The sequence below is a fragment of the Ranitomeya variabilis genome, chromosome 4 (genome assembly GCF_051348905.1).
Source record: "Ranitomeya variabilis isolate aRanVar5 chromosome 4, aRanVar5.hap1, whole genome shotgun sequence".
NCBI classification, from domain to species: Eukaryota; Metazoa; Chordata; class Amphibia; order Anura; family Dendrobatidae; genus Ranitomeya; species Ranitomeya variabilis.
Window position 1 is genome coordinate 333,853,946 of NC_135235.1, and position 439,190 is coordinate 334,293,135.

Here is a 439,190-nt window from a genome sequence, read left to right on the forward strand (position 1 = left end):
ACCAAGTAGCACATACAAGGGACAAATACCGCAACAACATGTCCAGACAACATATTACCACCACATAGTGACTGAATACTACAATACTGATCAGTAATAAAAAAACCCCACAATACTATCACCATCAGTGCCATTATACACAGGAGATCTGTACTTAGTATGCAGTGTCTGTGTACAGGTAATACAGTGATCACTGGTGACATTATACACAGGAGCTCTGTATATAGTATACAGTGTATAGTGTCAGTGTATAGGTTACACACTGACTCACCAGTGACGTCTTTAGATGAAGTCCTTAATCTTTGTTTTTCATCTTTCATCCAGCACAGACCGCCGTCACTTCATCCAGCCAGGGCTCATCTCTATAGGAAATAACACAGTTATCTCGAGCTCCGCTTGCAGAACACATTACTTAATTTTTCCCAATTTCTACATTACACCACATGAAAAAAAAAAGGCGACATAGTATCACTCTACACAGTAACAGGACCCCCCCCCCCCTATTTAAAATAGTATCCTCAAAAAATAAAATAAATACATGACTGCAGTAATATCCCTTAATTAGCCCCTATGGTAATAATATTCCCCATCCTGGGCCCCATGTGTCTCATTCCAGGCTTCAGCCATATGTTCTCCCATCCTGCCCTCATGAGTATCCATTCTGCCCCTATATGATCTCCCCATCCTGCCCCATCTGTCGCTATCGTATCCATCCTGCCCCATGATCCAATCTTGCCCCATGTCTTTCATTCTGCCCGTGTCTCCAATCATGCCCCGTATCTCCATTCTTGCCCCACCTGTCTCCAGTCCTGCCCCCAGTGTGTCCAGCATTCTGCCTCAGTGTGTCCAGCATTCTGCCCCCAGTGTCTCCAGTCCTGCCCCCAGTGCTGCAACATTCTGCCTCAGTGTGTCCAGCATTCTGCCCCCAGTGTGTCCAGAATTCTACCCCGAGTGTCTCCAGCATTCTGCCCCAGTGTCTCCAACATTCTGCCCCCAGTGTTCCAGCATACTGCCCCAGTGTGTCCAGCATTCTGCCCCAGTGCTCCAGCATTCTGCCCCAGTGTGTCCAGCATTCTGCCTCAGTGTGTCCAGCATTCTGCCCCCAGTGTCTCCAGTCCTGCCCCCAGTGCTCCAACATTCTGCCTCAGTGTGTCCAGCATTCTGCCCCCAGTGTGTCCAGAATTCTACCCCCAGTGTCTCCAGCATTATGCCCCAGTGTCTCCAACATTCTGCCCCCAGTGTTCCAGCATTCTGCCCAGTGTGTCCAGCATTCTGCCCATGTGCTCCAGCATTCTGCCCCAGTGTCTACTGCATTCTGCCCCAGTGTCTACTGCATTCTTCCACAGTGTCTACTGCATTATGCCCCCCAGTGAATCCAGCATTCGGCCCCCAGTGTGTTCAGCATTCTGCCCCAGTGTGTCCAGCATTCTGCCCCCAGTGCGCCAGCATTCTGCCCCCAGTGCGCCAGCATTCTGCCCCAGTGTCTCCAGCATTCTGCCCCCAGTGCTCCAGCATTCTGCCCCAGTGTGTCCAGCATTCTGTCCCCAGTGCTCCAGCATCCTGCCCCCATTGCTCTAGCATTCTGCCCCAGTGTCTCCTGCATTCTGCCCTCGGTACTCCAGCATTCTGCCCTAGTGTGTCCAGCATTCTGCCCCCAGTGCTCCAGGATACTGCCCCCAGTGCTCCAGCATTCTTCCCCAGTGTGTCCAGCATTCTGCCCCAGTGCTCCAGCATTCTTCCCCAGTGTGTCCAGCATTCTGCCCCCGGTGCTTCAGCATTCTGCCTCCAGCATGTCCAGCATTCTGCCCCAGTGCTCCAGCATTCTGCCCCAGTGTGTCCAGCATTCTGCATCAGTGTGTCCAGCATTCTGCCCCCAGTGTCTCCAGTCCTGCCCCCAGTGCTCCAACATTCTGCCTCAGTGTGTCCAGCATTCTGCCCCCAGTGTGTCCAGAATTCTACCCCCAGTGTCTCCAGCATTCTGCCCCAGTGTCTCCAACATTCTGCCCCCAGTGTTCCAGCATTCTGCCCAGTGTGTCCAGCATTCTTCCCCAGTGCTCCAGCATTCTGCCCCAGTGTCTACTGCATTCTGCCCCAGTGTCTACTGCATTCTGCCCCAGTGTCTACTGCATTATGCCCCCAAGTGAATCCAGCATTCAGCCCCAGTGTGTTCAGCATTCTGCCCCAGTGTGTCCAGCATTCTGCCCCCAGTGCGCCAGCATTCTGCCCCCAGTGCGCCAGCATTCTGCCCCAGTGTCTCCAGCATTCTGCCCCCAGTGCTCCAGCATTCTGCCCCAGTGTGTCCAGCATTCTGTCCCCAGTGCTCCAGCATTCTGCCCCCATTGCTCTAGCATTCTGCCCCAGTGTCTCCTGCATTCTGCCCTCGGTACTCCAGCATTCTGCCCCCAGTGCTCCAGCATTCTGCCCCAGTGTCTTCTGCATTCTGCCCCCAGTTCTCCAGCATTCTGCCCCCAGTGCTCCAGGATACTGCCCCCAGTGCTACAGCATTCTGCCCCAGTGTGTCCAGCATTCTGCCCCAGTGCTCCAGCATTTTTCCCCAGTGTGTCCAGCATTCTGCCCCCGGTGCTTCAGCATTCTGCCTCCAGCGTGTCCAGCATTCTGCCCCAGTGTGTCCAGCATTCTGCCCCAGTGTGTCCAGTATTCTGTCCCAGTGTGTCCAGCATTCTACCCCCAGTGCTCCAGCGTTCTGCCACAGTGCTCCAGCATTCTGCTCCAGTGTCTACTGAATTCTGCCCCCAGTGCTCCAGCATTCTGCCCCAGTGTCAACTGCATTCTTCCCCCAGTGCTCCAGCATTCTGCCCCCAGTGCTTCAGCATTCTGCCCCAGTGTCTCCTGCATTCTGCCCCCAGTGCTCCAGCATTCTGCCCCAGTGTGTCCAGCATTCTGCCCCCAGTGCTCCAGCATTCTGCCCCAGTGTATCCAGCATTCTGCCCCTGGTGCTTCAGCATTCTGCCTCTAGCATGTCGAGCATTCTGCCCCAGTGTGTCCAGCATTCTGCCCTAGTGTGTCCAGCATTCTGCTCCAGTGTGTCCAGCATTCTGTCCCAGTGTGTTCAGCATTCTGTCCCAGTGTGTCCAGCATTCTACCCCCAGTGCTCCAGCGTTCTGCCACAGTGCTCCAGCATTCTGCCCCAGTGTCTACTGCATTCTGCCCCCAGTGCTCCAGCATTCTGCCCCAGTGTCTCCAGCATTCTGCCCCCAGTGCTCCAGCATTCTGCCCCCAGTGCTCCAGCATTCTGCACCCAGTGCTCCAGCATTCTGCCCCCAGTGCTCCAGTATTCTGCCCCAGTGTGTCCAGCATTCTGCCCCCAGTGCTCCAGCATTCTGCCCCCAGTGCTCCAGCATTCTGCCCCCAGTGTGTCCAGCATTCTGTCCCAATGCTCCAGCATTCTGCCCCCAGTGTGTCCAGCATTCTACCCCCAGTGTGTCCAGCATTCTACCCTCAGTGCTCCAGTATTCTGCCCCAGTGTGTCCAGCATTCTGCCCCCAATGCTCCAGCATTCTGCCCCAGTGTCTCCAGCATTCTGCCCCCAGTGCTCCAGCATTCTGCCCCCAGTGCTCCAGCATTCTGCCCCCAGTGCTCCAGCATTCTGCCCCAGTGCTCCAGTATTCTGCCCCAGTGTGTCCAGCATTCTGCCCCCAGTGCTCCAGCATTCTGCCCCCAGTGCTCCAGCATTCTGCCCCCAGTGTGTCCAGCATTCTGTCCCAATGCTCCAGCATTCTGCCCCCAGTGTGTCCAGCATTCTGCCCCCAGGGCTCCAGTATTCTGCCCCAGTGTGTCCAGCATTCTGCCCCCAGTGCTCCAGCATTCTGCCCCCAGTGTGTCCAGCATTCTGCCCCCAGTGTGTCCAGCATTCTGCCCCCAGTGTGTCCAGCATTCTGCCCCCAGTGTGTCCAGCATTCTGCCCCCAGTGTGTCCAGCATTCTACCCCCAGTGTGTCCAGCATTCTACCCTCAGTGCTCCAGCATTCTGCCCCCAGTGTCTCCAGCATATTGCCCCAGTGTCTCCAGCATATTGCCCCAGTGTCTCCAACATATTGCCCCCAGTGTGTCCAGCATTTTACCCCCAGTGCTCCAGCATTCTGCCCCGGGCCCCCCGGACTGACGCTCTCAGTAAGAAAAAAAGCGTTTGACAGCGGCATTTAACTAGTTAATAGCGGCGGGTGAATCGCGATTTCACCCACCGCTATTGCGGGCACATGTCAGCTGTTCAAAACAGCTGACATGTCCCGGCTTTGATGTGGGCTCACCGCCGGAGCCCGCATCAAAGCGGGGGTTCTGACCTCGGACGTACTATCCCATCCGAGGTCAGAAAGGGGTTAGTGATTTAGAAATGATCTTCAAAGAGTTGTGGACCAAAATTCCTCCTGATATGTGCGCAAACCTCATCATCAACTACATAAAAAGTCTGACTGCTGTGCTTGCAATCAAGGGTTTTCCACCAAGCATTAAGTCTTATTTGCCAGAGGGATCAAATACTTATTTCTCACTGCAAAATGCAAATAACTTTATATAATTTATGAAATGTGATTTTCTGGTTTTTGTATTTGATGTTCTATATCTCAATGTTAAAATTAACCTACCCTTAAAATTATAGAGTGTTCATGTCTTTGTCAGTGGGCAAACTTACAAAATCAGCAAGGGATCAAATATTTATTTCCCCTACTGTATAGGGCCATCCCTTATTACATAGTTCCCACTTGATATGTACAGCGCCGTCCATTACATATCGGATTCTCGTTATTTTAGTTATTTATAGCTCCCTGTTCTTTATTACATATCATCCTCTCTTGTTAGATATAAACTGAAATGACTGCTGATGTAGCATTAGAAATCTTCTTTTGCGATGGATGATGCTGATGGACTTGTCTTCTGGTAAGATGCTGCTCCCTCAGCAAAATATTTAGAATTGAGAATCCTTTAATAATCTTTATTTTTAATAATCATTATTTTTTATATAGCACTAACATATTACGCAGTCCTCAATGGTTGATACCTTTTAATGGCTAACTGAAAAGATGGTAACAAATTGCAAGCTTTCGAGACTACTGCGGTCTCTGCATCAGTAGTGTTGAGCGATACCTTCCGATATTGAAAAGTATCGGTATCGGATTGGATCGGCCGATACTCAAAAAATATTGGATATTGCCAATACCGATACCCGATACCAATGCAAGTCTATGGGACCAAAATATCGGAATTAAAATAAAACCTTTCTTTCCTTGTAGGTTCATTCTACATGAAGGAAAACAACTACGAATAATGTAGGATGTATTGGGGGACGTGGAGGAGACATTAAAGGCATAGAGGTTTAGCCCAATGAAATGGAATAGCAGGAATAAAAAAAAATTTTTTAAGGCGTTCGGAGTTACAAAGATATTGACTATGTTAAGATTTTTATATTTTGTCAGATATTGATGTTTCACTAATTCCATGCTCTTCACCTTCTTTTTTAATTGTCCGACACTTTCTTCTTCATCATCCTTAGCTGCAGCATCTTTTACATCAACTTCTTCTTCACCTTATTCATCTTCTTCACCTTCTTCCTATTATTCTTTTGTGTTACATTCGTCATATTTTTATTAACCTATTATTCTTCTTCATATTCTACTTCATCAAATTTGTATTTGTGACAGGCATTCCTGTAGTTGTTATCTATAAAAGTTTGAAGATTACACCTTCCGTTCTGCCTGTCACAAAAGAGTTACAACAGGATTTGTCCACATTCAGTTAGACCTGCAGCAGCAGGCTTTTTCCAGGGGCACCACGAGGAGGAACGGATCCACCCCCATACACTGCTTAGTCTTCTTCTGCTTATAATTAAGATAATATCTTTTGCTCTGATTTTTAGTCTTATGCTTAATGTTTTTCTGCTCTTTTTTCTGCAGCTTCTTGTTCTTCTGCTTCTCGGTCTTCAGGGTCGTCATCTCCGGGGTCGTCGTCTCAGGGGTCGTCATCTCTGGGGTCGTCGTCGTCTTAGGGGTGGTCTTCAGGGTCATCGTCTTTAGGGTCTTGAACTTGTAAATGTAGCAGAAGGTACAAGAAGGCTGAGGAAATGCCGAGAACCAGCTGACGGTACTGGAACCCGGATGGCTACCCGAAGGTCCAAGAGCCTATGGTACTACTGATGACCAGCTGACGGTACTGGAGCCCGGTTACTAAGCAGGAGGTACCCGTGCCAGAAAGCACTACCAAGGACCACCTGACGTTGGTGAAACTCGGATACCCAGTAGGAGGCACCTAAGCCAAAGGCTCTGCCCGGAACCAGCTGACGGTACTGGAACCAGGATGGGGAGCAGAAGGTACAAGAGCCAAAGACACTGCCGAGAACCAGCTGATTTTACTGGAACCCGGATGGGTAGCCGAAGGTACAAGAGCCAATGGAGCTACCGAAGACCAGCTGACGTTACTGGAACCTGGTTACTAAGCAGGAGTTACCCGTGCCAGAAAGCACTACCAAGGACCACCTGACGTTGGTGGAACTCGGATACCCAGAAGGAGGCACCTAAGGCAAAGGCTCTGCCCGGAACCAGCTGGCAATACTGGAACCAGGATGGAGAGCAGAAGGTATAAGAGCAAAAGACACTGTTGAGAACTAGCTGATGGTACTGGAACCTGGATGGGTAGCAGAAGGTACAAGAGACAATGGAACAACCTAGGACCAGCTGACGTTACTGGAACCTGGTTACTAAGCAGGAGGAACCCGTGCCAGAAAGCACTAGCAAGGACCAGCTGACATTGGTGGAATTCAGATACCCAGAAGGAGGCACCTAAACCAAAGGCTCTTCCTGGAACCAGCTGATGGTACTGGAACCATGATGGAGAGCAGAAGGTACAAGAGCAAAAGACACTGTTGAGAACCAGCTGATGGTACTGGAACCCGGATGGGTAGCAGCAGGTACAAGAGAAAATGGAACAACCTAGGACCAGCTGATGTTACTGGAACCCAGTTACTAAGCAGGAGGTACCTGTGCCACAAAGCACTACCAAGGACCACCTGATGTTGGTGGAACTCGGATACCCATAAGGAGGCACCTAATCCAAAGGCTCTGCCCGTAACCAGCTGACAATACTGGAACCAGGGGGACCTATTCAAGATTGTCTTCCTAAGAACCAGCTAATGGTGCTGGAACTCAGATAGGCAGCTGAAGGTCCACAGTAAAAACAAAAGTTGCTAGGACACGAGCCGGCCGTAGTTATCGAAAATCCACAGTCCTAGAGGGGAAGCTTGTCCTATTGGCACTACGGAACCAGCCTTGATTGCCAGTTCCCGCAGCCCACATAGGAAGCACCTAAACTGCAGGCACCATAGAGTCGGCTAACCCGACCGCAACACGACAGGACAATGTATTGGAGGCAAAGTGACCTTGACACTACCCAGAAACAGCTGGCATGCTGGAACCGGGCTGGGAAGAAGGGAGTACCCATGCCAAAGACACTTCTAAGCAGCAACTGGCGGTGTTGGAGCCCAGGGAATAAAGGAGAAGCAGAGTGTAGGCTGAGGCCTAATTGGAGCAAGTTGAAAGGGAACCTTTAACCCCCTCCAGGCATTAGCAGTAACGCTGCACAAGGAAAAAGTGGCTCTTTTAATTATGCTCCTTGCACACGCTGAACGAAACACTTATAAAATTGGGCCCCTCATACCGTAAAACCATCCCGGAGGCGTGACTTTCCTTCTTAATGAGACGCAGCACAGCTGTCATTCATACCCCCTTGGCACCAGGCGCCACTTCTGATTTAATCACACTGCGGGCCTGGGATTCATGGGCATGCGCAGTGCATATCTTCGCCTCTCACTCATCTCCTTCCGGCTTCTTCAGACTGTGCGTCGTCACGGCCATGGCATTCGATTAGGGATCAGCTGACGGCACACAGTTTGAAGAAAGCGGAGGGAGATGAGTGAGAGCCTGAGGTGAAGATATGCACTGCGCATGACCATGAATTACAGCCCCGCAGTGTGAATAAATCAGAAGACACTGTGAGGCGGGACCTTGGTCAGCGCGGCCGCACAGGCGCAGTCATCCTGACACCAAATTATGTCAGAAGACGGGCAGTGCTAACTGCGCATGACCAAAGTTTAACATAACAGCACAGGCTCCGGGACAGATTCAAACAACGCTGAGGAGGCGGCTCACGGCACCAAGGGGGTAGGAATGACGGCTGTGTTGCGTCTCATTACGAAGGAAAGTCCCACCTCTGGGACGGTTTAACGGTATGAGGGGAAACATTTTATAAGTGTTAAGTTCAGCAGGTGCAAGGAGCTTAACTAAAAGAACCACCTTTTCCTTGTGCAGCATTACTGCTGCACAAGGTGGCTCTTTCAGTAACAAATGCCTGGGGGGAGGGGACAGGTTCTCTTTAATATCTGTTGTAGTGTCAGTGTGGCGGTCGCAGGACACATTGCCGGAAACACAGCAGGGGAGCAGCTGACGTTAGTGAACCCCACTAACACAGGAGCGAGTGTTTTTCTCTGTGCAGATGGCACTTCTGGGCAGCAACTGGCGGTGTTGGAGCCCAGAGACAGCAGGAGGAGCAGACTTGAGTGATTGCCGCACACACAGCAGGGGAGCAGCTGGCGTTACTGAACTCCAATAACACTGGAGCAGGTATTTTTCTCTGTGCAGAGAGCACTTCCGGGCAGCAACTGGCGGTGTTGGAGCCCAGGGATTAAAGGTTCAGGTGGTAGAAACATGAACACAACAGGAGACCTGGATACTGTTGCCAACTAATTATTTAATCTGGAAGAGGACTGGCAAATTCCTGCGAAATCCAGGCCTTGTTCATTTTCAGAAAAGTAAGCCAGTCAACGTTATCGGAGGATAGTCGCATGTGACGGTCTGTTAGTACACCACCTGCGGCACTAAAGATGCGTTCCGATAATACACTAGCAGCAGGGCAAGCCAGCACCTCCAATGCATACTGGCTAAGCTCTGGCCATGTATCCAGCTTAGAGACCCAACATTTGAAGGGGGAAGAGCCATCTGTGAGTACAGTAAGAGGGCAAGACATGTAGTCTGTCACCATCTGACGGAAACGTTGCCTCCTGCTGACTGGAGCCGTCTGTGATGGTGTAGACATTTGTGGCGGGCACACAAAACTGTGCCACAGTTGGGCCATACTGGTCTTGCCTTGTGCTGAGGCGCTGCTTCTGCTTCCTCTTTGTGCAGAGCTTCCTCCACTGCCTCGATGCACTGAGCTGCTTTGTTAAGCACTAGCAGCACTGCTCTCGGTTGGAATGGAGAACATGATGGAATGCACCAGTGTGTCTTGGTACTCCCGCATTTTACACTCCCGATTCAACGGTGTTATGAGGCTTTGTAAGTTGTCCCGGTAGTGAGGATCTAAGAGGGTGTACACCCAATAATCAGCCGTGTTGAGAATGTGGGCGATGCGGCAGTCGTTTCTCAGGCACTGCAGCATGAAATCAACCATGTGCTGCAGACTGCCAACTGGCCAAGAAACGCTGTCCCCTGCTTGAGACATCATCTCTGCCTGCTCTGCATCACCCCACCCTCGCTCTACATACTGACTACTAGAGCATTGTGTACCTCCCTCCTCTGGACAGATGTCTCCCTCCTCCATTGACTCCTCCTCATCCTCCTCACAAAGTGTCCCCTGCCTAGGCCTTTGTGAGGAACCACGTTGCACAGACTGTCCAGAAGCAGATGGCATTTGTGACTCCTCATCCTCCACCTCTTCCACAACTCCTCCCTTAGTGCTTGCCATGTTTTTTCAAGCAGGCAGATAAGGGGGGATAGTCATGCTGACTAGTGCATCATCTGCACTCGCCATCCGCGTGGATTCATCGAAGGCACACAAAACGTGGCAGATGTCCTTCATAGAGGCCCACTCAGTGGTGGTGAAGTGTGAACGGCTTGCAGTGCAACTTGTTTGCGCCTGATGCAGCTGGTGCTCCGTTACTGCTGCCTTCTGCTCACACAACCGCTCCAACATATGTAAGGTTGAATTCCACCTGGTGGGTAGGTCACATATGATGCGATGTTCCGGAAGGCGGAATCAGCGCTGGAGAGCTGCAATGCGCGATCTTGCCATGCTGGAACGACGCATGTCAGCACACTCTAGGCGGACCTTGTGCAGCAGTGCATCAAGATCCGGATAGTCCCTCAAAAAACTCTGAATGACTAAGTTGAGCATATGTGCCAGACATGGGATGTGAGTAAGTTTGCCTAGGGCCAGAGCTGCCACCAGATTTCGGCCATTGTCACACACTACCATGCCTGGCTGGAGATTCGCTGGCACAAACCACACGTCGCTTTCCTGCTTGATGGCATTCCAGAGCTCCTGCGCTGTGTGGCTTCGATTCCAAAAAACAAATTAATTTCAATATGGCCTGTTGACGTTTGGCCACAGGTGTGCTCATATCGGTTGTAACAGGTAAGCGTTCTCGGGACTGTGACAGCTCCAGCAGCACTGATTCAGAGGAACTGGAGTATGAGGAGTAGTCAATGTGTACAGACTGGATTCCTGCAATCCTTAGAGTTGGCAGAACACGTACAGCGCCACTCTGACAATCTGTACCCGGCTCCACAACATTTACCCAATCGGCAGTGAGGGAAAGGTATCGTCCCTGCCCATGGTGACTGGTCCACGCATCGGTGGTGAGGTGGACCTTGCTACTGATGGCGTTTAGTAGCACATGTTTAATGTTTCCCTCCACATGCTTTTGCAGGGCAGGGACGGCTTGCCTGCTGAAATAAAAGCGGCTGGGCACGTTGTATTGTGGGACTGCCAATGCCATCAAGTTACGGAAGCTGTCAGTCTCCACCAGCCTGAATGACAGCATTTCAAGGGAAAGTAGTTTTGCAATGCCAGCATTCAGAGCCTGTGCTCGGGGGTGGATTGCTGAGAATGGCCGCCTTTTCTCCAATGCCTGTGCTACCAATGGCTGTAGACTGGGATGGGAGTGTTAGGATGACTGGGAACGTGGTGCTGTGGGTGGAATTACAGTGGCTCTCTGGACAACAGTGCCAGCGGTTCTTCCATGGTTATCCTGTGAGGAAGCCGAACCAGCTGTGTGTGAGCTGGAGGAAGAGGCTACAACACGAGCTGAAGAGGTGGTAGGTGCCGCAGTTGGTTGGCCTAGGTCTTCAGTGTGTTTTTGTAACTCCACCGTGTGCTTGGTCCACACAGGTTTCCACATATTTGTGGTATTGAGGTTGCTGACACTTTTCCCTCTTTTGACTTTCTGATGACACACCTTGCATTTAACAAAGCAAATGTCATCTGCAACTGTGTCAAAAAAGGACCAGGCACTGCAAGTCTTGGGAGCGCCCGTTTTGGGTTTTGGAAGAGGCATGCTCCTAACGGGTGCCGAAGTGGAGGCTGCAGGCACCGCAGTCTTCCCCCTCCCTCTCCCTCTTTGGGCCGTTCGGGGAATCTCTTCCTCAGAGCTGCTCCCACCACCTTCCTGTACCTCACGCCATGATGGGTCAAGGACCTCATCATCTACACTACCCTCTTCCACCAACTGCTTCTCCTGGGTAGTCTCGGCAGCACCAGAAAGTGGCACCTGAGTCTCATCATCAGATGCGTACTGAGGTGTGCTGACCGGAGGCACTGGCCTACCCGTCTCTTCAGAGTCAGAGAGAAAAAGCTGTTGGGCATCACTGCATACTGCCTCTTCTTCCATTTCTTCAATGCTGCTTGGCTGGCCCCCTCTTTCCAAGCCAAGAGATTCAGAGAACAGAAGTAGAGATGGCTCCTGTCCTGGGCTCTCTGACTGCCTGGGCAATTTGGCAGGTGGTGAAGAGACAGATGGGTGCCCTTCAGTGCTCTGTGCCTGAGAGGATGTGGCACTAATTGAAGTCGATGCGTTAGCTGCCATCCATCCGACAACGGCTTCATTTTGTTCATCCTGCAGCAGCGGGGCACGGCGAGCGCCTGCAAAGCTCGCATGAAGGACTGTTCCCTGCTAAAACTGGGGGATGATGAGTCACCAGTGCCCGCAGCAGGCACAGAATCCCCATGTCCTCTCCCTGCTCCACCTCCACGCCCACGTGCCTTACTCCCTGCCTTCTTCATCTTGGTAGACTGATAAAGATAGGCAGAAAAGTACTAAGGGCTTAATGTGCTTATTCCTGAACAGCTGCTAACAGGTATAAGGAACACTAATTTTATCAAGTGTGGACTAGACTTTAATATGAGCTAATGTGGCTTACACAACTCTAAAGTGGAGTGTTTGGTGAACTTTATAAACTGTTTGTTTTTTCCGCAGAACAGACTACAGAGTGAGCTGCACTCACACAGAGACCGTGCAGACTGCCGTAAACGGCACTGCAAGGCCAAAAAAAACCTCCTCTATGTAATTCTATGTAGTGTTTTTCCACAATCTAGCAGGATACGGATGGAAAGCCACTAATAGGATAAATTTGAAAAAATGTGCAGCAGGCTGCACTAATTGAGAAATGGACAATAGAACGGTATCAGGCAGTGACGCACCCTGAGCTGACTACAACCAGCGGTGGCTGCAGTCCAGACTACAGAGTGAGCTGCACTCACAAAGACACCTTGCCGACAGCTGTGAACAGCGCTGCAAGGCAAATACAAGGTTTTCACATAGCGGTTGCTATATTAGCCTGGGTAAAGCACAATGAAGCAAATCGCTATCACTAAACTGGCCCTCAGTCAGAACACAGCGTCCTGTCCCTAACTGAATTCACAGCAGAGTGAACCCAAAATGGCGGCGGCGACTTTTATACTGCATCATGACATTTCAGCAGCCAATCACAGCCATGCCAGTAGTTACATGCCTACCATGCAGAACAGGATGTGCCTACACTTCTAATTATTCCTCATTGGCTGAATTCTGGCTCTTTGAATTATGGGAACTTCCGATTCCGGTATCCGATATACTGAAATTATCGGAACTCGGTATCGGAATTCCGATACCGCAAATATCGGCCGATACCCGATACTTGCGGTACCGGAATGCTCAACACTATTCATCAGGCATAGACTAATAGAAATTCTGAAGAATCACATATTTATGCACAACACAGCAGAGAAAAATGCCATAGATAAGACAGGTAACATGAAGCAGAATTACCATTATGTGAGTGATAAACGGTTATGTCCATAAATGACCCCACATGGTCTGAGGAGCAACTTCTTTAGTTGATTTAAATAGACATAAACAACTGCAGTAACCTTTCTTTGCAACCAGAAAAAATGTAAAACCTGTCCATTTTTAGTGACCACAGACAAGATAAAGATCCCCAATTCACATCAGGACTACAAGATACCAGGTACTTTCAGCTGCATCACTTCTAATGTGGTGTACTTAATTATTTGTATTAAATGTCCAAGTGTGGGTCTGTATGTAGGGCAGAAACTGAGAACAAGGATGAACTCTCATCGCCATACAATAAGAGAAAAAAGAATGGATCTACCTGTGGTAATACATTTTTGTCTCCCCAATCATAACATTATGGACATGAAACTTCTTGTATTAAAAGGTAACTTCAAATCTCAGAGAGACAGAAGAGTCTGTGAATATAAGCTGATGATGACCTTTGACACTTTCAGTGCAGGAATGAATGTGTTGAATGGATTTATGTCTTTTTACATCAACTAAGGAATTTGCTCCTCAGACCATCATAACATAGAACCAGACCCCAATCAGAGGACAATAAAACATTCACACTCCTTATCTATGAACTGTTCCAATATTTATGGACATAACTGTTTATCACTCACATAATGTTAATACTGCTTCACCTGTCTTATCTATGGCATTTTTCTGTGCTGTGTTGTGCATAAATATGTGATTCTTCAGAATTTATATTAGTCTATGCCTGATGAAGGGACCGGAGTAGTCTTGAAAGCTTGCAATTTGTTACCATCTTTTCAGTTAGCCATTAAAAAGGTATCAAACACTGAGGACTCTCAATTCTAAATATTTTTCTATCCACTGGCTAACACGGTACCAAGATATATATCTTTCCTACTCCCTCAGCAGTCATTTTACATTTAATAAGAGAAGACTCTGTGTAATAGAGGGCACTGTGAATAACATACAATGAGAATACTCAATGTAAGAGACTGTGCTGTAGGTGACAAGAGATGATACTATGTAATAATGGACGTCTCTCCTCATAACATAAAGGATGGCACCATACTTAAATGGAGGGGATGTTAAGTTATAAGGGATGGCGTTAAACATAATAAAAGAGGAAAACGCAACCCTGAAAATAATAAGGTCCTCTATATTGCATACATACACTTGTATCTCTCATACTGAGCCTGACTACAAATATGCATTACACTATTAATATATATTAGCCACGCACCAATCAAAATATGAACTGATTAGTCAGCACTGTGCCCCCCATTTACTATGTTGTCCGATGCACAGTAAATATAAATTGATCCAGTCACTCTGACTCTCCCAAATTAATTTGAAGACTGAGGAAAATATGCAGCATTTTACAGTACAAGCAAAGTGAATGAGATCCCTGAAGTCTCATGCACACGCTGCTTATTTTTTCCTTGCAGATTTAGAGAAGATTAAAATCTGCATAATGTCAATTCTTGGCAGCGTATTTCACCCATACTAATGAGTGGGGAAAAATATGCAGCAAAAGCGCATGCAAAAAACATGGCAAAAACATGTATTTTATGCAGGATTTTTCCTGCCAACACATCAGGATATACAGCAGAAATTTACTGCTACAAATTCTGAACATGTGCACGTAGACTTAGTCCCTGTCCAGTGTCCAATCCCCCTCACAGAAATTCATTATCCTTTTTGGTATAACATCTCAAATACTTTTCTGGGATAGAATGTGCACATCCTGGTCCCCTTACTGGTATAATGTGTCCCATCCTGGTCCACTTCCTGGTATAATAGGTCCTATCCTGTTCAAATTCTTTGGATAATGGGCCCCAGGTTGAAACCATTCCATGGATAATGTGCCCCCTGCTGGTCGTAGCATAGTGAGCCCCATCCTGGTCCCCTTCGTCTTATAATGTACCCCATCCTGGTCCCCTTCCTTGTATAATGTTCGACACCCTGGTCCCCTTCCATGTATAATGTGCCCCATCCTTGTCCCCTTCCTGGTGTAATGTGCCCCATCCTTGTTCCGTTCCTTTGATAATTTGCTCCATCCTAAGCCTTGTTATGCTCCAAGGTGGAGCAAGTGGTTCGAGGACCCACTATGCCACAGACCAGAACTACCTCAGAGGGGCGTAACTAAGCAGCTACCTTGGTGTTTGCTGGAGCCTCTAGTGATGAGGTCAGACTTGATTGACAGATAGCTGCCAGGTGCCACTCCAGGGCAGCATCTGGCAGTAGCTGCTGACCCCAAAGGGCAGAGATGTTGCTTCAGATTCTCAATAGGGCAGGACGGCCACTTTGGAGAAATTCAGACTATGCCAACAGGATGGCTACTCGGACAGGTTCTCGGTGTGCTCACAGGATGGCCACAGAGACAAGTTCAGAGTTCTGGCCTGTGTATTCAGCCCCCAGGGTGGCAGACAGGTACAGCAAATGCGTCATAGGGTACCCTTTAAGAACAAGGGAGCGTGCGCATGCACGCCCTATGCATATCGCCGGGACCCAGTGCATCATTCACAGAGGAGGCAAGAGCATGCCTGGGAGCGCACCATGGGCCAGGGCCATAAGTAAGCCAGCGTTAATACATGGAGGGAGATGGGAACACCCAGCCGAGCATAGCAATATATACCCTTTCGTCTGATAATTTGTCTTGCTTTTCTGCAACACTTGAAAAAAAAAATGATTGCACTCTCCTTTTTCTGCTCCCACACCATGCGGGGACCTCTTCTGCAGCCACACGAGCCGCCACCTGAGCATGGCATCCCCACCATTGTGAATTATGTCACTGCCTAATGCCGCCAGTCATGGGCATGCCGAGGTTAGCTGCTGGCTGCAATTTGGCCAGTGGCGTGTACTGCAGTGCAGGGAGCTGGCGAGTCCACTGCACTGCAATACATTTCTGCTAAATGTGCGTCCGACCATGCAGATCTAGCTGAAATATTTGCTGATGTCAGGAGGCCTCACTCCACCTCTGGGCCCGATGCAGCTGCAGCGGCAATTTGTCTGCCCCTTGGGAAACCCCTGTTAAGTGATACTTACCTTTACACAGCATCGAACTGCAACACCTTGGGCCCACCAGAGAAAATCATTTTTGGGGCCCACTATGTAGCTACATAAAAATAAATACAAGACCACCAATTGTGTGGTAAAACAGGCTAATATCAGGGTATAAAAGAAGGTAGTACAGGTCTTCATAATGAGGCAGCAGTTGGGGTTGCCCCCTCATAGAATATAAAGTAGCCCCCCCTCTTGGAATATAATATAGTCCCCCTCATAGACTATAATAAAGCCCCACCATAGAATATAATGTAGCCCCCTCATAGGGTATAAGACAGCCCCCCCACAGAATATAATGTAACCCCTCAGAGTATAATCCAAAGCCCATAGAATATAATGTAGTGTAATGTAGAGGTAATCACCAGGAATGGTTTTCACTTTACAGGTGTGCCCTGTCAGGCGTAACAAGTGGGATTTCTTGCCTTATAAATGGGATTGTTGGATACACAGCTGATTGTCCTACTGAATAGACTAAGAATTTGTATTATGGAATGAAAAAAGCAGCTAAGTAAAGAAAATCGAGTGGCCATCATTATTTTAAGAAATGAAGGTCAGTCAGTCTGAAAAATTAGGAAAACTTTGAAAGTGTCCCCAAGTGCAGTGGCAAAAACCATCAAGCGCTACAAAGAAACTGACTCACATGAGGACCGCCCCAGGAAAGGAAGACCAAGAGTCACCTCTGCTTCTGAATATAAGTTTATCTGAGTCACCAGCCTCAGAAATCGCAGGTTAACAGCAGCTCAGATTAGAGACCAGGTCAATGCCACACAGAGTTCTAGCAGCAGACACATCCCTACAAAAACTGTTAAGAGGAAACTTTGTGCAGCAGGCCTTCATGGTAAAATAGCTGCTAGGAAACAACTGCTAAGGACAGGCAACAAGCAGAAGAGACTTGTTTGGGCAAAATAACACAAGGAATGGACATTAGACCAGTGGAAATCTGTGCATTGGTCTGATGAGTCCAAATTTGAGATCTTTGGTTCCAACCACCGTGTCTTTGTGCGACGCAGAAAAGGTGAACGAATGGACTCTACATGCCTGGTTCCCACCGTGAAGCATGGAGGAGGTGGTGTGATGGTGTGGGGGTGCTTTACTGGTGACACTGCTGGGGATTTATTCAAAATTGAAGGCATACTGAACCAGCATGGCTACCACAGCATCTTGCAGCGGCATGCTATTCCATCCGGTTTGCGTTTAGTTGGAGCATCATTTATTTTTCAACAGGACAATGACCCCAAACACACCTCCAGGCTGTGTAAGGGCTATTTGACCAAGAAGGAGAGTGATGGGGTGCTACGCCAGATGGCATGGCCTCCACAGTTACCAGATCTGAACCCAATCGAGATGGTTTGGGGTGAGCTGGACCGCAGAGTGAAGGCAAAAGGGCCAACAAATGCTAAGCATCTCTGGGAACTCCTTCAAGATTGTTGGAAAACCATCCCCGGTGACTACCTCTTGAAGCTCATCAAGGGAATGCCAAGAGTGTGCAAAGCAGTCATCAAAGCAAAAGGTGACTACTTTGAAGAAACTAGAATATAAGACATATTTTCAGTTGTTTCACACTTTTTTGTTAAGTATATAATTCCACATGTGTTAATTCACAGTTTTAATGCCTTCAGTGTGAATGTACAATTTTCATAGTCATGAAAATACAGAAAAATCCTTAAATGAGAAGGTGTGTCCAAACTTTTGGTCTGTACTGTATATACAGTGTACTGTTGTTACTCGTGTGTGTGTTTACACATACACAGACAGATAACCTATACAATAAAATACAACATAACCCATATAAAACTGATACATGTAAACCCTGTCGGCCACGACTGTGTGTGTGTGTGTGTGTATATATATTATACACAGAGTTGACTACTGTACACTCGGGTATATACATTATATATACATATATAGTGTACTGTGTTTATCGGTGTGTACACACATTCATACACAGATAGCCACAACACTCATTAATACATATCAGCACTTTGCACAGGTACATATACCGTATACACACTTTTACAAACGGGTTCTGTTCTGACAGCTGCCTGACCCATGTTAACATCGGCCATCACATCAACCTCCCCTCCATCCCCTGTAGTCACTTACCACCCCTGTACTGAGGGGGTTTATTGGGGAATGGCTGCACTGGCCCATTCAGGCAGCATTCATACTGCTACTACTTCTGAATGGGCCAGTGCAGCGGTTTTCCAATAAAGTCCCCTCAATACAGGAAATGGAGGTAGCTACAGGGGGCAGGGGGGATTGGAACTGCTCAGAAGGAAGTAGAGTTGTCAGATGTACTGACTGCTCAGAAGCTGTTCCCAGCAGCAGTCAGAGGCAGTGAAGAAGCAGGAGACAGGACTGGCTGAGATCACCTAGCCTGTTTTCTTGCCTGTGCCTGAACTCTGAGATGCCGGGATGTGTCCAGGATTCCCAGGCTCCTGCATCATAGAGGCAGCATCAATTAGGAGGAGAGGAAGGGGCCCCTTCTAACATTTTGCAGAATGCAGGCCCCTCTCTGATGGCAAAAGACTCAGGTAAGGGCCCCCATCCTCTCCTCTTAGGGTACGTGTCCACCATCAGGATGGCCGGCGGTTTGGACGGAGCAGCAAACCCGCTCCGCCCTAAGCTCCGCCCCTTCTGTGATGCGATGATGCTGGATGTGTTCATTGCACACATCCGGCATCATCGCACCCCACACATAGGGCCCTGTGTGTGTGCAGCGGCGCCGCAAGGTAAACGGACATGCTGCGTTCTCAAAAGACGCGCCACATGTCCGGAATCGCAGGGCCGCTGGGTGCGTGTTACCACGCATAGTGGAGACGGGATTTGATAAAATCCCCTCCACTATGCTGTAACATCTGGACGCTGCATGTTTGACGGTGCGGCTCTGCGCAACGTCAAACACGCAGCGTTTCCTGAACGTGGAAACATACCCTAAGTGTAGATTTTGAAACTGGCTCTATCAGAGAACAAGACATTTATTTATTCTCAATATAAATAAATCTGTACTGTGAAGGCCTCAGAACTTTGCTTGAGAACATTATGAATCAAATAGCATCATAAAAACCAAGGAACACTCCTGACTAGTGTTGAGCATTCCGATACTGCAATATCGGGTATCGGCCGATATTCGCGGTATCGGAGTTCCGATACTGAGTTCCGATACTTTCAGTATATCGAATACCGGAATCGGAAGTTCTCATAATGCAATGACACAGTTTGATTTGATTCAGCCAATGAGGAATCCTAAGAAGTGTGGGCACATCCTGTTATGCATGTTAGGCATGTAACTAATGGCATGGCTGTGATTTGCTGCTGAAATGATGTCATGATGCGATGACGTCGCGGTCTTGTGATTGGTCGCATGACCGCTCATGTGACTGGTCATGTCGGATGGATGGCAGCTAACGCATCGACTTCAATTACTGCCACATCCTCTCAGAGCACCCATCTGTCTCTTCACCACCTGCCAAATTGCCCAGGCAGTCAGAGAGCCATGGACAGGAGCCATCTCTACTTCTGTTCTCTGAATCTCTTGGCTTGGAAAGATGGGGCCAGCCAAGCAGCATTCGAAAAATTGAAGAAGAGGCAGTATGCAGTGATGCGCAACTGCTTTGTCTCTCTGAATCTGAAAAGGCGGGTGGGCCAGAGCCTACGGTCAGCACACCTCAGTACGCATCTGATGATGAGACTCAGGTGCCACTGTCTGGTGCGTACTGTGCTGCCGAGACTACCCAGGAGAAGCACTCATTTGAAGAGGGTAGTGTAGATGAGGTCCTTGACCCATCATGGCTTGAGGTACAGGAAGGTGGTGGGAGCAGCTCTGAGGAAGAGATTCCCCGCCCAAAAAGGAGGGAGAGGGAGGGGCAGACTGGGTTGCCTGTAGCCTCCACTTCGGTACCCATTAGGAGTATGCCTCTTCCAAAACCCAAAACGGGCGCTCCCAAGACTTGCAGTGCCTGGTCCTTTTTTGACACAGTTGCAGATGACATTTGCTTTGTCAAATGCAAGCTGTGTAATCAGAATGTCAAAAGAGGGAAAAGTGTCAGCAACCTCAATACCACAATAATGTGGAAACATGTGCGGACCAAGCATGTGGTGGAGTTACAAAGACACACTGAAGACCTAGGCCAACCTACAGTGCCACCTACCACCTCTTCAGCTCGTGTTGTAGCCTCTTCCTCCAGCTCACACACAGCTGGTTCGGCTTCTCACAGGATCGCCATGGAAGAACCTCTGGCACTGTTGGACAGAGACACAGTGTAATACCACCCACAGCACCTCGTTCTCTGTCATCCTCACACTCCCAGGCCAGTCTACAGACATCGGTAGAACAGGCATGGGAGAAATGGCGCCCATACTCGGCAGACCAACCCCCGAGCACAGGCTCTGAATGCTGGCATTGCGAAACTACTGTCCCTTGAAATGCTCTAATTCAGGCTGGTGGAGACTGACACCTTCCGTAACTTCATGGCATTGGCAGTCCCACAATACAACGTGCCCAGCCACTTTTATTTCAGCAAGCAAGCCGTCCCTGCCCTGCAAACTAAACTGACTAAACGCCGTCAGTAACAAGGTCCACCTGACCACCGATGCGTGGACCAGTCACCATGGACAGGGACGATACCTTTCCCTCGCTGCCCATTGGGTAAATGTTGTAGAGCTGGGTACAGATCTTGAGAGTGGTGCTGTACGAGTGCCGGCCGTAAAGTAAAAGCAGAGCACAGCGGTGACGTCACCGCTGTGCCCTGCTTTCCGGCCGGCACTCACAGTCAGTGCGGGAAGCAGACGGCGAGGGACCTGACGGACACCGGAATGTGAGTATGTACTGTTTGGTTTTTTTTACATTTACGATGGTAACCAGGGTAAACATCGGGTTACTAAGTGCGGCCCTGCGCTTAGTAACCCGATGTTTACCCTGGTTACAAGCGAACGCATCGCTGGATCGGTGTCACACACACCGATCCAGCGATGTCAGCGGGAGATCCAGCGACGAAATAAAGTTCCAACCGATCTGCTATGACGTACGATTCTCAGCGGGGTCCCTGATCGCTGCTGCGTGTCAGACACAGCGATATCGTATGGATATCGCTGGAACGTCACGGATCGTACCGTCGTAGCGACCAAAGTGCCACTGTGAGACGGTACCCTAAGGGAGGAGGTTGTGGAAGAGGTGTAGGATGAGGAGTCACAAATGCCATCTGCTTCTGGACAGTCTGTGCAACATGGTTCCTCACAAAGGCCTAGGCAGGGGACACTTTCTGAGGAGGATGAGGAGGAGTCAATGGAGGAGGAAGACATCTGTCCAGAGGAGGGAGGTACACAATGCTCTAGTAGTCAGTATGTAGAGCGAGGGTGGGGTGATGCAGAGCAGGCAGAGATGATGTCTCAAGCAGGGGACAGTGTTTCTTGGCCAGTTGGCAGTCTGCAGCACATGGTTGATTTCATGCTGCAGTGCCTGAGAAACAACCGCCGCATCACCCACATTCTCAACACGGCTGATTATTGCGTGTACACCCTCTTAGATCCTCGCTACCGGGACAACTTACAAAGCCTCATAACACCGTTGAACCGGGAGTGTAAAATGCGGGAGTACCAAGACACACTGGTGCATTCCATCATGTTCTCTATTCCAACCGAGAGCAGTGCTGCTAGTGCTTTACAAAGCAGCTCAGTGCGTCGAGGCAGTGGAGGAAGCTCTGCACAAAGAGGAAGAAGAAGCAGCGCCTCAGCACAAGGCAAGACCAGTACGGCTCAAATGTGGCAAAGTTTTGTGTCCCCACCACAAATGTCTACACCATCACTGACGGCTCCAGTCAGCAGGAGGCAACGTTTCCGTCAGATGGTGACAGACTACATGTCTTGCCCTCTCAGTGTTCTCCCACATGGCTCTTCCCCCTTCAAGTTTTGGGTCTTTAAGCTGGATACATGGCCAGAGCTTAGCCAGTATGCATTGGAGGTGCTGGCTTGCCCTGCTGCTAGTGTATTATCAAAATGCGTCTTTAGTGCCGCAGGTGGTGTACTATCAGACCGTCGCATGCGACTATCCTCAGATAACGTTGACCGGCTTACTTTTCTGGAAATGAACAAGGCCTGGATCTCGCAGGAATTTGCCAGTCCTCTTCCAGATTAAATAATTAGTTGGCAACAGTATCCAGGTCTCCTGTTGTGTTCATGTTTCTACCACCTGAACTGTAATCCCTGGGCTCCAACACTGCCAGTTGCTGCTCAGAAGTGCTGTCTGCACAGTCAACATTTGCTGCCGTGTTATTGGGGTTCAGTAACGTCAGCTAATCCCCTGCTGTGTATCTGGCAATTTCTCCTGCTCCGTCCACACTCACACTACTACAGATATTAAACTTGCTTCAATTAGGCTTCGGCCTACACTCTGTTTCTCCTTTAATCCCTGGGCTGCAACACTGCCAGTTGCTGCTCAGAAGTGCCATCTGCACAGTCAACACCTGCTCCAGTGTCATTGGGGTTCAGTAAAGTCAGCTGATCCCCTGCTGTGTATCCGGCAATTTCTCCTGCTCCGTCCACACTCACACTACTACAGATATTAAGCTTGCTCCAATTAGGCCTCGGCCTACACTCTGTTTCTCCTGTAATCCCTGGGCTCCACCACTGCCAATTGCTGCTCAGAAGTGGCAATTTCTCCTGCTCCGTCCACACTCATACTGTTAGGGCTAGCGGAACGCACCGAGTAAATATAAATGTTTTATTGAAATAGATGCGTTCGCAGCCCGGGGTCCACCGTGCAGGAGAACCTGCTGCTAGCAAACGGCGGCACTATATGGCGGTATGAACTAGCTCTGTTAGTTTCACAGAGTAGCCGTGAAAGCAAAGCTCTGTGCCCTGTTAGACTTCACAGAGGCACAGGCTAACTACCCAAATGAGAGCGGTCAATGGTCATGCATGCACACAAAACTCCTCGCTGGAGGTGCCAGCATTCTAGGGGCTTATTTCAGCCGGGTCCCTGAACACAAACTCACATGATCACACTGGCGCAAAGCACATAACTTAGAAAGATACTAGTGCATGGCCGTGCGGCCATGCGAGCCTTAAATAGTTGCAGCACGTACAGGACCTTCCTAGAAGGACCAATGAGAGGCTGCTACAGAGCCTGCGCACCTACAGGACCTTCCTAGAAGGACCAATAGATTTGACTGCAGTATCTGAACATGTGACCCTCGATCTCCACTGAGAGATCTTACTCTGGGCATGCTCAGAACGAGAAAAGCAAGACTTAGTCCTAGAAGCGTCTGCTTGCCGCTGCCCAACACTGGCTTCAATGGCAGAAGCAGGAAAAGCAGCAGTAACTCTTTGTACAGAGTCAGCCTGAGCGAGACGCTGGGACCGACATCTCCGCTGAGCAGGCTCCACTGCAGCAGGAGAAAAATGGGAGACCGCAGCGGAGATGGCCCGAGATTCCCCCTGTGCAGAGGCAGGAACTCGACCCCTAACACACACTACTACAGATATTAAACTTGCTCCAATTAGGCCTTGGCCTACACTCTGCTTCTCCTGTAATCCCTGGGCTCCAACACTGCCAGTTGCTGCTAAGAAGTGCCGTCTGCACAGTCAACACCTGCTCCAGTGTTATTGCGGTTCAGTAACGTCAGCTGATCCCCAGTTGTGTGTTCCACAATTTCTCCTGCTCTGTCCACATTCTCACTACTACTGATTTTAAACTTGCTTCAATTACGCCTCTGCCTCCAGTCTGTTTCTAGTATTTACCCTGGGCTCCAATGCTGCCAGTAGCTGCTCAGAAGTGCCGTCTGCACAGTCAACATTTGCTGCCATGTTATTGGGGTTCAGTAACGTCAGCTGATCCCCTGCTGTGTATCTGGCAATTTCTCCTGCTCCGTCCACACTCACACTACTACAGATATTAAACTTGCTCCAATTAGGCCTCGGCCTACACTCTGTTTCTCCTGTAATCCCTGGGCTCCAACACTGCCAGTTGCTGCTCAGAAGTGCCGTCTGCACAGTCAACACCTGCTCCAGTGTTATTGGGGTTCAGTAACTTCAGCTGATCCCCAGCTGTGTGTCCGGCAATTTCTCCTGCTCTGTCCACATTCACACTAATATTGATTTTAAACTTGCTCCAATTAGGCCTCTGGCTACACTCTGTTTCTAGTTTTTACCCTAGGTTCCAGCACTGCCAGCTGTTTTCCAGCCGTGTCTTTGGCACGGGTACTCCCTCCTGCACAGCCTGGTTCCAGCACGCCAGGCGTTTCCGGGTAGTGTCAACGTCACTTTGCCTCCAATACGTTGTCCTGTCGTGTTGCGGTCAGGTTAGCCGACTCTATGGTGCCTGCAGTTTAGGTGCTTCCTATGTGGGCTGCGGGATCTGGCAATTAAGGCTGGTTCCGTAGTGCCAATAGGACAAGCTCCCCCTGTAGGACTGTGGGTCTCAGTAACTGCGGCCGGCTCGCGGCCTTGCTACTTTTTTTTCATGTGGACCTTCTGCTGCCTATCTGAGTTCCAGCACCATTAGCTGGTTCTTTGGAAGTCAATCTTGAATAAGTCCTCCTGGGTTCCAGTACCGTCAGCTGGTTCCTGGCAGAGCCTTGGCTTAGGTGCCTCTTTCTCGGTATCCGAGTTCCAGCAATGTCTGCTGGTCCTTGGTTGTGCTTTCTGGCACAGGTACCTCCTGCTTAGTAACCGGGTTGTAGTACCGTCAGCTGGTCCTCAGTAATTCCATTGGCTCTTGTACTTTCTGCTACCCATCCGGGTTCCAGTACCATCAGCTGGGTCTCGGCAGAGCCTTTGGCTTAGGTGCCTCCTTCTTGGTATCCGAGTTCCAGCAACGCCTGCTGGTCCTTGGTTGTGCTTTCTGGCACGGGTACCTCCTGCTTAGTAACCGTGTTCCAGTACTGTCAATGGTCCTCGGTAGTTCCATTGGCTCTTGTACCTTCTGCTACCCATCCGGGTTCCAGCACCGCCAGCTGGTTATCAGCAGTGTCTTTGGACTCCCTCCTGCCCAGCCTGGTTCCAGCACGCCAGCTGTTTCCGTGTAGTGTCAACGTCACTTTGCCTCCAATACAATGTCCTGTCGGGTTGTGGTCGGGTTAGCCGACTCTATGGTGCCTGCAGTTTAGGTGCTTCCTATGTGGGCTGTGGGATTTGGCAATTAAGGCTGGTTCCATAGTGCCAATAGGACAAGCTCCCCCTGTAGGACTGTGGGTTTCGGTAACTGCGGCCGGCTCACGGCCTTGCTACTTTTTTTTTACATGTGGACCTTCTGCTGCCTATCTGAGTTCCAGCACCTTCAGCTGGTTCTTTGGAAGTCAATCTTGAATAGGTCCCACTGGGTTCCAGTACAGTCAGCTGGTTCCTGGCAGAGCCTTTGGCTTAGGTGTCTCCTTCTCGGTATCCGAGTTCCAGCAACGTCTGCTGGTCCTTGGTAGTGCTTTCTGGCACGGGTACCTCCTGCTTAGTAACCGTGTTCCAGTACCGTCAGCTGGACCTTGGTAGTTCCACTGGCTCTTGTACCTTCTGCTGCCCATCCGGGTTCCAGCACCACCAGCTGGTTCTCAGCAGTGTTTTTGGCATGGGTACTCCCTCCTGCCCAGCCTGGTTCCAGCACGCCAGCTGTTTCTGGGTAGTGTCAACGTCACTTTGCCTCCAATACGTTGTCCTGTCAGTTGCAGTAAGGTTAGCCGACTCTATGGTGCCTGCAATTTAGGTGCTTCCTATGTGCGCTGCGGGATCTGACAATCAAGGCTGGTTCCGTTGTGCCAATAGGACAAGCTCCCCCTGTAGGACTGTGGGTTTTGGTAACTGCGGCCGGCTCGCGGCCTTGCTACTTTTTTTTTTAATGTGGACCTTCTGCTGCCTTTCTGAGTTCCATTACCATTAGCTGGTTCTTTGGAAATCAATCTTGAATAGGTCCCCCTGGGTTCCAGTACCGTCAGCTGGTTCCTGGCAGAGCCTTTGGCTTAGGTGCCTCCTTCTCATTATCCGAGTTCCAACAATGTCTGCTGGTCATTTGTAGTGCTTTCTGGCACAGGTACCTCCTGCTTTGTAACCATGTTCCAGTACCGTCAGCTGGTCCTTGGTAGTTCCATTGGCTCTTGTACCTTCTGCTACCCATCCGGGTTCCAGTACCATCAGCTGGTTCTCGGCAGCATCTTTGGCTTTTGTACCTTCTGCTACCCATCCTGGTTCCAGTACCAGCAGCTGGTTCCAGGCAGAGCCTTTGGCTTAGGTGCCTCCTTCTCGGTATCTGAGTTCCACCAACATCTGGTGGTCCTTGGCAGTGCTTTCTGGCATGGGTACCTACTGCTTAGTAACTGGGTTCCAGTACCGTCAGCTAGTCCTCGGTAGTTCCATTGGCTCTTGTACCTTCTGCTACCCATCCGGGTTCCAGTACCATCAGCTGGTTCTCGGCAGTGTCTTTGCCTCTTGTACCTTCTGCTACCCATCCTGGTTCCAGTACCATCAGCTGGTTCCAGGCAGAGCCTTTGGCTTAGGTGCCTCCTTCTCAGTATCCGAGTTCCACCAACGTCTGGTGGTCCTTGGTAGTGCTTTCTGGCCTTGGTACCTCCTGCTTAGTAACCAGTTTCCAGTACCATCAGCTGGTCCTAAGTAGTTCCATTGGCTCTTGTACCTTCGGCTACACATCCGGGTTCCAGTACCATCAGCTGGTTCCTCAGCCTTCTTGTACCTTCTGCTACATTTCCAAGTTCAAGCTTTTTTAAATGGTTTTTGGTAATCACTCTGGATCTCCCTGATGACGACCCTAAAGACGGCGACCCTGAAGAACACCCCGAAGAAGACGACGACCCGGAGATGACGACCCTGGAAACGAAGACCCTGAAGACCACCCCGAAGAAGACGACGACCCCGGAGACAATGACCCTGGAGACAATGACCCTGAAGACCACCCCGAAGAAGACGACGACCCTGGAGACAACGACCCTGGAGACCACCCCGAAGAAGACGACAACCCCGGAGTCGACAACCCCGGAAACGACGACCCTGAAGACCACCACGAAGAAAACCAAGAAGATGACCCTGAAGAAGATGACCAAAAGGACAAAGAACAAGAAGACAACCACCAAGATACAGAAGAACAAGAGACAGAAGACCAAGAAGCAGAAGAACAAGAAGCTGCAGAACAAAAAGCAGAACATTAAGCATAAGACTAAAAATCTGAGCAAAAGATATTATCTAAATTATAAGCAGAAGAAGACTAAGCAGTGTATGGGGGTGAGTTCATTCCTCCTCATGGTGCCCCTGGAAAAAACTTGATGCTGCAGGCAAAACTGAACGCGGACAAATCCTGTTGTAAATCTTTTGTGACAGGCAGAACGGAAGGTGTAATCTTCAAACTTTTATAGATAACAACTACAGGAATGCCTGTCACAAATAAGAATATGATGAAGAAGAAGAAGAATATGAAGAAGTAGAATATGAAGAATAATAATAGTTGAATAAGAAAAATATGAAGAATGTTAAAAAAAGAATAATAGGAAGAAGGTGAAGAAGAAGAAGATGAATAAGGTGAAGAAGAAGTTAATGAAAAAGATGCTGCTGCTGAGGATGATGAAAGAGAAAGTGTGGAAGAAGTAAAAAAGAAGGTGAAGAGCATGGAAGTAGTGAAACATAAATATCAGACAAAATATAAAAAAGATTAACATTGTCAATATCTTTGTAACTCCGAACGTCTTAAAAAAAAATTAATTCCTGCTATTCCATTTGATTGGGCTAAACCTCTATGCCTTTAATGTCTCCTCCACCTCCCCCAATACATTCTACATTATTCTTAGTTGTTTTCCTTCATGTAGAATTAACCTACAAGGAAAGAAAGGGTTTATTTTAATTCCGACATTTGTGTCCCATTGACTTGCATTGGTTTCTGGTATCGGAATCGGCGATATCCGATATTTTTTGGGTATCGGTCCGATCCAATCCGATCTGATATTGCCCGATATCGGAAGGTATCGCTCAACACTACTCCTGACTGGTCAGGGATAAAGTTGTGGAGAAAAGTAAAGCATAGTTAGGTTATAAAAAAGAAGCCCAGCACTGAACATCATACACAGCTCTGTTCAATCTATCATCTAAAAATGAAAGGAGTATAGCCCAACTGCAAACTTACTAAGACATGACCGTGCATCAAAACTGACATCCCAAACAAGGAAGGCACAAATAAGACAAGCAGTCAAGGGGCCCATTGTAACTGTGGAGGAGCTGCAGAGATCCCCAGCTTGGGTGGGAGAATCTGTCCACAGAATAACAATTAGTTGTTTACTCAAAAAATCTAGCCTCAATGGAATAGTGGCAAGACAAAAGCAAGCCATAAGAATTTTTGCTGAAGTTTGCAAAAAGCCATGTAGTGGATACAGCTAGCATCTGGTAGAAAGTGCTCTGGTCAGATGAGACCCTTGGGATGAATGCAAAGCGCTATGTGTGACGGAAAACTAACACTGTATATCACCCGGAATATACCATCCACACCGTCAAATATGGTATGCTGGTAGCAGCATCATGCTGTGGGGATGGATTTTCTTCAGCAAGGAGAGGGAAGCTGGTCAGAGTTGATGGGAAGATGGATGGAGCTAAATATAGGCAATCATAGAGAAAAAACCTATTAGAGGCTGCAAAACTCTTGAGTCTTGGATGCAGGTTTATCTTCCAGCAAGACATCGACCCTTAACATACTGACAGAGCTACAATGGAGGAGTTTAGATCAAAGCATTTTCATGTGTTTGAATGCTCCAGTCAAAGTCCAGACCTAAATACCATTGAGAATATGTGGCAAGACTTAAAAATTGCTGTTCACAGACACTTTCTATTCAGTCTCACTGAGCTAGAACTATTTTGCAAAGAAGAATGGGCAAAAACTTTAGTGTCACGAGGTTACTGCAAAATAGTGGAGACAGAAGACTACAGTGTCTGGTTGCTTCTACTACACTGAGAGTAAGCACTTATCCAGTGTATTAAACATGTTGATTTCTTCCTGCAGAACAGGAGTTAATCGGCCATATTTGGAAAACTCCTTCATTCAGCTGTGCTCGGTTAGCCACTCCTTTTCCCTATAAAATATGGGCCCTATTACCAAGTCATCCTCAGAGTTAGCAATTGATGCAAGACATAGGAGTGGGAGAAGTTACTTTTGTGAAGGAGTGCTGGAAAGAATTTATTAGCCACAGTTGCCTGGTTTGTACGATTGGAAATTCCTTATCCTTTCCTGTTTTGCTTCCCCCCCCCACACACCCAGGTGAATACTCCTGCTATATGTGAGTGTGCATTTTGTGTGTGTGAGTTTTCAGTTTACCCTTGTCTCTGTTACCCTGTCTGTTGGGTTGGTGTACTGTGTGCAGTGGTGTACAGTGCCCCATCTTCCCTGGGTGGGGGACGGGGACTCACAAAGGGCTAATTTAGGAGATAGGGCAAGGGCGGAGGCCACGGCGTCTTTGCCATCTGAAGTATCCCAGGGAACAGGGTGAGTTAGGGTGGCCCCTTGTGTTATGGCCAGGAAAGGTGCCCCTGGTCCCAGGTCACTTGCAGTCGAATCGTGACATTTAGCTTCTAGATTTGCAAAGCTATACAAAGAATTGACTCGGGGTCTGAATATAAATGCACATTAGAATTTTCAGATTTATATTTTTGAGATATTTAAGAAACCAAGTATAATCTTCTTTACACTTCTCAAATACTTTCCACTTTGTGTTGGTTTATCATGTAAAATTCCAATAAAATACATTAACTTTTTAGGTGCAACATTAAAATATGGGGAAATGTTCAAGGAGTATGAATACTTTTTCAAAGCACTGTATAATATTTACTAGATGTACAGCTTTCGTGTGTATGTTTCCTTTTGTCTGCTTTTGGATATGAATTGTAAACTGAACATTGCCGTTGACTGTCAGGGATGTGGATCCCCAGACAGAAAAGTAATGTCAGCAATGATTTTACCGAGTCAGACGGTGTACAGCAACACCCAATGACACACGGTGTGAATTTTTTCATCCATTACCAGGATTAACAGAAACACAGAACAATCCTAAGTTCTAAGACAAGATGCTCCAGAATTATTTTTAGATGAATATTGGTATCTACTAAAAGATATGTCTGGAACATTTACAAGTCATCTTTAATGTAGAGATATTAGATAATGAATATAAATATACACTCAAATACAGTAAGTCAAGCAAATCAGTAGCTATAATCTATTCCATGTATAGTATTGACTTTCAAATAGGCCTAATTTAAAAACAAATATAGTGACATTTATCTATCTATATACAGCACTCCAAAATTTCAATCTTTATGAAGATAATTGGTCGCGTGAACTTTTAATCTTGGACCTTCAGCGGAATATGAAGATTTCCTGGAAAAGACACACTTTGCCTTTTGTTTCGTCGTCATATAGATCATGGAAAGAGGAACGTACCATTGCTCATGAAATCGACTTAATAAGAGGCGATAAGCGAACTGTCATCATACTGAATATTGGAATCCATTTCAGATCCTACCCCATTTATTACTTCATTAAGAGACTGTATAATATACGCCGCGCTATAGAGCGTCTGTTCCACCGAAGCCCAGAAACTAATGTTATAATTAAGACTGAGAATACAAGTGACATGAAAGATTTGGAACGTTTAAGTGATTTTCATGGTTTGTTACACTACTTTATCATGGAAATTGTCTTGAAGGACCTCAATGTTGGCTTTGTTAATGGCTGGGATATGACCAATGCATTTGATACAAATAATATTCATCCTCCAGAGAAGGTTATTGGGAATGAGGTTAAAATGCTAATGACATATATATGTTAAAATTGTGCAAGAAATATGTGATTATAGTAACAGTTTATACTAAGATAGTGTTGTTCATGTTAATTTTATTTATGAGACCAGAACAAAATATCTTTGGATTTTCTTCTTCTGGTTGATTATGTGGGAGAATAGCTCTGTATTTATAGGTAAAAGAAGTGGAATAAAAACAAAGACTGTAATTTCCCCCAAAACCCATTTTAAAGCTCTGTGTACTTATCCTCCTGGGAGACCGAGCTGAATTTATCCCTGTCAAATCGAGAGACAGAGCAAGTTTTAGGAAACTCGCATGGTTTTTCTAGATGTGTTCTGCTGCAAGAAAATACTTTTAAAGTTCTTTCACGATGGTATAGAACTCCTGAAACACTTTATCATCTGGGTCTATTTGATTCTCCTCTATGTTGGAGATGTTTGAAATCCACGGGCTCATTAGCCCACATATTTTGGTTCTGTCCAATTATCTCAAAATTCTGGGACGAAATCTTTGATTATCTCGGACGGATAGGTTTAATCACAAGGAATCTAACACCCCAGGAAGTCCTGATGTCACTTCCCACAAAGTCTTACAATCCTAGGAAACATGATCGACTTCCCCTAATGGTAGCCGCAGCTAAACATTTGATTTCATTACACTGGCACCAGATATCTCCCCCTTCCCTTAGTGAATGGGTAAAAAAGGTTCAGGACATCCATAGATTGGAGGAACTGTCCAGCTGGGATGCACGTGCACATGATAAGTTTCTTCATATACGGCTTCCCTGGCAACAAGCTTTATCTTTCCCCCCATAAATTTAATGGTTGTTTTCTCTCCAAGTAGGTTTGACCTTCTAAAAGGTCCACGATGCGCTGAGATGGACTCGAGCTCAAATAAATAAATTAATCGATATGTATTTTCTTCAATCTTGCTCTCATGATACTCCTGACTTCCTGAAATCATTTTCATGCTTTATTTTTTTTATCTCAACTGTTCTTAATGTCTCAACCCAAGGTTTTCACTTAGGGGATCTCGTCTCTTTAGTCCCCTTGACCAATCATCTGCTTTGATCACATTATTTTAGATAAATGTTGTGTTACTTTAAGTGTTTTTCTCTCCTGATACACGGACTATCATACAACATCTTACACCCCTTTTACCACAGATTTAAACAAGCTTGCTTTTAAGTGTCTTGGACATTTCATGTACCTACCAGGACACCTGTCTTAATCAGCGTCGTTATGGTTTAATACCAGTCCTCCTTGGATTTATGTTCGTGTACTGTTTTTCTTGTTCTGTATTTTGAAAATTCTAAATAAAAAATAAAAAAAAAAAAAAAAGAAAAAAGCAAAGACTGACATGGAAATTCTGTGCATGCTAAATGGGTTCACTAGTCACTGTCAAATATAATAAACTATAGCTACATGAACTCAGCTACTAGTGATGGGTGAGTACTAAAATGCTCAGGTGCTCGTTGCTCGGGTCGAGCAAATTGGAATACTCTAGGGTGCTCGACCCGAGCAACGAGCCCAATATTAAGTCTATGGGAAACCCAAATATTTTTACCGCGATCCCACTGGGGGTCTTTTTAAGGTCTAAAAACATCTGAAAATGATGGAACACACTGCTCAATGACACAGGAACATCATGGGGATCACCCCTGGAAGCATTTCTGACTCCTAGGTCACAGCTGTAAGCAATGTTGTCAGAGTTTCATGCCATTTTTACAGGTGCACCCAAAAACATACAAAACAAAACCAAAATGGATTTTGCTGGGAAATATGTTAAGGTACATCCTTTCCAGGGTAATGACTTGTATATAAGGCAAAATAATTAACCCTAGACCAAAATGTTCCTCCACCACTTGGGCTATGTTCACAAGCAGCATTCTTGATGCGTTTTTCAACTTTAACTTTGCTTTCAACCAATATAAAGGCATTCACTTGGAAATGTCATTGTAACATTTAACAACCCTAGCTGGCCATGTGGTGTGTGACACATAAGGAGACACATCTTGTTTCATTTATGAAGGAGGGACTCTTAAAGTCACAAAGCCTATTTTTAGAGGGGCATCAGGTGGCATTAATATTCTTAAAGGGCTATTATTAAGCAGGGGGTCTCCTATGCTGTTTTTGCCTATGCAGTGAATGGCTGGGCTGCCAAGAATTACGACGCACCCCAATACCCCTTTCACGAGAGGTACAGGAGGGCTTCCTGAAAAAATGTTGCATTGAATGCAAGACCTACCCTGCTATCAAGTCATACGCACCCCAATAAGGCTTTAAACCCAGGTACTGGATTGCCACAGGAAAACCCACTACACATTCTTCAGTTGGTCCTGCCCTGCTACCAAGTCATATGCACCCCAATAAGTCTTTGAACCAAGGTACTGGATGATCACAGGAAAACCCACTTCACAATCTTCAGTTGGTCCTGCCATAATGTTTACTTATGTATTAACTGCAAGGCCTGCCGTGCTACCAAGTCATATGCACCCCAATAAGGCTTTGAACTCAGTGTAATAATTATAGGGGATAACTCAGGAGACTCTTGCGTGGAACAAGACAACTACAGGACACAGTTTTATAAGTGGTAAAGTCTATATTATCACACGGTGATTCAAACAGGTGCAGAGAGAAACTCAAGTCCACAACACTTGGTGCAAATAATAAACGCAGCTTAGCAGTCTATAGGGAACTTCGGAGGAAAATGCAAACATGCAGAAAGTCTATGAAGCCCAGTTATTCTTGAGGATACTTGACACGAACAAATCCTTGTCTTAGTCCAAACACAGATAGATAAGCTTATAAGGCAGTTCAAATCATATCTTAGCTCAACCAGGGAGGCCTGGTTAATAGTCTCAGGTTTTTGCAGAGCAGAAACAGCTTACATGTCCAGCAAATGCAGATGGAAGTAAACACGAGCAGCAGATGAAAGTGGATTACTGGAAACTGGTGTATGCAGCAGGAACTCAGAGCAGAGTAGCAGGATCACCACACAGGTTCACAGGAGCAGGTATATAGCCAGGGAGTAATCAGAGGTCAGGAACTGGATGCAAGGCAGAATACTCTAGCACAGACTGAAGGCTGGGGTGGAGCTTTATAGCAGGAAGACACAGTGCACATGACACCAAAGATGCCATCTTGGAAAAGGGCAGTAATGCACAAAAGGTAAAAAATGTTCAGAGTCATGACATTACTCCCTCCTTAGAAGCGGCCTCAGGATGATCCTGGACCTGGTTTCTCAGGGAATCTCTGATGAAAACGAGAAATCTTCTGTTGGGCATTGATGTTTTCCACAGGTTCGCAAGAGTTTTCCTCTAGAAATTGTAGAGGAATTTGCGAACTACTATAGGAATTTATATAACCTAAATATTGATAATACTAATCCCCATCCAAACACACAAAGAATAACAGACTTTCTTAACAAACTAAATCTCCCACAAATTGACCCTTTAGATTTATCCACACTCAATTTACCTATTTCAGTTTCTGAAATCAAAGAAACAATACTGACACTAAAAATTAAAAAATCTCCAGGACCAGACGGTCTGAGTAATGAATATTTCAAGATATTTGCAGAAATTCTCACACGCTATATGGCACGAATCTTTAACCAAGCATCACAAACTGGGAACGTCCCTAAAGAAATGCTGGAAGCTACCCTTGTCATGATCCCCAAATCCCAATCTGACACGGATGAAGTTAAAAATTTCAGACCAATCTCCCTTATTAATACGGATATTAAAATATTTTCAAAAATACTAGCCACAAGACTAAGAGAAATCCTTCCAGAATTAATAAACAATGATCAATCAGGCTTCATTAAAGACAGACAAACATCTGACAGTTCTAGAAGACTCCTTAACATCATCAATAAAATTAATTCTACACGTATTCCATCAATCCTTCTGGTACTTAGACGCCGAGAAGACATTTGATAGGGTCAATTGGACATATTTAAAAATTGTTTTATCGAAATTTGGATTCAATAATGAATGGATAAAATCAGTTTTCACTTTATATTCCCACCGAAGCGCAAAAATTTATATTAACAATAACCTATCCAAACCTTTCCAGATAAATAATGGTACAAGACAGGGATGCCCCTTATCGCCACTCCTTTTTGATTTGGCAATAGAACCACTAGCCGAAACGATTCATAAAAATGATAACATTACAGGATTTAATACACCTAACAAACAATTTAAAATCAGTTTATTTGCAGACAATATGCTGCTATCCCTTACGAACCCATATCATTCTATTGTAGCATTACTTGAGACACTGAATGAATTTTCACAACTTTCAGACTTAAAAATTAATAACCACAAATCAAAGATTTTGCAATTCAACCTGTCAACTTATACAATCAATTCTATAAAAACAGTATCAGAATTTTACTGGGAAAAAGAACAGATTTCCTACCTAGGTGTTCTATTAAAAAAAACTACACCTACTACGATTTTTTTAGCAGTTGCATACACTTGGAACTCTCTTGCTACAAAAAAAGAAACTGATAAACCAAAATCAAGGGATAATTTCCCACTAGCACCGATTGCTTCCATCTTTGCAATTTCCATATCGGAAAATTGGTCAAAAAATGGCATTCGTAAATTGGGAGACCTCGTTATAAATAATAGGCTGAAATCTTTCTCCGATATTAGAAAAAAATTTAACATTCCATCTGCGGACTTCATGCAATATTATATGATCAAAGATTGCCTAAAAACATTTATTGACAAAGCCCCTCTAAAATCAGAAACTGTCCATCTACTCCTTAACAATACAAATCATAATATTTTTTGGAGCACAAAATTCATTTATAACTCCTTTAACAAAGACAATGAATTAAAAAAAAAAACGATATATACTCAGATGGGAGAGAGATATCCAAATCAATGCAACACAAAAAAAAAATGGGAAAAAGCTATAAAATACTCATATTCTTCAAACATTTCAGTACCTCTGCATGAAACGTACTATTAGCTATTGACCAGATGGTACCTTACTCCCTCTAGAATTGCACGTTTCAAAGCTGATTCGTCCCCGCTATGCTGGAGAGGATGTGGAATTAAGGGAGATTTGATGCACATATTTTGGACATGCCCCAAACTCATAAGTTTATGGAACAAGTTTTCTAATTACTTTGGAAACCTTATTAATAGAGATTTTGTTCTCTCTCCACAAATAACATTTTTCTCCTTAGATAAGGAGGATATTCACTACTCAACTAGATTTGTAATAATACACCTCTTACTGATAGTTAAAAACATGATTGCTACCCTTTGGAAAAGACCTGAGATCCCAAAGTTCTCTGATGTTGTAGACAAACTACAAATGCACAATACGCTAGATCTGAAGTTCTCTATTGCAAATGATTGTTTGCATAAATATGACAGAAAATGGAATGCATGTGCAGCGCCCCAGAGTCCTGGTCGTTGCAGTACTGTTGCTCCGCCACTAAGGGGGGCTATGGTACATCTGATGGCACTGAAGGAGTTCATCTGACCAGGTATCACAGACACCAATACATTTCACAGTCTGGCCTCCAGGGGGAGGTAAGGGCACTATGCATTAGGCCACTTCTCACAGTCTGGTAAAACTGGGGGTTGGATAGGAAGCTAGATCAGAAAGCTGACTGGGTTGGAACCAGGCAACACCTTGTGGCAGAGGGTGTTGTAGGGGAAGATTCAGAGGGGTCCCTGTCAGGGGTGGGATCCTGACAGAGGCCTAGCAACCAGAGAGACCGCGCCTGCACGATATAGCGGCGGTACCCCAAGAAAGGACAAGAAGTGAGGTTTATTGTGCTGAGTGAGAAACGAGATCAACGCAACAAGGAGAATACCAGTAGGAGTCGTGCTGTAAGACGAGGCAACATCCTACTGAGGCGCGTAACCGGTGGCCGGAACGCCGAGGAAGTATAGAGCTCCAGGCCAAACTTCAAACCTACGGCAGGACAGTCAGTTATAGGCGGGCTGTCTCACCCAATTGACCTAGGAAGACACAGGGGGGGTAACAACAGGAGTGGGGTGACGCTAGAGTCCCGGAAGAGCTCCGAGCCTCCCCATCATACGGGTGCGTCCTAACCATAAGATCTGGGGGACGTGGAAGAACATCAGAATCGAGTTGTGAGGGAACACGAGAAACAGACACAACAGTTGTGGGGACTATCCCGTGAGCACAGCAGGGGAGGACCGCAACACTCAAGCGCCAGAAGGTAGGCACAGATTTCCACCTGCAAAGGGAACTCTGGAGGTGCCATCGGACCGGCCGGACTTGCGCAGCCTGGTTAACCGTATTCCGGACTGAGGATCCTGAAGCCTTCAGTAAAGAGGTAAAGAGACTGCAACCTGGTGTCCTCGTTATTTACTGTGACCGGCACTGCACCGCACTACCACCACCATCCACACCTATTATTGGGCGCCCCTCAGCAGGGTCACGGACCGGGTCTAGCCACCGTGACAACCCCAGAGCAGAGACTCAGAGGCCCGGTACCGGGTACCCCTCGGCCCTGCGGCAGTGGGGGCGCTGCAAACTTGGCGTCACGAACAGGATCTACTTAAGCCTGAAGAATCAGGTCATGTGTGCCTTGGAACTGTGATTTATTATACTTGGACTGTGACTTATTGCAAAGACTGTGCATTGCCACTTGCCGCCAAAAGTTCCCGCCAAAGCCGCCGCCATTACAGCGCTAAGGAGAGTGCAGGAGAAGAAGAGGGGCATGAAGTGGGCGTAAACAAGCTGAAGAGCGCGAAAGACAATGGCCGCCCAATCTTAATATTTCTGTACCTTGAGGACGTGTCCGTCAGCGGCCAAGACCCGCCTCCTGATTCTCAATGGCGGGCGGAGACAGAGAAAACGGAACCGCCCACGAAGGAGAGAGCGGGAAAAGGACGAGGAAGAAGGAGCAGAACACGTGGAGGACGCCATGGCGAGCTGCCCAGAACCGGAGCGTGGGGTCGGAGCAGAGGACTCCCCCAGCTACCCGGAGGGACACCGTGACCAGGCCTCCACCGCTGATACTGACTTCCTGCAGGCCGGAGTGGATGAGCTCAGCGACCAACTCCTGCGGACGCAGCTGAGCACTGAGGCCGGGTGGAAGAAGACCTTCATCGGGAGCCTCACCAAACATCTGTCGGCAGCCTCGTCTGGTCCGGAGCCGGAAAGAAGTTCCAGTGCTCCGAAGCCAGAAAGCAAGGCCCTGCCGGAAAGCGAGATGCTGCAAATGGAGATGACAGCGCCGCAGCGCAAGGCCCTGCAACCAGCCTTCCAGATCCCAGCGGAGACGGAGCAGATCGGCACCGGAGGGACCGCATCTGAAGCAGGTATGAAGAACGACCCTGCCCTGCCAGCAGAGGACCTGCTGATAGGCCCCATCACGGCACCCCCTCTCCCTGGGACCTATAGACTCCAGCGCCTTACACCCTGGGATCAGGCCCTGGGTATGGAGTACTTCTTAAAGGCCCCGATCTCGCCGATCACCTTGCCGGGCGAGGTCTATGCGGAGCTACGGCCGCCAGAGCGAGAGTAAACCTCGGAACCACGAGTATGTATATAGTTAATTGTTTGTCCTTCTGATGTTTTTGCTGCTACAACCCGATCAGGGTTAACTCTTAAAGGGATCCCTTTGTTTACCCGGGATCCCTTCTTCTGCTTTTTGTTTTGTTTCCTGTTTATTCATCATTGAAAGAACTGCTGAATCATGAACAATGCATGATTACAAACTTTTTGTACATAGTTTGCACCTTCTTAAAGGTGCTCTCTACTGGTTTTACACAAGGAAAGGACTCTTTGCGAAGACACTGGTCTTGGAACCAGCACCGGAGTCCTTACTGCGAACAGACTTTCAGCTTGAGAAGTTGCACTACCTCATAGAGACTTGGTCCCCTCTTAAAGGGGATGTTCACATATTGCACTTATGAACAGTGTTGCCTTAAGATGGTTAAATGGCAATAATGTCTTGAAAGAAGAAGTTAAATGTAGCTAACTAGTTGATTGTGAGAAATGTTTAATGATGTTGATAGAAGAATGAGGACAGAAAGTGAACCCGTACGGGGTTAGTCAGTGAGTCCTCCTAGGAGCCATACAGAGATGGCTCAGTAATCCTGAACTGAAAGATGGATGATAAGTTCTATACCGTGTATAGTAGTAGAAAGGCAGTAGGCCCGGGCAGAAAGGGGCGGTCCTGTAACAGAAAGGAGAGGCAGTAGGCCTGGAGCAGATAGGACAGGCGGTCCTGCAGATGTAAAGAAGGAGAATGCAGAAAAGTTGATTAGCCTTATAATGTTTTATAAGAAGGTCTTTAGTCGATTCAGTGAGTACGTCCTTAAAGGCAAAGTTAAATTATTGTTCAAAAATTTGCACTTAGTAGAATACCCGGTTGGGTAAAAGAAGTTATTTATAGTATGTTACTTAAATATTTAACCATGTTTGTAACGTTCAAGTGTCCTCACCTCCCATAAAGGGAAGCTTTGTTAAAGTTTACTTGTATTGCATTTCAAAAATTGTATGTCTTTTTGCTGACATGTATTGTTGTTTTCTTCCCAGTCCAGGAGTACTGGATTTAACCGGGGGGGAGTGCAGCGCCCCAGAGTCCTGGTCGTTGCAGTACTGTTGCTCCGCCACTAAGGGGGGCTATGGTACGTCTGATGGCACTGAAGGAGTTCATCTGGCCAGGTATCACAGACACCAATACATTTCACAGTCTGGCCTCCAGGGGGAGCTAAGGGCACTATGCATTAGGCCACTCCTCACAATCTGGTAAAACTGGGGGTTGGATAGGAAGTTAGATCAGAAAGCTGACTGGGTTGGAACCAGGCAACACCTTGTGGCAGAGGGTGTTGTAGGGGAAGATTCAGAGGGGTCCCTGTCAGGGGTGGGATCCTGACAGAGGCCTAGCAACCAGAGAGAACGCTACGGGACCGCGCCTGCACGATATAGCGGCGGTACCCCAAGAAAGGACAAGAAGCGAGGTTTATTGTGCTGAGTGAGAAACGAGATCAACGCAACAAGGAGAATACCAGTAGGAGTCGTGCTGTAAGACGAGGCAACATCCTACTGAGGCGCGTAACCGGTGGCCGGAACGCCGAGGAAGTATAGAGCTCCAGGCCAAACTTCAAACCTACGGCAGGACAGTCAGTTATAGGCGGGCTGTCTCACCCAATTGACCTAGGAAGACACAGGGGGGGTAACAACAGGAGTGGGGCGACGCTAGAGTCCCGGAAGAGCTCCGAGCCTCCCCGTCATACGGGTGCGTCCTAACCATAAGATCTGGGGGACGTGGAAGAACATCAGAATCGAGTTGTGAGGGAACACGAGAAACAGACACAACAGTTGTGGGGACTATCCCGTGAGCACAGCAGGGGAGGACCGCAACACACAAGCGCCAGAAGGTAGGCACAGATTTCCACCTGCAAAGGGAACTCTGGAGGTGCCATCGGACCGGCCGTACTTGCGCAGCCTGGTTAACCGTATTCCGGACTGAGGATCCTGAAGCCTTCAGTAAAGAGGTAAAGAGACTGCAACCTGGTGTCCTCGTTATTTACTGTGACCGGCACTGCACCGCACTACCACCACCATCCACACCTATTATTGGGCGCCCCTCAGCAGGGTCACGGACCGGGTCTAGCCACCATGACAACCCCAGAGCAGAGACTCAGAGGCCCGGTACCGGGTACCCCTCGGCCCTGCGGCAGTGGGGGCGCTGCACATGGAACACTATACACCAAAACTCTGACTAACTGATACCATGTTCTTTAGAGTTATAGAATGTAGATTTACTTTATTTCCTGTATATAGTTCTAATATGGAAGTATAGAAGTTAATGACAATGAGACAGACTTGATGCCAAATATTACTTTATAACTAGCCATAGATTTGTCTATATTCTATGTTCCCTGTACCCTTCCCATTCCCTTTCCCTATATGTCACATTATCACGCTGATTATAATAACAAAATTTAAAGCGTTGTTGAAAAATTCTAAAAGTTCAATAAAAATACTTAAACAAGACTCTGCCGATAACCCCAAACAGGCCATTTGCAGCACCTGCCATGCCTGCATCAGCAGGGGTAGCACAACTACCAGCCTGACCACCAAAAGCATGTTCAGGCACATGGCAGCAAAGCACCCAACTTTGTGAGCCAAACCCCAGGCTCCAGGAACACTGTCTGCAGGTGACATCACTGCTTCTTACACTGTTTTGCGTAGAAGCCAATCCCCAGTCCATGGTTCATTTGAAGATGCCTTGTGCCCTGCACCTGTTGTTACCCACAGTCAACTAGTACCATCATCAAGCCCGTCCATGTCCTTGTCCCAGCGCAGCCTTCAGTTGTCTATACCCCAGTCATTGGAACGCAAGCGGAAATACGTAGCCAACACCCCACAGGCCACAGTACTAAATTCTAACATTTCTCATCTGCTTGCACTCGAAATGTTGCCTTTTAGGCTTGTTGAAATGGAAGCTTTCCACAACCTGATGGCGGCGGCCGTCCCAAGGTACTCGGTCCCCAGTCACCACCATTTCTTCCGGTGTGCCGTACCGGCATTACACCAGCATGTGTCTCACAACATTACCCGTGCCCTCAACAATGCTGTTACTGGGAAAGTCCATATAACCACAGACAAATGGACAAGTGCTTGTGAGCAGGGACGGTACATTTCACTGACGGCACACTGGGTTAACATAGTGGAAGCCGGGACCCAGTCGGACCTTGGGATGGAACATCCTCCTGACGCTGAGGATTGGGGGACCTACGTCAATCATGGTTGCCCCCACAGTCTACATCAGTCAGAAGCTGGAAGCACTGCAGCACTGAGTCAGCCAAGCGGCAACAGGCTGTGCTGAAGCTAATCTGCTTACGTGACAAACTACACAATGCTGACAAGTTGTGGACAGCTCTGACAGAGCAGTCAGATTTTTGGATGACACCGCTGAACCTACAGCCAAGCATGGTCGTGTGTGACAATGGCCGCAAAATGGTGGGGGCTCTGAGGCAAGGTGAAATCACACAAGTACCTTGCATGGCCCATGTGCTTAACCTTGTCATTCAACGTTTTCTCAAAAGCTACCCTGAGCTGCCGGATCTGCTAGTGAAAGTACACTGCCTGTCTACCCATTTTTGAAAGTCAGCTACAGCTTCAGCGGCTCTTGCATCTTCCATTTCACTAACTGGTGTGTGATGTCCCCACGCATGGGATCTCTACACTGCATATGTTGGAAAGGATTTGTGAGCAGAAGAGGGCAGTTGTTGACTACCAGCATCAACAAGGCCATCGTTATTCAGTTCAGACTCCACACATAAGACCTCAGGACTAAGTGGACATGGATGTCAGACATATGTACCATCCTCAAAAACTTTGAGGACTGCACCAAGATGGTGAGTGGTGATGACGCCATAATTAGCATCACCATCCCACTTCTCTGTATTCTGAAAACCTCTCTGCTGACATTTAAAGAGGATGCATTGCAGGAGGAGCACGAGGACATGGAGCAAGGAACCATACAGGGTAATTACAATCAGCCCAGCCTCATGTCGTCCCAATGTGGATTGATAGACAATAAGGAAGAGGTGGAGGAAGAACTGGAGCTACTTTCATGAGCTATAGGTGGTACTGCAAGCACAGCTGTCATACTGTCTGTCCAGCATGGATGGCCTGAGGACAGGGAGGAGGAGGACAGCATAGTCGGTCGTTCTGTTCGTGAGGACACGGAAGTCTTGCCTCTTTTTTGTCATCTACCTCATATTGTTATACTATTTACTGATTGCTCTATGAATTTTGTATATTATGCACAAAATTGATTTTATTCTCTCTTTATATGTGACTTAATAAAGTTTGAGTATTTTTGTAATTATTAGCATTTGACTCAGGTTCCTCCGGTATTAGTATGTCTGACTTTATGTTGCGCTGCATTTTGCGTGACCCTCTCATTATTAAAATTTTCGGTGACAATCATTACTGGTTGGTGACACTTCTAGACCCATGCTACAAGGAGACATTTCAATCTCTTCTTCCAGAGGCATACAGGTGTACTAAAATGTTGCAGTACCAGAGGGCCCTTGTAGCGGAATTACTAAAAAAATTCCCATCTGAGAATGCTGGCAGCAGATATCAGAGTTTGTTGTACAACCAAGGAGTCCAAGCAAGAGAGACAGAAGTGCAATCCAGCACAGGCAGGGGAACAATGGCAAAGTTCTGGGACAGTTTTCTTAGACACTCCCATAGTGCCGGCACAGAGGAAAGGGGTGCTGTCACAAAAAGTGCAATGTTTGGGAGGATGCTGAGGGTGTACCTTGCTGATCGTACAAGCATCCTCCGTGATTCCTCTGTGCCTATTAATTATTGGGTATCCAAGCTGGACATGTGGCCTGAACTCGCTCTCTATGCCTTGGATGTCCTGGCCTGCCCTGCTGCTAGCGTTCCGTCAGAGCGGGTTTTTAGGGCCGCTGCTGGAATTCTAACAGATAAGCGCATCTGCCTGTCAGCTGAAAATGCTAACAGGCTGACTCTTATAAAAATGAACAAGGACTGAATTGGGAAAGACTTCTGTACACCACCGAATGACAACAGCGAAACATAACCTCAAATACATTGTCTTTTTTGTGGAGGTGTATTCTCATGCTCCTCTTCACAACGACACATGGGTATACGCTTCCTGATTTGGTCTGTTTGGTGTTATTCTCCTCCGTATCCTCATCATCCACAACCACTAGAACACCAGGTTGAACGTATTCCGTGATGCAAAAGTCAATCAAGTTTTGTGCAAGGGTGTTTTTATGATGCCTGTTACTAATTTTAAACTAAAAAATGTTTTACTCCTCCAGGGGGTAATGTTTGCCAGCCCATACAATTAGTGTATGGGCATTACAAGTCTAGCAGACCCGCTCCTTCAAATTGGGCCTAGTTTTAAATAAGGCCTTCCTCCACATCTCATCATTCTCTGCCACTATATCACCAGGGTTAACGTGTTCATTTCTGCTACAGCCAGTCAATTTTAGGCAAGGCTGTCTACGTTGACCATAAAATATTTTTTAAAAATGTACCCTCATGGGGAAATGTTTGTCAGCCCATGCACTTAGTGTATGGGCATTACGAGTCTAGGAAACCCGCTCCTTTGCAATGGGACAGTTTTTTATGAGGCCCTCCACCATGTTTCTTGTGGTGGTGCATGCAAATTTGGGTCAAGGCAGCCCTTGCATTCAATGCATAAGAAAACAGTATGGCAGGACCAACTGAAGAATGTGAAGTGGGTTTTCCTGTGGCCATCCAGTACCTGAGTGTCAGGACTCTGAACATTTTTTACCTTTTGTGCATTACTGCCCTTTTCCAAGATGGCGTCTTTGGTCTCATGTTCACTGTGTCTTCCTGCTATAAAACTCCACCCCAGCCTTCAGTCTGTGCTAGAGTATTCTGCCTTGCATCCAGCTCCTGACCTCTGATTACTCCCTGGCTATATACAGTTAGGTCCATATATATTTGGACAGAGACAACATTTTTCTAATTTTGGTTACAGACATTACCACAATGAATTTTAAACAAAACAATTCAGATGCAGTTGAAGTTCAGACTTTCAGCTTTCATTTGAGGGTATCCACATTAAAATCGGATGAAGGGTTTAGGAGTTTCAACTCCTTAACATGTGCCACCCTGTTTTTAAAGGGACCAAAAGTAATTGGACAATTGACTCCAAGGCTATTTCATGGGCAGGTGTGGGCAATCCCTTCGTTATGTCATTCTCAATTAAGCAGATAAAGGGCCTGGAGTAGATTTGAGGTGTGGTGTTTGCATTTGGAAGGTTTTGCTGTGAAGTAAACATGCGGTCAAAGGAGCTCTCCTTGCAGGTGAATCAAGCCATCCTTAAGCTGCGAAAACAGAAAAAACCCATCCGAGAAATTGCTACAATATTAGGAGTGGCAAAATCTACAGTTTGGTACATCCTGAGAAAGAAAGAAAGCACTGGTGAACTCATCAATGCAAAAAGACCTGGGCGCCCACGGAAGACAACAGTGGTGGATGATCGCAGAATAATTTCCAAGGTGAGGAGAAATCCATTCACAACAGCCAACCAAGTGAACAACACCCGCCAGGAGGTAGGCGTATCAATATCCAAATCTACTATAAAGAGAAGACTGCATGAAAGTAAATACAGAGGGTTCACTGCACGGTGCAAGCCACTCATAAGCATCAAGAATAAAAAGGCTAGACTGAACTTTGCTAAAAAACATCTAAAAAAGCCAGCACAGTTCTGGAAGAACATTCTTTGGACAGATAAAACCAAGATCAACCTCTACCAGAATGATGGAAAGAGAAAAGCATGGCAAAGGCGTGGTACAGCTCATGACCCAAAGCATACCACATCATCTGTAAAACACGGCGGAGGCAGTGTGATGGCTTGGGCATGCATGGCTGCCAGTGGCACTGGGTCACTAGTGTTTATTGATGATGTGACACAGGACAGAAGCAGCCGAATGAATTCTGAGGTATTCCGAGACATACTGTGTGCTCAGATCCAGCCAAATGCAGCCAAACTGATTGGTCTTCGTTTCATACTACAGATGGACAATGACCCAAAACATAAAGCCAAAGCAACCCAGGAGTTTATTAAATCAAAGAAGTGGAATATTCTTGAATGGCCAAGTCAGTCACCTGATCTCAACCCAATTGAGCATGCATTTCACTTGTTAAAGACTAAACTTCAGACAGAAAGGCCCACAAACAAACAGCAACTGAAAACCACCGCAGTGAAGGCCTGGCAGAGCATCAAAAAGGAGGAAACACAGCGTCTGGTGATGTCCATGAGTTCAAGACTTCAGGCAGTCATTGCCAACAGAGGGTTTTCAACCAAGTACTAGAAATGAACATTTTATTTAAAATTATTGAATCTGTCCAATTACTTTTGGTCCCTTTCAAAACAGGGTGGCACATGTTAAGGAGTTGAAACTCCTAAACTCTTCATCCAATTTTAATGTGGATACCCTCAAATGAAAGCTGAAAGTCTGAACTTCAACTGCATCTGAATTGTTTTGTTTAAAATTCATTGTGGTAATGTTTATAACCAAAATTGGAAAAATGTTGTCTCTGTCCAAATATATATGGACCTAACTGTACCTGCTCCTGTGAACCTGTGTGGTGATCCTGCTACTCTGCTCTGAGTTCCTGCTGCATACACCAGTTTCCAGTAATCCTCTTTCATCTGCTGCTCGTGTTTACTTCCATCTGCATTTGCTGGACATGTAAGCTGTTTCTGCTCTGCAAAAACCTGAGACTATTAACCAGACCTCCCTGGTTGAGCTAAGATATGACTTGAACTGCCTTACAAGCTTATCTATCTGTGTTTGGACTAAGACAAGGATTTTTTCGTGTCAAGTATCCTCAAGAATAACTGTGCTTCATAGACTTTCTGCATGTTTGCATTTTCCTCCGAAGTTCCCTATAGACTGCTAAGCTGCGTTTTATATTTACACCAAGTGTTTTGGACTTGAGTTTCTCTCTGCACCTGTATGAATCACAGTGTGATAATATAGACTTTACCACTTATAAAAATGTGTCCTGTAGTTGTCTTGTTCCACGCAAAGAGTCTCCTGAGTTATCCCCTATAATTATTGCAGGATACTCTAGCCTAAAAAAAAAAAGGAGACTGCTGGAACAATGACTGCAGAAAGCAGATTAGAGCAGGTGTTTTCCATAATTAGATCACTGCAGAAAGATGTGGAAGGTCTGCAAAAAAGTTTGGAAGCTTTGAACACAATCAACAAGTGTTTGGACAAACTTTGCAGAACTTAAGCAACCGCATGGCAGCCCAGGAAAACAAACTTGCTGGCATAGAGTCCCAGTATGGACGGGCTTTTCAGGACATAAGCACACACATAGCTGCACAAGTGACTTTACCCTCTGGGCAACCGCCACCAGCTAGCCCACCTAAGTTGCCCCCATTCAGATTTAATGGTGATCGCGACAAATTTTGTGGCTTTGTGAATCAATGTATGCTATATTTTGATGTGCATGCTGACCGTTTTCCTACTGATAGATCCAAAGTATTGTGTGTAATAATGCTACTGACCTCACGAGCGCTCGCCTGGGCGAATCCGATGATTGAGTCTCGTGACCCACGGTTAAATGACTTGGATGATTTCTTGGCCGCTATGGCATTAATGTTTGATGACCCTAATCGCCGTGCAACCGCTGAATCTGCTTTGTTGTCTTTACGCCAGGCTAAACGTTCTGTTATTGAGTATGCCACTGAATTCAGGAGATTAGCGGTAGATACCAATTGGGACAGTTATGCACAATTGCCTATTTTTAAAAGGGGTCTGTCTAGTATTATAAAAGATGAACTAGCTCGCTCTGAGTCACCACAAGAGCTAGAGACATTTATACAGCATTGTGTGCGTATAGACATTCGCCTTACTGAGCGTAGGCAGGAGAAATTTGCTGCATATAACCGTATTTCTAACTTTTCCCTTCCTTCCAAAGAGCCTGCAGGTAAAACCTCTCGGGAGATGGAGGAGGTGCCCATGCAAATTGATTCCGTTCAGAGGCGCCAGATCAATGAGCGCCGGGAGCATCGCCTTCGTGAAAGTCTATGTTTCTACTGCAGCCAGTCTGACCACTTCTTGATCAATTGTCCTAAGTGTCCTAGACGGCCTAACAAGGTGCTAGCAGCAGTAGGGGAGTATGACAACTGTGATGATGAATCTGACATCTCTGAATGTAGCCTGCCTTTAAACGCTGTATTCCATTCACTTTCTATGACTTCACCCCCCCAAGGAGCTGAAGGAGAAGAACTCTCACGGTTCTCTCCCTATTAAAATCCTGTGTTCAGGACAGTGGATTTCCAGTGCAGCTATGATTGACTCAGGTGCAGGTGGCAATTTTATGGATATCGCATTTGCCAAGGAACATGGTATTGAAATTCAGCAAAGAGCCTCTCCAATTACCATGGAAACAGTGGATGGGTCACCTTTAATCTCTGGGCCTGTGGATCAGGAGACCGTACCCCTTGAAATTTTGTTGGAGCCTAATCATCAGAAGCAACTTTCTTTCTTGCTAATTTCTTCTCCTCATTTTCCTGTGATTTTAAACATTCCTTGGTTGCGTTCTCAGAACCCAATTATCAACTGGGAGACGAAGGAGATTATCTTTCCAACAAGGAGCAACTCAGAGTTAACAGAAGCTGTCCCTGAGTCCATGGCTACGGAACCACATGTACAAGTATTTTCTTTACCTCCAGCATATAAAAAGAGTTCTCTGACATCTGTGACAAGAAAAATTCAGATCAGCTTCCTCCACACAGGCATTATGACTGTCCCATTGAGCTGCTTCCTGGGGCAGCTATTCCTTTTGGTAACGTTTACCATTTGGCGGCACCTGAGCTTCAAGCCTTAAAGGAGTATATTGATGAAAATCTGGCCAAAGGCTTCATACGTCCTTCTTCCTCACCAGCAGCACCTATATTTTTTGTAAAAAAGAAGGATGGGACCCTGAGACCCTTTGTTGACTATCGGGAACTCAATAAGGTAACCGTACGAAACCGTTACCCTTTGCCTCTGATTCCCGAATTACTGGAAAGAGTCCGCCATGCTAAGGTGTTCTCTAAACTGGATCTTCGTGGGGCTTATAATTTGGTGCGTATTCGTCCAGGGGATGAGTGGAAGACAGCATTCCGATGCCGGTATGGGCACTTTGAATATCTCGTGATGCCCTTCAGGCTTTGAAATGCCCCTGCAACGTTTCAACACCTTGCTAATTACATTTTCAGAGATTTGTTGGACCAGTTTGTGGTGATCTATTTGGACGATATTGTAATCTTTTCTGACTCTCTACAGGAACATGAAGAACATGTCAAAGCTGTTTTAAGACGTCTGAAAGAGAACCATCTGTATATCAAGCCGGAGAAATGCGAGTTCCATCGTTCTGAGATACAGTTCTTAGGTTATATCATCTCTCCCCAGGGGCTGAACATGGAATCTGGTAAGATTCAGGCTATCCTTGACTGGCCGGTACCCAAGAACGTTAAGGAGGTCCAACGTTTTATTGGTTTTGCAAATTTCTACAGACGCTTCATTCGAAATTTTTCTGATATTATCCGTCCCATTACTTCCTTTATAAAGAAGGAAAAGCCCTTTAAGTGGTCATCACAGGCTCAAGAAGCTTTTGATCGGCTTAAGATCTGTTTCACATCAGCACCGCTGTTGATACACCCAGATCCAACACTTTCATTCATTGTGGAGGTGGACGCTTCTGATAATGCTTTGGGGGCTATTCTCTCCCAAAGAACTGGAGAGAAGGGTCTGCTACATCCTTGTGCTTTCTTTTCCCGTAGACTAACCTCAGCAGAGAAGAATTACAACATGGGAGACAAGGAATTGCTGGCTATTATTGCGGCTTTCAAAGAATGGAGGCATCATCTGCAAGGAGCTGCACAAAAGATCATAGTGCTAACTGACTATGGCAATTTAGAGTTCCTTAGATCCGCTAGATGTCTCTCCTCATCAGGCTCGTTGGAACTTATTTTTAAATCAATTTAACTTTGTTATCTCGTACCATCCAGGTTCTCGTAATGGGAAGGCTGATGCTTTATCCCGAATCCATGCTGCAGATTCCGTACCTGGAGCCCCGTCCAAGACCATTCTATCTGATGCCAATTTCATCGGAGTTATCCATGATCAGGACTTGTGGAAGGAGTGCAGGGAGGCCTATGATGGTGATGTATTTCTGGCCAACCCACCTGTGGATATTAATCTTGTCCTTAAGGGTGGCATGTGGTTCAGAGATCGACGTATCTATGTCCCTGAGGTCGTCCGTCTGCAGATCCTCAAGTTGGTACATGACTCCAAGTTGGCTGGTCACAGGGGGGTACAGAAGACACAAGAGTTCCTGAGCCAATTCTTCTGGTGGCCAACTTGCCTGAAGGATACCAAGGACTATGTTCTCTCTTGCGAGGTATGTGCCTGTTACAAGACTCCTCATGTGGCATCTATGGGTCTTCTGCAACCATTACCTGTTCCGTCCCGCCCTTGGGGGTCTATATCAGTGGACTTTATTGTGGAGCTGCCTACATCGGGGGGCATGAATACAATCATGGTGGTAGTTGATCGCCTGACTAAAGCTGCTCATTTTGTTCCATGCACCGGCCTCCCCTCAGCTAAAGATACAGTGAACTTGGTTATACAGAATGTCTTTCGGTTGCATGGGGTTCTGGATGAGATCATCTCTGTCCGTGGAGTACAGTTCACTTCAAGATTCTGGATGGGGTTTTGCTCTGCATTCAATATTAATGTCTGTCTCTCTTCCGCTTACCATCCCCAGACAAATGGTCAGACTGAGCATACCAACCAGACGCTGGAACAATATCTAAGATGTTATGTCAGCCATCTCCAGGATGATTGGTTGGAGTTGCTGCCGTTAGCCGAATTTTCATATAATAATTCTCAGAGCGCCTCTACTAAATTTACACCTTTTTTTGCCAATCTGGGTTATCATCCGTGTATTTTACCTAGGTCTCCAATTAATTCTCCGGTTCCAGCAGTGGAGGAAAGGCTGACTGCGATGAGACAAAATCTGGAGGTTCTGAAGGAATCCCTGACCACAGCTCAAGAACGTTATAAGAGATCGGCTGATAGATTCCATAAACCTGCACCCATGTTCAAGGTAGTAGATTCCGTGTGGTTAGCAACTAAGAATCTGAAGTTAAACGTTCCTTCACAAAAACTTGGACAAAAATTCATTGGCCCTTTCAAGATCAACGGTATTGTGAGCTCTGTGGCCTGCCGGCTGCAGCTGCCTAGGACTATGAAGGTACACCCAGTTTTTCATGTATCTTTACTAAAGCCTGTATCTCCTAATACCTTCCAGGGACGTGTTGTGCCACCGCCGCAGCCTGTGGTGATTGATGGGCAAGAACAATTTGTGGTGGAGGAAATTATTGATTCCAGGATTCGCAGGAATCGGCTCCAATATCTGATAAGATGGCAGGGATATCCTCCTGATGTTTTCTTTTGTTTAAATTTGCGTTGGAATGAGTTTTATTTTTTCTCTTTTCTTTGAGTTATTTTTTGCTGCTAACTGGATCATTTTCCCTCTCACCACCGCTTTGTGAGCGCAACCATATCATGAACGGACTTATTCCTTCCGTGTCATTTTCTTCAAAATATAGTTTTAATGAAGATTCAATTTCCTTTCTATACTCTGGGATATTCAACAAAAAATTATTGCACCTCCATAGAGCTGAATTTTTAAAGACTGGTCCTGTCAACACTTCGGTTAAGATGGGGGAATGATCCGAAATCAATTTATCTAATATAGAGGATTTTTTTATTTTAGTAAGGGTAAAAATATCTGTAAGGAATAGATCTATTGTCGCCGATGTTTTGTGTACTGTTGAAAAATGTGAATATTCTCTAGATGATGAGTTTACGCACCTAAATGTGTCATAGAGTTCGTTGTTTTGTATCCATTTGTTGAGATCATTTGAAAGATGTCTTGTTAAAGATGTAGAATCCAGGTTACCATTGGGTACCATGTTAAAATCTCCCAAAACATAAGTTTCCCTTTTTTTTCGATTTAACTTTTTTGAATACCTTATTAAGGAAACTCAGTTGCTTAGTATTGGGACAGTAAATATTTACGATCATGCTTATGACTGAATTGATTTTTCATATTAGGATATGATATCTGCCTCCCGGGTCATTGAACTCCTCCACAAATCTGAAAGGTACTGTATTTTTTATCAGAGTAATTACCCCTGCTTTTTTCTTTTGTGCTGAAGATGTGTATGAGTGTGGAAAATCCCTGTGGGAGAAATCTGGATGTTTACCGTTTTGGAACATCGATTCTTGTATACACACAATGTCTGCTTGTAGTTTTATTTCTTTCAGTAATGTGTATCTTTTCCAAGGGCTGTTGAGCCCCCTGACGTTATAGGACAGAAACTTAATCTGCATTTGTAAGGAAGTTATTGAATCTATAGAAACACCAAGAACAAGATAAAGAAGTTAATAAACAGGAAAATGAACACTATTATCAAATATGCAACAATATACAAAATATATATGCAAGTGTTCAAATTTAGGTCTTTTCCCAAGTGGGATTCTTGACCTAAAGGGGAAAGTTCGTGTAAAGTTTCTTCACTCCCCCATTATCCCCGAGTTATGAGACAACAATATTATTAAGAACTCAACCACCATCTCTTGTTAGGAGAAATAATTTTGCATGTGTTATCAGATATCTTAGGATCCACAAGAAGTTTAAGGATGTGAATCAAAGAATTACTTTCCCTCCTCCAGTGAGTTGATCACCGTGTCTCTGTAATGGAACATCAATTTAGTTGGAAATCCCACTTGTACTGAATATGCTTCTCTTTCAGAATGTCCGTTATAGGCTTAAAAGATTTGCGCGTGTCCAAAGTGTGCTTGGAAAGATCAGTAAAAATTTTGAGATGATGGTAGGGTTTCCGGTAGCGATTTTGTCTTTAATATAATTCTGGATCTTTTCTTTAGTGCTGTAAAAATGTAGGCGTAGGATTGTGTCTCTTGGTTTATCAGCCTGTATACCTTGGGGTTTTGGTAATCTATGGATCCTATCAATACATAGATCCAAGTTGTTGGTGTTTGGTAGAGTCTTTTTAAATATGGTTTTTACAAATTCTGGCAGATCATATTGTTTCACCTCTTCTGGGATCCATTTTATTTTTAAATTATTTCTGCGGCTTCTATCTTCCTGGTCTGCTACTTTAGATCTGAGATCATTAATTTCTTTTTTAAGGGTAATATTTTGGGTGGCTAAAGAGTCTGTTTTTTGTACTAATTCAGTAATTTTTTATTCATTTTGTTCCAGTCTTTGAGTTATACATTTGCACACTTCCTCAAAAGAAGAGTTGTGCTTGGCAGATCCAATATTTAACTCAATCAATGAGATGATTTTTTGGAAGAATTCTTCATGACTCCTTTTTAGATCTTTTTGTCCTAAGTCTGAACGTTCTCTTTTATATTTATTATCAAATTCTGTATCTAATATTTCCTCCGGAGCGCTCCTTTTTGTAAAAGCAGTGGTGTCCATCATTAAATCTGCAGAGTGGTTTTTATTAGACGGAGAGGAAATATTTTTATTTTTTGTATCTGGGTTCATTTTGTTGCTAAAACGTTGTGCTGGATTGGTTTTTTGGGAATTCGTTTTGTTACCAAATGATTGTGTTATTGTTGATTTATTTGTTTTGAGGTCGTCCCCTTTTTGGGGAGATCTGGATTTGTTTGGGCTTAATAAATTGGGGATGTCCACATACGACCTGGAAGATGATTTTTTATTTGAATACATTTGGTATAGCCTATAAGATTTGAAATATACTGTAAGGGATTGATCAGCCAGAGAATAGATGATATTTCTTTTAAATTTTATGGGTTGATAGATTTATTATATCTATTGCAATACTATCCCTTTAAATATTTGAAACCTCAAAATTTGGCTCCTGTATGAAATAATCAAATAGTAGATTTTCTACAGCTTAAATTCCATTAGGAAACAGGTGGGAAAACACCAAGCCTCAGTCTGTATGTCACAAGAAACAAGGAATATCGAGTCTTTTATATATTCACCGTAGAGCTATTTTCCCACGGTCTCTGGTGTCAGTTGTAGAGGCCTCCTGAGGATTTAGTTAGATTGGTACTGTCACTTTAAATAAGACCCAGAGGGAAGAAAAAGCTATTGCTATATATTTGTCTGTTGTCACCTATTAGGAATCAGGAAGAAGGGAACCAAGCCCTGGTCCTTATGTCACAGAAGGACACAAAAGATCAAGTCCTTTATACAGAAAGATCAATCGTTAATTTTACAATAAGCCTCTTTAATAAATGATATTCCTTTCTTGATATAGATAATGGTTTTTAGAAAATAGTAGGGAATATGGACCAACTTCCTTGAATATTAGAGGAGGATACATGGCTTGTATATGAAGAGTATTAACCCCCTGCAGTGATGTCCCGCCAGAATATATTAATGCCCTTTAAATGTGGCTATATCTATAATCAGAAATGCTCGTTGCCTAAGGGGGATTCCCTGACCAATGCAGGGGACTCACCGCAGGGAAAAGGGATTAATCCTGTGGGACTGTAAAGGTCTCCTTCAGATATCTTCAGCGGCTCCCGTGTAATCCAGCAGGCAGGTGGAAAGATGAGGGGGACGCTTCAAGGAGTGACGTTCCTCTCACCAAGATGGTGGATCCTGTGGGTAAGAGAGGCGGCGGGAGGGCTGCTCCGGTCTGCTCTGTGTTGCGCGCTGGTTCCGGTTGCGTGGAGTTGATTGTAGCTCTCCGCAGCCGCCTGAGATGGATGGGTGACTCACGCTGCCTTGCCGCTTGCACTGCAATCTCTCACCGCTGACCGCGATGAGGAGAGTGGCTCTTCTTCCAGAGTTCCGCTTCGGTCCGCGGTGTCTTCAGGGATGTGGCGGTAAGGAAGTTCTCCTGCCTGGATGCTGCAGCACAGTGCTCGGATGAGTACCGCTGTGCTGTGAAGGGAGGAAAGGCACCGATTACCGCTCTCCGCAGCTGCCTGCAGCTTTGAGGTGACTCACCTCTTCCTCCTTCTGTGTCAGACCCCTGAAAGTAGGGGGGTCCCGCACTGCAGTCGATGAGCTGCTCTGAGTGTCCTCTTAACACGGAGGAGAGCCTGGGTCTGTACAGCACATGTTTAACTTGTTGCAGCTCCTGTATAGTAGTAGTAGCTGTGCTGAATCTTCAATTCATGTATAGAATTGGGTAGTCTGTAATGCCAGGTCCAAGATGGCGGCTCCCACTCTTTCCTGTCAGGCAGAGAGGATCTTGTTTAAGATTTTCGGTTGTACTCTTGCTAGAAGGTTGATCTTAGTCTCAATTTGAAGCCTGTTATAAAGGCTGTTGAATAATATCGAAAAGGCTTCTGTTTTGCCTCATAAAGTAGCTTTTTCATCGCTTAATCTGGGGAAATAAGAGAGAGCTCAAAGCTCCTGCAGCCTCACATGTCCAGAGCTAGGCCACACCCCCATCGGCAGAGTCTTTAAAAAAATAACCAGACTCGGGAATATCTAACAGTTGGATTGGCGACTTCAGTCATGTTGGTGTTACGGGGAACGGATGAACGCCTTCTGTCTGTGGCCAACACACTGCTTCTTCCTGCCTGTTGGGGTGATATGCCTTCCTCCCTATGTGTGCTGTTTTCCTTGCTCTGCATGCTGTCCTGCCAGGTTGGGTCACTTACTATGTCATCCACCACCTCATCTTCCACATCCGCACCCTGCTCCTCCTCCTGACATTCTGGCAATTGTGTCTCATCATCGTCCACCTCTTGTGACACTTTCCCTCCATCCCCTTTGTGTGACTGTGGCGGCTAAATTCTTTGGGCATCGCTACATGCAATCTCATCTTGCCCCACCTCAAGTTGACAGGCCAAGAATCCAGAATCTCTAAAGGGAAAACTGAACAGCTCTTCAGAGTGTCTAAGTGTGGGATCAGTTCTCTCAGGGAACTCGGCATGGTGGGAGGAAGGAGGATTAGGGTGAGTAAAATGCGGTCCACACTCACAGCTACTCAGACTTGACCATGTGGAAGACGTGGTGTGGTGGCTAAGTGACTGGAAGCATTATCCACTATCCAACTAACAACCATTTCACACTGCTCTGGCTTCAGTAGTTGTGTGCTGTGGTCCCCTAGAAACTGTGACAGGAAGGTCAAGCGAGAAGATGTGGGTCTTTGTTGTGGCCCACTTTCAGCTTGGCCATGGCCTCGTCCTCTGCATGCACCACCAGCATCATATCCACTTCCCCGTGCCTTGCCCATTGCCTTGTCCATTTTAAATGGACTACTGAAATATTTTAAAAGTTCAATACAAATGGATTTATTTGAGAAAACTTATATGTGATCAGTATGCCTGAAAAGCAAGTATTTGGGGACCACAGATAGACTGTTTCGATATGTGGCCTGTATTTTTTAACCACCAAATACTGTATAGACCAAGGGTAGCATACAAAAATCTGGAATCTAAGCCTGAAAAGCAAGGATTTGGACACCACAGATAGGCTAGGCATCTGACTGAGATAACAGACTGTTTCAATATGTGGCCTGTATTTTTTTTAAATTTTTGAACCACAAAATACTGTATACACCAAGGGTAGCAGACAGAAAACTGCAATGCATGCCTGAAAAGCAAGGATATGGAGATCAGATAGACAAGGCGTCTGACTGAGACCACAGACTGTTTCAATATGTGGCCTGTATTTTTTTAACCACCAAATACTGTATAGACCAAGGGTAGCAGACAGAAAAAAATTCAATGTATGCCTGCAAAACAAGGATTTAGACACCACAGATACACTGGGTGTCTGATGGAGATAACAGACTGTTTCAATATGTGGCCTTTTTTTTAACCCCAAAATACTGTATAGGCCAAGGGTAGCAGACATACAAAAAAGTGTAATGTATAGATTTTCACGCTCTTGTATTGAAATGACCTGGCTGTATTCTGCAGTGTGACCAAATAAATAAATGTAGAATAAAGGGACCTTTGTAATAAATTTAGCAGGTATAAAATTAGCAGGTATAAGGTGCAAAAAAAAAATTGCCACGGATACCTGCAGCTATATATATAGAAAATTTGCAGCAGAAGACAGAAATGAAGCTTTTTGAGGTATGCAGTGAGATCTATATACTCACATACAGTGCCTGCATGCCTTGCACTGATGTGGATATGTGCACATAGACTCCCCTGCCTACCTAGCATTGCAATCTATGTACCCCCGAATTAACCCTAAAAAGGACTGTTGGTTTATCAGGATTTGTGGATTCTTTGATGGTAGACCCACACAAACTAATAAAAGAACTAATCTGACCCTCTCTCAGCAGCAGCTCTCCCTATACTAGCTGAGTCCGGAGCAGAATGCGGTAAGCAAGGTGGCGCCAAGGTTCTTATAGACCTGATGATGCTGTGTGGCCAGCCAATGACTGTAATACCACAACACAGATGGCTGCGGTATTACAGTGCATGGCAGACAATCCCTGCATGTTGATTGGCGCTCTAAAAAGCACCAAAATTAAAAGGAGGAGACCCGAACTTCTGCTGAATAATCCCTGAAATACTCGGTGCTCGCGGAGTACATCGAGGATAGTGATACTCGGGTGACTACCGAGTAGTGGCGAGCATGTTCACTCATCACTAGATGTAGGGGTAGATTCTTCTCTGCGCCGCTTGAAAAATTAGAAGTCCAAATAGGTAATTCAATGAAAAAGTGGCTTTATTCAACTCGTTTTTGAGCACCACAGCTCCTTCATCAGGAATAAAACACAGAATGTACATAGATACATGTTTGGCAGTTGTTAAATCCAAAATTCAAAAAACGGCGCCAAGAGTGTCTTCTTTAGAAACAAAAAAAACGGAAAGAAATTGAAGAAATGAAAAAATATATATATTGCCAAAAAAACAGGAGATGAAAACTCACAGATAAGAGAAATTTTCACCGAGTGGATTCCCCTATCAGCGTGTCATCAATGGATGCGCCACCAAGCATGTGGAACTATGCCAAATCGAAAAGAGAAAGTATTAAAAGAAACTCAATTTTATTAAAATATGTTCTGACAAAAAATATTTTAACAAGAAAAACGAGTATACTTTTATTATATGTATAAAAAAATAAAAATCTATTAAAAAAGGGGGTAGAGGGGCACTGCGTTTATTGAGGGCTGCACCAGAAATCATTAAGCAAAGCCTTTAAAACTAGGAACATTGTATACTCATTGCAGTAATAGTGAATCTCCGATAATTAGAAGCAGCTTATTGCACTAGCCACAGAAACACACGCCGGATCAAGAAGAGAGAATCAAGAGTCCCACCAAACAGAAAGATCAAAATTGGTGGCCGTGGTTTGAATGACTTGGGGGTTCAGCCACCAATTTTGATCCTGCTGGTTGGCGGGATTCTGGATTCTCTCTTGTTGATCCGACGTGTGTTTCTGTGGCTAGTGCCATAGACTGTTTCTAATGATCAAAGATTCACTATTACTGCAATGAATGTACAATGTTCCTAGTTTTAAAGGCTTTGCTTAATGATTTCTGGTGCAGCCCTCCATAAACTCAGTGCCCTTCTCCCCCATTTTTTTAATAGATTTAAAAAATTTTATACATATAATAAAAGTATAATCGTTTTTCTTGTTAAAGTTTTCGGCAATATATATACACTGCTCAAAAAAGATAGATATCTCTTAAACGGATAGGGCCTGAGCTGTGCTTTACAATAGTGTATTTTTTGTCCCCTGATTCCCCACCTATGCTGCCGAAATACCTTACAAAAGTCGCCGTTTTCGCCTGTCAATCACGCTGGTCTGGTCAAAAGGGCGTGGTGAAATGGCGTTGGCGTAGTGGTTCTCGCATGCGCAACAGCCGAAAAAGAGCGCGATCTGTGCTATTCCCTTGGTTATCGGTGGCGGCGGCCATCTTCCTGAGGCCGCGAGTGCGCAAATGGAGTGCTCTGCTTCCCGGGGCTTCAGGAAAATGGCCGCGGGATGCCGCTCGTGCACAGATGGAGATCGCGGCGGCCATTTTCCTGAAGCCGAGATGCGAACATAGGTGGGGAATCAGGGGACAAAAAATACACTATTGTAAAGCACAGCACAGGCCCTATTTAACGGTATTTTTATCTCATACTGAAAAAACGGGGTGACAGGTTCCCTTTAAATTAAATATTCCAGTTGTAAATCTTTATTCTTTACATGGTGCAATGTGTTGAGAACAATAAAACCTAAAAATGATCAACATAATCACAACTAATATCACACGGAGGTCTGGAGTTGAAATTATGCTAAAAATCAAAGTGGAAAATGAAGTTACAGGCTGATCCAACTTCAGTGGAAATGCCTCAAGACAAGGAAATGATGCTCAGTAGTGTGTGGGGTCCACATGCCTGTATGATCTCCCTATTATGCCTGGGCATGCTCCTGATGAGGCGGCAGATGTTTTCCTGAGGGATCTTCTCCCAGACCTGAACTAAAGCATCCGCCAACTCCTGGACAGTCTGTGGTGCAACGTGACATTGGTGGATGGTGCGAGACATTATGTCCCAGATGTGTCCAATAGGATTCAGGTCTGGGGAAAGGGCGGGCCAGTCCATAGCTTCAATGCCTTCATCTTGCAGGAACTGCTGACACACTCCAGTCACATGAGGTCTAGCATTGTCCTGCATTAGGAGGAACCCAGGGCCAACTGCACTAGTATATGGTCTCAGAAGGGGTCTGAGGATCTCATCTCAGTACCTAATGGCAGTCAGGCTACCTCTGGCAAGCACATGGAGGGTTGTGCGGTCCTCCAAAGAAATGCCACCCCACACCATTACTGACCCACTGCCAAACCGGTCATGCTGAAGGATGTTGCGTTGCAGGCAGCAGATCGCTCTCCAAGGTATCTCCAGACTCTGTCACGTCTGTCACTTGCTCAGTGTGAACCTGCTTTCATCTGTGAAGAGCACAGGGTGCCAGTGGCGAATTTGCCAATCCTGGTGTTCTGTGACAAATGCCAAGCATCCTGCACAGTGTTGGGCTGTGAGCACAACCCCCATCTGTGGACGTCGGGCACTCAGACCATCCTCATTGAATTGGTTTCTAACCATTTGTGCAGACACATGCAAAATTGTGGCCTGCTGGAGGTCATTTTGCAGGGCTCTGGCAGTGCTCCTCCTGTCCTTGCACAAAGGCTGAGGTAGCAGTCCTGCTGCTGGGTTGTTGCCCTCCTACAGCCCCCTTCACTTCTCACTAGCCTGTCTCCTAGTAGCACCTCCAGTCTCTGGCCACTACGCTAACAGACACAGCAAACCTTCTTGCTCGCATTGATGTGCCATCCAGGATGAGCTGCACTACCTGAGCCACTTGTGTGGGTTGTAGAGTCCCTCTCATGCTACCACAAGTGTGAATGCACAGCCAACATTCAAAACTGACCAAAACATCAGCCAGAAAGCATTGGTACTGAGATGTGGTCTGTGGTCCCCACCTGCAGAACTTTATTGAGTGTGTCTTGATGATTGCCAATAATTTCCATCTGTTGTCTATTCCATTTGCATAACAGCATGTGAAATTGATTGTCAAACAGAGTTGCTTCCTAAGTGGACAGTTTGATTTCACAGAAGTTTGATTTACTTGGAGTTATATTCTGTTGTTTAAGTGTTCCCTTTATTTTCTGAGCAGTGTATATTTATTTTTCTTCGATTTCTTTCAGTTTTTTTTATTTCTAAAGAAGAAATAGTAAAGAGTATGTTAGAAAAACAAGTTTTAGTGATTAAATCTGCAAGATATTGTGTGTCTTTTTACTGTGCTTTTTTACTATGAACTTTGACATGTCATGTGACATTGTTGGCGCCGTTTTTTGAATTTTTGATTTATTTAACAACTGCCAAACATGTATCTATGTACATTCTGTTTGGTATCCTGATTAAGGAGCCGTGGTGCTCTGAAACGCATTGAATAAAGCCACTTTTTCATTGTATTACCTATTTTGACTTCTAAATTTTTCAAGCGGCGCAGAGAAGAATCTACTCCTATATCCCATTTTTTTTGCTTTCCGATAGATGTTACTGCCCCGGCTGGTGCCTTTCTGGTACAAAAAAATGGCTCATTTTTTTTAATTTTTTTTTTTTTTTTTTTTAAAAGGTGCTCATTGTTTGTGAAAAAATCTTTTGTTGTTTGAACTTGAACTCAAGTGTACTACTATAGAAGAGTATTTGAGAGCTCAGAGAATTTCCTAAAGCTTGAGGGTCTCTCTACGACCTACAATTTTTAAGGAAATCAATGATGTTTGAAAACAATTTGAGCATATTCTGAATAAATGCTTTTTCGTTCTTATGACTCCCACTTTAAAAAGTCTTCAGAAGTACATAATTAGAGTTTGAGAGAAGATAAGATCTACTGAAACCCAACTCACCTTGTTTATGACAAGTGAAAACTTTCAGTCTATCAAAATCAAAGATTACCACTAATTTTGCCCAATATCGACAGGATTCTGAACAAAAGAAACACATCAAGTTCCTACATGACACTAAAGATTATAAAAACAACCGAGTATGTAAATGGCAGGATTCTTTCATTTCACAAGGTTCTTTCAGATACCAGATTTCAGATAAGCTCCTTCCGACTCAACCTACTCAAGTTCAGACAACAAAATATTTTTTCACAAACAACAAGCACCTTTTTTAAGCAACAAAAAATGGAGATACTCAAAAGGAAAATGAGAAAGAGGTGGACAGTGTACCAGGAACATCTCAGACAACAGTACACACAAGATCCCAGGTACGGAGACATCTTTAGATATCAATAATTCGTCTAAAACTCTAACTCTAAATATACATGTTTATTCATGTGTCTCCATATAAATGAATACTTTTTAGTTCTTATGAAGTCCAGGTAAATGGCCGAAGCATAATATTGTCTATACATTGGATGAACATGTACTAATAAAATACTCTCTTGTTCTTTGCAATTATTTTGGAGTGCCGAATCTATTTTTTTACTTTATTTGGGGAGTGGCATCCTATTTGTGCACCCACCTTTAGAGGAGTGCCGCGCAGCCTGTTTTCCTCTATAAATATGTGTGGTCAGTACAAAGGACCATACTGGGGACCAGAGAGCACTCATTACGGGTGAAAGATAAGCGATTCCGGAAGCTAAATAGGAAGGTTTGAGCAGTCAGACTGTGAATTCTCTACCATAATAGGTAGTAATGACAAACTAGGACAGCTTTTAAGAAAGGGCTGGACAATTTCCTCGATACACATAATATAGTGGGTTATACAGTAGTGTTCAAAATAATAGCAGTTTGATATGACTAACCAGATTATTCACTGTTATTGGTATAAATTATATTACAACATGTCAAATAATTTACCATTTTTGTGCAGTAGATTTTAACCCTTTCGCACCCGAGCCTGTTTTTGCCTTCGTGACCTGGCCAATTTTTTCAATTCTGACCACTGTCACTTTATGAGGTAATAACTCTGGAATGCTCCAACAGAACCTGGTGATTCTGAGTGGTAAAATTTCTTCGATATGACTTGTGTTTATTTGTGAAAAAACTGAATTTTGGCAAAAATCTTGAAAATTTTGCAATTTTCAAACTTTTAATTTTTAAGCCCTTAAATCAGAGATTCATATTGCACAAAATAGTTAAAAAATAACAATTCCCACATGTGTACTTTACATCAGCACAATTTTGGAACTTTTTTTTCTTAGGAAGTTAAGGGTTAATAATTGACCAGTGTTTTTCATTTTTTCAGCAAATTTTACAAAACTATGTTTTTAGGGACCATCTCATATTTGAAGTCACTTTGAGGTGTCTATATGAAAGAAAATACCCAAAAGTGACACCACTCTAAAATTTGCACCCCTCAAGGTGCTCAAAACTACATTCAAGAAGTTTATTAACCCTTCAGGTACTTCACAAGAATTAATGGAATGTGGAAGTAAAAATTAACATTTCACTTTTTCCCACAAAAAAATTTCTCTTTATCACCATATTTTCCATTTTCATAGGGATAATGGAAGAAAATGCACCATAAAATTTGTTGGGAGATTTCTCTTGAGTACACGGATACCAAATATGTGATGGAAAGCTACTATCTATGCTCACGGCAGGGATTGGAAGGGAAGGAGCACCATTTGACTTTTGGAATACAAAATTGGCTGGAATCGATAGCGGACACCATGTCGCATTTGGAGAGCCCCTCGTATGCCTAAACAGTGGAAACCTCCAACCATTGACCCAATTTTGGAAACTAGACTCCCTAAGAAACTTATCTAGATGTGTGGTAAGCACTTTTAACCCCCAAGTGCTTTACAGAAGTTAATAACGTAGAGCCGTGAAAATTAAAAATCATATCTTTTTCCACAAAAATGATCTTTTTTACCTCAATTTTTTATTTTCACAAGAGTAGCAAGAAAAATTGAACCACAAAGTTTGTTGTGCTATTTCTCCTGAGTATGCCAATACCCAGTATGTGGTGGAAGACTACTGTCTGGGAGCATGGCAGGACATGAAAGGGAAGGAGCACCATTTGACTTTTGGAGTGCAAAATTGTCTGGAATCGATAGCGGACGCCATGTTGCGTTTGAAGAGCCCCTGATGTGCCTAAACAGTGGAAACCCCCAACAATTGACCCTATTTTGGAAACTAGAAACCACAAAGAACTTATCTAGATGTGTGGTGAGCACTTTGACCCCCAAGTGCTTCACAGAAGTTAATAACGTAGAGCCAATACAAAAGATCTAACCCCGGCAGACTCCAAAAACGTGAAGACAGATCTGTTGCTTTCAAAGTTTTTTTATTATATCTTGTGCAAAAGAGAATGGTTTCTAACATTTCAGCACAGGCACGAGCATTCGCCAGGAAGACAATCTAGATTGTCTAGATTGGAGTGTGCCGGGGTTAGATCTTTTGTATTGTCTTACCGCTTTCCCCATGAGCACCCAACACTGTTTGAGCCTGATCCTATCCGCTTTTAATAACATAGAGCCATGAAAATAAAAAATCATATTTTTCCCATAAAAATGATCTTTTCAACCTCAATTTTTTTATTTTCACAAGGGTAACAAGAAAAACTGGACCCATAGTTTGTTGTGCAATTTCTCCTGACTATGCCAATACCCAGTTTGTAGTGCAAAACTACTGTCTGGGAGCATAGCAGGGCATGAAAGGCAAGGAGCACCATTTGACCTTTGGAAAACAAAATTGGCTGGAATCAATAGTGGATGCCATGTTGCATTTGGAGAGCCCCTGACATGCCTAAACAGTGGAAACCCCCAACAATTGACCCTATTTTGAAAACAAGAAACCCCAGGGAACTTATCTAGATGTGTGGTGAGCACTTTGAACCCCCAAGTGCTTCACAGAAGTTAATAACGTAGAGCCGTAAAAATAAAAAATCATATTTTTTCCACAAAAATGATCTTTTCAACCTCAATTTTTTATTTTCACAAGAGTAGCAAGAAAAAAATAGGACCCCAAATTCTATTGTGCAATTTCTCCTGAGTTTGCCAATACCCAGTATGTGGTGGAAAACTACTGTCTGGGAGCATGGCAGGACATGAAGGGGAAGGAGCACCATTTGACTTCTGGAATGCAAAATTTGCTGGAATCAATAGCGGACGCCATGTTGCATTTGGAGAGACCCTGACATACCTAAACAGTGTGACCCCGGCCTTAGAGCAAGAAGTGCAAAAGTGTCATTGTAGTATCCAATATGTTGTGCCCAGCTTGTGTCTCTGGAGATATCCCCCCACCCAGTAGAGAAGGAGATCTTGTGAGGATCGGAGGTTGCGTGTAGGCAAGTACCGGGAGACGAGGTCACAGATGTATGGAGGAGACAGGTTGTGGATGGCTTTGTACGTCATGGTTAGGGTTTTGTACTGGAGTCTCTGGGCAATGGAGAGCCAGTGAAGAGATTGACAGAGGGGAGAGGCCAAGGAATAGCAGGGGGACAGGTGGATTAGTCAGGCAGCAGAGTTTAGAATAGATTGGAGGGGTGCGAGAGAGTTAGAGGGGAGGCCACAGAGCAAGAGGTTGCAGTAGTCAAGGCGAGAGATGATGAGGGCATGGACTAGGGTTTTTGCAGATTCTTGAGGTTGAGGAATGTACGGATTTGTGAAATATTTTTGAGTTGAAGTCGGCAGGAAGTGGAAAGGGCTTGGATATGTGGTTTGAAGGAGAGATCAGCGTCAAGGATTACCCTGAGGCAGCGAGCTTGTGGGACTGGGGAGAGTGGGCAGCTATTTACTGTAATGGATAGGTTCGTTGGGGAGGTCGCGTGAGATGGGGGAAAGATGATGAATTCTGTTTTGTCCATGTTAAGTTTCAGAAATCTAGCGGAGAAGAAGGATGAAATAGTGGACAGACATTGAGGGATTCTGGTTAGTAGGGAGGTGATATCTGGTCCAGAGATGTAGATCTGTGTGTCATCAGCATAGAGGTGATACAGAAAGCCATGAGATTCTATGAGCTGTCCCAGGCCAAAGGTGCAAATGGAGAAGAGCAGGGGCCCTAGGACTGAACCTTGTGGGTCTCCGACAGATAGGGGGCGAGGTAAGGAGGTGGTGTGTGAGTGGGAGACGCTGAATGTCCAGTCTGTTAGGTATGATGAGATCCAGGATAGGGCCAAGTCTGTGATGCCAAGGGATGAGAGGGTCTGTAATAATAGGGAATGGTCCACTGTGTCAAAGGCAGCCGACAGGTCGAGAAGGAGAAGGACAGACTAGTGTCGCTTGCTCTTGGCGGTTAAGAGGTCATTGGTGACCTTAGTTAGGGCAGTTTCAGTGGAATAGTGTGACCGGAAGCCAGATTGTAAGCGGTCAAAGAGGGAGCAAGAAGAGAGATGGGAGGACAGTTCAAAGTAGATGTGTTCCAGTAGTTTGGAGGCATAGGGGAGAAGTGATATAGGGCGATAGCTAGATACAGAGGAAGGGTCAAGAGAAGGCTTTTTGAGGATAGGTGTGATGGAGGCATGTTTAAAGCTTGAGGGGAAAACACCAGTTGTTAGTGATAGGTTGAAGAGATGGGTTAGGGTTGGGATGAAGACTGTAGTGAGGTTTGGGATGAAGTGGAATGGGTGCTGGTCAAGTGCACAGGTGGTGAGAAGCGACCTTGAGTAGAGTGGAGAGTTGATCTTCTGTAATGGTGGAGAAGTTGGTTTTGGAGGTGGAGGGCTGGGAAGTCGGGAGGAAGGGCTCTGGGGGTTGTTGACCAAAACTATCTCTGATGTTATCAATCTTCTGCTTGAAAAATGAGGCAAAGTCTTCAGCTGAGATAAGTGGGGAGGTAGGAGGTGCTGGGGGACGGAGGAGTGAATTGAAGGTGTTGAATAACTGTTTAGGGTTGTGAGACAGGGAGGATATGAGAGATGAGAAGTAGGTTTGTTTAGCTGTGGCGAGTGTGGTCTTGAAAGTAGTGAGGGACTGTTTGAATGCGATGAAGTGCTCGTTGGAGTGGGATCTTTTCCATCTGCGCTCAGCAGCCCTGGAAGCTCGCCTCAGTTCTTTGGTCAGGCTGGTGTGCAAGGGCTGTCTGTTGATTTTGGTATGTGTAAGTGAGACAGCGGATTCCAAAGCTACAGCTATTGTGGTATTATATAGAGCGGCAGCATCATCCACATTGTGTAAGGAACTTATATCTGTGAGAGGGAGGAGGGATTCAGAGAATGAATGTAGGTCAAGATGTTTAAGATTTCTGCGAGGGTGTGAAAGTTTGTGGGGTGGGGATTGTAGACATGGAGTGGAGAGGGAAGAGAATGTGAGAAGGTTGTGGTCAGAGAGAGGAAGAGGTGAGTTAGAGAGGTTAGATAGGGAGCAGAGGCGGGTGAAGATGAGGTCCAGTGTGTGACAATCTTTGTGGGTGGCTGTAGAAGACCATTGAGTGAGGCCAAAGGAGGAAGTGAGAGATAGAAGTTTAGTGGCAGCTGAGAGGGAAGTGTCAATGGGGATGTTGAAGTCGCCCATGATGATAGTGGGGATGTCCGCGGAAAGGAAATGAAGTAGCCAGGTGGTGAAGTGGTCAAAGAAGGTGGTGGCTGGCCCTGTGGGGTGGTAAATGACAGCCGGTTGTAGGGGGAGTAGATGCGCACAGAGTGCAGCTCAAAGGAAGGGAGGGTAACAGAGGGTGGCAGTGGGTTTGGGGTGAAGGAGCAGTTATCTGACAGGAGAAAACCAACTCCTCCTCCATGTTTGCTGCTGGGGCGGGTGTGTGAGAAAGGAGGAAGCCACCGTAAGAGAGTGCAGCAGGGGAGGCAGCAGGGGAGGCTGTGTCAGAAGGGGTGAGCCAGGTTTCGGTGATGGCGAGGAGGCAAAGTTTGGTAGTAACAAAAAGATCATGGATGTAGGAAAGCTTGTTGCAGACAGAGTGAGTGCTCCACAGAGCTCCTGTTAGTGGGACTGGGGAAGTGGGGGCTGGGTAAATGGGTATAAGGTTAGAGAGGATAAGGAAGTTTGTGATAGAGCGTGGATGGGAGGTAGAAATGACTGTGGGAATGTGGTGAGAAGGACCAGAATTTGGAGAGATATCACCAGTAGTGAGAAGGAGCAGAGAAAGTGGTGGGAGCAGGAGAGGGCATGAGGGGGATGTCTGTGTTTGGAGGCAGAGGATTGTAGGTTAAGGACCAGTTTTGAGGAGGAGGTGAGATGGATGGGGAGGATTCAAGCAGAGATAAACAGTTCCTTACTTGGTGTAGGGATTAGGGGAGGTACCATAAAGTGAAGGATTATAGGTGTGAGAGTGAAAATAAACAGAAACATTGTTTACAGTGACTGGCCAGTTACCTGCATATAAATTTGTTTGTAGGACAATATGTTCTAGCAAGCTGACATTAACAAATTAAAAAAATTAATTGGTTCAAAATTTTCCACCTCCACATTTATACCAGGAATGGCATAAAAATTAGGGATGAATGGAGTAGCCGAATTCGAAGCCTCCCATCTGGGAAATGCTACATCAAGAGGCAAAACCCCTAGGACATTGGTGTGCGCCAATTCACGAGCACTAGGGACAGTGCTAGTACTGGGCATTGTTCCCTATGTAGGAGACATTTCTTCAGAAGCACTATTTGCCCTTCTTGTTGTACTGGTCCTTGTGTGTGAGGATGGACCAGAATCACTGCTCATTTCTGAGCTATCACTGTCTCCGCTAATAAAGCCCTCAAAATCCACATCGCCATCTGACACTGCACTTACTTCACTGTCAGAATATAAAAGGGCAAAAGCCTCCTCTGCACTTTAACCCCTTAACGACCGCCGATACGCCTTTTAACGGCGGCCGCTAAGGGTACTTAAACCACAGCGCCGTTAATTAACGGCGCTGTGGAAAAAGTGAATAGTGCCCCCCAGAGTCGGATTTTCTCTGGGGTCTCGATTGCCGAGGGTAGCCGAGACCCCAGAGAACATGATTTTGGGGGGGGGGTTTTACCGACCCCCGAGTTGCGATCGCCGGTAATTAACAGTTTACCGGCGGTCGCAACAACAACAAAAAAAAAAAAGCGATTTGCCATTTAATTTCTCTGTCCTCCGATGTGATCGCACATCGGAGGACAGAGAAATAGTGTCCCCGATGGCCCCCAATAGCCCCCCAATACTCACCTATCTCCCCCGGTGTTCCTCGTGGCTCCCGATGGGCGCTGCCATCTTTTTTCCGGGAAAAAATGGCAGGTGCATGCGCAGTGCGCCCGCCGCCCGGCACCCGGAAGATCTTTGGGCTCTCGGCTGCCGGGGGTAGCCGAGACCCCAAAGAACATGATCGGGGTCGGTTTTTACCGACCCCTGTTTTGCGATCGCCGGTAATTAACTGTTTACCGGCGACCGCAAAAAAAAAAAAAAAAAAAGCGATCTGTAATTCTCTGTCCTCTGATGTGAACGCACATCAGAGGACAGAGAAATAGGGGGATTCGGGGACCCTATCATACTCACCCGGTGTCCCTGGGTCCCCTGTTATGATCCTTAGTGGCTGAGGATCACGAATAGACCAGCAAGTGAATAAACTAAGGACAAGCTCTAGGGAGATGGTAACTGGACTGATCGCAAATCTGAACCTATCCAACACAACTAAAGGTAGCCGGTGAACGTGCCTAAATAATTCCTAGACGTCTCGAGCCAGCCTGAGGAGCTAGCTACCCCTAAAGAGAAAGAAAGACCTCGCTTGCCTCCAGAGAAATAATCCCCAAAGATATAGAAGCCCCCAACAATTATTAACGGTGAAGTAAGAAGAAGGCACATACGTAGGGATGAAATCAGATTCAGCAAAAGAGGCCCACTAGTACTAGAAAGCAGAAAATAGAGCAGGGGTCTATGCGATCAATAAAAAACCCTTACAAAATATCCATCCTGAGATTTAAAGAACCCACGCACCAACTAATGGTGTGTGGGGAGAAACTCAGTCCACTAGAGCATCCAGCAAGCGAGGGAATCACATTTTAGCAAGCTGGACAAGAAAACATGATAAACACTGCTGATCAAAAAATGAGCAAACAAAACTTAGCTTGTCCTGGATGGACTGGGAGCGAGGTAGTCAGAAGGAATCTGAGTAGCACTGATTACATCGACAGCCGGCAACAAGTGGAAGTAAAACAGAGCTATATAGGAACCTCCCAGAGGATAACGAACCAGCTGATAGCCAGAGACCAGCAGGATAACGAACAAAGCCACCAGGGGGAGCCCAAAGCAAAAGTCACACCATACCACCAGTGACCACAAGAGGGAGCCTGAAAACAGAGTTCACAACAGTACCCCCCCCCCTAAAGGAGGGGTCACCGAACCCTCATGAAAACCCCCAGGGCAATCAGGATGAGCCACATGGAAGGCACGAACCAAATCGGCCACATGAACATCAGAGGCGACAACCCAAGAATTATCCTCCTGACCATAGCCCTTCCACTTGACCAAATACTGGAGCCTCCGTCTAGAAACATGAGAATCCAAGATCTTCTCCACCACGTATTCCAATTCTCCCTCAACCAGCAGCGGGGCAGGAGGCTCAACCGGAGGAACCACAGGTACCACATACCTCCGCAACAACGAGCGATGGAACACATTATGAATAGCAAATGATGCCGGGAGGTCCAGACGGAATGACACAGGGCCAAGGACTTCCAGAATCTTATAAGGACCGATAAACCGAGGCTTGAACTTGAGAGGAGACCTTCATAGGAACGAAGCGAGAAGACAACCACACCAAGTCCCCAACGCGAAGTCGGGGACCCACACAGCGACGGCGGTTGGCAAAGAGCTGAGCCTTCTCTTGTGACAACTTCAAATTGTCCACCACATGATTCCAAATCTGATGCAACCTATCCACCACAACATCCACTCCAGGACAGTCAGAAGGCTCCACCTGACCCGAGGAAAAACGAGGATGAAACCCCGAATTACAAAAAAAAGGAGAAACCAAAGTAGCAGAACTAGCCCGATTATTAAGGGCAAACTCGGCCAACGGCAAAAAAGTAACCCAGTCGTCCTGGTCAGCAGAAACAAAACATCTTAAATAAGTCTCCAAGGTCTGATTAGTTCGCTCGGTTTGGCCATTCGTCTGAGGATGGAAGGCCGACGAAAAAGACAATTCAATGCCCAACTTAGCACAAAAGGTCCGCCAAAATCTAGACACAAACTGGGATCCTCTGTCAGAAACAATGTTCTCAGGGATCCCGTGCAAATGAACCACATTTTGAAAAAACAGTGGAACCAACTCGGAGGAGGAAGGCAACTTAGGCAAGGGCACCAAATGGACCATCTTAGAAAAACGATCACACACCACCCAGATGACAGACATTCTCTGAGAGACAGGGAGATCTGAAATAAAATCCATGGAAATGTGCGTCCAAGGCCTCTTTGGGACAGGCAAAGGTAACAGCAAACCACTGGCATGAGAACAGCAAGGCTTAGCCCGAGCACAAATTCCACAAGACTGCACAAAGGAACGCACATCCCGCGACAAGGAAGGCCACCAAAAAGACCTGGCCACCAAGTCTCTGGTACCAAATATTCCAGGATGGCCCGCCAACACCGAAGAATGAACCTCGGAAATAACTCTACTGGTCCATCTATCCGGGACAAACAGTCTCTCCAGTGGACAATGGTCAGGTTTATTGGCCTGAAATTCCTGCAGCACCCGCCGCAAATCAGGGGAGATGGCAGACAGAATCACCCCCTCTCTGAGGATACCAGCCGGTTCAGAAACTCCCGGAGAGTCAGGCACAAAACTCCTAGAAAGGGCATCAGCCTTCACGTTCTTTGAACCCGGAAGGTATGAAACCACGAAATTGAAACAGGAGAAAAACAGCGACCATGGAGCCTGTCTAGGATTTAACCGTTTGGCAGACTCGAGATAAGTCAAATTCTTGTGATCCGTCAAGACCACCACACGATGTTTGGCTCCCTCAAGCCAATGTCGCCACTCCTCAAATGCCCACTTCATTGCCAACAACTCCCAATTACCAACATCATAATTCCGCTCGGCAGGCGAAAACTTTCTTGAAAAGAAAGCACATGGCCTCATCATAGAGCCATCAGAGTTTTTCTGCGACAAGACAGCCCCTGCTCCTATCTCAGAGGCATCAACCTCGACCTGGAAAGGGAGAGAGACATCCGGCTGACGCAAGACAGGAGCCGAAGAAAACCGACGTTTCAGCTCCTGAAAGGCCTCCACGGCCGCAGGAGACCAATTGGTCACATCAGAACCCTTCTTGGTCAAATCCGTCAAAGGCTTAACCACACTAAAGAAATTAGTGATGAAGCGACGGTAAAAGTTAGCAAAGCCCAAGAACTTCTGAAGACTCTTCACTGATGTAGGTTGAGTCCAGTCATAAATAGCCTGGACCTTAACTGGATCCATCTCAATAGTGGAAGGAGAAAAAATAAAGCCCAAAAAGGAAACCTTCTGGACTCCGAAGAGACATTTACAGCCCTTCACAAATAAGGCATTGGCACGCAGGACCTGAAATACCATCCTGACCTGCTTCACATGGGATTCCCAATCGTCAGAAAATACCAAAATATCATCCAGGTACACAATCATAAATCTATCCAGATACTCTCGGAAGATGTCGTGCATAAAGGACTGAAACACGGAAGGTGCATTAGAGAGCCCAAAAGGCATCACCAAGTACTCAAAACGGCCTTTGGGCGTATTAAATGCCGTTTTCCATTCATCGCCCTGTTTTATAAGCACAAGATTATACGCTCCTCGAAGATCTATCTTGGTGAACCAACTAGCCCCCTTAATCCGAGCAAACAGATCAGACAGCAATGGCAAAGGATACTGAAATTTGACCGTGATGTTATTTAGAAGGCGATAATCTATACAAGGTCTCAGAGAACCATCCTTCTTGGCCACAAAAAAGAACCCCGCACCCAAAGGGGACGAGGACGGGCGAATATGCCCCTTCTCCAGAGACTCCTTTATATATCTCCGCATAGCGGTATGTTCTGGTACAGATAAATTGAAAAGTCGTCCCTTAGGGAACTTACTACAGGAATCAAATTTATAGCACAATCACAATCCCTATGAGGAAGTAGGGCACTGGATTTGGGCTCATCAAATACATCCTGATAGTCCGACAGAAATTCAGGGACTTCAGAAGGAGTAGAAGCAGCAATTGACACCAAAGGAGCATCGCCATGAATCCCTTGGCAACCCCAACTTGACTCAGACATTGCTTTCCAATCCAAGACTGGATTATGAGCCTGCAGCCATGGCAGACCCAACACGACAACGTCATGCAAATTATGTAACACAAGAAAACGAATCACCTTCTGATGTGCAGGAGTCATGCACATAGTCACTTGAGTCCAGTACTGAGGCTTATTCTTGGCCAATGGCGTAGCATCAATTCCCTTTAGTGGAATAGGAAATTGCAAAGGCTCCAAGATAAAACCACAGCGCCTGGCAAATGACAAATCCATCAAGTTCAGGGCAGCACCTGAATCCACAAAAGCCATAACTGAGTAGGATGACAGGGAGCAAATCAAAGTAACAGACAAAATGAATTTGGGCTGTACAGTACCAATGGTGACAGATCTAGCGAACCTATTTGTGCGCTTAGAACAATCAGAGATAACATGAGTTGAATCACCACAGTAAAAGCACAACCCATTCTGACGTCTGTGATTCTGCCGTTCAATTCTGGTCAGAATCCTGTCACATTGCATAGACTCAGGCTTCTGCTCAGAAAATACTGCCAGATGGTGCACAGGTTTGCGCTCCCGCAAACGCCGATCAATCTGAATGGCCAACGACATAGACTCATTCAGACCCGCAGGCGTGGGAAACCCCACCATAACATCCTTAACGGCTTCAGAAAGACCTTTTCTGAAAATTGCTGCCAGGGCACACTCATTCCACTGAGTGAGCACAGACCATTTCCTAAACTTCTGACAGTAAACCTCTGCTTCATCCAGACCCTGAGAGAGAGCCAGCAAAACCTTTTCTGCCTGATCTATTAGATTAGGTTCCTCATAAAGCAATCCAAGCGCCAGAAAAAACGCATCCACATTTAGTAATGCAGGATCTCCTGGCGGCAGAGAGAATGCCCAATCTTGAGGGTCACCACGTAACAAAGAAATAATAATTTTAACTTGCTGAACAGGGTCACCAGAGGAACGAGGTCTCAGAGAAAGGAATAATTTACAATTATTTTTGAAATTCAAAAACCTAGCTCTATCTCCAGAGAATAACTCAGGAATTGGTAGTTTAGGCTCTGACATAGGACTGTGAACTACATAATCCTGGATACCTTGTACCCTTGCAGTGAGATGATCCAGACTAGAGGACAGACTCTGAATGTCCATGTCTGCAGCTGAATTCTGAACCACCCAGAGATTAAGGGGAGGAGAGAGGCTAGCCACACTGCAGAGGAAAAAAAAAAATGAACTCAGGATCTCTCTTATCCCTCTTTTGCGATGCATTAACTCTTTTTTGGCCTGCTGTACTGTTATGATCCTGGTGGCAAGGATCGCAAACTGACCTGCTAAGTAACAGAAATCCTTAGGACAAGCTCTGGGGATGTGGGAGCTATACTGACCGCAACCCTGATTCTATCAATACACACTATAGGCAGCCATGGAGCGTTACCTAAAATCCTAGACGCCTCGTCACAGCCTGAGAAACTAGCTACCCCTAGAGAGAAAGCAAGCCTCACTTGCCTCAGAGAAATCACCCCAAAGTTTTAGACAGCCCCCCACAAATAATAACGGTGAGTTAAGGGGAAAACACAAACGTAGAAATGAAAACAGGTTTTTAGCAAATGAGGCCCGCTAACACTAAATAGTAAGAAGACAGCAAGGGATCTGTGCGGTCAGTATAAAATGCTATCAAAAATAATCCACGCAGAAATTACAAGAACCCCCACACCGACTCACGATTTGAGGGGCGCAACTCTGCACCCCAGAACTTCCAGCAAGCGAAAATATTACATATAAGCAAGCTGGACAGAACTCATCATATACAGAGAAACATTTTCAAGGAAATAATGAGCAAACATAAACTAGCAAGACTTAGCTTCTCTGGAGGAGACAGGTAACAAGGAAAGTCCAGAGAGAACAGAACCAGTACTGAATACAATGACAGCAGGCAAAAAGTGAAGGTCCAGGTGGAGTTAAATAGAGGCCAGACTAGCAGAAACGAGGCAGCTGGATTCCAGCTACAGACCCGCAGTAAGCACTAAAGGCCACCAGAGGGAGCCCAAGAACAGAACTCACACAATACCACTCATGACCACAGGAGGGAGCCCGAGAACGGAATTCACAACAGTTGTCCTCCACTGTCTAAATCTGAGCTTCAACCTTCTGGCTCTCATTAAGTATTGTCAAGGTGAAAATGTATTTTCTTACATACCTTTGTACTTTTATATATCATATACTGTGAAACAATAAGTTTTCCCCTGCTAATGCAAATGTAATTGTATTTAAAGATGGCCGCCAGTGTTCAGTTTCGTTACAGTTTAGTGACCGAAGGGTTAAGATCCATTTCTTTGGAAATCGAAACTTAAGGAATGTGAAGAAAAGGAGGATCCACCAGAAGACGTCAGAACAAATCAGAAAGACTGAATGCTAGCTTAAACCCCGCCTAATGCACGCCTTCCCCTAACACTCAATATAGTATTGTGTATTTTAGAATAAAGCCAGTTGCTGTGACGGTTACACACATGTGTGTGGATCCACGAGCATGCACTAAGATTGAACCAGCTACCTGTCTGACTCATTCTTACCCGGTACCACATGCTTATAGTTTAATTTGGAATGACTGGTGAATGAGGGTTAATTGTCGTTTACGACCCTGACAATTTTGGCAGCCCAACGTGGGGCGTGGCCAGCGATCCGAGACCCTCTGGACCCATGCCTGGATGTCTGTGGATGATACCCGCAGTGGCTGACCTCGAGGACTGATCACCCTCCAAACACGGTAAGTGGCGATCATATACACTGTATGTGTCACACTTGCTAGTGTCTCAGCCGTTATTGGTTTGTCTGTGGTCTCCTTGGGTCTGGAGAGCGACCGGTCGAGTGGTGAGATCGAATGTGATCCTGTGCCACGCTCTGAACCAGCAACTGAGAGACGTCGCATCCTGTGCGACCTCTGTACACCACACCTCCTCCACCGGTCATTGTACTCCATTCAACCATCCTACCCGTGATTATTGTCTAGTAGTGAAGTGGACTGAAAGATTGAGCGAGTTGTAGATTGTGGGGCAGCTTAGAGAAAGGGATAGGAGACGCAGCCTCTGTGATATTGTACCAACTAGGTAATTTAAGACGTCCCGGAGGGGGACCACCTGTATTTCTGTGGAGGGCTCTCACTAGGAGACCGCCTCCCAACGGTTTGGAATATCGTGGCAGGATAGTCTGTTAATCACTGGTGTTCAGGTTAGGGACAAAAAATATTGAGCGCGAGGCTCTTTTTCTTATACGTTGAGCGAGAGGCTCCGTGTTTTTAGAAAACCAGTGTTGAAGATCGCTGCCAGTGGCCTACTGCAGGAGGACACAGTATTCTGTAAGAGTCATGCTGCGTATCTTAAAGCAGAAGAAGTCTGTGCCCCACAAGTTAGATGAGGATGCCGTGGAAGTCAGGGCAATAGTTGAGTCACGGGAGGGCAAGAAGGCAGTCAGGAATGTTGAGAGATTGTATAAGCATGTAGGATTGCCCTCATCAGGGAGATCGCAGCCGGCTATGTGGCCCAATCTCATAGAAAATAAAAGGGGCATGCTGAAAGATAAAGGATTGTTAGAACAAGCGCAAGCTCATCTGCGAGTTGCGCGAAGCTTAAAGAACAAAGGATGAAAATAGGTTGATGGAGAGGAAGGATCAGACAATGTAGAGCCCGTGTTTGGTTATAAAATGCCTTTGAACTGTGATCTTACAGATTGTAAAATGGCCGCCGTGCCACTGATGATGAAAATGCAGTCTCAGCCAGCGCCCTGTAATGGCGGCGGAAAGAGATCTCCAGAAGCGTAGGTGTGTCCTGTTTGTGTTGTGCAGAATCCAACCTGGGCGGAGACCTGCCTTGTGTGTGCGTATGGACCGTCCTTGGGGCTCCGCCCAGACCACGGAGGATTATAGGAAAGTTTTGTAGAAATTAAGTCTGAAAACTGCTGTAATTTGTGACTTTGTAGAGGATACGGAGCTTTGTATCAGTGCTGTGTAGTGTAGGGGAGGGGCGAAGCAGACCGCTGCGAGATTTCTTTGTCAGTTCTTCTCTTTTCTCCTTATCTGCGCTACGTGCCGGAGAAAGAGGGGGGGGGCAGGGAGCTGGGCTTCGCTTCTCCCTCTTGCGCTGAGGAATGCAGTACTAGATGGGAGGGGCTGAGTGAGCCCCTGCGCAACCTGCTTGAAATCTCTCCCCTCGGTGCTGTGGGCTACGGGGGGGGGGGGTGCGGGCCATGTATTGCATTCCAAAGTTTTCTCTGTCCTTGGTTTAGTACATGCTGACAGATTTGTGTTTAAAGCAATAAGTACTGTATGAAATTGGAAGTGAAATAGACCTGTGGCTAGTCTTAGAGGAAAAAAACAAAAACAAAAAAACTTGTAAGTAATTGAAAGATTGGTAAAAGGCACCAATATATCCTGGACTGCCGAGAAGTTCTATGGGCGTCTTATGGTAGTATTTAAAGATCTGGGATTCCCATTGTAATAAAAAGCCCATTCATACCTTTTTGTAGTAGACCCGATATTGAGATTTCCACTCCGGATGATGCATTGAAAGTGGTAGAAAGTTTTCAAAAGAATTTAGCCCAGCAGGAAAGGCAAGGGTTAAATTACTAGCCGTAGTAATTCTTGCTCGCTCACTGGCCCCCATCGCTGCAGCTGCGAGGTCATAGTGTTCCTTATCTCCATGTAACAGACTCCAGTTTCTGCCTCCTCCTATCTACACGCAAGTCCAGCTTCACACTGCAATACGTCTTTAATTTTGTATGGGAATCTCCCTCCCCAGCCCCATGTCAATTTTCAGACCAAGAGCTTGCTTTAATCGGTGTAAATGGCAGACCCCCCCCCCAGCCCGGAAAGGCTCCTACATCTCCTCTTCCCGTGAAACCTTCACACTTACAAGGCCAGACTTTCCAAGAATCTGAAGTTTGGTTTCCCTGTCATTCACGTTACTACATCAAACCTCAGGGCTCCCAGGTTCTCTTCTCAGTGGGGTATGGGGACATAATTACCCACCAGATAGGAGCCATAGTGAACCCAGCTAACTCTACCCTGTCACATAGAGGTGGTTTGGCCCAACAGATAGCTAGAAAAGGGAAGCCCAGTCATAGTCCAAGAGTGTCAGGCCTACCTTGCCACTTATGGCCCCTTGCATCCAGGAGGTGCTATGTCCACCCAAAGAGGGAATTTGCCCTGTGATATAGTGTTACACACTGCAGGCCCCGTATATGATTACAAGACACCCGAGCACTGCCGTACAGTATTGCAGACTGCCTTGCAGACAGAGCTCACCTATGCAGGACATGCTACAGGTGTGCTGATTCAGCTTCATGGAAACAAACAGAGATCTGTTGCTTATTATAGTGGCCCCCTGGATACGGTGGCAAGAGGAAGCCACTTCTGTGTTCAGGCCGTGTTGTCTGTCCAGCTGTTGCTACACAAATCTTCAGAGATTGTTTTGGATTACCCACTGATGGTCCACACCCCACACGATGTACATAGTATCCTTAACCAGGTACAACCTAGCCACATGTCCATGGCTGGACAGCTGCGACTTCAGTGTGTTATTCTCATGCCTACTAATGTGATTTTGAAAAGGTGCGCTGTCCTGAACCCCGCTACTCTTCCCCTAGTTCCCCTGGATCCAAAGGGGGGAGGAGTAGGTGACATGAGCAAGGACACTTTTTCTTTCTAGAATGGATCCAGAGGAACAAGATTAGGTTTCCAAACTATATAATTGTCTAGAATTGATGTCTCAGGAAACGGCTGGTCTCTAGTGTGCCTATTCTAATGCTGATTTTGAGCTTTTTGTAGATGGATCCCGTCACCAAGATGACCGAGGATGCTACTGTACCAGATATGCTGTGGTCTCAGAACATGAGGTAATCAAGGCAGAGTCAATGCCAGCTCATATGTGTGCACAAGAAGCAGAGCAAATTAGCAGAAGGTAAGACTGTAAATATCTACACTGATTCCAGGTATGCTTTTGGCATTATACACGGTTATGGGCCTATCTGGAGAGCCAGGGCTTTCCTGACAGCAAATGGCCACCCCTTTAAACGTGCTGAGGCAGTCCAGCAACTTATGAATGCACTACAGTTTCCCACCCAAGCAAGCAGGCATTATAAAGGTAAAGGCACATACCAAAGGCACTGAAGGACGGACAAAAGGGTAACGCACTGGCAGACCAGGCTGCCAAGAAAGCAGCAGGCACTCCTGTAGCCTCTAGAGTACATCACCTGGACACCCCACCATCTCCACTTGTGTTGAAAGACATCTTAGCCCGGTTACAAGAACAGGCAAGTAAGGAGGAGAAAAATAGGTGGCAAAGGATAGGGGCTTGCTCTGATACCGTCACTGGACTATGGGGGAGGGGTGAAAAGGTCTGCCTACCACAGGTACTGTACCCAATGATGGCACAGGTTCTGCACGGGAATGTGCACCACTCGAAGACGGCCATGTGTGACACCCTACAGAGACAATGGATTGCCACCGGGTTTTCCACCTGCGCAGAAAGCCAGGTACAGAGCTGCATGATATGTGCCACACATAATCAGAGTAGGACAGTGAAAACCCCATCCAAACACACTCCCCGGCCCTTTAACCAATTCCAGAGACTGCAGATTGATTATATTCAGTTACCCAGGGTAGGGACGTATGAGTATGTGTTGGTCTGCATTGATTTATTTTCAGGTTGGCCAGAAGCCTACCCAGTTGCCAAAGCTACGGCTAAGACAACGGTGAAGAAACTGATGGCTGAGATCATAAGCAGGTATGGAGTTCCTGAAGTCATTGAAAGCGATCAGGGTTCCCATTTTACTGGAGAGATCATGTCCGAGGTAATGGCAGCACTGGGGTAAGTTAAGCATTGCATACTCCATCCGTAGAGTAGTGGAAAAGTGGAGAGACTAAATGGAATTCTTAAGCTTAAAATCCAGAAGGCAATGAAAGAGACTGGTAAACCATGGACAGAATGCCTCCCTCTAGCTTTGTTTTCAGTAAGATATACCCTAAACAGGAAGACAGGACTGTCACCGTATGAGATTCTGTTTGGCAGGGGCCCCAATTTTGAATGTTTCTTTCCACAACAGTTGCAGATCAAGTACCAGGACTTGACTAGCTATGTGCAGGCCTTACATGGACACCTTGCCAAAGTGCATTTAACCGTTTTCAGTTCTTTTCCAGACCCAGACAAGGTTCTTGGACACCATCCCTTTGTGCCAGGAGACCTGGTGTATGTGAAAAAGTTTGTGCGCAGAGATTGTCTCCAGCTGAGATTTGAAGGACCCCACACGGTGATCCCGGTCACCCCCACTGCAGTAAAACTTGAAGGAAAGAGCACCTGGATCCACGCCTCATATTGTAAAGAGACCGAACCAGTGTTTAGTCACAGTAGTGACTGAAGGGAAATGTTGCTGTTGTTTTTGATCCTGGAACTGAGGGCCATCCTCGCCCCTACCTCTTCGGCCCCTATTGTAAATAAGAATTCTGGTCCCACTATTCTCTGGGTAAACCTGACAACCCCGGTAAATATCTGGCGATTTGATTTCTGTGATGTAGTCAAGTGCCTCGAGACTGAACGGGTGGTAGAGGAGATCATCCAGTTTTATATGCGTGCTACCAGAAATGACAACAATAACTGTTATTATTGGTCAGATGCTGCCTGGAATACGGGAGATGATTGGGGATATAAATCTAGTGAAGCCATGTTCCCAAGGATGGGACGGGTAGGAGTTTTCGTGAGAAAATGCATCTAACAGCCCTTCTGCAACCACTTAGGGGCTGTAAATGGGGTAAAAGTTGTCACCCCCTCCTCCTAAATCTCGAAAGTCCCCAATCTGCTGACCTACAGACATTTGTACTGGGAAGGCATTATAATTATGTATTTGGTAGTGGATACCATGGGAATTTAGGCCATATACAGCTCCAGGATATTAGTTTCAGAACAACCAAAGCCCCTGTTACCAGTACACCTAAAACAGGCCCAGGTGAGCATTTGCAAAATGTAGTTAATGAAGTGATCCCCATTCCAGGTCTCAGTTGGCAAGAGGTTTTCTCCATAGAAACACAAACAGCCCCAAGGAAAAATCTATGGTTAGAATGGGTGAGATACAATGTAAGAGTCCAGAATATCTCTGTAGGATGTATTGCTTGTTCTGCTGCGAATACACACCTATACACACATGCATTGCTTTTCCCTGATGACAACACCACTGCCTGTGTCATGAATTTGTTGAAAGGTTTGAAGTCCACTGATTGCCCAGATTATGTCCCACTAATTCATGAGGAACCTAAACTAAAGGTTCCAGGAGAAGTAACCATATTAGCTGACAATTACACCTGCTATAATTCCCACGACACCACAGGTACACCAGTAGGGATCTTCGAGACAGGTTTCTGCAAGGAGAACAGTTCTCTAGATACTGATTTACTAATCAAATATACACAATGTATGTATGACATTTATTGGTTATGTGGAGATGGTAAGCTCCGTCCTAGGTTGCCTAATGCCTGGATAGGTCAATGCACCCTTGTTAAACTAGCCATGCAGTTCAAGATTTTATTTTTGGGATCCAAAGATACCTGATGAACCTACCAGAAAGAGGAGAAGTCTCGATCAGCTCCACATGAGTTATGAAGAAGATCCACTAGTATATATTGATGCCATTGGAGTGCCAAGGGGGGTGCCTGACCAGTTTAAAGCCCAGAACCAGATTTATGCCGGCATTGCTTCTATAATCCCACAGGTGCAGATTAATAAAAATGTTGAATGGATCAAATATATATATATTACAGAGAACAAAGATTCGTCAATTTTAGCCAAGATGCCTTCCAGGGTATAGTTGAGGATTTGGGCCCTAACACTTGTATGACCCGTGCTGCAACCCGACCTAAGAGAATTACACTGAATCCTGTCCAGACAAGATCACATGTAGTGATATAAGAAGCTGACACAGGATTGTGGTTGGCGGATAGTGGGGACATTAACTTTTAGGAGTAGGCTGACAGTAATCCTTTTGGGAAGGAGCTGTAGACCAGCATGTCATGTCACCCCCCACCACCAGAGAACCAACCACATCAGGTAGGGTAAGACAGATACAGGGGTATTATCCCTGGAGGCCCTCTGACTAGCTAGCTATGCAGAAACAATTGGCTGACCCTGAGAACCAACCTTTCTCATTTTACAAATAAATAATGATAATATGATGGATGTATAAGTGCACCTAGGCAGGCCTAGGTAGTTAGTGAAAGCAACTCCGACTGGCACCTTCCTCAATCAAGAAGTAGACCCACCAGAGTACGATGGTACTGATCCAGGGGAGATCCCTAAGTATGTCCCCCTCAAGAGAGTAGACAGAACCCCCCATTCTCAGATGATGCCAAGAGATTTAGTTTAGGGACAGTGGGAGAACTCCATGTGAAGTTAGTGAAGGGTTCAGCTGCCTGGAGGCCTCTCGCTAGGGGAGAGTTTCTGAGGTGTCTGGATGAAGAAATCCACCTCCCCTTTTCCCATCACATGGACAGTCTCGAAGGATCCTTCTTTAAGGGAAAAACTTAGTGTTTAGGGGGGATTGTCAAGGTGAAAATGTATTTTCTTACATACCTTTGTACTTTTATATATCATATACTGTGAAACAATAAGTTTTCCCCTGCTAATGCAAATGTAATTGTATTTAAAGATGGCCGCCAGTGTTCAGTTTCGTTACAGTTTAGTGACCGAAGGGTTAAGATCCATTTCTTTGGAAATCGAAACTTAAGGAATGTGAAGAAAAGGAGGATCCACCAGAAGACGTCAGAACAAATCAGAAAGACTGAATGCTAGCTTAAACCCCGCCTAATGCACGCCTTCCCCTAACACTCAATATAGTATTGTGTATTTTAGAATAAAGCCAGTTGCTGTGACGGTTACACACATGTGTGTGGATCCACGAGCATGCACTAAGATTGAACCAGCTACCTGTCTGACTCATTCTTACCCGGTACCACATGCTTATAGTTTAATTTGGAATGACTGGTGAATGAGGGTTAATTGTCGTTTACGACCCCGACAGTATCTGTTGGTAAAAATTGGTGGTTGGGGCCTACTAACGGTGTCTGCCGCTCCCTGGTGTTGTCCTCCACTGTCTAAATCTGAACTTCAACCTTCTGGCTCTCATTAAGTATCTGTTGGTAAAAATTGGTGGTTGGGGCCTACTAATGGTGTCTGCCGCTCCCTGGTGTTGTCCTCCACTGTCTAAATCTGAGCTTCAACCTTCTGCCTCTCATTAAGTATTTTTAAATGTAACACTACAGTTGCCATACTACTTGGGTTGGGGCCTAGTAACGGTGTTCTCCTCCTCCTTGGTGTTCTCCTCCAGGTTTCCTTGTCTGAGCTTCAACCTTCTGGCTTTCATTAAGTATCTGTTGGTAAAAATTGGTGGTTGGTGCCTACTAACGGTGTGTGCCACTCCATGGTGTTGTCCTCCACTGTATAAAGCTGAGCTTCAATCTTAAAGCTCTCGTTAAGTAGTTGTTTTTAAAATGTGTGGTTGGGCCCTTAAAACGGTGTCTGACGCTACTGGGTTTTCTCCTGTTTTGTTGTCCAGACCTTCAATGTTCAGGCTTTCGGCTTACATTTTAAATAATTAAACTGCAGTTGGCCTACTACTTTGGTTGGGCCTAGTAACGGTGTGTGCCGCACCTTGGTGTTGTCCTGTGTTTTTTTCCTGACCTTTAATCTTCAGGCTTTCGGCCTTCATTTGTAATATTAAACTGCATAGGGCCTACTAGTGTGGTTCGGCCCTGCTAATGGTGTCTGTCTGCCGCTCCTGGGTTTTCTACTCCACTGAACTAAGCAATGCCACCTGGTTAGTCCTGTTACCAATTTTGACCTGCATTTTACCCACTTTATTATTTGGGCCTATATCAGTGTTTCCGCCTCATCCTGCCCATTGCCCAGCCGGTGCTAGATGAGTCTTGTGGTACTTTGACCCAGACCACTACATTCCCCTTGCACGCTACACAGCCACAATCTGACCCTGCTGAAAGTCAGGTTCCCCTTCCCGCATACTATACCACCTTACACAGGGACAAAGAGGAAGGTGCAGATGAAAGTGCAGGTTTCTTCAACAGGTAGGGGGGCATACTCGTTGGCGACGTCACAGGCACAGGGCCCCTCAGAGTACGCAAAAGTGTCGCTGCCGGTGGGAGGCGCCCCCGCCGTGCAAACACACCACCGTACTTTGAGGGGCCCTGTGCCAGTGCCAATGCGAACGAGTGGGCCTCCCTGCTTGCTCAGGATCACAGCACTTGCAAAGTTGAAATACTTACCTCTCACTGCTCCACCGCCGTGACGTAGTCCACGTTTCCTGGGCCCACTAAAACCTTGAACCAGCCCTACCCCCCACAACTTTTGCCAAATGACCCCCAATTTCCAATGCCCAACTATTATTATAAAGTTAATTAAGATTGACAAGCTTCAGAAACAAGAATGGATGTTTTTGGCATTAAAATGTGCACTGAAGGTGTTTTCCTGGCCTCCACTCACTGCCGACTATGCTTCCCCATAGAATTGCATTGGGTTTCATGTTTCGGTCGATCCCCGACTTTTCGCGATAATCGGCCGACTTCACTCGACTCGACTTTGGACAAAGTCGGGTTTCGCAAAACCCGACTCATTCTTAAAAAAATGAAAGTCGTTCAACCCTAGTTGTCAGTTGTCTTTGGTTACAACGTCACGTTAATGGTGAACTAGTGCTTTCAGGAACATTAACACCTACACCACATGCACCTCGAACACCAAGTCTAATCCCCTTCCTTCACAACCTTGCTTTTTCCCAGTCATGTTGCTCAGATAGTGTGCTAGGAGCACATTATAAGCAGCTAAAAATAGATTTTTTACTCTGCACAACCTCTGCACACAGCTGAATTTCAGCAGCACAAAATTAGAAGGTGAAATATGGTGTGATTAATCACCTTACTCACAGCAGAAAGAATTGTTTCAGTGTCGTTGAGGCCTGTATGACAAAGAAGATCTGCTCAAAAAAATTTCAAAGTGAGATGCCCCCTACTGTATGACATTAGTAACAGAATAATTTTTTGGGGGGCCTGTCGATGAGGCCTGTATAACATTGACTAGATGCTCCAAACAATTTCAAAGTGAGATGTCACGTACTGTGTGACGTTAGTAACAGAAGAATATTTGGGGGGCCTGTTGATGAGGCCTGTAGAATATTGACTAGGTGCTCCAAACAATGTCAAAGTGAGATGTCACCTACTGTATGATGTTAGTAACAGAATAATTTTTTTGGGGGGCTGTCGATGAGGCCGTCAAAACATTGATTAGATGCTTAAAACAATTTCAAACTGAGATCTCCCCTTCTGTATTCAGTTAGTAACATAAAATATATTTTTTTTAGTGTAGATGAGGCCTGTATAATCTAGAAGATTATCCATGGTGTTGGAATGCCCTCTTTTCAACAGTTGCTGCTGGTAAGGTGCAGTTTTGCTGGGGAAATATGGCCAACGTGTCTTTACATGAACTGATCAGGAAAAGGGCCATGATGACAGCGGGAATGGGAACGTACAACAGAATCAATAACAGGGCGGCTATGGGAAGTACGAAGTCCAGGATTCAGCCTACAACGATTACTCATTCACCCAACACCAATTACCAGAGAGCGTTTGATGCTAGTCAGAAGATAGGTGTAACAGATGCGTGTCTCAAGCTAGGTATAAAAGATGCCCATGAGAAATTGAATGCCAAAGATGCACATGTAACACCCCCTGTTGTTACAGTGATGTTGCCTTCCTTTTGGGGAGGGTGATGTCACACTTGGAGGCAAGGGAGATTCTCTCTATCAGGTAAGGCAATCACATTCAACACTTCTGAATCTAGGCCAGGAGGGGGAGCTCAGGACCCGGATTCAGGGGAACTTCCTTAGACTTTATGTATCCTGGTCAGGAGTAGGAGTCAGCCAGTTGTGGAGCGTAGCAGAGGAGTGAGGAGAGGAGAAGGACATTTGGAAGAGACAGAGGGGCTGCACAGCCATGTAGGAGCTGTGGCCCCTGGAAAGAGTGAGAACTTGAAGGAGTTGAATAGTGAAGGAGCTTAGAGGGAAGAAGCACAGAGGAGGAAGAGGCTCAGGAGGGGAACAGCGGAAGGACACCCTAGGAGCCAGAGCGCAGAAACTGGGTACCAAAACCAGGACGTGCGACAGAACCGGAGGGCATAGGACTGTTTGTCAATTACCCACATAAAGTCTGAGGTGAAGCAGTAACCTGAGAGCCCGGTTCATGATAGATACCCTATAAGCAGGCTCGCACTGCCTATCGTACAGACATCTGTCTTAGGACAGGAGAGAGGGGACTTTGCAACCAACCTTCAAGCAGCAGGGACCTCAACAACTAAAGTAGCACAAGTAGGAAAGGTTTATGGACCTCACCTGGGAGAGGGATCCCCTATTGCCTCCAAGCCAGCCGGACCACAGCTACCCTGCACTTAGGACCCTGGACTGAGGACTGCTATCATCAGTAAACCAGGTAAAGACTGCAGACCTGTGTCCTCGTTGTTTGCCATACCATCCACCACACCATCGGTGCTCTACACTTGGGAAGCCTTGGCCCGCTTCACCTGTGGGAAGCATCACCATCTTGCTGCATATCATCACCCCAGAGGACCCCTTTAAGTAGCATCAGTCCCCACTGACCGAACACCACAGGTGGCGTCATGAACAATAGAATTTATTCACAATACCCCTTAAAAGACCTTTCCCCTTTAATTGGGTGTGCAGGGCCAAGGACTGGGTCGCAGCCACCTTGACATCCCCTTTAAGACTGGACCCAGTACCGAATGCCCCACGGCCCTGGCGGGCATTCCACACATAATCTAGAAGATAGGCTTCAAACAATTTCAAACTCAGATTTCGGCTGCTGTATCATGTTTGTAAAAAAATAAAATAAATGAATTTTAATGTGCAACAGCTCTGCACACAGAACAATTTCAATGCCACTAGATGAAAAGGTTGGATATAGTGGGCTTTATCACGTTTATCAACAGAAAACAATAAATATTTTAATGTGCTTGAGGTCTGCAGACAGCTTCATATCATTGCCACAAAATGACAATGTGAGATATGGCAGTCTGTATCACATTCAGCAACAGAAATAATAATAATTTTTTTTCAATGAGTGTAAGGTCTGCAGACAGGTTCATATCACCGCCACAACATGACAATGGGATACGGCCGGCTGTATCACATTCAGTAACAGAAAGAAATTAAAATTTTTTTCAATGCGCCTTAGGTCTGCAGACAGGTTCATATCACCACCTTAACTTGACAATGTGAGACACGCCAGGCTGTATCACATTCAGCAACAGAAAATATAATTTTTTAAATGCGCGTTAGGTCTGCAAACAGGTTCATGTCAAGGCCACAACATGACAATGTGGGATATGGTGGGCTATATCACATTCAGCAACATAAAATATAACTTTTATTTAATGCGCCTTAGGTCTGCAGACAGGTTAATATCACCACCACAACATGACAATGTGGGATACGGTGGGCTATATCACATTCAGCAACAGAAAAATATATAGTTTTTTTAAATGCACCTTAGGTCTGCAGACAGGTTCATTTCACCACCGCAACATGACAATCTGGGATAAGGCGGGCTGTATCACATTCAGCAACAAAAAATATAATTTTTATTCAATGCACGTTAGGTCTGCAAACAGGTTCATATCACGGCCACAGCATGACAACGTGGGATACGGCTCGCTATATCACATTCAGCAACAGAAAAATATATAATTTTTTTAATGTGCCTTAGGTCTGCAGACAGGTTCATATCATAGCCAACACATGACAACGTGGGATATGGCGGGCTGTATCACATTCAGCAAAAGAAAATATAATTTTTATTTAATGCGCCTTATGTCTGTAGACAGGTTCATATCACCACCACAACATGACAATATGAGATACAGCAGGCTGTATCACATTCAGCAACAGAAAATATTATAATTTTTTTAATGTGCGTTAGGTCTGTAGACAGTTTCATTTCACCACAGCAGTAAGTGACAAGGTGGGATACAGCAGGCTGTTTCACATTTAGCTAGTAAAAAAATATTGTTTAGATTGCTATACTCATGCATTCAGCACAATAGAAACTTGTAGGACATGTGCCCTGCTGGCTTTGTCTGTGGACCTTAGTAATGGCAAAAGAAAGTGCTGGAAGGCAATTTTTACAGCCACCCTGGACACTAGCTAGCTACACTTTCTGACTGATATACAACCACCTAACTAACTAGCTGAAATCTTGCTGTTAACAGTGCCAGCATCAGGAGCAGCCTCTCTGCGCTGTTACAGAGTCAAAATGGCACTAAAACAAGATGTCCACTATTTATATGGAGAGGGACATATGGTTTGAGCAGCCAATGACATAAGCCGTTGTGTTAGGACATTGTGGGTGTTTCCTGCGCCCTGCTTGGCTAGCTGCAATGTGCACACATAAAGTTAGGAGAAAAAATATGACTGTTTACAAGAATGTGGCACCTCTGAGCTCTGCAAACCCCCTCCCCTCAACAAACATATGCCAAACCCTCATGATACAGCACCATCATTGTTACTAAAGTGTTGAAAATACTTTTGTGCAACGTAAATATTTTCCCGCACTTTTACCGAATGTTACCGATTTTTCTGATTTTATAAAACTTTGCTTGTGTTTCAGATCACGAATCCAAATGTGCCATATTCGTGCTGAATTTATGTTTGGCGATCATTTTCCGAACAAATTCGCTCATCACTATTTATAACTACTTGCACCAATCCATTTTGCCAATGGGACATGCTATCTAGATATATTATTTCAGACACTCACACTAATGCCAATTTCAAAAGAAGTCAAATAACTATTTTATTTTTATATAGTGCCATCATATTTAGCAGCGCTTTACAGACATTATCTCTGTCCTCATTGTGGCTCACAATCTAAATTATCCATCAGTATGCCTTTGGAGTGTGGGGGGAAACCTGTGCAAACACATCAGGCCCGGTACGATAAGAACTGCATTGTTCACGCCGGTCTTGATGAGGGGGTAAGTTGGAATAAGATACTCTTGATTCTTGAATCTGGAGTGCCAGATGAGGTCTCCACTTCTGTGTGTGCCTTGCCAAAATAAAATTTGAGCCCCTGCTGGAGTAAGATATGTGGCATAGTGAATGACGCCGCTCATCATGAATTTCACAAGCAGTGGCCGCCATGCTGCCATCCGCCTCAGCTCCAACCGCTGTGTCAGAATTAATAGAAAATGGTGTAAGAATGCCAAAAGTTGCATAATTTTATTGCAGCCTCCAGTTGTGCCAAAATTATGCAACTTTTCAAAGCTTTTTACACCAGAATACTGACATAAAAGCTTTGATGAATTAGACTCAAAGAGTACATTCAAATTAGTTGCAGATTTTGACCCTGGTGGGATTTAGTTCCAGGACCACTCTGCTGCAAGCTTACCTATTGATATGTTTTTGCATTGTGTGAACCTACACAACCTCTGTGCAGAGCATACAGACACCATTTAGAAATTGTGTGCCTTGATCAGCTTGAAAACCAGACCTAAGGCTGGCTTCACACTTGCGTAGGGCAGAGCTGCGGAGGGTTGCGTACTTCCTCTGTTAGGCCCCACCCACTACCGCACCTCTTCCATTCAGCTCCGCCTATATTTGTATGTGTCCTGCATACCTATCTGTAACATTTGGTATGCAGGCCATGCAGATGTATGAGGATGTGTCCGCATGTATTATTTTTACGTTGCGCCGAGCGCAACATGCTGCATTTTGTTGTGGTCGGCGCAGCATCAAAACGACGCATGCAGACGCATCCGCATACATCCGCATGGCCTGCATACCCAATGTTAAAGATAGGTACCCAGGATGCATACAGACATAGGCAGAGCTGAATGGAAGAGGTGCGGTAGTGGGTGGGGCTTAACGGAGGAAGTACACAGCCCTCCTCAGCTCTGCCCTACGCATTGTGAAACAGCTTAGCAGCACTTTTGGCTCGTTCAATTCTGGTTAAACTGTCACAGTTCCATCCTTATTTTGCCCACTACTTAAATGTTTATATGTCTATAACTGTTATTAAACTTTTTTCTAATAAAATGCATGTTTTACCTATTAGCATGAATTAAATTTCCTCCTCTTTTAACCCCTTCCCGACCTTTGACGCATACGCTGCGTCATGAAAGTCGGTGCCAATCCGACCTGTGACGCAGCGTATGCGTCATGGAGGGATCGCGCTCCTGCAGATCGGGTGAAAGGGTGAACTCCAATTTCACCCGATCTCCAGGAACAGAGGGAGTGGTGCTTCACCCCCTCGTGGCTACAATCACTCTGATTGGCTGTTGAAAGTGAAACTGCCAATCAGAGCGATTTGTAATATTTCACCCAAAAAAACGGTGAAATATTACAATCCAGCCATGGCCGATGCTGCAATATCATCGGCCATGGCTGGAAAACCTAATCTGTCCCCCCCCACACCCACCGATCTCCTCCCCAGTAGGGTTGAGCGACTTTCATTTTTTTAAGATCGAGTAGGGTTTTGGGAAACCCGATTTTGTCCAGAGTCGAGTCGAGTGCAGTCGGCCGATTATCGCTAAAAGTCGGGGATCGACCGAAACACGAAACCCAATGCAAGTCAATGGGGAAGCATAGTCGGCAGTGAGTGGAGGCCAGGAAAACACCTACAGTGCCCATTTTAATGCCAAAAACATCCATTCTTGTTTCTGAAGCTTGTCAATCTTAATTAACTTTATAATAATAGTTGGGCATAGGGAATTGGGGGTCATTTGGCAAAAGTTGTGGGGGGAGTAGGGCCGGCTCAAGTTTTTCGTGGGCCCAGGAAATGCGGACTACGTCACGGCGGTGTTGCAGGGAAAGGTAAGTATTTAAAAGTTGCAAGTGCTGTGATCCTGAGCAAGCAGGGGGGGGGCCCACTCGTTCGCATTGCCACTGGCACAGGGCCCCTCAAAGTACGGCGGTGTGTTTGCATGGCGGGGGCGCCTCCCACCAGCAGCGACACTTTTGCGTACTCTGAGGGGCCCTGTGCCAGTGACGTCGCCAACGAGTATGCCCCCCCACCTGATGAAGGAACCTGCACTTTCATCTGCACCTTCCTCTTTGTCCCTGTGTAAGGTGGTATAACATGCGGGAAGGGGAACCTTACTTTCAGCAGGGACAGATTCTGGCTGTGTAGAGTACAAGGGGAATGTAGTGGTCTAGGTCAATGTACCAGCAGACTCATTTAGCAGTGGCTGGGCAATGGGCAGGATGAGGAGGAAACAGATATAGGGCCAAAGAATAAAGTAGGCTACATGCAGTTCAAAATTGGTAACAGGACTAAACAGGCGGCATTGCTTTGTTCAGTGGAGTAGCAAACCCAAGAGCAGCAGACACTGTTTCAAGGGCCTAACCACACTAGTAGGCCAAATGCAGTTTAATATCTGATAGTATAGGGCAAAAGCCAGAATGTGGAAGCTCAGCTTTGTTCAGTTGAGGACAACACCAGGGAGTGGCAGACACCTTTAGTAGGCCGGAAAAGCCTATTGCATTTTTTAAAATGGTAATTTGGAGCAGAAGGTTGAAGCTCAGCTTTATTTAGTTGAGGGCAACACCAGGGAGGGGCAGAAGCCGTTAGTAGGCCCTAACCACCATTTTTTTTTTAAAACCACTTAATGAGAGCCGGAAGGTTGAAGCTCAGCTTTATTTAGTTGAGGACAACACCAGGGAGGGGCAGAAGCCGTTAGTAGGCCCTAACCACCATTTTTTTTTTTAAAACCACATAATGAGAGCCGGAAGGTTGAAGCTCAGCTTTATTTAGTTGAGGACAACACCAGGGAGGGGCAGAAGCCGTTAGTAGGCCCTAACCACCATTTTTGTTTTAAAACCACTTAATGAGAGCCGGAAGGTTGAAGCTCAGCTTTATTTAGTTGAGGACAACACCAGGGAGGGGCAGAAGCCGTTAGTAGGCCCTAACCACCATTTTTTTTTTTAAAACCACATAATGAGAGCCGGAAGGTTGAAGCTCAGCTTTATTTAGTTGAGGACAACACCAGGGAGGGGCAGAAGCCGTTAGTAGGCCCTAACCACCATTTTTGTTTTAAAACCACTTAATGAGAGCCGGAAGGTTGAAGCTCAGCTTTATTTAGTTGAGGACAACACCAGGGAGGGGCAGAAGCCGTTAGTAGGCCCTAACCACCATTTTTTTTTTTAAAACCACATAATGAGAGCCGGAAGGTTGAAGCTCAGCTTTATTTAGTTGAGGACAACACCAGGGAGGGGCAGAAGCCGTTAGTAGGCCCTAACCAAAGTTGAAGGCCAAATGCAGTTTAATTTCTGATACTATAGGCCGAAAGCCAGAAGGTGGAAGTTCCGATTTAGACAGTGGAGGACAATTTGAATTAGGGACTGCAGACAGACTTAGTAGGCTGTCCCCTGTGGACCATGCATCCACCACATTAACCCATTGCGCCGTAATGGACACGTAATCTTCCGTGGCCATGCCTACAGGTCCATGCGTCTGTTGTCAGGTGCACCTTTGTACTCACAGATTGCCAGAGTGCATGGACAATGCGGTCTTCTACATGCTGGTGGAGGGTTGGGATGGCTTTTCTCGCAAAAGAAGTGTCGACTGGTTAGCTTGTAGCGTGGTACAGCGTAGTCCATCATGGCCTTATTAATAGTAAATAAAATATATAACTAGGCTCTATGAACTTTTAAATAGGTTCCAGGGGTACACGGGCAGCATTGGTGTGGTCAGTGGAGGAGTATTGCAAGTAGGGGCTGCAGACAGGCTATCAAAGGCCTAAAATAACAAACAGTAGGCAGTCATGGCAGTTTTACATCGGTTACATGGATACACAGGCAGGCACTCCAGGCAGCATTGTGGTCAGTGGAGGAGTATTGCAAGTAGGGGCCGCAGACAGGCTATCAAAGGCCTAAAATAACAAACAATAGGCTCATGGCAGTTTCACAGCGGTTACATGGATACACGGGCAGGCAGCTTGGTGGTGGTGAGTGGAGGAGTATTTAAAGTAGGGACCGCAGACAGGCTTCAAAGGCCTAACATAAGAAAATGGGCTGGCTGTAGGCACTTTATAATTGGTTCCAGGGGTACACGGGCAGCAGTGGTCTGGTCAGTGGAGGAGTATTTAAAGTAGGGACCGCAGACAGGCTTCAAAGGCCTAACATAAGAAAATGGGCTGGCTGTAGGCACTTTATAATTGGTTCCAGGGGTACACGGGCAGCAGTGGTCTGGTCAGTGGAGGAGTATTTAAAGTAGGGACCGCAGACAGGCTTCAAAGGCCTAACATAAGAAAATGGGCTGGCTGTAGGCACTTTATAATTGGTTCCAGGGGTACACGGGCAGCAGTGGTCTGGTCAGTGGAGGAGTATTTAAAGTAGGGACCGCAGACAGGCTATCAAAGGCCTAACATAACAAACAATAGGCTCATGGCAGTTTCACAGCGGTTACATGGATACACGGGCAGGCAGCTTGGTGGTCAGTGGAGGAGTATTTAAAGTAGGGACCGCAGACAGGCTATCAAAGGCCTAAAATAACAAACAATAGGCTCATGGCAGTTTTACAGCGGTTACATGGATACACAGGCAGCTTGGTGGTGAGTGGAGGAGTATTTAAAGTAGGGACCGCAGACAGGCTATCAAAGGCCTAAAATAACAAACAATAGGCTCATGGCAGTTTCACAGCGGTTACATGGATACACGGGCAGGCAGCTTGGTGGTGGTGAGTGGAGGAGTATTTAAAGTAGGGACCGCAGACAGGCTTCAAAGGCCTAACATAAGAAAATGGGCTGGCTGTAGGCACTTTATAATTGGTTCCAGGGGTACACGGGCAGCAGTGGTCTGGTCAGTGGAGGAGTATTTAAAGTAGGGACCGCAGACAGGCTTCAAAGGCCTAACATAAGAAAATGGGCTGGCTGTAGGCACTTTATAATTGGTTCCAGGGGTACACGGGCAGCAGTGGTCTGGTCAGTGGAGGAGTATTTAAAGTAGGGACCGCAGACAGGCTTCAAAGGCCTAACATAAGAAAATGGGCTGGCTGTAGGCACTTCATAATTGGTTCCAGGGGTACACGGGCAGCAGTGGTCTGGTCAGTGGAGGAGTATTTAAAGTAGGGACCGCAGACAGGCTATCAAAGGCCTAAAATAACAAACAATAGGCTCATGGCAGTTTTACAGCGGTTACATGGATACACAGGCAGCTTGGTGGTGAGTGGAGGAGTATTTAAAGTAGGGACCGCAGACAGGCTATCAAAGGCCTAAAATAACAAACAATAGGCTCATGGCAGTTTCACAGCGGTTACATGGATACACGGGCAGGCAGCTTGGTGGTGGTGAGTGGAGGAGTATTTAAAGTAGGGACCGCAGACAGGCTTCAAAGGCCTAACATAAGAAAATGGGCTGGCTGTAGGCACTTTATAATTGGTTCCAGGGGTACACGGGCAGCAGTGGTCTGGTCAGTGGAGGAGTATTTAAAGTAGGGACCGCAGACAGGCTTCAAAGGCCTAACATAAGAAAATGGGCTGGCTGTAGGCACTTTATAATTGGTTCCAGGGGTACACGGGCAGCAGTGGTCTGGTCAGTGGAGGAGTATTTAAAGTAGGGACCGCAGACAGGCTATCAAAGGCCTAACATAACAAACAATAGGCTCATGGCAGTTTCACAGCGGTTACATGGATACACGGGCAGGCAGCTTGGTGGTCAGTGGAGGAGTATTTAAAGTAGGGACCGCAGACAGGCTATCAAAGGCCTAAAATAACAAACAATAGGCTCATGGCAGTTTTACAGCGGTTACATGGATACACAGGCAGCTTGGTGGTGAGTGGAGGAGTATTTAAAGTAGGGACCGCAGACAGGCTATCAAAGGCCTAAAATAACAAACAATAGGCTCATGGCAGTTTCACAGCGGTTACATGGATACACGGGCAGGCAGCTTGGTGGTGGTGAGTGGAGGAGTATTTAAAGTAGGGACCGCAGACAGGCTTCAAAGGCCTAACATAAGAAAATGGGCTGGCTGTAAGCACTTTATAATTGGTTCCAGGGGTACACGGGCAGCAGTGGTCTGGTCAGTGGAGGAGTATTTAAAGTAGGGACCGCAGACAGGCTTCAAAGGCCTAACATAAGAAAATGGGCTGGCTGTAGGCACTTTATAATTGGTTCCAGGGGTACACGGGCAGCAGTGGTCTGGTCAGTGGAGGAGTATTTAAAGTAGGGACCGCAGACAGGCTTCAAAGGCCTAACATAAGAAAATGGGCTGGCTGTAGGCACTTTATAATTGGTTCCAGGGGTACACGGGCAGCAGTGGTCTGGTCAGTGGAGGAGTATTTAAAGTAGGGACCGCAGACAGGCTATCAAAGGCCTAAAATAACAAACAATAGGCTCATGGCAGTTTTACAGCGGTTACATGGATACACAGGCAGCTTGGTGGTGAGTGGAGGAGTATTTAAAGTAGGGACCGCAGACAGGCTATCAAAGGCCTAAAATAACAAACAATAGGCTCATGGCAGTTTCACAGCGGTTACATGGATACACGGGCAGGCAGCTTGGTGGTGGTGAGTGGAGGAGTATTTAAAGTAGGGACCGCAGACAGGCTTCAAAGGCCTAACATAAGAAAATGGGCTGGCTGTAGGCACTTTATAATTGGTTCCAGGGGTACACGGGCAGCAGTGGTCTGGTCAGTGGAGGAGTATTTAAAGTAGGGACCGCAGACAGGCTTCAAAGGCCTAACATAAGAAAATGGGCTGGCTGTAGGCACTTTATAATTGGTTCCAGGGGTACACGGGCAGCAGTGGTCTGGTCAGTGGAGGAGTATTTAAAGTAGGGACCGCAGACAGGCTATCAAAGGCCTAACATAACAAACAATAGGCTCATGGCAGTTTCACAGCGGTTACATGGATACACGGGCAGGCAGCTTGGTGGTCAGTGGAGGAGTATTTAAAGTAGGGACCGCAGACAGGCTATCAAAGGCCTAAAATAACAAACAATAGGCTCATGGCAGTTTTACAGCGGTTACATGGATACACAGGCAGCTTGGTGGTGAGTGGAGGAGTATTTAAAGTAGGGACCGCAGACAGGCTATCAAAGGCCTAAAATAACAAACAATAGGCTCATGGCAGTTTCACAGCGGTTACATGGATACACGGGCAGGCAGCTTGGTGGTGGTGAGTGGAGGAGTATTTAAAGTAGGGACCGCAGACAGGCTTCAAAGGCCTAACATAAGAAAATGGGCTGGCTGTAGGCACTTTATAATTGGTTCCAGGGGTACACGGGCAGCAGTGGTCTGGTCAGTGGAGGAGTATTTAAAGTAGGGACCGCAGACAGGCTTCAAAGGCCTAACATAAGAAAATGGGCTGGCTGTAGGCACTTTATAATTGGTTCCAGGGGTACACGGGCAGCAGTGGTCTGGTCAGTGGAGGAGTATTTAAAGTAGGGACCGCAGACAGGCTTCAAAGGCCTAACATAAGAAAATGGGCTGGCTGTAGGCACTTTATAATTGGTTCCAGGGGTACACGGGCAGCAGTGGTCTGGTCAGTGGAGGAGTATTTAAAGTAGGGACCGCAGACAGGCTATCAAAGGCCTAAAATAACAAACAATAGGCTCATGGCAGTTTTACAGCGGTTACATGGATACACAGGCAGCTTGGTGGTGAGTGGAGGAGTATTTAAAGTAGGGACCGCAGACAGGCTATCAAAGGCCTAAAATAACAAACAATAGGCTCATGGCAGTTTCACAGCGGTTACATGGATACACGGGCAGGCAGCTTGGTGGTGGTGAGTGGAGGAGTATTTAAAGTAGGGACCGCAGACAGGCTTCAAAGGCCTAACATAAGAAAATGGGCTGGCTGTAGGCACTTTATAATTGGTTCCAGGGGTACACGGGCAGCAGTGGTCTGGTCAGTGGAGGAGTATTTAAAGTAGGGACCGCAGACAGGCTTCAAAGGCCTAACATAAGAAAATGGGCTGGCTGTAGGCACTTTATAATTGGTTCCAGGGGTACACGGGCAGCAGTGGTCTGGTCAGTGGAGGAGTATTTAAAGTAGGGACCGCAGACAGGCTATCAAAGGCCTAACATAACAAACAATAGGCTCATGGCAGTTTCACAGCGGTTACATGGATACACGGGCAGGCAGCTTGGTGGTCAGTGGAGGAGTATTTAAAGTAGGGACCGCAGACAGGCTATCAAAGGCCTAAAATAACAAACAATAGGCTCATGGCAGTTTTACAGCGGTTACATGGATACACAGGCAGCTTGGTGGTGAGTGGAGGAGTAGTGCAAGGAGTGTCTGTCCCAGTACTCCCAAAATATAAATAGATGTTAATGTCTCGCAAAACAACCAAAACAAAAAAAAAAGGTGGCATACTTAGGTACAGGGGTGGGCTCATCTACTGAGTTTCTGACATAGTAATTTGGCAGTAACTATTTAATGGTGCCAATATAGGACACAGACACAGACTACTTTAAGTTGCATCATAGATGTCTACAAATTTGTATTGTCAGTGCCAGACATTGAATGATGTCAGCGAATAGACTAAAGATTGGTGGAGCTGTGCGACATAATTTTGCACGTGGTAGAGCACATTTTGAGCTGGGGTAGGGGGGAACTCTCTTGAGGCCGGCGGGACCGCCCCAGGGCCCCTCATGTTACAACGGTGTGTCTGACGTTGGGTGCGCACCACCACCGCCAGAGACACTACATTGTACTATGAGGGACCCAGTAGCAATGCCGTCAACCAAAAGCGAGCACACCCACCTCTTCAGACAAACAGCAGTCTCACGGGTGCTTGCGCCAAGTCGCGATACCACGGCCCCGTGTGGGGAGTTTTGCCATTTAGGGAGGTGTAAACATGTCGTATGCTGTACAATCAGCTGCAGCAAATTAGACATTAGAAAAGTAATTCACAGGCAAGAGCTTTTCATAGGAAAGCTAGGTGTCGGCCGGGCAAGGTGGGGCAAAAGATTTCGAAATCCAGTTGTGGTTCATTTTAATGAATGTTAGATCGTCAACATTTTGGGTAGCCAGACGAGTCCTTTTTTCGGTTAATATTGAACCTGCAGCACTGAATACTCTTTCTGATAGGACACTTGCTGCCGGGCAAGCAAGCTCCTGCAATGCATATTCTGCCAATTCTGGCCAGGTGTCTAATTTGGAGGCCCAGTAATCAAATGGGAATGACGGTTGAGGGAGAACATCGATAAGGGATGAAAAATAGTTAGTAACCATACTGGACAAATGTTGTCTCCTGTCACTTTCAATTGATGCAGCAGTACCTGTCCTGTCTGCGGTCATAGCAAAATCACTCCACAACCTGGTCAGAAAACCCCTCTGTCCAACGCCACTTCTGATGTGTGCACCCCTAACACTCCTAGTCTGCTGCCCCCTGGAGCTTGTGTGAGAACGATCACGTGCGCTGTGTGCTGGGAATGCCTGAAGCAAACGGTCAACAAGAGTTGATTGTTTGGTTGCTAATATTAGTTCCAAGTTCTCATGTGGCATAATATTTTGCAATTTGCCTTTATAGCGTGGATCAAGGAGGCAGGCCAACCAGTAATCGTCATCGTTCATCATTTTCGTAATGCGTGTGTCCCTTTTTAGGATACGTAAGGCATAATCCGCCATGTGGGCCAAAGTTCCAGTTGTCAAATCTCCGGTTGTGATTGGTTGAGGGGCAGTTGCAGGCAAATCTACGTCACTTGTGTCCCTCAAAAAACCAGAACCCGGCCGTGACACGCAACCAATTTCCTGTGCCCCCGTGAAAGTTTCCGCATTAAAAATATACTCATCCCCATCATCCTCCTCGTCCTCCACCTCCTCTTCGCCCGCTACCTCGTCCTGTACACTGCCCTGACCAGACAATGGCTGACTGTCATCAAGGCTTCCCTCTTCCTCTGGTGCAGACGCCTGCTCCTTTATGTGCGTCAAACTTTGCATCAGCAGACGCATTAGGGGGATGCTCATGCTTATTACGGCGTTGTCTGCACTAACCAGCCGTGTGCATTCCTCAAAACACTGAAGGACTTGACACATGTCTTGTATCTTCGACCACTGCACACCTGACAACTCCATGTCTGCCATCCTACTGCCTGCCCGTGTATCCTCCCACAAATAAATAACAGCACGCCTCTGTTCGCACAGTCTCTGAAGCATGTGCAGTGTTGAGTTCCACCTTGTTGCAACGTCTATGATTAGGCGATGCTGGGGAAGGTTCAAAGACCGCTGATAGGTCTGCATACGGCTGGCGTGTACAGGCGAACGTCGGATATGTGAGCAAAGTGCACGCACTTTGAGGAGCAGGTCGGAGAACCCAGGATAAGTTTTCAATAAGCACTGCACCACCAGGTTTAAGGTGTGAGCCAGGCAAGGAATGTGTTTCAGTTGGGAAAGGGAGATGGCAGCCATGAAATTCCTTCCGTTATCACTCACTACCTTGCCTGCCTCAAGATCTACTGTGCCCAGCCACGACTGCGTTTCTTGTTGCAAGAACTCGGACAGAACTTCCGCGGTGTGTCTGTTGTCGCCCAAACACTTCATAGCCAATACAGCCTGCTGACGCTTGGCAGTAGCTGGCCCATAATGGGACAACTGGTGTGCAACAGTGTCATCTGCCGATGGAGTGGTTGGCCGACTGCGTTCTGTGGAAGAGCTGTAGCTTCTGCAGGAGGACGAGGAGGAGGAGGAGGGGGTGCGAACGCCTACAGCCAACTGTTTCCTAGACCGTGGGCTAGGCACAACTGTCCCTAAATTGATGTCGCCTGTGGACCCTGCATCCACCACATTCACCCAGTGTGCCGTGATGGACACATAACGTCCCTGGCCATGCCTACTGGTCCATGCATCTGTAGTCAGGTGCACCTTTGTACTCACAGATTGCCTAAGTGCATGGACGATGCGCTGTTTAACATGCTGGTGCAGGGCTGGGATGGCTTTTCTGGAAAAAAAGTGTCGACTAGGTAGCTCGTATCGTGGTTCAGCGTACTCCATCAGGGCTTTAAAAGCTTCGCTTTCAACTAAACGGTAGGGCATCATCTCTAACGAGATTAGTCTAGCTATGTGGGCGTTAAAACCCTGTGTACGCGGATGCGAGGATAAGTACTTCCTTTTTCTAACCAGAGTCTCATGTAGGGTGAGCTGGACTGGAGAGCAGGAGATCGTGGAACTTTCGGGTGTGCCGGTGTACATGGCAGACTGAGAGACGGTTGGAGACGGTATTGTTTCCGCCGGTGCCCTAGATGCAATATTTCCTCCTACTAAACTGGTGATTCCCTGACCCTGACTGCTTTTGGCTGGCAAAGAAACCTGCACAGATACTGCCGGTGGTGCGGAAAATGGTGGCCTTACAGTGACGGAAGGGATGTTGCGTTGCTGACTAGCTTCATTGGCCGAGGGTGCTACAACCTTAAGGGACGTTTGGTAGTTAGTCCAGGCTTGAAAATGCATGGTGGTTAAGTGTCTATGCATGCAACTAGTATTTAGACTTTTCAGATTCTGACCTCTGCTTAAGCTAGTTGAACATTTTTGACAGATGACTTTGCGCTGATCAGTTGGATGTTGTTTAAAAAAATGCCAGACTGCACTCTTCCTAGACTCGGATCCCTTTTCAGGGATTGCAGACTGAGCTTTAACCGGATGGCCACGCTGTCCTCCAACAGGTTTTGGCTTTGACACGCGTTTTGGGCCAGATACGGGCCCGGCAGATGGAACCTGTTGCGATGTTGATGCCTGCTGCGGCCCCTCCTCCACCTCCGCTTCTGAACTACTGCCGCCTGCACCCTGTTCCCCCAATGGCTGCCAATCGGGGTCAATAACTGGGTCATCTATTACCTCCTCTTCGAGCTCGTGTGCAACTTCGTCTGTGTCACTGTGTCGGTCGGTGGTATAGCGTTCGTGGCGGGGCAACATAGTCTCATCAGGGTCTGATTGTGGATCTGTACCCTGAGAGGGCAATGTGGTGGTCTGAGTCAAAGGAGCAGCATAGTACTCTGGCTGTGGCTGTGCATCAGTGCACTCCATGTCAGAATCTACTTGTAATGGGCATGGCCTGTTAAATGTTTCACTTTCTAAGCCAGGGACGGTATGTGTAAAGAGCTCCATGGAGTGACCCGTTGTGTCGCCTGCTGCATCCTTCTCTCTTGTTGTAGTTTTTGCTGAGGAGGACAAGGAAGCGACTTGTCCCTGACCGTGAACATCCACAAGCGACGCGCTGCTTTTACATTTACCAGTTTCGGAAGAGGAGGCAAAAGAGCTAGAGGCTGAGTCTGCAATGTAAGCCAAAACTTGCTGTTGCTGCTCAGCCTTTAAAAGCGGTTTTCCTACTCCCAGAAAAGAGAGCGTTCGAGGCCTTGTGTAGCCTGACGACGAAACTGGCTCCACAGCTCCAGACTTAGGTGGAATATTTTTATCCCCACGACCACCTGATGCTCCACTACCACTACCATCATTACCAGCTGACAATGAACGCCCACGACGACCTCTTGCACCAGACTTCCTCATTGTTTAAAAATCGTAACCAAACTAACTTTATTTGTTGCTGTCAAACAACTTACACGGTGAGCTATAACTTCAGTATGATTTCAATATCCCTTAACAGGTTGGTGAGACCACAAGGAAAATCAGGCACAATGTTACACACTCTGTTTTCTGTGACACCAAATCACAGAGATGACACACACGCAGGACTGTCACTCAAGCACTAATGTCAATATTAATCTCCCACCTAATTTTTTTTTTTTTTTTTCTCTGTGAGACTTTAGAAACCAAATAATATTTAAAAAAAAACAAAAAAACAAGGCTTTCTATGGCCCACTGAATGAGAGATGGCACGCACAGGAGTGGCACACAAGCCCTGACTGAGGCCAATATTTTTCTCCCACTGATTGATGTAGTGTTTTTGTGTTGAGGTTGATTTTAAAACACAAATGAAGGAAAAAAATAAAAAGGCTTTCTATGGCCCACAATTAGAGAGAGAGGTGGCACACCCAGGAGTCAAGACTGGCACACAAGCTGAAATGGCAATATTACTCTCCCACTGTTTTTTTATGTATTTTTTTTTTATTTTCAGGGAGACTTTAGAAACCAAATAATATTAAAAAAAAAACAAAAAAACAAGGCTTTCTATGGCCCACTGAATGAGAGGGACAGAGGTGGCACACCCAGGAGTCAAGACTGGCACACAAGCTGAAATGGCAATATTACTCTCCCACTGTTTTTTTATGTATTTTTTTTTTATTTTCAGGGAGACTTTAGAAACCAAATAATATTAAAAAAAAAAAAAAAAACAAGGCTTTCTATGGCCCACTGAATGAGAGGGACAGAGGTGGCACACCCAGGAGTCAAGACTGGCACACAAGCTGAAAGGGCAATATTACTCTCCCACTGTTTTTTTATGTTTTCTTTTTTTTTATTTTCAGGGAGACTTTAGAAACCAAATAATATTAAAAAAAAAACAAAAAAACAAGGCTTTCTATGGCCCACTGAATGAGAGGGACAGAGGTGGCACACCCAGGAGTCAAGACTGGCACACAAGCTGAAATGGCAATATTACTCTCCCACTGTTTTTTTATGTATTTTTTTTTTATTTTCAGGGAGACTTTAGAAACCAAATAATATTAAAAAAAAAAAAAAAAACAAGGCTTTCTATGGCCCACTGAATGAGAGGGACAGAGGTGGCACACCCAGGAGTCAAGACTGGCACACAAGCTGAAAGGGCAATATTACTCTCCCACTGTTTTTTTAGGTTTTTTTTTTTTTTTTCAGGGAGAATTAGAAACCCAATAATATTAAAAAAAAAAAATAAATAGGCTTTCTATGGCCCACTGAATGAAAGGGAGAGAGGTGGCACACCCAGGAGTCAAGACTGGCACACAAGCTGAAAGGGCAATATTATTCTCCCACTGTTTTTTTAGGTTTTTTTTTTTTTTTTCAGGGAGAATTAGAAACCAAATAATATTAAAAAAAAAAAATAAATAGGCTTTCTATGGCCCACTGAATGAAAGGGAGAGAGGTGGCACACCCAGGAGTCAAGACTGGCACACAAGCTGAAAGGGCAATATTACTCTCCCACTGTTTTTTTATGTATTTTTTGTTTTTTCAGGGAGACTTTAGAAACCCAATAATATTTTTAAAAAAAAATAAATAGGCTTTCTATGGCCCACTGAATGAGAGGGAGAGAGGTGGCACACCCAGGAGTCAAGACTGGCACACAAGCTGAAAGGGCAATATTACTCTCCCACTGTTTTTTTATGTATTTTTTGTTTTTTCAGGGAGACTTTAGAAACCCAATAATATTTAAAAAAAAAAATAAATAGGCTTTCTATGGCCCACTGAATGAGAGGGAGAGAGGTGGCACACCCAGGAGTCAAGACTGGCACACAAGCTGAAAGGGCAATATTATTCTCCCACTGTTTTTTTAGGTTTTTTTTTTTTTTTTCAGGGAGAATTAGAAACCAAATAATATTAAAAAAAAAAAATAAATAGGCTTTCTATGGCCCACTGAATGAAAGGGAGAGAGGTGGCACACCCAGGAGTCAAGACTGGCACACAAGCTGAAAGGGCAATATTACTCTCCCACTGTTTTTTTATGTATTTTTTGTTTTTTCAGGGAGACTTTAGAAACCCAATAATATTTAAAAAAAAAAATAAATAGGCTTTCTATGGCCCACTGAATGAGAGGGAGAGAGGTGGCACACCCAGGAGTCAAGACTGGCACACAAGCTGAAAGGGCAATATTACTCTCCCACTGTTTTTTTAGGTTTTTTTTTTTTTTCAGGGAGACTTTAGAAACCAAATAATATTAAAAAAAAAAAAAAAAAAAAAAAAAAATAGGCTTGCTATAGCCCACTGAATGAGAGATAGCACACACAGCAGTGGCACACAAGCCCTGACTGAGGCCAATATTTTTCTCCCACTGATTGATGTAGTGTTTTTGTGTTGAGGTAGATTTTAGAACACAAATCACGGAAAAAATAAATAGGCTTTCTATGGCCCACTGAATGAAAGGGAGAGAGGTGGCACACCCAGGAGTCAAGACTGGCACACAAGCTGAAAGGGCAATATTACTCTCCCACTGTTTTTTTATGTATTTTTTGTTTTTTCAGGGAGACTTTAGAAACCCAATAATATTTTAAAAAAAAAATAAATAGGCTTTCTATGGCCCACTGAATGAGAGGGAGAGAGGTGGCACACCCAGGAGTCAAGACTGGCACACAAGCTGAAAGGGCAATATTATTCTCCCACTGTTTTTTTAGGTTTTTTTTTTTTTTTTCAGGGAGAATTAGAAACCAAATAATATTAAAAAAAAAAAATAAATAGGCTTTCTATGGCCCACTGAATGAAAGGGAGAGAGGTGGCACACCCAGGAGTCAAGACTGGCACACAAGCTGAAAGGGCAATATTACTCTCCCACTGTTTTTTTATGTATTTTTTGTTTTTTCAGGGAGACTTTAGAAACCCAATAATATTTAAAAAAAAAAATAAATAGGCTTTCTATGGCCCACTGAATGAGAGGGAGAGAGGTGGCACACCCAGGAGTCAAGACTGGCACACAAGCTGAAAGGGCAATATTACTCTCCCACTGTTTTTTTAGGTTTTTTTTTTTTTTCAGGGAGACTTTAGAAACCAAATAATATTAAAAAAAAAAAAAAAAAAAAAAAAAATAGGCTTGCTATAGCCCACTGAATGAGAGATAGCACACACAGCAGTGGCACACAAGCCCTGACTGAGGCCAATATTTTTCTCCCACTGATTGATGTAGTGTTTTTGTGTTGAGGTAGATTTTAGAACACAAATCACGGAAAAAATAAATAGGCTTTCTATGGCCCACTGAATGAAAGGGAGAGAGGAGGCACACCCAGGAGTCAAGACTGGCACACAAGCTGAAAGGGCAATATTACTCTCCCACTGTTTTTTTATGTATTTTTTGTTTTTTCAGGGAGACTTTAGAAACCCAATAATATTAAAAAAAATAAATAAATAGGCTTTCTATGGCCCACTGAATGAGAGGGAGAGAGGTGGCACACCCAGGAGTCAAGACTGGCACACAAGCTGAAAGGGCAATATTATTCTCCCACTGTTTTTTTAGGTTTTTTTTTTTTTTTTCAGGGAGAATTAGAAACCAAATAATATTAAAAAAAAAAAAAAAAAAAAAATAGGCTTGCTATAGCCCACTGAATGAGAGATAGCACACACAGCAGTGGCACACAAGCCCTGACTGAGGCCAATATTTTTCTCCCACTGATTGATGTAGTGTTTTTGTGTTGAGGTAGATTTTAGAACACAAATCACGGAAAAAATAAATAGGCTTTCTATGGCCCACTGAATGAAAGGGAGAGAGGTGGCACACCCAGGAGTCAAGACTGGCACACAAGCTGAAAGGGCAATATTACTCTCCCACTGTTTTTTTATGTATTTTTTGTTTTTTCAGGGAGACTTTAGAAACCCAATAATATTTAAAAAAAAAAATAAATAGGCTTTCTATGGCCCACTGAATGAGAGGGAGAGAGGTGGCACACCCAGGAGTCAAGACTGGCACACAAGCTGAAAGGGCAATATTATTCTCCCACTGTTTTTTTAGGTTTTTTTTTTTTTTTTCAGGGAGAATTAGAAACCAAATAATATTAAAAAAAAAAAATAAATAGGCTTTCTATGGCCCACTGAATGAAAGGGAGAGAGGTGGCACACCCAGGAGTCAAGACTGGCACACAAGCTGAAAGGGCAATATTACTCTCCCACTGTTTTTTTATGTATTTTTTGTTTTTTCAGGGAGACTTTAGAAACCCAATAATATTTAAAAAAAAAAATAAATAGGCTTTCTATGGCCCACTGAATGAGAGGGAGAGAGGTGGCACACCCAGGAGTCAAGACTGGCACACAAGCTGAAAGGGCAATATTACTCTCCCACTGTTTTTTTAGGTTTTTTTTTTTTTTCAGGGAGACTTTAGAAACCAAATAATATTAAAAAAAAAAAAAAAAAAAAAAAATAGGCTTGCTATAGCCCACTGAATGAGAGATAGCACACACAGCAGTGGCACACAAGCCCTGACTGAGGCCAATATTTTTCTCCCACTGATTGATGTAGTGTTTTTGTGTTGAGGTAGATTTTAGAACACAAATCACGGAAAAAATAAATAGGCTTTCTATGGCCCACTGAATGAAAGGGAGAGAGGAGGCACACCCAGGAGTCAAGACTGGCACACAAGCTGAAAGGGCAATATTACTCTCCCACTGTTTTTTTATGTATTTTTTGTTTTTTCAGGGAGACTTTAGAAACCCAATAATATTAAAAAAAATAAATAAATAGGCTTTCTATGGCCCACTGAATGAGAGGGAGAGAGGTGGCACACCCAGGAGTCAAGACTGGCACACAAGCTGAAAGGGCAATATTATTCTCCCACTGTTTTTTTAGGTTTTTTTTTTTTTTTTCAGGGAGAATTAGAAACCAAATAATATTAAAAAAAAAAAAAAAAAAATAAATAGGCTTGCTATAGCCCACTGAATGAGAGATAGCACACACAGCAGTGGCACACAAGCCCTGACTGAGGCCAATATTTTTCTCCCACTGATTGATGTAGTGTTTTTGTGTTGAGGTAGATTTTAGAACACAAATCACGGAAAAAATAAATAGGCTTTCTATGGCCCACTCAGTGAGAGATGGCACACACAGGGATGGCACTGTAGCAGAAATGCCAATCTTAATCTCCCACAAAAAAAAAACAAAAAAAAAAAAAAAACTGTCCTACAATTACTATCTCCCTGCAGTAATGTAAGCCAGGTATGGCAGGCAGCAATAGGAGTGGACTGATGCACAAATTAAATAAAAAGTGTGGACAAACAGAAAAGATAGCTGTGCAGAAAGGAAGGAACAAGAGGATATGTGCTTTGAAAAAAGCAGTTGGTTTCCACAGTGGCGTACACACAGCAATACAGCTATCACGGAGCCTTCTAGGGCAGCCCAATGAGCTACAGCGCTGAGGGGAAAAAAAAAAAAAAATAGCTTCCACAGTCCCTGCACACCGAAGGTGGTGTTGGACAGTGGAAATCGCTGCAGCACAAGCGGTTTGGTGGTTAGTGGACCCTGCCTAACGCTCTCCCTGCTTCTGATGAAGCGGCAGCAACCTGTCCCTAAGCTCAGATCAGCAGCAGTAAGATGGCGGTCGGCGGGAACGCCCCTTTATAGCCCCTGTGACGCCGCAGACAGCAAGCCAATCACTGCAATGCCCTTCTCTAAGATGGTGGGGACCAGGATCTATGTCATCACGCTGCCCACACTCTGCGTTCACCTTCATTGGCTGAGAAATGGCGCTTTTCGCGTCATTGAAACGCGACTTTGGCGCGAAAGTCGCGTACCGCATGGCCGACAAGCACAGGGGTCGGATCGGGTTTCATGAGACGCCGACTTAGCCAAAAGTCGGCGACTTTTGAAAATGATCGACCCGTTTCGCTCAACCCTACTCCCCAGTGCTCCGTTTTGTGGTCCGCCCCCCTAAGTCGTCCTGTCCGCTCCTCCGTCCTCCTCTCCGCTCCCCCCGTGCTCCGGTCCCCCCTCCCTGTGCTCCGGTCCCCCCCCCCCGTGATCCGATCACCCCCCTTTCATACTTACCGGGCCTCCCGGTGTCCGTCCGGCTTCATCCATGGGCGCCGCCATCTTCCAAAATGGCGGGCGCATGCGCACTGCGCCCGCCGAATCTGCCGGCTGGCAGATTCATTTCAGATGTATTTTGATCACTGCGATATAGCCTATCACAGTGATCAAAATAAAAAAAAAAAGTAAATGACCCCCCTTTATCACCCCCATAGGGACAATAATAAAAATAAATAAAATATATATATATATTTTTTTTTCTACTAGGGTTAGGGTTAGAACTAGGGTTAGAATTAGGGTTAGAATTAGGGGTAGGGTTAGGGGTAGGGTTAGGGCATGTGCACACAGTGCGGATTTGGCTGTGAATCCGCAGCGGATTGCCGCGGATCCGCCGCGGATCCGCAGCGGATTGGCCGCGGATCTGCAGCGGATCCGCAGCGGATTGGCCGCGGATCCGCAGCGGATTGGCCGCTGCGAATTCGTAGCAGTTTTCCATCAGGTTTACAGTACCATGTACACCTATGGAAAACCAAATCCGCTGTGCCCATGGTGCGGAAAATACCGTGCGGAAACGCTGTGTTGTATTTTCCGCAGCATGTCAATTTTGTGCGGATTCCGCAGCGTTTTACACCTGTTCCTCAATAGGAATCCGCAGGTGAAATCCGCACAAAAAAACACTGGAAATCCACTGTAAATCCGTAGGTAAAACGCAGTGCCTTTTACCTGCGGATTTTTCAAAAATGGTGCGGAAAAATCTCACACGAATCCGCAAAGTGGGCACATAGCCTTAGGGTTAGGGTTGGAATTAGAGTTAGGGTACCGTCTCACAGTGGCACTTTGATCGCTACGACGGTACGATCCGTGACGTTCCAGCGATATCCATACGATATCGCTGTGTCTGACACGCAGCAGCGATCAGGGACCCTGCTGAGAATCGTACGTCGTAGCAGATCGTTTGGAACTTTCTTTCGTCGCTGGATCTCCCGCTGTCATCGCTGGATCATTGTGACAGCGATCCAGCGATGCGTTCGCTTGTAACCAGGGTAAACATCGGGTTACTAAGCGCAGGGCCGCGCTTAGTAACCCGATGTTTACCGTGGTTACCAGCGTAAAAGTAAAAAAAAAAAAAAAAAACGTACATACTCACATTTCGGTGTCCTTCAGATCCCTTGCCGTCTGCTTCCCGCTCTGACTGTCTGCCGGCCGGAAAGTGAGAGCACAGCACAGCAGTGACGTCACCGCTGCGCTCTGCTCTCACTGTACAGTGGCACTCAGTCAGAGCGGGAAGCAGACGGCAAGGGACCTGAAGGACACCGAAATGTGAGTATGTACGTTTTTTTTTGCTTTTACGCTGGTAACCACGGTGAACATCGGGTTACTAAGCGCGGCCCCGCGCTTAGTAACCCGATGTTTACCCTGGTTACCCGGGACCTTGGCATCGTTGGTCGCTGGAGAGCGGTCTGTGTGACAGCTCCCCAGCGACCACACAACGACTTTCCAATGATCACAGCCAGGTCGTATCGCTGGTCGTGATCGTTGGTAAATCGTTATGTGAGACGGTACCCTTAGGGTTGGAATTAGGGCTAGGGTTGGAAATAGGGTTAAGATTAGGCTTGTGGTTAGGGTTAAGGATAGGGTTAGGGTTGTGTTGGGGTTACAGTTGTGGGTAGGGTTGGGATTAGGGTTAGGGTTGGATTTAGGGTTACGGGTGTGTTGGGGTTAGGGTTGTGGTTAGGGGTGTGTTGGGGTTAGGGTTGTGATTAGGGTTATGGCTACAGTTGGGATTAGGGTTAGGGGTGTGTTGGGGTTAGTGTTGAAGTTAGAATTGAGGGGTTTCCACTGTTTAGGCACATCAGGGGTCTCCAAACGCAACATGGCGCCACCATTAGTGTTGAGCATTCCGATACCGCAAGTATCGGGTATCGGCCGATACTTGCGGTATCGGAATTCCGATACCGGGATTCCGATACTTGCCGTGTATCGGATACCGGAATCGGAAGTTCCAAGATTCAAAATGCAGAAATTCAGCCAATGAGAATGATTCCAAGTGTGGGCACATCCTGTTTAGCATGGAGGGCATGAAACTACTGGCAAGGCTGTGATTGGCTGCTGAAATGATGTCATGCTGCAGTTTAAAATTCGCTGGCGCCATTTTGCGATCACTCTGCTGTGAATTCAGTTAGTGACAGGACGCTGTTTGCTGACTGAGGGACAGTTTAGAGATAGCGATTTGCTTCTTTGTGCTTTCCAAAGGCTAATTTAGCAACCGCTGTGTTCACCTACTATTCACCTTGCTTTTGCCTTGTAGCGCTGTTTTCACAGCGATCTGCAAGGTCTGTGTGTGTGTGTGTGTGTGTGTGAGTGCAGCCCACTCTCTAGTCTGAGTGCAGCCACATAGGCCATCCATAGCTGGTTGTATTCAGTTCAGGGAGGGTGGTTCATTGCCTCATACTGTTCTTTTTTTTTTTTTTTTTTTTTTTTTTTTTCAAGTAGTGTAGTCTGCTGCTAATTTATTCAAAAAAATCCTATTAGTGTCTTTCCACCCGTCTCCAGCTAATTTGTGGAAAAACACTACATAGGATAAAGTAGAGGAGGGTTTTTGGGCCTTGCAGCGCCGTTTACGGCTGTCTGCACGGTCTCCGTGTGACTGCAGCTCGCCCTGTAGTCTGTGAGCAGCCATAGCCTGGTTGTCTCCAGCTCAGGGTTGTTCACTGCGTCATACTGCCAAATCAATTTTCATTTTTTTTCAAGTAGTGTAGTCTGCTGCTAATTTATTTAAAAAAATCCTATTAGTGTCTTTCCACCCGTCTCCAGCTAATTTGTGGAAAAACACTACATAGGATAAAGTAGAGGAGGGTTTTTGGGCCTTGCAGCGCCGTTTACGGCTGTCTGCACGGTCTCCGTGTGATTGCAGCTCGCCCTGTAGTCTGTGAGCAGCCATAGCCTGGTTGTCTCCAGCTCAGGGTTGTTCACTGCGTCATACCGCCAAATCAATTTTCATTTTTTTTCAAGTAGTGTAGTCTGCTGATAATTTATTTAAAAAAAATCCTATTAGTGTCTTTCCACCCGTCTCCAGCTAATTTGTGGAAAAACACTACATAGGATAAAGTAGAGGAGGGTTTTTGGGCCTTGCAGCACCGTTTACGGCTGTCTGCACGGTCTCCATGTGATTGCAGCTCGCCCTGTAGTCTGTGAGCAGCCATAGCCTGGTTGTCTCCAGCTCAGGGTTGTTCACTGCGTCATACCGCCAAATCAATTTTCATTTTTTTTCAAGTAGTGTAGTCTGCTGCTAATTTATTTAAAAAAATCCTATTAGTGTCTTTCCACCCGTCTCCAGCTAATTTGTGGAAAAACACTACATAGGATAAAGTAGAGGAGGGTTTTTGGGCCTTGCAGCGCCGTTTACGGCTGTCTGCACGGTCTCCGTGTGATTGCAGCTCGCCCTGTAGTCTGTGAGCAGCCATAGCCTGGTTGTCTCCAGCTCAGGGTTGTTCACTGCGTCATACCGCCAAATCAATTTTCATTTTTTTTCAAGTAGTGTAGTCTGCTGCTAATTTATTTAAAAAAATCCTATTAGTGTCTTTCCACCCGTCTCCAGCTAATTTGTGGAAAAACACTACATAGGATAAAGTAGAGGAGGGTTTTTGGGCCTTGCAGCGCCGTTTACGGCTGTCTGCACGGTCTCCGTGTGATTGCAGCTCGCCCTGTAGTCTGTGAGCAGCCATAGCCTGGTTGTCTCCAGCTCAGGGTTGTTCACTGCGTCATACCGCCAAATCAATTTTCATTTTTTTTCAAGTAGTGTAGTCTGCTGCTAATTTATTTTAAAAAATCCTATTAGTGTCTTTCCACCCGTCTCCAGCTAATTTGTGGAAAAACACTACATAGGATAACGTAGAGGAGGGTTTTTGGGCCTTGCAGCGCCGTTTACGGCTGTCTGCACGGTCTCCGTGTGATTGCAGCTCGCCCTGTAGTCTGTGAGCAGCCATAGCCTGGTTGTCTCCAGCTCAGGGTTGTTCACTGCGTCATACCGCCAAATCAATTTTCTTTTTTTTTCAAGTAGTGTAGGTTGCTGCTAATTTATTTAAAAAAATCCTATTAGTGTCTTTTCACCCATCTCCAGCTAACTTGTGGAAAAACACTACATAGGATAACGTAGAGGAGGGTTTTTGGGCCTTGCAGCGCCGTTTACGTCTGTCTGCACGGTCTCCGTGTGACTGCAGCTCTATCTGTTGTCAGTTCAGCCCCCAAAAAAGAAATAAATAATAAAGTTCACCAAACACACCAGTTACACCACTTTACATTTGTGTAGGCCACATTAGCTCATATTAAAGTCTAGTCCACACTTTAGAAAATTAGTGTTTCTTATACCTGTTAGGAGGAGTTGCTCAGGAATAAGCACACAAATCCGTTAGTACTTTTCTGCTTATCTTTATCAGTCAACCAAGATGAAGAAGGCATCGAGTAAGGCACGTGGGCGTGGGAGCCGTCGCGGAGCAGGGAGGGGACGTGGGGATTCTGTGCCTGCTGCGGGCACCGGTGACTCATCAGCACCCACTTTCACCAGGCAACAGTCGTTCATGCGCAGCTTTGTGTCAGAGCGCCGTACACAGCTGCTGCGTGAAGACCAAATTGAAGCTGTTGTTGGATGGATGGCAGCTAATGCATCAACTTCCATTAGTGCCACATCCTCTCAGACACAGAGCACTGGAGAGCAGCCATCTGTCTCTTCACCACCTGCCAAATTGCCCAGGCAGACAGAGAGCCCAGGACAGGAGCCGTCTCTACTTCTGTTCTCTGAATCTCTTGGCTTGGAAACAGGGGGCCAGCCAAGCAGCATTGGAGAAATGGAAGAAGAGGCAGGGTGCAGTGATGCCCAACAGCTTTTTCTCTCTTCCTCTGAAGAGGCGGGTGGGCCAGTGGCTCCGGTCACCACATCGCAGGCCGCATCAGCTGATGATGACACTCAGGTGCCACTTACTGGTGCGTGCTCTGCTGCTGAGACTACCCAGGAGGAGCAGTTGGGGGCAGAGGGTAGTGTAGATGATGAGGTCCTCGACCCATCTTGGCGTGAGGGACAGGAAGGTGGTGGGAGCAGCTCTGAGGAAGAGATTCCCCGTACGGCCCAAAGAGGGAGAGGGAGGGGGAAGACTGCGGATCCTGCAGCCTCCGCTTTGGCACCCGTTAGGAGCACGTCTCTTCCAAAAGCCAAAAAGGGCGCTCCCAAGACTTGCAGTGCCTGGTCCTTTTTTGACACAGTTGCAGATGACATTTGCTATGTCAGATGCAAGGTGTGTCATCAAAAAGTCAAAACAGGTCGAAATGTCAGCAACCTCAATACCTCCAACATGTGGAAACATGTGCGCAACAGGCACCCGGCGGAGTTAGAAAAACACACTGAAGAGGTAGGCCAACCAACAGCGGCAGCTACCACCTCTTCAGCTCGTGTTGCCTCTTCCTCTAGCTCACACGCAGCTGGTTCGGCTTCCTCCCAGGATCGCCGTGGAAGAACCTCTGGCCCTGTTGTCCAGAGACCCGCTGTAATTCCACCCGCAGCACCACTTTCCCAGTCATCCACACACTCCCAGCCCAGTCTACAGCCATCGGTAGTACAGGCATGGGAGAAAAGGCGGCCTTTCTCGTCAAACCACCCACGAGCACAGGCTCTGACTGCAGGCATTGCCAAACTTCTGTCACTGGAAATGCTGTCATTCAGGCTGGTGGAGACTGACAGCTTCCGTGACTTGATGTCATTGGCAGTCCCACAGTACAATGTGCCCAGCCACTTTTACTTCAGCAGGCAAGCCGTCCCTGCCCTGCACAAGCATGTGGAGGGACACATAAAACACGCGCTACTGAACGCCATCAGTAGCAAGGTCCACCTCACCACCGATGCGTGGACCAGTCAACATGGACAGGGGCGATACCTTTCCCTCACTGCCCATTGGGTTAATGTCGTTGAGCCGGGTACAGACCGTGCGAGTGGCGCAGGACGTGTCCTGCCCACTCCAAGGATTGCAGGAATCCATTCTGTACGCATTGACTCCTCCTCTTACACCAGTTCCTCAGAATCATCGCTGCAGGAGCCGTCACAGTCCACCTCCACATGGACCCGTGATGAACGTGTACCTGTTACGACCGACATGAGCACAGCCGTGGCCAAACGTCAACAGGCCGTCTTGAAATTAATTTTTTTGGGGAATCGTAGCCACACAGCGCAGGAGCTCTGGAATGCCATCAAGCAGGTGAGCGATGTGTGGTTTGTGCCAGCGAATCTCCAGCCAGACATGGTAGTGTGTGATAATGGCCGAAATCTGGTGGCAGCTCTGGGCCTCGGCAACCTCACTCACATCCCATGTCTGGCACATGTGCTCAATTTGGTCATGCAGAGCTTTTTGAGGGACTATCCGGATCTTGATGCACTGCTGCACAAGGTCCGCCTAGAGTGTGCTCACTTGCGGCGTTCCAGCACGGCAAAAGCGCGCATTGCGGCTCTGCAGCGCCGACACCGCCTGCCGGAACATCGCATCATATGTGACCTACCTACCAGGTGGAATTCCACGTTACATATGTTGGAGCGGTTGTGTGAGCAGCAGCAAGCTGTAATGGAGTACCAGCTGCCTCAGGCGCAAAGAAGTCGCAGTCAGCGCCGTACAGACTTCACAACCACAGAGTGGGCCACTATGAATGACGTCTGCCAGGTTTTGCGTCCCTTTGATTATTCCACGCGGATGGCGAGTGCAGATGATGCACTAGTCAGCATGACTGTCCCCCTTATCTGCCTGCTTGAAAAATCACTGCAAGCGCTAAGGGATGATGTTGTGGAAGAGGTGGAGGATGAGGATTCACCATTTCCATCATCTTCTGGACAGTCAGCGCCACGTGGTTCCTCACAAACGCGTAGGCAGGGGACAGTTTGTGAGGAGGATGAGGAGGAGTCAATGGAGGAGGAAGACGTCCGTCCAGAGGAGGGAGTTACCGAATTGTCCAGTACTCAGTGTGTACAGCGAGGGTGGGGTGATGACGAGCAGGCAGAGATCACGCCTCCAGCAGGGGACAGCGTTTCTTGGGCAGTTGGCAGTCTGCAGCACATGGTGGATTACATGCTGCAGTGCCTGAGAAACGACCGCCGCATCGCCCACATTCTCAACATGTCTGATTATTGGGTGTTCACCCTCCTCGATCCTCGCTACCGGGACAACGTAGAAAGCCTCATCACACCGTTGAACCGGGAGCGAAAAATGCGGGAGTACCAAGACACACTGGTCAATTCCATCATCTTCTCCATTCCAACTGAGAGAAGTGCTGCTAGTGCATTCCAAAGCAGCTCAGTGCGTCCAGGCAGTGGTGGAGGCTCTGCACAAAGAGGGAGCAGAAGCAGTGCCTCTGCCCAAGGCAAGACCAGTATGGCCCAACTGTGGCACAGTTTTCTGTGCCCCCCACAAAAGTCTACACCATCACAGACGGCTCCAGTCAGCAGGAGGCAACGGTTCCGTCAGATGGTGACAGACTACATGTCTTGCCCTCTTGCTGTACTCCCAGACGGCTCTTCCCCTTTCAAGTTTTGGGTCTCAAAGCTGGATACATGGCCAGAGCTAAGCCAGTATGCATTGGAGGTGCTGTCTTGCCCTGCGGCCAGTGTATTATCGGAACGTGTCTTTAGTGCTGCAGGTGGTGTACTAACTGACCGTCGCATGCGACTATCCTCCGATAACGTTGACCGGCTTACTTTCCTGAAAATGAACAAGGCCTGGATCTCGCAGGAATTTGCCACTCCTCCTCCTGATTAAATAATTAGGTCACTGTATACGTTATCCAGGTCTCCTGTTGTGTTCATCTTTCTACCACCTGAACTTAAATTCCTGGGCTCCAACACCGCCAGTTGAGGCTCAGAAGTGCCGTCTGCACAGTCAAAACATACGACCCAGTGTTATTGGGTTTCAGTAACGTCAGCTGATCCCCAGCTGTGTAGCCGGCAATGTGTCATGCGACCGCCACGCTGACACAACAACTGAAATGTAAGGGAATCTGTCCCCACCCCCCAAGGCGTTTGTTACTGAAAGAGCCACCTTGTGCAGCAGTAATGCTGCACAAGGAAAAGGTAGCTATTTTGGTTTAGCTCCTTGCACACGCAGAACTTAACACTTATAAAATGTGTCCACTGATACCGTAAAACCGTCCCGGAGGTGGTACTTTCCTTCGTAATGTGACGCAGCACAGCCGTCATTCCTACCCCCCCGGCGCCGCGCACCGGCTCCTCAGCGTTGTTTGATTCCGTCCCGGAGCCTGCGCTGTTATGTTATCCCGTGGCCAGGCACACTTAGCGCTGCCCGTCTTCTGGCATCATTTGGTGTCAGGATGGCTGCGCCTGTGCGGCCGCGCTGGCAGAGAGCCCGCCTCGCAGTGTCTTCTGATTTAATCCCACTGGGGGCCTGGGATCCATGGACATGCGCAGTGCATATCTGAACCTCCACCTCTCACTCATCTCCCTATGGCTTCTTCAGACTGTTCGGTGTCAGCTGGTCCCTAATAGCATGCCACGGCCGTGACACCGCACAGTCTTAAGAAGCCGTAGGGAGGGGAGTGAGAGGCGAGGATATGCACTGCGCATGTCCATGGATCCCAGGCCCCCAGTGGGATAAAATCAGAAGACACTGCGAGGCGGGCTCTCGGCCAGCGCGGCCGCACAGGCGCAGCCATCCTGACACCAAATGATGCCAGAAGACGGGCAGCGCTAAGTGTGCCTGGCCACGGGATAACATAACAGCGCAGGCTCCGGGATGGAATCAAACAACGCTGAGGAGCCGGTGCGCGGCGCCGGGGGGGTAGGAATGACGGCTGTGCTGCGTCACATTACGAAGGAAAGTCCCACCTCCGGGACGGTTTTACGGTTGCAGGGGACACATTTTATAAGTGTTTAGTTCTGTGTTTGCAAGGAGCATGATGAAAAGAGCCACCTTTTCCTTTTGCATCTTTTGTGCTGCACAAGCTGGCTCTTTCAGCTACAAACGCCTTGGGGGGGGGGGTTAAAGGTTCCCTTTTGACTTTCTCAGGCTTCGGCCTACATTGTGTTCCTCTGCTTTTCCACCTGTCCCTGGGCTCCAACACCGCCAGTTGCCGTCCAGAAGTGCTGTACGCACAGTCAACAGTCGCTCCTCTGTTATTGGGGTTCAGTAACGTCAGCTGTTCCCCTGCTGTGTGTGTGGCAATCCCTCCTACCTCCTCCAACCTCCTCCAACCTCCTCCTCCTCCACCTGTCCCTGGGCTCCAACACCGCCAGTTGCCGTCCAGAAGTGCTGTACGCACAGTCAACAGTCGCTCCTCTGTTATTGGGGTTCAGTAACGTCAGCTGTTCCCCTGCTGTGTGTGTGGCAATCCCTCCTACCTCCTCCAACCTCCTCCAACCTCCTCCTCCTCCACCTGTCCCTGGGCTCCAACACCGCCAGTTGCCGTCCAGAAGTGCTGTACGCACAGTCAACAGTCCCTCCTCTGTTATTGGGGTTCAGTAACGTCAGCTGTTCCCCTGCTGTGTGTGTGGCAATCCCTCCTACCTCCTCCAACCTCCTCCAACCTCCTCCTCCTCCACCTGTCCCTGGGCTCCAACACCGCCAGTTGCCGTCCAGAAGTGCTGTACGCACAGTCAACAGTCCCTCCTCTGTTATTGGGGTTCAGTAACGTCAGCTGTTCCCCTGCTGTGTGTGTGGCAATCCCTCCTACCTCCTCCAACCTCCTCCAACCTCCTCCTCCTCCACCTGTCCCTGGGCTCCAACACCGCCAGTTGCCGTCCAGAAGTGCTGTACGCACAGAGCCAAACACCTCGCCAATGTGTTAGTGGGGTTCAGCACCGCCAGCTGTTCCCCTGCTGTGTATACGGCAACGTGTACTGCGACCGCCACGCAGGCACAACAAGTTAAATTTAAGGGAACCTGCCCCCCCCCCCCCCAGGCGTTTGTTACTGAAGGAGCCACCTTGTGCAGCAGTAATGATGCAAAGGGAAAAAGTGCCTCTTTTCGTGGTGCTCCTTGCAGATGCTGAACCTAACACTTATGAAATGTGTCCCCTCACAGCGTTCAACCGTCCGGTAGGTGGAACTTTCCTTTGTCATGTGACGCAGCACAGCCATCATTTTTACCCCCTTGGCGCCGTGCGCCGCCTCCTCAGCGTTGTTTGAATCTGTCCCGGAGCCTGCGCTGTTAGGTTACCCCTTGGCCATGCACACATTTTGCGCTGCCCGTCTTCTGACATCATTTGCTGTCAGGCTGGCTGCGCCTGTGTGGGTGCGCTGTCCGAGATTCAGCCTCGCGGTGTCGTGTAATGTAATCCCACCGCGGGCCTGTGATCCGTGGCCATGCGCAGTGCATATCCTCGCCTCTCACTCCCCTCCCTACGGCTTCTAAAGACCGTTCGGTGTCAGCTGATCCCTAATAGCATGCCACAGCCGTGACACCGCACAGTCTGAAGAAGCCGTAGGGAGGGGAGTGAGAGGCGAGGATATGCACTGCGCATGGCCACGGATCCCAGACCCGCGGTGGGATTACATTAGACGACACCGCGAGGCTGAATCTCGGACAGCGCACCCACACAGGCGCAGCCAGCCTGACAGCAAATGATGTCAGAAGACGGGCAGCGCAAAATGTGTGCATGGCCAAGGAGTAACCAAACAGCGCAGGCTCCGGGACAGATTCAAACAATGCTGAGGAGGCGGCGCACGGCGCCAAGGGGGTAAAAATGACGGCTGTGCTGCGTCACATGACAAAGGAAAGTTCCACCTACTGGACGGTTGAACGCTGTGAGGGGACACATTTCATAAGTGTTAGGTTCAGCATCTGCAAGGACCATAATTAAAAGAGCTAAGTTTACCTTTTCCAGCATTAGTGCTGTACACGATGGCTCTTCCAGCTACAAACGCCTGTGGGGGGGGGTTAAAGGTTTCCTTTCAACTTGCTCCAGTGCAGGCTTCGGCCTACACTCCGCTCCCCCTGCTCCTCCTGCTGACCCTGGGCTCTAACACCGCCAGTTGGGGCCCAGATGTGCTAGTTGCACAGAGAAAAACAACTCGCCAATGTGTCAGTGGGGTTCAGCACCGCCAGCTGTTCCCCTGCTGTGCAGCCGGCAACGTGTCCTGCGACCGCCACGCAGACACAAGAACTGAAATTGAAGGGAACCTGTCCCCCCTCCCCCAGGTGTTTCTATGTTTTACAGCCACCTTGTACAGCAGTAATGCTGCATGTGTGCAAGGTGGCTCATAAACGTATTCTCCTTGCACTCTTGGAACTGAACACGTCTAAAATGTGTCCTCTGTGACCATTAAAACGTCCCTCAGGTGTGATTTTACTTTGTATTGACACGCAACAAGCTCCTTGGTAACGCTGCCCATCTTCTGGCATCATTGTTTGGCGGGGTGCGCCTCTGCGGCCGCCTTGCCCCACACAACGCCCCTCGGTGTCTTATTTATTTTGACTGCGAGGGTGTGATTGACGGGCATGAACGGTGCATTTCTTCGCCTGTCCCTCATCTCCTTCCGCCTTCTTCGGACTGTGCGGCTTCATGGCCGTGGCATGCGATAAGGGATCAGCTGACGCCACATAGTCTGAAGCAGGTGTAAGAACCCAAGCGAGAGGCGAACATATGTACTGCGCCAGGCCATGAATCACAGCCCCGCAGTGTTTTAACAATGTTAAGACACTGCGGGGCTGGGATTCATGGTCATCGCGAACCGCACCGGCCGACATTAAATGATGCCAGAACATGGGCAGCGCTAACAGCGCTAGGCCAGGGGATAACACGACAGCGCAGACTCCTGTACAGCAAATAACAACGCTCAGGAGGCTGCACCCAGCACCAAGGTGGGATTCTTGACATCTGTGCTGCGTCTCATTACAAAGGGAACTCGCGCCTCCAACACAGTTTGACTGTATAAAGGGCTAAATGTTATACGTGTTTCATTCAGCGTGTGCAAGGAGCGAAATTAAAAGAGCAACCTTTGACTTGTGCAGCACTACTGCTGCATAAGCTGTGGCTCTTCTACTTTGTAACCCCTGAGGGGGGGTTAAAGGTTACCTTTGAAATTGGTTCAATTAGGCTTCGGCCTACACTCTGCTCCCCCTGCAGAGCCCCGGGCTCCAACACCGCCAGTTGGGGCCCGGTACTGCTAGCTGCACAGAGAAAAACACCAGCCAATGTGTCAGTGGGGTTCAGCACCGCCAGCTGTTCCCCTGCTGTGCAGCCGGCATCGTGTCCTGCAAAAGCCACGCAGGCACAACAGACCCAAAAGCTGCCGCCAGTGCAGGCTTCGGCCTACACTCTGCTCCATCTCCTCCTCCTGCTGACCCCGGGCTCCAACACCGCCAGTTGGGGCCCGGTACTGCTAGCTGCACAGAGAAAAACACCAGCCAATGTGTCAGTGGGGTTCAGCACCGCCAGCTGTTCCCCTGCTGTGCAGCCGGCATCGTGTCCTGCAAAAGCCACGCAGACACAAGAACTGAAATTGAAGGGAACCTGTCCCCCCTCCCCCAGGCGTTTGTACGTTTTAAAGGCCACCTTGTACAGCGGTAATGCTGCATGTGTGCAAGGTGGCTCATAAACGTATTCTCCTCGCACATGTGGAACTGAAAAAACGTCTAAAATGTGTCCTCTGTGTGACCATTTAACCATCCCGGTGGTGTGACTTTCCTTTGTAATGACACGCTGCAACCCCCTTGGTAGCGCTGCCCGTCTTCTGGCATCATTGTTTGGCTGCCTGCGCCTCTGCGGCCGCCCTGACCCACACAACGCCCCTCGTTGTCTTATTTATTGGGACTGCGAGGGTGTGATTGATGGGCATGATCAGTGCATCAGTTCGCCTGTCCCTCATCTCCTTCCGCCTTCTGCGGACTGTGCGGCTTCATGGCCGTGGCATGCGATAAGGGATCAGATGACGCCGCACAGTCTGAAGCGGGTGTAAGGATCCGAGTGCGAGAGGCGAACATATGTGCTGCGCCAGGCCATGAATCACAGCCCCGCAGTGTTTTAACAATGTTAAGACACTGCGGGGCTGGGATTCATGGTCATCGCGAACCGCACCGGCCGACATTAAATGATGCCAGAACATGGGCAGCGCTAACAGCGCTAGGCCAGGGGATAACACGACAGCGCAGACTCCTGTACAGCAAATAACAACGCTCAGGAGGCTGCACCCAGCACCAAGGTGGGATTCTTGACATCTGTGCTGCGTCTCATTACAAAGGGAACTCGCGCCTCCAACACAGTTTGACTGTATAAAGGGCTAAATGTTATACGTGTTTCATTCAGCGTGTGCAAGGAGCGAAATTAAAAGAGCAACCTTTGACTTGTGCAGCACTACTGCTGCATAAGCTGTGGCTCTTCTACTTTGTAACCCCTGAGGGGGGGTTAAAGGTTACCTTTGAAATTGGTTCAATTAGGCTTCGGCCTACACTCTGCTCCCCCTGCAGAGCCCCGGGCTCCAACACCGCCAGTTGGGGCCCGGTACTGCTAGCTGCACAGAGAAAAACACCAGCCAATGTGTCAGTGGGGTTCAGCACCGCCAGCTGTTCCCCTGCTGTGCAGCCGGCATCGTGTCCTGCAAAAGCCACGCAGGCACAACAGACCCAAAAGCTGCCGCCAGTGCAGGCTTCGGCCTACACTCTGCTCCATCTCCTCCTCCTGCTGACCCCGGGCTCCAACACCGCCAGTTGGGGCCCAGTACTGCTAGCTGCACAGAGAAAAACACCAGCCAATGTGTCAGTGGGGTTCAGCACCGCCAGCTGTTCCCCTGCTGTGCAGCCGGCATCGTGTCCTGCAAAAGCCACGCAGACACAAGAACTGAAATTGAAGGGAACCTGTCCCCCCTCCCCCAGGCGTTTGTACGTTTTAAAGGCCACCTTGTACAGCGGTAATGCTGCATGTGTGCAAGGTGGCTCATAAACGTATTCTCCTCGCACATGTGGAACTGAAAAAACGTCTAAAATGTGTCCTCTGTGTGACCATTTAACCGTCCCGGTGGTGTGACTTTCCTTTGTAATGACACGCTGCAACCCCCTTGGTAGCGCTGCCCGTCTTCTGGCATCATTGTTTGGCTGCCTGCGCCTCTGCGGCCGCCCTGACCCACACAACGCCCCTCGTTGTCTTATTTATTGGGACTGCGAGGGTGTGATTGATGGGCATGATCAGTGCATCAGTTCGCCTGTCCCTCATCTCCTTCCGCCTTCTGCGGACTGTGCGGCTTCATGGCCGTGGCATGCGATAAGGGATCAGATGACGCCGCACAGTCTGAAGCGGGTGTAAGGACCCGAGTGCGAGAGGCGAACATATGTGCTGCGCCAGGCCATGAATCACAGCCCCGCAGTGTTTTAACAATGTTAAGACACTGCGGGGCTGGGATTCATGGTCATCGCGAACCGCACCGGCCGACATTAAATGATGCCAGAACATGGGCAGCGCTAACAGCGCTAGGCCAGGGGATAACACGACAGCGCAGACTCCTGTACAGCAAATAACAACGCTCAGGAGGCTGCACCCAGCACCAAGGTGGGATTCTTGACATCTGTGCTGCGTCTCATTACAAAGGGAACTCGCGCCTCCAACACAGTTTGACTGTATAAAGGGCTAAATGTTATACGTGTTTCATTCAGCGTGTGCAAGGAGCGAAATTAAAAGAGCAACCTTTGACTTGTGCAGCACTACTGCTGCATAAGCTGTGGCTCTTCTACTTTGTAACCCCTGAGGGGGGGTTAAAGGTTACCTTTGAAATTGGTTCAATTAGGCTTCGGCCTACACTCTGCTCCCCCTGCAGAGCCCCGGGCTCCAACACCGCCAGTTGGGGCCCGGTACTGCTAGCTGCACAGAGAAAAACACCAGCCAATGTGTCAGTGGGGTTCAGCACCGCCAGCTGTTCCCCTGCTGTGCAGCCGGCATCGTGTCCTGCAAAAGCCACGCAGGCACAACAGACCCAAAAGCTGCCGCCAGTGCAGGCTTCGGCCTACACTCTGCTCCATCTCCTCCTCCTGCTGACCCCGGGCTCCAACACCGCCAGTTGGGGCCCGGTACTGCTAGCTGCACAGAGAAAAACACCAGCCAATGTGTCAGTGGGGTTCAGCACCGCCAGCTGTTCCCCTGCTGTGCAGCCGGCATCGTGTCCTGCAAAAGCCACGCAGACACTTGCTCTTGTACCTTCTGCTCCCCATCCTGGTTCCAGTACCGTCAGCTGGTTCCGGGCAGAGCCTTTGGCTTAGGTGCCTCCCTCTGGGTATCCGAGTTCCACCAACGTCAGGTGGTCCTTGGTAGTGCTTTCAGGCACGGGTACCTCCTGCTTAGTAACCGGGTTCCAGTAACGTCAGCTGGTCCTCGGTAGTTCCATTGGCTCTTGGACCTTCGGCTACCCATCCGGGTTCCAGCACCGTCAGCTGGTTCTCGGCAGTGTCATTTGCTCTTGTACCTTCTGCTCCCCATCCTGGTTCCAGTACCGTCAGCTGGTTCCGGGCAGAGCCTTTGGCTTAGGTGCCTCCCTCTGGGTATCCGAGTTCCACCAACGTCAGGTGGTCCTTGGTAGTGCTTTCAGGCACGGGTACCTCCTGCTTAGTGACCGGGTTCCAGTAACGTCAGCTGGTCCTCGGTAGTTCCATTGGCTCTTGGACCTTCGGATAGCCATCCGAGTTCCAGTTCCATCAGCTGGTTCTCGGCATTTTCTCAGCCTTCTTGTACCTTCTGCTACATTTCCAAGTTCAAGAGACTAAACACGATGACCCGGAAGACCACCCCTAAGATGACGACGACACCAGAGACGACAACCACCGTGATGACGACGACCCTGGAGACGATGACCCCGAAGACCACCCCGATGACGACGACCCTGGAGACGACGACGACCTGGAAGACCGAGAAGCAGAAGAACAAGAGGCTGCAGAACAAAGAGCAGAAGAACATTAAGCATAACACTAAATATCAGAGCAAAAAATATTATCTAAATTATAAGCAGAAGAAGACTAAGCAGTGTATGGGGGTGAGTCCGTTCCTCCTCGTGGTGCCCCTGGATAAAGCCTGATGCTGCAGGCCAAACTGAACGCGGACAAATGTAACTCTTTTGTGACAGGCAGAACGGAAGGTGTAATCTTCAAACTTTTATAGATAACAACTACGGGAATGCCTGTCACAAATAAGAATATGATGAAGAAGTAGAATATGATGAAGATAATAGTAAAATAAAAAGAATATGAACAATGTAACCAAAAAAATAATAGGTAGAAGATGAAGAAGAAGATGAATAAGGTGAAGAAGTTGATGTCAAAGAAGCTGATGATGAGGATAATGAAGAAGAAAGTGTGGGAGAAGTAAAAAAGAAGGTGAAGGGCGTGGAAGTAGTGAAACATCAATATCTGTCAAAATAAAAAAAAAAAAATAACATAGTCAAAATCTTTCTACCGCCGAATGTAATAAAAAATACCCAAAATCCTGCTATTCTATTACATTGGGCTAAACCTCTGTGCCTTTCATGTCTCCGCCACGTCCCCCAATACATCCTACATTATTCTTAGTTGTTTTCCTTCATGTAGAATGAACCTACAAGTTTATAAAGGGTTTATTTTAATTCCGATATTTTCGTCCCATTGACTTGCATTGGGATCGGGTATCGGTATCGGATTGGATCCGATATTTTGACGGTATCGGCCGATACTTTCCGATACCGATACTTTCCGATATCGGAAAGTATCGCTCAACACTAGCCACCATTGATTCCAGCCAATCTTGCGTTCAAAAAGTCAAATGGTGCGCCCTCCCTTCCAAGCCCCGACGTGCGCCCAAACAGTGGTTTACCCCCACATATGGGATACCAGCGTACTCAGGACAAACTGGGCAACAACTATTGGGGTCCAATTTCTCCTGTTACCCTTGCAAAAATAAGAAATTACTTGCTAAAACATAATTTTTGAGGAAAGAACAATTATTTTTTATTTTCACGGCTCTGCGTTATAAACTTATGTGAAGCACTTGGGGGTTGAAAGTGCTCACCACACATCTAGATAAGTTCCTTGGGGGGTCTAGTTTCCAAAATTGGGTGACTTGTGGGGGGTTTCTACTGTTTAGGCACATCAGGGGCTCTGCAAATGCAACGTGACGCCCGCAGACCATTCCATCAAAGTCTGCATTTCAAATGTCACTACTTCCCTTCCAAGCCCTGACGTGCGCCCAAACAGTGGTGTACCCCCACATATGGGGTACCAGCATACTCACAACAAACTGGGCAACAAATATTGGGGTCCAATTTCTCCTGCTACCCTTGTGAAAAAAAATTGCTTGCTAAAACATCTTTTTTGAGGACAGAAAAATGATTTTTAATTTTCACGGCTCTGCGTTGTAAACTTCTGTGAAGCACTTGGGGGTTGAACGTGCTCACCACACATCTAGATAAGTTCCTTAGGGGGTCTAGTTTCCAAAATGGGGTCACTTGTGGGGGGTTTCTACTGTTTAGGCACATCAGGGGCTCTGCAAACGTAACATGATTCCCGCAGACCATTCCATCAAAGTCTGCATTCCAAATCGTCACTACTTCCCTTCCGAGCCCCGGCATGTGCCCAAACAGTGGTTTACCCCCACATATGGGGTATCAGCGTACTCAGGAGAAACTGGACAACAAATTTTGGGGTCAAATTTTTCCTGTTACCCTTGGGAAAATTAAAAAATTCTGGGCTAAAAAAATATTTTTGAGGAAAGAAAACACATTTATTATTTTCACGGCTCTGCGTTATAAACTTCTGTGAAGCACTTGGGGGTTCAAAGTGCTCACCACACATCTAGATTAGTTCCTTGGGAGGTCTAGTTTCCAAAGTGGGGTCACTTGTGGGGAGTTCCTACTGTTTAGGCACATCAGGGGCTCTGCAAACGCAACGTGACGCCCGCAGAGCATTCCATTAAAGTCTGCATTTCAAAACGTCACTACTTCCCTTCCGATCCCCGACGTGTGCCAAAACAGTGGTTTACCCCCACATATGGGGTATCAGCGTACTCAGGAGAAACTGCACAACAACTTTTGGGGTCCAATGTCTCCTGTTACCCTTGGGAAAATAAAAAATTGTGGGTTAAAAAATCATTTTTGAGGAAAGAAAAATAATTTTTTATTTTCATGGCTCTGCGTTATAAACTTCTGTGAAGCACTTGGGGGTTCAAAGTGCTCACCACACATCTAGATTAATTCCTTGGGAGGTCTAGTTTCCAAAATGGGGTCACTTGTGCGGGAGCTCCAATGTTTAGGCACACAGGGGCTCTCCAAACGCGACATGGTGTCCGCTAATGATTGAAGCTAATTTTCCATTCAAAAAGCCAAATGGCGTGCCTTCCCTTCCGAGCCCTGCCGTGCGCCAAAACAGTGGTTTACCCCCACATATGGGGTATCATCATACTCAGGACAAACGGGACAACAACATTTGGAGTCCAATTTCTCCTATTATCCTTGGGAAAATAAAAAACTCTGGGCTAAAAATCATATTTGAGGAAAGAAAAATAATTTTTTATTTTCATGGCTCTGCGTTATAAACTTCTGTGAAGCACCTGGGGGTTTAAAGTGCTCACTATGCATCTAGATTAGTTCCTTGGGGGGTCTAGTTTCCAAAATGGGGTAACTTGTGGGGGAGCTCCAATGTTTAGGCACACGGGGGTTCTCCAAACGCGACATGGTGTCCGCTAAAGATTGGAGCCAATTTTTCATTCAAAAAGTCAAATGGCGCTCCTTCCCTTCCGAGCCCTGCCGTGCGCCCAAACAGTAGTTTACCCCCACATATGAGGTATCAGCGTACTCAGGACAAATTGGACAACAACGTTCGTGGTCCAGTTTCTCCTTTTACCCTTGGGAAAAGAAAATTTTTTTCGCTAAAAGATCATTTTTGTGACTAAAAAGTTAAATGTTCATTTTTTACTTCCATGTTTCTTCTGCTGCTGTGAAACATCTGAAGGGTTAATAAACTTCTTGAATGTGGTTTTGAGCACCTTGAGGGGTGCAGTTTTTAGAATGGTGTCACTTTTGGGTATTTTCAGCCATATAGAACCCTCAAACTGACTTCAAATGTGAGGTGGTCCCTAAAAAAAATGGTTTTGTAAATTTTGTTGTAAAAATGAGAAATCACTGGTCAAATTTTAACCCTTATAACTTCCTAGCAAAAAAAAAATTTGTTTCCAAAATTGTGCTGATGTAAAGTAGACATGTGGGAAATGTTATTTATTAACTATTTTGTGTCACATAACTCTCTGGTTTAACAGAATAAAAATTCAAAATGTGAAAATTGCAAAATTTTCAAATTTTTCGCCAAATTTCCGTTTTTTTCACAAATAAACTCAGAAATTATCGACCTAAATTTACCACTATCATGAAGCCCAATATGTCACGAAAAAACAATCTCAGAACCGCAAGGATCCATTGAAGCGTTCCCGAGTTATTACCTCATAAAGGGACATTGGTCAGAATTGCAAAAAATGGCAAGGTCATTAAGGCCAAAATAGGCTGGGTCATGAAGGGGTTAATATATATTAGAGTTGCTAAATTTAGTTTTTTGTGCTTTTAGCACTTTTTTGCAACTGTGTGCATAACTAACAAGATGAGCTTTTGGAGGTCTCTTTGCATATTAATTAGACCACTAGTGCTGCATCAAAACAGAGCAAACCCCTGAGTCACCGAGGTTCAACTTTGAGAGTTTTCTACTTTAGTTAATTAGTTCCCCCATCTCCAATAATACTTCATTGGGGTCTTAGCGCTAAAAAAAATGTAAAAGCAGAGCTTACAGGGGCATAGACAATCTTGATATCACTAAAATGCTAAATAAGCTTCAAAATAATGATTGATTGATAAAGTAATGGCTGCATTCATCAGAATTCTCCATTTGCTGCATATACAGCTGTACAGTAATTTCCTCTTTAGCAGCATGTTTTCTGAGGAGTTGTAACCTGTGCCCTTTTCAGAGTTGTCATTCTTTTGTTGGACAGTTTTCTTTGCTTTTATGGTGACGTTCATCAGATAAGAGCTCAAGAAGTTGAGAACTGGTGGTGGTGGTGAAGGCTAGTGAATCTAGTTGACTGTACTGTACATCCTTCAGAATGTTTTTTTCATCCAGTAGCCTTTGTGTCGCTTAGAAATAAGCTTCAGTTCCTTGTCCTGTGCAGTATTGCCACTTACAGCAACCAAACGGCAGCATTTCAGGAGGAGAAACAGACTGATTATTCTGAAGTTCTCAGATGTAATCTTGATCCACCAAAACTCAAGGTAAGAAAAAGCCCCTGATTCACAGTATTACCTGTAGAAGTATCAATCTTTATGACACACCAATTGGGGTAAAAAAGTAACTTATATTAACTATATATTATGCCATGCATAATTTTATTAATTGTGATAACTGGATGAGGGAACTACCTTCAGTTTTCCGAATTTTCGCACATTGACAAGCAATGAACTGGAACTTTCACTTTAGGATTATAGTTACGTAGCTGTAGAAAAAAAGGCAAAAGTCCATTGTATCTAACCTATTTATGTGACCCATGACACAAACTCACGATATAAGTGAGTGCAGCGTTCTTCTCGTGTTATTCTCGGTGTGCTGAGCAATTTGTTCACAGGTCAAATGTAACATTTTTTATGCTTTAGGTTTTTTTCCGGCACTTGGCCAGAAAGATAAATGGATATTGAAGACTTAAAGTAGAGGAACCTATATGGATTATTAGTCTTATTGTGATTTTAATGCCTTTTGATAGACTGTTATTGAGACTACTTAAAGGATATGGTAACTTGATGATACATGGTATAGTGTGAAATCTAAAAAATAGTTTTGCAACAAATCATCTGCTGATTGTATTTAGTTCTTTGACACTGAAAAGTAAAATAAAAAGAAATGTGAGAATTATGGAGGCAGCTTTGTCTTTTCCAAATTAAAGAACAGAGTTTTGATCACCTTCATGTTAAGACTGTGGGAACGTTGTGACACCAGAATCTGTTTGCATTATGCACTAAGGGTACTGTCACACTCTGCAACTTTCCAACGATCACGACCAGCGATACGACCTGGACGTGATCGTTGGAAAGTCGTTGTGTGGTCGCTGGGGAGCTGTCACACAGACCGCTCTCCAGCGACCAACGATGCCGAAGGCCCTGGGTAACCAGGGTAAACATCGGGTTACTAAGCGCAGGGCCGCGCTTAGTAACCCGATGTTTACCCTGGTTACCATCGTAAAAGTAAAAAAAAAAAAACAGTACATACTCACATTCCGGTGTCCGTCAGGTCCCTTGCAGTCTGCTTCCCGCTCTGACTGAGTGCTGCCGTAAAGTGAAAGCAGATTGCAGCGGTGACGTCACCGCTGTGCTCTGCTCTTACTTTCCGGCCGGCAGTCAGTCAGAGCGGGAAGCAGACTGCAAGGGACCTGACGGACACCGTAATGTGAGTATGTACGTTTTTTTTTTTTTTACTTTTACGATGGTAACCAGGGTAAACATCGGGTTACTAAGCGCGGCCCTGCGCTTAGTAACCAGATGTTTACCCTGGTTACAAGCGAACGCATCGTTGGATCGGTGTCACACACACCGATCCAACGATGACAGCGGGAGATCCAGCGGCGAAAGAAAGTTCCAAACGATCTGCTACGACGTACGATTCTCAGCAGGGTCCCTGATCGCTGCTGCGTGTCAGACACAGCGATATCGTATGGATATCGCTGGAACGTCACGGATCGTACCGTCGTAGCGACAAAAGTGCCACTGTGTGACAGTACCCTTAGTGTTACAGGGGTGCTAGCAACCTACTGTGCCTCAGCCTGGATAATTGGATAACTGATTAGGGCAGTAAACTAAACCATTATCCCAGGTAAAGGAAAGATTCAAATCCATATTTAACCCTCAACTGGTGAGGTGGGGTTTGCCACACCCCAGGGAATTTTTGTTCGGCTGCCATTCATTGAAAAATGCTGGTATGAGGATTTGTGTCTCACTAGCTTCCATCCATTTCCTTGTCAACAGGATGTCATCAAGGCCTCTCTCCTGGCCACGCATAACAGAGCTAGCTGTCGCTAAGTGCTGTCTTAGCCTTGCTGAACCCCACATCACCACTCATGTAATTCTTTTTTACCCATTTTCAAATTTTGAAAACGTCTTTATTTTTATCAAAGTATTACATTTTCCGATACTTGTGGGTGTCAAAAATTTGTTATACTCATGTGTAATCAATCGCCAACAAGAAAACGATTAAAACAAACGTGATCTTTGCATTTTCTGTAAAAATAAGAGATTTCTAAACATTGGGGCATAGGAAATCCCACATCACCAGTTGCGTGTCGAAAACCCCACCTCACCAGTTGAGGGTTAATTAGTCCATATTGGAAAAAAAAGAGCTATAAACCTATAACCTGTTCATGGCCGGCCATTTACCCCCTATTCCTGACCAGGCACATTTTCAAGTTTTATTGTACATCCTGGAGGAAAATGGCTTCCTGGTCGTTTCACATTTGATTCTTCCCCAAACTTTGGCAATGAAAGTGTGTCTTTTTCGCAACATGTTTTTTATGACCCTGTTAGCTATCTGCAACAAAAATTTTGATGACTCTGCGCTCACACCCCAACATCTTAGCACTTTCATTAGTTAGTTAAATCTCTTTTTTTGCCCATTTTGCCTGAAGAAAACCAAGCTGCCTAATAATTCTACATCCAATAATCATTCACGTTTGAACAATTTGGAGTTAAATTTGCATAAAATTGATGATATGGTCAAAATTCTCACTTTAGTAATAATTGTGCCCACAGCGTAGCAATTTTTTTAAATTAAAATTAATGAATAAGTTTTGCTTGATCTAGCAAACAAATATAATGTTTATTATTTTACTTTTCCCTCTTTTCCCAGACTGGAAATAGAGTAAATAAAAAATAAGGCGTATTTGATGTCAGCGCATCCATAAAAGTCCAAGCTATCAAAATCATAGACTTAGTCTCATGTACATCTTTCGCTGTGTGGTGACCATGTCTGAAGGGCATATCTGTAATATAGTTGTCCGTGGCTGTTAAGCATTTAGATGCTGCTGTCAGTTTCTTACTTAAAAATGTAAATTAGGTCATTACTGGTGCATGCACCCGATTAAATCCCCCATTGCAGCATATTATAAAAGTGATCAGTGGATCACAAGTTAAGTCCACTATAATATAAAATTAAAAAAAATGTGAAAAAAAATGTATATTGGAGCAAATTTCGTAAATTTCATGTCAGTTTTACCCAGCTACACCAATATGGATGAAGTTGGGGCGGGATGGGGGCATGATGGAGGTGTGACGAACTGTAGCATTCCTTTCACCATGAATTCTTACTTCAGGTCACTGACTAGAGTAAGATTTATGGCACAGAGATGGACACAAATTCACAAAGACAACTGATTAATTAAGAGGCATACACCTCTTACTGAATCATGAGAATCTGACTCTATAATGCCCCCTCATCAAGACTTGCATGAAAATCACCAGTCTTAATGAATCAGTCTACTAAGTTTATGATTCCTTTACCCCTGTGAAGCAGGTATGGGGTGTTACTTCAGTCTACATGTTTCGAGACTTAAAACTAAGAACCTGTTAGGCTCGAAACGACCCAATGTCCACAATGTTATTTTATACTATCTTACTTTTTTCTTTGTTTTCAGTCATATCCAAATAAATGTTATACTCTATATATACAAAAATATTTTTTTGACGTTGCTGTATTGCTCCACTATTTTTTCCACAGTTTTTAAATGGAACTTAACAATTCACTGCTTCTTGATTATTAACTTACAGCAGCATAAGTACACATGTGATTCATCTAACACGTCTACACTTCCTGCTGCGACACAAGGTCTTACATCTTTATGTCTTGTCAAATGTCAAGTTGACTCTATCGTCTATAAAAATTCATCCAACTTTTTAAGACTCTCTCACACATTCCTTCATATTTGAATTAGACAAGTACGATGTTTATAGTTTGTTGACATATGCATACACGCTGAGTTAGCACACTGCGACTAATAAATACACGAACGCCAATGTTGCTGCAAATATTTAAAATGTTAGCTATTTAGTGTTTTTTCATCAAAGAGCTCAAAAGCCATCCAACCACTTCAAAGTGACCTTTTAATAGTGATTGTCCCTAGCCCCAATATGTCCTACTTCTCTATGTTCCAAACCAGTCTCATGTGAATGGGGAGTGAAAAGGAAACAAGGAAACAAGGCATAGCTTGCAATTAAAACCTTTTATGTGAAAGAAGGGTGGATGAGGGTGCAGAACCTGGAGCCAGAAGAACAGGCCATCAGCCTCCAACATTAGAAAAAAAGATTTCCAATGCCCATCATCAAATTTAGCAAGAGAGGATGCAATATATATATATATACCGTATTTTCCGGCGTACAAGACGACTTTTTAACCCCTGAAAATCTTCTTAAAAGTCGGGGGTCGTCTTGTACGCCGGGAATCGCCTTGTACGCCGGGTGTATATGGTGGGTGGGGGGGGGAGTGATCCTGATGACGACGAGGGGGCGTCTCACAGGAAAGTGAGTATCCCCCATTACCTTATCATAGCGCTGCAGCGTGGGGTCTCTGTGCTGGGAGCGGCGGCTGCTGTGCTGTGCTGTGGCGGCTCCTCTTCTGCAGTGTGGGGCCTCTGGTGCTGTGGGGCGGTGGCAGCGGTGGCGTATCTTCATGCAGTCGGGGCTCCTCCGGCATCTCAAAGCCTAGAAGCCCCGCCGGCAACTCCATCGGTGTAATGCGCTGGCCTCCGGGAAAATGGCCGCTGCTTAGATTCAGATCTCGTGTCCCGAGATTTCGGGACGAGATCTGAATCTGAGCATGCACAGCCCCCAGCGGCCGGGCCACCGCATCGCACCTATTGAGCTGCCTCCGGGAAAATGGCCGCTGCTCAGATTCAGATCTCGTCTCCCGAGATCTCGGGACGAGATCTGAATCTGAGCAGCGGCCATTTTCCCGGAGGCCACCTGACCGCATTGTACCGATGGAGTTGCCGGCGGGGCTTCCAGGCTGAGATGCCGGAGGAGCCCCGACTGCATGAAGATACGCCGCCGCCACTGCCCCACAGCACCAGAGGCCCCACACTGCAGAAGAGGAGCCGCCACAGCACAGCAGCCGCCGCTCCCAGCACAGAGACCCCACGCTGCAGCGCTATGATAAGGTAATGGGGGATACTCACTTTCCTGTGAGACGCCCCCTCGTCCTCATCAGGATCACTCCCCCCCCCCCAAAAGGCACATATTCACCGGCCCTATAAGACGACATACGGTGTATAAGAAGACCCCCAACTTTTAAGAAGATTTTATTTTTTAACTGGTAAAGTTGGGGGGTCGTCTTATACGCCCAGTCGTCTTATACGCCGGAAAATACGGTATATATATATATATATATATATATATATATATATATATATATATATATATATATATATATATATGTATATATATAGATATATATATGTATATATATATATATATATATATATATATATATATATATATATATGTGTGTGTGTGTGTGTGTGTGTGTGTGTGTGTGTGTGTGTGTGTGTGTGTGTGTGTGTGTGTGTGTGTGTGTCTGTAGCTTCATGGCCATAAAAGGAGAGTGCTAAAACACATTTCATGCACAAGCTGTCAGTGTCTGCCCCTGATAGATTTCCATACACTGGGGAAAATAAGTATTTGATACACTGACGATTTTGCAAGTTTTTCCACCTACAAAGTACTGAGAGGTCTGACATTTTTTATTGTAGGTACACTTCAACTGTGAGAAACAAAATCTAAAGAAAAAAAATGAAAATCACATTATATGATTTTTGCATAATTAATTTGCATTTTATTGCATAAAATATGTATTTCATACAATAGAAAAACAGAACTTAATATTTAGTACAGAAAACTTTGCTTGTAATTAGAGAGATCAGACATTTCCTGTAGTTCTTGACCATGCTTGCATATACTGCCGCAGGGATTTTGGCCCATTCCTCCATACAGATCTTCTGCAGATCTTTCAGGTTTTTGGGGCTAACTCTGGGCAACATTGAGTTTCACCTCCCGCCAAAGATTTTCTTTTGGGTTCAGGTCTGGAGACTGGTTACACCACTGCAGGACCTTGAAATGCTTCTTATGGAGCAACGCCTTGTTGTGCTGGTTGTGTGTTTCGGGTTATTGTCATGCTGGAAGTCCCATTCACGATCCATCTTCAATGCTCTTACTGAGGGAAGGAGGTTGTTGGCCAAAATCTAGCGATATATGACCTCATCCAACCTTCCTTAAATATGCTGTAGTCACCCTGTCCCCTTTGCAGAAAAGCACCCCCAAAATATGATGTTTCCCCCTTTATGCTTCACAGTTGGGATGGTGTTCTTGGGGTTGTACTCACCAAGCTGCTTGCCTATTGTTCTGTGGCCCATCCCAGTCTTTTACAGGTCTACAATTTTGGCCCTGATGTCCTAAGTCAACTCTTTGGTATTGGCCATGGTGGGTGATGTTGGAGTGTGACTGAGTGTGTGGATAGGTGTCTTTTATACAGGTAACAAGTTAAAACAGGTGCAATTAATATAGGTATTGAGTGCATAGTAGGAGGGCTTCTTAAAGAAAAACTAACAGGTCTTTGACAGCCAGAATTCATGCTGGTTGGTAGGTGATTTCCAATACTTTTCGTATTGAAGATGTTGCCTTGCTCCAGGCCATCTGTGCGGGACTTCTCATCTGTATTCCTACAATGTGGTGAGCTGAATTTCCTTCCTCATTTTTTCACCATTTCTAATGTTGTGACTGTTTATCCATTCAGCTCTAAACTGGTTGTGCTGCTCAACCCACATACTAAAATTGCAGTCACATTCTAAAAGGTACTTTGCGTATGATGTGCTGCAATTTCAAAATTGTGAAATTTAAAAAACTATCTTTTGTTTCCATTGATTGAAAATCCGAAGACCCATGTTTGATCACAGGGCAGCATTGACAGGACATGGAGGGATGTTGTTTTTTTTACCATTACATTTTGAACAGAATGCTAGAAATTTTTTCATTGGCAAACGAGGTGAGAAGCTAAGAGATTATTATGTGACGTCAGAATTTATTCTAGCATTAATGACTTGATAAAAGCCACAAATGAAATAAGACACGATCTGCCATGTTCATGAATTAGAACCAGGTGCGTAAAAAAGGCTACGGTCAGAAAACAGCTAGATGCTCTACTGAAGACATCTTCTAATCACTTATCATGGATTTCATACATGACGACTCAACAGAGTGTACCAAGTCTGAATTGGACATTTTATACTTACTCCTGACATGGACAAGTATTGAAAAACATTCTTTGTAGAAGTCCAGCCTATTGCTGCCCTTACAGACAATGCACCCCTGGAATTCTTCATATCAGATTGGGTAGTGGCGAATATTATTATGGTTTGAATAACACCTTGCAGTACGTGAATTATCATATTGTTAAACAAGGCGGCTACACTATTGCTGATGGTGCCCTTGTTGGGCTTAAAAATTATCCCATAGCAACTGCTTTAATATGGTTGATATTAATCTGGGAGAGTGGATTATTTCAGATACCTTTTAGGTCTCATTCACATGTAGATGTGCAGCGCCCCAGAGTCCTGGTCGTTGCAGTATTGTCGCTCTTTCACAAGGGGGAGTGATGGTACGTCTGATGGCACTAAAGGAGTTCACCTGACCAGGTATCACAGTCACACACTACACTTCACACTCCGGCCACCAGGGGGAGCAAAAGGTTGTATGTATTAGGCCACTCCTCACACTCTGGTAAAACTGGGCGTCGGATAGGAAGTTAGGGAGAAGCTGACTGGGTTTTGCCCAGGTAACATCTAGTGGGAGAGAGAGAGTTGCTTGGGAAGACTCAGGGAGGTCCCTGTCAGGGGTGGGATCCTGACAGTGGCCTAGCACGAGACAGATCGTTACGGAGCTGTGCCTGCACCTCACTGCGGCGGCATCCTAAGAAAGGACACGAAGCGAAGTATATTGTGGAGAAGTGAGAAACGAGATCACAGCACAAAGGAGATAGAACCAGGAGGAGTCGTGCCCCAAGATCGGTAACATCCTTCTGAGGCGCGTAGCCGGCGGCCGGAACACCAAGGGAGTAATAGGCTCTACACATTACTTTGAACTACGGCAGGGCAATTAACTCTAGGTTGGCTGTCTCACCTTTACACCTAATGAAGACAACGGAGGCAATTGTGGGAGAGGGGCGTCTCTAGGGTCCCTATAAAATAACTCCAGGCCTACCCCGTCATACGGGTGCGTCCTATCCAAACCATCTGGGGGACGGAGAGAGAGAACAGAAACATACACGACAGTTGTGAGGACTATCCCGTGGTGCTCAGCAGGGAAGTACTACAACACACAGGCGCTAGTAGGAAGGCTACTGATTTCCACCTTCAAAGGGAACTCTGGATGTGCCTTCGGACCGGCCGGTCTCAGCCAGCCCTGTTAGCAGTGCTCTGGATTGTGGATGCCGAAGCCTATAGTAAAAAGGTAAAGAGACTGCAACCCTGTGTCCTCGTCATTTACTGCGACCTACACCATCACCATCTACTCATCAAGGGAAGCCCTGGGGACATACTTCACCTGTGGGAAGTTACACCATCTAGCTGCCATTCCATCACCCCAGCGGACCCCTAGCAGCGTCGGTCACCCTGACCGAATACCACAGGTGGCATCACGAACACTTGACAAACACTCACCTACACCTTTAATTGGGCGCCCCTTAGCAGGGCCACGGACCGGGTCGGGCCACCGTGACACCCCCAGAACCGAGACCAAGGGACCCGGTACCGAGTACCCCGCTGCCCTGCGTTTGGGGGCCGCTCCACATGTTTCAACACGTGTGTCATCAGTGTATGGTCAGTGTGTCATCAGTGTTACAGAACAGTTTGTCGTGAGTGTACAGTCCATGTGTCCTTATTTACTATCACTGTGTCATCAGTGTTTGGTCAGTGTGTCCTTTATTACCATCAGTGTGTCAGTAGTGTTTTGTCAATGTGTCCTTTATTACCATCAATGTGTCATCAATGTTTGGTCAGTGTGTCCTTTATTACCATCAGTGTGTCATTAGTGTTTGGTCAGTGTGTCCTTTATTACCATCAATGTGTCATTAGTGTTTGGTCAGTGTGTCCTTTATTACCATCAGTGTGTCACTAGTGTTTGGTCAGTGTGTCCTTTATTACCATCAGTGTGTCAGTAGTGTTTTGTCAATGTGTCCTTTATTACCATCAATGTGTCATCAATGTTTGGTCAGTGTGTCCTTTATTACCATCAGTGTGTCATTAGTGTTTGGTCAGTGTGTCCTTTATTACCATCAGTGTGTCAGTAGTGTTTTGTCAATGTGTCCTTTATTACCATCAATGTGTCATCAATGTTTGGTCAGTGTGTCCTTTATTACCATCAATGTGTCATCAGTGTTTGGTCAATGTGTCCTTTATTACCATCAATGTGTCATCAATGTTAAGTTCTTTTTTATCTAAGTGGTAAAAAAAATTCCAAACTTTGCTGAAAAAAATTGCGCAATTACGTGCAAATGTAGCGTCTCCATTTTTCGTGATCTGGGATTGGGTGAGGGTTTTTCTTTTTGCATGCTGAGCTGACATTTTTCAAAATACCATTTTGGTGCAAATATGTTCTTTTGATAGCCCGTTATTGCATTTTAATTCAATGTCGCGGCGACCAAAAAAGTTATTTTGGCATCTTGACTTTTTTTCTTGCTATGCCATTTAGCGATCAGGGTAATCTTTTTTTTATTGATAGATCAGGCGATTCTGAACACGGCAATGCCAAATATGTATAGGTTTGATTTTTTTTTTTATTGCTTTATTTTGAATGGGGTGAAAGGGGGTGATTTAAATTTTATTTATTTTATTTTTCATATTTTTAAAAACATTTTTTTTTTTTACTTTTGGCATGCTTCAATAGCCTCCATGGGAGGCTATAAACTGCCATAACTTGATCGGCTTTGCTACATAAAGGTCATACTCAGATCACTTTTATATAGCAGAATTACAGACTTGCTACCTTTGGTCGGCGCTCATAGCAATCAAGAACCATAGAAGTCTCAAGGAGATCTCTCATTGTCATGCCGACGCACCGATGACCCCCAATCATGTGACGGGGTCACCGGTGCGTGCATTTCCAGCTGATATGCCCGGCTTTGATGCGGCCTCACCGCCGGAACCCACATCAAAGCTGGGGGATACTGCCATTGGACGTACTATTCCGTCCTATGGCAGTATGGGGTTAAATCAGTTAATTTTGCCTGCTTTTGATGAATTTCTGAGTACAGATCACAGTAAAAAATACAAATCTGTCAATGAGTTTATAGAAGGATTAAAATTTGTAAGGCAATAATCCCTGACTAGATGCCTGTAATACGCTATGCCTACTGCAGCAGCTCACTGTAGACGAATTTCAGATGCGAGCTGCATTATTGCAGAATATAGAAGGGATTTGAACCTGCCCTGAAAAGATTTTTTTTCTTGTACATGACAGCAGCAAAACTCTGGAAAAACACAAGTAACACTGGCAGCTTTGATTAATTTCTGAGTACAGACCACCATATAAAACCTGAATTGGTCAATGAGTCCATAGAAAGAAGCATCAGCAAGATTTTTTGTTGTATGTGGCAGCAACAAACTCTTGAAGAACGCAAGTAGAACTGGCAGCTTTGATGAATTTTTGAGCATAGATCACTGTAAAACCATGAATCTGTCAATGAGTGCATGGAAGAATATCAAGTTATGGACCATGGAAGAAATGTATGTGACCAGAATGAACACTCATTTCCATCAGCTGATACCTAGCACCTATCCCTACAATAAACTCAGCTAACGGTATTAATAGGGAACAGAATAGATGTTACCTTGATATTTGTTTTTAGGTTGCTGCAGTAAGGATTATAATTTATAAAGCAATAATCTCTGAATAGCTGCTTATAATACACCATACCTACTGAGACAGCTCACCCTACATGAATTGCAGGTAAGAGCATTATTATTAGCGAATAGAATCTATTTGAATTAAAAATATAAAAAGTGATCAGTTAAACAGAGCAGCATCAAGGACTGTTATTTCATCAACCCTGCTGGGGAATATGGTGGAGCGTTTCACACCTACTCAGCTTGATATGGAGGAGACCAGAATCTTCTGTACTTACTATATAAAGTTTCCGGCCCAGCTGTGAAATCCTGTATGCAGTGTGAGAACTCTCTGTGTGACGACCACCTGACAGCCCACAACAAGGCACTGGATCATATACTTTTTTGGTTTCAAAAATGTTCCCTCATTAACAAGCTGGAGCCTCAGGGAAGCTTTTTCTCCCATTACTAAGGAGTGGGTATCGTAGACTGTTAAGGTGCATGTACTAAGTTCATGGGCTGAAAAACATTTACCCCTGGGGGTGCACATATACAGTATATCAAAGAATGCTAGAGGTGAGCATCTCAAAATTCTTAATGTGGGCATCATAAACACCTTTAAAACGATTATAGCAAGGGTAGCATGACCACCCTGTTCATATGGCGGAGGAGGAGGAGAAGGACGACAACACAAAAAAGATAAAATCCTGAAACCTATACCCGTATTTGGTTGGGGAGGGGTGCATGGGAATAGACTAGGGTTGAGCGACTTTTATTTTTATAGGATCGGGTCGGGTTTCACGAAACCCGACTTTCTCAAAAGTCGGGTCGAGTGAAATCGGCCGATCCTATAAAAAAGTCGGGGTCGGGGTCGGCCGAAACGCGAAACCCAATGCAGTGCAATGGGATACTATGGTTCCCAGGGTCTGAAGGAGAGGAAACTCTCCTTCAGGCCCTGGGATCCATATTTACGTGTAAAATAAAGAATTAAAATAAAAAAAATTGATATACTCACACTCTGACGCGCCCTGGTAGTAACCGGCATCTTCCGTTCCTAAAAATGGCGCTTGAAAGACCTTTTGAATGCTTCACGGCTTGTGATTGGTCGCGGCGGCCCACGTGACCGCTGAGCGACCAATCACAAGCCGGTGACGTTATTCTCAGGTCCTGTTCTGGTTCTCAGGTACATGAGAATTAGGTCACGGCTTGTGATTGGTCGCTGAGCGGTCACGTAGGCCGCCGCGACCAATCACAAAGCCGTGACGTCATCGGAAGGTCCTTCACGCGTTCATTCTTAAGAAGGAAGGCTGCCGGAAAGAAGCAGGGCACGTACGAGGGTGAGTATATACCTAATAGGAATATACTCACCCTCGGCTTCTTTCCGGCAGCCTTCCTTCTTAAGAATGAACGCGTGAAGGACCTTCCGATGACGTCACGGCTTTGTGATTGGTCGCGGTGGCCCACGTGACCACTCAGCGACCAATCACAAGCCGTGACCTAATTCTCATGTACCTGAGAACCAGAACAGGACCTGAGAATAACGTCACCGGCTTGTGATTGGTCGCTCAGCGGTCACGTGGGCCGCCGCGACCAATCACAAGCCGTGAAGCATTCGAAAGGTCTTTCAAGCACCATTTTTAGGAACGGAAGATGCCGGTTACCAGCGGCGATGTCCAGGCTGCGTCGGAGAGGTGAGCATATCAATATTTTTTATTTTAATTCTTTATTTTACACTTAAATGTGGATTCTGATACCGATTTCCGATATCGCAAACATATCGGAACTCGGTATCGGAATCCCGATACCAGATTCAGAAGATCGCCGACCTCATGGCCGACCCCACACAGGGGTCGGGTCGGGTTTCATGAAACCCGACTTTGCCAAAAGTCGGCGACTTCTGAAAATGGTCGACCAGTTTCGCTCAACCCTAGAATAGACCATAAAAAAACATTGGATTTGACTTTATGTTTTGCTGATGTCATTCAGTGGTGATAAGAAGTCTGGGCCAACCCTGCGCTTGATCATTTTCAGTTGACAGGCGTATGCACCTATCGGTTATAATACTTCTGTGGCACTAAAAGCTCGCACTGACAAAACGCTAGCAGCAGGGCAGACCAGGAGCTCTTATGCTTAGGGAAACATTTCATGCCATGTTTCCAGCTTGGATACCCAATAGTTGTAAGGCACAGAGAAATCACGGAAGACACTGGTATGGCCGGCAAGGTACACCTTCAGCATATTCCAAAGTATCACTCCTTGTCAGAGAACCTTGTGCATGTAAAGCGCTCGGAATATGTTGGCGCTATATAAATAAAGATTATTATTATTATTATCAGGGCCTGGGCATCGGGATGGTCTAAGAAAAGTGTCCCAAACCTTTGAGAGTGTAACCCTGCCTATGCTGCATCTGCATCTTCAGGGTAATGGGGAAAGGAAGCAGAACATAAACTCAGCCATGTGTGACAGACTACCTACAGTCAAGACTTCCCTGTCCCCACCAAGAGGATGACTGTCCATCTTCTCCTCCTCGTCCTTCCTCCCCTCCTTATCTTCAGGCCATCCACACTGAACATATGGGATGAAGGTGGTGTGGGTATTACTGATGTGTAACAGAGAATCAGGTTTCTGTTTCAGAGACACAACCTGATAAACCTGTACCACATACATGAAAGGCAGCAGTCAAGCAAATTAACCACTTCTCAACTACGTCATCTTCTGATATTGACAGTCATCCATGACAATTTAGAGGCTCTGTAATTGAAATAAGTAGATAAATTATTTAATGGGTTTCAAACTTGGCCAGAAAGGTAGAGTCAAATTATTTTTAGGCACACTACTCATTCAGACAAAGCTGCAAAGTGTGTGTACATGTGGTCATGTCCTGAGGAAGAAGTCATTTGAACTTTGAAATGCATTGAATAAACCACTTTCTTTTATCTGGATTTCCTGAATCTACATCAATTTTGGCAGCGCGGATTACATCCACAAACCCTTTATATCATCAAAGCTGCAGAGTACACAGAGGCATTTGGGCACAGTACCCCCACAGAAGGTAATTACAAATTTCACCCACAGAGCATGTCTCCACATTTATCCTACAGAAGCTGATAACAAATTGCACACTTTCCCAATGGGCCACAGTATCCCCACAGACAGGTTTGTAGAGTACACACAGTGGCTTAAAGGCACATTACACCGACAGATATGGGTTAAAATATACACAGTTTGTTGACCCTGCTAGGGTGACTAATAAATGAATACATTTGAACTGTGAATTAATAAATCTTGAGTTTTCAGAAATGTAATTTTGGATTAATAGGTTTTCACAACTTCTCTTTTCAACATGTTATATGTTGGTTGGTACTAGATCTATTTGACCACAAAAGAATGCTTTGTCATTTACCAGCAATCCATTATATTCCCAGTGATGGATTGTTGTGGGAATTGTTCCATAAAGTCTTTCTTCTTGCATTATTAGTGGGTACTATAGTTCTGAGTGAAGAGAATTGCAGGCATCTTGAAGCTTAGTTATGGCATGGTTGCTGTCATTTTTACATGGCAATGTTGTTCACTCTGTTACCAGGCATGTGAAGCGTTGTTACTACAAATGTTTTATGCCATAGCTGCTGTAAAATGGAATTAGACATTCACTTCCAAAGCCCTATTGTGGCATATACCTCACTTGACCGGTAATTTCTGTGCCGAAAGCCATATGTCCTTTGATAATCCTGACTGCAAGTGCAATTGGTTCCAGGGACAGAATCCGAAACCTTTTATTCAATTAGTCACAGACTGAGTGAAATGCTGGCAGTACAGAGCTGACTATAGTGATGACTCCAGGAGCAACAAATTCTGATTGTGGTTAGTGAGTGGCTTGCTCTGCCCGTAAGGTCAAGACATAAGCATTAGTAATAAGCAGATGAATGCTTGATACTGCCTTCTACCTGACAGTGCATTTGGGGCTCACAGGTTGTTTTATGTTTAGAAAGCATGCAATGACATACAGTTATTATTGACTGTGCATGTCAGAACATCATTGCAGCTACACTCAGGTACAAATTCAACTAAAAGCACCCAATTTTAAACACTGCCAAGATAATTATTTTATGCAACCAGGACAGTTTAAGTTTAGTTATAATAAAAAAAATACACAGTTTACAGGAAATAAAACATATTTTACAAAAAGATTGTTCTTAAGGCAAACTGTGTGACAAAATATTTTTGCTGTAAAAAAAAATCTTGATGGTAATTGTCAATTTTTGAACAACCAAATTTCTACAAATAGTGACCTCCTCCACCTTGACTTCAGGAAGGGTCCCGAGGTAAGTAGCTTCCAGCGATTCCCAGTCTTGCCTTGAATTGAGCAAGTTCACATGGTACACCTGGTGCGGCTTCCTGCAACCAGGCTGGTGTACCTTGTAAATCGCGCCACCAAGTTTATCCACAACCTTGTAAAGGCCTTACCACTTGGCCAGGAACTTGCTCTCCACTTTGGGGATAAGCACCTGCATGCGGTCCCTGGGCTGGAATTGCTTCAGCCTCGCAGATTGGTTATATACCATTGCCTGTGCATCTTCTGCCTGCTATGTTCCTTTACAATAGGCATCATGTGCACCATCCTCTACTGCAACTGGGCTACATGCTTAATGACATGGTGTGGCGTGAACTTTGCTTCCCAGGTTTCCTTGGCGATGTCCAGGAGCCCTCGCAGATGTCAACCGTATAGGAGCTCGTACAGCGAGATGCCAGTGGAGGCTTGTGGGACTTCTCTGATGAAAAAGAGCAGAAATGGAAGCAGATAGTCCCAGTCTTTACCATCTTTCTCAATGACCCTCTTGAGCATGGCCTTCAAGGTCTTATTGAAGCACTCTACAAGGCAATCGGTCTGCGGATGGTAAACTGAGGTTCGCAGCTGGGCAATGTTGGAGGACTATACACAGCTCCCTAATCACTTTGCTCATAAACGGGGTCCCCTGCTCTGTCAAAATCTCCTTTGGCAGACCTGTCCTACCAAAGATATGGTCAAGCTTCCTAGCGATACTCTTAGCCAAAGAGTTTCTCAGTGGCACCGCTTCCAAGTACCGGGTTGCATAGTCTATGACCACTAGGATGTACTGATAGCCCTGCACAGATTTAACTAGGGGACCCACTAGGTACATGGCAATCCTCTCAAAGGGGACCTCTATCACTGGCAATGGAACTAAGGGGCTTCGGAAGTGAGAAGTAGTAATGGTTATCTGACAGGTGGGGAATAATGTAGGATTTCTCTGTAACATCCTGGCCAATAGAACCTCTTTATTACCCTCCCCCGAGTTTTCTCCACCCCCATATTTGCCCCCAAACAGGCTAATGGGCCATGTCTATAATCTTGTACCAGTAGCGACCCGGAACTAACAGCTGCTCCACTATCTCACCTGCCCTCAGTTTGGTCACCTGATACAACAAATCGCCATTGACTGCAAAGTGAGGGACCCTGGTCTCAGCCCCCGGCTCTTTAGCAACCCCATTACATACGGTAACATTATCAAATGCCCCCTTCAATGTCAGATCCCTAAGTTGAGCAGACCCAAAGTTTGGTTCAATTACTTCTGGAGCGCCCCCACTGCCGCAGGGCCGAGGGGTACCCGGTACCGGGCCTCTGTGTCTCGGTTCTGGGGTTGTCACAGTGGCTAGGCCCGGTCCGTGACCCTTCTGAGGGGCATCCAGTGAAAGTTGAGAATGTGATGATGCTGTGGTGCGGTGCAGGTCGCGGTGAATAACTTTGGACAGCAGGTGGCAGTCTCTTTACCTCTTTACTGAAGGCTTCAGGATCCTCAGTCCGGAATACGGTTAACCGGGCTACCTGAGTCCGGCCGGTCCAATGGCACCTCCAGAGTTCCCTTTGCAGGTGGAAATCTGTGCCTACCTTCTAGCGCTTGTGTGTTGTGGTCCTCCCCTGCTGTGCTTACGGGATAGTCCCCACAACTGTTGTGTCTGTTTCTGAAGTTCCCTCACAACTCGATTATGATGCTCTTCTTCGTCCCCCCAGATGATATGGCTAGGACGCACCCGTATGACGGGTAGGCTCGGAGCTCTTCCGGGACCCTAGAGTCGTCCCTCTCCAAATGTTGCCCCCTGTGTCTGCTTAGGTGATTTTGGGTGAGACAGCCCACCTATAACTGACTGTCCTGCCATTGGTTAGAAGTAAGGCCTGGAGCTCAATACTTCCTCGGCGTTTCCGGCCACCGGCTGCACGCCTCATTAGGATGTTGCCTCGTCTTACAGCATGACTCCTACTGGTGTTTCTCCTTGTTGCGTTGATCTCGTTTCTCACTCAGCACAATAAACCTCGCTTCTTCTCCTTTCTTGGGGTACCTGTTGTGAACTCTGTTTTCGGGCTCCCTCTTGTGGTCACTGGTGGTATGGTGTGACTTTTGCTTTGGGCTCCCCCTGGTGGCTTTGTTTGTTATCCTGCTGGTCTCTGGCTATCAGCTGGTTCGTTATCCTCTGGGAGGTTCCTATATAGCTCTGTTTTACTTCCACTTGTGGCCGGCTGTCGATGTAATCAGTGCTACTCAGATTCCTTCTGACTACCTTGCTCCCAGTCCATCCAGGATAAGCTAAGTTTTGTTTGCTCATTTTTTGATCAGCAGTGTTTATCATGTTTTCTGTTCCAGCTTGCTAAAATGTAATTCCCTCGCTTGCTGGTTGCTCTAGTGGGCTAAGTTTCTCCCCACACACCGTTAGTTGGTGTGTGGGTTCTTGAAATCTCAGGATGGATATTTTGTAAGGGTTTTTTATTGATCGCATAGACCCCTGCTCTATTTTCTGCTTTCTAGTACTAGTGGGCCTCTTTTGCTGAATCTGATTTCATCCCTATGTATGTGCCTTCTTCTTACTTCACCGTTAATATTTGTTGGGGGCTTCTATATCTTTGGAGATTATTTCTCTGGAGGTAAGCAAGGTCTTTCTTTCTCTTTAGGGGTAGCTAGTTCCTCAGGCTGGCTCGATACGTCTAAGAATTTTTTAGGCACGTTCACCGGCTACCTCCAGTTGTTTTGGATAGGTTCAGATTTGCGATCAGTCCAGTTACCATCTCCCTAGAGCTCGTCCTTAGTTTAATCACTTGCTGATCTATTTGTGATCCTCCGCCACTAGGGATCATAACAGTACAGCCGGCCAGTAAAGTGTTAATTGCATGGCAGAAGCAGGAGAAAAGAAGCCTTGAGAAAATTTTTTTTTTTTTTTGCCGTGTGTCTAGCTGCTGTGGCTAGCTTCTCTCCTCCTCTTAATCTTGGTGTGGCTCTGAGTTCAGCTGCTGACATGGATGTCCAGAGCTTGGTTTCCAGTCTGGATCATCTTGCTGCTAGGGTTCAAAGTATTCAGGATTTTGTTGTTCACAGTCCTATGTCAGAGCCTAGAATACCTATTCCGGAGTTGTTTTCTGGAGATAGATCTAGGTTCCTGAATTTTAGGAACAATTGTAAGTTGTTTCTTTCTTTGAAACCTCGTTCCTCTGGTGATGCCGTTCAGCAAGTTAAGATTATCATTTCCTTTTTGCGTGGTGACCCCCAAGATTGGTCCTTCGCATTGGCGCCAGGGGATCCTGCATTGCTTAGTGTAGATGCGTTTTTTCTAGCCCTTGGATTGCTCTATGAGGAACCTAATCTTGAGAACCAGGCTGAAAAAACGTTATTGGCCCTCTCGCAGGGGCAAGATGAAGCAGAGGTGTACTGCCAGAAATTTCGGAAATGGTCGGTGCTTACTCAGTGGAATGAGTGTGCCCTGGCTGCAAATTTCAGAGAAGGTCTTTCTGAAGCCATTAAGAATGTCATGGTGGGGTTCCCTACGCCTGCAGGTCTGAATGAGTCAATGACTCTGGCCATTCAGATTGATCGGCGTTTGCGGGAGCGCAAACCTGTGCACCATTTGGCGGTGTCTTCTGAACAGACACCTGAATCTATGCAATGTGACAGAATTCTGACCAGAAGTGAACGGCAAAATTATAGACGGCAAAATGGGTTGTGCTTTTACTGTGGTGACTCAGCTCATGTTATCTCAGCATGCTCTAAGCGCAAAAAACAGGTTGATAAATCTGTCACCATTGGTACTTTACAGCCTAAGTTCATTTTGTCTGTTACCCTGATTTGTTCCCTGTCATCTTACCCGGTTAATGCTTTTGTAGATTCAGGTGCCGCCCTGAGTCTGATGGATTGGTCATTTGCCAGGCGCTGTGGTTTTGATTTGGAGCCTTTAAAATTCCCTATTCCACTAAGGGGAATTGATTCTACACCATTGGCTACGAATAGACCTCAGTACTGGACACAAGTGACCATGTGCATGACTCCTGTTCATCGGGAGGTGATTCGCTTTCTTGTACTGCATAATTTGCATGATGTCGTCGTGTTGGGTCTACCATGGTTGCAGACTCATAATCCAGTCCTGGATTGGAAAGCTATGTCGGTGTCAAGTTGGGGTTGTCAGGGAATTCATGGTGACGCTCCTGTGGTGTCAATTGCTTCGTCCACTCCTTCTGAAGTCCCTACGTTTTTGGAAGACTACCAGGATGTATTTGAGGAGCCCAAACTCAATTCTCTACCTCCTCATAGGGACTGTGATTGTGCTATAAATTTGATTCCTGGTAGTAAGTTTCCTAAGGGACGACTTTTCAATTTATCTGTGCCGGAGCATGCTGCCATGCGGAGTTATATAAAGGAGTCTTTAGAGAAGGGACATATTCGCCCGTCCTCATCCCCTCTTGGTGCAGGATTCTTTTTTGTGGCTAAAAAGGATGGTTCCCTGAGACCCTGTATTGATTATCGCCTTTTGAATAAAATCACGGTCAAATTTCAGTATCCTTTGCCATTGTTAACTGATTTGTTTGCTCGCATTAGGGGGTCTAGTTGGTTCACCAAGATAGATCTTCGTGGTGCGTATAACCTTGTGCGTATAAAACAGGGTGATGAATGGAAAACTGCATTTAATACGCCTGAAGGCCGATTTGAGTACTTGGTGATGCCTTTTGGACTTTCTAATGCTCCTTCAGTCTTTCAGTCCTTTATGCATGACATCTTCCGTGAATATCTGGATAAGTTTATGATTGTGTATCTGGATGATATTCTGTTTTTTTCGGATGATTGGAAGTCTCATGTTAAGCAGGTCAGGATGGTCTTTCAGGTCCTACGTGACAATGCTTTATTTGTGAAGGGCTCAAAATGTCTTTTTGGAGTCCAGAAGATTTCTTTTTTGGGTTTCATTTTTTCTCCTTCTACTATTGAGATGGACCCAGTCAAGGTTCAGGCTATTCATGACTGGACGCAGCCTACATCTGTTAAGAGTCTTCAGAAGTTCTTGGGTTTTGCTAATTTTTACCGTCGCTTCATAGCTAATTTTTCTGGCGTTGTTAAGCCTTTGACGGATTTGACCAAGAAGGGTTCTGATGTGACTAATTGGTCTTCTGCGGCTGTGGAGGCCTTTCGGGAGCTGAAGCGTCGGTTTTCTTCGGCTCCGGTCTTATGTCAGCCAGATGTCTCACTTCCCTTCCAGGTGGAGGTTGAAGCTTCCGAGATTGGAGCGGGGGCTGTTTTGTCGCAGAGAAGCCCTGATGGCTCTGTGATGAAGCCATGTGCTTTCTTTTCAAGAAAGTTTTCGCCTGCCGAGCGGAATTATGATGTCGGTAATCGGGAGCTGTTGGCTATGAAGTGGGCATTTGAGGAGTAGCAACATTGGCTCGAGGGAGCTAAACATCGTGTGGTGGTCTTGACTGACCACAAGAATTTGATTTATCTCGAGTCGGCCAAGTGGCTGAATCCCAGACAGGCTCGTTGGTCGTTGTTTTTCTCTCGTTTTGATTTCATGGTCTCGTACCTGCCGGGTTCGAAGAATGTGAAAGCTGATGCTCTTTCTAGGAGTTTTGTGCCTGACTCTCCTGGAGATTCAGAGCCGGCTGGTATCCTTAGAGAAGGGGTGATTTTGTCTGCCATCTCCCCAGATTTGCGACGTGTGCTTCAAGAGTTTCAGGCGGATAGACCTGACCGCTGTCCACCGGCGAGACTGTTTGTCCCGGATAGATGGACCAACAGAGTCATCTCCGAGGTTCATTCTTCGGTGTTGGCGGGCCATCCTGGAATATTTGGTACCAGAGACTTGGTGGCCAGGTCTTTTTGGTGGCCTTCCTTGTCGCGGGATGTGCGTTCCTTTGTGCAGTCTTGTGAAATTTGTGCTCGGGCGAAGCCTTGCTGTTCTCATGCCAGTGGTTTGCTGTTACCTTTGCCTGTCCCGAAGAGGCCTTGGACGCACATTTCCATGGATTTTATTTCAGATCTTACTGTCTCTCAGAGAATGTCTGTCATCTGGGTGGTTTGTGATCGTTTTTCTAAGATGGTCCATTTGGTTCCCTTGCCTAAGTTGCCTTCCTCCTCCGAGTTGGTTCCACTGTTTTTTCAAAATGTGGTTCGTTTGCACGGGATTCCTGAGAACATTGTTTCTGACAGAGGATCCCAGTTTGTGTCTAGATTTTGGTGGACCTTTTGTGCTAAGTTGGGCATTGAATTGTCTTTTTCGTCGGCCTTCCATCCTCAGACGAATGGCCAAACCGAGCGAACTAATCAGACCTTGGAGACTTATTTAAGATGTTTTGTTTCTGCTGACCAGGACGACTGGGTTACTTTTTTACCGTTGGCCGAGTTTGCCCTTAATAATCGGGCTAGTTCTGCTACTTTGGTTTCTCCTTTTTTTTGTAATTCGGGGTTTCATCCTCGTTTTTCCTCGGGTCAGGTGGAGCCTTCTGACTGTCCTGGAGTGGATGTTGTGGTGGATAGGTTGCATCAGATTTGGAATCATGTGGTGGACAATTTGAAGTTGTCACAAGAGAAGGCTCAGCTCTTTGCCAACCGCCGTCGCTGTGTGGGTCCCCGACTTCGCGTTGGGGACTTGGTGTGGTTGTCTTCGCACTTCGTTCCTATGAAGGTCTCCTCTCCTAAGTTCAAGCCTCGGTTTATCGGTCCTTATAAGATTCTGGAAGTCCTTGGCCCTGTGTCATTCCGTCTGGACCTCCCGGCATCATTTGCTATTCATAATGTGTTCCATCGCTCGTTGTTGCGGAGGTATGTGGTACCTGTGGTTCCTCCGGTTGAACCTCCTGCCCCGGTGCTGGTTGAGGGAGAATTGGAATACATGGTGGAGAAGATCTTGGATTCTCGTGTTTCTAGACGGAGGCTCCAGTATTTGGTCAAGTGGAAGGGCTATGGTCAGGAGGATAATTCTTGGGTTGTCGCCTCTGATGTTCATGCGGCCGATTTGGTTCGTGCCTTCCATGTGGCTCATCCTGGTCGCCCTGGGGGTTTTCATGAGGGTTTGGTGACCCCTCCTTAAGGGGGGGTACTGTTGTGAACTCTGCTTTCGGGCTCCCTCTTGTGGTCACTGGTGGTATGGTGTGACTTTTGCTTTGGGCTCCCCCTGGTGGCTTTGTTTGTTATCCTGCTGGTCTCTGGCTATCAGCTGGTTCGTTATCCTCTGGGAGGTTCCTATATAGCTCTGTTTTACTTCCACTTGTGGCCGGCTGTCGATGTAATCAGTGCTACTCAGATTCCTTCTGACTACCTTGCTCCCAGTCCATCCAGGATAAGCTAAGTTTTGTTTGCTCATTTTTTGATCAGCAGTGTTTATCATGTTTTCTGTTCCAGCTTGCTAAAATGTAATTCCCTCGCTTGCTGGTTGCTCTAGTGGGATGAGTTTCTCCCCACACACCGTTAGTTGGTGTGTGGGTTCTTGAAATCTCAGGATGGATATTTTGTAAGGGTTTTTTATTGATCGCATAGACCCCTGCTCTATTTTCTGCTTTCTAGTACTAGTGGGCCTCTTTTGCTGAATCTGATTTCATCCCTATGTATGTGCCTTCTTCTTACTTCACCGTTAATATTTGTTGGGGGCTTCTATATCTTTGGGGATTATTTCTCTGGAGGCAAGCCAGGTCTTTCTTTCTCTTTAGGGGTAGCTAGTTCCTCAGGCTGGCTCGAGACGTCTAAGAATTTTTTAGGCACGTTCACCGGCTACCTCTAGTTGTTTTGGATAGGTTCAGATTTGCGATCAGTCCAGTTACCATCTCCCTAGAGCTCGTCCTTAGTTTAATCACTTGCTGATCTATTTGTGATCCTCCGCCACTAGGGATCATAACAGGTACCGCCGCGATGAAGTGCAGGCGCGGTCCCGTAACGTTCTTTCTGTTCGCTAGGCCTCTGTCAGGATCTCACCCCTGACAGGGACCCCCCTGAATCTTCCCCTGCAACACCCTCTGCCACAGGATGTTGCCCGGTTCCAACCCAGTCAGCTTCTCCCTAACTTCCTATCTAACCCCCAGTTTTACCAGATTGTGAGGAGTGGCCTAATACATAGCACCCTTAGCTCCCCCTGGAGGCCAGACTGTGAAGTGTATTGGTGTCTGTGATACCTGGTCAGGTGAACTCCTTCAGTGCCATCAGACGTACCATAGCCCCCCCTTTAGCGGCGGAGCATCAGTACTGCAACAACCAGGACTCTGGGGCGCTGCACTTCTAACTCAGGGAAGATGGACTCCTCTGCACCATCTCGTCCTCTTCTCCAGCGAAGACTCATAGGGAAAACTCCTCCGTTGTTACTTTTTGGCAGAGCCCTTCCAGAGGGACCAGGCTTTAGTCCAGGACACTCTGTACAGCCCCTTTTGCCACAAGTTCCAAAGTAGTGAAAAATCCCCAGTAGGACAGGATGAGTTAAGTATTTTACTTCCACAACCTCATGGTACTAATTACCACAGTTTGTTTCCATGGTCACTCTGGCTACAGGGTAGTCTTTGGCATTTCCATGTATACAGTGGACACTCACAAACTTGTTAGGGATTAACTGGTGGGACAGTGTAGCATTGATTAGGGTCACTAGATTTCCAGATTCCAAAAGTCCAAGAACCATTACCATTGACAGATATGGTACATGACTGCGGCTCCTTGCTGGGTGGACAGTCCACACTGCAGGCCGGATAGGTATAATTGGAGCAGTGCCTGCCTAGGCTGCAGTTCATTTGTTCAGGGGACATATGATACCGGGCGGCTACATGTTCAGGATTGTGATATCGCCAACAGACCACATCCTTCATAACAGCCTTAGGGGACCCCTCAGCAGGATTTGGACACCCCTCAAAACACCACATGTGAAGGGTTGACACACTTAGCTGCTTCCCAAGAGAGACACAGGAACATTTCTTGTAGTAAATCACCTGCTGGTTTATTATGGACAGCATAGACAATAGCAGGGTTCAGCATAATAAACAGAGCCTTTCTGGCATAACAGTAAAACAAAAATATAACATATGACAAAGTCCACTTGTCTAAGGGATTTGACTGCTCAGACCACCAGGTGTATTCAGCTCCGTCTGGAGGCACAGTTTGGAGGCTTGCTCTCTACAAACCACAACACACCCACTGTTTCTCAAATAAAGCTATTTAAGCCAAACCATGTGATAATCACATGACTGTGACATCATCCCAGGTCCTATAAGTACACATGCCGCTGTCAGCTCTGCAGGTGGCGATATGGTAGACACCTTCCTTCCCGCTCTATAGGTGTCCACCTAAAACCAGATCATATCAGCAACTTTACTTTAAGCCTCACAACACCTAGTGTGCTTGTGGAAAATATCCTGATTTCATATCAATGACTCCATTATGCACCATGACACATATATCCCCTCATATACTGTGCCAGTGACCCAGCCACAGTATAGATGATTAACTGAATCAGGAAAAAAAAATGAATTTTTTTGGAGTGTTATATACCACTGAAATGTACCCAAGAACACAAAATACTATAAGGATGAGCAATATAATACCGATACATTAACAATTTTATAAGGTTGTATAGCAATGACATATACCCAAGATCACAGTTAAACTATATGGGTAAGCAATATAATACCAATACATTTTTTAAACAATTTTTTTGAGGCTTACATACCACCAAAATGTACCCAAGAACATGTAAAAGTCTATGGATAAGCAATATAATACCAACACATTTTTTAAGAAGTTTTTTGAGGCTTGCATAGGAATGAAATGTACCCAAGAAGACATAATACCCTATGGAAGAGCTATAAAATACCGATACATATTTTTGGAAAGTTTTTTAGGCTTATAGACCTAGTTTTTAGAGCATTTAACAACTTTTTAGAGGGGTATATACCAAAGAAATGTGCCCAAAAACACATAATACTGTATGGATGGGCAATGTAATACTGATACATTTTTGAACAAGTTTTTTGAGAGCTATACACCACCGAAATGTACCCAAGAACACGTAGTAGTCTATGGATGAGCAATATATTACTGATACATTTTTGAACCATTTTCTTTGAAGGGTTAGATTCCACTGGAATCCACCCAAGAAAACATAATACCCTATGGATGAGCAATATAATACCGATACATTTCTTACCACGTTTTTGGAGTGTTTTATACCAATAAAATATACCCAAAAAGCTGTAATACTGTATGAATGGGCAATATAATACTGATACATTTTGAACAAGTTTTATTAGGGTTATGTAACAAAGAAATGCACCCAGAAGATGGAACAGTGTATAGGTGAGAAACTTAAGACCGCAAAATTATTTATATAGTGATGAGCGAGTGTGACTGAATACATGTGGGGATTCCCTAACAAACATGAGCCCGAGACATATATAAATTGACAACAGCCCCTATGTCACCTGCACCTTTGCCTGCTCCCACATACGAGATAGAGTACCCCAAGCATTGTACTTTCACTTGGGAGTGATAGTAGCCCTGTCTTGAGCTGCCTCAAGGAGCCTCTTCCAGGCTCATTAATTCCTCAAAAAGGGTTCATCCTGTTCCCTTCCCTCTGGGATCACACTCACTGCATATCAGTGATGTTGACCCTTCATTTTTAGGAACGTGACCTTGGCTCCAGCTATCAGCTCTTGAAGTCTTCGAGGCAAGTGTTCCTTCTCTACTGCCTGATGGTTGAACAAAATGTGATGATGGGGACCAAACTCTACAACGGACTCCCTTCTCAGCTGACGGTTGTAAGTAACAACCACACCCGGGATGCCGACTCCCGGTACCTTGCGGCTAGTGAGCCAGATAAAATTTCTCCGGGCCTCAACTATTTTGTCTCTTCTGACCAGTCTAGGCCCTGCAGTCCACTCACCAGTTTCTGGATCCTGGCTCTCCCATCCACAGTTCTCCAGAACCTCAGCAGTAAAGCATGGGTTCAGGACTTGGGGGTTCCAGAAAATCAGCCAGATACAGAACACAGGATCCTGCCACCTTTGCTGTTGCGCCAGCTTCCTCTGGCTCCAATATTTCTCTGGTCACTCCCTCGGGAATCTTGCGTGGTTTGCCCAATAAGCATGTTACACCATATGGATGACTAATTGAATACAGTAAAAAATGTTAACTTTTTTGTAGTGTTATATCACAAAAATGTGCTCCATACCTCGGAATAGTGTATGGGTGAGAAATGTAATCCATCTAATTCTTTTAACGCTTAGTGGGAATGTTATGTATCACAGAAATGTACCACAGGTCATATAATACTGTTTGGCTGAGACCACAGAATAGTGTATGGGTGAGGATTGTAATCCATCAATTTTTTTAACGCTTTTCTGTAGTGTAAGATATCACAGAAATGTACCTCAGATCATGGCATAGTGTATGGGTAAGAAATGAAATCCAGATAATTTTTTTAATTTTTTTTGTAATGTTAGATATCACATCAATGCAACACAGACCTCAGAATAGAAATGTAACCCTGACAAATTTTTAAATGCTTTTTTTGAGTGTGATACATTAAAGAATTACTCTAGGACACAGAATAGTGAATAGGTAAGACATTTAGCAAAGGAATTTTTTTTTTCATTGCTAAATATCACAAAAAAAGTAGCACAAAGCTTGTAATACTTTGATGGATCAAAATATATTTTTTTGCCCCATCTATATATTTGGCAATGAACTGCACAGCCCTAATCCCTATCTACAGATTGTATTCAGCCACTCTCCTTGCTCCTGCAACTCTCTCCCTCTCTAAGCTAAATGATAACTGTATGTGATGCAAACAGCAAACAAATGATTAGCCCTCAGAAGGGCTGCTAGTATTTCAGTAGTTCAGCTTCAGAACCAATATCAAAACTACTGGCTTCTGATTCGTTATACTGTGCACACACAGGTCTAGACAAGCGCTCTCGCCCTCTAATACGAAGTGTCACAGAGCTGTGCAATGGCGTCAGTGTGCGATGCTGGAGGGCACCTGTACTTTTATAACCCCTCATGATGTCACAAGGCCGGCCAATCACTGTAAAGCAAGATAACTACGGCATTACAGTGACACCAGGTTATCTCTGCATCCTTATTAGCTGTGTAATAGGCACCAAAAATGTGGGATGGGGATTTGAGTTTTACATAGAGCAGAGTAATGAGTACTTCCGAGTAGAGTTGAGCGACTTTTACTTTTTTAGGATCGAGTCAGGTTTCGTGAAACCCGACTTTGTCAAAAGTCAGGTAGGGTGAAATCGGCCAATTATTGCGAAAAGTCGGGGATCCGACTGAAACACGAAACCCAATGCAAGTCAATGGGGAGCAAAGCTGGCAGTGAGTGGAGGACAGGAAAACACCTACAGTGCCCATTTTAATGCCAAAAACATCAATTCTTGTTACTTAAGCTTGTCAATCTTAATTTGCCTTATAATAATAGTTAGGCATTGAAAATTGGGGGTCATTTGGACTACGTCACGGCGCTGGAGCAGGGAGAGGTAATTATTTCAACTTTGCAAGTGCTGTGATCCTGAGCAAGCAGGGGGGCACACTCGTTCACATTGGCACTGGCACAGGGCCCCTTAAAGTACGGCGGTGTGTTGGACGGCGGGGGCGCCTCCCACCGGCAGAGACACTTTTGCGTACTATGAGGGGCCCTGTGCCAGTGACGTCGCCAGGAGTATGCCCCCCCACCTGATGAAGAAACCTGCACTTTCATCTGCACCTTCCTCTTTGTCCCAGTGTAAGGTGGTATAGTATGCGGGAAGGGGAACCTGACTTTCAGCAGGGTCAGATTCTGGCTGTGTAGAGTGCAAGGGGAATGTAGTGGTCTGGGTCAATGTACCAGCAGACTCATCTAGCAGTGGCTGGGCAATGGGCAGGTTGAGAAGGAAACACAGTTAGTAGGCCCAAATAATAAAGTAGGCTAAATGCAGTTCAAATGTGGTAACAAAACTAAACAGGCGGCATTGCTTTGTTCAGTGGAAGACAACTGTAATGAGTGGCTGACACAGTTAGTAGGGCCAAATAATAAAGTGGGCCAAATGCAGTTCAAAATTGGTAACAGGAGTAAACAGGCGGCACTGCTTTGTTCAGTGGAGGAGAACAACAAGCAGCGGCAGACACCGTTAGTAGGCCAAACCAAACAAGTAGGCCAAATGTAGTTAAATATCTGATATAGGCTGAAAGCCTGAAAATTGAAGCTCAGCTTTGTTCAGTGGAAGAGAACAACAAGCAGCGGCAGACACCGTTAGTAGGCCCAACCAAACAAGTATGCCAAATTCAGTTAAATATCTGATATAGGCTGAAAGCCTGAAAATTGAAGCTCAGCTTTGTTCAGTGGAGGAGAAAAGCAAGGAGCTGCAGACACCGTTAGTAGGGCCCAACCAAACTAGTAGGCCAAATGCAGTTTCATATTCAAAATATAGGCCGAAAGCCTGAAGATTGAAGCTCAGCTTTGTTCAGTGGAGGACAGCTGTATTGAGTGGAGCAGACAGACACAGGTAGTAGGCCTAAAATAAAAAAGTAGGCTCAATGCAGTTTAAAATAGGTTACAGGGGTACACAGGCAGCATTGGTTTGATCAGCGGAGGACGATTGCAAGGAGTGGCGCAGACTTACTTGGCCTAAAATAAAAAAGTAGGCTCTATGCAGTTTAAAATAGGTTACAGGGTACACAGGCAGCATTGGTTTGGTCAGTGGAGGACGATTGCAAGGAGTGGCGCAGACTTATTAGGCCTAAAATAAAAAAGTAGGCTCAATGCAGTTTAAAATAGGTTACAGGGGTACACAGGCAGCATTGGTTTGGTCAGCAGAGGACGATTGCAAGGAGTGGCGCAGACAGACTTAGTAGGCCTAAAATAAAAGTAGGCTCAATGCAGTTCTAAACTGGTAACAGGAGTAAACTGGCGGCACTGCTTTGTTCGGTTGAGGACAACTGGAAGAAGTGGCTAAATGTCTGCAAAAAAAATGTTCCTAAATAAACAGGTGGCAAAGATAGGTACAGGGGTGGGTTCCTCTGCTGAGTAGCAGACAGTGGTAGTTCGCGCACAGTATTCACAGGTCTAAATGGAGGGCAGATCCCCTGTATATTTTTACTATCATCTATCATTTCAACAAATTTGTATTGGCAGTGCCATTGAAGGATTTAACAGCACAGACTAAACAGTGGTGGAGCAGTGAGAGATAAGTTTTGCAAGTGGTAGAGCACTGTTTGAGCTGGGGGGAAACACTCTCTCGTGGGCGGCGGTACAGGCCCAGGGCCCCTCATATTGCGATGGTGTGTCTGACGTTGGGTGTGCACCACCACCGCTAGAGACACTTCATTGTACTATGAGGGACCCTGTGCCAGTGCCGTCGGCCAAAAGTGGGCACACCCACCTGTCCAGGCAAACGGCACTCGCACGGGTGCTTGCGCCAAGTTATGACCACGGCCCTGGGGGGGGAGTCAGCCCATTTAGGGAGGTGTAAAAATGGCCTATGGTGGACATTCAGCAGCTGCAAATGGAGGAATTGGAGCAGTCAGTAAGAGGAGGCCAAAAGCCAGACCTTTTTACAGGAAAGCTACGTGTCAGCAGGGGGAAGGTGGGGAAAAATAATTAGAAATCCATGATTGGTTCATTTTAATGAAGGTTAGATCATCAACATTTTGGGTAGCCAGACGAGTCCTTTTTTCGGTCAGTATTGAACCAGCAGCACTGAATACTCTTTCTGATAGCACACTAGCAGCTGGGCAAGCAAGCTCCTGTAATGCATATTCTTCCAATTCAGGCCAGGTGTCTATTTTAGATGCCCAGTAATCAAAGGGGAATGACGTGTGAGGGAGAACATTGATAAGGGAGGAAAAATAGTTCATAACCATACTGGACAAATGTTGTCTCCTGTCACTTTGAATTGATGCCGCAGTACCTGTCGTGTCTGCGGTCATTGCGAAATCACTCCACAACCTGGTCATAAAACCCCTCTGTCCAACGCCACTTCTGATTTGTGCACCTCTAACACCTCTGCCATGTTGCCCCCTGCAGCTCTTGTGAGAACCATCACCGCAGCTATGTGCTGGGAATGCCTGAACCAAACAGTCTACAAGAGTTGCTTGTTTGGTAGCCAATATTTGTTCAAGGTTCTCACGTGGCATGATATTTTGCAATTTCCCTTTATAGCATGGATCCAGGAGGCAGGCCAACCGGACTTGACAGAGGTCTTGTAGCTTCGACCACTGCACACCTGTCAACTCCATGTCTGCCATCCAACTGCCTGCCCGTGTATGTGTATCTTCCCACAAATACATTACAGCACGCCTCTGTTCGCACAGCCTCTGAAGCATGTGCAGTGTGGAGTTCCACCTTGTTGCAACGTCAATTATTAGGCGGTGCTGGGCAAGCTTCAACGATCGCTGATGGTTCTGCATACGGCTGGAGAGTACGGGCGACCAGCGGATGTGTGAGCAAAGTCTTTGCACCTTCAGGAGCAGGGCTGGTGACCCCGGATAACTTTTCAGGAAGCACTGCACCACCAGGTTCAAGGTGAGAGCCAGGCAAGGTATGTATTTCAGTTCTAAAAGGGCTATGGCAGCCATAAAATTCCTTCCGCTATCACTGACTACCTTGCCTGCCTCAAGATGTACACTGCCCAGCCATGAATGAGTTTCTTGCTGCAAGAACTTGGCCAGAACTTCCACGGTGTGTCTGTTGTCGCCCAAACACTTCATTTCCAACACAGCCTGCTGACGCTTACCACTATCTGTTCCATAATGGGACACCTCGTGTGCAACACTGGCAGCTGCTAAAAAGTGCCTGTTGCCTGGGTTTGATGCATATGGGGAACTGAGTGTACACGTGGTATGTTAGCCCGGGTTCTGTACTGTGTGTCCGGTAAGAGGAGTTAGCACTTCTGTTTGCTGCGAGCTGCGTCGCTGTGGGTCTGCGCTGTATTGCCAGCAAGTGCTTCCTGGTTCTATTAGTAAGGATCTATGTCAGCAAACAGAAGCGCTGACTCCTCTTACCCAAAATGCAGCTAACTGTAGTATTATAGAATAGAACCTATTTGCATTCGCCCTAAAAAGGGCTGTTGGTTTAAGATTGCATAATCAGGTAGATAAACACTGACCAGCACACTGTCACTTCTCCTGCAGCTCTCACTACATTATTTCTGTGTACAATGCAATGAAAATGGTGGCTCTGCTTTTTATATAGTCCCAATGATGCTATGCGGCCGACCAATCATAGTAATGGCTATGGCATTACTGTGATTGTCTTGTAATTCTCGTACATTTAGTGGCTGAAAATCAGGTACCAAACATGCTGGGCAGGGAGTATTCGAATGAGTGCCAAACTCATCAAGCAGCCAGATGCTCGAACGAGCCTCGAGTAGTGCAGAGCAGGCTCACCGTCTATACACAGTATCCTTCCTAGTCCTACAAAACTCAGTCCTGTACAGGCCCATTGCCTTTGGCATTGCAAGCTCTGGGGTTTTGTGACTCGGAGTCCTATCCAAGGACCCTTCTCCGAAATGCCACTATGACTAGTCATTCACTTTTCCTCAGGATCTTGCTATTCCTGTCCTTAGGTCTTCTCCTACTGTAGATCACCCCTGCTCTCTTCACTCTCCAAGCCCTATCTGACTAATTACAGTAAGCAGTCATTTGCCCTAACACCAAATCCCTCCCAATATTGGCTAGTCCCAAACATTAACTCTATGCTATCTTACGCTATCGTCATTACTTAGATGACAGTCAGCTACCTATCTCTACACTACCTATATTACATTGTTTTACATTATCACATCCTACACTGTACATTACTTATAATATCACTACACACTGCACACAACCACATCACAATATATACAAATATGTTTGACACAATGCACATTACACAATCCACATGATGTGATTGGTGTTTCCAGGTGTAGGAACGGTGCAGCACTGACCACCACCCTTACACAGTGTATGAACTTTTGCACTCCTTTACATTTTTTTTGTGAGTGTAAAGGTCTGCTGTTATATGAGTTTTAAATGTTGTACTATGTTCTCTTTGCACATCATGAAAACAGAAATTGTTAAATGGTCTGCTATAAGGCCTGCACAACTAGCAGTGGATACCGTGTTGATACTAGGACCTCCACTTCCTCCTCCACGGATACGTGGATTGATCTGTAAACCAGCAGTGGACTCCGCGGTCATAACTGCGATCACAGCACTAACATCTCCTTTGGATATTAAATGCACGGCTCTCCTTTAAACGGCGATAGACAATGCATAAGCCACTGAATATCCAGTCTTTCTCACTATCTTAGATTCCACTGAAACGGACACTGTGTCCTTACATTCCCTAAACTTCTCTAACATGACTTAAAGCAGTCGGTACACTGAGGAAGATCTTATCAACCGAAACGTCTGTTGTTTTTGTAATATTGTGGACTGCATTAAAAAGATCTTCAAAGCATCCATTTTAGTGCCAGGTTTATTCTACGATATCATGGTTTGGGACCCTACCTGAGCACCTCATTCAGCAGTGCCACGGTTTACTTTCATATATTGCTTACACGCTGAAGTCAGTTGCCGGCATCAGAACAAGATGCCGCACTGTGAAAAAGTGGAAGGAAGGTAAGTAGAATCTTTTTTTTTATGTGTGCAGTGTGATGGGAGCCATATGTACCAGCCAGGATGGGTATGCCATATATAGCAGGATGAGGGTTCAATATATACTAGGATGGAGGTGCCATGTATACCAGCCAGGATGGGGTGCCATGTGTACTAGGATGAGGGTGCCATATATACCAGGATAAGGGTTCAATATACACTAGGATGGAGGTGCCATGTATACCAGGCAGGATGGGGTGCCATGTGTGCTAGGATGAGGGTGCCATATATACCAAAATGGGGGAGCCATATATTAAAGGATGGGGGAACCATATATACCAGCCAGGAAAGGGGTGCCATGTATACCAGCCAGGATGAGGGTGTCATGTATTCCAGCCAGGATGGGAGTGCAATGTATACCAGCCAGGATGAGGGTGCCATGTATACCAGCCAGGATGAGGGTGCCATGTATACCAGCCAGGATGAGGGTGCCATGTATACCAGCCAGGATGAGGGTGCGATGTATACCAGCCAGGATGAGGGTGCCATGTATACCAGCCAGGATGAGGGTGCCATGTATACCAGCCAGGATGGGTGTGCCATATACGCCACCCAGGATGGGGATGCCATATCTCCCAGGCTGGGGTGTATTATCTATACCAGGATGGAGGTGCCATCTATACCAAGATTGGGGTGCCATCTTTACAAGGAGGCGGGGGCAATCTATACCAGAATGGGGGGGCCATCTATATCAGGATTGTGGGCTATGTATACCAGCCATGATGGGGGGGCACATATATCAACCAGGATGGGGGACCATACATACCAGGATGTGGGACCATACATACCAGTATTGGGGGGTCATCTATACCAGTATGGGCATCATAAATACGTTGAAGTGGCCCTGGATGGGGGACATTAGTATAGAATTGGGGGACATTATCCCTATAACAGTTTCAGCAGTAGATTCTCCCCATGGTATAGGCCATGGTTCATAAGGTGTGGTGGTTATAGCTGTGATGGTTATAGCTGATAATGTCAGTGTGGTGGGTGTAGCTTATTAAGGCGGACAATGTGGAGGCCATATACTAAAGGAGGCTTATTTAGGTCATAATATGGACAGATATTTTTTTGTGCAGAGGGCATTATAATCACACTGTTATTTTTTATGGTCATTGGGTCGAGATGTGCTGTAGAAGACCGGAGAGAAGTGAATCTGGAGAGAACATCTGCGGATGTGAAAAGTCATCATGACATCTTGACAACATGGAGATGAAAAGAAAGAAAAGACTCAATCAGAGAAGAGATCACCTATAAGGTACCTGGACCTAAATGTTTACTGTTGATACTGACTATGTCTCATCAGTAGCATTGAGCGACTTTTACTTTTTTAGGATCGAGTCGGGTTTCGCGAAACCCGACTTTGTCAAAAGTCGGGTCGGGTGAAATCAGCCGATTATTGCGTAAAGTCGGGGGCCGACTGAAACACAAAACCCAATGCAAGTCAATGGGGAATCAAAGTCGGCAGAGAGTGGAGGACAGGAAAACACCTACAGTGCCCATTTTAATGCCAAACACATCAATTCTTATTACTGAAGCTTGTCAATCTTAATTTACTTTATAATAATAGTTAAGCATTGAAAACTTGGGGTCATTTGGCTAAAGTTGTGGGGGGGTAGGGCTGGCTCAAGTTTTTCGTGGGCCCAGGAAACGCGGAATACGTCACGGCGGTGGAGCAGGGAGAGGTAAGTATTTCAACTTTGGAAGTGCTGTGATCCTGAGCAAGCAGGGGGGCCCACTCGTTGGCACTGGCACAGGGCCCCTCATAGTACGGCGGTGTGTTTGATGGCAGGTGGCACCTCCCACTGGCAGAGACACTTTTGCTTACTATGAGGGGCCCTGTGCCAGTGACGTCGCCAATGAGTATGCCCCCCCCACCTGATGAAGGAACCTGCACTTTCATCTGCACCTTCCTCTTTGTCCCCATGTAAGGTGGTATAGTATGCGGGAAGGGGAACCTGACTTTCAGCAGGGTCAGATTCTTGCTGTGTAGAGTGCAAGGGGAATGTAGTGGTCTGGGTCAATGTACCAGCAGATTCATCTAGCAATGGCTGGGCAATGGGCAGGATGAGGAGGAAACACAGATATAGGCCCAAATAATAAAGTGGGCTAAATGCAGTTCAAATGTGGTAACAGGACTAAACTGGTGGCGTTGCTTTGTTCAGCGGAGGACAATTCTAAGGAGTGGCTGACACAGTGGGTAGGCCCAAATGAGCAAGTAGGCTAAAAGCAGTTCAAAATTGGTAACAGGACTTAACTGGCAGTGTTACTTTGTTCAGTGGAGGACAATTGTAAGGAGTGGCTGACACAGTGAGTAGGCCCAAATAAGTAAGTAGGCTAAAAGCAGTTCAAAATTGGTAACAGGACTAAACTGGCGGCGTTGCTTTGTTCAGCGGAGGACAATTGTAAGGAGTGGCTGACACAGTGAGTAGGCCCAAATAAGCAAGTAGGCTAAAAGCAGTTCAAAATTGGTAACGGGACTAAACTGGTGGCGTTGCTTTGTTCAGCGGAGGACAATTGTAAGGAGTGGCTGACACAGTGAGTAGGCCCAAATAAGCAAGTAGGCTAAAGGCAGTTCAAAATTGGTAACAGGACTAAACTGGCGGCGTTGCTTTGTTCAGCGGAGGACAATTGTAAGGAGAGGCTGACACAGTGAGTAGGCCCAAATAAGTAAGTAGGCTAAATGTCTGCCAAAATTTTTTTCATAAATAAACAGGTGCCATAGCTAGGAACATGGGTGGGCTCCTCTGCTGAGTAGCAGACAGTGGTAGTAGGCGCAAAGTATTAAATGGTCTAAATGGAGGCCAGGGCCCCTGTATATTTTAACTATCATCTATCATTTCAACAAATTTGTATTGGCAGTGCCATTGAAGGATTTAACAGCACAGACTACACAGTGGTGGAGCAGGGAGAGGTAAGTATTGCATGTGGTAGAGCACTGTTCAAGCTGGGGGGAACACTCTCTCGTGGGCGGCGGTACTGGCACAGGGTCCCTCATATTACGACGGTGTGTCTGACGTTGGGTGTGCACCACCAGAGACACTTCATTGTACTATGAGGGACCATGTGCCAGTGCCGTTGCCCAAGAGTGGGCACACCCACCTGTCCAGGCAAACGGCACTCGCACGGGTGCTTGCGCCAGGTGGTGAACACGGCCCTGTGGGGGGAGTCAGCCCATTTAGAGAGGTATAAAAATGGCCTATGGTGGACATTCAGTAGCTGCAAATGGAGGAATTGGAGAAGTAAGTAAGAGTAGGCCAAAAGCAAGACATTTTTCAGGCAAGCTATGTGTCTGCAGGGGAAGGTGGGGCCAAATAATTAGAAATCCATGATTGGTTCATTTTAATGAAGGTTAGATCATCAACATTTCGGGTAGCCATACGTGTCCTTTTTTCGGTCAGTATTGAACCAGCAGCACTGAATACTCTTTCTGATAGCACACTAGCAGCAGGGCATGCGAGCTCCTGTAATGCATATTCTGCCAATTCAGGCCAGGTGTCTATTTTAGATGCCCAGTAATCAAAGGGGAATGACCTGTGATGGAGAACATCAATAAGGGCAGAAAAGTAGTTCGTAACCATACTGGAAAAATGCTGTCTCCTATCACTTTGAATCGATGCAGCAGTACCTGTCGTGTCAGTAGTCGTTGCGAAATCACTCCACAACCTGGTCATAAAACCCCTCTGTCCAACGCCACTTCGGATTGGTGCACCTCTAACACCTCTGCCATGTTGCCCACTACGGCTCGTGTGAGAACCATCACCGCCGCGGTGTGCTGGGAATGCCTGAACCAAATGGTCTACAAGAGTTGCTTGTTTGGTAGCCAATATTTGCTCAAGGTTCTCAAGTGGCATGATATTTTGAAATTTTCCTTTATATCGTGGATCCAGGAGGCAGGCCAACCAGTAATCGTCATCGGTCATCATTTTGATAATGCGGGGGTCCCTGTTTAGGATACGCAAGGCATACTAAGCCATGTGGGCCAATGTTCCAGGTGTAAATCCACTTCTTGTGCTGGGTTGAGGAACACTTTCTTGCAAATGAACATCACTTGTGTCCCGCAAAACCCTGTACCTGACCTTGCAATGCCACCAGTTTCTATTGCCCCCTGAGAAGCATCCTCCTCCCATAAATATTCATCCCCATCATCCTCCTTCTCCTCCTCTTCGTCCGCCACCTCGTTCAGGAGAGTTCCCTGAGCTGACAATGGTTGACTGTCATCAAGGCTTCCCTTCTCTTCGGCTGCAGACGCCTGCTCCTTAATGTGTGTCAAACTTTGCATCAGCAGACGCATTAGTGGGATGCTCATGCTTACGATGGTGTCGTCTGCACTTACCAGCCGTGTGCATTCCTCAAAACACTGAAGGACTTGACAGAGGTCTTGTAGCTTCGACCACTGCACACCAGACAACTCCATGTCTGCCATCCAAGTGCCTGCCCGTGTATGTGCATCCTCCCACAAATAAATTACATCACGCCTCTGTTCGCACAGCCTCTGAAGCATGTGCAGTGTGGAGTTCCACCTTGTTGCAACGTCGATTATTAGGCGGTGCTGGGGAAGATTCAGCAATTGCTGATGATTCAGCATACGGCTGGAGTGTACGGGCGACCGGCGAATGTGCGAGCAAAGTCTTCGCACCTTCAGGAGCAGGGCTGGTAACCCCGAATAGTTTTTCAGGAAGCACTGCACCACGAGGTTCAAGGTGTGAGCCAGGCAATTTATGTGTTTCAGTTCTGAAAGGGCTATGGCAGCCATAAAATTCCTTCCGTTATCACTGACTACCTTGCCTGCCTCAAGATGTACACTGCCCAGCCATGACTGAGTTTGTTGCTGCAAGTACTCGGCCAGTACTTCCGTGGTGTGTCTGTTGTCGCCCAAACACTTCAATTGTAACGCAGCCTGCTGACGCTTCCCATTAGCTGTTCGATAATGGGACACTTCGTGTGCAACACTGGCAGCTGCGGATGGAGTTGTCGTGCGACTGCGCTCTGTGGACGAGCTTTCGCTTCTGGAGGAGGAGGAGGGGTGGCGAATGCCTACAGCCAACTGTTTCCTAGATCGTGGGCTAGGCAGAACTGTCCCACTATGGCTGTCCCCTGTGGACCCTGCATCCACCACATTAACCAAGTGCGCCTTGATGGACACGTAATGTCCCTGGCCATGCCTAGTGGTCCATGCATCTGATGTGAGGTGCACCTTTCCACTGACTGATTGCCTCAGTGCATGGACAATGCGGTCTTTGACATGCTGGTGGAGGGCTGGGATGGCTTTTCTCACAAAGAAGTGCCGAATGGGTAGGTCATAGCGTGGTACTGCGTAGGCCATCAGGTCTTTGAAAGCTTCGCTTTCAACCAACCGATAGGGCATCATCTCCAACGAGATTAGTCTAGCAATGTGGGCGTTCAAACGCTGTGTACGTGGATGAAAGGATGAGTACTTTCTTTTCCTAACGAGAGTCTCTTGTAGGGTGAGCTGGACTGGAGAGCTGCATATGGTGGAACTAGCGGTGGTGGTGGTGGTGGACATGGCGGATTGAGAGAGGGTTGGTGATGGTATTCTTGATGTTGGCCTACATACAGTGTTTCCTACCAATAACCTTGTGATTCCCTGACTGCTTTGGCCTTGCGATGATACGTCCACATTTGCTGCTGGTGGTGTCCTAACCGGTGGGCTTACAGTGAGGGAAACAATGTAGCATTGCTGACTACCTTCATTCTGAGCAGGTGCACCAACTGTACGTGACGTTTGGTAGTTAGTCCAGGCTTGCAAGTGCAGGCTGGTTAAATGTCTACGCATGCACATTGTATTTAAATTTTGAAGATTCTTCCCTCTGCAAAAGGTCTTTGAGCATTTCTTGCAGATAACTTTGCACTGATCATTCGGATCTTGGTTAAAAAATTGCCACACTGCACTCTTCCTACTATCGAATACCTTTTCAGGCATTGCACGCTGTGCTACTTTCACCGGGTTGCCACGCTGTCCTAAAACTGTTTTTGACACATGTTTTTGGCCTGATACGGGCCTGCCAGATGACAGCTGTTGCAATGTAGATGGCTGCTGCGGATCATCCACCTCCGCTTGTGAGCTACTGGCAGCGGCACCCTCTTCCCCCAATGGCTGCCAATCTGGGTCAACAACTGGGTCATCTATCACCTCCTCTTCAATGTCATGTGCACCTTCCTCTGTGTCACCGTGTAAGGTGCTATAGCGTTCGGGACGGGGCACCATAGTCTCATCAGGGTCAGATTCTGGCTCAGTACACTGCGTGGGCAATGTAGTGATCTGAGTCAATGGAATAGCATAATAATCTAGCTGTGGCTGTGCATCAGTGCACTCCATGTCCGATTCATCTTGTAATGGGCAGTTACCAATTTCCCTTTCTAACCCAGGCACGGTATGTGTAAAGAGCTCCATGGAGTAACCTGTAGTGTCACCTGACGCATCCTTCACTTTTGGTTTGGGTGAAGGACACAAGGAAGCAACTTGTTCCTGACTGGGAGCATCCACTGACGACTCACTGCTTTTACATTTTGAACTTTCTGAAGAGGAGGCGAAAGAGCTAGAGGCTGAGTCAGCAAGGAAAGCCAAAACTTTTTAAACTTTTTCCTGCTGCTCCGGCTTTAAAAGCGGTTTTCCTACTCCAAGATAAGGGAGCCTTCGAGGCCTTGTGAAGTAGCCAGACGATGATGCTGGCTCAACACCTCCAGCCTTAGGTGCTATTTTGCTTTTCCCACTACCACCAGATGCTACACAAACACCACCACCATCAGTACCAGCTGGCAACGACCACCCACGGCCTCTTCCACCAGACTTCCTCATTTTTGGGAAAATGTTACCAAAATAACAACCATTATATGGTACTGTAAAACAAGGTAGAAGAAGTATATAAACTTGCTGAGAATTTAAATCTCCCTTTTTATTTTGGGGAGACTGCACCGCAACTCAGGCCCAGTGTATAACACAACACAATGTAAGTGGCAGAATGTGGCTGGCTGATATACGACAAACTAACAGAACTGACGTATATCCACTTTGTGACAATTTGAATCTCCCTTTTTTTGGGGGGGAGACAGCACCGCAACTCAGGCCCAGTGTGTAACACATCACAATGTAAGTGGCAGAACGTGGCTGGCTGATATACGACAAACTAACAGAACTGACGTATATCCACTTTGTGACAATTTGAATCTCCCTTTTTTGGGGGGGAGACTGCACCGCAACTCAGGCCCACTGTACAACACAACACAATGTATGTGGCAGAACGTGGCTGGCTAATATATGACAAACTAACAGAACTGACTTATATCCACTTTGTGACAATTTGAAACACCCTTTTTTTGGGGGGAGACTGCACCGCCACTCAGGCCCAGTGTATAACACAGCGCAATGTAAGTGGCAGAACGTGGCTGGCTGATATACGACAAACTAACAGAACTGACGTGTATCCACTTTGTGACAATTTGAAACACCCTTTTTGGGGGGGAGACTGCACCGCATCTCAGGCCCAGTGTATAACACAACACAATGTAAGTGGCAGAACGTGGCTGGCTGATATACGACAAACTAACAGAACTGACATATATCCACTTTGTGACAATTTGAATCTCACTTTTTTTGGGGGGGAGACAGCACCACAACTCCGGCCCAGTGTATAACACAACACAATGTAAGTGGCAGAAAGTTGCTGGAAGATATCTGAAAAAATCCAAGGACTGTAGTACAATTTCAATCTCCCTACAATGATCTCAGGACAAGTATGGCAGCAACAAAAAGGACTTCTGCACACAAAAATGTAGACAAATAAACAAGATAACTGTGCAGATAGGAGCAACAGGATTTTTGCTTTTAAAAAAGCAGTTGGTTTGCACAGCAGCGTGCAAACAGCAATGCAGCTATCAGGGAGCCTTATAAGGCAGCCTAATAAGCTACAGAGCTGATGCACAAAAATCTAGCCTCCATTGTCCCTGCAAAAAAAAGGTGGTGTTAGACAGTGGAAATCGCTACAGCACAAGCGGTTTGGGGGTTAATCTTCCCTCCCTAACTATATCCCTTCTTCTGACGAAGCTGCAGCAATCTCTCCCTATGCTAAGATCGGCAGAGGTAAGATGGCGGTCAGCGTGCACACCCCTTTATACCCCCTGTGATGCCGCAGAAAGCAAGTCAATCATTGTCATGCCCTTCTCTAAGATGGTGGGGACCGAGACCTATGTCATCACGCTGCCCACACTCTGCGTCCTCCTTCATTGGCTGAGAAATGGCGCTGAATGCGTCATATGAAATGCGACTTTAGCGCGAAGATCGACGACCTCATGGCCGATCCCACACTAGGATCGGGTCGGGTTTCATGAAACTGGACTTTGATAAAAGTCGGCGATTTTTGAATTTGTCCGATCCGTTTCGCTCAACCCTACTTCTAACATTTTTTTGGCCCGGATTTCCTTTGCTTCAATAAATTCTTCTTTAGCATGTTCAGATATATAGAGCAAAAGTTATGTGTAACAAAAGTATGAGCTTTCTGTACTGTTTATCTTTTAGAAAACTGAGGTTACATTTCTTTTTCTTTTTCTCAGGTCTAATGGCTCAACCAATAACGTCCAAAAGTTTCATGGTTATGGTTACAGTTCTTCTATTCTGTTTTCTTATAAGCCTTACTTTTCATCGCAGTTTAAGAAAGGTAAATATGTTAATAATTATCATAAGAAATGATCATAAGAAAAAAAGGCTTTGGCACTAAAAGCACCATTCCAGCATTTTTTTTTTCATTTCACTGTTGGAGTGGAATCACTAACCCATATTCCCTGCCTATAGTAATTTTATTACCGGCTGAAAACTTCAGCTCCTCCTGGCGCCTCTCCGGTCCAATTCTGCTATTTTGTGACTGCAGTTTCTTACTGGCTGGATGTCAGAAGTAACGGTCACATGTTCTCAATACAAGTGTATGAGATCCCCATTCTGGACCTGATAGATGCACGTTGATAATTGACCTCTGGCTTGTCCAGCAAAGGCTAAGTTCAGATTTACATTTGGGGGCTTTGCCGAGGGCTGTGTACGTCCTCCGTTAAGCCCCACCTACTTCCACATACTTCTGCATGCGTCCTGCGTACCTATGTTTAACATTGGGTACACATGACATGCGGATGTGTTGTTTTGGTGGGCCAGCCGACTGCACGGGAACGCATCCGCATACATCCGCTTGTCCCTGCATACCCAATGTTAAAGATAGGTACGCAGGATGCATGCAGAAGTATGCGGAAGTAGGTGGGGCTTAACGGAGGACGTACGCAGCCCTCCACTAAGCCCCGAGCATAAATCTGTACCCGGCCTAACAATGGAGAGATCTGGCAGATCACAAACAGCACAAGACAACCATACAGCTGGAGAACAGAAGATGGCAGCTGGCAAGGAAATTACTAGGGGCCCTACATTAGTGTTACCACTCCAGTGGTAAAAATTAAAAAAAATGATGGCGTGCTGCTTTCATTAAAATCTATTGAAAAATATGTGAAACGTAAGAAAACAAATTAACTCTTATTCCATATGCAGAAGTTTTATTAAAGCAAAATGGTAAAACATATATATATTTATGAAATTGCTCCAAATTATTATGCAAATACTATTTTTCTCTGATTTTCCTATATAGTCTATGCAAATCAGTCAGTATAATGTTCAAATCATCAGCCATTAGAGGTTGAATCACATTTTATAAGACAAACCTCCCAATGAGGTAACATTTTTTTCAAAACCCCCCAAATAATCAAAATGCCCTGCTCCAAATAATTACACACAAACTGAGTTTCAAAACATTTTATAGGCCAAAGAGGAAAAATAGGTGGCATTCCATGATGCAGTAAAACAATCCTTTCTTTATTCAATACAAGTAGTACATACGGTAGATGCAGGGAAGCAGGTGCAGCAGAGGATGACAGTCATTTTGCGTTGATCAGACACTTCAACGGGTACAGGTATGGAAGGAATTGGATAGGCAGTCCCTATTATAGAGACAACGCCTTCTTCACCATCCCTCTGTAACACCAATTAAAACCAACAATCAACAAACTTTTTTTTTACAAAAAGACTGACATGTCGATCTTATCATTAAAGCCACATGGACCTTATGCATTTGTGTGTTTTATACATCTAGCCTCCATACGTAAAAGTACTTTTCGGACTATAAGACGCACCGGAAAATAAGATGCACTCCAAATTTGGGGTGAAAATTGCAGAAAAAAAGATTTTTTTATAAGATGTGGGTCCGTCTTATTGTCCGAATTTACAGTATCTTACCTGAGGGCTGGCGGTGGCAGAGCAGGGTCACAGGAGGCATGGTGTCGGCAGAGGTGGGGTGATGCGGTGCACCTGCACCTGAGCAGGGTCCCTTCCTGCTTAGGTGGGCGACGCCACGGCCTGGTGTCCATGGGGGGTTGCAGTAGTGGTGTGGCGACGGCAGAGGTGCGGCGGCAGAGGTGCGGAATGGCGTGAGCAGGGTCCCTTCCACAGGTGAGGTGATGCAGCGGCCTGGTGTCCATGGGGGGGTTGCAGCAGTGGTGTGGCGATGGCAGAGGTGCGGCGGCAGAGGTGCAGTATGGCGTGAGCAGGGTCCCTTCCACAGGTGAGGTGACGCAGCGGCCCGATATGCAATGTGAGCAGCAGAGCTGGGTTAATCACCTGTTTATCGGTGGTGGCAGCCATCTTCCCGAGGCCGCGCGTGCGCAGATGGAGTGCTCTGCTTCCTGGGGCTTCAGGAAAATGGCCGCGGGAGGCCGTGCGTGTGCAGATGGAGATCGCGGCGGCCATTTTCCTGAAGCCGAGATCTAAATCTGTGAACTCCATCTGCGCATGCGCGGCCTCAGGAAGATGGCCACCACCACCGATAACAACATGATTCACCCCGCTCTGCTGCTTACCGGGCTGCTGCATCACCACACCTGTGAAAGGGACCCTGCTCACGCCATACCGCACCTCTACCGCCGCACCTCTGCCGCCGCCACCACACCACTGCGGGTAAGCCTGCATTACGACTATAAGATGCACCCCCTATTTTCCCCCCTTTTTTGGGGGGAAAACGTGCATCTTGCAGTCCGAAAAATACGGTAGCTTTTTTTATCTCACCACCTTGGTCTGGTAAAGACACCCTTTCTAACCCAGCAAAACCTTCGGGTCTGAATTATGTACATCACGTATATGCCTTATCAGACGCATTGATCCTTTTAAAATTTTCCCTAAACCTTACAAAAAGGGGTCTAACAGTGTTTCCTATATAGTACCTGTTGCACGGGCAGAAATGGACAAACTGAGTTCTAACAAGAAATAAACTGATTGACAAAATGTGATATTGGATTCGTTTTCAAGTGAAAAAGACAAAAGACAACGGAGGAATTTTTTTACCAGTTATTTTGGGGTACCTTTAACCAGTTTCGGACCAAATTATCCTTCAAATTTTGGAAATAAATAAGATGGCACTCTGGAATAATACTGCTGGTGGTGCTCACGTCGGGCGTCCAACCCATACAATTAGGCAAAAAAATTACTTAGTTGCCACTCAATATTTGAAAAAAATTGATTGCTTCTTTATTGTACATCCAGACTAAACAAATTAAATTAAACATTTTCGGTCCGTCATAGGACCTTCATCAGAATATCCTTATTGGAGAAAACTTGATGTCATATGAAATTATGGGAATAAAGGCGGCTGTGTGCAGTCTGGTGATGGTAATGCCAACTGGACCCGGTGGGCTATTCACATAACAGGAGAGGGGCAGCGCTACTTCAATATGCAAAGGACTTGCAACAGGAATGGCGCTGAGTGCCTCAGTAAGTCATATGGCAAGCCCGCCCTTCAGTAGGGACGCCCAGGAGGCGGAAAGCTAATGTGACCCTGTGGGGCTGTGACGTGGTAAAAGATAAACAGCACTCCAGTACTTGGCAGGATCCTTCACGACCTTAGACGTTTCCATACATTCAGAGCACTTACCAACCTTGCACATATGGATACGTCCAGGCAATTTTGAGTGCACAGTAGCCTTGCGCACAAGATCGCCGCCAGGTATCAGCTGATTCTGACAGCTGACTCCCGGCGTTCAGTGCCAGGAGCGGTGCCAGCACCACTGCCATCACTTTGACCCCCCAAATGCTGTGACCGCAGCATTTATTGAGCAGGCAGAGAGCAGAAAACCCCCTCTGACCTTGGATCGGCGCCCCCCGCGAGGGGTCCGATCTTTGCCATGGTGACCCAATGTTGTCATGGAAAAATCCGGGTCACCAGGCACTAGCAAGATAATTAGATCTTGTGCAGTGGATTATCTAACTGCAGGGCTGACAAGCTATAAAGCATTGCAATGCTCCTGTATTGCAATGCTTTATAACAGTGATCAGAGTGCAGAAAGTGAAAGTCCCACAGTCGGTCTAAGTAAAAATAAAAAAAATAAAAAAAAAGTTGTAAAAATATATTTTTTTAAAATCATTAAATAATTAAAAAATAGAAAATATATTGTACCCATAAATAAATATTTTTATGAAAAAAAATAAAAAAAGTATACATGTTTGGTATCGCCACGTCCGAGATGACCTGACCTATTTAACTGTCCCACTAAGTTAGCCCCTTAAGTGTACACTATATAAAACAAAAAAAGACAAAAGCAGTGCTCGTGCCTGTAAAAACCCCGGGAATGAATGGATTGCAGGGGAATGACCTGTAGTTACCTTGAGTTGCGGTGAGGCGCCCTCTGCTGGATGTCCTCATGAATTGGAGCCTCATAAAAGTTCCCACGCTCGAGTTCATATGAGGACATCCAGCAGAGGGCGCCTCACCGCAACTCAAGGTAACTACAGGTCACCCCGCTTTCCATTCATTCCCCGGGGTTTTTACAGGCACGAGCACTGCTTTAGCAGAGCTCCTGGCTGTATAATGATTTAACCCCTTCAGATGGATTTACTTCGTGGGACTTGACCTGAGCGACGGAAGGTATGAGATATTGTTGTTTTTTTATTTTTCCTTTGTTACAGAACGAGGGTCTTCAGGTGGATTACCAGTATAATAAAATATTACAACAACCTGTTTCTTTATTTCATTAAAATACTTTTAAATAATGTGTGTGTGTTTTATTAACCATTTCGTACTATTGGATTAATAATGGATAGGTGTCATAATTGACACCTCTCCATTATTAATCTGGCTTAATGTCACCTTACAATAGCAAGGTGACATTAACCCTTCATTACCCCATATCCCACCGCTACACGGGAGTGGGAAGAGAGTGGCCAAGTGCCAGAATAGGCGCATCTTCCAGATGTGCCTTTTCTGGGGTGGCTGGGGGCAGATGTTTGTAGCCAGGGGGGGCCAAGAACCATGGACCCTCTCTAGGCTATTAATATCTGCCCTCAGTCACTGGCTTTACCACTCTGGCGGAGAAAATTGCGCGGGAGCCCACACCAATTTTTTCCGCCATTTAAACCTTTATTTTACAAGCCACAGTGCCCAAATTTTGCACATACACACTACTAACATTAGTAGTGTGGAATATGCAAAAAAAAAAAGGGATATAAGATGGTTTACTGTATGTAAACCATGTCTCATATCCTGTCGGGTTTGGGAAGGAGAAATGAAAAGCCAGCAATTGAATTACTGGCTTTTCTCTAACACCGGTGCATATTTCTCGCGTCACACGCATGGTCCATGTGTAATCCGTATTTTTCTCGCCCCCATAGACTTTCATTGGCGATTTTTTTTTTGTGCAATACGGTGACAAACGCAGCATGCTGTGATTTTCTACGGCCGTACAAGACCGTATATTACGGATGCGTAATATACGGCAGATAGGAGCTGGGCCATAGAGATTCATTGGGCCGTATGCAATGCGTATTTTACGGACGTAGTTTATGCGCTCACACGTCCGTAAAACTCGCTAGTGTGATGCCGACCTTATAAGTGCCTCACTCGGGGATTTCATCTGAATCATGTCACTCGGGGATTTAGATGGAAACCTCATAGTTAAGTGCTCAGTGTAGAGTGTGGGAGAAATGTGTTCTCAAATAGAGATGAGTGAACGTGTTCAGAAAATGTTCACCAATCTCAAATTTGGCTTTGTGTTCGCTTTCTCGAGCATTTTTACTCACAGTTTATGCAAAATTTGGTCACAGTTTGGTAAATCATTGTGTTTCCACTAAAGCTTTTGTTATTACTTTGGCTAGGATAGTGCTGCTGTTTGATGAGCGAAGGGGACAGGGGGATGTGTATGAAGAGGGGACGGGGTGTAGAGAGGTTAGAGGAGCATTTGGAGAAGTTAGAAGTTAACTTTATGTGTGTTGATTCCGGCAGCCAATCAGGATGCAGAAACCATCCACAACTTCTTGACACAAGGTCTTCTGTGATTAGTTGCCAAAGTCACATGTTTCTGGCCAGATAAAAAGCGGACATCTTGTTTTGCTGGTGCAATTGTCTCAGTGTCACAGTTCAGAGAGGTCGCTCCTGGGCTAGTGCTAGTAATGGTGCTGCAAGTGAACTTGTCAGTTAAATAGATAGGATCCTGTCCTGTGTGAAATCGATCTTCCTGTATCAAGTAGATTGTACAAAAACTGTGTGGCAGTCTCCAGCAGCCCCATTTGCTACTTCAAATCATTTGTGATAAAATTTAGTTTCAGAGATGGGGTGCAGTGAGGAGGCTAAATTCGCTAATCCAAATGGTTTGTGATAAATCTGTGTTTCAAAGACAAATCACAAGGCTAGATTTCCACAAAAAAATTGTTAGGCCTAATATTGGGGTGAAGCCACGAGGCCCAATTAGCCAATCCAATCTTGATGAACAGTAAAGGAGTTGTCCACAACTCGGACAACCCCTTCTCAATTGGTATATTCCTTAGTAAAATACCACCAGCCTATACTCACCTCCCGTGTCTGCGGTGTTCTAGCAATGATAGTGACGCGCCCACAGGGCAGTGGGATACTCGGTGCCAGGTCCGGTCGCAAAGGGGGATGTCACAGTGGCTGCCACCCGGTCCATGGCCCTGGGCATCAAAGTTAAAGGGAGTTAAATGTTCAAAGTTTGTCGTGATGCCACCTGTGGGGTTCGGTCAATAGGGGGACTGACGCTGCATTAAAAGGATCCCCTGGGGGATTTTGCAGCAGCCCAGATGTTACACTTCCCACAGGTGAAGCGGGATCCCCAGTGGTCCTATGGTGTGTGGCATAGATGGTAAAGCCGGTGAATAAATGGAGGAGACAGGTTGTAAGTCTTTACCTGGTTTGCTGCAGGTTGCTGGCCACAGTCTAGGGTACCAGGCACGGAGGATGGTGGTCCGGCCGGCTCAGAGGCAAGTAAGAGTTCTCCTGTACCAATAGAGGTCCGTGAGCCTTTCCAACTAGCGCCTTTCAAGGTGAGGTACCTGCTGCCTGAAGTTTCCTACAGGGTCCTGCAGTTTCCCCTGTCCTGGGACAGGTACCTGCATGACGGGCAGCTTGAGCCTTTTTACAGGGACTCTAACATGCCCCAGGCTCCTAGGTCCTGCTGCGTCTCATGCGTGGTGTGGGCAGTTAATGTGTAGTGTCATGCCCTCCAGTTCTGCTCTGTGTTCTAGAGTCCCACAAAAGCCTCGGGCTCCTAGTTCCTGGCTACTGCGCTTCAGTTCTGAGGGTGTCCAGCCACAGTTCCCCTCTGAGTTCTGTTCCTCTCCTGTGCTCCTTCCCTTCTGGATACTCCACATACAACAACCGTTCCAGGTCTCTCACTTCTTCCAGAGGCTGCAGCTCCTTTGTGGCTGCCAGGCCTCTCTGTCTGCACTCAGTTCCAGACTTCCTTCTACTTCTGTGTCTCTCCCAGACTACTCTCGCTCCTCCTCCAGATCAGTATACATAAAGCCTAGGGAAGCTCCCCTGAATCCGGGTGCTGAGCTCCCCCTCCTGGCCTGGATTCAGAATGTGTTGCATGTGTGTACCTTACCTGGTGAAGAGAACTCCTTTGCCTCTGAGCATGACATTGGGAAGGAAAAGCAACATCACTGCAGCAACCGGTAACCTGGGGTGTTGCAATAGTGCCTGGTCTCACAAGGCTCTTGTGATATGTATATTGGTAAAATTGTCATTATCTTTATTATACAGGTTGGTACCAAATTTATAAAGGTTTGCCTATGCTTTGTGTTTTGTGCAAAAAAAATGACTTCGAAAAAAATATTTTTCTTTTTGGTCATTATTTTCAGATACACAGAACTTTTTTATTTTTCAGTAGATGAAGTTATATAAGGGCCACTTTGTTTTTAAGGACTAGTTGTAGTTTCCATTGGTGCCATTTTTAGGTACATAGGACATTTAGATCACTTTTTAATTATTTTTTTGTTATGAGGCATGAATAAAAAAGCAATAAATGTGATTTAAAAAAAAAAAAAAAAAAAATTTTATTAAGGAGGGGACGGGTTAACATTTATTGAAATGTTAACTTCATTGTACATGTTAATACGATTATGATACCCAAATTATATTTCTTTTATTTTCTTGTTTTACTTTTTTGTGCAAAAAATTATTTCCAACTATTTTAAGATCCCTTTTTTACGTTTAGTAATAAAGACCTGTATTAGAGCTTGTTTAGCGCAGAACGAGGTGTAGATTTTATCAGTACCACTTTGGGATACCTACTTTTTTTTACCATTTTTTTTTAAAGGTAAGATAAACAGAGGCAACATTCCTGCCAAAGTTTTCGGGTATACTCTGTGCACACCATTTTATAATATAGGTTATTCTGATTGTGGCCATACTAAATACTTGTTGTTAATGTTGATTTCTTTATGTAAACCATTTTTTATTATTAAAACTGTGATTTATTTTTTTATATTTACTTTTATTTTTTATTTTTATCTATCTGATTGCACGAGGTGACTTGCACTTGTGATCCTTTAATAGCATTGCTAATACAATGTACTACTTATGTACCACAGTGCATTTTCTCTATCTACTATGCAGTATCTTTATCTATTGTTCTCTATCTACAACAGTGCATTATCTCTATCTACAGTATCTCCAGTTAGTCAATGTTGCTCCTCCAGCATGATATGATTAGCTGAGGGCTATAAAATATAGGAAAGCAATTGTCAGGCTTCCCTGTTGCCATAGCAACCATCAGCACTTCGCGCTCATGCTGAGGGGGTGTCAATGGGCGCAACTACGTGAAACGGCCATCATTCTTTGTTCCTCCCCCACACATTCCCTGTCCTTCACTCTGCTACACAAATACTTCTCTGGAGTGTTCCTCTACAGACACTGAACCACTACTGCCTCTCAAGGTCAGTTACTTAAGCCCCAAACCACACCCTGGGGTGGAGATAAGGTGGGTATTCTCCCACTCGCTCTATGATTGCCCACATAAAACTCAACCCATTATACAAATTAGCTGTTAACCCCTCACCGCACTTAGTGTGGTGGAGGAAAATTTCTGGGTTTTATATAACTGATGCCAATAAGCGTGGTGAAACATATCTCCCCTCCAGCACTTAACCAGTGACTTTGTCACACAACCAATTAGCATCTCTCTGCTGAAGCTTTGGTGCAGTTTGTGGCCTGGGTCTCCTGAGCCAATGTGGAGAGTGGGGCCTGAGACTGGAGTTTTACAGGCACTGAGCATATTCCAGCACTAGTCCTGCTACTGTCCTGCAATTGAGGATCACAAATATCTAGCCCCAAACTACAATGAGCAAAGGCAATGGAAGCCCCTTTTGCCTCTTCTGCACTTATGTTTATTTTAACCCTTTCCTGAGAAAATCTCACATACAAACTTTGTTATTTTACTTAAAGTTCCTGGACCTTGACATTTTTATGACCATTTGAGCTGATTTACCAATGTACGAAGGGTGTGGATTAAAGATTTCCCCTGACCCACTTCCTGTGGACTGAGAGCAATGAAACTTGGCACAGTTATTAGTCCTGCTCTAAATTGATGCCACCTAGGGACACAACTTCTCCCATCCCTTTAAGCAACTGTAAACACCTTGCATGTAGAAGTCGACAGGTTGCTCCAAAAACCATGTATGAACATCAGTATAAATATAAAGAAAAACTCTATCTTTATGAACCACCCAACTTACCTAATTCTCACCATTATTAACTTTTTTCACAACTTTTCAACTTAGAACACTGAAGCTAAAGTGCAGCAGGTGTATTTGTTTTAAAGGGAACCTGTCATCATAATTTTACAGTCCAATCTGTAGGAACGATGTTATAGAGCAGGGCGGGCTAAGCAGATTGATATATATGGTAGTTTTGTAAGAAAAGATCCAGTATAACTTGTGTATTAATTATTTAATTCTCTGCACTTTCTGGGATTTTCAGTCCACTGGGCGGTCATATCAGTGATTGAAAGCTGTCTCTGTATGTACACTGGTACAAAGTAGGACAGCCCAGTGGACTGAAAATCCCAGAAAGAGCAGAAGATTAAATGATTAAATCACAGGTTATCGTGGATTTTTTCTCACAAAACTATTATCGATCTGCTCCACTTCCTGCTGCTGGTGACAAGCTCACTTTTAGCCTACTTCAGATTTGTCAGCAGGTTGTGCGCCCTGTCGATTATTCTAGCACATTTTGCACAAAGGATAGTTTATGTCATATATGAAAGAACATTTAAAAAGTGGAAAAAAATATAAAGGTATACCAATAATATCTAATTCTAAAGATCTAGGTTTATTTATTTTGTAACTTTTTTTCTGGTTTTCTACAAAGGAAGATTATTGTAAGATAAGTGCAGAGAAATATACATTTTGGGGCAATCAAAGGTTGTGGTTAAACAAGTGCTACCTGGATCTAAGATGTTTTATATTGTTACAGTGCATTAGACCAGTGATCCCCATGATTGTGTCAACTGCACCAATTCAACCTATATCCGACATTCAGATGACAACAGACGCAATTTTTCTTCAGTTAGATCAAAAGATTCCCAGGATAAATATCATTGATAAATCGAATGCAACAAGTTCAAAAAATAGCAAAGTCTACTTAAAGAATCCAAAAGACACTTATTGTGTTGGAGACCATTTGACTGTCCAGGTGGATATGTTTGATTATTTGGGAAGGAAGAAAACTTATGGAGGAGACTTTTTAAGAGCACGAATATCAACATCAGAGATTGAAGCAGGATCTTCGGGAAGAATTGAGGATTTTAATAATGGCACCTATCACGTTCATTTCATATTATTCTGGGAAGGTAATGTTAACATTGAAGTGCTTCTAATGCATCCAAGTGAAGGGGCAGCAGCTTTGTGGACCTATAGAAATAAATGGCACGGCTATGTGGACCATTCCGGCAAGTATAATAACCTGCAGGGGCAGAGTGAAGTCGAATGTGGATTTCACCTGGACAAAAATCAAGAACTTTGTGAGTATACAGATACACGAGATGAAGAATACTTCTATTGTATCAAATCTGAGAATTTTAGTTGTGACTCTCTCAGTGAAGTGAGAAGTCAGTGGAGAAAAGACAAAACACTACTTACTATAATTGAGAAGAGCCTATTCGACAAGTAAGTGTATTTCTTTAAAGAAAATGATATTGACTTTGCTCATATATAGTATTTAAAGTAAATTCTTGAAAATTTGAGTTAACATCACCTTCAGGTTTGGGATTTTTATTTATTTTTTTTATATAAAAAATGAATATATAAATACATATCCTGTACCTGTACACTTCTCAGTAGAATATTTTTATATCTGAATGCCCACATGCATTGCCATATAATCTTTCCATACTTTTCCCAGACATTACTGTTAATTATTGCACAAATAATACCTGTATACATTTGCTAGTTAATACATTTATGCAGTCTTATCTAATTACTACATAGCACCTACATAACATTACCATTTAGTACCAACATAATAGTAAAATAAAGCTAAAATAATAATATAACTGTGTGAATTTTCACATCACTGCGCTGCTCATTGGTAGCGTTTGTCGCATACAGGATGGGATTAAAAGGGGGGATCAAGGGCTCCTATCCTGGGACATACACAATCAAATAAATAGGGGCTTTCCTATTTTTACCATTATGAGTGTGTAGCTATGTCTTTATTGTAGTATGCCGTAATTACTTGGATTATGTCTTAATACTGTTGAGCAATATTCAATATGTCAATTTGGATGTTATATGATTATGCCGTGTGATCTGGGCAATGTATACTCTATTGCTTGGCTATAGTAACGTATGTATTGCAAATTTTATTGTACACAGTAAGGAGCATTATTTGGGTACTTTGGTAGATCATTTCACTCAGCTTCTTCAAAGAAGTATTCACAGGAACACTTTCCATTTAAGTTTTCAACTGCTTTATTAGAAACACACTGCATAAACAATACAAAGTTAAATAAATAAACATGGACCTCGTCGCATGATAGTAAAAACAAAATAACATACAGTACAGTCTGTTTGGTTGCAGGGATCTGCCTGCTCAGGAAAAACATATTGTTCAGTTCTCTTCAACACGAGCACAGCTATGGAGATCTCGTCTCCAGACACACCGAAAATTGAATGAATCCAAAGGTTCCACATTTAGATTCGGGACCACACCATGGGGTAAAGATATGGTAAACATTCTCCCACTCACTATTCAGATGTTCATAAAACCCAGCCATTAATATGGCCACTTAAAAAATATTTAGAATTGAGAGTCCTCAGTGGTTGATACCTTTTAATGGCTAACTGAAAAGATGGTAACAAATTGCAAGCTTTCGAGACTACACAGGTCTCTTCATCAGGCAAAGACTAAAATAAATTTTGAAGATTCACATATTTATGCACAACATAGTATAGAAAAAAAAAACACCAAGGAAAAACCATGGATAAGACAGGTGACATGAAGCAGAATTACCATGAGTGATAAACAGTTATGTCCATAGATTCTTCAGAATTTCTTTTAGTCTTTGCCTGATGAAGAGACCTGTGTAGTCTCGAAAGCTTGCAATTTGTTACCATCTTTTCAGTTAGCCATTAAAAGGTATCAACCACTGAGGACTCTCAATTCTAAATATTTTTTATCTACTGGCTAACACGGTACCAAGATATATATCTTTCCTGTATGGCCACTTAAGCATTCTCAGCACTTTGTATGCTGGAGCATTTTTGCAGGTTCATATCACTGAGGTTAACATCCTGAGTGAAACATATCTCCCCACCAGTATTTTACCAGTGGATTTCTCACATATCCCCTCTTCTGCCCAAAGCCAGGGTTTTGGCATATTCAGTCACTAAACAGGTAAGTCTAGACAGGACATTTGCGATACAGTGTATTTTCCCAGGCCTATGCTCCACATTGAAGCTGAAGTCCTGGTGTACTAGAAATTACATAGTCACCCTGGCATTTCCCTCCTTCCTTTCTCTCATACATATAAGGGGCACATGGTCCAACACTAGCCTGAACTTTCTGCCTAGCAGGTAGTACCTCAGAGTGTCAATTGCCCATTTTATGGCCTAGCATTCTTTCTCCATGATCGCATAATTCTTTTCACAGGAGGAGAGTTTCCTGCTTAGGTACATGATTGGATATTCCTCACCATTTATTTCCTGGAGAAACACAGCTCCAAACCTGACCTCTGAGGCATCTGTCTGGACCATGAATTCCTTATTGAATTCAGGTGTGACCGAGACTGGCTGTTTACACAGGGTGAGCTTCAACTCTTGGAATGCCATATCAACTTCGGAAATCCACTTGGCCATCAACATCATTGTCCCTTTAAAGAGGTCATTCAGGGGTGCATCTATCATGGCACAATTCAGGATAAACTGCCGATAGTATTCCACAATTCCCAGAAATGACCTAACCTGTTTCATCGAGATAAGTTGCGGCCAATTTTGGATCAACTTTACTTTGTTCACTTGCAACTAAATTTCTCCCCTCCCGATGACATAGCCTAAGCATTTGACCTCCTCCTTCCCCAGGGCACACTTCTTTCTTCCTCAATGCATACAGTACCACTTGGACTTTTGGCAGATCACTTTCCCAAGCCGGACTGAAGATCACAATATTGTGCTGGTAAGCTGTGGCATACGTCTTGTGGGGGGCTAGGATCTGGTCTATGGCCCTAGGGAAGGTGGCTGTAGCTTCCTGCAGCCCGAAAGGCATTCTGGTGTATTGGAAGCAACCATCAGGTGTATAAGACCGTCTTCTCTTTGGCACTTTGGGACAAGAGAATTTATCAGTACCCTTTTGTTATGTCAATGATGGTGTGGTATCTGGCCAACCCTAGACTTTCAAGGAGTTCATCGACCCAAGGCACTGAATATGCATCGAACTTTGACACCTCATTCAGCTTGCTATGATCATTACAAAAGCACCATTCTCCATTAGGTTTTGGCACACAGACAATTGAACGAGTCACTATTTGACTCCTCAATGATGCCCAGGCTCAACATTCTCCTCATGTCCTTTCAAAATCACCTCTCTGCGGGCTTTGGGAATGCATTACGGTTTTAGGTTAACCTGCATATGCAGTTACAGTCAGGATTTCATGCTCCTGCGTGCCTCCTGGCAACTCTGAAAACAAGTCTCAGCTTTGCTAGAGCAGTTCTCACCACTGTTAAATCTGGGCCAGTGACAATGTCTCTGCCACTGTGTCATCCTTGACCTTGGCTTCAAAATTGGCCCCCAGGCAAGTAGCTTCCACCAACTTCCTGCCTCGCCATGGTTTAAGCAGGTTTGAGGGGTATGCCTGGTACAGTTTTCTTCTGCTTGGTCGGTGGACCTTGTATTTGATGTCACTCAGCTTTTCGGCCACTTCATATGGCCCCTGCCACCTCTCCAGAGAATTACTTTCAACAGTGGGAATCAGCACTAACACCCAATCTCCAGGGCTTAACTGTCTCAGCCTCACCAACCTGCTACAGACTCTTGCCTTGGCCTCTTGTGCCTGAAGGAAGTTCTCTCTCACGATCGGCATCACCTTCACAGTCCTTACATGCATCTGGGCCACATGCTTGATGATGCTCCGGTGGGGTGTAATCTCTGCTACCCAGGTTTCCTTTGCAATAGCCAGAAGTTCACGAGAGTTCCAGCCATGCAACAGCTCGGATGGACAAAACCCTGTGAAGGCTTGTGGAACTTCTCGAACAAAAACAGCAGAAACAGGAGTAGGCAATCCAAGTCTTGGCCATCCTTCTCCAAGACTTTCTTGAGCATTGACTTCAAGGTTTTGTTGAACCAGTCCACCAGTCCGTCGTCTGCGGATGGTACACCAATGTCCTGAGTTGTGTAATGTGGAGCGCCTAACACAACTCCCTCATCACGTTTGACATGAAAGAAGTTCCTTGGTCCATCAGGATCTCTTTTTTCTGGGCTGTCCAGGAAAATATATGGACTAGCTCTCAGGATATACTCCTTGCGGAGTTGTTTCTTTTTGGTACTGCCTGTAGGTACCGTGTTGCGTAGCCCATGTTCACCAGGATTTATTGGTGATCTCTGGTGGACTTAACAAGAGGTTTGACAAGATGCATAGCAATGCGGTCAAATGAGACCTCTAAAATGGGTAATGGCACTAGGGGACTACGGAAGTGAGATACTGGAGCAGTTAGCTGACAACTGGGACAGAACCAGTAATAATTAACAATCTCTTGGTGACATCCAGACCAGTAAAACCTCTGGAGAACCCTATCTTGGATTTTGTTTACTCCTAGATGCTTACCCAAGACATGAGAATGGGCTTGTGTGAACACTGTATGCCTATAGGGTCCTGGTACTAACAGCTGCTCTATTATTTCCCCCCTCAGTTTAGGAACTCTGTATAGCAATTCTTCATAAACTGCAAAGTATGGAAATCTGCTGTCAGCCCCTGATTGTTGAACAACCAGCTCTGTCTCCTTCCCCCACAAGTCCAAAACAAACAAGAGTTATGGCCTGTGATAATGGGGTGCAAAAAATCCTGAACCATGCCGACTTTATGGGATTCAGTACCTTGGGCTATTTCAATGCACACTCTGGGCATTGGATAATCTTCAGCATCCCCGTGGAAGCAACGGATGCCAACCCTCTTCCCAGGGATCAGCTGGAGAGGAATTGTGGCCCTTACGAGGGTCACTAATATCCCTGAGTCTAGCAGTCCATTCACTTTCATACCATTCACCTTCATGGGACAAGCTTGTGGCCCCTCGCTGGGTAAACCATTCACACTGCAAGCCAAATACACATAGTATGAACACTGGTGTCCCAGGCTACAGTCCATCTGCTCCATGGTCAAGGGACAATGGGTGACTATGGCCTGAACTGTGAAATTTTCAGCATACAATATCGCCAACAGGGACTCATGGCAAGACCTCCACTACCCCTTTGGACATGGAACAACCCAACCCTCTTTTGGGCCTTCACCCCCTGTTGGGACCGCCAATATGAAGTGGATTTTCTCTCCAAAGAACTGTTGACCCTCTGATACCTTTCGACCAGTCCAACCAGGTCATCAGATCACCCTGGGCAACACAAGTCTGCATTGACCTCAGAAGGAAGTGCATAAACTGGCCCATCACCACCTGATCTACCATCTGTGCAGGGGTAGAAGATTCTGACCACACCTATTTTGGGACCAGGTGCAGCAGATCAAACATTTGGGAGTGAGGGGGTTTGTCTTGATGATACACCCAGTGGTGGACCCATTGTAACCTGACAGTCATTATCACCCCCAAGAGCGACAAAATTTCTAGTTTTTAGTGTCACAAATTTTTGGTGTTTTGTAAGGCTAAGTCATAGTAGGTTTTCTAGGGCTCCCCCATTCAGTATGGCACCAGCAATGACACCCATTGCTCTGGCGGGAGTTTCTCCTTCTCGGCCATCCTTTCAAACGTGTTCACAAAGGTATCTATGTCAAAGGAGATTCTTACAGATCTGGGGACTCCTTTTATGTCCAAGGTGACAAGGGAGCTATATAAGCTGCCCTGGTTTAAACAGTTGCACACATCAGTGTACCATCCACAGGCCAATGGGATGGTCGAGAGATTTAATAAGATCCTTAAATCAATACTAAAAAAGTAGTCTGCAAGGATGGAAGGGATTGGGATATATAACTGCCTGATCTGATGTTCGCTGTCCGTGAGGTACCACAGGCTTCCATGGACTGCTCCCCTTTGAGCTATTGTATGGCAGGCATCCTAGGGGGTTGCTGGACGTGGCCAAAGAGACATGGGAACAGGAGCCAACTCCACATAAGAGTGTCATTGAGCACATGGCAAGTATGCAGGACCAGATTGCGGCAGTCATGCCCATAGTAGAAGAGCACCTAATGGATGTCCTAGCAGTACAGAGTCACACATATAATAAAAGAGCGACGGTCAGGTACAAGCTATTGTGGCCGAAGTAAAGCAAATTATCCAGTTAGGAGTCATTGAGGTATCCTGGAGTGAGAGGGCTAGCCCCATTACACTAATTCCGAAGCCAGATGGGTAATTATGATTTTGTAATCACTTCTGAAAATTGAATGAGGTATCAAAAATTGACCTTTATCCAATGCCCTGGATGGATGAGCTAATTGAGAGACTGGGGGAAGCCCAGTACTTCACCACGCTCGATCTTATCAAGGGGTACTGGCAGATGCCCCTGACAAAATCGGCAAACAAAAAGACCACCTTTATAACACCAATGAGTCTCTATCTCTTTGTCATCTTGCCTTTTGAATTACATGAGGCTCCTGCTACATTTCAAAGGCTGATGGACATAGTGGTAGAGCCTCAACAGAAGTACTGTATGCATCGTCATATTTAGATGATATCGTCATCTTTAGTACCGATTGGCATACCCATCTGTCCCAGGTACAAGCAGTGTTGGGTTCACTCAGAACCGTGGGGTTAACAGCGAACCCAAGAATATGTACAATAGGACTCACAGAAGCCCGGTACTTCGGGTATGTGATTGGCCGTGGAGTTATCAAACCCCAAATAAACAAAATTGAGGCCATTCAAAACTGGACCTGTAAGTACAAAAGAGGTGAGAGCGTTCTTCAGCATCATTGGGTACTACCACCGGTTTATACCTAATTTTGCTGGAAGATCAGCACCCCTAACTGATCTGTTAAAGGGTAAGAAGTAGGTTATGGTACGGTGAAACCCTCAAATTGAGAAAGCATTCCAGTCCATGAAGTATGCGTTGTGTGGATAGCCGGTCCTCATCAGCCCCGACTTCAGGAAAACCTTTGTCGTGCAAACAGATACCTCAGAGGTAGGCCTAGGAGTGGAACTGTCGCAAGAGGTGAACGGGGATGAACATCCACTCACCTACTTGAGCAGTAAACTTACCCTGGCAGAGAGAAATTATAGCATAGTGGAGAAGGAGTGCCTGATGATTAAGTGAGCCTTGGAGTCCCAACTCTACTATTTGCTCGGGTGACATTTTCGTATGATAACGGACCATTCACCCCTCGTCTGGATGAGTAACGCGAAGGAGAGGAATGCTTGGGTCACCAGATGGTTCCTGTCCCCACAATATTTTAGTTTTTCGGTGGAATATCGAGCGGAGAAGTCGCAGGGAAATGCGGATACCCTGTCATGGCCTCCCTGTATGGTGACAAATGTTCAACCCCACAAGTATGAACAGAGGGGGGATATGTGAGGCAATGAGAGGAATTAAATGTGAGTGACAGTATGTATCCCCCAGGATGCAAATAGAAGTGTATTGAGACCACTGGAGTGCATTGCAGTCACTGACATAGCTGTGGTTTCAGTGCAGAATAAAAGTGAGTTTGGTCTTGGACAAGCTATTTGCCCAAGTCAGATTTAAGAAAACCCGACACAGGCTTTTATTTTTGGAGTGAACTACAGGATGGTAGTGGTGCGATTCACTCTCTCCAGCCAGGTCTTACAAGTAGCCCATCGCCACAGATCTAATTTAAAAACCCTGCAGCTAAGGTTGGGTTTGTCAGTGTTGGTTTGCAAACTGCAGTGCAGGTGGCTCTACAACATCCGGCTTATGTGTGCAGTCAACACAGGGCCAAGGGAAGTAAACACCTGGTGACCCTGGCAATCGGTCTCGGATACGGACTGTTTTGACACCCCAGCTGCTATCCAAAGGATACCTTTTGCTTTTCATGTGTGAGTTTATGGACAATAAAGACATTTTGCTTTGAACTTTACTGGGTCACTGCCTCATTACCGCACGATGTGAACACCGCCCCACTACACCTCCTTCATCCAGGCAATGCAGTACCTCTATATCAGTCACACGTGTTCCCTGGGATTGCTGCATGCACTTCTAACACTAATTGTGGTAGATCAACTCACTCATCAAGAGGTATTCACAGGAGCACATTCCATTAAAATTTTCAACTGCTTTATGAAAATAGTACTGCATGAACCAGTGCAATGTTAAGTAAATAAACACAGCGCTGCTGGCATAACAGGAAAAACAAAATAACTTACAGTATGGTCTGTTTGGCTGCTGGGATTCACCATCTCAGGGGAGAACACACAATTCAGTTCTCTATAACACAAGCACAGCTCTGGTGATCTTGTCTTCAGACACACCGAAAATTCAAAGAGTCCAAAGGCTTCACATTTAGCTTCTGGACCACACCCTGGGGTGGAGATGGGGAACAGCCTCACACCCAATCTTCAACTATTCACAAAAGCCCAGCCCTTAATATTGCCAATTAACCCCTTTCAGCACTTAGTATGCTGTAGCATTTTTCCAGCTTCATATCACTGAGGCTAACATCTTGAGTTACGCATATCTCCTCACCAATATTTTACCAATGACCTTCTCACAGTACTTAAAGGGAATCTGTCAGTAGGATCAGATTCTTTTTAATGGGATATTATTTGGCACATTGTTTTATTTATAAAGACAATGTATACCAATATTTAGATTTTGTATAGCACATTATTTGGGAGGCTGTGCTATTATTTTGATGACTGTATACAGGAATAAAATAAGGACAAAAACTGGCCTCTTTTGACTTGGTGAAAGGTCTACTTTATATTGTATGGCTTTCTATTCAGAAATGTTATTTTATTTCCACCCACCCACCCTTCCAAAAAAAAAGTTAAATTAAATTAAGGTTGTGCACTTCCAACACCATCAGAGTCTTACACCTTGAGCTATTGAGCAGCATTGGTGGCATGACAATTTAATTTATGTATTATTTCCATCTCTTTTAATATATTTTTTGCTTAACCCCTTGCTGCCTCAGACTTTTTTTGTTATGATTGACATTCATTAAGATTAGGCTTCTTTGTGTTTTTTGATCCCCGCATTTTGGGACCTACAGTGGCTTGTGAAAATATTCAGCCCCCTTGGCTTACATATTTTTTTACATTGCAACCTGAGTTTAAATATTCTTTTTAATCAATTTGATTGTGATGTATCAGCGCTAAATAGTCTAAGTTGGTGAAGCTAAGTGACAAAAATATATGCAGAAATTCAATTTATTTGATAAAATAGATAAAAATTGGCATATGTCATGGGGTCCTTCTCCGGTATCACACAATCAACAGAGCTAGAGTATAGTAAACAATTCCAAGACCTTTATTTAGGCAAAAATATGAAAGGTCCATATACGATCCACCACACAAAAGATAAAATAGTCCAGAACCCAAATTCAGTTCAGTAAGAGGATAAAAGTCCAACAATCCAGCAGACAGAGGATAGCATAGTCCATATACTTTTCTTTCTCTCTGAGATGCTGTCTTCACATCATGGTTCCACCCTAGATCTGATCTGTGTCTCACCTCCCTGATATTTTAAGTCTCCCTCCTCATTCACAGGTCAGGAGGGGGAAGGTCTCAGGGGCTCATTGTTTCAACAATGTAGGTCAACATGTCATTAGCATATTAGCAAACAATACTGTGGGGGCTGATATCAGATGATAGACCTCTGGCCTGCTCACTTTAGTCCACATTGCTCAATAGTTTATAGTTCCTTGTACAGTGGCAGGGGCTGCAATAATCATGAGCACTTGTCCATAAATTCCCGGGTCCTGGCTTTATGGTCATATCAGGCTTTTTGACTGGACTGGGCCATTCGCTGATGTTCATTAGCAAAGGCAGCTAGCTGGGTGAGACAGTCTCTGAACTCTAGAACATAGGGAATGATGGGCGTTCCGGTATCTGCGATATCTCCCTCCAATTGTTCTTTCAGAAGAGTAAGAGGCCCACGAACCTTCTGCTCCCACAAAATGACTTTGTAACTCCCCAATGTCATTTCCAAGGAGGATATCTGCAAGAAGTCCTCCCATAACTCCAATCAAACACAGTTTTTTTCCAAAACAATAATCCAAACGTACCAAAGCTTGCTGTATATATTTGCAGACACCCCCCGCCAGGACAATGGGAATTCTCAGGCCTGGTGAATTGCCTCAGGTCGAACCACATGGGGGTTAGCGATAGTCAGGAATGCCCCCGTGACTCTAAATCCCGACACTTTGTATCCATCAATTAAGACATCCTGCAGGTGGCAATGCCGTTGCTCTGTATTTCTGATGGACAAAGGCCGGAGTCCGTACACTCCTGGAGGGGTATCTATGGTGCCATGGTAAGTGGTCCACTCTGGTGGGGGAGGTGGTAGCTTTTCCTCAGGAGGGATGGAGTGCACAAGATGTACTGGATGAGGTGGGGCTGCGTGGGGCTCCCTCCAAATCCTTTAGGGACAGTCATACTGCAAATGTCCAGGTTGCCCACACCCATAACATCTCCTCTCTGATACCCCCAGGTCGTGGTCGGAACTGTTGGGGCCCAGGATTGTGAGGTGTGATTGTCATTGGCTTGCGACTAGGTGGAAGGGCAGATATAATCGGAGGGAGAAGGCCAGTTGGAGGCGCTGTCCCTACAGGTCACTGAGTTGAGGGGGGCAGTGCAGCAACAGGGACTAGCAGTATCTAATTTGCAAGCCGGAATTACAGGTAAAATTGCTGAGCCTAAGTTTCCTTTGCCTGAAAAGTTTGCTGGGGAACGCAGTAAATTTGTTTCTTTTCGTGAAGCTTGCAAACTGTATTTCCGTATGCTCCCGATCTCCTCCGGTAATGAGGCTCAGCGTGTGGGTCTGGTGTTGTCATTATTATGCGGGGATCCCCAAGCATGGGCGTTTTCTTTGCCGTCTGATTCTGCTACATTTAACTCAGTGGAGAGTTTTTTTTCTGCTCTAGGACACATTTACAACGATCCGGACAGAATGGCTCTAGCAGAATCTAAGATACGCACTATTCGCCAGGGGGAGCGTGTTGCAGAGGATTACTGTTCTGAATTTTGCCGCTGGGCGGTCGACACACAGTGGAATGATCCCGCGCTGCGGAGTCACTTTATTCATGGAGTTTCTGATAGGGTTAAAAAAGCCCTCCTGATGTACGAGACTCCTGCTTCACTAGATTCCGCTATGAGTCTTGTTGTCCGCATTGATCGCCGTTTGCGTCAGAGGGATCATGAGACGCTGCCTGTGGGAGAAGGTTTAGGTTCACGTGAGGTTGCTGCAGGTGAGCCCACGGAACCTATGCAAATCGCAGGGGTATCACATGTTAAGCATCGAGCCCCTGTACTCAGGAAGCAGGGAGCCTGTTTTTACTGCGGTAAAACTGGTCATTTTATTAATATCTGTCCTCTGCTGTCAAAGAAAAACGCAACGGCGGAAAACTTCTAAGCTCAGAGGGTGTGGAGGAGTCCAATCTGAGCTTATGTATATCCTCCATGATGGTTTCTCAGTGCATGCTCCCTGCCAAAGTTGTTGTCGCTGGCAGAGAGCTGCCAATCACTGTTTTTGTGGATAGTGGTTCTGCCACAAATCTCATTGATGAGGAGTTTGCGCGCACTGCTGGTTTTAGGATCGAAAAACTGCCTCATCCTATCCGCGTGGTCACCATCAATTCTGCTCCTCTCCCACAGGGGGAGATTACAGAGTTTGTGGCTGAGGTTAAACTCCACATTGGGGTTCTTCATTTCAAGCAGGTTACATGTAAGGTGCTCAAGAGTCTTCCGGCACAATTGGTTCTGGGTTTTCCATGGTTGTCTACACACAACCCGGTTATTGACTGGAAAACTCAGGACATAATTCAGTGGAGTGATTTCTGACAGGAGAATTGCTTGGCCACATGTGTTTCTGCTGTGACTTCAAGCGTTCCTGAGTCACTTCTGGATTTTGTGGATGTGTTCTCTGAGAAGGGTTGTTCAGAGTTGCCACCACATCGCTCCTATGACTGTACTATCAGGTTTAAACCAGGGGCCAAATTGCCTAAAGCAAGGATGTTTAACATCTCCGGTCTGGAGAGACAAGCGCTAAAGGATTACATTGCTGAAAGTTTGAGCAAAGGGCACATCAGGCCTTCATCCTCACCAGTGGCAGCAGGGTTCTTCTTCGTTAAGAAGAAAGATGGTGGACTACGGCCGTGTCTGGATTTCAGGGAGTTAAACCAGATTACGGTTCGTGATCCATATCCTATGCCATTGATACCGGATTTGTTCAACCAGGTGGCAGGTGCTAAGTGGTTTACCAAGCTTGACCTCAGGGTGGCGTACAACCTCATAATAGTCCGTCAAGGTGATGAGTGGAAGATGGCTTTTAATACCCCTGAGGATCATTTTGAAAATTTGGTGATGCCATTTGGGTTGACAAATGCACCTGCAGTGTTTCAACATTTCATAAATGATGTGTTCTCGCATGTTTTGGGGAAATTCGTTATTGTGTACCTAGATGACATCCTCATATATTCTTGCGACCGTGATACTCATTTAGATCATGTCAGGCAGGTGTTACAGCTTCTCAGAGAGAATAAGCTATATGCAAAACTGGAGAAATGTGTATTTTCGGTACAGGGGTTGCCTTTCTTGGGCTATATTGTGTCTGCTTCTGGTTTTAAAATGGACGCCGCTAAGGTGCAAGCAGTGTTGCATTGGGAACGGCCTGATAACCTAAAAGCACTTCAGAGGTTCCTTGGGTTTTCTAACTACTATAGGAAGTTTATCAAGGATTTTTCTATCATTGCTAAACCGCTAACTGACATGACTAAAAAGGGTACCAATTTCTCCGTTTGGCCTGAGGCTGCTGTGTGCGCATTTGAATCTCTTAAGAACAGGTTTGTTTCGGCTCCCATTCTTGTGCAGCCAGATGTATCGAAACCTTTTGTTGTAGAAGTCGATGCGTCTGAGGTTGGTGTGGGGGCGGTGCTGTCACAAGGCTCATCCTTGAGCGGTTTGCGTCCATGCGCCTATTTTCAAAAAAACTGTCGCCCGCCGAACGTAACTACGATATCGGCAACAGAGAGGCAATCAAATTGGCCTTTGAGGAATGGCGACACTTCTTGGAGGGGTCGGTTCATCAGGTTACAGTTATTACCGACCATAAGAATTTGCTTTATTTGGAGTCTGCCAAGCGTCTGTCTCCCAGGCAGGCTCGCTGGGCATTGTTTTTCACGCGGTTCAACTTTGTTGTCACTTACAGACCTGGTTCTAAAAACACTAAGGCAGATGCTTTGTCCAGATGTTTTCCGGGGGGAGAGCCTCGGGAAGATCCAGTACCCATCCTCCAAAAGGGTGTTGTGGTTTCGGCTGTCACTACCGAGGTTGAGGCTGAGATTGCCGAGGCCCAGGAGGAGGTACCATCTGAGCTTCCCATCAACAAAACGTTTGTACCGCTTCATCTCCGCTTAAAGGTTTTGGCGGAGCACCTTGATGCTGTCCTGGCTGGCCATCCAGGGGTTAGGGGTATCTTGGAGTTGGTGTCACGTCGGTTTTGGTGGCCCAAGATCCGACTGGACGTGGTCTCATTTGACGTGTCAGCTTGCACCACGTGCACTAGGACTAAGACGCCCCGCTCCCGTCCTGTTGGCACTCTACTTCCTCTCGAGGTACCTAGTAAGCCATGGACGGAAATCTCCATGGATTTTATCACTGACTTGCCCTCCTCAGCTGGGAACACGGTCATCTTGGTGATTGTTGATCGGTTCTCAAAAATGTCGCACTTTGTGTCTTTGCCTTCTTTGCCTAACGCTAAGACTCTGGCTCAGGTATTTGTGCAGGAGGTGGTCAGACTTCATGGGGTTCCATCTGACATCGTTTCTGATAGGGGGTCTCAGTTTGTGGCAAAATTTTGGAAAGCATTTTGTTCATGGCTGGGGATCAAGTTGTCTCATTCTTCGGCGTTTCATCCTCAGTCAAATGGTCAGACTGAGCGTATGAACCAAAATTTGGAACAGTACTTACGCTGCTTTGTTTCGGATAACCAGGAGGAGTGGTCGAAGTTCCTTCCTTTGGCTGAGTTTGCCATCAATAATCACCGCCAGGAGTCATCTGGGGAGTCTCCGTTTTTTTGTGTTTACGGCTTCATCCTCAATTTTGTACTTTGAGTCAGGGGGGCTCTTCCGGCGTCCCGGAGGAAGACCAGTTAGGAGCACAATTATCATCAGTCTGGAGGAGAGTTAAACAGCGCCTGTTGAGTGTGGGTGCTAGGTACAAACGTGTGGCTGACAGTAGGCGTGTGCCAGGTCCGGACCTGAGTGTGGATGACTGGGTGTGGTTATCCACAAAAAACATAAGACTCAAAATACCATCCCTTAAATTGGGTCCACGGTTTATTGGTCCATTTAGGGTCACCGCTGTCATTAACCCAGTAGCGTACCGGTTGGAGCTTCCTACGGTGTATAAAATACACAACGTGTTCCACAGATCGTTGTTAAAGAAGGTTGTGGGTCTTGTGGATGCGACACCAATGCCTTCTCCAGTCTTGGTGGATAGTAATTTGGAATTTGAAGTCTCCAAGGTGGTTGACTCTCGTGTAGTGCGCCGCACTTTACAGTACTTGGTACATTGGCGTGGTTATGGGCCTGAGGAGAGGTCCTGGGTACCAGCCTCGGACATTCATGTGGATCGGCTGGTCAGGTTGTTTCACCGCCGCCATCCGGACAAGCCGGGTCCTATAAGCCGTGAGGGCCCTGGGGTCCCTCGTAGAAGGCGGGGTACTGTCATGTCGGACACTGTTCAGACCAGGTCATCCGACAGACAGCGGTAATTCCGCTTTTGTCCACTAAGCGCTCATTGGCGTCGGCTAGATTATCTAGCTGGTCCGGGGTTAATTTACCTGGTGCTCGGATTGGAAGCATGCCCACTGCCTTTAAATAGTTCTCCTGAACATTGGGCGTCGCCAATTGTAGCTTCTGTCTTGTGCGTGGTTATCTCGGTCTGGAGTGGTGAGCTAAGTAGTTGGAGTATCGTTGCTGGTGGTGTATTTACCTTTGTCTTATTTTTTCCTTCCCATATTTGTATTTGTTTTGCCCTTTGCATTTATAGTGTATTCCTGAGTGACTGCGGCGTGGTGCTTATTTTTCTATTATCCTTGTCTGTGCTAACTGTGGGTATTGGAGTGTGGTCTATTCACTGGTGGGGGGGTGGTGGTTTCAGCCTAGGGTTGAAACAGGAGATAGGGCGAGGGTGGAGGCCCAGACATGCACACCATCAGTGTAAACTCTGGGAGAGGGTCAGTCAGGGTTTCCCTAGTCTGAGGGAAATCGCAAGGGCCCGGGTTATTAGCTCTTTCCTACCTAGGTCTCCCGTGACACGGTGATACCAAGGCGTGGAAGAATAGACAAATGGTAGACCACAGGGTTCACCTGTTCCAGAACCTTGAACGGGCCAATGTAGCGAGGCGCAAACTTAGTGGACTCAACTGGCAGCCTGATGTTACGGGCTGAGAGCCACACTAAGTCGCCAGGAGCAAAGGTCAGAGCGGGGCGCCGGTGTGTATCAGCCGAGACCCTCATTCTCTCCTTGGAGGCCCGGATGGCATCCTGTGTGCGGTCCCAGATGTCACGTGCCTCCACCACCCAGTCTGCCACCCTAGAATCGGTGGATGACACGGGCATGGGCACAGGGACATGCAGATGCTTGCCGTAATTAAGGAGAAAAGGAGTCTGACCAGTGGAATCGGCTACAGCGTTGTTCAAGGCAAATTCCGCCCAAGGTAGCAAAGATACCCAGTCATCCTGCCTAGCAGAGACAAAATGTCGCAAGTATGTCACCAGAGTCTGATTGGTTCTCTCTACCAACCCATTCATCTCGGGATGATATGCAGAGGAGAGATTCAGCTCTATGCTGAGTAAACGGCAGAGCTCTCTCCAAAACCGAGACGCAAACTGGGGACCCCGGTCACTGACAACTTTATCAGGCATTCCATGTAAGCGGAAAATATGTTTAATGAACAACGCTGCCAAGGCCCGTGCAGAAGGTAACCGTGGTAGCGGCACCAAATGCACCATTTTCGAGAAATGATCGGTGATGACCCAAATGATGGTACAGCCGCGAGACTTGGGCAAACCCACCACAAAGTCCATCTCGATCATCTCCCAGGGTATGTCTGCCACCTGCATGGGGTAAAGTAACCCAGCAGGCCGTTGCCGTGAAGACAGATTCTGGGCGCAGGAGACACACGCCCGAATATATTTCCCGACGTCACGGGCCATATGTGGCCACCAGTATGTCCTCGCCAAAAGCTCAGATGTCCTCTTGGTTCCAAAATGTCCACCCACTCTGGACGAGTGAGTCCAAGAGGGAACCTCCGGTCGCAAATTCGCTGGCACGAAAGTCTTGCCCGGGGGCACGGACGCTAGCGAAACCGGAACCACAGTTCTCAGGCTCTCAGAGGGGACAATAAGCCGAGGCTCCTCATCCTCCTCCTCAGATGACACTGCAGAGCGGGAGAGAGCATCGGCACGAATGTTCTTCTCCCCAGAGAGAAAATGGAGAGTAAAATGGAACCGGGAGAAGAACAGGGACCATCTGGCCTGGCGAGAATTCAGCCGCTGGGCCGTCTGTATGTACACCAAGTTTTTGTGGTCGGTGAATACTTGGAAGGGAAAGCGAGCTCCTTCCAAGAGGTGTCATGGTTCCCAATGGCAAGGGAACGTTAGAGAACTTAAATAACAGACTAGCTCTTGGGTGATGGAATCTCGAGCTGACCGTGAGCTAAACCTACCACACAACTAACAGTGGCCGGGTGACGTACCTACGTTTTATCCCTAGACGCCCAGCGCCAGCCGGAGAACTAACTAACCCTAATAGAGGAAAAAACAGACCTGGCTTACCTCTATGGAAATTCCCCCAAAAAGGAGACAGAAGCCCCCCACATATATTGACGGTGAGTTCAGAGGAAAAGACATACGCAGTATGAAGGTAGGTTCAGCAAAGCGAGGTCCGCTTACTAGATAGTAAGAAGATACAATAGGGAACTTCACGGTCAGCTGAAAACCCTATTAAAATACCATCCAGAAATTACTTTAAGACTCATGTGTCAACTCATGACACCGGAGTGGTAATTTCGGCCCACAAGAGCTTCCAGCTACAGAAACATAACATAACTGTGAACTGGAACAAAAATGCAAACAAACTTAGGACTAAGAGTCCAACTTAGCTGATAGTAGTCTAGAAGCAGGAACATGCAACAGAAAGGCTCTGGTTACATTGATGGCCGGCACTAGAATAACTGAGCAGCAAGGCTAAATAGGATACTCCCACATCCTGATGGAAACAGGTGAACAGAGAAAGTGAAGCACACAAGTCCAGTACCACCAGCGACCACCGGGGGAGCCCAAAAACCAAATTCACAACAGTACCCCCCCCTCAAGGAGGGGGCACCGAACCCTCACAAGAACCACCAGGGCGATCAGGATGAGCCCTATGAAAGGCACGGACCAAATCAGAGGCATGAACATCAGAGGCTGTCACCCAAGAATTATCCTCCTGACCGTAGCCCTTCCACTTGACCAGATACTGAAGTTTCCGTCTGGAAACACGGGAGTCCAAGATCTTCTCCACAACGTACTCCAATTCACCCTCAACCAACACCGGAGCGGGAGGCTCAACGGAAGGCACAACCGGTACCTCATACCTGCGCAATAATGACCGATGGAAGACATTATGGATAGAAAAAGATGCCGGGAGGTCCAATCGAAAGGACACAGGGTTAAGAATCTCCAAAATCTTATACGGGCCGATGAACCGAGGCTTAAACTTAGGAGAAGAAACCCTCATAGGGACAAAACGAGAAGACAACCACACCAAGTCCCCAACACGAAGACGAGGACCAACACGATGACGGCGGTTAGCAAAATGCCGAGTCTTCTCCTGGGACAACTCCAAATTGTCCACCACCTGTCCCCAAATCCGATGCAACCTATCCACCACAGTATCCACTCCAGGACAATCCGAAGACTCCACCTGACCAGAAGAAAAGCGAGGATGAAACCCCGAATTGCAAAAGAAAGGAGAAACCAAAGTGGCAGAACTAGCCCGATTATTGAGGGCAAACTCCGCCAACGGCAAAAAGGCAACCCAGTCATCCTGATCCGCAGACACAAAACACCTCAAATAAGTCTCCAAGGTCTGATTAGTTCGCTCAGTCTGGCCATTAGTCTGAGGATGGAACGCAGACGAAAAAGACAAATCAATGCCCATCCTAGCACAGAACGCCCGCCAAAATCTAGACACGAACTGGGTCCCCCTGTCAGAAACGATATTCTCCGGAATACCATGCAAGCGAACCACATTTTGAAAAAACAGAGGAACCAACTCGGAAGAGGACGGCAACTTAGGCAAGGGCACCAAATGAACCATCTTTGAAAAACGGTCACACACCACCCAGATGACAGACATTTTCTGAGAAACAGGGAGATCAGAAATAAAATCCATAGAGATGTGAGTCCAAGGCCTCTTTGGAATAGGCAAAGATAACAACAATCCACTAGCCCGAGAACAACAAGGTTTGGCCCGAGCACAAACATCACAAGACTGCACAAAAACTCGTACATCTCGAGACAGAGAAGGCCACCAGAAGGACCTAGCCACCAAATCCCTGGTACCAAAGATCCCGGGATGACCTGCCAACGCAGAAGAATGAACCTCCGAGATGACTCTACTGGTCCAATCATCAGGAACAAACAGTCTACCAGGCGGGCAACGATCAGGTCTATCCACCTGAAACTCCTGCAAAGCCCGTCGCAGGTCTGGGGAAACAGCAGATAATATCACCCCATCCTTAAGGATACCTGTAGGTTCAGAATCACCAGGGAAATCAGGCTCAAAACTCCTAGAAAGGGCATCCGCCTTCACATTTTTAGAACCTGGTAAGTATGAGACCACAAAATTAAACCGAGAGAAAAACAACGACCAGCGCGCCTGTCTAGGATTCAGGCGCCTGGCAGACTCAAGATAAATCAAATTCTTGTGATCGGTCAATACCGCCACCTGATGTCTAGCCCCCTCAAGCCAATGACGCCACTCCTCAAAAGCCCACTTCATAGCCAAAAGCTCCCGATTACCAATATCATAATTTCGCTCGGCGGGCGAAAATTTTCGAGAAAAGAACGCACAAGGTCTCATCACGGAGCAATCGGAACTTTTCTGCGACAAGACCGCCCCAGCTCCGATCTCGGAAGCATCGACCTCAACCTGAAAAGGAAGAGTAACATCAGGCTGACGCAACACAGGGGCGGAAGAAAAGCGGCGCTTAAGCTCCCGAAAGGCCTCCACAGCAGCAGGGGACCAATCAGCAACATCAGCACCCTTTTTGGTCAAATCAGTCAAAGGTTTAGCAACATCAGAAAAACCAGTTATAAATCGACGATAAAAATTAGCAAAGCCCAAAAATTTCTGAAGGCTCTTAAGCGAAGAAGGTTGCGTCCAATCACAAATAGCCCGAACCTTGACAGGATCCATCTCAATGGAAGAGGGGGAAAAAATGTACCCCAAAAAAGAAATCTTTTGAACCCCAAAAATACACTTAGAACCCTTCACACACAAGGAATTAGCCCGCAAAACCTGAAAAACCCTCCTGACCTGTTGGACATGAGAATCCCAGTCATCCGAAAAAATCTAAATATCATCCAGATACACGATCATGAATTTATCCAAATATTCCCGGAAAATATCATGCATAAAGGACTGAAAGACTGAAGGGGCATTTGAAAGACCAAAAGGCATTACTAAATACTCAAAATGGCCCTCGGGCGTATTAAATGCGGTTTTCCACTCATCCCCCTGCTTAATTCGCACCAAATTATACGCCCCACGGAGATCAATCTTAGAGAACCACTTAGCCCCTTTTATTCGAGCAAACAAATCAGTCAGCAGTGGCAGAGGATACTGATATCTGACTGTAATTTTATTCAAGAGTCGATAATCAATACACGGCCTCAAAGAGCCATCTTTTTTAGATACAAAGAAAAAACCAGCTCCTAAGGGAGATGAAGAAGGACGAATATGTCCCTTTTCCAGGGGCTCCTTAATATATTCTCGCATAGCAGCATGTTCAGGTACAGATAGATTAAATAAACGACCCTTTGGAAATTTACTGCCCGGAATCAGATCTATGGTACAATCGCAATCTCTGTGAGGAGGTAGTGAACCAAGCTTAGGCTCCTCAAAAACATCACGATAATCAGATAAAAATTCCGGAATCTCAGAGGGAATAGATGACGAAATGGAAAACAAAGGTACGTCCCCATGAGCCCCCTGACATCCCCAGCTTAACACAGACATTGCTTTCCAGTCAAGAACTGGGTTATGAGATTGTAACCATGGCAATCCGAGCACCAAAACATCATGTAGATTGTACAACACAAGGAAGCGAATCGTCTCCTGATGGTCTGGATTCATACGCATAGTCACTTGTGTCCAGTATTGTGGTTTATTACTAGCCAATGGTGTAGAGTCAATACCCTTCAGAGGTATAGAAACTTCCAGAGGCTCTAGATCAAACCCACAGCGCCTGGCAAAGGACCAATCCATGAGACTCAAAGCGGCGCCAGAGTCGACATAGGCATCCGCGGTAATTGACGATAATGAACAAATCAAGGTCACAGACAAAATAAACTTAGACTGTAAAGTGCCAATTGAAATAGACTTATCAACCTTTTTTGTACGTTTAGAGCATGCTGATATAACATGAGTTGAATCACCACAATAGAAGCACAACCCATTTTTTCGCCTAAAATTCTGCCGTTCGCTTCTGGACAGAATTCTATCACATTGCATATTTTCTGGAGCCTTCTCAGAAGACACTGCCAAATGGTGCACAGGTTTGCGCTCCCGCAAACGCCGATCAATCTGAATAGCCATAGTCATGGACTCATTCAGACCTGTAGGTGCAGGGAACCCCACCATAACATCTTTAATGGCATCAGAGAGACCCTCTCTGAAATTCGCCGCCAGGGCGCACTCATTCCACTGAGTAAGCACAGACCATTTACGAAATTTTTGGCAGTATATTTCAGCTTCATCTTGCCCTTGAGATAGGGCCATCAAGGTTTTTTCAGCCTGAATCTCTAAATTAGGTTCCTCATAAAGCAACCCCAAAGCCAGAAAAAACGCATCCACATTGAGCAACGCAGGATCCCCGGGTGCCAATGCAAATGCCCAGTCTTGAGGGTCACCCCGCAGCAAGGAAATTACTATCCTAACCTGCTGTGCGGGATCTCCAGCGGAATGAGATCTCAGGGAAAGAAATAATTTACAATTATATTTGAAATTCAGGAAACGAGATCTATCCCCGGAGAAAAATTCTGGTATAGGAATTCTAGGTTCAGATATAGGAGCAAGAATAACAAAATCCTGTAAATTTTGAACCTTCGTAGCAAGATTATTCAAACCTGTAGCCAAACTCTGAGGATCCATTTTAATCAGGTGAGATCAGAGCCATTCAAGGATTAGAAGGAGAGAGAGAGGCAAAGGCTGCAATTAGAGCAGAAATGCAACTGAGTCAACTATAGAGTAAGCTCAGAAGGAAAAAAAAAAAAAATCTGCAGACTTCTTTTTCTCTCCTTTCTTCTGCCAACGGTTTTAACCCTTGGCCGGCCATACTGTCATGGTTCCCAATGGCAAGGGAACATTAGAGAACTTAAATAACAGACTAGCTCTTGGGTGATGGAATCTCGAGCTGACCGTGAGCTAAACCTACCACACAACTAACAGTGGCCGGGTGACGTACCTACGTTTTATCCCTAGATGCCCAGCGCCAGCCGGAGAACTAACTAACCCTAATAGAGGAAAAAACAGACCTGGCTTACCTCTAGGGAAATTCCCCCAAAAAGGAGACAGAAGCCCCCCACATATATTGACGGTGAGTTCAGAGGAAAAGACATACGCAGTATGAAGGTAGGTTCAGCAAAGCGAGGTCCGCTTACTAGATAGTAAGAAGATACAATAGGGAACTTCACGGTCAGCTGAAAACCCTATTAAAATACCATCCAGAAATTACTTTAAGACTCATGTGTCAACTCATGACACCGGAGTGGTAATTTCGGCCCACAAGAGCTTCCAGCTACAGAAACATAACATAACTGTGAACTGGAACAAAAATGCAAACAAACTTAGGACTAAGAGTCCAACTTAGCTGATAGTAGTCTAGAAGCAGGAACATGCAACAGAAAGGCTCTGGTTACATTGATGGCCGGCACTAGAATAACTGAGCAGCAAGGCTAAATAGGATACTCCCACATCCTGATGGAAACAGGTGAACAGAGAAAGTGAAGCACACAAGTCCAGTACCACCAGCGACCACCGGGGGAGCCCAAAAACCAAATTCACAACAAAGAGGTGTCTCTACTCAGAAAAAGCTAACTTCATTGCTACCAACTCCCTGTCCCCGATGGAATAATTCCTCTCCGCTGGTGTGAAGGCCTTGGAGAAGAAGAAGCAAGGATGCTTCCGACCTTGAGCATCCTTTTGGAAAAGGACTGCTCCAGCACCAATGGATGAGGCATCCACCTCCATTATAAATGGCTTATCTACATCGGGGCGATGTAGAATAGGAGCGCTAGCGAAGTGTGACTTAATCGAAAGGAATGCCTTGGAGACATCCTCCGACCACAACTTGGTATTTGCTCCCTTCTTGGTGAGGGCAACCAAGGGAGCACCAAAGTTGAAAAGTGTGGAATGAACTGGCGATAGTAATTGATGAACCCCATAAAGCGCTGCACCACTTTAAGTGAATGAGGTTCCTGCCAGTCCATCACAGCCTGTAGTTTGGCAGGATCCATAGCGAAACCCTGGGCAGAGATGATATAACCAAGGAATGGCAAGGACTCCTGCTCAAACACACACTTCTCCAACTTGGCGTAGAGGGAGTTTGCCCGTAAGAGGTCGAAGACTTTGCGAACATCTCTCCGGTGGGAGTCAATATCTGGAGAGTAGATGAGAATATCATCCAGATAGACTACGACCGAGGTGGTGAGCATCTCCCGGAAGATGTCGTTCACAAAGTCCTGGAAAACGGCTGAGGCATTACAGAGCCCGAAGGGCATCACCAGATATTCATAGTGCCCATCCCTGGTGTTAAAAGCCGTCTTCCACTCGTCCACCTCACGGATGCAAATCAGGTTATAAGCACCCCGCAAATCTAATTTAGTAAATACCCTTGCTCCCCATAGCCTATCAAAGAGCTCAGATATCAGGGGTAGTGGGTACTTGTTTTTAACGGTGATGGCGTTAAGACCCCTGTAGTCAATGCATGGACATAATTCTCCACTCTTCTTCTGCACGAAGAAGAACCCAGCCCCTGCAGGTGACACTGACTTCCTAATAAAACCTCTTGCCAGAATCTCTTGGATATACTGAGACATTGCCTCCGTCTCCAGGAGAGATAACGGATAGACTCGACCCTGGGGAGGCTCAGCACCAGGCAAGAGATCGATAGGACAGTCATAGGGGCGGTGAGGCGAAAGGGTCTCCGCAGCCCTTTTGGAGAACACGTCCGCATAAGGCCAATAGTGCTTGGGGAGAGAGGAAAGATCTGCGGGTACCTCAGTTGTAGCAACCTGAACACACTCCCTCTGACATCTACCCTCACAGGATTTACTCCATCCCAAAATTTTCCCTGAGGACCACTCTATATGAGGAGAATGAAAATGAAGCCAGGGTATCCCCAACAGGATCTCATCAACTCCCTCAGGAAGGACCAAAAGAGAAATAATCTCCTGATGTGATGGAGATACAGAAAGAGTGAAAGGGATGGTTTGGTGTGTAATCTGTGAAGGTAGTGTCGACCCATTCACCACTCGAATGGTTATTGGCTTGGCGAGCATCCCCAGGGGTATTGCGTGTCACTGAGCGAAAGCAGATGACATAAAATTAGCCTCCGCCCCAGAGTCCACGCAAAGCTCTACCATAAGAGTGGATGGGCCTATGGTAATTGTCCCCTTGAAGGACAATTTTGAGGTAAAAGTCGCTGTGTCTAATGTACCTCCTCCAACTGCCACTAGATGCTGACATTTCCTCGACCACTGCGGACACTTGGAGGCAAGATGTCCGGACTGCCGGCAAACATGACAGACCTTAAGGGCACGAGCGGCCTGGGACTTAGAGCCCGCTCGCGACCCCTCTATGGCCTCATGTGACTCGGACGCCTGGACCGGAGATTCCAAAGGTCTGGCGAAGGTGGGAGCCAGCCGAAACCTCTGCTTACACTGGGCTCGCTCCAACCCTCGCTCGTGAAAACGAAGGTCTATGCGAGTTGATATAGATATGAGCTCCTCCAGTGTAGCAGGAATCTCTCTAGTGGCCAAAGCGTCCTTCACATGGTCAGCCAGCCCCCTCCAAAATACTGGGATGAGGGTTTTATCTGACCACTCCAACTCAGACGCTAAAGTCCGGAAGAGAATGGCAAATTGACTGACCATGGTCGAACCCTGAGTCAATGCCAGCAGTTGGAGCGCCGTATCATGGGTGACTTGAGGTCCTACGAAGACCTGCTTCAGAGTGCCCAGAAACCGAGGAACACTCTGCACCACATGATAGTTGCGCTCCCACAGCGGCGTAGCCCACTCCAAAGCTCTGTCTGACAAGAGAGAAATTACAAATCCCACCTTTGCCTGCTCTGTGGGAAAACGTGCAGCCAGGAGCTTGAGATGTATACCGCACTGGCTCACGAATCCCCTACAGGACTTACTGTCCCCAGAGAATTTTTCAGGCAACGGAAGGTGGGATAAGGTCGGAACAGAGGTGGCAGTGGGTAAAGCTGCTGCAGCCACGCTAGCAGCCTGAACAGCAATTGCGGTAACATCCACCGCCGAGGTTGCACGCTCGAGAGATGCCAACCGGCCCTCCAGCAGCTGGATGTACCCGCGCAATCGCTGTTCGTCCGCCATTTCTTAGCCAGATCCTGGCGCTAGTATACTGTTAGGGTTTGCGGAACGCACCGAATATATTTATTGATGTGATTGGTGCGTTCGCAACCCGGGATCCACCGTGCAGGAAATATCCTGCCGCTAAGTAAATGGCAGCACAATATGGCGGTATTAACCAGCTCTGTTAGCTTCACAGAGCGGCCAAGAAAGCAAAGCTCTGTGCCCTGTTAACTCTCACAGAGACACAGGCTAACTACCCAGAAGAGAGCAGTCAGTGGTCATGCATGCACACAACAATCCTCGCCGGAGGTGCCAGCATTCTAGGGGCTTATTTCAGCCGGGTCCCTGAATAATCTCATACACAATCTCCTCGCCGGAGGTGGCAGCATTCTAGGGGCTTATTTGAGCCGGGTCCCTGAACACATTCACGCATATGACCACAGTGGCGCAAAGCATGTAACTTTAGAAAATACTAGCGCATGGCCGTGCGGCCATGCGAGCCTTAAATAGCTGCAGCACGTACAGGACCTTAAAAAAGAGGAAAAATGAGAGACTGCTACTGAGTCTGCGTACATACAGGACTGTTATGACCCCAATGGCGAGGGTCTCAGAGGAACAAGTAAGTCTGCGAAGTACAAAAATCCAGCTCATAGGGCAGTGGTAACTGGGTTGACCATATATCTACTCCTAACGCCAACACTAGAAGTAGCCGGGGAACATGCCTACGTTGGTCGCTAGATGTCTCGCGCCAGCTGGAGGACTAACTACCCCTAGAAGAGGAAAACAAAGACCTCTCTTGCCTCCAGAGAATAGACCCCAAAAGTTGGATACAAGCCCCCCACAAATAATAACGGTGAGGTAAGAGGAAATGACAAACACAGAGATGAACTAGGTTTAGCAAAGAGAGGCCCACTTACTAATAGCAGAATGTAGTAAGATAACTTATATGGTCAACAAAAACCCTATCAAAAATCCACACTGGAAATTCAAGAACCCCCGAACCGTCTAACGGCCCGGGGGGAGAACTCCAGCCTCCCTAGAGCTTCCAGCAAGGATAGGATACAGATTATGTACAAGCTGGACAAAAATGCAAACAAAAACAAATAGCAAAAAGCAAGAAAGCAGACTTAGCTTAATCTAGCAGGAACCAGGATCAGTAGACAAGAGCACAACAGATTAGCTCTGATTACAACGTTGCCAGGCATTGAACTGAAGGTCCAGGGAGCTTATATAGCAACACCCCTGACCTAACGACCCAGGTGAGCATACAAGGGATGGCAGACATTCCCAGAGTCAAATCACTAGTAACCACTAGAGGGAGCCAAAAAGGTAAATTCACAACAGTACCCCCCCTTAGTGAGGGGTCACCGAACCCTCACCAAGACCACCAGGGCGATCAGGATGAGCGGTGTGAAAGGCACGAACCAAATCGGCCGCATGCACATCAGAGGCGACCACCCAGGAATTATCCTCCTGACCATAGCCCTTCCACTTAACCAGGTACTGAAGCCTCCGCCTGGAGAGACGAGAATCTAAGATCTTCTCCACCACGTACTCCAACTCGCCCTCAACCAACACCGGAGCAGGAGGCTCAGCAGAAGGGACCACAGGCACAACGTACCGCCGCAACAAGGACCTATGAAATACGTTGTGAATGGCAAACGACACCGGAAGATCCAGGCGAAAGGATACAGGATTAAGGATTTCCAATATCTTGTAAGGACCAATGAAGCGAGGCTTAAATTTGGGAGAGGAGACCTTCATAGGAACAAATCGAGAAGACAGCCACACCAAATCCCCAACGCGAAGTCGAGGACCCACACCGCGGCGGCGGTTGGCAAAACGCTGAGCCTTCTCCTGTGACAACTTCAAGTTGTCCACCACATGACTCCAGATCCGCTGCAACCTATCCACCACAGAATCCACCCCAGGACAGTCAGAAGGCTCCACATGTCCCGAGGAAAAACGAGGATGGAAACCAGAGTTGCAGAAAAATGGCGAAACCAAGGTGGCGGAACTAGCCCGATTATTAAGGGCAAATTCAGCCAACGACAAGAAGGTCACCCAATCATCCTGATCAGAAGAGACAAAACACCTCAAATAAGCCTCCAGAGTCTGATTAGTTCGCTCCGTTTGTCCGTTAGTCTGGGGATGAAAAGCGGACGAAAACGACAAATCAATGCCCATCCTACCACAAAAGGATCGCCAGAACCTGGAAACAAACTGGGATCCTCTGTCCGACACAATATTCTCAGGAATGCCGTGCAAACGAACCATGTTCTGGAAGAACACAGGAACCAGATCAGAAGAGGAGGGCAGCTTAGGCAAAGGAACCAAATGGACCATCTTGGAGAAACGATCACATATCACCCAGATGACAGACATGCCCTGAGACACCGGAAGATCAGAAATTAAATCCATAGAGATGTGTGTCCAAGGTCTCTTCGGGACAGGCAAGGGCAAGAGCAACCCGCTGGCACGAGAACAGCAAGGCTTAGCTCGAGCACAAGTTCCACAGGACTGCACAAATGACCGCACATCCCTTGACAAGGAAGGCCACCAAAAGGACCTGGCCACCAGATCTCTGGTGCCAAAAATTCCCGGGTGCCCTGCCAACACTGAGGAATGAACCTCGGAAATGACTCTGCTGGTCCATTTAGCAGGCACAAACAATCTGTCAGATGGACAAGAGTCAGGCCTACCAGCCTGAAATCTCTGCAACACATGCCGCAGATCAGGAGAAATAGCTGACAAGATAACTCCTTCCTTAAGAATACCCACAGGTTCAGCGACTCCAGGAGCATCAGGCACAAAGCTCCTAGACAGAGCATCGGCCTTCACATTCTTAGAACCTGGTAAATACGAGACCACAAAGTCAAAACGGGAGAAAAACAATGACCAGCGGGCCTGTCTAGGATTCAGGCGTTTAGCAGACTCGAGATACATCAGATTTTTGTGATCAGTCAAGACCACCACACGATGCTTAGCACCCTCGAGCCAATGACGCCACTCCTCAAATGCCCACTTCATGGCCAACAACTCCCGATTGCCCACATCATAATTTCGCTCTGCCGGTGAAAACTTCCTGGAGAAAAAGGCACAAGGTCTCATAGTAGAGCAACCAGGGCCTCTCTGCGACAAAACGGCCCCTGCCCCAATCTCCGAAGCATCCACCTCCACCTGAAAAGGAAGTGAGGTGTCAGGTTGGCACAAAACAGGCGCCGAAGTAAACCGGCGTTTCAACTCCTGGAAAGCCTCCACGGCAGCAGGAGCCCAGTTAGCTACATCAGAGCCTTTCTTGGTCATATCCGTCAATGGTTTAACAACGCTAGAAAAATTTGCGATAAAACGACGGTAGAAGTTAGCAAAACCCAAGAACTTCTGAAGACTCTTAACTGACGAGGGTTGAGTCCAATCATGAATAGCTCGGACTTTGACTGGGTCCATCTCCACAGCAGAAGGGGAAAAAATGAACCCCAAAAAGGGAACCCTCTGTACACCAAAGAGACACTTTGAGCCTTTAACAAACAAAGAATTTTCACGCAAAATCTTAAAAACCATCCTGACCTGCTCCACATGCGAGTCCCAATCATCAGAAAAAAACAGAATATCATCCAGATAAACAATCAAAAATTTATCCAGATACTTCCGGAAAATGTCATGCATGAAGGACTGAAAAACTGAAGGTGCATTAGAGAGCCCAAATGGCATCACCAAGTACTCAAAATGACCTTCGGGCGTATTGAATGCGGTTTTCCATTCATCGCCTTGCTTAATGCGCACAAGGTTGTACGCACCACGAAGGTCTATCTTGGTGAACCACTTGGCACCTTTAATCCGGGCAAACAAGTCTGACAACAGCGGCAAAGGATACTGAAATTTGACAGTGATCTTGTTTAAAAGCCGATAGTCAATACAAGGCCTCAAAGATCCGTCCTTTTTGGCCACAAAAAAGAATCCCGCACCAAGAGGGGAAGAAGAAGGACGGATATGCCCCTTCTCAAGAGACTCCTTGATATATGAACGCATCGCGGTATGTTCAGGTACCGACAAATTAAACAGTCTCCCCTTAGGAAACTTACTGCCAGGAATCAAATCTATTGCACAGTCACATTCCCTATGAGGAGGCAGTGCACTGGACTTAGACTCGCTGAAGACATCCTGATAATCAGACAAATACGCCAGAACTTCCGAAGGCGTAGAAGAAGCAATAGACAAGGGCAGGGAATCTCCATGAATTCCATGGCAGCCCCAACTTGACACCGACATTGCCTTCCAGTCCAAGACTGGATTATGGGTCTGTAACCATGGCAAACCCAAAACAACCAAATCATGCATCTTATGCAGAACAAGAAAACGTATCACCTCCCGATGTTCGGGAGTCATGCACATGGTAACCTGTGTCCAAAACTGCGGTTTATTTTTTGCCAAAGGCGTAGCATCAATACCCCTAAGAGGGATAGGATTTTCTAATGGCTCCAGAACAAAACCGCAGCGCTTGGCAAATGACAGATCCATCAGACTCAGGGCAGCACCTGAGTCTACAAACGCCATGACAGGATACGATGACAGTGAGCAAATCAAAGTTACAGATAGAATAAATTTAGGTTGCAAATTACCAATGGCGACAGGACTAACAACCCTAGTAAGACGTTTAGAGCATGCTGAGATAACATGTGTAGAATCACCACAGTAGTAACACAAGCCATTCTGGCGTCTATGAATTTTCCGCTCATTTCTAGTCAGGATTCTATCACATTGCATTAAATCAGGTGCCTGTTCAGACAACACCATGAGGGAATTTGCGGTTTTGCGCTCCCGCAACCGCCGGTCGATTTGAATTGCCAGGGCCATGGAATCATTCAGACCTGTGGGAATGGGAAAACCCACCATCACATTCTTAATGGCTTCAGAAAGGCCATTTCTGAAATTTGCAGCCAATGCACACTCGTTCCACTGGGTCAGCACGGACCATTTCCGAAATTTTTGGCAATACACTTCAGCCTCATCCTGGCCCTGAGACATAGCCAGCAAGGCTTTTTCTGCCTGAATCTCAAGATTGGGTTCCTCATAAAGCAAACCGAGCGCCAGAAAAAACGCATCAATATCAGCCAATGCCGGATCTCCTGGCGCCAGCGAGAAGGCCCAATCCTGAGGGTCGCCCCGTAAAAAAGAAATAACAATTTTCACTTGCTGAGCGGAGTCTCCAGATGAACAGGGTCTCAGGGACAAAAACAATTTACAATTATTCCTGAAATTTCTAAATTTAAATCGGTCTCCGGAAAACAGTTCAGGAATCGGTATCTTAGGTTCTGACATAGGATTTCTGATAACATAATCTTGTATGCCCTGCACACGAGCAGTAAGCTGGTCCACACCTGTAATCAAGGTCTGGACACTCATGTCTGCAGCAAACACAAGCCACTCAGAGGTAAAGGGGAAAAGAAAAAAAAAATGAGAAAGAGAAAAAAAAAACTCAGAATTTTCTTTCTTATAATCCCGCTTCTGCAATGCATTTAACATTTAATACTGGCCTGGCAAACTGTTATGACCCCAATGGCGAGGGTCTCAGAGGAACAAGTAAGTCTGCGAAGTACAAAAATCCAGCTCATAGGGCAGTGGTAACTGGGTTGACCATATATCTACTCCTAACGCCAACACTAGAAGTAGCCGGGGAACATGCCTACGTTGGTCGCTAGATGTCTCGCGCCAGCCGGAGGACTAACTACCCCTAGAAGAGGAAAACAAAGACCTCTCTTGCCTCCAGAGAATAGACCCCAAAAGTTGGATACAAGCCCCCCACAAATAATAACGGTGAGGTAAGAGGAAATGACAAACACAGAGATGAACTAGGTTTAGCAAAGAGAGGCCCACTTACTAATAGCAGAATGTAGTAAGATAACTTATATGGTCAACAAAAACCCTATCAAAAATCCACACTGGAAATTCAAGAACCCCCGAACCGTCTAACGGCCCGGGGGGAGAACTCCAGCCTCCCTAGAGCTTCCAGCAAGGATAGGATACAGATTATGTACAAGCTGGACAAAAATGCAAACAAAAACAAATAGCAAAAAGCAAGAAAGCAGACTTAGCTTAATCTAGCAGGAACCAGGATCAGTAGACAAGAGCACAACAGATTAGCTCTGATTACAACGTTGCCAGGCATTGAACTGAAGGTCCAGGGAGCTTATATAGCAACACCCCTGACCTAACGACCCAGGTGAGCATACAAGGGATGGCAGACATTCCCAGAGTCAAATCACTAGTAACCACTAGAGGGAGCCAAAAAGGTAAATTCACAACACAGGACCTTCCTAGAAAGACCAATAGACTTGGCTTCAGTACCTGAACATGTGACCCTTGATCTCCACTGAGAGATCTTACCCTGGGCATGCTCAGTGTGTGCAAAGCAGGACTTTGTCCCAGAAAAGCCTGTTCACCGTAGATCAGTGCAGGGTACAATAGCAGAGCCTGGAGAGGCAGCAAAAACCGTTTTCACTGAATCAGACTCAGTGAGACGCTGGGACCGACGTCTCCACTGAGCAGGCTCCACTGCGGCCGTTGGAGAATGGGAGACCGCAGCAGAGACGGATCGAGATTCCCCCTGTGCAGCAGACGAAACTCGACTCCTAACACAGGGTAGTCTGCTTTACAATGTTATAATCCTGATACCGCTGTGAGTCAATGGTTTGGTAAGCCTCCGCCATACTACCGTTCAGGAGTTCCACTAACAAAAGCGTCCAGCCAGAGTGGGGCACCTCCATCACAGCACACTGCTTCTCAAAATCCTTGATGAACCCCTCCACATCTCCAGAAGCCTCATCAAATGGCTTAAACTCTGTCCGGGTGATCCGTACAGGCTCCCGGATCATTGGGTTTACACTCCACATCGCATTACTCCCTCTTTCCAGCTCCATTGCTGCTTGTCTCCGCTGTGCCTGGCGGGAAGCCTCCACCTTATACTCCTGAAAGACGCCTGGGCCCAGAACTGCCATCTCTTCTTTGCACCACACCACCCACTGACTTTTTGGGGTGGGGGTCCTCATCTCCTGGGCTTGTCCTTCAGACATATTGGAGTAGGTGGTCTGGCTAGCACCCACCAGTAGATCAATTAAGGCCTCTTTAGTCAGTCCCTGGTAGTTCAGGCCCAGGTGTCAGGCTCTCTCCTGCAAACTGGATACAGTCCAATTTCTGTACTCACTCTGTGGGTGGTTCACCATTTGGTTACGCTCTGTTGATCCCACTGTTTGCCACCAGTTGTCACGGGGTCCTTCTCCAGTATCACACAATCAACAGAGCTAGAGTATAGTAAGCAATTCCAAGACCTTTATTTAGGCAAAAATTTGAAAGGTCCATACACAATCCACCACACAAATGATAAAATAGTCCAGAACCCGAATGCATTTCAGTAAGAGGATAAAAGTCCAACAATCTAGCAGACAGAGGTTAGCATAGTCCATATTCTCTTCCGCCCCTGGGTGAGTATAATATAACCTCTTTTTCTCATCTTTTAGGATACATCGGGGGCTTATCTACAGCATTCCAGAATGCTGTAGATAAGCTCCTGATGCTGGTGGGCTTACCTCACCCTCGATTTTGGGGGTGACAGGTTCCATTTAATCAGAGAGACAACACATGTTTGTTTGACGAACCGCCAGGACTGTACGTGACTTCCCTAAGGATTATTGTGCATTCTATTTGCATTTAATCAAACAATATAATAAGATATTAACATTCATTGTTAAACTATGAATTATAATTACTGGGGGTCCGTAACAGATTTTTCTTCTAGGGGCTTCCACATAACTTAGTTTGGCGCTGGCAGCTTTGTATGTCAAATGTGAGTTAAACGTGACATAAAACTAGGAAAGAACATTTCACATTAAAAATATCATAAACTGAGGTCAGTTGTGACACTTTCAAAAACTTTTAAAGTTAATTATGAATTTGTGTAAAAAAAAACTACATGTGGGATGGTCTTAAAACTTTGATAAACAAATATTCATTTACTTTTACTGTCTGATGTGCTAAGGGTTTGGTAAACTTTCTGTCGCAAATAAGGAAGCAGATTGAAATGACGAAGATGTTTGTTTAAAAAAGATTACCATTTATCTTTTCTCAGAACGTTAGTAAAATTTTAAAAAAAATTAAAAACAACATACATACATTAGACAATGATGAATAGGTGGCTCATCCTTGAAGCTGTGGGGTCCTGGGTGGAGTTGAGCGACTTTTACTTTTTTCGGATCGAGTCGGGTTTCGCGAAACCCAACTTTGTCAAAAGTCGGGTCGCGTGAAATCAGCCGATTATTGCGAAAAGTCGGGGGCCGTCTGAACACGAAACCCAATGCAAGTCAATGGGGAATCAAAGTCGGCAGTGAGCGGAGGACAGGAAAACACCTACAGTGCCCATTTTAATGCCAAAAGCATCAATTCTTATTACTTAAGCTTGTCAATCTTAATTTACTTTATAATAATAGTTAGGCATTAGTGCACTTAATAGTTAGGCACTCGTTGGCACTTAAATGAAAACACAGTGTGCACAGCTACAATAAGGTGCCTAGACTAGGTTCCCAAACCATCAATCAAGTGATAAAAAAGTCTAGTACTCAACTTCGGCAATAGTGGAAAATTTATTTGTAGCACTTGAAATGTTTCAGTCCATTTGGACTTTCATCAGTCACGTGCTGATCCTAGTAAATAGGAAGAGTTTAACAGAGGGGGTATATGTATACCCGAAATGTGCAACAACGCCACCGCACTGTAGGGCAAAACAGGAGGCTAAAAGCTCCAATAGTATGCTACTGTTGTGGGGCAGTGACCACAGTCACAGTTACAGCACCGGTAGGCTGATAAGACCGGCAAATTGGGAAGGAGCACCACCTCCAGACACGGAATCCACCACTCGTTGGCACTGGCACAGGGCCCCCCATAGTATGGCGGTGTGTTTGATGGCGTGTGTTGCCTCCCACTGGCAGAGACACTTTTGCTTACTATGAGGGGCCCTGTGCCAGTGACGTCGCCAATGAGTTTGCCCCCCCCACCTGATGAAGGAACCTGCACTTTCATCTGCACATTCCTCTTTGTCGCCGTGTAAGGTGGTATAGTATGCGGGAAGGGGAACCTGACTTACAGCAAGGTCAGATTCTGGCTGTGTAGAGTGCAAGGGGAATGTAGAGGTCTGGGTCAATGTACCAGCAGACTCATCTAGCAGTGGCTGAGCAATGGGCAGGATGAGGAGGAAACACAGATATAGGCCCAAATAATAAAGTAGGCTAAATGCAGTTCAAAATTGGTAACAGGACTAAACAGACGGCATTGCTTTGTTCAGTGGAGGAAAACTGTAATGAGTGGCAGACACAGTTAATAGGCCCAAATAATAAAGTAGGTTAAATGCAGTTCAAATGTGGTAGCAGGACTAAACAGGCGGCATTTCTTTGTTCAGTGAAGGAAAACTGTAATGAGTAGCAGACTAAGTTAGTAGGCCCAAATAATAAAGTGGGCTAAATGTCTGCCAAAAAATTGTTCATAAATAAGCAGGTGGCATAGCTAGGTACAGGGGTGGGCTCCTCTGCTGAGTAGCAGACAGTGGTAGTAGGCGCAAAGTATTAACTGGTCTAAATGGAGGCCAGGGCCCATGTATATTTTAACTATCATCTATCATTTCAACAAATTTGTATTGGCAGTGCCATTGAAGGATTTAACAGCACAGACTACACAGTGGTGGAGCAGGGAGAGGTAAGTATTGCAAGTGGTAGAGCACTGTTCGAGCTGGGGGGAACACTCTCTCGTGGGCGGCGGTACTGGCACAGGGCCCCTCATATTACAATGGTGTGTCTGACGTTGGTTGTGCACCACCACCGTCAGAGAAACTTCATTGTACTATGAGGGACCCTGTGCCAGTGCCATCGCCCAAGAGTGGGCCCACCTACCTGTCCAGGCAAACGGCACTCGCATGGGTGCTTGCGCCAGGTGGTGACCACGGCCCTGTGGGGGGAGTCAGCCCATTTAGGGAAGTATAAAAATGGCCTATGGTGGACATTCAGCAGCTGCAAATGGAGGAATTGAAGAAGTCAGTAAGAGGAGGCCAAAAGCAAGACATTTTTCAGGCAAGCTACGTGTCAGCAGGGGAAGGTGGGGTAAAATAATTTGAAATCCATGATTGGTTCATTTTAATGAAGGTTAGATCATCAACATTTTGGGTAGCCAGACGTGTCCTTTTTTCGGTCAGTATTGAACCAGCAGCACTGAAGACTCTTTCTGATAGCACACTAGCAGCAGGGCAATCAAGCTCCTGTAATGCATATTCTGCCAATTCAGGCCAGGTGTCTATTTTAGATGCCCAGTAATCAAAGGGGAATGACCTGTGAGGGAGAACATTGATAAGGGAGGAAAAGTTGTTCGTAATGATACTGGACAAATGCTGTCTCCTGTCACTTTGAATCGAGGCAGCAGTACCTTTCGTGTCAGTGGTCATTGCAAAATCACTCCACAACCTGGTCATAAAACCCCTCTGTCCAACGCCACTTCGGATTTGTGCACCTCTAACACCTCTGCCATGTTGCCCCCTACGGCTCATGTGAGAATCATCACCGCCGCTGTGTGCTGGGAATGCCTGAACCAAACGGTCTACAAGAGTTGCTTGTTTGGTAGCCAATATTTGCTCAAGGTTCTCATGTGGCATGATATTCTGTAATTTTCCTTTACATCGTGGATCCAGGAGGCAGGCCAACCAGTAATCGTCATCGGTCATCATTTTGATAATGCGGGGGTCCCTTTTTAGGATAAGCAAGGCATACTCAGCCATGTGGGCCAATGTTCCAGGTGTCAATTCACTGCTTGTGCTGGGTTGAGGAGCACTTTCTTGCAAATCAACATCACTTGTGTCCCGCAAAAACCCTGTACCTGAATTTGCAACGCCACCAGTTTCTATTGCCCCCTGAGAAGCATCTTCCTCCCATAAATATTCATCCCCTTCATCCTCCTCCTCCTCTTCTTCGTCCATCACCTCGTCCAGGAGAGTTCCCTGAGCAGACAATGGCTGACTGTCATCAAGGCTTCCCTCCTCCTCGGCTGCAGACGCCTGCTCCTTAATGTGCGTCAAACTTTGCATCAGCAGACACATTAGTGGGATGCTCATGCTTATGATGGTGTCGTCTGCACTTACCAGCCGTGTGCTTTCCTCAAAACATTGAAGGACTTGACAGAGGTCTTGTAGCTTCGACCACTGCACACCAGACAACTCCATGTCTGCCATCCAAGTGCCTGCCCGTGTATGTGTATCCTCCCACAAATTAATTACATCACGCCTCTGTTCGCACAGCCTCTGAACCATGTCCAGTGTGGAGTTCCACCTTGTTGCAACGTCGATTATTAGGTGGTGCTGGGGAAGATTTAGTGATCGCTGATGGTTTAGCATACGGCTGGAGTGCACGGGCGACCGGCAGATGTGCGAGCAAAGTCTTCGCAACTTCAGGAGCAGGGCTGGTAACTCCGTATAATATTTGAGGAAGCACTGCACCACCAGGTTCAAGGTGTGAGCCAGGCAAGGTATGTGTTTCAGTTCTGAAAGGGCTATGGCAGCCATAAAATGCCTTCCGTTATCACTGACTACCTTGCCTGCCTCAAGATGTACACTGCCCAGCCATGACTGAGTTTCTTTCTGCAAGTACTCGGCCAGTACTTCCGCGGTGTGTCTGTTGTCGTCCAAACACTTCATTTGTAACACAGCCTGCTGACGCTTACCACTAGCTGTTTGATAATGGGACACCTCGTGTGCAACACTGGCAGCTGCGGATGGAGTGGTCGTGCGACTGCGCTCTGTGGATGAGCTTTCGCTTCTGGAGGAGGAGGAGGAGGAGGGGTGGATAACATCTACAACCAACTGTTTCCTATACCATGGGCTAGGCAGAATTGTCCCACTATGGCTGTCCCCTGTGGACCCTGCATCCACCACATTAACCAGTGCGCCGTGATGGACACGTAACGTCCCTGGCCATGCCTACTGGTCCATTCATCTGTTATGAGGTGCACCTTTCCACTGACTGATTGACTGAGTGCATGGACAATGCGGTCTTTGACATGCTGGTGGAGGGCTGGGATGGCTTTTCTCGCAAAGAAGTGCTGACTGGGTAGGTCATAGAGTGGTACTGCGTAGGCCATCAGGTCTTTGAAAGCTTCGCTTTCAAGCAACTGGTAGGGCATCATCCCTAACGAGATTAGTCTAGCAATGTGGGCGTACAAACCCTGTGTATGCGGATGAGAGGATGAGTACTTTCTTTTCCTAACGAGAGTCTCTTGTAGGGTGAGCTGGACTGGAGAACTGCATATGGTGGAACTAGTGGTGGTGGTGGTGGACATGGCGGATTGAGAGAGGGTTGGTGATGGTATTCTTGATGTTGGCCTACATACAGTGTTTCCTACCAATAACCTTGTGATTCCCTGACTGCTTTGGCCTTGTGACGATACCTCCACATTTGCTGCTGGTGGTGTCCTAACCGGTGGGCTTACAGTAAGGGAAACAATGTAGCGTTACTGACTACCTTCATTCTGAGCAGGTGCACCAATGGTACGGGACGTTTGGTAGTTAGTCCAGGCTTGCAAGTGCATGCTGGTTAAATGTCTAAGCATGCACGTTGTAATTAAATTTGGAAGATTCTTCCCTCTGCTAAAGGTCTTTGAGCATTTCTTACAGATAACTTTTGACTGATCATTCGGATCTTGGTTAAAATATTGCCACACTACACTCTTCCTACTATGGAATACCTTTTCAGGCATTGCACGCTGTGTTACTTTCTCCAGATGGCCACTCTGTCCTAAAACTGTTTTTGTTTTTGACAAACGTTTTTGGCCTGATACGGGCCAGCCAGATGACAGCTGTTGCGATGTAGATGGCTGCTGCGGATCATCCTCCTCCGCTTCTGAGCTACTGGCAGCGGCACCCTCTTCCCCCAATGGCTGCCAATCTGGGTCAACAACTGGGTCATCTATCACCTCATCTTCGTGTCATGTGCACAGAGGAAGGTTCCTCTGTGTCACCGTGTAAGGTGCTATAGCGTTCGAGACGGGGCACCATAGTCTCATCAGGGTCAGATTCTGGCTCAGTACACTGCGAGGGCAATGTAGTGATCTGAGTCAATGGAACAGCATAATAATCTAGCTGTGGCTGTGAATCAGTGCACTCCATGTCCGATTCATCTTGTAATGGGCAGTTAACAATTTCCCTTTCTAACCTAGGCACGGTATGTGTAAAGAACTCCATGGAGTAACCTGTAGGGTCGCCTGACGCATCCTTCACTTTTGGTTTGGGTGAAGGACACAAGGAAACGTCTTGCTCCTGACCGGGAGCATCCACTGACGACTCGCTGCTTTTATATTTGGAACTTTCTGAAGAGGAGGCGAAAGAGCAAGAGGCTGAGTCAGCAAGGAAAGCCAAAACTTTTTCCTGCTGCTCCGGCTTTAAAAGCTGTTTTCCTACTCCTAGATAAGGGAGCCTTCGAGGCCTTGTGTAGCCAGATGATGACGCTGGCTCAACACCTCCAGCCTTAGGTGCTATTGTGCTTTTGCCACTACCACCAGATGCACCACCACCACCATCAGTACCAGCTGGCAACCACCGCCCACGGGCTCTTCCACCAGACTTCCTCTTTTTTTGGACAATCTAACCAAAATAACAACTATATATATATATATATATATATATATATATATATATATATATATATATATATATATATATATATATATATATATATATATATATATATATATATATTGTACTGTAAAACAAGGTAGAAGGTGTATATAAACTTGTTGAGAATTTAAATCTCCCTTTTTTGGGGGGGGAGACTGAGCCAAAACTCGGGCCCTGTGCATAAAACAACACAATGTAAGTGGCAGAAAGTGGCTGGCTGACATACAACAAACTAACAGGACTGAAGTATATCCACTTTGTGAGAATTTGAATCTCACTTTTTTTGGGGAGACTGAACCAAAACTCAGGCCCAGTGTATATAACAACGCAATCTAAGTGGCAGAAAGTGGCTGGCTGACATACAACAAACTAACAGGACTGAAGTATATCCACTTTGTGAGAATTTGAATCTCACTTTTTTTTTTTGGAGACTGAACCAAAACTTAGACCCAGTGTATAAAACAACACAATGTAAGTGGCAGAAAGTGGCTGGAAGATATATGAAAAAATACAAGGACTGTAGTACAATTTCAATCTCCCTACAATGATCTCAGGACAAGTATGGCAGCAATAAAAAGGACTGCTGCACACAAAAGTGTGGACAAATAAACAAGATAACTGTGCAGAAAGGAGCAACAGGATTTTTGCTTTTGAAAAAGCAGTTGGTTTGCACAGCAGCGTGCAAACAGCAATGCAGCTATCAGGGAGCCTTATAAGGCAGCCTAATAAGCTACACAGCTGATGCACAAAGATATAGCCTCCACTGTCCCTGCAAAAAAAAGGTGGTGTTGAACAGTGGAAATCGCTACAGCACAAGCAGTTTGGGGGATAATCTTCCCTCCCTAACTATATCCCTTCTTCTGATGAAGCTGCAGCAACCTCTCCCTATGCTAAGATCAGCAGAAGTAAGATGGCGGTCAGCATGCACGCCCCTTTATAGCCCCTGTGACGCCGCAGAAAGCAAGCCAATCACTGTCATGCCCTTCTCTAAGATGGTGGGGACCGAGACCTATGTCATCACGCTGCCCACACTCTGCGTCCTCCTTCATTGGCTGAAAAATGGCGCTGAAAGCGTCATATGAAACGCGACTTTTGCGCGCAGATCGGCGACCTCATGGCCGATCCCACACTCAACGATTTTTGAATTTGTCCTATCCGTTTCGCTCAACCCTAGTCCTGGGTTCAAATCCATCCAAGGACAACATCTGCAAGGAGTTTGTATGTTCTCCCCGTGTTTGCGTGGGTTTCCTCCGGGTTCTCCGGTTTCCTCTCACACTTCAAAGACATACAAAGAAACTATAGGATAGAAAAAGCGCACATAGAGTCTTATCCGACAATTTCAGAATCTGTTATTCAGAAAACTGCTCACCTGGTGTCCCTTTGAAAGGGCTTATAAACGTCAGCTGCCGCAGATCCACAGGTCAGGCATTGACCCTATCAGGAACCAAACGAGGGAAATTAGTGGTTAACATCCGCACTGCTGAACAAACGAAAATCCGGACGTATTGATGCAAAAGAATTGAGGCTCTATTTTAACCAACAGGCGCTTCACAGAATTTTTTAAGATTGGGTAATGAATAACTAAAAATTATTTTTATTCCACATTTTTTATTCTCCCAAGGAGTAATAGTAAGAAGTGGACCGACATTTTGTTAGTTTTCTATTGAGCATTTTGAGAGCTGTACACTTTCTATCTTTCTGGCAAAACAGCACAGTGAGGGAAGTTGACATATTTAATAATATTATTTTGGTGTGCATAAAATTGTTTGATTGATTTTGATGTCATTTTTTGTGCTGCTGTGTAATAAAATAACAATATTTGTGTCATTTTTTTTATAGTGCTCATCGTACGGGATAAATAATAAATAATGTGACCATTTAATAGCTCTGGTCATTCTGGATGTGGAATTAACAAATATTCATATTTTTTTTGTTTTTCTGTAAATCTGGTATGCCGGAAATCGCACAAATCTGAAGAATAAAGTCGTCTAATCACTTATACCACATGAGAAACTGCGCAAAAAAATAAAGCAAATTCTGGATCTGCTGATGATTTAGGGTATGTGCACACGTTGTGGACTTGGCTGCGGATCTGCAGCACATTTAGCTCTGCAGATCCGCAGCAGTTTTCCATGCGGTGTACAGTACCATGTAAACATATGGAAAACCAAATCCGCTGTGCCCATGCTGCGGAAAATTCCACGCAGAAACGCTGCGGTTTATTTTCCGCAGCATGTCAATTTTTTGTGCGGAATATGCAGCCTTTTATACCTATTCCATTATAGGAATTCGCAGGTGTAAAAGCTCAGGTGAATTCTGCACAAAATCTGCACAAAATCCGCAGAAAACCTGCAGTGAATCCGCAGGTAAAATGCAGGTCATTTTACCTGCGGTTTCTGCAGAATCCGTCCTGAAAAATCTGCAATGGAAGCCGCAACGTGTGCACATACCCTTAGTCATTCTGCCTCACAAAGTTTGCAGTAATGCTCAGCTCACACTTATCCTGCACTCTATGCTGAGCGCTTACACCAGGGTTTCCGTGTACATCTCTGAAATACGTGATTCAGACAGAACCCCAGGCAGAAGATTCCCTATAATGAGGCAGATGGAAGCAATGTGGATGCCATCTGACCTGTGATCCTGCGATGACCGTTTTTTGGTGTGCACAAAAGAGTGATCCACCACAGTTTTGTGCACTTCTGAAAAGAAGGACAACGCTGAACAGAGTGGAGTTCAAGTGGATGACGGAATGGAGGTGGACTTGGTTGTATAGTTTGAAAAAAAGGGAGGTGAACTACACTTTTTTAACTTTTTAAAACAAATAACTCAAATTAACAAAGCCAACACATAAATTAACAAAAATAAAACAAATGTGAACCATGAGACACAGAAGTCCAAGGTCGTGGAAGAAGTGGAGTGGGCCAACAGTTTTTTTTAAACAAATGACTTAAAATAACAGAGAAAAAAATAATAAAGAATTCATTAACAATAAAAATTAATTAACCATGAGGTAGAGGTTCAAGTGAAGGTGGGTCATGGTGGTGTACGTGGAAGAGGGGGCGTAGGCTTATACTGTATTAAAGTTTTTTTTATTTAAATTTTGGAATGCAACAATAAGAAGCACATGCAAAATACAGTGTTACCATGGCTGGGTGCGGTAGGTATAATTGTCTAGTCAGCCAAATGTTTGGTCATGTCTTTTGTAATCCACTCCTTGTTTATTTCTAGGAATGTTATCTTCCCCACATTGTCTGTGGACAAGCGGATGCACCTGTCTTTGATGACACCACCTACGGTGCTAATGACATGCTCTGACATGAAATTTATGCAGGTCGGGCCAGCACCTCCAAGGAATACAGGACCATACTCTGACCAGCTGTCCAATTTTGACACTCAATAGTTAAATGGGGCAGACTCATCACTTAGTTTGTGGATATGTGCGGACACTTACTCTTCCACCATGTTTTGGAAATCCTGCATCCTGCTGACACGGGCAGTATCACTTGGTGGTGCTTTATGTTATGACTAGTAATGGGTGAGCACTAAAATGCTCGGGTGCTTGCTGCTCGGGTCTAGCAAATTGCAATGCTCAGGTGCTCAACCTGAGAAATGAGCCCGATGTAGGTCTACGGGAAACTCAAGCATTTATGCCGTGAACCCCTGGGGCTCATTTTAGTGTCTAAAAACGTCGGAAATCAATGGAAAAAGTGCTCAAGTGAAATGGGAACATCATGGGGAAGACCCCTGGAAGTATTTTTGACTCCCTGTCACTGCTGTGAACAATGCTGTCAGAGTCTTAAGCCACTTTTCCAGGCGCACAATAAAACGGACAAAAATGAAACCAAAATTGATTTTCCTGTGAAATATGTTAAGGAACAACTTTTCCAGGGAAATTATTTGTATGTAAGGCAAAATAAATAACTCAAAACAAAAATGTTCCTCCACCAGTTGGGCGGCTATGTTTACACGCAGCGTTTTTGATGCATTTTTCAATTTTAGCATTGCTTTCAACCAAGACAAATGCATTCACTGGGAAATGACATTTTAACATTGTACAACCTTATCTGGCCATGTGGTGTGTGACACATCATCAGACACATCTGCAGCGCCCCAGAGTCCTGGTCGTTGCAGTGATGTCATTCTTCCACCAGGGGGAGTGATATTATGTCTGATGGCAATAAAGGAGATCTTCCTACCAGGTATCACAAACCATACACCACACTTCACACTCCAGTCCACCAGGAGGAGCCTTGCTCCTATCTACTAGGGCACTCCTCACAGAAGGGTAAAACTGGTGGGCTGGATAGGAAGTTAGAGAGAAGCTGGCTGGGCTTTGCCCAGGCAACACCTGTCAGGCAGACAGGGGGAAAGGAGGAACATCGGAGCTGCAGACAGAGGGCCCGTGACAGGGGTGGGATCCTGTCAGAGGTCTAGCGAGACAGAAAGACACGGAGCTGCGCCTGCCCCACGTGCGGCAGCATCCGAAGAAAGGACACAAAGAGAATTGTGTTGTAGAGGGTGAGAAACTAAGTCATAGCACAAGGAGATAACACCAGAAGAAGTTCTGCCCTGAAATAGGCTGCCTCCTTCTGAGGTGCGTAGCCGGTGGCCAGAACACCGAGGGAGCAACCGTCTCTAAGCCTTGCTCCAGAGACTAGCAGGACTGTCAATTCCAAGTTGGCTGCCCGAACTAAATACCTAGGAGACACAGTGGCAAATTGTGGGGGCCGGAGCCATCAGTCATAAGTAGTGTTGAGCATTCCGATACTGCAAGTATCGGGTATCGGCCGATACTTGCTGTATCGGAATTTCCGATACCGAGATCCGATATTTTTGTGATATCGGGTGTCACGATATGGTATGAAATATCATAAGTTAGTTTTCTTGCTAGCATGCGGGGGCTAAACCCCCCCCTCTCTCTGGTTCTCTTTCCTTCCCTGTGTTTCTATCTGTCTGTGTAGAAGAGCTTGCCTTGTGGGGGAGTTTTATTGACGGAAGGTATTTACGACGGTCATAGCTGCAAGGGAAATTTGTGTTAGCAGGAACTGTTAGAGAAACTTCTAGAATCATGAAAGTCTTTTGTTCCATTTTTGTAAGATATTACGCAAACCGTTTACGTTAAAAACACGAAAATAGATGTTCTTATTCTCTCTCGGTGGATCTATCAATGACTCTAATCACAGGCTTGTAGCTCCCTCTGGTGAAGAAGTAGGGATTGCTCTGTAAATAATAGGACATATTTGATCTCATAAGAAAGCTCATGTTAATACAAGCTGAATGCTGGGTGTGCTATGATTCTGATATGTACTGGAACGGAGTTATAAGCATAAGACCAATTTGTATTCAAAGTACTCAGACTGAAAGGTAGGAGGATCTGGAAAAGCCAGCCCTTTCTGTGATGTCACTAGCTGTAGGTCTTAAGTTTGTGGCCAGATCCCCAGCTCCTTCTTCTTGTCTTTTCCTGTGAGGCCTGAGCAGCACGACAAATGAGCTGGGATGTCTGGTTGCCTGCAATGCAATGATCTGAGAATATGTGAGTGTTATTTTTTCTTCCTTTAATCCTTTTATTTTTATAATTACCTTGTACATATTTGCAATTGTCTCATTTGTAACATCTTTGTAAAATATTTTATAAACACTGCCTAAAAATCATTTATGGGGTATACTCTTTAATACTAGTTCGTTCTTCCTGCCCTAAACCGTACCCTGTCTCTGAAGGGAATTACGCTACTGTTTTGGGTTAGCAGCCGAACCCGTTTAATCGGCGCTGGTGGCAGCTTACCGTGTGCCGGCTGTTGGGGGGTCACTGTAGCGACTGCGGCTTGATAATTATTGTTCCTGCCTGAGTGGGAGTAGTTATCGCGTTGCTGTAGTGCGCCCAATAGCCAGTACATAGCAGGCAGCCTTTCTGGCGACTAATTACCCCAGGTGCAGTACCTAATCTGACCTGAGAGTAAGGGGGGCGCCAGAGAGCTGCAAGTGTTAAGTGGAACTGTAAGCGGGATAGACACAAATCCCTGCAGTTCATGGTATATTGAAGAGCAGTGGGATACCTAAAATAAGCCCCTGCTGTAAACAAGAGGTCAATAGCCTCGTGTGTGTTCTTTTTTCATCACATTGTGGCAGTGGAGGGATAACTAGGATAAGCCCCCCTGCACATGTGATAGCCGTCTGCTGGTCTAAAGTCACCCCAATCCGTGACATATTGTAGGCAGCGGCTGAGGGATCTTGACAGTCACGGTGTGAATCGTGACAAATTGGTGGCAAGGCGGTGGGATATTAGAGCATTAGTGATTTGGTATGAGCAATCATTCCTTTCACTAAAAACTTGCAGAAAGTTCTTGCGAGAACTCTGCGCAAATAAGTTTGGAGAACGAACTCAGTGTTTATTAGTTGTGAGACAATTGTGTACTGGTAATTATCCCCTCCCTTTTTCTTCGTTTTTCTATCCTATCTTTTATTTGGCAACCATGGTTGTGCTGGGAGAAACCTTTTATGAGCAGCAGACCAAAGACACCCTTGTGGCCTTGTGCAAGTCACAGCACATTGACTATGCAAACAAAAACAAAAGCCAACTGGTCGCAGCCCTGATGCAATGGGAAGCCGCTCTAGACCACTCACAGGGCCCAGAAGCCGCAGATGCCAGCACCCGCGAACATGGTGCTGCAGCAGAGGTCCAACCACTGAATGCTGGCCCTGTTAGCAATCCGGGCGAATTGGACCCCCACCTGCAGGCGGCCTTGAAAGAATTCCCCACTGACGACCATGAGGGACGTCGGCAGCTGATTCAGCAATACCGGCAGGAGGCTGAGGCCCGAGCTGAGCGAGAGGCCCAGCGAGCCGAGCGAGAGGCCCAAGCGCAGCGGGAGTACCAGCTGCAGATGGCCCGACTGCAAATGCAGGGGTCGTCCCAGTCCAGTCGTGAGCCCAGCAGCGCTCAGACACCAAAGCCCCGGCCCGACCACTTTCCTGTAATGGAAAAGGATGGGGACTTGGACACGTTTCTGCGGGCCTTTGAGAAAGCCTGCAGACAGTACCAGCTGCCTACACAAGAATGGGCACGATACCTGACACCAGGGCTGAGAGGAAAAGCTCTGGAGGCGTTTGCTGCACTCCCTCAAGAACAAGATGGTGACTATGAGGCCATCAAGCAGGCTCTGATAGCCAAGTACCAGCTTACACCCGAGGTGTACCGTAAAAAGTTTCGGACCCTCCTACGTGGCCCACCCGACAGTTACAGTGATGTGGTGCATAGACTGGGGACCCACTTTGACCAGTGGACCAAGGACTGTCAGTGACCACCTTTACACAGCTGCGAGACCTGATGATCAAAGACCAGTTCTTCCGTCTTTGCCCAACTGAAGTGCGACAGTTCGTGATGGACAGAGAACCCAACGATGTGACGAAAGCAGCGCAGATTGCCGATGCCTATGAGGCCAACCGTAGATCGGAAGTGCGGAAGCCAGTCACCACCAGCTGGAGAGGGGGTAAGCCTGCAGCCAACGCCAGTACCCCTGCCAGCCAACACACCAGAGGTCCTGTCCCCGTGGCCAACAGCACCAGACCTACCACTGAACTTCGCCAGTGTTACCACTGCAGGCAGACTGGACACCTCAGTCACCAATGTCCAGCCAAGCAGAAGAACCCCTCATCCCAGGCCCCAGGGCCTAATGCAGCTGTTCTTTTGGTGGGTGGTGTGGTTGGGAGGGTGTGTGACAACGTACAGCCCGTCACTGTGGGAGGTCGTGTTGCTACAGGCCTCAAGGACACCGGGGCTGAACGAACCCTCATCCGACCCGAACTGGCGGCCCCTGAAGAAATCATTCCGGGGAAAACCCTAACTGTCACTGGGATTGGGGGCATCAGCTGTCCCTTGCCAATGGCCCGGGTTTTTATTAATTGGGGTGCCGGGAGCGGGGTGAAGGAAGTGGGGCTGTCTGATAATTTGCCCACTGATGTTTTGTTGGGGACTGATTTGGGGAGGTTGGTTGCATACTTCGTGGATGACCCTCCTCCCCAATCTACTAATGAGGGTAAAGTTAACCCTGATGATGATGATGATGATGATGATGGGAAATCGCATGTGTTACCTGACCATGCTTTATCTTGTAGTGATGCATCTGTTAACCATTTTTTCCCTAGGATTGATGGTGAAAATGTTGTACCTGTGCCAACTGTATCTGATAATAATGTTTCTGTGAAAGTTGATGTGTCCATAGGTACAGGAGTGCTCAGCCACGTCGCTCTGCGGAGTGAGACGGCTGAGGAACCCCTAGCAGGGGCAAGTGTCGGTGCTACAAGAAATGGGGAGATACATGGGAACCGTGAGCAAGGTGATGCCATGCAATTGACCAGTGCCACCGAGGAAGGTAACTGGCCCATAAGTAGCAATGCTCCTGAGGTAATGGGGGTGGATGGGGAGGTAGAGCCCATAGCAGCGTCGGCTGTTGGGTCTGTAGAAATCCCCGGGGAGACAGCCTACGTAGCTGCTGTCACCCGCAGTCAGAGTGCCCGGAACGCAGATACCTGTCTGCCTTCCGGACCCTCCTCAGTCATCAGTGTGACTGAACCAGAGGTGGACCCAGTGCAGGTCCCAGAGGGCTCCCATGGGGAAGGGACCCTGACATCGCTTTTGGCTTCCCCTAGCCAGGAGTTTCAGGCCGCTCTGCACACAGATGCGAGCCTAGAGAGTTTGAGACAACTCGCCGGGACGCGCTTCTCCGAGACTGATAAGGAGAAGGTGTTCTGGGAAGGAGGAAGGTTGTACCGGGAGACAGTACCCGGAGAATCACAAAAGGAGTGGTTGAGGGAAAGACAGCTGGTCGTCCCACAGCAATTCCGGGGTGAGTTGTTGCGGATTGCCCATGAGATCCCGCTAGCTGGACACTTGGGTATCAGCAAAACTAAGGCCCGGCTGTCTCAACACTTCTATTGGCCTAAGATGGGGACAGATGTGTCAAACTACTGCCGCTCCTGTGTCACCTGTCAAAGAGTGGGGAAGGCGGGGCCTGCTCTTAAGGCTCCCCTGATCCCTTTGCCAGTGATAGAGGAGCCTTTCCAGAGGATTGCGGTGGACATTGTGGGCCCGCTGGCCATCTCCAGCAGCTCTGGAAAGCGATTTATTCTTACTGTGGTAGACTACGCTACCCGGTACCCAGAGGCAGTAGCTCTGTCGTCAACTAGGGCAGATAAGGTGGCGGATGGCCTGTTGGCCATCTTTTCACGTGTAGGATTTCCCAGGGAAATGCTTACTGATCGAGGGACCCAATTTATGTCTCACCTAATGGAGGCTCTCTGTAAGAAAATGCAGGTGAAGCACCTGGTATCGAGTGCGTATCACCCACAGACCAATGGCTTGTGTGAACGTTTCAATGGTACCCTCAAACAGATGCTACGCATGCTGGTTGAGACTCAAGGGCACGACTGGGAGCGGTACCTCCCACACCTGCTATTCGCTTACCGAGAGGTTCCGCAGGCCTCGACGGGGTTCTCCCCCTTCGAGCTCCTGTACGGCAGGCGAGTCCGGGGACCCCTTGGGTTGGTAAGAGAATCCTGGGAAGAGGAGCCGAACCCTTCTGAAGTGTCCATAGTGGAGTATGTCCTGCGCTTCCGTGACAAGATGCAGACCTTGACGCAGTTGGTGCATGACAACATGACGCAGGCTCAGGCTGATCAGAAGCACTGGTACGACCAGAACGCCCGGGAGCGGACCTACCATGTGGGTCAAAAGGTGTGGGTGCTGGTTCCTGTACCAACGGATAAGCTTCAGGCAGCCTGGGAGGGCCCATACGTCGTCCACCAACAGCTCAACCCGGTCACCTACGTGGTCACGCTTGACCACGCTCGGGGTAGGCGAAAGGCCTTTCACGTCAACATGATGAAGGCTCATCACGAACGTGAACCTTTCGTCCTACCGGTCTGCAGCTTACCCGAAGACGGGGAGGAAGACACCCTCCTGGACATGCTGGCCCAAGCCAAGGCCCGTGGGTCCATTGAGGACGTGGAGGTGAGCGCCTCGCTAGATGAACCACAGCGGTTGCAGTTGCAAACCACACTGGAACCCTTCCGGGTCGTGTTCTCCAACCGGCCTGGAAGGACTGAGTTAGCGGTCCACGAGGTGGACACCGGGAATCACGCCCCACTACGGCGAACACCCTATCGAATCTCTGACCAGGTGCAGCAGATTATGCGCCAGGAGATCGATGAGATGTTACAGCTGGGGGTGATTCGACGGTCAAAGAGCGCGTGGGCCTCACCTGTAGTTCTCGTGCCAAAGAAGGACCGGACCACCCGGTTCTGCGTGGACTACAGGGGGCTCAACGCCATTACAGCCTCTGACGCGCACCCAATGCCGCGCATCGAGGAGCTGCTTGAGAAGTTAGCTGGCGCAGAATACCTGACAATATTGGATCTGAGTCGCGGATACTGGCAGATTCCCCTGAGCCCCGAGGCGCAGGAGAAGTCCGCCTTTATCACACCCTTTGGACTGTACGAGTCCACGGTCATGCCCTTCGGCATGAAGAATGCCCCTGCCACTTTCCAGCGGATGGTCAATCTCCTGCTTCAGGGACTGGAGAAGTACGCTGTGGCGTACTTAGATGACATTGCCATCTTCAGTCCCTCCTGGGATGAACACCTGCAGCATCTCGAGGAGGTGCTCGGGCGAATTCACCAAGCAGGCCTGACTATCAAGCTGGGAAAGTGCCAGATGGGCATGAGGGAGGTTCACTACCTGGGGCACCGGGTAGGCGGAGGCACCCTGAAACCGGAGCCTGACAAAGTGGGCGTGATCGTGAACTGGCCCACTCCCAGGAACAAGAAACAGGTGATGTCCTTCCTGGGCACTGCAGGGTACTATAGGCGCTTCGTGCAGCACTATAGTAGCCTGGCAAAACCTTTGACGGACCTCACCAGGAAGAAGCTACCCCACATCGTCAACTGGACAGATGGCTGTGAGGGGGCCTTCCAGGCGTTGAAGACCGCACTGTGCAACGCCCCTGTGTTGAAAGCAGTCGACAGCAGTCGACCGTTCTTGGTACAGACCGATGCCAGCGAGTTTGGCCTTGGTGCTGTGCTCAGCCAGGTTGACTCGGAGGACCAAGAGCACCCCGTGTTGTACCTGAGCCGGAAACTTTTGCCGAGGGAAGTGGCCTACTCCACCATTGAGAAGGAGTGCCTGGCCATAGTCTGGGCCCTGCAGCGCTTGCAGCCCTACTTGTACGGGCGCACCTTCACTGTGGTGACCGACCACGACCCTCTGCGCTGGCTAAGCACCATGTGTGGAACCAATGGCAGGTTGCTACGCTGGAGCCTTGCCCTTCAGCAATTTGACTTCACCATTAAACACAAAGCGGGCAAAGAGCATGGGAATGCAGATGGACTGTCCCGCCAGGGTGAACCCACGGAGGTGCGCATGGAGGCATACCGAGAGGTCCTGCCGCCGTAGCGCACGCCAAAAGGGGGAGGTGTCACGATATGGTATGAAATATCATAAGTTAGTTTTCTTGCTAGCATGCGGGGGCTAAACCCCCCCCTCTCTCTGGTTCTCTTTCCTTCCCTGTGTTTCTATCTGTCTGTGTAGAAGAGCTTGCCTTGTGGGGGAGTTTTATTGACGGAAGGTATTTACGACGGTCATAGCTGCAAGGGAAATTTGTGTTAGCAGGAACTGTTAGAGAAACTTCTAGAATCATGAAAGTCTTTTGTTCCATTTTTGTAAGATATTACGCAAACCGTTTACGTTAAAAACACGAAAATAGATGTTCTTATTCTCTCTCGGTGGATCTATCAATGACTCTAATCACAGGCTTGTAGCTCCCTCTGGTGAAGAAGTAGGGATTGCTCTGTAAATAATAGGACATATTTGATCTCATAAGAAAGCTCATGTTAATACAAGCTGAATGCTGGGTGTGCTATGATTCTGATATGTACTGGAACGGAGTTATAAGCATTAGACCAATTTGTATTCAAAGTACTCAGACTGAAAGGTAGGAGGATCTGGAAAAGCCAGCCCTTTCTGTGATGTCACTAGCTGTAGGTCTTAAGTTTGTGGCCAGATCCCCAGCTCCTTCTTCTTGTCTTTTCCTGTGAGGCCTGAGCAGCACGACAAATGAGCTGGGATGTCTGGTTGCCTGCAATGCAATGATCTGAGAATATGTGAGTGTTATTTTTTCTTCCTTTAATCCTTTTATTTTTATAATTACCTTGTACATATTTGCAATTGTCTCATTTGTAACATCTTTGTAAAATATTTTATAAACACTGCCTAAAAATCATTTATGGGGTATACTCTTTAATACTAGTTCATTCTTCCTGCCCTAAACCGTACCCTGTCTCTGAAGGGAATTACGCTACTGTTTTGGGTTAGCAGCCGAACCCGTTTAATCGGCGCTGGTGGCAGCTTACCGTGTGCCGGCTGTTGGGGGGTCACTGTAGCGACTGCGGCTTGATAATTATTGTTCCTGCCTGAGTGGGAGTAGTTATCGCGTTGCTGTAGTGCGCCCAATAGCCAGTACATAGCAGGCAGCCTTTCTGGCGACTAATTACCCCAGGTGCAGTACCTAATCTGACCTGAGAGTAAGGGGGGCGCCAGAGAGCTGCAAGTGTTAAGTGGAACTGTAAGCGGGATAGACACAAATCCCTGCAGTTCATGGTATATTGAAGAGCAGTGGGATACCTAAAATAAGCCCCTGCTGTAAACAAGAGGTCAATAGCCTTGTGTGTGTTCTTTTTTCATCACATTGTGGCAGTGGAGGGATAACTAGGATAAGCCCCCCTGCACATGTGATAGCCGTCTGCTGGTCTAAAGTCACCCCAATCCGTGACATATTGTAGGCAGCGGCTGAGGGATCTTGACAGTCACGGTGTGAATCGTGACATCGGGTATCGGGTATCGCAACAACATTAATGTAATAATGTGTAAAAAAGAGAATTAAAATAAAAAATATCGCTATACTCACCTGTCCGACGCAGCCGGGACCTCAGCGAGGGAACCGGCAGCGTTGTTTGTTTAAATTTCGCGCTTTTACTTGGTTACGTGAAGTCCCGGCTTGTGATTGGTCAGGGCGGCCATGTTGCCGGGACGCGGACCAATCACAGCAAGCCGTGACGAAATTACGTCACGGCTTGCTGTGATTGGTCCGCGTCCCGGCAACATGGCCGCCATTAACCAATCACAAGCCGTGACGTCACGGGAGGCTGGACATGCGCGTATTTTGAAAAGCGCGCGTGTCCAGCCTCCAGTGACGTCCCGGCAACATGGCCGCCATTAACCAATCACAAGCCGGGACGTCACGGGAGGCTGGACATGCGCGTATTTTGAAAAGCGCGCGTGTCCAGCCTCCAGTGACGTCCCGGCAACATGGCCGCCATTAACCAATCACAAGCCGGGACGTCACGGGAGGCTGGACATGCGCGTATTTTGAAAAGCGTGCGTGTCCAGCCTCCAGTGACGTCCCGGCAACATGGCCGCCATTAACCAATCACAAGCCGGGACGTCACGGGAGGCTGGACATGCGCGTATTTTGAAAAGCGCGCGTGTCCAGCCTCCCGTGACGTCACGGCTTGTGATTGGTTAATGGCGGCCATGTTGCCGGGACGCGGACCAATCATAAGCCGGGACGTCACTGGAGGCTGGACACGCGCGCTTTTCAAAATACGCGCATGTCCAGCCTCCCGTGACGTCACGGCTTGTGATTGGTTAATGGCGGCCATGTTGCCGGGACTCGGACCAATCACAGCAAGCCGTGATGTAATTTCGTCACGGCTTGCTGTGATTGGTCCGCGTCCCGGCAACATGGCCGCCCTGACCAATCACAAGCCGGGACCTCACGTAACCAAGTAAAAGCGCGAATTTTAAACAAACAACGCTGCCGGTTCCCTCGCTGAGGTCCCGGCTGCGTCGGACAGGTGAGTATAGCGATATTTTTTATTTTAATTCTTTCTTTTACACATTAATATGGATCCCAGGGCCTGAAGGAGAGTTTCCTCTCCTTCAGACCCTGGGAACCATCAGGAATACCGTCCGATACCTGAGTCCCATTGACTTGTATTGGTATCGGGTATCGGTATCGGATTGGATCCGATACTTTGCCGGTATCGGCCGATACTTTCCGATACCGATACTTTCAAGTATCGGACGGTATCGCTCAACACTAGTCATAAGGGTTTGTCCTATCCATATCATCTGGGTGACAGAGAGGAAGAAATAACATCTAGAACATCTACAACAGTTGTGAGGACCTTACCGAGAAGCTCAGCAGGGAGGTACTACAACACACAGGCGCTAGCGGAAGGCTACTGATTTCCACCTGGATAAGAGGACTCTGGATTTGCCTTCAGACTGGCTGGACTCTGCCTACCCTGTGGTCTGTACCCTGGACTGTGGATGCTGAAGCCTCCAGTAAAGGTAAAGAGACTGCAACCTTGTGTCCTCGTTATTCACTGCGTCCTACATCATCCACCATCACCACCTAAACTTCTGGGAAGCCCTGGGGATACACTTCACCTGTGGGAAGGTATACCATCTTGCTGCCATAACATTACCCCAGTGGACCCCTAAGCAGCGTTGGTCACCCTGACCGAATACCACAGGTGGCGTCACGAACTTCCCCTTTAAAGACCTTTCCCAAAACCATAAAAATGCTTTATTTTACTGGACGCCCCTCAAAGGGCCACGGACCGGGTCGTGCCACCATGACATCCACCGAACGACCCGGTGCCGAGTACCCCATTACCCTTATGTGGGGGTGATCCACATCCTGTTTCATTTATGAACGAGGGACTGTTAAAGGAGGAGGGCAGTTGTTCCTCACTGTTCTTAGAGAGCTATCATCCGGCTTTGCTTTGTTGTTCCCATTATTAAACAGTGTGTCTTCTATACTGTTATTGCCTATGCATTGAATGCAAGGCCTGCCCCAAATTTTGACGCACCCAAAAACCCTTTGAACAGACCTCCTGGATGACCACATGAAACCAAAGTTCACATTATTATAATTTTTTTTACTTCCATAAAGTTTGCCCATAAAGTGAATGCAAGGCCTGCTCCAAATTTAGACGCACCGAAATAACCCTTTGAACTGATGTCCTGGATAGCCACATGCAACCAAAATTCCCAGTATTCATTTTGCACTCCATTAATGTTTGCTTATGCATTGAATGCAAGGCCTGCTCTGCACCAAAGTTACACGCACCCCAATAACCTTTTGAACCAACGTACTGGATGGCAACATAAAACCAAAGTTTCTATTATTAGTCATTTGGTACACCCATAATGTTTACTTATGCATTGCATGCAAAGCCTGCCCTGCATCAAAGTTACATGCACCCCAATAAGCCTTTGAACCGACGTACTGGATGGCCACATGCAACCAAAGTTTCCATTATTCGAAATTTCGTACTCACATACTGTTTGCTTATGCATTGAATACAATGCCTGGTCGCCCCTAAGTTTAATGCACCACAAAAACCCTTTGAACAGACGTTCTGGATGGCCACACCAAAGTTCCCATTATTGTGATTTTTTTACTCTCATAAAAGTTAACCAAGAAGTAAATGCAAGGCCTGCTCCAAATTTGAAAGCATCTCAATAACCCAAAAAACAGACGTCCTGTATGACCACATGAAACCAAAGCTCCCATTATTATAAATTTGGTAATTCCATTCTGTTTGCCAATGCATTGAATGCAAGGCCTGGCCTGTCCTAAAGTTTAACGCACCCAAAAAACCCTTTGAACAGACATCCTGGATGGCCACATGAAACCAAAGTTCCCATTATTATGATTTCTTTTGCTCCCATAAAGGTTGCACATGAAGTAAATGCAAGGCCTACTCCAAATTTGGAAGCACCCCAATAACCCAAAAAATAGACGTTCTGTATGCCCACATGATGCCAAAGTTTCCATTATTAGAAATTTGGTACTCACATACTGTTTGCTTTTGCATTGAATGCAAGGCCTGGCCTGCCCCAAAGTTTAACGCACCACAAAAACTCTTTCAACAGACGTCCTGGATGTCCACATAAAACCAAAGTTCCCACTATTATGATTTTTTTTTTACTCCCATAAAGTTTGCCCATGAAGGGAATGCAAGGCCTGCCCCAAATTTGAACGCACCCCAACCCTCTGGGAAGAAATGTGGAGGATGACCTTCTAAAAATGTTTTCCCAATTTAAAGAAGCGGGTCACCTATACTTGTAATACCCATACACTAAGGGTACCGTCACACAGTACCATTTACATCGCTACGACGGCACGATTCGTGACGTCGTAGCATCGTATGATTATCGCTCCAGCGTCGTAGACTGCGGTCACACTTTGCAATCACGGCGCTGGAGCGATGCCGAAGTCCCCGGGTAACCAGGGTAAACATCGGGTTACTAAGCGCAGGGCCGCGCTTAGTAACCCGATGTTTACCCTGGTTACCAGCGTAAATGTAAAAAAAAACAAACAGTACATACTTACATTCCGGTGTCTGTCCCCCGGCGTTCTGCTTCTCTCCACTGTGTAAGCGCCATAGTCGGAAAGCAGAGCGGTGACATCAGACGTCACCGCTGTGCTCGCTTTCCGGCTTGCCGGCGCTCACAGTGCAGAGAAGCTGAGACGCCGGGGGACAGACAACGGAATGTAAGTATGTACTGTTTGTTTTTTTTACGTTTACGCTGGTAACCACGGTAAACATCGGGTTACTAAGCGCGGCCCTGCGCTTAGTTACCTGATGTTTACCCTGGTTACAAGCGAACACATCGCTGGATCGCTGTCACACACAACGATCCAGCGATGTCAGCGGGTGATCAAGCGACGAAAGAAAGTTCCATACGATCTGCTACGACGTACGATTCTCAGCAGGGTCCCTGATCGCTGCTGCGTGTCAGACACTGCGATATCGTAACGATATCGCTAGAACGTCACGAATCGTACCGTCGTAGCGATCAAAATGGCACTGTGTGACAGTACCCTAAGTGTATGGGCTGATAAACATTCCCCCCTGGGGTACACATCAACATACTGTGTAAAAAAAAAAATTTACGGTCATCATAAACACCCTTGAAAACAATAACGTGGTTGTTACATCACAGAACACGGTCACCCTGGTAATCTCGTGGTGGTGTCTGAAGAGATGTGGAGGATGGCCTCCTATAAATTATTTTCCCAATATAAAGGAGCGGGTCTCCTACACTCACCGGCCGCATTATTAGGTACACCTGTCCAACTTCTTGTTAACACTTAATTTCTAATCAGCCAATCACATGGCGGCAACTCAGTGCATTTAGGCATGTAGACATGGTCAAGACAATCTCCTGCAGTTCAAACCGAGCATCAGTATGGGGAAGAAAGGTGATTTGAGTGCCTTTGAACGTGGCATGGTTGTTGGTGCCAGAAGGGCTGGTCTGAGTATTTCAGAAACTGCTGATCTACTGGGATTTTCACGCACAACCATCTCTAGGGTTTACAGAGAATGGTCCGAAAAAGAAAAAAAATCCAGTGAGCGGCAGTTCTGTGGGCGGAAATGCCTTGTTGATGCCAGAGGTCAGAGGAGAATGGGCAGACTGGTTCGAGCTGATAGAAAGGCAACAGTGACTCAAATCGCCACCCGTTACAACCAAGGTAGGCCTAAGAGCATCTCTGAACGCACAGTGCGTCGAACTTTGAGGCAGATGGGCTACAGCAGCAGAAGACCACACCGGGTACCACTCCTTTCAGCTAAGAACAGGAAACGGAGGCTACAATTTGTACAAGCTCATCGAAATTGGACAGTAGAAGATTGGAAAAACGTTGCTTAGTCTGATGAGTCTCGATTTCTGCTGCAACATTCGGATGGTAGGGTCAGAATTTGGCGTAAACAACATGAAAGCATGGATCCATCCTGCCTTGTATGGAGCATCTTTGGGATGTGCAGCCGACAAATCTGCGGCAACTGTGTGATGCCATCATGTCAATATGGACCAAAATCTCTGAGGAATGCTTCCAGCACCTTGTTGAATCTATGCCACGAAGAATTGAGGCAGTTCTGAAGGCAAAAGGGGGTCCAACCCGTTACTAGCATGGTGTACCTAATAAAGTGGCCGGTGAGTGTATACTTGTAATGTCCATACACTAAGTATATTGTCTAACAAACATTTCCCCCTGGGGGAACATATTAACATACTGTGTAAACTTTTTTTACAGGCATCATAAACACCCTTGAAAACAAAACGTGGCTGTTGCATCACGGAACATGTTCATCCTGGTGATCTAGTGGTGGTGTCTGAGGAGCCTTCGAGGATGGCCTCCTATAAATTATTTTCCCAATATAAAGGAGCTGGTCTCCTATACTTGCAATGCCCATACACTAAGGGTACCGTCGCACAGTGGCATTTTCATCACTACGACGGCACGATTCGTGACGTTCTAGCGATATAGTTACGATCTCGCAGTGTCTGACATGCAGCAGCGATCAGGGACCCTGCTGAGAATCGTACGTCGTAGCAGATCGTTTGAAACTTTCTTTCGTCGCTGGATCTCCCGCTGTCATCGCTGGATCGTTGTGTGTGACAGCGATCCAGCGATGCGTTCGCTGGTAACCATCGTAAACATCGGGTTACTAAGCGCAGGGCCGCGCTTAGTAACCCGATGTTTACGATGGTTACCAGCGTAAAAGTAAAAAAAAAAAAAACGTACATACTCACCATCTGATGTCCGTCAGGTCCCTTGCCGTCTGCTTCCCGCTCTGACTGACTGCCGGCCGGAAAGTGAGAGCAGATCACAGCGGTGACGTCAGGAGGAGGATAACAGCAAATAGCCAAAATCAGGAAGTGTATACCCATGTGTGGGTGTGAAGAGGTGCATGGGAATATACCTCCCCAAAAAAGACACTGGATCTGAGGTTATGTTTCACTGCTATCATTCGATGGCGTAGAGAAGGGTGGCCCAATCCAGCCTTTGTTCACTTTTATAAGAGTCAGCCTGTGAACATTTTCAGTTGACAGGCGTATGCACTTATCAACTATAATTTCACCAGGGGCACTAAAAACCCATTCTGACAAAAACGCTAGCGGCAGGTCAGGCCAGGACCTCCAAGGTGTAGAGAGCCATTTCATGCCACATGCCCAGCTTGGATACTCAATAATTATAAGGCACAGAGGAATCATGGAGGACGTTGGTATGGTCAGCAAGGTACTCCCTCAGCATCTTCCCAAAGTTTGCCCTCCTTGTGACAGTACCCCACGCCTCACTGCCACTGCAATGGGAGGGTCTGATAAAACTCTCCTAGAGCTTTGACAGTGTTCTCCTGCCTCTGCTGGGCTGGAATTGGGTCTCTCTCGCCTGTACTCCTTGGTTATCCAATGAACTGTGACCTCTGCCACCATCATTTTCAGATGGGAATTGACAGCCAACCCCCTGTTTAAAATAGCCATAATGCTGTACTATGGAAAGGATCTGGCTGTATTCTGCAGTATGTCACTGTTCTGGATTGCTTTTAAATAAAATAATCAGGATTAAGATACCTGATGCTATGTATAAACGGTCAATATCTGTTATAGGCAGCAGCATCAGACAGTAATGGAATGGACCCTCTTGCTGTATGCAATAAAGTCTGCCAAATACACTGCCTGCCTACCTAGCACTTATATCTATGTACCCCGTAATTATTCCTTTGAGGGACTGTTGGTTTAGCTGGACTTCAATAATTGTATGCCCACACTAACTAATGCAATTATAATTCTCTCCTATCTCTGCAGCAACTGTCCCAACACTGGCTGATTCCGGAGCTGAGTGACGAGCAGGGTGGCGCCAGGTCTGATATAGACCTGATAATGCTGTGCGGCCAGCCAATCACTGTAATGCCACAACCAACATGGCTGCGGCATTACAGTGTGTTGTAGACAATCCCTGCATGTTGATTGGTGCTCTAAAGAGTGCCAAACATGTAGGGTGGTGACCCGACCTCCAACTGAGCAACTCTGGAAATGCTCGCCACTCGCCGAGCATCGCGAACACTGCGATGCTCGTGCGAGCACCGAGCATTACCGAGCATGCTCGCTTATCACTAACTGTGAACATTGAACTGTGGGCCAGCCATCGCCATCAGATTTTTTAAACTGTTCATCTCCACCAGACGGATTGGAAGCATTTACAAGGCAAGTAATTTTGAAATGCTGTAATTCAGGAGCATGGCTCGTAGGTGGTTAGGAGCAAATTTAGTCTCTCTCCAGAGTTTTGCATATTGAAAGCTAAACAGTTCTGTGGAACAGTGTGGAGGTGCTCAGTGACATTGGTGATGATGGTAGTGTCAAATCCTCTGTTTGAGAGAAGGCAGGTGGCCCTGTTGACTGTTAGCATGGGAAAGAGGCTGAGACTGCACCAGAAGAGGGAGCAGGAGAAGGCTCCAATCTGTCATGCTTTTTGACATTGCGAAAACAGAAAAAAGTGTTTAATAATTGGCTGCGCTGGTGAAAAGAAGTCTCTTGCTGCAATATTCATTCGATAGTTCTTTATTGTCCACTACACGTTTCAGTGATATACTGGCATCTTTATCAAATGTAACAAAAAAATCATGCCAGTGAGTTCCTTTGAGCTGGCTTGGGTGTGCTTGTAAGAGGGTAGTGGGGACCCTCAGTGCTCCCTTTCTCCTAGATGCCAGGCATGAGTACCCCGTGCGGTGCCCTGAAGGTTTGCCTATGTTTTACTGTTTTATTAATAGTACTAGATGGTGGCCCGATTCTAACGCATCGGGTATTCTAGAATATGTATGTCCACATAGTATATTGCCCAGCCATGTAGTATATTGCCCTGTTACGTAGTATATTGCCCAGCCACATAGTATATTGCCCAGCCATGTAGTATATTGCCCAGCCACGTAGTATATTGCCCAGCCACGCAGTATATTGCCCAGCCACGTAGTATATTGCCCAGTGAAGTAGTATATTGCCCAGCCACGTAGTATATTGCCCAGCCACGTAGTATATTGCCCAGTGACGTAGTATACAGCACAGAGCCACGTAGTATATTGCACAGCTCATGTAGTATATTGCCCAGCTACATAGTATATTGCCCAGCCACGTATGTCACAGGTTAAAAAAATAAACATATACTCACTTTCCGCAGGCGTGTTGTAGCTCTGTCGCCTGTGTGGGGTGCAGGCGGCAGCTTCCGGTCCCAGGGTGTGATGACGTTGCGGTCACGTGACCGTGTTGCGGTCACATGACCGTGACGTCACAGCAGGTCCTTTTCGCGCAGGACCTGTGATGACGTCGCGGTGACATGATTGTGTCGCGGTCACATGACTGTGACGTCACGGCAGGTCCTTCCCGCGCAGACGCGCAGGACTTGTGATGACTTCGCGGTCACATGACCGTGACGTCATGGCAGGTCCTTCTCCCAGACCATCCTTTCCACCGGAATATGCCGCTTGCATCGCGAGGATCGGGAAAGGCGGCGTAGGTGAGCATATAATGATTTTTTTTTTTTATTATTATTTTTAACATTAGATGTTTTTACTATTGACGCTGCATTGGCTGCGTCAATAGTAAAAAACTTGGTCACACAGGGTTAATAGCGGCGGTAACGGAGTGCGTTACCCGCGACATAACGCGGTCCGTTACCGCCAGCATTAACCCTGTGTGAGCGGTGACTGGAGGGGTGTATGCGGGCGCCGGGCAGTGAGTGCGGGGAGTAAGGAGCGGCCATTTTCTTCCGGACTGTGCGCGTCGCTGATTGGTTGTGGCAATGGTCATGGGCGTTTTGCCACGACCAATCAGCGACTTGGATTCCATGACAGACAGAGGCCGCGACCAATGAATATCTGTGACAGACAGACAGAAGGACAGAAAGACGGAATTGACCCTTAGACAATTATATAGTAGATTTGTAATGGGTGATGCTCTTTTATTCTATGTCTTGTATTGTAGCTACTGTGTTGTAATGAACATGTTAACATTAGAGATAGTAAGCGTTAATTCGGTGGGCTGAACTTGCAGCCTCACAAGGGACACAAAGTGTCTGTCCCCTCAGCAGAGCCCGAGCACGACTGCTCGAGGCAGGATGTGTGTCCCCATCTGGGACAGAAGGGACCCCCGTCTGGGGAATGCGTGTGTCCCCATTTGGGATAGATAAGACCCCCAGCTGGGGAAAGGATTGCCACAGGACTGTTGGACAATAATAATGGGCACTAGGGCTGAGGAGGTGCCCTCCAAGAGACTGTTAGCTCCCCGGAGACGATTAGGAGTTATTGATTTTGCTGCTGCTATTGCCAAGGGAGCAAACATCTTTGAATAGGGACAGTTCAGGAGTTGTTATCGCATTTACTGAATTTACCTCATGTTCATTAAAAGTTCCAACGTTGGGAAAGAACTGCAACTCTGTGGTGCTTCAAGGACCAGAATTCCAGCAGACACCATGAGTACACATCCCTCCATGTGCAAGGTGCCTGGGTGTTCACTGACTGTGACTCAGTAGACTCACGCACCACTACCACCCCGTGCCACCTTGTTACATTTGGCATAGTCAGCAGGATCGATCCCAGCAGCCCTGAAACCCTAAGACTGCCAGAGAAGGATTCGGGGTCTATGACCAGGGCGGAAGTAGCTGAGATGGTGTTCCCGACACCTTTCCCAATTGGAACCAGACGAGAGGCTGACAGTGACTTTGAGATGCTGATGGAAAAGACTCCCGAGACTTGTGAATTGTTTACCACTGTGAAAGAGTTAAAGATGGCAGCTGACAGTGATTTTAAGATGGCACTGAACACTGACAAAGAGACAAAGGTCAGTGGCGCAAAAATGAAGGAGGGTTCCATCTTTTGTTGGCATCATAAAAGAGATTTGGTGCCAAAGCAAGAAGGCAGCATCCCCCTGTGAAGAATGCCCACCCTACATGGGTGCGGGTGAAGAAGCTGCCACCCTCCCAGTCTAACCATAAGAAACAGTTAAAGTGGCAGAAAGTGACCCCATCCACAAATGGGTGGAACCCAGAAGGAGAGACGCCATTACCTGATACCATGCAGAGATGAAGTATGTGCTTCCGGCATCGGCCACAAGGACTGGCAATGATCTAGAGCCTGGGTGGAGATGGGCCTGCGATTGGAAGCCTGGTGGATGGAGGAGAGGAGCCCTGGCCGATGGCCGGAGAAGCAGGCTGTGGAGGACAAAGAGTTCAGGGGACTGGCAGAGCCCAAATTGGAGGCAGAAGCAGCCTGGAAGGTCACTGCCCTGAGGGGAATCACAGTGGCCGCAATCACCGGCTCCCACGGCCGCGCAAGTCACTGGGCACGGCGGCATTGATGAGCAAGAAGCCAGCACTCGGCTGCACCAGTTCCTGTCTCTTCACCCCCTCCGGCCCCGTCAACATCACCGAGTCTTGCTACCCCATCTGGCACATGGCTGGAGGAGGTCCAGGAGCGCTCTCCCGAAGAGATCCAGTGGATTCAGGGGGTGATAAGAGAGAAGAAGCGGCAGGAACGACATGTTGTTCAAGAGTTGCAGCGCCCCGTCAGAGGAAATTTTTCTGCTTGGGTGACCCTCGGAGTGATCCAGTACTTTGACCCCTCGAGGGGTTATGGATTTATTTTGGAGGACAGCACAAGAGAGGTGTATGTAAATGCCAGATCCATTAGTTGTAAGGGCCCCGTACAGTTGTGGGACCAGGTATCATTTGTAAAGGAGTCGGGACCCTGAGGGCCATATGCTGTGGCCAAACAGATGGTCTCCACTCCAGAAAAACGACGGGTGCGTGTAGCCCGCCGTGATATGTGACCCGCTGCAACAGTCGCAGCTTATGCATCCAGGCAGGAGGAAGCGGCGCCTAAACTGAGTGAGGCTGCGCAGCTACTGTATAGCATCAGAGCCAGAAGCTCTGGGGGTTATTGGCCACTGCTGGAGGGGGTGTGGAGCAGAAGGAACAGTGGAGACTCCTCCTCCAGCAGATCCTCATCCCACACGTACATTGTAGTGCCGGGTTCACATGTGGCCCCCTGTACTAATCAGTGGACGTGTATTGATTAACGTGGCCCCTTTAAAAGAGAAAATATGTTGTGGCGGTTGCACCTAAGGGAAATATGAAAAGATTGTTCCTCATCTCTTAAGGGGGAGGAGCCCAGTACGGCACCAGGACTGAGGTGCTAGTGGTGGCCAATACATTCACAGTTGACTGACTTTTTGTTTTCCCCCTCCTCCAAGTTAATTTGTGCAAGGTTGCGCACCCCTTGCTGGATCACGGGGCTGAAACCCTGCGAGGGTTTGCTGTTATGAACTGTGTGTGCAGTTGCTGCAAATACTGATCTGTTTTAACCCAGAATGTTGCCCAAAGTTTAACCCTGGACTAGCCTCGTTAAGTGCAGTGCACAAATATGTTAGTGGGCCCGTGATCTGGTCCAAGGAGGGAGGGGGGAAGCTGATCAGGAGGACCCAAAGAGCGAGCCGGGTCAGGACTCGGGTCAGGACTGGGAGGGCTCTGTTAAGTGGCCATCTGGCCAAGATATCTGCTTTATAGTTGAGCTAAGGTAATGTTTGATTTGACAGCATTATCAATTAAAAGACTGCAATATTGTTATCAGTGTTTTATACCTGCTGTTTTAACTCCACAGGTGCCATCATGATGGGAGATGACCATGTTTTAGAAGGATGGGGTGTAAGGAGGTGGCGGGGACCCTCAGTGTTCCCTCTCTCCTAGATGCCGGGCATGAGTACCCCGTGCGTAGCCCTGAAGGTTTACCTATGTGTTGCTGTATTATTAATACTTGAAACAGAACAAATACACACCATATGTATCTGTATAATCTATATCCTGGCTGCTGCATTCACTCACCGCCCTTGCATAAACTCTTTAAACTCCATCCATATCGGCCCCTCTGTCCTTGCCTCTCCTATGTATAGCGCTCATGCTCTGTTCACATTGCTTAACAGCGCAGATCCCACCATCCAACACAAAAGACGCTCTCACAAATCACTTAACCATCTGCTCACTCTTTCTATCCTCCTTCTCCTAGTCGCTGGAGACATCTCTCCAAACCCCGGCCCCCCATGTTATAGCCAGTCAAACCTCCCAACTGCTACACCCAGAAACCCCTCAAACCTTATTAATATTCCATGCATGCCTTCTGTCTCTTTCAATTGTGCTCTTTGGAATTCTCGCTCTGTGTGTAATAAACTCTCCTTCACCCATGATTACTTCCTTTCTAAGGCTCTTAATCTCCTGGCTCTTACTGAAACCTGGATCCAGCAGTCAGACACAACCGCTGCTGCTGCTCTCTCCTATGGTGGACTACACTTTTCTCATACCCCAAGATCAGACAACAGAGCAGGTGGAGGCGTTGGGCTGCTCCTTTCACCCAAATGTACCTTCCAAGTTATCCCCCAAGTACCCTCACTTGTATTCCTTTCCTTTGAGGTCCATGCTGTCAGACTCTACGTCCCCTTCTCCATGCGAGTGGCGGTGGTGTAGCGTCCTCCTGGCCCCTCATCAGCTCCTGGATCACTTTGCCACCTGGCTTCCACGCTTTCTCTCCTGTGACACCCCCACCCTTATCATGGGTGATTTCAACATCCCCATTGCTTCTCCCCTTTCCCCGTCTGCTTCTCACCTTTTATCTCTAACCTCCTCTTTCGGCCTCTCACAGCATACTAACTCTCCAACGCATGAAGATGGAAACTCCCTTGACTTGGTCTTCTCCCGACTTTGCTCAGTGGATGATTTCACAAACACCCCTCTCCCGCTCTCTGACCACAACCTTCTTTCATTCTCTATCAAGAACTGCCATCCCGCTCAGGTCACCCCCACTTTCCACACTTATAGAAACATACAGGCCATTAACACCCAGAAACTTATGAAGAACTTGCAGTCCTCATTGGTCCCAATCTCCTCCATCTCATGTCCTGATTCTGCTCTGAACCATTACAATGAAACCCTGCAAAGTGCCCTGGATGAAGCTGCTCCTCCTATACATAGAGCAACTTGACACAGACCGTGGCACACGCTGCAAACACGCTTCCTGCAGCGATGCTCCAGGTGCGCCGAACGTCTGTGGAGAAAATCTAATCTACCCGAAGATTTTATCCATTATAAGTTCATGCTAAAAACATACAACTCTGCCCTTCACCTCTCCAAACAAACCTATTTCAACACCCTCATCACCTCACTGTCCAATAACCCTAAACGTCTCTTCGACACTTTCCAGTCCCTGTTGTGAACTCTGTTTTTGGGCTCCCTCTTGTGGTCACAACTGGTACTGTGTGAGTGCTGTCTTTGGGCTCCCTCTGGTGGCTCTTTGTGTCATTCAACTCATGTTATCTCAGCATGCTCTAAGCGCGTTAATAAAATCGCTAAACCTGTCACCATTGGTACTATACAGCCTAAATTCATTTTGTCTGTTACTTTAATTTGATCTTTGTCATCCTACTCGGTTATGGCTTTTGTGGATTCAGGTGCTGCCCTGAATCTGATGGATTTGTCGTTTGCCAGGCACTGTGGTTTTGTCCTGGAGCCTTTGGAATTCCCTATTCCACTGAGGGGAATTGATGCTACACCATTGGCTGAAAATAAGCCTCAATATTGGACTCAAGTGACCATGTGCATGACTCCTGTGCATCAGGAGGTGATTCGCTTTCTTGTGCTGCATAATTTGCATGATGTTGTCGTGTTGGGTCTGCCATGGCTGCAGGCCCATAATCCAGTTCTGGATTGGAAAGCTATGTCTGTGTCAAGTTGGGGTTGCCAGGGGATTCATGGCGATGCTCCTTTGGTATCAATTGCTTCTTCCACTCCTTCTGAGGTCCCTGAGTTTTTGTCGGACTACCAGGATGTATATGATGAGCCCAGATCCGGTGCCCTGCCTCCTCACAGGGATTGTGATTGTGCTATAAATTTGATTCCTGGTAGTAAGTTCCCTAAGGGACGACTTTTTAATTTGTCTGTACCAGAACATGCCGCAATGCGGAGCTATATAAAGGAGTCTTTAGAGAAGGGACATATTCACCCGTCCTCCTCCCCTCTTGGTGCAGGATTCTTTTTTGTGGCCAAGAAGGATGGTTCTCTGAGACCTTGTATAGATTATCGTCTTCTAAATAAAATCACGGTCAAATTTCAGTATCCTTTGCCATTGTTGTCTGATCTGTTTGCTCGGATTAAGGGGTCCAGTTGGTTCACGAAGATAGATCTTCGTGGTGCGTATAACCTTATGCGCATTAAGCAGGGGGATGAATGGAAAACAGCATTTAATACGCCCGAAGGCCATTTTGAGTACTTGGTGATGCCTTTTGGACTCTCTAATACTCCTTCTGTGTTCCAGTCCTTCATGCATGACATCTTCCGAGAATATCTGGATAAATTTATGATTGTGTATCTGGATGACATTTTGGTCTTTTCTGAGGACTGGGAGTCCCATGTGAAGCAGGTCAGGATGGTATTTCAGGTCCTGCGTGCTAATGCCTTATTTGTGAAGGGCTCAAAATGTCTCTTCGGAGTACAGAAGGTTTCCTTTTTGGGTGTTATTTTTTCTCCTTCTACTATTGAGATGGACCCAGTCAAGGTCCAAGCTATTCATGACTGGACTCAGCCTACATCTGTTAAGAGTCTTCAGAAGTTCTTGGGTTTTGCTCATTTTTACCGTCGCTTCATTGCTAATTTTTCTGGCGTGGTTAAACCCTTGACGGATTTGACCAAGAAGGGTTCTGATGTGACTAATTGGTCTCCTGCGGCCGTGGAAGCCTTTCGGGAGCTGAAGCGCCGGTTTTCTTCGGCTCCAGTTTTGTGTCAGCCTGATGTCTCTCTTCCTTTTCAGGTCGAGGTTGATGCTTCTGAGATTGGAGCAGGGGCTGTTTTGTCGCAGAGAAGCTCTGATTGCTCTGTGATGAAGCCTTGTGCTTTCTTTTCAAGAAAGTTTTCGCCTGCCGAGCGGAATTATGATGTTGGTAACCGGGAGTTGTTGGCTATGAAGTGGGCATTTGAGGAGTGGCGACATTGGCTCGAGGGAGCTAAGCATCGTGTAGTGGTCTTAACTGATCACAAAAATCTGATTTATCTCGAGTCTGCCAAGCGGCTGAATCCTAGACAGGCTCGTTGGTCGTTGTTTTTCTCCCATTTCGATTTCGTGGTCTCGTACCTGCCTGGTTCGAAGAACGTGAAGGCTGATGCTCTTTCTAGGAGTTTTGTGCCTGACTCTCCGGGAGTTTCAGAGCCGGCTGGTATCCTCAGAGAGGGAGTGATTTTGTCTGCCATTTCCCCAGATTTGCGACGAGTGCTGCAGAAATTTCAGGCGGATAGACCTGACCGTTGCCCACCAGAGAGACTGTTTGTCCCAGATAGATGGACCAGCAGAGTTATTTCCGAGGTTCATTCTTCGGTGTTGGCAGGCCATCCTGGGATTTTTGGTACCAGAGATTTGGTGGCTAGGTCCTTCTGGTGGCCTTCCTTGTCGCGGGATGTGCGTTCCTTTGTGCAGTCCTGTGGGATTTGTGCTCGGGCTAAGCCTTGCTATTCTCGTGCCAGCGGTTTGCTTTTGCCTGTCCCGAAGAGGCCTTGGACGCACATTTCCATGGATTTTATTTCGGATCTTCCAGTCTCTCAGAGAATGTCTGTCATTTGGGTGGTGTGTGATCGTTTTTCCAAAATGGTCCATTTGTTGCCCTTGCCTAAGTTGCCTTCCTCCTCCGATTTGGTTCCTCTATTTTTTCAGAATGTGGTTCGCTTGCACGGCATCCCTGAATATAGTGTGTCTGACAGAAGATCCCAGTGTGTGTCCAGATTTTGGCGGATTTTTTGTGCTAAGATGGGCATTGATTTGTCTTTTTCGTCGGCCTTCCATCCTCAGATGAATGGCCAAACCGAGCGAACTAATCAGACTTTGGAAACTTATTTAAGATGTTTTGTTTCTGCTGATCAGGATGATTGGGTGACTTTTTTGCCATTGGCCGAGTTTGCCCTTAATAATCGGGCTAGTTCTGCTACTTTGGTTTCGCCTTTTTTCTGCAATTCTGGTTTTCATCCTCGTTTTTCCTCGGGTCAGGTTGAGCCTTCTGACTGTCCTGGGGTGGATTCTGTGGTGGATAGGTTGCAACAGATTTGGAACCATGTGGTGGACAATTTGAAGTTGTCACAGGAGAAGGCTCAGCATTTGCCAACCGCCATCGCGGTGTGGGTCCCCGACTTCTTGTTGGGGATTTGGTATGGCTGTCTTCTCGGTATGTTCCTATGAAGGTTTCCTCTCCTAAATTCAAGCCTCGCTTCATCGGTCCTTATAAGATTTTGGAAATCCTTAACCCGGTGTCATTTCGTTTGGACCTCCCAGCGTCATTTGCCATTCATAACGTGTTCCATAGGTCTTTGTTGCGGAGGTATGTGGTTCCTTCTGTTGAACCCCCTGCCCCGGTGCTGGTTGAGGGCGAATTGGAGTACGTGGTGGAGAAGATCTTGGATTCTCGTATTTCTAGACGGAGGCTTCAGTATTTGGTTAAGTGGAAGGGCTATGGTCAGGAGGATAATTCCTGGGTTGTCGCCTCTGATGTTCATGCGGCCTATTTGGTTCATGCCTTCCATGTGGCTCATCCTGATCGCCCTGGGGGTTTTGATAAGGGTTTGGTGACCCCTCCTCAAGGGGGGGGGGGGGTACTGTTGTGAACTCTGTTTTTGGGCTCCCTCTTGTGGTCACAAGTGGTACTGTGTGAGTGCTGTCTTTGGGCTCCCTCTGGTGGCTCTTTGTGTCATTCTGCAGGTCTGAGGCTCGATCAGCTGTCTCGTTATCTGTTAGCTGGTTTCCTATTTAGTTCACCTGGACTCTCAGTTGTTGCCTTCTGTCAATGTCTTCAGTGCTATTTTGGAGCTCTCCTGCAGTCCCTCGTTATCAGTCTCTTCAAGAGAAGCTAAGTTTCTGTTTGTTCATTTTTTGATCATCAGTGATCAATATGTTTCTTGGTTTATTATCTGTCCTTGTCCAGCTTGCTAATATGTGATTTCCTTGCTTGCTGGTAGCTCTAGGGGGCTGAGTTTCTCCCCTCACACAGTTAGTTGGTGTGGGGGTTCTTGAATTCTCAGCGTGGATATTTTGTATAGGGTTTTCTACTGACCGCACAGTTTCCTATCTGTCTTCTGCTATCTAGTATTAGCGGGCCTCATTTGCTGAATCTGTTTCATTTCTACGTTTGTATTTTCCCCTTACCTCACCGTTATTATTTGTTGGGGGCTTTCTATATCTTTGGGGTTATTTCTCTAAGGCAAGTGAGGTCTTACTTTCTTTCTCTCTATTGGTAGCTAGTTTCTCAGGCTGCGTCGAGACGTCTAGGAATTTAGGCACGTTCACCGGCTACCTTTAGTGTGTTTGGTTAGGATCAGGTTTTGCGGTCAGTCCAGTTACCACCTCCCTAGAGCTCGTGTCTATGTTCATAAACTTAGCTAGTCCGTTTTGTGATCCTCAGCCACTAGGATCATAACAAGTCCCTACTCAACCCAAGAGAGCAGGCCCCAACCACAGATCTCCGCGCTGATGATCTGGCCAATTACTTCAAAGAAAAAATTGACCACATTCGACAGGAAATCATCTACCAATCTCTTCATACCAGGCACTGTCCTCCCTCCCCCACTGCATCTAGTTCACTCTCTGACTTTGAACCAGTTACTGAAGAAGAAGTAAGCAGGCTCCTTGCATCTTCTCACCCGACCACTTGCACCAGTGATCCCATTCTGTCATATCTCCTCCAGTCCCTTTCCCCGGCTGTCACCTCTCACATAACAAAAATATTCAACCTTTCCCTCACTTCTGGTATTTTTCCCTCCTCATTTAAGCATGCCATCATACATCCATTACTTAAAAAACCCTCCCTCGACCAAAACTGTGCCGCTAATTATAGACCTGTCTCTAATCTTCCCTTCATCTCTAAACTCCTGGAACGGCTGGTCCACTCCCATCTTACCCGCTATCTCTCAGATAACTCTCTTCTTGACCCTCTTCAATCTGGCTTCCGCTCTTTACACTCTACTGAAACTGCCCTCACTAAAGTCTCTAATGACCTACTAACAGCTAAATCTAATGGTCACTACTCCATGCTAATTCTATTGGATCTTTCCGCAGCATTCAACACTGTGGATCATCAGCTCCTCCTCACTATGCTCCGCTCCATCGGCATCAAGGACACCGTTCTCTCTTGGTTCTCCTCCTATCTCTCTGACCGATCCTTCACTGTATGTTTTGCTGGTTCCTCCTCCTCTCACCTTCCCCTTACTGTTGGGGTTCCTCAAGGATCAATCCTAGGCCCCCTCCTCTTCTCTTTGTATACTGCCCCTATTGGACAAGCAATCAGTAGATTTGGGTTCCTGTTGTGATCGCTTTTTGGGCTCCCCTAGTGGCGGCTGGTGGTACTGGAGACTTGTGTGTTCTTTTCTGCCTCGCTCACCTGCTTCCATCAGTTTTGGGAGTTCCCTATTTAGCCTTGCTCTCCAGTCACTTCCTTGCCGGTCATCATTGTAACCTGAGTCATTCAGTTGCATGTTCCTGCTACTAGTCTGCTGATCAGCTAAGTGGACTCTTGTCCTTATTGTTTTGTATTTTTGTCCAGTTTACAGTTTTGTCATTTCCTGTTACTGGAAGCTCTTGTGGACTGAAATTGCCACTCCTGTGTGATGAGTTGACACAGGAGTTTTAAAGTAATTTCAGGATGGGTTTTTGAAAGGGTTTTTCAGCTGACCGTGAAGTCCTCTTTTGTATCCTTCCTCTATCTAGTAAGTGGACCTCACTTTGCTAAATCTACCTTCATACTGTGTATGTCTTTTCCTCTGAACTCACCGTTAATATATGTGGGGGCTACTATCATCTTTGGGGAATTTCACTAGAGGTAAGCCAGGTCTGTTCCTTCCTCTTCCAGGCGTAGTTAGTTCTCCGGCTGGCGCGTGGCATTTAGGCAGCCGTAGGAATGCTCCCTGGCTACTGTTAGTTGTGTGGTAGATTTAGGTCACGTTCAGCTTGAGTTTCCATCACCCGAGAGCTAGTCTGTAATTTTTGTGTTTCTGATGTTCCCATGCCATTGGGGAATCATGACAGGTTCCAGTACCATCTCTATGCTGATGATACCCAATTATACACTTCTCCTGCTTTCACTCTGACCTTCTTAGAAAACACCAGTGATTGTCTTACCGCTGTCTCTAACATCATGTCCTCCCTCTATCTGAAACTGAACCTGTCAAAAACTGAACTCCTCGTGTTCTCTCCCTCTACTAACCTACCTTTGCCTGACATTGCCATCTCCGTGTGCGGTTCAATCATTACTCCAAAGCAACATGCCTGCTGCCTTGGGGTCATCCTTGATTCCGAGCTTTAATTCACCCCCCACATCCGATAACTGGCTCGCTCTTCTTATCTGCATCTCAAAAACATTTCTAGAATTCGCCCTTTTCTTACTTTCGACTCTGCAAAAACTCTTACTGTTTCTCTTATTCATTCCCGTCTGGACTATTGTAACTCTCTACTAATCGGCCTCCCTCTTACCAAACTCTCCCCGCTCCAATCTGTCCTGAATGCTGCTGCCAGGATCATATTCCTCACCAACCGTTACACCGATGCCTCTACCTGTGCCAGTCATTACACTGGCTACCCATCCACTCCAAAATCCAGTACAAAACTACTACCCTCATCCACAAAGCACTCCATGGCTCAGCACCACCCTACATCTCCTCTCTGGTCTCAGTCTACCACCCTACCCGTGCCCTCCGCTCCGCTAATGACCTCAGGTTAGCATCCTCAATAATCAGAACCTCCCACTCCCGTCTCCAAGACTTGACACGTGCTGCGCCGATTCTTTGAAATGCACTACCTAGGTTAATCCGATTAATCCCCAATCCCCACAGTTTTAAGCGTGCCCTAAAAACGCATTTGTTCAGACTGGCCTACCGCCTCAACGCATTAACCTAACTATCCCTGTGTGGCCTATTAAAAATAGAAAAAAAACAAAACACATAATCAGGTTCCTTGCATCGTGTTCTCATACACTTTATGCAGTTAATAGCCCTCTGTGTCTGTACTGCTACATACTAAGGCCGGTTTCACACGTCAGTGGCTCCGGTACGTGAGGTGACAGTTTCCTCACGTACCGGAGACACTGACACACGTAGACCCATAAAAATCAATGCATCTGTTCAGATGTCATTGATTTTTTGCGGACCGTGTCTCCGTGTGCCAAACACGGAGACATGTCAGTGTTCGTGGGAGCGCACGTTTTACACGGACCCAATAGAGTCAATGGGTCCGCGTAAAACACGGACCTCACACGGACATTCTCCGTCTGAGGTCCGTGTGCGTGCAGGAGACAGCGCTACAGTAAGCGCTGTCCCCCCCACATGGTGCTGAAGCCGGTATTCATATCCTCTCTGCAGCAGCGTTTGCTGTAGAGAAAATATGAAGAATAGTGTTAAAAATAAAGATTTAGGTGTCCCCCGCCCCCGCACCCCCTGTGCGCCCCCCCGCTGGTCAGAAAATACTTACCCGCTCCCTCGCTCCTTCCTGGTCTGGCCGCGCCTCCTACTGTATGCGGTCACGTGGGGCCGATCATTTACAGTCATGAATAGTCGGCTCCACCCCTATGGGGGGTGGAGCCACATATTCATGACTGTAAATGATCGGCCCCACGTGACCGCATGCAGGAGAAGCCGCGGCCAGACCAGGAAGCAGCGAGGGAGCAGGTAAGTATTTTCTGACCAGCGGGGGGGCGCACAGGGGGTGGGGGGGCGGCGGACACCTAAATCTTTATTTTTAACACTATTCTTCATATTTTCTCTGCAGCAAACGCTACTGCAGAGAGGATATGAATCGCAGCTTCAGCACCATGCAGAGTGGGTACCACACGCTCCGTGTGGTACCCACTCGCCATACGGGCGGCACACGTGTGCCGCACGTATGGCCTCCGTGAGTTCCCAGGCACACGGACACGGATAACTCCGGTACCGATTTATTCCGGTACCGGAATTATCTGGACGTGTGGGACAGCCCTTAGGCTGTTAACTGGTTCATGCAGCTTTACATGAACACCCGAGCCTTACACTATGGCTGGTCCAAATAACTAAAGCAATTGTTACCATCCACCTCTCGTGTCTCCCCTTTTCCTCATAGTTTGTAAGCTTGCGAGCAGGGCCCTCATTCCTCCTGGTATCTATTTTGAACTGTGATTTCTGTTATGCTGTAATGTCTATTGTCTGTACAAGTCCCCTCTATAAGTTGTAAAGCGCTGCGGAATATGTTGGCGCTATATAAATAAAAATTATTATTATTATTAATACTATGTGTAATGTGCGATGCTCTTTTATTCTATGTCTTGTATCTATTGTGTTGTGCATGGGCACAATACACAAGGCTGGAACTTCACTGTGTTCTTGGCTATATCAGCAACATTAATCAAGCTGTCAAGAGTTGATTGATAGGGTCTGTATGCAATAGGCTGTGTTGCAACCAAAGGAAATTAAATCCATTTAATATGGGACATGAACATACAGTCTGAACGGAAGACCTGTGATTCACAATACTTATGATTTTCTAATCCCAGATCTCAACGTAGGACATGACACACTTGTGACAGTACCCTCCCCCCTTTCTACGAGGAGCCACAGAAACCTCGGAGTCGGGTTTATCCAGATTGGACAAATGGAAGGACCTTATCAACCTACAGGTATTAACCTCCGATGCAGTCACCCACATCCTTTCCTCTGGACCATACTCCTTCCAATGTACCAGGTACTGTACAGAGCAGCGAACTATACGGGAATAAATGCTTTTCGCTACCTGAAATTTTAATTTACCATCAACAATAACAGGTGGCGCTCATAAAGGTGACTGTTCCAAAGGTTCAACAAATTTTTTGAGCAAAGACCTGTGGAAAACATTATAAATCTTGAGAGTTTGAGGAAGCCTGAGACGAAAAGCTACAAGGTTGATTATGGCGACCACCTTACAAAGACCAATAAACCTAGGACCTAATTTCCAAGAATGAACTTTCAGTTAATATTGTTGGCAGAAATCCAATCCAAGACCAATTCTCGTGGTTATCTGACACCAAACATGTGAGGTTCAGGTGCATCTCACAAAATTAGAATATCACAAAAAAGTTAATTTATTTCAGTTTTTCAATACAAAAATGAAATAAAAATGAAATTCATATATTATATAGAGTCATTACAAACAGAGTGATCTATTTCAGGTGTTTATTTCTGTTAATCTTGATGATTATGGCTTACAGCCAATGAAAACCGAAAAGTCAATATCTCAGTAGATTAGAATACTGTATAACACCAGCTTGAAAAATGATTTTAAAATCCAAAATGTTGACCTACTGAAATGTATGTTCACTAAATGCACTCAGTACTTGCTCAGGGTTCCTTTTGCATCAATTACTGCATCAATGTGGAGTAGCATGGAGGCGATCAGCCTGTGGCACTGCTGAGGTGTTATGGAAGCCCAGGTTGCTTTGATAGCAGCCTTCCGCTCGTCTGCATTGTTGTGTCTGAAGTCTCTCATCTGCCTCTTGACAATACACCATAAATTCTCTATGGAGTTAAGGTCAGGCGACTTTGCTGGTCAATCAGGCACAGTGATACTGTTGTTTATAAACTAGGTATCGGTATTTTTGTCAGTGTGGACAGGTGCCAAGTAGTGATGAGCGAGTGTGCTTCTTACTCGAGTTTTCCAAGCATGTTCGGGTGTTCTCATCTGCCCAGAAGCTGCATATGGGACGTACTTGGACGTTCCAACATGACAATGATCCAAAACACAAGGTCAAGTCAACTTGTCATTGGCTACAGCAGAACAAACTGAAGGTTCTGGAGTGGCCATCTCAGTCTCCTGATCTCAATATCATTGAGCCACTCTGGGGAGATATCAAGCATGCAGTTCATGCTAGTCAGCTCAGGAATTTACAGGAACTGGAAGCTTTTTGCCATAAAGAGTGGGCAACTCTACCCTCTGAGAAAATAAAGAACCTCATCCACAACAACCACCAAAGACTTCAAGCTGTCATTGATGTTAGAGGGGGCAAAACACGGTATTAAGAAATGGAGTATGTAAACATTTGATCAGGGTCAATTGGATGTTTTGGGTTGTCATTATGATTTCAAAAGAGAAAACACAGTAGCTTGACAATAAATGGCTTCACCCAACCACTAACCATGAGTGGAGAAAAAGTTTTGGTGTTGGCTTTTTTTCAGAGAATATGAAAGATAAGAAAGCAACAATTTTACTGGGGAATGTAAACGTTTGAGCACAACTGTACATACATACACACGCACATATATATATATATACACATATTCACACACAAATATACACACAACATGCACATATATACAGGGTGGGACATTTATATGGATACACCTAAATAAAATGGGAATGGTTGGTGATATCAACTTCTCGTTTGTGGCACATTAGTATATGGGAGGGGAAAAACTTTATTGTTTTCAATGGGAAGAAGGTCAAGTGACACATCAATCTCATTGAGAATTTCACAAGAAAAACAATGGTGTGTTTGGTTTTAACATAACTTTATTCTTTCATGAGTTATTTACAAGTGTATGACCACTTATAAAATGTGTTTAAAGTGCTGCCCATTGTGTTGGATTGTCAATGCAACCCTCTACTCCCACTCTTGACACACTGATAGCAACACCTCAGAAGAAATGCTAGTACAGGCTTCGAGTATATGTTGTTTCAGATTCTGCACATCTCGTATCTTCACAGCATAGACAATTGCCTTCAGATGACCTCAAAGATAAAAGTCTAATGGGGTCAGATCAGGAGACCTTGGTGGCCATTCAACTGGCCTACGACGACCAATCTGAAGGCAATTGACTATGATGTGAAGATACGAGATGTGCAGCATCTGAAACAATGGATACCGGATGCCTGTGCTAGCATTACTTCTGCAGTGTTGCTATCAGTGTGTCAAGAGTGGGAGAAGAGGATTGCACTGACAATCCAACGCAATGGATAGCACTTTGAAAACATTTTATAAGTGGTCATAAACTTGTAAATAACTTATGATTATGAAAGAATAAAGTTAAGTTAAAACCAAGCACATCATTGTTTTTCTTGTGAAATTCTCAATTAGTTTGATGTGTCACATGACCCTCTTTGCATTGAAACAAAAAAACTTGGATCCAAAATGGCCGATTTAAAAATGGACGCCATGGTCAACACCCATCTTGAAAAGTTTACCCCCTCCCATATGCTAATGTGCCACAAACAGGAAGTTGATATCACCAACCATTCTCATTTTATGTAGGTGCACCCATATAAATAGCTCACCCTGTATTTATACACTCACCGGCCACTTTATTAGGTACACCATGCAAGTAACGGGTTGGACCCCCTTTTGCCTTCAGAACTGCCTCAATTCTTCGTGGCATAGATTCAACAAGGTGCTGGAAGCATTCCTCAGAGATTTTGGTCCATATTGACATGATGGCATCACACAGTTGCCGCAGATTTGTCGGCTGCACATCCCAAAGATGCTCCATACAAGGCAGGATGGATCCATGCTTTCATGTTGTTTACGCCAAATTCTGACCCTACCATCCGAATGTCGCAGCAGAAATCGAGACTCATCAGACCAAGCAACGTTTTTCCAATCTTCTACTGTCCAATTTCGATGAGCTTGTACAAATTGTAGCCTCAGTTTCCTGTTCTTAGCTGAAAGGAGTGGTACCCGGTGTGGTCTTCTGCTGCTGTAGCCCATCTGCCTCAAAGTTCAGAGATGCTCTTAGGCCTACCTTGGTTGTAACAGGTGGCGATTTGAGTCACTGTTGCCTTTCTATCAGCTCGAACCAGTCTGCCCATTCTCCTCTGACCTCTGGCATCAACAAGGCATTTCCGCCCACAGAACTGCCGCTCACTGGATTTTTTTTCTTTTTCGGACCATTCTCTGTAAACCCTAGAGATGGTTGTGCGTGAAAATCCCAGTAGATCAGCAGTTTCTGAAATACTCAGACCAGCCCTTCTGGCACCAACAACCATGCCACGTTCAAAGGCACTCAAATCACCTTTCTTCCCCATACTGATGATCGGTTTGAACTGCAGGAGATTGTCTTGACCATGTCTACATGCCTAAATGCACTGAGTTGCCGCCATGTGATTGGCTGATTAGAAATTAAGTGTTAACAAGAAGTTGGACAGGTGTACCTAATAAAGTGGCCGGTGAGTGTATATACACATACTGTACGTGCACACATATATGTTGTTAGGTGTCGAGTTCCCACCACTGCACAGGTGGAATCTTGAACCATGTCCGCTGTGGTCTCCCATTCTTCTCCTGCCACAGTGGAACCTGCTCAGCAGTGACGTCGGTCCCAGCATTTGGCTCAAGCTGATATTGTGCGACTGGTTACTGCTGCCTTTCCAGGCTTTGCCTTTTTAACCAGTACTGATTAGAAGCAAGCAGGCCTTTCTGGGACTAAGTGCCACTTTTCTCATACTGATCATGCCCACGGGACGACCTCCCATTGGAGGTCGGGGATCACATGTTCCGGTCCTGTTGTGGTTCCTATTGGACCATCTGGAAGGTCCCGGTGTGCTACTGCTATAAAAGGTTTGCTTGCATGGCCCCTTGGCCATGCGCTAGTGTAAACTTGTATGTGTAGATGAATGTCTGTCGATGGATGAAATCTGCTTAATCATTCCCATTCCTTGTGTTGATGACTGCTCGCGAATGGTGGAAGCTACCTAGCGGCCGACAGTGCTACCAGTACACTTTATAGCCTCTCTTCGCAGTGCCCGCCAGTGCGGCACCGTGCGCAATCAGTGCACTTTCCTGACAACTGGTGAGTGTAGGGTGGGAATTCCCGCTTGGACTCTACATCTGACTCAGTGCATCCTCAGGCGCGGGCTCAAAAGCCCCCGAGGGTCAGAGCGAGTCAAATCACCAGTTTAGTGGGGGTTATTCATAGGGATCCCACTAGTGTCTTTCAGCTGCACCCTGTGACTGCTAACAGGGCGCAGCATATTCTTGGCGACTCTGTAAAGCAACAGAGTTCGCTTCCATTCAAACTGTGTGAGGTCTAACCCACATGTGAGCAAGTGTCCATCCGCCATTACTCAGCAGCAGGTGTCATCTCTGCACAGTGGACCCCGGGTTGCGAACGCACTTCATATTCTTTATTATTATTTGGTGCATTCTGCCAGTCCTAATATATATATATATATATATATATATATATATATATATATATATATATATATATATATATATATATATATATATATATATATATATATATATATATATATATATATATACATACACATACACATATATATATATATATATATACATACTGTATATGTATATACATACAGTACATACATATATACATATTGTGATGCAGTGACCCCTGTGGCAGCTAGGGGATGCTGTATGTGCTCCTTGGGATATGCATGGAGGCATATCTGTTGTTATAATGGTGGTGAAACAGTGACTGGCAGAATTGTGAGTGGCCGATATGTGTCGCAGAGGGAGTCTGCGTGGTAAGTCTGATGCAATGTTGTTGTTCTGGGACCTGTAGTCCCTCAAGAGTTTGTATAGTTATGCTGCCAACCTGAAGCGATGTGGTGTTCTCGGACCTATAGTTCCACAAGTGTTGTATAATAGTCATGGGAGACTTACTGGGCTAGTTATGAGAGATAGGCGGGTTAAACTAGCCACACCTACACACTCCCACCTGTGGGAGTGGTTACAGGTGTATAATGCGACCAGGGTGTGGGTCACATGGTCGCTGAGTGTGGACCTAAATGGTCTATGCTGGAAGGTCCTGGAGAGCCTATGTGTTGGGAGTGTCATCTGTTATGATCCCAGTGGCTGGGGATAACAGGAAATACCAGCTAAGTTACTAAGCAAAGAACAAGCTCTAGGGAGGTGGCAACTGGACTGACCGCAAATCTGATCCTATCCAAACACACTAAAGGTAGCCGGTGAACGTGCCTAAAATCCTGGACGTCTCGACGCAGCCTGAGAAACGGACTACCCCTAAAGAGAAAGCAAGACCTCACTTGCCTCAAGAGAAATAACCCCAAAGATATTGGAAGCCCCCAACAAATAATAACGGTGAGGTAAGGAGAAAAGACTCACGTAGGAATGAAAACAGATTCAGCAAATGAGGCCCGCTAATACTAGATAGCAGAAAACAGATAGAGAACTGTGCAGTCAGCAAAAAACCCTACCAAAATATCCACGCTGAGAATTCAAGACCCCCACACCAACTAACGGTGTGGGGGGGAGAAACTCAGCCCCCCTAGAGCTACCAGCAAGCTGGGAAATCACATATTAGCAAGCTGGACAAGAAACATATTGAACACAGATGAACAAAAAATGAACAAAACGGAAACTTAGCTTCTCTTGAAGAGACTGGTAGCAAGGTAGTCAGAAGGAATCAGGATAGCACTGAATACATTGACAGCAGGCATGGACTGAGAGTCCAAGTGAGCTTGAATAGAAAACCAGCCCACAGATAACGAGACAGCTGATGCCAGTCACAACCTGCAGAAAGACAGCACTCACACAGTAACACTTGTGACCACAAGAGGGAGCCCAGAAATAGAGTTCACAACAGTACCCCCCCCTTGAGGAGGGGTCACCGAACCCTCATCAAGACCCCCAGGGCAATCAGGATGAGCCGCATGGAAGGCACGAACCAAATCGGCCACATGAACATCAGAGGCGACAACCCAGGAATTATCCTCCTGACCATAGCCCTTCCACTTAACCAAATACTGAAGCCTCCGTCTGGAAATACGAGAATCCAAGATCTTCTCCACCACGTACTCCAATTCGCCCTCAACCAGCACCGGAGCAGGAGGCTCAACAGAAGGAACCACAGGCACCACATACCTCCGCAACAAAGACCTATGGAACACATTATGAATGGCAAACGATGCTGGGAGGTCCAAACGAAAAGACACCGGGTTAAGGATTTCCAAAATCTTATAAGGACCGATGAAGCGAGGCTTGAATTTAGGAGAGGAAACCTTCATAGGAACATACCGAGAAGACAGCCATACCAAATCCCAACACGAAGTCGGGGACCAACACTGCGACGGCGGTTGGCAAAGCGCTGAGCCTTCTCCTGTGACAACTTCAAATTGTCCACCACATGGTTCCAAATCTGTTGCAACCTATCCACCACAGAATCCACCTCAGGACAGTCAGAAGGCTCAACCTGACCCGAGGAAAAACAAGGATGAAACCCAGAATTGCAGAAAAAAGGCGAAACCAAAGTAGCAGAACTAGCCCGATTATTAAGGGCAAACTCGGCCAATGGCAAAAAAGTCACCCAATCATCCTGATCAGCAGAAACAAAACATCTTAAATAAGTTTCCAACGTCTGATTAGTTCGCTCGGTTTGGCCATTCGTCTGAGGACGGAAGGTCGACGAAAAAGACAAATCAATGCCCATCTTAGCACAAAAAATCCGCCAAAATCTGGACACAAACTGGGATCCTCTGTCAGACACAATATTTTCAGGGATGCCGTGCAAGCGAACCACATTCTGAAAAAATAAAGGAACCAAATCGGAGGAGGAAGGCAACTTAGGCAAGGGCACCAAATGGACCATTTTGGAAAAACGATCACACCACCCAGATGACAGACATTCTCTGAGATACTGGAAGATCTGAAATAAAATCCATGGAAATGTGCGTCCAAGGCCTCTTCGGGACAGGCAAAGGCAAAAGCAAACCGCTGGCACGAGAACAGCAAGGCTTAGCCCGAGCACAAATCCCACAGGACTGCACAAAGGAACGCACATCCCGCGACAAGGAAGGCCACCAGAAGGACCTAGCCACCAAATCTCTGGTACCAAAAATCCCAGGATGACCTGCCAACACCGAAGAATGAACCTCGGAAATAACTCTGCTGGTCCATCTATCTGGGACAAACAGTCTCTCTGGTGGGCAACGGTCAGGTCTATCCGCCTGAAGTTTCTGCAGCACTCGTCGCAAATCTGGGGAAATGGCAGACAAAATCACTCCCTCTCTGAGGATACCAGCCGGCTCTGAAACTCCCGGAGAGTCAGGCACAAAACTCCTAGAAAGGGCATCAGCCTTCACGTTCTTTGAACCAGGCAGGTACGAGACCACCAAATCAAAACGGGAGAAAAACAACGACCAACGAGCCTGTTTAGGATTCAGACGCTTGGCAGACTCGAGATAAATCAGATTTTTGTGATCAGTCAAGACCACCACACGATGCCTAGCTCCCTCGAGCCAATGTCGCCACTCCTCAAATGCCCACTTCATAGCCAACAACTCCCGATTACCAACATCATAATTCCGCTCGGCAGGCGAAAACTTTCTTGAAAAGAAGGCACAAGGCTTCATCACAGAGCCATCAGAGCTTCTCTGCGACAAAACAGCCCCTGCTCCAATCTCAGAAGCATCCACCTCGACCTGGAAAGGAAGAGAGATATCAGGCTGACATAAGACTGGAGCTGAAGAAAACCGGCGCTTCAGCTCCCGAAAGGCTTCCACTGCTGCAGGAGACCAATTAGTCACATCAGAACCTTTCTTGGTCAAATCCGTCAAGGGCTTAACCACGCCAGAAAAATTAGCGATGAAGCGACGGTAAAAATTAGCAAAACCCAAGAACTTCTGAAGACTCTTAACAGATGTAGGCTGCGTCCAGTCATGAATAGCCTGGACCTTGACTGGGTCCATCTCAATAGTAGAAGGAGAAAAAATAAAACCCAAAAAGGAAACCTTCTGTACTCCGAAGAGACATTTTGAGCCCTTCACAAATAAAGCATTAGCACGCAGGACCTGAAACACCATCCTGACCTGCTTCACATGGGACTCACAATCATCAGAAAAGACCAAAATGTCATCCAGATACACAATCATAAATTTATCCAGATATTCTCGGAAAATGTCATGCATAAAGGACTGAAACACAGAAGGAGCATTAGAGAGTCCAAAAGGCATCACCAAGTACTCAAAATGGCCTTCCGGCGTATTAAATGCTGTTTTCCATTCGTCCCCCTGCTTGATACGCACAAGGTTATACGCACCACGAAGATCTATCTTGGTGAACCAACTGGATCCCTTAATCCGAGCAAACAGATCAGACAATAATGGCAAAGGATACTGAAATTTGACCATGATTTTATTTAGAAGACGATAATCTATACAAGGTCTCAGAGAACCATCCTTCTTGGCCACAAAAAAAAAATCCTGCACCAAGAGGGGAGGAGGATGGGCGAATATGTCCCTTTGCCAAAGACTCCTTTATATAACTCCGCATCGCGGCATGTTCTGGTATAGACAAATTAAAAAGTCGTCCCTTAGGGAACTTACTGCCAGGAATCAAATTTATAGCACAATCACAATCCCTATGAGGAGGCAGGGCACCGGATCTGGGCTCATCAAATACATCCTGGTAGTCCGACAAAAACTCAGGGACCTCAGGAGTGGAAGAAGCAATTGACACCAAAGGGACATCGCCATGAATCCCCTGACAACCCCAACTTGACACAGACATAGCTTTCCAATCCAGAACTGGATTATGGGCCTGCAGCCATGGCAGACCCAACACAACAACATCATGCAAATTATGCAGCACAAGAAAGCGAATCACCTCCTGATGTACAGGAGTCATGCACATGGTCACTTGAGTCCAATACTGAGGCTTATTCTCAGCCAATGGCGTAGCATCTATTCTCCTCAGTGGAATAGGAAATTCCAAAGGCTCCAGAACAAAACCACAGCGCTTGGCAAACGACAAATCCATAAGACTCAGGGCAGCACCTGAATCCACAAAAGCCATAACCGAGTAGGATGACAAAGAACAGATTAAAGTAACAGACAAAATGAACTTAGGCTGTATGGTACCAATAGTGACAGGTTTAGCGATTTTTTTAAGCGCTTAGAGCATGCTGAGATAACATGAGTAGAATCACCACAGTAAAAGCACAACCCATTTTGACGTCTATGATTTTGTCGCTCAATTCTAGTCAGAATTCTGTCACATTGCATTGACTCAGGTCTCTGTTCAGAGAACACCGCCAGAGGATGCGCAGATTTGCGCTCCCGCAAACACCGATCAATCTGAATGGCCAAAGCCATTGAATCACTCAGACTTGCAGGCATGGGGAACCCCACCATAACATTCTTAATGGCTTCAGAAAGACCCTCTCTGAAATTTGCAGCCAGGGCACACTCATTCCATTGAGTAAGCACTGACCATTTCCGAAATTTTTGACAGTACACCTCAGCTTCATCCTGACCTTGAGAGATAGCCAGCAAAACCTTTTCTGCCTGGTTCTCAAGATTAGGTTCCTCATAAAGCAGTCCAAGCGCCAGAAAAAACGCATCCACATTCAGCAATGCAGGATCTCCTGGCGCCAGAGAGAAAGCCCAATCTTGAGGGTCGCCGCGTAACAAGGAGATAACAATTTTAACTTGCTGAGCGGAATCACCAGAGGAACGAGATCTCAAAGCTAGAAACAATTTACAATTATTCCTAAAATTCAGAAACCTAGATCTATCTCCAGAAAACAACTCAGGAATAGGTATCTTTGGCTCAGACATAGGGCTATGAACAACAAAATCCTGAATATTTTGCACCCTTGCAGCAAGATGATCCACACTAGAAGTCAGACTCTGAATATCCATGTCTGCAGCTGAGCTCAAAACCACCCAGAGATTAAGGGGATGAGAGAAGCTGGACAGACTGCAGCAAAGGAGGAAAAAAAAAAATTGTACTCAGGACTTCTTTTATCCCACTTCATGCGATGCATTAAACACTTTTTTGGCCTGCTGTACTGTTATGATCCCAGTGGCTGGGGATCACAGGAAATACCAGCTAAGTTACTAAGCAAAGAACAAGCTCTAGGGAGGTGGTAACTGGACTGACCGCAAATCTGATCCTATCCAAACACACTAAAGGTAGCCGGTGAACGTGCCTAAAATCCTGGACGTCTCGACGCAGCCTGAGAAACGGACTACCCCTAAAGAGAAAGCAAGACCTCACTTGCCTCAAGAGAAATAACCCCAAAGATATAGGAAGCCCCCAACAAATAATAACGGTGATGTAAGGAGAAAAGACACACGTAGGAATGAAAACAGATTCAGCAAATGAGGTCTGCTAATACTAGATAGCAGAAAACAGATAGAGAACTGTGCGGTCAGCAAAAAACCCTACCAAAATATCCACGCTGAGAATTCAAGACCCCCACACCAACTAACGGTGTGGGGGGGGAGAAACTCAGCCCCCTAGAGTTACCAGCAAGCTGGGAAATCACATATTAGCAAGCTGGACAAGAAACATATTGAACACAGATGAACAAAAAATGAACAAAACGGAAACTTAGCTTCTCTTGAAGAGACTGGTAGCAAGGTAGTCAGAAGGAATCAGGATAGCACTGAATACATTGACAGCAGGCATGGACTGAGAGTCCAAGTGAGCTTAAATAGAAAACCAGCCCACAGATAACGAGACAGCTGATGCCAGTCACAACCTGCAGAAAGACAGCACTCACACAGTACCACTTGTGACCACAAGAGGGAGCCCAGAAATAGAGTTCACAACAGTCATCTCAGTGAAGAGCACATGGTGGGGCTTTGGACCTGGTGGCCTGGGGTGTTGGACAGATGTCCTGAATAGCACCCAGACAGGTCACATACCTGTGTGTTGGACAGTCCCATGTGGGATGGACGTCCTGAATAGCACACTTAGCAACCTGTGTTGGAAGACCTGGGAGTAGGCTTCCTTAAGAGCACAACCTGTTGGATCTCCTGGGAGTAGGAATCCTGAAGAGCACATGCCAGTGTGTTGGACGGTCCCATGTGGGATGGACGTCCTGAATAGCACACAGTAAGACTATGGTTCTGGACAGTCTGTGTTGGAAGCTCCTGTGAGGGGAGTCTTCCAAAAGCACCTGAGAGGCTGTGGACTTGGATGGTCTGTGTTGGGGAAGCTACCGTCCTTCGGTGGCTCTGGACTGACTGTGCCGGCCAGGCAAGTTGGTGAACCCCATAAGGCAGTTTCCCCAGGAGAGAGGACTGACATGGAGTCAGCAGGTGGAGCAGGAGCTCCCATAAGGTACCATTGACTGTTAGTTCATAGACTATCACAAGCACCGTGTGGTCTCCCACGGTAACTGAACGAAGTGAGGTTCAGTGTGTTTAGAGACCGCAACCCAATGTCATATGCGCTATATGACTAGGGACATTGGTGAACTGTTCGGAGTATGGACACCCATGGTAACTGGACGAAGTGAGAGGTCCAGCATGTTTAGTGTCTGTGAGACAAAGCCGTATATGAAGTGTCTAAGATAAAGCTGCAAGTTAATATCACCGGTTGGTGCCTAATGTGTTCTATGAAATGTTTATAATGAACTGTGCATAACCCGGTTTATGACACTTTAATAAACCGCATGGACTGTTTTGTGTGAAAAACCGTGCCCGCATGCTCGAATCCCGTGCCAAGTGAGTGTCCCTCAATACACTTAGTAAGTGCAATCTTACAATATATATGCAGCGCCCCAGAGTCCTGGTTGCTGCAGTAATGTTATTCTTCCACCAGGGGCAGTGATATTACGTCAGAAGGTAATAAAGGAGTCCATCTTTCCAGGTATCACAGCATCACACCACACTTCACACTCCAATCCACCAGGGGGAGCCATGATCCTATCTAGTAGGGCACTCCTCACAGAAGGGTAAAACTGGTGGTTTGGATAGAAAGTTAGGGAGAAGCAGGCTGGGCTTCGCCCAGGTAACATCTAGTCAGTGAGAAGCTGACTGGGCTCGGCGCAGGCAACACCTGTCAGGCAGACAGGGGGAAAGGAGGAACATCTGAGCAGCAGACAGAGGGTCCCTGTCAGGGGTGGGATCCTGACAGAGGCCTAGCACGAGACAGAAAGACACGGAACTGCGCCTGCCCCACGTGCGGCAGCATCCTAAGAAAGGACACGAAGAGAAGTGTATTGTAGAGAGTGAGAAACGAAGTCACAGCACAAGGAGAAAACACCGGGAGAAGTTCTGCCCCGAGACAGGCAGCCTCCTTCTGAGGCGCGTAGCCGGTGGCCGGACACCGAGGGAGTAATTGACTCTACGCATTACTTCAGAGACCGGCAGGACAGTCAATTCCAAGTTGGCTGCCCGACCTAAATACACAGGACACGGTGGCAAATTGTGGGGGTCGGGGCGTCTCTAGGGTCCCCATAATCAAGCCTCAGGCCATCCCAGTCATACGGGTTTGTCCTATCCATACCATCTGGGAGACAGAGAGAAAGAACATCAGAAACATCCACGAAAGTTGTGAGGGCTATCCCGTGGTGCTCAGCAGGGAAGTACTTCAACACACAGGCGCTAGTAGGAAGGCTACTGATTTCCACCTGGATAAGGGGACTCTGGATTTGCCTTCGGATCGACTGGACTCTGCCTACCCTGTGGTCTGCACCCTGGAATGTGGATGTTGAAGCTTCCAGTAAAAGGTAAAGAGACTGCAATCTTGTGTCCTCGTTATTCCCTGCACCTCACATCGTCCACCATTACCATCCACACATCTGGGAAGCCCTGGGGACATACTTCACCTGTGGGAAAGTATACCATCTAGCTGCCACTCCATCACCCCAGCTGATCCCTAGCAGTGCCGGTCACCCTGACCGAATACCACAGGTGGTGTCACGAACACCGTACAAACTACTCACAGGGCCACGGACCGGGTGGGACACCGTGACATTCCCTGAACTGAAGCACCCGGTACAGAGTACCCCATTGCCCTTAATGTGGGGGCGCTCCATATACATACAAATACATACAAATACACACACACACAGATACACACATATACATACACACACATATACTTATGGCCACTTATTTCAACCACATCCATCAGGATATCTCAGCCCAATCTCCTCACTCCCTGGATCCCTTTCCCAGCCGCACCTCAAGCTCACTAGACATCTTTGAGCCTGTTATAGAAGAAGTTTCCAAGCTCCTTGCTTCTGCTCGGCCAACAACCTGCAACAGTGACCCCATTCCTTCACATCTCCTGCAGTCTCTCTCACCAGTGGTCACGCTCACCTGACTAAAATATTTAACCTCTCTCTTTCTTCAGGTATCTTTCCCTCCTCGTTTAAACATGCAATCATAACCCCTTTACTTAAAAAGCCATCCCTGGACCAGAACGGCACTGCTAACTACAGACCTGTCTCTAACCTTTCCTTCATCTCTAAACTCCTGGAACGCTTGGTCCACTCCCGTGTAATCCGCTATCTCTCGGATAACTCTCTTCTCGACCCCTTACAATCTGGTTTCCGCTCTTTACACTCCACTGAAACTGCCCTCACTAAAGTCTCTAATGATCTAATAACAGCTAAATCCAAAGGTCATTGCTCCCTCCTGATTCTCCTGGATCTCTCTGCCGCATTTGACACTGTGGATCACCAGCTCCTCTTCACTATGCTCCGCTCTATAGGCCTCAAGGACACAGCCCTCTCCTTGTTCTCCTCCTACCTCTATGACCGCTCCTTCACTGTATCTTTTGCTAGCTCCTTTTCCTCTCCTCATCCCCTTAAGGTACCTTCACACGAAGCGACGCTGCAGCGATAGCGACAACGATGCCGATCGCTGCAGCGTCGCTGTTTGATCGCTGGAGAGCTGTCACACAGACCGCTCTCCAGCGACCAACGATGCCGAGGTCCCCGGGTAACCAGGGTAAACATCGGGTTGCTAAGCACAGGGCCGCGCTTAGTAACCCGATGTTTACCCTGGTTACCAGCGTAAAAGTAAAAAAAAACAAACAGCACATACTTACATGCGTCCCCCAGCGTCTGCTTCCTGACACTGACTGAGCTCCGGCCCTAACAGCAGAGCGGTGACGTCACCGCTGTGCTTTCACTTTCACTTTAGGTGCCGGCGCTCAGTAAGTGTCAGGAAGCAGACGCTGGGGGACGCATGTAAGTATGTGCTGATTGTTTTTTTTACTTTTACGCTGGTAACCAGGGTAAACATCGGGTTACTAAGCGCGGCCCTGCGCTTGGTAACCCGATGTTTACCCTGGTTACCAGTGTAAAACATCGCTGGGTATCATTGCTTTTGCTTTCAAACACAACGATACACAGCGATCGGACGACCAAATAAAGTTCTGGACTTTATTCAGCGACCAGCGACATCACAGCAGGATCCTGATCGCTGCTGCGTGTCAAACGAAACAATATTGCTAGCCAGGACGCTGCAACGTCACGGATCGCTAGCGATGTCGTTTCGTGTGAAGGTACCTTTACTATCAAGGTTCCGCAGGGCTCAGTCCTAGGCCCCCTCCTCTTCTCTCTATACACTGCCCCTATTGGACAAACAATCAGCAGATTTGGGTTCCAGTATCATATCTATGCTGACAACACCCAATTATATACTTCTTCCCCTGACATCACCCCTACCCTAATTCAAAATACCAAGGATTGTCTGTCTGCTGTCTCTAACATCATGTCCTCCCTCTATCTGAAACTAAATCTCTCCAAAACGGAACTTCTTGTGTTTCTCCCTTCTACTAACCTCACTCTACCCAACATCGAAATAACCCTGGAGGGTTAAACCATAACTCCCAAGCAGCATGCCCGCTGTCTTGGGGTCATGTTCGACACGGAACTTTCCTTTACTCCCTATAGCCGATCACTCACTCACTCTTGTCACCTGCATCTTAAAAACATTTCCAGAATCCGACCTTTTCTCACCTTTGAAACTGCTAAGACTCTTACTGTAGCTCTTATTCATTCTCGTCTGGACTACTGCAACTCTCTTCAAATCGGTCTCCCTCTTACCAAACTTTCTTCTCTCCAATGCATCTTGAATGCAGCAGCCAGGGTCATATTTCTGTCCAGCCGCTTCACCAATGCCTCCATCTTGTGCCAGTCATTACACTGGCTACCTATTCGCTACAGGGTCCAGTATAAGGCTGCTTTCACACTAGCGTTGGTACGGGCCCGTCGCAGTGCGTTGGGCCGACGTACTGACGCATGCTGTGAAAGAAATGCCCGACGTGGGCAGCGGAAGCAGTCTTACGATGCTTCCGCTGCCCCATTGCAAGGTCCGGGAAGGAGGGGGCGGAGTTTCGACCGCGCATGCGCGGTCAAAAATGGCGGACTCAACGCACAAAAAAAGTTACATGTAATGTGTTTTTGTGGCGGCGGTCCACCAAAACACGACGCAACCGTCGCAAGACGGTTGCGACGTGTGACAATATGTTGCAATGCGTCAGTAATGTTAGTAATGTAGTCTATGGGGAAAAAACGCATCCTGCAGACAACTTTGCCGGATACATTTTTTCTCCTGAACGACGCATTGAAACGTATTGCAAACGACGCTAGTGTGAAAGTAGCCTAAACTCATCTCTCTCACCCACAAAGCTCTCCACAGTTCTGCACCGCCTTATATCTCCTCTCTCATCTCTGTCTATCGCCCTACACGTGCCCTCCGTTCTACAAATGACCTAAGACTAACATCCCCCGTAATCCGAACCTCGTACCTCCATCTCCAAGACTTCCCTCGTGCTGCTCCAGCTCTCTGGAATGCACTTCCCCAGACGATCAGGCTGATACCTAGCCCTGACCAATTCAAGCGCGCTTTTAAAACTCATCTTTTCAAACAAGCCTACCACATTATTTACTTAGTAAACTAACTTTGCCTTGTTCCCTCCTTACAAATATTATTCTGAATCTGTACCCTACTAACCATCTGTCTCCACACCCTCCATGCACATGAAAACTGCCCTTGATACTTGACTATTGCACTTAAACACACAGGTTGATGACCGGATCATGCAGCTTTATATGAAAATCCCTATTTATTATAATTGCCAGACCTGAAATAACAAGCACTTTTCACCTATTATGTCCCCCCCCCCCATTTTCTTGTAGATTATAAGTTTGCGAGCAGGGGCTTCACTCCTAATTTCACTGTTTCAATTGTCTTAAATTGTATTGGAATTTATTGGTTGTACATGTCCCCGCTAATTGTAAAGTGCTGCGGAATAGGTTGGCGTTATATAAATAAAAATTATTATTATTATGGTGCTTGAACCCTCTAGGTTCAAGCAACATATTGTAATCCAATTTTTTTATGTTTTATTATGGTGCTTGAACCCTCTAGGTTCAAGCAACATATTGTAATCCGATTTCTTATATTTATAGTGCTTTGGAACAAAGCACTATATTGTAATCCGAACGTGGTTAACTTCTTCTTATTATTATTATTATGGTGCTTGAACCCTCTAGGTTCAAGCAACATATTGTAATCCGATTTCTTATATTTTGTTATGGTGCTTGAACCTCCTAGGTTCAAGCAACATATTGTAATCCGATTTCTTAAATTTTATTATTCTTCTCCGCGTTTTCCGCAATTAATGCGGCCCGCACTGCTCGGCGCAGAGACCCCGTTCAGGCGGCGTTTCAAAGCCCTCGGTGGGGACAGGTGTGCTATGACTTTTATAGTCGATCCGATATGTAGTTTTTTTTAAAATCGCATTTAAAAAAAAAAATTCCCATAGGAAATAATGGCGAACTTTCCATTACCCCCAACTTGACCTTCCAAAGATGGCAGCTATGCAAATGTATGGTGTCCATTTTAGGACATGATCATTTATCAAAGTCAAACATCAGAATAAAGTGAAAGTGAAGTGTGTGAAAAGTAAGTGCCCCCCAGCCCCGTGTGTGAAAAGTAAGTGCCCCCCGGCCCCGTGTGTAAAAAGTAACTGCCCCCCCCCGCCCCGTGTGTGAAAAGTAAATGCCCCCCCGGCTCCGTGTGTGAAAAGTAAGTGACCCACAACTCTGACCTGTATATAGGAGTCTGTATATAGGGGGATGTCTGTATATAGGAGTGGTGTCTGTATTTAGAGCGATGTCTGTATATAGGAGTGGTGTCTGTATATAGGGGATGTCTGTATATAAGAGTGGTGTCTGTATATAGGGGGATGTCTGTATATAGGAGTGGTGTCTGTATATAGGAGTGGTGTCTGTATATAGGGGGATGTCTGTATATAGGAGTGGTGTCTGTATATAGGAGTGATGTCTGTATATAGAGGGATGTCTGTATATAGGAGTGGTGTCTGTATATAGAGGGATGTATGCATATAGGAGTGATGTCTGTATATAGGGGGATGTCTGTATATAGGAGTAGTGTCTGTATAAAGGGGATGTCTGTATATAGGAGTGGTGTCTATATAGGGGGATGTCTGAATATAGGAAAGATGTCTGCATATAGAGGGATGTCTGTATATAGGAGTGGTGTCTGTATATAGGGGGATGTCTGTATATAGGAGTGGTGTCTGTATATAGAGGGATTTCTGTATATAGGAGTGGTGTCTGTATATAGGAGTGGTGTCTGTATATAGAGGGATGTCTGTATATAGAGGGATGTCTGTATATAGGAGTGATGTCTGTATATAGAGGGATGTCTGTATATAGGAGTGATGTCTGTATATAGGGGGATGTCTGTATATAGGAGTGGTGTCTGTATATAGAGGGATGACTGTATATAGGAGTGATGTCTGTATATAGGGGGATGTCTGTATATAGGAGTAGTGTCTGTATATAGGAGTAGTGTCTCTATATAGGGGGATGTCTGAATATAGGAAAGATGTCTGCATATTGAGGGATGTCTGTGTATAGGAGTGGTGTCTGTATATAGGGGGATGTCTGTATATAGGAGTGGTGTCTGTATATAGAGGGATTTCTGTACATAGGAGTGGTGTCTGTATATAGGGGGATGTCTGAATATAGGAGAGATGTCTGTATATAGAGGGATGTCTGTATATAGGAGTGGTGTCTGTATATAGGGGGATGTCCTTATATAGGAGTAGTGTCTGTATATAGGGGGATGTCTGTATATAGGAGTGGTGTCTGTATATACAGGGATGTATGTATATAGGAGAGATGTCTGTATATAGGAGTGGTGTCTGTATATAGGGGGATGTCTGTATATAGTGGGATGTCTGTATATAGGAGTGGTGTCTGTATATAGGGGGATGTCTGTATATAGGAGTGGTGTCTGTATACAGAGGGATGTCTGTATATAGGAGTGGTGTCTGTATTTAGAGGGATGTCTGTATATAGGAGTGGTGCCTGTATATAGAGGGATGTCTGTATATAGGAGTGGTGTCTGTATATAGAGGGATTTCTGTATATAGGAGTGGTGTCTGTATATAGGAGTGGTGTCTGTATATAGGAGTGGTGTCTGTATATAGGAAGATGTCTGTATATAGGAGTGGTGTCTGTATATAGGGGGATGTCTGAATATAAGAGAGATGTCTGTATATAGAGGGATGTCTGTATATAGGAGTGGTGTCTGTATATAGGGGGATGTCCTTATATAGGAGTGGTGTCTGTATATAGGAGTGGTGTCTGTATATAGGAGTGGTGTCTGTATATAGGAGTGGTGTCTGTATATAGGGGGATGTCTGTATATAGGAGTGGTGTCTGTATATAGAGTGATGTCTGTATATAGGAGTGGTGTCTGTATATAGAGGGATGTCTGTATATAGGAGTGGTGTCTGTATATAGGAGGATGTCTGTATATAGGAGTGGTGTCTGTATATAGAGGGATGTCTGCATATAGGAGAGATGTATGTATATACAGGGATGTCTTTATATAGGAGTGGTGTCTATATAGAGGGATGTCTGTATATAGGAGAGATGTCTGTATATAGAAGGATGTCTGTATATAGGAGTAGTGTCTGTATATAGAGGGATGTCTGTATATAGGAGTGGTGTCTGTATATAGGGGGATGTCTGTATATAGGAGTGGTGTGTGTATATAGATGGATGTCCGTATATAGGACTGGTGTCTGTATATAGGGGGATGTCTGTATATAGGAGTGGTGTCTGTATTTAGAGGGATGTCTGTATATAGGAGTGGTGTTTGTATATAGAGGGATGTCTGTATATAATAGAGATGTCTGTATATAGGGGGATGTCTGAATATAGGAGTGGTGTCTGTATATAGGGGGATGTCTGTATATAGGAGTGGTGTCTGTATATACAGGGATGTATGTATATAGGAGAGGTGCCTGCATATAGGAGTGGTGTCTGTATATAGGAGTGGTGTCTGTATATAGAGGGATGTCTGTATATAGGAGTGGTGTCTGTATATAGGAGTGGTGTCTGTATATAGGGGGATGTCTGTATATAGTGGGATGTCTGTATATAGGAGTGGTGTCTGTATATAGAAGGATGTCTGTATATTGTAGTGGTGTCTGTATATAGGGGTATGTCTGTATATAGGAGTGGTATCTGTATATAGAGGGATCTCTGTATATGGTAGTGGTGTCTGTATATAGAGGGATGTCTGTATGTAGGAGTTGTGTCTGTATATAGGAGTGATGTCTGTATATAAGAGGATGTGGCCAAAGTGGCTACCGAGAGGCTGTGTGCTCCAAAGTGGCTACCAAGGATTCCTGCATGCCAAAATGGCTACTAAGGGGCCAAAGTTGCTAACAAGGGGCCCCGCACATCAAAGTGGCTACCAAGGGGCCAAATTGGATACCCAGGGGCAGGGCCCTGCATGCCAGACTTGCTCCTGAGGTTCATTGGCAGCTGGCAGCGCTGTTCAAGCACCATGTATTTCCTTCAGGAAATGCCCATCTAGTTATAGTGCTTTGGAACAAAGCACTATACTGTTATTCCACCGTGGTAAACTTCTTATTATAGTGCTTTGGAACAAAGCACTATACTGTTATTCCACCGTGGTAAACTTCTTATTATTATAGTGCTTTGGAACAAAGCACTATACTGTTATTCCACCGTGGTAAACTTCTTCTTATTCTTCTTATTATTATTCAGTCCGCACGTAATGCGGCCCGAACCGCTTCACTCACAGACTCCAGTGAGGTGTCATTTCGAAGCCAGCGTCCCCAAGAGGTGTGCTAAGTATTTTTCGTGTCGATCGGATTTGTAGTTTTGGCGCAATTTGCATTTGAAAATGTTTTTTCCCCTCATTGTAATGCATTTCAATAGGGAAATTTTCCCATAGGTTATAATGGCCGGGTTTCTGAGGCAATTTGAAATGTACCTGCCACCTGGCTGATTAGCTCATTGATATGTGCAGTCAGGCCCAGTTACTATGCCAACGCCTGCGAACTGTACATGACCCCAGCACAGTTTTGCCAGATAATATCAGCTCTTAAAGTGATAGTGCTTTGAAATTGTGCTGTGCTATCTGTAGTCTTATTATAATTATTGCCCCGCTCACCAAATCGGACCCAGAGTGGCGCCGCCCGCCAAATCGGACCCAGAGTGGCGCCGCCCGCCAAATCGGACCCAGAGTGGCGCCGCCTGCCAAATCGGACCCAGAGTGGCGCCGCCCGCCAAATCGGACCCAGAGTGGCGCCGCCCGCCAAATCGGACCCAGAGTGGCTACAACTACCAAAACAGCGCCTGAGGGGCACCCAAGTGTGAAAGTCTTGCTGGGGCAACCCGGGCACCATTCCAAAGCACTATCTGTAGTTCCTTCAGGAAATACCCATCTAGTTCTTATTATTCAGTCCGCACGTAATGCGGCCCGAACCGCTAAACTCACAGACTCCAGTGAGGTGTCATTTCGAAGCCAGCGTTCCTGAGAGGTGTGCTAAGTATTTTTCGTGTCAATCGGATTTGTAGTTTTGGCGCAATTTGCGTTTGAAAAAAAGTGTCTCAATGCGTTTCAATAGGGAAATTTTCCAATACGTTTATAATGGGCCTGATTTCTGAGGCAATTTCTAAAAATAACTGCCACCTGGCTGATTAGCTCATTGATATGCGCAGTGAGACCCAGTTACTATGCCAACGCCTATAAACTCTACCAGCCCACCAGGTCACAAGTTTTGTCAGATAATGTCCGCTCTTAAAGTGACAGTAGAGCACAATTCCAAAACACTATCTGTAGTCTTATAATTATTGCCCCGCTCACCAAATCGGACCCAGCCCACCAAATCGGACCCAGAGTGGCGCCGCCCGCCAAATCGGACCCAGAGTGGCGCCGCCCGCCAAATCGGACCCAGAGTGGCGCAGCCCTCCAAATCTGACCCAGAGTGGCGCCGCCCGCCAAATCGGACCCAGAGTGGCGCCGCCCGCCAAATCGGACCCAGAGTGGCGCCGCCCGCCAAATCGGACCCAGAGTGGAGCCGCCCGCCAAGTCGGACCCAGAGTGGCGCCGCCCGCCAAATCGGACCCAGAGTGGCGCCGCCCGCCAAATCGGACCCAGAGTGGCGCCGCCCGCCAAATCGGACCCAGAGTGGCGCCGCCCGCCAAATCGGACCCAGAGTGGCGCCGCCCGCCAAATCGGACCCAGAGTGGCCTCAACCCTGAGGGGCTACAACTACCAAACCAGCGTCTGAGGGGCACCCAAGTGTGAAAGTCTTGCAGGGGCAGCCCGGGCACCATTCCAAAGCACTATCTGTAGTTCCTTCAGGAAATACCCATCTAGTTCTTATTCTTATTATAGTGCTTTGGAACAAAGCACTATACTGTTATTCCACCGTGGTAAACTTCTTATTATAGTGCTTTGGAACAAAGCACTATACTGTTATTCCACCGTGGTAAACTTCTTATTATTATTATAGTGCTTTGGAACAAAGCACTATACTGTTATTCCACCGTGGTAAACTTCTTATTATTATTATAGTGCTTTGGAACAAAGCACTATACTGTTATTCCATCGTGGTAAACTTCTTATTATTATTCTTCTTATTATTCAGTCCGCACGTAATGCGGCCCGAACCGCTAAACTCACGGACTCCAGTGAGGTGTCATTTCGAAGCCAGCGTTCCTGAGAGGTGTGCTAAGTATTTTTCGTGTCGATCGGATTTGTAGTTTTGGCGCAATTTGCGTTTGAAAAAAGTGTCTCAATGCGTTTCAATAGGGAAATTTCCCCATACATTTATAATGGGGCTGGTTTCTGAGGCAATTTCTAAAAATAACTGCCAACTGCCAGCTGGCTGATTAGCTCATTGATATGCGCAGTCAGACACAGTTACTATGCCAACGCCTATCAACTCTACATCAGCCCACCAGGTCACAAGTTTTGTCAGATAATATCAGCTCTTAAAGTGACAGTACAGCACAATTCCAAAGCACTATCTGTAGTCTTATTATTATTATTACCAGATGGTGGCCCGATTCTAACGCATCAGGTATTCTAGAATATGTATGTCCACGAAGTATATTGCACAGCCGCGCAGTATACAGCGCAGAGCCGTGCAGTATACAGCGCAGAGCCGCGCAGTCTCCAGCGCAGAGCCGCGCAGTCTCCAGCGCAGAGCCGCGCAGTATACAGCGCAGAGCCGCGCAGTCTACAGCGCAGAGCCCCGCAGTCTACAGCGCAGAGCCCCGCAGTCTACAGCGCAGAGCCCCGCAGTATACAGCGCAGAGCCCCGCAGTATACAGCGCAGAGCCCCGCAGTATACAGCGCAGAGCCCCGCAGTATACAGCGCAGAGCCCCGCAGTATACAGCGCAGAGCCCCGCAGTATACAGCGCAGAGCCGCACAGTCTCCAGCGCAGAGCCCCGCAGTCTACAGCGCAGAGCCCCGCAGTCTACAGCGCAGAGCCCCGCAGTCTACAGCGCAGAGCCCCGCAGTCTACAGCGCAGAGCCCCGCAGTCTACAGCGCAGAGCCCCGCAGTCTACAGCGCAGAGCCCCGCAGTATACAGCGCAGAGCCCTGCAGTATACAGCGCAGAGCCCCGCAGTATACAGCGCAGAGCCCCGCAGTATACAGCGCAGAGCCCCGCAGTATACAGCGCAGAGCCCCGCAGTATACAGCGCAGAGCCCCGCAGTATACAGCGCAGAGCCGCGCAGTATACTGCCCCTGAGGGGCGCCGCCCACCAAATCGGACCCAGAGTGACCCGGCCCACGAAATCGGACCCAGAGTGACCCGGCCCACGAAATCGGACCCAGAGTGACCCGGCCCAAGAAATCGGACCCAGAGTGACCCGGGCCACAAAATCGGACCCAGAGTGACCCGGGCCACAAAATCGGACCCAGAGTGACCCGGGCCACAAAATCGGACCCAGAGTGACCCGGGCCACCAAATCGGACCCAGAGTGTCCCGGGCCACCAAATCGGACCCAGAGTGATCCGGCCCACCAAATCGGACCCAGAGTGGCGCCGCCCGCCAAATCGGACCCAGAGTGGCGCCGCCCGACAAATCGGACCCAGAGTGGCTACAACTACCAAAACAGCGCCTGAGGGGCACCCAAGTGTGAAAGTCTTGCTGGGGCAACCCGGGCACCATTCCAAAGCACTATCTGTAGTTCCTTCAGGAAATACCCATCTAGTTATTATGGTGCTTGAACCTCCTAGGTTCAAGCAACATATTGTAATCCAATTTCTTATATTTTATTATTATGGTGCTTGAACCTCCTAGGTTCAAGCAACATATTGTAATCCGATTTCTTATATTTTATTATTATTATTCTTCTTCTCCGCGTTTTCCGCAATTAATGCGGCCCAAACCGCTCGGCGCAGAGACCCCGTTCAGGCGGCGTTTCGAAGGCCTCGGTGGGGACAGGTGTGCTATGACTTTTATAGTCGATCCGATATGTAGATTTTATTTAAATCGCATTTAAAAAAAAAAAATTCCCTTAGGAAATAATGGCGAACTTTCCATTACCCGCAACTTGACCTTCCAAAGATGGCAGCTATGCAAATGTACGGTGTCCATTTTAGGACATGATCATTTATCAAAGTCAAACATCAGAATAAAGTGACTATGACACCCTCTCGTCTCGTGTGTGAAAAGTCAGTGCCCCCCCGGCCTCGTGTGTGAAAAGTAAGTGCCCCCCCGGCCCCGTGTGTGAAAAGTAAGTGCCCCCCCGGCTCCGTGTGTGAAAAGTAAGTGCCCCCCGGCCCCTTGTGTGAAAAGTAAGTGCCCCCCCGGCCCCGTATGTGAAAAGTAAGTGCCCCCCGGCCCCGTGTGTGAAAAGTAAGTGCCCCCCGGCCCCGTGTGTGAAAAGTAAGTGCCCCCACGGCCCCGTGTGTGAAAAGTAAGTGCCCCCTGGCCCGTGTGTGAAAACTAAGTGCCCCCCGGCCCCGTGTGTGAAAAGTAAGTGCCTCCCCGGCCCCGTGTGTGAAAAGTAAGTGCCCCCCGGCCCCGTATGTGAAAAGTAAGTGCCCCCCAGCCCCGTGTGTGAAAAGTAAGTGCCCCCCAGCCCCGTGTGTGAAAAGTAAGTGCCCCCCGGCCCCGTGTGTGAAAAGTAAGTGCCCCCCGGCCCCGTGTGTGAAAAGTAAGTGCCCCCCGGCCCCTTGTGTGAAAAGTAAGTGCCCCCCCGGCCCCGTGTGTGAAAAGTAAGTGCCCCCCGGCCCCGTGTGTGAAAAGTAAGTGCCCCCCGGCCCCATGTGTGAAAAGTAAGTGCCCCCCGGCCCCATGTGTGAAAAGTAAGTGCCCCCCCGGCCCCGTGTGTGAAAAGTAAGTGCCCCCCAGCCCCGTGTGCAAAAGTAAGTGCGCCCCCGGCCCCGAGTGCAAAAGTAAGTGCGCCCCCGGAGTGGTGTCTGTATACAGAGGGATGTCTGTATATAGGAGTGGTGTCTGTATATAGAGGGATGTCTGTATATAGGAGTGGTGTCTATATAGGGGGATGTCTGTATATAGGAGTGGTGTCTGTATATAGAGGGATGTCTGTATATAGGAGTGGTGTCTGTATATAGGGGGATGTCTGTATATAGGAGTGGTGTCTGTATATAGAGGGATGTCTCTATATAGGAGAGATGTCTGTATATACAGGGATGTCTGTATATAGGAGTGGTGTCTGTATATAGAGGGATGTCTGTATATAGGAGTGGTGTCTGTATATAGAGGGATGTCTGTATATAGGAGTGGTGTCTGTATATAGAGGGATGTCTGTATATAGGAGTGGTGTCTGTATACAGAGGGATGTCTGTATATAGGAGTGGTGTCTGAAGATAGGGGGATGTCTGTATATAGGGGGATGTCTGTATATAGGGGGATGTCTGTATATAGGGGGATGTCTGTATATAGGAGTGGTGTCTGTATATAGAGGGATGTCTGTATATAGGAGAGATGTCTGTATATACAGGGATGTCTGTATATAGGAGTGGTGTCTGTATATAGAGGGATGTCTGTATATAGGAGTGGTGTCTGTATATAAAGGGATGTCTGTATATAGGAGTGGTGTCTGTATACAGACACCACTCCTATATACAGACATCCCACTATATACAGACACCACTCCTATATACAGACATCCCTCTGTATACAGACACCACTCCTATATACAGACATCCCTCTATATACAGACACCACTACTATATACAGACATCCCACTGTATACAGACACCACTCCTATATACAGACATCCCTCTGTATACAGACATCCCTCTATATACAGACACCACTCCTATATACAGACATCCCTCTATATACAGACACCACTCCTATATACAGACATCCCACTGTATACAGACACCACTCCTATATACAGACATCCCTCTATATATAGAGGGATGTCTGTATATAGGAGTGGTGTCTGTATATGGAGGGATGTCTGTATATAGGAGTGGTGTCTGTATATAGAGGGATGTCTGTATATAGGAGTGGTGTCTGTATATAGGGGGATATCTGTATATAGGAGTGGTGTCTGTATATAGAGGGATGTCTGTATATAGGAGTGGTGTCTGTATACAGAGGGATGTCTGTATATAGGAGTGGTGTCTGTATATAGAGAGATGTCTGTATATAGGCGTGGTGTCTGTATATAGGGGGATGTCTGTATATAGGAGTGGTGTCTGTATATAGAGGGATGTCTGTATATAGGAGTGGTGTCTGTATACAGAGGGATGTCTGTATATAGGAGTGGTGTCTGTATACAGAGGGACGTCTGTATATAGGAGTGGTGTCTGTATATAGGGGGATGTCTGTATATAGGAGTGGTGTCTGTATATAGAGGGATGTCTGTATATAGGAGTGGTGTCTGTATACAGAGGGATGTCTGTATATAGGAGTGGTGTCTGTATACAGAGGGACGTCTGTATATAGGAGTGGTGTCTGTATATAGGGGGAAGTCTGTATATAGGGGGATGTCTGTATATAGGAGTGGTGTCTGTATATAGAGGGATGTCTCTATATAGGAGAGATGTCTGTATATACAGGGATGTCTGTATATAGGAGTGGTGTCTGTATATACAGGGATGTCTGTATATAGGAGTGGTGTCTGTATATAGGGGGATGTCTGTATATAGGAGTGGTGTCTGTATATAGAGGGATGTCTCTATATAGGAGAGATGTCTGTATATACAGGGATGTCTGTATATAGGAGTGGTGTCTGTATATACAGGGATGTCTGTATATAGGAGTGGTGTCTGTATATAGGGGGATGTCTGTATATAGGAGTGGTGTCTGTATATAGAGGGATGTCTGTATATAGGATTGGTGTCTGTATATAGAGGGATGTCTGTATATAGGAGTGGTGTCTGTATACAGAGGAATGTCTGTATATAGGAGTGGTGTCTGTATATAGGGGGATGTCTGTATATAGGGGGATATCTGTATATAGGAGTGGTGTCTGTATATAGAGGGATGTCTGTATATAGGAGGGATGTCTGTATATAGGGGGATGTCTGTATATAGGGGGATGTCTGTATATAGGAGTGGTGTCTGTATATAGGAGGATGTTTGTATATAGGAGTGGTGTCTGTATATAGAGGGATGTCTGTATATAGGAGAGATGTCTGTATATAGAGGGATGTCTGTATATAGGCGTGGTGTCTGTATATAGGGGGATGTCTGTATATAGGAGTGGTGTCTGTATATAGAGGGATGTCTGTATATAGGAGTGGTGTCTGTATATAGAGGGATGTCTGTATATAGGAGAGGTGCCTGCATATAGGAGTGGTGTCTGTATATAGGAGTGGTGTCTGTATATAGAGGGATGTCTTTATATAGAAGTGGTGTCTGTATATAGGGGGATTTCTGTGTTTTGTAGTGCTGTCTGTATATAGGGGTATGTCTGTATATAGGAGTGGTATCTGTATATAGAGGGATCTCTGTATATGGTAGTGGTGTCTGTATATAGGAGTGGTGTCTGTATATAAAAGAGTGATGTTTGTATATAAGAGCATGTGGCCAAAGTGGCTACCAAGGATTCCTGCATGCCAAAATGGCTACCAAGGGGCCAAAGTTGCTAACAAAGGGCCCCGCACATCAAAGCGGCTACCAAGGGGCCAAATTGGATACCCAGGGGCAGGGCCCTGCATGCCAGACTTGCTCCTGAGGTTCATTGTCAGCTGGCAGCGCTGTTCAAGCACCATGTATTTCCTTCAGGAAATGCCCATCTAGTTATTATTATTATTCTTCTCCGCGTTTTTCGCAATTAATGCGGCCTGAACCGCTCGGCGCAGAGACCCCTTTCAGGCGGCGTTTCGAAGGCCTCGGTGGGGACAGGTGTGCTATGACTTTTCTAGTCGATTCGATATGTAGATTTTATTTAAATTGCATTTTTTTTAAAAAATTTCCCATAGGAAATAATGGCGAACTTTCCATTACCCCCAACTTGACCTTCCAAAGATGGCAGCTATGCAAATGTACGGTGTCCATTTTAGGACATGATCATTTATCAAAGTCAAACATCAGAATAAAGTGACTATGACACCCTCTCGTCCCGTGTGTGAAAAGTAAGTGCCCCCCCGGCCCCGTGTGTGAAAAGTAAGTGCCCCCCGGCCCCGTGTGTGAAAAGTAAGTGCGCCCCCGGCCCCGTGTGTGAAAAGTAAGTGCGCCCCCGGCCCCGTGTGCAAAAGTAAGTGCGCCCCCGGCCCCGTGTGCAAAAGTAAGTGCGCCCCCGGCCCCGTGTGCAAAAGTAAGTGCCCCCCCCGGCCCCGTGTGTGAAAAGTAAGTGCGCCCCCGGCCCCGTGTGTGAAAAGTAAGTGGCCCCCGGCCCCGTGTGCAAAAAGTAAGTGCGCCCTCGGCCCCGTGTGCAAAAAGTAAGTGCGCCCCCGGCCCCGTGTGCAAAAGTAAGTGCGCCCCCGGCCCCGTGTGCAAAAGTAAGTGCGCCCCCGGCCCCGTGTGCAAAAGTAAGTGCGCCCCCGGCCCCGTGTGCAAAAGTAAGTGCGCCCCCGGCCCCGTGTGCAAAAGTAAGTGCGCCCCCGGCCCCGTGTGCAAAAGTAAGTGCGCCCCAGGCCCCGTGTGCAAAAGTAAGTGCGCCCCTGGCCCCGTGTGCAAAAGTAAGTGCGCCCCAGGCCCCGTGTGCAAAAGTAAGTGCGCCCCCGGCCCCGTGTGCAAAAGTAAGTGCGCCCCCGTGTGCAAAAGTAAGTGCGCCCCCGGCCCCGTGTGCAAAAGTAAGTGCGCCCCCGGCCCCGTGTGCAAAAGTAAGTGCGCCCCCGGCCCCGTGTGCAAAAGTAAGTGCGCCCCCGGCCCCGTGTGCAAAAGTAAGTGCGCCCCCGGCCCCGTGTGCAAAAGTAAGTGCGCCCCCGGCCCCGTGTGCAAAAGTAAGTGCGCCCCCGGCCCCGTGTGCAAAAGTAAGTGGCCCCCTGGTCCCGTGTGTGAAAAGTGCTGCTGTAAAGCTGGCAGCGCTGTTCAAGCACCATGTATTTCCTTCAGGAAATGCCCATCTAGTTATTATGGTGCTTGAACCTCCTAGGTTCAAGCAACATATTGTAATCCGATTTCTTATATTTATAGTGCTTTGGAACAAAGCACTATACTGTTATTCCACCGTGGTAAACTTCTTCTTATTATAGTGCTTTGGAACAAAGCACTGTATTGTAATCCGAACGTGGATAACTTATTATTATTATTATTAGGCTTTTTTCCGCAATTAATGCGGCCCGAACCGCTAAACGCACAGACTCCAGTGAGGTGTCATTTCGAAGCCAGCGTCCACGAGAGGTGTGCTAAGTATTTTTCGTGTCGATTGGATTTGTAGTTTTGGCGCAATTTGCGTTTGAAAATGGTTTTCCCCCCATTGGAAAGCATTGCTCAATGCATTTCAATAGGGAAATTTCCTCATATGGTATAATGGCCTGATTTCTGAGGCAATTTCAAAACTGCCACCTGGCTGATTAGCTCATTGATATGCGCAGTCAGACGCAGTTACTATGCCAACGCCTACGAGCCCACTAGGAAACAGGTTTTGTCAGTCAGATAATATCAGCTCCTCTCTGTTATCAGCCATTCCCCTGTCCTGCTGTCAGTCTATTCTCTCTGTTATCAGCCATTCCCCTGTCCTGCTGTCAGTCTATTTCTCTCTGTTATCAGCCATTCCCTTGTCCTGCTGTCAGTCAGAGTGACCCGGGCCACCAAATCGGACCCAGAGTGACCCGGGCCACCAAATCGGACCCAGAGTGACCCGGGCCACCAAATCGGACCCAGAGTGACCCGGGCCACCAAATCGGACCCAGAGTGACCCGGGCCACCAAATCGGACCCAGAGTGACCCGGGCCACCAAATCGGACCCAGAGTGACCCGGGCCACCAAATCGGACCCAGAGTGACCCGGGCCACCAAATCGGACCCAGAGTGACCCGGGCCACCAAATCGGACCCAGAGTGACCCGGGCCACCAAATCGGACCCAGAGTGACCCGGGCCACCAAATCGGACCCAGAGTGACCCGGGCCACCAAATCGGACCCAGAGTGACCCGGGCCACCAAATCGGACCCAGAGTGACCCGGGCCACCAAATCGGACCCAGAGTGACCCGGGCCACCAAATCGGACCCAGAGTGACCCGGGCCACCAAATCGGTCCCAGAGTGACCCGGGCCAACAAATCGGACCCAGAGTGACCCGGCCCACCAAATCGGACCCAGAGTGGCCTCAACCCAGAGGGGCTACAACTACCAAACCAGTGTCTGAGGGGCACCCAAGTGTGAAAGTCTTGCAGGGGCAGCCCGGGCACCATTCCAAAGCACTATCTGTAGTTCCTTCAGGAAATACCCATCTAGTTATTATTATTATTAGGCTTTTTTTCGCACTTAATGCGGCCCGAACCGCTGAACGCATAGACTCCAGTGAGGTGTCATTTCGAAGCCAGCGTCCACGAGAGGTGTGCTAAGTATTTTTCATGTCGATCGGATTTGTAGTTTTGGCGCAATTTGCATTTGAAAATTGTTTCCCCCTCATTGGAAAGCATTGTTTCAATGCATTTCAATAGGGATATTTTCCTACACGTTTATAATGGGCTGGTTTCTGAGGCAATTTCTAAAAATAACTGCAAACTGCCACCTGGCTGATTAGCTCATTGATATGCGCAGTCAGACACAGTTACTATGCCAACGCCTACCAGCTCCACCAGGTCACAGTTTTGTCAGATAATATCAGCTCTTAAAGTGACAGCACAGCAAAATTCTAAAGCACTATCTGTAGTCATATTATAATTATTGCCCCGCTCACCAATTCGGACCCAGAGTGGCGCCGCCCGCCAAATCGGACCCAGAGTGGCGCCGCCCGCCAAATCGGACCCAGAGTGGCGCCGCCCGCCAAATCGGACCCAGAGTGGCGCCGCCCACCAAATCGGACCCAAAGTGACCCGGCCCACCAAATCGGACCCAGAGTGACCCGGCCCACCAAATCGGACCCAGAGTGACCCGGCCCACCAAATCGGACCCAGAGTGACCCGGCCCACCAAATTGGACCCAGAGTGACCCGGCCCACCAAATCGGACCCAGAGTGACCCGGCCCACCAAATCGGACCCAGAGTGACCCGGCCCACCAAATCGGACCCAGAGTGGCCTCAACCCTGAGGGGCTACAACTACCAAACCAGCGCCTGAGGGGCACCCAAGTGTGAAAGTCTTGCAGGGGCAGCCCGGGCACCATTCCAAAGCACTATCTGTAGTTCCTTCAGGAAATACCCATCTAGTTTATTATTCTTCTTCTTCTCCGCGTTTTCCGCAATTAATGCGGCCCGAACCGCTCGGCGCAGAGACCCCGTTCAGGCTGCGTTTCGAAGCCCTCGGTGGGGACAGGTGTGCTATGACTTTTATAGTCGATCCGATATGTAGATTTTATTTAAATCGCATTTAAAAAAAAAAATTCCCATAGGAAATAATGGCAAACTTTCCATTACCCCCAACTTGACCTTCCAAAGATGGCAGCTATGCACATGTACGGTGTCCATTTTAGGACATGATCATTTATCAAAGTCAAACATCAGAATAAAGTGACTATGACACCCTCTCGTCCCGTGTGTGAAAAGTAAGTGCCCCCCCGGCCCCGTGTGTGAAAAGTAAGTGCGCCCCCGGCCCCGTGTGCAAAAGTAAGTGCGCCCCCGGCCCCGTGTGTGAAAAGTAAGTGCCCCCCAGCCCCGTGTGTGAAAAGTAAGTGCCCCCCCGGCCCCGTGTGTGAAAAGTAAGTGCCCCCCGGCCCCGTGTGTGAAAAGTAAGTGCCCCCCCGGCCCCGTGTGTGAAAAGCAAGTCCCCCCCGGCCCCGTGTGTGAAAAGTAAGTGCCCCCCGGCCCCGTGTGTGAAAAGTAAGTTCCACCCCGTGTGTGAAAAGTAAGTTCCCCCCGGCCCCGTGTGTGAAAAATAAGTGCCCCCCAGGCCCAGTGTGTGAAAAGTAGGTGACCCACAACTCTGACCAGTATATAGGAGTCTGTATATAGGGGGATGTCTGTATATAGGAGTGGTGTCTGTATTTAGAGGGATGTCTGTATATAGGGGGATGTCTGTATATAGGAGTGGTGTCTGTATATAGGGGATTGTGTGTATATAGGAGTGGTGTCTGTATATAGAGCGATGTCTGTATATAGGAGTGGTGTCTGTATATAGGAGTGATGTCTGTATATAGGAGTGATGTCTGTATATAGGGGGGATGTCTGTATATAGGAGTGGTGTCTGTATATAGAGGGATGTCTGTATAAAGGAGAGATGTCTGTATATAGAGGGATGTCTGTATATAGGAGTGGTGTCTGTATATAGAGGGATGTCTGTATATAGGAGTGGTGTCTGTATATAGGGGGATGTCTGTATATAGGAGTGGTGCCTGTATATAGAGGGATGTCTGTATATAGGAGAGGTGCCTGCATATAGGAGGGGTGTCTGTATATAGGAGTGGTGTCTGTACATAGGGGGGATGTCTGTATATAGGAGTGGTGTCTGTATATAGAGGGATGTCTGTATATAGGAGTGGTGTCTGTATATAGAGGGATGTCTGCATATAGGAGTGGTGTCTGTATATAGAGGGATGTCTGTATATAGGAGTGGTGTCTGTATATAGGGGGATGTCTGTATATAGGAGTGGTGTCTGTATATAGAGGGATGTCTGTATATAGGAGAGATGTCTGTATATAGGAGTGGTGTCTGTATATAGGGGGATGTCTGTATATTGTAGTGCTGTCTGTATATAGGGGTATGTCTGTATAAAGGATTGGTATCTGTATGTAGAGGGATCTCTGTATATGGTAGTGGTGTCTGTATATAGAGGGATGACTGTATATAGGAGTTGTGTCTGTATATAGGAGTGGTGTCTGTATATAGAGGGATGTCTGTATATAGGAGTTGTGTCTGTATACAGAGGGATGTCTGTATATAGGAGTGGTGTCTGTATATAGAGGGATGTCTGTATATAGGAGAGATGTCTGTATATAGAGGGATGTCTATATATAGGAGTAATGTCTGTATATAGGGGGATGTCTGTATATAGGAGTGGTGTCTGTATATAGAGGGATGTCTGTATATAGGAGTGGTGTCTGTATATAGAGGGATGTCTGTATATAGGAGTGGTGTCTGTATATAGGGGGATGTCTGTATATAGGAGTGGTGCCTGTATATAGAGGGATGTCTGTATATAGGAGAGGTGCCTGCATATAGGAGGGGTGTCTGTATATAGGAGTGGTGTCTGTACATAGGGGGATGTCTGTATATAGGAGTGGTGTCTGTATATAGAGGGATGGCTGTATATAGGAGAGATGTCTGTATATAGAGGGATGTCTGTATATAGGAGTGGTGTCTGTATATAGAGGGATGTCTGTATATAGGAGTGGTGTCTGTATATAGGGGGATGTCTGTATATAGGAGTGGTGCCTGTATATAGAGGGATGTCTGTATATAGGAGAGGTGCCTGCATATAGGAGGGGTGTCTGTATATAGGAGTGGTGTCTGTACATAGGGGGATGTCTGTATATAGGAGTGGTGTCTGTATATAGAGGGATGTCTGTATATAGGAGAGATGTCTGTATATAGGAGTGGTGTCTGTATATAGGGGGATGTCTGTATATAGGGGGATGTCTGTATATAGGGGGATGTCTGTATATAGGAGAGATGTCTGTATATAGAGGGATGTCTGTATATAGGAGAGACGACTGTATATAGGAGTGGTGTCTGTATATAGGGGGATGTCTGTATATAGAATTGGTGTCTGTATATAGGGGGATGTCTGTATAAAGAAGTGGTGTCTATATAGAGGGATGTCTGTATATAGGAGAGGTGCCTGCATATAGGAGTGGTGTCTGTATACAGAGGGATGTCTTTATATAGAAGTGGTGTCTGTATATAGGGGGATGTCTGTATATTGTAGTGCTGTCTGTATATAGGGGTATGTCTGTATAAAGGAGTGGTATCTGTATGTAGAGGGATCTCTGTATATGGTAGTGGTGTCTGTATATAGAGGGATGTCTGTATGTAGGAGTTGTGTCTGTATATAGGAGTGGTGTCTGTATATAGGAGTAATGTCTGTATATAAGAGGATGTGGCCAAAGTGGCTACCAAGGATTCCTGCATGCCAAAATGGCTACCAAGGGGCCAAAGTTGCTAACAAGGTGCCCCGCACATCAAAGTGGCTACCAAGGGGCCAAATTGGATACCCAGGGGCAGGGCCCTGCATGCCAGACTTGCTCCTGAGGTTCATTGGCAGCTGGCAGCGCTGTTCAAGCACCATGTATTTCCTTCAGGAAATGCCCATCTAGTCATGGTGCTTGAACCTCCTAGGTTCAAGCAACATATTGTAATCCGATTTCTTATATTTTATTATTCTTCTCCGCGTTTTCCGCAATTAATGCGGCCCGAACCGCTCGGCGCAGAGACCCCGTTCAGGCGGCGTTTCGAAGGCCTCGGTGGGGACAGGTGTGCTATGACTTTTATAGTCGATCCGATATGTAGATTTTATTTAAATCGCATTTTTTAAAAAAAATTTCCCATAGGAAATAATGGCGAACTTTCCATTACCCCCAACTTGACCTTCCAAAGATGGCAGCTATGCAAATGTACGGTGTCCATTTTAGGACATGATCATTTATCAAAGTCAAACATCAGAATAAAGTGACTATGACACCCTCTCGTCCCGTGTGCAAAAGTAAGTGCGCCCCCGGCCCCGTGTGCAAAAGTAAGTGCGCCCCCGGCCCCGTGTGCAAAAGTAAGTGCGCCCCCGGCCCCGGTGCAAAAGTAAGTGCGCCCCCGGCCCCGTGTGCAAAAGTAAGTGCGCCCCTGGCCCCGTGTGCAAAAGTAAGTGCGCCCCCGGCCCCGTGTGTGAAAAGTAAGTGCCCCCTGGCCCCATGTGTGAAAAGTAAGTGCCCCACCGGGCCCGTGTGTGAAAAGTAAGTGCCCCACCGGCCCCGTGTGTGAAAAGTAAGTGACCCAGAACTCTGACCTGTATATAGGAGGTGTCTGTATATAGGAGTGGTGTCTGTATATAGGGGGATGTCTGTATATAGGAGTGGTGTCTGTATATAGGGGGATGTCTGTATATAGGAGTGGTGTATGTATATAGGGGGATGTCTGTATATAGGAGTGGTGTCTCAATATAGGGGGATGTCTGAATATAGGAGGGATATCTGTATATAGGAGTGGTGTCTGTATATAGGGGGATGTCCGAATATAGGAGAGATGTCTGTATATAGAGGGATGTCTGTATATAGCAGTGGTGTCTGTATATAGGGGGATGTCTGTATATAGAGGGATGTCTGTATATTGGAGTGGTGTCTGTATATAGAGGGATGTCTGTATATAGGAGTGGTGTCTGTATATAGAGGATGTCTGTATATAGGAGAGATGTCTGTATATAGAGGGATGTCTGTATATAGGAGTGGTGTCTGTATATAGAGGGATGTCTGTATATAGGAGTGGTGTCTGTATACAGAGGGATGTCTGTATATAGGAGTGGTGTCTGTATATAGAGGGATGTCTGTATATAGGAGAGATGTCTGTATATAGAGGGATGTCTGTATATAGGAGTGGTGTCTGTATATAGAGGGATGTCTGTATATAGGAGAGATGTCTGTATATAGAGGGATGTCTGTATATAGGAGTGGTGTCTGTATATAGAGGGATGTCTGTATATAGGAGTGGTGTCTGTATACAGAGGGATGTCTGTATATAGGAGTGGTGTCTGTATACAGAGGGATGTCTGTATATAGGAGTGGTGTCTGTATATAGAGGGATGTCTGTATATAGGAGTGGTGTCTGTATATAGGAGGGATGTCTGTATATAGGAATGGTGTCTGTATATAGAGGGATGTCTGTATATAGGAGTGGTGTCTGTATATAGAGGGATGTCTGTATTTAGGAGTGATGTCTGTATATAGAGAGATGTCTGTATATAGGAGAGATGTCTGTATATAGGAGAGATGTCTGTATATAGGAGAGATGTCTGTATATAGAGGGATGTCTATATATAGGAGTGGTGTCTGTATATAGGAGTGGTGTCTGTATATAGAGGGATGTCTGTATATAGGAGAGATGTCTGTATATAGAGGGATGTCTGTATATAGGAGTGGTGTCTGTATATAGAGGGATGTCTGTATATAGGAGTGGTGTCTGTATATAGAGGGATGTCTGTATATAGGGGGATGTCTGTATATAAGAGTGGTGTCTGTATTTAAAAGGATGTCTGTATATAGGAGTGGTGTCTGTATATAGGAGAGGTGCCTGCATATAGGAGTGGTGTCTGTATATAGGAGTGGTGTCTGTATATAGAGGGATGTCTGTATATAGAAGTGGTGTCTGTATATAGGGGGATGTCTGTATATAGGAGAGATGTCTGTATAAGGGAGAAATGTCTGTATATAGAGGGATGTCTGTATATAGGAGAGATGTCTGTATATAGGAGTGGTGTCTGTATATAGGGTTATGTCTGTATATAGGAGTGGTGTCTGTATATAGAGGGATGTCTGTATATAGAAGTGGTGTCTGTATATAGAGGGATGTCTGTATATGGTAGTGGTGTCTGTATATAGAGGGATGTCAGTATGTAGGAGTTGTGTCTGTATATAGGAGTGGTGTCTGTATATAGGAGTGATGTCTGTATATAAGAGGATGTGGCCAAAGTGGCTACCGAGAGGCTTTGTGCTCCAAAGTGGCTACCAAGGATTCCTGCATGCCAAAATCGCTACCAAGGGGCCAAAGTTGCAAACAAGGGGCCCCGCACATCAAAGTGGCTACCAAGGGGCCAAATTGGATACCCAGGTGCAGAGCCCTGCATGCCAGAATGTTCCTGAGGTTCATTGGCAGCTGGCAGCGCTGTTCAAGCACCATGTATTTCCTTCAGGAAATGCCCATCTAGTTATTATTATGGTGCTTGAACCTCCTAGGTTCAAGCAACATATTGTAATCCGATTTCTTATATTTTATTATTCTTCTTCTTCTCCGCGTTTTCCGCAATTAATGCGGCCCGAACCGCTCGGCGCAGAGACCCCGTTCAGGCGGCGTTTCGAAGGCCTCGGTGGGGACAGGTGTGCTATGACTTTTATAGTCGATCCGATATGTAGATTTTATTTAAATCGCATTTTAAAAAAAAAATTTCCCATAGGAAATAATGGCGAACTTTCCATTACCCCCAACTTGACCTTCCAAAGATGGCAGCTATGCAAATGTACGGTATCCATTTTAGGACATGATCATTTATCAAAGTCAAACATCAGAATAAAGTGACTATGACACCCTCTCGTCCCGTGTGTGAAAAGTAAGTGCCCCCCGGCCCCGTGTGTGAAAAGTAAGTGCCCCCCGGCCCCGTGTGTGAAAAGTAAGTGCCCCCCCGGCCCCGTGTGTGAAAAGTAAGTGCCCCCCGGCCCCGTGTGTGAAAAGTAAGTGCCCCCCTGCCCCGTGTGTCAAAAGTAAGGGCCCCCCGGCCCCGTGTGTCAAGAGTAAGTGCCCCCCCGGCCCCGTGTGTGAAAAGTAAGTGCCCCCCCGGCCCCGTGTGTGAAAAGTAAATGCCCCCCCGGCCCCGTGTGTGAAAAGTAAGTGCGCCCCCGGCCCCGTGTGCAAAAGTAAGTGCGCCCCCGGCCCCGTGTGCAAAAGTAAGTGCGCCCCCGGCCCCGTGTGCAAAAGTAAGTGCGCCCCCGGCCCCGTGTGCAAAAGTAAGTGCGCCCCCTGCCCCGTGTGCAAAAGTAAGTGCGCCCCCGGCCCCGTGTGCAAAAGTAAGTGCGCCCCCGGCCCCGTGTGCAAAAGTAAGTGCGCCCTCGGCCCCGTGTGCAAAAGTAAGTGCCCCCCCGGCCCCGTATGTGAAAAGTAAGTGCCCCCCCGGCCCCGTATGTGAAAAGTAAGTGCCCCCCCGGCCCCGTGTGTGAAAAGTAAGTGCCCCCCGGCCCCGTGTGTGAAAAGTAAGTGCCCCCCGGCCCCGTGTGTGAAAAGTAAGTGCCCCCCGGCCCCGTGTGTGAAAAGTAAGTGCCCCCCGGCCCCGTGTGTGAAAAGTAAGTGCCCCCGGCCCCATGTGTGAAAAGTAAGTGCCCCCCCGGCCCCGTGTGTGAAAAGTAAGTTCCGCCCCGTGTGTGAAAAGTAAGTGCCCCCCGGCCCCGTGTGTGAAAAGTAAGTGCCCCCCCGGCCCCGTGTGTGAAAAGTAAGTGACCCACAACTCTGACCTGTATATAGGAGTCTGTTATAGGGGGATGTCTGTATATAGGAGTGGTGTCTGTATTTAGAGGGATGTCTGTATATAGGAGTGGTGTCTGTATATAGGGGGATGTCTGTATATAGGAGTGGTGTCTGTATATAGGGGATTGTCTGTATATCGGAGTGGTGTCTGTATATAGAGGGATGTCTGTATATAGGAGTGGTGTCTGTATATAGAGTGATGTCTGTATATAGGGGGATGTCTGTATATAGGAGTGGTGTCTGTATATAGAGGGATGTCTGTATATAGGAGTGGTGTCTGTATATAGAGGGATGTCTGTATATAGGAGTGGTGTCTGTATACAGAGGGATGTCTGTATATAGGAGTGGTGTCTGTATATAGGGGGATGTCTGTATATAGGAGTGGTGTCTGTATATAGAGGGATGTCTGTATATAGGAGTGGTGTCTGTATATAGGGGGATGTCTGTATATAGGAGTGGTGTCTGTATATAGAGGGATGTCTGTATATAGGAGTGGTGTCTGTATATAGGGGGATGTCTGTATATAGGAGTGGTGTCTGTATATAGGAGTGGTGTCTGTATATAGAGGGATGTCTGTATATAGGAGTGGTGTCTGTATACAGAGGGATGTCTGTATATAGGAGTGGTGTCTGTATATAGGGGGATGTCTGTATATAGGGGGATGTCTGTATATAGGAGTGGTGTCTGTATATAGTGGGATGTCTGTATATAGGAGTGGTGTCTGTATACAGAGGGATGTCTGTATATAGGAGTGGTGTCTGTATATAGGGGGATGTCTGTATATAGGAGTGGTGTCTGTATATAGGGGATGTCTGTATATAGGAGTGGTGTCTGTATATAGGGGGATGTCTGTATATAGGAGTGGTGTTTGTATATAGAGGGATGTCTGTATATGAGTGGTGTCTGTATATAGGGGGATGTCTGTATATAGGAGTGGTGTCTGTATATAGAGGGATATCTGTATAAAGGAGAGATGTCTGTATATAGAGGGATGTCTGTATATAGGAGTGGTGTGTGTATATAGAGGGATGTCTGTATATAGGAGTGGTGTCTGTACATAGAGGGATGTCTGTATATAGGAGTGGTGTCTGTATATAGAGGGATGTCTGTATATAGTAGTGGTGTCTGTATACAGAGGGATGTCTGTATATAGGAGTGGTGTCTGTATATAGAGGGATGTCTGTATATAAGAGTGGTGTCTATATAGGGGGATATCTGTATATAGGAGTGGTGTCTGTATATAGAGGGATGTCTGTATATAGGAGTGGTGTCTGTATATAGAGGGATGTCTGTATATAGGAGTGGTGTCTGTATACAGAGGGATGTCTGTATATAGGAGTGGTGTCTGTATACAGGGGGATGTCTGTATATAGGAGTGTTGTCTGTATATAGGGGGATGTCTGTATATAGGAGTGGTGTCTGTATATAGAGGGATGTCTGTATATAGGAGAGATGTCTGTATATACAGGGATGTCTGTATATAGGAGTGGTGTCTGTATACAGAGGGATGTCTGTATATAGGAGTGGTGTCTGTATATAGGGGGATGTCTGCATATAGGAGTGGTGTCTGTATATAGAGGGATGTCTGTATATAGGAGTGGTGTCTGTATATAGAGGGATGTCTGTATATAGTAGTGGTGTCTGTATACAGAGGGATGTCTGTATATAGGAGTGGTGTCTGTATATAGAGGGATGTCTGTATATAAGAGTGGTGTCTGTATATAGGGGGATATCTGTATATAGGAGTGGTGTCTGTATATAGAGGGATGTCTGTATATAGGAGTGGTGTCTGTATATAGAGGGATGTCTGTATATAGGAGTGGTGTCTGTATACAGAGGGATGTCTGTATATAGGAGTGGTGTCTGTATATAGGGGGATGTCTGTATATAGGAGTGTTGTCTGTATATAGGGGGATGTCTGTATATAGGAGTGGTGTCTGTATATAGAGGGATGTCTGTATATAGGAGAGATGTCTGTATATACAGGGATGTCTGTATATAGGAGTGGTGTCTGTATATAGAGGGATGTCTGTATATAGGAGTGGTGTCTGTATATAGAGGGATGTCTGTATATAGGAGTGGTGTCTGTACATAGAGGGATGTCTGTATATAGGAGTGGTGTCTGTATATAGAGGGATGTCTGTATATAGGAGTGGTGTCTGTATATAGGGGGATGTCTGTATATAGGAGTGGTGTCTGTATATAGGGGGATGTCTGTATATAGGAGTGGTGTCTGTATATAGGGGGATGTCTGTATATAGGAGTGGTGTCTGTATATAGGGGGATGTCTGTATATAGGAGTGGTGTCTGTATATAGGGGGATGTCTGTATATAGGAGTGGTGTCTGTATATAGGGGGATGTCTGTATATAGGAGTGGTGTCTGTATATAGGAGACGTGCCTGCATATAGGAGTGGTGTCTGTATATAGGAGTGGTGTCTGTATATAGGGGGATGTCTGTATATAGGAGTGGTGTCTGTATATAGAGGGATGTCTGTATATAGGAGTGGTGTCTGTATATAGGGGGATGTCTGTATATAGGAGTGGTGTCTGCATATAGGGGGATGTCTGTTTATAGGAGTGGTGTCTGTATATAGAGGGATGTCTGTATATAGGAGAGGTGCCTGCATATAGGAGTGGTGTCTGTATATAGAAGTGGTGTCTGTATATAGGGGGATTTCTGTATATTGTAGTGCTGTCTGTATATAGGGGTATGTCTGTATATAGGAGTGGTATCTGTATATAGAGGGATCTCTGTATATGGTAGTGGTGTCTGTATATAGAGGGATGTCTGTATATAGTAGTGGTGTCTGTATATAGGAGTGATGTTTGTATATAAGAGGATGTGGCCAAAGTGGCTACCAAGGATTCCTGCTTGCCAAAATGGCTACCAAGGGGCCAAAGTTGCTAACAAGGGGCCAAATTGGATACCCAGGGGCAGGGCCCTGCATGCCAGACTTGCTCCTGAGGTTCATTGGCAGCTGGCAGCGCTGTTCAAGCACCATGTATTTCCTTCAGGAAATGCCCATCTAGTTATTATTCTTCTCCGCGTTTTCCGCAATTAATGCGGCCCGAATCGCTCGGCGCAGAGACCCCGTTCAGGCGGCGTTTCGAAGGCCTCGGTGGGGACAGGTGTGCTATGACTTTTATAGTCGATCCGATATGTAGATTTTATTTAAATCGCATTTTTTTAAAAAAATTTCCCATAGGAAATAATGGCGAACTTTCCATTACCCCCAACTTGACCTTCCAAAGATGGCAGCTATGCAAATGTACGATGTCCATTTTAGGACATGATCATTTATCAAAGTCAAACATCAGAATAAAGTGACTATGACACCCTCTCGTCCCGTGTGTGAAAAGTAAGTGCCCCCCCGGCCCCGTGAGTGAAAAGTAAGTGCCCCCCGGCCCCGTGTGTGAAAAGTGCCCCCCCGGCCCCGTGTGTGAAAAGTAAGTGCCCCCTCGGCCCCGCCCACCAAATCGGAGACCGAGGGTCCCCGCCCACCAAATCGGAGGCCGAGGGGCCCCGCCCACCAAATCGGAGGCCGAGGGGCCCCGCCCACCAAATCGGAGGCCGGGGGTCCCCGCCCACCAAATCGGAGGCCGGGTGTCCCCGCCCACCAAATCGGAGGCCGGGTGTCCCCGCCCACCAAAATCGGAGGCCGAGGAGCCCTGCCCACCAAAAGTAAGTGCGGCTCCAAAAGAAAGTGCGCCCCCGGGTGCAAAAGTAAGTGCGCCCCCGGGTGCAAAAGTAAGTGCGCCCCCGGGTGCAAAAGTAAGTGCGCCCCCGGGTGCAAAAGTAAGTGCGCCCCCGGGTGCAAAAGTAAGTGCGCCCCCGGCCCCGGGTGCAAAAGTAAGCGCGCCCCCCAGTCCCGTGTGTGAAAAGTGCTGCTGTAAAGCTGGCAGCGCTGTTCAAGCACCATGTATTTCCTTCAGGAAATGCCCATCTAGTTATGGTGCTTGAACCTCCTAGGTTCAAGCAACATATTGTAATCCGATTTCTTATATTTATGGTGCTTGAACCTCCTAGGTTCAAGCAGCATATTGTAATCCGATTTCTTATTATAGTGCTTTGGAACAAAGCACTATACTGTTATTCCACCGTGGTAAACTTCTTATTATTATAGTGCTTTGGAACAAAGCACTATACTGTTATTCCACCGTGGATAACTTCTTCTTATTCTTATTATTATAGTGCTTTGGAACAAAGCACTATACTGTTATTCCACCGTGGTAAACTTCTTATTATTATAGTGCTTTGGAACAAAGCACTATACTGTTATTCCACCGTGGTAAACTTCTTATTATAGTGCTTTGGAACAAAGCACTATACTGTTATTCCACCGTGGTAAACTTCTTATTATAGTGCTTTGGAACAAAGCACTATACTGTTATTCCACCGTGGTAAACTTCTTATTATAGTGCTTTGGAACAAAGCACTATACTGTTATTCCACCGTGGTAAACTTCTTATTCTTATTATTATTATTCAGTCCGCACGTAATGCGGCCCGAACCGCTAAACTCACAGACTCCAGTGAGGTGTCATTTCGAAGCCAGCGTTCCTGAGAGGTGTGCTAAGTATTTTTCGTGTCGATCGGATTTGTAGTTTTGGCGCAATTTGCGTTTGAAAAAAGTGTCTCAATGCGTTTCAATAGGGAAATTTTCCAATACGTTTATAATGGGCCTGATTTCTGAGGCAATTTCTAAAAATAACTGCCACCTGGCTGATTACCTCATTGATATGCGCAGTGAGACCCAGTTACTATGCCAACGCCTATAAACTCTACCAGCCCACCAGGTCACAAGTTTTGTCAGATTATCAGCTCTTAAAGTGACAGTACAGCACAATTACAAAGCACTATCTGTAGTCTTATCATCATTGCCCCGCTCACCAAATCGGACCCAGCCCACCAAATCGGACGAGAGTGCCCACGCTTGCCAAATCGGACCCAGAGTGGCGCCGCCCGCCAAATCGGACCCAGAGTGACCCGGGCCACCAAATCGGGCCCAGAGTGACCCGGGCCACCAAATCGGCCCCAGAGTGACCCGGGCCACCAAATCGGCCCCAGAGTGACCCGGGCCACCAAATCGGGCCCAGAGTGACCCGGGTTGACCAAAGAGTGACCCGGGCCACCAAATCGGGCCCAGAGTGACCTGGGCCACCAAATGGGACCCAGAGTGACCCGGCCACCAAATGGGACCCAGAGTGACCCGGCCCACCAAATGGGACCCAGAGTGACCCGGCCCACCAAATGGGACCCAGAGTGACCCGGCCCACCAAATGGGACCCAGAGTGACCCGGCCCACCAAATCGGACCCAGAGTGGCCTCAACCCTGAGGGGCTACAACTACCAAACCAGCGCCTGAGGGGCACCCAAGTGTGAAAGTCTTGCAGGGGCAGCCCGGGCACCATTCCAAAGCACTATCTGTAGTCTTATTATAATTATTGGCCCGCCCGCCAAATCTGACCCAGAGTGGCGCCGCCCGCCAAATCTGACCCAGAGTGGCGCCGCCCGCCAAATCGGACCCAGAGTGGCGCCGCCCGCCAAATCGGACCAAAGTGGCGCCGCCCGCCAAATCGGACCCAGAGTGGCGCCGCCCGCCAAATCGGACCCAGAGTGGCGCCGCCCGCCAAATCGGACCCAGAGTGGCGCCGCCCGCCAAATCGGACCCAGAGTGGCGCCGCCCGCCAAATCGGACCCAGAGTGGCGCCGCCCGCCAAATTGAACTCGGAGTGGCACCGCCCCCCAAATCGGACCCAGAGTGGCGCCGCCCGCCAAATCGGACCCAGAGTGGCACCGCCCCCCAAATCGGACCCGGAGTGGCGAAGCCCGCCAAATCGGACCCAGAGTGGCGCCGCCCACCAGAGTGGCGCCGCCCGCCAAATCGGACCCAGAGTGGCACCGCCCCCCAAATCGGACCCGGAGTGGCGCCGCCCACCAAATCGGACCCAGAGTGGCGCCGCCCGCCAGAGTGGCGCCGCCCGCCAGAGTGGCGCCGCCCGCCAAATCGGACCCAGATTGACCCAACCCACCAAATCAGACCCAGAGTGGCGCCTCTCGCCAAATCGGACCCGGAGTGGCGCCGCCCGCCAAATCGGACCCGGAGTGGCGCCGCCCGCCAAATCGGACCCAGAGTGGCTACAACTACCAAACCAGCGCCTGAGGGGCACCCAAGTGTGAAAGTCTTGCTGGGGCAACCCGGGCACCATTCCAAAGCACTATCTGTAGTTCCTTCAGGAAATACCCATCTAGTTCTTATTATTATTCAGTCCGCACGTAATGCGGCCCGAACCGCTTCACTCACAGACTCCAGTGAGGTGTCATTTCGAAGCCAGCGTCCCCAAGAGGTGTGCTAAGTATTTTTCGTGTCGATCGGATTTGTAGTTTTGGCGCAATTTGCATTTGAAAATGTTTTTTCCCCTCATTGTAATGCATTTCAATAGGGAAATTTTCCCATAGGTTATAATGGCCGGGTTTCTGAGGCAATTTGAAATGTACCTGCCACCTGGCTGATTAGCTCATTGATATGCTCAGTCAGGCCCAGTTACTATGCCAACGCCTGCGAACTGTACATGACCACACCAGCACAGTTTTGCCAGATAATATCAGCTCTTAAAGTGACAGCACAGCACAATTCCAAAGCACTAGGCCGCCCGCCAAATCGGACCCAGAGTGGCGCCGCCCGCCAAATCGGACCCAGAGTGGCACCGCCCGCCAAATCGGACCGGAGTGGCGCCGCCCGCCAAATCGGATCCGGAGTGGCGCCACCCGCCAAATCGGACCCAGGGTGGCACCGCGGCCAAATCGGACCCAGGGTGGTGCCGCCCGCCAAATCGGACCGGAGTGGCGCCGCCCGCCAAATCGGATCCGGAGTGGCGCCGCCCGCCAAATCGGACCCAGGGTGGCACCGCGGCCAAATCGGACCCAGGGTGGCGCCGCCCGCCAAATCGGACCCAGGGTGGCACCGCCCACCAAATCAGACCCAGAGTGGCGCCGCCCGCCAAATCGGATCCAGAGTGGCCCCGCCCACCAAATCGGTCCCGTGTGCAAAAGTAAGTGTGCCCCCAGTCCCGTGTGCAAAAGTAAGTGCGCCCCCGGTCCCGTGTGCAAAAGTAAGTGCCACCCGCCCCGTTTGTGCAAAAGTAAGTGCACCCCCGCCCCTGTGTGTACCAGGGTGGCCCCGCCCACCAAATCGGACCATTCCAAAGCACTATCTGTAGTTCCTTCAGGAAATACCCATCTAGTTATTATTATTAGGCTTTTTTCCGCAATTAATGCGGCCCGAACCGCTGCATGCACAGACTCCAGTGAGGCGTCATTTCGAAGCCAGCGTCCACGAGAGGTGTGCTAAGTATTTTTCATGTCGATCAGATTTGTAGTTTTGGCGCAATTTGCATTTGAAAAATTTTTTCCCCTCATTGGAAAGCATTGTCTCAATGTATTTCAATAGGGAAATTTTCCCATAAGGTTATAATGGGCTGATTTCTGAGGCAATTTGAAATGTAACTGCCACCTGCCACCTGGGCTGATTAGCTCATTGATATGCGCAGTCAGACCCAGTTACTATGCCAACGCCTACGAACTCTACATGACCCCACCAGGACACAGTTTTACCAGATATCAGCTCTTAGTGACCCGCCCACCAAATCGGACCCAGAGTGACCCCGCCCACCAAATCGGACCCAGAGTGACCCCGCCCACCAAATCGGACCCAGAGTGACCCCGCCCACCAAATCGGTCTCAGAGTGACCCCGCCCACCAAATCAGTCCCAGAGTGACCCCGCCCACCAAATCAGTCCCAGAGTGACCCCGCCCACCAAATTGGACCCAGAGTGACCCCGCCTACCAAATCGGACCCCGAGGTGCCCAGCCCACCAAATCGGACCCCGAGGTGCCCAGCCCACCAAATCCTCAACCCTGAGGGGCACCCAAGTGTTAAAGTCTTGCAGGGGCAGCCCGGGCACCATTCCAAAGCACTATCTGTAGTTCCTTAAGGAAATACCCATCTAGTTATTATTCAGTTTTTTTCCACAATTAATGCGGCCCGAACCGCTGCACGCACAGACTCCAGTGAGGCATCATTTCGAAGCCAGCGTCCACGAGAGGTGTGCTAAGTATTTTTCGTGTCGATCCGATTTGTAGTTTTTTTAAAAATTGCATTTTAAAAAAAAAATTTCCCATAGGAAATAATGGCGAACTTTCCATTACCCTCAACTTGACCTTCCAAAGATGGCAGCTATGGAAATGTACGGTGTCCATTTTAGGACATGATCAATTATCAAAGTCAAACAGCAACACATCCCGTGTGTGAAAATTAAGTGCACCCCAATCCCGTGGGTGAAAAGTAAGTGCACCGAGTGGCCACGCCCCCCAAATTGGACCCCGAGTGGCCCCGCCCCCCAAATCGGACCCCCAGTGACCCTGCCCACCAAATCGGACCCCGAGGTTCCCCGCCCCCAAATCGGACCCCGAGGTTCCCCGCTTACCAAATCGGCACCCCGAGGTTCCCCGCCCACCAAATCGGTCCTGAGGGGCATCCAAGTGTAAAACTCTTGCAGGGGCAGCCTGGGCACCATTCCAAAGCACTATCTGTAGTTCCTTCATGAAATACCCATCTAGTTTATTCTTCGCGTTTTCCGCAATTAATGCAGCCCGAACTGCTCGGCGCAGAGACCCCATTCAGGTGGCGTTTTGAAGCCCTTGGTGGGGATAGGTGTGCTATGTATTTTTGGAGTCAATCCGATTTATAGTTTTTTTAAAAAAAAAAATCACATTTTAAAAAACAAATTTCCCATAGGAATTAATGGGGACATTTCCATAACCCCCAACTTGACCTTCCAAAGATGGCAGCTATGCAAATGTACGGTATCCATTTTAGGACATGATCATTTATCAAAGTCAAACATCAGAATAAAGTGACTGACACCCTCTCGTCCCGTGTGTGAAAAGTAAGTGCCCCCCCCCCCCGGTCCTGTGTGTGAAAAGTGCTGCTGTAAAGCTGGCAGCGCTGTTCAAGCACCATGTATTTCCATCATGAAATTCCCATCTAGTTTTTCTACTTCTTCTCCGCGTTTTCTGCAATTAATACGGCCCGGACCGCTCGGCGCAGAGACGCCGTTCAGGCGACGTTTCGAAGCCCTCGATGGGGAAAGGTGTGCTATTTATTTTTGGAGTCGATCCGATTTGTAGTTTTTTGTTGTTTTTTTTTAAATCGCATTTTAACCCCTCCACCCCGAAGCCTGTATTCAACTTCCTGACCAGGCCATTTTTTTCGATTCTGACCACTGTCACTTTATGAGGTCATAACTCTGAAACGCTTCAATGGATCCTGGTAATTCTGAGTGTTTTCTTGTGACATATTGTACTTTATGATAGTGGTAAGATTTCTTCGATTTGATTTGTGTTTATTTGTGAAAAAATGGAAATTTGGCAAAAATTTTGAAAATTTTGCAATTTTTAAACTTTTAGTTTTTATGCCCTTAACCCCTTCATGACCCAGCCTATTTTGGCCTTAATGACCTGGCCGTTTTTTGCAATTCTGACCAGTGTCCCTTTATGAGGTAATAACTCAGGAACGCTTCAACGGATCCTAGCGATTCTGAGATTATTTTTTCGTAACATATTGGGCTTCATGTTAGTCATAAATTTAGGTCAATAATTTCTGAGTTTATTTGTGAATAAACGGAAATTTGGCGAAAATTTTGAAAATTTCGCAATTTTCACATTTTGAATTTTTATTCTGTTAAACCAGAGAGTTATGTGACACAAAATAGTTAATAAATAACATTTCCCACATGTCTACTTTACATCAGCACAATTTTGGAAACAATTTTTTTTTTGCTAGGAAGTTAAGGGTTAAAATTTGACCAGTGATTTCTCATTTTTACAACAAAATTTACAAAACAATTTTGTTTAGGGACCACCTCACATTTGAAGTCATTTTGAGTGTTCTATATGGCTGAAAATACCCCAAAGTGACAACATTCTAAAAACTGCACCCCTCAAGGTGCTCAAAACCACATTCAAGAAGTTTAACCCTTCAGGTGTTTCACAGCAGCAGAAGCAACATGGAAGTAAAAAATGAACATTTAACTTTTTAGTCACAAAAATGATTTTTTAGCAACAATTTTTTTATTTTCCCAAGGGTAAAAGGAGAAACTGGATGATGAACGTTGTTGTCCAATTTCTCCTGAGTACGCTGATACCTCATATGTGGGGGTAAACCACTGTTTGGGTGCACGGCAGGGCTCGGAAGGGAAGGAGCGCCATTTGACTTTTTCAATGAAAAATTGGCTCCAATCTTTAGCGGACACCATGTCGCGTTTGGAGAGCACTTGTGTGCCTAAACATTAGAGCTCCCCCACAAGTGACCCCATTTTGGAAACTAGACCTCCCAAGGAACTAATCTAGATGTGTGTTGAGCACTTTGAACCCACAAGTGCTTCACAGAAGTTTATAACGCTGAGCCGTGAAAATAATAAATGTGTTTCCTTTTCTCAAAAATGATTTTTTAGCCCACAATTTTTTATTTTCCCAAGGGTAAAAGGAGAAACTGGATGACGAACGTTGTTGTCCAATTTGTCCTGAGTACGCTGATACCCCATATGTGGGGGTAAACCACTGTTTGGGCACATGTCAGGGCTCGGAAGGGAAGTAGTGATGTTTTGAAATGCAGACTTTGATGGAATGCTCTGCGGGCGTCAGGTTGCGTTTGCAGAGCCCCTGATGTGCCTACACAGTAGGAACTCCCCACAAGTGACCCCATTTTGGAAACTAGACCCTCAAGGGAACTTATCTAGATGTGTGGTGAGCACTTTGAACCCCCAAGTGCTTCACAGAAGTTTACAACGCAGAGCCGTGAAAATAAAAAATAATTGTTCTTTCCTCAAAAAAGATGTTTTAGCAAGCAATTTTTTCTTTTCACAAGGGTAACAGGAGAAATTGGACCCCAATATTTGTTGCCCAGTTTGTTGTGAGTACGCTGATACCGCATATGTGGGGGTAAACCACTGTTTGGGTGCACGGCGGGGCTCAGAAGGGAGGGAGCACCATTTGACTTTTTGAACGCAAGATTGGCTGGAATCAATAGTGGCGCCATGTTGCGTTTGGAGACCCCTGATGTGCCTAAACAGTGGAAACCCCTCAATTCTAACTTCAACACTAACCCCAACACACCCCTAACCCTAATCCCAACTGTAGCCATAACCCTAATCACAACCCTAACCCCAACACACCCCTAACCACAACCGTAACCCTAATCCCAACCCTAACCCTAACCACAACTGTAACCCCAACACACCCCTAACCCTATCTGTAACCCTAACCACAAGCCTAATCTTAACCCTATTTCCAACCCTAGACCTAATTCCAACCCTAAGGCTATGTGCCCACATTGCGGATTCGTGTGAGATTTTTCCGCACGATTTTTGAAAAATCTGCAGGTAAAAAGGCACTGCGTTTTACCTGCGGATTTACAGCAGATTTCCAGTGTTTTTTTGTGCGGATTTCACCTGCGGATTCCTATTGAGGAATTGACATGCTGCGGAAAATACAACGCAGCGTTTCCGCACAGTATTTTCCGCACCATGGGCACAGCGGATTTGGTTTTCCATAGGTGTACATGGTACTGTAAACCTGATGGAAAACTGCTACGAATTCATCCGCGGCCAATCCGCTGCGGATCCGCAGCCAAATCTGCACTGTGTGCACATACCCTACCCCTAACCCTACCCCTAGTTCTAACCATAACCCTAGTGGAAAAAGAAAAAAAAAATTCTTTTTTTTATTATTGTCCCTACCTATGGGGGTGATAAAGGGGGGGGGGGGGTCATTTACTATTTTTTTTATTTTGATCACTGTGATAGGTTATATCACAGTGATCAAACTATACCTGGAACTAATCTGCTGGCCGGCAGATTCGGCGGGCGCACTACGCATGCGCCCGCCATTTTGGAAGATGGCGGCACCTATGGAGAAGACGGACGGACACCGGGAGGCCCGGTAAGTATGAGGGGGGGGGATCTGAGCATGGGGGGTGGATCGGAGGACGGGGGGGTGGGATCGGAGCACCGGGGGAGCGGGCAGGAGGACGGGGGGAGCAGACAGGATGACGGAAGGGAGCGGAGCACCGGATGGAGGACCGGGGAGGAGATCGGTGGTGGTGGTGGGGGGGTACATAAGTGTTTCCAGCCATGGCCAATGATATTGCAGCATCGGCCATGGCTGGATTGTAATATTTCACCAGTTTTTTAGGTGAAATATTACAAATCGCTCTGATTGGCTGTTGAAAGTGAAACTGCCAATCAGAGCGATCGTAGATCGTAGATCGTAGTGAAGCCACCCCCCCAGGCTGTAGTACCACTCCCCCTGTCCCTGCAGATCGGGAGAAATTAACCCTTTCACCCGATCTGCAGGGACGCGATCATTCCATGACGCCACATAGGCATCACAGGTCGGATTGGCACCGACTTTCATGACGCCTACGTGGCGTCACAGGTCGGGAAGGGGTTAAATTAGAGAGTCAAATCATTCAAAATAGATAATAAACAACATTACCCACATGTCTCCTGTACATTAGCACAATTTTGGAAACATAATTTTTTTGTTAGGAAGTTATAAGGGTTAAAATTTGACCAGCGATTTCTCATTTCTACAACAAAAATTTGCAAAACCGTTTTTTTTAGGGACCTCCTCACACTTGAAGTGACTTTGAGGGGTCTATATGACAGAAAATGCCCAAAAGTGACACCATTCTAAAAACTCCACCCCTCAAGGTTCTCAAAACCACATTCAAAAAGTTTATTAACCCTTCAGGTGCTTCACAGGAATTTTTGGAATGTTTAAAAAAAAATGAACATTTAACTTTTTTCACAACATTTTTACTTCAGATCCAATTAGTTTTATTTTACCAAAGGTAACAGGAGAAATTAGACCACAACAGTCGTTGTACTATTTGTCCTGAGTACGCTGATACTCTGTGTGTGGGGGTAAACCACTGTTTGGGTGCATGGCAGAGCTCGGAAGGGAAGGAGTGCCGTTTGACTTTTCAATGCAAAATTGGCTGTAATTGAGATCGGACACCATGTCGCGTTTGGAGAGCCCCTGATGTGCCTAAACAGTGGAAACCCCCCACAAGTGACCCAATTTGGGAAAAAAGACTCCCTAAGGAACTTATCTAGATGTGTGGTGAGCACTTTTAACCCCCAATTGTTTCACTAAAGTTTAGAATGTAGAGCCGTGAAAATTAAAAAAATCATTTTTTCTTTCCACAAAATGATCTTTTAGCCCACAATTTTTTTTCCCAAGGGTAACAGGAGAAATTGGACCACAAAAGTTGTCCAATTTCTCCTGAATACGCAGATACCCCATATGTGGGGGGGAACCACTGTTTGGGCGCACGGCAGAGCTCGGAAGGGAAGGAGTGCTTTTTGGAATGCAGACTTAGATGGATTGGTCTGCAGGCATCACGTTGCATTTGCAGAGCCCCTGATGTACCCAAACAGTAGAAACCCCCCACAAGTGACCCCGTATTGGAAACTAGACCCCCCAAGTAACTTATTTAGATGTGTTGTGAGAACTTTGAACCCCCAAGTGTTTCGCTAAAGTTTATAACGCAGAGCCGTGAAAATAAAAAATATTTTTTTGCCACAAAAATGATATTTTTGCCCCCAAATTTTTACTTTCCCAAGGGTAACAGGACAAAATGGACCCCAAAAGTTGTCCAATTTGTCCTGAGTACGCTGATACCCCGTATGTGGGGGGGAACCACTGTTTGGGCGCACGGCAGAGCTCGGAAGAGAAGGAGCACTGTTTTAGTTTTTCAACGCAGAATTGGCTGGAATTGAGATCGGACGCCATGTCGCGTTTGGAGAGCCCCTGATGTGCCTAAACGGTGGAAACCCCCCAATTCTAACTGAAACCCAAACCCAAACACACCCCTAACCCTAATCCCAACCATAACCCTAACCACACCCCTAACCCTAATCCCAACCGTAAATGTAATCCAAACCCTAACTTTAGCCCCAACAACAACTTTAGCCCTAACCCTAGCCATAGCCCTAACCCTAACCCTAGCCATAGCCCTAACCCTACTGGGAAAATGGAAATAAATACATTTTTTAAATTTTACTATTTTTCCCTAATTAAGGGGGTGATGAGGGGGGGGGGGGGTGATTCACTTTTATAGCTTTTTTTGGCGGATTTTTATGATTGACAGCCGTCACACACTAAAAGACGCTTTTTATTGCAAAAAATAGTTTTTGCATCACCACATTTTGAGAGCTATAATTTATCCATATTTTGGCCCACAGAGTCATGTGAGGTCTTGTTTTTTGTGGGACGAGTTGACGTTTTCAGCGGTACCATGTTTATTTATATCCGTCTTTCTGATCGCGTGTTATTCCACTTTTTGTTTGCCGGTATGAAAATAAAGCGTTGTTTTTTTTTGCCTTTTTATTTTTTTTTTTGCGGTGTTCACTGAAAGGATTAACTAGTGGAATAGTTTCATAGAGCGGGTCATTACAGACGCGGCAATACCAAATGTGAACTTTTTTATTTTTATTTACATAAATAAATTGATTTATTGGGAATATTTTTTTCTTTATTTGGGGATTTTTTTTTTTTTTTGGCTTTCTAACATTGTCCCGGGGTAGGACATCACTATATTAGTGTTCTGTCTCCGCCATCTAATGTGTTACCTCCGATTATCTGTTTGCATAATTTGCAGTTTCTCAGCCAGTATACAGGGCTTGATATATTCATACCTTTATTTGTAGTGCTTTGGCTCCCTCTAGCGGTCAGAGATATGTTGACTGTTCTATTTTTCTGTTATGTATTTTTTATGTCTGATTCTCCCTTGCAATGCATTATGGTAGCTCAGCCTACATTTCCCTCCATTATCCTTTCACTTCCAGTTTGCTCTCCAGGAAAGACGCTTGCACTTCATCCCCCTTGCAATTGCATTGCCGGTATGTCTTTATGCTCTCTGTAGATATTTCTGCTCTATATTAGCCTAGCTTAACCAGTTGCTCTCCTAGTTCAGTTACTAGCCTTCTAAATGTAATGCATAACGTTTATCATGTGTAGTATGTATTTGTTCTATACCATGTACTGATTCCATGTATATCATTGTTCACAGTTTCACCGCATCAATATACCACTATGTTTAATAAAGCACAGACTCAACCACAGTCTCTTTATTGGACCCGGTATAGCGGTTTAGCTGACTGGATAGCTACAATGAGCCTGCCTCATTTAGTGAGGACAGAACAGTGAAACGGCAGCCATCCATCTAGTGGGATTCAAGTCACTGACTACAGAGAGACCAAATACAGCTACAGCAATCTCTGCACAGCCAAGCACTTTCCCAAGACACCATGTCTCACAAATCGCATAGAACAAGATCTGTTACTTCCGTCTCCTCAAAGACAACATCCATCAGCAGCGCGGTCGCCATTGCCCGTGCAAATGCTGAAGCGGCCAAAATACGAGCGAGCTTTGCTGACCAAGAGATGCAACTTAAATTAGAAAAGGCACGCCTAGATGACGAAGAGAGAAGGTCACGCTTAGAGAGCCGACCAAGAGAGAAGGATGCAGTTAGAAAAGGCACGCGTGGATGCCGCCTTAGAAAGCCTAGCAGCAAAAAGGGAAGCTGCCGCAGCCCTCGCTGAAGCGGAAATCGCTAGAAGCCGCGCAAAGTCCCAAGCTGCATAGCCAAAGCAGTACGTCGAGTCTGGAGTTTCCACTACAAGACTCACCACAACGCACATCTCAGTATGTTAATGAACTTCCTGATCCAAACTATAACCCTGAATCAGTACCAAAACAAGAATACGACGTCTCCAGCGAAGTGAGCGAGAGTCATCACGAGGCTCAGCTCCAGGACAGAAACAAACTCGAAAACGTGAGACAAAACAACTCTGCAAATGACTACCTTGCCCCTCACCAGGTAACCAATGTGGATCACCCTGCTGACACACCATACGTCAGACCGAAGCAATACGACACCGGCTGGCGCCACCCTGAGGACACTAACAGGTATGAACGCACCTCACATCACTATCAGGACGATCCATCACCAGTGTACTCCACTGACAACTGGTTCACAACAGAATTTGCCAAGTTCTTCACACGACGTGAACTGGTTGCCAAGGGACTCATGAAATTCACTGACCAAGCTGAAGGTTACAGAGCTTGGAAAGCTTCCTTCCAAAATGTCATTAGAGACTTGGGGCTACAACACAGGGAAGAGATAGACCTGTTAGTCAAATACCTGGGAGAAGAGTCAGTCAAACACGCAGTAAGGATCAGAGACATTAATATAAACCGCCCTGAGACTGGCCTCAAAGAGATCTGGAAGAGGATGGATGAGTGTTACGGCTCAGCAGAAGTAATAGAAAAGGCCTTGTTCAAAAGAATCGATGACTTCCCTAAAATTTCTAACAAAGGTCTCCAGAAACTTAGAGAGCTAAGCGACCTATTAAAGGAAGTCCAAGTTGCCAAATACGAGGACGACCTACAGGGACTTGCATTTCTCGACACAGCCAGAGGTGTTAACCCTATAGTCCAGAAGTTGCCCTACAATCTACAGGAGAGGTGGCTCACACATGGTTCCACGTACAAATACAAACACAGTGTTCCATTTCCTCCCTTCTCCGTTTTTGTAGACTTTATACACCAACAAGCGAGAATTAGAAACGATCCCAGCTTTGACTTTGCGATGCCATATGCCACACCGTCACCACCTGCAAATCCACGCAGAACATCTGTGGCAGTACACAAGACTTATGTTTCTTCTCCAGGTTCTAATTACAGGTCTGCTGGCTGCTCCCAATCAGAGACAAAGGTGCAGGACCCTGACAAGCAGTGCCCACTTCATCAGAAGCCTCATCCTCTCCTGAAATGCAGAGCCTTCAGAGGAAAATCTATGCCAGACCGCAGAAGCTGCCTGAAAGAGAACGGTATCTGCTACAAGTGCTGCTCGTCCACAACTCATCTCGCCAAGGATTGCAAGGTCAGTGTAAAATGCACAGAATGTGGCACCACAGACCATAACACTGCTCTACACCCTGGCCCGGCTCCATGGAGTGCACAAAACACGCCAGCTGACAGTGAGCATGGCGGGGAGGAAAGGAACACTGATACAGCTACGCCAGAGATCACTTCACAATGTACCGAGGTCTGCAAAGGGACAATAGACAGTAGGTCCTGTTCAAAAATATGCCTTGTCAGAGTATACCCAAAACGCCATAGAGACCAGGCTGTAAGACTGTATGCTATCTTGGATGATCAAAGTAATCGATCCTTGGCAAGATCAGCATTCTTTGACCTATTCAACATGAAAGGGCCAAGCACTCCCTACTCATTAAAGACGTGTGCAGGTACTGTGACAACAGCAGGCAGGAAAGCTACTGACTACCAAATCGAGTCATTAGACGGACAATTCTGCCTACCGCTACCTACGATCATCGAATGTAACCAGATCCCAGACAACAGATCTGAAATCCCTACGCCAGATGTAGCAATCCATCACGCTCACTTAAAGCGAATAGCACACCTTATACCAGAACTCGACCATCAGGCCCAGATAATTCTGCTGTTGGGGAGAGATATCCTGCAGGTTCATAAAGTGAGACGTCATATCAATGGACTCCACAATGCTCCCTATGCCCAAAAGCTAGACCTAGGATGGGTCATAATTGGCAACGTATGCTTGGGACGCATGCACGCCCCATTTTCTGTGACAAGCATGCTGACAAATACATTGGAGAAAGGACGACCATCTCTGTTTCAACCTTGTAACAATGAGTTCCATGTCAGGGAACTGCCACACAGCATCCAACTGCCCAATCATTTAATAGACTTTACTCACGACAGCAGTATAGTGTCGGGAAGCTATGAGGATCAGTTAGGGTGCACAGTCTTCCAGAGAACTAAGCAGGACAACCAAGTGGCAATGTCGGTAGAGGACAAGTTGTTCTTAGAGGTAATGGACAAGGGACTCGTTAAAGATGAGACCAACAGCTGGGTCGCACCTCTTCCCTTCAAAACCCACAGACCACGTCTACCGAACAACAGAAATCAGGCATTACAACGTTTCTCCTCTCTCAAGCGTAATCTGCAAAAGAAACCAGAGATGAAAGATCACCTTTTCTCCTTCATGTCAAAGATTTTCGAAAACTGTCACGCAGAACTAGCTCCCACTCTCAAAGACTCTGAAGAATGCTGGTTTCTACCCATGTTCGGAGTATACCACCCTAAAAAACCAGGCCAGATCAGAGTCGTGTTCGATTCCAGTGCCAAATTCAATGATGTCTCCCTGAATGACGTTCTACTGACAGGACCAGATCTCAATAACAAACTGCTGGGAGTACTTATGCGCTTCCGTAAGGATTCCATTGCCTTCATCGCTGACATCCAGCAAATGTTCCATTGTTTCCTTGTGAGAGAGAGACAGGAACTTCCTAAGATTCTTCTGGTACAGAGACAATGATCCCTATAAAGAAGTCACAGAGTATCGCATGAGAGTGCACATCTTTGGCATCAGTCCTTTCCCTGCAGTCGCCATTTATGGACTCAAAAGGTCGGCTCAGGAAGGAGAAGCAGAATACGGAGCAGATGTCAGACAATTCATAGAAAAGGACTTTTATGTCGACGACTGTCTAAAAGCCATGCCTTCAAATGAGACTGCCATCAGTCTTCTCAGGAGAGCCCAGGACATGCTTGCCTGCTCGAACCTTAGGCTTCATAAAATAGCCTCAAACAGCCAAGAACTCATGGAAGCATTCCCTTCTCAGGACCTATGTAATGGTCTCAGACCTGGACCTGGGGTCAGACCCCGCACCAATGCAACGCAGCCTTGGGCTTCTCTGGAATCTACAGTCAGACACTTTCACCTTTCAGGTCAGCCAGGAAGAAAGGCCTTTCACTCGCAGAGGCGTCCTGTCTACCATCAACAGTCTGTACGATCCCTTGGGCTTCGCAGCTCCTGTTAATATACAAGGCAAGGACCTACTAAGAGACTTAACTAGGGAAACATCTGACTGGGATGCACCTCTGCCACCTGATAAGAGGATCCAGTGGGAAGAGTGGAAGAACTCGTTAGCGGCACTCTCCAGCCTGAATGTGCCAAGACCATACGCCCCTGTGCAATCTACGGAGATACAGAGCCAAAGACTGTACGTATTTGCAGATGCTTCCGTCAAAGCAATTGCTGCTGTTGCCTACCTCAAAACTGTAGACTCCAAATGTCAGTGCCACATTGGTTTCATTATGGGAAAGGCCAAACTCGCACCACAACCAGCGCACACTATACCCAGGTTAGAGCTTTGTGCCGCAGTCCTAGCCGTTGAGTTAGCAGAGTTCATCACATCCGAAATGGATATCGACCTGACACAGGCCAAGTTCTACTCAGACAGCAAAGTAGTCTTGGGATATATCCACAACGAAACCAGGCGATTCTACGTTTATGTCAATAACAGAGTGCTACGAATCAGGAGAGCAGTTCATCCAAAGCAGTGGCATTACATACCCACGGACCAGAATCCCGCAGATCATGCAACTAGAGCAGTTGACGCAAGTCGACTAGGAAGCACAACGTGGCTCTCAGGACCAAAACTATTGTACGTTGAGGAATGTTTTCCAGACACCTTTGAACTAGTAGGAGAGGACTCAGATGCTGAAATCCGCCCTCAGGTGTCTACACTTCATACAATGACCTCTGTTATCCAGCTTGGATCTTGCAGGTTTGACAGATTCTCAAGTTGGAAGTCACTTACTCGAGCCATTACCTGCTTGACTCATATAGCTCGCTCATTCAGGACCACCAGAACTTGTGGCACAGAAAAATGTAAAGGTTGGCATCTTTGTAAAGATACATATGTTACCTCTGACTTAGAGTTCTCTAGAAATCACATCATCCTCACTGTTCAAAGAGAAACCTACTTTGCAGAAATCCAATGTCTCATTAACAAAGCTCCAATACCAGTGAGCAGCGTATTGAGAAAACTCGACCCATTCATCGACAACAGTGGCCTACTAAGAGTAGGAGGCCGACTCAAAGAAGCTGAGATGGAGTTTGTGGAGAAATTCCCTCTTATACTTCCTGGAAAATGTCATGTTGCCTACCTAATCGTACAACATTACCACAATCTGGTCAAGCGCCAATGGAGACAGGTACAAAGTCTTGCAAATACTTTCTGTAGACAATATTTGTCTACCCTGCAGCCACGTACGAAGTGGCAATCTACTAAACCTAATCAGAACGTAGGTGACCTTGTTCTTGTGAAAGACTGTCAAATTCACCGGAACCAGTGGCCACTTGGTCTAGTTACCGCAACGTTCCCGAGCAAGGACGGCAACGTCCGCAAAGTTGAACTAAGGATGACCAAATGGAATGAACCTAAGACATTTCCAAGACCGGTATCTGAACTGGTCCTATTGTTGCCTTCGGAAGAAAGGAGTAGTGACATCCGTTGATGTCAGACGGGAAGTGTTCTGTCTCCGCCATCTAATTTGTTACCTCCGATTATCTGTTTGCATAATTTGGAGTTTCTCAGCCAGTATACAGGACTTGATATATTCATACCTTTATTTGTAGTGCTTTGGCTCCCTCTAGCGGTCAGAGATATGTTGACTGTTCTATTTTTCTGTTATGTATTTTTTTGTGTCTGATTCTCCCTTGCAATGCATTATGGTAGCTCAGCCTACATTTCCCTCCATTATCCTTTCACTTCCAGTTTGCTCTCCAGGAAAGACGCTTGCACTTCATCCCCCTTGCGATTGCATTGCCGGTATGTCTTTATGCTCTCTGTAGATATTTCTGCTCTATATTAGCCTAGCTTAACCAGTTGCTCTCCTAGTTCAGTTACTAGCCTTCTAAATGTAATGCATAACGTTTATCATGTGTAGTATGTATTTGTTCTATACCATGTACTGATTCCATGTATATCATTGTTCACAGTTTCACCGCATCAATATACCACTACGTTTAATAAAGCACAGACTCAACCACAGTCTCCTTATTGGACCCGGTATAGCGGTTTAGCTGACTGGATAGCTACAATGAGCCTGCCTCATTTAGTGAGGACAGAACAATTAGATCAGATCGCTGATCTGACACTGTGCATAGCACTGTGTCAGATCAGCGATCAGACAGGCAGTGCAGGAGGCTTTCCGGCACCTGCTCGGAGCAGGCCCCGGCTAGCCACCTCACTTCATAACCCGGAAGGAGTCCCGTGGCCATCTTGGATCCGGGGACTCCTTCCGGATCACCGAAACAACGCGATCGCATCGTGTTGTTCCGGTGGAGAGCGCAGGGAGACCCCCGTCCCTGCGCAATGCCCCTCTGTCGCTGTCACTATTGGCAGCGGCATCAGAGGGGTTAAATGCCCACGATCGGCGCTAGCGCTGATAGTAGGCATTGATGTGAGGTGTCAGCTGTCATATACAGCTGACACCCGCACGCGATCGCCGCGGCGCTCACTGTGAGACCGCGCGATCGTGCCGCCGTACTAGTACTGCGGTTTGCGGGAACTCAGTTCCCGCAGAGCAGTACTAGTACGCCGCATGTCAGGAAGGGGTTAAGCAAAAATTTTCCCATTGAAATTAATGGCGATCTTTCCATGACCCTCAACTGACATGAATTGAAGCCACAGTGCAGTTGCACTGACCTAACAAAGATGGCAGCTATGCAAATGTACGGTGTCCATTTTAGGGCATGATCATTTATCAAAGTCAAAGATCAGAAAAATGTTACTCTGACTCGTGACTACCGAGGGGCCGAATGTGCCAATATGGCTACCAAGTGGCCAATGTGGCTACCAAGAGGCCGAAGTGGCTACTGAGGTGCCGAATGTGCCAAAGTGGATGCCAAGTGGTCAAAATGGCTACCAAGTGGCCAAAGTGGCTACCGAGGTGCCGAATGTGCTAAAGTGGCTACCAAGTGGCCAAAGTTGCTACCGAGGTGCCGAATGTGCTAATGTGGCTATCCAGTGGCTAAAGTGACTACCGAGATGCCGAATGTGCCAAAGTGGCTACCAAGTGGAAAAAGTGGCTATCAAGGTGCCAAAGTGGCTACCAAGTGGCCAAAGTGGCTACCGAGGTGCCAAAGGTGCTAATGTGGCTACCAAGTGGCCAAAGTGACTACCAAGGTGCCGAATATGCCAATATGGCTACAAAGTGGCCAAAGTGGCTACCGAGGTGCCGAATGTGCCAATGTGGCTACCAAGTGGACGAAGTGGCTACCGAGGTGCCGAATGTGCCAAAGTGGCTACCAAGTGGCCAAAGTGGCTACCGAGGTGCCGAATGTGCTAAAGTGGCTACCAAGTGGACGAAGTGGCTACCGAGGTGCTCAATGTGCCAAAGTGGCTACCAAGTGGCCAAAGTGGCTACTAAGGTGCCGAATGTGCCAAAGTGGCTACCAAGTGGAAAAAGTGGCTATCAAGGTGCCAAATGTGCCAAAGTGGCTACCAAGTTGCCGAATATGCCAATGTGGCTACCAAGTGGTCAAAGTGGCTACCAAGGTGCCGAATATGCCAATGTGGCTACCAAGTGGCCAAAGTGGCTACCAAGGTGCCGAATATGCCAATGTGGCTACCAAGTGGCAATAGTGGCTACCGAGGTGCTGAATGTGCCAATGTGGCTACCAAGTGGACGAAGTGGCTACCGAGGTGCTGAATGTGCCAATGTGGCTACCAAGTGGCCAAAGTGGCTACCGAGTTGCCGAATATTGCAATGTGGCTACCAAGTGGCAATAGTGGCTACCGAGGTGCTGAATGTGCTAATGTGGCTATCCAGTGGCTAAAGTGACTACCGAGATGCCGAATGTGCCAAAGTGGCTACCAAGTGGAAAAAGTGGCTATCAAGTTGCCAAATGTGCCAAAGTGGCTACCGAGGTGCCAAATGTGCTAATGTGGCTACCGAGGTGGTGAATGTGCCAAAGTGGCTACCAAGTGGCCAAAATGGCTACCAAGTGGCCAAATGTGCCAAAGTGGCCAAAGTGGCTACAAAGGTGTCGGATGTGTCAAAGTGGCTACCAAGTGGCCGAAGTGGCTACCAATTGGCCGAAGTGTCTACCGAGGTGTCAAATATGCCAAAGTGGCTACCAAGTGGCCAAAGTGGCTACCGAGGTGCCGAATATGCCAAAGTGACTACCGAGGTGGTGAATGTGCCAAAGTGGCTACCAAGTGGCCAAAGTGGCTACGGAAGTGCAGAATGTGCCAAAGTGGCTACCAAGTGGCCAAAATGGCTACCAAGTGGCCAAATGTGCCAAAGTGGCCAAAGTGGCTACAAAGGTGCCGGATGTGTCAAAGTGGCTACCAATTGGCCAAAGTGTCTACCGAGGTGTCAAATATGCCAAAGTGGCTATCAAGTGGCCAAAGTGGCTACCGAGGTGTCAAATGTGCCAAAGTGGCTACCGAGGTGCCGAATATGCCAATTTGGCTACCAAGTGGCCAAAGTGGCTACCGAGGTGCCGAATGTGCCAAAGTGGCTACTGAGGTGCCGAATGTGCTAAAGTGGCTACCAAGTGGCCAAAGTGGCTACCGAGGTGCCAAATGTGCAAATGTGGCTACCAAGTGGCCAAAGTGACTACCGAGGTGGTGAATATGCCAAAGTGGCTACCAAGTGGCCAAAATGGCTACCAAGTGGCCAAATGTGCCAAAGTGGCTACAAAGGTGCTGGATGTGCCAAAGTGGCTACCAAGTGGCCAAAGTGGCTACCGAGGTGCCGAATATGCCAAAGTGGCTACCAAGTGGCTACCGAGGTGCCGAATGTGCCAATGTGGCTACCAAGTGGCCAAAGTGGCTACACCTGCACCCAATATTATATGATGGTGACATCACTCCCATTGGCTGCATATACAACCCATCCCAAGTTGTGCCATCGCTATACACAACATTTATATTCTAACTTTACTTTCGTACAGTCGACACCTGATACACTGCTGTAAAACTGGCAGTGCTGTTCAAGCACCAAGTATTTCCTTCAGGAAATGCCCATCTAGTCATTATTATTAATATTATATATATATACTCACGTACATACACACATATACAGGACATACACACACATATACTAATATTTTATGATATCAGGTGTTCAGCCTTGGAGGAGGTCTGCCACATAGTTCATAGTTCTTGTAGAAATGACTGCAAAACCCACTGTGAGGGATGGGGACACAGCAGACAGCACTGATTTCAGTTTCCTGCTCTTGCTTGCTGTCCTGTGCTATGAGCTCTCATCTCCCACCATCTACTTTGTGAGGAGATGCTGCTGGGAAGGGAAAAGTGCAGGAGGCAGAGGACCCACTGTAAGGCCGGGGTCACACATGCAAGTTTTACTGACGTAAGAGCGCAGAAACTACATCCGTAAAACTCGCATAACATACGGCACAATTATTCTCAATGAGGCTGCTCCTATTAGGCTGGAGTCACACTTGGCGTAAGACAATATGCCACGTATTATACGTCCGTACTACGGCCGTAATACGGAGAAATGTTCCCAAAATATTGATCCGTAGTCAGGGTGTGTCAGCGTATTTTGCGCATGGCATCCTCCGTATGTAATCCGTATGGCATCCGTACTGCGAGATTTTCGCGCAGGCTTGCAAAACTGACATCTAATGGATTTATGTGCTCAAATGTTAGGGAAAACACATATATATTCTGTATTTAGATTTCATTCAGCGCGATATCTGTGAAAAGCCGGTAATTCAATTGCCGGCTTTTCATTTCTCCTGCACAAACCCGACAGGATATGAGACATGGTTTACATACAGTAAACCATCTCATATCCCCTTTTTTTTGGCATATTCCACACTACTAATGTTAGTAGTGTGTATGTGCAAAATTTCAGCGCTGTAGCTGCTGAAATAAAGGGTTAAATGGCGGAAAAAATTGGCGTGGGCTCCCGCGCAATTTTCTCCGCCAGAATGGTAAAGCCAGTGACTGACGGCAGATATTAATAGCCAGGAGAGGGTCCATGGTTATTGCCCCCCCCCTGGCTACAAACATCTGCCCCCAGCCACCCCAGAAAAGGCACATCTGGAAGATGCGCCTATTCTGGCACTTGGCCACTCTCTTCCCACTCCCTGTAGCGGTGGGATATGGGGTAATGAAGGGTTAATGCCACCACCTTGCTATTGTAAGGTGACATTAAGCCAGATTAATAATGGAGAGGCGTCAATTATGACACCTATCCATTATTAATCCAATTGTTTGAAAGGGTTAAAAAACACACACACACACACACACACACACACACACACACACACACACACATGATTTAAAAGTATTTTAATGAAATAAACACAGCGGTTGTTGTAATAATTTATTGTTCTCAATCCATTTCCAGGCCCTCGCTTGGCAAAATAATAAACGCACAAGATACATACCTTCTGCTGAAACGTCACGTCCCACGAAGTAATCCATCTGAAGGGGTTAATTAATATTACAGGCACGAGCTGCGATAAACCACTCGCTCGTGTCTGTAATCCCCGGGTGCTGAAAGGAAAGCTGGATCTGTACTTACATTGAGTCGCGGTGAGGCGCCCTCTGGTGGATGTTCTCATGGACTGCAGCCTGGGAACTTTTTCCCACGCTCCAGGTCATATGAGGACATCCACCAGGGGGCGCATCACCGCGACTGAAGGAAATTTAGGTCAATGACCTACATTTCATTCATTCGCCGGGGGATTACAGACACGAGCGAGTGGTTTATCGCAGCTCGTGCCTGTAATATTAGTTAACCCCTTCAGATGGATTACATCGTGGGAAGTGATCGGACATCAGAAGGTATGTATCTTGTGCGTTTATTATTTTGCCAAGCGAGGGCCTGGAAATGGATTGAGAGAACAATAAATTACTACAACAACCGCTGTGTTTATTTCATTAAAATACTTTTAAATCATGTGTGTGTTTTTTAACCCTTTCAAACAATTGGATTAATAATGGATAGGTGTCATAATTGACGCCTCTCCATTATTAATCTGGCTTAATGTCACCTTACAATAGCAAGGTGGCATTAACCCTTCATTACCCCATATCCCACCGCTACAGGGAGTGGGAAGAGAGTGGCCAAGTGCCAGAATAGGCGCATATTCCAGATGTGCCTTTTCTGGGGTGGCTGGGGGCAGATGTTTGTAGCCAGGGGGGCCAATAACCATGGACCCTCTCCTGGCTATTAATATCTGCCGTCAGTCACTGGCTTTACCATTCTGGCAGAGAAAATTGCGCGGGAGCCCACGCCAATTTTTTCCGCCATTTAACCCTTTATTTCAGCAGCTACAGCGCTGAAATTTTGCACACACACACTACTAACAGTAGTGTGGAATATGCAAAAAAAAAAAGGGGATATGAGATGGTTTACTGTATGTAAACCATGTCTCATATCATGTCGGGTTTGTGCAGGAGAAATGAAAAGCCGGCAATTGAATTACCGGCTTTTCACAGATATCGCGCTGAATGAAATCTAAATACAGAATATACAGTTAGGTCCATATATATTTGGACAGAGACAACATTTTTCTCATTTTGGTTATAGACATTACCACAATGAATTTTAAACAAAACAATTCAGATGCAGTTGAAGTTCAGACTTTCAGCTTTCATTTGAGGGTATCCACATTAAAATTGGATGAAGGGTTTAGGAGTTTCAACTCCTTAACATGTGCCACCCTGTTTTTAAAGGGACCAAAAGTAATTGGACAGATTCAATAATTTTAAATAAAATGTTCATTTCTAGTACTTGGTTGAAAACCCTTTGTTGGCAATGACTGCCTGAAGTATTGAACTCATGGACATCACCAGACGCTGTGTTTCCTCCTTTTTGATGCTCTGCCAGGCCTTCACTGCGGTGGTTTTCAGTTGCTGTTTGTTTGTGGGCCTTTCTGTCTGAAGTTTAGTCTTTAACAAGTGAAATGCATGCTCAATTGGGTTGAGATCAGGTGACTGACTTGGCCATTCAAGAATATTCCACTTCTTTGCTTTAATAGACTCCTGGGTTGCTTTGGCTTTATGTTTTGGGTCATTGTCCATCTGTAGTATGAAACGACGACCAATCAGTTTTGCTGCATTTGGCTGGATCTGAGCACACAGTATGGCTCTGAATACCTCAGAATTCATTTGGCTGCTTCTGTCCTGTGTCACATCATCAATGAACACTAGTGACCCAGTGCCACTGGCAGCCATGCATGCCCAAGCCATCACACTGCCTCCGCCATGTTTTACAGATGATGTGGTATGCTTTGGATTATGAGCTGTACCAAGCCTTCGCCATACTTTTCTCTTTCCATCATTCTGGTAGAGGTTGATCTTGGTTTCATCTGTCCAAAGAATGTTCTTCCTGAACGGTGCTGGCTTTTTTAGATGTTTTTTAGCAAAGTCCAGTCTAGCCTTTTTATTCCTGACACTTATGAGTGGCTTGCACCGTGCAGTGAACCCTCTGTATTTACTTTCATGCAGTCTTCTCTTTATGATAGATTTGGATATTGATACGCCGACCTCCGGGAGAGTGTTGGTCACTTGGTTGGCTGTTGTGAAGGGGTTTCTCTTCACCATGGAGATTATTCTGCGATCACCCACCACTGTTGTCTTCCGTGGGCGCCCAGGTCTTTTTGCATTGATGAGATCACCAGTGCTTTCTTTCCTTCTCAGGATGTACCAAACTGTACATTTTGCCACTCCTAATATTGTAGCAATTTCTCGGATGGGTTTTTTCTCTGTTTTCACAGCTTAAGAATGGCTTGTTTCACCTTCATGGAGAGCACTTTTGACCGCATGTTTACTTCATAGGAAAACCTTCCAAATGCAAGCACCACACCTCAAATCAACTCCAGGCCTTTTATCTGCTTAGTTGAGAATGACATAATGAAGGGATTGCCCACACCTGTCCATGAAATAGCCTTGGAGTCAATTGTCCAATTACTTTTGGTCCCTTTAAAAAACAGGGTGGCACAGGTTAAGGAGCTGAAACGCCTAAACTCTTCATCCAATTTTAATATGGATACCCTCAAATGAAAGCTAAAAGTCTGAACTTCAACTGCATCTGAATTGTTTTGTTTAAAATTAAATTGTGGTAATGTCTATAACCAAAATGAGAAAAATGTTGTCTCTGTCCAAATATATATATGGACCTAACTGTATATGTATGTATATATATATATATATATATATATATATATATATATATATATATATATATATATATATATATATATATACACACACTGTATATATGTTTTCCCTAACATTTGAGCACATAAATCCATTAGATGTCGGTTTTGCAAGCCTGCGCGAAAATCTCGCAGTACGGATGCCATACGGATTACATACGGAGGATGCCATGCGCAAAATACGCTGAAACACCCTGACTACGGATCAATATTTTGGGAACATTTCTCCGTATTACGGACGTAGTACGGACGTATAATACGTGGCGTATTGTCTTACGCCAAGTGTGACTCCAGCCTAAGTCCTTCTGCTTTTCCTACACTATTCTCCTGTGTGCTGTGCGGCAGGGCTCCCTGTTGAGTGAGCACCATGCAGGAGGACAGACACAGTAGCCAATGAGTGCTCTCATCAGTTTGATAATGAAGCGCTCATTAGCCAGCGGACTCAGCCCTGGCTATCAGAAATTATTATGGGTGGGAGTGGACGGGATGAAGCAGCATCGGGCTTTTGAACTAAAGAGCCCCCTAGTGGATGCGTAGTCTTCTGCCATGAGCAGTATGCCCCTGCCTGCATGGGGCCCCCTTCACCTCTAGGCCCTGTTGCAGTTGCACAGGCGGTGCTTCCGCCCGATTTTGACACAGAACTAACCATGTTATTTCAATTCCTTCTAATTACTGGGAACATAAAGTAATACTTACTTTTTCATTTTTTTCAAGGTCTAATGTTGGAATTAGGATCTCAAGTGATTTTGACAGTATTAATGTAACACAGTGCAAGAACAGTAAGTAAAATTCTAGCAGTATTTAAAACTAATCAGCAAAATTTACAGTACAATCTGCATACAGATCTTTGATCTGTTGTTAAATCCACATCAGAACAACTGTGTAATCCTTTGTGAAAGGTTTCTTAAAATTATCATCATTAATATCAAGCCGGAAAACTTTTCATAAGGATTAAAAATGCATTCTGACAGATGTTCAAAGTAACCCAACCAGCCACAGCAAATCTATGAGATCTATGTATTAATAGATCATAGAAAATATGAAAAATCCTTGAAGTCCCTTATATCCTCGCCCTCCCTTTTTTTCGCTCTCTCATTTACAGTAAGGCTGCCGTCACACTAGGAGTATTTGGTCAGTATTTTGCATCAGTGTTTGTAAGCCAAAACCAGGACTGGGTGATAAATGCAGAAGTGGTGCATATGTTTCTATTATTGTTCCACTCCTGGTTTTGGCTTACAAATACGGAGGTAAAATACTGACCCAATACTGCTAGTGTGACGGCAGCCTAAGGGAACAAGAGCTGGCAATCTAGCTGACACTCTTGGAATAGACTGATGCAAGTAGAAAATTGAATGTGAACCAGCTTATTTAACCCCTTAACGACCAGAGGTATTTTGACATTTTCAAGTTTCATTTTTTGCTCCCCTTCTTCTCAGAGCCATAACTTTTTTATTTTTTGTCAAAATGGCCATGTGATGGCTTGCTTTTTGAGGGGTGAGTTGTACTTTTGAACAACACCATTAGTTTTAACATATGCACTGGAAAACGAGAAAAAAAATTCCAGTGCTTGTGAAATTGCAAACAAAGTGCAATCCCACAGTTGTTTTTTGTTTTACCATGTTCATTAACCCCTTCCCGACCTTTGACGCCACGTAGGCGTCATGAAAGTCGGTGCCAATCCGACCTGTGACGCCTATGTGGCGTCATGGAATGATCACGTCCCTGCAGATCAGGTGAAAGGGTTAACTCCAATTTCACGCGATCTGCAGGGACAGGGGGAGTGGTACTACAGCCCAGGAGGGTGGCTTCACCCCCCCGTGGCTACAATCGCTCTGATTGGCTGTTGAAAGTGAAACAGCCAATCAGAGCGATTTGTAATATTTCACTTTGAAAACTGGTGAAATATTACAATCCAGCCATGGCCAATGCTGCAATATCATCAGCCATGGCTGGAAACACTGGTCTGCACCCCCCCACCACCACCGATCTCCTCCCCAGTCCTCCATCCTGTGCTCTGCTCCCCTCCGTCGTCCTGTCCGCTCCCCCGTCCGCTCCCCCGTGCTCCGATCCCACCCCCCCTGCTCCGATCTCCCCCCCGTGCTCCGATCCCCCCCCCATACTTACCGAGCTTCCCGGTGTCCGTCCGTCTTCTCCACGGGTGCCGCCATCTTCCAAAATGGCGGGCGCATGCGCAGTGCGGCCGGCAGATTCGATCCAGCTACATTTTGATCACTGTGATAGAACTATCACAGTGATAGAACTATCACAGTGATAGAACTATCACAGTGATAGAACTATCACAGTGATCAAAATAAAAAAAAGTTAATGACCCCCCCCCCCCCCCCTTTATCACCCCCCATAGGTAGGGACAATAATAAAATAAATATCTTTTTTTCCACTAGGGTTAGGGGTAGGGTTAGGGTTAGCGTTAGAATTAGGCTATGTGCATATGGTGCAAATTTGGCTGCGGATCCGCAGAGGATTAGCCGCTGCCGATTTGTAGCAGTGTTCCATCAGGTTTACAGTACCATCCGCTGTGCCCATGGTGCGGAAAATACCGCGCGGAAATGCTGTGTTGTATTTTCCGCAGCATGTTAATTCTTTGTGCGGATTCCGCAGCGTTTTACACCTGTTCCTCAACAGGAATCCGCAGGTGAAATCCGCATAAAAAAACACTGGAAATCCGCGGTAAATGCACAGGTAAAAACGCAGTGCCTTTTACCTGCGGATTTTTCAAAAATGGTGCAGAAAAATCTCACACGAATCCGCAACGTGGGCACATAACCTTAGGGTTGGAATTAGGGCTAGGGTTGGAAATAGGGTTAAGAATAGGCTTGTCGTTAGGGGTGTGTTGGGGTTAAAGTTGTGGTTAGGGTTGGGGTTAGAATTAGGGTTGGGGTTGTGGTTAGGAGTGTGTTGGGGTTAGGGTTGTGATTAGGGTTATGGCTAGAGTTGGGATTAGGGTTAGGGGTGTGTTGGGGTTAGTGTTGGAGTTAGAATTGAGGGGTTTCCACTGTTTAGGCACATCAGGGGTCTCCAAACGCGACATGGCGCCACCATTGATTCCAGCCAATCTTGCGTTCAAAAAAGTCAAATGATGCTCCCTCCCTTCCGAGCCCTGACGTGCACCCAAACAGGGGTTTACCCCCACATATGGGGTACCAGCATACTCAGGACAAACTGGGCAACAACTATTGGCGTCCAATTTCTCCTGTTACCCTTGCGAAAATAAAAAATTGCTTGCTAATACATAATTTTTGAGGAAAGAAAATTGATTTTTTATTTTCACGGCTCTGCGTTATAAACTTCTGTGGAGCAATTGGGGGTTGAACGTGCTCACCACACATATAGATAAGTTCCTTGGGGGGGTCTAGTTTCCAAAATGGGGTCACTTGTGGGGGGTTTCTACTGTTTAGGCACATCAGGGGCTCCGCAAACGCAACGTGGCGCCCGTAGACTATTCCATCAAAGTCTGCATTTCAAAACGTCACTACTTCCTTTCCGAGCCCCGACGTGTGCCCAAGCAGTGGTTTACCCCCACATACGGGGTATCAGTGTACTCAGGACAAACTGGGCAATAACTATTGGGGTCAAATTTCTCCTTTTACCCTTGGGAAAATTAAAAAATTCTGGGCTAAAAAATATTTTTGAGGAAAGAAAACACATTATTTTCACGGCTCTGCGTTATAAACTTCTGTGAAGCACTTGGGGGTTCAAAGTGCTCACCACACATCTAGATTAGTTCCATGGGAGGTCTAGTTTCCAAAATGGGGTCACTTGTGGGGGAGCTCCAATGTTTAGGCACACAGGGGCTCTCTAAACGTGACATGGTGTCCGCTAATGATTGGAGCTAATTTTCCATTCAAAAAGCCAAATGGCGTGCCTTCCCTTCCGAGCCCTGCGCCCAAAAAGTGGTGTACCCCCACATATGGGGTATCATCGTACTCAGGACAAACTGAACAACAACATTTGGGGTCCAATTTCTCCTGTTACCCTTGGGAAAATAAAAAATTCCAGGCTAAAAATCATTGAGGAAAGAAAAATTATTTTTTATTTTCACAGCTCTTTTTTTTAAACTTCTGTGAAGCACCTGGGGGTTTAAAGTGCTCACCACACATCTAGATAAGTTCTTTGGGGGGTCTAGTTTCCAAAATGCGGTCACCTGTGGGGGAGCTCCAATGTTTAGGCACACAGAGGCTTTCCAAACGCGAAATGGTGTCCGCTAACGATTTGAGCTAATTTTCCATTCAAAAAGTCAAATGGCGCTCCTTCCCTTCCGAGCCTTACCATGTGCCCAAACAGTGGTTTACCCCCACATGTGAGGTATCATTGTACTCAGGAGAAATTGCTCAACAAATTTTAGGATCCATTTTATCCTGTTGCTCATGTGAAAATGAAAAAATTGAGGCTAAAAGAAATTGTGTGAAAAAAAGTACTTTTTCATTTCTACGGATCAATTTGTGAAGCACTTGAGGGTTTAAAGTGCTCACTATGCTTCTAGATAAGTTCCTTGGGGGGTCTAGTTTCCAAAATGGGGTCACTTGTGGGGGAGCTCCAATGTTTAGGCACACGGGGGCTCTCCAAACGCGACATGGTGTCCGCTAAAGATTGGAGCCAATTTTTCATTCAAAAAGTCAAATGGCGCTCCTTCCCTTCCGAGCCGTGCGCCCAAACAGTTGTTTACCTCCACATATGAGGTATCAGCGTACTCAGGACAAATTGGACAACAACGATCATGGTCCAGTTTGTCCTTTTACCCTTGGTAAAATAAAAAAAATTGTTGCTAAAAGATCATTTTTGTGACTAAAAGTTAAATGTTCATGTTTTCCTTCCATGTTGCTTCTACTGCTGTGAAACACCTGAAGGGTTAATAAACTTCTTGAATGTGGTTTTGAGCACCTTGCGGGGTGCAGTTTTTAGAATGGTGTCACTTTTGGGTATTTTCAGCCATATAGAACCCTCAAACTGACTTCAAATGTGAGGTGGTCCCTAAAAAAATGGTTTTGTAAATTTTGTTGTAAAAATGAGAAATCACTGGTCAAATTTTAACCCTTGTAACTTCCTAGCAAAAAAAAATTTTGTTTCCAAAATTGTGCTGATGTAAAGTATACATGTGGGAAATGTTATTTATTAACTATTTTGTGTCACATAACTCTGTGGTTTAACAGAATAAAAATTCAAAATGTGAAAATTGCAAAATTTTCAAAATTTTCGCCAAATTTCCATTTTTTTCACAAATAAACTCAGAAATTATGGACCTAAATTTACCACTAACATGAAGCCCAATATGTCACGAAAAAACTATCTCAGAACTGCTAGGATCCGTTGAAGCGTTCCTGAGTTATTACCTCATAAATGGACACTGGTCAGAATTGCAAAAAACAGCCAGGTCATTAAGGTCAAAATAGGCTGGGTCATGAAGGGGTTAAATGCTAAAGCTCACCTGCCAATTCTCCAGGTCATTACGAGTTCATAGACTCCAAACATGTCTAGGTTCTCTTTTATTTTAGTGGTGAAAAAAATTCCCCAAAAATCCATTTGATTTAAAAAAAAAAAAATCACCGTTTTCCGAGATCTCAGGTTGGGTGAAGGTTTATTTTTTGCGTGCCGAGCTGAGGTTTTTAACGATACCATTTTGGTGAAGATTGGATCTTTTGATCGCCTGTTATTGCATTTTAATGCAATGTCGTGGGGACCAAAAAAACATAATTCTGGTGTTTTGACTTTTTTCTCATTACGCCTTTTAACGATTAGGTTAATTCTTTTTTTATAATGATAGATCGGGCGATTCTGGACACAGCGATAAAAGTGTGTATGTTTGATTTTTTTATTGTTTTATTTTGAATGGGGCTCAAGGTGCGTGATTCAAACTTTTATTTTTTTATATTTTTACAAATATTTTTTTTTCCTTCTTGCATGCTGCAATAGTCTCCATAAGAAACTAGAAGCTGCAGCTGTCCGATCGGCTTTGCTACATACAGGCGATGATCAGATTGCCATTTGCAGCAGAAATGCTTACTCGCTATGAGCACCAACCACCGGGCGGCACTCATAGTGATCTGGTTATGACAACCACAACCATAGAGGTCTGCTGGATACCTGTGGTTGCCATGCCAACCCATCGGTGACACGCGATCACGTGATGGGTCACCAATGAGTGGGATTTCCGGCGCACATGCCAGAAGCGTGAGATTGACAACAGCATTTAACTAGTTAACAGCCGTGAGTGGATTGCGATTCCACTCGCGACTGTTGCGGGCACATGTCAGCTGTGTATATCAGCTGTCATGTGCCCAGAAAGGTGGGGGCCTCCACGCCAGAGCCCGTACCAAATAGGAGGAGTCCGACATTGGCATATATTTGTACATTTGCAACAACTAAATTACCTATTTTATAAGTAAGGAAATCACATTTGCAAAATATCTTAATTTACTTAGTATTGAGTATGAGCATCACAAGCAGCAATCCCCTCACTTACAACCTTCGCTGCTATCACTAAGTTTATTATTGTCTGTCTGAGGAATCTTCTTCCAGGCTGAATGAACTTGGGTAAATCATCAAGATCCACTGCTGGCAACTTCTGTGTAATCACATCCCTGATGTGCTCAATGGGAGACAAGCCCGGAGGAGCTGTAGACCATGGTAGCACCTTTACATCATGCAGGCTGCCCACAGTAACAAAAGCAAGATTGCCTTGCGCTGGCGTGTACTCCGGAGGACAGAGAATGAACTTCAATCCAATATTGTGGCCAGCATGCAGCCAGCGGGTAAGGAAAGGGTGAATCAAACACCCGAAAACCCCGCCCATATGACCCAAAACTGGTCCCGCCAAATTCAGGTGACAGGTTCCCTTTAATAAAACAAAAATAAAAAACAACACTATCCCTCACCTGTCCGAAGTTCTATCCCACACTGTAATCCATGCCTGGGGATAAATAGTTTTCAACCTGGACGGTGCCAAGATGTGACCATTCAGGATGGGAACCATGAGCTGCTGCAAGCAGTGAGCAATGGTGACATCATTGAGATTACCGCAGATCACTGAGGCTACGTTCCCAGCTGGGCTGAACTGCGGTAACCTCAGCACCGTGAGAAAAAGTCACTGAGTTCACCACAGTTCAGCTCAGTGAGTTCACTGTGAGAATGGTCCCATCAGCCGCGCCTCCTCTCACTGTTATTAGCAGCAGCAGTTATAGGTTGATGGAAGTAATAGTCTCATTTGCTGCTTATATCAGTTGAATATAACTCTCAACATTGTCCTCTGCTTGCGCTGATTGCCGGCAGAGCAAGGGTGAATGAGGAGAGCCATCTTTAGCATCCAGCACCAGAGACAACTTCTAACTGTACCGCTGCTTCCCAGGCGCCAGTATCTGTGGTAATGATATGGCACGTGGTTGCCACACGTATTACACACACACGGACACTAATATCTACGGTATTGGTATTTCCGGTACCGGAATTATCAGGACTTGTAAAACAGGACTTTGGCTGTACTCAAGTTAACATTTTTTTCAATCACTATGCTCATTGGACTATACATAGCACACATCTAAGGCAATTTGCTAATTTACCTGAGCTTATTTCAGTAGATACAAGCAAAATGAAGGCAGTATAATGTAAAAGGCAGTATAAAGTAGTCTACTGTTCTGAAAGAAGACAGTGCCTAGTTTCAATTGTTCTGAATTGCACATAGTTTGTGCTTATCTGTAATGCAGGTAAATTGCTGCAGACTGTTGTATCACATAAGATGCCTAGCTTCCATGACATAGTATGTATAGTTGTTGCTGCCCCATTCAATATTGTGTACAGTGTTTACTTTTAGTAAGTAAAAACTTAACAGATGCACAACCTGTCAAACAGTACCTTTGTTGCTGACTATGCAGTAGCACAGCAGACGTGTTACACGCAGCGGCCAAAATAACAAAACGCAGTGAGTGTCTGGTATCCAGTAAGCATACCCATGGCAACATAACAGTGCCTAAAACAACACTATTTTGTTCTTCCCCGTAATTAATACAGCCCTTCTGATCTGTCTGCCATACAAACATGTATCCAAAAAATAACCAATAAAAAATACACAGATAAACACAGAAAATTAAACAAAAATAGCTACAAAATATAAATTAACAAAATGACAAAAATACAAACAAAAAAATTAAATACAAAAAAATGCACAAAGTAAAAAAGCAAAAAAAATTAAAAACAAATGTTTGCAAGAACCCACACAATATAATAAATATACAAGCCAAACTGTTGAATACATAAAAACACAAAAGGTAGCAAGAAAACAACAAAAATACACAGACAAAAGCACACAGAAAGTTAAACAAAATAAGCAAAAATAAACATAGGAAAAACACAAGCAAAACAATTATGCCGGGGTCACACTACAGAGAAATACGGACGAGTGAGAGGCGCAAAAACAATGCAATGCACTCGGACCAATGTTTCTCAATGGGGCAGCTTCCATCAGCCGTATATTTCTCAGCCGTATTTGACGGGCTGAGAAAATCGCAGCATGCTGCGATTTTCAGCGTATTTCTACAAAAATACGCCAATGCAAGTCTATGGGGGCAAGAAAAATACGGATTACTCACGGACCACATGTCTGCCTTGTGAGAAATACACATCGGTGTCCTATAGAAAAGCCGGTAATTCAGTGCGGTGTACAGTAAAATCACACTGACAGGTTATAATAGAATAGATAAAATAAATGTCTACACATAGTATAGGTATATATGTGTGTGTCAGTGAGACACATATATATTTAATACAGGGCTAGTAGATAGCATAAAAGCCAGTAATTCAATTGCCAGCTTTTGCTAAGTCCTACCAAACCCAACAGGATATGAGACATGGTTTACATACAGCTCTAGGTGTTAAAATAAAGGGTTAAATCACGGAAAAAACTGGCGTGGGCTCCCACGCAATTTTCTCCTCCAGAATGGGAAAACCAGTGACTAAGGGCAGATATTAATAGCCTAAAGATGGACCATGGTTATTGCCCCCCCCTGACTAAACATCTGTAAGATGTGCCTATTCTGGCACTTATCCACTCTCTACCCACTCCCATGTAGCGGTGGGATATGGGGTAATGAGGGGTTAATGTCACCCTGCTATTGTAAGGTGACATTAAGCCTGGTTAATAATGGAGAGTAGTCAATAAGACACCTATCCATTATTAAGCCACTAGTCTGAAAGGGATAAAAAACACACACATTAAGAATAAAGGATTTTAAAAAAAGAAATAAAGACACAGGGTTTTATTATTCTTTATTGTATGCTCAATCCAACTGAAGACCCTCGTTCTCCTGAAAAAAAAATTCAAAATAAAAAAGCAACAATATCCCATACCTGTCCACCATACAGTCATGTCCCACGCTGTAAAGCCATATGAAGGGGTTTAAATGCATTTACAACCAGGAGCGCTGCTAACGCAGCTGCTCCCAGCTGTAAAAGACTGGGGAATGACTGGGGAAAGACTGTCACTGAATCTGCGCCTCCTGGTGGCATAAACTCATATGAACTGTAGCATGGGAACTTTTCTGAATATTTTCTCATGCTACAGTTCATATGAGTTTATGCCACCAGGGGGCGCAGCTTCAGTGAGGGCACCGCTAGTCCCCGATGCCACGTTACCTTCATTTCATTCATTCCCCAGTCTTTTACAGCTGGGAGCGGCTGCATTAGCAGTGATCCTGGTTGTAAATGTATGTAACCACTTCAGATGGATTTACAGCGTGGGACATGACTGTACAGTGGACAGGTATGGGATATTGTTGCTTTTTATTTTGGAGATTTTTTTCAGGAGAACGAGGGTCTTCAGTTGGATTGAGCGTACAATAAAGAAAAATAAAACCCTGTGTCTTTCTTTAATTCATTAAAATACTTTATTCTTAATGTGTGTGTTTTTTTAACCCTTTCAGACTAGTGGCTTAATAATGGATAGGTGTCTTATTGACTCCTCTCCATTATTAACCAGGCTTAATGTCACCTTACAATAGCAAGGTGACATTATTAGCCCCTTATTACCCCATATCCCACCGCTACAGGGGAGTGGGAAGAGAGGGGCTAAGTGCCAGAATAGGCGCATCTTACAGATACTTATGCCATCTAGCTCTGTATGAAATATAAATATATATATATACACACATACAGTATACATATGTGTGTTTCACATATGTAGACTGTATATATGTTTTCACGAATATTTGAGCCCATGGATCCATTATATGTCCATTTTGCAAGCCGGCAAGAAAATCTTGCCGTACGGATGACACACAGATATTTTTTGGAGAAAAAAAAAAATCGCATCCTCTCATTGAATATGGATCACTGTTCAGGAACTTTTCTGTGTATCTCAGACGTAAAAAACGGACCGTATTTCAATACGTTAGGTGTGACCCCAACCTTAAAAGCACAAAAGCACACAATATGTAGCAAAAAGAAAAAAAATATACATGTAATGACCATGGGTGGAGAGTCTCATAGAATTTGGCTCCAAGTACAATGGCCTCCTGGCCACATGAAAATTATGCTTCATTATGTCTGCAATATGTGGATCTGGCTGGTCTACAAATTAACATGTGGTCTTTATTTGGCCCTAATGGTGGAAAAGTTTAATTCATCAACATAAATCAGATAATTTTGTGTTTACTTTGAAACAATGTAGCCTGCTGATAGTGAGGTCTCACAAATGCCATTTTACGCTGTTTTTGAAGTAAAAACTTGCATGTGATTTGAAAAAAGAGAAGTTTAATTTTTCTATATATTTTTCTCCCTTTACAATACACTCCTTACATTGGCTTCTAAACTAGAGATGAGCTAATTTGCACGGGCTCCCTCTTATTCGGCAAGCTATAGCTCTTGCCAAATAAGCCGCAGAGGGACCCCGGCTTCCTGGATCGCGCCGGCTGATAAGCTGTTCGGCTCCGCAGCTGCATGTGTGGTGGCTGTGTCAGTCATGACATGCATGGAGAGCCTGTTTGTTGGGCTCTCCATGCATGTGATGTGACTGTCACACAGCCGCGTCACATTCATCTGCGGCGCCCATCAGCTGATCGGCTGGCACTATCCTGGAAGCTGGGTTTCCTCTGCAGATTATTTGGCAAGCGCTATAGCTTGCCAAATAAGAGGGAGCCCGTGCAAATTCGCTCATCTCTATTCTAAACCAATACTAAAAAGACTCCATCAAAATAGAATGTGTGATCGCACCCTCATTTTCATAAATGTAGTTGATTGTAACCAATGATTTGTAACTTTATTTCAACAGACAGTATTTCCATTAAGGAAAGATGTAAAATTGGAATGAAGCTGGAATATCCCAGTGGATATGCTATGAAAAACATGTGGTATCCAAAGGGATGCAGTATGATTGCATATGAAAACCTAGAAGAATTGGACACATGCCTACGGGGGAAGTTTATTCACATCTTTGGAGACTCAACATTAAAACAGTGGTTTCTCTACATTGAGAGCAAAATAAAAAGTAAGTTTTGCTTTTAAAGAAATAGCAACAAAATTGTGAGTGTGAATATCAAACTATAAATTTGGTAAATATTTGTGTGACTAAGAATATTTCTAGATTTCAGATACCTACAACCATTAAACTTAAAAGAGTTCTCTACCACTTTTAGGCTGCCGTCACACTAGCAGTGTTTGGTCAGTATTTTACATCAGTATTTGTAAGCCAAAACCAGGAGTTACCAATTAGAGGTAAAGTATAATAGAAACATATGCACCACTTCTGCATTTGTCACCCACTCCTGGTTTTGGCTTACAAATATTGATGTAAAATACTGACCAAATACTGCTAGTGTGACGGCAGCCTTAGATTGATGATAACTCCTTTGAATAGGTCATTGGAGATGGGCGATTCCAAATAGCAAAATTTGGGGTCTATACCGAATACCTAATGTTCGGGTATGGTCCCCAAACACAGACTATAAGATGCCTCTCCATTACTAAATCCATAGTCAGATTGTAAATAAACACACATCCAGAAAAAAAGTCCTTTATGTGAGATAAAAATACACACCATTTAACTTTTTTATTTAAACATGAAAAGCAAAGTTATACTCAACTTACGCCCATTCCATTGAAGCCCTTATCCCCTGTAAAAAAGTAGAAAATAATAAACACTGATAATGCTCACCTAATGCCCATTCCATTGAAGCTCTGGTCTCCTGTAAAATAATAATAAAAAACAACCATATCCCTCGTGTCCTAAATACTGTCTCACACCACAATCCATGTCTGATAAGTGGTTTTCAGCCTGGATGGTGCCAAGATGTGACCATCCAGGCTGAAAACCACTGGAGAATGAGCTGCTGCTAGTGCAGCATCAGTGATTAGCAGTGATGTCATCAAGTCACAGCTGCTGACTCACACTGACATCTGAGACATTGATCTTACCACCGATCAAAGGCAGTGTTTGCCGCGCTGTCATGCAGACCACTCCTATTACACTTTCAATTCTTGTTCGAGGGATTTCATCCATTCTTCCTTGGAAAATTCTTCCACTTATGTGAGATGCATGGGTCAACTTGCATGTACTACAATTTTGAGGTCTAGCATCAGATTTTCAATGATGTTCAACTCTGGGGACTGTGAGTGCCATTGTAAAACCTGCATCTTGTGCCTTTTGAGGTGGTGTACTGTGGATTTTGCATGTGTTTAGGATCATTACCTATTTGAGAAGACATTGTCTTTTCAACTTCATCTTTTTTACAGATGGTGTTACGATTGCATCAAGAATTTGTTGAAATTTCATTGAGTTCATTCTTCCTCTCAAACCATCAAATGTTCCCTGTGCCAATGGCTGCAACAGAACCCCAAAGCATGATTGATCCACCCCCATGCTTAATGGTTGTCGAGATATTCTTTTCCTTAAATTCTGTGCCCCTTTTTCTCTACTAATTCCTTTGATCATTGTGGTCAAAGAGTTCTATTTTAACCTCCTCGGCCCACAGGAACTGATTCAAAAATGCATCAGACTTGTTAAGATATTCTTTTGCATACTTTTGAATCTGACTTTTATGGTGCGGACACATTAGAGATTTTCTTCTGATCACTCTTCCATGAAGGCCATATTTGTGCAGGTGTCCCTGAACAATAGAACAATGTACTTCAACTCCAGAGTCTGCTATTTCTTTCTGAAGTTCTTTTGCAGTCAAGCGGGAGTTCTGATTTGCCCCTCTAGCAATTCTATGAGCAGCTTTCACTGAAATTTTGATTGATTTTCCAGACCTTATCTTGACTTACATTGATCCTGTTAACTGTCATTTCTTAACATTTCAAACTCCGGAAAGGGTAACTTGCAAACTCTTTGCTATTTTCTTACTGCCTTTTCCTGCTTTGTGGGCCTCCAACATTTTCATTTTTAGAGTGCTTTTTTAGAGTGCTAGGCAGGTGCTTAGAAGAACCTGTGACTTGTTTTTGGCACAAGGCTAAAGGCGGCTGGGTTTTAATAGAGCTGGAAAATTAGCATCACCTGATCATTGCTAATGATGATAATGAATAGTGATGAGTGAATTTGTTCGGAAAACGATCATCAAACATAAATTTGGCACGAATATGGCACATTCGGATTAGTGATCAGAAACCCGAGCAAAATTTTATAAAAATCGGTAAAAATTGGTAACATTCGGTAAAAGTGCAGGAAAATATTTGCATGGTCACAAAAATATTTTCAGCACTTTAGCAACGATAATGGTAGTGTATCATGAGCGTTTGGCACGTGTTTGATGAGAAGAGGGGGTTTGCCGAGCTCAGAGGCACAGCATTTTTGTAAGCACAGCAATAATTTTTTTTTTTTCATAACTGTGTGCACAATGCAGCTACCCAATCAGGGCGCAGGAGACAACCACAATGTCCTGATACAACAGCTTGTGTCATTGGCTGCTGAAATCACAAGTCCCTCTCCATATAAATAGCGGACATATTGTTTTAGCACCATTTTGACACTGTAACAGTGTAGAGAGGCTGCCACCATTAACAGCAAGATTTTAGCTACCGTATTTTCCGGCGTACAAGACGACTTTTTAACCCCTGAAAATCTTCTTAAAAGTCGGGGGTCGTCTTGTACGCCGGGAATCGCCTTGTACGCCGGGTGTATATGGTGGGTGGGGGGGGGAGTGATCCTGATGACGACGAGGGGGCGTCTCACAGGAAAGTGAGTATCCCCCATTACCTTATCATAGCGCTGCAGCATGGGGTCTCTGTGCTGGGAGCGGCGGCTGCTGTGCTGTGCTGTGGCGGCTCCTCTTCTGCAGTGTGGGGCCTCTGGTGCTGTGGGGCGGTGGCGTATCTTCATGCAGTCGGGGCTCCTCCGGCATCTCAAAGCCTAGAAGCCCCGCCGGCAACTCCATCGGTGTAATGCGCTGGCCTCCGGGAAAATGGCCGCTGCTTAGATTCAGATCTCGTGTCCCGAGATTTCGGGACGAGATCTGAATCTGAGCATGCACAGCCCCCAGCGGCCGGGCCACCGCATCGCACCTATTGAGCTGCCTCCGGGAAAATGGCCGCTGCTCAGATTCAGATCTCGTCTCCCGAGATCTCGGGACGAGATCTGAATCTGAGCAGCGGCCATTTTCCCGGAGGCCACCTGACCGCATTGTACCGATGGAGTTGCCGGCGGGGCTTCCAGGCTGAGATGCTGGAGGAGCCCCGACTGCATGAAGATACGCCGCCGCCACTGCCCCACAGCACCAGAGGCCCCACACTGCAGAAGAGGAGCCGCCACAGCACAGCAGCCGCCGCTCCCAGCACAGAGACCCCACGCTGCAGCGCTATGATAAGGTAATGGGGGATACTCACTTTCCTGTGAGACGCCCCCTCGTCCTCATCAGGATCACTCCCCCCCCCCCAAAAGGCACATATTCACCGGCCCTATAAGACGACATACGGTGTATAAGAAGACCCCCAACTTTTAAGAAGATTTTATTTTTTAACTGGTAAAGTTGGGGGGTCGTCTTATACGCCCAGTCGTCTTATACGCCGGAAAATACGGTAGTTAGTTAGGCGGTTGTATATCAGTCAGATAGTGTAGCTAGATAGTGTCCAGTGTGGCTGTAAAATTTACCTTCCGGAAGTTTTTTGGGGGGCCATTACTGAGGTCCACAGACAAAGCCAGCAGGGGATGTGTTGTGCATTGCTACTATTGTGCTTCGTGTATGAGTATAGCACTCTAATTAATATTTTTTCACTAGGCAAATGTGAAAAAGCCTGCTGTATCCCACATTTTAGCTACTTAGGTGGTTGTATATCAGTCAGATAGTGTAGCGAGCTACTGTCCAGTGTGGCTGCTAAATTTACCTTCCAGCATTTTTTTTTTTTTTTTTTTTAGACATTACTGAGGTCCACAAAGAAAGCCAGCAGGGCAAGTGTTGTGCACTGCTTCAATTGTGCTCCATGCAGGAGTATAGCATTCTAATTCACATGTAGCTGGTGAAAAAATATTAAACAGCCTGCTGTATACCACTTTGTCATTTAGTGCTGTGGTGATATAAAACCGTCTGCAGACAAAAAAGTTATATATTTTTTCTGCTGCTAAATGTGAAACAGCCTGCTGTATCCCATGTTCCAAACAAACAAGAAAAGAGACTATGCATATAGGGCGCACACCCAGAATACAATTAAGTTGAAAAAATACAAACAATTTATTAATGAGGAAGACAGAAAACACCAATAAAAACATATTAAAATACAACCAACACACCAATGGTCCTATATAGAGTAAATATATGGAGACAGCTAAAGATACAATAATATATGGTGAGTCACGCCACCAACACACTGCTGGTACTTTCGTAAATGTAAGATACAAAGACGTAGCATAAATAGCACAACACATATGCACAAAAGGTGACTTATGTGCACAATGGCTTATGTGCACAGAGCAAGGTAGCAGGTAAACTCTGGGCGTCCCCAGAGTACCATATAGTGCAGGAGTGCCCCTATATAAATGAAAAGGCTAATGCTAGCAAGGGGGCCTCAATAAGCCTACTAAATTGCAGCAAGAGAAGATAAGTGTAAATCCCCTCAAAAAAAACAAAAACAAAAAGGATTTGTGAGTTTAAATACCAAAAATAGTCCCTATAAAAGGCAACGCTACCAGTATCACAGAGGGACGAGCCTGTTAAAGTGATATAGGTAGCATATAAGATAAACTCGCCAACTCAAACCATCACAGTGGAAGGAAAAAGGGCAGACCAATGTCAGAGAAATAAGCCAAAAGACTAAATATGAGGGAACATCACCGTATCAGGCAGTCCAGAGTGTGGCATCAGCCATCATACAGTCAGAAGAGAATGGTCCCAGGACCCAAGTAGTGTGGGGAAAGCCCCACGCGTATCGTTGCAGGATGCAGTTTCATCAGGGGAAGTGACGGGGGAGGGGGTCAAGACGTCTTAAGTAGTGGTCAGGTTGGTCCAGATTAACGACAGGTGGGAAAGAAAAAAAAAAAAAAAGGGAGAGCAGAGTGTTCGGCTCCACAATAAGGCGCAGATACAAGAAACACAAGTGCCTCCTTTTGGCATCGCGTGTACACAGAGTACAATACCCTATAACACAATATGGCACAAGCGTAAAAAGCAACAAAATAGACGCTAAATATAGGTGCCAACATGCCAAAGCCCCAACTATATTTGCTGATCTAAAGGGAACAAATTAAAATATGCAAAATATGCATAGTATGCAAAAAGCGGAACCATGTAGAATATTGCTCAATGATTTGCTTGTATTGCAGACATATAATAAAGAGAAATTCATTCAAGGAAAATATCAGCAGATGTAAGAAACTGTGGAAACTATGACCATGGCCCACACTTAGGCTCACAATATCTTTAGCTGTCTCCATATATTTACTCTGTATAGGACCATTGGTGTGTTGGTTGTATTTTAATATGATTTTATTGGTGTTTTCTGTCTTCCTCATTAATAAATAATTTTTTGTATTTTTTCAACTTAATTGTATTCTGGGTGTGCGCCCTATATGCATAGTCTCTTTTCTTGTTTGTTTGGTATATGCTGCTGCTATGCATTGAGCTGCACCCCTTATTATACTTACCTTATAGGTCGCAATTGGCTCCTCGCGCATTGGCAGTGCTCCCTAGCTCTCCCTCTTCCTTTGCATGCTGTATCCCATGTTGTCATTTTATGGCGGTGATAAGAACCTGTCTGCAGATGTAGGACACATTAAAAAAAAATTATAATCTTTCAGTTGCAAAAAGTTAGGCAACCTGCCGTATCACACTTTGCTATTTGATTGGGTTGAAATTAAGCTGTAGAGGCCTGATCCATAAGCCACAAAAAGTCTTCTGCTATTAACATCATATAGTAAAGGACATGACTTTAAAAAAGTTTGTAGCATCTAGTGTGTTAAAGAGGCCTGATCCATAGGCCACAAAAAAGTCTTCTGTTATTAACATCATACAGTAAGGGACCTGACTTTAAGGCCATGTGCACACGTTCAGGATTTTTCGCGTTTTTTTCGCGTTTTTTCGCTATAAAAACGTGATAAAAACGCGAAAAAAACGCTAACCTATGCCTCCTATTATTTACAGTGTATTCCGCATTTTTTGTGCAAATCGCGGAAAAAAAAGCAACATGTTCATTAAAAATGCGGAATTGCGGGGATTCCGCACACCTAGGAGTCCATTGATCTGCTTACTTCCCGCACGGGGCTGTGCACATCATGCGGGAAGTAAGCAGATTATGTGCGGTTGGTACCCAGGGTGGAGGAGAGGAGACTCTCCTCCACGGACTGGGCACCATATAATTGGTCAAAAAAAAAAGAATTAAAATAAAAAATAGTCATATACTCACCTTCGATGTCCCCGGAGTGTTCCTGCCTCTCACCGCTGCATGCTGCCGCTTCTGTTCCTATAGATGGTGTGGTTCATGACCTGCGATGACGTCACTGTCTTGTGATTGGTCGCGTGACCGCTCATGTGACCGCTCGCGACCAATCACAAGCCGTGACGTCACCGAAGGTCCTGAACCACACCGGCATCTATAGGAACGGAGGCTGCAGAGGGTGAGTATAACCATTTTTTTATTTTTTTTATTATTTTTAAACATTCTATCTTTTACTATAGATGCTGCATAAGCAGCATCTATAGTAAAAAGTTGGTCACACTTGTCAAACACTATGTTTGACAAGTGTGACCAACCTGTCAGTCAGTTTTCCAAGCGATGCTACAGATCGCTTGGAAAACTTTAGCATTCTGCAAGCTAATTACGCTTGCAAAATGCTAAAAAAAAGCGAAAAAAAACCGCAAAAAAAAAAATGCAGATTTCTTGCAGAAAATTTCCGGTTTTCTTCAGGAAATTTCTGCAAGAAATCCGGACGTGTGCACATACCCTAAAGTAGTTTGTAGCATCTAGTGTGTTAAAGAGGCCTGATCCATAGGTCCTCGCCCCTCTGTATCAGTCTGTAATTGTTAGCTTGGTTACTGTAAGTGATATCTGTAATTTGTATGTAACCCCTTCTCATGTACAGCACCATGGAATCAATGGTGCTATATAAATAAATAATAATAATAATAGGCCACAAAAAATCTTCTGTTAATTAGCGTCTTACATAGTGATGGGTGAGCACTATAATGCTCGGGTCGAGCAAATTGGAATACTCGGGTACTCGGCCAGAACAGCGAGCTCAATGTAAGTCTATGGGAGACCCGAGTATTTTTACCGCGATCCCCCCCGGGTCCTTTTTAAGGTCTAAAAATGTCTGAAAATGATGGAAACACTGCTCAAATGACACAGGAACCTGACTCCTAGTTCACAGCCTTAATCATTTTTTTCCGAGATTCATGCCATTTTTCCCGGTGCCACAAAAAACACATAAAAACGAAACCAAAACAGGTTTTGCTTGGAAGTATGTCAAGGTACATCCTTTGCAGGTTAATGACTTTCCAGTAAGGCCAAATATTTCACCCCAGACCAAAAATTTCCTCCCCCACTTAGGCTTAGTTCAGACGCTGCGTTTTTGAAGCGTTTTTCAACTTTAACATTGCTTTCAAACTCTGCAAATGCATTCACTGGGAAATGTCATGTGGTGTGTGACACATAAGCAGACCCATCTTGTTTCATTTACGAAGGAGGGACTCTTAAAGTCACAGAGCCTATTTTTACTGGTGCATCAGGCGGCATTAATCTTCAGGGCCATTGTTAAACAGTGCGTCTCCTAAGCTGTTGTAGCCTATGCTGTGAGTGGATGGGCTGCCAAGAATTACAACGCACGCACCACAATACCCCTGCCATAAGATGTCCAGGGGGGACTCCTGAAAAAGTGTTGCATTGAATTCAAGGCCTGCCCTGCTACTAATTCCTGTGCATCCCAATAAGCCTTTGAACTCACATACTGGATGGGCCCAGGAAAATACACTTTACAATATGCATTTTGTGCTCCATACTCCTTTGTTTTATACATTGGCGGCAAGGACAGCCCTGCTGCATAGTCAGTCATATGCACCCCATTAGGCCTTGGAACCCACATACTGGATGGGCCCAGGAAAATTCACTCGTATTTTTAATATGGTTCCCTCTTTGCACAATTATTTACAGGAGAATTTTGCAATTTTATTGGACATGTTTTTAACACTAAGGTTCAGATACGGCTTTAAAAAAGGCAAATGCTTGCAATACAAGGCAATTTTATTGCAAACTACAAAATTCAAGGAATAGTATGATTGAATAGAGTGAGTGCGTACACTTTTGTATGTGTTAACATACACAGGTTAATAAGTACATATAAGGATTAAATAAATATAGTGATTACGATATATGAAGATTAACTACATACAGTATAGTTAGATCATCACCGATAGGCTTTTAAACATCATCCGTCTGGAATATCAGAGAAGCAACACCAAGACAGAAAACCCCTGGGAGATTACCTACACTGCATGGGCATCCCTAATTATGCAGGTATCAACACACTACATGAACAGGTACCCCAGTTTTGGCATCTGTCTTAGTCATGTTTCTCTGATCTTATATAGTGAATAACACTATGTAGTAAGGGTACCGTCACACAGTGCCATTTTCATCGCTACGACGGCACGATCCGTGACGTCGCAGCGTCGTATGATTATCGCTCCAGCGTCGTAGACTGCGGTCACACTTTGCAATCACGGCGCTGGAGCGATGCCGAAGTCCCCCGTTACGATATCGCAGTGTCTGACACGCAGCAGCGATCAGGGACCCTGCTGAGAATCGTACGTCGTAGCAGATCGTTTGGAACTTTCTTTCGTCGCTTGATCACCCGCTGACATTGCTGGATCGTTGTGTGTGACACCGATCCAGCGATGTGTTCGCTTGTAACCAAGGTAAACATCGGGTAACTAAGCGCAGGGCCTCAGCAAGGGGACTAAATAAAAGAGTATCCATTTTTTCAAAAAATTCGGCCACAGACACCACTTAAGTGGCATCAATTTTGCCAGAGTTTTTTTAAAACGGTTGGTGAGGTGATTTTCAAAAATCATCAAGCTTTTAGTCTCCCTAAGATGACACAGGGGTAGAAAAGTCCTTGCGGATCCAGGATTTGTTCATCTTGATGAACGTTAGTCTGTCTACATTGGCACTGGACAGCCACGTGCGCTTATCTATCAGCACACCACCAGCAGTGCTGAACACACGTTCCGAGAGAAAGCTGGCTGCGAGGCACGACAAGATCTCCAAGGCGTGAGTGGCAAGCTCAGGCCATTTTTCAAGATTAGAAGCCCAAAATGAGCAAGGGTCCAGTTCCACAGTCATGGCAACTTGGAGAGACTTTTGTACCAGCCTCTCTAGGCGTTGGCTGTGCATCAGACTTCTTGTCTCCTGTGGCCTTGCAAAGGATGGTCTAAAAAAATCTTGAAATGATTGGAAAAAATTGCTGTTACCACCAGATACGATGTTACTGTTATGGTTAGAGTGATGACTCGATAGTCCCGCGGTTGGCAAGTTAGAACTCAGAGATTGACTACGTGCACCACTGGTGTTTTGTGGAAAAGCAGATGTTAGATTCTGTAACAGTCTCTGCTGATACTCCTGCATGCGTGAATCCCTTTCTATGGCAGGAATTATTTCTTAGAAAGAAGAAATATAAACCAGCTCACCCGTGATGCATGAACCAAACCTCGGGAGCACGGACCCGCTGTGTCCAGGAGTATAAAGTCCAAAAAAGAAAAGAATGTCCAGCTTCACCGAGTCCGTAAAAAAGAGTTTTCTTTATTCACAAACTTTAAACATGGAGGATACAGACTTCAGCACGAACCATATGGGTAAGAATCTCAATGCGTTTCTGGAGACTAAGCTCCCTTAATCATGACAACTTGTCATGATTAAGGGAGCTTAGTCTCCAGAAACGCGTTGAGATTCTTACCCATATGGTTCGTGCTGAAGTCTGTATCCTCCATGTTTAAAGTTTGTGAATAAAGAAAACTCTTTTTTACGGACTCGGTGAAGCTGGACATTCTTTTCTTTTCAGGAATTATTTCGCCAAATTTGCTTTTGTACCGGGGATCTAAGAGTGTGGCAACCCAGTAGTCGGCATTACTTCGAAATCTGACAATCCGAGGGTCATGTTGCAGGTAGTGCAGCAAGAAGGCACTCATGTGTCTTGCACATCCAGGAGGACCAAGTCCTTGTTGTCTTGGTGGTGGCGAGGTGAGAATCATGCTTCCTTCGTCTGCCCTCTCCCCCCAACCTCGCACAACAGAAATATGATCAAGGTCTCCCTCATCTGATGAGTCTTCCATGCCCAGTGCCAGTTCGTCCTCCACTTCTTCCTCGCCTCCTGCACCTTCCTGAACAGTTTGGCTGCTACCATGCGCCCTCGGTAATCCCTCTCCCCCAGCCTCCAATGCCATCCGCCTTGGTGCTGCCAACCTTCTTGACCTTGGAGATATGATCCCTTCTGCATATGACTCCTCCTGTTCCTCCTCCTCCTCCCCTTGTTCCACCACCTGACTGCGGACACTGTGTAAGGTGTGCTCCAGTATGTAAATCACCAGAATGGTCATGCTGATAATGGCATCGTCAGCACTAAACATCTTCGTTGCTATTTCAAAACTGTGCAGAAGGGTGCATAGGTCCCTAAATCTGAGACCACTCCTGCAGTGTGATTTGCCCCACCTCTTGATCTCGTTGGCCCAGGTTATACGTCATAACGTATTGCACCAGGGCTCGGTGCTGCCACAGTCGCTGCAACATGTGCAGAGTTGAATTCCACCATGTGGGCACATCGCATTTCAGCCGGTGAACTGGCAGGCCCAACGACTTCTGTAGAGATGCAAGCCGTCGAGTTGCGGGATGCGAACGGCGGAAGTGAGCACACAGTGACCGTGCCCTCTGCAGAAGCCTATCTAGTCTGGGATAGTGGGATAAAAATTGCTGGACAACCAGGTTCAAAACGTGAGCCATACAAGGCACCTGTATGACATTGCCCCGGTGAAGGGCCGCACCCAGGTTTGCAGCATTGTCGCACACAGCCTTCCTTGGCTGCAGGTTGAGTGGAGACAACCATTGATGGGGTCTCCAGAGCTGACCACAACTCCTCAGCTGTGTGACTCACATTTCCCAGACATTTCAATGTAAACGCTGCCTGATGCCGTTGAGCCCTGGTGACAGCATAGTGAGGAAGTGTGCAGGATTCCTTCTGCGCAGTTACAACACGGGTGGCATTACCAGACAGGCTTTGGGTGCAGGTGGAGGACCGAGAGGAGGTTGAGGAGGCAGAAGCAGCGGAGGAACTTCTAGATGCAGAGGATCGACGAGCAACTCATGGGGACGGCAAGACTTGGACAGCAGCCCCTTCTCCTGATGTCGCCGTAGTTACCCAGTGCCCAGTCACCAACATGTAGTGCCATGTCTACTCGTCCAAGTGTCTGTGGTGAAATGCACCCTTGTCACACACAGAGTTTCTCAAGGAAGTGGTGATGTTGTGTGCCACATGCTGGTGTAGCGCAGGCACAGCTTTCTTTGAGAAGTAGTGGCGACTGGACATCTGGTACTGGGGCATTGCGACGGACATAAGGTCTTGAAAATCCTCTGTGTCCACCAGGCGGAAAGGCAGAATTTCTGTAGCCAACAGCTTGCAGATGGAGAAATTCAACCTCTTAGCTTTGTCATGGCTAGGAGGAAATGGTCTTTTACTTGTCCACATCTGAGGGACTGAGGGTTGGCTGCCGTACTTATACGGAGTTGAGTAGGGTGTCTCCGGCAAATTGCTGGTCTGTGAGGAAGGTGCAGGAGGAGATGTTATTTTGCCTTGATCAAAATGTGGTGTCGATGTCGGAGAGCGCTCAACACCAGCAGGTGTTTCCACTTGCAAATGTCCTGATGACCTGCCAATCACACTGGCTGTTGCGGGTAAAGAGGTGGAAGGTCTGCATCCAAAACCAAGTGCGACTGCTGTCACCACATTCACAGAGGATGAAGAGGACGTGGATGCACTTGATGGGGCAGACGGTGATTGACCCGGCCCACTAGGCCGCATTGTAGCACAGTGAGCTTCCCACTGCAACTTATGCCTCATATCCATGTGACGGTTCATGCATGAAGTACTCAAGCTAGTGATTTTTTGGCCTCTCGTGAGATTTTGTTGACAAATCTTACAGACCACATGAGTTGGGTCATCCTTTGCGATGTCAAAAAATGCCCAGGCTATGCAAGGCTTAGAACCCGTTCAACCTGAACAGCCACCACGACTTCTGGTCTGCGGCACAGTTGGGGTTGAGGATGCAGTTGTTGACGTGCTTCCAGTACTCCGTCTCTGTTCAGGAAGGTGCACCGTTACCTCGTCGTGAGACTCGTCACTAACATCCTCCTCTGCTGACCTCATGGACTGGCGGACTGGGAGTTGACAGTAAGGGTATGTGTCCACGGTCAGTTAACGCTGCGTGTTTGACGCTGCGTGGGGCCGCAGCATCAAACACATAGCGTCCAGATGTTCCAGCATAGTGGAGGGGATTTTTTGAAATCCCATGTCCACTATGCGTGGAAACATGCACGCGGCGGCCCTGTGACTCCGGACATGCTGCGCGTCTTTTCAGATCGCAGCATGTCCGTGTTCCTTGCGGTGACGCAGCGTCGCCGCAAGGAATATCAAAGGGCCCTATGCGAGGAGTGCGATGATCCCGGATGTGTACAGTTAACACATCCGGCATCATCGCGTCCCAGAAGGGGGCGGGGCTTAACGCCAAGCGGCTTCACCGCTCCGACGATACCGCCGGCCATCCTGACCGTGGACACGCACCCTTAGTGGGGTCTACAACCTCGTCATCATCCTGTGTGTTCTCACAACCGTCGTCCACAGAGCCAACCTCTTCCTGCCCCGACCAAAAAGTAAAGTTTTCGTTCCAATCAGGTATCTCAGTCTCATCATCATCTTCCTCATTGTCTCCACCAACAGGAGTTACAGTTTGGGAACGAGAGTCTACATTATGCTCAGAACCTTCTTCATCTGGGCCTGGATCCGACTCACAAAGATTCTGGGCATCCGTGCAGATCATTTCCTCGTCTGGATTCACAGAAGCTCTGGAGCAGACCTCTGATTCCCAGGCTATAGTATGCGTAAACAGCTCTACAGACTCAACCATGTGTGTTACCCCATGCTCAGATGGGCAGCTGGAGACTTGGGAGCTGTGAGGAAGCAAGTGAGATTGGGGTGACAACTCTGAGGACTGGAGTAGTTGTGATGTTGAAGTTGACATGGAGGAGAGCCCACTTGAACGAGCACTTGATATCCGTTCAAGCACCTGCTGTTTTTGTGCATCATCTGGAATTTTTGGCGATGCTCATAGCGATGGTAGTAAGAAAGGCATCATATCAGATTGTTCACGAAAAGAAGTAGACATCTTACTTTGGCTGGAAGATGGTCTTTCTTCTGCAGATGTTACTGTTGCTTTACCACCTACCCCACGGACACAACCTTTTTTTCCCTTTCCAACACACCTATTCCCCTTTCCACCAGCAGCAGGCCTTTTGCCACTCATTTTGGTGCATAACTAATTGGCAACTCTATATCTGTAGTTGTTGGCACAAAAAACGAAGGATGAAAACCGAGCAGAGCTGAATGGCCAAACTGTGGTACTAGGCCCAAAAGGATTTACTGGGTTAGATACAGTAAAAATTTAGATACACAGGTGGTGTAGTTAGCTTCACAGGCGGACTACTCTGCTGACGTGCAGACACTGCTCCTAGGCCCAAAACAATTAACTGGATTAGATGCAGTAAAAATTGAGCTACACAGGTGGTGTAGCTAGCTTCACAGGCGGGCTACTCTGCTGACGTGCAGAAACTGCTACTAAGCCCAAAACCCCAAAACGATTTCATGGGTTAGATGCAGTAAAAATTGAGATACACAGGCGGTGTAGCTAGCTTCACAGGTGGGCTACTCTGCTGACGTGCAGACACTGCTACTAAGCCCCAAACCCCAAAACGATTTACTGGGTTAGATGCAGTAAAAATTGAGCTACACAGGTGGTGTAGCTAGCTTCACAGGTGGGCTACTCAGATGACTATCAGACAATGCTACTAGCCCAAAAGGATTGGCTGAGCTAGATTACACCAAATGCTGTGACTAAAGGCCCCGTCACACATAGCGATTTACCAACGATCACGACCAGCGATACGACCTGGCCGTGATCGTTGGTAAGTCGCTGTGTGGTCGCTGGGGAGCTGTCACACAGACAGCTCTCTCCAGCGACCAACGATCAGGGGAACGACTTCGGCATCGTTGAAACTGTCTTCAACGATGCCGAAGTCCCCCTGCAGCACCCGGGTAACCAGGGTAAACATCGGGTTACTAAGTGCAGGGCCGCGCTTAGTAACCCGATGTTTACCCTGGTTACCAAAAAAAACAAACAGTACATACTCACCATCTGATGTCCGTCAGGTCCCTTGCCGTCTGCTTCCTGCTCTGACTGAGTGCCGCCGTACAGTGAGAGCAGAGCGCAGCGGTGACGTCACTGCTGTGCTGTGCTCTCACTGTACGGCGGCACTCAGTCAGAGCAGGAAGCAGACGGCAAGGGACCTGACGGACATCAGATGGTGAGTATGTACTGTTTGTTTTTTTTTACATTTACGCTGGTAACCAGGGTAAACATCGGGTTACTAAGCGCGGCCCTGCGCTTAGTAACCCGATGTTTACCCTGGTTACCAGTGAAGACATCGCTGGATCGGTGTCATACACACCGATTCAGCGATGTCAGCGGGACCTCAACGACCAAAAAAAGGTCCAGGCCATTCCGACACGACCAGCGATCTCGCAGCAGGGGCCTGGTCGCTGGTACGTGTCACACATAGCGAGATCGCTACTGAGGTCGCTGTTGCGTCACAAAACTTGTGACTCAGCAGCGATCTCGCTAGCGATCTCGCTATGTGTTACGGGGCCTTAACACTTGCACAGCACTGGCTGAGACCTGCCTGGCAAACAGTGTTATGAACTGCTGTAACCTACCCTGAAAAGGGCTGATATTACAACTAGTTCTGACTCCTCCTCCCTAAACCTATCTCTCTGACAATTCGCTCCAAAAAAACACTTAGTCTGTATAGCGCCCACAGCAGCAGCGGTGCCGTCTAACACTAAGCTGCAGCAGTGAGGAAATGGTGGTGATGGGGCAAATGGCTGGTTCTTATAGGGCAAGGACATGTGACATACACAGCCAATGACACATGCCCTTGCTTGTGTGCATCACATGCACATTGCTGTGTGTGTGCGCACTGCTGATAGACTGAGAGACTGCACTGCCCCTCTGTAAATGCAGGAAAGAAAAAAAAATGGAGATCGGTATTATTTCATCACAGATCTATCCCCTGCCCACTATACACTTAAACAGTCCATTAACAATGATAAACAGTTTTAATGTGCAAATCAAGCTAGGCTTTTGGTGAACGAACAGTTATCGAACAGCAACTCGAACAGCCGAATTTTAAGCAAATTGTTTGCGTTCGTCGAACGACTCGAACACCGCCCAAAACAGCTCGAATTTAAAATTGGCGAACAGTTCGACTCGAACACCGCTCATCTCTAGTCCAATGTTAGCAACCAGGCAACACAAAAAGGAGCTTTTCAAGTGAGCTCTTTAAGGTACACAAATGTTATGAAGTGTTTTCCAACAAGGATGTGGTTTCACCAATGGGGGTACCTTTTGTAAAAATAGACTAGTGCCATCACAGCCAAACTTCACCAGCGTATAACAGTGCAAAGCACATTCACCCTGGTGATCTAGTGGCAGTTAAAGAGACATTGCAGGAGACAGAGTTAAGAAGTAGGCCCAATGGAATGCCATGCCCAATTCCCCAATGTGGGGTCCTTTTAGGACTGATTAAAATAGTGCCATCACAGCCGCCTAGACCTACATGCCCCGTACACACCACGTTCACCCTGGTGATCTAGTGGCAGTTAAAGAGACATTGCAGGAGACAGACTTAAGAAGTAGGCCCAATGTAATGTAATGCCCAATTCCCCAATGTGGGGTCCTGTTTTTACAAAATGAAATAGTGCCTTCACAGCCCCTTGGCCACAATGCACCGTACAGACCACGTTCACCCTGGTGATCTACTGGCAGGTACAGGTCAGATTGCAGGAGACCAAGTTAAGAAGTAGGCCCAATGTAATGTCATGCCCAATTCCTCAATGTAAAATCCTTTTTTTAAAAAAGAAAAGAGTGCCATCACAGGCCCCTTGGGCAACGTGCACCGTACAGAGCACGTTCACCCTGGTGATCTACTGGCAGGTACAGGACAGATTGCAGGAGACAGAGTTAAGTAGGCCCAATGTAATGTCATGCCCAATTTCCCAATGTAAAATCCTTTTTTTTTTTTTAAATAAAAGAATGCCATCACAGGACTCTCGGCCAACATACACCGTACAGAGCACGTTCACCCTGGAGATCTACTGGCAGATACAGGACAGATTGCAGGAGACAGAGTTAAGAAGTAGGCCCAATGTAATGTCATGCCCAATTCCCCAATGTAAAATCATTTTTTTAAAAATAAGAGTGCCATCACAGGTTCCTTGGCCACAATGCACCGTACAGACCACGTTCACCCTGGTGATATAGTGGTTCTGGATGATGAGGATGAGGATAAGGAGGAGGATAAAAACAAACAGACCACATCTGGAAGCGTATACCCATGTGTGGTTGTGAAGAGGTGCATGAGAATACACCTCCCCAAAAGAGAGAATGTATTTGAGGTTATGTTTCTCTGTTTTCACTTGGAGGTGTACAGAAGTCTTTTCCAATCAAGGCCTTGTTCATTTTGATAAGAGTCAGCCTGTCAGCATTTTCAGTTGACAAGCGCATACGCTTATCTGTGATAATTCCACCAGCGGCACTAAAAACCCTCTCTGATAGAATGCTAGCAGCAGGGCAGGCCAGGACCTCCAAGGCGTAGAGAGCCAGTTCATGCCACGTGTCCAGCTTGAATACCCAATAATTAAAAGGCACAGAGGAATCACGGAGGACGTTTGTATGATCTACAAGGTACTCCCTCACCATCTTCCCAAACATTGCACTTCTTGTGACAGCACCCCTTGCCTCTGTGCCGCCACGATGGGAGGGTCTGAGAAAACTGTCCCAGAACATTGTTCCGCTGCCTGAGCTGGATTATACTTCTGTCTCTCTCGCTTGGAGTCCTTGGTTGTACAACAAACTGACTTTTGCTGCCAGAGTTCTCACATGGGAATTTTCTAAGTAATTCCGCTACAAGGGCCCTGTGGTACTGCCCCATTTTAGTACATCTCTCTGCCTCAGGCAGAAGAGATTGAAAGTTCTCCTTGTAGCGTTGGTCTAGAAGTGTCACCAACCAGTAGTGAGTGTCACAAAAATTTTTTTTATAATTCGAGGGTCTCATGAAATGCAGCGCAACATAAAGTCAGCCATGCGTGCCAGACTGCTAACAGGCAAGACTTCCGTGTCCTCACCAACAGTATGACTGACCATGCTGTCCTCCTCCTCCTCATCCTCCTCCTCCCTGTCCTCAGGCCATCCCCTCTGAACAGAAGCTAATACAGATGTGTTTGTAGTACCGTCTATAGCGCATGAAAGTAGCTCCTGTTCTTCCTCCTCCTCCTCACTGCCTACCAATCCACGTTGAGAAGACATGAGGCTGGGCTGAGTGTAATCCCCCTGTATGTTAACTTGCTCCATGTCCTCGTGCTCCACCTGCAATGCATCCTCTTTGATTGTGAGCAGAGAGGTTTTCAGAATGCTGCGAAGCGGGATGGTGATGCTAATTATGGCATAATCGCCGCTCACCATCTTGGTGCAGTCCTCAAAGTTTTGGAGGATGTTACATATGTCTGACATCCATGTCCACTCCTGAGGTCTTATGTGTGGAGTCTGACCTGAAATTCGACGGCCTTGTTGATGTTGGTAGTTGACAACAGCCCTCCTCTGCTCACAAATCCTTTCCAACATATGTAGCGCAGTTCCAGTGCGTGGAGACATCACACACCAGTCGGTGAGCTGGAATCTGAAACTGCTGCTGAAGCACGGCAAGGGCAGCTGAAGTGGCAGCTGACTTTCTGAAATGGGCAGACAGACGGCTTACTTTTACTAGCAGATCTGGCAGCTTTGGGTAGCTTTTCAGAAAAGGTTGAACCACGAGGTTAAGCACATGGGCCAAGCAAGGTAAGTGTGTGAGCTCACCTTGCCTCACAGCCGCCACCAGGTTACGGCCATTGTCACACATGACCATGCCTGTCTGTAGGTTCAGCAGTGTCATCCAAACATCTGACTACTCTTTCAGCGCTGTCCACAACTCTTCTGCATTGTGCGGTTTGTCACCTATGCAGATTAGCTTCAGAACAGCCTGTTGCCGCTTGGCTGAGGCAGTGCTGCAGTGCTTCCAGCTTCTGACTGATGTGTTGATTTCAGACATGGAGGATGAAGAGGAGGAGGTGCAGGAGATGTAGGCTGTGGACTCCACTGCAGCTGTCTACCTCAACACATATCGCAAGCCCCTAACGGGATTCTTGTACCGTTTGTACACAATTCCTCTTCATGACCTTCCATATGAGTAGATTGTGAGCCTTCGCGGGCAGGGTCCTCACTCCTCCTGTACCAGTTATGACTTGTATTGTTTAAGATTATTGTACTTGTTTTTATTATGTATACCCCTCCTCACTTGTAAAGCGCCATGGAATAAATGGCGCTATAACAATAAATAATAATAATAATAATAATAATAATATGAGCAATGTTTGAAAAAGACCCAAGATAGGCTTGAAACGTTACCTTTGCCTTCTTTATTTGACCTGACTGCAGTGAATTTATAGCACTTTTTTTGTGATTGAAATAAATCTTTTTCTTAACTAAAGATATGATTTTTTGACTGCGACTGTTTATCTTTATGATGTCGTTTGTGGATTAAATGCACGACCAGTCTGCACCTCCATTATAGCAAGAGTGTATCATTCTCTCTCTAATAACTAGGCTATGACACTAAAAAAAATTATTTGGAAGACAAAAATTGTAAAATTTTTAGTGCAATGATATGCAATGCGTGTGGCGGACAAAACACAGTGTTAAATATATCAACTGTAGCTAAATATGTTTGGGGGCAGCTAAATATTTTTTGGGCAGCTAAATATTTTTTGGCAGCTAAATATTTTTTTGCAAGCTAAATATTTTTGGGGCAGCTAAATGATGTCAAATTTTTTTGTAAGACACTCAAAAAAATACTACAGTACCACAAAAAATGACACAATTTTCTGCACACTCAGATGTGATGCCTGGGACGGGCAAAGCCGTTTAAATTTGCTGGATTTTCACACTGTAGTATTAAAATGATTTGGCTGTAGTCTGCATTGTCAACAAGCGAATGGAGAAAAAAAAGGGGGTCTGGATTGCTTTGATATAAAAAAAATCACGATTAAGGTGCAACAAAAATTATTGCTAGCCACAGATACCTGGAGCTAGATATACAGTTATATGAAAAAGTATGGGCACCCTTATTAATCTTAAGCTTAATGTTTTATAAAAATTGTTTGTTTTTTGCAACAGCTATTTCAGTTTCATATATCTAATAACTGTTGGACACAGTAATGTTTCTCATCCCAGACAAGAAAAAAGTGTGACCGGCACTGAACAAGCTGTACAATAATAGAAACACTGCAAGTGTGATCCACTTAGGCTGGACGAACTCAGTTTCCAAATGAGCCAAGGATGGTGCTCTGCATATGGAGTGCGTAATCCAAAGACATGAAAAAAGAAAGAAAAAAATGCAGCACTCACCCACAATCTTCATCAAACTGTATGTCCTTTATTTAGCATCACAAGCCATAATGGACTTAACGCGGCATCGGCAGGAGTGTAATAGATTGTGGGTGAGTGCTGCATTTTTCTTTCTTTTTTCATGTCTTTACAGTAATGTTTCTGCCTTGAAATGAGGTTTATTGTACTAACAGAAAATGTGCAATCTGCATTCAAACAAAATTTGACAGGTGCATAAGTATGGGCACCTCACCAGAAAAGTGACATTAATAGTTAGTAGATCCTCCTTTTGCAAAAATAACAGCCTCTAGTCGCTTCCTGTAGCATTTAATGAGTTCCTGGATGAAGGTATTTTTGACCATTCCTCTTTACAAAACAATTCCAGTTCAGTTAAGTTTGATGGTCGCTGAGCATGGTCAGCCCTCTTCAAATGATCCCACAGATGTTCAATGATATTCAGGTCTGGGGACTGGGATGGCCATTCCAGAACAGTGTAATTGTTCCTCTGCATAAATGCCTGAGTAGATTTGGAGTGGTGTTTTGGATCATTGTCTTGCTGAAAGAACCATCCCCTGCGTAACTTCAACTTTGTCACTGATTCATGAACATTATTGTCAAGAATCTGCTGATACTGAGAGGAATCCATGCGTCCCTCAACATTAACAAGATTCCTGGTGCCGGCATTGGCCACACAGCCCCAAAGCATGATGGATCCACCACCAAGTTTTACTGTGGGTAGCAAGTGTTTTTATTGGAATGATGTGTTTTTTTGCCGCCATGCATAACGCCTTTTTGTATGACCAAACAACTCAATCTTGGTTTCATCAGTCCACAGGACCTTCTTCCAAAAAGAAATTGGCTTCTCCAAATGTGCTTTTGCATACCTCAGCCGACTCTGTGGCGTGCTTGCAGAAACTGCTTCTTTCGCATCACTCTCCCATACTGCTTCTCCTTGTGCAAAGTGCATTGTATAGTTGACCGATGCACAGTGACACCATCTGCAGCAAGTTGATGCTGCAGCTCTCTGGAGGTGGTCTGAGGATTGTCCTTGACTGATCTCACCATTCTTCTCTGCCTTTCTGATGTTTTTCTTGGCCTGCCACTTCTGGCCTTAACAAGATCTGTACCTGTGTTCTTCCATTTCCTTACTATGTTCCTCACAGTGGAAATTGACAGGTTAAATCTTAGACAGCTTTTTGTATCCTTCCCTTGAACAACTATGTTGAATAATCTTTGTTTTCAGATCATTTGACAGTTGTTTTGAGGAGCCCATGATGCCACTCTTCAGAGGAGATTCAAACAGAAGAACAACTTGCAAGTGGCCACTTTAAGTAGCTTTTCTCATGATTGTATACACCTGGCTATGAAGCTCAAAGCTCAATGAGGTTTCAAAACCAAAAAAAGTGCTTTAGTAAGTCAGTAAAAAGTAGGTAGGAGTATTTAAAACAAGAAAATGATAAGGGTGCCTATACTTATGCACCTGTCAAATTTTGTTTGAATGCAGATTGCACATTTTCTGTTAGTACAATAAACCTCATTTCAAGGCAGAAACATTACTGTGTCCAACAGTTATTAGATATATGAAATTGAAATAGCTGTTGCAAAAAAAAACAATTTTTATAAAACATTAAGCTTAAGATTAATAGGTGTGCCCAAACTTTTTCATATAACTGTATATGTATTAGGCAGCAGCAGACAGTAATGGACCCTCTTGATCTATGCAATATCTATGTAGCCACATACAGTGCCTGCATGCCTTGCACTGATGTGTATATACACACTTGCACTCCCCTGCCTACCTAACACTGCAATCTATAGACCCCGTAATTAATCCTTAGAAGGACTGTTGGTTTAGCTGGATATGTGGATTCAATGATGTTATACCCACACTAACTAATAAATCCCCAAATCTGACCATACCTCAGCAGCAGCTCTCCCTACACTGTCTGATTCTGGAGCTGAATGCGCCTAACCAGGCAGCACCTGGTCTCTTACAGACCTGATGACGCTGTGTGACCAGCCAATCACTGTAAAACCACAACAAAGATTGCTCCGGTACTGCAGTGCATGGCAGACAATACCTGCATGCTGATTGGCTCTGTAAAGAGCGCCAATCATGCAAGGCGGAGATACAAGCTCCCGCCAAGCAAACCCGGAAATGCTCACTCATCACTAGTGGTCTACCTATGATGTCAATTTTAGGCCTCTCTCATCTTTTTAAGTGGAAGAACTGGCACAATTGGTGGCTGACTGCATACTTTTTTTCCCCACTGTATTATACTATGTGCAAAAAACTGTATATATATATATATATACATATATATATATATATATATATATATATATATATATATATATATATATATATATAATCTTTAAGTCATTTTTAGTGTGTACAGAAATAATAATAAAATAATGTAAGATATATATCTATTGAGGAATATCCTATACTAAAATATAAATGACTTCATATTTTATTCGGCCCAGAGATTGTATATCCACAATCAGTGATGGTTTGGGGAGCCATGTCATCTGTTGGTGTAAGTCCACTGTGTTTTATCAAGACCAAAGTCAGCACAGACGTCTACCAGGACATTTTAGAGCATTTCACGATTCCTTCTGCAGACAAGCTTTTTGCAGATGGAAATTTAGTTCTCCAGCAGGACTTGGCACCTGTCCACACTGCCAAAAGTACCAATACCTGGTTTAAAGACAACAGTATCAATGTGCTTAATTGGCCAACAAACTCGTCTGACCTTAACCCCATCGAGAATCTATGAGGTTTTGTCAAGAGGAAGATGATACACCAGACCCAACAATGCAAACGAGCTGAAGGCTGCTATCAAAGCAACCTGGGCTTCCATAACACCTCAGCAGTGCCATAGACTGCCTCCATGCCACTTGGCATTGATGCAGTAATTGATGCAAAAGGAGCCCCAACCAAGAATGGAGTGCATTTACTGAACATACAGTTCAGTAGGCCAACATTTTGGATGTTAAAATCATTTTTTCAAGCTGGTGTTATAAAGTATTCTAATTTACTGAGATAATGACTTTTGGGTCTTCATTGCCTGTAAGCCATAATCATCAACATTAACAGAAATAAGCACTTGAAATACATCACTCTATTTGTAATGACTCTATCTAATATATGAGTTTAATTTTTTGTATTGAAGAGCTGAAATAAATTGACTTTTTGATGATATTCTAATTTCTAATTGCACCTGTATATACACATAGAGTATTATGCCCAATAAGTAATGTAAGAACTCAGGTAAAAGGATGTTTAGAGAAAAAAAGAGAAACAGTTGTAAGTGTTCCTATGGTGCAAAGGCACTTGTTTACAGTGGGGAAAAAAGTATTTAGTCAGCCACCAATTGTGCAAGTTCTTCCACTTAAAAAGAGGAGAGAGGCCAGTAATTGACATCATAGGTAGACCACAACTATGAGAGTCAAAATTGAGAAAACAAATCCAGAAAAGCACCTTGTCTGATTTGGCAAGATTTATTTTCCATACTATGGTGGAAAATATTTATTTGGTCACCTAAAAAGATGCAAGATTTCTGGCTCTCACAGACCTGTAACTTCTTCTTTAAGAGACTCTTCTGTCCTCCACTCGTTACCTGTAGTAATAGTACCTGTTTGAACTTGTTATCAGTATAAGACAGCTGTCCACAACCTCAAACAGTCACACTCCAAACTCCACAATGATGAAGACCAAAGATCTGTCGAAGGACACCAGAAACAAAACTGTAGCCCTGCACCAGGCTGGGAAGGCTGAATGTGCAATAGGCAAGCAGCTTGGTATGATGAAATCAACTGTGGGATCAATAATAAGAAAATGAAAGACATACAAGACCACTGATAATCTCCCTCGATCTGGTGCTCCACGCAAAATGGGGGGGGGGACCTAGTGAATGACCTGTATAGAGCTGGGACCACTGTAACAAAGGCTACCATCAGTAACACACTATGATGCCAGGGACTCAGATACTGCAGTGCCAGACAAATTTCCCTGCTTAAGTCAGTACATGTCTGGGCCCTTCTGTAGTTTGCTTGAGAGCATTTGGATTACCCAGAAGAGTATGAGAGAATGTCCTATGGTCTGATGAAACCAAAGTAGAACTGTTTGGTAGAAGCAAAACTCGTCCTGTTTGAAGGATAAAGAAAGCTGAGTTGCATCCAAAGAGCACCATACCTACTGTGAAGCTTGGGGGTGGCAACATCATGCTTTGGGGCTGTTTCTCTGCAAAGGGACCAGGACGACTGATTCGTGTACATGAAAGAATGTATCGTGAGATTTTAAGTGCACACCTCCTTCTACCAGCAAGGGCATTGAAGATTAAACGTGGATGGGTCTTTCAGCATGATAATAATCCCAAGCACACTGCCAGGTCAATGAAAGAGTGGCTTCGTATGAAGCATATGAAGGTCCTGGAGTGGCCTAGCCAGTCTCCAGATCTCAAGTTGAAAGCCCAAGTTGCCCAGTGACAGGCACAAAACATCACTTCTCTAGAGGAGATCTGCATAGAGGAATGGGCCAACATACCATCAACAGTGTGTGCCAACCTTGTGAAGACTTACAGAAAATATTTGACCTCCATTAATGCCAACAAAGGATATATAAGTGGTCATAAACTTGTAAATAACTCATGAAAGAATAAAGTTACATTGAAACCAAGCACACCTTTGTTTTTCTTGTGAAATTCTCAATAAGTGTGATGTGTCACATGACCCTCTTCCCAATGAAAAAAATAAAGTTGTATCCAAAATGGCTGACTTCAAAATGGCCGCCATGGTCACCACCCATCTAGAAAAGTTTTCCCCTTCCCATATACTAATGTGCCACAAACAGGAAGTCGATATCCCCAACCATTTCCATTTTATTTAGGAGCATCCATATAAATGGCCCACCCTGTATAACAAAATATTGAGATGAACTTTTGTTAATGATCAAATACTTATTTCCCACCATAATTTGATTTGGCAAGATTTATTTTTCAGACAAGGTGATTTGCCGGATTTGTTTTTTCAATTTTGACTCTCATAGTTGTGGTCTACCTATGATGTAAATTACAGGCCTCTCTTATCTTTTTAAGTGGGAGAACTTGCACAATTGGTGGCTGACTAAATACTTATTTTCCCCACTGTATATGGAGAGGTCCAGCAGATGAAGCTTGGGATAAGGAGTGAGAAGACTTAGTGCAGTCAGTAAGACTTATTGAGTGTGAATAAGGCAGAAAACGATAATGATACCCACCATCAGGTAGGAAAATAAAGCAAAGCCAATGTGGCAACAGGCAATAATACAGCCAGGGGCACAGCAGCACAATGAAGAGAGATATATATGTTACCTGAGCAAAGGAAGGTTTTGAGGCGGCTCACACCCCATTTGTTAATTTTTACTAGAGTGTTCCTGTCAGCACTCTCTGTTAACAGGTGAAATCGCCTGTCTGTTATGACCGACCCCAGTGGCACTAAAAAGCCGCTCAGACAAGGCACTAGTGGCAGGGCAGCACATTTCCAAAGCATAGAGGGACAGTTCATGCCAGGTGTCAACCTTTGAGACCCAATAGCTGAAGGCTGCAGAGGAATTAGGAAGTATGCTGGTTTTGTCGGCCAATTATTGCTTGACCATCTTTAAGAACTTTTCCCTTCTTGTCAAAAATTCCAAGTCATCCGGGCCTGGATGCTGGTAGGACATCGGGAATATGGCCCAGGCCTTTCACAGTGTACCCTTGCCTCTGCTTTACCTGGTGTGTGTCTCCCTAGCCTCTTCTTCTTAATTGAGCAAGGAAGATTGTCCCCTGCTGCAAGCTTTGTCTGATGGGAATAATTTCAACAATGGCATTCTAGTATTGTATCAATTTAGAAGATCTATTCACCTCAGGAAGGAGCGATGCAAACTTCTCCTTCTAGCATGGGTCTAGCAGGGCGGACAACCAGTACTCATTTTTGGCCAAGATGAATGTAACACAAGGGTCACGGAAAAGGCAGCAATACATAAAATCTGTCATATGTGTCAAGCTCTCTATAGCCCACATTACCCTGTCTCCACGACGATGACTACACTCCATTTCTTCCTCCTCCTCCATCTCTTCCTATGCACCCTTCTCAGCCCATCTACGTAACAGAGCCTGACGAAGCTTGTGTGGGTACTCGTCTCTGTTGCGCTATAAGCCAGCTCCTGTTCCTCCTCCTTTTCCTCAACCTCGACCTCCTCATTGTTACTCAATCCATGATGAGCAGATGAGATGAGGCTGGGGCTGGGTAAAATCTCCCTTTCTCATGTCTTCCTCCATCTTCACCTGGTTTGTACGCAAAGCATTATGTTTAATTTTCAGTAGTGACTGTTTAAATAGGCACAGAAGTGGGATCGTTGTGCTGATGATGGACTCATCACCGCTCACCATCTTTGAGGAGTCCTCAAAGTCTATGGGAACCGCACAAATGTCAGACAACCATACCCACTCTTCAGTTGTTATGTGCGGAGGCTGACCAGAACACTGACGGGTGTGTTGGAGCTGTTATTTTACAATTGGCCTCTGTTGCTTGCAAAGCCTTGCCAGCATATGCAGTGTGGAGTTCCAGCACGTGGTCACGTCACACATCGATTGGTGAGCTGGCACTTGCATGCACTGCTGCAGCTGTGCCAGAGTGGTGCCAGCTGTAGCTGACTTGTGTACATGGGCACTGATGTGGTGTAACTTGACCAGAAGCTCTGGCAAGTCTTCAGAAATCACTGAACTACCAAGTTGGGCATGTGTTCACATCGGCCATTATCACACACGACCATGCCTAGTTGTAGGTTCAGCAAAAAGAGCCACATATCTGTCTGTTCTGTTATTCCTTTCAATAACTCTGTGGCGGTGTGTGGTTTTTCTCCTAGACAAATTAGCTTCAGCAGAGTCTGTTGCCACATCACTAACACAGTGCTGTAGAGCTTCCAGCTGATATGGACGACGTGCTCAGAGATTGTCCATCGGAGATGGAGTTTGAGGAGGATTTGAAACTGCTGATGTAGGAGGTGGAGGACACCCTGATAGAAGTAAAGCCAGCAATCCTCTACATCAGTAGCACATGAGCTGTGCCATGGTGAGACTCCATCCCGGCCTCCACAATGTTCACCCAGTGTGCCATCAGGGAAATGTCACATCCCTGGCTGCAAGTTCTTGACCATGTGTCAGTCGTTAAGTGGACAATTCCAGTGACTGCATTGGTAATCGCATGGGTAATGTTCCTGGACACGTGTTGGTTCAAGACGGGGATGCCACACAGGCAGAAATTGTACAGTTGAAACCAGAAGTTTACATACACTACATAAAAAGACACATATGCATGTTTTTCTCAATATCTGACATGAGATCAGAATAAACTTTTCCCGTATTAGGTCAATTAGGATTACCCTAATTATTAATATTTGCCAAATTCTAGAATGAGAGAGAATGTTTTAAGGCACTTTTATTTGTTACTGCAAAATCAAAAGTTTACATACACTAACATTACTATGTGTTGTGAATTTACCTTTTGGCTCCCTCTAGTGGCTACTAGTGTTTTTACTCTGGGTATGTCTTTCATCCCTTGTATGCTCACCTGGGTCGTTAGGTCAGGGGTGTTGCTATATTAGCTCCCTGGACCTTCAGTTCTATGCCTGGCAACGTTGATATCAGAGCTAATCTGTAGTGCTCTTGTCTACTGATCCTGGTTCCTGCTTGATTAAGCTAAGTCTGCTTTCTTGCTTTTTGCTAGTGTTTTTGTTTGCATTTTTGTCCAGCTTGTACATTATCTGTATCCTATCCTTGCTGGAAGCTCTAGGGAGGCTGGAGTTCTCCCCCCGGGCCGTTAGACGGTTCGGGGGTTCTTGAATCTCCAGTGTGGATTTTTGTAGGGTTTTTGTTGACCATATAAGTTATCTTACTACATTCTGCTATTAGTGAGTGGGCCTCTCTTTGCTAAACCTAGTTCATCTCTGTGTTTGTCATTTCCTCTTACCTCACCGTTATTATTTGTGGGGGGCTTGTATCCAACTTTTGGGGTCTATTCTCTGGAGGCAAGAGAGGTCTTTGTTTTCCTCTTCTAGGGGTAGTTAGTCCTCCGGCTGGTGCGAGACATCTAGCGACCAACGTAGGCATGTTCCCCGGCTACTTCTAGTGTTGGCGTTAGGAGTAGATATATGGTCAACCCAGTTACCACTGCCCTATGAGCTGGATTTTTGTACTTCGCAGACTTGCTGATATCTCTGAGACCCTCACCATTGGGGTCATAACAACTATGCCTTTAAATCTGGACTGCCCACATGATTGATGTCATGTGTTTGGAAGCTTATGATAGTTTTTTCTGGCAACATCTGAGTTAATTCGAGACTTACCTGTGGATGAATTTTAATTCACACCTGAAACACACAGCTTCTTTGTGTAACATCGTAAGAAAGTCTCAAGAAAAGTATCACATTCAGGAGAAAATGGGCAATAAATTGTTTCACCAATTAACCCTTGTGTACCTGACAAATTTGCAGCAAATCCAAAAACTATATTTTACCACTAAAATGTCATACTTCCACATCTCAATGTTATAAAATTCATGGGTTCAAAATGCTCACTACATCCCTAGTTGAATTCCTTTAGGGGTTTAGTTTCCGAAATGGGAAATGTGAAATGGGGAATGTGAAAATTAAAAATTTGGGGCCAAAACAACATTTTCGGGAAAAAAACGAACATTTTCAATATGACAACCTAATGTTATTAAATTCAATGTAGTATCTGTGGGTTCAACATGCTCACTATACCCCTGGATATAATCCTTCAGTTGTGTAGTTTACAAAATGGGGTAACTTGTAGGGGTTTTCACTGTTTAGGTACATCAGGGGCTCTTCAAATGTGACATGACACCTGCAGACCATTGCATCAAAGTCTGTGTTCCAAAATGTTACTCCTTCCTTTCCAAGCCATCCTGTGCTCCCAAACAGCAGTTTTCCTCCATGTGTGGGACATCGGCATACTTAGGAGAAATTGCACAACACATTTTTGCATCCATTTTCTCCTGATACCCCTGTAAAAATAAGAAATTTGGGGCTAAATGTACATTTTTCACAACTTAATGTTATAAACTTCTGTGAAGCACCTGGGGGTTCACAGTGCACACCACACATCCAGATACATTCCATGAAGAATCTAGTTACCAAAATGGGTTCATTTGTGGGGAATTTCCACTGTTGAAGCACATAATGGGCTCTCCAATCGTAACATGGTATCTGCTCTTGATTGCAGCAATTTTTGCATTCAGATTTGTACACCTGTAGCAGACTATTTTTTGCTTTTATTTCACTCCAATGAAATTTCACACAAACCAAGTTCTACAGACGATATGGCAATAGTCTATTTTTTCACAACCAAATATGTACACCTGTAGCAGGTCATTTTTTCTTTTTTCTTTTAAACTACACAAAATGTCTCAAAAAGCAGGTTATACAGTATGCCTGAGAATAGTCAATCTTGGGAACAAAGCACGTTACACTCAATAGATGACTAATTGAATCCAGAAAAAAAGATGAACTTTTTTTTAGTTTTATATACCACTGTAATGTAACACTAATCATGTTAAACTCTATGGATAAATAACTCAATCAGAAACAAAATGATAACTTTTTTGGGGAGATTTATATACCACATTAATGTAACACTCACGACTAGGGTTGAGCGACTTTAATTTTTTTAAGATCTAGTCGGGTTTTGCGAAACCTGACTTTGTCCAAAGTCGAGTCGAGTGAAGTCGGCCGATTATCGCGAAAAGTCGGGGATCGACCGAAACATGAAACCCAATGCAAATCAATGGGGAAGCATAGTCGGCAGTGAGTGGAGGCCAGGAAAACACCTACAGTGCCCATTTTAATGCCAAAAACATCCATTCTTGTTTCTGAAGCTTGTCAGTCTTAATTAACTTTATAATAATAGTTGGGCATTGGAAATTGGGGGTCATTTGGCAAAAGTTGTGGGGGGTAGGGCTGCTTCAAGGTTTTAGTGGGCCCAGGAAACGTGGACTACGTCACGGCGGTGGAGCAGTGAGAGGTATTTCAACTTTGCAAGTGCTGTGATCCCGAGCAAGCAGGGAGGCCCACTCGTTCGCATTGGCACTGGCACAGGGCCCCTCAAAGTACGGTGGTGTGTTTGCACGGTGGGGGCGCCTCCCACCGGCAGTGACACTTTTGCATACTCTGAGGGGCCCTGTGCTTGTGACGTCGCCAACGAGTATGCCCCCCTACCTGTTGAAGAAACCTGCACTTTCATCTGCACCTTCCTCTTTGTCCCTGTGTAAGGTGGTATAGTATGCGGGAAGGGGAACCTGACTTTCAGCAGGGTCAGATTGTGGCTGTGTAGCATGCAAGGGGAATGTAGTGGTCTGGGTCAAAGTACCACAAGACTCATCTAGCACCGGCTGGGCAATGGGCAGGATGAGGCGGAAACACTGATATAGGCCCAAATAATAAAGTCGGTAAAATGCAGGTCAAAATTGGTAACAGGTCTAACCAGGTGGCATTGCTTAGTTCAGTGGAGTAGAAAACCCAGGAACGGCAGACAGACACCATTAGTAGGGCCGAACCACACTACTAGGCCCTATGCAGTTTAATATTACAAATGAAGGCCGAAAGCCTGAAGATTAAAGGTCAGGAAAATAACACAGGACAACACCAAGGTGCGGCACACACCGTTACTAGGCCCAACCAAAGTAGTAGGCCAACTGCAGTTTAATTATTTAAAATGTAAGCCGAAAGCCTGAACATTGAAGGTCGGGACAACAAAACAGGAGAAAACCCAGTAGCGTCAGACACCGTTTTAAGGGCCCAACCACACATTTTAAAAACAACTACTTAACGAGAGCTTTAAGATTGAAGCTCAGCTTTATACAGTGGAGGACAACACCATGGAGCGGCACACACCGTTAGTAGGCACCAACCACCAATTTTTACCAACAGATACTTAATGAGAGCCAGAAGGTTGAAGCTCAGACAAGGAAACCTGGAGGAGAACACCAAGGAGGAGGAGAACACCGTTACTAGGCCCCAACCCAAGTAGTATGGCAACTGTAGTGTTACATTTAAAAATACTTAATGAGAGCCGGAAGGTTGAAGCTCAGATTTAGACAGTGGAGGACAACACCAGGGAGCAGCAGACACCGTTAGTAGGCCCCAACCACCAATTTTTACCAACAAATACTTAATGAGAGCCAGAAGGTTGAAGCTCAGATTTAGACAGTGGAGGACAACACCATGGAGCGGGAGACACCGTTAGTAGGCCCCAACCACCAATTTTTACCAACAGATACTTAATGAGAGCCAGAAGGTTGAAGCTCAGACAAGGAAACCTGGAGGAGAACACCAAGGAGGAGGAGAACACCAAGGAGGAGGAGGACAACGTTACTAGGCCCCAACCCAAGTAGTGTGGCAACTGTAGTGTTACATTTAAAAATACTTAATGAGAGCCAGAAGGTTGAAGCTCAGATTTATACAGTGGAGGACAACACCAGGGAGTGGCAGACACAGTTAGTAGGCCCCAACCACCAATTTTTACCAACAGATACTTAATGAGAGCCAGAAGGTTGAAGCTCAGACAAGGAAACCTGGAGGAGAACACCAAGGAGTAGGAGAACACCAAGGAGGAGGAGAACACCGTTACTAGGCCCCAACCCAAGTAGTATGGCAGCTGTAGTGTTACAATTAAAAATACTTAATGAGAGCCAGAAAGTTGAAGCTCAGATTTATACAGTGGAGGACAACACCAGGGAGCGGCAGACACAGTTAGTAGGCCCCAACCACCAATTTTTACCAACAGATACTTAATGAGAGCCAGAAGGTTGAAGCTCAGATTTAGACAGTGGAGGACAACACCAGGGAGCGGCAGACACCGTTAGTAGGCCCCAACCACCAATTTTTACCAACAGATACTTAATGAGAGCCAGAAGGTTGAAGCTCAGACAAGGAAACCTGAAGGAGAACACCAAGGAGGAGGAGAACACCAAGGAGGAGGAGAACACCCAGGAGCGGCAGACATCATTAGTAGGCCCCAACCAAACTAGTAGCCCAAATGCAGTTTCCTATTTTTTAAAAAAGCCCGAAAACCAGAATTGAGGACAATTTTAATTAGGGACTGCAGACAGACTTAGTAGGCTGTCCCCTGTGGACCATGCATCCACCACATTAACCCATTGCGCCGTAATGGACACGTAACCTTCTGTGGCCATGCCTACAGGTCCATGCGTCTGTTGTCAGGTGCACCTTTGTACTCACAGATTGCCAGAGTGCATGGACAATGCGGTCTTTTACATGCTGGTGGAGGGTTGGGATGGCTTTTCTCGCAAAAGAAGTGTCGACTGGTTAGCTTGTAGCGTGGTACAGCGTAGTCCATCATGGCTTTATTAATATTAAATAAAATATATAAATAGGCTCTATGAACTTTTAAATAGGTTACAGGGGTACACGGGCAGCATTGGTGTGGTCAGCGGAGGACGATTGCAAGGAGGGACCGCAGACAGGCTTACTGGGCCTAAAATAAATAAAAATAGGCTCTATGCAGTTTTAGATAGGTTACATGAGTACACAGGCAGCAGCATTGGTGTGGTCAGTGGAGGAGGATTGCAAGGAGGGACCGCAGACAGGCTTACTAGGCCTAAAATAAATAAAAATAGGCTCTATGCAGTTTTAAATAGGTTACATGGGTACACAGGCAGCATTGTTGTGGTCAGTGGAGGAGGATTGCAAGGAGGGACCGCAGACAGGCTTACTAGGCCTAAAATAAATAAAAATAGGCTCAAGGCACTTAGAGTTATCTCGCAGGGGTACACAGGCAGCATTGGTGTGGTCAGCGGAGGACGATTGCAAGGAGGGACCGCAGACAGGCTTACTGGGCCTAAAATAAATAAAAATAGGCTCTATGCAGTTTTAAATAGGTTACATGGGTACACAGGCAGCATTGTTGTGGTCAGTGGAGGAGGATTGCAAGGAGGGACCGCAGACAGGCTTACTAGGCCTAAAATAAATAAAAATAGGCTCAAGGCACTTAGAGTTATCTCGCAGGGGTACACAGGCAGCATTGGTGTGGTCAGCGGAGGACAATTGCAAGGAGGGACCGCAGACAGTATTTTTGGGCCTAAAATAAATAAAAATAGTCTCTATGCAGTTTTAAATAGGTTACATGGGTACACAGGCAGCATTGTTGTGGTCAGTGGAGGAGGATTGCAAGGAGGGACCGCAGACAGGCTTACTAGGCCTAAAATAAATAAAAATAGGCTCAAGGCACTTAGAGTTATCTCGCAGGGGTACACAGGCAGCATTGTTGTGGTCAGTGGAGGAGGATTGCAAGGAGGGACCGCAGACAGGCTTACTGGGCCTAAAATAAATAAAAATAGGCTCTATGCAGTTTTAAATAGGTTACATGGGTACACAGGCAGCATTGGTGTGGTCAGTGAAGGAGGATTGCAAGGAGGGACCGCAGACAGGCTTACTAGGCCTAAAATAAATAAAAATAGGCTCAAGGCACTTAGAGTCTCGCAGGGGTACACAGGCAGCATTGTTGTGGTCAGCGGAGGACGATTGCAAGGAGTGTCTGACACAGTTAGTACTCCCAAAAAATAAATAGATGTTAATGTCTCACAAAACAAAACAAAAAAACAAAAGTGTGGCATACTTAGGTACAGGGGTGGGCTCATCTGCTGAGTTTCTGACATAGTAATTTGGCAGTAAGTATTTACTGGTGTCAATATAGGACACTGACCCAGACTATTTTAACTAGCATCATAGATGTCAACAAATTGGTATTGTCAGTGCCAGGCATTGAATGATGTCAGCGCATAGACTAAACATTGGAGGAGCTGTGAGAGATAATTTTGCACGTGGTAGAGCACAGTTTGAGCTGGGGGGGGGGTGAACTCTCTTGTGGCCGGCGGTGCCGTCCCAGGGCCCCTCATGTTACAACGGTGTGTCTGACGTTGGGTGCGCGCCACCACCGCCAGAGACACTTTATTGTACTATGAGGGACCCAGTGGCAGTGCCGTTGACCAAAAGCGGGCACACCCACCTCTTCAGACAAACGGCACTCTAACGGGTGCTTGCACCAAGTGGCGAGACCACGGCCCCGTAGGGGGAGTTTTCCCATTGAGGGAGGTGTAAACATGTCGTATGCTGGACAAACAGCTGCTGCAAATTAAGAGATTGGAACACTCAGTAAGACCAGTCCACAAGCAAGACCTTTTTATAGGAAAGCTAGGTGTCAGCCGGGAAAGGTGGGGCAAAATAATTTGAAATCCAGGAGTGGTTCATTTTAATGAAGGTTAGATCATCCACATTTTGGGTAGCCAGACGAGTCCTGTTTTTGGTTAATATTGAACCAGCAGTACTGAATACTCTTTCTGATAGCACACTAGCTGCTGGGCAAGCAAGCTCCTGCAATGCATATTCTGCCAATTCAGGCCAGGTGTCTAATTTGGATGCCCAGTAATCAAATGGGAATGACGGTTGAGGGAGAACATCGATAAGGGATGAAAAATAGTTAGTAACCATACTGGACAAATGTTGTCTCCTGTCACTTTGAATAGATGCTGCAGTACCTGTCCTGTCTGCGGTCATTGCAAAATCACTCCACAACCTGGTCAGAAAACCCCTCTGTCCAACGCCACTTCTGATTTGTGCACCTCTAACACCTCTGCCCTGTAGCCAACTGCAGCTCGTGTGAGAACCATCACCGGCGCTGTGTGCTGGGAATGCCTGAATCAAACGGTCTACAAGAGTAGCTTGTTTGGTTGCTAATATTTGTTCGAGGTTCTCATGTGGCATAATATTTTGCAATTTGCCTTTATAGCGAGGGTCAAGGATGCAGGCCAACCAGTAATCGTCATCGGTCATCATTTTAATAATGCGTGGGTCCCTTTTGAGGATACGTAAGGCATAATCCGCCATGTGGGCCAAAGTTCCAGTTGTCAAATCTGCGGTTGTGCTGGTTTGAGGGGCAGTTACAGGCAAATCTACGTCACTTGTCTCCCTTAAAAAAACAGAACCCGGCCTTGCAACGCCACTAATTTCTGTTGGCCCAGGAGAAGCTTCCTCATTAAAAAAGTACTCATCCCCATCATCCTCCTCGTCCTCCTCTTCCTCTTTGCCCGCTACCGCGTCCTCTACATGGCCCTGACCAGACAATGGCTGACTGTCATCAAGGCTTTTCTCTTCCTCGGCTGCAGACGCCTGCTCCTTTATGTGCGTCAAACTTTGCATCAGCAGACGCATTAGGGGGATGCTCATGCTTATTATGGCGTTGTCTGCACTAACCAGCCGTGTGCATTCCTCAAAACACTGAAGGACTTGACACAGGTCTTGTAGCTTCGACCACTGCACACCTGACAACTCCATGTCTGCCATCCAACTACCTGCCCGTGTATCCTCCCACAAATACATAACAGCATGCCTCTGTTCGCACAGTCTCTGAAGCATGTGCAGTGTGGAGTTCCATCTTGTTGCAACGTCGATGATTAGGCGATGCTGGGGAAGGTTCAAAGACCGCTGATAGTTCTGCATACGGCTGGAGTGTACGGGCGAACGGCGGATATGCGAGCAAAGTCTGCGCACTTTGAGGAGCAGGTCGGGTAACCCCGGATAACTTTTCAGGAAGCACTGCACCACCAGGTTTAAGGTGTGAGCCAGGCAAGGAATGTGTTTCAGTTGGGAAAGGGCTATGGCAGCCATGAAATTCCTTCCGTTATCACTCACTACCTTGCCTGCCTCAAGATGTACAGTGCCCAGCCATGACTGAGTTTCTTTCTGCAAGAACTCGGACAGAACTTCCGCGGTGTGTCTGTTGTCACCCAAACACTTCATTGCCAATACAGCCTGCTGAAGCTTGCCACTAGCTGTCCCATAATGGCACACCTGGTGTGCAACAGTGGCAGCTGTGGATGGAGTGGATGTGCGACTGCGGTCTGTGGATGAGCTCTCGCTTCTGCAGGAGGATGAGGAAGAGGAGGAGGGGGGGCGAACGCCTACAGCCAACTGTTTCCTTGACCGTGGGCAAGGCAGAACTGTCCCAATATTGCTGTCCCCTGTGGACCCTGCATCCACCACATTCACCCAGTGTGCCGTGATGGACACGTAACGTCCCTGGCCATGCCTACTGGTCCATGCATCTGTCGTCAGGTGCACCTTTGTAGTCACAGACTGCCTGAGTGCATGGACGATGCGGTCTTTAACATGGTGTTGGAGGGCTGGGATGGCTTTTCTAGAAAAGAAGTGTCGACTGGGTAGCTCGTAGCGTGGTACAGCGTAGTCCATCAGCGCTTTGAAAGCTTCGCTTTCAACTAACCGGTAGGGCATCATCTCTAATGAGATTAGTCTAGCAATGTGGGCGTTCAAACCCTGTGTACGCGGATGCGAGGATGAGTACTTCGTTTTCCTAACAAGAGACTCATGTAGGGTGAGCTGGACTGGAGAGCTGGAGATCGTGGAACTAGCGGTGGTGCCAGGTGGACATGGCAGACTGAGAGAGGGTTGGAGATGGTATTCTTGCCGGTGCCCTACATGCAGTGTTTCCTACTACGAACCTGGTGATTCCCTGACTGCTTTGGCCTGGAGACAAAAGCTGCACAGATACTGCAGGTGTTTTGGGAAATGGTGGGCTTACAGTGAGGGAAGGGATGTAGCGTTGCTGACTAGCTTCATTGGCCGAGGGTGCTGCAACCTTTAGGCACGTTTGGTAGTTAGTCCAGGCTTGCAAATGCATGGTGGTTAAATGTCTATGCATGCAACTTGTATTTAGACTTTTAAGATTCTGACCTCTGCTTAAGGTAGTTGAACATTTTTGACAGATGACTTTGCGCTGATCATTTGGATGTTGTTTAAAAAAATGCCAGACTGCACTCTTTCTACTATCGGATACCTTTTCAGGCATTGCAGACTGAGCTTCTTTAACCGGATGGCCACGCTGTCCTCCAACTGGTTTTGGTTTTGCCACGCGCTTTTGGCCAGATATGGGCCCGGCAGATGGAATCTGTTGTGATGTTGATGCCTGCTGCGGCTCCTCCTCCTCCTCCACTTCAGAACTACTGCCGCCTGCACCCTGTTCCCCCAATGGCTGCCAATCGGGGTCAACAACTGGGTCATCTATGACCTCCTCTTCTATCTCGTGTGCAACTTTGTCTGTGTCACCGTGTAAGCCGGTGGTATAGCGTTCGTGACGGGGCACCATAGTCTCAGCTGGGTTTGATTCTGGCTCAGTACACTGCGAGGGCAATGTTCTGGTCTAAGTCAAAGGAACAGCATAGTAATCTGGCTGTGGCTGTGCATCAGTGCACTCCATGTCCGATTCAACTTCTAGTGGGCATGGCCTGTTAACTGTTTCACTGTCTAACCCAGGAACGGTATGTGTAAAGAGCTCCATGGAGTAACCCGTTGTGTCTCCTGACGCTTCCTTCTCTCTTGTTCTGGGTGAAGAAGACAAGGAAGCGACTTGTCCCTGACCGTGAACATCCACTAACGACGCGCTGCTTTTACATTTAGCACTTTCAGAAGAGGAGGCAAAACAGCTAGAGGCTGAGTCAGCAAGGAAAGCCAAGACTTGTTCTTGCTGCTCCGGCTTTAAAAGCGGTTTTCCTACTCCCAGAAAAGGGAGCGTTTGAGGCCTTGTGTAGCCAGATGACAAACCTGGCTCAACAACTCGATACTTAGGTGCTGTACTGCTTTTACTACGACCACCTGATGCCACACACAGCACTGGCACTATTTATTTTTTTTCAGGGAGAATAAAAAAAAAAATGGCCCAGTATTACACACTAGGTTTTCTGTGGCACACAATGAGAGACAGATGCCACACACAGCACTGGCACAGAGGCAGACTTGCCAATCTTTATCTCCCACTATTTATTTATTTTTTTCAGGGAGAATTAAAAAAAAAATGGCCCAGTATTACACACTAGGTTTTCTGTGGCACACAATGAGAGACAGATGCCACACACAGCACTGGCACAGAGGCAGACTTGCCAATCTTTATCTCCCACTATTTATTTATTTTTTTCAGGGAGAATTAAAAAAAAAAATGGCCCAGTATTACACACTAGGTTTTCTGTGGCACACAATGAGAGACAGATGCCACACACAGCACTGGCACAGAGGCAGACTTGCCAATCTTTATCTCCAACTATTTATTTATTTTTTTCAGGGAGAATAAAAAAAAAAAAAATGGCCCAGTATTACACACTAGGTTTTCTGTGGCACACAATGAGAGACAGATGCCACACACAGCACTGGCACAGAGGCAGACTTGCCAATCTTTATCTCCCACTATTTATTTATTTTTTTCAGGGAGAATTAAAAAAAAAAAAAAGGCCCAGTATTACACACTAGGTTTTCTGTGGCACACAATGAGAGACAGATGCCACACACAGCACTGGCACAGAGGCAGACTTGCCAATCTTTATCTCCCTGCAGTAATCTCAGAAAAGTATGGCAGGCAGCTTTAAAAAGGACTGCTGCACACAAAAGTGTGGACAAACAAACAAGATAGCTGTGCAGAAAGGAAGGAGCAACAGGATTTGTGCTTTGAAAAAAGCAGTTGGTTTGCACAGCGGCGTACACACACAGCAACGCAGCTATCAGGGAGCCTTCTAGGGCAGCCCAATGAGCTACAGTGCTGAGGAAAAAAAAATGTAGCTTCCACTGTCCCTGCAAACAAAAGGTGGTGTTGGACAGTGGAAATCGCTACAGCACAAGCGGTTTGGGGGTGAATGTACCCTGCCTAACACTATCCCTGCTTCTGACGAAGTGGCAGCAACCTCTCCCTACGCTCAGATCAGCAGCAGTAAGATGGCGGTCGGCGGGAACGCCCCTTTATAGCCCCTGTGATGCCGCAGAAAGCAAGCCAATCACTGCAATGCCCTTCTCTAAGATGGTGGGGACTGAGATCTATGTCATCACGCTGCCCACACTCTGCGTCCACCTTCATTGGCTGAGAAATGGCGCTTTTAGCGTCATTGAAACACGACTTTGGCGCGAAAGTCGCGTACCGCATGGCCGACCCCACACAGGGATCGGGTCGGGTTTCATGAGATGCCGACTTTGCCAAAAGTCGGCGACTTATGAAAATGACCGATCCGTTTCGCTCAACCCTACTCTCGACATTAAATGCAATGGATGACTAACCACCGTAATGTGACGCTAATCACAGTAAACTCTATGGATGTCTAATTCATTGCAGAAAAATTTTTGAACTTTTTTTTAGAGTTTTATATACCACTGTAAGGCAGTACTAAACATGAAAAAACATTTTTTGTGGACGTTTTATATACCACCGTAATGTAACGCTAACCGCAGTAAACTCTATGGATTTTTATATTGTAAATGTTTTACCCCCCAAAAAAAGAAAGTGGTCATGTGGAGCAGCTATATATTTAGCAATGGACTGAAAAGCACTAAGCCCTGCTTTGAGGCTGGATTCTGCCACTCTCCTTGCTCCTTCAACTGTCCCTAGGTTAAATGCAGAATGTATCTGATATAAATAGCAAAGCACAGTTTGACGACACAGCATTTCAGGCATCTATTTTCAGCAAGCCAGGAGAAATAGACTGTTATCTACATGTTGACTTTTTAATTTATGTGTTTCTTTCTGGTTGGTCAATAAAAAACAGACTTTTGTTTGCTTACGTCTGTAATATTAACCTGCAAGTTGACAATTTGTTATCACATATTGAGCTGTTATCCTGGATGACTAGTGATGCAGGATCATTGAACAGTGATCTTTGCTGATATCTTGGTTTCACGTTGTTCGGGCCAGCTAGCTTATTGACTTGCAAAACAGAGGAGGAAAAACTATGCATATAGAATGAATAATCAAATAATTAAAGTTATTCTCGTCATCATTCTTCCCCTAGCTGTTAACTATAAAAAGAGGATATATGCCTCTGTAACAGATACCTTCGTATATAGAGACATCTAGAAAGCCAAGAGATATAGAAATTAAAAAAAAACAGAGACTCTTTACAAGACAGCAGCCGAGACATTATGGCTCCATCATGAGGGACACAGATTTGACATTCTACTGGATGCCAGTTTAGGAGACCACAGACCCAGCTGAAAGAATGCAGATCTGCTCCATTGACCATCACTGAACTATGGATATGTTTGGGTTAGTCAGTATTTGGACCCACCGGTCACCTGAACCCCATGTATACATTTGTGAAAGCCAGGAATGGGACCTTCAGGTCACCTGGCTTCATGGAGATTTTAGGGGAAGCCAGGTTGTGACCCTCCAGTCTACTGGCCTTGTACCTCAATGGACTATCATCTTCCTAAGATTGTCATTACCTCCTCTCTGTGCGTGCCACAGGTGGGGTAGTGGCCCTGGAAGCTCTGAAGTCACAGCTGCTATTATCCCAGTGATCACTGGACCATGCGGTTTTGGCTAGTGGATCAAGGCATCTGCTGACCCATGTCACCACACACAGGATTAGCCCTTAGAAAGACTGTTAGTAGCATGGTTCTGCATCAGCACAAGTATCAACACTAGACGACTCTAATTGGTTAAACTGTGCACACACACACACACACACACACACACACACACACACACTCTCCCTCCAATCAGAAACAGAGAGCATGGGTAAGGTAGTGCACAGATGAGGGAGGAGATCTTGGGTTGTGCAGAACTATTTTAGAGCTTTTTGAGTGAATCCAGTAACTTTTTATTGTATTATGTACTAGATCGGCAATGTGTGGCACAGTGTAGAGACATTTATATAGTTGCTGGACTGAATTATCTGCTGCATTCAGGATAGATTGGAGATGGGAAAGTTTCTCTAGTTTCAAAGGTGAGAAAAAGTCAGGTATTATAGATGTTTTTAGTGTGTACGTGACCTGTATCAGTGAGTGACTGTGAATCGCCCCACGAGCCAGGGGTTACTCGGTATCGGGTCCGGTACTTCACAGGGGGATGTCATGGTGGCTGCGACCCGGTCCGTGGCCCAGGGTGCCCATGTAAAAGGGAAAGGTCTTTAAAGTGATAGAATTTATGTTCGTGACGCCACCTGTGGTATTCAGTCAGGATGACCGACGCTGCTTTAGGGGGTCCGCTGGGGTGATGTTATGGCAGCTAGATGGCTAGACCTTCCCACAGGTGAAGTATATCCCCAGGGCTCCCGGTGTGTAGATAGTGATATGGTGAGAGGTGCAGAGAAGAACGAGGACACAAGGTTGCAGTCTCTTTACCTTTTACTGAATACTCCAGCATCCACAGTCCAGGGCACCCGACCACAGGGCAGGCAGAGAAGTCCAGGCAGTCCAGAGACAAGCAAGTTCCCCTGGGTAAGTCAGGTGGGAGCCTACTGCTCTGCGCTTCTGTCTCCAAGTCCCTGCTGCCACTAAGTGTCTCAACAAGGTCTTTAATCGTTCTGCTGTCCTAGGACAGGTACCTGTATGGCAGGCAGCTCAGGCCTTGTGAACTGGGGTCAGTTCTCTGTGACTCCAGGCTCCTAGGTGCCACAGGTAATTATGGGCAAAGTCCTTGCAGAACAATACCCTCCGGTTCTGCTCTGTGTTTTATAATCTACAAAAGCCTCAGGCTCCCGGTACCTGAATTCTTGCGCTGATACTCTTCAGAGGCCTGCTTGTGGCCTCTTGGAGCTTTCACTCTCCTCTGTGCTCCACTCCTGTCTGTCCTCGCACACAGACTTCTGCTACAAAACTGAGCTCTCTCCACCTCCAAACCAAGATCTTTATTGAGGGAAGCTGCCCTAAAACAGGTTCTTTTTCTTATATGACACGTTGGGAGGTGGAAACAGAATGTGAAGAAGTATGGGATTTAAAGGGACTGATGCTATTGTCTAGCTGCTAAAATTAAGTTTATTTGCTATCAGCAGCATCTAACTATAGTAGGAATCACTGCATTTAGATATAAGGAACACCAGTGTACTATGCAGTAATTTTTACTATGAAATTAACTATTTATGTCCAACAATGACTATATATTACCTATTAGGGGTTCAATTTGTTTTTAATTCTGCTCAAACAAATGAAATGCATGGTAGATCAATACAGTTTCTCTTTTTATCAGTTAATTAAAAGCTATGATTTACAATTTTTTGGGAATTTGGTTAAAGTGGGATTTATTGGCCATCAGGCTATTGGATTAAATTATTTTTGACACTCAGACTCCACAATGAAAAAAATCGAGATGGTGCAAATCCTAATCATACCTATCGATCCTGTCATTTTCATAACTCCATGACTTTTCCTTGATGTTGTAATTTCAGTGATGAGTGTATAAAACTTTACTTCAGAAATACAATGTAAGTACAATAAGTTAGTAAGAGATCACTATAACTGTATATATTATATTTGAATATGTTTAGTTTAAAAGTAGATAAACATGTATCTATTTATTTACAGCCCTCCAACATTTCAATCTTTACGAAGATAATTGGTCACGTCAACTCTTAAACCTGGACCTTCAGCGTAATATGAAAATTTCTTGGAAGAGGCACACCTTCCCTTTTATTTCCACCTCATATGGATCATGGAAAGAGGAACGTACCATTGCTCGTGAAATTGATTTAATAAGAGGTGATAGGCAAACTGTCATCATACTGAATATTGGAGTGCATTTCAGATCCTATCCCATTTATTACTTCATTAAGAGACTGTATAATATACGCCGCGCTATAGAGCGTCTGTTCCGCCGAAGCCCAGAAACGAAAGTCATAATTAAGACTGAAAATACCAGTGACATGAAGAAGGATTTTGAATGCGTTAGTGATTTTCATGCTTTTATACATTATTCTATCATGGAAATTCTCCTTAAGGACCTCAATGTTGGCTTTGTTAATGGTTGGGATATGACCAATGCATTTGATACAAATGATGTTCATCCTCCAGAGAAGGTTATTGGGAATGAAGTTAAAATGCTAATGACATATATATGTTAAAAATGGTGCAAGAAGAATGTAGTAATAAAATTTAGTAATGGTGCTAATAGAGAGATGTACATATCATTCTTCACTTTATTAGTAGAATAAAGTAAATTCTTATATCTTGTCCATGTCATAGTGGTCCATGATCATGACGATAAATAAGCGAACCTTTCAAGGATTGGTTTGAATCACCGAATGTCCCGACCTTCGCCTAGCATGTTCACCAACATTAAATACAATGGGAGGCCAAACCAAACGTATACATAACACCTTAAGAGGTGACAAAAAGCTTCCCAAACAGCTAAAATTAGGAGCAGGCACCATGAAAAGTGGCATCAATTGACCCACAGTAGAAATTTGCTAATGGCACCGCAGCAGTCAGCCATGGGCCATGCCTCCTCATGTCATATCAGGGTCTGGGCCATCATTTACAGATTTGAATTGAAGTTTCAATGAAGATCTGGTGGTTAAGGGAGGGGTGTAAGCCTTCTTTGCAGGGAGCCCTGATACCTCAAGCAATAGCGCCAATTTTTTTTTTTCACAACCACACTCAAATGAAACAAACATCAGTGCAGGCCTGCCTTTCTGGGAGCCCTACTTCTACAGGCAACACTCATGAAGGAGACCCAACATATCGTCACACACTACTAAAGTGGCATCAATTTCCACAGAGTAGAAACAATAGGCCTCTGACACACCTTCCTCTACAGGCAACCCACCAGATGGAGACCCAACTTCAAGTCTCCACATTTAAAAAAATTGTTTGTAACATCAGCAGGCACAGAAGCCACGACAAAGGTGCAATAATGTGAGATCGATGCATGACACTAAAAAGTACACCATCGCTTTCTCTGGCCAGTCTGTGACTGGGGTGCAAAAGTCATTGGCAATCCATAACCTGTTCATTTTGATGAAAGTTAGGTGGTCTACACTTTCAGGGGACAGTCAGATACACTTATCCGCCGGACACCTCCAGCAGTGCCGAAGACGTGCTCTGAGAGAACGCTGGCTGCCAGGCATGACAAAACCTCCAAGTTGTGACAGGCATGCTCAGGCAACTCTTCAATTTTTGAAGACTAAAATGCAAAAGGGTCTAAATTCCCACTGATGGCATTGATTTTGAGCTTGAGATACTCCTGCACTATCCTCTCCAGTTGTTCAGAATGTGTCAGACTTGTACTCTGTTCTACTGGTGCATGGACTGATCTAAAAATGTGTGAAATGACTAAAAGAAATCGCTAATGCTACGTACACTGCTGCTGTTGCATCTAATGTTTCTGCGATTAAGCATAGACGTTCCCGGGTTTTGAAGATCATGACTGTGATGCACACTGTGTGTGTGTTCCCAGTTTCCCACAGAAGATGCTGCAATAAAGTCTGAAAATTAGCCTGATGAGTGCCATTCGTTTGTCTGTATTTGACGCACACTGTGTGCCTCACTGCTGCCTTGGTGAAAACCACTCTCAAGATTGTCTGCAAACGTGTTTTGATACCCAGCATGCGCGCTTCCTTTTACAGGGGGGAAACAACTGACAAAATGTACTCTTGTTCCATGAATCTAACAGACTGGCAACCCAGTAGTCAGCACTATTTCTAACCCTAAGAATACCGGAATCGTGTTGATGATTAGAGATGAGCGAACTTGTTCGGAAAACATTCACGATCTCAAATTCGGCACGAACGTAGCACATTCAGATTCGTATTTACTTTCATGAGCATTTTCACTCAATGTAGGCCAAATTCAGTCACAGTTCAGTAAATCACTGCATTTCCGCTATTGCTTTTGTTATTACTTTGGCTAGGATCGTGCTGCTGTATGAAGAGCGGGGGAACGGGGTTACGTGTTGGCTGAAGTGAAAGGATGTGGAGAGGTTAGAGGAGCAGTGCGCTCTTCTTTTTTCCCTTATCTTTATGTGTTAATTATGGTAGTCAATCAAGGCATAGAAACCATCCACAACGTCATGACACAAAGTCTTTAGTGATTGGTTGCTGAAGTCACATGTCCATGTCCATGGAAAAAGCATTTATCTTGTTTTTCTAGCGCCATTGTCTCACTGTCAAAGTGCAGAGAGGTCGTTCCTGCGCTAGTTTTCTGCTGAAAGTGAACTTGTCAGTTAACTAGATAGGATCCTGTCCTGTGTGAAATCGATCCTCCAACATCAAACTAGATTGTTTGGCAATCTCCCAAGGCTCCATTTGCTTCTCCAAATCGTTTATGATAAAACCGTTTTTCAGTGGCAAATCAGAAAAGCCAGATTTCCGCTTAAAAATTGTTAGGCCTAATATTGCGGTGCAGCCTGGAGGGTCAATTAGTTACTCCAAATCGTTTGTGATAAAATTGTGTTTCAGTGACAAATAGGAATTCAAGATTTCCTCTCAAAAATTGTTAGGTATAACAGTGTTGTTAAAATAATAAAAAGATGGATTGCACTCACCGGTCTGTAAAATCCAGTATTTATTTCAAAGATTAAAACATAGAGGTAAGGGGAAATGACGGAGCCTCTAATAAATTATTTTAACAATTAATTTTCCCAGACATATACCCCCGAATAAAATATCTGTGTGGGCGAGTCCCTGGTCTTTTTGACGGGCAGGCTACATTTCAAGCAGTAATCTACTATATAATTGTCTAAGGGTCACTTCGATCTGTCTGTCTGTCTGTCTGTCACGGAAATCACAAGTCGCTGATTGGTCGCAGCAAAACAGCCACGACCAATCAGCGACAGGCACAGTCCAGTGGCAAAATGGCCGCTCCTTCCTCCCCACAGTCAGTGCCTGCTCCATACTCCCCTCCAGTCAGCGCTAACTGTCATGAATCCCAATGGCTAGGGATAGCAAGGGACAAGCAAAGTAATACAAAATATCGGACGAGCTCTAGGGTGATGGAACCTGGGCTGACCGCTGCCCTACGCCTGACAAACGCAACTAGAGATAGCCAGGGAGCGTGCCCACGCCGGTTCCAGACGCCACGCACCAGCCTAAGAGCCAACCAGTACCGCAGAGAAAATAAAGACCTCACCTGCCTCCAGAGGAACGAACCCCAAAAGGCATAGTTGCCCCCCACATGTATCGACGGTGAAATGAGAGGAAGGCACACACATAGAGATGATATATATAGGTTCAGCAAATTGAGGCCCGCTGTAAACTAGAAAGCAGAACGATACAAAAGGGGTCTGAGCGGTCAGCAAAAAACCCTAATCAAAAAACCACCCTGAGATTACAAGAACCCATGTGCCAACTCATGGCACATGGGGAGAACCTCAGTCCACCAGAGCCACCAGCTAGCATAGAGACATAATAAGCAAGCTGGACAAAAAACCAACAACTGAAAATCAGCACTTAGCTTATCCTGAAAGATCCGGGAGCAGGTAGGCAGGAACCAAACAGAGCACATCTGAATACATTGATAGCCGGCAAGGGAATGACAGAAAGGCCAGGTAAAATAGGAAACACCCAGCCTCTGATGGACAGGAGGAAACCAAAGGCCGCAACCCACCAACGTCACCCAGTACCAGCAGTAACCACCAGAGGGAGCCCACAAACAGAATCCACAACAGTACCCCCCCCCTTGAGGAGGGGTCACCGAACCCTCACGAGAACCCCCAGGGCGATCAGGATGAGCTCTATGGAAGGCGCGGACCAAATCAGTCGCATGAACATCGGAGGCGACCACCCAGGAATTATCCTCCTGACCATAACCCTTCCACTTAACCAAATACTGGAGTTTGCGTCTGGAAACACGAGAATCCAAGATCTTCTCAACAACATATTCCAATTCTCCCTCCACCAGCACCGGAGCAGGAGGCTCAACCGAAGGAACAACGGGCACCTCATACCTCCGCAACAACGACCGATGGAACACATTATGAATAGCAAACGATGCTGGGAGATCCAAATGAAAAGATACAGGGTTAAGAATCTCCGAGATCCTATAAGGACCGATGAACCGAGGCTTGAACTTAGGAGAAGAGACCTTCATAGGGACAAAACGAGAAGACAACCACACCAAATCCCCAACAAGAAGTCGGGGACCCACGCGGCGACGGCGATTAGCAAACTGCTGAGTCTTCTCCTGAGATAACTTCAAATTGTCCACCACCTGATTCCAAATCTGATGTAGCCTGTCCACCACCACGTCCACTCCAGGACAATCCGAAGACTCCACCTGACCAGAGGAAAAACGAGGATGAAACCCCGAATTACAAAAAAAAGGAGAGACCAACGTGGCAGAACTAGCCCGATTATTAAGAGCAAATTCGGCCAGTGGCAAAAAAGCAACCCAGTCATCTTGATCAGCAGAAACAAAACACCTCAAATAAGTTTCCAAGGTCTGATTAGTTCGCTCCGTCTGGCCATTCGTCTGAGGATGGAATGCAGACGAGAAAGACAAATCAATGCCCATCTTGGCACAAAACGTCCGCCAAAATCTAGACACAAACTGGGATCCCCTGTCAGAAACGATATTCTCCGGAATCCCATGCAAACGAACCACGTTCTGAAAAAATAAAGGGACCAACTCAGAGGAGGAAGGCAACTTAGGCAAGGGCACCAAATGAACCATCTTAGAAAAGCGGTCACACACAACCCAGATAACGGACATTTTCTGTGAAACCGGGAGATCAGAAATAAAATCCATGGAAATGTGCGTCCAAGGCCTCTTCGGGATGGGCAAGGATAACAACAACCCACTGGCCCGAGAACAGCAAGGCTTAGCTCGAGCACAAACTTCACAAGACTGCACAAAGGTACGCACATCCCTAGACAAGGAAGGCCACCAAAAGGACCTGGCCATCAAGTCTCTTGTTACGAAATATTCCAGGATGACCAGCCAACACAGAAGAATGGACCTCGGAGATGACTCTACTGGTCCAATCATCCGGAACAAACAGTCTTTCTGGTGGACAACGATCCGGTTTATCCACCTGAAACTCCTGCAATGCACGTCGCAAGTCTGGGGATACGGCGGACAATATCACCCCATCCCTAAGGATACCAGTAGGCCCAGAGTCTCCAGGAGAGTCAGGCACAAAACTCCTGGAAAGAGCATCTGCCTTCACATTCTTTGAACCTGGCAGGTATGAAACCACGAAATTGAAACGAGAAAAAAACAACGACCAACGAGCCTGTCTAGGATTCAAACGCCTGGCCGACTCAAGGTAAATGAGATTCTTGTGATCAGTCAAGACCACCACACGATGTTTAGCACCAACAAGCCAATGACGCCACTCCTCAAATGCCCACTTCATGGCCAAAAGCTCCCGATTACCCACATCATAATTGCGCTCGGCGGGCGAGAATTTTCTAGAGAAGAATGCACATGGCTTCATCACCGAGCCATTAGAACTTCTCTGTGACAAAACCGCCCCCGCTCCAATCTCGGAAGCATCAACCTCAACCTGAAAAGGAAGTGAAACATCTGGTTGACACAACACAGGAGCAGAAGAAAACCGGCGCTTAAGTTCCTGAAAGGCCTCCACGGCCGCAGGAGACCAATCAGCAACATCAGCACCCTTTTTAGTCAAATCAGTCAAAGGTTTAACAATACTGGAAAAATTAGCAATGAACCGACGATAAAAATTAGCAAACCCCAAGAACTTCTGAAGGCTCTTAACAGATGTAGGTTGTGTCCAGTCACAAATCGCCTGAACCTTGACGGGATCCATCTAAATAGTAGAAGGAGAAAAAATGTACCCCAAAAAAGAAATCTTCTGGACTCCGAAGAGACACTTTGAGCCCTTCACAAACAGAGAATTGGCCCGCAGAACCTGAAACACCTTCCTGACCTGTAGAACATGAGACTCCCAGTCATCAGAAAACACCAAAATATCATCCAAATACACAATCATAAACTTATCCAGATATTCACGGAAAATATTGTGCATAAAGGACTGAAAGACTGACGGAGCATTGGAGAGTCCAAAAGGCATTACCAAATACTCAAAATGGCCCTCAGGCGTATTAAATGCGGTTTTCCACTCATCACCCTGTTTTATCCGCACCAGATTATACGCACCGCGAAGATCTATCTTAGTGAACCACCTAGCACCCTTAATGCGAGCAAACAAATCAGTCAATAATGGCAATGGATACTGATATTTGACTGTAATCTTATTCAGAAGGCGATAATCTATACAAGGCCTCAGGGAACCGTCCTTTTTTGCCACGAAAAAAAAACCTGCTCCCAGAGGGGACGAAGATGGACGAATATGTCCCTTTTCCAAGGACTCCTTAATATAATTCCGCATAGCAGTATGCTCTGGCAGTGACAGATTAAATAAACGACCCTTAGGGAACTTACTGCCAGGAATCAATTCTATAGCACAGTCACACTCTCTATGAGGAGGGAGCGAATTGAGCTTAGTCTCCTCAAAAACATCCCTATAGTCAGACAAAAACGCAGGGACCTCAGAAGGAGTAGATGAAGCGATTGAAATCGGAGGTGCATCATCATGAACCCCCTGACATCCCCAGCTTAGCACAGACATTGTTTTCCAGTCCAGGACAGGATTATGAGTTTGTAACCATGGCAGACCCAGCACTAGTACAACATGTAAATTATACAGTACAAGGAAGCGAATCACCTCCTGATGAACGGGAGTCATGCGCATGGTCACTTGTGTCCAATACTGCGGTTTATTCATAGCCAATGGTGTAGAGTCAATTCCCTTCAGAGGAATAGGAACTTCCAGAGGCTCCAGACTAAAACCGCAGCGTTTAGCAAATGACCAATCCATAAGACTCAGGGCAGCGCCCGAATCCACATAGGCATCGACGGAAATGGAAGACAGTGAAAAAATCAGAGTCACAGACAAAATGAACTTAGGCTGCAGAGTACCAATGGCAAAAGATTTATCAAGCTTTTTTGTGCGTTTAGAGCATGCTGATATAACATGAGCTGAATCACCACAATAAAAACATAATCCATTTTTCCGCCTATAATTTTGCCGTTCACTTCTGGACTGAATTCTATCACATTGCATAGTCTCAGGTGCCTGTTCAGAAGACACCGCCAACTGGTGCACGGGTTTGCGCTCCCGTAAACGCTGATCAATCTGAATGGCCATAGCCATAGACTCATTCAGACCTGTAGGCGTAGGGAACCCCACCATAATATCCTTAATGGCCTCAGAAAGACCATTTCTGCAGTTTGCAGCCAGGGCGCACTCATTCCACTGAGTAAGCACCGACCATTTCCGAAATTTTTGACAATATATTTCCGCTTCATCATGCCCCTGAGAGAGGGCCAACAAAGCCTTTTCAGCCTGAATCTCCAGGTTAGGTTCCTCATAGAGCAATCCCAATGCCAGAAAAAACGCATCCACACTGAGCAATGCAGGATCCCCTGGTGCCAATGCAAATGCCCAATTCTGAGGGTCGCCCCGCAGGAAAGATATTACAATCCTGACCTGTTGAGCAGGGTCTCCAGAGGAGCGAGATTTTAAAGAAAGAAACAATTTACAATTGTTCCTGAAATTCAGGAAGGTAGATCTATCTCCAGCAAAGAACTCTGGAATAAGAATTCTAGGTTCAGACATGGGAGTGTGAACAACAAAATCCTGTATGTTTTGAACTTTTGCCGCGAGATTACTCAGGCTGGAAGCCAAACTCTGGACATCCATGTTAAACAGCTAAGATCAGAGCCATTCAAGGGTTAAGAGGAGGTAAGAAGCAGCTAGACAGCAATTAAGGGCTAGGCAGCAAAACTCTGAAGGGGAAAAAAAAAAAAAAATTCCCTTAAACACTTCTTTTTCTCCTGCTTCAGCCCAAACAATTAACACTTTGTGGGCCGGCTATACTGTCATGAATCCCAATGGCTAGGGATAGCAAGGGACAAGCAAAGTAATACAAAATATCGGACGAGCTCTAGGGTGATGGAACCTGGGCTGACCGCTGCCCTACGCCTGACAAACGCAACTAGAGACCTCACCTGCCTCCAGAGGAACGAACCCCAAAAGGCATAGTTGCCCCCCACATGTATCGACGGTGAAATGAGAGGAAGGCACACACATAGAGATGATATATATAGGTTCAGCAAATTGAGGCCCGCTGTAAACTAGAAAGCAGAACAATACAAAAGGGGTCTGAGCAGTCAGCAAAAAACCCTAATCAAAAAACCACCCTGAGATTACAAGAACCCATGTGCCAACTCATGGCACATGGGGAGAACCTCAGTCCACCAGAGCCACCAGCTAGCATAGAGACATAATAAGCAAGCTGGACAAAAAACCAACAACTGAAAATCAGCACTTAGCTTATCCTGAAAGATCCGGGAGCAGGTAGGCAGGAACCAAACAGAGCACATCTGAATACATTGATAGCCGGCAAGGGAATGACAGAAAGGCCAGGTAAAATAGGAAACACCCAGCCTCTGATGGACAGGAGGAAACCAAAGGCCGCAACCCACCAACGTCACCCAGTACCAGCAGTAACCACCAGAGGGAGCCCACAAACAGAATCCACAACAGCTAACACAGGGTTAATGGCAGCGCTAACGGACCGCGTTATGCCGTGGTGTAACGCACTCCGTTAACGCTGCTATTAACCCTGTGTGGCCAACTTTTTACTATTGATGCTGCCTATGCAGCATCAATAGTAAAAAGATCTAATGTTAAAAATAATAAAAAAATAAAAAATCGTTATATACTCACCGTTCGTCGGCCCCTTGGATCCAGAACAGGCCTTTCCCGCTCCTCGAGACGCTATGGTGACCGCTCCATGCATTGCGATCTAATGAGATGATGACGTAGCGGTCTCGTGAGACCGCTATGTCATCATCTCACAAGACTGCAATGCGCTCTTGAGACCGGAGCGTGCAAGGAGCATCGGTAACCGATTCGCCTGGATCTGGGGGCCAACGGAAGGGGAGTATATAACTATTTTTTATTTTAATTCTTTTTTTTAACAGGGATATGATGCCCACATTGCTATATACTACGTGGGCTGTGCAATATACTACATGGGCTGTGCAATATACTACGTGGGCTGTGCAATATACTGCATGGGCTGTGCTATATACTGCATGGGCTGTGCTATATACTACGTGGGCTGTGCTATATACTACGTGGGCTGAGCTATATACTACGTAGGCTGTGCAATATACTACGTGGGCTGTGCAATATACTATGTGGGCTGTGCTATATACTACGTGGGCTGTGCAATATACTACGTGGGCTGTGCAATATACTATGTGGGCTGTGCAATATACTATGTGGGCTGTGCTATATACTGCGTGGGCTGTGCTATATACTACATGGGCTGTGCTATATACTGCGTGGGCTGTGCTATATAGTGTGTGGGCTGTGCTATATACTGTGTGATCTGTGCAATATACTGCATGGGCTGTGCTATATACTGCGTGGGCTGTGCTATATACTACGTGGGCTGTGCTATATACTGCGTGGGCTGTGCAATATACTACGTGGGCTGTACAATATGCTACGTGGGCTGTGCAATGTACTACGTGGCCTGTGCAATATACTACGTGGCCTGTGCAATATACTACGTGGGCTGTGCAATGTACTACGTAGGCTGTGCAATAAACTACGTGGGCTGTGCAATATACTATGTGGGCTGTGTTATACACTACATGGGCTGTGTTATACACTATGTGGGCTGTGTTATACACTATGTGGGCTGTTATGTTGGGCTGGTAGTTAGGAGCACTAGAAATGACCAGATGAGCAAACTAGCAATACAGGACAAGCTCTGGGAAGTGGGAGCTCTGCTGACCGCAAGCACTAATCCTATCAACAACTAGAAATAGCCGTGGAGCGTTCCTGACTCTGCCTAGATGCCTCTTCACAGCCTAAGAGCTAACTACCCCTAAAGATAGAAAATACAGCCTACCTTGCCTCAGAGAAATTCCCCAAAGAAATAGGCAGCCCCCACATATATTGACTGTGAGTTAAGATGGAAGGCACAAACACAGGAATGAAATAGGTTTCAGCATAGGAGGCCAGACTGAACTAAACAGACTGAGTATAGAAAAGGTATCTTTGCGGTCAGCATAAAAACTAACAAAAAACCACGCAGAGTGTACAAAAGAAACCACCGACTCACGGCGCGGTGGTGCCACTCTGCATCCCAGAGCTTCCAGCTAACAAGATTAAATATAATAGCAAGCTGGACAAAAACACAGTGGTAACAAATAAGCTAGCAGGAACTTAGCTTTTGCTGAAGTAGACAGGTCATCTTAAAGATCCAAGAGAACTGAACCAGTACTAGGACATTGACAGCTGGCATCAAGTAACGATCTGAGTGGAGTTAAACAGAGCAGCCAGCCAAGGCCTGAACGATATCAGCTGGAGAAGGAATCTCAGAACCAGCAGCTCCACTCACAGCCACCAGAGGGAGTCCATGAACAGAACTCGCCGAATTACCATTCATAACCACAGGAGGGAGCTCGAGAACAGAATTCACAACAGTGGGCTGTGTTATACACTATGTGGGCTGTGTTATACACTACGTGGACTGTGTTATACACTACATGGCCTGTGTTATGCACTACGTGGCCTGTGTTATATACTGCGTGCGTGGGCTGTTATATACTACGTGGCTGTGTTATATGCTATGTGGGCTGTTATACACTCCGTGGGCTGTGCAATATACTATGTGGCTGTGCTATATACTACATGGCCGGTCGCGAACAATCAGCGACAGGTGCAGTCCAGCCGCGAATCGGCGCGGGATTTGAACCACACTTCGCTAAATGGTCATGGCCAGCCGAATCCTGTGTATTCAATGTATTACTCTAAAATCTTCATAAATAAACTACATACATATTCTAGAATACCCGATGCGTTAGAATCGGGCTACCATCTAGTTGCCAAATAAAAGGTTCCGATTTGGACTGAAAATATATATGTTGTGTGAACAACATAAGCGACTCTGTCTACACACACAAATTACTGGTGTATGAGGGGAAAGACTCCCAGAGTACCCCCTCCCTAAATATAGCTGGGAAAATTGTGTGGTGCCTGGTGCATCCCCATTTAGATAAGGCTTCTTTCACACTTGCGTTGTGCGACGTATGTCGCAATGCGTCGTTTTGGAGAAAAAATGCATCCTGGAAAGTTGCCCGCAGGATGTGTTTTTTCTCCATAGACTTGCATTAGCGACGCATTGTGACGTATGACCACACGTCGCATCTATCGTGCGACGGATGCGTCGTGTTTTGGCAGACCGTCGGCACAAAAAATTGTTCCATGTAAGGATTTTGTGTGCGTCGTGTCCGCCATTTCCGACCACACATGCGCAGCCGGAACTCCGCCCCCTCCTCCCCGGACATTACAATGGGGCAGCTGATGCATTGAAAAACTGCATCCGCTGCCCCCGTTGTTCATTTCTTTCACAACATGCGTCGGTACGTCGGGCCGTCGGGCCGATGCATGGCGACGGCCCCGTACCGATGCTAGTGTGAAAGTAGCCTAAGGGGTACAACTTGTACATAGATAACTATTATACAAGCGTACCCCTTTTCAGTTGCCTGTCTGGCAAAAAAGTGGCCTGTGGAACCATACCCATACGCTGGAACCAAAGAGTTGCCCAAGACTTTTGTCACCCAAAAATTAAAGACAGGCGAAATGATGTCGCTTTGTAATGAGGACATGCTGCTTGTCAAATTTCAAGACAAAAAGATGTCCTCATGTTGTCATCAATCCATGCTGACAGAAGCAGCCAAGTCCCTATAAGTGGCGCAAGTTCGTCTGTTCGGAAGCCTGTCTGTATACATAACTGCAATAAGTTTATGGGTGGCATGGACCTTGCGGACCAGGTACTGCAGCCCTACAGCACTGTTCGCAAGTCTCGTGTATGGTATAAAAAAACTTGCTATACACCTAATTCAAGTGGCCCTATACAAATTGTACTGGACCGAAAAACTGGGAACCAAGGATCTTACCTTGCGTTCCAGGAAAAAGTAATAAAACATTTGATATTTAGTGACCAAGGGAGGGTGGGGGGAGAATTATCTAGCCAGGCCAGCAGAACAATACCCAGTCAGCATTTTCCCTCACAAGTTCCACCGTCAGCCTAAAAAGGCAGCCCCCAAAAGACATGCAGGGTGTGTTATAAAGATGGAGTTAGGAGGGAAACCAGTTACCAGTGTGACGCATGTCCTGATAAGCCTGGTCTCTGCACTAAGGACTATTTCCGTCGCTACAACACATCCCTAGAATAACTGGAATTTTTTGCTTTTACCCTTGCCACCTTCTGCCATTTTCTCTCAGTTCACTTTTTACTTTGTCGTCACCCATTAATAAATTGGAATACAAAAAAAAAAAAAAAAATTAAAAAGTTAATGCTCACAGTTAGGGTTGAGCGAAACGGGTCGACCATTTTCAGAAGTCGCCGACTTTTGGCAAAGTCGGGTTTCATGAAACCCGACCCGACCCCTGCGCGGGGTCGGCCATGAGGTCGGCGATCTTCTGAATCTGGTATCGGAATTCCGATACCGAGTTCCGATATGTTTGCGATATCGGAACTCGGTATCGGAATCCACATTTAAGTGTAAAATAAAGAATTAAAATAAAAAATATTGATATACTCACCACTCCGACGAGCCCTGGTAGTAATCGGCATCTTCCGTTCCTAAGAATGAGCGCGTTCAGGGCCTTAGAAGACATCACGGTTTTGTGATTGGTCGCGGCGGCCCACGTGACCGCTCAGCGACCAATCACAAGCCGTGACGTAATTCTCTCAGGTCCTAAATTCCTCATTCTAGGAATTTAGGCCATGAGAATTATGTCACGGCTTGTGATTGGTCGCTGAGCGGTCACGTGGGCCGCCGCGACCAATCACAAAGCCGTGACGTCATCTAAGGCCCTGAACGCGCTCATTCTTAAGAAGAAAGGCTGCCGGAAAGAAGCCGAGGGTGAGTATATTCCTATTAGGTATATACTCACCCTCGTACGTGCCCTGCTTCTTTCCGGCAGCCTTCCTTCTTAAGAATGAGCGTGTTCAGGGCCTTAGATGACGTCACTGCTTTGTGATTGGTCGCGGCGGCCCACGTGACCGCTCAGCGACCAATCACAAGCCGTGACGTAATTCTTATGGCCTAAATTCCTAGAATGAGGAATTTAGGACCTGAGAGAATTACGTCACGGCTTGTGATTGGTCGCTGAGCGGTCACGTGGGCCGCCGCGATCAATCACAAAGCCGTGACGTCATCTAAGGCCCTGAACGCGCTCATTCTTAGGAACGGAAGATGCCGATTACTACCAGGGCTCGTCAGAGGGTGAGTATATCAATATTTTTTATTTTAATTCTTTATTTTAAACTTAAATATGGATCCCAGGGCCTGAAGGAGAGTTTCCTCTCCTTCAGACCCTGGGAACCATAGTATCCCATTGCACTGCATTGGGTTTCGCGTTTCGGCCGACCCCGACCCCGACTTTTTTATAGGATCGGCCGATTTCACTCGACCCGACTTTTGAGAAAGTCGGGTTTCGTGAAACCCGACCCGATCCTATAAAAATAAAAGTCGCTCAACCCTACTCACAGTTAGTGTTGAGCGATACCTTCCGATATTTGAAAGTATCGGTATCGGATTGGATCAGCCGATATCCAAAAAATATTGGATATCGCCGATACCGATGCCCGATACCAATACAATGGGACACAAATATTGGAAGTGATCCTGGATGGTTCCCAGGGTCTAAAGAAGAGGAAACTCTCCTTCAGGCCCTGGGATCCATATTCATGTAAAAGATAAAGAATAAAAATAAAAAATATGGATATACTCACCCTTGGACGGCCCCTGGCTGTCACCGCTGAAAGCGTCTGCCTCCGTTCCTAAGAATGCAGAGAGTGAAGGACCTTCGATGACGTTGCGGTCACATGAGCGGTCAATCACAATCACCAATCACAAGACCGCGATGTCATCGCAGGTCCTACACTCACTGCATTCTTAGGAACGGAGGCTGCCGGTTGCACCGCTGCGAGCCAGGGTCCGTCAGAGGGGTGAGTATATCCATATTTTTTATTTTTATTCTTTATTTTTTTCATGAATATGGATCCCAATCCCGATTCCTGATATCGCAAAAATATCGGAACTTGGGATCGGAATTCCGATACAGCGAATATCGGCCGATACCCGATATTTGCAGTATCGGAATGCTCAACACTACTCACAGTACCCCTTTGCTGAAAAATATACTTTTTTTCTCTGCCAGTTTGACTGTGCCGTGCCAACTAAAGAAGTCATTCTGAACCTTTCCACTGTTTAATGTTATAGACATGGCGTTTTATCAAGGAGGACACCTAGTACACGATCCATTCCTGATCTATAAAGAATGGGCTTTCTTATTGTTTTATTCTTATAAAACCCGTTCTACCTGCTAAAACTGTCCATGTGTAGTGTGGCATATTGCTTCTATATATAGTCTGTAAAAGGATGGGTTGTTCTGCGCACATGGTGATTCCTACCTTGCCGGGCAGGGACCTGCTATAGTGTGCCAGCGTCACATGGCACATCCGTCCCTCATATAGGGATTGATTGTTCTATAGACGTTGTACAACTAGTACCTTTTAAAAAAAAATGGCAGTAGCTCCTGATGTTTTTATCCTGTGAATTGGCTCAGCTTTGCAACATTGTTACACTCCTCCATTTTGATGCCTTTTATTTTTATTTTTTTTAATGCACTTTTTTCAGCTCTAAAAAAATAAGTGGCTGTGAGCACAGTAAAGTCATATGTACTGGCAAATGTGATTCTGGAGGCATTGTACCCCATATACTGTATATGATTTAATGATCTAAAAATACACAGGGTGCTCCATCCCTTTTGGGCCTCACCATTCTGTCAGCCTACTAACAGGGCTACGTCTGAGCACAGGAGGAATAGATCTATAAAGTTGGGGGTCCATTTCCTCACCTCTCACTACTTTCTATTACAAATTTGTCGTAAAAAATGATGTTTTGGGGAAAAAAAAGATTTTATTTTTTCACACATTTTGAACTAAATGTTTTAACAAAACATGAGCTCAAAAGACTCATTACTCAATAAATTATTTCTTTAGAGGGTGCAATTTAGAAAATGGGGTAAATTCTGGAGTTTCTACTGTTATGGCATGTCAAGAACTCTCCCAGTCAAATTAGTGTTCCAAAATTCAAATAGTGCATCTTCCATTCCGAGCCCAGCCATTTATCCAAACAGTGTGTTTTGACCACATGTGGAGTATCGCCATGCTCGAAGAAAGTGGGAAACAAACTCAGTAGTCCATTTTTTCATGTTACCTCTTGCAAAAGTGTAAAAATTGGGGCTAAAACAACATTTTTGTGAAAAAAAAAAAAAATACTTCTATTTACTGTCCTAATGTTAAAACATTGTGTGTAGTGTTAGGCATCGGGATTCTCCCGCTGCACGGGATAGATCCCAAGCCTTGTCTGGTGCAGTGGTCTCCCATTCAGGTTCAGCTGCTGGTATGACTCCTCAACACAGATTCCGGTTGCAGTGCCTTGCCCAGGTTCATCCTGTATGTGTAGGTACTGCTGGCTCTCCAGCAAAGCCTATGGTGACTACAGTTTTACACGTGCAGTGTTGTGCCCTGGAGCCTAAGTCCAGATTTCACCCTACTGAGCATGTCCACGATGTGGCCCCTTCTCATTGGTGCTCGGACGTCAGCTGCTCTGGTGATGTGGCAGCACCAGATTGGTCCACATGCAAGGAGTTTTGTAGGTATGAATTAAGGGCTGGTGTATAGCCACTATAATTCTGGCACCTCCGGAGAGGAGTTGTTTTGTGTGCAGTTGCTGACTGTACCACTGTATGCTACCTGCTCCGTTAGTGAGCTTTGATCCTCTGTGAGTTTAATAGCGATCGTATCTAGCGTCATTATTTGCCGTGCTCCTGTGACATTTAAAAGGGTATAGCACTCAGTGCTCTGTGGTTACGTCACTGCTCTGTGGTGTAACAGAGCTTGCTACTTAGTTTTCTGTTCACACATAGTGATGAGCGAGTATACACGTTGCTCGGGTGGTCTCCGAGTATTTGTTAGTGCTCGGAGATTTAGTTTTTGTTGACGCAGCTGCATGATTTATGGCTGCTAGCCAGCCTGAGTACATGTGGGCGTTGCCTGGTTGCTAGGGAATCCCCACAAGTGTTCAGCCTGTCTAGCAGTCACAAATCATGCAGCTGCGGCAATGAAAACTAAATCTCTGAGCACTCACAAATACTCGGAAACCACCCAAGCGTTCTCGGGAAAACCCGAGCAACGAGTATACCCGCTCATCACTACTCGGTACTCGCCCCAGTATCACTATGCTCGGTGTACTCGACAAGCACCAATATTTCTGGGATTATTTGGTGGGAGCTCGGGTCTCCTTCTCTTAATTTTGGCACTTTTAGAGCGCCAATCAACATGCAGGGATTGTCTGCCATGCACTGTAATACCGCAGCCATCTTTGTTGTGGTACTACAGTGATCAGCTGGCCGCACAGCATCATCAGGTCTATAAGAGACCTGGTGCAGCCCTGCTCGGCGCATTCTGCTCTGAACTCAGCTAGCGTAGGGAGAGCTGCTGCTTAGGTACGGTCAGATTCATTCTTTTATTAGTTAGTGTGGGTCTACTAGTGTTCAATCCACTAATCCTGATAAACCAACAGTCCTTTTTAGGGCTAATTTGGGGGTCCAGAGATTGCAGCGCTAGGTAGTCAAGGGAGTCTATGTGCAAATATCCACATAAGTGCAAGGCATGCAGGCACAGTATGTGAGTATATAGATCTCAATGCATACCTCAAAAAATTCCATTACTGTCATCTGCTGCGTATTTTCTATATACGTAGCTGCAGGTATCCATTGCTTTTTTTTTCCAACTTATATCTGCTAATTTTATTACAAAGCAATCCATAGCCCCCTTTTTTCTACATTTATTTGCTTGGTCACACTGCATACTACAGCCAGGTGATTTCAATACAAAAGCGTGAAAATCAATACATTCCACTTTTTTGTCTGTCTTCTACCCATATACAGTATTTTGGGGTTAATTTTTTTATTTTTTTTTAAAAAAGGACACATATTGAAACAGTCTGTTATCTCTGTCAGACGCCCGGTGTATCGTGGTGTTAAACTCCTTGCTTTGCTGGCATACATTGCAATTTTTGGTCTGCTAGCCTTGGTCTATACAGTATTTTGTGGTTCATTTTTTTTTTAAAGGCCACAAATTGAAACAGTCTATTATATCCGTCAGAAGCCTGGTGGTGTATCTGTGGTGTCAAAATATTTGCTTTGCAGGCATACATTGCATTTTTTTGTCTGTTCCCCTTGGTCTATACAGTATTTTGTGGTTTAAAAAATGAAATATGTGGCCTGTCTGTTATCTCCATCAGACGCCAGGTGTATCTGTGGTGTCAAAATCCTTGCTTTGCAGGCATACATTGTGGAACGCCCGCCAGGGCCGTGGGGTACTCGGTATCGGGTCCAATACTTAAAGAGGATGTCATGGTGGCTGCGACCCGGTCTGTGGCCCTGGGCCCCCAAGTAAAAGGGAATGTCTTTAAGGGGTTTTATGAATAAACTTTGTGTTCACGAAGCCACCTGTGGTATTCGGTCAGGGATGACCAACGCTGCTTAAAGGGGTCCTATGGGGTGATGTTATAGCAGCTAAGATGGTTTCGCTTCCCACAGATGAAGCTGGGTCACCTCGGCTCCTGGTGTGTAGATAAAAATGGTGGGTGGTGTAGTAAGAAATGGAGGATACAAGTTATCAGTCTCTTTACCTGGTTTACTGAAGACTTCAGGCAGTCACTGTCCAGGGCACCAGATCACAGGTACAGGCAGGGTCTGGCCGGCTTGGAAGTGAGTTCAGAGTCCCCTTTACCAGGTGGAGTTAAAAGCCTTCCTACTAGCTGGTGTAGTCCCTCACTGCCTGTGGCTTCTGTCAAGGTACTCACAGTTCACTCTTTCCTCCTTAAAGAGTTGGACACTAACCTGTATGACAGGTGGCTCAAGCCATTTTGCAGGGTCTCCATCACGACCCGGGCTCTATGCCTGTCCTGTCAGTTTCTGCTAGGCCTCATAGAGTCCGACACAATCTCGGTCTTCCGGCTACTGGTGTCTGCGCTAAGCAGGGAGGTAGCGCAGTTGCAGATATTCTCCCCAGTTCTCACTCTCCTGTGCTTCACTCTCCTCCACGCTCACTACAATGCATTCTTCCATCAATGTTATTTCTGTTCAGGAGCTGCAGCACCCTCTTGGCTGCATGGCCCCTTCAGTCCTTCCAACTCTCTCTCCTCTCTCTCTCTCTGACAGGAACTGACTCACTTTCCCTCCAGACCAGAATATATATATATATATATATATATATATATATATATATATATATATATATAGGGGAGCCACCCATAAGCTGGATCAGGGCTCCCCCTTCTGGCCTGGAGTGTGTTATATACTTGAATTACCTGATAAAGAAGATCTTCCCTCGCTTCCAAGCGTGACATCACTCTCCCCATGAGGAAAGCAATGCCACTGTAACAATCAGGACTCTGGGGTGTTACAATTGCATATTTTTGTCTACTACCCTTGGTCTATAAAGTATTTTGTGGTTTAAAAAGTAAAAAACAGGCAACATATAAAAACAGTCTGTTATCTCCGTCAGACGCCCGGTGTATCCATGGTGTCCAAATTCTCACTTTGTAGGCATATATTGCACAAGTTTTCTCAAAATTAATCCATTTGTATTGAACTTTTAAAATATTTCAGTAGTCAAATTAAAATGGGCAAGGCAAGGGATGGGGATGGGGATGTGATGCTGATAATGCATGAAGAGGACGAGGCCGAGGTCAAGATAAAAGTGGGCCACAACAAAGACCCACATTTTCTCGCTCGACCTTCCTGTCACAGTTTCTAGGGGTCTGCAGCACACCACTATTGAAGCCAGAGCAGTGCAAAATGGTTGTTGGTTGGATAGCGGATAATGCTTTCAGTCACTTAGCCACCACCACCACCACGTCTTCCACATGGTCAAGCCTGAGTAGCCGTGAGTGTGGATTGCATATTACTCACCTTGATCCTCCTTCCTCCCACCATGCCGAGTGCCCTCAGACAACTGACCCCACACTTGGACACTCCAAGGAGCTGTTCAGTTGTCCCTTTAAAGATTCCGGTCAACTTGAAGTGGGTCAAGATGAGATTGCATGTAGTGATGCTCAAAGATTTAAACAGCCACGGTCACATGAAGGTGATGGTGGGAAAGTGTCACAAGAGGTGGACAATGATGAGACACAATTGCCAGAAAGTCAGGAGGAGGAGCAGGGTGCGGATGTGGAAGATGAGGTGGTGGATGACATAGTAACTGACCCAACCTGGCAGGAGGACATGCAGAGTGAGGACAGTAGCACACATGGGGAAGGAGGCGTAGCACCCCAACAGGCAGGAAGAAGCAGTGTGGTGGCCACGACAGAAGGCGTGCCTTTGTTTCCCATAACACCAACATGATGGAAGTTGCCATTCAAACTGTTAGATCTTCCCTGCAATGCCTGCATTAGCAGGGGTAGCAAAACTGCCAGTCTGACCACCCCCAGCATGATCAGGCACATGGCAGCAATGCACCCGACTTTGTGGGCCAAACCCCAGGCTCCAGGAACACTGTCTGCAGGTGACATCACTGCTCCTTCTAATGTTTTGCGTAGAAGCCAATCCCCATTCCACAGTGCCTGTGAAGATGCCTTGTGCCCTGCACCTGTTGTTGCCCACAGTCAACTAGCACCATCATCAAGCACATCCACCTCCTTTTCCCAGTGCAGCCTTCAGTTGTCTATACCCTGTTATGGTTCCCAATGGCAGGGGAACATCAGAAACATAGAAAAACGGACAAGCTCTCGGGTGATGGAAACTAGAGCTGACCGCGATGCTAAACCTATACACACAACTAATTGTAGCCAGGGAACGTGCCTACGTTTTCGCTAGACGTCTCGCACCAGCCGGAGGACTAACTACCCCTAATAGATGAAACACAGTCCTGGCTTGCCTCCAGAGGAAAATTCCCCACAGGAGATAGTAGCCCCCCACATATAATAACAGTGAGTTAAGGTGAAAAGACAAACGTAGTATGAAAACAGATTTAGCACAGCGAGGCCCACTAACTAGATAGCAGAAGGATACAATAGTGGACTTCGCAGTCAGCTACAAAACCCTATCAAAAACCATCCTGAAATTACCTTAAACTCATGTGCCAACTCATGGCACCGGAGTGGCAATTTCAGCCCACAAGAGCTTCCAGCTGCAGAGAATCACATAACTGCAAACTGGACAAAACATACAAAAATAGACTAAGGACAGAAATGTCCAACTTAGCTGGTCAGCAGACTGGGAGCAGGTACATGCAACAGAAAGACTCTGGTTACATTGATGGCCGGCATTGGAATGACTGAGGAACAAGGCTAAATAGGAAACTCCCACATCCTGATAGAAACAGGTGAAAAGCTCACAAGACACCAGTACCACAAGCGACCACTGGGGGAGCCAAATAACCGAATCACAACAGTACCCCCCCCTTAAGGAGGGGGCACCGAACCCTCACAAGAACCACCAGGGCGATCTGGATGAGCCCTATGAAAGGCACGGACCAAATCAGAGGCATGAACATCTGAAGCTGAAACCCAAGAATTATCCTCCTGACCGTAGCCCTTCCACTTAACCAGATATTGAAGTCTCCGTCTGGAAACACGGGAGTCCAAGATTTTCTCCACCACGTACTCCAATTCACCCTCAACCAGCACAGGAGCAGGAGGCTCAACAGAAGGCACAACTGGCACCTCATACCTCCGCAATAACGACCGATGGAAAACATTATGGATAGCAAAGGATGCTGGGAGGTCCAAACGAAAAGACACAGGGTCAAGAATTTCCAAAATCCTATAAGGACCGATGAACCGAGGCTTAAACTTAGGAGAAGAGACCCTCATAGGGACAAAACGGGAAGACAACCACACCAAGTCCCCAACACGAAGACGAGGACCAACACGACGATGGCGATTAGCAAAATGCTGAGTCCTCTCCTGGGACAACTTTAAATTGTCTACCACCTGACCCCAAATACGATGCAACCTGTCCACCATAGTATCCACTCCAGGACAATCCGAAGATTCCACCTGACCAGATGAAAAACGAGGATGGAACCCCGAATTGCAAAAGAAAGGGGAAACCAAAGTGGCAGAACTGGCCCGATTATTAAGGGCAAACTCTGCCAACGGCAAAAAGGTGACCCAGTCATCCTGATCAGCAGACACAAAACACCTCAAATAAGTCTCCAAGGTCTGATTAGTACGCTCCGTCTGGCCATTCGTCTGAGGATGAAATGCAGATGAAAAAGACAAATCAATGCCCATCCTGGCACAAAACGCCCGCCAAAATCTGGACACAAACTGAGATCCCCTGTCAGAAACTATATTCTCCGGGATACCATGCAACCGAACCACATTCTGAAAAAACAGAGGCACCAACTCAGATGAGGAAGGCAACTTGGGCAAAGGTACCAAATGAACCATCTTAGAAAAACGGTCACACACCACCCAGATGACAGACATTTTCTGAGAAACAGGGAGATCAGAAATAAAATCCATAGAGATGTGTGTCCAAGGCCTCTTAGGAATAGGCAAGGACAACAACAATCCACTAGCCCAAGAACAACAAGGCTTGGCCCGAGCACAAACATCACAAGACTGCACAAAAGTACGCACGTCCCGAGACAGGGAAGGCCACCAGAAGGACCTAGCCACCAAATCCCTGGTACCAAAAATTCCCGGATGACCTGCCAACGCAGAAGAATGAACCTCCGAGATGACTCTACTGGTCCACTCATCCGGCACAAACAATCTACCAGGCGGACAACGATCAGGCCGATCCGCCTGAAACTCTTGTAAAGCACGTCGCAGGTCAGGGGAGACAGCAGACAATATCACCCCATCCTTAAGGATACCCGTAGGTTTGGAATCACCAGGGAAATCAGGTTCAAAACTCCTAGAAAGGGCATCAGCCTTCACATTTTTAGAACCTGGCAGATACGAGACCACAAAATTAAACCGAGAGAAAAACAACGACCAGCGCGCCTGTCTAGGATTCAGACGTCTGGCCGACTCAAGATAAATCAAATTCTTGTGATCAGTCAAGACCACCACCTGATGTCTAGCACCCTCAAGCCAATGACGCCACTCCTCGAATGCCCATTTCATCGCCAAAAGCTCCCGATTACCAACATCATAGTTTCGCTCGGCGGGCGAAAATTTTCGAGAAAGGAACGCACAAGGTCTCATCACTGAACCATCTGAACTTTTCTGTGACAAAACCGCCCCCGCTCCAATCTCGGAAGCATCAACTTCCACCTGAAAAGGAAGTGAAACATCAGGCTGGCGCAACACAGGGGCAGAAGAAAAGCGGCGCTTAAGCTCTCGAAAGGCCTCCAGAGCAGCAGGAGACCAATCGGCAACATCAGCACCTTTTTTAGTCAAATCAGTCAAAGGCTTGACCATGCTAGAAAAACCAGTTATGAATCGACGATAAAAATTAGCAAAGCCCAAAAATTTCTGAAGGCTCTTAAGAGAAGTCGGCTGCGTCCAGTCACAAATTGCCCGAACCTTAACAGGATCCATCTCAATAGAAGAAGGGGAAAAAATGTACCCCAGAAAAGAAATCTTCTGAACCCCAAAAACACACTTTGCACCCTTTACAAACAGAGAATTGGTCCGCAAAACCTGAAAAACCTTCCTAACCTGTTGAACATGAGACTCCCAGTCATCCGAAAAAATCAAAACATCATCCAGATACACAACCATGAATTTATCCAGATATTCACGGAAAATATTGTGCATAAAAGACTGAAAGACCGAAGGGGCATTTGACAAACCAAAAGGCATTACCAAATACTCAAAATGGCCCTCGGGCGTATTAAATGCGGTTTTCCACTCATCCCCCTGCTTAATTCGCACCAAATTATACGCACCGCGAAGATCAATCTTAGAGAACCACTTAGCTCCCTTAATGCGAGCAAATAAATCTGTCAGCAATGGCAAAGGATACTGATATTTGACTGTGATCTTATTTAAGAGTCTATAATCAATACAAGGTCTCAAAGAACCATCTCTTTTGGCTACAAAAAAGAACCCTGCTCCTAAAGGAGACGAAGAAGGATGAATATGTCCTTTTTCCAAGGACTCCCTAATATACTCTCGCATAGCAGCATGTTCAGGTACAGACAGATTGAATAAACGACCCTTAGGAAATTTACTGCCAGGAATCAAATCTATGGCGCAATCACAATCTCTGTGAGGGGGAAGAGAATTAAGAGTAGACTCCTCAAAAACATCACAATAATCAGACAAAAAAGCCGGGATCTCAGAGGGAATAGATGAAGCAATGGAAACCAAAGGTGCGCCCCCATGATTTCCCTGACATCCCCAGCTTAGTACAGACATTGTTTTCCAGTCAAGGACTGGGTTATGGGTTTGCAACCATGGCAATCCCAGCACTAATACATCATGTAGATTAAACAACACAAGGAAGCGAATCACCTCCTGATGGTCTGGAGTCATACGCATAGTCACTTGTGTCCAGTATTGTGGTTTATTACTAGCCAATGGTGTAGAATCAATACCCTTTAAAGGTATAGGGACTTCCAGAGGCTCTAGATCAAACCCACAGCGCCTGGCAAAGGACCAATCCATAAGACTCAAAGCGGCACCAGAATTCACATAAGCATCCGCGACAATAGAAGATAACGAACAAATTAAAGTCACAGACAAAATAAACTTGGACTGCAAAGTGCCAATAGCAGAGGATTTAGCAACTTTGTTTGTTCGTTTTGAGCATGCTGATATAACATGAGTTGAATTCCCACAATAGAAGCACAACTTATTTTTGCGCCTATAATTCTGTCGTTCGCTTCTGGACAGAAAACTATCACATTGCATACTCTCTGGTACCCTCTCAGAAGACACCGCCAAATGGTGCACAGGTTTGCGTTCCCGTAAACGCCGATCAATCTGAATAGCCATTGTCATGGACTCATTCAGACCCGTAGGCGTAGGAAACCCCACCATGACGTCTTTTACGGCATCAGAGAGACCTTCTCTGAAATTTGCCGCCAGAGCGCACTCATTCCACTGAGTAAGCACAGACCATTTTCGAAATTTTTGGCAATATATTTCGGCTTCATCTTGCCCCTGAGAGAGGGCTATCAAGGCCTTTTCAGCCTGTATCTCTAAATTAGGTTCCTCATAAAGCAACCCTAAGGCCAGAAAAAACGCATCCACATTGAGCAACGCAGGATCCCCTGGCGCCAATGAAAATGCCCAATTTTGAGGGTCACCCCGCAATAATGAAATCACTATTTTAACCTGCTGTGCAGGATCTCCAGCAGAGTGAGATCTCAGAGAAAGAAACAATTTACAATTGTATTTAAAATTCAGAAAACAAGATCGATCTCCGGAGAAAAACTCTGTTAAAGGAATTTTAGGTTCAGACCGAGGAGCATGTATAACAAAATCTTGTATATTCTGAACTTTAGCAGCAAGATTATTCAAATTTGTAGCCAGACTCTGGAGATCCATATTTCAACAGATAAAATCTGAGCCATTCAGGGGTTAAGAGGAGAGGAAAGCAGGAGACTGCAATTAGAGCTGGAGTGCAACTTCAGAGAAAAAAAAAAAAAAATTCCACACAGTTCCTTTTTCTCTCCTGCTTCAGCCCATAGATTAAACATGTAGGCCGGCCATACTGTTATGGTTCCCAATGGCAGGGGAACATCAGAAACATAGAAAAACGGACAAGCTCTCGGGTGATGGAAACTAGAGCTGACCGCGATGCTAAACCTATACACACAACTAATAGTAGCCAGGGAACGTGCCTACGTTTTCGCTAGACGTCTCGCACCAGCCGGAGGACTAACTACCCCTAATAGATGAAACACAGTCCTGGCTTGCCTCCAGAGGAAAATTCCCCACAGGAGATAGTAGCCCCCCACATATAATAACGGTGAGTTAAGGTGAAAAGACAAACGTAGTATGAAAACAGATTTAGCACAGCGAGGCCCACTAACTAGATAGCAGAAGGATACAATAGTGGACTTCGCAGTCAGCTACAAAACCCTATCAAAAACCATCCTGAAATTACCTTAAACTCATGTGCCAACTCATGGCACCGGAGTGGCAATTTCAGCCCACAAGAGCTTCCAGCTGCAGAGAATCACATAACTGCAAACTGGACAAAACATACAAAAATAGACTAAGGACAGAAATGTCCAACTTAGCTGGTCAGCAGACTGGGAGCAGGTACATGCAACAGAAAGACTCTGGTTACATTGATGGCCGGCATTGGAATGACTGAGGAACAAGGCTAAATAGGAAACTCCCACATCCTGATAGAAACAGGTGAAAAGCTCACAAGACACCAGTACCACAAGCGACCACTGGGGGAGCCAAATAACCGAATCACAACAATACCCCAGTCATTGGAACGCAAGCGAAAATACCCAGCCAACGCCCCACAGGCCACAGTACTAAATTCTAACATTTCTCGTCTGCTTGCACTCGACTTTCAGACTCATTGAGATGGCAGATTTCCACAACTTGATGGCGGCAGACGTCTCAAGGTACTCAGTCCCCAGTCGCCACTATTTCTCTAGGTGTGCCGTAACGGCATTACACCAGCATGTGTCCCACATCATTACCCGTGCCCTCAACAATGCTGTTACTGGGAAATTCCACCTAACCACAGACACATGGACAAATGGTACATCTCACTGATGGCACACTGGGTTAATATAGTGGAAGCCGGGACCCAGTCAGACCTTGGGATGGAACACATCTTCCCCACGCTGAGGATTGCGGGCCCTACGTCAATTAGGGTTACCCCCACAGTCTACAGCTCCTGCACCTCCTCCTCCTTTTCTTCAGCCTTCATCTCTGAAATGACCACATCAGGCAAAAGCTGGAAGCACTGCAGCACTGCCTCAGCCAAGAAGCAACAGGCAGTGCTGAAGCTAATCTGCTTAGGTGACAAACTGCACAATGCTGAAGAGTTGTGGACAGCGCTGGAAGAGCAGTCAGATTTTTGGATGACACTGCTGAACCTACAGCCAGGCATGGGTCGAGTGTGACAATGGCTGAAACCTGGTGGCGTCTCTGAGGCAAGGTAAGCTCACACATATAGCTTGCCTGGCCCATGTGCTTAACCTCGTTGATGAATGTTTTCTCAAAAGCTACCCGGAGCTGCCGGATCATCTAGTGAAAGTACACCGCCTGTCTGCCCATTTTAGAAAGTCAGCTATAGCTTCAGCCGCACTTGCCATGCTTGAGCAGCGTTTGCAGCTTCTGGCTTATCGACTGGTGTGTGATGTCCCCATGCATTGGAACTCTACACTGCATATGTTGGAAAGGATTTGTGAGCAGAAGAAGGCAGTTGTTGACTACCAGCATCAACAAGGCCGTCATTATTCAGTTCAGACTCCACACATAAGACCTCAGGAGTAGACATGGATGTCAGACATATGTATCTTCCTCAAAAACTTTGAGTACTGCACCAAGATGGTGAGTGGCGATGATACCATAATTATCATCACCATCCCGCTTCTCTGCATTCTGAAAACCTCACTGGTCACAATTAAAGAGGATGCATTGCAGGCAGTGCATGAGAACATGGAGCAATGAACCATACAGGGTGATTACACTCAGGCCAGCCTCATGTCATCCCAACGTGGATTGGTAGACAATGAGGAAGAGGAGGAGGAGAAAGAACAGGTGCTCTTTTCATGCGCTATAGACGGTACTACAAGCACAGCTGTAATACCGTCTGTTAAGCGTGGATGGCCTGAGTACAGGGAGGAGGATGTGGAGGAGGAGGACAGCATGGTCAGTCATCCTGTTGATGAGGACATGGAAGTCTTGACTGTTAGCAGTTTGGCATGCATGGCTGACTTTATGTTGCGCTGCTTTTGCCATAACCCTCGCATTATAAAAAATTTTGGTGACATTTATTACTGGTTGGTGACACTTCTAGACCCTTGCTACAAAGAGACCTTTCAATCTCTTGTTCCAGAGGCAGACAGGTGTACTACAATGTTGCAGTACCAGAGGGCCCTTGTAGAGGAACTAGTAAAAAAGTCCCTTGTTAGAACGCTGGAAGCAGACGTCAGTTTTGTTGTACAACCAAGGAGTCCAAGCAAGAGAGACAAAAGTACAATCCAGCAAAGGTAGGGGTACAATGGCAAAGTTCTGGGACAGTTTTCTCAGACCTTCCCATGGGGCTGCCACAGAATCAAGGGGTGCTGTCCCAAGAAGTGCAATGTTTGGAAAGATGCTGATGGAGTACCTTGCTGATTGTACAAATGTCCTCCGTGATTCCTCTGTGCCTTTTAATTATTGGGTACCAAAGCTGGATATGTGGCATGAGCTGGCTCTCTACGCCTTGAAGGTCCTGGCCTGCCCTGCTGCTAGCGTTCTGTCAAAGCATTTTTTAGTGCCGCTGGTGGAATTAAAACAGATAAGAGCATCCGCCTGACAACTGAAAATGCTACCAGGCTGACTCTTATAAAAATGACCAAGGGCTGGATTGGACAAGACTTCTTTACACCACGGAATGAAAACAGCGAAACATTACCTCAAATACTTTGTCTTTTTTGTGGATGTGTATTCTCATGCACCTCTTCACAACCACACATGGGTATACGCTTCCTGATTTGGTCTGTTTTCAGTGAGGAAAGGCAAGTGTAGGACCTGGTATACGAGAGATGCCGTAAAGTGGCTACCAGGTACACAGAATTTGACCAATTTGTGCACTAAAAGCTCTCATTTTTCATATTTCTAGTGCAGTAATGCAGTTCAATTTTTTCATGTTTCATGTTTGCATGTCTTAGCGCCGCAGTGTGCTGCCTCATTTATTTGACTGTTTACGAGTTGGTGACTCTAGGTTCAGCACCTGTTCACACTTGATTCATGTTTGGATGTGACGGTCAGTTTTTTAGATTTGTATCCATTAGCCTTCTGACCGAGCACTCCACCTATTAGCCACAGGTGTTTTAATTACAGCATGTCCGTTACCCCTCCATAGAGAGAGAGAAATTTAGTCTAAGAAGAGGATTCACAGTAGGTTCCCATTCAGATGAAGACGTTTATTCTCAGTGAGGAAAGGCAAGTGTAGGACCTGGTATATGAGAGATGCTATAAAGTGGCTACCAGGTGCACAGAAATTGGCCAATTTGTGCGCTAAAAGCTCTCATTTTTCATATTTCTAGTGCAGTAGTGCAGTTCAATTTTCATGTTTCATGTTTGCATGTCTTAGCGCCGCAGTGTGCTGCCTTATTTATTTTATTGTTTACGAGTTGGTGACTCTAGGTTCAGCACCTGTTCACACTTGATTCATGTTTGGATGTGACGGTCAATTTTTTTAGATTTGGTCTATTTGGTGTTATCCTCCTTCTTATCCTTATCATCATCTTCCACAATCATATGAACATCAGGGTGAACGTATTCCTTGATGCAAAATCCAATCATTTTTTGTGCAATGGTGTTTTTATGATGCCCGTTAATAATTTTAAATCAAAAAATGTTTTACTCCCCCAGGGGGAAATGTTTGTCAGTCCATACACTTAGTGTATGGGCATTACAAGTCTAGGAGACCGGCTTTAAATTGGGCCTAGTTTTTAATGAGGCCTTCCTCAATGTGTCATCATCCACTGCCACTACATCACCAGGGTTAACCTGTTACTTGCTGCTACAGCCAGTCCAATTTTTGGCAAGGGTATCCATGATGCCCATAAAATATTTTTTAAAAATGTACCCCCCATGGGGAAATGTTTGTCAGACCATGCACTTAGTGTATGGGCATTACAAGTCTAGGAGACACGCTCCTTTAAATTGGGACTAGTTTTTAATGAGGCCTTCCTCAACGTTTCATCATCCACCGCCACTAGATCACCAGGGTTAACCTGTTCCATGCTGCTACAGCCAGTCCAAATTTTTGTCAAGGGTGCCTATGATGTTATAATCTGGTGACCTTGGAGTCGCATGAAAACTTTCTCTGGAGTCGGTGGAACCTGTACTGACCGCAAATCCTGAACTAACACCGCAACTAGAAGTAGCCGTGGGGTGTGCCTAACAAACCCTAGACACCTCGACACAGCCGGAGGACTACATACCCCATAGATGGAAATAGGAATGCTATCTTGCCTCAGAGCAGACCCCCAAAGGATAAGCAGCCCCCCATGAATAATGACTGTGAGTAGGAGAAGAATTGACACACGCAGGTAGAAATCAGGATTTAGCAAAAGAGGCCACTCTAGCTAAATAGGAAAGGATAGGACAGATTACTAGGCGGTCAGTATTAAAACCCTTCCAAAAATATCCACAACAGATAATACAAAAAGTTCCACAATCTAACTAAAGACATGGAATGTATATCTGCCACTCCAGAGAATCCAACAAGACTGAGAAAATACTGACACAATCTAAGCTGGACAAGAAAACACAAAGAATAGCACTGAATTGTGAAGCACACAGCATATGTGCCACAGGAAAAAAAAACCAGAGACTTATCTTTGCTGATTTGGCAGAAAGGCAGGAGGAACCAGGCAGAGGTCCTACACCTCCCAACAACAATTGACAACTGGCAAGGACTAATGAATCCTGCACACCTAAATACCCCAGTCAGAACTGCAATCAGCAGACACACCTGACCAGGACTGCAACCCAGGGACAACTGCATTACCACCTACTACCACCGGAGGGAACCCAAAAGCAGAATTCACAACACTATGATGCCCATAAAATATTTTTTAAAAATGTACCCCTCATGGAGAAATGTTTGTCAGCACATGCACTTAGTGTATGGGCATTACAAGTCTAGGAGACCTGCCTTTTTAAATTGGGCCTAGTTTTAAATGTTTGTGCAGCGCCCCAGGGTCTTGGTCATTGCAGTAATATCATTCTCCTCTAGGGGGGAGTGATGTTACTTTTGGAGGCAAAGAAAGACAACTGAATCCAGGTGTCACAAATATGCAACACATTTCACACTCCAGGCCACCAGGGGGAGCTATGCTCCTATTTATTAGGGCACTCTTCACACTTAGGTAAAACTTATTGCCTGGGGAGAAAAGAGAACTGTATTGTAGAGAGGGTGAAGAAGTCATAGAAAAGGAGTGGATACCAGGAGGAGTTCTGCCCTACACAGGCTGCCTCCTTCCGAGGCACAGGATCCCGGTAGCCGGAACACCGAGGGAGCATCAGTCCTTTATGCCTTGCTCCAGAGACCAGCAGGACAGCTTATTTCACGTTACTGATCCGCCCCTACACCCAGGAGGCAAGGTGGTACCGCTTAGAGGCTGGGGCATGATAGAGTCCCTGTAAAACGCCTCAAGCCACCGGTCATACGGGTTTGTCCTATCCATCTGGGGGACAGAGAGAGATACATAACCTCTACAACATCTGTGAGGACCTTATGAGAGGCTTAGCAGTAAGGTACTACAACACCAAGGCGCTAGAGGAAAGCTACTGATTTCTACCTGGATAAGGGGACTCTGGATTTGCCTCCAAACCAGCCGGACTCTGCCTGCCCTGTGATCTGGTGCTCTGGAATGTGGATGCTGAAGCCTTCAGTAAAAGGTAAAGAGACTGCAACCTTGTGTCCTCATTCTTCACCGCGCCTCTCATCATCCACCATCTACACACTGGGCAGCCCTGGGGACATACTTCACCTGTGGGAAGGTATACCATCTAACTGCCATAACATCACACCAGCAGACCCCTTAAAGCAGCGTCGGTCACCCTGACCGAATACCACAGGTGGCATTATGAACATATCCCTTTAATGACCTTTCCCCTTTAACACAGATGTCCCAAGGGCCACGGACCGGGTCAGCCACGGTGACATCCCCCTGTGAACCGAAGGACCCGGTACCGAGTACCCCTCTACCCTTGGGGGCGCTCCATTAGCCAGTCCATGCACTTAGTGTATGGGCATTACAAGTCTAAGAGACACGCTCCTTTACATTGGACCTAGTTTTTAATGAGGCTTTCATCAATGTCTCATCACTCTCCACCACTAGATCACCAGGGTTAACGTGTTCCGTGCTGCTACAGCCAGTCCAATATTTGTAGAGCACAGATAGATCTGGCATCTGATGGAGATAGAACACTGTTAAATATGTGGACTGGATTTTTTTGTGGCCCACCAAAATTGTGTCAATAAGTAGGCCATGACACTAAGAAAAAAAAATGTTGTAGCACGAACATTGTAAAATATTTAGCACAATGATATGCGATGCGTGTGGCGTACAATACACAATGATAAATATAAGAACTGTAGCTAAATATTTTATGGCCAGATAAAGATTTTTTTGGTCAGCAAAATGGTGTCCAAAAATGTTGTAAGACACTCCAAAAAATACTACAGTACAAAAAAAAGGCCAGAATTTTCTGTACACTCACATCTGATGTCTGAGACAAAAAAAGCAGTTTTAAATAGATTTTCACGCTGTTGTATAAAAATGACCTGGCTGTAGTCTGCAGTGTGACCAAGCAAATAAATGTAGAAAAAAAGGGGACTCTGGATTGCTTTGTACTAAAATTAGCAAGATTCAGGTGCCAAAAAAATTAATCCTAGCCACTGATACCTGCAGCTAGGGGTATATAAAATATAGCAGCAGACAGTAATGGACCCTCTTGATGTATGCAGTGAGATGTATATACTCACATACAATGCCTGCATGCCTTGCACTGGTGTGGATATGCGCACATAGACTCCCCTGCCTACCTAGCACTGCAATCTAGGGTTGAGCGAAACGGGTCGACCATTTTCAGAAGTCGCCGACTTTTGGCAAAGTCGGGTTTCATGAAACCCGACCCGACCCCTGTGTGGGGTCGGCCATGAGGTCGGCGATCTTCTGAATCTGGTATCGGAATTCCGATACCGAGTTCCGATATGTTTGCGATATCGGAAATCGGTATCGGAATCCACATTTAAGTGTAAAATAAAGAATTAAAATAAAAAATATTGATATACTCACCTCTCCGACGAGCCCTGGTAGTAATCGGCATCTTCCGTTCCTAAGAATGAGCGCGTTCAGGGCCTTAGAAGACGTCACGGCTTTGTGATTGGTCGCGGCGGCCCACGTGACCGCTCAGCGACCAATCACAAGCCGTGACGTAATTCTCTCAGGTCCTAAATTCCTCATTCTAGGAATTTAGGCCATGAGAATTACGTCACGGCTTGTGATTGGTCGCTGAGCGGTCACGTGGGCCGCCGCGACCAATCACAAAGCCGTGACGTCATCTAAGGCCCTGAACGCGCTCATTCTTAAGAAGAAAGGCTGCCGGAAAGAAGCCGAGGGTGAGTATATTCCTATTAGGTATATACTCACCCTCGTACGTGCCCTGCTTCTTTCTGGCAGCCTTCCTTCTTAAGAATGAGCGTGTTCAGGGCCTTAGATGACGTCACTGCTTTGTGATTGGTCGCGGAGGCCCACGTGACCGCTCAGCGACCAATCACAAGCCGTGACGTAATTTTCATGGCCTAAATTCCTACAATGAGGAATTTAGGACCTGAGAGAATTACGTCACGGCTTGTGATTGGTCGCTGAGCGGTCACGTGGGCCGCCGCGACCTATCACAAAGCCGTGACGTCTTCTAAGGCCCTGAACGCGCTCATTCTTAGGAACGGAAGATGCCGATTACTACCAGGGCTCGTCAGAGGGTGAGTATATCAATATTTTTTCTTTTAATTCTTTATTTTACACTTAAATATGGATCCCAGGGCCTGAAGGAGAGTTTCCTCTCCTTCAGACCCTGGGAACCATAGTATCCCATTGCACTGCATTGGGTTTCGCGTTTCGGCCGACCCCGACCCCGACTTTTTTATAGGATCGGCCGATTTCACTCGACCCGACTTTTGAGAAAGTCGGGTTTCGTGAAACCCGACCCGATCCTATAAAAATAAAAGTCGCTCAACCCTACTGCAATCTATATACCCCCCGAGTTAGTACTTAAATGTACTGTTGGGTTATCAGGATTTGTGGATTCTGTGATGGCAGACCCACACTAACTGATAAAAGAATGAATCTGACCCTATCTCAGCAGCAGATCTCCCTACACTAGCTGAGTCTGGAGCTGAATGCACCGAGCAGGCGGCGTCAGGTCTCTTATAGACCTGATGACGCTGTGCAGCCAGCCAATCACTGTAATACAATAACAAAGATGGCTGCGGTTTTACAGTGCATGGCAGACAATCCCTGCATGTTCATTGGCGCTCTAAAGAACACCAAAATTGCAGGGTAGAGACCAGAGCTCCCGACAAATAATCCCTTAAATGATCGGATGGCCTGTGTCGGGACCCTCTGTTCTGGGGGGTTTTGCTAGCTCACAGCTCCGACATTCAACAGCTTCTGCAGAAACTGAAACATCTTCTCTGGACCAAAGTGAGCTCTCTCTCGTGAGCCTCCATAGTCACTACTCTAATCAACTTTTCTAGCAGCACTACTTGCCAAGTGACCCCCACTTCTCGCAGCAGCTGTACTCTCTGGTATAGCAATCCATCTTCGAACTGGAGCCTTTCCCACTGTCTCAGAATCTGCAGGGTTCCTGGAGACAGAGCGCCTCTCTCTCGCTGACTGGGAAGTTATTTCAGTGCCAGCCACCATCGCAGCTGAGTGATTTTCTTATCGGTCTGTTGAAGTGGAACCCAGTCATCCCGGGGCAGTCCCAACACCTGTTCTTCAGATGCCTCTCTGATCTGTCCCTGTGTCGCCATCAACAATTTGTCAAAGTCTTGGAAACAAGGAATCTCTTCCACCTCCAGCTCTTCATCTCGATCACATTCAAGATGCTCATGCGTCACACTAGAGAGAGTCAGCGTGGGTGTTCTCAGCCCTGGCCCGCTAGGCAATCTTGTACCGATACTTCGCCATGCGGGCCACCTATCATTGTTCTAAGGCCCACAGCTTCACATTTTCCAGGTGGGCCAGGGAGTTATTGTCCATCCACACCAGGACTTCCAACCCAGACAAGTATTCCACGAGCTTCTCAGTCATCGCTAACACCAGCGCCTGCAGTTCCAGCTTGAAAGAGATATAATTGTCTGTGTTCTGTTCTGAGTCGTGAAGAGATCGGCTCGTGTAGGCTATTACTCATTCCTTTCCTCCCTGCATTTGTGATTGAATTGCCCCCAGACTCTGTAAGCTTCCATCATTGTGGAAAATGAAGTGCTGTGAGAAATCCGCATAGTCGAGTATTGGGGCTTCCGTCACGGCCATTTTCAAGGCTCTGAAAGCTTCTTCTTGACTGCTTCCCCACTGAATAGTTTGATTCTTCAACCAAGCCGCCACTCCTTTTAGCAGCTCTAATAATGGTTGGCCAGGTGGGTGACATTTTTCACAAATCTTTGGTAGTACCCAGTAAGCCCCAAGAAGTAGCAAACGTCTTTCACCATTGTTGGGGTGGTCCACCCTTGTACGGTCGCTACTTTCTCATGTGCAGGTCTCACTCCTGTATGGGATACAACATGCTTCAGATATTCAATCTATTTGTGAAAGAGTTGACATTTGTGTGGCTTCACCTTCAGGCCATGGATCTGCAGCAGACTTAGCACTAGTTCTAGGTGCTGAAAGTGCTCTTCAAAGGTGGCCAAGTAAACGATGATATTGTCGAGATAGATTAGTGTTGCCTCAAAACTCAAGTCCTCCAGGCATCTCTCCATCAAACGCTGGAACATCACAAGGGGCATTGATCAGGCCAAAGGGCATATGGTTAAACTCAAACAGTCCCATGGGCAATAGGAACGCCAGCTTCGGTTGGTCATGTTCAGCCATGGGCACCTGCCAGTACCCACTGGACAGATTGAGGGATGAAAAGTGCTTTGCCTTTCCCAAGGCAGATAGGGATTCCTCAATTCTTGGCAATGAACAGGACTTTTGCACCGTGCAAGCATTCAGCTGTCTAATCAAAGCAGAAACGTAAGGTCCCGTCTTTTTTCTGAACTAGGACAATAGGAGCCGCAAAAGGACTCTGATTTTTCCGGATCACTCCACTCTGCAACATGTGAGCTAGCATCTCCTACACTTCTTTATAAAGCTGGGGAGGTATCTGTTGTTAACTTTCTCGAACCGGTGCAGCACACCCCGTAGGGATCTCATGAGCTGTGGCCAGAGTGCAACTGAAGTAATCTTCATGGTATGCAAAGACCTCTTGATAAGGCTCTTACACAGCTTCCACTCGCAGCACCTGCTGAGGTAAGAGTCCCGTCAATTCAACCTGCATCTGCTTACAACCCTACTTTGTGCTGGTAGATGAGTGTTCCTGTGTAATTATGACTGCTAAGGTCCAGGGATCTCCTCGCACAACAGCCAGTTGTACTGCCTTCAGTTGCACCAATTTTTCTGGCATTCCCAGGGTCCCAGGGTCTGGGCCACTTTGCTCTTAGGTAAGAGGGTGAGACTGTCTTCTCTCAAGTTGACGCACCACACTACAATGTAACCGCCATGGACTGTGGCTAGCATCCGGGCTATGAGAAGTCCAGGGGGTACCTGGTCCATCAGTGTCGTCTATATCTGTACTTCCGCCCCCTCAAGAGGTGTACAAGCTTATGCCGTTAATGTTGGCACTGTTTGAATGGGCGGTAGGTTGAGTTTAGCAGCTGCAGGAACCATCACCTTCCCCAAGACTTTCCCATCACTCGTGTTTTCCTGAGCCTGGGCAGCTCAACTCAATTGCTGGAACACCTTTTGTTGAGGGGTTTGGTGGCTCCACTGGTCCCAAAAGGTCTCTTGTGTCTCATTGATCATGAGTTGTCCAATCTCTATCATGACTTTTGGATATGGGATGGACCCCACTCCATCTTAACTACCAGTCAACTCCCCTCTTCAAAACACGTAATAGGCAGTATGCAACTAAAACATGTGATGGTTCTTGCAATTAAATGACCAGCAGCGGAGAGAACCTTCTGCCGTCTTACAGATACCGCGAAAACCGGACACGGTCAGGCAATCTACACAGGATACCCCGAAGGACACGGGTAAAGACTACAGATTATGAAAAATCAGCAGGCTTACCGTGTTCTGATAAGGAGGTGATCAGTCTCCTGGTTCGTGGTGTTCAGCGCGTCCTGCTGTTCCACTCGCCGGACCTCAGGGTTCAGAGCTCTTCCTCTGCTGGCCCCAGGTTGGGCAGCCAAATATGTTAGGTTGAACAATTAATAAAATGTTCACTTAAGTTGCCTACTCCTGGCCTAATGGATATTGATCAGGTGCACACTAAAGAAATAACATATGACAACACACAGTCAGATGTAAAGTCTCCTTGATCAATCTATGGCTAATCTCCAAGGGCTTTATTTAGTCAGAATACAGGTTTATATAACCCCTGTTAGGGGGGCTCGGTTAGCTTTAAAATGGGAGTGATTGGATGTATTCCATTGGTTAGTGGGTTGGGCAATGAGCAAGTCCATGGGCGGATCCATGAGGTCATCAGGGTGGGTTGGTCCATGAGGTCATCAAGGTGGGCGTCACTATGGGTGGATCCATGAGGTCATCAGGGTGGGCATCATCTTGGATATCAGCACATGGTGTGCTGATACAGGAAATGGCAGCCATCTTTAGTGTCTTGTTGTGAACTCTGTTTTTGGGCTCCCTCTTGTGGTCACAACTGGTACTGTGTGAGTGCTGTCTTTGGGCTCCCTCTGGTGGCTCTTTGTGTCATTCTGCAGGTCTGAGGCTTGATCAGCTGTCTCGTTATCTGTTAGCTGGTTTCCTATTTAGTTCACCTGGACTCTCAGTTGTTGCCTGCTGTCAATGTCTTCAGTGCTATTTTGGAGCTCTCCTGCAGTCCTTCATTATCAGTCTCTTCAAGAGAAGCTAAGTTTCTGTTTGTTCATTTTTTGATCATCAGTGTTCAATATGTTTCTTGGTTTATTATCTGTCCTTGTCCAGCTTGCTAATATGTGATTTCCTCGCTTGCTGGTAGCTCTAGGGGGCTGAGTTTCTCCCCTCACACCGTTAGTTGGTGTGGGGGTTCTTGAATTCTCAGCGTGGATATTTTGTATAGGGTTTTCTACTGACCGCACAGTTTCCTATCTGTCTTCTGCTATCTAGTATTAGCGGGCCTCATTTGCTGAATCTGTTTCATTTCTACGTTTGCATTTTCCCCTTACCTCACCGTTATTATTTGTTGGGGGCTTTCTATATCTTTGGGGTTATTTCTCTGAGGCAAGTGAGGTCTTACTTTCTTTCTCTCTAGGGGTAGCTAGTTTCTCAGGCTGCGTCGAGACGTCTAGGAATTTAGGCACGTTCACCGGCTACCTTTAGTGTGTTTGGTTAGGATCAGGTTTTGCGGTCAGTCCAGTTACCACCTCCCTAGAGCTCGTGTCTATGTTCATAAACTTAGCTAGTCCGTTTTGTGATCCTCAGCCACTAGGATCATAACAGTACAGCAGGCCGAAAAGTGTTTAATGCATCTCAGAAGTGGGATAAGAGAAGCCCTGAGTACAATTTTTTTTTTTTCCTCTCTATCTTTGCTGCAGTCTGTCCAGCTTCTCTCATCCCCTTAATCTCTGGGTGGTTTTGTGTTCAGCTGCAGACATGGATATTCAGAGTCTGACTTCTAGTGTGGATCATCTTGCTGCAAGGGTGCAAAGCATTCAGGATTTTGTTGTTCATAGCCCTATGTTAGAGCCTAAAATACCTATTCCTGAGTTGTTTTCTGCAGATAGATCTAGGTTTCTGAATTTTAAGAATAATTGTAAATTATTTATTTCTTTGAGACCTCGTTCCTCTGGTGATTCCGCTCAGCAAGTTAAAATTGTTATCTCCTTGTTACGTGGCGACCCTCAAGATTGGGCTTTCTCTCTGGTGCCAGGAGATCCTGCATTGCTGAATGTGGATGCGTTTTTTCTGGCGCTTGGACTGCTTTATGAGGAACCTAATCTTGAGAACCAGGCAGAAAAGGCCTTGCTGGCTCTTTCTCAGGGCCAGGATGAAGCTGAGGTGTATTGTCAAAAATTTCGGAAATGGTCGGTGCTTACTCAATGCAATGAGTGTGCCCTGGCTGCAAATTTCAGAGAAGATCTTTCTGAAGCCATTAAGAATGTTATGGTGGGGTTCCCCATGCCTGCAAGTCTGAATGACTCAATGGCTTTGGCCATTCAGATTGATCGGCGTTTGCGGGAGCGCAAATCTGCGCACCATCTGGCGGTGTTTTCTGAACAGAGACCTGAGTCTATGCAATGTGACCGAGTTCTGACCAGAATTGAGCGGCAAAATCATAGACGTCAAAATGGGTTGTGCTTTTACTGTGGTGATTCAACTCATGTTATCTCAGCATGCTCTAAGCGCGTTAAAAAAATAGCTAAACCTGTCACCATTGGTACTATACAGCCTAAATTCATTTTGTCTGTTACTTTAATTTGTTCTTTGTCATCCTACTCTTTTATGGCTTTTGTGGATTCAGGTGCTGCCCTGAATCTGATGGATTTGTCATTTGCCAGGCGCTGTGGTTTTGTCCTGGAGCCTTTGGAATTCCCTATTCCACTGAGGGGAATTGATGCTACACCATTGACTGAGAATAAGCCTCAATATTGGACTCAAGTGACCATGTGCAAGACTCCTGTGCATCAGGAGATGATTCGCTTTCTTGTGCTGCATAATTTGCATGATGTTGTCGTGTTGGGTCTGCCATGGCTGCAGGCCCATAATCCAGTTCTGGATTGGAAAGCTATGTCTGTGTCAAGTTGGGGTTGCCAGGGGATTCATGGCGATGCTCCTTTGGTATCAATTGCTTCTTCCACTCCTTCTGAGGTCCCTGAGTTTTTGTCGGACTACCAGGATGTATTTGATGAGCCCAGATCCGGTGCCCTGCCTCCTCACAGGGATTGTGATTGTGCTATAAATTTGATTCCTGGTAGTAAGTTCCCTAAGGGACGACTTTTTAATTTGTCTGTACCAGAACATGCCGCAATGCGGAGCTATATAAAGGAGTCTTTAGAGAAGGGACATATTCGCCCGTCCTCCTCCCCTCTTGGTGCAGGATTCTTTTTTGTGGCCAAGAAGGATGGTTCTCTGAGACCTTGTATAGATTATCGTCTTCTAAATAAAATCACGGTCAAATTTCAGTATCCTTTGCCATTGTTGTCTGATCTGTTTGCTCGGATTAAGGGGTCCAGTTGGTTCACCAAGATAGATCTTCGTGGTGCGTATAACCTTGTGCGCATTAAGCAGGGGGATGAATGGAAAACAGCATTTAATACGCCCGAAGGCCATTTTGAGTACTTGGTGATGCCTTTTGGACTCTCTAATGCTCCTTCTGTGTTCCAGTCCTTCATGCATGACATCTTATAATAATAATAATAATAATAATTTTATTTATATAGCGCCAACATATTCCGCAGCGCTTTACAACTTATAGAGGGGACTTATACAGACAATAGACATTACAGCATAACAGAAATCACAGTTCAAAACAGATACCAGTAGGAATGAGGGCCCTGCTCGCAAGCTTACAATCTATGAGGAAAAGGGGAGACACGAGAGGTGGATGGTAACAATTGCTTTAGTTATTTGGACCAGCCATAGTGTAAGGCTCGGGTGTTCATGTAAAGCTGCATGAACCAGTTAACTGCCTAAGTATGTAACAGTACAGACACAGAGGCTATTAACTGCATAAAGTGTATGAGAACATGATGGAGGAACGTGATTATGTTGTTGTTTTTTTATTAATAGGCCACACAGGGATAATTAGGTTAATGCGTTGAGGCGGTAGGCCAATCTGAACAAATGAGTTTTTAGGGCACGCTTAAAACTGTGGGGATTGGGGATTAATTGTATTAACCTAGGTAGTGCATTCCAAAGAATCGGCGCCGCACGTGTAAAGTCTTGGAGACGGGAGTGGGAGGTTCTGATTATTGAGGATGCTAACCTGAGGTCATTAGCAGAGCGGAGGGCACGGGTAGGTTGGTAGACTGAGACCAGAGAGGAGATGTAGGGTGGTGCTGAGCCATGGAGAATATCTGGATAAATTTATGATTGTGTATCTGGATGACATTTTGGTCTTTTCTGAGGACTGGGAGTCCCATGTGAAGCAGGTCAGGATTGTATTTCAGGTCCTGCGTGCTAATGCCTTATTTGTGAAGGGCTCAAAATGTCTCTTCGGAGTACAGAAGGTTTCCTTTTTGGGTTTTATTTTTTCTCCTTCTACTATTGAGATGGACCCAGTCAAGGTCCAGGCTATTCATGACTGGACTCAGCCTACATCTGTTAAGAGTCTTCAGAAGTTCTTGGGTTTTGCTAATTTTTACCGTCGCTTCATTGCTAATTTTTCTGGCGTGGTTAAACCCTTGACGGATTTGACCAAGAAGGGTTCTGATGTTACTAATTGGTCTCCTGCGGCCGTGGAAGCCTTTCGGGAGCTGAAGCGCCGGTTTTCTTCGGCTCCAGTTTTGTGTCAGCCTGATGTCTCTCTTCCTTTTCAGGTCGAGGTTGATGCTTCTGAGATTGGAGCAGGGGCTGTTTTGTCGCAGAGAAGCTCTGATTGCTCTGTGATGAAGCCTTGTGCTTTCTTTTCAAGAAAGTTTTCGCCTGCCGAGCGGAATTATGATGTTGGTAATCGGGAGTTGTTGGCTATGAAGTGGGCATTTGAGGAGTGGCGACATTGGCTCAAGGGAGCTAAGCATCGTGTAGTGGTCTTAACTGATCACAAAAATCTGATTTATCTCGAGTCTGCCAGGCGGCTGAATCCTAGACAGGCTCGTTGGTCGTTGTTTTTCTCCCGTTTCGATTTCGTGGTCTTGTACCTGCCTGGTTCGAAGAACGTGAAGGCTGATGCTCTTTCTAGGAGTTTTGTGCCTGACTCTCCGGGAGTTTCAGAGCCGGCTGGTATCCTCAGAGAGGGAGTGATTTTGTCTGCCATTTCCCCAGATTTGCGACGAGTGCTGCAGAAATTTCAGGTGGATAGACCTGACCGTTGCCCACCAGAGAGACTGTTTGTCCCAGATAGATGGACCAGCAGAGTTATTTCCGAGGTTCATTCTTCGGTGTTGGCAGGCCATCCTGGGATTTTTGGTACCAGAGATTTGGTGGCTAGATCCTTCTGGTGGCCTTCCTTGTCGTGGGATGTGCGTTCCTTTGTGCAGTCCTGTGGGATTTGTGCTCGGGCTAAGCCTTGCTGTTCTCGTGCCAGCGGTTTGCTTTTGCCTTTGCCTGTCCCGAAGAGGCCTTGGACGCACATTTCCATGGATTTTATTTCGGATCTTCCAGTCTCTCAGAGAATGTCTGTCATCTGGGTGGTGTGTGATCGTTTTTCCAAAATGGTCCATTTGGTGCCCTTGCCTAAGTTGCCTTCCTCCTCCGATTTGGTTCCTCTATTTTTTCAGAATGTGGTTCGCTTGCACGGCATCCCTGAAAATATTGTGTCTGACAGAGGATCCCAGTTTGTGTCCAGATTTTGGCGGATCTTTTGTGCTAAGATGGGCATTGATTTGTCTTTTTCGTCGGCCTTCCATCCTCAGACGAATGGCCAAACCGAGCGAACTAATCAGACCTTGGAAACTTATTTAAGATGTTTTGTTTCTGCTGATCAGGATGATTGGGTGACTTTTTTGCCATTGGCCGAGTTTGCCCTTAATAATCGGGCTAGTTCTGCTACTTTGGTTTCGCCTTTTTTCTGCAATTCTGGTTTTCATCCTCGTTTTTCCTCGGGTCAGGTTGAGCCTTCTGACTGTCCTGGGGTGGATTCTGTGGTGGATAGGTTGCAACAGATTTGGAACCATGTGGTGGACAATTTGAAGTTGTCACAGGAGAAGGCTCAGCGCTTTGCCAACCGCCGTCGCGGTGTGGGTCCCCGACTTCTTGTTGGGGATTTGGTATGGCTGTCTTCTCGGTATGTTCCTATGAAGGTTTCCTCTCCTAAATTCAAGCCTCGCTTCATCGGTCCTTATAAGATTTTGGAAATCCTTAACCCGGTGTCATTTCGTTTGGACCTCCCAGCGTTGTTTGCCATTCATAACGTGTTCCATAGGTCTTTGTTGCGGAGGTATGTGGTGCCTGTGGTTCCTTCTGTTGAACCCCCTGCCCCGGTGCTGGTTGAGGGCGAATTGGAGTACGTGGTGGAGAAGATCTTGGATTCTCATATTTCTAGACGGAGGCTTCAGTATTTGGTTAAGTGGAAGGGCTATGGTCAGGAGGATAATTCCTGGGTTGTCGCCTCTGATGTTCATGCGGCCGATTTGGTTCATGCCTTCCATGTGGCTCATCCTGATCGCCCTGGGGGTTTTGATGAGGGTTCGGTGACCCCTCCTCAAGGGGGGGGTACTGTTGTGAACTCTGTTTTTGGGCTCCCTCTTGTGGTCACAACTGGTACTGTGTGAGTGCTGTCTTTGGGCTCCCTCTGGTGGCTCTTTGTGTCATTCTGCAGGTCTGAGGCTTGATCAGCTGTCTCGTTATCTGTTAGCTGGTTTCCTATTTAGTTCACCTGGACTCTCAGTTGTTGCCTGCTGTCAATGTCTTCAGTGCTATTTTGGAGCTCTCCTGCAGTCCTTCGTTATCAGTCTCTTCAAGTGAAGCTAAGTTTCTCTTTGTTCATTTTTTGATCATCAGTGTTCAATATGTTTCTTGGTTTATTATCTGTCCTTGTCCAGCTTGCTAATATGTGATTTCCTCGCTTGCTGGTAGCTCTAGGGGGCTGAGTTTCTCCCCTCTCACCGTTAGTTGGTGTGGGGGTTCTTGAATTCTCAGCGTGGATATTTTGTATAGGGTTTTCTACTGACCGCACAGTTTCCTATCTGTCTTCTGCTATCTAGTATTAGCGGGCCTCATTTGCTGAATCTGTTTCATTTCTACGTTTGTATTTTCCCCTTACCTCACCGTTATTATTTGTTGGGGGCTTTCTATATCTTTGGGGTTATTTCTCTGAGGCAAGTGAGGTCTTACTTTCTTTCTCTCTAGGGGTAGCTAGTTTCTCAGGCTGCGTCGAGACGTCTAGGAATTTAGGCACGTTCACCGGCTACCTTTAGTGTGTTTGGTTAGGATCAGGTTTTGCGGTCAGTCCAGTTACCACCTCCCTAGAGCTCGTGTCTATGTTCATAAACTTAGCTAGTCCGTTTTGTGATCCTCAGCCACTAGGATCATAACAGTACAGCAGGCCGAAAAGTGTTTAATGCATCTCAGAAGTGGGATAAGAGAAGCCCTGAGTACAATTTTTTTTTTTCCTCTCTATCTTTGCTGCAGTCTGTCCAGCTTCTCTCATCCCCTTAATCTCTGGGTGGTTTTGTGTTCAGCTGCAGACATGGATATTCAGAGTCTGACTTCTAGTGTGGATCATCTTGCTGCAAGGGTGCAAAGCATTCAGGATTTTGTTGTTCATAGCCCTATGTTAGAGCCTAAAATACCTATTCCTGAGTTGTTTTCTGCAGATAGATCTAGGTTTCTGAATTTTAAGAATAATTGTAAATTATTTATTTCTTTGAGACCTCGTTCCTCTGGTGATTCCGCTCAGCAAGTTAAAATTGTTATCTCCTTGTTACGTGGCGACCCTCAAGATTGGGCTTTCTCTCTGGTGCCAGGAGATCCTGCATTGCTGAATGTGGATGCGTTTTTTCTGGCGCTTGGACTGCTTTATGAGAAACCTAATCTTGAGAACCAGGCAGAAAAGGCCTTGCTGGCTCTTTCTCAGGGCCAGGATGAAGCTGAGGTGTATTGTCAAAAATTTCAGAAATGGTCGGTGCTTACTCAATGCAATGAGTGTGCCCTGGCTGCAAATTTCAGAGAAGGTCTTTCTGAAGCCATTAAGAATGTTATGGTGGGGTTCCCCATGCCTGCAAGTCTGAATGACTCAATGGCTTTGGCCATTCAGATTGATCGGCGTTTGCGGGAGCGCAAATCTGTGCACCATCTGGCGGTGTTTTCTGAACAGAGACCTGAGTCTATGCAATGTGACCGAGTTCTGACCAGAATTGAGCGGCAAAATCATAGACGTCAAAATGGGTTGTGCTTTTACTGTGGTGATTCAACTCATGTTATCTCAGCATGCTCTAAGCGCGTTAAAAAAATAGCTAAACCTGTCACCATTGGTACTATACAGCCTAAATTCATTTTGTCTGTTACTTTAATTTGTTCTTTGTCATCCTACTCTTTTATGGCTTTTGTGGATTCAGGTGCTGCCCTGAATCTGATGGATTTGTCATTTGCCAGGCGCTGTGGTTTTGTCCTGGAGCCTTTGGAATTCCCTATTCCACTGAGGGGAATTGATGCTACACCATTGACTGAGAATAAGCCTCAATATTGGACTCAAGTGACCATGTGCAAGACTCCTGTGCATCAGGAGGTGATTCTCTTTCTTGTGCTGCATAATTTGCATGATGTTGTCGTGTTGGGTCTGCCATGGCTGCAGGCCCATAATCCAGTTCTGGATTGGAAAGCTATGTCTGTGTCAAGTTGGGGTTGCCAGGGGATTCATGGCGATGCTCCTTTGGTATCAATTGCTTCTTCCACTCCTTCTGAGGTCCCTGAGTTTTTGTCGGACTACCAGGATGTATTTGATGAGCCCAGATCCGGTGCCCTGCCTCCTCACAGGGATTGTGATTGTGCTATAAATTTGATTCCTGGTAGTAAGTTCCCTAAGGGACGACTTTTTAATTTGTCTGTACCAGAACATGCCGCAATGCGGAGCTATATAAAGGAGTCTTTAGAGAAGGGACATATTCGCCCGTCCTCCTCCCCTCTTGGTGCAGGATTCTTTTTTGTGGCCAAGAAGGATGGTTCTCTGAGACCTTGTATAGATTATCGTCTTCTAAATAAAATCACGGTCAAATTTCAGTATCCTTTGCCATTGTTGTCTGATCTGTTTGCTCGGATTAAGGGGTCCAGTTGGTTCACCAAGATAGATCTTCGTGGTGCGTATAACCTTGTGCCCATTAAGCAGGGGGATGAATGGAAAACAGCATTTAATACGCCCGAAGGCCATTTTGAGTACTTGGTGATGCCTTTTGAACTCTCTAATGCTCCTTCTGTGTTCCAGTCCTTCATGCATGACATCTTCCGAGAATATCTGGATAAATTTATGATTGTGTATCTGGATGACATTTTGGTCTTTTCTGAGGACTGGGAGTCCCATGTGAAGCAGGTCAGGATGGTATTTCAGGTCCTGCATGCTAATGCCTTATTTGTGAAGGGCTCAAAATGTCTCTTCGGAGTACAGAAGGTTTCCTTTTTGGGTTTTATTTTTTCTCCTTCTACTATTGAGATGGACCCAGTCAAGGTCCAGGCTATTCATGACTGGACTCAGCCTACATCTGTTAAGAGTCTTCAGAAGTTCTTGGGTTTTGCTAATTTTTACCGTCGCTTCATTGCTAATTTTTCTGGCGTGGTTAAACCCTTGACGGATTTGACCAAGAAGGGTTCTGATGTTACTAATTGGTCTCCTGCGGCCGTGGAAGCCTTTCGGGAGATGAAGCGCCGGTTTTCTTCGGCTCCAGTTTTGTGTCAGCCTGATATCTCTCTTCCTTTTCAGGTTGAAGTTGATGCTTCTGAGATTGGAGCAGGGGCTGTTTTGTCGCAGAGAAGCTCTGATTGCTCTGTGATGAAGCCTTGTGCTTTCTTTTCAAGAAAGTTTTCGCCTGCCGAGCGGAATAATGATGTTGGTAATCGGGAGTTGTTGGCTATGAAGTGGGCATTTGAGGAGTGGCGACATTGGCTCAAGGGAGCTAAGCATCGTGTAGTGGTCTTAACTGATCACAAAAATCTGATTTATCTCAAGTCTGCCAGGCGGCTGAATCCTAGACAGGCTCGTTGGTCGTTGTTTTTCTCCCGTTTCGATTTCGTGGTCTTGTACCTGCCTGGTTCGAAGAACGTGAAGGCTGATGCTCTTTCTAGGAGTTTTGTGCCTGACTCTCCGGGAGTTTCAGAGCCGGCTGGTATCCTCAGAGAGGGAGTGATTTTGTCTGCCATTTCCCCAGATTTGCGACGAGTGCTGCAGAAATTTCAGGTGGATAGACCTGACCGTTGCCCACCAGAGAGACTGTTTGTCCCAGATAGATGGACCAGCAGAGTTATTTCCGAGGTTCATTCTTCGGTGTTGGCAGGCCATCCTGGGATTTTTGGTACCAGAGATTTGGTGGCTAGGTCCTTCTGGTGGCCTTCCTTGTCGCGGGATGTGCGTTCCTTTGTGCAGTCCTGTGGGATTTGTGCTCGGGCTAAGCCTTGCTGTTCTCGTGCCAGCGGTTTGCTTTTGCCTTTGCCTGTTCTGAAGAGGCCTTGGACGCACATTTCCATGGATTTTATTTCGGATCTTCCAGTCTCTCAGAGAATGTCTGTCATCTGGGTGGTGTGTGATCGTTTTTCCAAAATGGTCCATTTGGTGCCCTTGCCTAAGTTGCCTTCCTCCTCCGATTTGGTTCCTCTATTTTTTCAGAATGTGGTTCGCTTGCACGGCATCCCTGAAAATATTGTGTCTGACAGAGGATCCCAGTTTGTGTCCAGATTTTGGCGGATCTTTTATGCTAAGATGGGCATTGATTTGTCTTTTTCGTCGGCCTTCCATCCTCAGACGAATGGCCAAACCGAGCGAACTAATCAGACCTTGGAAACTTATTTAAGATGTTTTGTTTCTGCTGATCAGGATGATTGGGTGACTTTTTTGCCATTGGCCGAGTTTGCCCTTAATAATCGGGCTAGTTCTGCTACTTTGGTTTCGCCTTTTTTCTGCAATTCTGGTTTTCATCCTCGTTTTTCCTCGGGTCAGGTTGAGCCTTCTGACTGTCCTGGGGTGGATTCTGTGGTGGATAGGTTGCAACAGATTTGGAACCATGTGGTGGACAATTTGAAGTTGTCACAGGAGAAGGCTCAGCGCTTTGCCAACCGCCGTCGCGGTGTGGGTCCCCGACTTCTTGTTGGGGATTTGGTATGGCTGTCTTCTCGGTATGTTCCTATGAAGGTTTCCTCTCCTAAATTCAAGCCTCGCTTCATCGGTCCTTATAAGATTTTGGAAATCCTTAACCCGGTGTCATTTCGTTTGGACCTCCCAGCGTTGTTTGCCATTCATAACGTGTTCCATAGGTCTTTGTTGCGGAGGTATGTGGTGCCTGTGGTTCCTTCTGTTGAACCCCCTGCCCCGGTGCTGGTTGAGGGCGAATTGGAGTACGTGGTGGAGAAGATCTTGGATTCTCGTATTTCTAGACGGAGGCTTCAGTATTTGGTTAAGTGGAAGGGCTATGGTCAGGAGGATAATTCCTGGGTTGTCGCCTCTGATGTTCATGCGGCCGATTTGGTTCATGCCTTCCATGTGGCTCATCCTGATCGCCCTGGGGGTTTTGATGAGGGTTCGGTGACCCCTCCTCAAGGGGGGGGTACTGTTGTGAACTCTGTTTTTGGGCTCCCTCTTGTGGTCACAACTGGTACTGTGTGAGTGCTGTCTTTGGGCTCCCTCTGGTGGCTCTTTGTGTCATTCTGCAGGTCTGAGGCTTGATCAGCTGTCTCGTTATCTGTTAGCTGGTTTCCTATTTAGTTCACCTGGACTCTCAGTTGTTGCCTGCTGTCAATGTCTTCAGTGCTATTTTGGAGCTCTCCTGCAGTCCTTCGTTATCAGTCTCTTCAAGTGAAGCTAAGTTTCTCTTTGTTCATTTTTTGATCATCAGTGTTCAATATGTTTCTTGGTTTATTATCTGTCCTTGTCCAGCTTGCTAATATGTGATTTCCTCGCTTGCTGGTAGCTCTAGGGGGCTGAGTTTCTCCCCTCTCACCGTTAGTTGGTGTGGGGGTTCTTGAATTCTCAGCATGGATATTTTGTATAGGGTTTTCTACTGACCGCACAGTTTCCTATCTGTCTTCTGCTATCTAGTATTAGCGGGCCTCATTTGCTGAATCTGTTTCATTTCTACGTTTGTATTTTCCCCTTACCTCACCGTTATTATTTGTTGGGGGCTTTCTATATCTTTGGGGTTATTTCTCTGAGGCAAGTGAGGTCTTACTTTCTTTCTCTCTAGGGGTAGCTAGTTTCTCAGGCTGCGTCGAGACGTCTAGGAATTTAGGCACGTTCACCGGCTACCTTTAGTGTGTTTGGTTAGGATCAGGTTTTGCGGTCAGTCCAGTTACCACCTCCCTAGAGCTCGTGTCTATGTTCATAAACTTAGCTAGTCCGTTTTGTGATCCTCAGCCACTAGGATCATAACAGTACAGCAGGCCGAAAAGTGTTTAATGCATCTCAGAAGTGGGATAAGAGAAGCCCTGAGTACAATTTTTTTTTTTTTCCTCTCTATCTTTGCTGCAGTCTGTCCAGCTTCTCTCATCCCCTTAATCTCTGGGTGGTTTTGTGTTCAGCTGCAGACATGGATATTCAGAGTCTGACTTCTAGTGTGGATCATCTTGCTGCAAGGGTGCAAAGCATTCAGGATTTTGTTGTTCATAGCCCTATGTTAGAGCCTAAAATACCTATTCCTGAGTTGTTTTCTGCAGATAGATCTAGGTTTCTGAATTTTAAGAATAATTGTAAATTATTTATTTCTTTGAGACCTCGTTCCTCTGGTGATTCCGCTCAGCAAGTTAAAATTGTTATCTCCTTGTTACGTGGCGACCCTCAAGATTGGGCTTTCTCTCTGGTGCCAGGAGATCCTGCATTGCTGAATGTGGATGCGTTTTTTCTGGCGCTTGGACTGCTTTATGAGGAACCTAATCTTGAGAACCAGGCAGAAAAGGCCTTGCTGGCTCTTTCTCAGGGCCAGGATGAAGCTGAGGTGTATTGTCAAAAATTTCGGAAATGGTCGGTGCTTACTCAATGCAATGAGTGTGCCCTGGCTGCAAATTTCAGAGAAGATCTTTCTGAAGCCATTAAGAATGTTATGGTGGGGTTCCCCATGCCTGCAAGTCTGAATGACTCAATGGCTTTGGCCATTCAGATTGATCGGCGTTTGCGGGAGCGCAAATCTGCGCACCATCTGGCGGTGTTTTCTGAACAGAGACCTGAGTCTATGCAATGTGACCGAGTTCTGACCAGAATTGAGCGGCAAAATCATAGACGTCAAAATGGGTTGTGCTTTTACTGTGGTGATTCAACTCATGTTATCTCAGCATGCTCTAAGCGCGTTAAAAAAATAGCTAAACCTGTCACCATTGGTACTATACAGCCTAAATTCATTTTGTCTGTTACTTTAATTTGTTCTTTGTCATCCTACTCTTTTATGGCTTTTGTGGATTCAGGTGCTGCCCTGAATCTGATGGATTTGTCATTTGCCAGGCGCTGTGGTTTTGTCCTGGAGCCTTTGGAATTCCCTATTCCACTGAGGGGAATTGATGCTACACCATTGGCTGAGAATAAGCCTCAATATTGGACTCAAGTGACCATGTGCAAGACTCCTGTGCATCAGGAGGTGATTCGCTTTCTTGTGCTGCATAATTTGCATGATGTTGTCGTGTTGGGTCTGCCATGGCTGCAGGCCCATAATCCAGTTCTGGATTGGAAAGCTATGTCTGTGTCAAGTTGGGGTTGCCAGGGGATTCATGGCGATGCTCCTTTGGTATCAATTGCTTCTTCCACTCCTTCTGAGGTCCCTGAGTTTTTGTCGGACTACCAGGATGTATTTGATGAGCCCAGATCCGGTGCCCTGCCTCCTCACAGGGATTGTGATTGTGCTATAAATTTGATTCCTGGTAGTAAGTTCCCTAAGGGACGACTTTTTAATTTGTCTGTACCAGAACATGCCGCAATGCGGAGCTATATAAAGGAGTCTTTAGAGAAGGGACATATTCGCCCGTCCTCCTCCCCTCTTGGTGCAGGATTCTTTTTTGTGGCCAAGAAGGATGGTTCTCTGAGACCTTGTATAGATTATCGTCTTCTAAATAAAATCACGGTCAAATTTCAGTATCCTTTGCCATTGTTGTCTGATCTGTTTGCTCGGATTAAGGGGTCCAGTTGGTTCACCAAGATAGATCTTCGTGGTGCGTATAACCTTGTGCGCATTAAGCAGGGGGATGAATGGAAAACAGCATTTAATACGCCCGAAGGCCATTTTGAGTACTTGGTGATGCCTTTTGGACTCTCTAATGCTCCTTCTGTGTTCCAGTCCTTCATGAATGACATCTTCCGAGAATATCTGGATAAATTTATGATTGTGTATCTGGATGACATTTTGGTCTTTTCTGAGGACTGGGAGTCCCATGTGAAGCAGGTCAGGATGGTATTTCAGGTCCTGCATGCTAATGCCTTATTTGTGAAGGGCTCAAAATGTCTCTTCGGAGTACAGAAGGTTTCCTTTTTGGGTTTTATTTTTTCTCCTTCTACTATTGAGATGGACCCAGTCAAGGTCCAGGCTATTCATGACTGGACTCAGCCTACATCTGTTAAGAGTCTTCAGAAGTTCTTGGGTTTTGCTAATTTTTACCGTCGCTTCATTGCTAATTTTTCTGGCGTGGTTAAACCCTTGACGGATTTGACCAAGAAGGGTTCTGATGTTACTAATTGGTCTCCTGCGGCCGTGGAAGCCTTTCGGGAGATGAAGCGCCGGTTTTCTTCGGCTCCAGTTTTGTGTCAGCCTGATGTCTCTCTTCCTTTTCAGGTTGAGGTTGATGCTTCTGAGATTGGAGCAGGGGCTGTTTTGTCGCAGAGAAGCTCTGATTGCTCTGTGATGAAGCCTTGTGCTTTCTTTTCAAGAAAGTTTTCGCCTGCCGAGCGGAATTATGATGTTGGTAATCGGGAGTTGTTGGCTATGAAGTGGGCATTTGAGGAGTGGCGACATTGGCTCAAGGGAGCTAAGCATCGTGTAGTGGTCTTAACTAATCACAAAAATCTGATTTATCTCAAGTCTGCCAGGCGGCTGAATCCTAGACAGGCTCGTTGGTCGTTGTTTTTCTCCCCTTTCGATTTCGTGGTCTTGTACCTGCCTGGTTCGAAGAACGTGAAGGCTGATGCTCTTTCTAGGAGTTTTGTGCCTGACTCTCCGGGAGTTTCAGAGCCGGCTGGTATCCTCAGAGAGGGAGTGATTTTGTCTGCCATTTCCCCAGATTTGCGACGAGTGCTGCAGAAATTTCAGGTGGATAGACCTGACCGTTGCCCACCAGAGAGACTGTTTGTCCCAGATAGATGGACCAGCAGAGTTATTTCCGAGGTTCATTCTTCGGTGTTGGCAGGCCATCCTGGGATTTTTGGTACCAGAGATTTGGTGGCTAGGTCCTTCTGGTGGCCTTCCTTGTCGCGGGATGTGCGTTCCTTTGTGCAGTCCTGTGGGATTTGTGCTCGGGCTAAGCCTTGCTGTTCTCGTGCCAGCGGTTTGCTTTTGCCTTTGCCTGTTCTGAAGAGGCCTTGGACGCACATTTCCATGGATTTTATTTCGGATCTTCCAGTCTCTCAGAGAATGTCTGTCATCTGGGTGGTGTGTGATCGTTTTTCCAAAATGGTCCATTTGGTGCCCTTGCCTAAGTTGCCTTCCTCCTCCGATTTGGTTCCTCTATTTTTTCAGAATGTGGTTCGCTTGCACGGCATCCCTGAAAATATTGTGTCTGACAGAGGATCCCAGTTTGTGTCCAGATTTTGGCGGATCTTTTGTGCTAAGATGGGCATTGATTTGTCTTTTTCGTCGGCCTTCCATCCTCAGACGAATGGCCAAACCGAGCGAACTAATCAGACCTTGGAAACTTATTTAAGATGTTTTGTTTCTGCTGATCAGGATGATTGGGTGACTTTTTTGCCATTGGCCGAGTTTGCCCTTAATAATCGGGCTAGTTCTGCTACTTTGGTTTCGCCTTTTTTCTGCAATTCTGGTTTTCATCCTCGTTTTTCCTCGGGTCAGGTTGAGCCTTCTGACTGTCCTGGGGTGGATTCTGTGGTGGATAGGTTGCAACAGATTTGGAACCATGTGGTGGACAATTTGAAGTTGTCACAGGAGAAGGCTCAGCGCTTTGCCAACCGCCGTCGCGGTGTGGGTCCCCGACTTCTTGTTGGGGATTTGGTATGGCTGTCTTCTCGGTATGTTCCTATGAAGGTTTCCTCTCCTAAATTCAAGCCTCGCTTCATCGGTCCTTATAAGATTTTGGAAATCCTTAACCCGGTGTCATTTCGTTTGGACCTCCCAGCGTTGTTTGCCATTCATAACGTGTTCCATAGGTCTTTGTTGCGGAGGTATGTGGTGCCTGTGGTTCCTTCTGTTGAACCCCCTGCCCCGGTGCTGGTTGAGGGCGAATTGGAGTACGTGGTGGAGAAGATCTTGGATTCTCGTATTTCTAGACGGAGGCTTCAGTATTTGGTTAAGTGGAAGGGCTATGGTCAGGAGGATAATTCCTGGGTTGTCGCCTCTGATGTTCATGCGGCCGATTTGGTTCATGCCTTCCATGTGGCTCATCCTGATCGCCCTGGGGGTTTTGATGAGGGTTCGGTGACCCCTCCTCAAGGGGGGGGTACTGTTGTGAACTCTGTTTTTGGGCTCCCTCTTGTGGTCACAACTGGTAATGTGTGAGTGCTGTCTTTGGGCTCCCTCTGGTGGCTCTTTGTGCCATTCTGCAGGTCTGAGGCTTGATCAGCTGTCTCGTTATCTGTTAGCTGGTTTCCTATTTAGTTCACCTGGACTCTCAGTTGTTGCCTGCTGTCAATGTCTTCAGTGCTATTTTGGAGCTCTCCTGCAGTCCTTCGTTATCAGTCTCTTCAAGTGAAGCTAAGTTTCTCTTTGTTCATTTTTTGATCATCAGTGTTCAATATGTTTCTTGGTTTATTATCTGTCCTTGTCCAGCTTGCTAATATGTGATTTCCTCGCTTGCTGGTAGCTCTAGGGGGCTGAGTTTCTCCCCTCTCACCGTTAGTTGGTGTGGGGGTTCTTGAATTCTCAGCGTGGATATTTTGTATAGGGTTTTCTACTGACCGCACAGTTTCCTATCTGTCTTCTGCTATCTAGTATTAGCGGGCCTCATTTGCTGAATCTGTTTCATTTCTACGTTTGTATTTTCCCCTTACCTCACCGTTATTATTTGTTGGGGGCTTTCTATATCTTTGGGGTTATTTCTCTGAGGCAAGTGAGGTCTTACTTTCTTTCTCTCTAGGGGTAGCTAGTTTCTCAGGCTGCGTCGAGACGTCTAGGAATTTAGGCACGTTCACCGGCTACCTTTAGTGTGTTTGGTTAGGATCAGGTTTTGCGGTCAGTCCAGTTACCACCTCCCTAGAGCTCGTGTCTATGTTCATAAACTTAGCTAGTCCGTTTTGTGATCCTCAGCCACTAGGATCATAACAGTACAGCAGGCCGAAAAGTGTTTAATGCATCTCAGAAGTGGGATAAGAGAAGCCCTGAGTACAATTTTTTTTTTTTCCTCTCTATCTTTGCTGCAGTCTGTCCAGCTTCTCTCATCCCCTTAATCTCTGGGTGGTTTTGTGTTCAGCTGCAGACATGGATATTCAGAGTCTGACTTCTAGTGTGGATCATCTTGCTGCAAGGATGCAAAGCATTCAGGATTTTGTTGTTCATAGCCCTATGTTAGAGCCTAAAATACCTATTCCTGAGTTGTTTTCTGCAGATAGATCTAGGTTTCTGAATTTTAAGAATAATTGTAAATTATTTATTTCTTTGAGACCTCGTTCCTCTGGTGATTCCGCTCAGCAAGTTAAAATTGTTATCTCCTTGTTACGTGGCGACCCTCAAGATTGGGCTTTCTCTCTGGTGCCAGGAGATCCTGCATTGCTGAATGTGGATGCGTTTTTTCTGGCGCTTGGACTGCTTTATGAGGAACCTAATCTTGAGAACCAGGCAGAAAAGGCCTTGCTGGCTCTTTCTCAGGGCCAGGATGAAGCTGAGGTGTATTGTCAAAAATTTCGGAAATGGTCGGTGCTTACTCAATGCAATGAGTGTGCCCTGGCTGCAAATTTCAGAGAAGGTCTTTCTGAAGCCATTAAGAATGTTATGGTGGGGTTCCCCATGCCTGCAAGTCTGAATGACTCAATGGCTTTGGCCATTCAGATTGATCGGCGTTTGCGGGAGCGCAAATCTGTGCACCATCTGGCGGTGTTTTCTGAACAGAGACCTGAGTCTATGCAATGTGACCGAGTTCTGACCAGAATTGAGCGGCAAAATCATAGACGTCAAAATGGGTTGTGCTTTTACTGTGGTGATTCAACTCATGTTATCTCAGCATGCTCTAAGCGCGTTAAAAAAATAGCTAAACCTGTCACCATTGGTACTATACAGCCTAAATTCATTTTGTCTGTTACTTTAATTTGTTCTTTGTCATCCTACTCTTTTATGGCTTTTGTGGATTCAGGTGCTGCCCTGAATCTGATGGATTTGTCATTTGCCAGGCGCTGTGGTTTTGTCCTGGAGCCTTTGGAATTCCCTATTCCACTGAGGGGAATTGATGCTACACCATTGGCTGAGAATAAGCCTCAATATTGGACTCAAGTGACCATGTGCAAGACTCCTGTGCATCAGGAGGTGATTCGCTTTCTTGTGCTGCATAATTTGCATGATGTTGTCGTGTTGGGTCTGCCATGGCTGCAGGCCCATAATCCAGTTCTGGATTGGAAAGCTATGTCTGTGTCAAGTTGGGGTTGCCAGGGGATTCATGGCGATGCTCCTTTGGTATCAATTGCTTCTTCCACTCCTTCTGAGGTCCCTGAGTTTTTGTCGGACTACCAGGATGTATTTGATGAGCCCAGATCCGGTGCCCTGCCTCCTCACAGGGATTGTGATTGTGCTATAAATTTGATTCCTGGTAGTAAGTTCCCTAAGGGACGACTTTTTAATTTGTCTGTACCAGAACATGCCGCAATGCGGAGCTATATAAAGGAGTCTTTAGAGAAGGGACATATTCGCCCGTCCTCCTCCCCTCTTGGTGCAGGATTCTTTTTTGTGGCCAAGAAGGATGGTTCTCTGAGACCTTGTATAGATTATCGTCTTCTAAATAAAATCACGGTCAAATTTCAGTATCCTTTGCCATTGTTGTCTGATCTGTTTGCTCGGATTAAGGGGTCCAGTTGGTTCACCAAGATAGATCTTCGTGGTGCGTATAACCTTGTGCGCATTAAGCAGGGGGATGAATGGAAAACAGCATTTAATACGCCCGAAGGCCATTTTGAGTACTTGGTGATGCCTTTTGGACTCTCTAATGCTCCTTCTGTGTTCCAGTCCTTCATGCATGACATCTTCCGAGAATATCTGGATAAATTTATGATTGTGTATCTGGATGACATTTTGGTCTTTTCTGAGGACTGGGAGTCCCATGTGAAGCAGGTCAGGATGGTATTTCAGGTCCTGCATGCTAATGCCTTATTTGTGAAGGGCTCAAAATGTCTCTTCGGAGTACAGAAGGTTTCCTTTTTGGGTTTTATTTTTTCTCCTTCTACTATTGAGATGGACCCAGTCAAGGTCCAGGCTATTCATGACTGGACTCAGCCTACATCTGTTAAGAGTCTTCAGAAGTTCTTGGGTTTTGCTAATTTTTACCGTCGCTTCATTGCTAATTTTTCTGGCGTGGTTAAACCCTTGACGGATTTGACCAAGAAGGGTTCTGATGTTACTAATTGGTCTCCTGCGGCCGTGGAAGCCTTTCGGGAGATGAAGCGCCGGTTTTCTTTGGCTCCAGTTTTGTGTCAGCCTGATGTCTCTCTTCCTTTTCAGGTTGAGGTTGATGCTTCTGAGATTGGAGCAGGGGCTGTTTTGTCGCAGAGAAGCTCTGATTGCTCTGTGATGAAGCCTTGTGCTTTCTTTTCAAGAAAGTTTTCGCCTGCCGAGCGGAATTATGATGTTGGTAATCGGGAGTTGTTGGCTATGAAGTGGGCATTTGAGGAGTGGCGACATTGGCTCAAGGGAGCTAAGCATCGTGTAGTGGTCTTAACTGATCACAAAAATCTGATTTATCTCAAGTCTGCCAGGCGGCTGAATCCTAGACAGGCTCGTTGGTCGTTGTTTTTCTCCCCTTTCGATTTCGTGGTCTTGTACCTGCCTGGTTTGAAGAACGTGAAGGCTGATGCTCTTTCTAGGAGTTTTGTGCCTGACTCTCCGGGAGTTTCAGAGCCGGCTGGTATCCTCAGAGAGGGAGTGATTTTGTCTGCCATTTCCCCAGATTTGCGACGAGTGCTGCAGAAATTTCGGGTGGATAGACCTGACCGTTGCCCACCAGAGAGACTGTTTGTCCCAGATAGATGGACCAGCAGAGTTATTTCCGAGGTTCATTCTTCGGTGTTGGCAGGCCATCCTGGGATTTTTGGTACCAGAGATTTGGTGGCTAGGTCCTTCTGGTGGCCTTCCTTGTCGCGGGATGTGCGTTCCTTTGTGCAGTCCTGTGGGATTTGTGCTCGGGCTAAGCCTTGCTGTTCTCGTGCCAGCGGTTTGCTTTTGCCTTTGCCTGTTCTGAAGAGGCCTTGGACGCACATTTCCATGGATTTTATTTCGGATCTTCCAGTCTCTCAGAGAATGTCTGTCATCTGGGTGGTGTGTGATCGTTTTTCCAAAATGGTCCATTTGGTGCCCTTGCCTAAGTTGCCTTCCTCCTCCGATTTGGTTCCTCTATTTTTTCAGAATGTGGTTCGCTTGCACGGCATCCCTGAAAATATTGTGTCTGACAGAGGATCCCAGTTTGTGTCCAGATTTTGGCGGATCTTTTGTGCTAAGATGGGCATTGATTTGTCTTTTTCGTCGGCCTTCCATCCTCAGACGAATGGCCAAACCGAGCGAACTAATCAGACCTTGGAAACTTATTTAAGATGTTTTGTTTCTGCTGATCAGGATGATTGGGTGACTTTTTTGCCATTGGCCGAGTTTGCCCTTAATAATCGGGCTAGTTCTGCTACTTTGGTTTCGCCTTTTTTCTGCAATTCTGGTTTTCATCCTCGTTTTTCCTCGGGTCAGGTTGAGCCTTCTGACTGTCCTGGGGTGGATTCTGTGGTGGATAGGTTGCAACAGATTTGGAACCATGTGGTGGACAATTTGAAGTTGTCACAGGAGAAGGCTCAGCGCTTTGCCAACCGCCGTCGCGGTGTGGGTCCCCGACTTCTTGTTGGGGATTTGGTATGGCTGTCTTCTCGGTATGTTCCTATGAAGGTTTCCTCTCCTAAATTCAAGCCTCGCTTCATCGGTCCTTATAAGATTTTGGAAATCCTTAACCCGGTGTCATTTTGTTTGGACCTCCCAGCGTTGTTTGCCATTCATAACGTGTTCCATAGGTCTTTGTTGCGGAGGTATGTGGTGCCTGTGGTTCCTTCTGTTGAACCCCCTGCCCCGGTGCTGGTTGAGGGCGAATTGGAGTACGTGGTGGAGAAGATCTTGGATTCTCGTATTTCTAGACGGAGGCTTCAGTATTTGGTTAAGTGGAAGGGCTATGGTCAGGAGGATAATTCCTGGGTTGTCGCCTCTGATGTTCATGCGGCCGATTTGGTTCATGCCTTCCATGTGGCTCATCCTGATCGCCCTGGGGGTTTTGATGAGGGTTCGGTGACCCCTCCTCAAGGGGGGGGTACTGTTGTGAACTCTGTTTTTGGGCTCCCTCTTGTGGTCACAACTGGTACTGTGTGAGTGCTGTCTTTGGGCTCCCTCTGGTGGCTCTTTGTGTCATTCTGCAGGTCTGAGGCTTGATCAGCTGTCTCGTTATCTGTTAGCTGGTTTCCTATTTAGTTCACCTGGACTCTCAGTTGTTGCCTGCTGTCAATGTCTTCAGTGCTATTTTGGAGCTCTCCTGCAGTCCTTCGTTATCAGTCTCTTCAAGTGAAGCTAAGTTTCTCTTTGTTCATTTTTTGATCATCAGTGTTCAATATGTTTCTTGGTTTATTATCTGTCCTTGTCCAGCTTGCTAATATGTGATTTCCTCGCTTGCTGGTAGCTCTAGGGGGCTGAGTTTCTCCCCTCTCACCGTTAGTTGGTGTGGGGGTTCTTGAATTCTCAGCGTGGATATTTTGTATAGGGTTTTCTACTGACCGCACAGTTTCCTATCTGTCTTCTGCTATCTAGTATTAGCGGGCCTCATTTGCTGAATCTGTTTCATTTCTACATTTGTATTTTCCCCTTACCTCACCGTTATTATTTGTTGGGGGCTTTCTATATCTTTGGGGTTATTTCTCTGAGGCAAGTGAGGTCTTACTTTCTTTCTCTCTAGGGGTAGCTAGTTTCTCAGGCTGCGTCGAGACGTCTAGGAATTTAGGCACGTTCACCGGCTACCTTTAGTGTGTTTGGTTAGGATCAGGTTTTGCGGTCAGTCCAGTTACCACCTCCCTAGAGCTCGTGTCTATGTTCATAAACTTAGCTAGTCCGTTTTGTGATCCTCAGCCACTAGTATCATAACAGTGTCTCACTTTGATCTGAGAAAACTTTTGTAAGGTTAAACAATACATGTTATGGGTTGCTTCTCTCAATCTCTTATGTCTTGAGGTTAATTAAGTATTTGATCTTATGGCTCTCCTCAACAGTGGGAGTGGCAAAGACCCTTCCCTATGGGACTGTGTTGGGAAGAGATTTTCCCCTGTTTTGGTCCCTGTGGGAGACCAGGGTAAACCCTCTCATGGAAAAAGTTATACTGGGTGCAGAACTCAAGATATTGAAATACCTGCCATAGGGGGTCGCCAACCTAGGGACAGAGTGTGATCCCGATAGGCTCCCCCTAGAGGTAATGGCAGGAGAAGCTAAAGATGTCATTTCGGGCGTAGAACCCAAAGATCCTAAGATGTATGCCACAGGGGTCACAAATTTAGGATTAGAGTGTAATTCTGATAGGCTCCCTCTAGAGGTTGTGGCAGTAGAGGTTGTGGGGACCCCATTGAACCCTGAGCTGGAGGTGTTCCCTGGTAAGTTTGGGACAGCTCAGATCCAGGGTCCCTTTCAGAGACGCAGATATAAAAGATGCAGGTATGAGAAGAGCCGGGAAAGTATGGTCGCAGAGATGACTGGGGATGTGCGCACGAGGAACCCTCTGGCACCGGTCAAGGATGGGGCCGGGGGTCAGGGTAAATTAGATAGAGCGCTCGCTAGACAGCAGTATCGGGAGGCTCAGGTTCGGGTGTGGCGTAGTACAGATATATGCTTAGAGTTGCCAGCGTGGTCTGCAGCGTTTCAGCATGATATAGTCACTGATGCACGAGTAAGGGTACAGAGGAAGCGGTACCAGGGGCCCGAAAGCAGATACTTAGGTGACAGGATGACCCGTGGGGTTAGTGAACCTGAAGTAAACAAAGTAAAGACCACCCAAAAACTGCCCAAATCTGCGGTTAATCAGAAAAGAGGGTTTGGCTTCTGCAATGGAGATCGGGGTGAGTGGTCCCGTAATGAAATATGGAGGAGAAATGCAAAAGGGAGGGATGAGTGTGCCGATCGATGGTTACGGTCCCTATTTTGGTTTCTTAATGTAGTGAGCGAGGATGTCAGGGGAGTATACCAGTGCCCTGTCTTTCGCCCTTACGGGGTAACAAATGTTCAACCCCACAGGTATGAATAGGGGGGGAGGATATGTGAGGCAGTGACCCCTGTTACAGCTAGGGGGCGCTGTATGTGCTCTCCAGAATGTGCATGGAAGCGTAGTTAGGCCATGAGGGCGTACTACAGACACAGGTGTGGCTGTAATTAGAATAGTGAAGCAGTGACTGATTAAAAAGCTCTTTAGTAGTGGGGGAGGTGTGTCAGTGTGTCCTTGGAAGCAGACAGGGCAGTTGTCTGCAGAGCTCTCTCTGTGTGGAGCAACACAGAGGCTAAAGGAACCAGAGAGACTGACACCCTGCATCTTGGGCTGTCTTACGTGTACCCTGCTGCACTCCAGAGGATAAAGAGAGCAGTGCGCTGAGTGAGTACAGAGACTTGTTACCGGCGTGCCGTCACCCAGGGAAACTGGACAAAGGGAAGTTTGGCCTGTGTATTGACTGCATCATATAGCCATGCATTATTAATGGACTGTATGAAGAAGACATATACTATATTGACTGTGTGAAGTAACACAATAAAAGAACGTTTTGTTTGAACTTGTTTGGGTCACTGCCATTTCACTGTGTATGGTCATACCGCTGCATCACACTACATATAGTATAATGCCCTCCACATAGCCCTCCAGACAGTATAATGGCCCCCACATAGTCCTACAAATAGTATAATGCCCTCCACATAGCCCTCCAAACAGTATGATGGTTCCCAACATAGACCTCCAAATAGTATAATGAACCCCGCAATGTATTCATTGATTTGAAAAATAAATAATCACATTTACCCATTCCCCCACTGCTCCTGTCTCAGCAGCATGTTTTAAGAAGATCTGCACAGAAGGTGCGATGTAGTGACGTCATCACACCCTCTGCACTGAGACTGCTTCCTGTTCCATCATTGCTTTCAACTGTATCTGCATCCAGGTTGCAGATACAGTTGGAAGTCTGATGTTGGGTGGGTTGGGCCCAGAGCAGGCGTTGTTCCACCAACTGACAGGCCCCATAGCGGCCTTGTAGTCTGCTGCTATTAGTGCACGCCACTACTCTCACAAAATTGTAATAGTCTTTTTATAAGGTGCTGTTGGAATCTTATACTATTTCAAAATAAAGCATTAATCCAAAAATATGTAATATATAACAGTCATATCATATATCTGGAAAATCTCATGAAGGAAAAGGAGACTAAAATATACAACCTTTCTCAATTTTATATTACTAAGAAAGCTAAACTATTTTGTCTATTTTAGCAATAAGAGCTAAAGGGATTGTTCTTTTTTACACTTCTCTTCATTATTCCCACTTCAACTTGATTAGTTCATTTACATTTGTGTGTCTCCTTCTTTGCTTTTTGGAGTGCTGCCCTGAACTTCCTTGTGAGATCTGGCTGTAATTAAATCACATCAGCATGGCAAACAGGTGTCTTAGCCTTCTCCAGCCATGATGACAGGATGTCATCAGTTTGGGGGGTTGAGGAGTGTCAGCATACAGCCCATGTCTACATAGCATACACAAGCCAGGTGATTTAATGGTGTCCACAAAATAAGAGAAATGTTTCAGGCCTACTTCTGAACCTTCATCATAGACTAGCGGTGGATTCCGTGTCCCACACAGGCACGACACTTATGTCCTGATATTTTAAGGTATATCGCTTCATTTGGGGTTATACTGCCCACATATAGGCAGCGCTCACACACAAGTGTGATTTCATTCCACAATCAGCAATTCTGTGGGTCCACTCGCTCCCTCACATTAACCAACTGTGACTGATGAAGATCAGGATGTAGGACCGAAACGTTTCTGTTATTTTGTGGACACCATTAAATCACTTGTTTTACGTTAAGTTGAGAGCCGAGTTTTTGCTATATACTACGGTGTGGGAACCTACTCTGGCACCTCTTTACGGCTGTGCACACATCTGCTTTTTCATCTTACATAGCATACCCAAATGCCAGGACTCTGAACATTTTTAACCTTTTGTGCATTACTGCCCTCTTCCAAGATGGCGTCTTTGGTCTCATGTGCACTGTGTCTTCCTGCTAGAAGTTTCTTAGATCCGCTAGATGTCTTTCTCCTCGTCAGGCTCGTTGGAACTTATTTTTAAATTAATTTAACTTTGTTATTTCGTACCGTCCAGGTTCTCATAATGGGAAGGCTGATGCTTTATCCCGAATCCATGCTGTGGATTCCGTACCTGGAGCCCCGTCCAAGACCATTCTATCTGATGCCAATTTCATCGGAGTTATCCACGATCAGGACTTGTGGAAGGAGTGCAGGGAGGCCTATGAAGGTGATGTATTTCTGGCCAACCCACCTTTGGATATTAATCTTGTCTTTAAGGGTGGCATGTGGTTCAGAGATCGACGTATCTACCTCCCGGAGGTCGTCCATCTGCAGATCCTCAAGTTGGTACATGACTCCAAGTTGGCTGGTCACAGGGGGGTACAGAAGACACAAGAGTTCCTGAGCCAATTTTTCCGGTGGCCAACTTGCCTGAAGGATATCAAGGACTATGTTCTCTCTTGCGAGGTATGTGCCCATTACAAGACTCCTCATGTAGCACCTACGGGTCTTCTACAACCATTACCTGTTCCATCCCGCCCTTGGGTGTTATGATCCTCAGTGGCTTAGGATCACAAATCTAACCAGCTAAGTAGAAGATAATAGGACGAGCTCTGGGGATGTGGTAACTGGACTGACCGCAAACCTGATCCTAACCGCAAACACTATAGGCAGCCGTGGAACGTTTCCTGAAATCCTAGATGTCTCTTCACGGCCTGAGAAACTGACTACCCCTAAAGAGAAAGTAAAGACCTCACTTGCCTCAGAGAAATAACCCCAGAGATATAGAAGCCCCCCACAAATAATAACGGTGAGTTAAGAGGAAAAGACAAACGCAGAGATGAAACAGGTTGAGCAAATGAGGCCCGCTAATGCTAGATAGCAGAAAATAGCAAGGGATCTGTGCGGTCAGTAAGAAACCCTATGCAAAAATATCCACGCAGAGAATGCGAGAACCCCCACACCAACTAACGATGTGTGGGGAGCAACTCAGCACCCCAGAGCACCAGCAAGCAAGGAAATCACATATTAGCAAGCTGGACAAAACTCATCATATACTAGGAAACATCTTGAACACAGATGAGCAAAAATAAGCAAACAAAACTTAGCTTCTCTTGAGAGACTGATAAGGGATGTAGACAGGAGCAATCAGAAAAGCACTGAATACAACGACAACAAGCAAGGAATGAAGGACCAGGTGGATTAAATAGGAAACCTGACTAGCAGATGACGAGACAGCTGATCCCAGCCAGAAACCTGCAAAATAACAAAAAGAGCCACCAGGGGGAGCCCAAAGAGAGAACTCACACAGTACCACTCACGACCACAGGAGGGAGCCCGGAAACAGAGTTCACAACAGTACCCCCCCTTGAGGAGGGGTCACCGAACCCTCACCAGAACCCCCAGGGCGATCAAGGTGAGCCACATGGAAGGCACGAACCAAATCGGCCGCATGAACATCAGAGGCGACAACCCAGGAATTATCCTCCTGACCATAGCCCTTCCACTTAACCAAATACTGAAGCCTCTGTCTTGAAATACGAGAATCCAAGATCTTCTCCACCACGTATTCCAATTCTCCCTCAACCAGCACCGGAGCAGGAGGCTCAAAAGAAGGAACCACAGGCACCACATACCTCCGCAACAAAGACCTATGGAACTCATTATGGATGGTAAACGATACCGGGAGGTCCAAACGAAATGACACAGGGTTGAGGATTTCCAAAATTTTATAAGGACCGATAAAACGAGGTTTAAACTTAGGAGAAGAAACCTTCATAGGAACATAACGAGAAGACAACCACACCAAATCCCCAACACGAAGTCGGGGACCCACACAGCGACGATGGTTAGCAAAGCGCTGAGCCTTCTCTTGTGACAACGTCAAATTGTCCACCACATGGTTCCAAATCTGCTGCCACCTATCCACCACAGAATCCACCCCAGGACAGTCAGAAGACTCAACCTGACCCGAGGAAAAACGAGGATGAAAACCAGAATTACAAAAAAAAAGGCGAAACCAAAGTAGCCGAACTAGCCCGATTATTAAGGGCAAACTCGGCCAATGGCAAAAAAGTCACCCAATCATCCTGGTCAGCAGAAACAAAACATCTCAAATAAGTTTCCAAGGTCTGGTTAGTTCGCTCGGTTTGGCCATTCGTCTGAGGATGGAAGGCCGATGAAAAAGACAAATCAATGCCCATCTTAGCACAAAAGGACCGCCAAAATCTGGACACAAACTGGGATCCTCTGTCAGACACAATGTTTTCAGGGATGCCGTGCAGACGAACCACATTCTGAAAAAATAACGGAACCAAATCGGAGGAAGAAGGCAACTTAGGCAAGGGCACCAAATGGACCATTTTAGAAAAACGATCACAAACCACCCAGATGACAGATATTCTCTGAGAGACCGGAAGATCCGAAATAAAATCCATGGAAATATGCGTCCAAGGCCTCTTAGGAACCGGCAAAGGCAAAAGCAAACCACTGGCACGAGAACAGCAAGGCTTAGCCCGAGCACAAATCCCACAGGACTGCACAAAGGAACGCACATCCCGCGACAAGGAAGGCCAACAGAAGGATCTAGCCACCAAATCTCTGGTACCAATAATCCCAGGATGACCCGCCAACACTGAAGAATGGACCTCGGAAATAACTCTGCTGGTCCATCTATCTGGGACAAACAGTCTCTCTGATGGACAACGGTCAGGTCTATCCGCCTGAAATTCCTGTAACACCCGTCGCAAATCTGGCGAAATGGCACACAAAATTACCCCCTCCTTGAGGATACCAGCCGGCTCAGAAACTCCAGGGGAGTCAGGCACAAAACTCCTAGAAAGAGCATCAGCCCTCACGTTCTTCGAACCAGGAAGGTACAAGACCACGAAATCGAAACGGGAGAAAAACAACGACCAACGAGCCTGTCTAGGATTCAACCGCTTGGCCGACTCAAGATAAATCAAATTTTTATGATCAGTCAAGACCACCACACGATGCTTAGCTCCCTCTAGCCAGTGTCGCCACTCCTCAAATGCCCACTTCATTGCCAACAACTTCCGATTACCAACATCATAATTTCGCTCAGCCGGCGAAAATTTTCTTGAAAAGAAGGCACATGGCTTCATCACAGAGCAATCAGAGCTTCTCTGTGACAAAACAGTCCCTGCTCCAATTTCTGAAGCATCAACCTCGACCTGTAAGGGAAGAGAGACATCTGGCTGACATAAAACTGGAGCCGAAGAAAACCGGCGCTTCAGCTCCTGAAAGGCCTCAATGGCCGCAGGAGACCAGTTAGTCACATCAGAACCCTTCTTGTTCAAATCCGTCAAAGGTTTAACCACACCAGAAAAATTAGCAATGAAGCGACGGTAAAAATTAGCAAAACCCAAGAACTTCTGAAGACTCTTAACCGATGTAGGTTGAGTCCAATCATGAATAGCCTGGACCTTGACTGGGTCCATCTCAGTAGAAGAAGGAGAAAAAATAAAGCCCAAAAAGGAAACTTTCTGGACCCCGAAGAGACATTTGGAACCCTTCACAAATAAGGCATTGGCACGCAGGACCTGAAATACCATCCTGACCTGCTTCAAATGGGATTCCCAATCATCTGAAAAGACCAAAATATCATCCAGATACACAATCATAAATTTATCCAGATATTCTCGGAAGATATCGTGCATGAAGGACTGAAACACAGAAGGGGCATTAGAAAGTCCAAAAGGCATAACCAAGTACTCAAAATGGCCTTCGGGCTTATTAAATGCTGTTTTCCATTCATCGCCCTGTTTTATACCCACAAGATTATACGCACCGCGAAGATCTATCTTGGTGAACCAACTAGACCCCCTAATCCGAGCAAACAGATCAGACAACAATGGTAAGGGATACTGGAATTTGACCGTGATTTTATTTAGAAGGCGATAATCTATACAGGGTCTCAACGAACCATCCTTCTTGGCCACAAAAAAGAATCCCGCACCAAGAGGGGACGAGGAGGGGCGAATATGTCCCTTCTCCAAAGACTCTTTTACATAGCTCCGCATAGCGGCATGTTCTGGTACAGACAAATTAAACAGTCGTCCCTTAGGGAACTTACTAGGAATCAAATTTATAGCACAATCACAATCCCTATGAGGAGGTAGGGCACTGGATTTGGGCTCATCAAATACATCCTGGTAGTCTGACAAAAACTCAGGGACTTCAGAAGGAGTAGAGGAAGCAATTGATACCAATGGAGCATCGCCATGAATTCCCTGGCAACCCCAACTCAACACAGACATTGCTTTCCAATCCAGGACTGGATTATGAGCCTGCAACCATGGCAGACCCAACACGACAACGTCATGCAAATTATATAACACAAGAAAGCGAATCCCCTCCTGATGTGCAGGAATCATACACATGGTCACCTGAGTCCAGTATTGAGGTTTATTCTTGGCCAATGGTGTAGCATCAATTCCCTTCAATGGAATAGGGAACTGTAATTGCTCAAGAATAAAACCACAGCGCTTGGCAAATGACAAATCCATCAGATTCAGCGTGGCACCTGAATCTACAAAAGCCATAACTGAGTAGGATGACAGAGAGCAAATCAAAGTAACAGACAAAATGAATTTAGGCTGTACAGTAACAATGGTGACAGATTTAGCAAAGTTTTTTGTACGCTTAGAGCATGCTGCGATAACATGAGCTGAATCACCACAGTAAAAGCACAACCCATTCTGACGTCTATGATTTTGCCGTTCAATTCTGGTCAGAGTCCTATCACATTGCATAGACTCAGGTTTCTGTTCACAAAACACCGCCAGATGGTGCGCAGGTTTGCGCTCCCGCAAACGCCGATCAATCTGAATGGCCAAAGCCATTGACTCATTCAGACTCGCAGGCGTGGGGAACCCCACCATAACATTCTTAATGGCTTCAGAAAGACCTTCTCTGAAATTTGCAGCCAGGGCACACTCATTCCATTGAGTAAGCACCGACCATTTCCGAAATTTTTGACAATACACCTCAGCTTCCTCCTGACCCTGAGAGAGAGCCAGCAAGGCCTTTTCTGCCTGGTTCTCAAGATTAGGTTCCTCATAAAGCAATCCAAACGCCAGAAAAAACGCATCCACATTAAGCAATGCAGGATCTCCTGGCGCCAGGGAGAAGGCCCAATCTTGAGGGTCGCCACGTAACAGGGAGATAACAATTCTAACTTGCTGAGCGGAATCACCAGAGGAACGAGGTCTCAAAGAAAGAAATAATTTACAATTATTCTTAAAATTCAGAAACCTAGATCTATCTCCAGAAAACAACTCAGGAATAGGTACCTTTGGCTCAGACATAGGACTGTGAACAATAAAATCCTGAATACTTTGCACCCTTTCAGCAAGCTGATCCACACTAGAAGTCAGACTCTGAATATCCATGTCTGCAGCTGAACTCAAAGCCACCCAGAGATTAAGGGGATGAGAGAAGCTGGACAGACTGCAGCAAAGGGAGAGGGGAAAAAAAAAATTGTACTCAGGACTTCTCTTATCCCACTTCTGCGATGCATTAAACACTCTGGTGGCCTGTTGTACTGTTATGATCCTCAGTGGCTTAGGATCACAAATCTA

General features: G+C 46.2%; 1 protein-coding gene across 2 annotated transcripts; it reads left to right on the forward strand.

Moving 5' to 3' along the window:
* Nucleotides 1-126,728: 126,728 nt before the first annotated feature.
* LOC143764710 (NXPE family member 1-like) lies at nt 126,729-372,546 on the forward strand. 2 transcript variants are annotated; one of them, XM_077250565.1, is made up of 6 exons: nt 126,729-126,946; nt 168,066-168,169; nt 178,298-178,989; nt 318,793-318,857; nt 329,351-329,566; nt 371,698-372,546. In XM_077250565.1, the coding sequence occupies exons 2-6, from the start codon at nt 168,071-168,073 to the stop codon at nt 372,231-372,233; spliced, it is 1,608 nt and encodes a 535-aa protein (XP_077106680.1). In that variant the 5' UTR covers nt 126,729-126,946; nt 168,066-168,070; the 3' UTR covers nt 372,234-372,546. The 2 variants fall into 2 exon arrangements, with proteins under 2 accessions (XP_077106680.1, XP_077106681.1); XM_077250566.1 differs by lacking the exon at nt 168,066-168,169 and having other exon boundaries at nt 126,766-126,946; nt 371,698-372,284.
* Nucleotides 372,547-439,190: the final 66,644 nt, after the last annotated feature.

Bases quoted from the DNA above. Each gene is read 5' to 3' on its own strand.
- LOC143764710 (XM_077250565.1), top strand. From the start codon at position 168,071: ATGGCTCAACCAATAACGTCCAAAAGTTTCATGGTTATGGTTACAGTT. The intron at 178,990-318,792 runs GTAAGTGTATTT...ATTTTTTTCAAG, and splicing joins GAGAAGAGCCTATTCGACAA to GTCTAATGTTGGAATTAGGA. The intron at 318,858-329,350 runs GTAAGTAAAATT...TTATTTCAACAG, and splicing joins TGTAACACAGTGCAAGAACA to ACAGTATTTCCATTAAGGAA.